At 40.4% G+C, this 487587-nt stretch overlaps 6 protein-coding genes and 1 pseudogene across 34 annotated transcripts; 4 read left to right on the forward strand and 3 right to left on the reverse strand.

Moving 5' to 3' along the window:
- Nucleotides 1-32207: 32207 nt before the first annotated feature.
- On the forward strand, nucleotides 32208-86218 carry DNAJC27 (DnaJ heat shock protein family (Hsp40) member C27). Of its 7 annotated transcripts, none has more exons than XR_014234948.1 (8): nucleotides 32208-35633; nucleotides 45301-45383; nucleotides 50484-50553; nucleotides 60090-60254; nucleotides 60888-61010; nucleotides 74942-75102; nucleotides 78641-78828; nucleotides 82799-86218. XR_014234948.1 is itself a non-coding variant. In XM_082357438.1 (7 exons), the coding sequence occupies exons 1-7, from the start codon at nucleotides 35547-35549 to the stop codon at nucleotides 78771-78773; spliced, it is 822 nt and encodes a 273-aa protein (XP_082213564.1). In that variant the 5' UTR covers nucleotides 32208-35546; the 3' UTR covers nucleotides 78774-82517. The 7 variants fall into 7 exon arrangements, 5 of the variants coding, with proteins under 5 accessions (XP_082213564.1, XP_082213567.1, XP_082213568.1 ...); XR_014234949.1 differs by lacking the exon at nucleotides 82799-86218 and adding an exon at nucleotides 79371-82517; XM_082357438.1 differs by lacking the exon at nucleotides 82799-86218 and having other exon boundaries at nucleotides 78641-82517.
- Nucleotides 66039-74932, reverse strand: LOC309612119 (exonuclease 1-like). The gene is given in 4 exon segments (XM_082357446.1): nucleotides 66039-69336; nucleotides 69339-69861; nucleotides 70204-70457; nucleotides 70460-74932. Coding segments are annotated over 4 exon segments (2400 nt in total). The 5' UTR covers nucleotides 70761-74932; the 3' UTR covers nucleotides 66039-68014.
- An 11631-nt stretch (nucleotides 86219-97849) lies between the features above and the next one.
- On the forward strand, nucleotides 97850-198828 carry ADCY3 (adenylate cyclase 3). 5 transcript variants are annotated; one of them, XM_082357426.1, is made up of 22 exons: nucleotides 106042-109828; nucleotides 110299-111149; nucleotides 149957-150106; nucleotides 176664-176794; nucleotides 177187-177298; nucleotides 177475-177602; nucleotides 178910-179068; nucleotides 179837-180014; nucleotides 183967-184095; nucleotides 185710-185852; nucleotides 186012-186173; nucleotides 187458-187545; nucleotides 188713-188829; nucleotides 190657-190916; nucleotides 191211-191276; nucleotides 192783-192864; nucleotides 193856-194014; nucleotides 194539-194685; nucleotides 195262-195381; nucleotides 197174-197291; nucleotides 197934-198058; nucleotides 198643-198828. In XM_082357426.1, the coding sequence occupies exons 2-22, from the start codon at nucleotides 110475-110477 to the stop codon at nucleotides 198823-198825; spliced, it is 3432 nt and encodes a 1143-aa protein (XP_082213552.1). In that variant the 5' UTR covers nucleotides 106042-109828; nucleotides 110299-110474; the 3' UTR covers nucleotides 198826-198828. The 5 variants fall into 5 exon arrangements, 4 of the variants coding, with proteins under 4 accessions (XP_082213552.1, XP_082213551.1, XP_082213549.1 ...); XM_082357425.1 differs by having other exon boundaries at nucleotides 106048-109828; nucleotides 110448-111149; nucleotides 197171-197291; XM_082357423.1 differs by having other exon boundaries at nucleotides 106049-109828; nucleotides 197171-197291.
- Nucleotides 198829-198843: 15 nt separating this feature from the next.
- CENPO (centromere protein O) lies at nucleotides 198844-212619 on the reverse strand. Of its 7 annotated transcripts, none has more exons than XM_082357433.1 (8): nucleotides 212262-212401; nucleotides 211831-211939; nucleotides 209791-209960; nucleotides 203836-203953; nucleotides 202876-203135; nucleotides 201728-201899; nucleotides 200807-200973; nucleotides 198844-199417 (listed from the first exon to the last, which is right to left on the reverse strand). In XM_082357433.1, exons 2-7 carry the CDS (start codon nucleotides 211874-211876, stop codon nucleotides 200837-200839), a joined length of 903 nt encoding a protein of 300 aa, XP_082213559.1. In that variant the 5' UTR covers nucleotides 211877-211939; nucleotides 212262-212401; the 3' UTR covers nucleotides 198844-199417; nucleotides 200807-200836. The 7 variants fall into 7 exon arrangements, with proteins under 7 accessions (XP_082213559.1, XP_082213561.1, XP_082213563.1 ...); XM_082357435.1 differs by having other exon boundaries at nucleotides 198844-199452; XM_082357432.1 differs by lacking the exon at nucleotides 198844-199417 and adding an exon at nucleotides 199593-200159.
- Nucleotides 212287-215751, forward strand: PTRHD1 (peptidyl-tRNA hydrolase domain containing 1). Its single transcript, XM_082357445.1, has 2 exons — nucleotides 212287-212651; nucleotides 215044-215751. Exons 1-2 carry the CDS (start codon nucleotides 212400-212402, stop codon nucleotides 215212-215214), a joined length of 423 nt encoding a protein of 140 aa, XP_082213571.1. The 5' UTR covers nucleotides 212287-212399; the 3' UTR covers nucleotides 215215-215751.
- Nucleotides 215752-227369: 11618 nt separating this feature from the next.
- On the reverse strand, nucleotides 227370-486679 carry NCOA1 (nuclear receptor coactivator 1). Of its 12 annotated transcripts, none has more exons than XR_014234946.1 (23): nucleotides 486302-486679; nucleotides 424314-424440; nucleotides 343950-344106; nucleotides 329976-330081; nucleotides 326941-327107; nucleotides 321252-321349; nucleotides 309523-309700; nucleotides 307379-307558; nucleotides 305991-306086; nucleotides 301030-301170; nucleotides 294069-294216; nucleotides 291441-292761; nucleotides 288417-288597; nucleotides 279700-279817; nucleotides 278265-278433; nucleotides 269579-269893; nucleotides 256944-257045; nucleotides 254614-255016; nucleotides 244422-244596; nucleotides 238894-239077; nucleotides 233540-233629; nucleotides 228842-229731; nucleotides 227370-228308 (listed from the first exon to the last, which is right to left on the reverse strand). XR_014234946.1 is itself a non-coding variant. In XM_082357416.1 (23 exons), exons 5-23 carry the CDS (start codon nucleotides 330062-330064, stop codon nucleotides 229561-229563), a joined length of 4326 nt encoding a protein of 1441 aa, XP_082213542.1. In that variant the 5' UTR covers nucleotides 330065-330081; nucleotides 343950-344106; nucleotides 395895-395979; nucleotides 424314-424440; nucleotides 486302-486679; the 3' UTR covers nucleotides 227370-229560. The 12 variants fall into 12 exon arrangements, 11 of the variants coding, with proteins under 11 accessions (XP_082213542.1, XP_082213546.1, XP_082213539.1 ...); XM_082357416.1 differs by adding an exon at nucleotides 395895-395979 and having other exon boundaries at nucleotides 227370-229731; XM_082357420.1 differs by adding an exon at nucleotides 395895-395979 and having other exon boundaries at nucleotides 227370-229731; nucleotides 424305-424440.
- Nucleotides 404441-424297, forward strand: LOC309612117 (thioredoxin pseudogene; annotated as a pseudogene). The gene has a single exon. The product of its transcript is annotated as a thioredoxin pseudogene (transcript).
- Nucleotides 486680-487587: the final 908 nt, after the last annotated feature.

Genomic DNA, 487587 nt, shown 5'->3' on the forward strand with positions numbered 1-487587 from the left:
ACTTTTTCTGGTCAACAATTTTATGGATGATTCAAATATAACATTAAGGGCTTCCCTGGTGCTGCAGTGGCTGAGAGTCCACCTGCCAACGCAGGGGACATGGGTTCGAGCCCTGGTCTGGGAAGATCCCGCATGCCGCGGAGCAACTGGGCCCGTGCACCACAGCTGCTGAGCCTGCGCTCTGAAGCCCAAGGGCCACGACTGCTGAGCCCGCGTGCCACAACTGCTGAAGCCCACGCACCTAGAGCCCCTGCTCTGCAACAAGAGAAGCCACCGCAATGAGAAGCTTGTGCACCGCAACGAAGGGTAGCCTCCGCTCTCCGCAACTGGAGAAAAGCCTGCGTGCAGCAACGAAGACCCAACGCAGCCAAAAATTACATAAATAAATAAATAAAAGACTTATTTAACAAACTTACAGATGACGTAGATCTAAGAATGATGACAAATATGATAATAGAATGTCATCAAACTTCAAAATGATCTGTATGAGCTAAAACACTGGGTCCAAACCAACAAAATTAAAACTAATAGGAACAATTTAAAAGTTCTGTATTTGTTTAAAAAAAAAAAAAAAATCAACTGCCTAGAGGCAGGAAGGTTAAATGCTATTTGGACAGAAATTCACACAAAAAGGTCTGAAGGTTTTATTAAATGCAAGGTCAATATAACTCAACAGTATGATATGGCTGCTAAAAAACAAAAACAGTATAGTCTTAGAATGTATTAAAATAAGTAAAATGTCTAGATCTTTGGTGGTGTTAGCCCCTTGCACCTTTTGCCTGGTCAGACTAAATAGAGTTTGGGGTTTAATTTTGACTAGTTACACTTTAGAAGAGATATTAACAAACTGGAGTGCATGTAGAGAAGGGCATCTGGAAGGTATAATGATAACTTACTGAGTGCTCACTATGTACCAGGCACCATACTGAAAACATTTAGAGAGCTATGAAGTAGGTATAACTTTATACCTATTTTACAGATGGGAAGATTGAGTCATGGGAAATAAAATAACTTGCTCAAGTTTACCCAGCTAGAAAGTGGGACTGAAACCCAGTAGTCCAAGCCCAGAGATAGCTGTCAACCACCCCACTCACTGCTTCTCTATTTTAAAGCAAAACATATGACCCCACCACATACGTGTGATTTGAGGAACTCTGAGCAGATCCTCTGCAGAGAAATATCTCACTGGTTAGCTGGACCGTACAAACAGACCAGCTATGCATTTGACTTTTATAGCTCTTTTATATCTAAATCTAAATATTTTACAAATTGAAAGTCAGCTGAGAAAAGATTTTGATAAAAGGGAGAATTGCCCATGGGTGCTAGACAATAGAATTAATTCATTCAACTATTTATTCAGTGTTAACAGTGTACTTGACAATGTGGTAGGCCCTGATAACAGAATGATGAAAAAGGCTATCATGGGAATTCCCTGGTGGTCCAGTGGTTAGGACTTGGTGTTTTCACTGCTGGGGCCTGGGTTCCATCCCTGGTCAGGGAACTAAGATCCTGCAAGCCATGGCGTGGCAAAGAAAAAAAAAAGAAAGAAAAATAAAAAGAAAGAAAGAAAAAGGCTATTGTTTCTTTGCCCTGGCAGAATTTACCTCCAATGAAGGGTTGAATAACAGAATAAGTGATAGTAGCAAGTATAGTTGCTGAATAAAAAAAGAGGGGGAACTATGGAATCATATGATAGGGAAATCTTCCCCAGTCTAGTGGGGTAGCAGTTGGGGGTGGGGGTGAATTTCCTCGGGAAGTGAAGGCCAAGTTGAAACTTGAAGAGTTGGTCAAGACTTTCCCCAGAGAAAGGGATGTAGAAAGAAAGAGTTTACCAGGAAAGGGGAGCTGTTCAAATAATCCCAGTAAGAGATGATGATGGTTAAGTCATGGGCTGTGGGGTGAAGAGAGAATGGATTTTCCAAAGAATGGTGTGCATACCATCAATCAATACTTATTACTTCAGGTGCTTCACAGATATATACATCTGTTTACTAATTGATTAGTGTTGATTTTAATATGTATTAGAAAAATATATAACTAGCATATCAAACCTGTGATTTCCCAGATAGGATTGTTTAAGATGAAACTAGATGCTTGAGTTTTAAAAAGAAAGTCAATTAAAAATATTAAACAAGTAATGATACTGGTGGCACTGTATTTAGAGAGCTCTTGGTGGGGAGCTAGGCTGCAGAATGGCTGGGTGCACCACTTTGTCTAGGGTCAGCCCCGCCAGTAACAGCCATGGCCTGCCCCCCCCTTTACCCACCCTCCTGAACTCTTTCTCTAGACAGTGTTTGACCCAAGTCTTGTCCTTCTGTGTCTTGTTCTTGAAATTTCTCGCTCTCCTTATGTGTGAACAGCTTTCTCTCACCATCTCCTCAATACTGGTTTTTGCAGCCCTCTAATTCAGACTGGTAATATGAGTTTCAGAACTCTTAGCATTTTCCATTTTAGTTTTTTAAAAAACACTTATTCTTTTATCTTAAAGCTTTAGAGTATGCCTTTTTTGAAACGCAGTAATTCCCACACTCTTCCTCCCTTCCCTCCCATTCTCGAGCCCACCTGTACCTCCCAGCCTTTTCAGCATCATAATGAGTTCTCATCCCAGGTCGTGTTATTGACACCTCAGCAGAATTAGAGCTCAGTTCCACTAGCGATAACCTACTTTGTTCAGACTGAGCAGAGCTGAGCAGGATGACTGAGTCTGTGAATGAGGTTCAGCGTTTGAACACCCTCCCTCCCCACTGCTGCTGGGACAAAGCATTTATCCAAACACCATTACTCCATATTCCAACAAGGACTGTGTACAAGGGGCTGCTACACAAGGCAAAACACACAACAGAGAATACAGAGAGACAGGCAACACACACACACACACTCAAATGACCAAATAACCTTCTCTTTGGAGCCAGGATCTGTCTCACACCTCTACGCTGAAGCCAGGGAAATGCGTGACGCCTGGTTCAGGCTCAGGATATGGGAAAGGAGACAAATGTGTCATCGCTGTGGCCAGGAGCAAGCACGCCTGAGTCACGGAAACACGTTGTCCTTGCCCCTTTCTCCATGTGACCCACCGGCAGCTCTGGGAATAACCAGTGCTGGTCCCTAACCACATGGTTTAAGGGACAGCCAGAGATTTCGTTCTGAGATATCACGATGACTATTTTGGAACAAAGAGGGAAGTGGGAAAGCAGAGTGCTAGTAGTAATAACACTGGAGACTGACAGTCCAGCTCTCAGCCACGTTCCCCATGGAGGAGGCCATGTTCCTGGGATGTCCCAGGCCCCACTTCAACCTTGACCCAATGCTTTCTTCCTGATATCAGAGGATTCAGTTGTTAGGACTTGCCAGGGTGATATGGAGGTTTCCAAGGGCAATAGAAATCATTGGGAAAGAGTCCGTGAGTAAATTCTTCTACAATCCCTTCTTAACATCTAAAAATACATCATATGAAATAATGTAACTGAACAAAGTTTAAAAAAGGAAGACCACGGAATGTGAAAATGATTCATGACAAATATAATTCGTAGGAGTTTACATTCCTAAAAAATCTAGATCTAATAAAAATTTATATGGCTAATCATTAGCTTCTACTTGGCAATTGATCATAGTAGAAAAGGATAAGAATAGACTTTTATACACAGGAAAGTAGATAGAAACCATTGATAGAAATTAAACTATCTAATTCTAAATTATTGATAGAAATTAGGTAAATATCAACCAAACAACTTAGAGATTCTATTATGTTTATAGTATAGCAAAAGTGAAATAATAAAAGCCAGCATCAGATTCAAGTAAAGAATCCCAAAGGAAAAAATATTTGCACAATGATGCATTCACAGTATTACTTATGATGCTTAAAATAATTTAGAAACAAATCCTAAAGCTCTCACAATAAAGATAACGGTTGAATAAACGATGGCATGTCAATAAGTGGAATATTATATAGTCATTAAAAATAGTGTGATGGTCATCAAAATGTGTATATTTGGAAAAAATGCAGGAAGACAAGGAGTATGTAGGCAACAATTTCAAGTGAATGTGCACATTCTAATGAGGGTTAAAAGTGATTTCAGAGAGATGTACTTGGTTTATGGGGTTTCCTTTTCTATAAAGATAAGTGCATAATAGAAAGTGTATATAGACATATATAAAAGAGGGGGTGGAGAGTAATTTCTTTTTTCTCCTTGCTTCCCAGGGGGACCATAAGGATGAATTAAGTGGTTTGAACTTCTTGGATGAAAATATTAGATGCTTGAATTGGTGAATGGTTCCGGTGCTTCCTTGGAGACATTAAAGAATATCCATCTGTCAACTGTTAGGATGTTTTAATTTAATTAACTTATGACATTAGGAAATGCTTGTGATTAATTCTGTCGGTTTTTTCTTTTTTAAGATTCTAGAATGCATCCCTCCTCACATGTCTCCCCCACCCCCGCTGTCATATACACACATACACACATGTACACAGTACATTAAAATTAGACCTTATTATTTGGCATTAGTAAGAAAGGAAGAGATGGAATCTCCATAGTTACTGTGTGTGCCTCCACACCTATCATATTTAATTCATTGCCTTACTCCTCCCACTTGGCTCTCTCCTGCTACCCACTCACCACACACACACACACCCTACAAATTCCACCAACACCACCCAGAACTGGTTCTATGGATCTGTTACTGACCAGGGTTCTTGGAGTCCTTAATCAATAGAAGTTGATAAGAGGCCAGATGAGAAATTCAGGCAAGACTTTACTGGGACTTGTGCTACAGCACAAGGGAATGAAAACAAGTAACAGGTGCCCTTGCTCGCTCTCTGGGCAGGGGGATGGGGGGTGAGCTGGCCCCTTAAATTGACTAAGGGTAGGGGCAGATCCATGGGTCGGGCCAGAGGGGTGACTTAGGTGGCCTGCCTACCCCCTTGGTAATTCTGTGTGCAGGGATCATGCAGGTTACCCTGCTTTTACTCCCGATACCTCAGAAGTGGCAGTTGGGTTTTTGGTCGTTTTGTATCTTGGTGTCCATAATTTGCCCCAACTGTGTATGTACACAGTTATTTTTAGCCCCTTATAGTTTCTTTGTATTCTGTTGCTTGAGGAGATGTTTGTCCAGGTGCAAGCACTGCAGCAAAGGGTCCCAGGTTCCAGGTCCCAGCCTGTCTCAGATCTGCCATTAATGATATGGTACCATAAACTGAGAAATTCTAAATCTATTTCTTTCTCTTGTCCTTTCCCTATCTTGGTGTTTCCCCAGTACCAGTGATGATGTAACAGGCCAGGCTTACATCAGAACCAGAAGAAATGGGCAGAGTTGCCAAATCATTTGGAAAACACTTTTTATGAAAACAGTGAATCTTTTAATTATATAAGGAGATAATTATATCATTATCATATAATGATAAAGAAATATATTTAAACATTGAATTTTAACATCACATTTCTCCAAACATAATGTTTCATTATACTGAGAGCTATGAAAAATGAGGTTCCTAAATGACATCTGACGCTTGTAAAACTGCAAAAAAATTACAGAATGGCGATCTGTTCCATTTCTCCATGAGAGTGCTCAAGATATGTTATTAAGAAATCAGAATACAAAATTATGTATATGATAAGAGATCAGCTATGCAACACACATACACACCCATATGCATTTGGAAAAAATTTTAATAGTGGCTATCTGGGAAATGGTGGAATTGTGAGTAATTTAAATTTTCTTCTATATAATTTCCCAAAGTTTCCACTTTTCTATCATAAGTGTGTGCTAGCTTTAGCACAGAGAGAAAATCAGAAGAGTTGTTAAAAGAAAGCAATATCCAAGAGTCTGGGAAGAAGTCCTGCCATGAGGTCAAGGGGCAGCCGGGTCAGGGGCCGGCAGCTATTAGAGCTCCACTTACCGAGCAGAGTTCAATGAGGACCGTGTCTGGTCAGGGACAGGCTGTCAAAAGAGGATGGCCAAAAAGGGCTGGAGAAATAAATCAGGACTGAATGACATGGCACATGTGACAAAACCTTTAATGCTTAGGTCAGATGGCTCCGAGGAGCGTCAGTAAGGAAGCGTAACTGTGACTATGCATTTGGAGAAGGTTAAACAGGACCTCGGAGGACATCTGCTCCAATCTCCTCGTTGTCAGGAAAGAGCCTCAGAAGAGCTAAACTCATTCCCTCAAAGCCACTCCCTGGCTCTCTGCTTCCCGGGGTGGTGAGTTTAAGTGCTGTTGTTGTGATTGTTGCCGCTGTTCGCATGATGATAGGACATCACATAATCTTTGACCAGGAGTGGAAATCCTGACGGGCCGGCTTCCCTAACGTCACTCCAGGTGACTGGGACAGATTCCCAATATTTCTGTAATTCTCATGGCTCCAACCTTCCTCCCCAAACCTACTGCTTGGGTCTTGGGTCAAGCTCTCATTAGTTTGTCTCCTTTTCCTGTTTCTCCTCCTTCTTTTCATTCTCATAGTGTTTAAGTCTACAAATAAATGTGAAAGAATAGTGCAAGAACTCTCATGTATCCTTCTCCTAAGCAGGAAATTGGTAACGTTTTGACACATCCCTCTCTTTCCTTTCTCTCTCTCTCTTTCTCTCTTACAACACACACACACACACACACACACACACACACACACACACACACACACACACACACTATACATAACAAATACCCTCAAAGGTCTTATTTTCTCCCTGAATCATCTCATTTACTTTCATTGGCTCAAAAACTATCAATAGGCATTCATGCCACCAGCTGATGTATATCTGATGCTGTCTATCTTAAGTATATCTCACTACTTGCTGGACAATTCTATCTGGATGTCCCACAGGTACTTTGTTGTCAAAACCAAACTCATCTTCTTCCCCCAACTCCGATTCTTTACTGTAGCTGGTGGCACCATGATTCTGCCCTGTCACCAAGATACAAACCTGGGAGTCAAACTGACCTTCCACCTGACCACGCATCCCATCAATCCCCAACTCCTGCCAAGGTTCCCTCAGAAACAAGTCTTAACTCAGTTTCATGACTTTTTCTCCACCTTGGCTTCATATCAGAATCACCTGAGGAGTTCTTAAAAATCCCCACGCCCAGGCCCCACCACAGGCCATTTAAATCGGGATGCAGGCATCAATAGCTTGTTAAAGGTCCCCAGGTGATTCCAATGAGCAGCCAAGCTAGGAATCTCTGGCTTAGCCCTTGGTCTGCTCTCATTCAGTGTTGCTGGCTTTCCACTTCCACTCCAGCAATAATGAACTTCTTATAAACGCACCTCTCCTCCTCCGCCTGGCTGCTCCTTGTCTCCATCACACTCTCCACCATCCCACCCTCCAATCTGGCTTACTCCTACTTATGACTCTGGCAGTTGCCTCCTCCAGGAAGTTCTCTCTAATTCACCAATCTATGGTTGAGTTAGGTATTCCTCCTCTGTACTCTCTTGGTGCCCAGTAAAATCTAATATCAGTGTGCTTAGCAGGCTGTTTTATACTTATCTGCCTACGTGCCTGATCCCCTCACAGAGTTAGGCACTACCTGAGGCCAGGACCACCTGGCACTCATTTTCATATTCTCAGCACCTAGTACTCTGCATTTGCTTATGCAAATACTCAACATATGTTAGTTGAATGACTTTCCAGAGATGAGGAAAGATTTTGGAAAGAGGTTGTTCATGCCAGACATGGATGGATGGGTTGGATTTTTTTTTTTTTAACATCTTTATTGGAGTATAATTGCTTTACAATGGTGTGTTAGTTTCTGCTTTATAACAAAGTGAATCAGTTATACATATACATATGTTCCCATATCTCTTCCCTCTTGCGTCTCCCTCCCTCCCACCCTCTCTGTCCCACACCTCTAGGTGGTCACAAAGCACCAAGCTGATCTCCCTGTGCTATGCGGCTGCTTCCCACTAGCTAGCTATTTTATGTTTGGTAGTGTATATATGTCCGTGCCACTCTCTCACTTTGTCACAGCTTACCCTTCCCCCTCCCCATATCCTCAAATGATGGGTTGGATTTTGATCAATATTTTTTCACTCCATACATGCCATATATGTATATCATATATATGTAAAAGCATCCATGTATATCATATATGTACACATATATATATTACATATTTTCTGGAACCATTTGAAAGTAGGTTGAAGACAGCAAAACACTTCACTCCTCAATTTTCCAGCATCACTTAAGAATAAGACATTCTCTGACATAGCTATGATATCATTATCACACCTAAAAAAACTAATATCTAATATTTAGTTCATACACAAATTTCCCCAGTTGTCCCCCAAATATCTTTTATAGCTGTTTCAAAATTTTGGTCAATGATCTCATCAAGTGTTACGTATACATGAGGCTGTTGAGTCTCCTTAATCTCTTTTGATTTAGACCAGTCCCCTCCCATTTTATTTTTATTTATGTTTTTCATGACACTGAATTTTTGAAGAGTTCCAGCCAGTTTTCTTAGCTAATTTCCCACATTCTGGATTTGCATGATTGTTTCCTTATGATTAGATTGAGATTAAACATTTTTTTTTTTGGCTGCACCACGCAGCTTGTGAAATCTTAGTTCCCTGACCAGGGATCAAACCTGGGCCCTCGGCAGTGAAAGTGCAGAGTCCGAACCACTGGACCACCAGGGAATTCCCTAAACATCTTTAAAAAGAATACTATATAGGAGATGTTACGTGTTTCTTACTGCATCACATCAGAAGGCACATAACATCGGATTGTCCCACTGTGTTAAATTTGACCTCTAGGTTAAGGCGACGGCCACCAGGTCTTTCTATTGCAATGGTACAGTTTCCTCTTTGCAATTAATAATCAGTGGAGAGATTCTCTGAGACCATATGAATATCTTAGCATCTGCTGATAATCATAATCCTTGCCTGAATTGGGGTTGCAAAATGGTGCTTTTGCTAATTGTCCTTTTTTATTAGCTGGCATTCTCTGTCAAGCAGAAGTCTTCACTGCGTCTCATGTGCTCTCCCACAGCCGTCTTCTGACTACTTTTCCTGCCTCCAGTCTGGCTCACAACACTCCGTCTGCTGCCAGAAGCAGCATACTTAATTGCAAATCTGGACACATCCATGCCCTGTTTAAAATCCTTCAGGACTAAGCTCAAATCTGTGATCCGGCTCCTGCCTACCTCTTTGGGTTCACCTGCCTCTGCACTCCCTCATGTACTCCACTCACTTCTCCAACCATAGCACCCTACTTCACACCCCTGGACCTCTGCATCCCCTAGTCCCTCAGCCTGCGAGACCCTTCCCCACCCTCCAACCTCACCGGACCCCCCCCCCCCCGCACTTGTTTTTCCGGCTCTGGCTCACGCCTCAGCCCCTCTGAGCCTAAAGTTGAACAGGTGCCCTTGGCGGGGGGGCTCTCGTGACACTTGTGCACACGTCTATCATCACACGTGTGGCCCCGCATTGAAAATATTTGCTTGTTTGCTTGTCTTTCCCACCTGATTGAAGCTCTTTGAGGGAAGAGGTTTGCCTTTCACCTCTGGATGACAAGAATCTATCATGATGTCTGGCATTAAGTAAGCACTCAGAAACTATTTTCCAATGAAGTAACTCATGTTGCCTCAGATTCTTAAAGAATGTGACCAGCTTCCAGAACAACTAGATTATATGCTCTTTTAAGGACAAAAAGCATGTCTTATAAATCTTTGTTTTGCTCACATCTTTCACCCTATTGCTTGTTAATCTGAATTAGCTTTCAAGCAAGCAGGTTGTTAATTTGAATTAGCTTTCCAGCAGGTATGGCTGTATTACTTTTTATCTGCCCATTTTATGTTTTCCTTTGGAGAATTCCTCCTTCTCTATGTAACAGGAGGGCCAATTCCTTGCCTGGTCTTCCCACACATAGTGGGCTCATAAGGTGAGCTAGACATTAGAGGACTTACTTCATCCTCCTGGCTGCAATGGTTGGTTCAAGTAAGGATGCTTGGCCCAAGACAGGCCTATTAGAGTCATCCTGGGACTTTTGAAGGAGCTAGTGGGAAAGACAAGCAAGGAAAACCATATGGTAGCCATTGCTGTCAAGGTCCACCTTTGTCACAAGGTGAAGAGGCTACATGAGAATGAAGCCGCCACAAGGGCAAACAAGCCAACAATAGGGAGTTAGAACTAGTGACATTATTTAAACTCCTAAACCCAGTCACATCTGAAGAGTCATGTTTTATGTATTTTTTAATCCATATTTTTGCACATAGTGATTTTTCATTTTCATTGCTGTATAGTATTCCATTGGACACTATTTCTATCGCTATTTTTTTTTTTCTATCGCTATTTTTACCCAACATACCTTTTTAAATTTATTTATTTTTGGCTGTGTTGGGTCTTCATTGCTGTGCACGGGCTTTCTCTAGTTGTGGCGAGCAGGGGCCACTCTTGGTTGCAGTGTGTGGGCTTCTCATTGTGGTGGCTTCTCTTGCTGCGGAGCATGGGCTCTAGGCACGTGGGCTTCGGTAGTTGTGGCTCGTGGGCTCCAGAGCACAGGCTCAGTAGTTGTGGTACACGGGCTTAGTTGCTCCGCAGCAGGTGGGATCTTCCCGGACCAGGGATCGAACCCGTGTCCCCTGCATTGGCAGGCGGGTTCTTAACCACCGTGCCACCAGGGAAGCCCCATACCTTTTTTAAAATTCAAATTCGGCAATTTTCAACTCTGCCCTAGCTGTTACTTTTTTAAAATTTATTTTTATTGAAGTATATTTGATTTACAATGTTGTGTTAGTTTCAGGTGTATAGCGAAGTGATTCAGTTATACATAGATATATATCTATTTTTTTTCAGATTCTTTTCCCCTATAGGTTATTACAAAATATTGAGTAAATAGTTCCTGTACTATACAGTAGGTCCTTGTTGGTTATCTATTTTATATATAGTAATGTGTATATGTTAATTCCAAACTCCTAATTTATCCCTTTCCCTCCCTTTCCCCTTTGGTAACCATAAGTTTGTTTTCTATGTTTGTGGGTCTGTTTCTGTTTTGTATATAAGTTCATTTGTATCATTTTTTTAGATGCCACATATAAGTGGTATCATATGGTATTTGTCTTTCTCTGTCTGGCTTACTTCACTTAGTATGCTAATCTCTAGGTCCATCCATGTTGCTGCAAATGGCATTATTTCATTCTTTTTTATGGCTGAGTAATATTCCATTGTATAAATATACCACATCTTCTTTATCCATTGATCTGTCAATGGACATATAAGTGGCTTCCATGTCTTGGCTATTGTAAATAGTGCTGCAATGAACATTGGGGTGCATGTATCTTTTCGAAGTATGGTTCTCTCCAGATAAATTACCAGGAGTGGGATTGCTGGATCATATGACAGTGAAGAGTCATGTTTTAGATTTCCTGGTACATGAGTAAACACTTCCCTTCCCTCTTGCCCTTTAGGTTGACAAAATTCTGACAAATATGCAAGATCTGATACCATGACATTCCATATTTGGTTAGCAGGTAAACTGAGATGGAGAATATGAATTTCACCTCCATTTAGTTCTTTTTTTTTTTCTTAATTAATTAATTAATTTGTTTGTTTATGGCTGTGTTGGGTCTTCGTTTCTGTGCGAGAGCTTTCTCCAGTTGCGGCGAACGGGGCCCACTCTTCATCGCGGTGCGCAGGCCTCTCACTGTCGCGGCCTCTCCCGTTGCGGAGCACAGGCTCCAGACACGCAGGCTCAGTAGTTGTGGCTCACGGGCCCAGCCGCTCCGCGGCATGTGGGATCTTCCTGGACCGGGGCATGAACCCGCGTCCCCTGCATTGGCAGGCAGACTCCCAACCACTGCGCCACCAAGGAAGCCCCCCATTTAGTTCTTTACTGATGTTTGAGAAATTATGTAGAGATGGAACCTTAAGTAGGTTGGAAACGTGGACTTGCATTTTTCTGACCCTTGCTACCAAATTCCCTCCCTAAGGAAGAGGCAGAAACCTGGCTCAGAACAATGAAGAGGTATGGGGAAGAGCAGAATTTCTCTCTTCCAACCTGTTTCTATAGTTCCCCCGGTGCCCCAGGAGGTACATCTCTGTCAGGCAGGAAGCCGCACCCCTCCAGGCATTCTCAGCGTTTGTGTCCCCCTTCATGCAACCAAAGCAGGGGTCCCAGTTCTGCCCTGAACTCTAAGTTGAAGAAGACACGCAAGGGTGCTAACCATAAGTTTCAAAAGAGCAGCTTGGTGAGCTTAGGGAAAGGAAGGAAAAAAGACTAAGCTTCCTTGTTGCCTACGGGACTGGATACTGAGAGCACGTTTACTTCCTCTGAGTCCCCTGATTTATGTAATTCAGGTACCTGGGGATTCCAGAGTGTTACCTCATAGCAACTATTAACAAGTACCAGGAGCACTGATCCCCAGAGGGCGTGGGAGGAGGGGTGAGAACTGAGGCATTGAGCGGAGAGAGGGAAGGTTAAAGGCCCAGGCACAGCTGGGGGTGGCCTTTCCCTCCTCCTGGCGCTCGGCGTGGGGCCTGGTGATATCACACGCTTAATAATTAGCTTAATATCTGGGCTGTGGGTCGCATTCAGAGGTTTCTCCGGGCTGGCAGGGTGGAGTCTCCAGGCAGCCCAGCCCCGCCTGCGTCCCCTGCACAGCCGCTGTCCGCTTCCGCCACCAGTTCTCCTGTTGCCACAACTCCCGGGAGGAACTGGGCTGTGCAGAGCCGGCCCTGCAGTCTCCCCAGATGCCCGCAGAGAGCCAGCGCTGCCTGCACACAGCTCTCCGCCGCCAGGGAAAACCAAGGAAGCCTGGGCCTGCATCCCTGACTAACGATCACGCCTTCAAGATGGGGTGCAGCCTGTGACTCAAACGGTGGAGGGACAGCGCATGGAAGAAAGAGTGGGAGGGAGGAGAGGGACACGGAGGAAAACACAGACGGGGGGCGGGGGGGAGGAGAAAAAAAGCAAAGGAACAAAGACCTCTGAACTTTGAAGCTATAAAGGTGCTCTCCCCCATGGCCTCTGCAGTTGTTGAAATACAACACGATGACATGAAATACCTTCACCCAACGGCCTAGTAGTCCAGTTTGATGTCACTTTGGAGGGAAGAGGAAAGTAAAGTTATTAAAGGATGTTACTGTATTTGCAAGGGCAAGAATCATGCTTCTTTTTAAGTTAGAAAAGTAATAATATATATCAAAACGGTTTTAGTTTGGTCCCATTCCAAGAATACAAGTCTGGCCAGGAAGGATATTTAGAGACAAGTTAGGTTCAGTTTTTCCACTAGAAGTTGTTATGTCCTGGGTTATATCATTTGACGTATATCTGATTGCTTATAACAACAAGCTATAAGAGGGGATTTTCTTTGTATGTGCAGTATATATGGACATATTGATGTCTGTGTGTGTGTGTGTAGACCATAGTTCTACAGCTATATTTAAAAGTTCATTTAATATTCTAAGACAGTTGTTTCAATCCTGTAAGACCTAACATTAGGTTTTTATTAAAAATATTTGAAACATACCGAAATGAAATTCATAAACAACATAACCTACATAATCACATAATTTCCTAAAATTGATGTATACCTGTGATTTTAAAAAGCAATAAAGAAAAGTAATGTATAATAAAACAGACTGTATTTTAATACATAAATACTCAGGCACAGCTAAACTAGAAGATATAGTAAACAGGGAGATGCTTGTGCCTACTTGTAATGAATAAGTTTGCATTTAAGAAAAGTAAGATGATAGTCATCTGAATACTGTTGACCTTTCATCTTTGTAGTTAATATTTAGAAAGAAAGATTAAACAAATATATTTCTACGTATCCATAAAATTACCACAAATCAGGCAGAGACAAACACAGGCTGATGCAGGTGTATTGACTCAAATACCACAAGCAATGTTGCCATCAATGATATGATTTTCTGAAACTCTGAGCAACTCTTGATAAAGTTCCCAACAAAACAAAATGCAATCTTCTCTCAATCTAACTAGCAATTGCATTTGTGGAAAATTTGGTATATGGTAAAACCACATAAATGTTTTGTGAGTGTTTATATGTAAAATGGAGTTCACAGCTGGGCTTAGATAAGTATAGAAGGGTTTTTTTCCTGTGTGAATTTCTGGCAGGCATTGGAGAATTGTGTGGGAGACGGGACAGCCCTCCATGCGCGGGCTGTCCACACACTGCGGGGCGTCCAGCATCTCTGGCCATCCAAGCCACTGGGGCTCCTCAATCATCGTGGCAACCAAAATGCACCCACAGGTTTCCAAACACCTCCCAGGGAGACTGTTCTTTTTCAAGGTTGTTTTGGCTGTTCAGGGTTCCTCATGAATTTTAGGATAGATTTTTCTACTCCTGTAAAAAATGTCATATGCATTGCATTGAATCTGTAGCTTGCTTTGGGTAGTATTGACATCTTAACAACATTAAGTCTTCCAATCCATGAGCACGGATGTCCTTCCACTTATTTTCCCTGAGCCCTTTTTGAATTTTTAACTATTGGATCAGATTTTCTTTTCTTTATATCTTTTCTTTGGATCTGGTTTTCTAAAATCTAGGATACTGGTCTATTCCCCAGACCCCCACCATTTCCCTCTATTTTCTCACCACTTCTATATTAGAAATCAGTTCTCTCTCAGTGTTTCCTGATAAACTGTTGGCAAGGCAAGTCAAGAGTCAATCCGATGTCCTTTCAGCTGACTAAAACTTCCAGCAGGGATGCTAATAAAGAGATTCCAGAATTAAATGAGATATTAACTTGCTGACATAAACTCCAACTCTAAGACTCTAAGATGTCTTTTATTTTTCCCTTAGACCATGAGTCACAAACTTTTTTGATAGTATTTAATAAACATTAGTAAATATTTTAGACCTTGCTGGCCATATAGACTCTGTTGCAACTATGTAACTCAGCCAATATAGCATAAAAGTTGCCGTAGAGCTATGTAAAGAAGTACAAATATACGCTAAGTGAAGAAAAAGCCAGGCACAAAAGCCTGTACAATGTATGATTTCATTTGAAATGTGCAGAATGGGCAAATCAAATAGAGGCAGAAAGTAGATTAGTGGTTTCTAGGCTCTGGGTGAGAGGGGAGAATGGGGAGTGATAATAAGTATGGGGTTTCTTTTGAGTGTAATGAAAATGTTTTAAAATTAGATAATGGTGCTGCTTGCACAACTCTGAATATAAACACCACTGAATTATAAACTTTAAAATGGTGAATCTTATATTATATGAATTATATCTCAATAAAACTATTTTTAAAAAAAAGCCATAGACAATATGTAGACAAATGGGTGTGGCTGTGTTCCAAGGAAACTTCGTTTACAAAAACAGGCCGGATTTGGCCCTTGGGCTATAGTTTGCTGAACCCTGCACTAGAATGTAAGATTCATAGAGTCAGGGCTCTGCCTTGTTTATAATTAATGTCCAGGACCTAGGACAATACCTGTCAAATAAGTATCTAATAAATGTTTGCTGACTGAACGAATTAAAGGCTCTGTTTGTCCAACGTGGAACTATGCCTTCAGCAAGAATCTTGGTAATATTCTCTCTGGCCTCTGAATAAAGCCATGTCCAGTTCCTTACTTCTGGACTTAGCTTTTCTAAGCCACACAACTGCTTCTATTTTCTATTTCAATCCTCTTCTAGTTTCTCATACTCCAAGAATAATGACCCCATTTGCCCATTTACTGCTCTACTGCCATGTAATAACCTCACCTCTCCTTCAGTTCACTGCCTGTTCCTCTTAGATTGCATCTCTCCTCTTTGCTATCTGCAATTTTTCATTAATTCATCTTTGCTATCTGCAATTTTTCATTAATTCATTCATTTATTCATTCCACAACAAATATTTGTAAAGTATAAAATACTGTCTGTTACCTATACTCCCCACTGCTTCTAAGAAGGGTGGAGCCTGGTGTCACCCAAAGGTAAGCCTGAGCTCATGCTCCTCCATCTCTGCAGGTGTCACAGTCAAATCAAGAGTCCAGCAACAAGAAGTATTTAAAAGAAATTGCAATCTCTTTTTGCGTCCTTCAAAGACTATTAATAAAGACCTATTCATAACTTATCATATGTCATATAAATCTCCTTCTCCTTCATTCCTCTTGATCTTCATGTCTCTCTCTCCCCACTCTCAACTCTTTTTCTCTCTCCCTAATTAAACATTTGTGACTCTCCAAAAAGAGTGATACATATCAACTTAGACCATCCTTCCTTCTTTTATATTTACACTCCTACCCGCTGTTGGGGGAGTGTAATTCTTAATGAAGGCCTCTAGAGCTGCTGCCAGATTCTTAATTATTCACACTTTCTGCTTGAAATCCTTAGGCTTGAGGAATGGGGAATTTCTCTAGGAGAGGTTGCACTGTAATATGCAAGAGGGTATATTCACTGGGTAAAAAATGCAAGACTGCAGGTTCCCACTAGCTGTTCCTCTTTGCCAAAACTCAAACAAATATGGGACCATCCTCCATCTGCCCAAGTCCCAAACATGGTCAATAAATTAGCGTCTAAAAATGCCAAGGGATGGGTGACCAAGTATTCACAGTGATACAGCTTGTGACACATTGTACCACACTGCAAGCAAATCAGGCTGTGAAGTCTTCAATCTGAGCCCAGACGGCTAGCAGAGCTCCTTGACTGGGGTTGGAGGACCACTGACCTCCATGCAGTGAGACTCACTGGCCAGAGATCTGGCTCAAGGGGCAGAGGCCCAGCTATCCCACTTCCTTTGCTGCTCCAGACCTTAATTCCTCCATCTGTTCTCATTTTCTAAGAGCCATCCTGGTTTCATTTTCTCTTCTCCAGCCCTGAATAATTCACCAATTATGAGAATTCAATAGGACCCTTGTGGTTGTGATGTGTTTTTACTACATATTTTTAGTTCACAATCATTCTTACATCATCTTGATTCAAGTGCCCCTGGTCCTCCAGAACTTGTTCAGTTGAGCCCTGTGAATAGCCCACTTTAGCATGAACACATCAGTAGATCTATTTCCTTCTCTTGCTGGTTATGAATTTGACATTTTTAAAAAACAGTTGTCTTCCATGCATTCTTCTTTTTTTTTGATTTATTTAATTTATTTATTTCCCTGCACCGTGCGGCATGTGGGATCTTAGTTCCCCAACAAGGGATCAAACCCACGCCCCCAGCTTGGAAGCAGGGAGTCTTAACCACGGGACCGCCAGGGAAGTCCCCATGCATTCTTTTATTTCATATTTCTCAGTTAAAGTTTGCAGATTTGGATTTTAAGTTTTTCCAACATTTTATAATAAAAAGTTTCAAGTATACAAAAAAAGTTGAAAGAACTTTATAATGAGCACTTGTATAGACTCTACCATTAACACTTTTCTTGCCTTATCACATACCTGTTCATCTACCCATCCATCAGTCCACCTAGATTGTCCTGATGCACTTCAAGTTAAATTGCCTACATCAGTACACATCCCCTTAAGTATTTCAGAATTCATATCATTAACTAAAGTTCAATATTTGTTCACAGGTTTTCTTTTCTTATGAGGTAAAATTTACATACAGTGAAAGGCACAGATCTTAACTGTACCTTTGCTCAGTTTTGACAAACACAGACATCTATGTACTAAAACTTCTTTCAAGGTATTAACATTACATCATCCCAGAAAATTCCCTCATGCCCCTTCCCTGTCAATGCCCATCCCCTCCCCACAGAGTCAATCACTATTCTAATTTTTTTCCACCATAAATTAGTTTTGTCCTTTTTAGTGTGACATACAAATGAAATCATACAGTATTTAGTCATGTGTATGGCTTCTTTCACAGGACAAAATATTTTGATTCATCCACACTGTTGCATGTATGAGTAATTTGTCCCTTTTTATTGTTGAGTAGTATTCAGTTAACTGAATGTATCATAATTTGTTCATCTATTCTCCTACTGATGGAAGCTGGGCTGTTTCCAATTTTTGACTATTTTTAATGATGTTGCTAGGGACGTTCTTGTACAAACTCTTTGTGGACACATAATCTCAGTTTCCTTGGACAATTTCCTGGGAGTAGAATTGCTGGGTCCCAGGGTATATATGTATTTAGATTTATGAAAAACTGTAAGATTTTCCCAAACTCCCACCAACAATGTATGAGAATTCCAGTTGCTCCACGGCGAATTTGACATTTTAATCCCCCGAATTATCCATCCCTTCTGCTGTACTTTCTTTAGAGAGTAAAGAAGCTTCACACCAAAGTAACTGTTTTTCTTTTTTATAAATTTATTTATTTATTTTTGGCTGCGTTGGGTCTTCGTTGCTGTGCGTGGGGCTTTCTCTAGTTGCGGTGAGCGGGGGCTACTCTTCCTTGTGGTGCGCGGGCTTCGCATTGCAGTGGCTTCTCTTGTTGTGGAGCACAGGCTCTAGGCGCGCGGGCTACAGTAGTTGTGGTGCACAGGCTTAGTTGCTCCGTGGCATGTGGGATCATCCCGGACCAGGGATCGAACCCGTGTCTCCTGCATTGGCAGGTGGATTCTTAACCACTGAGCCACCAGGGAAGTCCCCAACAGTGTTTCTTTTTTGATCTCATGAACACCTTCTCAGGAGGGGACTCTGGAAATTGTCACTTGGTTGGTGGCATTTCTCTGCCTCCAAGGCTTTTCACTCCTATACCAGTGAGTTGGCATGTGTTGACCATGACTCAAGTACTTTTCTCAGATCCTTGACCTTGCCCTTTCTATAAATTTCTTGGATTTCTGGCAGCCATTCGCCTGAAGCAGCATTTCCAAAGCCTGCTTGATAGCAAGTGCCACAGCAGGTGTGGATCCCAGGATCTGGTCTCCACATTGGAGCTGGGCAGAAGCTTTCAACTGTCACAGACCTCCTCTCCCCTTCCAGCAGAAAGCAGTTTAAAAATTAGTGCCTGGTTTGCAATTACACAGAGGGGGGAGGGGGTGTTTGGCTTCCTCAGTTTAGTGTGATTATTAATTTTGTTCTCTTTCTGGAACCAAATAGCCAGTGCTAAGCAATCCATTCTCTTCCTTTTGTAATTCTGATGCCAGTATTTTTTCAGAGGTATTTAATTTTGCAGCTGTATAGCTTGGCTCTGTGCTTCCTCTGCTTCACATTTAGCTGAGAATCTTTTTGGTTGGGTTAGAAGGTCTGCGGTGAAACACATTCATTTTCATCTTAATGAGAAGTGTGCTGTCCCTTGCTAGCATTCCTTTTGGCCTCATAAGATGCAGCCAAAAAAAAAAAAAATCCGAATTCTGCTCTTTGGCACTCTTTAATTTGCTGTTTGTTTCTAATATTGATGCTCCTTATTATTTTCTCTTAAACACTTACTTTTTGAATAGTTAATAGCTATGCATGGTACAAAATGTATTCAGTGAAAGGTATTCAGTGGAAAGTCCCCCACTCTTATCTCCCAGCCCTCATCCCTCTCCTCAGGGACCGACAATTACCAGTCTCTCTGCATGTTCAAAACCAGGAGAATGCACATTCTTTTTTTTTTGTTTGTTTAACATCTTTATTGGAGTATAATTGCTTTACAATGGTGTGTTAGTTTCTGCTTTATAACAAAGTGAATCAGCTATACATATACATATATCCCCATATCTCTTAAAGCAAACAAATAAGAAACCCACTCATTATGGGTGGTGACATTGGTCTGCACCTTGCTTTTTCCTTATCTATCTCTTTTCCTTATCTATCACTGATACAGAGCTGCCTCATTCTTTTCACTAGCTGCCTGTGGTTGTACCATAATAGAACCCAAACCCTTCGCGATGGACAAATAGCTTGTTACTGATCTTTTAGTCTTTGTTTTCATGATCAAACCTGTAACCAGATGAAGAGAGGTGAAAACAGCTCTGGTGTACCAGCAACAGTGTCAGGGTTGCCAGTTCATCCTGTAAGGTTTTATCAGGCTGTATGACATTTCCCACACAAATCAGCTGGTGAGAGTTTAATGACGCTTGGCAGGCTTTCTGTCAGATCTTGGATATGTGCTCAAGGAGACCGGCTACCTCCTGATGAGGTATTGCAGGCTGACATATGGCCAATTCTGAATACGCATTTCTAGCTTCCCTTCTCCCTTCTCTCCTCTCTTTTTCAATGCTATGTATGATAAAATAGAGAAGTAAATGACAGAAACAATAAGGACCACGAGCGTTTGGAAGAAAGAAATTTATATGAGCTGGATAAGAACAAAAAAGAAGATTTGGGAGGCACTATTTGAGGACGACTGGCCAGGGTTGGTAGAAAGGTGGAATTTGAGAATTAAAAGCAAGAAAAGCAGAAAGAGCAAAGAGAGGGGAGGCAATAGCCCAAATTTAGAAGATGAGGAGAAGATCAAACAGACTGGAACGAACATTTCATGCTGAGGAGCAGGGGCCAATGAAGTAGGACAGACAAGGTGGAGCATGATTACGGATGATCTGAATATGTAGATGATAAGTTCATATTTCATCTTTTTTTAAAATTTTTATTTATTTTTTTGGCTGCGTTTGGGTCTTCATTGCTTCATGCAGGCTTTCTCTAGTTGTGGCGAGCGGGGGCTACTCTTCATTGCGGTGCACGGGCTTCTCATTGTGTTGGTTTCTCTTGTTGCAGAGCATGGGCTCTAGATTCACGGGCTTCAGTAGTTGTGGTGCGTGGGCTCAGTAGTTGCGGTGCGTAGGTTCAGAAGTTGTGGCTCACGGGCTCTAGAGCTCAGTAGCTGTGGCGCACGGGCTTAGTTGCTCCACGGCATATGGGATCTTCCCGGACCAGGGATCGAACCTGTGTCCCCTACAGTGGCAGGCGGATTCTTAACCACTGTGCCAACAGGGAAGTCCCCCATATTTCATCTTGGAGGGTCTAATATAAGTCTTGCCATTTGATAGGGCAAGTTTCCCCAACTTATTCTTTTTTTTCAGGAATGTCTTAGCAATTATTGGTCCTTTGTTCAGCCACATAAAATTTAGAATCACCTTGTCAGGTTCCTTTTGGGATTGTATTTGTAATGGCATTGATTCTATAGATTAATCTAAGGAGAACTGACATCTTTAAACTTTAATTTTTAAAAAATACTCAGGAGATTTCATTTTAATGAAATCCTACAAATAATTTTTCAACCCAAAGTCAAAGATACCAAGCATGGGAGGAAATAAGACATGAGCAAGGTTCAGCAGAAACAACAGGCAGTAGAAACAGACCAGCAAAGGCTTCAGATATAGAACTCTTAGATACAGATTATAATTAAGCTTAGTATATTTAAATAAGTAAGAGAATAGCTTAAAATATCTGCAGGCAGAATTATCAAAGTTGGTAGAAACTTGGTTTTACTCACTGCTCTATGCCCAGCGCCTGGACCATTGACTGGCACATAGTAAGTACTGAGAGAATATTTGTTGAGGGACTGACTGAATAGCTACCCCCTGGGCCTCCTGCCTGGACTCTTGTCACATATTTAACTGCCTGTTGGTCTTTTCTAGGATGTTCTTTTGTCACCCTCAATTTATATCCAACAAATCCAAAATCTTCAGCATGTTCAAAACAGAGCTCACAAATGTTTACACTGTTTACCCTTAGGCGTCCTTATTTCTATCAGTGACTCAGGCTCTAAAACTTGAGGTCACCCATTCCTGCTCTTTCTCTGTTTCCCTGACACCTAGCAATAGCCAAGAGTCTTCTTCTGTACTTCTTTCATCTCTCCTTTACTATCCATTCCCATTGACACTATAGTTTAGGTTTTTTTTATTACTACATACCTGGGTAACTACTGGGCTTCTGATTGCTCACCCCAGCTACTTCTGTCTATTTTTTATACTATTCCTAAATTAATATTTCTAAAATGGTATTCTGTGCATGTTAATCCCTTCTCCAAAATGTCTCTCAGTTGCACAGAACAAAAGTTACATGTGCACAGCTTTGTCAGAGTATCTATCTTGCTTTTAGTCATCCAATTCTTCAACAAATACTAATTGAATTTCTATTCTGTACCAAGCTTTAGAGCTAGGAAATAAGTGAACTACAGAGGCGCAGTTCTTGCCTTCAGCAAACTTGCTGTCTAGTGGGGAAGATAGCCACTTAAAACAACAATTACAGTTCAGCCTGACAAACGTTATCATAGAGGAAGTCCACAAGTAGTGTAGAAACCTATGGCAGAGGAAAACTTGGGGTGGGTGGGTAAAAAACAGGTGGTGGAGGAGGCTTCCCAGAGTAAAGGACTTTGTCTCATTTCTCATTATTCCCCTATTGCAACTTTCTGTTGCGTTGGGCATCATTCCTTCTATATCTTATCTTTCCTTCAAGATCTGTGTTAAATTTCTTCCCATTTCTCACACCCATGATGTCATTTCCTTCTTGGCTCTGATAATAATACTAATGTGGTACAGAGGGTATGCTAGGTTGAATTTATGTATGTATACATACACATGTACATGCATACACACATTAGGTTCAATCATACAAAAATCACTGAATATTTAACAATTTTTAATCCACAAAAATGGCAATTCCATATGGTCCAACCATATGACTTGAAAACTTTGCCTGGGACTATCCCTGCATAAATCCATTATACAAATTTACAGTTTAGATCAAAGATAAAAACTTTTATGCAGCCCCACAAATGTTCTCTTATACAGATTCCCATAGGTGTAAATTCTCATTTACATATTTTACATCTGATCACATGTACGCATATAAACACACGAAATGACAAACTCATGCATGAATGTCCTCACATATCATACACCCGAAACACACACGCCAAACTGACAGATGCACAAGATGCAAATCTACATACACCCTCTCACGCACATTCACAGAACCAACACATTGGTATACACATAGATTTCCACACATGCACTTGCATGCACACATTTGTATCTAGATGGATACATAATTATGGATACATAATTAGTCTCAAACTTAGCAAAGCCAGACATATGTGCACCCTTAGGGGCAAATTTCACCCATCCACTTTTTCACCCATCCCGCAGCATGCAGGATCTTAGTTCCCTGACCAGGGATCTAACCTGTGCCCCCTGCGGTGGAAATGCAGAGTCTTGACCACTAGACCAACAGGGAAGACCCGCCCAACCACTTTTAATCTGTCTTTTTGTAGACCTAGAAAATCAGATAATAAGGTGATATGATGACGCTTAAAACAAGAATTAATAAGTTCTGAGCAAGAATCTGAAGAACTCTGCTCTAGGTAAAGTGCTTTTGCATTAATGCACAGACTCGGGAACATTCACTCTCACTACTCGAAGGCCTTTTTAGGCTGTGCCCTCAGTAAGGCTCCACTTTAGAGCTGAGGTTACCACATAAAGCTTAAAGCTAGTGAGGTGTTATGTGCCCATCCAGAGAAGGCCTTTTCTAATTCAAGTCCCTGCTAGCCCAACTTTCCTCCTGGGTTGAGTAAAACAGAAACTAGTCATGGGGAGGGTGAGCTGGACCTAGTTATGCGATGGATTCCCAGGAAGTTATGACAAGCAGTGGTCACAGTTGTCACAAGCGGACAGTGGCCTTAGCAGGGAACGGCTGTGGCTTGAGTGGGATCTGAAAATACAGGGGGGAGAAGACGTCTGCCGAGTGTCTGTTCCTTTGTCTCATGTGCTGTTTCCCCACCACACGGTCTCTGTCTGGTTTCCATAGACACCAAGATCCATCACAGGAACAGCACGAGAAACTCTGAGCAGAGAAAAACATCAGGCCATGTCTGCTTTTTTAGCTCTTAAGCCCTTGTGAAAATTAGGTAGGAATCGTTTTTGTAAACTTTTTGTACCGAAGTATAACATACTACAGAAAAGTGCACAAATCATTAGTGTGCTGCTCAGTGAATTTTCACAACATGAACACACTTTTGTAACCATACCCAGATCAAGATATAGAACGTGACCAGCACCCAGATACCCTCTTTACACCCCTTTTCATTCACTAAGCCCAAAGATAACCAGAATCCTGACTCTTAACACCACTGATTAATTTTATCTGTTTTTGAACTTTGTGTAATTGGAATCATCCAGTGCATACTCTTCTGCGTCTCACTTCTTTAATTCAACATTATATTTATGAAAGTCATGGCAGTTGTGTAGTATTGTATAGCAAAATATAGTATTCCATCGTAAGAATATACCACAACTTATTTATCCATTCTGCCACTGAGGGACAAAAGCGTTGTTTCCAGTTTTTGACTAACAGTACTGCTATATATTCCTATGCAAAGAATATATTCCTGATAAAAGATATATATCTAGAACACATAAAGAATTCTTACAAATCAATAAAAAAAATAAACAACTCAATAAAACATTGTATGAGATAACTGAACAAGTACTTCATGTAAGAGGAAATAAACATATGAACATATGAAACATATAAACATATGAAAAGGCACCGAATCTCATTAGTCATCAGGCATAGGCAAATTAAAACGACCATTAGATACTACGACAAGCCTATAAAGGCAGGCTAGAATGAAAAAGATCGACAAAGTTGAGGGCCAATGAGAATTTGGAACAACTGGAATGCTCATTCCCTGTTGATGGGAGTGTAAATTGATAAAGCCACTTTGGAAAACTGTTTGGTAGCACCTACCAAAGCTGAACACATACGTACCCTTTGACAAAGTGATTCAACCCCATAGAAATGTGAATATAAGTAATTTTGATAGACTTTAATTGCAAAATGTTAAAGTTGCATTAAGCTGCTAATAGGCATGACTAGTGAGTAGCAGACTGATCACTTCAAACCTTCTCTCTGTTGCCCATCTTAATCAGCATAGTTCCTACATTTTAACGGTTATCCACAACTTTTTTCAACATCCCTGGTATCTTTACCTGAACTGTTAAAGAGAGCTGGGTAAAAAGCAGAATCCTATGGCATAGCACTAGAGATTTCCTTCTTTCTTTCATTCTCTTTCTTGTCATTCCCTTCCTTTTTCCTTCTTCCCTTCCCTTTTTTCTTTCTTAAACTTGTTATCAGGCTATTGCATGCCATTCACTGCAACTGGCTATGCAAATGGAAACACTTGTTTGTGCCAAAATATCTACTCCCTGGTAACCAGACCAGTATGGCTGGAGCACCTGGAGATCTGGGGAAGAGCATGCTAGGCAGAGGGAAACTAAGTACAAAGTCCATGAGGTTCAGATGAACTTGGCATTCAAAGAATGGGAGGATGATGGCATTTGAGCTCTTTCACTCTAGTAATTCACCTGGTACCCCAGGATGTCTTCCAAGGAATCTGCACGTTGCTCTGAGTTCAAATTCCTTGGTAGGGTAAATGGCAGTTTTCTAGCTGTATCTATATCACTGATTATCACTTGCCACAAACTCCTTATTGCCACATTCCACTTCTTGTTGGCATCCCTGTTTCGTTGGTTTAGCACTTTCAGGATGGCTCAATCCCATGGCTGGCAAATTGGTGCCAGCTGTCATATGGGAGCTCAGCTGTGGCTGTAGATGGGGGTCGGGGGCCTCAGTTCCTCTCTGTGTGGGCCTCTCCACGAACTGCTGGGACTTCTGCATAGTTAGAATTTCAAAAGTGAGCATTCCAAGAGAACTAGAAGGAAATCACACTTTTTATTATCTAGTTTTGAAAGTGTCATAACATCACTTACACACAGTCATAAGGCCACCCAGATTCAAGTGAGAGAAGACATAGACCTCGCCCCAACAACACCCCTCAAGGGGAGGAATGGCGGTCCCATTATAAGAATATCGTATGGCAACCTTGAAGACACTATGCTAAGTGAAATAAGCCAGTCACAAAAGGACAAATACTGTGTGATTCCATTCATATTAGGTGCTGAGAGTAATCAAATTCATAGAGACAGAAGTAGAATAGTGGTTGCCAGGAGCTAGGGGGAGGGAAGAGGGGAAATCAATGTTTAATGGGTACAGAATTTCAGTTTGGGAAGATGAAAAGATCTGGAGATGGATGGCAGTAATGGCTGCACAACATTGTGAATGTACTGAATACTACACTTAGAAATGATTAAAATGGTAAATTTTATTAAAAAAAAACTCATATGAGATGGAAGATATTGTTTCAGCCACACAGTCCTCGGGATGATAGTAGGATGAGTGGGTAGATGGCTATATGGCAGCGTAATATTCACGTCCTTTGACAGGCTGCAGTGCTTGCTCAGAACTAAAATCCTGTACACTAATATGTAAGACAGAAAGGGCTAATCAGAGTCAATATCTTCCAAGGTCCTTGTATTGCTCAGGAGAAACTCATCCTATGCCAGTTGCTTCTCCAAGTTTTTTACTCCCCTCCATCATCTGCCTGATTATTATTACTCTTCAGAATCCCCAGGTAGTTGTTCTGCATTTTTTTTTCAGTTTATACTTAGCAGTGGAAGACTTCATCTGCAGGGACTTTCACTGCCAAACTGGAAAGAGAGCTTCTCAAGAAACTGAATCTGTAGATAAAAACTATTCAGTGTGTATATTAGTTTTCTGTTGCAGTATAACAACAGCTTCAAACAACAGACACTTAATATCTCACAGTTCTGTAGGTCAGAAGTCCCGGCACAGGGTAGCTGGTTCTCTGGATCAGAAATCTCACAAGGCTGAAATCAAGGTATCAGATAGCTGTGTTCTCATCTGCAGCTCAGGAATTCCTGCCAGTCTTACGCAGGCTTTTGGCAGAATTCATTTTCTTGAGGTTGTAGGATTGAGGTGCCCATTGTCTTGCTAGCTGTTGGCTGGGAGTTGCTCTCAGCTCTGAGAGCCCACCAAGGTCCTTGCTATGTGGCCCCTTCCATCTTCAAAGCCAGCAATAGAGAACCTCCCTCACGTTGAATCTCTCTCACACTCTGAATATCTCTTGCCAGAAAAAGTCCTGTCCCATTTAAGAACTTACCTTAGGAATCCTAGGTCTGGCCCAGGGAGGATAATCTTCCTATCTTAAAAACAACTGATTTGGGACCTTGATTATATCTGCAAAATCCCTTTATGGCAACACTCAGATTAGTGTTTAATTAATGAACTGGGAGAAGACGTATGGATACTAGTAGCCATGAATCTTGGAGGCCATCCTGGAATTCTGCTTTTCATGGTGTGCCCTGGTATTGTGGGCATGTTTGTAATTAAGAGCTTTGCTGTCTAAAGATACATACAAAGATAAGTATTGCTATACGTGTTTGCCTCAAAATACTCTGGGGAAGGAGGTGGGTATAGATGAAACAAGATTGGCCACATGTTGCTGTTGCTGAAGCTGGGAAATGAGTACAGAGCACTGATTGTATCATTCTCTCTACTATTGCAAAGGCATACATTTTGTCACAAATTATTCCAGAGAATAGAAAATGAAACAAAACTTCCAAATTTTTTTATGAAGAAAGTATAACATTAATATTTAAACCAGGTAAGTTCTCACAAAACTTCTTAATTTATTGTTGTATTAACAAATATTACTTAATTCCAATATTACTTAAGAACACTGATGCAAAAATTCTCAAAATTTTACCTTACAGAATTTGGCAATGTATAACAAAAGTAAACATGCATTTACCTTTGACCCAGTAATTCCACTTTTTAAGAAATTTACCCTGAAGACACACTGACAATATGAAAATACATAAATGCTCATAAATATATTTGATTGAAAAAACCATGGCATATCCACACAATGGAGTACTGTACTATGTAGCTGTAAAAAACAAATGAGTATGACTTTTGTGAGCTAATCTGGGGTGCTTTCCAGGATATACTGTTAAGTGAAAAAAGCAAAGTTCAAAAGAACACACACATACGCACACAGTTACCTTTTGTGCAATAAATAAGGAGAAATAAGAAAATATATATGTAACTGCTTATTTTTTACAAAAAGAAACATAAGAAGGAATAAACTAGAGTCTAATATGATTGGTTGCCCACAGGAGGTAGGTGAGAAGAGGTGAAGAGAATTGGGGTAAAGGGTGAAAGTGACACTTACCCAAGTATACCAATTTGTATCATTCTACTTTTGAAACTATGTTAATGTTTTACATATTCAAAAAACTTAATAAAGTCAAAAGTAATGAAGGGGAAACAACTAAAATAAAGTACAAACATTAACAAATGAACTTAATTGTATTTTTTTTTTGGCCATACTGCACAGCATGCGGGATCTTAGTTCCCCCACCAGGGATCAAAACTGTGCCCCCTGCGGTGGAAGCCGGGAGTCTTAACCACTGGACCACCAGGGAAGTCCCTTAATTGTATTTCAAATGAAAATCATAATGACACCAAAGAGGAGAAAAAAGGATTAACCCAATTATCTTTTGAACATAATACTTATACTATATGAAAGTATATGACAAACTATATTTGTCAGTTTAAGACAAAAGTAGCTATAAGCAAATATTGAACTGTTTCTCAAAGTGTTTATTTTATTTTATTTTATTTTATTTATTTATTTATTTATTTATGGCTGTGTTGGGTCTTCTTTTCTGTGCGAGGGCTTTCTCTAGTTGCGGCAAGCGGGGGCCACTCTTCATCGTGGCGAGCTGGCCTCTCACTATCAAAGCCTCTCTTGTTGCGGAGCACAGGCTCCAGACGCGCAGGCTCAGTAATTGTGGCTCACGGGCCTAGTTGCTCTGCAGCATGTGGGATCTTCCCAGATCAGGGCTCAGATCCCGTGTCCCCTGCATTGGCAGGCAGATTCTCAACCACTGCGCCACCAGGGAAGCCCCGGCAGGCAGATTCTCAACCACTGTGCCACCAGGGAAGCCCAGTGTTTGTTTTTTGACATGGTATGGGTTAGCAATTCTGAAACTACTTCCTCTGCATTGTAGGATTGAGTAAATGAGTAAATATATTGAAGATGAGAGCCAGGTTTCCTATTGTTGAAGAAGGGAGTAATAAATATTGAAAGGGGGAAGACTAGAACAAATCCTGCTGTGCTAAAATGGATTGGGGATATCAGTATGAACTATATTTTAGTATATGGATTTATTATCCACATATTATGCATAGATTCATGTATGTATGTATATGTTTTTTTTTTTTTTTTTGGTTCAGTCAACCGAAAGGGCCCAAAGCAAAGACACCCTAGTATCAATGAGCACCTGTAGCACCCAGGTCTTGGTTTCTAAATACCATTCTCCACTAAAAGGACCTAGGAAACCAGAGCTCATTATTGTGCCAGAAAGCAAGGAAGTGCTAAAAATATGGTGGAAACATATCAAAAAAATATGAGCCAACTTGAGCATTAAAATAAATAATAATAATAGCAGAATATTCATGGAGTAAAATAAGAATAAATGAGTCCATCCTGATATACATTAATAAATGAATGAATGAGAAAGGAAAGCTCTCGCTTATGGTAGACTACCAAGTAATAAATATAGGACAAAAGGTGGAGTTAGAAAATGATCATTTTGCACCCATCATAGTAATATCTCTTCAGCCATGAATCATCATAAAAATTTGTGGGTGAAAGTTCAATGAAGAAAGGATAGTTATATAATCTCAAAGTATCCCCTTACAAACTACTTACTGCAAAGGAAAAAAGTCACTTTACTGTGAATTACCTAGTGAACACTACCTTACACCTTAACCAACTAACTAAAGTTTACATCATTAATAAATGGAATATCTTGACATTACCGATCTTCTGATATGATGTCCTTAAAAGGACACAATGTCGTTCTTGTGGTATTTCCACTAAACATAACTGAATCTAATCAGTTATGTTAGATTACATACAAATTGAGGGGTATCCTAAAAATAACTTCAGATAAAAAAAGACAAAAGATGTTTATGACAACTAAATGATGCTGGACTAGGCTCCAGACCAGGGGTAAAGAACATAGCTATAGAGAATACTATTAGAATAAATGGTGAAATTTGAATAAGGATTGTGAGTTAGATCCAAGTTTCCCAAATGTTCTTGGTTCAAGGTGCCCTTAGTGTCTCAATAATTTTTTCATGGGGTTCCTCAGCCAAAAAAAAATCTAGTTCCAAACAACTTATTAAATATTTATGGCCTACCAATTTAGCTGCCATTTGCAAAACGAATACACATAAATTGAAAGAAAAATATTTTTATTTCATTCTTAAATAACCACAATTACTTACTAATGGGATTTATGCAGCTACTGTGCACTGCACAACTTCTCTAACCTTGGAATCAGATTGGACACGACCACACTTATTTCCTGCGCTACATTGATTTTTGCGCTGTACTTTTTATCACAAACACCGGAAAACCCAGCTTCCCAAATATATGACATATCCAAGGAATATGGCGCCATCTATTGTTAAAATTGTACATAACCTCGAGTGAGTAGTTTTGCATAGTTTTTCTTGCCTTGAGAATTTAGAATTAAAATATCGCAGATATCCCCTATGAATTCACTGTGGTGCTGTGGGGCACCCAGGGCACAGTTTGAAAACCACAGGATTAGATAATAGTGTTGTATCAATGTTACATTTCCTTACTTTAATAAATATACTGTTGTTACGTAAGAGAATGTCATTGTTCTTAGGAAATGAACATTGGAGTATTTATGAATAAAGAAAGATGTCTGCAAATTACTCTCAAATGACTTAGAAAAAAATGTGTGTATATTTGTGTATACACAGATAGTGAGCACAATTGATATAGTAAATGAGCAAAATATTAACAATGAATCTGGATAAGTGGTATACAAGGTTTTATTTCCCCCTGCTATTCTTGAAATTTTTGAAATTATTTCAAAATAAAGATTTCTAAAAGATGCAGTACAATACTATATTTCGAAGTGTATATACATATGTAGTAAAACAACTTTTAAATGGGTGGAAATTAAAAGCACCAACTCAAATAGTTGCAATGCTTTGTAGAGTGGGAAGAGGGATGTACATTTGGGGAAGAATACATACAATATTGCTGATGTTTTATTTGTTAAGGTTAAGTGTTGGATACACAGATATTCATCACATTATTCTTAATATCTTTAAGTATGTCCAACATATTTCATAATTTATTTTAAATAATAAATAGGTAGAATCTTTCTTAATACATAAAAATAAAAAAACATGAGTAAATGAAAGCACATGGCTGTTGTTTATTGGGGATTACCATGTATTTCATGTACATTATCTCCTGTAACCCTTTCCACCACTCCATGCCCATGTCATGCCAACTTAATGTATAATAGGGCTGACTCCAGAGCTCACATTCCTAACCCCCATACCATATCTTCCAGCTCCATACATAGCTAATTCATGCTTCTCTTTCTTCTTTTTATCTTAGACTGGGAGAGAAAGCTAACTAACTTTCTAGCTTTTTCAATTTCAAACTAATTTAACACACCTAGTAAACAATATGGCTGTACATTTTCAAACCTTGAAAACATCAGTATGAAAAAATGGTAATAAATTTTAATCTTCAGCACATTTTACTGCTCTTATGCTCAACAGTATTATACCTAACCGGTCTTTAATAGTTGAAGATTTGACATTTTGCAATTACTCTTCTACAATACCAGTTCTATTACAGGGTCAGAGGTGAACTATCAAAGAAACAGACGTTTATCGATTTATTAAATCATACTGAGAGATTAACGTCTGGAAAATCAGTATAAATCCAATTCTTTTAAGCTTTAAACTATCAAAATGCTAACCAGGACTTATATTTCATCTTCGTAAAGAATTTTAGAAGCTTCATTGAACTAAGTTATATTACTTGTTGATTATGAAAACAATCCAAAATAAGCTTTTTTCTTAAAAAGCATTTACTGTTTTAAAATTAAATTTTAAAATTAAAATGCTTGAAAATCTAATTTAAAATAACTGTTACAAAATTTTGAACCTCTAGTCACTATCTTCCTGCAATGTATCAATGATGTTTAAAGCTATGTGAGAACAGAAACAATGCTGCCTTTGCCCTCGTAATTTACTGGGAAATTGGCAGCCATTCTTTTTCAGGGTACTAAATAATCATTTGCCAAGTTCTATTTATCTTCTGTAACTACAGATATTGACTCAAAAAACTACAGTTCCTCTCAGACTGATTTCTATTCTAGAAAATGCTTTTCTTCTCATCGCTTGGAATCAGAATAGAAAAGTGGTTATCTTAGAATTCATTATTATTCTACTGTTATATTATCAACTAAAGGAAAGGTGAGAACAGAAGATGGGGTTAAATTTGCAAGAGTAGCAGGGAAAGGAGGTAAACGGAGCACACAGCTACAATCACACACACCTTGATAGAACTAAAAGAGTGTAAGAAACATCTAGTCTGAGCTTTCCGCCTGCAGGTGAGAACTACGTAATATAAAATCAAGAACTAAACTGAAACCTGTCCTGACTCCAAATGGACAACCATTTTTTTTTTTTCACACACACACAGTGTATTTTATTTTTACAAGAGATAAATAGACTGACACGAAGCATTGTACATGGATGACCACAACAAAAGCAACAATGATTGCAATTACCAAACCTGAAACACACTCATACTATGTCATAATATTGACACTCAGTCCAGTAATCCTCCACTGTAACAGCTCCTTTACTTTGCAGTGAAAATTGATTTGTATATTCTTTGCCTCTGAGTCCTTGTGGGATTTTTTTTTTTAATTCAGACAGAAAGTCACAAAAATTATACTCATCCTCATCAGTTCACTCAGTCCCATGTAATTAAATTTTTTTTTTCATCTTGATCTTTTGTTAGCACTTTTTTGAGTTCATCAGTTTTTCATTAGAGTTCTGAAAATGCTTATTCATTCAGTTCAGCAGTACAGTCAGTTACCAGAAACCTGTACTTGTCAGAGTCTTTTCCATGAATTTCTTGAAGATGAAACCCTTTAATAGGAACATATTTGCAAAAGCATCAGAGTACACCCAGAACTGTCTGTAAATGAGAAAAGACTTAAAAATGACCACAGTTAAAGATTTGATGAAAGTTCATAATAATGCAGTTGACAAGAAAATTAGTTATTTCTGAGATATACATTTTAAAGTAATAACTAGGATTATTACTTATAACATTATACCCGAACATATAAGATTTTTAGAAATTTCATGTAATGTCTGAAACATTTATATTAACATATTTCCATACATATTTCCATACAAATACAAATATAAGATTTTTAGAAATTTCATGTAATGTCTGAAACATTTATATTAACATATTTCCATACAAATAACCCAATGAAAGTTTAGTATTAGTTGTTTTGTTTGTTTGTTTTTTTATACTGCAGGTTCTTATTAGGCATCAATTTTATACACATCAGTGTATACATGTCAATCCCAATCGCCCAATTCAGCACACCACCATCCCCACCCCACCGCAGTTTTCCCCCCTTGGTGTCCATATGTCCATTCTCTACATCTGTGTCTCAACTTCTGCCCTGCAAACAGGCTCATCTGTACCATTTTTCTAGGTTCCACATACATGCATTAATATACGATATTTGTTTTTCTCTTTCTGACTTACTTCACTCTGTATGACAGTCTCTAGATCCATCCACTTCTCAACAAATGACTCAATTTCGTTCCTTTTTATGGCTGAGTAATATTCCATTGTATATATGTACCACATCTTCTTTAGCCATTCGTCTGTTGATGGGCATTTAGGTTGCTTCCATGACCTGGCTATTGTAAATAGTGCTGCAATGAACATTCGGGTGCATGTGTCTTTTTGAATTATGGTTTTCTCTGGGTATATGCTCAGTAGTGGGATTGCTGGGTCATATGGTAATTCTATTTTTAGTTTTTTAAGGAACCTCCATATTGTTCTCCATAGTGGCTGTATCAATTTACATTCCCACCAACAGTGCAAGAGGGTTCCCTTTTCTCCACACCCTCTCCAGCATTTGTTGTTTGTAGATTTTCTGATGATGCCCATTCTAACAGGAGTGAGGTGATACCTCACTGTAGTTTTGATTTGCATTTCTCTAATAATTAGCGATATTGAGCATCTTTTCATGTGCTTCGTGGCCGTCTGTATGTCTTCTTTGGAGAAATGTCTATTTAGGTCTTCTGCCCATTTTTGGATTGGGGTGTTTGTTTCTTTAATATTGAGCTGAATGAGCTGTTTATATATTTTGGAGATTAATCCTTTGTCCGTTGATTCGTTTGCAAATATTTTCTCCCATTCCGAGGGTTGTCTTTTTGTCTTGTTTATGGTTTCCTTTGCTGTGCAAAAGCTTTGAAGTTTCATTAGGTCCCATTTGTTTATTTTTGTTTTTATTTCCATTACTCTAGGAGGTGGATCACAAAAGATCTTGCTGTGATTTATGTCAAAGAGTGTTCTTCCTATGTTTTCCTCTAAGAGTTTTATAGTGTCCAGTCTTATATTTAGGTCTTTAATCCATTTTGAGTTTATTTTTGTGTATGGTGTTAGGGAGTATTCTAATTTCATTCTTTTACATGTAGCTGTCCAGTTTTCCCAGCACCACTTATTGAAGAGACTGTCTTTTCTCCATTGTATATCTTTGCCTCCTTTGTCATAGATTAGTTGACCATAGGTGCGTGGGTTAATCTCTGGGCTTTCTATCTTGTTCCATTGATCTATGTTTCTGTTTTTGTGCCAGTACCATATTGTCTTGATTACTGTAGCTTTGTAGTATAGTCTGAAGTCAGGGAGTCTGATTCCTCCAGCTCCATTTTTTTCCCCTCAAGACTGCTTTGGCTATTCGGGGTCTTTTGTGACTCCATACAAATTTTAAGATGATTTGTTCTAGCTCCGTAAAAAATGCCATTGGTAATTTGATAGGGATTGCATTGAATCTGTATATTGCTTTGGGTAGTATACTCATTTTCACAATGTTGATTCTTCCAATCCAAGAACATGGTATATCTCTCCATCTGTTGGTATCATCTTTAATTTCTTTCATCAGTGTCTTATAGTTTTCTGCATACAGGTCTTTTGTCTCCCTAGGTAGGTTTATTCCTAGGTATTTTATTCTTTTTGTTGCAATGGTAAATGGGAGTGGACAACCTTTTTTTTTAAATGATAGGTACAAGATTCAGATCTTGCCTAATGGCCCTCTTCCAGAACCAAAGCCCGACTTCCCCACTTCCCTGGTTCCAGATCTCAGGAGAAAGTCGTCTCAGGAAGCCCGAAGGGAAACATAATATTGGAAGAGGGGTCAGTGGATGGGCCCATGGGTACTGAAGCATACACAAAAAGTACCCCAAAACGGACCGTGGTCTACTTCGAATATTTAGCGCCACTGGCCCTTGAAGTAACCCATAATTCCAGCTACTTCCAGTCCGAGGATCTGCCCTGAATAGCCAATAAATTTCTACCACTCGGCCGCGAACCTAACAAATGTCTATGTCCTGTCGCCCCCTGAACACAGGGTAGTGCCCTCCCGGCAGAGTAAACTCAGCAACCTGCCGACGCCACCCTCCTGCCAAGGGACGCAGCCTGGACTAAATCCCGCGACCCCAGGGAACAGCCTAGTCTCCGGAGCCCGGCGATGACGTCACGCTGCCCCTTTCTAGCATCGCGAGACTCTCTCCTCCCTCACCCTGTTCCCTACGCTCCCAGTCGCCCGCGCCCGCTGCCAGACAGAGGCAGGGATGGCGAGCCGCGGAGCCGGGGTGGTGACGAGAGCAGCAGTTCCGCCATTGGACGAGGAAGCCTGAGGGACGGGCCAGCGTGGTGAACAAGGAGAGACCAAAGCGGGTGGCCCCGAGAGAGCCAGAGCAATGGAGGCCAACATACCGAAGCGGAAGGAGCCTGGCAGGTCCCTGCGTATCAAAGTCATCTCCATGGGCAACGCCGAAGTGGGAAAAGTGAGTGCCGCGCTGGGAGGGGCGGGACCACAGCGCGGCGGAGCGACGTGGCGATTGGCTGGGAAGGCGGCCACTCAACAGCTTGGGACCCAGCCTCCTCCCCGCCCCTGAGCGGGCCTGGGTCTCCTGGGGGATGCGGCTCCGCGGGGAAAACTCTCCTGACCTTTTTGACATTTGGGTTGCCCCCTTCCGACACCTAAGAAGGTGTCTCGAGTGGCCTCTAACCCTTGAATGTATCCCAAAGAGAGTAAGGAGGCCTGGGTCCTTATGTCAGATCGTTTGCCTGGATACCATACTTGCGTTGTAGGTGACCCGTCCAGGACTCAGAGGTGGAGAAAAAAGTTTAGTTACCCCCAGCAGAGCTGGGGAGCCGAAGGGAACTTACTGGGCCATGTGTGAGGATGGGGATTTGTAAAATTTACTCCGCAGACGCGGAGACCAGAATCTACATTTCATTTGTAAGAGAGCATAACTGATGCTGAAGGTGTTTCACAGGGTACGTGCAATGGATGTCAAGGAACCTGCATTATTTTGTTTTGTTCGTTTGTTTTGTTTTTACTTCTGGTAGTGTCACCACATCCATTATCTCAAAGAAGTCTTAGTTCCACTGCCTTTTTCTGTGCTGCTTCTACTGGCTGTCAGCTTTAAGCTCTCCCATAGTATGGGGGGAGGGAGGGCGAGAGGTGAATGGAGTTCTTTCCCCACATGAATTCTAAGACTGCCTCTTCTTCACCCAAATTGTCTCTCCTTCAGGGTAAGTGGAAGCTGTTGGTTAAGAACCTTCCAAGGTCATCAAATAAGTGACTGAGACAGGATTAGAACCTGGGTGTTCACATTCATTGCAGTGCTCTCTTTCCATCATTATTTGCTGTCAAAATCAACTCCCAGTAGGATCTACATGCCAAAAAAGCTGTTAATGGGAGTGTTTATGCCAGTGTCCTGCACATAGTTGATGCTCAGTAAATGTTTATTAGTGTCTTTTCTTTCCATTTAGTATTATCTTGTACTGTTTATGTATCTATGTGTATGTGGGTATTAACATAGCTGAAAGTCTACAATTATTGAATGTCAGTTATGTGCCAGGCATTGAAAAGAAAAGAATAAAACCTCTAGAAGGTTATGTACTAAACTGGCTAAGTGAGCATGCTCACTTTAAACATTTTACTATGCTTAATGGTGCAATGTTAGAAATAGCTTAAAATGCCCAGTGTGTCACCACATTTATGTAATATGGTTCTAGATTTATTAGCCCATGCAATTAGACAAGGGAAAGAAATAACATACAAAATGCTGGAAAGGAGAAAGCAAAATTATCATTATTTGTTAATGATATGATTGTTTATCTGGAAACCCAAAGAGAATTAACTGAAATGCTATTAGAAAAGACAAAATTAATATACAAAACTTTATCGCTTTACTATATCAAATTATAATTGTTTGGACTATATAATTGAAAAACTATTTTAATTTATAATAACAACCAAAATAAAGGGCCTAGGTTAAAACTTATGAAGAAATAGGTAGCACCTAGGACCTATATGAAAAACATTTCTACAAAGGGACACAAAATTACTTAGACAGATGGAAAGATATACTTTCTTCTTAATTAGAATCACTCAATATTTTAGAGATGTCAGTTCTTTAAAATAATCTACAAATGTGATTCAGTTCCAGTTAAAACAGCAATACTTTTTTTTTCTTCAGAACATAGTAAAAGGTACTAAAGTCCTTATGAAAAATTAAATGTGAGAATCAGCAAGAAAATTATGGAAAAGAAATGAGAGGAGACTAACGCTACCAGATATTAAAACATATTTTAAAGTTACAATCTTTTCCTATTGATACTGGAGAGGAAATATAGGGACATCAGTGGAACAGAATGGAGTCCAGAAATTAACCCAAACATATAAGGAAATTCAGTTTGCAACAAATATAGTTAAACTGGGAAAGTAGGGACCATTTAATAAGCACTTTTACAACAACTTTCTACTATTTGGGGGTGGAGTGGATTCCTATTGAATGCCTTTCTCAAAGATAAATTTTTCACAGATAAAAGATTTAAATGTAATTTAAAAATTTTGCCTTAGTTATAAAAGTAATACATACTCATTTTAAAGAATTTGGAAAATATAGGAAGATATACAGATAAATAATTTCAAGTTAAAAATTAAGGCATGCCCTAGTAAATAATCCTTGCATCAAAGGGCAAAGCAAAGCAAATGACAGAATAACTAGAAAGCCATGAAAGGAGAGAATGCATGCCAAAATCTTCAGGGCAAATTTAAAGCTGTAGTGAAAGGAAAATGCATTATCTTACTCATTTCTTAAAAAGAGAGATTAAAAACTAAAGGAACATAATAGTTGTACAACTTTGTGAATATGCCTAGAACAGCCGAATTGTACGCCTTAAAAGTATGAATATTATGGTATATTATGGTATGGAATTTTAAAAAGTAAAGGAACTTAATACTTAAGACAGAAGATAAATGACACAAAATTCACCAAGAGAAAGAGAGAACTCCCTGGAAAGATTAATGAAAAAGAAAAATGCCTAAAATTTTATTTAAGAAAAATAGAGAAAGCAAAAAATTACAAGATTAATACTGAAAAGGAGACATAATCACATACTGGAAGAAATTGAAAGAAAGAGTAGAGACTACTACATTCAGTTCTGTGGGAACACATTTCACAACGTAGAGGAAATGGAGGATTTCTTAGCTAAATATAAATTACCAAAATTGACTTAAAAAGTAGAAAACCCAAATGACCAGTCACTTAAGGAGAAGTTGGAAAAGCAATTAAAAGACTTACTATCCAAAAAGGTATCAGGATCAGATGGCTTCATGAACAAGCTTTATTTAAGCTTTAAATAACACATAATTTCAGTTAAGTTATTCCAAGGCAGAAAAAGATGAACAGCACTCCAATTTATTTATGTAAAGTCATGATAACTTAAATAGCAAAACTTGATATAGTATCAAAAAAGAAAAGTGTATACCGTTTTCACATATACATACAGATGCATAATTCCTAAATATCCACAAATAGAATTCAACAACATATCAAAACAATTTCACTATTAGCAAGTAGGGTTTATCCCACGGAGTGCAAACTTGGTTCAACATCAAGAAGTTAATCAACATAATTTGTTACATGAACTGATTACTAGAGAAAATATTTTCTGTACTGTAAAAAAAAAAAGATATAATCAACCTAATAAACACTTTAAGCAAAATCAGAATAAAATGAAACTACTTAAATATGAAAACCAATATTTTTTATTATTATTTTGAAAACAATAGTTATTATTAACCAACAGCAAACATACCAAATGGTAAAATGCTAAGGCCATTTCCTTTAAAATTAGATGCAGAAAAGGATACATACTATTTTCTTTTATTATTCAGCATTGTTTTAGAGGTTCTGGAGATGCAGTAAGAAAAAGGAGATTCCCAAGGGCTTAACTCCCTCTATGGGGGAATTTCTCTGTGGTCTTTGTTTATATCCAATTCAGCTTTCTGCATTGGCATCAATTTACCCCAGAATCCCAGCCCAGTTCTCAGTGTCCTCTAGGATCTGATCCTGATGTTCTTACCATTGACTCTTCATATCAACCAACTCTGAAGACTGCCCTAATTCTAGATTTCCAGTTATAATAAATATTTTCCTGTTAAGTCAGTTGAATTGGTTTCCCTTACTTGCAGTCAAAAGTACCCACATCGTACAGTATTGTATATACTTCTCTGGAGTTTGCTTTTTCTCTCTCTCTCTTTTTTTTTTTTTTTAATGACATCCAGGATTTATTTATTTATTTTATTTATTTATTTTTGGCTGTGTTGGGTCTTCATTGCTGCACACAGGCTTTCTCTAGTTGCGGCGAGCGGGGCTCGCACTGCACTTCGTTGCAGCGCACGGGTTTCTCATTGCAGTGGCTTCTCTTGTTGTGGAGCGCGGGCTCTAGGCACGCGGGCTTCAGTAGTTGCGGCACGTGGGCTCAGTAGTTGTGGCTCACGGGCTCTAGAGCACAGGCTCAGTAGTTGTGGTGCACAGTCTTAGTTGCTCCGCAGCATGTGGGATCTTCCCGGACCAGGGATCGAACCTGTGTCCCCTGCATTGGCAGGGGGATTCTCAACCACTGCACCACCAAGGAAGCCCTGCTTTTTCTCTCTTAACAGTAGATTGTGGTGATTCCTCCAATTATCTGACATAGCTCCCATCACTCTTTTTCATGGTTTCATGGTTGCATCACTCTTTTTCATGGTTGCATGTCCATGACATGCGAGTATCTCCTCTATTGATGAGAATTCACTTGTTTCCCTTTTTCCCTACTACAAACAATCTTGCTATAATACATTTCTATAGGTATATATATCCTTAAATACCTGGACTAGATTCCCAGGGGTAGAACTGCTGGGTTGAATAGCACATTTTAAAATTTTAGTAGCAATTGCCAATTGCTCTTCAAAAAGGTGTGTTCCAGTAATATGCTGGTACGTTTCCCCCTAACTCCCTGCCAACACAGTATTGTCATTCTTTTGATTGCTACTAATCTGGTTAGTGAGAAGTAATTTCATTGTTACTTTAATTTGCATTTCACTGACCACAGATGAAGCTGAACATCTTTTCAAATGCTTATTGAACATTTGGATTTGCTTTTCTGTGGATTGCTCAATTTATAGTCCCTGCCTATTTTTCTCTTGGATAATGTGTCTTTCTTACCAGTTTTTCTGGTTGGGGGACGTTAAAGTTATTAACTTTTTGCCAGTCATATAAGTTACAAATATTTGCCCCAGTATGTTGTCTTTTAATACTTTTATATTTTACCGTACAATTGCTTTTATTATTATTTGTATATACTCAATTATGCCTATCTTTTTAAAATTGAAATATAGTTGACGTATAATATTATGTTAGCTCCAGGTGTACTACATAGTGATTTGACATTTGCATACGTTATGAAATGATCACCACAAGTCTAGTAACCAGCTGTCCCCATACAAAGTTCTTACAATATTATTGACTATATTCCTTACGCTGTATAACACATCCTAGTAGCTTACGTTTTGTAAGTGGAGGTTTGTACCTCTTAATCCCATTCATCTATTTCACTTCCCCATCCCCCATACCCTCTGGCAACCACCCATTTGTTCTCTGTATCTATGAGTCTGTTTTTGTTTTGTTTGTTTGCTTTGTTTTTTAGATTCTACAAATAAGTGAGATCATATGCTAGTTGTCTTTCTTTGACTTATTTCACTTAGCATAATTCCCTCTAGAAATCATTCATGTTTTCACAAATGGTAAGATTTCATTTTTTTAAAATAGCTGAGTAATATTCCATTTTTATATGTCACATCTTCTTTATCCATTCATCTACAGATGGACACTTAGGTTGCTTCCATATCTTGGCTATTGTAAATAATGCTGCAGTGAACATTGGGGTACATACATTTTTTCAAATTGGTGTTTTTGTTTTCTTCAGGTATATACCCACAAGTGAAATTGCTGGATCATATGGTAGTTCTATTTTATTTTTTTTAGGAACCACCATACTGTTTTCCATGTGGCTGCACCAATTTACAATCCCACCAACATTGCACGAGGGTTCCTTTTTTTTCACATCCTTTCTAACACTTGTTATTTATTGTCTTTTTGATGATAGACATTCTGACAGGTGTAAAAGGTGATATCTCATTGTGGTTTTGATTTGCATTTCCCTAATGATTAGTGGTGTTGAGCATCTTTTTCACGTGCCTGTTGACCATCTGTATGTCTTCTTTGGAAAAATGTCTATTCAGATCCTCTGCCCATTTTTTAATTGGGCTATTTGTGTTTTTTGATGTTGAGTTGTCTGAGTTCTTTCTCTATTTTGAATATTAACCCCTTATCAGATATATCGTTTGCAAGTATATTCTCTCAGTCAGTAGGCTACCTTTTCATTTTGTTGATAGTTTCCTTTGCTGTGCAAAAGCTTTTTAGTTTGATGTAGTCCCATTTGTTTATTTTTACTTTTGTCTCTCTTGCCTGAGGAGACAGATCCAAAAAAATTTTGCTAAGACTGATGTCAAAGAGTGTACTGCCTATGTTTTCTTCTAGGAGTTTTATGGTTTCAGGACTTAGATTTAAGTCTTTATTCCATTTTGACTTTATTTTTGTATATGGTGTGAGAAAGTAGTCCAGTTGATTCTTTTACATATAGCTGTCCAGTTTTCCCAACACCATTTATTGAAGGGGGTGTCTTTTACCATTATATATTCTTCCCTCTTTGTCATTGATTAATTGACCATATAAGTGTGGGTTTGTTTCTGGGCTCTCTATTCTGTTCCATTGATCTATGTGTCTGTTTTTGTGTCAATATCCTACTGTTTTGATTACTGTCATTTTGTAGTATAGTTTGAAATCAGGGGGTATGATACCTCCAGCTTTGTTCTTTTTTCAAGATTGCTTTGGCTATGCCTGTCTTTTTTTTTTTTTTTTTCTTTATTGGAGTATGGTTGCTTTACAATGTTGTGTTAGCCTCCACTGCACAACAAAATGAATCAGCCATACACATACAGATTATGCCTGTCTTTTGTGGTTTCTGGGTTTTCTTTCTTGGTTGAAAAGGTTTCCCTAAGGTTGTACATATGTTGCACATTTTCTTCTGAAATTTTTATTGTTTTATTTTTAAATACTTAAATCATAAATTTATCTGTAATTTATTTTTGTATATAGGGAAGTTCAGGGCCCAACTTAATTTTTTTCCTGATGGATATGCAATTGTGCCAGTAATATTTTACTAAATAAATTAATTTTTTCCCATTGACTTTAAATATCACCTTTGTCACTTTTTAAATTTTTATATATAATGGGATCTATTTCGGAGCTCTCTGTTCTGTTCTACTGACCTACTTGTCTTTTCTTATGCCAGTATAATACTCTCTCAGTTTCAGACTATATTTTAGTATCTGTCAATACAAATTCCCACCTCTTTCTACTGCCCTGCCCCTTTCCTGTTTTTCATACTTGAATTAGTTCTTCTCAGATAACTGTTCTTTCATATGAATTTTAGGGTAATTCTATTAGGAAAAAAAAGATTCAAACCTTAAGAATTTTTTTTTCAAACCTTATGATTTTAATTGGAACTGCATTTAAAAAGTGCCTAAAAAAATCTATTTAAGAAAAATAGAGAAAGCAAAAGTCTCTCTATATTTATGTTATTTAACTTAGTTTATAGGATCCTAAGGCCCAGGAACCCTGTCTCTTTGGTTATAGGGAGTGGTTATTCACACCATTAATTAAATGTGTATCTCTTTAAATACTTAGGGCTAGTGTTTAAATAGTGTACTGGAGTTAAAGGACTTCCTGGTCCCTTAATCTCATGAATAATTTAGAAAAAGGCTATATTTATTTTTCTAGGATATTGTGAGAGAAAACATTTGAGAAGTGCTTTCAACCTGTAAAGTGTTTTTTAAAAGTATAGCCTCTTAGCAGTACTCACTCCAAAGAAGTTTTTCCTTCAGTTCACAATGAGCTTATTAAGTACTTTCTAAAGCAACTGTCCTATTTAATATAGATTGAGGTTCATCAGGGAAGTGTTTGAGCAGAATAAGCTTCATGACCAGCACTTCAAGTAAATTATGTTTCATGAGTGCTAAGGATTGCTATTAATGTACAAGTCATTTTAATTCAGTTTTTCATTGGCACTGAGCTAATTGCTCAGATATAAAGTTATAAGATATAAAGAAGTAAAATACCGGTGCTTGCCCTCAAGTAGTTTACTGTCTAGCTGAAGAAGTAAGATAAATATGCACATGTGAAAAGATAACAAGGCAGTGAATAACTGATAACAAATATATATGTATATATACATTTATATACATATATAGTATATGTACTATATACACATATAGTATATAAAAAGTGTTAGAGAAGTTCAGATGTAGGCAAGATCTCTTATAACCTGGAAGCTCAGAGTTTGCACTGGACCTTAAAGGATAAGTAAGATTTGGAAAGAAGGGAGAAAGCTCTTTCCAAGTAGAGAGAAAAGTAATGACAAAAGTCAGGCCTGGGAGTTTTGCAGAAATGGAGGGTTTATATTAGAAGGGTTTAGACAGAAAAGACAGATTAGGGCCAGATTATGGAGGATCTTGAATAACGGACAAAGGAATTTGGATGCTGAACTCTTGGCAGTGAGAAGCCACTGAAAATTTTTGAGTTAGGGAAGTGAAATAACGTTAGTGGTATGCAGTGTTGATTGAAGTTGGGAGGGGGAAAGGGGACATAAAGACCAATAAAGAATTTCCTGTAGTTGTAGTTGTACAGAAGTAGATGATGAAGACTTAAACCAAAATGGTATCAATGGGAATTGGAGTGAGGAGAAAGATGGAAGAAACATTCAAAAGAAGATTTAGACTCAGAATCAAACATGACTTTAGTAATATAATACCCTGTAATTGGGAAAATGGTGGCATTATTAACAGAACTAGGATGTGAGCAGGATTTGCTGTTTTTATGTATAAGATTAGTTCATTTTTGGGCATTTTGAGTTTGTGGAACAGTGGGACATCTAAGTAGAAATTAGTCTAGTAGATATTTGGAAATGTGGATCTGGTCTGGGGAGGGAGGTCAAGGTAGACAGATATTTTGGTGTTATTATTAAAAATATAAGAGTAGAAGAGGTCTTCAAAAGAAAAGAGAAGGACTTCCCTGGTGGCTCAGTGATTAAGAATCCGCCTGCCAATGCAGGGGACACGGATTCTATCCCTGGTCCGGGAAGATCCCACATGCTGTGGAGCAACTAAGCCCATGCGCCACAACTGCTGAGCCTGCGCTCTAGAGCCGGGGAGCCACAACTACTGAGCCCATGTGCCACAACTACTGAAGCCCACGTGCCTAGAGCCCGTGCTCCACAACAAGAGAAACCACCGCAAGGAGAAGCCCGCGCACCGCAACGAAGAGTAGCCCCCACTCGCTGCAACTAGAGAAAGCCCACGCACAGCAACAGAGACCCAACGCAGCCAAAAATAAGTAAATAAATAAATAATAATAATTTATAAAAAAAAAAGAAAAGAAAAGAGAACAAGGATTGAACGCTAAACTGAAAACATACCCATATTTGGTTTCTTTTTTTTTTTTTTTTTAAAGGTCCCAGCTGGAGGGTCAGTGGTCCTGCCCAGTATTTTTTTTTTTTTTAATTATTTATTTATTTATTTATGTTTGGCTGTGTTGGGTCTTCGTTTCTGTGCGAGGGCTTTCTCTAGTTGCAGCAAGCAGGGGTCACTCTTCATCGCGGTGCGCGGGCCTCTCACTGTCGCGGCCTCTCTTGTTGTGGAGCACAGGCTCCAGATGCGCAGGCTCAGTAATTGTGGCGCACGGGCTTAGTTGCTCTGCGGCATGTGGGATCTTCCCGGACCAGGGCCCGAACCCGTGTCCCCTGCATTGGCAGGCAGATTCTCAACCACTGCGCCACCAGGGAAGCCCCCCATATTTGGTATTAAGGGAAGAATTTTAAAATAATTTTTCTTTAAAATCTTCACCTTTAGTATTTGTTTCAGTTATTTTATAGTTTTGGCTTTTGAAAAAGCTTTGTGTCTCATGGTGAATGAAGAAACCATAATGAAGAAATGTACTTATTTTGTATACATTCCCAGAGTGTCTTTACTAAAAGCATGTATTTTTACCTTTTTAGAGCTGTATTATAAAGCGATACTGTGAGAAAAGATTTGTCTCTAAATACCTTGCAACAATTGGAATTGACTATGGAGTCACAAAGTGAGTACATAAATTCTTTCCTTGGGCTTGCAAATTACATAGAAATTCAGAACCCTTCTAAACTGATCTGTCTTGAAATGGAGAGTCTGAAGATAAACTGGGACACATAGGAATGAGACCTTTACAGATAGTAGTAATCACATCATTTGTTCATCATGGAGTACCTTCTGTTTGCCAGGCTTTGTGTGGGGTGTAGGGTCTGGTGATGAGCAAGTCAGCACAAAGCCTGCCTGGCAGATGTAGCTTTTCAGGAAGCATGTTTCTATATAAGCAGGTCTCATTAGCAGTTATGTTTTTAGAGAATTTTGAAATATTCTCTCCCAAAAGCCTAAATATTATGTGGAAAATTTTCTATCAGAGAACTTCCTTTTATGATCTTTACATCCTATTAGAATCCAGCAAAAATGATCTGGGAAGAGTAAAATTAGGTATAAATGGGGATTTATTTGGAGATGAATCAAGGGTGGGTTGAGCTTGGGGAGATAGGGTCACATTAACAGGAAATTACACTGGGGGAAAGTAGAATTGGGGTAGACAGCACATCCCCAAAGGTGGAATTTCAGGTGCTCACTATTCTGACCTCAACCTGCCCCTTCCCTTCTCTGTTATCTCATTCTTTTACACACTTTACTCTCCATCCATGCTGAATTTGTGCCATCATACTTTCCTATCTCAGTGCCATCATTCATTCTGTCCACCTGAAATGTCCTTTCCCCTCATCTCTCCGCCTGTCAATCTCCTCAAGGTATAAAGTGTAACTGTTCCCATATGGCCTTCTGAACAGCTCCTTTATCAGTCAGGACTCATTTTAGTTGAAAATGACAGAAATATTAAAATTCTCTGCTATTCATGGGTCTCAGCATAAATTGTCTTGTGTTATCATTTGTATATGTTTAATGTCTCCTGCTAGATTTAAAGCTCCATTAAGCAGGGGCTATCAGTATAAATTATCTCCAGGTGCCTGGTACAGTGCTTATACATAGTCGATACTCAATAAATAATTATTGTTAGGTAAGATAGATACATCTGAAGAGGAAGTTTGCAACATTAGAATATGAAGGCAACATTCAAGAAGGTAGACTAAAGTGGTAGGGTGTATCTATACTTCAGGGCACAGGATTTCATCAGTTATATGGTAGGATATCCTATTCAAGGCAGTTTTGTTTTGAATCCATGTTAAGTAGCTAATTTATTCATTTAAGAAATAAGAGTTACCATGTTATGCCCTAGAACTGTGGTTTATTCAACAGACTACAGTCATCTCTCAATATCCAAGGGATGTTGGTTCCAGGATCCCCTGTGGATACCAAAATCTGCAGATGTTCAAGTCCCTTATATAAAATAGTGTAGTATTTGCATGTAACCTGTGCATATCCTCTCAATACTTTAAATCATCTCCGTAATACCTAATACAATATATCAATAAATAGTTTTAAATACAATGTTAATGCTATGTAAATATATAGTTGCCACCTTACGGCAATTTCAAGTTTTGCTTTTTAGAACTTTCTGGAATTTTTTTTCTGAATATTTTTGATCCAAGTTTAGTTGAATCCATGGATACAGAGCCTTCCGTAAGGCTGACTGTATTGTTTCTGGTTGATTTTTTTTTTTTTTTTGTCTTATAGTGAGGAGGAGGATATGATTGACAGAAACCCAACTCAAGCCAAAAAAAATCAATTCACATAATCCAATTATAATGATGTAGCTGGGCCTCAGAGATCGCTGGAACCAGGGAGAGAATATAACCTGGTCCTTTCATGACGTGTCTCTCTCTTACCTTTTGGCTCCTTCTCCACAGCTGCTGGTAGCTCTCAAGTTTACCAAAACTAATCACAAATTTAAAAAATACCAGGGAAGGTTTTGATTGTCCAGGTGGAGATAGGTGCCTTTCCCCAGCTCAGTTAGCTGTGGCCAGCAGAGTGGCATCAAAAAAGAAGATGGAAGAACCCATTTAAATCACAGTTGGGAGAAGGAGGGTACTCTTTTGGGCAGTCAAAACAATAGATTTGTATATGTATAGCTGATTCACTTTGTTATAAAGCAGAAACTAACACACCATTGTAAAGCAATTATACTCCAATAAAGATGTTAAAAAACAAAACAAAACAAAAATAGATTCCCACTCCATCCTTCAGATTTCAGTATGCTTAAGAATTAGTTGTAGAGTTTGTGAAAATGAATATTCCTAAGACCCACCCACTAAGATTCGGATTCACTGGATCTGAGGTGGGGCACAGGACTACATTTTAAACACCCTCCCCATCTTTCCATATAATGATGCAGGTGGTCTTCAGGCCACAATTTAGGATAGCATTGGCTTGAGGTAATGAATTACCATTTTTCTTAAGGTAATTTCCTCTGTCAGACTTCTGAATTAAATTGACCTCTTTTGAGTTTCAATTTGTGAACACATTTGTGTTACTTCCTGATTTTATAAACTTCAGTTCCATCCCTTCTCAGCTACTATCTGGCAAAACTTTCTAATATAAATTGTTACACGAGATCTAATGCAGATGCTGTCAAACTCTGTTATTATTTTGTTTTGTTTTGCTGTTCTCACACTCTCTTTTGTAAGATGGATCCTGATTTCACAGATGTTAAAATGAAAACAAATGTGCATCTTAGAATTGATGAAATATGGCAGAGAATTCAGGAATGAAGAAATCATGATAAGATGATTAGTGGTTAGTTTGATTGAAATATACAAGTAATATAAAACAACTGTAGGAATTATGGACTCAGAAAAGAAAGTGGAAAAAAAGTGAAAAAAAGGTAATAGAGAGTGGATGTTATAAACTTGGACAGGGAACAATAATCATAAATAAACCAGGAGGTAGTATAGAAACAATGGGAGCAGGTGCTGCTGTCCTTGTGGTCCATGGGAGGGACTCTTATCAATGTTGTCTAAGCTGAAACATGTTACTTAAAAAAACATAACTTGAATCTGTTAATTTATTGCTAATAATCTCCATTTTTAACCTTACAGGAATCTTTTTTAGGAAATACTGTTTCTGTGGTAAAGAGCATTTATATTTAAAGCTCAATAATTCCTCCCAGTTTACATCAGTTTCTTTTTTTTTCTTTTGTTAATAAATTCAGTGAAATGTAAATTTGATGCTTTTAAATTAATATAATCCCAGTTTTATAAAAATATTTATGTCTATCAGTCTTATCTATGTACAGAAAGAAGTCTACAGTAATGTTCATCTGTATTAATGAAGGTTTTTCTTCTGGGTGGTAGGATTTGGGATAACTTTTAAACTTTCATCTTTCTACTTTTCTTTAGTGTTTGAATTATTTATGATGTTTCATTCATTCATTTTCCAATAGTGATTTTTCTTTTTTTTTTTTTTTGTATGTGAACATTCATAGAAGCTATATTTCTAGTAGCGCCAAATTAGAAACAACTCAAATGTCCATCAACAGATTAACATAAACAAACTGTGGCATATTCATATGATGGAATACTACTCAGCAACAAAAAGGAACAAACTATTCATATATGCAACAACATAGATAAACCCTAAAATAATAATGTTGAGTAAAAGAAGGTAGACAAAAAAGTGAACACATGGCATGATTCCACATATATCCAATTCTAGAAAAAGTAAAGTGATCTAATAGTGACTGATAGCAGATCAGTGGTTGGCTAAGTAGGGCAGGAAGGGCAGGAAGGAGGAGTTTCAAAGGGACCCAAGGAAATGAGTGATGAATATGTTCATTGTCTTGACTGTGGTGATGGCTTCACAGGCGTAGACATATGTCAAACTCATCAAATTGTATACTTTAAACATGTGCAGCTTACTGTACATCAATTATACTTCAGTAAAGCTGTTCAAAAGAAGGAGGAGGGAATGTGGCAGCCCTTGGCCCCACGGTGGAGACCAGTCTCTCCTCTGCTCTCCTGGTTGGATGCAGATGTGAGTGTGGGGTTTATCTACAGAACCATGTCTCCTCTGCCATCCAGGTATTCTTTACCTACACAGCTGCATCTCCCCCAGTTGTTCCAGGTTTTTCAAAGGCAGGGCAGTGCCTTCTCTGTCCAGCCTCTCCTGGGGTTGACCGTTCTAGTCTGGTCACATATTTGCAGAGATGGGCAGCCAAGATAGGGAGGTTCTGTAACATCTGGTGCGTGGGCCCTGCTGCTTCAGAGGGCAGAAATGGGACCACACAGGAGCCACAGGGACCGCATGCCAGGTCAACACCTTTGCCGGACACCTTGCCCTCGGTTTGCCCTAACACCACTGAGTGTGGGTGGGGAGACGACTCCACACCCTTCTTTCCAGATAAGAAAACAGAGGCCCAGAGTCCCGGGCTGGGGACCGAGGTGAAAAAAGAATGGAAACAGCCTCCCAAAGGAGGCTGCCTGCAGTCACGCACAGTCCTTCAAGGGTCCCGCGGCCTGCCGCATTACTCCGTCAGCCGTCCCCAGCCCGCCGCCTTTGCTATAGAAACAGTAATAGTGATTTTTCTTTAAAAAAATAAACGGACTGGAAGCAAGTATACTGTGATGTTAACAGTAGTTAATTCTAACATGAGTGGTTTTTCCCTTTAACATTTCCCTTTTTGTTCTCTTCTGTATTTCCAAATTTCTGAAAACAAATTGACTATTGTTCTTGCTCAAATGAAGGGCATAGGAAAATTAAACAATCGACATTAATAATATACATCTTTATACTATTTATTTTGTACTATTTATTGTACCGCATGGTAACCAAGCATAACCAATAGTAATTACAGTGTCTTACTAAGTGAAGTAAAACATTTTGTTTTCCTTCATCTTGCTCCTACTGTCCCAAATCCCCTTTTTTTTTTAGCACCACAGTAATAGCTACTATTTGTTTGTTACGGGGTGTGGACTGAAGTGTCGAGGTAAGGTGAGGCTAAATGAGTTCAGGGTTCTTAAAACAGGAGCCACCGTCAGGTTGCTGGCTCCTGTTGTAAAGATTATCTGGAATCAAGAAGAGGCACTAAGAAAGTACCTCTTTTAAATTTCATACACATAACCTTTTGAAATTCATAAGTGACATAAATGATACTAATATGAATACAGAAGCCATGACCTTCTTTGGGATTGTTTGCATTTGAACATTTCAGGGTACAAGTCAGAGACAGAGAAATCAAAGTTAACATCTTCGATATGGCTGGACATCCCTTCTTCTACGAGGTAAGAAAGACTTTTTGAGAAAACCTATATCCAGTATTGTCAGTGGGTTGAAGGAAAGATCCCGAATTACCGAACAACCAATATTCAAGTCATGTGTAAAAATAGGTAAATTTAGCTGGTGTTTGTGGCTTCCCTTCAGAGCTTTAACTTAATGGATATCTGTTGGTCTTTTGTGCTATCCCCTTAAATAGTGGTAGGAAATTTTATTGCTAATGTTTCAAACACTTAGATAAGACATTTTAACCTTCAAAGGACTGTTGCTTTTTACTTTGTGCCTTAGCCCAGAATGTCAAAAGATAATTACATACATACAGGGACTTAGGAATTCAGAAATGAACCCTTTGTAGCAGTGTTCTAGAGTGATTTTCCAGTGCACGCCTCAGTCATGTGTGCTCTCTCCCCAGAAGAAGCTAAAGCAGCCTCACTTGGTTTACTTTCATCTGCTTATCAGTCCTAAGTAGTCTCAAAATCAATCTCATGGCCTTTATCTTTTGTTTTTCCTTCCTTGGGTTTTTCATTTATTTCCTCCCTTCTGCTTGCTTTGGGTTTATTCTACTCTTCTTGTTCTAGGTTCTTGAGGTGGGAGCTTAGATTATTGATTTGAGACTTTCTTTTCTAATGTATGCATTTAGTATTATAAATTCCCCTCTCAGTACTGCGTAGCTGTATACCACAAATTTTGATATGTTGTATTTTCATTTTCATCTCATTCATTCAGCCTTTTTTAAAAATTTCCCTTGAGATTTTCTGTTTGACCTGTGGATTATTTAGAAGTGTGTTGTTTAGTTTCCAAGTGTTAGAAATTTTCCTGTTATCTTTCTGTTATTGATTTCTAGTTTGATTTCATTGTGATCAGAGAACACCCTATATGATTTCAATTTTTAAAAATTTGTTGAGGTTTCTTTTTCATGGCCCAGGACGTGGTCTATCTTGGTATATGTTACATGGGTGCTTGAAAAGAATGTATATTCTGCTACTGTTGGATAAAGTGTTCTATAAATATTTATTAGAGCCTGTTGGTCAGTGGTGTTGTTGAGTTCTTTTATATCCTTGCTGATTTTCTGTTTAGTTCTGTCAGTTGCTAAAAGAGGGGTTTTGAAGTTTCCAACATTAATTGTGGATTTGACTGTTTCTCCTTTCAGTTCTACTGATTTTTGCTTCACATATTTTGCAGCTCTCTTGTTTGGTGCATATACATTTAGGATTGCTATGCCTTCATTATATAATTTTATTATTATATCCTGTCCCCCCTGTGTCTCTGGTAATTTTCTTTCTAATGTCTATTTTATCTGATATTAATATAGACATTTCTGCTTTCCTTTGATTAATATTTGCATGATACATCTTTTTCTATCCTTGCACTTTCAGCCTGCTTATATCATTATATTTGAAGCGATAAGACAATACATAGTTCAGTCATGTTTTTTAATGTATTATGCCAATTTCTGTCCTTAGACCACCTATTCTTACGTAGTTATTGATGTGTTAGCGTTTAAGTTTATTATTTTTGTTTGTTTGTTTTCCTTTTTTTTTTTTAATTAATTTATTTATTTTTGGCTGCTTTGGGTTTTCGTTGCTGCCCGTGGGCTTTCTCTAGTTGTGGTGAGCGGGGGCTACTCTTCGTTGCGGTGCACGGGCTTCTCATTGTGGTGGCTTCTCTTGTTGTGGAGCATGGGCTCTAGACACGCGGGCTTCAGTTGTTGTGGCACGTGGGCTCAGTAGTTGTGGCTTGTGGGCTCTAGAGCGCAGGCTCAGTAGTTGTGGTGCACGGGCTTAGTTGCTCTGTGGCATGTGGGATCTTCCCGGACCAGGCCTCAAACCCGTCCCCTGCATTGGCAGGTGGATTCTTAACCACTGTGCCACCAGGGAAGCCCTTGTTTTCCATTTTTCACTTCTGTTTTCTTTTTCCTGCCTTCCTGTGGGTTACTTGAACACTTTTTGAATTCCATTTTGATTTGTCAATAGTATTTTTTTAATAAATTTATTTATTTTATTTTTGGCTGCGTTGGGTCTTCGTTGCTGTGCGCGGGCTTTCTCTAGTTGTGGTGAGTGGGGGCTACTCTTCATTGCGGTGTGTGGGCTTCTCATTGCGGTGGCTTCTCTTGTTGCAGAGCACGGGCTCTAGGCACACGGGCTTCAGTAGTTGCGGCTCGTGGGCTTAGTTGCTCCGCGGCATGTGGGACCTTCCTGGACGAGGGATTGAACCCGTGTCCCCTGCATTGGCAGGTGGATTCTTAACCACTGTGCTACCAGGGAAGCCCCTCTATAGTGTTTTTGAGTAAATTGTTCTGCATAGCTTTATTAGTGGATACTCTAGTTGTTATACTATATAAGTTATCACAGGCTACTGGTGTTGTTACTTTAACAATTTGAGTGGAGTGTAGAAACTTTTCCTTCTTTTACGCCCCTTTATCCTCTCCCATTTATAATATAATTGTCTTTAATATTTTCTCTAAGTATATTAGAAGCACAACAGTGTTTAATTTTTGCTTAACTGTCAAACATAATTTAGAAAACTTAAGAGAGAAGGAAAGCATATTGTATTCACCTGTATTTTTACTTATTCTGTTCTTTCATCCTTTTTTATATTCCAGGGTTCCTTCTTTTATCATTTCCTTTCTGTGTGGAGGACTCCTTTAGCCATTCTTTTAGTGTAGGTCTGCTGGCAACAGGTTCTCTTAGTTTTCCTTGATTAAGAATGTTCTGGTTTCTCCTTTGGTCCTGGAGAATTTTTTTTTTTGCAGGTTATGGGATTCTGGTTTGATATTGTTACCAAACCAAACTTGGGTCCACTCGCCTGTGCGCAGTAAATCCAATTCTACTGACAATAGGTTGTGGTGAAGGAAAGTGCAGCAGTTATTGCAGGGCGCCAAGCAAGTAGTCCCGGACAGCTAATGCTGGAAAAAAAAAACCCCGAACTCCCTGAAGGGTTTCAGCAAAGCATTTTTAAAAGCAAGGGCGCCCCCCTCCAACCCCCCCCACAGGGTATGTGATCAGCTTGTGCACAAATCTCTGATTGGTTGATGGTGGGATAACAGGGCAGAATAATAGGAATTAACATTATCAATCCTTAGGCGCCAGTAGGTCTGGGGGGCTTCGTGCTCATGATCACCAAGTAATTAATTTCTTCCATTGGTGGTTTTAGCATCTGTAAAACAACTCAGGAAGTGTGCATCAGATACTATTATCTAGGTACTTCAGAGAGGAGGTATAGCAGAGGATATGGGGGAGGGGTCTGTCCTGAAAAGTCCCCATAGGGTCCAGCTCGGTTACAATTTTTCTTTTTTTTCAACACTTGAAAAATAGTGTGCTTCTTTCCTCTGGCCTCATGGTTTCTGATGAAAAATCTGCTGTCATTTGAAATGTTTTTTTCCCCCATTTTTTTTTTTAACATTGTCAATAATTTTTTATATGAGATCAGGTCCATTTCATCTTAAACTTAGAAATTTCTGCCGTAAAATTGTTTCAACTCTGCATTTAAGAAAGAGCAGTTTTTTAAACATTGTATTTCATGGGAAAATAGTACATATCACAGAAAACTTCCTACTTTGCTGTTTTCTCTAATTTCTCTTGAGCACCGTGCAAAATTATTTCATGTTATATGAGAATCATTTCTCCTCTTATGATAATATTCCTCTTCTCTACTTAGATTTCCTTATCATTTGTGGTTTTGAGGCCAGCTCTTGTACTCACTGAGCCTCTTAATCCCCTATAATTTCACCGCTCTCAGGGAAGAAGTGGGGTTTCTGAGGAATGGGATATTTATTGGGAAGGTTAACTTATTTAGGTTCAGAGAGGCGTCATTTTTTCTCTGACTGCTTTCATGATATTTTCCCTTTGTCTTTAATTTTTACAGGTTTAATTATGATGTATTTTGGCATGGATTTCTTTGAGTTTTTCCTGTTTGGGGTTTTCTCAGCTTCTTGAATCTGTAGGTTTATGTCTCCTGCCAAATTTGGGAAGTTTTCCTACATTGTTTCTTTAAGTACTTTTTCAGCCCCACCATGTTTCTCCTCTCCTTCCAGGACTCTGATCTTATTATAGTCTCACAGGTCCCTGAGGCTCTCTTTTTTTTCTTTTTCTTTCTTTCTTTTTTTTCCTTTTCTTTTCTTTCCTTTTTTTAGTTTATTTTCTCTCTGTTGTTCAGATTAGGTCATTATTGTTTTGCCTTCCATTTCACTGTTTCTTTCCACTGTCTCATCCATTCTGCTCTTGAGCCCAACTATCATACTAGGCTTTTCATGTCATTCATTCTATTTTTCAGTAATTTATTTTTCTAAAATTTCCACTCAGCCTTTGCTTGAGTGGGTGGGAGTGGTGAGACAGAGTTTTTCTGAGGTGTCAGGCTGAAGTAGAGTGGCTATCATCTTTCCTGGTCCTTCACTAAAGAGAGCAGGCTTTTGTTAGGCTTTTATTGGTCTGGACCCATTGGCATTTCCAGGTTATACTTCTGCAGCTCTAAGTTTTAGATACATGAGGCAAAAGAAAACCCAGGGAACTCACTGCTGTGTCATTCCTCAGGTCCCGAGGTACCCAGCTTGTCTGCCTTCTTCTTCCCACCTTCCAGAATCTTCTTTTTGTTTGTTTTGTTTTTTGGTTTTTTTCTTTGGTTTCTTTTGGCCGTGCCATGTGGCATGTGGGATCTTAGTTCCCCGACCAGGGATTGAACCCGTGCCCCCTTCAGTGGAAGCGTGGAGTCTTAACCACTGGACTGCCAGGGAAGTCTCTGTATGTTTTATATATAGCGTCCAGGATTTTTACTTGTACTCAGCGGAAAGCGTAGGGAAAAGCACATGTACTCCATCTTCCCACAGGAAACGTAACTTTTAATGGCTATATAATCTTCCATCTTGTGAATATACCCAAATATTTAGGTTAAATGAATTCCTTTCAAACGTGAAGCCTTACAGTGGATTAAATCAATTTTACAAGTATAGAATATTGTCAGTGAAAAAGGAATGGAGGCTCTAGGTGACCAAAGTTTGACATAGATTCTAACTACCAGAAATGCTAACATAAATCTTAGATTACACCAAAGTCATGTAAGTGGAAAGTTAGAAGACGCCTGAGAATTATGTGGTCCAGACTTCTGTCATTGTAGGATTTCTTTCTGTAGCATTCCTGATTGATGGCCATCATTCATTCACCAGATAACAGTATGCCAGTTTCTATGCTGCACACTGAAAATAAACAGCCCCAGTTTTCATGACACATAATTATGTCAGAGAAGACACATGGTAAACAAAGGACAGAATGCTTGGGAGCATTTAATACCCACACCTAGCTTATCTGGAAGGTCAGGAAATCCTGTTGAAGGAAGCAACATTTAAACTGAGTCTTGATGGAGAAGTAAGAGTTATGTAGGTTGGTGGGAATCCAGGGACAATTTTATACACGGGACAGTTTTGAGTGGTGCAGACTGTTAAGAGTTTGGAATGAGTATCTCTAATGATAGGGTCTCACTACTTCATGAGTTAATCCTTTACAGAGTTAAAAACTCTACATTAACAACTCCTCTGTTATGAAGGCTGCCTTCCTTTGAATTTGCTACTGATTCTGGCCTTGTTTTTGAAGCAACATAGCCTGAGTCTGTGCTTCTACAAGAGAACCTTCCTAATATTTGTTAATCTGCACCTTTCCAAGTAAACATTTTTTATTCCTGCCACAGCTAGACCAATCAGCATCCTTTGTGGCTAACCTCTAGGTAGCTGATAGGGAGCTGAGAACTGAACACAACATTCCAGATATTGTCTAACTAGTGAAAAAGACTGAGTGTTCTGTTACTTCTATCATTAGAAGACTAGACTCTTATTAATGCAACCCAAAATTGCAATAGCTATTTTTTAGCAGCTCACAAAAACAGAAGTATAATTAATAGAAGCACCTTGAAATCACCACTTCTGAAGTACCTTTTCTCCAGAATAGCCTTGATCTCTCCTTTTTGGTCAAGTATTTGCTGTCTGTAGCTCAAACCCTCCTATTTGACGAGACCAAAGCCATCATCTTCTTTCTAAGCCCTAAACTGACCAAAGTACACCTTTGACCAGCACACACCTAGTGAAGCATCCACAGTCATTCTCAAGGTCCCTGGCTTCCTCAAATCCTTAGTGTCTGTCCTCCATTGAAGCTTCCATTGTCACCAGTCCATTTGACAGTTTTGCCCAAAGGATCTGCTGAGAAAAGACAGTCTGCTTAGTGTGTCAGATAGCAATCTCGGAGGAAAGTGTCAGAGAGGGGACTCCCAAGAGAATGGTGGCCTGTATTTTACCACGAGTCTTGCTTCCACTGGTGCACACAGCTGAATTCTGGGGTTTATTGGGATGAGTTAGTGGGTCTATTAAAACTTTCTGAGGCCTGAGGGATATTAAACTAACAGCTTTCTCTAACCTACAAGCTAGAAAGTTTGCCATCTCTGCTTTAAAATTAAATAATTCCAGTTCCCTTAGCATCCTATTTAATTAAACTTTGGATGCAGCAGGTCTGCCAGGACTACAGTAGAAAGCTGTTTGGGGAGGTAAGAATAATGGAACTCTAGGGACCACTGAGGCATCAACTTTGACCTTTCCATTTTACAGAAACTAAGGCTTGAGGTAATAAAGTCACTTACTCAAGATGACAGCTAGTTGCTGAACCCAGACTTGAACTTGAGTCCCTTGAAAGAGAAATCCATTGAGCTCATTTAATTCTCTTTTTACACACAAATCTCCCTCTGAACAGCATGATCTGATTTTGGAATTCTTTCTTTTCCCTTTTGGCCTCTACTTTTGTTCTCTACTATAGCACATTCAGCCATTTGATTATACAAATACTTATACCTGCTAGGCCCAGGGGGTGACACAAAGATGATATGTTCCTTCATGTCGCTTACAGTCTAGTGGGGAAGACAGCTGGATATGCTACTAACTATGAAACTAGACAGGAAGTGACATGAGTGCTATTAGAAGTACAGAATGCTGTGGTATTCCAGGGGACATAGAGATTGCATTCTGTTTTGCAGGTGGAGGGGATTAGGCGGTGAGAAAGGGAGAAGAAGAAGCTACATGAAAGATACAGCATTATAGCTAGATCTTAGAAAATGAAAGATGAAGAGGTATCCATTTCCAGGTGGAGTTAAGAAGGCATAGGACAGGTTTGGGGAATGAGAGATTATCCAGTTTGAAGTACAGGGAACAGGAGGGGGATAAAGCTGGGAAGTTGGTGGAGGACTGATCAGACACTGTTAATATCAGTTAAAAGAGTTTGAACTTTGGAGGGTGGGCAGTAGGGAAACACTAAAGAATTTTTGAGCCAGGGCTTTAAAAAGATACATATGCACAATATATAACGTTGCTAGGGAGATTGCTTAGAAGACTCTTGCAGTCATGCAGTCAAGAGATAATGTTGGCAATGAAAATGGAAAGGAAGTGACAGTGCAAGAAGTATGGCAGAGGTGGCTTCTACAGAACTGTTTGAATCTGCTGGGCAAAGGGACAGAAGAGCAGCAGAGGCTAACACCAGGCTTTCAACCTGAGTGGCTCAGCGAGGGCTGTGCTGCTTCATCACTAGAAGTTCAAGAGAAGGAAAAGTTTAGGAAGGAATGAATTGGAGGGTTTCCTGTTGTGCAGATTGAATCTGAGTTTCCAACAGGACATTCAGCTGGAAGTCTAGCACTCATTGGAAATGTGGATCTAGAAGCGCCGATGAAAGGACTCAGCTTGGAGGTTCTCACAGATGAAACCGCGCAAGTGGTTGATTTTGCTGAGTTGGGAGGAAGGATAACAGAGAAAGGACGAGGGCCCAGGACAGGGTTTGGAATTGTGGCGGCTGACTGGAGTGGGAGCAATGGAGAGAAGAGAGTCAGTGGAAGAGAGATCAGTTAAGAACCTGGAGAATGTGGTGTGTGGGAGCCCAGGCAGCAGGAGTTTCTAGACAGAAGGGAAAACTCTATTGTAACTCCTGCAGGAGGGCTAAGGGCCATGAGTACTGAGGGTAGAAGACACCTTCCTGGTCTTCATCACATTAAATTCGTTCCAATTTTGTTGGTTTTGATTTTAGGGGATAGCTTTCTATGTTCATATAAATTAAGAGGCACTTACATTCTTGGTCCGGTGCCTCTTTATGCTCAGAAACCTATAGACACTTCATGCCAGATGTGTGAGAGATGTCGTCATTCTTACTACATATCCAGCGTGAGTCTGAGTACTTACTGGAATTTTCTGAAAAGAACGTATAATACATGGCCTCTGTCAAGATTCTTACTGGAATTTTAGCCTGAAACCCCCAGTCTGTCAGTGTTGTTCCTTATCCGCCTAACCTGTCACGTTAGCGCCTCTACCACTTTATTGCGCCCTGTACTCCATGCTGCCTATTCCCAGAATTGAAGATATGCCCCAGAGGTCAGTTGCCATTTTTTTTTTAAAGGAACATTTATTTATTTGTTTGTTTATTTATTTATTTATTTTTGGCTGCGTTGGGTCTTTGTTGCTGCACGTGGGCTTTCTCTAGTTGCGGTGAGCGGGGACTACTCTTTGTTGCTGTGCGCGAGCTTCTCACTGCGGTGACTTCTCTTGTTGCGGAGTACAGGCTCTAGGCATGCGCACTTCAGTTGTGGCATGCGGGCTCTAGAAACACAGGCTCAGTAGTTGTGGCACACGGGCTTAGTTGCTCCGCGGCATGTGGGATCTTCCCGGACCAGGGCTCGAACCCATGTCCCCTGCATTGGCAGGCGGATTCTTAACCACTGCACCACCAGGGAAGTCCTCAGTTGCCCTTTTTAATAAGAACATCAAAGGAGGACAGTCAGAATGAAGGGAGAAGGTGCTGATACACATTGTTTTCCAGGCACTATTTAGGTGCTCTGCCTTCATTATCTCATTTAATCCTCATAATAACCCTGTGAAGTAAGTAGTGTTATCCCCATTTTACAGATGAGGAAACTGAGATGCAGAGAGGTTATGTGACTTGCCCAAGATCACACAACTAGTAAGTAAGTGTGAACTCAGATCTGACTCCAGAGCCCATGCTCTTTTCCACTGCATCACACAGACACTCAGAGTTTGGAGTTCTAGAGTTGGTATAGAGACCCAAGAGTCATAGGGAGGTTCTGCCTAGCATTCTGGGGGAAGCCGGCTTTGGGATGTGATATATAAATGGCTGTACCTACTGCTGATACTTGTGTCATTTTTTGCCTTAAGTTCTTTTTAATTATTCACTCACCTTCCTAGTTCTCCCGAAGAAGAATGCTATATAATTTGTGTTCTTTTAAAGACTTACTAACAACAATTAAAGATTGATCGCCTCTGGGGAGTGGAACTGGAGGTGAGGAGGGGTGGGGCAGGAGGCTATTAGTTCCATCACAAGTCCTTCTATACTAAGTGACTTTTTTTATTATTATTATGTTACTTTGACTTTATAAAAAGCCCTCCAAAGGCCAGTAGTATAATTAGAAAACACTATGAATACACAAAAGAACACACTTTGCTAAGTCAATGACCGCGAGATATACTTTTATAAAATCATAATACGTACGTTTTGTGCACCTGTTCTTTTATGTAAAGGTTCGTAATGAGTTTTACAAGGACACACAGGGTGTGATACTGGTCTATGATGTTGGGCAGAAAGATTCCTTTGATGCCCTTGATGCATGGCTGGCAGAAATGAAGCAAGATCTTGGACCTCACGGAAACATGGAAAATATTGTATTTGCAGTGTGTGCCAACAAGGTAACTGCTTTGGAAATGGTATGCTCAACTTTCTAGGTTCATTATGGGAAGAGTGTGGCTGAGTTTTGGGGAATAAATAAAAAGACAAAAATTCTGCAGTCTGAAATATGGGAATCAACAGCTTTTCAAAACAAAGGTCCCTAAAACAAAAACAATTAAAAAATAAAACCTGGCATATCAGGATTTTTATCCATTTTTTTTCACTGGTGCCATACTTGGGGAGGATATTGGTGACTGAGCAGGAGAGGTGGAGCCTAATAATAACACTCTGACCTGATTGGAGGAGGGGAAGCAACTAGGTGAAATGTGGACTGTGGAAAGGTGTGAAGGGCAGACCATGGCCCTCAGGTGTGGCAGGTGTGATGAAGCCAGCTTTCACAGAGGTGAGCAGCAGCAGTGTTCTCAAGGGAGAATGCTGGTATCAGGCACTTGTGGTTTTGCCACAGAAAATCAGTCCACATTCAGTGTAAGTAATTTTTTAATCTTTTTTGTTCCTGATAATTTTATATGCTAGTGCTGGGGTTCACTTAAGAGTTTTTGCCTCAGCAAAGGATTGACAGAGGCCTACTGGGCCTATTCTAGTGGGACATGGTTGGAATCTTCTCTCCCCCTGCCCCCAACTTTTAATTTCAGATCGACTGTGCTAAGCACCGCTGTGTTGATGAAAGTGAAGGACGTCTTTGGGCTGAAAGCAAAGGGTTCCTGTATTTCGAAACTTCAGCTCAAACTGGAGAAGGAATCAGTGAGATGTTCCAGGTAACCTAGCGTTTTATTGTTTTAGAGTTTGTGTCAAGGCTGACCATACCAAATTTTAGTGTAAATTATGAGAAGCAAAAGAGTAATAGGGATTTCTCATTAGAATAAGCTCTTTCTTTTCAGAAGCTAGTAAGAAAGGAAGAATGGGAGAGAGAGGGAGAGAATGAGTGTGTGTGTATGTGTGATATTTGTCTGCTGTCTGTTTTAGACCAGATCTGGCTGCTCATCAGAATTACCTGAGGAAATTCTTCAAAATACAAATTGCTGGGCTCCAGACCTACCGGAAGCTTAATGTTTTGATGGAGCTGAGGAATCTATATTTTGAAAAATCTCTCTAGGTGATCCTGATGATCATCAAGTTTAACAACACTTATTATATACTTACTTAAATGGGACAAAGTTTTTCTTTAAAACCACCTTTGGTTACATTTGTATGCATAATCAAATGAAGGCATTACTTTGGCAAAATTGCCTTGCCATAGCTAATATAATCCTATATCTTAGCCCATGGGGGTACAGTTAGAGACCAGGAGACTATCATTGCAGAATCCAGCCAATCATACGTAAAAGTTCAGTCTCACCGATCACGTAGGCAATAGAAGGATGGACTAACATGGCAACCTGAATAGATGGTCATTTTTTAGAATTTACTAATCTAGAATAATTTTAAGGGGGGGGAGACTACCTAAACAACAAATTATAGTCAACTCTTTTTTTTTTAATTTTTCTTTTTTTAAAAAAATTAATTAATTAATTTTTGGCTGCGTTGGGTCTTTGTTGCTACATGCAGGCTTTCTCTAGTTGTGGTGAGCAGGGACTACTCCTTTAGGTGCTTGTGCTTCTTATTGCGGTAGCTTCTCTTGTTGTGGAGCACGGGCTCTAGGCATGCGGGCTTCAGTAGTTGTGGCGCACGGGCTCTAGAGCGCAGGCTCAGTAGTGGCGCAGGGGCTTAGTTGCTCCATAGCATGTGGGATCTTCCCGGTCCAGGGCTTGAACCCATGTCCCCTACATTGGCAGGCAGATTCTTTTCTTTTTTAGGTAAGAAGTGGATTTAATTAATTAATTAATTTATTTACTTATTTATTTTTGGGCTGCGTTGGGTCTTCATTGCTGTGCGCAGGCTTTCTCTAGTTGTGGCAAGTGGGGGCTACTCTTCGTTGCGGTGCGCGGGCTTCTCATTGTGGTGGCTTCTCTTGTTGCAGAGCATGGGCTCTAGGTGTGCAGGCTTCAGTAGTTGCAGCACGCGGGTTCAGTAGTTGTGGCACGCGGGCACTAGAGCGCATGGGCTTCAGTAGTTGCTGCACGTGGGCTCAGTAGTTGCGGCTCGCGGGCTCTAGAGCGTGTGGGCTTCAGTAGTTGTGGCTCGCAGGCTCTAGAGTGCAGGCTCAGTAGTTGTGGCGCACAGGCTTAGTTGCTCCGCAACATGTGGAATATTCCCAGACCAGGGATCGAACCCATGTCCCCTGCATTGGCAGGCGTATTCTTAACCACTGCACCACCAGGGAAGTCCTAAAGTAGATTTATTTAGAGAGAAACACTCTCCACAGACAGAGCGTGGGCCATCTCAGAAGGTGAGAGCGGCCTTGGGAGAAACACTTCACAGACAGAGTGTGGGCCATCTCAGAAGGTGAGAAAGGCTGGCCGGCAGATTCTTAACCAGTACGCCACCAGGGAAGTCCAGTCAACTCTTAATTATAGATACATTTGAAAGTAAGTGGTGGCATGAATAATGCATTTTTTCTTATGAATATATCTGATATTTTGGGAATTTTTAGCATTTCAGATAATGTAGCTATACTATAACGAGTTGTTCTTAATTATCGAGTGGGATTTTATTTAATCTTTTGTACTGAATATCCTTCTAACAAGATGTCACCCCTCCTACTAGAAGACAGGTTTTATCCTTGGCTGACAGGCTGAATTGGGCATCAGTAACATCTATTTCAAGACCAAGTAAGGTTGATATTGGTTTGCCACTTTTCTATTCTTTTGAATACATAGACTATATAGGTACATAGTTTGTACCTATATGTATGCAATCATGATACTTAACCATTTAAATTAAATTAACCAGTTAAACTTCTGGAGAAGTTTACATCTCATATGAGACTCTTAACAACGTGTGGCAGGTATCGTTCTCATTTCAGATATGAGGACATCTAAGAGTAGTAGTGATTTGTCCAAGAGGTATAAATAACTGTTAGAGATTAAATTTCTTTCAGCACTTTGAAGATACTGGTTCATTCTCTTCTGGCCTCTACTGTATCCCATGAGATGTTAGCACCTGTTCTTACTCTTATTCCTTTATATATAACGTGTCCTTTTTTTCCTCCAGCTACTTTCAAGAGTTTATCTTTGATTTTCAGCAGTTGTGCTATGTGCCTAGGTGTGGTTCTCTTTATATTTATCTTACTTGGGGTTTGTTGATTTTCTTGGATTGGTAAGCAGGTGTTTTTCATCAAATTTGGGAATTTTTTTTTTTAAACCATTATTTCTTTCAATTTTTTTTTAAATGGCTTAATAAATTATAAGGCCAACATTTTACTTTATGATATGGATAGCCTAGTAAGTTACATTATAAGCAAACTCTGTCATAAAATATACCACCCAGGAAATAAAACTTTGCCAGCAATTCCCAGAATCTGTTCCATGTGCTTCGTTTTAATATCAATGTCCAACCACCCCACCCCCTGTAACCACCACCCTAAATTTTATAGTTATCACTTCTTTATATTTCTCTATTGTTTAATCACCAGAATGTGCATCCCTAAATAATCTAGTTTAGTTCTGTCCTTTTTTTAATATGGGATTTTCCTCTCCATCCCCTTCCTTACAATTTATCTGTTGAGAATCCAAGGGCATTTAACCTGCAGTTTCTTGCAGACTGGATTTTGCTAATTGCACACTCATGTTGCAGTCCCACATGTTCCTCTGTCCTCTGTATTTCCTGCAGTTCGGCAGCTGGATCCAGAGGAATGATCAGACTCATCTCCAATCCCTTGGCAAGACTACAGAGGATGCTGAGTTCTTTCGTTATGAGACACAAAGTGTCTGGTTATGATGTTAATAGCAGCTGATGCTCAAAGCCTAAATCCATTAATCCACTGGGGGTTGCAAAACGGTGATATTATCTCTTTTTCATTATTAGAACAGTAAAAAGAGATTTATCTTGTTTTATTACCCATTGGTACAGTACAGACAGGGAAAATGCCTGATATTTCTCCTTTTATTTTCCCATATTCAAGATAATGAATTGATATTCCATCATCCTCTGAAGGTGACCAATTTTTTAAAAATATGTTTATGATGGGTTCCAGTAAACAATTATTATCTTTTCAAGATCAAATTCTCCCATGTTTGGACAGGGGGGGCCTCTTCAGGTGTCTCCTTAATCATTTTGAAATTACATTAGTAGTCAGTAAAGGCTTCTGTTTCAACAAGATATCCCAGGCTTGTCTTTTACACTTCATTTCCAGACTATTTTTCCAAGAAGCTCTCATTTCTTTCGGTGAAAAATGGTACTTTAAGACTACAAGCTGAGTGATAGGGATGCTCATTGGTACTGGATTGGTTAATTTTTTTCTCTGGGTCTCTTCAGTGTGTATATACATGTTCTATACATGTATATATATAGTATGTGTGTATATACATTCATAAGTCTCTATCAGTACTCCCAACCCAAGTTTATAACTACATTTAAAAAAAATTAACCTGTTCTGTATTTTATCTGTATCTCCTTTCTCTAGACATTGAGAATCCTGGTTCTCAAGAAAATTGGGGATGAATTAAAATATCCCATAAATATTCATTTATTCTATCCCACATTATATACACAATGGTCCTAAAATAACAATATCAGACTACTGCTATGAGCTAAACCAAATGTTTTGCATATGGTCTCTCCTCTGTAGTTGTACTACCTGTGTCATCTGGGCATACAGCCATTGCATATCATACTCTCCCTTTTAGCTCTCAAATTTTTTTTTTTTTTTAAAGCAGAATCTGAATCAGTTGGTTTGGGACTGGGCCTAAGAGTCTGCATTTTTTTTTTTAACCTTTATTTATTTATTTATTTATGGCTGTGTTGGTTCTTCATTTCTGTGCGAGGGCTTTCTCTAGTTGTGGCAAGTGGGGGCCACTCTTCATTGCGGTGCGCGGGCCTCTCATTATCGCGGCCTCTCTTGTTGCGGAGCACAGGCTCCAGACGCGCAGGCTCAGTAGGTGTGGCTCACGGGCCTAGTTGCTCCGTGGCATGTGGGATCCTCCCAGACCAGGGCTCAAACCCGTGACCACTGCATTGACAGGCAGATTCTCAACCATTGCGCCACCAGGGAAGCCCTAGCTCTCAAATTTTTAACTGTACAAGTCACTATGTTTGATGGTCACCACAACCTTTATGGTGCTGTTTCTCTATTTCAGTTATTTTCTGATTTCTCAGGAAGAGCTTAGCGAGCAGTATTTTCCAAATTCTTGTTCGATGGATAAGTTTGTGCCCTTTATAATTGAAAGTCGATTTTGTTGAACATAAAAGCCTTTGCTTACATTTTCCCTTGAGTATCTTAACACGTTATTCCATTTTCTTCAGGTGTAAAGAATAATTGTGGAAAAGTCTGATGATCATCTTTTTTTTTTCTTTCATGTCACTTGCTGTTCTTGCCTACCCAGAGGATTTTTCCTTTCTTTAAAGTAACTTGTTGTCATTTATGACTTGATGTTGGCAGTTTTGGATCAATAATCTTGGGTATAATAGTGCATTTAAAAAATATTGTTTCAAATCTTTTAAAAATTAACAAAGTTTTCTGAAAATAGGAGTTTTTTTCTTCAGAGACTCCTATTATCTGTATATTGGACCTTCTGCCTCATCTTCAACATCTGTCACTTCCTAATCTTTTAAAGTGTTTTTTTCCATTTTTTTTTTTGATTTTTACCTATTTCTTTTAAGGCATCATCTATCTGTATGTTTATTTGCTTGTGTTCCTTCTAGTTTAGGCTTAATTTCCAAAATTTTTTTCTAATCTTTTCCTGAGCTTATCTTTTTTTTTTTTCTTCTGAGTTTTTCCAATTCTAAATTTCCTTCGTATCCTACACTATTTTCTTAATAACTTCTAGCACATTTTGAAATAGACTGGTTTTGATCTGCTCTGGGGACCTTTCTGGTAGATTTTCATTATTTGTAAAAAATGTTATTCTGCTCTTGACTCTTTTAAATCGATTTTGTAAGGGATTGATCTAAAAACTTTTCTGTGGTTTCTTCTTAAGTAAAAATAATTTTCTTTAACTTTGAGGAGGCATGGGTCATGGGAGCTTCTCAAACCTCAGCTGTTTTGTTGTTGTTGGTTTTTTTGTTTTTGTTTTCAGTGTTCAAAATCAAAAACAGTATTCTGCCGAGAGTTCTTGGTCAACCGTTCCTCCCTCCACTGTATCTAACCTTATCTTCCTTTGTGTCTGTTGTCACCCTCCTGCTCAGTTTTGGTTTTACAGCCAGCAGCGTCTCTTCTGTGGAGCCTTGACAGATACGGCAAATCATTTCAAGAGTTCATATGGACTACGTTGCTTCATTCCTTCAGACATTACTGCAGGTCTCCTGCACTCACTCACCACTGGAATGCTCAAAGCCTCTCCCAGTTTCAAATGGCTGTTTGCAACTTGGCCTGCTATGTGTTTCAATAATCATTCTATATTAAGTTCCGTTCTCAGGTCCATTAGATGCCCTATTGCCATCCTCTACTTGTCGCAAATAGATGCCAGTACCACTTTGTAGTCTTGTGGCTTTTGGTAGCTTGTCTTCACCCACTTATATGTCAGGATTTAAGTATATGATGCCACCTAAATTTGTTGTAATGTTGTTCATTAGTATTTTGACTTTGCTATCCAGTTGCTGCTATGCGGCGGTTCGGAGATTGACAAATTACAGCACTGCTGCCATCTTCCCTTTCTTAATTTGTTCTATAACAGGAAACATTCACAGAAAGTTCAAATTTGCTTTTGTTCTTTGTATTTGGTCTTTTCCAGATTTTTTTTTTAAATTTTTGTCTCCTTTTAACATTTTTACGCTGCTTCTTACCATGTTATGTTTTTTGTTCCACTCTGACCTCCTCAACTAAGTCTCATTTAAAAATTAAAATGCTCTGGATCCCTTTCCTTTATCCTCTATATCTCAGCCACTTTTACAATTCCTTTACTTCCTGTCAGATTGTCACTTACTTCACTTCCTTACTTCAGATCTTCACTTGCATGGCTGGTTTTCTTTCCAAGAATCTATTCCTTTGCAGAGTATGTACACATCATAGACCCTGCAGATTTAGTATTTTACATTGCACCTAGGACACTAGTTTTAAATATACGTTAAGGAATTTTTAGCCCACACTTCAAAAAAGACATATAGGAGAAACAGGCTATTTTGAAGTTTAAGAATATTAATGATATAAGAAGTAGTTCCTTTCATATGATGCTGAAACCAATTTTCTTTTACTGTCAATCTGTAACCCAGCCAAACTCTTCAGGGAAAACAGAGCACTGCCCCATTTATGCAATGATTTTTAACCCTTCCAACTACCCCTCCCATCCCAACAACTGTATTTCCAATTCAACCCCGAAAGACAGATAGGAAAGGCAGGTGAAAAAACCATAGCTCGACGAAACACAGTAATTTCCTCTAGTATAAAATGACCACAGAATTGTGGTTTTCCATTTACCATCCTTGTACTTGACAACATTACAGAAATCTTTATAGTAGATTTTTGTAAGTTCCAAGGGACTTGCTCAATTAACATTAAAACTTCGAAAACGTGTCAAAACCAAATTTCTCTAGTTAGCTTCTTATGAAAATATAAAAAGCTGAACAAAAACAGTTACATAGTTAATATACAAAATGTACTCTATTTAAAAATAAATAGCATAGATCTAAGAACAAATCTTTCATACTGATAACTGCTTCATTCTCAAACAGGACATGAAATTGATGGAGATTCTCTTGCAGGCAATAGCCTCCCAGCTGCCTGTGTTTATTGGAATATTGCTCTCTGAACACGCATACAGTCAGAATTGTTAAATATATCCTCTTCTTCTGGAGTTAGTTGGATGTTATCTTTGACTGGAGACAGGGGATCTGGCTTCTTACAAGAAGGAAGCTTCTCAGAATCTATTTTAAACACAAAATTTTTCCAGAGTTCATTGATTTTTATCTGCAATCCTGGCCTGTTCTCGGCATTATGATGATTTCTCTTATGGATACTTGATGGCTTCTTGCTCAGCCCACTGACTCTGGCAGGTACTGAAGGTTTGATCTTGGTTGTAGAAAGATTGTCCACAGAACTAGATTTATACAGCCCAGGAACCTCTGAATCTAAATCCTCACTAGAAGGCTGAGAAAGTTTTGATGCATTTAAATTGTGTGGTGATAAGTCCATGCTTTCCTGAGACTGTGAAGACCAATCCACTTCATGTAAGGGATGAGATTCATCACTTGACTCATCACTCTTTAACTGAGATGCATCAGATGGCTCATTATTCTCAGGCAGAGAGATGGGAGGATCACTCTTTCTAAGGAACTGCTGCAATGCTGCGCTTGGAGAGGGGCTTGGTGTTCTTGAAAAATCTCCAAGACTTCCAGACCAACTGAAACAACTTCTTAGTGTACCCAAGGTGGGTGGTGAGATGGTCCTCGTGAATCTGCTGGTCTTAAAAGACTGAGACTCTTCAGCAATCACAGTCACATCATCTGGAATATGCTCACTTGAATTATGTGCTACACTGATATCTAACAACTTCTTGCCATCTAGACAATCTGATTCATTTACATTGGTTTCTTTATCTGTGACAGCAGTTTCATCTAGAGACTGGCTGCTTGCTTTCTTTGATATACAGTCAGCAGAATCCAGAGAATTGGAAAAACACCTGCTTCTGGTTCCTGGAACCACAACTGCACCACTTTCTTCATTTTTTCTCTGTAAAAATGTTGCAAATTTGTTTATTGTCCTAAGTGGTGTGCTTAAGCTTTTTTTAATAGAAGTTCCATCTACCAGGTCAGGCATAAACCGTTCAGAAGAGTTCAATAATTTATTACCTTCACAACTATTTTTCTTGATCTTCTTTGTAAAGGAAGTAGAATACTGACCCAATAGATCATCTTCTGATAGCTCTTCACTTCTTGGTCTTTTTGCAATGGATGACTTCCTTGGAAGATTTAACCCTTTAGTACTAATCACTAGTTCAATGCCCACAGTACTTGGATTTTCCTTCACCTTTGTAGCATCTGAAACAATGTCCAGCTCAAGTCTAGGGCAATAGTTCTTATGCCAAATGCTATTAATATTAGATGATTTTGACATGTTTTGTCAGTCCAACTATGACTTCTTGATTGCGCAGGCACGGCAGTGTCTGGATTGTAGTCATCAGTCTGTTCGAAAGTATTTATATCTTTATTTCCAAGTGCTATTTGAAGAGCTATAGAATCATCAACATATCGCCCAGCATAGCTTAGTGTTTCAGGATCAGTGTCATCTTCATAGGCATTCAAGGGGATGAGTTTCCTTTTGATGGGATCAAAAACTAGCTGATAGAGGAAGGTATTATTGGCCCGAATAAATCCTTTGATGTAATCTTCTGGTACTGTTATATTCATCTTGAGATAATGTTCAATTTTCTTGATAACCTTTAAAATATCTGGATTGTTGGCTAGTCTCAGTACTTTGCAGGCTTTGGCTAATCCAATCCCACGCAGCGATGAGAGATAGTCACAGCCTGAAAGAATGCACATATAACGGAACTTCTCTTTTGTGAACACAACCCCAAGCTGTTTGCACATTCCTAGCCGAGCCTGATCAACTTCTAGTCCATTTCCAAAGTGATCCTTTTTTTTTTTTTTTTAAAGTTTTGTTTTGTTTTAATTTTATTTATTTATTCATTCATTTATTTATTCATTCATTTATGGCTGTGTTGGGTCCTCGTTTCTGTGCGAGGGCTCTCTCCAGTTGCAGCAAGTGGGGGCCACTCTTCATTGCGGTGCACGGGCCTCTCACTATCGTGGCCTCTCCTGTTGCGGAGCACAGGCTCCAGACGCGCAGGCTCAGTAATTGTGGCTCACGGGCCCAGTTGCTCCGCGGCACATGGGACCCTCCCAGACCAGGGCTCGAACCCGTGTCCCCTGCATCGGCAGGCAGACTCTCAACCACTGCGCCACCAGGGAAGCCCCCATTTTAAAAATAACCTTTTTACAGCCAAAAGCGAGGCGGTCAGAGTCTTCTGTAATTACAGTTTGTACAATACCAGCCTTGTTAAGATAGGCTAACTGTGCATCTGCTTCATATGGAGCCACAAGACAACCTACTCCCTGAGACCGAGCAGCCTTAATTACGTTGTGGGCCATAGCGTGTGTGATATTGATAGAACGGGTGAAACATTCTCTGACTTCTGAAACCTTCCCCTCACGAAGAAGCTGCTTTCCCTAAGAAGATTGACTTGTCTTCTTTCTCTTCTAGACTTCTCCACTTCCTTTTTAGAAGGTAAAGTACATCCATCAAATACCAGGATAGGCTTGATCCCATGAGATAGTAACATATTTACAAATTTCATACAAAATCCTACATACTTATCGGTAGGTTCACCTTTGGCTAGTTTTTCAGCACAAGCAACAGCTCCTTTGTGAAGCCAGCAGTATGTATCCACAGCTACTACCTGCCCTTTATACTTCCTCATGTGGACAGGTTCAGAAGCTTCTTTGATAAATTGCAGTAATCCTTGTATCCCCATAGTGCCAAGTTAAATTTTTTTCTAAGTTAGGTAAATATTCTCGAATAAATGTTTCCTCTTCAGCACAATGAGAACGATGGGGGGCCTTAGGCACAAAGCATCCTCAGGAGACTGCCCGCAGCACCAAGTAGTAGTGACAGCATAATGTCACCGCTCCATCCGTCTCACAGGGATTGGCAGGGCGGCCCACAAGCCCTTTCCAGGAGACACGTTCCTTTGGCCTCGTGCTCTGCACAGCCCGCTCCGCTCGCTTCCCGGGGAGGTCCCCCGCCGTCCCTCCGAGGGCAGCCCGGTGAGGGCTCAGAAGCCTATCCCCACGGCCCCCACTCGCCTGGGCCGGAGCACGCTAGGCGGCTGTGGGGAACTCAAGGGGCAGGGGTGCAGGGACGCAGCTGTGCACTGGCAGCCAGACCTTTCAATTTCTTCCAATTTTTTTTTGGCCCTATTCTCACTCTCTTTTCCTTCTGGGACTCCAATTATGTATATATTAGACCATTTTATTTTTTCCCATAATCCTTGAGACTGTTTATTTTTCTTCCATTTTCCTCTGTTTTTCAGATTACATAGTCTCTATTGATCTAATTTCAATCTGCTGTTAAATCTACCAAGTGAAGTTTTCAATTCACTACTTTTCAGTTGTAGAATTTGCATTTGGTTCTTTTGTGTAGTTCCAGTTCTTTGCTGAGATTCTCTGTTTACTCATTTTGAACATATTTTTCTTTATCTCTTTGAAATAGTTATAATAGCATCTTTACAGTCTTTGTCCAATATCTGAACCGTATTGGGTTCAGTTTCTATGGACTGCTTTTTTCTTGACTATGGATCACATTTTTGTTTCTTTGTATGAGTAGTGATTTTTGATTTAACACCAGACATTGTAGACAATACATTATAGAGACTCTAGATTTATTTTCCTCAGAAGAATGTTGGTTCTTGTTTCAGCAGGCAGTTCAGTTATTGGCAGATTACACTGAACTTGTGTAAGCTTGACTTTTTGCTTTAATAGCAAAGATCTGAAGGAAGCCCAAAGTGTTTCCCAAGCCCTTCTAATTTGGCAGGACTCAGCCTGCAAATTCTGTCCCCCTTGCAGATCTTGTCAGTTCTTGGTTTTAGGTTTTGTTAGGATGAATCTAACTCCTAAGACAAAGCCTTTCTGTGCTGTCTCAGCTAGATGCTAGGGGTATTAATGAGATGTTAAGGCAGTCTGTCTCCTCTGGCAAGGCCAAATTCTGGTGTCCCCAGGATGGCTCTTCCACTCGCACCACTAGTCAGTTCTGTTCTCAACCTCTTAGTAGCTATTATCTGATAAGCCTCAGGTGATCTCATCCTATGTATTTATAGCCTAGCCCTCAGCTACAAACTAGTACGGAACCTTCACATTGACTTCTGGGGCCCAACTCTGCACAACTCCCTCCTATCCAAGGCCGTACTCCACAGATTCTAGCCACTTCAGCATCCTCAAGCTCTCACCTCTGCCTCCTTGGCTCAGTGGGACTTTGTGTCTGCTCAGACTCTGGCTTTCTGTGACAGGGTCAGGAAATGGACTCCAGGTAGAGGACCAAGGAGCAGTCTTGCACTTGCTGTTGTCCACTACCTGAAAAGAGTTACCTCATATATTTGTTCACTTTTATAGTAGTTTATGGCAGGAGGTTCAGTCCAGTACCCATTACTCCAGCATGGCTGGCACTCAGACAAGGAATTTGAACAGACTTTTGACTTCAGTTCTAGCATTCTCTATATCACCACAGCTAGCCTTCTATAACATTATGTGTTATGGGTAAATGCTTGTGCCCTCAGAAATCTGTGAGTGTTTATATTTTAGGTTAACTTACAGACTAGAAGAAAATCTTATTGATACGTAGCACAAGCAAACATTTGGGAACTGTGATCCCTTTTAGGTTGCTTTTATTTTTTTAGATTAATCTTGGGTAGAACTAATGGATAGTCTTTAAAAAAAAAAAAGGGTAACAGAGTGTAATAAACTATTCTGTAAGTACTTAGAAGTAGTGCTTTCCTGCTGGTTCAATTTAATCAATACTTTCTTTGTTTCCTATATATTTAATAGACACTTTATGTCAGGAAGGAACTTGGTTTTATCTTACACTGTTAACACAGAGCAGTATTAAGATAGACTAAAACTAAGTTAACACTTCTCTTGTCTTGGTATCTAACGGCTTTTCCTTTGACACCCCTTTTCACATGTCAAGGCTTCTTGTTTAGGTTGCCAAATTGATTAGCTAATACTGGAGATAAAAAAGAGGAGTCAAAGAAAAGGATAAAATTTTTAGATGATAATAGGCACTATAGAAATATCTGGAAAAAAAAGAGGAAGAGATTAAAAAAGAAATGGAGGGATGAGGAGATAAGTCAATTTAAAAGCAGCCATAGTGTATTAAATTAGTCTTTTGAGTGAAGTTATTCAACAACAATAATAGTGCATAGAGCATGAAATATGAGCAGGATCAAAAAATAGTTTTCACTTTGAAAAACATTATAAAAATAGGAAAAGAATATCAACAGTTTACAGAACAAGAAAAGACCGATAAGCAGATGAAAAGATACTCAATTTCATTTATAATTAAAGAAATGAAATAAAAACTGTGAGATACACATCAGCTTGGCAAAAGTGAAGATGTATGATAATGCCCAATGTTGACAAGGGTGTGGGGAAATAAGCACTCCCATACACAGTGATGGGAGTATAAACTGGTATAGCCTTTTTGTATGAAAGTTGTCAAAATTGAAAAGTAAAATGCACGTACACTTTTATTCAGTAGTTATTCTTTTAGGAATTTATCCAAAAGCAGTATTCCCACAAGTGTGCAGAGATATATACACATAAAAAAATATTCACTAAAGCACTGTTTGTGAAAAAACCTAGAAACAATTGACCTTTCCAAGAATAGGGAGTTGGTTAAATAAATTATGGTATAGTCACACAGTAGAATACTGAACAGTCATTTAAAAGGAGGAATTGAGGAGGGGAGGGTAAGCTGGGACGAGGTGAGAGAGTGGCATTGACATAAATACACTACCAAATGTAAAATAGATAGCTAGTGGGAAGCAGCCGCAAAGCACAGGGAGATCAGCTCGGTGCTTTGTGACCACCTAGAGGGGTGGGACAGGGAGAGTGGGAAGGAGACGCAAGAGGGAGGGGATATGGGGATATATGTATACATAGAGCTGATTCACTTTGTTATACAGCAGAGACTAACACAACATTGTACAGCAATTATACTCCAATAAAGATGTAAAAAAAAAAACTAAGCAAAAGAAGGAAGGAAGTGTCTATATGCAGCTAGAGAAAGGTTCCAAGATTTATTATTATGTGAAAAAAAAATGCAAGGTGCTAAGCAGTGTGTTTAATCTGCTCTCTTTTATGTAAATGCATAGGGTTTGGATGTGTGTATGGACTGGGTACTGATAGAAAATTATTCTGGAAGGATACTGAAATAATATATTAACAATGGTTACCTCAAGGAGAGGAACTTGAGGGGTAGGGAGACAGTTTTCATTTTACACTTTTTCCTACTATTTGAATTTTTCTAACAATATTCACGTACTAGTTTTTTTTTTTTTTTTTTTAATAGTAATCTTTTATTTATTTATTTATTTATTTTTATATTTTATTTTTGGCTGTGTTGGGTCTTCGTTTCTGTGTGAGGGCTTCCTCTAGTTGTGACGAGGGTGGGCCACTCTTCATTGCGGTGCGCGGGCCTCTTCACTATCGCGGCCTCTCTTGTGGAGCACAGGCTCCAGACGCGCAGGCTCAGTAATTGTGGCTCACGGGCCCAGTTGCTCCGCGGCATGTGGGATCTTCCCAGACCAGGGCTCGAACCCGTGTTCCCTGCATTAGCAGGCAGATTCTCAACCACTGCGCCACCAGGGAAGCCCCCCATGTACTAGTTTTTAATTTCAAGTGTGGTTATCTGAGAGTAGGATTATAAGCCATTGAAATTTTATTCCTTATCCTTATTGTGTGCTTAAATATATATATATATACACACATATATGTATGTATAGTATGTATAGTATGAAAGAAAAAAATCTTCCAAAGTACATTTGCTTTATTGTGAATTTTAAGTTTTTGGAATACATTAAAATTCTTTAAGTTGATGGTTAGAAGGAATTCCTATTTTCTCAAAATCAGTTCTCCTCTGGGATGTGTTTTCTTTTTGCAGACCTTTTATGTATCCATAGTTGATTTATGTGAAAACGGCGGGAAACGTCCTATCACAAATAGCAGTGCTAGTTTCACCAAAGAACAAGCAGACACCATTCGCAGAATTCGAAATAGTAAAGATAGTTGGGACATGTTGGGAGTCAAACCTGGGGCCTCAAGGTAAGCAGTGCTCTCAGATATTAGTGCTGCCTTCTGTTATAGAAAAAGACTCAATCATCAGAATTATAGTGCGATATCTTCTTGTAATTGGCTAGAAATATGAAGATGTGTGGAAATATCTTGGATTACTTAATAATGCTCCTTCACTGAATTAAGTGAACACCAAAGGGAGAAAACAGAGGGCACAATTACCTAATGTGGGAACTATGTAGTTTGTGTATTATATAAGTACCTTCTGAAATTATATGCTCTGCTTTTGTTGACTAAGAGCCTTGAAGCTAATGTAACCTCAAAAAAAAAAAATTCTTAAATCATAGAATTTTAGAGAAGGAAAGAGTGTTAGCCATCAACCTGTCCAAACATTTCATTTCATAGGTGGGAAAACTGGGACTCAGTGAGACTAAAAACACAGTCAAGGACCCCAGGAGTTAGTGGTAGAATTGGTTCTTGACCCTGAGCACTGTGCGTCTGCCTGTCTCTGTCCCTTTCTATCTCTGTCAGAAATCCTGCTAGTTCCTCGTCTGTGTGTGTTTATATTAAATTATTTTATTTTATCCAAAATAATTATTTGGGAGAAAAGGAAATACAATCACTACTCTTTGTGAAAGAATAAATCATTATCCAGCATGATTATATAACTTTTCCCCCCAGTTTTATTGAAATATAATTGATATACAATACTGTATAAGTTTAAGGTGTACAGCATAATGATTTGACTTACATATATTGTGAAATGATGACCACAGTAAGTTTAATTAACATCTGCCATCTCATATAGATACCAAAAAAAATGTTTTTTCCTTGTGATTAGAACTCTTGGAATCTACTCTCTTAACAACTTTCAATTGTTATATAACTTGTAATGCTATAATAATACTGTTACTATACGTATTATTAGAGTTCTCAGACCTTTTTATTTTGCACCATAGCTTTCCTCCCCTTTCTACTTTTTCACCTTGATTCCCGCAAAAGAAAAAGTAGCTCTTGAAATCGCCTTGTCAGCGTCAACAGCATTAAGCATCTCCTCCATTTTGGTCTCATAGCATATCTTTGAGTCCAGAAAGAAAGAGGGGAGGGGAAAAGGGAGACAGTTATTGGTCTCCCTGGACTTGCCAGGCATTACTGAGGAGCTGTTAAACACCTGAAGGAATTCAGATGACCTCATGGCACAAAATTAATTGGTGGCTTTTAAATGTCCTTTTAGACTTCCATAGTCACATCCTAAATTCTTCCATTTCATCTCCAAGGGATATTGACTCTATAACTAAGAAACTATTACTTACTAATTAACTTAGAACAATAATCATTAGGGAAAAAGAAACTTTTGGTTTCTTACTTATTATTGTGGTTAACTGGAACCTCCCAAAATTTACAGGACCTCCATAATTTCCATATCCTTAACCAATATAACATGTTCTTATCTTACCTTTGTTCCTCTGGGTCTATCAAACTAATTTGTATGGCATGAGCACGTTTGGGCAAAACCTAAAAACATTTATTTTATTTTATCTTTTAAATACACCTTTATTTTATTTTTTGGCTGTGCCGTGCGGCATGCGGGATCTTAGTTCCCCGACCAGGGATCGAACCCGTGCCCCCTGCAATGGAAGCATGGAGTCTTAACCACTAGACCACCAGGGAATTCCCTAAAAACATTTTTTTTAAGTTATAGAGAGTTTTAATGTTTGTTCAGTGCTATGTTTACTATTCTTGAACTTTAAGAAAAATCTTCAGTAGAATTAATATATTTTTTACACACCTGACTCAGTCTTGTTTCTCTAAAATTTTCCTTGAAAGTTTCTCCTGCTATCCAGAATTCTTGAAAGGTACCAGGCCTAACCACTGACGCCATATGGACTTGTTTCCTCGGGAAGCAGAGTGGCTAGAGGGGCCCAACCCAAGACTCACTCATGGGAAAGAGAGAGGATGCTGTTTCTGCCTCAAGGACAGAGAGTCTTTTAGGGAGAATGTGATTCTTATTAGCTAATATCGAAATTATCTATGTAGAAAAGCTACATGCAAGGTAAAACAAGAAAATTCAGAAGGACTCCTCTAAGATCAGAAAGCAGAAAAAGCCTTAGAACGTATGCCTGCGACATGGACAGCTGTTAACATAGCCCTATGACCTCAGTCTCCCCAAGCTGACACGTAAGATATCACATATGCACAAATAATATGTAACATTCCAGTAGAAAAATATACACTGCAAAGTGAGTGTACAAACAAACATGATCAGATATCACATCCAAGATATCAAACACCATCTCCCAGATTTGGAGAGCCAGACTAGAAGTCCTTCTGATAAAGAATAAAGGAGATTTGGGGAAGCACCAAATCCAGGCTTATAAGTTAACAAGAACCTTGAATTACAAAAGGAATTCAAAAGGGGAGTGGGAAATAAAACCATCTGGTAGAGACAGAGCCGGACTCTGACCAGGGGAGCGGCTGGGTGCTTGAAAGCCTCTCAGAGGCCTGACACCTGAGGATGTGAAGAGCGGGGAGAATTGCAGGGCCAGGTGGTCTCCAGCCCCCACCCCAGCAGTCCCTGCTCCTTAGAGGTCTCTCCTGGGGCTCCCTGGTCTTTGGTGAAACACTCATCGTACTGCTCCTTTCCTCTCTAGATAATGTTAAATTCTCTCTTGTTTCTTCTTTGGTCTCAGGGAGCTCACTGTAACTCTCAGATACCCCTTTCCAGTGGCTCTTTCTTGGTCAGTGGTGCCACCATCTTCCCTGAGGCCTTAGATTCCCCATGACCCTGGAACTCATTTCAGCCCTTTTTCTCATGTCTTCTCCACCCCTATACCCAGCTCATCATCTGCTTCTGCCAGGGCTTTGTTTCTATTATCTCTTTTGCCTTCCCTTGTTGGCTTCCACAAACACCTTAATCTAAACCCTTGTATTCATGCTTGGGTTATTGTAACAACCTCCTGCTTGTCTCCTAACTTCCAAAAACAGCTTTCCCAGCACCATTTTGTCATGAAACACCTACTGTTAAAAATCCAACTTTTTTGTTGTTTTGCCTTCAAGGCCCTTCACTTACTGACCCGTGCTCCCTGGCCAACTTTGTTTCGTGTTACTTCCCAGTGCAGTTTCCTCCTGGAACTGCATGCGGGCTCCGGCTCCCTTCCTGGCCTCTGCCGGTTCTCTCCCTGCTGCTCTGTATTCCCCACCACTGTGTCAATCCCTGAACCCAACCTTCTTCCAGAACCCTCCTCCAGGGGGCCTGCCCTGATGGCCCCTGTCCTCATTGCTTCCGTCGGCAAATGCCCAGTGCCTATGAAGTGCCGAGTACTGTTTTCATCTGATCATGTTTGTTTGTATACTCACTTTGCATTGTATATTTTTCTACTCGAATGTTAGATATTATTTGTGCATTGTTTGTTTCCTAGTCCTTTAGTCCCATCTTTGAGAAAGGGTAACATTTATTTGGGATATGCTTACTGTAAGAGATATTATGATATCCAAACAGCTAAAATGCAGTCGGTGGAGGGTGGGGGCTGACCTCGATACTGACATAGAGCTTTGCTTTTTCTCGTAGAGATGAAGTCAATAAAGCATATCGGAAACTTGCTGTGCTGCTTCACCCTGACAAGTGTGTAGCACCTGGTAGTGAAGATGCCTTCAAAGCCGTTGTGAACGCCCGAACAGCCCTTCTGAAAAACATCAAATAGAAAGTAGAAAAAAAGACAAGTGTGGGCCTCAAGTCCAAACAGACTTTCCCTAGAGGTAAAATAGCCAACATGGGTTTTTCCTCCACAAAATCTTACAGCTCTTTTCACTCATGTGCTGTCATTTGTAAATCAGTAAGTCGGGTGCCTGTTACCATGCCATAGACATTTTGCAGAGAGATGAAGTGAAGAGAACCAAGCGCCACTTATACACGACCATTCATTTCCTACTTCTGAATGATGTAAGATTTTTTTCTCATGAGTTTGTTAGCTCTGTCAGTGTACCATCCCTTAGGCACTTTGCTCAGGAAAGTCCATGAGGTTTCTGGAAGGAGGATAGGAGGATCCTTTCACTTTTTCTTTTTAAAAAAATTCATCATCAGAGAAGAAAACACAGATGGAAGCAGACATAGCAGAATCCCTGAAAGTGTGATGACCTCACAAGCAAGTTGCCCCTTTTACAGTGAGTTTCTTAGGTAGTATTTTAAGCATCAATCTATAGTTAATGAACTCTTGGCAGCCCTTTGGAAGTGAAACGAGGTGATACAATTCTGAACTGAGCAGCCCTTTTGTGAGGTTCACTCTGTTCCCCGTCTCCAGCCACAGGGGGAGAGACCAGCCAGTCCTAAGAGAGCAAAGACAGTGATGGCGGCCGCAAGTTCTGGTACACCGGCTGCTGCTAGTCCTGCCCCTGAATCTGACGCCTCTCCCTGGCCGTGGAAGTGGGTGCTGGTAGCTGCAGGGAGCATCATCGCCTAGGAATCAGGAGTCAGACTCCAAGACAGTAGTGCCTGCAGGTCACACTAGATTGAGCACACGTGCCCAGAGGGCACGGCCGGCCTGGCTCGGGCATGTTTGATGCCCTAGGAGAGCCTCCATATGAGGCTTATGCCTTCTTTGTTTCTGCATCACTTTCTGCATCACAGCAGGTGGGAAAGGCCGGGGTGCCGGGCCTCCTCTTCACTTCCTCATCAGTGTTAGTTCCCTCTTTCTTCCCTCTTCTCTTCCTGTGCACATCTGCCACCATTTCTCTCTTCTTGAATCCCTGCCTTCCGGTTCTTGACTCCTCCATCCTCCTGTGCAGCCTTCACCTGGGCCTGGTTGACCAGAGACAAGTTATGGATCCTTTGGGTGGTGGACAGAGAGATCTTAGGGCCTGTGTGGGAAGAATCTCTGTTACTTTTGCTTGGGTTACAAATTTCTGATTAGTAATATTTTTAAGCTACAGATTATGAAAATCAATTTCACATAGAGAAATACATTCTCTTGCCGTAGTATCTTCCTCAGTATCCAAGGGATGGATGAAGATCAAGTGTGAGGACCAGCCTTTCTTCCAGAGCTTACAGAACCAGTGTCACTGTGTGGCTCGTTACACCATCACTCTCATGTTACTCAGATTTTTAGCTGTGACCAGGCTGCACTAATTGGGGCTTTAAAGTATGTAAAACATTACTGTCTGTGCATTTTAAATAGCTATCCCATATTGGTCGCCAAGGAGCATTCACCTTACCACCGGAGAAGAAAAACCACTTTCGTTTAATTCAAGCCCACTGCAGTCTTCTGGACTCTTCCCTTCTCCAGAGCAGCTTTGCTTTGTGCGGCTGCCCGTGAGCTGCATTGAGCTGGTTGTCAGGAAACCAGAGCATTGTTTTCTAGTATGAATTTTCATCTCGGTGATATTGAAAATGCTTTTTTTTTTTTTCCTATAAATTGAGATAGAGTATGATTTCTTGTGGGATTTTCCTCTGGCCTTTTAATTCTAACTAGCTCTGGGCCTGTAGAACTCTAGCCCAAAGTTCTTCGGGGCCTAAATTTTGCTTAAGGCCTTCATCATGCCTAAAGTAATTAAACATAGATCTGTTCTTACAGCAGGAATTAGGAGGGTCATATTTATGAGGGACTGTGCATGGTGGTATCAGCCCAAATTGACATGACAGGTCACTGAGTATGTGGCCCTGGGTAAAAACTGGTGCCAGTTTTCATTGTTGTTATTAAACACTAGATTGGTCACCTTATTCAACTACATGGTGCAGATGAGCAGTTATAGCAGAGAGAGATCTTTAGTGCTTCCATTCATATCCTTATATAATGAGTGACTTGTTGAAATTTAGCCTGATCTTGATTCGTAGGTCTTGAGGCTCAGTTCCCAGCACCTTGATTATTAATGTTAAGGATGGCCATGTACTACTTCATTTATGTAAAAGAAAGTTAAGCTTCAGGATCCTAGAATTTTTCTGATTTCCATAATCCTTGAGTAGAATATCAAGAAGTAATGAAGCCTGATCGGCAATGAAAAGTAACTTCATACAAAATTTTACAGACCTCTGTGCATTAATTTAAATTCTTGGTGCAAATATGTACTTTGTAGTTCAACCTTATTAAAATTCTTTAGTCAGTTAGGATTGCACAATACATCAGTGAGAGTAATAACTAGGAGAATAATTTCAATGGCTAAAAAAATTTTTATAGAAAGTCATGTTTTTCAAAAAAAGAATAAAAAGTTCGAACAGCTATTATTCAAGAAAAGCCATTTCTTCTGCATTTGAGTCACCAAGAATTAACACTTTTAAAACTTGTTAGAAATACCTGGAGGCTTTTGAAATTAATTGTCCAACCTACCTAAGAACTTTAAAATATACCCTCCTTTTGTTCCTCTGTTCCTCTTTCCTGCCTCCTTTTGAATTGATATTCTCAACTGTCAACATTTCTTTTACTTCAGCATTATCATTTTATTTCTTCACATAAATTTGTGCTCGGTAAAGTCCAGACTTGGGGGTATTGTGGTGCTACCCAAGATAAATTGCTGTAACTCTGTAGATTGCACTCTCTTCTTTAAGGCTCACATTTACCTCAGGAAACTCACTCTAGTATGTTTTTTTTTTCGCATTGAATTCTCAACTGGTAAATATTTCTTTATACTGATAAATTAGTACCTAATTCACTGTTCGCTAAATGAGCCATAGATAAGGCAGCTAAATTTCTGAAAGAAAGCCACAGTAAGTGGGCAGCCCTGTAAGCTCTGAATCAGTAATGAGGTAGCTGTTCCTCATAGAACAATGACAGAATCTCGAGGGGGAGGGAGGTATTTCGGTCTCAAGTTCGAAAGGGTAGGGCCGTGCGCACATTGCCTTTGACAGGAACAGTGCCTGTCCTATAAGCAATTTCAGTGGGCCCTGGGATGTCACTCTCTCTCCACCACACTCCATATAGCTCACTCTGAGTCTGCCAACGTTTTTGTAAAACTTTTGCAGAGGAATTTAGCCGCGAAATACAGCTAACCACCTTCCATTGCAAGTTTTGCAAAGTGAAGAGGGGTTCATATTTCTCATGATTGGTACTTAGCACAATTGTAAGAGACAGTTAATACTGTTTATACGTTGGTTTTTCCATTAAGCATTTCTAGAGAAGACGAAAGCTTAAACTTGTGGTGTGGGTAAGTTAGATTATGTCTGACAAGCAGTGCAATAGGAAGCCGTGCAATAAAGGCCATGTTGGTGAAATGACTCGCTGGAAAGTTGGACAGTTTGGGTGAGCTTCCTGCATCGATGGCCTGCGGGGTGGTCTGCCCTTGGGCTGGGAATGCACAGTCTCTAAAGAAACCCTTTGCTCTTACGAAGTAATTTACATACTTGCTTTCTGTTGAACTAACGGAAAATGTTAAATCTAACAGCTGTTTATGTCTTGTATAGAGAGTGTCATATGTATTTAAGTTGTGTATTTTTATAAAGTAAAGGCAAATGCCAAACACTGGTCTGTGGGCTGCACTTATTTGTTGAGATACTGGTCTTTAATGTAGAACATGCTAGTCTAGAAGCCAATCCAGTTCCTTACCAACTGAGATCGTAGATAAGACATCTTGCTTTAAGTTGCCAGTGCGTAAAGTGGAGGAAATTTTATTCACTGGTCCCTCAGGCTAACCTTAATTAAATTGTGATGAAAGTGTTTTGATCTCTTAAAGAAAGATACTAATATTATGTGTGCCTTTTTAATTCAAATGAAACTATTGTTATCTCATTTTAATAATGCAGATCTTGGCTGAATAACTTAATAATTCAGCTAACTAGTCCCTGGACAACAAGAAACCTTAAGTAACAGACTATTGTGAACCCAGATTTGAAAGTGAAAGCCTTGTAGGGCCAACGCGCAGAAGGCGGTCTGTCTCTGAAGACTTCAAACAAGAGCCTTAATTTTCATTATGAATGACATTCGTCATCACCTGAGAATGCCCACCACTCTTTTGGGGAACTGCTCTACCCTCTCCATACTGCTAATGTGTTCTAAAGGGGAGCTGCCAAATCCTCCTATGACCCACCCTTCCTCCCTGGTCACAGGGATTGGCCCAAGAGATGGGAATGTCACCCAAGCTGAACTAATTGGCATCCCTCCCTGGGATCTTTCTAATTGGATCTAGGAAAACAAACTTCTTCTCAGGAGAGGAAGATAGGAGGAGTCCTGCTGATGCTGGCAACCTTGATTCCAACCTCATAGAAAAAATTTGAGAGAATGAAACACATTCAGAAAGAGTCAGAGTCCTGATGGCTAAGACTTTCCTTCTAATCCCCTGAGATCCCCTGAACTGGTTGTTCTTCAAGCCCATCTGCCACCCCAGAATCCTTCTAATAAATCTCCACTCGTCTCTTTTCTGCTTAAGTTTCCTGGAGTTTGTTTTCTGTTACTTGCAACTAAAAGAACATTAGAAAATAATAGACATTAAGGATCATGAGCAGGGATGAGAAAGCTATGGTCTGTAGACTGGTACAGTACTTGATAAGTATATTATGACATTTTATATATTAAAATGTATCCAAATACTTGGTGTTTTCAACTAAAGTCTTGGACTATGTTTTTCCTTTTTTTAATTTATTTACTTTTGGCTGTGTTGGGTCTTCGTTGCTGCACGTGGGCTTTCTTTAGTTGCGGCGAGCGGGGGCTACTCTTCGTTGCGGTGCGCAGGCCTCTCATTGAGGTGGCTTCTCTCGTTGTGGAGCACGGGCTTCAGTAGTTGCGGCACATGGGCTCAGTAGTTGTGGCTCACGGGCTCTAGAGTACAGGCTCAGTAGTTGTGGTGCACAGGCTTAGTTGCTCCGCGGCATGTGGGATCTTGCTGGACCAGGGATTGAACCCATGTCCCCTGCGTTGGCAGGCGGATTCTCAACCACTGTGCCACCAGGGAAGCCCTTGGGCTATGTTTTAAACCAATAATAACCAATTGTAAACTGAGAAGAAAAATTAGGTTTATTCATTTTGTTTCAGGATCAATTTAAGATGCACAGTATTATCTAGCTTTTTTGTTTCCATTTGACCTATTGTCTATCAGGGGCACTTCTAATATCTTAAATTTCTTTTTTTAAAAAAATTAGTTAATTAATTAATTTATTTTTGACTGCATTGGGTCTTCATTGCTGCACGTGGGCTTTCTCTAGTTGCGGCGAGCGGGGGCTACTCTTCATTGCGGTGGCTTCTCTTGTTGCGGAGAACGTGCTCTAGGCGCGCGGGCTTCAGTAGTTGTGGCATGTGGGCTCGGTAATTGTGGCATGCGGGCTCAGTAGTTGTGGCTCGCGGGCTGTAGAGCGCAGGCTCAGTAGTTGTGGTGCACGGGCTTAGCTGCTCCGTGGCATGTGGGATCTTCCTGGACCAGGACTCGAACCCATGTCCCCTGCATTGGCAGGCGGATTCCTAACCCCTGCACCAGCAGGTAAGTCCCATAATATCTTAAATTTCTAATCAAACGTCATTGTTAAAATATTCTTTCACCATGCATTTATTGAGCACCTACTATGTGCCAGGCTCTGTTCTAGGCACGGGGAAGGTAACAGAGCACAGAACCAACAAAAATCCCTGCCCTGTGGAGCTTACATTCTTGTCATTGTTCTTTTTCATTTGTGAAGTTTTGAAGAAAGTTTATTTTTTCCTGTAGGTTTATTTCTGAAGAGGCAAATTTGCATTTTTTGACTGCTCTTCAAGATATGCAGTTTTGCAATTAATACTCTGATTGCTACTACATACTAAAGATCATATAGGTTGTTATAATGCTATATTAATTTTTTTCTTGAGAACTTAACCATTATCATTATACAAAGTTGTTTTTCCTGTTGACCTGGAGGAAATAGTACTAGATTTAAGGAGTTTCTTTTTATATGTTTTATATTAATAATTAAAATAGTAATATATCCTTCCACAGCAGTTGATAAGGTTCTGTTCATCTGGAGGGGAAAATATCTAGAATCTCAGTTGTTGTTTTAGTTAAGTAAATAGTGTATACCTCTGATATCACCCAGTTAAAATTATGATCAGTTGACTTTAGGAAAATTATTTCTCCATGCATCCAAAACAGTTAGTTGTTAGTGATAATTATAAAATCAGCAGATGCAGTCCATGAAAGCATTTGTTCTAGGGAAGAGAAATTAAGAGTCTGCTATGACTGAGAGAAACTGAGGTGCCACATGCCTCAGATATCAGGATGTGAACATTCTGCTGGTTTCAGGATATGAGAGAAAACAACAAGGTTAATAAAATAAATACTAAAGAGAGAGAAGACATCAAGTTGTTCAAAAGGAAAGTTAAAGAAAACAAAAGAAACTATCTCGGATCTGACTAGCAGGGAGAAAATAGAAAAGCCCCAAGTTAGTGGTTGTCAGTGCTTTTTATCGACAGAACCCTATATTTCTAGTGAACTCCGATATGAGACTTTTATATAAGAGCAACATTTTATTAGGATAAATTTATAAAAGTTCAAGCTTTTAACATCACTCCATATAAAAGCAACCTACCAGGCAGTTCTGTCTCCTAGGGGAGACGTCAGCATTTATATCAGAAGATGATAAATCCCCACACTATTCCCTCCTGCTCGCAGATGCTGGTGAGGAGAGCGCCTGCCCAAGAAAGTGATCAGGTTCAAGGAAAGTTAAGAGCTTCTGCCAGGCACTCTGTACTGCTGGCAGTGCTGGACAGGAACCCTGTTTAATGAAGCGTCCTAGTGAAATCTTAGGTATAAGGGAAAGTACTGTGGCTGTGTGGTGAGGCACGGAGCCGAGCTGCTCTTCATAAGAAATGAACAAGACTTACACGGGTTGGGGCTGCCTAAAAGAAAAGGAAGAAAGGGGCTTCCCTGGTGGCGCAGTGGTTGAGAATCTGCCTGCCAATGCAGGGGACACGGGTTCGAGCCCTGGTCTGGGAAGATCCCACATGCCGCGGAGCAACTGGGCCCGTGAGCCACAATTACTGAGCCTGCGCGTCTGGAGCCTGTGCTTCCCAGCAAGAGAGGCCGTGATAGTGAGAGGCCCGCGCACCGCGATGAAGAGTGGCCCTCCGCTTGCCACAACTAGAGAAAGCCCTCGCAGAGAAACGAAGACCCAGCACAACCATAAATAAATAAATAAATAAAAATAAAATGACTAATACTCTTTTAAAAAAAAAAAGTATATGATAAAAAAAGAAAAGAAAAGAAAGACTTGATGAGATGGGACAGGAGGCTGGGGTCCAAAAAAGGATTATTAGAAAGATATTAGATACTAAAAATTATTAGATAATTTTAGAAAGATAGCCAAAGAGAAGTTCCCAGTGACAGAAACAATCAAAGGACTTTTAAGAACATGAATGTCTTTAATAACGTCATCCCCATTTTACAGATGAGAAAACTGAGGCTCAGAGAGGTTAAGTGACCTGCTGAAGGCCAAATAGAAAGCTATTCAAACCCAAGCTTGCCCAACTTCAGAACCCAGGCTCTCAGTGTACACTATCAGCCTAAAGTTCCAAATTTTTAAATACTCTGCTTCACACTCATAAATAATATTGTTCCTGCTTGTACCATGTTACTTACATGGATATAAATAGGGCTGCTTTTTTTGGGGGGGTGGGGGTTGCCTTTTTTTTTTTTTTTGGCTTTACAAAAGTGAGATCATATTATGTACACTTTTCTGCATCTTTCTCTTCTCATTCAACAGTACCTCATAAAAATCTTAAGTCAATTGGTTTAGATTTAATTCAGTCTTTTTAGTGGCTGAATAATAATAATGGTGGTGTTATGCCATAAATTATTCAGCCACGGGCTTTGTTTCCAGCTTTTTGTCACTACAAAAAAATGCTACAATGTTATCCATGTATGTGTGTTTTTATGAACTAGCAGGGTTTTTTTATTAACCTTTTTTTTTAATATTGAAGTGTAGTTAATTTACAACGTGTTAGTTTCAGGTATACAGCAAAGTGATTCAGTTATATATGTGTGTATATATATATGTTCTTTTTCAGATTCTTTTCCATTATAGGTTATTACAAGATATTGAATATAGTTCCCTGTGAATAGTCCTGCATTTTTTTTTTGGTCGGGGGGGAGATTGCCTACATTCAAACAGTTAGTGAGCAGTGGAGCTTGGATTTCTTTTTCTTTTTTTCTTTAACATCTTTATTGGAGTATAATTGCTTTACAATGGTGTGTTAGTTTCTGCTTTATAACAAAGTGAATTAGTTATACATATACATATACATATGTCCCCATATCTCTTCCCTCTTGCGTCTCCCTCCCTCCCACCCTCCCTGTCCCACCCCTCTAGGTGGTCACAAAGCACCGAGCTGATCTCCCTGTGCTATGCGGCTGCTTCCCATTAGCTATCTATTTTACGTTTGGTAGTGTATATATGTCCATGCCACTCTCTCACTTTGTCCCAGCTTACCCTTCCCCCTCCCTGTATCCTCAAGTCCATCCTCTAGTAGGTCTGTGTCTTTATTCCTGTCCTGCCCCTAGGTTCTTCAGAACTTTTTTTTTTTTTTTAATTCCATATATGTGTGTTAGCATACAGTATTTGTTTTTCTCTTTCTGACTTACTTCACTCTGTATGACAGACTCTAGGTCCATCCACCTCACTACAAATAACTCAATTTCGTTTCTTTTTATGGCTGAGTATTATCCCATTGTAAATATGTGCCACATCTTCTTTATCCATTCATCTGTTGATGGACACTTAGGTTGTTTCCATGTCCTGGCTATTGTAAATAGAGCTGCAATGAACATTGTGGTACATGACTCTTTTTGAATTATGGTTTTCTCAGGGTATATGCCCAGTAGTGGGATTGCTGGGTCGTATGGTAGTTCTATTTTTAGTTTTTTAAGGAACCTCCATACTGTTCTCCATAGTGGCTGTATCAATTTACATTCCCACCAACAGTGCAAGAGGGTTCCCTTTTCTCCACACCCTCTCCAGCATTTATTGTTTGTAGATTTTTCTGATGATAGGCCTGCATTTTTAAAAAGACCACAAAGGTACAATTTTCCTCATTAATGGCCCAAGTTCAAATCCTATATATGTGCTTAGGAATGAAAGAAACTTCTTTCTGAGGTGTGCCCAAGCCAAGAGGGAGTTAACATGACAAGTTAACAGTGAATTAAAATATGGAATATAATACATCTGGATATTTTTATTAACAGGGTTTTTTTAGGTGAAATTTTGCACTAACTCTTGCAGAACCTGATGATGCCTCCAGAACCACTTGGAAATCGTGTCTTAAGGGACATCCACCCTGAGAGGCTAAGATATAACTGGTGGGCAGGGACGGAAGGATCCCTTTACAGCATATGTCAGCCTAAGGATTTTGTTTCTGGGTGATTTTCACATCCCTAACTTATTCTTTTGTCATAGTTAGAACTGAAGAAGCTATTAGAGGGCTGTCTCCCTCCCTCCCTCCACCCCAAAGCTTAGTGTGGCATTTTGTAATAGAATCGCTAGCACTGCAGGAAGAAAAGTTGCTTTATATTTACCAAACTGTAAAGAGTGATTGTCTGGGGAGTGGGTTTCAGGAGATGGGGTCAGGATGGTTTGACTTTCTGCCTTATGCTTGTCTGCATTATTTGAGTTTTCCCAGTGAATGTCAACTACTTTAATCATTTAAAATGTTATGTGAAACCAAAAACTAAATATAGCACCAGATTAAAAAAGAGAGGGAGACTCACTCTGAAGCTTGTGTGGGGACTCTATAGTAGGGGCGCTCTGGGCTATAATTAAATCTTACTTCTTTACATTAGTAGAAACTTCAGACTGAAATGGAAAAAAACTTTTAGTCACTCAAAAGTTTTTTGAAAAGCTCACATAGCAATCAGTGCTCTCTGGCTGGAATTTCAGATTCACTTAATGTAGGTACATATCCGCAAACACACTCTCTCAGATAACACAGAAGCAGTAGAATTGAAATGAGAAGTCCTGAGACAGAGGCTTATCTGTTAATTAATAGAGTAGCCTTGGGCCAGAGGCCCCTTCTGAGGTTTGGCTCCTCCATTATTAGATGAGGCTGTTGGTTAGATAACACCTATGGTCCTTTCTAAAGATCATTATTTTATGGAATTTTACAAAGAAGAGAAAGAAAAAAAAATTAATTTAGAAAAAAGTTAGTGAATTAAGTTTTTCCTAAAGTTAGCAATAATAGGCATTGTTGAACCCTCTCATTTCTTTTAATAAAGAAAACCTTAAATTCTTACTACTTGAAATTGTGATATGGCATCTCATTTTACAAAGGCAAATGATGTCACAGGTCTGAAATTTTTAGTAATAAGTCAACAAGACTCAGATGTTCAAAGATAATCTTTATTCTTGTAAAACGGAAGCTATCTTGGCTCCCAAGCTCACATTTTTCACCAAGGACAGGAAAACTTAAACTTTGCCTCTTAAGGTAGGTTAGTCACTTCTGGTTTTAAACATGATCAGTTCAAGATTAAAACGCAGTAAATGCAAGGTCCCCACCTCCCCCTCATACTTCCACTACCCTCCTTTTCCTAGGTGAGATCTAGAGTTGGGGCGAGGGTGCCTTACCTCTCATATTTTTGGTACTCTTGCCGTCTTTCACCCCAGTGGCCTCACTGGCTCCAGTTGGTCTGCCATCTGCTGCTGTTGTCATGGTCCCGCCATGGCTTCCAGACACAAGGTCCAAGCACTCATCCTCCTAGTTGTCCAGGCCCTCAGCCTTTTCTGCTCCCTGGTCCTCTTAGCACCTCTGCGCCCTGCCCACCTGGGCAGTCTGTAACACAGGCCACTTTCCCTCAGCCCAGCAGTGAGGCCCAAGGGCCCCTCTTTCAGCCATCGCCACTCTATGCCAAGCTTCCCTGGTAAATTGCAGCCTCCCAGACTACACCTTGGAAACCACCTTGAACTTCTTTATCAGGCCCTAGGAGTTCCTGGTGTGCTGGTAAACTGACCCTCCAGGAGGGGGGCGAGGAAGCCCTGATTTGTGGCTTTTGCCCAATTTTCATGGTATAAATACTCTTCATGGTTGATTCCAAGTTGGGAAGAGATGCACCAATAGCTTTCATGAGCCGTGATACAGCGAACTCCAGCTTGGCTCTGGGTTTACCCCAGGAAAGCATGGGAGTCAGCAGGGCTTTTATGCATCCTCCAATATATAAGCTCTCCTCACGCCCCTCAAGATCCTTTCCTTTTATCATCCCCTCAACCAGATGGTTAACCCTTTGGGGCAGGGCTTAGGTCTCAGCCTCATCTCTGACAGCACTTGTCACAGTGACTTGCAGGAGGCACTCATTAATTTTGTTGACTGATTACAATCTTTAACAATATCACCATTAAAGACTTTTTTATCCTGTTTCATTTTTATTTACTTTTTTTTTATACAGCAGGTTCTTATTAGTTATCTATTTTATCCATATTAGTGTCAATCCCAATTTCTCCATATTATGTCAATCCCAATTTCCCAATTCATCCCATCACCATCACCCCCACCCCCTGCTTTCCCCTCTTGGTGTCCATATATTTGTTCTGTACATCTGCGTCTCTATTTCTGCCTTGCAAACCAGTTCATCTGTACCATTTTTCTAGATTCCACATATATGCGTTAATATACAATATTTGTTTTTCTCTTTCTGACTTACTTCACTCTGTATGACAGTCTCTAGATCCATCCATGTCTCTACAAATGACCCAATTTCGTTCCTTTTTATGGCTGAGTAATATTCCGTTGTATATATGTACCACATCTTCTTTATCCATTCATCTGTTGATGGGCATTTAGGTTGCTTCCATGACCTGGCTATTGTAAATAGTGCTGCAATGAACATTGGGGTGCATGTGTCTTTTTTTTTTTTTTTTTTTCATCTTGATCTTTTGTTAACACTTTTAAGAGTTCATCAGTTTTTCATTAGAGTTCTGAAAATGCTTATTCATTCAGTTCAGCAGTACAGTCAGTTACCAGAAACCTGTACTTGTCAGAGTCTTTTCCATGAATTTCTTGAAGATGAAACCCTTTTATAGGAACATATTTGCAAAATCATCAGAGTACACCCAGAACTGTCTGTAAATGACAAAAGACTTAAAAATGACCACGGTTAAAGATTTGATGAAAGTTCATAATAATGCAGTTGACAAGAAAATTAGTTATTTCTGAGATATACATTTTAAAGTAATAACTAGGATTATTACTTATAACATTATACCAGAACATATAAGATTTTTAGAAATTTCATGCAATGTCTGAAACATTTATATTAACATATTTCCATACATATTTCCATACAAATACAAATATAAGATTTTTAGAAATTTCATGTAATGTCTGAAACATTTATATTAACATATTTCCATACATATTTCCATACAAATACAAATATAAGATTTTTAGAAATTTCATGTAATGTCTGAAATATTTATATTAACATATTTCCATACAAATAACCCAATGAAAGTTTAGTATTAGTTGTTTTGTTTGTTTTTTTATACTGCAGGTTCTTATTAGGCATCAATTTTATACACATCAGTGTATACATGTCAATCCCAATCGCCCAATTCAGCACACCACCATCCCCACCTCACCGCAGTTTTCCCCCCTTGGTGTCCATATGTCCATTCTCCACATCTGTGTCTCAACTTCTGCCCTGCAAACTGGCTCATCTGTACCATTTTTCTAGGTTCCACATACATGCATTAATATACGATATTTGTTTTTCTCTTTCTGACTTACTTCACTCTGTATGACAGTCTCTAGATCCATCCACGTCTCAACAAATGACTCAATTTCGTTCCTTTTTATGGCTGAGTAATATTCCATTGTATATATGTACCACATCTTCTTTAGCCATTCGTCTGTTGATGGGCATTTAGGTTGCTTCCATGACCTGGCTATTGTAAATAGTGCTGCAATGAACATTCGGGTGCATGTGTCTTTTTGAATTTCGGTTTTCTCTGGGTATATGCCCAGTAGTGGGATTGCTGGGTCATATGGTAATTCTATTTTTAGTTTTTTAAGGAACCTCCATATTGTTCTCCATAGTGGCTGTATCAATTTACATTCCCACCAACAGTGCAAGAGGGTTCCCTTTTCTCCACACCCTCCCCAGCATTTGTTGTTTGTAGATTTTCTGATGATGCCCATTCTAACAGGAGTGAGGTGATACCTCATTGTAGTTTTGATTTGCATTTCTCTAATAATTAGCGATGTTGAGCATCTTTTCATGTGCTTCGTGGCCGTCTGTATGTCTTCTTTGGAGAAATGTCTATTTAGGTCTTCTGCCCATTTTTGGATTGGGGTGTTTGTTTCTTTGATATTGAGCTTAATGAGCTGTTTATATATTTTGGAGATTAATCCTTTGTCCGTTGATTCATTTGCAAATATTTTCTCCCATTCTGAGGGTTGTCTTTTTGTCTTGTTTATGGTTTCCTTTGCTGTGCAAAAGCTTTGAAGTTTCATTAGGTCCCACTTGTTTATTTTTGTTTTTATTTCCATTACTCTAGGAGGTGGATCAAAAAAGATCTTGCTGTGATTTATGTCAAAGAGTGTTCTTCCTATGTTTTCCTCTAAGAGTTTTATAGTGTCCAGTCTTATATTTAGGTCTCTAATCCATTTTGAGTTTATTTTTGTGTATGGTGTTAGGGAGTATTCTAATTTCATTCTTTTACATGTAGCTGTCCAGTTTTCCCAGCACCACTTATTGAAGAGACTGTCTTTTCTCCATTGTATATCTTTGCCTCCTTTGTCATAGATTAGTTGACCATAGGTGCGTGGGTTAATCTCTGGGCTTTCTATCTTGTTCCATTGATCTATGTTTCTGTTTTTGTGCCAGTACCATATTGTCTTGATTACTGTAGCTTTGTAGTATAGTCTGAAGTCTGGGAGTCTGATTCCTCCAGCTCCATTTTTTTGCCTCAAGACTGCTTTGGCTATTCGGGGTCTTTTGTGTCTCCATACAAATTTTAAGATGATTTGTTCTAGCTCCGTAAAAAATGCCATTGGTAATTTAATAGGGATTGCATTGAATCTGTAGATTGCTTTGGGTAGTATACTCATTTTCACAATGTTGATTCTTCCAATCCAAGAACATGGTATATCTCTCCATCTGTTGGTATCATCTTTAATTTCTTTCATCAGTGTCTTATAGTTTTCTGCATACAGGTCTTTTGTCTCCCTAGGTAGGTTTATTCCTAGGTATTTTATTCTTTTTGTTGCAATGGTAAATGGGATTGTTTCCATAATTTCTCTTTCAGATTTTTCATCATTAGTGTATAGGAATGCAAGAGATTTCTGTGCATTAATTTTGTATCCTGCAACTTTACCATATTCATTAATTAGCTCTAGCAGTTTTCTGGTGGCAGTTTTAGGATTCTCTATGTATAGTATCATGTCATCCGCAAACAGTGACAGTTTTACTTCTTCCTTTCCAATTTGTATTCCTTTTATTTCTTTTTCTTCTCTGATTGCCGTGGCTAGGACTTCCAGAACTATGTTGAATAATAGTGGTGAGAGTGGACATCCTTGTCTCGTTCCTGATCTTAGAGGAAATGCTTTCAGTTTTTCACCATTGAGAATGATGTTTGCTGTGGATTTGTCATATATGGCCTTTATTATGTTGAGGTAGGTTCCCTCTATGCCCACTTTCTGGAGAGTTTTTATCAGAAATGGGTGTTGAATTTTGTCAAAAGCTTTTTCTGCATCTATTGAGATGATCATATGGTTTTTATTCTTCAATTTGTTAATATGGTGTATCACATTGATTGATTTGCGTATATTGAAGAATCCTTGCATCCCTGGGATAAATCCCACTTGATCGTGGTGTATGATCCTTTTAATGTGTTGTTGGATTCTGTTTGCTAGTATTTTGTTGAGGATTTTTGCATCTATATTCATCAGTGATATTGGTCTGTAATTTTCTTTTTTTGTAGTGTCTTTGTCTGGTTTTGGTATCAGGGTGATGGTGGCCTCATAGAATGAGTTTGGGAGTGTTCCTTCTTCTGCAATTTTTTGGAAGAGTTTGAGAAGGATGGGTGTTAGCTCTTCTCTAAATGTTTGATAGAATTCACCTGTGAAGCCATCTGGTCCTGGACTTTTGTTTGTTGAAAGATTTTTAATCACAGTTTCAATTTCATTACTTGTGATTGGTCTGTTCATATTTTCTGTTTCTTCCTGGTTCAGTCTTGGAAGGTTATACCTTTCTAAGAATTTGTCCATTTCTTCCAGGTTGTCCATTTTATTGGCATATAGTTGCTTGTAGTAGTCTCTTACGATCCTTTGTATTTCTGCGGTGTCTGTTGTAACTTCTCCTTTTTCATTTCTGATTTTATTGATTTGAGTCCTCTCCCTCTTTTTCTTGATGAGCCTGGCTAATGGCTTATCAATTTTGTTTATCTTCTCTAGGAACCAACTTTTAGTTTTATTGATCTTTGCTATTGTTTTCTTTGTTTCTATTTCATTTATTTCTGCTCTGATCTTTATGATTTCTTTCCTTCTGCTAACTTTGGGTTTTGTTTGTTCTTCTTTCTCTAGTTTCTTTAGGTGTAAGGTTAGATTGTTTACTTGAGATTTTTCTTGTTTCTTTAGGTAGGCTTGTATAGCTATAAACTTCCCTCTTAGAACCGCTTTTGCTGCATCCCATAGGTTTTGGGTCGTCGTGTTTTCATTGTCATTTGTCTCTAGGTATTTTTTTATTTCCTCTTTGATTTCTTCAGTGATCTCTTGGTTATTTAGTAACGTATTGTTTAGCCTCCATGTGTTTGTCTTTTTTACGTTTTTTTCCCTGTAATTCATTTCTAATCTCATAGCGTTGTGGTCAGAAAAGATGCTTGATATGATTTCGATTTTCTTAAATTTACTGAGGCTTGATTTGTGACCCAAGATGTGATCTATCCTGGAGAATGTTCCGTGCGCACTTGAGAAGAACGTGTAATCTGCTGTTTTTGGATGGAATGTCCTATATATATCAATTAAATCTATCTGGTCTATTGTGTCATTTAAAGCTTCTGTTTCCTTATTTATTTTCATTTTGGATGATCTGTCCATTGGTGTAAGTGAAGTGTTAAAGTCCCCCACTATTATTGTGTTACTGTCGATTTCCTCTTTTATAGCTGTTAGCAGTTGCCTTATGTACTGAGGTGCTCCTATGTTGGGTGCATATATATTTATAATTGTTATATCTTCTTCATGGATTGATCCCTGGATCATTATGTAGTGTCCTTCCTTGTCTCTTTTAGCATTCTTTATTTTAAAGTCTATTTTATCTGATATGAGTATAGCTACTCCAGCTTTCTTTTTATTTCCATTTGCATGGAATATCTTTTTCCATCCCCTCACTTTCAGTCTGTATGTGTCCCTAGGTCTAAAGTGGGTCTCTTGTAGACAGCTTATATATGGGTCTTGTTTTTGTATCCATTCAGCCAGTCTATGTCTTTTGGTTGGGGCATTTAATCCATTCACGTTTAAGGTAATTATCGATATGTATGTTCCTATGACCATTTTCTTAATTGTTTTGGGTTTGTTTTTGTAGGTCCTTTTCTTCTCTTGTGTTTCCCACTTAGAGAAGTTCCTTTAGCATTTGTTGTAGAGCTGGTTTGGTGGTGCTGAATTCTCTTAGCTTTTGCTTGTCTGTAAAGCTTTTGATTTCTCCATCAAATCTAAATGAGATCCTTGCCGGGTAGAGTAATCTTGGTTGTAGGTTCTTCCCTTTCATCACTTTAAGTATATCATGCCACTCCCTTCTGGCTTGTAGAGTTTCTGCTGAGAAACCAGCTGTTAACCTTATGGGAGTTCCCTTGTATGTTATTTGTCATTTTTCCCTTGCTGCTTTCAATAATTTTTCTTTGTCTTTAATTTTTGCCTCTTTGATTACTATGTGTCTCGGCGTGTTTCTCCTTGGGTTTATTCTGTATGGGACTCTCTGCGCTTCCTGGACTTGGGTGGCTATTTCCTTTCCCATGTTAGGGAAGTTTTCGACTATAATCTCTTCAAATATTTTCTCTGGTCCTTTCTCTCTCTCTTTTCCTTCTGGGACCCCTATAATGCGAATGTTGTTGCGTTTAATGTTGTCCCAGAGGTCTCTTAGGCTGTCTTCATTTCTTTTCATTCTTTTTTCTTTAGTCTGTTCCGCAGCAGTGAATTCCACCATTCTGTCTTCCAGGTCACTTATCCGTTCTTCTGCCTCAGTTATTCTGCTATTGATTCCTTCTAGTGTAGTTTTCATTTCAGTTATTGTATTGTTCATCTCTGTTTGTTTGTTCTTTAATTCTTCTAGGTCTTTGTTAATCATTTCTTGCATCTTCTCAATCTTTGCCTCCATTCTTATTCCGAGGTCCTGGATCATCTTCACTATCATTATTCTGAATTCTTTTTCTGGAAGGTTGCCTATCTCCACTTCATTTAGTTGTTTTTCTGGGGTTTTTTCTTGTTCCTTCATCTGGTACATAGCCCTCTGCCTTTTCATCTTCTCTATCTTTCTGTAACTGTGGTTTTTGGTCCACAGGCTGCAGGATTGTAGTTTTTCTTGCTTCTGTTGTCTGCCCTCTGGTGGTTGAGGCTATCTAAGAGGCTTGATGGGAGGCTCTGGTGGTGGGTAGAGCTGACTGTTGCTGTGGCGGTCAGAGCTCAGTAAAAACGCATGTGTCTTTTTGAATTATGGTTTTCTCTGGGTATATGCCCAGTAGTGGGATTGCTGAGTCATATGGTAATTCTATTTTTAGTTTTTTAAGGAACCTCCATACTGTTCTGCATAGTGGCTGTATCAATTTACATTCCCACCAACAGTGCAAGAGGGTTCTGTTTTCTCCACACCCTCTCCAGCATTTGTTGTTTGTAGATTTTCTGATGCTGCCCATTCTAACTGGTGTGAGGTGATACCTCATTGTAGTATTGATTTGCATTTCTCTAATAATTAGTGATGTTGAGCAGCTTTTCATGTGCCTCTTGGCCATCTGTATGTCTTCTTTGGAGAAATGTCTATTTAGGTCTTCTGCCCATTTTTTGATTGGGTTATATGTTTTTTCAATATTGAGCTGCATGAGCTGTTTATATGTTTTGGAGATTAATCCTTTGTCTGTTGATTCATTTGCAAATATTTTCTCTCATTCTGAGGGTTGTCTTTTCATCTTATTTATAGTTTCCTTTGCTGTGCAAAAGCTTTTAAGTTTCATTAAGTCGCATTTGTTTATTTTTTAAATTTCCATTACTCTAGGAGGTGGGTCAAAAAAGATCTTGCTGTGATTTATGTCAAAGAGTATTCTTCCTGTGTTTTCCTCTTAAGAGTTTTATAGTGTCTGGTCTTACATTTAGGTCTTTAATCCATTTTGATTTTATTTTTGTGTATGGTGTTAGGGAATGTTCTAATTTCATTCTTTTACATGTAGCTGTCCAGTTTTCCCAGCAGCACTTATTGAAGAGACTGTCTTTTCTCCATTGTATATCCTTGCCTCCTTTGTCATAGATTAGTTGACCATAGGTGTGTGGGTTTATCTCTGGGCTTTCTATCCTGTTCCATTGATCTATATTTCTGTTTTTTTGCCAGTACCATATTGTCCTGATTACTGTAGCTTTGTAGTATAGTCTGAAGTCAGGGAGTCTGATTCCTCCAGCTCCATTTTTTTCCCTCAAGATTGCTTTGGCTATTCGGAGTCTTTTTTGTCTTCATACAAATTTTAAGATTTTTTGTTCTAGTTCTGTAAAAAATGCCATTGGTAATTTGATAGGGATTGCATTGAATCTGTAGATTGCTTTGGGCAGTATAGTCATTTTCACAATATTGGTTCTTCCAATCCAAGAACATGGTATATCTCTCCATCTGTCTGTATTATCTAAAATTTCTTTCATCAATGTCTTTTAGTTTTCTGCATACAGGTCTTTTGTCTCCCTAGGTAGGTTTATTCCTAGGTATTTTATTCTTTTTGTTGCAATGGTGAATGGGATTGTTCCCTTAATTTCTCTTTCTGATCTTTCATTGTTAGTGTTTAGGAACGCAAGAGATTTCTGTGCATTAATTTTGTATCCTGCAACTTTACCAGATTCACTGATTAGCTCTAGTAGTTTTCTGATGGCATCTTTAGGATTATCTATGTATAGTATCATGTCATCTGCAAACAGTGACAGTTTTATTTCTTCTTTTCCAATTTGTATTCCTTTTATTTCTTTTTCTTCTCTGATCGCTGAATCACTGTTAAAGACTTTTAAAACCTCACTCCATTAGAGGCATAAAGGTGACTCACTTCCTGTGATTTTCCCTATAGACCAGATGAAATTAATCCAATGCCCCAAAGCTTTTTACTCCTGTCTTAGAGCGCATACCCACCATATTGCCAGGGAATTTTAATACAGCAGGGCTTGGGGTTCTGTAAAATGTATTCAGTGGGATGGGTTCGGTTGAAATCAAACTCACTTATATCATGATGTAAATTACTAGGTAGGAAGACCTGATGTAACTCACTAGCAGCTTCCAGTCAGCATCATCAGTGGGTATTAAGTCTTTGATAGTATTTTAAATCCAAAGCATGTGATTCATTGCAGCAAGGACGAATTGAGCACCTGATATTTGCAAAGCATAGTGGGTGCTTCAGGAACTGAGGAAATGTGTAGGACAGTGATTCTTAAAGTGGGATCTGGGACCAGCAGCGTGGGCATCACCTGGGATCTTGTTAGAAATGCCGATAATTCTTGAGCCCCATCCCAGACTTATGTACCAGATTCTTGGGGGCACAGAAGTCTGTATTGGGACAAGCCCACAAGAGGATTCTGATGCACTATAATGTTTGAGAACCACTCATATAGGACAGGCTGCTCTAAAAGAACATAGAGTTTATTGTCCCCTGACATCCTTCCACTAAATCTTTCCTGCTTAAGTTGACCAGAGTGGTAGGAAAGAACACGTCACGTAGTGAGAACATTGTGGGTTCAAAATCTGGGTCTGTCAGTCAAAGCTCAGTGACCCTGGGCAACCATCTGACTTCTCCAGGCTTCTGTTGCCTTATCAGTGAGTCTCTTAAAGGTCCCTCTGCTCCCATCTCTAGCATTTCTGCAAGTCTACAGGCTTCTCTCATTTCACTCATTTCCCTTACTTCTCCCAGCCCTCGGCTATGCCTCTACTGCTGGGGCAGCCTTAGTACCTCCAGGACGACAGAGAGGCACTCTGTTTAAGTAACTCTGGGTTTTCAGGTAGATGTACAGCTCACACAGGCTCAGCGGCACTGGGCAGCTTCCACCCCCCACCATCTTCATGTGTCCATTTCACCCTGAAACTCTCACTGTCTCCACCACTACCTTTCTGGGACAGCTGTAACTCTGCAGTGTTCTTGCCTTGGAAGCCTCTGACGGAGTCCAACATTACAGGGGGCCCAGCCCGGTTCCCCTGCGCCTTCGAAAAGAGGAAAAATTTGGGAAGTAACACCCTTTCCCCCACCCTGCTCAGACACTGACTTTTCAACCCTTCTTTTGCCTATAGGATAAAATCCAAGTTCCCGGAACTTCTTGAGCACTTAACTATAGACCAAGTACTTCCTCAGCAACTTAAAAGCATTTTATTTGACTCTAAAATGATCCCTCAGGATAAATATTCTATCCCCATAGTATGGATAAGGAAATGTGCTGAAAGAGGTTAAGTAAACTGTTTAATATTACAACACTGTAGTGTTGCCTTATGGTCCCCAAAAGATATGTCCACCCAGAACCTCAGAATGTGACCTTATTTGGAATAGAGTCTTTGCAGATATAATTAGGGTAAGGATCTTGAGTGAGCTCATCCTAGATAAGGGTGGACCCTAAACCCAATGACAAGCCCTTAGAAGAGAAGGGGGAAAAAAAGGAGACACCAGAGAAAAGGAGGCTATGTGAAGACAGAGGCAGATACTGGAGCTATAAAGACCCAAGCCAAGGAATGCCAATAATTGGTGGCAGCTACCAGAAGCTAGGAGAGGGGCAGAGAATGGATTCTCCCTCAGAGCCTCCAGCCTTGACAACACCTTCATTTGGACTTGTGGCCTTCAGAACTGTGAAAACATGTATTTCTGCTGTTTTAAACCACCCAGTTTGTAGAAATGTGTTATGGCAGCCCCAGGAAACCAAAACAAACATTGATCTATTGTAAGAGTGGAACCTGGGTTCAGACTGGGGCCTGACTTCAGCACCCCCGCTCTTTGCTGTAGCACACACTGCCTTGGCCTGGCATAACTCAGCCTCCTCCCGTCCTCTGTCTCCACGCTTCCATCTCCTTACCGCCCCTGCCCTCCCTGCTCTAGGCTCAATGAACTTCTTGGTGTTCTCTGAACACAGTCTGCTGTTCATAGCCTTGTGCTTTTGTACTTGCTGCCCCCCTCGACCAGACACGCTGTTATAGACTGAATGTTTGTGTCCCCTCCAAATGCATTAAAGCCTTAACCCCCAGTGTGATAGTATTTGGAGTTGGGGGTATTTGGAGGTAATTAGGTTTACATGAGGTCATGAGGGTGGAGGCCCCATGATGGGATTAGTGTCCTTATAAAGAGAGGAAGAGACACCAGAGCTTCCTCTCCACCATGTGAAGTCACAGCAAGAAGGTGGCTGTCTGCAAGCCAGGAAGAGAGCCTTCACCAAGAACTGGATCTGCCAGTACCTTGATCTTGGACGTCTAGCCTCCAGAACTGTGAGAAATAAATGTCTGTTGTTTAAGTCCGCCAGGCTGTGGTATTTTGTTATAGCAGTCTGAGCAGACTAAGGCACATGCCCTCGCTCCTCTCTCCTCTTTGCCTGGCAAACTCTTACTGAACTTTTATATCCAACTCAAATGCCTCTTCCTCTGAAATTTCTCTAGACTCACCTCTGCTGCCCAGGCACATTTCATAGATTTTCTCCTCAGCAGGACAGGGGGCTCTCCAATGTATTACTTCTTGGCAGACGAAGACCTTATCTTTTCTACCTTTGTGTCCTTGGTGCCTAATAAAAGCATAGTAGATGTTTGATAAATGAATGAATTGCTAAACTGAAACCACATGTTTCCCAACTGATTATGAAAAAAGTCACAGAACACAACTGAATGTTGATTAAAAGGGGCCTAGTGGAGAGTAAGAAAATAAGAAAAGTGTGGATGCCCTTCACACCCAAATATGTTGCTCATTAACCAAAAGCTTGGCATAATTTCTTCGGTGAAATTTAAGTATTTCCCAGGTTTATAGAAGTTCCTTGGAAAAATGATAAGAGAGTTGGCTTTGCTGGGAATCAGGTCTGGCCCTTGAGGCCCACCAGAGTCAGTACTGGCCATTCCCCCCTTCTTCCTTGTTGGCCGAGTCCTAATGTTGTCCAGGTGTCTCTCCCTCCGCTGTGTGGCTCAGGGTAAATCATGAGTGATTGAAGCCGTTTATGGTGGTACCAGTTCTATTGCTAGTGACTGGTTTGGAAGTGGGCACGTGACCCTGCTCTAGCCAAAAAGACATAATGGACATTCTTCTAGGGAGCTTCCAGGAAACAATTTCATACTCCCAAAAAGAGGGGCGTGGGAGGAAACTGTTTCTCTTCTTCTGTGGAATAATGTATCTGCATATGATGCTAGATTGTGGTGCCATCTTGCAAACATGGGGAGAGTTAGCCTGTGATGGCAAAACTGATACCCTAAGGATGGCAGGGCAGAAGATGGAAAGTGACATGCACCTTAAAGATGGTTTTGAGCCACCGAATAACTAACCTTAGACCTGTTCTATCCAAAGACTTGTTATAGAAGTGATACATTTTCTCTACTGTTAAGCCATTGTGAGTTAAATTTGGGGTTACTTAGGACAGAAATCATCCCAACAATTATAATACAACCCAACTGCCCAAAAACATCTCTGACCACACCCCAGGAGAGATGCCTGAGAACTCCACCATTTGCAATTTATTAAAGAAAAGTTCTGTGTGTTAAATTATAAGTTTTACCCTTGAGAGCGATTAAGCACCTTAGAATTTATCCATTTATTCCTAAGCATTCCTTCCTCCATCAAGCACTTATTAAGTGTCTTTTCAATGCCAGGCACTCTGCTAGACTCTGGGATTAAAAAAAAAAAAACAATGAACAATGAGTATCAATTTGTAGCTAACAGTTAAATCCTCCTTTATATTATTCTCTCTAAAGTTATTTAAATGTAAATTTTTTATTTTTGTTTAAAGGCATATTTGAACTTAGACTTGACTTAAAAAGAATTCCCACTTAGCTACAGTAATGCAAAATTGTGAACAAGATGGAAAGTCTCCAGCTCCATCCAGATTAATGTAAATGACGTGTGGGGCAGCTTTTATTAAGAGAAGCACAGAAATACAGACTCCTAAAAATCTGCCCTGCCCTAAGAAAGTGATAAAGAGAGGGGTGCGGGCAAGGGACATGGGAGCTCACTGCCCTGAGATGTGAGTAAGTCTCTGACAGCACGAGAAAGAGCAGAGGGCTCCAAGCCAGCAGAAAGACTGACTCAACGCTAGCAGCTGCTAAAAATAGCAGAGCAGAGTTATACGCTCTCCTGTCCAAACAGATCGCAAAGCTGGCAGGTAGTGCGGGGCTATTCATGAATGGAAGGGTTAGAGCCATCTCGACCAGAGAGCCTTACACTGGGGGTTCTGGGTCCTCGCTCAGCTATGAGCAGAGCCATCACTTGCTTCCCACTTGGCAGGGCTGGTTGCATGTAAAGCCAGAGGCATCAAGGAGGGGAGGAAGGGTGAGAGAATTGCTTAAACCCACCCTGAATTCATTTCACTGAAATGAGTTTTAATAGAGTGAAAAAAGAAAATTTTAAAATAAAAAGCTATAATTTTTTTTAAAAAAAGGACCAAGTTCTTGTCTGGTTTTGAAAAAGCTTAGCACCTATCCCACTGAATATAACACTTTCAGAAAGGTGCCGGCCTGTGCCTGGCATCCCCCATGTGGCACAGCAAGATTGGAAGAGGGATGGCAAAGTGAGTAGCTAATTTATTTCCGTCACCCCTTGAGCAGTAAACAGCATCTTTTTAAAGAATGCAAGAGGGAAAACAATGCCAGCATGAGTTATTTAATAGTTATAAAAATCACTATCTGCAGAAACACATGGATATGCTTAACCACAAACCTGCGCGTGTCTAATTTGAGCGTAAGTCAGCCCGACATCTTTTGCGTGGGGCCTGAGAACTTTGTGGAATGAATCCTAGAGAGTGTTACTTAAATCTGGACCACTGTCTTCTGGTAGTTATTTCGTGCCTTCTTGTCAGTTGTCCCTTAATGATCTCATCCTTTTCTGAACCACCTTTTATCCCACATCAGCCCTCTGAAAGAACATAGCTGGTTAGGACATGTCATTTGTTCCAATGAAATGCCACTTCCTGGCCTGTCTCGGAGTATCAGGGGGGCACGTGTCCCCTACTTGGAGAAGAGGGTCCAACTGACTTTTTAAAATTCAGCAAGGTTTATTGGGAGGCTGGCATTCCTGGTACGAAGGTGAATAAAGGCTTTGACCCTGGGTTCAAAGTCTAGTGATTGGGGTGACAGTCATGTAAAATTACAATAAATCGTAGCAAGTGTTAAGTATAGGTATGGAAATGTGGATCCTGTCTTAGTTTCCTATGGCTGTCAAAACAAACTACCACAGCCTGGATGGCATAAAACAACAGAAATTTATTCTCTCCCAGTTCTGGGGGCCAGAAGTCCAAAATCAAGGTGGTCAGCAGGGCCGCACTCCTTCTGGAGGCCGTAGGGGAGAATCCCTCCTCGCCTCCTCCAGCCTCTGGGGGCTCCAGGTGTTCCTGGGCTTGTGGCCACATCCCTCCAACCTCTGCCTGCATCTTCACAGCACCTCCTCCTCTGTGCCTGTCTTCTCCTCTGTGTTTCTCTCCTAAGGGCGCTTGTCATTAGATTTAGGGCCGCCTGGGTAATCCAGGGTGATCTCATCTCTTGATTACATTTGCAAAGACACTTTTTGCAAATAAGATCACATTCATAGGTTCCAGGGAATTGGATGTGTACATATCTTCTGGGGAGGGTGGAGGGTGGGGGGAACCATCCAACCCACTACAGATCTCCAGGCAAAAATGACCAATGTTCCTTGAGGACAACTTCAAAGGAAAGTGACATCTGAGCACTTTACTAGTATTATCATATTTGATACCCTAGCACGTGCAGAGGTGGGCAGTCTTCTTATCCTGGGGCAGGGACAGCTGGTGACCCGATTTTTAAAGAAGATGGCGACAAGATCAGATACGGATTTGGACCGATCGATTGCCCTGGTTGGGGTGTAGAGAATGGGTGGGGGGAGGGGAGAGGAAGAGCAGGGTCAAGGTTGCTTACCAAGTCCTGAGATGGGGCGCTGGGCGGGGAAACAGCTGCTGGGATGGTTTAGGTTTTAACATCTGCAACCAGGGCATTGAGCCAGCCCTTCTCTAAGCCTCCAGCCTGCTCACCACCCTCCCCCCCACACCCCCCCCAGGACTCAGTTTTTCTGGGTATTGGGACCAGAGGGAGGGAGAGGCACCGCGGAGGTGGAGGCCTCCATCTCCTGCCGGCTTGGGCCTTGTCTAGCCACCTCTTGTTCAAAATCTTTTTCTGCTCCTCCTAATCCCCAGCAGCTGGGAGAGGTTTGTTAGCACATATTTCTATGGTGCCTCTTCTCGGAGGAGCCCGGGCTTGAGTGCTTTTGGAAATGTGACATTTCCCTAGAGGCCTCGGGATTACTCAGCATTCACACGTTGCTTCGCACTCCATGGGCATGTGTCTTGCTCGCCCCAAATTTAACCTGTCTGGGCCTCAACTTGCCCATCCAGGCTGGAGCAGAACAATGTTTCGAGTCTCTTTCAGCTCCTGACATCCAGGGAGCCGCGATTCTGCAGGCTGCCCCTGGCCATATATTAGGCTCCGAGTCTGAGATCACAGTGTCCTGCCTGGCGCAAGCTTCCTGAGGATTCCTGCTGGAGCCGCACTCGTGCGCCGTCTAGAGCACCTGGATTCCAGCCCTCACTCGCCCCTTCCTAGCTGTGGGCTCAGGAGCAAGTCAACTCTTGTTCCTCACCTGTAGAATGGGGACGTTAGTAGTACCTCTGTCATAGAGCTAAAGGAGAGCACACAGCCCCCAGTGCCTGAAGGCAGGATCCCACAGGAGGCAAGATCACCGCTCTTTGGGAAGCACGGATCAGTGAGTGAAAGGGGATGAATGGGTAGTGTTAAACTGAAGTTATTTCAACCACAGGTTATGTAGTAGCTACTCTGTTTCAGATGCTGGGCTGGAGGGACCAGGAGAGCTGGTCTGGCTCCTGAGGAGATGCTCACACCCAGGATGGGACAGACCCAGAAACACCCCAGCCCAGGAAAGTGGATGTGGTCTTCACTGTCTCTCTGGGCTCCACTTCCCCCTGCCCGCCCACAAGCCAGAGGAGAGGCCCGAGGAAGGGAGCAGGGCACCGGGGTGTCAGATGGAGGAGGAGGGGGGGGAGGCCGGAGCCCACCTGCTAGGGCGGGGCAGTGCAGCTCTGCCGGGAGTGTGCACGTGTGCTCACGCTCACCCATCACACTCATCACTCATCACACATAACTCACGGTCATACACTAACACAAAACACGTATGCATACACTCACAAATACACACTCATACACTTGTACACATCCACAGTGGTCCAAGGAGTGACCCAGAGGCCGGGGCAGAGCCAGGGAGACCCTGACATGGAGGCAGAAGCACCAAGAGACACAGAGAAGGAAAGAGACAAAGAAGTGGCACTCAGGCCGATGCTGTCAGAGAGGAAAACTGCAGTGGAATCAAGAGAGGGACCCAGGTGTAACCACAGGGAGAGCCCAAGGGCGATGACAGCCCAGCCAGGCCTTGAGCGGGTCACGCTGGAACAGCAGTGCCAGAGCAGCTGGGCCATCTGGCCAGGAGATGGACAGTAACACCCGTCTGACTTGTTCTGCGGAGATTTGCCAACCATTCTGATGCCCATTAGCCCCTGTTCCTAGGGTCAGTCTGTGTCACCCCACCACAAGGACACTGAGAATTGGGAAGGTGGAATCGTTTGTCTGAGGTCCCCTGCAGCACCAAGGCCAGGGTCCGAGGCTGAGCTTGCTGACGACTGAGGGCTCCTGTCCCCCAGGTGAAGGCTCCAAACCTCTGAGCTGGCAGGAGTTGATGAAGGTCTGGACGCTGTACGGGTCATCCTCGTGGCCCCTCCATCTATTCCTCAACTGCTGCGGGTACACCCTGCAGGCACCTTGCCTCACTGCACGAGTGTCCTGTTTCTTGCCCAGGTGCCCACCGCTCAGCCTCCCTGAGGCTTGCATGCACCTGGAAGTACTCGAGGGGAAACCCACCGACCCGTGACCCTTAACCAATGCGGGAGGGAAGCAGCGGGATAAATACTCCCCACTTCCAGCCACCCAGCCAAACAGGCTGAGGTGTCTAATGCGAGGCTCCTCCGAGGGTCCCAGAGGGATCAAGCCCCACTGCCCACGGCAGTGACCGCTCTGGCACAGCCCCCTGTATTTACTGGCTTTTCTGACTTCTCTCCCCAGGAATCACTCTCCCAATTAAACCACCTGCATGCAGGCTTTGCTTGCAGGTAAGGCCCCAACCAGGGCTCTCCCAGGGCCCAGCACCAGGGGAGCTGATGACTGTCTCTCCTGCCGCTTCTCTTTCCCCAGGACACCAGGGTCCTGCTCTGATCTCTTGTTTGCTGGATTCAGGAGCCACCACATTTCCCCAGGGTGCCAAACCACTCTTGTTTATCCAATAACAATTAATTCTCAGCAATCATCTCTAGTCTCAAACTATACAAACAAAAGGTGCCTTCTGCAAAGAGGTATCCTGTCCGAGGGGATCCTGGGCTAGGGTTGGGGTGCCCTCCAAGCTTCTCCCCAAGCCCGTGATTCTGTCTTCACTTTAGGACACGTGCCATAGGCAAGTCGCTCACAGAGCCATTCATGGTCTTCAGTTGTGTGGGTGTGTGCATGTGTGTGTGGGTATGTGTTTTAAAGATAGATTTACTGTATCTTTTGATTACAAAAGCAATGCATGACAGCTCTCCAGATTACAATGCAAAATGTATAGCTTAGAAACTGAAGGCACCTCCCTCCGTTTTCACTTGAGTGTGGTTATTTTTAATTTCTCCTGGACCAGGACATGTTCAGCATCAATGAATAAGTCCTGTTGGTCTGCTCAGGGACACTTATAATAAAGTGCCACTTCTTCCTAAGGAAACCATCCATTCATTCAACGGCTGCTTTGAGTATCTACTAGGTGCCATGTACTGGAGAAGCAGCTGTGAGGGAGATGGATGAGACTTGTGGCCTCACTGCCTGTCTCTGACTAGTTGCGTTTTCCCCAATCACCTCTCTTGCTCTGGAATATTCACTCAGTTGCCTCTGGCTTCCAGGGAGGCCCAGAGAGGGGCTGCAGCTGCCCTGCTGGGCTTCCCACATCCATAGGGAAGGGCTGTGTGCATAACCCAGAATGCGGAGCAGGGACGGGAGTGTGCTGTGGGTACTGTCCTGCTGCTGAGCCTTTGCAGAGGCTCCAGCCAACCAGATGCTCCCCTCTGGTCCTGAAAGGCCCTGCTTCAGGTCACCTGTGCTCAGCTGAGGGTCTGTCTTTGTGGACGTGGTGCCCCGGCAGAGCTGGCAAGCATCTCGAGGGCAGGGGTGGGGTGTTTTCTCTGGTCTTTCCTGATGCCTGGCCCGGCTGGGCATCCTGTGTGCTCCCAGCACAGCTCTGCTGAACAGGGGCCCACGGCCAGGAGAGGAGGACCGTGGAAGGCAGGGAGTGGAGCAGTGAGTTCAGCAGTCAGGGCAGGAGGGGCAGGAGATCGGGGTTTTCACCAGGGGTATCTCTGTGTGGAACCCTCTTCCTTCACGGGATGCATCGTGGGGGAGAGGCTGGGGCATGGGTGGCGGCAGAAGGCCCAGCAGAAAACCCACAGGGCCCAGGAGCTGGGCGTGGCCTTGCCGAGTGGGGAGCCCCCCAGAACCCCAAGGGTTGGCATGTGTGCCAGGAAAAGGGGAGGGACTCACAGAAGACACAACGTGGGTGTCACTTGTGCCCAAGCAGGCCCAAACAGTATTCATCAGCTTTTTTTCCCCTTTATTAACACATGTCCCTTTGTTAAACATAAAAATCATGCCTCCTTTAACACTGTATAACAATTCAAAATAAATGTTTGGATTCCAAACAAACCGAAACAATGGGGAGAAATGCTGCTTTACTGAAATTCCCCTCCTCCTAAATCTGATGTTATATTCCTCACCTTTGGAAGCAAAGCCCGGACAAGTTTGGGCTCAGGCTGGAACTTTTCTGAATTAGTATGAGGGTCGGACAGAAACAGCTGTGATAGGATCAATTCACTGATGAATCTATTCCCTGAGGTCTGTGAGTTGACACCTGAGGTTCTGGAAAGGGCCCTCATGGATGATCTCAAGAGGTCCAGGAGGCATCTTCATCCAGGGCCCGGATGGCTGAGTTTCTCTCTTCTCTTCCCTACATCTTCTGCCCTCCCCAGGGAGCCCACCCTCTGACGCTGCTGGCTGTCCCTGAGCAACTCTTTCCCCCGCATTCTTACTTTTGCTCCAAAACAACCTATCTCCCTCCTCTCCCTTTATCTAAATTCCTAAAGCCCGTGGTTGATCTTGGCAAGATATTCTGTCAAATCCAAGGAAAGTACTTTATACTACGGTGTAAGAGACTGAAAGACTTATTAACCATTCAAAGGAGCATCTGAGTTTTTAACAGAGTTTGTAAACTCAAAAACGCCTCAAACAGGTGGAATGTGCACAAGAGATCTTTCTGAAGCAGGGTCCCTCCCAATTCCACGTGCCTCCTGGGCCACTCCTACCCCCTTCCTTCAAGAACCGGGCTCAGCTGCGGGCCCTTCTGCGGAAAGCTGCCAGGGTGGGCGGGGACACAGGCCCGGCGTACCCGCGGGGGGAGCCGTCCCCAAGCCTCAGCCCCCGCCTCTCCGAGCCCGGAAGGAAGCTGCGGCAGAGGAGGGGGCGCCCGGGATGCCCCTAGCGCGCCTCACCTGCGGGAGGGCACGTCCCGGGCTTTTATCTTCTGAGACGGGCCTGCGGGGGGAAGGCGCTGATTAGCCCATCCTTCCTGCCGCCGCCCACCCCGAGCTTCCACGCAGCCGTCGCCGCCAGCTCGCCGCCCGGTGTCGGAGCGTGGGGCCACCAGGGCCCCTGCAACTCGCCCCCGCGCTCCTCCTCACGCTTCTCCTCCTTCCCCCCGCCGGCCCGGGTCTGGAGCCGGGCGCCTTACCCCCGCACCCCACCCCCCCGTACTCCGGACGCGCTCGCCGAGAGGGCGGCGGCTGCGGGGAGGGAGGGGCGCCGCCCGCCTCCCGGGGCCTGGAGCGCGCGTGGCCCCGGAGCCGCCAGCGCCGCGCGGGGACTCACTGGGCAGCGCGCAGCGCCCCGACTCGGCTGGCTCCGCTCGGCGCGCGGGCGGGCCAGAGGATGCTGGCGGGCTTCCCCGGCTTCGGCCCTCGCTCCCGCCGCGGACGGCCCCGGGTGCGCCCCTAGCCGCGCCGTCGCGACCACTGCGGGGCCAGAGGGAGGGGGCCGGCCGCGCACGCCGGCCCCGCGAGCCGCAGCGCTAGGGGCGGGCGCCCCCGAATTTTCCAGCCTCCGTCGCCGCCGCCGCCTCCTCCTCCTTCCTCCTGCGGCCGGGCGCCTGTGGATGCTGAGGGGCAGCCCTGCGCCTCTCCCGGCCGGATTCCCGGCCTGACGGCGGGAGAGTCGCGCCCCGGCGAGGCGGCGCGGCTCCGCGGGGAGCAGCCCCCGGGCGCGCTGAGCCCTCCTGTCCCCTCCCGCTGCACGCGTGACTCGGCCTCGCAGCCCGCGAGGGGACCGGCCCGGACCACGCGGCTCCCGAGTTCCCGCACAGGTAAACGGAGGGGCAGGGCCAGCCTTCCGGAGGGCAAACAGTGCCCCGAGGTGGGGAGCCCGAGTGGCCAAGGGGCTGGGTGGGAAACGAAGTAAACAGAGGAAGATTCGGGAACCCCCAGGATGGCTCTGGTTCCTTTCTAGCATGTTTTATCTAGACCTTCTAAGGCTTGGGCCTGGAGGAGACTTACGTGAGGAAGTCGGGGACTGAGAGAGACGAGATGACCAAGGGTGCGACGGATGGAGAGGTGGCCAGGCCCGTCCATAGGCAGAAACAGGAGACGGAGTGTTTGGGCGGACAGGACTAAGTGTGTGTGGTCGGGTGGTGGCGTGAGCTTGGGGGTGGCGGGAGAACGGCCCTGGTTCTGGAGCCTCTTGGAGCAAGGATTCTTTGAGGACGGCTGGGGTGGGTCGTGGAGAAAGCACAGGTAGGAAGGAGGAGGGGCTTCTACTCAGCGATGTCCTTTTAAGTTCCAGATGGTCAGCGCTGCCTGTGCCGGGGAAGCCAGCTCTGTGTTCCTGCCTGAGGGGGCCGGCCATCAGCCTTTCCCAGGTCCCCGAGAGCCCTGGTAGGTGGCCCATTCCAGAGTCCTTCCTCTGTTCCCCGCCCGCTTCTCCAGAGCCAGTAGAAGCAGACACCAGCCAGGATGCCGAGGACCCAGGGCTTCTCCGATCCTGAGTACTCAGCCGAGTACTCCGCCGAGTACTCCGTCAGCCTGCCCTCTGACCCTGACCGCGGGGTGGGCCGGACCCATGAGATCTCTGTCCGGAACTCGGGATCCTGCCTGTGCCTGCCTCGCTTCATGCGGCTGACCTTCGTGCCGGAGTCCTTGGAGAACCTGTACCAGACCTACTTCAAGAGGCAGCGCCACGAGACGCTGCTGGTGCTGGTGGTCTTCGCGGCCCTCTTCGACTGCTACGTGGTGGTCATGTGCGCGGTGGTCTTCTCCAGTGACAAGCTGGCTCCCCTTGCCGTGGCCGGGGTCGGGCTGGTGTTGGACATCATCCTCTTTGTGCTCTGCAAAAAGGGGCTGCTCCCCAACCGGGTCACCCGGAAAGTGGTGCCCTACCTGCTGTGGCTACTGATAACAGCCCAGATCTTCTCCTACCTGGGCCTGAACTTCTCCCGCGCCCATGCAGCCAGCGACACGGTGGGCTGGCAGGCCTTCTTTGTCTTCTCCTTCTTCATCACGCTGCCCCTCAGCCTCAGCCCCATCGTCATCATCTCTGTGGTCTCCTGCGTCGTGCACACGCTCGTCTTGGGGGTCACCGTGGCCCAGCAGCAGCGGGACGGGCTGAAGGCGATGCAGTTGCTGAGGGAGGTGAGTCCAGCCTTTTGTCCCACCCAGCGGTTTCTCTTCCCAGCAGCTCTCAGCTGAGGTGGTGCCCGTTTTGGAGGTGGGGGTGGCATTGTTTTCTTTGCCCTTGAGTCAGAATGTCGGGGGGGAGAGGTCATGGTCTGGGGTTCTCATCTGCCTGTGCAGGAAGGACCAGCTCTCCCTCAACCCCTGGCTTTGCAATAGAGCTTGTCTGGGGTTGGCCTTAGGGGTTGGAGGATTTCCGGACATTGGCCACTCTGTCACCTGGGCGCAGCCCGCGTGGGTGGCAGGAAGGCCCGCTTGGGCCTGGTCTTGAGCGAGGCAGCCTTGTCTTTGTCATTGACCTCTGCCGGGAAGACCTCTTGTGGGGAGAGAGGGTGCCCTTGGCTTCTGGTCTCTAGCTTGTCATTGACTGGTTTCGGCAAGAGACTGTGTGTGTGGACTCAGTGCCCCTCTATCAAATGGAGACAGAGTTGGCCTGCCTAAAGTGGTTGTTATCAAGATCAAAGGTTGTGGGTAACCTCAAATAAGGAGATGTGAAGGACTGCGTGATTGTCGTAAATCCCACTTCTGCTGGGAGCTCAGGGTGCCCGAGCAGTTAGATGATGTAGGGAGTGGTGGTCTCCCCACAGAAGGCAAGTCATGGGGATGCAGTTGGGGGCAGGGTCGCCGGCCACAGTGAGGGGGTGTCTGCTGGTTCCGGAGGATGCCTTCCTGTGGAAGGGGCGAAATTTTGGCCTCAACTTAACTAATAGGTAGTCTTGTGCTCCCACTGGGTGCCAAGACCCTGAGTAGGTTCTGAGGGGCTACAGAGATCGGGAGATGTGATTCCTGGCCTTCTGCACTTATTATCTGGTAACCTATCTGGGGGCAGGGGGTCCACAGGGCTTAGAGTCAATGAATTCCACAGTTGTGCGTCCTACCTGCTACCTGCTTATTTTATATATGAGCCCAGAGATGGAGAGTGACCTCTCTAAGGCCACACAGCTAGTTATGGCAGTCAGCGGCTGGAATGTCCATTTCTAGATGCCCATTTCAGTGCTCTTGCTACTACATCACACTGCTACAGCCATCTTGGCCAAAGTCATTAGTCTCCTGGGATTGGGGGCTGAGTGTCCAGGGGCGCAGCAGTGCCATTGGTGGTTGATGCAAGAACCCTGTGGGGCCGTCCCATTGCCTCCCGCTTAGTTAGATTAAAACACAGGTTTTTCCTCTGTTTTAACTTTTTCCTAGTTCTTGGACCAATATTCTTCCTGTTTTCCCATTCTGGCTCACACAGTGTCCTCTCTCACAGAAGCTTTGTGTCTTGATGCTGCAGGGGCCCAGCCCTGGGCTGGTGCACACGGATTGGTGCAGGCACACCGAAAGGTCCCTTTTTCTCCCAATGCCCTATGCGTAAAGGGTGACAGCCTGCCATTCCCCTTCTGACTTCCTGGTTGTTGAACTTCAGGTTGTGCCGCTGCCAGCTGAGGGCCCTGGTGGAAGCTGTCTGGGCAAGAATGGTGAGAGGCATTCCAATCAGGAATTGGTGACAAGCACAGCTTGGGGGCAGATAGGTGGGCATGGCAGCCTCTGGGGCCTGGGATCAAACTCTGAACCCTTTCCTTTTACTGAACGGTCACTTCTAGCCCTTTCCTCTCTGCCAGGGTCCCTGGACCACATGAATTTCCCGTATGCTTTGCTGCCCATGAAGGGAGCAAATCAGAAATGCTCCCCACTGGAGCCTAAGAGGCTGAACCCTTGATTGCTGGTGTCCTTCGGGCGCTGCTAAGAAACAAAAACTCCAAAAGATTAGGAAACAGAAAAAAAAGATAGAAAAATAAGTAAATCAAGAATAGCAATATTAGCATCTCAGGAGAGCGTGACCTTGACATGGAGGCAGTGCCTTGGATGCAGCTTTGGGACTAGATGGGGAGGGAGAGGTGGCTCTCAAGGTCCATTTGGGAGCCCAAGATAGAATGCAGGAGGCCCCAGCTTTCAGTGGGCTGTGTTCCACAAGTTTCTGAGTCACTTGTTTGGGACTAATGTGACTTTTTATATATTTATTTATTTATTTATTTTTAATAATTTTTTGAAAATATTTATTTATTTAGGCTGCACCAGGTCTTAGTTGCAGCATGCAGGATCTTTAGTTGAGGCATGCGTGTGGGATCTAGTTCCCCCACCAGGGATCAAACTTGGGCCCCCTGCATTGGGAGCGTGGAGTCTTACCCACTGGATCACCAGGGACGTCCCATCATGTGACTTTTTAAAAGGTGCCTGGGTTCCCAGGCCCACCCACCGAAGTCTTAAGTCACAGTGTCCCTGCATTTGGTCTCTCAGAATACGGTGGAACTCTGAGCCCTCTGTGGCCCCGTGTTGCCATGGAGAGAGCACCTAGACACCTCCCCCCGGCCGTGGAATGAAGCTCGCTCACCTGCCTGCGGCTCCCCTGGTCCCCTGTTACCTCCCGGCATGGGGCACCATCAGGGATAGGAGGGGGCAGGGGCTGGAGGACAGGGACGTGAGAACCGGCAACCAGACCCCCTCTCCCCCCAACAGTCAGAGTAACACCAGCCCCCGGCACCTCCTTGCTTTGCTTTCTTCTGCCCAGAGACTCCCTTTTTCTTTCTCTTCTCCCGTCACCTGTTGGCTCCAGCCAGGGACCCCCTTCTGGGTCGGTGGGGGGATGAACCCAGTTGCACAGTTCGAAGCAGACACTGGGTTTCTGGGGGTTTGTGAGTGCTGCTGTCACCGGCAGCACCGAAGGAACCTTTCCAATGCCCAAGTCTTCTTCCTCTGCACACTTCATCCCCTCAAACCCATACTTGGCTCTGTGGGAGAAAGACAGAAGGACACAGGGGCCTCAGCGTAGCCTGAAGTGTCAGAGACAAGCCACACAGCCTGCCCTGCCTGGGTTCTTCTCTTGGGAGGCAGGCAGGTCCGGGTTCCCCCTGAAGAGCAGGTGGAGTCCGGGGCTGTGGGATGGGGCGATGCTGGGGCTTCGTTTATCAGTGAATGGGGGGCTCTAACTGAGCAACAGGTACGGGCCTTGCAGCCTGTGGGGTCTGGGACTGAAGGCCATCAGATAATGTCCTCGGAAGCTGCGGTGGAGGAGAGCGCGGCGTGGGGTTGGAGGGAGGGAGGAGCAAGCTGCAGCCGGCAGGCCTTTCCCACATCCCTCCCCTTGCCTGGCTCTTGGCCCAGCTTGCCTTTTACTCACCCCGAGCTGCCCAAGGGGTGAGCTGATGAAGCAGGAGGGGGTCGAGGGCAGGACCAGGCAGCTGCTGATGGGGGAGGATGAAGGGGGAGATGGGAGTGGGGAGAAAATGCAGCCGAGGTAGGGAACATTCCTGTGGCCCGTGGCTGCTCCCAAGACCCTCACATGTGCCCACAGACACCTGTTAGCTTCTGACAGGGTCCTTAAAGGAATGAGACTGTGGCAAGTTAGGGGCGAGGAACCCCTGAAAAATATTTTATAGCTTTATTTCACAGCAGAAAGGCTATTTAGGGGCAAAACTCTCTCATGGAGTTACTAGCCTGTTCAGACCTTTATTCACAAATTAGAACATGATAGAGCAGTGGATGAGTGATTCCTTTCACACCTACAAATCACAGAGCAAATCATTCGCCCAGTGAATGAACATTCGGCTCCGGGGGGCTTCAGCGGGGAGGGTGTGAGGAAGCTCATGCTTCAGATGCCCTGTCTGTAGACTGGAGCTAAAGTTCATACACATCATCTCAATTAATCCTGGGTGTTACTGGCTCCATTTTACAGATGAGGAAACTGAGACTCAGGAGGATGAGAGAAGACAGAGGGGCTGGGTAACTGGGGAGGGATCACTGGTGAGTGAGATGGTGGGATGGTGGGTGTGAGAGACGGGGGGCTTCCCTGAAAGCCTCTTTTTCTCTGGAAGCTGGCATCTGGGCCTCCTTCCTGCATCTCTGGCTGCCCCCAGATGCCTTTGCTATAAGCAGTGTTGAGGAACAGTGCCAAGAGGTGGGAGGACCTAAAATATCATAGGAAGCGCCCCTCTGTTTCCCCCTGGGAATTGGATGCAAGGGCAGGGAGAAGCCTGTGACAGAATGTTCTTGGTGGGAACGTGGCCAGGAGTGTATGAGAAGTGAGTGGGGGAAGCAGGAACAGGAGCTGGGCGGGGAGGCAGCAGCCTGGGGCTCTGAGCAGCTGAGGCGTGTGTGCAGGACACAGGCTGGGAGCGGGCAAAGCCAACCCAGTTCTTGGTCCTTTGGCCCTGGGCTCTGCCCCTGTCCCACAGATGGCTCATCCTCTACAAAAAGCGTGCAGACGGGTATCATGTAGGAACCGGAATAATAAGGAAATGCACAGAAGGGGACCAGGAGGCCATCGAATCCAGCTGCACGTGGGGGAAGAATAGTCAATTATTGAACATGTAAACAACTTTGCAGAAAGTTCCCCCCTCAGTGCTTCCCCTGGTCACATTTCTCTGGGGCCTTTTCTGATCCTTATCTGTGTGTAAACAGAGTGTTTCCAGTCTGGCATCCTCGTGCAAATGCATTTTAGGTCCCACCTTTCGCCCACATGATTTCACTGACATTTTGCCATGCACATCAGAGTCCTCATGTTTATTATTTTAAATCAACACTTCGTCATCAGCTGGGTTTTTCTGGAGAGGGCCGCGTCAGTGGGGCCAGGTCCAGGCACCAGTCTCCATGTCAAGGTCTGGTGAAATCTCCAAGAGGCAGAATTGCTAGGACTCCAGGTTATTCTGCAATTTCTTCATCAATGTGCAGTGAATCCCAGTAGGGTGCTCCAACGCCGAATAAACCTTCAGCCCACCCCCAGCTGTCCCCTCATGAACATACGCACTCGTGATGATCTACTTTACCGTGGGTACAGTCCTGACCGACACTCAGACGTGTGAGCTCAGAGATTACCCCTAGGTGGAAACCCAGCGAACATGGGGATGGACAAGGTACTCAGTTTACTGAACTCTTGCTGTATTTCAGTCAAGTATTTTCCAGCAAGAGGTAGAAAGTATTTTCTTTTTACAGATGAGGAAACTGAAATGTGTGATGAGTGAAATGGCTTGTCCGGAGCCACATAGCTAGAAGGTAGAGGAGCAGGGTTCGAATCTAGGTCAGTGGGATTCCAGAGTTCCTTCTCTTCTGCAGTCATAAAAGATCTTCCATAAGAGTCTGTTGAGATACAGTTCCGCCAGGATTGGGTCTTTAGTTTCTCCACCCACAACCATCAGAAGGAACAACATGGGGGTCGAGGAGGTGTTTCCTGGGGCAGGAGTATTGCCGCTGATCAAGGAGCAGAGAACTGTCTGGGGGTTCAGTGTTGCAGCCGACATTCCTTATACACCTTTAGGAGGCATTGTTACATTACAGGACATTGTAGTAACCAATATGTGTAATCATGATGCCCACTTCAAGAGAATATTAAATTACAGTTAGTATAAAGTGGGGTCTAATACTGCATTCTAAAAACATTTTTGTCAGAAATGGATAAGAACACGTTTGGACAAATAAGGATTACATTTCAGCTCTCTAGGAAGTTCACTAATGTGGGATGGCCCGTTTCTCAGTGGCATTACTGCACACGTATTCCTTCATTTACCCTGTTTCAGTTATCCATGGTTATATAACATATAACCTCAAAACTTAAAACAATAACAACTGTTATTGGCTTAAAACAATAACAGTTTTTTTTAAAAATAAATTTATTTATTTATTTATTTATTATTTTTAGTTGTGTTGGGTCTTCGTTTCTGCGCGAGGGCTTTCTCTAGTTGCGGCGAGCGGGGGCCACTCTTCATCGCGGTGCGCGGGCCTCTCGCTATCGCGGCCTCTCTTGTTGCGGAGCACAGGCTCCAGACGCGCAGGCTCAGTAGCTGTGGCTCACGGGCCGAGTTGCTCCGCGGCATGTGGGATCTTCCCAGACCAGGGCTCGAACCCGTGTCCCCTGCACCGGCAGGCAGACTCCCAACCACTGCGCCACCAGGGAAGCCCCAATAACAGTTTATGTCATGATTCTGTGGGTTGACTGGGCTCAGCTGGATGCTGCTCTGCCTCACTTGGCACTGGCCGAGGTCACTCTCTTGGATGCCTGGGCTATTTCATTCAGTGCCAGCATTCAGCTGACAGCTTTGTTGGCAAGCTCTAAGAAGGCCTTACTCACATGTCTAAAGCCGTGGAGCTTCTCCAGTGACCCCTCCAAGTAGTTAGCTTGGGCTTCCTCACAGCATGGTGGTGTCTGGGAGACAGTGGTAACTATCAGAGGTTTTAAAGGCTAGACCCATCACTATTGGTCAAAGCACATCACAAGGGTAACCCAGGTGCAAGATAAGGGGAAATTGATTCTACCCCTTGACATGAGGGTGATATGTACATACAGGGAAGGAAGGAATGGAGGGCAGCCGTCTTCTGAGGCTATTTACTAAACCAGGTGGCACATGGTGGATGTTGGGGAGAAGAGATGAAGGGAGCCATGAGCCTGGGTGGGGTACCATAGGATGCTTCAGAAGTGAGAAATGTGGTCCACTGTATAGTCGGCTGTATAGTCAGCCCTCTGTATCTGTGAATGTGAAACCTACAGATATGGAGGGCCGACTGTCTTCGTTGTACTATGCCATTTTATATATGCCATTGTTATCCATGGAGGCCCCTAGAACCAGTCTTCTGCAGATACTGAGAGATGACTGTATATAACTTTTTGAAGGTATTGGTTCTTTATGAGAGCCAATACATCATTTCTAAGATCTTTCAGAAAGTTAGAAACTGCATTGCACATGAAAAGATGATGGCTCGTGGTTCACCTGCATGGGCTTTGCCTTACCTTACCTTCAGAAGAAAAATTTTTCTCTTAACTTTTCCAACACGCATACCCTCTCTGTCCAGGGCACTGCACTAGGTTATGGGGAGGCACAGCTGCCTCTAGTCGTGACCCCAGCACCAGTGCCGGCCCTTTCTCTCCACACGTCAGCTAGATGGGCAGCCTGGCTTTGACGTTTGTATTCCTTTCCCAGGAGGTGGGAATTTGCTTGTGTGCATCCTTCAGAAACATGTCGAATTTGTCTTCCTAGCAGGTTGTTGTTTGCCTTAAGGAGAGTAAGACCAATAGTACAGGCCCTCTCAGCCCCTTGCAGTGCCTTGGTCCTGACTGTCACTCTATAAATGTTTGTTGAATAAATACATTCCTGCTTTGCTTTTATCTTTACTTCCTTCCTCATCAACTCTGGTTGACAGTTTGATAAATTTTTGGTTAGATCCAGGCTAGGGAAACGTTCTGGTGTTAACCTAAGTGATTTGAGAATGATGTTTTTAAAACAAGACTTATATAACTCTTCAAGAGTGCTAATCAGTACTCCTTTGCCACTTGTTAATAAAGGGAAAGAAGAGCACAGTTCTTAGGAGCCCAGAAAATGAGTCATTGATATCCTGTTGGCCTAGTTCTAATCTTGTCCTTCGGCAAAAATGATTTGCGTAAGAGCATGTAGAAGAATGGCTGAGCAGAGTTGGAGCTCTCACCATCCCACCTTCCTGCTAGTTCCTCCAGTCTAAAGAGAAACTTTATTCCCTGCATCACTTACCAAGCATTGTTCTAGGTAGAGTATACAAAGAATGAGTAAAACTCATCCTCTGCCATCAGGGAGCTCCCAGGTTGTGGTGTAAGTCCTATTAGTGAAAGAGAGCCTGCCTAAGTAAACAGGTTTCCTAAGAGCTCACTGTTGAGTTGGGTTTTGAAGGATGATTAGGAGTTTACCAGGTAGAGCAGTGGGAACAGGGCTTTCCGGTCAGAGTCATAGGAGATTCTAACTTGCTTTGGACTGGTGAGAATACTGTGTGTAACAGGAGCATGAGTGGGTGGCAGAAGCTAGTGAGACAAAGTATAGAGAAGCTAAGTAGCAGAAGGGCTAAGGAATTTGGGCTTTTTTCCTCTGTGATGGAGCTCCATTGAAGGAGTTTAAGCAGGGGACAGACAGGGTCTGATTTGCATTTAATAGAATCTTTCTGGTGAACTTGAGTAAGGCTGAGACTGTTTAGGAGGCTATTGAAGTAGTTCAGGCATGACACCATGAAGGCCACCCACCAAGATGGAAGCAGAGGATGGATGAGTTCAGGTTGAGGTGCCCGTGGGATATCCAAGTGGAACTATCAGATTATTCAGTGGATAATTATTGAACACCTTGTGTATACCAGGCCCTGTGCTCAAGATCTGGAGCTTAGAAGAGAGGTCTTGAGTTCTAGATTTGGGAATCATCATCATTTAAGTGGCACCCAAAACCATAGGGAGGATGAGGGGTTGCCCAAGGAGAGTGTGTAGAATCAAAAAGGAAGAAGGCTTAGGACCCAACACTAGGGAGCAGCCTGGTGGGGGGCAGTCCCCAGCATGGAAGATCCATGCTCCACCCAGCCTCTGCTTCCTGCCTGGGACGTGTGTGTCCCAGGTGGCCTGTGATGGGTGGGCGGTCCTTTCGGGAGCAGGAGGCAGCCCCTGTCTGACGGTGTTTACACCTTTGGTTCTTTTGCGTTGGGGAAGCTTAAGACAAGCCAAGGGGAGGTGGAGCCAGGGTGTCAGGTGGGGTGTCACTGTACCTGGTGAACAAGGGCATGGGAGTGTTCGTTTGTCACCTTGTGTGGGAAGGGTGGCTATGTATATAGAGGCACTTCATAAACTACAAAGCACCATGTGAACGCTAGTTAGTTATTTTTTTATTGCACTTAATCTTGGCAAACCATCTCTGATCTTTGATCTATGAATGAATCAGACCGAGTTTATTCATCGTCGTTTTTCTCATCTCTTTTCTGGCTCTTTTTCTCTCATTGTGAAAGGATTATTTTAAAGAATGTTTTTAATTATAAAATGCCATCAATGTTGCAGAAACTTTGGAAGCAAGAGAAATTTATTATAATCCTATAATAACCAATTTTTCTGTGTGTTCCTTTCTAGTCCTTCCTTTCTAGAAATTCTTACAAAGCTGTACATTACTCTTGCTTTTCTTAGTTAGCTTTATAGCACAGACTTTTTTCTATTTTAAATTAGTGTTCACAATCATCATTTTTAATGGCTGCATAATATGATGTTGGCTAAATGTACCATAATTAACTCAACTGTTCCTCTTCTGTAGGGCATTTGGTTACTCTTAATTTATTAATTTTACGTATTTATCATCTGTATTTCATTTACTTATTATTATTTGTATGTAATACTAGCAGGCCCATTGCCTCTCTCCTGTCCCCTCCTGGTGATTTTATATCTGATGCTCCTTCCTTCCTCTGATCACGTTTTCAGCTGTTTCTCCCAGCAAAATTCCTCTTTGTGGTTCCGAAGAAATTTGCTTTGATTAGTAGTGAAACCTTGTCTTCCCCTTTCCCGTTCCTCTCTTCAAGAGCACTTTCTTTGTTGTAAACAGAAAAGAAAATGACACGTTTCAGAAGAAATCCCACCCCATGCTTTACCCCCATTCAAAACCCCAGCGTAAGCAGACTGGATTTGAACCCTTGCGAGACTTCCGTGGTTGTGGGTTGTGTTCCGTGTCATTTTAGGACTGGTCCCCATGAAATGTAACTTGGGGCTGAGTCAGAGCTGGCAGCGTCAGGCTGGGCACCCACCTTTCCAGGCCAGAGTTGGCTGTAGGTAGGCTCCTCGGCTGCCCCTGGAAGGCTGAGTTTTTCACCTGAGGGGACCGGGCCCTGGGGAATTGATCCCCCTGGGCCTCATTCTTAAGAGACTGACCCATAAGCCCAAGGCTTAGTCACCGACCTGCTGGTGGTTGGTGGCCTTTCCCATCCTCCCAGGAAGGGGAATACTCTATCTGTTATTTGGCACAAATTTACTGCAAATTCCTAAGAAACCAAATCAGTAATTTCCTGGAGGGGAATCTGAGCAAAGAGCATTGCCTGGTGCTGGGGGGCGGTCATCCTCCCAGGCTGGGGCCCCCTGCCGCTGCCGGGCTCGTTTCCCAGCACCGGGAGACGCTGTCAGCTAGACACAGCTTCCCCCAGATTGCCAGAAAAGTGCCACAGTTTCTCACTCATCAGCACTCTGTTTTCTAAACTCCTACGCATGATTACAGTTTATCTTTCATTGTGCAGTATTAAGCACTCTGAAAAACACATTAATCCCCCCCTTCCCTAAATTGGGGTTGTAGTTGTTAATGTTATAGTGCCCATCTCTGGGGACAGATCCGGGACATTGCCTCCTTATTTCAGTAAAGGGCCCAATGTAGGTGGTTACTTTAGGGAGCATGTCCTGTCCCTTCAGTGTCCTGTCTCAGATCAACTGACCTCTACATTTTAAACTAATGAAGGGGCCTCGGAAGCCTGACCTGTGGGTGGGCTTTCTGCTTCGGGAATCTGAGAGCCCTGGCTTCATAGTCATTGACTTGGTTTACTTCCTGGCTCCCCCCACTTACCAGCTGGGGGATCCTGTGTACATTATTCAATCTAAGTCTAATTTCTGCTCTGTGAAGTGGCCTAATAACACCTCCTTCGCTGGGTTAGTGTAGGGATGAAACACACTAGTGATGAAAACATGTCCTTTTGGTTGGTGCAGGGCCGGGTACACAGCTGGCACTAGAAAAATGCTTGTTGCTCTGGCTGTTGCTGTCATTAGTATTACTGGCTCTGATGGAGAGGAATTTTTAAAAAGCTGGGGCCAACCCCAGGGGAGGGAAGAGCAGCTCCATGCTCTGGATGTCTGGAGGGCACCTGGATTGGGTCATCAGACACTCATCACCCCATTTGTTTTTTTGTTTTTTTTTTTGCTGGGCCACCATTTTTCTTGTTGTTGTCTTAGAAATGAGACACATACTTTTCAGATGAAGTTCCCTATGAGGACAAAGAATTCTGTACTTTTGATGCAGGGTTGTTGGTTTGCATCACAGCCGTGGCTTTTCACTTAATATCTTTTTTCTTTATTCCTTCTTTTTGGAGGAATCAGTTAAGGTTAGTAGCAGGAGATGTAGAGAATGGACTTGAGGACACGGGGAGGGGGAAGGGTAAGCTGGGACGAAGTGAGAGAGTAGCACTGACATATATACACTACCAAATGTAAAATAGATAGCTAGTGGGAAGCAGCCGCATAGCACAGGGAGATCAGCTCGGTGCTTTGTGACCACCTAGAGGGGTGGGAGGGAGACGCAAGAGGGAGGGGATATGGGGATATATGTATATGTATAGCTGATTCACTTTGCTATAAAGCAGAAACTAACACACCATTGCAAAGCAATTATACTCCAATAAAGATGTTTAAAAAAAAAATTAGTGGCAGGTGGAGACACAGTGAAGGAAGTCTCTGGAATGATTTGGACTGGAGGAGTGTCAAACCTGTTCTTCCATTAGGTTGAATGCTTGAGCTGTGTGGAGCTTGTTTCCTTTATTGTGAATAAAGGGGACACAGGGCTGTGGGGTGTCCCCATTACTCCTGGGTAGCCTCATTTTGTTCGTTTTCACGCACACCTCATGACACTTATCACTGGATTTAGCGGTAGAAAAGATCATGGAGCTCACAGTTCAATTTACAGGGGTAATAAAGTGCCCAGGATCAGAGAGTGAAGATGCAGTGTGGCTGGGGTCAAGTCTAAGCCTTCTAGGTCCAAATGCAGTGCAAGTCCTCTAATCTGATGAGATCGAGACAGGTGGTTGGTCAGTTAATGCAAGAAGTTAAATTACTGTGATAGTGGTCACACAGCTGTGTGTCAGAACACATAATTATACACCAAAGAGAGTGAATTTTACTGTATGTGAAAAAAAGGGAGTAAAAACAAAGCTAGATGGTGGTAAGCACCGGTGGTCATTGGATGATCTTGACACATTGTGTGTGTGAGAGCCAAGATGCCTTAGACACTGTGGGGTGAGGGGGGGTTTGGATGGGGCACAAAAGAATATTCTGAGGTGAAGGAAGCGTTCCCTATGGTGATTGTGGATGTAGTCACACAGCTGTGTGAATTTGTCAACACTTGTCAAAATATACGTTTTATTATTTACTATTTTTATTATTAGGCCGTGCCACGTGGCTTGGGGGATCTCAGTTCCCCAACCAGGGATTGAACCCCGGCCCCCTGCGGTGGAAGTGCAGAGTCCTAACCACTGGACCGCCAGGGAATTCCCAAAATACACATTTTACATGGGTACTTTTTATTGTATTTAAACTCAACAAAGTAGATTTTTAAAAGTCAGTAGAATCCAGCAATCACAAAAAATTGCACATAAATGTATACATTTATATGCATTTAAAATAGCTTATTTCAATTGAAAACATTTAGCTGCTCATCTTTTGTGGAAAGGAAAAATCTTTCCTTTGCATCTGGGTGCTCTTGTTGGTGTTCCTTGTGGCCTTTTGTAGCTAAGATGTGTCCTCTGTAATTTCTAGTTTCCTTAAAGTGGAGGGAGGATTAAAAGTCACTTGGAAATAATCTAGGTACAGAATCCTAGATTTTTATGACTTTTTTTCTTTTGGCTAAATTTTTAGTGTTGTCTTGCCCACATCTAATTCAGCAGCAGTTTCTATTAGCTACTTACATTTATTCAGAAATTTCCAAAATGTTCACTTTACTTTTCTTAGAAATAACAATTGTCTTTCATACTCATATTTTATCTGTTTAGGTTCTTCATTAAGTTATGTAAATATAATACCAAAAAACAACTGACATAAGCAGGTTTGGGACTAAACACAACTGACTTTTGGGAAACACTCCAGAAGCCGGAGCAGATGTGCAGGAAAGTTTTAGAGAGGATCCTGCCAGCTGTGCGTGTAAGGTCAGCAGGTTTTACAGGGGGTGGATAAGCTTCAGTGCGGTCCTTTGCTCCTGGCCCTCCTACTGGAGCCCCATCCTGCCCCCTCTTAGCATCTGGTCCTGGTTCTAGTTTATCCAGAGGAAGTAAACACGTCTGCCTCTTGTTCTCTACCCAGCAGCCCTCCTAGTATTTGAGTTCAGCAATCGTGCTCTCTCTCTGTCTCCCCTTCAGCCTAACCCACTGAACTTTTTCAAGAAGTCCTCAGGTGACATTTCCGGACCTTACATCATCCTAGCACTTCTCTTTGGCTGCGAACTGAAACGTGGTGCTCGGGGTGCCTTCTCCCGTTTTACACGCATTTCCCCCTGCCTGCTCTAAGAAGCCTGCCCATCCTGCCTTGCTGCAGGACACAAATGCTAGAGGTAAAATTCTACAGCTGTAATTTGAGGTTTGGTGGAGAGGGTGGTCTCCACTCCTGGAAAATTTAGGCCTCAGGTCTTAATAAAAGAATTATAGTCCACATGAAAGTTGAAGTTAATATAGAGAAGCCCACCGCTGCTTCGATGGCAGGACAGCTCTCCAGAGACTGACGGAACGTTCCCGGCCTGGCAGGATGTGCTGTGTAAGGGAGTGGGGGCGGCTGAGGAGCTGTTCCCAGGGACCGTTCCACTGGAACTGCTGCTCGGGGCTGGAGGTGTGTTTGCCTCCCTGGGCTGCCCTCTGCCCACGGCCGTGTCCCTCTGCGGCCTGCACGCCCCCTATACCTCTCCCTTTCCCACCGCTTCTCTGTTCCTGTCGTCCTGCCAGAGCAATAAAGATCAGCACGATTATCAGGTCACCCAGAGTCTGACCCATCCTCTTCTTTGTCTGCCCTCTTCTTTTCCTACAGGGGTACTGTGTTTGTTGTTGATTACTTAGGATGTATAATTGCATGTGTGTGCCTATTGATGGGCATCTATTGTCCTTCTGTCTACAAATTTATCTTTTCACTCAGCCAAACACGTATGGTCTGGACACATGTTTACACAAGTTCCTGGGGATATAGAGACAGTAACCTCGGGTCCTGCCTACAAGGGAGGCCCAGCTTGGTTTATTTACTTTTTTTTTTTTTTAATAAATTTATTTATTTATTTTTGGCTGCATTGGGTCTTCGCTGCTGCGCACAGACTTTCTCTAGGTGCGGTGAGCCAGGGCTACTCTTCGTTGCCGTGCACAGGCTTCTCATTGTGGTGGCTTCTCTTGTTGCAGAGCACGGGCTCTAGGCGTGTGGGCTTCTGTAGTTGTGGCACGCAGGCTCAGTAGTTGTGGCTCGCTGGCTCTAGAGCGCAGGCTCAGTAGTTGTGGTGCACAGGCTTAGTTGCTCTGCGGCATGTGGGATCTTCCTGGACCAGGGCTCGAACCCATGTCCCCTGCACTGGCAGGCTGCTTCTTTTTTTGTTTTTTTGGCAGGCGGATTCTTAATTACTGTGCCACCAGGGAAGTCCCGGTTTATTTACTTTCTTTAAAAAAAAATAAAAAATAAAAAAGAATCGTTTTCTGGATATGGGCCTGGCACAGAGCAGTCCCTCCATAAATAGTTGTTGAATGTTGATGCATGAATTATTAGTAAGCTGAATCACATGAAATGGCCAATATCCAACCACTTTCAACGTGCAAACAATGGCAATTTCATTTCATATGGTTCTATTTAATATAAAAGTAACAGATGTGCTCATTATGGAAATACTACTAAATAGTACAAGAAAATATTACCCATAATATTATCTTTCAAGGATACCTACTGTTAACATTGGGTCCCTTTTTACAGATAGATAGATGTGATGATTGATTTTTCTTCTATATCACGTGTTGTGCTTATTTTAAGAAATAATTCAACCGAGGCAGAAGTACGAAGCATAAAAGTGAAAGCCCCCCTTTCCTCTGCCGCCCCCCCCCCCCCCCGCCATAGGCAACCATTGCCAAGTGTGTGGTGGGTATACTTCCAGAGAGCATTCTATGAATTTGCATTTTTATGTGATATATGTACATTTAGGATTGAGAGGTTATGTATGTAAGTTTCGGCAAATCAGCGAAGCAAACCTGTCAGCGCTAACGTCCACACATTCCTCTCCGGTAGCTGGTGTCCCCCTCGAGGTGGTGACGTGTCCCCATGAACTGCAGCCCTTCCCTCCTTCATCCAGGGGCCCCCACATGGGGTCCACTCTGGTGGCCCCTCGCGTGCACCTGCAGCCGCTTCTCTAGCTGAGGAAGCGCCGTAGTATCCACGTACCCGCCGAGTGCTGACATCCTTTGTGTTTGTGACTTTGCCCGTTTTATCACCAACCTTTCAGTGAACAGGAGTTGAGTTCAAACTCTGCCCCTCTGTGGGCGCAGGTCTCAGGAAAACCATTTGATGTTGCTGAGCTTGGTTTCCTCCTCAGTAAGTGAGGGGAATAGAGGGTGGGAGCCCAGTGAGCATGAGCCAGCCGCCGGGCCGGATGCTGGGTTCCAGCGGCTGGATCTGCCTCTTCCAGCTCTGAGATCTTGGTCACCTTGCTGAGTCCTCTCTGGGCCTTCGTTACTAAATCTCTCCATGAGCTAATAAAGCTCTTAGAATGGTGATCACCTCATGATCTTGCCACGCTGGTGATGACGACGCGCCAGCTCCTCCAGGGTTGTGGCGGAGGTTGTAATGAGAGGATGAGTGGAAGCCCTTTGTAAACCACAAGGCTCCATTCAGATGCAGGTGTTACTATGATTATATGCTTATCTGTCACTATGTAAAACCCCAAACTGTATCCCTGTTGGGAGGTGCCAAACTGCATTGTGCTTGAGTGGTATCTACAGATCTGGAGGAGTTGGGGTCTGCACCTAAGAGGATCTTGTTCCTGCGGCTTGCTGCCCTTGCTGCCCACACTGCTTATGCCAGGAGGGGTGGCCTCGGAGATACTACTGAGCGTTTCCAGAGGGGATGCTGAGGCCCAGAGGGGAAGGGACTTGCCTGAGGCCCCATGGAGAGACAGTCTCAGGACCTCTGTCTGTAGCCTTGGTCTCCTGGCCCCTAGGCCAGTACTCTTCTGACCCCTCAAAGAGGGAACTCTGCTCCACTGTGGGACCTGTGACAGGAACAGCAAATAGGAAGGAGATGGAGAGTCTGTTCATGAGCAGCCAGTGTGGCTCTGCTTCGGGAACTTATGTGGAGATGGGAGCTTCAAAGGAGGGTGGCTGGGAGGGGTAGGTGGGCATTGCAGGCAGGTGACATTGGGGTAATGGAGTGAAAAGAGTAAGTGAGGGGCCATTGGGGTGGTAGGAGGAAGTTGTTCAGGTAGGAGGCTGTTGAGCATGTGGTTGTGTGGGGAGAATGAGGAGAATGAGAGGTAGAGATGGAAGGAGCGCAGGCCACCTGGTGTGCGCGTGTTTGAAGGGATGGTGTGGAGTTCTGGGCCATTGAAAGACTTTCCAGTGTAAAACTGGGATGGCCTCAGGCTTCATGTCTTCTGCTGGTGAGCTGCTCTTGGTTGCATGGTTCATTTTGCTTTTGTTCTAATTTTGGGAATTCTGTTTGCTTTCTTGGGGCCTCTCACACCTTTCCAGGCCAGGGTTCTCTCCCCGGAGACCTGGATCCCAGAGCTGAGTAGCTTCCTGGAACATGATTGCCTGCTCCTGCTCCCCTTGTTTTATAAGAAGGAAGTCGGAAGCTGGATGGTTTTTTTCCAACTCTTGAGAGGCTACATTGAGAGACTGGTCTGAGAGTGAAGATCCTTGGAGGATATTTCCTCTAGCTCAGTATAATTGACTTAATCTGCTGTGTGTCTCATTTTTTCCCTTTGGAAAAAGGAGAGATGCTGCCTGACTCACTCTTTCCTAAAATACTGTGTGCTCAACTTCTTCCTCAGGAAAGTCTCGCTTAGGCGCATTTTGACATAACGTAGCTCTTACTCCCATCACAGGGTCCAATAGCTTTCTTTCTTTTGGGTCTGAGCGTGGGACTCATCCCAAAATGACTTGACAGGGTGTCCGCAAGCTCTCAAGGAGCCACTATGACAGACAAGACCTGTGAGAGTACAGAGAAAAGGCATCATTCTGCCTTGGTTGGGAAAGTTCTCACGGAGGAGGCAGTACTGAGGTGTGCCATGAAGGGGAAATTAGATTTTGAGCCTTGGATTGGTAAGGGGCAGAGACAGTTGCTAGTGGGCAGTGGTGTGGGGATGCATACACACACACACACACACACACACACACATACACACACACACACAGAACTTTTGACTGCAGAATTGGGTGTATGAGATAGTAAAAGAGAAGGCTGGAAGGCAGTTTGGGATCTCAAATGGATGACCTAGAAAGCTATTTGAGATTGCTTTGACTACATTCTGTAGGCAGTGCGAGCAGCAGAGTCCCAGAAGAAGAACAGAGAGAAGACAGAAAAAGCATTTTTCTAATAGTGAAAAAATTTCCAAATTTGATGAAAACTATAAATCCACAGTTCAAGAACCTCAAAATAATTCAAATAAATATAAAGAGTAAAAATAAAGAGAATCATACCAAGGCACATCATAATCAAGTTGCTTAAAACTAGTAGTTAAGGAGAAACTCATAAAAACAGCCAGAAAGAAAGAAAAAAAAGACTCATTACGTAGAGGAACAGAGATAAGAATGATTGTAGATGTCTAGCCAGAAATTATTCAGGGCAGAAGACAATAGAACTGAAAAATAGGTCAATCTATAATTCTATACCCAATAAAATGTCCTTCAAAAAATGAAAGTGAAGTGAACCCTTTTTTGTAGACAAATTAAAGTTGAGAGAATTCACCACCAGCTGACCTGCACCACAAAAAGTATTAATGAAAGTTTTCCAAGCAGAAGAAAAATGATACTAAATAGAAATTTGGACTGCACAAAAGAATGAAGAGGCCTCTAAATAGTAAATCTGTGGAAAAATGAAAGTTATTTTTTCTCATTTTTAATCTCTTTTTAAAAGACTATCTAAAGCAAAAATATAAACAATGTACTGTGGAGTTTATAACATAGAAGAAAAATGTATGACAACAATAGAACAAAAGACAGGAGGCAAGAAATGAAAATATACTGTTATACTATATGTAAAGTAATAATATTTGCAGTAGACTGTATTAAGTTGAAGATGCATATAGGCATACCTCATTTTATTGTGCTTTGCTTTATTGCACTTCTCAGACATTGTGTTTTTTACAGATTGAAGGTTTGTGGCAACCCTACATTAAGCAAGTCTATTGGCACCATTTTCCTGACAGCACTTGCTCACTTTATGTCTCTGTGTCTTTGGTAACTTTTGCAATATATCAAAGCACCAGCAAAAAGATTATGATTTTCTGAAGGCTCAGATGATTGTTAGCATTTTTTAGCAATAAAGTCTTTTTAAATTAAGGTATGTATATTGTTTTTTTAGACATGCTATTGCACACTTAATAGACTACAGTATAGTGTAACCATAATTTTATGTGTGCTTGGAAACAAAAAAATTGTGTGACTTGCTTTATTTCAATATTCTCTTTTATTGTGGTGGTCTGGAACCAAACCTGTAACATCTCCGAGGTATGCCTGTATTGTAAATCTCAAAGCAACCATTCAAAAAGCATAACAAAGAAGCATGGCACATAGGCTATAATGGAGATAAAGTGGAATGATAAAATCAAAAGATGGCAGGAAAAGTAACAAAGAACAAATGAGACCAATAGAAGACAAAAATAGTTTTAGATTCAACCATATTGATAATAATATTGAATGTATGTGATATAATGACTCTATTTAATAGGCAGATATCAGATGGATAATAAAGCAAGAATCAACTATAAGCTATCATAAAGAAACCCATTTTTAACATAAAGACACAGATTAAAAGGATGGAAAAAGATATTCCATGTATACACTAATCAAAAGAAAGCTGGAGTGTCTGGCTATGTTAGTAACAGGCAATGTAGACTTTGGAATAAGGAATATTACCAGGGATAAAAAGGTATCCACTCCTTCATAATGATAAAGGAGTCAGTTCATCAAAAAGACATTATGATCCTAAATATGTATGCACCTAATAACAAAGCTTTAAAATACACGAAACAAAAAATGATAGAACTAAAAGGAGGAATAGGCAAATCCATATTTATATTTGAAGATTGCAACACACCTTTCTCAGTTATTGGTAAAGTAAGTAGACAAATTAGAAGTATATAGAATACTTGACAAATAAGAAGGATATAGATTGTAACAACGAGCTGGACCAAAGTGATATTTATAGAACCCTCTACTCAACAACTACAGAATACATATACTCTTCAAATGCACTGAAAAGTTCATGAAGACACCCAATCTGCTGGGCCGCAACACAAGATTCAATACATTAAAAAATGATTAAAATCATACAAAGTATAATGTTCTCTGACAAAAATGATGGATTAAAGTAGAAATAACAGAAATATATCTTAAAAATTCCAGAATATATTTGGAAAATTAAACAACACATGCATGAATAACCCATGGATAAAGACAGAAATCATTAGACATTAGAAAATGTGTTGAATTAATGTGAAAACACAACATACCAATTTTGTGGAATGCAGGCAAAGCAGTACCAAGAGGGAAATGTATAGCATTAAATGCTTGTGTTAATAAAGAAAGGTCTAAAATAAATGATCTATGCTTCCACCTCAAGTGAAGTAGAAAAATTAAATCCAGAGTAAGAGGTAGAAAGTAAAAAAAAAAGCACAGAAAATAGTGGGCAAACGATAAAGAAAAATCAGTGAATCCAAAGCTTGATTCTTTGAAAACGGCAATAAATTTGATAAACCTCTGGTTAGATGATCAGGGAAATAAGAGAGGATACAAATTACAAATACCAGGAAGGGAAATGGGAACATTATTACAGATCCTGTAAACATTAAGAGAACAATAAAGTAATGTTATAAACTACTATATGCCAACGAATTGGACAATTTAGATAAATTAGACAAATTACTTGAGAGACATAAACTACCAAAGTTGAATAGCCCTATCTCCATTAAAGAAACTGAGTTTGCAGTTAAAAACCTTCCCCAAAGAAACTCCAGCCCCTGATGGCTTCAGTGCTGAATTCCACCAAATATTTAAGAGTGAAAAGATACCAATTCTATACAAACTGCCAGAAAATAGAAGAGGAGGGAACATTTCCCAACTCATTTTATGAGGTCAGCATTGCCCTGATATCAAAAGCAGAAAAAGGCATTATAAGAAAAAAACCCAAACTACAGATGAGTAGCCCTGTTGTGTACACCAAAAAAATCTTTAATAGAATGTTAGCAAACAAACCCCAGCAATATATAAAAAATAATAACACATAATGACCAGGTGGGGATTTTCAAAGGAATGCCATGTTAAAATCAATCGGTATAATTCCACATATTAGCAGACTAAAAGGAAAACCCATATGATCATCTCAATAAATGTGGAAAAAAGCACTTGACAAAATTCAACACCTATTCATGATAAAAACTCTTAGCAAACTAGGAATAGAAGAAAATGTCTTCAACCTGAGAAAAGGCATCTGTGAAAAACCTACATTGTATTTAATAGTGAAAATATGAATGCTGTCCTCCTAAGCAGGGTTAGCTTTATAGGAATGTTACTTGTGCAGTTTTGAATTTTTTTTTTTAAATGTTAAGGCATGATTTTTTTAAAAAATTAATTAATTTTTGGCTGTGTTGGGTCTTCGTTTCTGTGCGAGGGCTTTCTCTAGTTGTGGCAAGCGGGGGCCACTCTTCATCGCGGTGCGTGGGGCTTTCACTGTCGCGGCCTCTCTTGTTGCGGGGCACAGGCTCCAGATGCGCAGGCTCAGTAATTGTGGCTTACGGGCCTAGTTGCTCTGCGGCATGTGGGATCTTCCCAGACCAGGGCTCAAACCCGTGTCCCCTGCATTGGCAGGCAGATTCTCAACCACTGTGCCACCAGGGAAGCCCTGAAATTCTTAATGTTATCTTTGACCTTGTGTTTTGTAATTAGAGTCTACTGGGATAATGGAACATGCAGGTGCACAGAGGAAATGTGCACAATGTGTGTGTCTTCCATTACTCCTTGCTGTCTCATTTTCATATAGAGTTTGCAGTGCCCTAACAGCTTGGAATTCTGGTGAACTCACAATGTCTGGGAGTTCAGCAAGATGCAAAGCAAATACAAAGTACCATATTGTATCTATGACTCAGTGGAGGTCCTGAAGGCTGTGAGAGGACATGCTTTTGTTCAAACTAGATCTTGCTTCTAATGAAGAAAGAAAGTAGTGGCATTTTAAGGAACGTGACTGTCCAAGGAACTCCATCACTGCTTTCTTACACGTGTTGCTTACCTGTATTAGCCACCCACTTAATGCAGAAAGAAAGGAAAATATAAGAGAAACCATAGTTCTTATTCTTTTTAGTCCTTCTTCATTAGTAAGCTGAATGTAGACAGTATCAGTAGAATGTGTGCATATCAAGAAGTGAATAAAAACAGTTGAGTTAGTTTTCTGCAGTTTCTACTGTACGTACACATATGTACATATAAGCCACAATATAGTAATTGTTTCATTGCAGTGATTCTTCATACGAGTTAAATGGGCTTACATTTGCATTTAAAACTGGCATTGTACAATATAGATTGATGGTAAAATTAATGCTAATAATTTTAAAATATAACTTTTCTTAGAACAACATCAAATAGCAGATAAAAATTACCATAAGTTGAAAGAAAGACCTCAAAGGAAAGGATGAAGCTTTATATTTTAGTATATTTTTTGGCTCTCTTTTTTTCTTTTTGAATAAGGGGACCTTCATTTTCACTTTGCAGTAGGCCTCTACATTATGTAGCTGTCCCTGTCCCTAAAATCAGGAACAAGGCAAGAAACAAATTTCATTCTTACTACTTCTTTCACCTTTTTTTTACTAGAGGTCCTAGCCAGTGCAATAAAGCAAGAAAAAAAGGGTCATACAAATAGGAAAGAAAGAAATGAAACCGTCTTTATTCTCAGATGATATGATCATCTATGTAAAAAAAATCCTGAAGAATCCACAAAAAGCTGCTAGAAGTGAGTTTAACAAGTTTGAAAGTTACATGATTAATGTTAAAAGACCTATTGTATTTTTATATGCTAGCGACAAACAATTGGAAATTGACAAAAAATCCCTTTTAACTACCATGCAAAACCATGAAATACTTAAAGCTAAATTTAATAAAATATATGCAAGATGTAAAAACTATAACACATTGCTGAAAGAAGTAAAAGAAGACCTAAATTAGTGGAGAGATCACAGATAACAATTAATATTGTTAAGATGTCAATCCTTCCTAAATTGTTATAGATTCAATTCAATCAAAGTAAAAACCCCTGGACTTACCTGGTGGTGCAGTGGTTAAGAATCCTCCTGCCAATGCAGGGGACACAGGTTCGATCCGTGGTCTGGGAAGATCCCACATGCCACGGAGAAACTAAGCCCATGTGCCACAACTACTGAAGCCCACGCGCCTAGAGCCCATGCTCCGCAACAAGAGAAGCTACCGCAATAAGAAGCCCACGCACCGCAATGAAGAGTAGCCCCTGCTCGCTGCAACTAGAGAGAAAAGCCTGCGTGCAGCAACGAAGACCCAATGCAGCCCCCCAAAATTAATTAATTAACTTAATTTAATTATTAAAAAAACCCAAAACCCCATCAGTCTTTTTTTAGAAATTGAAAATATGATTATAAAATTTATTAGGATATATAAACTGGAAAAACATTTTTTTAATTAGAGGATTTACACCACCTGATTATGAGATATAAATTTATAGTAATCAAGACAGTGTAGTATCAGTATAAGGGTAGACACTTAGATCAATTAATCTGAATAAAGTCCGGAAATTAACACAGACATCTGTGATCAAGTAATGTTCAACAAAAGTGTCAAGGTAATTCAGTGGAAAAAGGATAATTTTTCAACAAATGATACTGGAATAATCAGGTATCCATATGGGGGAAAAAACGTAATCCATACCTTGCCCCACATATAAAAATTAACTTGAAATAGATCATAGTAAGATTTAAACTATAAAACTTCTAGAATAAAGCATAGGAGAAAATCATTGTGATTTTCTTGGGATGGGCAAAGATTTCTTAAATGGAAGTAAGTTGAAGCTGTTGGCCTTATTTTCCATGTGTGGAGATAGAAGAGGGAAGTTTTAGAGGACTTGCTAAGGAATGATAAATTAGGAACTTGTCTGGCTCCAAAGCTGTTGTTCATCGCATGGTGTCACTCTGCCTCCCGGGTAGGGGCTGGAGGAGGACTTGTTGACGAATGGCTCGAGGTTTACTGGTGTCCCCAGACAGCAGGCAGCACTGTGGGCTAGGGAAGTACTTGATAAGTATGGTCTGGGCAGTTGGCTCTGGCAGCTGCTGGCATTGCCACAGAGGGCTTCCCAGTAGGGATTGGGCAGAGGGACAGGAGAGGGACTGAGCCCTTCAGCTGGGAGCAGGGTCCTGGGATGGAGCCGCATCACCAGCCTTGCAGCCCAGCCGGCACGCAGTAGACTCGGGGAGAGCTGACGGGTGATGGGGGAGGGCCATGGCAGCAGGAAAACTGTTGAGAGCCCTATGGGGGGACAACGTGAGTTCACATCAGGATGAACCTTATAGGACAACGCCAAGGGACACAGAATCGTATTTAAATAGTAAAATGCAGCAATCAGGTTACAGGACTGGTGGCATTGGAATCTCCTGGGTGGGGGAGGAGCGCTTTTCAGAATGCAGATTCCTGGCCCTCCTCCAAATATACTAAAGCAGAATGTCTGAGGGTAGAACCTTAGAACAGGTTTGGGAGCCATTGGTACTTACCGCCTTCCCAGGTGTTGACAAGACGTATTAAAGGAGATGAAGAAAGCTGGAGAATTGGGAACAAAGTTTTGCAGTGATACTGGGAATTTATAACACACCTAATCATAATAGCTAACACTTATTAAGACTTGCTGTGTGCCCAGCACAGTACCGTGCCAGGTGCGTTACATGCATCGTCTTCACAAATTCTCAAACCCACCCCGAGGTAGGAATCATGTTATTCTCATTTCATAGAGGAGGGAGCAAGCTTAGAGCAGTGGTTACACCTCCCAAGGCCACAGCCAGTGGTGGTGGAGTTGGAATTCAAGCCCAGTTTCTAACTGCTGTGTTTTACTGTCCCCGAGTGTTTACCTTACTGAGAGATGGCTGTGTGAGTGTGTGTGTGTGTGTGTGTGTGTGAATGTATTTGGGAGGGGTAGGGACAGATGGTCCTCGGGGGCCCATAGAGGAAGGATGCCACAGGAAGTGTGGTGCCGGCCGTGAGCTGGGAGAGACTCGGATGCCCTTGTGGACAGACCACTGGCGATGCTGATGATGGGCCTCAGTCCTCCGCTCAGGTGGGGAGAAGATCTGGTCTCTTGTGTGTCAAAAGTGTAAGGCCGATAAGTGGGAAAATTAGGCAAAAACCAAAGGGAAATATTTTTAAAGTCGGGAACTTCTCAGGAAGCCAGGGGATGGTTTTAGAGCTCCTTTGGAAACCTGGGTTATGTGTGTTCCCAGGGTGAGAAAGTCCCTGCCAGCTGGGTGGCCGGTCACTGAGGGAAAGGACGGGGGGTGGCACTCACGGATGGACAGAGCATTTGAGGGAAGAGGAAGAAAACCAGATCCAAAGGAGAACTTAGACCAAGTGAGCCGTGTGGCATTGTTTGTAAGCGACCTCGAGGTCGATGGCGAGAGGCCCTCTATGCCAGCAGCGATTACTCTGTGTGGAACCATCGCGACTGACTGCAGCCACCTTGCTGGCGGGGCTCGCCCCTGCCTTTCCCCAGGGAAGGCTCATTAGCGAGAGGAGATGGTGATTCTGTGGGGATAACCCGAACCAGCTCCAGTTGATGAGAGGGTGCCTCCTTTGCACGTGTTGGCACTGAACGATGAGTGACAGACGATTGGCTGGGCAGCGCGGGGCGGGGGCGTCTCCCTTCACTGCTGGTGGCTGTGAGGCTGTGGTTCCGAATTCCCGCCCTTCACCGAGCAGAGCGAGCAGAGCGGGCAGAGCGGGAGGGCAGAGGGCGAGGCCCTCGGGTGCTGCGCCCGCATCTTGTTTGAAGGCTGTCGGAAGGTTTATCTTCCCAGCTGGCCCTTTGAGAAGTCTGGCAAGAGGCGAGGTGTGTCCCATAGAAACAGGTGCCCAGGGGAGGTTCTCAGTGGCCCTGGGGTGGGGCTCCCCACCACGAGGTGTTTACTGAGGGCCTCTGAGTGCAAGGAGGGAGTTTCCGTGAAGAGGAGCCTCTGTTTCTAAGGGTTCCTGGGGGCTTCCCTGGTGGCGCAGTGGTTAAGAATCCGCCTGCCAACGCAGGGGACACGGGTTTGATCCCTGGTCTGGGAAGATCCCACATGCTGCGGAGCAACTAAGCCCGTGCACCACAACCACTGAGCCCGCGTGCCACAACTACTGAAGCCCACGTGCCACAGCTCCTGAAGCCCGCCCGCCTAGAGCCCATGCTCCGCAATAAGAGAGGCCACCGCAACGAGAAGCCGGTGCACCACAACGAAGAGTAGCCCCCACTCGCTGCAACTAGAGAAAGCCCGCACGCAGCAACGAAGACCCAACGCAGCCAAAATAAATTTAAAAAAAAGATGTTAAGGGTCCCCGGGTCTGCTGGTGGTCAGGGTGTTCCAAGCGAGTTGAAGGAACAATAGAAACTTCAGATGTGCCCCTTGTCTTTCTTTTCTCTGCAGAGAGATTAGCTGCAGAAAGATGATGAGGCAAAAAGAAGAAAACAGGAATCGTCCTAAATCTCCCTCCCTTACACGATAACCACTGTTGATGTTTTGGTGTTTCTGCTCCTGCCCTGTTTCATTTCTACTCTGAAAATGAGAGCAGAGTGTGGCTGTGTATTTAAACTTTTTTTTTTTTCTCTTAATGACTTATCTTGCACTTATTTCCTCGTTAAGAAACTAGAGGAGAAACACGAGGAGAGTGTGATAGCTCAGGGGCGGGGCCATCCGGGAAGGCTTTGCGGAGCAGGCAGGGTTTAGCTGGATCTTGAGGGAAGGGCTGAAGGTGATGGGGGATACAGTCGGGGGCCAGTTCAGGCGGGGTGCTTCTCACGTTGGAGGATGCAGGGGTGTGCTTGCCTACGGTGTACTTGAGGCCTCAGGATAACTATGGCATCAGTGTTAACATCTGCCCTCCCTCTGCCCTTCTCTCCTCACCTTTTTCCTTTTCTCCCTCTCTTCCTTCATTCTCTCCCTCCTTCCCCCACTATTCATTCCTTCGCTCAGTAGTCACTGGGCACTTCCTGTGTGCCAGGTGTTTGTCCAGTGCTGGCTACACAGTGGTGATTGGAACAGATCTTGTCCCCACCCTAGTGGAGCGTGTAATATAACAGACAGACACATGTGTTTTACTCAAAGGCAAACATTTTAAGACGTTTAAAAATAGTAATACAGGGACTTCCCTGGCAGTCCAGTGGTTAGGACTCCGAGCTTCCACTGCCAGGTGTGTGGGTTCGATCCCTGGTCGGGAAACTAAGATCCCACATGCCACACGGCGCGACCAAAAAAAAAAAAATAGTAATACAAACATGGATTTTTACGGAATAGAATGCAAAAGCCACATGCCCCAGCAAGGGAAGAGGTGAAGCTTCCTCTCCACTTCAGTGGAAAAATTTGAGGGCCCTCGGAGTGTGGGCTGCAACATGTGCCGAGATCAGGAGTGCCTGCCAGGTGACAACGTTGGGGACATCACCTTGGCTAAAGCAGATAGTTTACATCAGGGGACTGTGGGCGATATTTAGAAAAGGTCACAGGGGCCAGAGTATGTAGGACCTCGAGTGCCAGAATGAGGATTTTGAACTTTACCTTTTGGAAAATTGTCAGCTCTTGAGGTGTTTTGAGCAGGCGGTGGAACTTGCAAAAAGGTAAGTTTGGAAGATTAACCTGATACCAGGGGGTGGGTTATTAGCAGGACCAGAGAGGGGCCGGGAAATGAGTCTGTGCCCAGCCTTGTGGGAGGTGAGGGTTTGGGCCGGGTGATGGCAAGAGGAGGACGATGAGGAAGACCCAGAAAGACCAGATGGAATGAATGACCCACTGGAGGTGCAGAAAGGAGCACCAGTGACAGGGAGAACAGTCAGTCAACAAAGGGTTACTTCACACATACTCAAGGCTGGGTGCTAATTATCTGAGGTGCACAGCCAGGTGAGCTCTGGTCCCAACCCTTGGCTGGCAGAAATGGGACCTTCAGCTCGAGGATGGTTGGGGAGACTGTGACAGACTTGGGTGTTCCCACTGGCCATGGGCTACACATATATAGTCACCTGGGAGGTTTTTAACGGCGCCATGTCTGGGCCTCAGGTTTCACTGTTTTGGGACAATGCCCGGGCATGGCCCCCAGGTGATTCTCAGGTGCTGCAGGGTTGGGAGCCACTGAGGGAGGGGGAGGGGAGCGCACTCAGGTGGCGCTAATTCAAGAGGCTTGAGGCTGAAGAAATTTAGGAGTGGTGATAGTTTGCCAGGGCTTCAGGCTCAGATTGTGGAATTTGAAAGTTTTTGTTTGTTATGTGACCAAGACGGTGCATGGAGAGGACCGGGCTGTGGAGTCTCTGATGTGAGTGTGTACTAGCTCTACCAAGAGCAGGGAGATGGGGGGCAGGGGGAGACAGGGTTGGGATGGTCAGAAGGAAACTTGGAAAATGACTTAAGATCTGAATTGAAAACCAGGGAACTGAATGAAATGTAGGACACATGAAACAGGGTGAACAGATGGAAAATATCTCAGTGGATGTGGCTTTGAACGTATGGAAGAGATGCTGGTCGGACAGGGAAGGACGGTAAGGCAGTGCAGTAACTCTGGGTGAGGGTGCACCAAGGATCAGAAGATTGTTAGAAAAGGAAAGAGAAAAAACAAATGGAAGAAAAATAGGCAATAGGCATAGGGAGATAACGTAAAGTGATCGCATATGTTTATAGTTTGGTTTAAAGAACCAGGAAGGTTGGAGGATCTTGGCTTTGTTTTGCTATTTACTGCACCACCTAGAACAATGAATAAAAGAGAATCACCTGGGGGAGTGTGACATTTAGATTCCTGAGTCTTAATCATTTACCCTTTGGATGCCAACACACCTGGATCAGAAACTAGAGAAATAGCAAGTAAGGAATAAGCACTGAAGGGTCAAGTCAGAACCAGTGACTAAAAAACCACATCCCAGATGTCTCCAGGCAGGCTCTGAGAGGCTGCAGGGATGAGGGTTGCTGAGTAATCCCTCAGAAGCACTCAGGGAGACAAGAGAGGCAATTGAATCCCCAAGGAGAAAGCTGTGACGCTGGTTTCTGCAGCGGAGAGTCTGCAAAAAGTTTTACTCTCAAGATATGAGTCATCTTGAATTGAGAGGTACGAAGTCCTCGGAATCCCGAGTTTGCTCTGTTCCGCATATGCAGGGGCTTCAGTGTGCTTGTGAAATTGGGGATCCCTTTCTCATTTTGCTAAGTTTGTGTGATGATCATACTGCTGGGATTCTAGAACTCTTCTTCTGTCTCCAGATTATATGTTCCTCTGGGCTGGTATATTTGTTCTCAAGTTCACTCAAAGACAATTCCAGAAAGTCAGGATCTCTGCACTAAATGCAAGTAGGATAACTTAGAGGTGAGAAGACCAGAGCAGGCAGCGTGGAACCGTTTTGTTGTTCTGGTAACTCGCATAAGCGTATAGTTTATTACTTCTTGCCTTTCCTCTATTTAACAGTGGTCCTCAGTGAGAAATTGGTTTAAATTGCTTTCACCATCCAGCATCCATATATTAATATGTATGTGAAAGCTCCGTGTTGTCAATATTTGTGAAAACCCACAATTGAGTGTGTCCAGCCCGTTTTACTCCCTCGTGGGGCCTACTGTATAGCACAGGGAACTATATTCAATGTCCTATGATAAACTATAATGGAAAAGAATATAAAAAAGAGTATATATATATGTATAACTGAATAACTTTGCTGTACAGTAGAAAATAACACCTTTGTCGACCTGTCCTCCTCTACCTCGTAATCAATCTATGCTTCCTCCCTTTCCTGTAGCTTCTTTTTTTTATATTGGTTGATTGATTGATTATTTGGCTGGGCCGGGTCTTAGTTGCCTGCCGCACGTGGGATCTTCATTGCAGCATGCAGGATCTTTAGTTGCAGCATGCGAGTTCTTAGTTGCAGCATGCGGGATCTAATTCCCTGACCAGGGATCAAACCTGGGCCCCCTGCATTGGGAGCATGGAGGCCTAACCGCTGGACCACCAGGGAAGTCCCTCCTGTAGCTTCTTTACCCCTAGTAGATTTGAGCTCTTGAGGTTCTTTTTTACTTTCCAGGACCCAACATGAGGTCCACCACTCAGCGAGAACGCCGGAGTTAAAAAAAAAAATCTGAAGCCAAACGTGATTAAACATTTTAAAATAGATTCCTTTAAGTAGAAGGGGAGTTATTTGGCCTGCAGAAAAAGACCAAGGTGACTAATGGGGTCACATGTGTAAGAAAAGACGCAGAGGGCTGTGACCTGATGTTTTATGTTTCTGCCAAGAAGCCACAAGAGGAGATGGGGAGCTTTTGATTCGTTTTGTGGTTCTTAATCATCTGGGCTAACAGACCTTTTGGAGAATCTGGTGAAAGCAATGGACTTTGCTCCCCAGAAAAGGGTGAAACACTTTGCCCCTAATTTTAGGGGTTCACTGACTCCCCCTAACCTGGTCCACGGACTTCAAGCGAATAATTCCTTGGTATCGAATGCCAACTGTGAGATGTTCATTCCTGCAGCTGCCCCTCCAGGGAGACAGACCAGGTGCTCTTCTCCGGTCTTAATCGTCTCTACCCCTGTGATTTGGGCCTGCCTTCCATCGTGGGTGTGTTTATCGAGCTACTGTGTCCTTATGTTCAACAAGTATCAGTAGTGTTTTCCTCTTAGCCCACGAGGTCTATGATTGATATAAAAATAAATCTTCTTGTGCCGTCTTTGTCCTCAGCGTTCCTTGTTCTTCAATCCAAAAGCTTAAGAAAGTTTCAAGTGAAGACTCAGGAATCAAAAAGGAAGAAGGCATTGCCTGGGCCGGGGTTTCTCGACCTCAGATCTGTTGACATTTGGGGCCGGACAGCTCCTCATTGTGGGGGGCTGCCCTGTGCCCTGTTCAGCAGCATCCCTGGCCTCCGCCCAGTAGATGCCAGGAGAATCCTCCCCCTTAGTCGTGACAATCAAAAATGTCCCCAGACACACAATGTTCCTCAGGGGGCCCAGATCACCCCCCACCCCAGTTAAGAACTGCTGCTCAGCCTTTCTGTAGCTGGATTTTGGCTCTCTTATTAAAGGGGACACCTCAGTGGAGAATGGACTGTTCTTTCAGCTTCTTTCTACCATAGTCATTCGTGCAGCTAACTTTTGCTCTGTGCCAGTAGCTGTGCCAGGCCCTGCGGCTGCAAATGTAAAAGACACACCCTGACCTCAGGTGCTCCTTGTGTGCTTGTCGGGGCGATACATGCAGATGCATCAGGAGGTGGGTGAGTGTCTCATGGGAAAGAGGGCCTTTGCACCAGTATATTCTCCATCCAGAAGGCTTTCTCCTGATTTTTCCTGTGACTGGGACTTTTTTGTTATTCATATTCTAGTTTAAGTGACACTACTTCAGGGAGACCAGTCCTAACCACCTAACCAGAGTCAGCTGTTTTCACCTAATGCTCTGTAACAAACAGCTCAGAACTCAATGGCTCACAACCACGTATTTCTCACTCACACGTGTGTGGGTTGGCTGGGGTGTGGCTGATCTAGGCTGGGCTCTGCTGGGTTTGGCTACAAGCTGCAGCTTGAGTTTAGTTCTGCTCCATGAGCCTCTCATTCTGCTGGACCTTTGAACTTTTGGTGCATGTTGTTCTCATGGTGACAGCAAAAGCACAAAGGGGAAAGCCAGTGTATTTCAAAAATCTGCTCATGTCATATGCACTGACATCCATTTGGCCAAAGCAAATCACACAGTCCGAGTCAGCAGGAGGGAGGAACACATCACTCTCCCTGAGGCTATGGCAAAGCTGTAGCTGAACAGTACTTTACAGGGGAGTGAAGAAACGGGGCCAGCAGTCTCCCTCACTCAGTCTAAAGCAGCCACCCAGTCACTTTATCATTTTTATTGTCTGCTGAATTTTGGTACTCTTACTGTTGAATTACTTATTTCTTATTTGTCTCTTGTTACCAGATCATCAGCCCCATGATAGCAAGGACTTTTTCTGCCTCATTCACTGCTAAATACCAAGTGCCAACCTGGCACAGGGTGGGCATTCAGTAAATCTGTGAATGAATAGATGGATAGATGGATGGTTGGTTGGATGGTTCCGTTTGGGGAATCAGGGAGGGGTGTTGGAGATAATCTTGATATAGTAACAACAACTAACAGTTCCTGAGGGATGACTAAGGGCCAGGTGTGTGCTGTGTGCTTGTGCTTGACCTGGTTAAATCAAGGCATCATTACAATGTGTAGCCCTCCATTGGCCGGGGCGGGGGCGTGTGGGCAGCAGGGGCAGGATGTTCTGGTTAGAGCTGTAGAGCCCTGGAATAGCACATCTTGTTAGAGGATTGGAGAGGCGCCCAGTGTGGCTGGAGTGAGGGGAGCCTGGTGGGCAGCAGGCAGATACAAGACATACGAGTGACACTGGAGCCCAATGGTCAGGGCTTCCCTGTTCCACGTCTCTGGGGGAGCCATCGTGTCTGAGTCTGGAATGAGCAGGTCATGAGGGACCTTGTGTCACATGTCGAGATGGCTGGATGCCTATCTGGAAGTCATCTTTGTTTTGGAAGAGGGTGAACACTGCACATCTTTTAGCAGAGGCGTGTCCCAGCTATTAAACAAGTAGGAAGCTTCTGGAAGTCCTTTTGAGGCACGTGGTGGAAACTTGACAAATGTCTGGCTTGGAGGGGCATGTCACAGTACATGTCACAGTGCCCCAAGGCTTGAGCCTTGCATTGTGTCAAGCAGGGTTGTATTTACTGGAGACCCCAGTCACCTCGTGGCAGAGAGATGCTGGAGTTTGCTCCGGGGCAGTACGGGAGCATCACCCCACTGTCTACGGACCTCCCAACCCACAGAGATGCTCCAGGTCCTCACTGGGTTCTGTGCTCCCTGGGGACCTCCAGCACCTAGGACTTCGCCCAGCCTCTGCCGACCCTCATCACAACTCAGCTAAGGAGACAGTAACATAGGGAAAGGGGCCCTGGACTCATGTTTGGGTGGTGTGCTTGCTGGGCAAGAAAGCAGCGGTGGATCTGCCCCCAGGCCACATGTGCCAGTCAGGCTGGCTTCTGATATTCCGTCCTCTGGGCTGGGGCAGAGCTTTTTTAATGTCTTGAAATTTAAATTCTGTGTATGTAGGGGGAAAAAAAGAGGAAGGAGATCTGGGTTCCAGTTTCAGCATTGCTGGGAGACAGTGGGCTTCAAGTCTCTTCTACAAAATGAGAATAAGAAAACTTTGCTGTTGTGACAAACAAATAAGATAATGAATGTGAAGTCTCTTGTAAAACTTCATTACAGTGTTATTATTAGGTCCCAATTTTCTTTCTCCTCTCTGGAAGAAAAGGAAAAAAAAGTCATTTAGAACATATTTTACGCCAAGCCCTCTGTTAGGTGGTGTTGCCTAGAATCTCTCTTTTAATCTTAGTGGAACAGCCTTCAGGGTTACGGTGAGGATGAGGAAGCCAAGTCTCAGAGAGGTTAAGTGACTTGCTCCAGGTCACACAGCCTGCTGGTGGTATGGAAGGTCTCTGTGACGGCGTGGCCCAACCTCTTTGCCATGCGTTCACCCGCTAGTAGGCCCCTCCAAGTGTCTGCAGGGAGCATGGCTCCACAGGTGGGGACCCCACGGGCACTTTGGAGCTGCCACCGCAGCCTCCGGCCAGTCTTCCTTAGGTTGGGGAGGCTGGTTGCCTTCAGAGGTGCCTTCTCCCCGCTCCTTCCTGCCCTGCAGCTCCTTGGAGAGTTTTTTTCGAAAACATCTAAGTTAGCTGTAATGAACAGGGGCCTTCCCCCAGCAGCAGAGAATCACAAGGTCTCCGAGGGCAGCTGACATGGACACTGACACCCCAGAGCTGCTGTCTCTCCCTCGGTCTCTTCTCCCCTGTTCGGGAATGTTCTGGAATCTGCGGGCCGGAATGAGTTTATAGGGAGAGGTCAGCCTAGGCATTTGAGCCACCAGCCTGCCTCTGATGGGGTGACTTCCATTTTAAAGCCCCACTAAGAGCAGTCCCTGTCCCCGTGGGCTGTTAGAAAACGTGCGGGACATTGTGACTCATCAGATTCCAAGAGGAAGGATCTTGTAAAGGAATTTTCTCACGGTTGCATTTCTGAGCTGGGGGTGTATTATAAACACATTATCTAGCTGCCACGGGTTAGGCGAAGCTTTAGGCTGAATGTTTACCCACTTGGGAGATGCATTCATTTTATTCATTATTTTTAAAATCTTGTGTTTAAAAGAAAAAAAGAACAATTTGTTTGAAATAAGACTGCTGCCCAGTCTAAAGGAGGCCACTGGGACACGAAGAGGTAACCTCGATGGCACCCCAGAGCAGGGCTTCTCAGCCTTGGAGATGTGGGGGGCACCGCCCGCCTAGTGTGGACGGCCATGTCGAGGTGCTGCCTTCGCTGGCCCCGGACCACTCGGAAGAGCCAGGAGTGAGGGTCTGTGCATCGGGGCTCCTGCTGACTTTCAGAACTGGAAAGTGGAGCTGGAGCTGTCCAAATACGTCGTTTGGATGACTATAGAGGGCAGAAGCCTTCGGGCTATGCTTGTTCACTGGCCGTGGTATCAGAGCCCCGTCATCATGTTTCCAAGACCCCATCTCTCTCTGGCGCATGTGTGAAGCCATCTAACCTCTTCCTGAATGAATGAGACCCCGCCACCCATCCCCACCCTTCTCTCACTGCTTTGTATGCTCTGCCTTGTACTCTGGATATTTCCTGGAGTGTCCCCCACCTGCTGTCCTGGGGGATGACCGAGCCCCGTTCCTCTCTGCTCTTAGGGTGGGGTGCAGCAGATGGGGTATTAATTAGAAGGCTGGGTCCCAGGGAGATGGTGGGGGCCAGAGGTGGGCTTTATGCTGGCTTCTTGTCTGCTGGCCAGAGGCTGAAGGGGTCAGGTGAGGGGTGAGTCTGTGATGTGGTTCCATTACCTGGTCCGTCCAGCCCAATAGCTCTGGGTTCCTGAGCACCAGGTGCTGGATGAGGCCTGGTCTGGGCTCTGGGGACACAGGGGTGAGGAGGACAGCAGTGCCTGCCTTAGCAGGTGGCCCGTGTGTTAGAGAGGGGCAGACGTGTGTGAGGAGGATGGGGAAGGGATGGAGAGGGAGGGAGGAAGGGAGATGGGAGGCTGAGCAGGAAGAGGGGCTGCCAGGTGGGCCGGCTGTGGCTGGAGTGTTGAGGGTTGGTGGGTATTTGTGCAGCAGTGGGTGGAGGGAAGGCAGTCCTGGAGGGAGAAGAGATGAGTTCTGACAAGGAAGCCCTTCGCCCCTCACCAGGGTGGGAGCACCAGAAAATTCATCCCAGGCCTGCAGAGGTCAAGGCTCAGCTGGGAGGAGCCCATTTGTCATAGTCACGTGAGAGACACATTTCGGATTCTCTCTAGGGTTCAACCTTTCCTGGTGGCCAAAGATTTTCCTGGGTCTGCAGCTCTTAAACTGTAGCGAGAGGCCATACTAACGGATGTGTTAGATGACAGCCGCCCCACTTACCCATCATCGTGGCCTGACCTGGACCTTCTCCGGCAGCGCTGGGCTCCCGTGCTCCATGGGGGCGTCCTGGTCACCGTCGATTCCTCGGTGCTGGCGCTGTTCGGGGCCCACTGCCGAAGGAGCACAACTCATTTTTTCCAAGCGTGTTGGGAGGAGCACATCCTTTTTGCTAAGTGAGACACACAGGCATAATTTAGGGATTTCTGAGCCTAGAGCTAATGACCACCCATGTGTAGGGAAGCTGTGGAAATCTGTAGATGTACTATTTTGTTTCAGATTAAAAATGCAAGCAGCTCACAATAAGTGCTTTAAGGCTGGTATTTTGGTGGAAATTTTAATTTTAGTTTTAAAAAATATCTAACAGCCTTTCTGGGGAAAGGTGGGGTTATAAATATGTAAATTAGCTGAGGGGGACTTGTAGGGTGGGGTTTTGCATCAGAGAATAATAAGAGATGAGTGCAGGAAGAAACCTTATCCTCTAGTTTTGAGCCCTTGTTTAATCTCAATTCCTTCTCCTGTAAAATTGGAATAATATCACCTGCCTTGTGAAGATTAAACGAGATGAGGTGGGTGAGGTGTGTGACCGTGTCTAGAACGTAAGGTTGTGATGTGAGAGGATGTTACAGGCGAAGAAACAGGCCAGGATCAGGGGCTCCCGGCCCTGGCTGCACGTGGGGACTGCTGTCCACACCCTCATCCGCCCCGCCGGTCACCTGTGCACCTCTGGGCCCCCATCACCCCAGGGGACCATGTTGCAGTGCAGCTCTTGCTCCCTCCCCAACCCTCCTCCCCAGAGCGAACCCCTGCTTCCTCGGCTGGAGGTCTCCTTGGCTTAGTGGATTTGTGCCCTGGAGTTGGAGGCTGAGCCTCTCGCCCCCCCCTCTGCCTGGCACCGGGGGGTTGCCGCACTCCTTCTGGGCCTCGTAGCCCTGGAGAGAGAGGTTGGGTGGACCAGAGCAGCAGCGCCCTGAGGGCCCTTTCTTCAGCTGAGGCAAGTTTAGAGAATTGGGGGAGCTCCAGGAGACCCAAGGCCTGGGACTGTCAGGAGAATTGTCTGGAAACAGATGTGCTCACTGGAAGGCGGGAGGGAGTTCCCTGGCATGGATGGCACCTGCAGGACCCACCTGACTCTGCAGCGCATGGTCCAGATGTGGCCGTTTCCCTCCGCATCCCTGCAGCCGAGAGTGCAGGTCAGGAAGGGGATGAGACCTCTGGGTCCGGGGATGCCCAGGGCCCGGGAGGCAGCGTGGCTCTCTGGCCAACTTGGAACTGACCTGCTCTCCTTCCCCTGGCCTCTCGGGACCAGGTCATCGCCAATCCCAACCTTGGCCCTCAGAAGTGAGGTCTGATGAGGACCAGTGTCAGGACCGGGGGATCTTCCAGATGAGTCAGTCCCTCCCTCACTCATAGGTGACGAAGTGAGCTCAGGGAGGTTATTTGACCTGGCGGCCACCCGGCTAGTGAGGGGCAGTGCCGGAGTCCAGCGCGCCTCTTAAATTCACTTTCTAGATCATCTGTACCTACAAGTGAGTGCAAAAGTACATTTTATTTTAAAATGTGCACTTCAGTGAAAGGAATGCTGTCCTGCCTAGACATTCCCCAGGCATGAACCCAACCTGAATCCTCTTTTTTTAAAAAATTAATTAATTAATTATTTTTGGCCGCGTTGGGTCTTCATTGCTGTGCGCAGGCTTTCTCTAGTTGCAGCAGGCGGGGGCTACTCTTCGTTGCGGTGCGCGGGCTTCTCATTGCGGTGGCTTCTCTTGTGGAGCACGGGCTCTAGGTGCGCGGGCTTCAGTAGTTGTGGCACGGAGCTCAGTAGTTGTGGCTCATGGGCTCTAGAGTGCAGGCTCAGTAGTTGTGGCGCATGGGCTTAGTTGCTCCGTGGCATGAGGGATCTTCCCGGACCAGGGCTCAAACCCTTGTCACCCGCATTGGCAGGTGGATTCTTAACCACTGTGCCACCAGGGGAGTCCCTGAATCCTCTTATTTTTTGTATTATAATCTTTGGTTTGAAACTTTTCCACTAGAGTTGCTCTCTGACAGCCTGTCTGCAGGTTTGGTTTTCTTAGGTGGACGCCCTATGGGTAATGACAGTAGCTCAGCACCGTACAAGCTCAGCACTGTACATTTTACAGAGCCCGCCTCGTGCATCCTCGTGAGGTGGTCAGGAAGACCCCTGGGTGAGGAGCTCTGTCCCCAGCTGTGTGACAGCCCAGGCTGGTTGTGGCCAGGGCAGAGACAGGCCTGTGGCCCCAGGTCATCCTGACTTGTCTGGAGCCCCTGGTTCAGTTGCTGACACTGGCAGGTGTGGGGTGCAAACGTGTGGCTCCTCCCTCGCCCTCCAGGACCCCAAGCCCTGTCAGCCTGGAGACCCTCGGCCCGGTGGCTGCTGTGTCTGGACCCCGCATGGGCTTCGGTCGAGTGCCACTGCTTGGTGAGGATGCACGGGGTGCAGCCTGACCTTGACCAGCTTCCTGCGCCATGAACTTGGAGTTGGGCAGGTTTCTAAGGCCACACGGACCCCACAGGAGGGTGGCTTCTGGGCTGGTGGAGGTTCCTGGACCTCAGGCTAGACTGGCTTTGAGACCCAATGATCTGTGTGATTTGCTTTGACTCACTGAACATAAATTATAAATTGGCAGCTTTTCTGATCATCAGATGTTTAGTAAGTGGCCTGACCATACTAATGACCAGTGGGCATACTCATACTGACCACTCAGATGGGAATGGGTTGTCATGGTCCAGAAGAAGGTGCAGGAGACGTCCTACAGGACTTTGAAACCCCCTGCTTGCCCCGCAGACGGTGTAGGCGATCAGGCTGCCCAGGCCCAAGAACACAGCTGGTTGTCAGTTGCTAGAACCAGCCATCTAGGAAGCTCGTGAAATCTTCACCCAGTGATTTGATGACCAGCACCAAGACACACCTCACCTACTAATTAATTCATTGCTCAGCAGACCTTTGTTGAGTGCCCCCTGGGCTTAGACTGGTCCCCAAGTACAGACTCTTCAGGAAGCTTCTGCTGGGGGTGGTAGGTCCTCCTGGTTAGTTTCGACCGGCAGCCCTGAAGAAACATAAAAGCAGTCAGAGGGATACAGCATAACCGAGAGTACCCAGGAAATTAATGTTAGAATGAACTTGCCTTATTGTCTGTTAAACTATCTTGTCTCAACATCTAAAATTGACTTCCCTGCATTTTTCACCTACCCCAGAATTTATTATGTTCCGCTGGGCCAATCTTTTCTTCCTCTAGGGTCAGAAACTTAAGAACTTCTGTCTCCCTTCCTGCCTCTCAACTTCCAACTTCTGCTCCAGAAACCACACCCTTGGGAGGAGGGGTCTGTCCGCCTCTGGCAGGACCTCAGGGAATCAAGGCAGGGAGCGTGGGGCAGCCTCAGGGGAGTGGGAGGCACCAGACCTGGGAACAGACCTTGTTGGAGAAGCTTCATGGCCAGTGGTCTTGGAGAAGTGGGAGGAATTAGAACCTGGTCCAGCCCCACATGGGGCCCCGTCAGGTCAAGGATTGGAGCCGGCAGCAGACAGCGCCAGGAAATCAGGTGTGGTTTGAATGTCAGGTCCATAGCCAAGGTTACCTCTGGCGGCCTGTGGGAGTGGGCTGGGGACCGAGGACACCTAGCCAGCCTGCAGGGTGCCAGGGGTGGGGGAGCAGGTTCTCGATGCCCAAAGAAGCCCTTGGTGCCAATGCACCGAGCTTACCGGACAGACGTCAGATCCCACCTGCCTCTTCCCCTTCCTGTAGCTTCAGTTCTTCATGAGACCTGGATGTTGGTACTGGCCACCCTCTCATCTGCTGGCAGGTGGGGTTGGCTCAGAGGATGCATGTGAATCCCAGAAGCCTGTAGCCTGCGGCACATGTGTTAGGTGGCATCGTGACAACTAAATCAGCCCAGAACCTCTTCTGGTCTCCTGTGACATTGCATATGATCTGCAGCTATTAGGATTATACACCCCTGGCCAGTAGATCTGGGTTCACTTTCCTCCCCAGCTAATCAGCACAGTACCTAAATGCGCCTATGAAGTAAGGGTGCAGTAAGTGGTGGTTGAACAAGTGAGTGAGTGAATGGATGAGTAGCAGAAGGACTGCTCAGGCGTCACAGGTGGGCAGGATTGGCCAGCTTCCCCACCATGAAAAGGTGGAAGGGAGAACAGCAGTCCCCTCACCCATCCATGGCGGTGGGGCACGGTCTACTTCAGGGCTCTGAATACCCCCTCGAGGTCAGAAGCTTTGCTGGGGACCTCCCTGGACAGTGGGCAACTTGCAGTTGGATTTGGGTCACCACCTGCCCACCTCCTCCATCCTTCTCCTGAAGACATGCCTTGACCGTTGTCCTTTCCTCTCTTCCTCCTCTGGATACAGATTCTGGCCAATGTCTTCCTCTACCTGTGCGCCATCGTCGTGGGCATCATGTCCTACTACATGGCGGATCGCAAGCACCGCAAGGCCTTCCTGGAGGCCCGCCAGTCGCTGGAGGTGAAGATGAACCTGGAGGAGCAGAGCCAGCAGCAGGTGAGGCTCTCTGGGGGTGGCCTTGGGGCAGTGCCGGCCTGGAGCCTGGGTTTGGGGCCTGTCGGAAGGGCGTGAACCCAGTTGCTGTGGGTACCCCAGGGCTCCGTGTGAATTCTTTTTCTCTGGAGGCATCACTCTGTGTTATTCCTCTCCCCGCTCCCTCTGCCACACCCCCCTGGGCAGATCGCTCACCTGCTTTGTTCTCAGGGCTCCTCTCCCTGCGGTGGGGTGGGAGTGGGAGACCCATCCCCTGGCCTCGGGGGCCCTTGTGTGTGAAGTCTATCAGCCCCTCACCCCTCCTCCCACAGGCTCAGGGCAATCTCCCCACTGCCTTCTCCCACTAAGTCATTTGTGAAGACCTAAAACTGAGCCCAACCCCTGGGGAGCCCACTGTTTACATTTTTCCATCAAGAGAAGTGCCTGCCTGCTGTCCCCTCTCTTTGTTTACTGGCTTGACTCCAGCCTGATCCACTGCAGAAACTCCCCGCTCTCGTGTGACTCAGTCTTCTAAATAGTTTTTGGTCTGGATTCATCTCACATGCTTTTTGAAGGATTTCAGAAATGACATCCACCAGTTTCCTGTTATCCATAGGTTGACTTGCCCTGAACAAACAAACCCAATAGGTTGAAAACATATGATTTCTCTGCTCTGGGAACCATGTCATTTTGTGTTCAGGTGGTGCTGTTTGCTCTGGGTTCAGTGGGTTCACTGAAATTGCTGTTTTCATAGACCCTGCCACCCAGGTGGGTGGGGCCTTAGTTTCGGGGGGCCCCACTGGTGGGCCTCATGTTCTCTAGACAGTGCTATTTGAAGGCACACACTGAGTCATTTAGCTGATGTGTCCTAGCTTTGTCTGCCCTGGGAGGTTCTTTCTCTCTCTGTTTACCAATGAGATGTAGAAGCTTCTGAGCTGGGCCTCGGACTCATCTCTTTCAGAAGACAGGCTTTAGAAGGGGAACCTTCCTACCTCCGTTGTGACAAAGGGCCCGTCTTATTCGTCCCCTTCTTTACCGGGGAGCTGCTGCGGCTTGAACATATTTAAAGAATCGTCAGTAAAGCTTTACTGGCTATATTGAATTCCTTCAAAGGCATTCTTTAATTTCTGCTTTTTATGCTGTCTTGGTTCTTGTTTGCATTTGATCTCTCATAATGTGGAGGCAGCCCTCTGGGTTCTCTACATTTTAAAAAAATGCATGTGTCACCACTGAGCTAGACTGGGGAGTTCTTTTTTATATGGTCTGTGCAGTTTTCAGTATACCCATCTGTGTTCATCTTGTCTGTCTCATAATGTATAATCCAGGACATCTTCAATTACGTTCAGTAGTGCTTGGTGGGGGCCTCCTGGTGTGGTGAGGAAGGCCCTGAGTCTCACCCTGGATCTGTTAGTCTCTGGGTGGATGATTTAGACAAGTTATCCACCCCATAGAGCCTCACTTCCCTCATCTGCAAAGTGGGGGTATTGATACTCCAAAGTAGAGATGTTGATACTCATCTTGCTGAGGGTCAGATGGGAAACACAGAAGTGCTTTGTAACCAGTAAAGCTGGAAACAGTGATGGTCAGGCTGAGGTACATAGGCCACAAGGCCCACTTTCTAATGCCCCTTTGGGCAGGATCAGTGCGGGGAGCCTGGGGTCTGGCTGAGAGAACCACGCCTGTGTGCTCCAGGCCTCCTGGACACCGTGGAGCGGCCAGGGGGCACTGGCAGCCTGCCCAGGCCATGCTGCCGCTCCTGTGCGTTACCTGCTCAGGCACTAGCCCAGGAGTGAGGGGTCCAGGGAGGCAGAAGGGAGGTGCAGGGGGAGGAGGGCACAGACCTCATCCCCAGGCCTTGCTGGGCTACAGCAGGTGGCTGTAAATGGCCATCAAGTGGACTCTAGCCTGAATGTGACCTTGGGCTAGTTCCTTCCCCTCTTTGGGCCTCAGTTTCCCTATATGTAAATAGTAGATGATAATAAATTTGGCGGTAACATGGGAGAATCTGTGTCAGTTCCTTTGAGAGTGAGAAAAGCATTATCACCATCAGGAGGGCTGGAATTCTGCCACCTGTGAGTTTCAATTCGCTGTATTTTCCTTAGGACTTTTGTGGCTATGGACATGAGAGCTGCTTGCCATTTTAACTTTCTCTCTGTGTCCTTGACAGGTTTGGGTATCATGGTTATGCCAGACTTATTAATTGGAGAAATGTTCCCTCTTTCTAATCCCTGGAAAAGTTTAAGGAAGATTTGGGTTATTCCTTTAATGTTTAGAAGAATTCACTAGTGGAGCCCTATTGGGTCTGGAGGTTTCTTTATGAGAAGGTTGTTTCATCTAAAGATATAACGTTGTACATTTCTTTTTGCATGAGTTTTGGAAAGTTTTTGTTTTTTCAAGAACTTGTCCATTTCATCTAAGTTTTCAAATTTTTGACATTATATTTTCTTTTTATGTGTCATTGTGTATGGGATTTGTATTCCTTTTTTGATTACTGATATTGGTAATTTGTGCCTTCTGTTTTTAAATTTTTTCTTAATTTGTCTTACTAAGGTTTATTAATGTTTTAGCCTTTTCAGTGAAACACCTTTTTGGTTCTTTGTGCATTTCTGTAATTCATTAATTTATGCTTCTAACTTTGTATTTCCTTTCTTTGGGATTAATTTAGTGTTCTTTTTTACCTTCTTGAAATGGAACTGATATAGCTAATTTCCAACATTTCTTTTCTAAAACATGTACTTATGCTATAGATTTCCCTCATTACAGTGCTTTAGCTTTATCCCGCAAGTTTTTTTTTTTTTTAATTTAATTTATTTATTTATTTATTTATGGCTGTGTTGGGTCTTCGTTTCTGTGCGAGGGCTTTCTCTAGTTGTGGCAAGTGTGGGCCACTCTTCATCGCGGTGCGCGGGCCTCTCACTGTCGCGGCCTCTCTTGTTGCGGAGCACAGGCTCCAGACGCGCAGGCTCAACAATTGTGGCTCACGGGGCCAGTTGCTCCGCGGCATGTGGGATCTTCCCAGACCAGGGCTCGAATCCGTGTCCCCTGCGTTGGCAGGCAGATTCTCAACCACTGCGCCACCAGGGAAGCCCTATCCCGCAAGTTTTGATATGTCATATTCCTGTTGTCATTTTAGTTCCATTTTCTAAATTCTAAAATTTATATTTTCTAAATCCATTGAGATGCCTTTGATCCATGAGCTATGTAGGAGTAAGTTAATTTCCAAATATCTGGGGAATGTTTAAAAGTTATCTTTTTAGTACTGATTTTTAGCTTCGTTTGACTGCGGTCAAAGACTATGCTCTGTATGATTTTAGCCCTTTGAAATTTGTTGAAACTTGATTGTTGACCTAGCATGTGATTGGTTTTGATGCACTTAAGAATAATGTATATTCTACAAAATGTATCAAAATGTCTTTCAAAAATGAAGTAAGGTCAATAAGTGTCAATTATGATTCATTTGCATCTACCCCAAAGTATTTTTTGCCTCTTTGGTCACAATGCAAAGACCTCACAACACTTAATTCCCCCTCCCCAATACTTTCTGGCCACTGTAATATATTGTATTTTATTATTTATTTGTTTCAGGTTTTTAAAAAATTGGGGTATAGATGATTTACAATATTTTGTTAGTTTCACATGTACAACATTGTGATTCGATTGTAATGTATTTTAATTCAACATATGTTTTAAGCCCCACAAAACAGTCTCACATTATAGTCTTCTACAGTTAATATTCATTACCTACGTTTGCCCATATTTTACCCTCTCAGTTACACTCCATTTCTTCTTCATTGCTGTGCTTCCATCTTCTTGAGTAATTCCTTTTAATATTGCTTTTCTTTTTTTTTTTTTTTTCTTTATTTATTGGAGGCGTTGGGTTTTTTCGTTGAGGTGCATGGGCTTCTCATTGCAGTGGCTTCTCTTGTTGCGGAGCATGGGCTCTAGGTGCGCGGGCTTCAGTAGTTGTGGCACAAAGGCTCAGTAGTTGTGGCTCACGGGCTCTAGAGTGCAGGCTCAGTAGTTATGGCGCATGGGCTTAGTTGCTCTGCGGTATGTGGGATCTTCCCAGACCAGGGCTCGAACCCGAGTTCCCTGCATTGGCAGGCGAATTCTTAACCACTGCGCCACCAAGGAAGTCCCTAATATTGCTTTTCAAGTCGGTCTGTTGGCACTAAATGCTCTCCATTTCTAATTGCTAGAAGTGTGTTTATTTTGATTTCAATTTTGAAAGTCATTTTTTATCAGATATAGAATTTAAGGTTTCTGGATTTTTACTTTCTGCCCTTTGAAGGTGTCTTTCTATTATCCTCGGGCTTCCAACTGTAGGACATAGTGTTGCTCCTTTTGTTATTTAGTTTTTGAAGTATAGTTGCTGTATAATATTATATAAGTTACAGATGTACAATATAATGATTCACAATTTTTAAAGATTATACTCCATTTATAGCTATTATAAAATATTGGCTATATTCCCCGTGTTGTACAATAATACTGTTGCTCCTTTTAAACTAATGCATATTATCTTCCTCTGTTTGCTTTTACTGTTTTCTTTTTGTCTTCGGTTTTAGTTTTGCCTAGGGGTTTTCTTTTGAAGTTACCCTGTTTTGTACTCAAAGAGCTTCTTGCATTGATGGCTTGATGAAAATTTTTAGCCAGTATCTTTTTGTAGCTTCTCCCTCATTCTGTCCTTTTCTTCTATGACTCTAAATATCTTTATTAGACATTTCTACCAAGTTCCATAAATTTCTGGATCTTCCATTCTTTCTTTCTGTGCTTCAGACTGAATATTTTTACTGACCTAACTTTCAGTTTACTAATCCTCTCTTCTGCTTTGTCAACTCAATGGTTGAGCTCATCTCTGGAATCCTTAACTTCAGTATTGTACTTTTTTCAGTTCTAGAATTTCCATTTTATTTTATTTTATTTAAAAAAAATTTCCATTTGATTTTAAAAAATAGATTTGAGTTCTCTGGTTAAGTTCTCCGTTTTGTCATCTATTTTTAGAACCATATTAAACATTTATTTTAAAGCCTTTGACAACCATGGTATCAGAATACTGATGGGTCTGCTTTTCTCTCTTGATTTTTGGTCCTGTCTTATGGCATCCTGGACTTTTAATTAACACTGGATATTGTGTATGGAAAATAATAGCAGCTCTGAATGATGTTGTGTCTCTCCAGACGGGATTACTTTTCTTGCAGCAGATGGTTATGGTAGGGTTAGCTCAGATTGATCCCATGTGGGGGTGAGAAGATTTAAAGCTGGGTTTAGCTTGAGAGCTGGTCTGTTTCTGTTCTGTGCCTACTCTTAGGAAATATCCCTTCAGGGGTCTTAACTGAAAGGGTGTCCTCCTCTTGAGGGATCCTGAATTCCTCAGCATTAAGAGACTGCCAAAACTATCCTTTGATTTTTAGCCTCCTGTCTGTCACTTTCTGCTTGGATTTTCGGTCTCTTGCCCCATACAGCTTAGGGATTGGCAAATGCCTCAAGGGGAGTAGTTGTAGAGAAAGTCAGGCTTACTTTTCTATGGTTCTCTCTGTCCAGGATCTCACCCCTCTACTCTGTGTTGGAATCCTTGTTCACCAGTTCTTGTTTCTCCAGCCCCTCGGAAGCTCTAGCCATTGCTCTCTGTTCAGACTCTCAACCCTGGTCTCAAGGGAAAAAATGGCAGAGTGTGTTGGGCTCACTTAAACATGTCTCTCTTCCCTCAGAGAGCTTGTGCCCTGAAGTCCTAGCTGTCTTGGTTGTTTCCCATTGCCTTCAGATAGCTGTTCTTTTGTGTTTTATCCGGCTTTTATAGTTGTTCTTGGCTAAAGGGTTGGTCTGATATAAACTCCTCTACAAGAAGCAAGAGTTGGACGTTATTTAAAATATTTTAAAGTTTATTTCAGAGGAGCTCAAAGTGTACATGTTATAAAATTACAAAGGTATGAAAAAAATTGTACCGTGGAAAGTAAGTTTCCCTCTATATATCATCCACTTCCCCATCCCTCAGACAACCACTGTCGTCTCTGTCGTGTTTCAGAGGTATTCTATTTCCAAATCTTTGTATATAGGCACACCTTGCTTTATTGCATTTCACTTTATTGATTGTGCTGTGCAGATATTGAATTTTTTTTTAACAAGTTGAAAGTTTGTGGCAGAAATTCCCTGGCAGTCCAGTGGTTAGGACTCTGTGCTTTCACTGCCGAGGTCCCGGGTTCAACCGCTGGTTCGGGAACTAAGATCCCACAAGCCATGGCATGGCCAAAAAAAAAAGAAAAGGAAAAGAAAGTCTGTGGCAACCCTGAATCAAGCAAGTCTATCAGCACCATGTTTTTCCAACAGCATTTGCTCATTTCATGTGTCTGGGTCACATTTTGGTAATTTTCACAGTATTTCAAACTTTTTCTTTATTATTACATTTGTTGTGGTGATCTGTGATCAGTGATCTTTGATATTACTCTTGTAATTGTTTTGGGGGACCACGAACTGCGCCCATATGATACGGCAAACAATAAATATGTATGTTCTGACTGCTCCACTGACCGGCCATTCCCCCATCTCTCTCCCTCTCCTCGGGCGCCCTATTTTCTGAGATACAACAGTATTGAAATCAGGCCAATTAATAACCATACAGTGACCTCTAAGTGTTCAAGTGAAAGGAAGAGTCATGTATTTCTCACTTTAAATCAAAAGCTAAAAATGATTAGCTTTAGTGAGGAAGGCATGTCAAAAGCCAAGATAGGCCAGAAGCTAGGCCTTTTGCACCAGTTAGCCAAGTTGTAAAAGCAAAGGAAAAGTTCTTGAAGGAAATTAAAAGTGCTACTTCAGTAAACACAAGAATGATGAGAAAGCAAAAGAGTCTTATTGCTGATATGGAGAAAGTTTTTTAGTGGTCTGAATAGAAGAACAAACCAGCCACAACATTCCCTTAAGCCAAAGCCTAATCCAGAGCAAGGCCCTAACTCTCTTCAGTTCTGTGAAGGCTGAGAGAGGTGAGGAAGCTGCAGAAGAAAAGACTGAAGCCATCAGAGGTTGGTTCCTGAGGTCTCAGTTCTAAGGAAGAAGCCATCTCCATAACATGAAAATGCAAGATGAAGCAGCAAGTGCTGATGTAGAAGCTATAGCAAGTTATCTAGAAGATCTAGCTAAGATCATTAATGAAGGTGGCTACACTAAACAATGGTTTTTCAATGTAGTTGAAACAGCCTTCTATTGGAAGAAGATGTCATCTAGGACTTTCATAGCTAGAGAGGAAAAGTCAATGCCTGGCTCCAAAGCTTCAAAGAATGAGGTGACTTTCTTACTGGGGGCTGATGCAGCCGGTGACTTGAAGTTGAAACCAATGCTTGTTTACCATTCTGAAAATCCTAGGGCCCTTAAGAATTATGCGTTGAGACCTAATGCTCAGAAAAAATGATTCCTTTCAAAATATCACTGCTTAATGACAATGCACCTGGTCACCCAGGAACTCTGATGGAGATGGATAAGGAGATTACTGTTGTTTTCATGCCTGCCAACATAACATCCATTCTGCAGCCCACGGATCAAGGAGTAATTTCAACTTGCAGGTCTCATTATTTAAGAAATACATTTTGTAAGGCTATAGCTGCCATAGAGAGTGATTCCTCTGATAGATCTGGGCAAAGTAAATTGAGAACCTTCCGGAAAGGATTCTTTATTCTAGATGCCATTAAGAACATTCGTGATTCATGTGAAGAGGTCAAACTATCAACAGTAACAGGAGATTGGAGGAAGCTGATTTTAACCTTTGTGAATGACTGAGGGGTTCAAGACTTCAGTGGAGGAAGTAACTGCAGACGTGGTGGAAATAGCAAGAGAACTAGAATTAGAAATGGAGGCTGGGACTTCCCTGGTGGCGCAGTGGTTGAGAATCCACCTGCCAATGCAGGGGACACAGGTTCGAGCCCTGGTCTGGGAAGATCCACATGCCGCGGAGCAACTAAGCCCGTGCGCCACAACTACTGAGCCTGTGTTCTAGAGCCCGAGAGCTACAACTACTGAGCCCGTGTGCCACAACTACTGAAGCCCACACACCTAGAGCCCGTGCTCTGCAACAAGAGAAGCCACTGCAATGAGAAGACCGTGCACCGCAACAAAGAGCAGCCCCCGCTCGCTGCACTAGAGAAAGACCGCACGCAGCAATGAGGACCCAACGCAGCCAAAAATAAATAAATAAAGTAAATCAATTTATTTTAAAAAAAAAGAAGTGGAGGCCGAAGATGTGACTGAATTGCTGATGAAACTAATGGATGAAGTGTTGCTTCTTACAAATGAGCAAAGAAGATGGTTTCTTGAGGTAGATTCTACTCCTGATAAAGATGCTGTGAAGATTGTTGAAATGACATCAAAGAATTTAGACTATTACCTAAATTTAGTGATAAAACAGCGGCAGGGTTTAAGAGGATTGACTCCAGTTCTGAAAGAAGTTTTACTGTTGGTAAAATGCCATCAAACAGCATTACATGCTACAGAGAAACCATTCGTGAAAGGAAGCGTCAGACTTCGTTGCCGTCTAATTCTAAGACATCGCCACAGCTCCCGCCACCTTCAGCAGCTACCACTGATCAGTCAGCAGCATCAATATCAAGGCAAGACCCTCCACCAGCAAAAAGATCACGGCTCGCTGAAGGATTAGGTGATTGTTAACGACTTTCAGCAATGAAGTATTTTTTTTTTTTTGCAATGAAGTATTTTTTAAAATTAAGATACATACATTGTTTTTTTTTTGATATGCTATTGCATACTTAATAGACTACAGTATAGTGCGAACATTTATATGCACTGGGAAACCAAAAAAATTCACATATTCACTTTATTGCAGTATTCGCTTTATTTCGATGTTCAGTTTATTGCAGTATTCAGGAACTGAAACCGCAGTATCTCTGAGGTGTGCCTGTACAGACTTTTCACACACAAATGGTAGTATGTTCACTCTTCTGCACTCCATCTATTCACCTAATCCCTTAGAGAAGGTTCTAAGTCCATATTGCAATTGCCTCGTGCTTTTTGTGACGGTGCTGTATTCCATTGTATAGAGGTACCATCATTTATTTAAAAGGGCTCCTGTAGGTAGACATTTAGGTTATTTCCAATTTTTTGCTACTGCAAACATTGCTGTAATAGACATCTTTATAGGACACCATATTATACATGTACAAATGTATCTGAAAACTCAAAACCTAGAAGTGGAATTGCTGGATCAAAGGGCATGTGCATTTTAAAAAGTATACATATATATGTGTATATATATATGTATATATATATGTGTGTATATATGTGTGTGTATGTGTATATATATATATATATATATATATATGCATATTTACTGTGGTAAAGTATACAGAAGATAAAATTTACCATTTTAATCATTTTGAAGTGTATAAGTTCAGTGACATTAAGTACATTCACAACATTGTGCCGCCATCACCACTGTTCGTTTTCAGAGCCTTTTCATCATCCCAAACAGAAACCCTATACCCATTAAATATTAACTCCTCATCCTCCTCTCCACCAGCCCCTGACAACCACTATTCTACTTTGTCTTTATGAATTTGACTGTTCTAGGTACCTCATGTAAGTAGAATCCTACAATATTTGCCCTTTTGTGACGGGTTTATTTCACTTAGAATAATGTCTTCAAGGTTCATCCATGTTGTAGTGTGTATCAGAATTTCATTCCTTTTTAAGGTTGAATAATATGCCATTGTATGTATGTAACATGTTTTGTTTATCCATTCATTTGTTGATGGGCTCCACCTTTTAGCTCTTGTGAATGACACTGCCATGCACCGTTGGTGTACAAGTATCTGTTTGAGTCCCAGCTTTCCAAGTCTTTGGGGTATAAACCCAAGTGGAATTGCTGGGTCATACGGCGGTTCTGTATTTAACTTTTTGAGGAACCAGGCACATGCATTTTTAATGTTGATAAATATTACCAAATTGTCTCATAGAGGTTCAAACAATTTACACTCTTCCCAGGAATGAATGAGAGTGGACTTAGGCACTTAAGTTTTCCTTGTTTATCGAGAAAAGACTTCTTTGCTTTTGGAGCCCTGCAGCTCCCCCCAGGAATGCCTATTTGAAAACCCCAGCTGCAGGGAACAGGCCCCAAGGCAGTGGTAACATCCTGTGAGCTGTTGCCTGCTGTTTCCTTATTTGGCTCAAGTCACAGCGAGGTAAACACAGGTTTGGAAGAGTTTCTTTTCTTTTTCAGTATACGTTGTATGATATTTGATCAAAATAGACAAGTATAAAGAAAAAATACTGATAGAGGCATATTCCTTCAAGTCTTTTTTCCTTCTTCTATGTTTGAAAGAGTGTTAACCCTGATTATAAAAGTAACATCTTATTCTCAGATGTAGCAGTTCAGAACCAGATATTCAAGTCTTACGCCCGTCTCATATGGTTATTATGGAAGCTCAATGTAAAGGGTTTTTTAGCACAGTGCTGAAGAGTAGGCAGTGAACTGTCTACCAACATATTATTGTTGTTGGATACATTTTGAAGATACAGAGAAGTAGAATAAAACCTCCCATAGTCCAGGGGTTACATTTAAAAATAATTTTAAAAAAATAGTGTGTTAAATTGGGTTCTTGGCTAGAAAAGGCTTTCAGGTTTGCTGGATTTTTTTTTTTCCTTTTTGTTGAGGTAAACAACATCTAACATAAAATTAACCATATTGTACAATTTAGTACATGGCAATGGCCCCAGCCCAAGGGACGCTGGCTAAGGAGGAGCCAAGAGGCAGGATGGGAGCCGGCTGGGGCTGGTGCACCCTCGTCCATGGCTCCACTCGGGACAGAGCTTGCTCCCTCCCCAGGCGTCGGGGCTGACATGTCGAGTGGTGTGGGCTCTGGGCTGATTTTACATCCCAGGAATGTCAGCTGATGTGTCTTTGGAGCTGAGTGCAGGCCACTGGAGAGTTTGCACACTCCCATTTCACTTTCCTCCTGTGAAAGCCCCTCGTGAGAATAAAAATGAGATAATAGATGTGAAAACGCTTTGGAAAGGGCTGCAGAAAGTCCTAGTGGAAGAGGAAACAGAAGCTGGTTTGGCCACCTATGTACTCACATTTGTTTAAATGCCTTTTTTAAAAGTTCCCAATCTGCAGGGGAGACCTCCTTTCAGAATTTAGTTCTCAGGGTCTGTGTCTCACTTTTTCTTTTATCGGCGAGTGTTTATCTTGTCTTCCAAACTGCTTTGGGAGGAGGCACCGTGTGTGGCCTCCAGCCATCACTCTCCTCTCTGGCGTCAGGAGCCCACCCCGGATCCTCTAGTTCTGTCCTCTTTGCTGCTGTCACCTGGGAGGTTGGGCTCTCCTTTGCTAAGATGACCAGCCTCCTGCTGACGGCGGGTGACGCCCGGTGGGTGGGCTGCCGGCCTTGTCCCTGGCAGGTGCTCAGCTTGTCTCCCCTGCCGGGAGGGATGGGACCTCGTGGAGTTGAGGCTCCGTGAGTGTGGCCCTGGCAGGCGAGGGCTCTCGTTGCATTGCCGAGCACGTATCTGGAGCTTTAGGTCGTCCAGTGGCATTGACCACAGGGTGCTCTGGGTGGACTTCAGGCCTGTCTCCAGCTTCTCCTCAGATCCACGGGCCTGTTAGGGTCGAGCAGGAGACCCAGAGGAAGGAGCTGGAGTTGTTTTTCTTTATTCCCATGTGACCATAACTCGAGGGTTTAGTTGGGGACCTTGAGGGTTGCTAAGCACCCCGACTGCCACCTGACAACTGCACCCAGGAAATCCACCCAGTACACACCCGTCGCCAGGTACAAACTCTAGACTTCTGAGCCTTTCTGAAGCACATACTCGGAATTACTTCCCAGGGAGTGGGAGGTGGGTGGAGGAGGATGTGGGGGAGGATGGAGGGGTGGGGGAGGATGGAGGGGTGATGGGGACACCGCAGGCTTGCACTTCCTTTGGATCATGTTCAGTTAGGAAACCAACCTGGTCCTCACCTGGGGAGGAGAGCTGCCCTTGGTCCCCACCCGCCTGGGGTAGGAAGCTGCGGCCGTGCGTCTGGGGGAGAGCCCAAGGCTGCCTGTGCGGGGTTCTAGGCCAGAAAACCATCCACCGCCACCCGTACCCACCTAGGGCCAGGGGTCAGATCACCTTCTTGCGTGGTGCCCTGGGGAACTCGGTGTGGGTGAGTGCTGGGGGCCCTCACCTCTGGGGGGATGCAGACAGAGCAGTCGCTTCTGCCTCCCCTGCTACTCCAACCCAAAGCCCAGAGCACCTTTGACTAGGGGTGGTGTTTCTTCTTTGTGCAGGAGTGTTTCCCTGGGTGGGTGACCTTCTGCCCTTGAGCAGGTCACCCTTTATCACGAGACTCAGACTCCTCTGGTAAGAGAAGCTTGGGACTGGGACTGCTGCCATTTCAAAAGCTCAGTTTCTGGTCTTTCTGAAGGTCTCTGACCTCTGGCCAAGCCTGCCTCACTGTTCCCTTCAAGACCGTTAGCTGTGAGGATAAGGTGTAGAGTGACCTCAGCCTCAATTGGTGGGGAGAGGGAAGTCAGAGTGACAGAGAGAGAGGTGAGGAGGAGCCACTGCCACCTAGCCTGGGGGTGGGTTTCTAGTGTCAGCCCTCAAAGCGCCCGCTGTTGTCCTGGCAACAGTGGGGTTGGGGCTGGGGACCTGCCTCCTGTGTCACTGCATGAGGACGATGCAGCTGATGGAGGCGGGGCAAACCCATCGTTTACTTGATGGGAACCATGGAGGAAACCCCCTGACAGCAGCCTCCAAAGATGCTTGCTGTCTTAACTGCTTCACAGAACCACTCACGAGTATTTTTTAGTTTTTAGCTTAGCCTTGAAGGCCTCTTGGTTTGAGAAAAGCCAGAAGGTGAATTTCCCATGGTATGAAGTAGGCATTAGTGCTTCTGTCGGTTCCAGCTCTCACCTCTTGGATTTCACAGAATGTTCTTCATTCTGACATTCCAGGATTTAGCAGAACAAGGCCATGTTAGGTGATGCACATGATGAGCCCACAGAGGACAGGCTGTTCGAAGGCCGTGGAGGGCCGCTGCCGGTGGGGGGACATTTGCTGGGTCGGGGGGCCTGGGCGCTGGTGGTGGTAGTGCTTGGCCCCGTGTCTGGGCTGTGGCCTCCGCGCTGGGGCCCTGCCGGGCTCTGGAGGGTCCTGGGCCCAGAGACGTCCTCCAGCAGTGTTCTTCTCTCCACGCAGTCATAGAGTCTACGGTCGGGGTCCAGTCTGGTCCGGGTTGTGGTGCGTCCCCACCTTTATCTGGCTGTAAAGATGAAGTTTTGTTTAGTAATAGGAGTAGTTTTTGTTTGTTTTGTTTTGTTTTTTAAAGAAATATGTGCTGTGCTGTGTTTGTTTGTTTTTTTTTTTAACTTTTGGGTTTATTTATTTATTTATTTATGGCTGTGTTGGGTCTTCATTTCTGCGCGAAGGCTTTCTCTAGTTGCGGCAAGTGGGGGCCACTCTTCATTGCGGTGCGCGGGCCTCTCACTGTCGTGGTCTCTCTTGTTGCGGAGCACAGGCTCCAGATGCGCAGGCTCAGTAAATTGTGGCTCATGGGCCCAGCCGCTCCGCGGCATGTGGGATCTTCCCAGACCAGGGCTCGAACCCGTGTCCCCTGCATTGGCAGGCAGATTCTCAACCACTGCGCCATGTTTTTTTTTTTTAACAATTACTTCTGCCCAGTCTTGAGCTGAGTTTTTACTGAATTATCTCATTTAATCATCATGACAAAACCCAGAAGGGGAGTTGGCCCTCCCTCCCGGTGAGGGCCTCTATTTGGGAGATCTACTGATGAGGAGAATTAGGTGAGTAGTCCCCAGACTACATCTGGGCTATCAGTTTCTGTTTTGTTTGACCTGCCCAGAGCTTCAAAAATTTCAAATACTTAAAAATTTGGACATGCTATATAAAAACTTGTGTTTCTGACTGCCTTGAGAAATGGAAATGTCTGACAACACAGGGTGCAGAGTGAAGCTTGCATTCACATCCGAGCCAGGCCACTTACTTGCCCCATGACCTTGAGCCAGTTACTTATGCCCTTTGAGCCCCCATTTCTTTGTCTGTGAAATGGGAACAGAATAGGATTGTCAGACTGTCTAAAAGAGAGGATTCATCCCACAAATATTTGAGGCATGCTTCTAGACACTGGGGGTACAGTTGTGAACAGAACAGATTCTAGTGGGGGAGACAGTCATTAAACAAATGCTGTGTTAGGAAGTAGGACAGGCAGTGGAGAAAAACAAAGCAGGGGAAGGAGCATAGAGCCTGCCAGAAGTGAAGGGAGGTTGCTGTTTAATATCGTGTGGCCAGAGGAGGCTTTCCGATAAGATGAGATTGGAGCAGAGACCTGAAGGCACTGAGGGTGTGAGCCATGCAGTGATCAGAGAAATGAGCAGCAAGTGCAAAGGCCCTGTGGTATGTTCATAGGATGTCAAGGTGGTCAGTGCACATGGAGCAGAAGTGAGGGGATGAGAGGTAGGAGATGAGGCAGAGAGGTGATGGGGGCCAGATTCTACAGGGCCTCGTTAGGACCTTGGTTTTTCCCTTGAGGGAAATGGGAGACATTGGAGGGTTGTAGGTTTTAAATGGATCAATCGGGCTTATGGTGGAGAAGAGAGAGTGGTGGAAGCAGGGAGACCAGTTAGAAGCATTGCAGTAATTTTGGTGAGAGAGGATAATGGCGCAGACCAGGATGGAGGTGATGAGGAGGACAGAGGATTCTGGGTATGTTTTGAAGGCAGAGCCAACGGGACTTACTGCTGGGTAGAACGGGAGATGAGAGAGTGGGAAGTCAATGATGGCTCTAAGGGTTTTAGCCTGCAGGTGAGCTGCTGCTTTGGGTCCAGGATGGAAGCAGGTGGTGTGTGCTTCCATGGCAGACATTGTAGCAGTCTTTTCCACCGATCACAGACGTGACCTCGGCCTCCTTCTCAACACAGCGCTCCAGGCAGCTGCTCTCTGTCCCTCCGAGTTGGACTTAATTGCTGCGGTAGTGTTCTAGAGCTGCGTAGCCATTTGTGGCTATTTAAATTAAAATTAGTTAAAATTTTAAAATTAAAAGTCAGTTCCTCAGGACTTCCCTGGTGGTCCAGTGGTTAAGACTCTACGCTTCCAATGTAGGGGTCCCAGGTTTGATCCCTGGACAGGGAACTAGATCCTGCATGCCACAACTAAAGATCCTGCACGCCGCAACTAAAGATCCCACGTGCTGAAACAAAGACCTGGTGCAGCTAAGTAAATAAATACTAAAAAACAAAAAACAAAAAAAGTCAGTTCCTCCATTGCACTGGCCACATTTCATGTGCTCAGTAGCTCCACGTGGCTGGTTCGTGGCTACCGTATTGGAGAGCACAAATTACAGAGCATTTCCATGACTGCAGAAAGTGCTGTTCTAGAGGGTGATGGCTCGCCTCTTGGGCCACGTCTCCTAGTTGACAGCTCATTAACTCATCAGACCTCTAAGGAGCACCCTCTTTGTGCCAGGCTCTCTTGGTGAGGGCTCCAGATGCCACACGTGTGGGCTATCTTTGGGCCCAAAGGGCAGTCTCGTGAGATGGTGGTCACATGGGCCCACAGTGGCCCGTCTCTGGGCAGATGACCAGCAGCTGCACTTGCTCAGCCTCCCCTCTCCCACTCTAGCAGGGTAAGGGTTCTGGGCTGACCCTGGGTCTGTGTGGTTTCTGGGCTGTTCTCCCAACACTGAGATTGAATGTGGTCCTGCTTCCGTCTTGGAGCCCGTCTACCTGGGAGACTCTGGGCTGCTGGCTTGGAGCCTGTTTTGCAGTGGAAGGTCTTGTTGAAAGATATGCTGGTCTTTGAGTTACACAGCCTCTCCCTCCTCTGAACTCTCATGGCCTTTGGCTGAAGACAGCAAAGCACTCCTGTCCTGTGAGACCAGCCAGTCGGCAAGTGACTTGACTGCGCTGCCCATCCAAGCCCTTGGGGGCGCTGTTTACCTGTGAGCTCCACAGCATGTAGCTTGGGGACTTGCCTAGATGACCCGTGATTGTTCTTTGATGACTTTGAGTGACCGAGGTCATGACCGTGTCTTTTAGATGGGGCAGCACGTGTGGGCCCCTAGTCTACAGGGCGGCTGTCTGCTCACATAGAAGCGGCAGCACCGGGGCGTCCAGATTTCACATGATGCGGTCCTGTGTCCTCTCATCAGGGAGAGAGGAGTTGTTTGGGCCCTGACCTCCCTGGGCTAAAGGCCAGGTCCTACCCTGCATTTCCTTCCTCCTGCTGCCTCCTCTGCACAGGTGCTCAGGCCAGGATGGGCACCTGGGGGGGTCCAGTGACCTTTTGGCTTCTAAGTGGCCTGGAAACTCCAAGAATGTGGACAGATCAGGACCAGAACAGACAGGTTTGCAGACAGCTGTGGGTCTGCTCACAGCCTGTTGTAGTGACATGTATTTGTGTGTGTGTGTGTGTGTGTGTACCCAGTAGGACACACACATTCTTTAAATAGACAAGCAGACTTAACAGGCTTACTTTGTACAGACACTGTACACACACACTCACAGACGCACATGCACACATACCGGCCACCTGGGCACTGTAGGTCTCTCCACTTAAATCTGTCTTCCGACCTCTGCCCCTTTCACAAGGATGTTGTAGAAACTTAGCTTCTCATCAGCCAAGCTCGTTTATCCAAATCCCTGGCGGCCACCCTGCTGTAATTAACTCCTGAATATGCCTCATCAGAGTATCAGCCGTAACAACTCGGGGCCCCTGGGAGTGGTGCTGGCCTCCTCCTCTGTCTCAGTCCTGGGGTAGCAGGAAGGCGAGGCCTGGCGTGCTTGATCCGTCCCTGCCCGGAGCCTGGCCGAGACCATGCTGACAGTGCCTTGGCCGGGCTCACGGCTCACCTGAGCAGCTCGGCACGTAACCGTTTACAGATGAGGAGACCCCAGCCCAGGAGGCCGAGCGTCCTGCCCCGGGCCCCTGTGGTCTCTTCTCCCAGGGACCCCCTGCCCCACCCGGTCTGCTCACCTGCCTGGGGCGGGCCTGGGTCCTTCTCCCCAGGATCTGGGCAGTTTTCTGCTCTACCCATGAAGCCTACTAGAAACTTCCTGTCTCTTTCTGGATCACGTCTGATTCTTTTCCTAGAGGGCCAGGGCCTTGCCTTCCATTGCCGTGTGTTTTTAGGATGAGCCTTGAGGGCTGGGGAGAGGCTGCGTGAGGCCCTTCACCCTCCTTCTTTCTCCGTGTGGAGCCGGGTCTCAGCCCCCGAGCCCCTGAGTCCCTGTCCTCTGCTGGTGGTTCTATCCGCGGCTGCCCCCTCCTGCCGCCTTCTCACGCGGTATCTGGGGACGGGAGGTCGCCACCTCTGGGGCAGCACATTCTTTGTTTGCACTGTTTTGACTTTTAGAGAATTCTCCCTCCATGGGAAGCAGCAGTCTGTTCCCCGCAGTCTTCCCTCGTGGGGCCTTCAGAGCAAGCTCATTCCTTTTCCGCACAACAGCGTTCCTCAGACTTGAATTCTCCGTGGGGCCGCAGATCCCCATCTTCTCTGGGCTGATTCCCACCCACCCTCAGGTGACCGGACTCCGGCTCCCTCACCTCAGGGTCACTCGCTGACCAAGGCCCAGGAGATCTGTTTCTTTGTTGGGGGGAGGACCCAGAAGCACCACCACCTCCTCTTTCTGGACCTTAACTTCTGTTAAGGGCCAAGGGGCTTGTGTAGGCATCATTTTATGCTGTGAATTCATTTAAAATCTAATAGCATCTCAAATGGCCAGACTTTTCCCCCAGGGTTGATACACTGTGTCCCGCCCCCATTCTATTCTCTTGCAGTTGGTTTTGGGGACTCAGGTAGAGGTTATTACATTTACCCCTTCTGAAGTTGATCCTCTACATTTTACCAGATTGCTCTGGAGTAAAGTCCATAGTAACCAGTTGTCCTAGTGACAGGCTATCCACACATTTTATAGATACATGGTCTGTATCTTCTCAAGTGTTCCTTCTGGAAAAATTTCCACTTTGAACAAAGAAAGAGATACTTAAGAGAGAACCCATTTTACACATGAGCAACCAAGGCCGAAGGGGCAAAGTGTATGCCCCAGGTCACAGGGGCCTTAGCGGCCTGACCCCAGCTCAGTGATTTTTTGCTCTACCCCCCAAAGCTACTCCTCTTCCTTCTGACAAGATTTTTAAATCTTTAAAATGCTTTGTCTCTTCAGCAAAGTCTGCTTTGGAGTTAGTCATTATTATCTTCGCATCTGTCTCTTCAGCCTCCAACTTCCTTTCCTTCTTTCGGTCCAGACCATCAGATTTTAAAAGTAGCTTCAAGGTAAGGAAATGTCATTTTCCCACAGTCCAGTTTTCTGGCAAACTTCCACTGTGTCACTTAAAGTCATGGTCCAAGAGTGAAGCAAGCACATACCAGAACTTCAGGGCACCACAAGCCTGAAAAGGCGCAGTCCTGAAAACAGCGGCCTCTGTGCTCATGTCATTTTTATAAAGGAGAGATGATAGGAAGGGGCCTGGAGTTGATCACAAGAATTCACATGATAATGAATGCTGAGCATTAGAATTCAAAATACCAGGAGTTTTAAAGAGGTGGGAGGGTGACAGTTTCAATTCAGTTTTGAAAATATTACAAAACAACTAATTTAAAAAATAAAGGGTTATGGGAGAAGAAAAACTAAATGAAAAGATTATCCAAATTATTGAACATCCTCCCCCTGCCCACTCTACTAGTTCCTGATAAACTTTGATTACATCTTTCTCTTTACTCCCAGTTCTTTGGGACTGTGGTCATCAGTGGTTTTTGGCTTTCCTGGGGGAGCCTGGGTGAGTGTTGGAACTCTGCATCTTTGACCGTATGAGTCCAAGTTTCTGGAGGTGTGTTGCCATTTCCACCTTGACATGAATCACACTGCTGTCCTATCCTCTGGGTTTCAAGTGTTCTGCTTCTTTCTTTCCTTTTTTTTTTTAGTATCGTCCTTCTTTTTAATATTTATTTTATTTTATTTTATTTATTTTCTTTTTCTTTTTTCTTTGGCTGTGTCGGGTCTTCATTGAGGCATGTGGGATCTTTTGTGGTGCACGGGCTTCTCTCTAGTTGTGGTATGTGGGTTTTCTCTCTCTAGTTGTGGTGCATGGGGTCCAGAGCGCATGGGCTGTGTAGTTTGCGGCATGCAGGCTCTCTCATTGAGGTGCGTGAGCTCAGTAGTTGTGGCACGTGGGTTTAGTTCCCCCGCAGCAGCATGGGGGATCTTAGTTCCCTGACCAGGGATTGAACCCGCATCCCCTGCATTGGAAGGAGGATTCTTTACCACTGGACCACCAGGGAAGTCCCCGTTCTGCTTCTTTCTAATCCACAAGTCCTGGTTGAGGTTTTTGCCTGCTGCTCGGACATGGCCTTGGAGGCGGGGGTCTCCAGCAGTGACCTTGGCAGCAGGATCTTTCTCTGGGTGTACCGATCAGCTCCTCCCCACTACAGGACCATGACTGTGCCTTTCCCCTTGGTTTCCTTTCCTTCAGATCCTCAAATGCTCATAAAGTGGTGCTTGCAAACTTCAGTGTGGTCCCCAGTGACCTGAGGATCCTTGGGCCTTGCTGGGTGAGCCCCAGGTGATGCTGAGGCTTCCCCTCTGCAGGCCAGACTTGGGGTCATGAGGCCCTGGTCCCGTGGGATGGGCTCAGCTGTACCAGGGGACCTCCCAGCGCCTAGACGTCCAGGGACTCATCAGAAGTTTCTGCTCCTCCAGTAGCAGTGTCAAGTGATGCCAAGCTTCGCACAGGAACCACGCACCTCTGGGCCCTTTGCGGTCAGTCCAGTGGCAGCTCACTGGACCATAGGGGAGACCTGGTGGCACCCCCGTCTAGGTGAGCCCCTCTGGAGCTGCCGCAGTTGGCTTCTCTTGCAGCTTTGGGGTGACCCAGCATCTCAGGGCCCTCACCGTTGGTCACATCCAGAGCCCACTGTCAGTCACTGAGGCAGAGCTCTCAGCATCAGCCCCTTTCTCCTCCTCCCCTCGGCCCGTGGGGAAAGGTTTGGGGGTGGGGCTCAGGGCAGTCTCCTGGCCTGCCCAGCACTGAGCCCAGGCCTCCCCTGCTTCCGCCCCAGCAGTACCCTCCCCCTCCTTCTCTGCTGACCGTCAGGAAGAGTCCTAGCAGCTGCCCTGGCCCGGCCCGCTCTCCCCGGTGCCCCGATGTGGTCTGGTGAGCCTGGGCCAGAATGCTGAGGCACCCACAGAGGACCCCCCCTCCCGCACAACAGCACAGGGACCGGGGCCACAGAATGTTCTGGTGGGCGCATCCCCAGGGCAGCCGTGTTGTCAGGTCCTTACTAGATAAGATTTGGGCACTTCTTTTTCTTCACATTCATAGCAGAACAACGTCCGGTGCAGGTGAGAGAGTTAGAGTGTGAAAAGTACATCTTTTGGTGGAGAAAAAGCCACCAGTTCCATGGGTCAGGGAGCCCTGGGTCCACGTTCCGGGTCTGCCACTACGGCTGAGGAACCGGGACAATCCACCTAACCCCTCCACGCCTCGATTTGGGCACCTGCAAGATGGAGGCAATATGACGTGTTTGTGAAAATATTGGGTAGGTGAGAAAGTTTTAGGGAGGAAGAGGGACAATCTTGATACTGGTCATTAGTGTCCATTTGCCTGGCGACTTGCTGTGCTTCTAAGAACTGCAGAAAGAAGCCAGCCCAGGGCGCCGGTTCTGTCGCACGGCTCCCTAAGAGAGGGCCACTACCTCCTTCCTGTTTCACTGGGGGGCCGTGGTCTCCTGCTTGCTTCGCACCTGGCCGTCAGTCTCCTTTCTCAGGTTATAACCAAGCAGATGTGGGAGTCTGGAGGCAGCTCAGTGGCCTTGCAGGGACGGTCCATTTCTAAGAAAACTGGTAGTTACAGACAAGCTGGGGTCAGGGTCACAGCTGGAGGCAACAGGAAGTTTTGTGTTTATTTCCAGTTTAAAACATACTTTAAAAAAGAAGCAGCAGCAGTATAACAACCATACAGCAATTTTGAAAAACATGTAAAGTTTTCTCTTAATTCCATCTCTCACACTGTTACCCCTTTCTCTCTTGCATATATCCTTCTGCCATTATTTCGATGCATGTGCATCCCGCGTCACCGTCACAGAACACAATTTCATGTCTTGCTTTTCTCTCTCATCATTTTCTTCTAACAGTTTTCACCAGTATCATTTTTAAGGTTGCATAATCTTCCATCCAGAGGATGTGTCACAATCTAATTAGCCATTTTCTGGGCATTTGGGCTGCTTATAGTTTTTTTCCACAAGTGTAAGTGATGCTGCATTAAAGTTCTTACACATAAATCTTCTTACTTCTTTTGGATTATTTCTGTTGGATAAATTCCCAGAAGCACCATTAATGGGTCAGAGGCTTAGAACATTCTTATGACTCCCAAAACATATAGCAACTGCTATTTTAGGGAGAGCAGGCTCTGCCTCTCTGCTGGGGAGACCAAGACACATCCCCCAGCTCTGGGCCCCGAGGACGCCCTGGGTGGCTCCTGTCCTCTCCACCCCTGTGCCCTCTGTGGGACCCACCAGGCAAGTGCACTTGGATCCCAGCCTCCTTCCTTCTCCAAGGACACGGATGAGGGAGGTGTTGGGGTCTTCAGCCTGGATGCTGAGAATGGATGTCAAGGGTCCTCTATGTGTGTGTGAGGATTTTTCTAGAAGATCCATCATTAGCATCATACACTCTTAAAAGAGGCCAGGATCCAGGAATGGGTTTAGAATCTCTGAAATGTAAGGGCAAGCAAGGTCAGCATCAGTAGAGACACTGGTATAAAGTGGGTGTAGGTAAGGAAGGGGGTGAGCACACCTGGGCAGGGGCCGGGGGCTCTGGAGAGGTGGCAGGTGGGTGAGGAGGGGGCGTTCCAGAGAGAGTGATGCCAGAGCAGAGAAAAGCAAATAGTCCAGCTTGTCTACCCAGGAGGGGCCACCGAGGAGATCAGGGGGGAGCTGGGGCCAGGAAGGCAGGTGGGTGTCACAGGGAGGAGGCCTCGGTGCCGCGGAGAAGCACGCGGGTGGGGAGCCATCCACGGGTGTGAAGTTCAGACGTGGAAGGTGGCAGGGGGAGGGGAGCAGAGCCTGGCTGTCACAGAAGTCCTGGGGTTGCGACGTGGGCCCGGCCCCTCCTTCGCTGCCCACTCGGCCACTTTCTTACCCCTGCCCTCCACCTACTAGAATGTTCTTTCCTGTCCAGTCCCGTGGCAGCTGCCTGTTGCATTTTTTCTCATCTGACAAATTGTTTGTTCTTTTTTCTGTGTACACCTACTTCTTATTTAAGACTCGTCTTATCAGAGTGACTTAAGGTGGACTCTGCCTGCTAACCTTTTGAGGTTGACCATAGCGTTGCCGTACACCACACGGGTCAATTGGTAGCCTTCATTTACAACCACAGCTGCTTTCTTGATATTTGAAAATTTGACATTTAAGGGTTATCTGCTTTCAGAACTCGTCTATTCTCTTTTTTTTTAAAAAGCATTTATTTATTTATTTGGCTGCGCCAGGTCTTAGTTGCGGCACGCAGGCTTTTTAGTTGCAGCTCGCCAGCTCCTTAGTTGCGGCACCCGGGCTCCTTAGTTGTGGCATGCATGCGGGATCTAGTTCCCTGACCAGGGATCACTCGGGCCCCCTGCATTGGGAGTGCAGAGTCTTAACCACTGGACCACCAGGGAAGTCCCAGAACTCATCTCTTCTCTTGCAAAAAGTTACAGAATCACGTGATGCAAAAAGTGAAAATTCCCCACGTGGCACCCCCAGAGATAAGCTCACAGCCTCCTTGCTCTGTGGACCTCCAAGGCACCTGGGTTTTGGGCGTCAGGGCTGCCCTCCTTTGTGCCTCCGCTGCTGCCCTTATCCTGCCCTGGTTGACAGTACTGGAGCCCAGGTCGTGCTAGGATAGGGCAGTGCGTGTCGCCTCCGGGGAGGCCTGGCTTGTTTCCAGGGAAATTGGGCCACGGGCACTTCACAGGGTTGGATTGCATTCTGATGTCCCCAAGGTTCCCAGGGAGCCCAGAGTGGCTTTTCTGGGAGGACAGAGTTCTTTGGAAGAGCCTGACGGGGGCGTGGGAAAGGCCTGCCTGTGTCGGGGGTGGCTGCTGAGGCAGGCCGCACCGCGCTGTGACTTTCCTGATCCTCGGTGTCCCGTGGCCCCCCTCTGCTCTTCCCAGCCTGGCAGGCCCTGCCCACGCCCCTCACATGTCTGCCTCTTTCCTGCGTTGGCCTGTATCCCGCATGCACGTTGAGGGGAGAAAGGCTGAGATGCGCGTGGAAGGCAGGATCCTTCTTGGTGTCCCCTTATCATCCTGTCTGGATCAGACAGGCTCACAGGGCCTGGCCGAGGGACCAAAAGATTTCCTGCTGACCCTGACATCCCGCTGGAGCTCTTCATCGATAAATCTATGGCCAGCTTGGAAGCCCCAGGGGAAGTTTAGACCTTGTCTTTCTGAGACACCTTCTGTCTCAGTGCCTCAGTGACACTTCACACCAAGTGACACAAGAACAGCTAAAGTATATGGAGCACTTGCCACGTGCAGACATCGTTTTAAGTGCTTTATGGTAATGAGTCGCTCAGCCCTTCTGTTTTACAGGCGAGGACACCAGGGCACGGGGAAGTTTAATGGTGGCCTGGCATCGCGCAGCAAGTGGCAGGGCTCGGGTCTGAGCCAGGCGGTCGGACTCTGTCCCTGCCAGCCTGGCACGGGCAGGGCCACACGTGGGGCGGGCTGGGACCCCTGGGATTCCTGCCCCAGCCCTCACTGCTGCCCGCCAGCCCCGGCTCCTTCTCCCGCTCAGGACCCCAGCAGCTCTCTCCACAGGCCACCCTCGAGAGCAGGCAGGGCCTCGTGTCTCTGGCTTTTCTTGAAAATCCTCCTGGAGGCTCATCTTCTTCCCAAGCTGAGAGCTTTGCCATGGCAGCAGCTTTGCCACCTGCTCTGCTTGGGCTGCTGGGCCCCGGGAGGCTCGGGTGCTGCTTCCTGGGCTCAGGTGGAGCCAGGCAGGGCGCACTGGGGTTATTTCGGCTTCTCATTCCTGAGCTGTAATGGTGCCATTCGCGAGGTTCTTAACAGTGGAAGAGACATTGCTGTGGAAATGGGAGGGTAATAGGAATAACCACTGTCCGTGCTTCAGGCTAGAGCCAGTGCCAGGCGTGCTGACCAGAGCGGGCTCACCTTGTTACGGTGGTTTCACCGCAAGGAGGAGGATTGATTTTCCCTGTGAGAACAGAGATAGGGCACAGGGACCTGCCTCCCTGTGTGATGGCGAGCAGGTGGGGGGCTCCTGGCCTGCAGGCCTTCCTGGGAGGAGGAGGGAGGGGCCGCCTACAGCTGAGCCATCTTCTCCAGGGGAGCTGAGGCCCCAGCCCTCTGGCTCAGTGGGGACAGAGGCCCAGGTACGACACCAGACTCTTGGGGGCCTCTTGGCTGCGCCCACCGGAGGAGAGGAGTCGACCTCTACACCTCAGGCTCCTACCCCAGAGCAGGTGCGTCTGAAAGGCAGGTAGAGCGGGGTTTTCTGCCCTCAGGGCCCACTGAACACGGCACAGAGCAGGAGCGGGCAGGGCCCTCCCCCCGTCCAGGCCCGTGGCAGAGGTGTGTCCCCGCTCCTGTACCGCGGGGCTGGCATCGCTGCCGAGGCCTGGGACCTGCAGCCGGAGTTTCACTGTGGCCCCTGACCCCTGGTCAGACCCCAGGTGCTGAGGACGCGGGTCTTGGTTTTCTGGCCACCCCTCCTGCCCCAGGTAGCTCCTGGCCCCAGGTAACTGCACACAGCACTCCCAGATCCACACGCCCCGCCCGTCCCCTCCTCCCCTTTCAGCGGCTGACCCTGCAGCACTGGCCTGGTCCCCCGGAACTGCTCCACCCCGGGGTCAAAGGCTGCGCCCTCCAGCCACGTCTCTTGTTCCCCCAGCCCTCTCTGCCTCCTTCTGCACCCACACTTCTCCCAGGCTGACCTCACTTCCCGCTGCCTCATCCCGCGGGCCTCAGTTTAGTCGCCTCCTCGCCATTAGTGCAGTTCTCTTGCTCCCTTACCGTTTCCATCCTGCAGACCTGCACCTGAGGTTCTCCCTCCAGCCTCTCGCACCGTCCTCCAGCGGGCACCACCGTCACCTCCCTCCCCTCCCGGTGGCACGGGGCGGTTCCTTCCCGACCAGTTGCCGCTGCCTGCGTTTCCCCCTCCTCTGACCCAGCCTCCAGCACCCCCGCCGCCACGTGTCTCCTCTCTCCTGTTCCTGCGCTCGGTCTAACCCGCGGCTTCTGAGCTGCAGGCTCAGCCCGCTAGTCACCGAGCATCTGCCTGCAGGGCGTCCCTGCACGGGGAGCCTCCAAGGCACCTCCTAGACCAGACTCCCATCTTACCTCCCCACCTCTCCCTCCTCCTTTTGCCCGTATTTCAGAGACTGGCACCTCCTGCCCGGATGCCCAGGCCGTGGCCCATCACCCCAGGTGCAGGCGGCACCAAGTCGCGGATCCTGCTGGCCCGGGGTCTTAGGCCGCCCGTCCTGCCCAGCCGGCCGCCCTCATTCGGGCCCGGCTCTGCCTGGAGAACGGCGGGGGCTCCTAACTGGCCTCCCTGCTTCCGTCTCTGCCCCACGCCCTCTGCCTGGGCCCGTCGCTTCCCCAGCCCTCGGGAAGGACTTCTGATGCCCGGCCCGGCTCGAGAGGCCCTTCCGGCGTCCGAGCCAGAGGTCGGCAGGCGCTTTCTGAATAGGGCCAGGTAGTACGTTTTTTCGGCTTTGTGGGCCATACGGTCTCTGTCACAACCACCCAACTCTGCTGTTCCGCCGAGAGGACGGCCGCAGACAATGTGTAAATGGGCGAGCGGGGCTGGGGGCCAGCACGACTTGATTTGTGAACCGGGCAGCAGCCGGGTGAGGCCCCAGGTGGCGGCCTGCTGGCCCTGACCCAGCCGCGCTCTCCGGCCGCGCCGCGTGCTGTTTCCGCCTCCCCCCACACCTGCCGGCCCCGCGGCTGCTCTGACAGGGTGTTCTCAGTCCTCAAGCCTCGCTCCTAGGCAGGCCTCCTTGACGGCCCCCCACGTCCTTCCTTCCTTCCTTCTTTCTCAGTGCTCTGCCCTCCGTTGCTCGTCTTAGCGCAGATCTCACCGCCCTGTGATGGGTGCATTAGCGTGTCCCCCACGAGACCCGCAGCCCTCGGAGGGAGGGACTCACTCGTCTTCGTAGCCTGGCACCTAGCGTGGTACCTGGCACGTCACATTGAATCCGCATTCTTGAGTGATAGCCCTGTGCAAGGTGGGGTGGGTCACACAGAAGCCCTGCCCTCAAGGGCACACGTAGGCGCTGTCACCCTTCCTGTGGTACTGGGGATGCCTTGGAGGCACAGAGCCAAGCCTGGGGTTCTTCACGGGTGTCTGAGCTCTGTCCGTGCTCTGAAGGTGCTCAGGTCGCGATGCTGAGCCTGCTCAGGGCAGGAAGCGGCCGGTCCTGGGCCTCCGGCTGCTTCGCAGTGAGGGGCGTGCACTGCACCGTCTCTGCGGAGGGTCACCTGGCTCCTGGCTGACACCTGTCACCAGGATAAGGGCGTTTCTTCCCAGAGTGTCCGCGCCTGCCCCTGCCCTCCCCACTCACTCTCTCCTCCCCCACAGGAGAACCTTATGCTTTCCATCCTGCCCAAGCACGTGGCAGACGAGATGCTGAAGGACATGAAGAAGGACGAGAGCCAGAAGGACCAGCAGCAGTTCAACACCATGTACATGTACCGCCACGAGAACGTCAGGTGCGCCGGCTGCAGGCCTGGGCTCCGAGCGCAGGACGGAGGCTTTGGGGGGGTCGGCTGAGCACTGCGGGGTTCGAGAGTCTTCCTGGGCACCGGAAACACGGCCACCCCACAGTGTGAGCCTCAGCCCCCGCGGGGGCCGCCTTGCTGCCAGATGTTGGGGCCGAGATGGGTCCCGTGGTCCAGGCCTGTCATTGTACAGACGCCACCCACGAGATAAGCTAAACGCCGGAGCCCTGAGTGTGCCCTGGACGTGCCAGGGTCTCACCGCTTCGGGGCTCGAGCAGGGACCTGGCCGCCTGAGGGCTGGGGCGGGAGCTGGCGGTGGGCAGCGAGGAGCCCGGCGTGCCGTCCGGGTCCTCACCACCGGGGCCTGCCTCCCCCCTCCGCAGCATTCTCTTTGCCGACATCGTGGGCTTCACCCAGCTGTCTTCAGCCTGCAGCGCCCAAGAGCTCGTGAAGCTCCTCAACGAGCTCTTTGCCCGCTTCGACAAGCTGGCGGCCGTAAGTACCCTGACCCTCGCCCAGCTTTCCGGGGAGGGGTGGGGGGCGCCATCCTCATGACCTGGGCCTGCCCCTCCTCCTCCGGCTCCCAGGACTTCCGCCCACCCATCCGTCCTCTGCTTTCTTTGCCCCTCTCCCCTCCTTGCCGAGGAGGGACTCAGGACCTGCCCTTTCAGAAATACCACCAGCTGCGGATTAAGATTCTGGGCGACTGTTACTACTGCATCTGTGGGCTGCCTGACTACCGCGAGGACCACGCCGTCTGCTCCATCCTCATGGGGCTCGCCATGGTGGAGGCCATCTCGTAAGTGGGGGCAGCGTGGCTCCCGGCTCTGGCACCAGCACGCCTTCCGCGCTGCTCTGTCTTGGTGGGCCCTGTGCATCCCGAGGCCCCCGAGCCGGGCTCGTCAGGGGATAAGGTGGGTGCGGCATGGTCAGTCCCAGGCTCTGGGAAGTCGGGCTAGGCTTACCTTCCTCACAGCTGAGGGAAACTGCAGCCTCCAAGGGATGCTTTTCTAGCTTTAGTCCACACTAGTTTTTTCTGCTGGAAGGTGCAGTCATCATGAAATTCTGCCACCTTCCATTTGCTTTCTTTTCCTCCCAAGTGTCCCCCCCACCCCATCTCTTCTCTCCGTGTTTTCTCATCATGACCCCCCAGGACAGATAGGTTCAGAGATCTCCATGCCCATCTCTTGGATCAGGAAGCCCGAGTACAGCAGTGAAGGGACTGCTGAGGTCACGAGATGTTTGGGCAACAGAGATGGGACTGGAACCCTGGCTTCTGAGCTCCGGCCAAGGCTCCTGCCTGCACCACTGTGAGCCTCTAGGGTGGTGAACTCTGCCTCCCCGGCTCTTCCCCACTGCTGTCACTGCGCCTGTGGGCTTGGAGATCCCTGAGGGGGGGGGGCGGGGGGGTGCTCCCTGCCATCGACTCAAGGCCTCTGGTGGGCCCTGGGTGGTACCAGCTGCCCCAAGCCCCTTGCTGAGTCCAGGAATTGGGCGTGTGCTTCGCCACCATCTCCAAGGGGGTGGTTTTGCATTTTTACTGTCTTCCAGGTTAAAGCCCCCTCTAGGATTGGCTGGAAAGAAGCAGATGCTACCTTTCCCCAGGGGCCATAGTTCAGGATTTAGAGACTCTTACCTCTACTCCCATCACTGTTGGGCAAAGTGCTGAAATTCGTGTTTGTCTCTTCCTGGAGATCTCAAGCAAGGAGCTCTTCCCCTCTGCACACACAGCACGTAGTGCAGGGCCTGGCACATAGTAGGCGCTCAGTGAAGGTCAGCTGCACAAATGAGTAAACGGATGGTTGGAAGAGAACAGTTGGAGGTCCCTCAGGGGCAGAGGGTCTCTGCTGTTTCCTGTGCCTCCATCCGCACCCAGAATCACACTGGCCTCTGGTTGCTGAATCTCGCCTTGGCCACTGCCTGCTGTAGCCCCAGCTGTGGGTGACTCAGATGTGGGCAGAAAGCAATGGGGGCATTCTGTAGGCCCTGCAGCCTGGAGGGGAGGGAGGCTGTGCAGAATTCCTCCCGCTGGGGGGCTGGGGAGGGGGCTGGCCACCTGGCTGTGGGCAGGCCTGACCCCTCCTCCTTTCTGTGTGTACCTGGCAGGTATGTACGGGAGAAGACGAAGACTGGGGTGGACATGCGAGTCGGGGTGCACACGGGCACCGTGCTGGGGGGTGTCCTGGGCCAGAAGCGCTGGCAGTATGACGTGTGGTCCACCGATGTCACCGTGGCCAACAAGATGGAGGCCGGCGGCATCCCCGGGTGAGCGCGCGTTCCTTCCTGGGGCCAGGGGAGGGGACCGGCCCATCCATCCCTCAGGGCTGTGGCCCAAACGAGGGACAAGGGGCCTCGAAGAAGCAGCCCTTCCCACCCAGGAGCAGTGTTCTTCTTCCAGGGCCTGCCTCCTGGGCCTTTCCTGCCTGGGGCTCTGCAGGAGTCTGTCCTCCTGCCCCCTTTACCCACTGCGGGACCTCGGGGCTCTGAGGTCAGGGCTGGAGCTCCTTCAGTGCGCAGGTCACCCCGAAGGGCAGTGTTAGCAGTGAGAGTCTCCCAACAGGCTCTAAGGCACCTGCACGTCTTTCCTGAGTTCTCTACAGACTCGGCCAGCCAGGTGGGGCAGGCTCCACCCTCAGGGTGGACCAAGGATACGGTGAAACCTTCCCCGCCTGGGTCAGGGGGCTTCCCTCGGAGGCAGTGACAGTTCTCTCCCTAGTGGTGACTCCCCAGAAATGGGTTATTACCCCCTGACAGCAGGTGTTGCAGCGGAGAATCACACCAGGTGGATGACAACCAGGCCTTCTGACCTTAGTGTTCAGAGCAGACTTCAATTCCTTATCTCATTTGCTACCCTCAGCAGCCTGTGAGGACAAACTGTCTCATGGATTGAGGCTCAGAGAAGGGGAGGTGCCGGGCTGCCTACACTGCCACTTAGTGCCAGGACTTGCCCGTCACCGCTCCGCCTCTGTCCCCGGGGGTGGGGCGGGGGCTGCCTCGGGGCCTGTGCTCAGGGCCCCTCTCGCCGGAACGCAGGCGCGTGCACATCTCCCAGAGCACCATGGACTGCCTGAAAGGCGAGTTCGACGTGGAGCCAGGCGACGGGGGCAGCCGCTGTGATTACCTGGATGAGAAGGGCATCGAAACCTACCTCATCATTGCGTCCAAGCCAGAGGTGAAGAGGACAGCTGCCCAAAATGGCCTCAGTGGCTCGGTGAGTCCTCCACCCACCCCCTGGGCTGGGGGAGGGAAAGGAAGGGATTAGAGGCGAGATTGTAGAAGAGTTGGCAGGACTATGAGAGGTCCCGCTAGCTGCTGAGTGTTAGAGCAAAGGGTAGTACGAGGTAAATATTTCGTGCCCAGTGTGAAGGCTGAGCTACAGTAAATGCTCTAAAGAACTCAGAAAAGTAGGAAGCTGTCCTGCAGAAAATTAGGAAATGTCACGGTGGAAAGTGGAGCCCCATGAAATGAGACTTGACCTTGTCACAAAATTATTGAGTCTTCATATTTTAGGAGTGCTAGGGGACTTCCCTGGTGGCGCAGTGGTTAAGAATCCGCCCGCCAGTGCAGGGGACATGGGTTTGAGCCCTGGTCCGGGAAGATCCCACATGCCACGGAGCAACTAAGCCCGAGAGCCACAACTACTGAGCCCGCGGGCCACAACTACTGAAGTCTGTGCGCCTAGAGCCCGTGCTCTGCAACAAGAGAAGCCCATGCAGCACAGCGAGGAGTAGCCCCCGCTCACTGCAACTAGAGAAAGCCCATGCACAGCAATGAAGACCCAACGCAGCCAAAAATAAATAAATAAGTTTATTTTTTAAAAAAAGAGTGCTACATGCACAACTTCAATATATTCACTGGAACAAATGAACAATGCATCTTCTAAGCTATTCTGCAAGATGGTAATTGACAACAATTTGAGAAGTCAGCTGCCTTTGTGAAGTGACGGAACATTTACAATTTCTGGCAAAAAACGTTTTTAGTACATTTTAAAATGCTGTTCCTTTAAAAAATTACGCACAAATTTGGTTGTACTGGGGACCACCTTGAAGTCACAGGGCAGCAGTCAAATGTATCTTTGTGACAACCACACTCATTCCTGTTCGTTCTAATCTTGCATTTTCTCATTTAATCAACCCTTGCATGGTGCATCATTTGACTCAGGAGTTGTTCTTGGCACCTGACATCCCTGGGAGGGTTACGGACGGGACCCTGGCAGCAGTGTCTTTATGAAGCTGGTGTGCAGGAGTCATTATTCAGATTTCCAATTAGAGAAAAGTGAGTTCATGGACATGTAGCTTAAAACACTAGCACAGAGGCTCTGGGTGAGTAGCGGTGGGGTCCGGGCTGTGGGCCGTTGGGCCCCGTGGTCTGGGTGCTGCCACACAGGACAGGAGCCCAGGCGACAGCTTCCAGTGAACGGGAGATAGACTTCTTCGTAAATCCTCCATCAGACAAATGAGGCGGCCCATTTCTCATGGAAACATGGGCTCTGTTCCCTTCAAAACCAATTTTCCTGACGTTTTGGGGCAATCCAGGTTTTCAGTGTGTTGTAAAGTTGAGTTTTAACTGTTTCTTAGTGCCCCTACCTAAAAAACATAGATGTTGTGAAGTGGAAAAGCTGGATTAAAGGTTCTGTACATTGAAAGTTTAACCAATGTGCCTGCTACTCACCTCCTGCCGCCCTCCCCGTGCCTTTGCTGGCTCTTTCCTCACTTTTTTTCTTCGTTCATTTGGAAGATGAACCCAGGGTATCTTATTGTTTTAATCGCATTTCTTCAGTTATTAGTAAGACTGGACACTTTTTTTTTTTAATTTTATTATTTATTTATTATTTATTTTTGGCTGTGTTGGGTCTTCGTTTCTGTGCGAGGGCTTTCTCTAGTTGTGGCAAGCGGGGGCCACTCTTCATCGCGGTGCGCGGGCCTCTCATTATCGCGGCCTCTCTTGTTGCGGAGCACAGGCTCCAGACGCGCAGGCTCAGTAATTGTGGCTCTGCGGCATGTGGGATCTTCCCAGACCAGGGCTCGAACCCGTGTCCCCTGCATTGGCAGGCAGATTCTCAGCCACTGCGCCACCAGGGAAGCCCCTGTACACTTTTAACATGGTTGTCAGCCTGGTGATTTTCTTCTGTGAATTGCATATTCATATCTCACCTCTGAGGACTTTTTCCACCTCTGGTTTGTAGACGCTTCTTGTTTATTAGAGAGCTGAGCCTTCTGTCATACGTTGCTCATCAGCTACGTATCAAGCATCTGCTTCGTGCCCAGCACTGTGATACATCTGGCTCAGGGAACTTAGAAGTTGAGCTGCTGTAGATTATACCAGTTGTCTTCCCTACAAGGCGCTGCAGCAACTGTCAGCCCCCAGTGTGCGTTAAGTGAACAACTTAACACCATTATCATGAGCCCATGTGATTAGCTCAATAATTGTTTAAGATGTCTCCAACTCAAGATGTGTGCCGAGAAGGCCATGTCAGCAAATCACCAAACCTGCTCAGCAGTCAGTCAGAAGTAGTCAAGCACAGAGATAACGCGTGAATGATGTGTGAGTGATGATGGGAAGCAGTAGGGAAAGTGGTGACGGTGGCTTCTCTGGGCCTCATAGGAGCAAATACCATTCCATCTGCAGAAGCCTCTCCCCGTGGTTTAGTTGAACAAAGTGATAAGGAGGAGAGTGTGAGGAGAATTGTCACAGTGGACCCTTTCCAAAGTGTTAAAAAGACATCTCCCATCTACACTAACCTTGCTGTTAGTCTCATTCAGTTGTTTTAAATGCCATCTCCGACAGCTCCCAGATTGAGATCTCAGCCCCAGCCGGCATCGCTGCACTAAACTTACAGCCACGTGTGCATCTCCATCTGTGTATATGACAGGTCCAAAGCTGAGCTCCTGATCTTCTCTCCACCCTAAAGCCCGCTCTTCCTCAGTCTTCCCCGTCTCAATCAGTGGCAACTCCGTTCTTTTAACTGCTCAGCCCCAAACCTTTGGAGACATCCTGACCCCCCTCTACAATCCATGAGCCCCTTCCTGCAAGCTATAGCTCTAGCCCCGCTCTCCTCACACCCCGGCAGCCGCCGTCCTGTCCGAGCCACCTCATGCCTGGGTCAGCGCAGTGGTCTCCCAATCTGTCGCCCTGCTCCGCCCCCCTCTGTCTCCACACAGCAGCCGGAGTGATCCTGCTGGGATGTTAGGTGAAATCATGTCACACACACACACACACACACACACACACACACACACACACACCCCGCCCCACCCGCTCAACACCCTCCTTTGGTCCCCATCTCACTCAGAGGAAGAGCCAAAGTCCCCTGAGGTCAGGAACCCCATCCAGCAGGTCCTCACCGCCCCACCCCTTTCACTCGCTGGGCGCGGGCAGTGCCGCCCTCCTGGCTGCTGCTCAGATACCCCGGGCCTCCAGCCCGCCCCGGGCTTCCGCCTGCTGGAACCCGTGCCTGAGAGCCGCATGATGTGCTCCGGGTCTTCACGGAAATGCCATCTTCACGGTGACACCTCCCCCGCCCCCCTTACAGTCACACTCCCCAGCAATGCCTGTGTCCCTTGCCTACTCCACCCCTCCAGAGCGCTGCTCTCTGACCTCCTGTAATCATTTACTTCTTTACTTCGCTGATGTCCGCCCGTCCTCACTAGAAGGTGGGCTCTGAGGTTAGGACGTTCTGTGTCCCCAGGAGTTAAAACAGTTCCTGTCACACAGTAGGTACCCAGTAAATGCTTGGTAAATGAATGAATGAACTGTTTCCCTGTATAGAGTAGTATTTTTCCTTGACGGAGTAAATTAAATAATCATTGGGGAAATTGGTTTATGGAATTTATTCAGACTTTTGGAAGGCATTTGACAGGGCTCGACCCCAGAAAAGATCTCTGTGAATCACTGTGTCACTGAGTTACTGTTTTAAAAATAGGAGTTGGAACAATAGGGTCTTTCTCTGCTTAGAAAAGTTTTAATACTAGAAATGGATACTAGAAAATTACAGCGTTTTAAAATTGATGGTCTAGAGAAGAAACTGAATAGTGAGATGTCTAAGGTCACAAGGCCTCTGAACTCCTGTGGGAAGATTCCAGACTGAGAGTAGACCAACCCCACGCCGGGTGGGCATCTGGCAGTGCCTGGGGGCTCCTGATGGCCACTCCCTTCTGCTGCAGGCTCTGCCGAACGGAGCGCCACCTTCCTCGAAGCCCGGCACCCCTGCGCTCATTGAGACCAAGGAGCCCAACGGGAGCATCCACACCAGCGGCTCCACGTCCGAGGGGCCCGAGGAGCCCGATGCCCAGGTACGTGCGGGGCGAGGCCCGGGGTGGCCTGGCTCCTAGTCTGGCCTCTGTCTTTGGTGGCTGTAACTTGGGCTGGTCACCGCCCCGCCCCCTGGCCTCACTGTCTCCTCGTCAGTTACATGGGGTGGAGGTGGCTGAGGTCAGAAGAGGTGCTCACCTCCGAGGCCTTGTCTGGCTCCCATGTCCCAGAATCCTAGAGCTCTGAGGGCAGTGAGGACACCCACGGAAATTTCTCTAGGATCCAGGGCTGTTTCAGAAGTGACACTAAAGGGCTGGGCTCACCTCTCTGGCTAAGTCCAAACCCCACAAGTCCTGTGCACAGATGAGGGGTTTCCAGAGGAATGAACAGGCTGGCCCCCTGAGGATGGGGTGCACCTTGGGAGAGCGTCCAGGATCCGTCCATTACTAAAGAGCTTCCTGAGTATATCCACCGACAAGAGGCCAGTGCTGAGACGGGTCTCGGCCTCGCGGAGGCTGCCGCGAGCTGGTCGGCCACACCGCTAGTCTCGCTGCAGGGGAGACAGAAGCGCCCCGTGCCTGTAGATCAGGTGCTGGAAGACAAGAGGGGAGAGGGCTGAAGATAAACTGGGTTTTCCTTGAGCACCACAGCACTCAGTAACTTTTCCCTATTGTGAGTTTCTTGATCAAAAGTGTTAATACAGACTCAGTGTAACTCACTAACAAGAAGGACCAGAGGCTTAGCAGCCTGTGATTTCTTTCTGTCCTCACAATTAGCCAGTGTCGCACTGCTCCCGATATGCTTCAGGGATGGAGGTTCTGGTGCTGGAACAGAACATCCACATCATGCTACAGAGAAGAAAACTGGGGCTGGGGGGACATGGATTATACGGGGTCAGACTCAACCAGCAGCACGCCTGAGCTTAAGCCCGGGGTATCTTGATTCTGGCTTCCAGATACACTCTTAGACCCATTCAGACAGCTCTAATCAGCCCATCCCAATTGGGCTGATGGCTGTGTAATCATAGTCTGGATTCATGTGTTTGGAGCGGAGGCTTTTCCTTTGTGACCAGGAATAAAAATGGTAGGGGGTACCCCAGTCCTACCACCCCACTAGCAATAAGGATGTTATTTTCTCTCCATAGCTTTCCCCCTCAGGTCTTCCTCCCCCAAATGAGCCAGATCTGAGCTCCTTTAAGAGCGCCCTTAAGCGTAGGGTTGGGGGTCTTTTACATCCCCAAGGATGCCGAAGGGTATGGCTGTGTGACACCCCCATCCTTGTAGCAGGAGGTGCCAGGACCGCGCTGACCCAGCAGCAATCTCAAATTCCAGGTCTCCCTCTCGGGCCCCCGGTGGCTGCTCCCCACGCTGCCATTAGTGGGCGATCACTGCAGAGCTTCTGTTAGGGGCCACAGGGCCTGGGACCTGGAGTCCCGGGGCAGCCAGGAAGGACTGTGGCTTTGGGTCCACACCCAAGCGGGACGGAGCCACGCGAGAGCACCGGGAAGACTTTTCCCGAGAAATGATCTTGAGAGTCAAGGGGCTGGTGCTCGTGTGATCCCTTTAGTTCCCCTTCCCCCAACACCACCCTGTCTTTCCCCAACTTCTCCCCCCTCCATCCCACCTGCCCCCCAACTCTGCCACACTGCCTTGCAGGCTGACAAGCCCTCATTCCCCAACCCTCGCCGGAGGCTGCGGCTTCAGGACCTGGCCGATCGCGTGGTGGACGCCTCCGAGGACGAGCACGAGCTCAACCAGCTGCTCAACGAGGCCCTGCTGGAGCGGGAGTCCGCCCAGGTGTAAGTGGCCCCTCAGGCAGCTGGCCCCTTGCCCGTGGCACGTGCCTTGTCTGGCCCCAGCGGGGGGTCCAGGAAGTCAGTCATCTTGAATACGGCCCCTTCCTGGCAGGCAGAGACAGATGTGACGTTTGCGTCTCACAGGGCTTGTTTGCACTGCAGAGTGAAGAAGAGAAACACCTTCCTCCTGTCCATGCGGTTCATGGACCGCGAGATGGAAACCCGCTACTCGGTGGAGAAGGAGAAGCAGAGCGGGGCCGCCTTCAGCTGCTCCTGCGTCGTCCTGCTCTGTACGGCCCTGGTTGAGATTCTCATCGACCCCTGGTGAGCGAGGGGCAGGGCAGGCCCTGACAGCCATGGGAGGGCGGAAGGTGACGCGCTTCCGAGGCCAGAGGCCTGCGGGGTGTGGGCCTCAGCTGGAGCCTGACGCAGGGGCGCAGGCTCTGTTCATTGCCCCCCATCCCCCGGAGCAGCCCCCGGGAATGCTGGGACTGCGCCCTGGACCCCCTTCCTTCTCTCTGCTCCTGGGTCCTAGAATAGCACTAGCGTCAAAGTGGGGGTCACACCAGGGTTGAGAAAGCTGAGGGAGGAAGGGTCCGGGGGGATGGAGACCTTGGCTGGATGGGTCTGAGTGGCTCTGGGACAAGGGGACAGGATGGGGACGCTCCTCAATCTCGGTCACCACGGCCCGTCGGCTCCCTTTCTTGGCTCTTGTTATAAAAGACAGATTTCAGGCTCTGGGTGCAGACTGGTCTCTCTCGCAGCAGCAGGTCCTCTGGGGCAAGGCAGAGTGTTCTGGAATCCTTGCCCCATCTGCTGAAGCCCAGCTGAAGGACAGCTGCCCCCTCCCTCCCTCCCTCCGTTTCTCCCCGTGGCCGATCAGCCTCTCCCTCCAGCTCAGGGATTCCCCGCCAGAAAGGAGGGGGTGTGGAGCCCTCTTCTGATCACAGTTTAGGGAACTTAAAGAGCCTTGGACTTGTCACAAGGTCCTAGGTTCTGGACTCGGCTTGCTCGCTTATTTCTTCTATGACCTTGGGCACATCACTAAAGGTTCCTGGAGCATCAGTTTACTCATCTGTAAAGTGAAAGATGATGATGATGATGATCTGAAGATAATAAAACCTGCCCTCACTAACTCAGAATTGTTGTGAGGACCAAATTCATTCATTCACTTCACAAATAGTTGCTGCCTACTTTGTGCCTGGGGCTAAGGTCTAGGGATACAGCGGTGAACGCTGTAACCCTCAGCAGCCCTCGGCAATAAGCGGCTCTGTCCTGCGCTCTCCCCTTTCATCATTGTGACACGGCAGAATGCTTGTTCCTAGGAATCCCTTCCCAGGTTTTACTGGGCTCTGCCCAGGGCATCTGTGAGTCTGTCCTTCTTTAAGAAATGTCCCAAAGACCAGTTACAGCTGGGGAGGGTCCCACGTCCCCAGGCCCTGCACACAGCCGGCAGCACCTCCCTGGCATCACGTGGAGCTTTTCGGGTAGAGGCTTGTGCCTTGCTTCGGGGGCCTGCCCTCTGCCTCCCTTCCTTTCCTCTCCGGCCCCTGACCCAGCCCACTGCTCCCTCTGGTCCTCTCCCGAGTTGTTTCCTCTCTCTTACAGGCTGATGACAAACTACGTGACCTTTGTGGTTGGCGAGGTCCTGCTCCTGCTCCTGACCGTCTGCTCGCTGGCTGCCATCTTTCCTCGGGTAAGAAGCACTTTTCCTTTTGGCTCAGAGCCGTCTGGAAGTGAGCATCACTCCCTGTGAAAGTGGGTATTGATGGAGTTGTGTCCTGTCAGATCCTGACAAGTAGAGGACTTCCGCTGGGGTGGCTCAGGCACTTATCCATGCATTCATTACACACTTCTTCATCATCGGCCCTGCACCCACTTTGGGCCAGGCCGCGGGGCGCGCGTGGGTGAGCGAGCCAGAGTCTACGTAAATGGGAACCTGTGTAGAAAAGCAGTGGAGGCCCAGCTAGAAGGTGGAATAGCTCCAGTTGTGAAGGACCCTGAAAGGCACACACAGGGATCGAGACTTTCTCCTATAAGCACTGGGTGCCAGGCAGAGTTTTTTTTTTTTTTTTTTTTTTAGAAATTCACGTTCTTTTATTTATTTATTTATGACTGTGTTGAGTCTTCGTTTCTGTGCGAGGGCTTTCTCTAGTTGCGGCAAGCGGGGGCTACTCCTCATCGCGGTGCGCGGGCCTCTCACTGTCGCGGCCTCTCCCGTTGCGGAGCACAGGCTCCAGACGCGCAGGCTCAGTAGTTGTGGCTCACGGGCCTAGTTGCTCCGCGGCATGCGGGATCCTCCCAGACCAGGGCTCGAACCCGTGTCCCCTGCATTGGCAGGCGGATTCTCAACCACTGCGCCACCAGGGAAGCCCCAGGCAGAGTTTTTGATCAGAAAAAAAAAAAGGGAAAAGCAGCATTTTAGGAAAATTAATCTGGCAGGTGGCTTGTGAGTAACTTGGGGGATTTAGGTACACTGACCCAGGGAAAGCAGGAGTAGCCAGGCAAAGACGGCCGGCCCTGAAAATTCTCCCCTAACGTGGCTTTGCCGCCCAGAGACAGTGAGTGGACTGCTGCTGGTGGTGCTGCCCACAGGCTCAGGCCGGTCGCCGAGCAGCTCTGGGAAGGGCTCTGATATCCGGCAGCCATGGTGTGTCACCTGCACATCGAGCAGGACTGACAGACAGAGCCGGGATCCGCGCGCCTTCTCAGTTCTGCCGCAGCCAGGCTTTGGTTGACGCACACACGCGGCACTACCTTCCAGGTTCCTGGGAAGTATGGGGGCAAGCAGAGTGGTTAGCAGTCATGTTTACAGGGGGGAAGGCTGTCAAGACACGAGGCCCTGGGAATTCCATCCTTCTAGGCCTTTCCTAAGAAGATCGTGGCGTTCTCGACTTGGATCGACCGGACGCGCTGGGCCAGGAACACCTGGGCCATGCTGGCCATCTTCATTCTGGTCATGGCGAACGTCGTGGACATGGTGAGCCCCTGCTGTCCTGTTGAAGGGACGCCCACTCTCAGAGGAGGCTTCTGGATTAGCCTGCATGAGCAGTTGCCAGCCCATTTCCCCACCCCCAGTAGACACAGGTTTGGAGTGGCACTTAGGTTCCTAAACGATCATCCTGGCCAAACGGCGGGGTCTTCTCCCCAGGATGTCTCTGAAACTGCCTTGTCTTGCCCAGTTCCTCACTCTCCCCGGGTCCAGGAGCCCAGCGCCAGCCACCAGCTCCTTTCTGGGTGGTTTACATACGTTGTCTCATTTAATCTCTATACCAATCCCGAGAGGTTGGTATCATCTGTAGTTTCATGTGAAAGTATGATGCTCAGAGAGGTCAAATCCCTTGTTTTAGGTCACACAGCGCCAGTAAGTAACAGAGTGGAGAATTGAAGCAGTTCTAAATCCCCGTCCTGTGTTTTCTCTCTCCGTGTCTCACTGTTCAGGGGCCCCAGTGCTCCTAGGTTTTCTGTGTATCTTAAGTATTCCCTACAGTGGGGCTAGCATCAGGCGTCCATCAGGACGAGGGAGGTAAACCGGCTCCACCAGAGGAGCGCTCCTGTTTGGCCTTCATCCATTTGAACAAGGCCGCACCTTCCAGAGGTGGGTCACTGGGACAGCAGTTTCACTGCGCCCAGATGGCTAGCGGTAGACGAAATCCTCTGCTCTGCTGCCCTCAGTTCATGCGGGTCCCGTGAGGGGGCAGCAGAGGCTTTCTTGGAGAGGAGGGATGGCAGAGGGAAGCCACCAGCCAGTTCCTGAGCACTGGGCACTTGGAGCTGTCACCGGTGCTCTCTGGTCAGGCCTCCCAGCTCCCTCCAATGTTGGTAGCACTGTACTAGGTACACTCTCTTAGAGTCCTGCTTTTTGCAAATATAATGTTATATTATTTGCTTTATTATCTTTAACAATCGAAGCATGGGAGAAAAGTCAACATGGAGACTTATTCTGGTAGTAGTATACCTGAGAAGCCCTAGGGCCAATTGATCCAAAGTCCAACAGGAATGGAGTTAGGAGCTCCAGAACCTGACACGCCCAGGGGTTCCTGGTGGCCACAGGGCAGGGAAGAAAAGGCTTGGGCCCCTTGCGTGTCAGGACACCCCCCTGGAGCCTGGTGCCGAGGTCTGGGGGCCACTGTTTGACAGGGTCATGGACACTGGCAGGACATCTGGAAGTCCTGTGGAGGGGAGAAAAACTAGGGAGGTGTGAAACTTTCCACGTGCTAGACTCACATGCTGAGAGCCTCCCCAAAGCCAGACAAGCGCCAGTGGGTGAAAATGAAGAAAAGTAGGTTTGATTCGGTTTATGGATGCACTTTCCATTGACCACATCTGCCCAGTAGTGGGACCAGCGACCAGACTCCAGAAATGAAGGGTCTGAGTGGAGTCTGGCTGCCATTGCAGTGAAGCCATGTGGGGCCGCCTGGCTGGCTCACGGCCCCTCCGGAAGCAACAGAGTGCTGTGGGCAAGTGCACGTTGGGTTTGAAACCTAACGCGCGGGACTCCTGGTTCTGGCTTTGCTGCTTGCTAATTGCACCACTTTGGGCAAGGGCGGCCTCTCCGAATTTTCCCTATGATGGTGGCAGCACTAAAATACTCAGAGAATTTTCATGATCCTCAGAGGAGATGATGGTAAAGCTCTTAGCAGGAATTAACTGACTTCTGTATTACTGTCCCCTGGTAAATTTTTCTTCTTTCTCGGTGTTTCTGAGGGAGCCGTGGGAAGTGGCAGGTGCCACAGCCCCGCCTTCTCTGACCAGTGTCTGCTGTCCCCTTGCACCCCGCGCTTTCCCCTACGGTCCTGGCCTCCAGCTTAGCTGTCTCCAGTACTACATGGGACCTACCAACAGCACCTCAGGGGTGCAGATAGAGGACGGCTGCGTGGAGAACCCGAAGTATTACAACTATGTCGCTGTGCTGTCCCTCATCGCCACCATCATGCTGGTGCAGGTCAGCCACATGGTCAAGCTGACACTCATGCTGCTCATCGCAGGGGCTGTGGCCGTCATCAACATCTACGCCTGGCGCCCCATCTTTGATGAATACGACCGCAGACGCTTCCAGGAACACGAGTAAGATGAAGCCTGTTTGGGGATCTGCATAGTCTCCTTCCTCCCACCCCCCAGGCCCCGTTTCAAGGTCATGGGTCTGCACTGAGCTGGCCGTCTGTCTCTAGGGCTCATCCACGGCTTGTATGGGAATCAGGGTTTGTGGTTTCTCACAGACGGGCCACTGGTTGGCTGTGATCCCAGGACACATCCTTCCCCTTCTTGAGGAGTTGAAGACCTGGGTCGCCTCAGTGTCTGGCTGGGCACCAGTCTCTTGTACCCGATGGGGCCTGAGTGTGCTATTATCTGTCCCAACAGCTTTCCGATGGTGGCCTTAGAGAAGATGCAGGTACTTTCCAGCCCTGGGCTCAATGGCACTGACAGGTAAGGGTGACCACTTTCCCGTCCTGGTCTGTGTTTTCGGCCCCTTTCTTCTAGAGGCAGGGAATACAACAGGCCAAAGCCCCATGGTCTCATCCTTCCAGAGGCACGTGACGTGGGATATTCAAGCCGGAGAAGTGAGTGTGTGTTTCTGTAGGAGACTGCAGCAGATTTTAGTGCTAATCTGGCCACGCTGGCCTCTCCTGAGTCAAAGAGAGCGAGGCCTGGCGAGCAGCATGGTTTAGAGGATGGGATAAAGAGCCGGCTGGGCTGAGGTGAAAAGAGGAGCAGCCAGATGGAAGATAGCTGCACTTACCGGCTGGCAGAACAGACAGCAGAAACAGGAGGAGGAAGGAACGCTGTTGCATGCAAACTAGGAGACCTGGATTCCTAACCCTGCCGCAGTGCTTCTCTGTGGGGCCTCAGGCAGGCCACTTTTCCTGAGTCTCAGTTTTCATCTCTTGAAGAGGGTATCAGACTAAAAGTTCTTCAAGGTCCCTTCTAGCTCTAAAGTTTTAGAATTGTATGATTCAGTGACTTGACTAGACTTTTAAGTAAGTTTAAAAAAAAAAAAAAAGATTACCTAACAGAAGGTGGGTAGAAGACTTGAAGAGCGTTTCACAAAAGAAGAAATCTAAATGGGCACTAATAAATGAAAGGCATTCAGGTAACCGAGGTCATGCAAATTAAGACCACTGTGAAAGACCATCACATCCCTACCAGTTTGGCGAAAATTAAGAAGTCTGATCACATCATGTATAATAATGGTACTGCATACATTCCTGGTGGGAGTATAAACTGGTACAACCATTTTAGAAAACAATTTGGAGTTAATTAGTACAGTTGAAAATAGACCTATGACCCAGCAATTCCACAGCTATGTGTACACCTTAGAGAAACGAATGCACATATATATGTCCCAGGATACATGTACAAGAATGTCCACAGTTGCACTGTTTATAATAGCCACACACACCTACAAACATCCAAAACAAATGAGAATGACCCAAATGACATCCACAATGAACAGATATATAAATCGTGGTATATTCATATAATAGAATACTGTACAGTAATGGAAATGATGTACAGCTCCACACAAAAATATGGCTGACAGTTATACAAAAGCATGGTGGAACTGTGCCCTCATCCCATCACTGAGATGTTAGTCTCTCCCGTCTCCAGATTCCTAGATGGTTGCAGCTACCTCTGTGATCAGTCAGGTGATGCAGTGTTTATTCAACATCTGGGGAGCATCCCCGAAGGCCTGATGTGGATTCCAAGTGCAGCCAGGAGGAGCCAGGAGTTGGTTGGCTGTTAAGACAAAAACCCAATGATTTCAGAAAGCTTTACTGCCCAGTGGGCATCTGGACTTGATGCGAAGGCGATTAAGCTGCTGAGAAAAGTTTCTGGGTGACAGGAAACAGCACAGCCAGATTAGAGGGAATAAAACTCCCTTGTCAGAGGGCAGCACGGTGCCCTTCAGCTGAATTATTCTCGGCCCTACAGGCTGCCCCTGGTGCCTTCTAAATGCTCCATGACGGTGATGATCTTTGTCATGATGCTGAGCTTTTACTACTTCTCCCGCCACGTGAGTGCCTGCACACCCTTCTCTTCTGCGCGGACCTGTCGGGGCCTCTGGAGAAGCAGCCACAGGACCTAGGAACCCAAGCTCCTGGGGAATGCTGGTTCCCTTACCCCACATGGCATGTGACCCTGGTCAGGCCACCACCTCTGCCAGTTTCTGGTTTCTTCCTCAGTAGTACAGGAGCAACAGTTCTCACCTCTTCCTTCTGACCTCCTGCGGGAAACTGAAGGAAGCCTGGGGGAGGGGCACAAAAGCCTGGATAAAATCTCTATTCCCTAGGCCAGGGGCTCAGGGATCTCCACTCACGCTGGCTCTGGGGGTCACTAACTCGCTGACTACGGAGCCGGAAAATAAAGGGAAAGAAGCTGATGAAGTTTTTGTTTGGTTAAAAGGAAAAAGAGGAAGAGAGGGAACGAAGTACCCTCGTGAGGGACTTACTTCCCTGTTAGCTCAGGTGCCACCCAGTGGCTTGTCGGGGAACTACAGCCATCCCCATCCACTTCTTGACCAAATGGAGCCTGCTGGAAATGGGGACGACTCCTCCCTGGGCTAGGAGATCCCACTGCTGCCACCACCCACAGGGCAGACCTGTAGCTAAAATTAGGTCCCAGGACGCCCCACACATCCAGAATACCTCTCACATCCTCCTGTAACCACAGGGGCTGGGATCCTCACTGCACCTGTAGGGTGGCCTTTTTGATGAGGTGAATCTTTCTGGGTCTCGTTTCCCTTGCCATCTAGCCGTTTTCCTTTCAGTTTTTCCATGTTGGAACTTATCAAGTTCCCATTTTTCATCTTCCCATCAAATGGCCAGCTTTTTCTTTCTTTTTTTTTTTTGGCTGTGCTGAACAGCTTGTGGGATCTTAGTTCCCCAACCAGGAATTGAACCCGGGATACGGCAGTGAAAGCACCGAGACCTAACCACTGGGCCAGGAGGGAATTCCCTCAGATGGCCAGCTTAGAGCTCACACCTTACCTATGTCTGTGTCCGTAGGTGGAGAAGCTGGCACGGACACTGTTCTTATGGAAGATTGAGGTCCACGACCAGAAGGAACGTGTCTATGAAATGAGACGCTGGAACGAGGCCTTGGTCACTAACATGTTGCCTGAGCACGTGGCACGCCATTTTCTGGGGTCCAAGAAGAGAGACGAGGTGAGGGGTGGCCCTGTGCTGGAGCCACGAGCCTGTGTGTCATCTTCTGGCTTTCTGTCTTCTTATGACATGGCCTGGGGGCCCAGGTAGGGCTGGACCTACCCAGCACCACAATACTAGAAGCAAAAGAAGAATTTCACGGGCTTTTGGTAAAGGGCACTGCCATAGACATTGCTTCCATGGGCCACACACCTCTGGGAGGCCCATTTCAGAAGCCAAGGCCTTGGTGGAGCCCACCTTTCTGTCGACTGTGATCATCTCAGGCTGGTTCTCATGCCTCACTTCCCAGCTCCACCCCACCCTCTTCTCAAAGCTGGAGCTGTTGCAGGGACTAGTGAAGCTCTTTTTTAGTTATTAAATGTTGTGATGAGCTACCTTCTAATAATTCAAAGTTGGGATAGTCTGGGAGACGTGTGTGTCCAAAAAGCTGAGTGCACATGTCATGGGTATGGAAGACAGATTCATTGCTATAGCACATTATTCACTTAGACTTTTTTGAGCACTTTGGCCCCGCCTCTTTTTAGGAGCTCTACAGTCAGTCTTATGACGAGATTGGAGTCATGTTTGCCTCCCTGCCCAACTTTGCTGACTTCTACACAGAGGAGAGCATCAATAACGGTGGCATTGAGTGTCTGCGCTTCCTCAATGAGATCATCTCAGATTTTGACTCTGTGAGTGACCATCCTGCGCCCCCCTCCTCCTGCCACAGAGCCAGCTCTTCCAGATTGCAGCCCAGGAAAGACTGCAGAAGTCAGAGAGAAGTTAGAGAGTTACTCTGGCTGCTGTGTTTCCCCATAAAAGCCCCTCCGCATAACGGAGGGGCTTCTGCAGCCATCTGGAGATGTTGGGTCCCAGGTGAGAGCCTGGGAAATCACCTACAAGTTCACAGAAGGTCTGGCCAAAACAGGATCCTGAGGCCCCTCTGATTCCTCCTACCCTCAAATTCAGATTCAGTAGACATTTATCAGGTAACTTGTATACCAGGGGAAATGCTTTTATATAGATGCTCACCCACCCTAGGAGACTGGCACTTTAGTCCCAGTGTTAAGGTGGTAGAAACTGAGGCTCAGAATATCAGGACGTTGGCCCAGGATCATGTGGCAGATGTCGGCTGAATGACGCTGTTATAGGAAGACATCTTAGATGTCTCGTGGGCTTGTTGTAAACGGGCAAATCTGTCATTTAGTTGTGGCTCATTCATCTCCCTTGACTGCTGACAGTTCTCTCTTCCTTACTACTGGCCTCAGCTCCTGGACAATCCCAAGTTTCGGGTCATCACCAAGATCAAAACCATTGGCAGCACCTACATGGCAGCTTCAGGAGTCACCCCAGATGTCAACACCAACGGCTTTACCAGCTCCAACAAGGTAGCTAACCAGCTCAGTGTCTAGAAGAGATGGGGCAAGAGAGAGGCAGCCTACACGTAGCACGTGGGAAACCACGTCATAATAAAAGTAGCTGCCATTGAGTACTGTTGTGCAAAGGGGTCACAGACACACACCCACTAGCACCACGTGGTGCAAATATAAAACCAGGTTTATGAGTTTAATAAGCAGAGAGAGGGGAACACACATGGCCCCCCACTGTTCCACAGCTTAGGCCGGGCATGAGATGGTTTATGTAACTGTGGCCATACCCTCTTTTTTTTTTTTAATTTATTTTATTGAAGTATAGTTGATTTACAATGTTAATTTCTACCATACAGCAAAATGATTGTTACACACATATACATACATTCTTTTTCATATTCTTGTCCATTATGGTTTATTACAGGATATTGAATGTAGTTCTCTGTGCTCTACAGTAGGACCTTGTTTAACCATTCTCTATATAATCGTTGGTATCTGCTAATCCCAAACTCCCAGTCCTTCCCTCCCCCACCCCCACCCTCTTTGGCAACCACAAGTCTGCTCTCTACATCCATGAGTCTGTTTCTGTTTCATAGATAAGTTGATTTGTATCATATAGCTTCCACATATAAGTGATATCATATGGTATTTGTCTTCCTGACTTACTTCACTTAGCATGGTAATCTCTAGGTCCATTCATGTTGCTGCAAATGGCATTATTTCGCTCTTTTATGGCTAATATTCCATTGTATATATGTACCACATCTTTATCCATCTGTTGATGGACATTTAGATAGTTTCCATGTCTTGGCTATTGTGAATAGCGCTACAGTGAACATTGGGGTACGTGTATCTTTTCAAATTAAAGTTTTCTCCAGATATATGCCTAGGAATAGGACTGGAGGATCATATAGCAACTCTATTTTTAGTTTTTTTGAGGACCCTCCATAGTGGCTGCACCAATTTCCATTCCTACCAACAGTGTAGGAGGGTTCCCTTTTCTCCACACCCTCTCCAGCATGTTATTTGTAGACTTTTTAATGATGGCCATTCTGACTGGTGTGAGGTGATACCTCATTGTAGTTTTGATTTGCATTTCTCTAATAATTAGCAATGTTGAGCATCTTTTCATGTGCCTGTGGCCATGCCCTCTTAATGCTCTACACTCTCCTAAGAACCAGGGAGCAGAAACTATCTACACAGTTATGTAACAGTGAAGATGTCCGGGCTGGGGAAATGGTTTTGTTAGGAGAGGGAAGTCGTCAGCGCTCACTGGCTGACAGATTATTCTCCTGTTAGCTCAGCCCTGTGAGGCCAGCTGTGCTTAGCGCCAGAGGGAGAGGAAATGAACTGTGGGGACCCTGGTCCCAAGGGCTGTTCTTAAAACATTACCCTAGTTTATCTCACAACTGTGCTGTACAGTGTAAGTCCTACTGCCATCTCCACTTTATGGATGAGGTTAAAGAAACACATCTAGAATGGTCATCACCCTCAAGTGCTTACAGTCTACTTGAAGAAACAAAATAAGGACAATGATACAAAATTCAAAGGCCAGGTTCAGACAGGGTGGTGACACGACCCGGCAGACAGCAGCTGGGCTGGGGGGGATTTGCCTTCCCCACCACCTCTGCCCATCCTTGCGCTGGACCCAGAGGGACCCAAGTGAGCTGTCACAGTGACAGGTCAGAGCTAAAGAGGTCCCTGGCTCCCCTGTGGGAAGAAGTGCAGAACAAGGCCTGTCACTAGCAGGTGAAGGGAAGGCAGGCGCCCGGCTGGCCCTGGCGCTCACGGTTGCTTTCTCGTGCAGGAGAAGTCAGACAAGGAGCGCTGGCAGCACCTGGCGGATCTGGCCGACTTCGCGCTCGCCATGAAAGACACGCTCACCAATATCAACAACCAGTCCTTCAACAACTTCATGTTGCGCATTGGTAAGGCCTCTCGGCTCGCCCACTCCTGCCGTGCTCCCCCTGGCGCAGGGGGCTCGGCAAATCAGGGAGGACGGGGCTTAGAAAGACCCTAGGCGTTTTGGCTGGGGAGGGTCATACTCATTGAGCTGGAAGGGACCTTAAGGGTCTTTAGGTTGATGATCAAACCGAAAGTGTGATGAAATGGTCAGCCATCCCTGTCCCATGCTGTTTGCGATGAGGGCCTTCCTTCTGAATCCGCCTGGGACTTGAGTTTGTCTACCTTTCCAGGGACTCTTCTGTGCCTGAGGCGCTTGTTCACCTCAGTCCAGCCTGTTAGGATTCATGTCACCTGCCACCCACTACTGGGAAAGGGGTCTCGATCCTGGGCAGGGTCACAGGAGACTTGAAGTACCAGATGTGTCAAGAGAGAAACTGGCAACTTCTGTACTAAATGAGTTAGTATATTGGGGTGGCTGACATTTACCGAGCACAGAGTGAGGAGGGCGAGTAGGACACGTGGTTTCTGTCCTCTGGTAATAACTTAGGCTTGACGAGATGTTACATAACTAGGAGCTTTGTGGTTGGAGCCAGGTGGCAAATTCCGTGAGAAGAGTTGGTGGCTTCTGAGACGGGGCTGTGCTGAATTTTGTGCCTCTACCTCAGGCATGAACAAAGGAGGGGTACTGGCTGGCGTCATCGGAGCCCGGAAGCCACACTATGACATCTGGGGCAATACAGTCAACGTAGCCAGCAGGATGGAGTCCACAGGGGTCATGGGCAACATTCAGGTACGTCCAGCAAGAGCCGACCGTGTGCTCAGATCCAGGGAGTGGAATCGGAATAATGCATGTTTTGCAGGGCACTACTGCCTCCTTTCTGTTGGCCCAGAACATTAAAGTTGGCAATGCTGAGATCAAGGGCAAGGGTGGGAAGAGATGCCTCAGTAAAACGGAGAAAATACTTCAACCCCATTTGCAAAATGTAGGTTTAAGTTCTAGATAAGGATGTCCCGCCTCTTGGTGTGAACCAGTTGACACCCTGGGCCTCCAACAGCTCCCCCCAAAACCACCCTGACCTGTATCACTGGCTCTGGCAGGAAAGCTCCACAAGAAGGGCAAAGGGGACAGAAAAGCAGGCATACAAGTTGCCAAACAAGGTGACCTGTGGCTGACCTCCTAGGAGAGTGAGCACGAAGGTTACCTTTGGGAGAGGGGCGGGCCAGGCAAACCCCACCACCCCAACCGGTACCCAGGCTGGAAGGGGCAGGGGAAGAGCGCTGTAAGCCTGTGGACGGGGACCCTGCGTGGGTACCACCGGGCCCCTCAGCCCAGGTTCACTCTCTAAGCCCAAGCTCTCGGTTCTCCCTCTACAGGTGGTGGAAGAAACTCAAGTCATCCTTCGAGAGTACGGCTTCCGCTTTGTGAGGAGAGGGCCCATCTTTGTGAAAGGGAAGGGGGAGCTGCTAACCTTCTTCTTGAAGGGGCGAGAGAAGCCAGCCACGTTCCCTAATGGCTCCTCAGTTACACTGCCCCACCAGGTAGTAGACAACTCCTGAATGGCCTCGAGCCCCACGAGAGTCCACACGGGAGGGAGAGTTTATTTTTTGGAATCAAAGAAAGGCCTTGGGAAAGGACAAATGACCAAGTCCCAACATTCCCAAGCTGTTGAAGTGCACACTCACATAGACTTTAGGTTTAAAAAAAATCTCAAGCCTTCATTTGTTTATGGATGTGTGAGCTCTGAGGGTGGCCATACTCTTCCTTGGTGTGCCTGTAGCTTCCCCAGAGAGTAGGGCTCTTAGGCATAGTACTGGAATAATCCTTCCAGAGCCCTAGTTCCGACCAGCCCTCCTTCCCCCAGAGAGGCCATGGCCGCTGTGAGCAGGAATGTACCAGAGGAGGAACAAGGCTGCTGCCTTCGTGCCCGGCGGGGGGCACAGGTGGTGCAGCTCTGTTTACCATGAGGGCTGGCAGCTGCTCTGCTCCCCGGCTAGAACTTGGAAGCAGCGCTTTTCACTCTGAAGACCTGCTTGCCTCTGTGGTCCGAGTTACGTGAAAAATGGGCCTCGTCCTGATAATCTTGAAAGGTTCTTCTGGAACCCCAGTCACCTTAGTCATGAGAGCAGAAAGTGCAATATTTCCTTTTACCTGGTGGGAGGGAGGGAGGGAAAGGGACTTTATTTCTGAAAGAAAAATATATAAACAGATCTCCTACATTTATATTTTTAACTTTCTGTTAAAAAACACTTTCCGATATTGCCTTGCCTTTTGAGCTCTTGCTACAGTCGCGTTTGCTACTGCTTTAAAAGAGAATTTACAGGTATTGATAAAGAACAAGACTGTTTTATTAAAAGCTTTATTCAACTTGAATGTGATCACTGGGAAGATTCTGTTAACAGCCCTCATCTGAGAAGTGCTTTGCTCCTTCCCACACTGTCCTCACCATGTGCCTGGAAGGCAACAGCTTAAACTAGGACCTCGCTCTCGTCTTAAGCTGCTTCTTTCTAAATGGCGGTCCAAGCTGGCTTGACCATTCCCCTGTGCTCCTCCCAGAGTTAGCTGGGGCTGCCACACCTGCAGGTTGCTGCGTGGCCATCAGGTCTTGGCCTTGGGCAGTATGGGTGGTAATGACTCCTATTTGTGACTGGGGGGGTGGGGCGGGGCGGGAAACGGAACAGGAATTAAAACGGCACGATGACAGGTTTTTACATCCGAGCACTAGCCCTGCGTATACTCTCAAGACAAGGAACAAAAAGCACCAGCAGAGCAGAGGCCATGGTTACAAGAAGTGGTACCCTACCTGGACTAGGAGATGAGGAAGACACATGTGCAGCCAGGGCCTGGAGCTTGCAGGGGAGGGAAGAGACAAAGGAGGGGGGTCCGCTTCCCTCTGCAGTGATCAAGTTATGAGGAGACTTCTGATCATGCTTTTTTACCGCTGAGCTTAATACACTCTGTGCTCTACTAACATGTTCTAGGAAACGACATTAGATACATGGAACCCCGATTGTTTTATCCATAGTACCTTCTCATGCCATATTCTTTGTAAAGCAGTGACCTAGAATATTCCGTTCCAAACCAAAGATTAAACACACTTCCCTTAACTATATGATTCATGTCGTATCATGAACCTAGAGTGTTCTAAGAACTTTCTTTTCAAAAGTCGCAGATAAGGAAAGTAAGGCAAAATTACTTGAAGGTATCATAAAAGCTAGAAATACTCTTCAATTGAATGGTACATACTCCCTTTTTCACTCTCTATTACCCCACAGACCACTCTGATTTTCAGCTAAAATGTATGATCAAATCAATATCTCAAGAGATACTCTTGAGCACTGTAACAAATGACCAGGCAATCATGGAGAACTGTCCGAAAATGCCAGGGTCTACAGACTCAAACTTGTCCCTAACCATGCTGATGAGGTGGGTGTCTGTTCTCATTGCAAGGACAGTCCCCAGGCAAGGAGTCTGAGCCTTTCAACAGTTTTCAGTTCCCAGGACCTTGCTTGCAACTGTGGTCAGTACTAGTTTACTCACTTCTGATGTGTTCCCAATGAAAATAATATTCTAGGAGACCAGGCTCATATCCAACTTGTCTCCTTTGCTTGCAAATGAAGTAAACACTTGATGTAGGGGCTTTGTAAAAAACAGATTTTCATGGGCTGCTCGCTGTTCTTCCCGTGTGGTGGATAATGCATCCGTCCCTAAAAAAAGATAGAACCGATCAATCTCATTTAGTGCAACTGTAGGAATCAGAACTTGGATCACTAATATTCTGGACCCATGTAACTTTTTTTTAATTTGGTCTGGAGCTGAGAGAGGCTTGCCCCTTACTGGTCCAATGAAATTTTGAGACCAGAGACTCTGCCCAGAGAAATCTAAAGCCTATGATGTGAAACCTGTGGCAGCTTCAAAATCTCTGCCTCCTAAAAACATTTTATCCTTTTTCTCATTATCACCCATGTACTATGGTACATTTAACGAAAACAAAGTCACAGCAAATGTCTCAGCCATCCCTGAAAAATTTTCATTTAGAGAAGAGTCTCTGGAGAGCTAAGTATATGCTGACTTGTCACGTCTACTTGGTTTCACAGTGAAACGAGTCTTGGCTCTCTCCACCACAGTGACCCTATGACAGCCTCATTAGCTGTCTCTCTAAGAGGGGTCTCCAATGAAAACAAATCATAAGCTGAAAGAACTCTGGCGGAGTTGGATGGAGCAAAGGAGAAAGGAAAATTAGGATAATTATGTTTACTACTTACAAAGAGGAGAGGAAAATCTGGTAGAAACAAGGAAGATATTCTTGGTATCTGTCTTCATATTTTTCTGTTCATAGTACATAAACAGAAGAAAGTGTCTCAAGAGGCCCAACTGATGTAGGCTACTTCACCCTGTTTCAATCAACCTAAGTAACCCAGGCATATTATAATTTCTTCCTGGAGGTATCCTTCCTCTTACCTTGATAAGTAACAGTGACATCAGTTGGAAGAGTTGTCGTGAGGTCCTTATACAGCAGTCTAGCACAAAATGGGAAGGACTGGCCTTCCGGCTCTGCTTTGTAAGTAAATGACAGCAAGTTGCACAGTGAGTTTCTCTGCAAGGGCCCAGCCAGAAAGGCTGCAAAGTCACTCTAATGGGGGTGAGGATCAAAAGAGACACAAAGTATATGACAATTACAACTCCAAAGGCAGTGAGTGGTTATGACGCTTCAAACATGTCTACCAAAAACAGGGCCTATTAATTAAATCTCAGAGAAATAAATGAAGGACAGAGAAAGGCCTGAAAAAAGGACAAATGACAGAGATTTATAAGATAATTAAGAACTGGTAGCAGCCTAGAGTCTACGTAAATGGCCAGGGGCTGGGGATACAGAGGAGATACTATTTCTGCCAAGAACTGCATTGACAACCATATGGCTGAGGTGCTTCATGTCTACATTCACGTACCAATTTAAGTTTATCTGACAACCAGGCTACGTATCAATTTAAGTTTATCTGACAACCAGGAGCTTCAGCGTCATTCCAAATGCATAAAGAGGGAAATGCCTTTTAAGAGTCACTTATTTTAAGAGTCACTTATTCCCTTTTTGCATTCATTACCTGTCTACCTTTTTTTTCCTTTTTACCTCAAACCTAAGCTCAACTGCAACCCTAAATAGAAGGTAAGCCAGAGCTTAGGCAAAGATGGAGAGTATTCCTCTGTGGTATTTCAAGAAACCATTATTCTGCTTTGCACCTATACCCAAGGTTCAGCAAGACACCCGGCACATAGTAGGTACTCTATAAATTCCTGTTGAATTAAAAGTATAGCAACTGTACCCTACCACTTTGTGAGGCGAAGGAAGGGTCAGGTACAAAAGCTTGAGAATCACCATTCATGAGTGAATAATCCCTTAACTGGTATGCATGCTTCCACATCATCCAGAGTTTCAACAGAAGAGAAGGTGGAAAACAGCTTGTATATTGATAAGAAACAAGCATTAGAAGGACAGTGGTCAAACTTCCGGCTCAGAGTTATGAAACATTTGAAAGTACAAAAGAACATGTCCCTTTTTTTCCTTTTAAGCTTATCCGGGCTCACAAAATGCTTTGTAAGATCGCAGATACCTGAAGTCGATCTGCCTGGTACTTCCTCCCAGAGTAAGCATTCAGGTACTCGCAGAGAGTGAACAGGAAGTGCTGAATATTAGTCTGTAAGTATTTTGCAGATATCTCCTCTAGGGGAATGAAGACTGGAATCGAATGGTGATGTATCTGAGGTGGTTTCTGCATGACAAGGTCCACAAAATAGGAATCCAGCAGATTCCCCTCAAAAGCAGTGCCGATGCAGACACAGACTCCTCGGCTGGTCAGTTTCCCGCTGATCCCTGAGACAAGTAAGACGACACCTTAAGAGATGTCAGGCAAAGGCGGTATCCTATTCATCTGTGCATCCCGGTCCCCTCAGCACTGCCTAGTTACATACATCATGGGCTCAAATGCTCGTTGAATGAACGACAACAGACTCTTTCTTCTCACTGACTCTGGCTCACTTTGAGTTTGAGTTGATAAAACCACAGAAGAATGGTGGGAAAGAAAAAGCATCCTAAATATTAAATTACTGAGGAAGAGATTTTGAACTTTTCAATTTACCTATGCTCCTTTTTTCCTGAGTGTCAAATAATTTATGGTAGTCCCCACGTCTTCCCACAATCCTCTTATGATACAGATAATAGGTAAATAAATCCTCATTTTAATGGTGAAATAGAGACTTGAGGGGTTCAAACTATTTGACCAGTGGCAAAAAGCAAGCCAGCAGTAAAGGAAGTTCTAGCACACCGTCTAGCACATGTCAAACTGCTAAAAATGAACAGGCTAAGCCAGCCACCAATCAACCTTATGCTGCACAAAGAGGCCAATCTTGTAGGTAAAGTTGCCTATGAATAGCATGCCAGCTTTGTGTGTGTATATTGAAGGGCACAAAAGTCAATGTTCATGAAGTAAGTCCAGGACTTATAACACATCTTGCAAACTAACTCACTAGAGACAAGAGACCCAGACTGAAACAGGTCAGAAAAAAAACTATACCTGTAAAACGATATGCCTGCAGAATGGCTTTCACGTTTTCCCGTTTTCTCTTCAAAAATTCTTGCTCAGTAATCTCTAATGTTTGGTCCGGTTCTACATTGGTAGTAGATGCTTTAACCTGCGAGATATGTAGCAGATCAAACTGGGTACAAAGGGGCATAATAGAAAGCCCATGCCCTCACCTACCTGGAAAAAATTTAAATGCAGAATATTTTTTTATTATATAATCAATCAAGAAATGCTACAGTGGCCAGCCACCTGGTGCTATGAACTCATAGCAGAGGAAGAATCTTGTGGGTTACAGTGCTAGGAATCAGAAGTAGAAATTGTGCTGGTCTGGACAACAATGAATTTGGTTGGCATGGAGAGTACTGTGAGAGGAGAAAGAAAAGGATGAGGAAAGTCTAGGGTAAGCAAAAACAGCTGCGAAGAGGCAAGGCTGGGAAAGTTGGTTTGGGTCAGACTGTGCAGGTTTTCAAGTGCCAGGATGAGAAATACTGACCCTAAGCCACACGCTGTGAGCTACGGCCCAGTAGGAGGTATTGGACTAACTCTCCCTCTGAGACAACTACACAAGCTGGATCAAATACCAAAGAGGAATAAGCAATCATGCAAGTAAACAAACAGAAAATGGCCCGAAGGCACTGGAGAATCACCAAAATAGCCAGATTGAAGACTAAAGATAAATGCTCTGAAGTTAGCTGGGATTTCCTGAGGTTTTCCCCCTCAGAGCATTTACTGATTTTTATCACAAGGCATGCAGGCCAAATAGAAAGCTGCAGGCTAAATTCTGTAGCAGTCTCACCATGCCAGGGAAACAGAAACTGGAGATCAAGGTTACCAGAGCAGCCTTGCTGTGGGTCAAACTATAGAAAAGGGAACCCAACATTCTGCATACAACTTGCCCTCCAGGCATTTGCCAAATCCTAAACTGCCTATGTGTGACTGGGTACTTAGAAACCAAAACAGAAAGTAGCTCCTGAAAGTTAAAAAGCTAAGCAGAGATTTTGGAGATCAGGGCCTGCCAAAGAAGAGGGATCTTGACAGATCTGTTCCCAACACATCCAAGCTTTCAAGTGAGGTCCCCCTGCCCCCCACCAAAGGACTACACCCTAGGAGTAAGCGCAAACCAGAAACAGACTACCTCAACTGGATTAAGGTGATACGCCCATATGCTATCTGCCTGTCAGAAAAAAAATGAAATTCTTTCTGGAGGAAGAGAACATAGTTCAGAATCCCTATATTTTTTCATACAATACCCATCACTGAAAAAAAAAAATCATGAAGCGTATCAGGGAAGAGGAACAGATGGCTGAAAACCAGGAGGAAAAAGAAGACAACAGAAGCAGATCCAAAGGGATTCAGCTATTTGAGTTATCAGGCATAGTCATTAAAATAGATTAAAAGATGGAGAACTCACACCAAAGGGCTGGAATCTATTAAAAAGAGTCAGATGAAAATCCTAAATCCAAAAAATACAATAACCAAAATCAGGAATTCAACAGGTTTAAAAGCTGACTGGACACATAAAAAAAGTAGAAAATAGGTATATTTTCTTATCTAGATTAAAGATATAAGACATAGGTCACAGTAAAAACAAAACAAAAACTCCACACATGGGAGCCCCAGAAATAAAGGAAAGAATGAGGCAGATGCATTATTTGAAAGATACTGGCCAAATTTTCCAAATAAATGAAAAACAGCAAGTAATTAAGAAATGCTACAAACACCAAGCTGGATGAAGAAAGAAAACCAATCCTAGCCACATTATGACATAAAACTGCTAAAACCCAAAGACAGAACCATAAAGCAGCCAGAGGGAAAAAGACACACTACATGCAAACAAAAGACACACTACATGCAAATAATAAATAATAACATCTGACAGAAACTATGGAACTAGAAGACAATGGAAAAACGTATTTAAAGTATGAAAGAAAATAAATTTCAATCTATAATTCTATACCGAGCAAAAATACCCCTTTAAACATGAAAAATATAGTGAAATACGGTGTTTTCAGACAAACAAAAATAGAGAATTTATTTCCAGCAAATTTACACTGAAAGTAGTACCAAAAGGAACTACTTACACTGAAGGAAAATAATCCCAGATGAAAATTTGGAAATGCAGCAAGTAATAAAGAGCACTGAAAAAGGTAAATATATATATGTAACTCTAAAGGCATAGTGACTATACAAACAAAAGTGTTTCATACAGTTTTAAGTATATGTAGAATTAACATATGACAATAATAACATGAAAGGTTGCATGTGTGGGAGAGAAAAGATGTTAGAAGGTTCTGTAATTATCCAGAAAGTGGTATAAGTACTAATCTAAAGTAAGACAAAAGAGCATGTTTTCTGGAGGATAACCACTAAAAGAATGCTAAAAGTATGTATAATTAGAGAAGTGGAATAATAAAAAAAGATCAATCCAAAAGGTGGAAAGAAAGGACAAAAGAGAAACAAAGAGCAAATAAGATAATAAATAATAACATGGTAGACTGAGATCCAGATATGTTAGTAATCATATTAAAAGTTCATGGACTAAATACTTTAATTAAAAGACAAAGACTGCCAGGCTGGATTAAAAATGTCTAACTATATGCTATTGATACTTACAAGAACAAGAGCTGTTGTAGTGATACTAATATTTGACAAAGTTGACTTTAAGAAGTTTAACTAAAAGAAAAGGGAACATTTCATAATGATAAAAGTTAAGTCAACCAGGAAGATATAACAATCCTAAATTTGTTTGTACCTACTATACAGCAAAATGGAATGAAAGGGGAAAAAATGTACAAATCCACAATTACAGCAGGAGATTTCAACACATTTATCCCAGTAACTGATAAAACAAGTTGACAAGTAAATTAGTGAGGATATAAAATATCTGAACATCATGATAAACATATTTGGTCTATTTGATAGAGAGAATACAGTACCCAAAAATGCAAAACCCACATTTAATGCACATGGAACATTTATCAAAATTGACCACATGCTGGATCATGTTCTTTGATCACAATGGAATTAAGCTATAAATCAGTAACTAAAAAAATTACTAACAAATCCCCCAATTTTTGGAAATTAAGCAATATATTTCTAAAACAAACCTATGGGACAAAGAAGATATTACAATGGAAATCAAAAATATTTTGAATTGAAATGATAATGAAAACATGATATACCAAAACTTGTGGGATATAGCTAAAGCCATGTGCTATGAACTGAATGTTTGTGTCCCTCAAACTTCATGTTGAAACCTAACCTAAAGCCCAATGTGATGGTATTTGGAGGTGGGGCCTTTGGGAGGTGACTAGGTCATGATGGGGGAGCCCTCATGAATGGGATTAGTGCCCTTATAAAAGAGATGCCAAAGAGCTAGCATGCCTCTTCCGCCACATGAGGTTACAGTGAGACCACAATCAAAGAGGTAGTTAAGTCCTCAGACACTGAATTTGCTGGTGCCATGATCCTGGACTTCCCAGCATCTAAAACTGTAAAAAATAAATATTTGTTGCTTATAAGTCATCCAGTTTATGGTATTTTTGTTATTGTGGCCCATATGGACTAAGATTCTATGCTTAGAGGGAAATTTATAAACTTAAACACATACAGGAGAAAAAAAGACTTAAAAAACAATAAGTGTTCATCCCAAGAAGCTAGAAGATATGCCATGTACACTGACTGGAAGACGCAATACTATAAAGATTTCAATCCTCTCCAAATCAATATATAGATTCAGTGCAATTCCAATCAAAGCTACAGGAGGTTTCTTTTTGGAAATTGATAGCCGATTCCCAAATTTATGCGAAATTCGAGGGGCCAACAATAGCCAAGATAATTCTGAAGAAGACCTAAGCTATAGGTATCAAAACTTTCAGTAATAAACCTCTGGTACTAGCACAAAGACAAACAGACCAATGGCACAGAACAGAACCCAGAAACGGGCCCAGAGTGGACCCAAAGATCCACTGCAATACAATGGGAAAAGAGTGGTCTTCAAGAAGTAGTACTGGATGAACTGGATATCCATATGGAAAAAAACAAAAGAAGTATGACGTCTATTTCACACCATACACAAAAATCAATTTCAGAGGGACTGTAATTCTAAAAATAAAAAGTAAAATAAAGCTTTTAGAAAATAACACAGAATATCTTCATGTTCTCAAAGTTAGGCAAAGATTAAAAGGAAACAAGAACGGTAAGCATAAAGTTAGATTCCTAAATCAAACTTCATTAAAACGAAGACTTTCTTCTCACCACATCATTAGAGAGTGAAAAGGCAAGCCAGGTCTTTAAAAGAAGATCTGGAATACAGATACACAACAAAGAACTCATATCCAAAATGTGTAAAGAATTCTACAATAAAAGATATACAACCCAATAAAAATTCTGCAAAAATCTTAATAAGTTCACAAGAGAAGATTTTCAAGTGTCCAAACAGGTACTTAAAATCATCAGTCATTAGGTGAACGTGAATTAATCCACAATGATTTACTCTCACACTCTAGAATGACAAATTTCTAAAACTGACAACACCAAGTATCGGTAAAGACGCAGAACAATGGAAACCTTATACACTGTTGCTGGGAATGTAAAATTGGTACAATAACTTTCAAATACTGTTTGATAGTATTTACTAAAGATAATCTGCATACCCTGTGACCCAGCAATTCAATAGAAAAGTATATATTTTTACATCAAAAGACAGGAACAAGAATGTTCACAGCAGCATTATTCTTAATAGCCCCAAAGTGAAACAACCCAAATGTCACCAATAAGTACAATAAGTAAATAAATTGTGGGCTATTTCTTAAACGGAATAATTATATAGCAATATGAAAGAATGACCACAGCATGCACCAATATGGATGAACCTCACAGAGATAACATTCAGCAAAAGCAGCCCGACATAACAGAGTTTATACTTTTTAAACTTATATAAAGCTCAGTAACAAGTAAAACCAATGTATAGTAACAGAAACCAGAATAGCAGTTACCTTGAGGGAAATGACTAGGAGGATTTAAGGGAGACTTCTGGGGTACTGGTAGTGGTCTACACTTTGATCTGTGTGGTACTTACCAGGGTGTGTTCGTTCTGTAAAAGGATCTTCAGATTAGTGCACAACATATATACACATATATGGGTATGTGTATACATATATATATATATTTTTTTTTTCTTTAATAAAAAAGGAAGGGGGGAGGGAGGAAGAGAAGAAATGGAGGAAAGGGGGAAAAGGAAGAGAGGGAGGGAAGACAAGAAAAAGAAGGCTGACCTTAACCCAGGAGCAATGAATAATTACTGACACTTTGAGCAAGGAAACTTGTAATTTAATGAAAAATGTAGTGTTTTATGAAGATTTTCTTGGCTGTGCGGAATTTATCAGAGAAGTATAAATACCAGAAGAAAACAAACTAGCAGACTGCTGTAATAATCCCGCCATCTATATCACCTGGTAAATATTTAGGACCCATGTGGATAATACGTACTCTACAGCAGGGGGTGGGGGAGGGGCACAAAGACAATCTAAAGAAGAATTTGACAGGTTTTACTAACTGAACCTGGGCTAGAGAGAAAGCTGAAAAGAGGGAAAAGTCAAAGTTTACTGTGAGGTTTCAGGTTGGGTTATAGAAAGATGGTGCTAATGACAAAAGTACCAATGACTCAAGTCTGGCTGAGATTAAGGTAACAGGCTCATGTCTATGAGGGCAGGTTTAAGAGACTATTATGAAGAATTCGCCTGGCGCATCAGTAATGTCTGCCAACTGTTAGCTGGTATTGACATTAGCCGACTCTACAGGTTTGATCACTTGAGGGATCAAGGACTGAAATCCATCCAGTAAGACCACAGGTAAAACATATTACACAAATTTGCTAATTCCCAGATCATGTTTGTTTTTTACACTCTGGGAAAGCCTGCCAACGTCAATCACCCTTCTACTCACTCTAGCTTGATGTTGTTTCACTTCAGCCCTCAGCTTATCTCGCAGACGTCTCAATTCATGAATCCTGGTTCCAAGAGCACTTTCCACTGCCTGTGCGCTCTGTGGCTCTTCCAGTTTTTTACGGCATCTGCTCACTTGAGTCTCTAGTCTTTCCAAGTGAGCTAAAACACCTGAGGGAAGTAAAAAAGAAATTTCACAAGAAGCTAAGGATTTCTAACCCCAGGAACAGGAAGCACTTCAGGGAAAAACAAAGGGTGACCCTTTTTCCAGAACTCTGTGGTCAGCTAAACTGGAGACGCTGCCAACAATTTATAAAACAAGAGGAGCTGACAACAGAAGTCAATGATCAGCAACCTCTTAGGCCGAACACTGACCTACAAGCAGTCCCTGACCAAGACACTGTTCAAAAAGGGCATCATCTGAATATGGCTAATCTCAGTTATCTATGATAATAGTGACCCAGAGGAAAACAGGGTCACCAAATTCACTGACTCTCTCAGAAATTCTTTTTTTTAATGCAGAATTGTTTTTTGGGGTTTTACGCATGTTTTCCCAAAGTGCTAATGCATAACTGGATTTAGACACCCACAGAGGCTTGAATAAGTACTCTGAAGCTCTGAAAAGTATTAGGAGCATAGGACTATAAAGGCACACACTGAAAGGAACTGTCCACCAATATTACTGGGTATCAGACAGGAAAACAAGCTCACCAACAGATAGAAATTCAGAGGCAATCTCAGATCCTAAGAGACTGACTAAAGACCAATATAGTAAAGGTCATAGTTTCATAATGCTAATCAACTCTAGCAATGAAACATTTGTGCACATTTCCTACATATTAAGACACTTGTGGGGCTTCCTTGGTGGCACAGTGGTTAAGAACCCGCCTGCCAATGCAGGGGACACGGGTTCAAGCCCTGGTCCGGTAAGATCCCACATGCCACAGAGCAACTAAGCCCGTGCGCCACAACTACTGAGCCCGCACTCCACAACAAGAGAAGCCACCACATAAGAAGCCCGCGCACCGCAACTAGAGAAAGCCCACGTGCAGCAACGAAAACCCAACACAACCAAAACTAAATAAATAAAATAAATTTATTAAAAAAAGAGACACTTGTGCTAGATCCTTTACTTGCAAAGCATGCAAACAATTAAAGCATTTAATATTTCCTATGCATTAGGCATGTGCTCAATGCTTCACTTGAAAAGCATTAAAAGAATTACTTGGGCTTCCCTGGTAGCGCAGTGGTTGAGAATCTGCCTGCCAATGCAGGGGACACGGGTTTGAGCCCTGGTATGGGAAGATCCCACATGCCGCGGAGCAACTAAGCCCGTGAGCCACAACTACTGAGCCTGCGCGTCTGGAGCCTGTGCTCCGCAACGGGAGAGGCCGCGATAGTGAGAGGCCACGCATGGCGATGAAGAGTGGTCCCCGCTTGCCGCAACTAGCGAAAGCCCTCGCACAGAAACGAAGACCCAACACAGCCAAAAATAAATAAATAAATAAATTTATTAAAAAAAAAAAAAAAAAAAGAATTACTTATCTAATTTCCACAGCCACCACCACAATGCTATTATTCATCTCCATTTTCCACACGAAAAAACTGAGGCAGAGAAAAGTAAAATAACTTGCCCAAGGCCACAGTATTTATAATGGCAGAGCCAGTACTCCAACCCAGGTCTGACCAATACCAGTCACTGCCTCTTCCACGGGAGTAATGCATAAATGGCTCCCCCCAAATCCTGGGAAGAGTATAGAAAGCTCATTGGCTAGAACTGTAGCTCTGAATATGAACGCTTAGCATACTGGGAATGCAACCTATTGGTCTAAAAAGGGATAAGAGCCTAGAATATGTGAAGTAATTTTTCCTGCTCCAATGATCTTAGCTGCCTGTCCCTTTAAGTCTTCAATGTTAGTTCCTTTCACTATCCTGCTCCCAAACAGGACAGGTCACACATCGGTTAGAGGAGGAAAGGGCTTTCAACCTGCGCGTTGTTTGAGCAGCAGTAGTAAGGGGGGAAAGGCGACCCTTTGAATACCTCTTCTGGACTCGCCGTCTTGACTTAGAGTATTCGCCAGCTCCATCTCCTCCTCAGATTTCCAAGAGACTTGCTAGAAAGCTGTCCAAGCACCAGTAATAGGGCTGTCCTTGGGGACAAAATAAAATGGCAAGAATCGGTTCACATTCAGACAAACCTAGAGGGCAGGCACACGCAACGCAGGTACGCACCCGTGCGCCCCGGACACCCCAAGTGTCGTCGCTAGAACTCCCCTTCCCTGACCCGCCCGGTCCGCTGCCCGGGTCCGAGTCGGCGGTGTCCACGTCTACCTCCCCGCCCCTGCGCGCTCCCAAGGCGCGGCGCCTCTGGTTCCTCCGCGCTTCCTTGCACACGGAAGGAGTTGTAAAAATGCCGCTCAGCCTTCCACCCTGTCACGGTCCCTTCCGCCACTGGGTCTTACTTTCCCTTACCTCCTCTCCTCTGGCTCACTCAGGCCAGGGCCGACAGTTCCCGCTTGCCTTCAAATCCAAGCCAACCGGTCCCAGCGTGCTTTGCACTCCCACCGTATAAAAACATGGCAGCGCTCAGGGCCCCTCCCTGATCCCGGCATGCATCGGGGGATAGGCCTGGCCTTTCAGTTGTGCGGGAAGATGGCGGTCGCTGTCGCAGAGCCGCAGGTCCTGGTACAGTACCTGGTGTTACGAAAGGATCTATCACAGGCGCCGTTTTCCTGGCCAGCGGGCGCACTGGTAGCACAGGCTTGTCACGCAGCCACCGCGGCCTTGCACATTCACCAAGACCACCCGCACACGGCCGCTTACCTCCGGGAGCTGGGGCGCATGCGCAAGGTGGTCCTCGAGGTGAGGCCCGGGCGGAGGGGGAGGGGCCCTGAGGATATCGAGACCGGAAGAGGGTGTGGTCTTGAGTCGGAGGGCCTAACTTCATGGAGTGGGTGTGGCATTAGTGGTGAGGGGTGTTTGACTTCGAAGTTTTGGTAAGGGTTCTGGGGCTTGAGCTATTGCCCAGGGAGCCTTACCTTGACTGGGTGGGGCCTGACGGTGTGACAAGTGGACATCGGGCCCGTTATAAACGCTTCCCGCACCCCTTCGGTCTTACCTGCGTCCCTCTTAAACAGATGCCTGTGAGGGCGGAGGCTGGTGGAGCGACACCCGCCTTTCTACCTGTGCACTGCGCCGGCCTTTTAATGGCTGCGCAGAAAAGTACTGTCCTTAACCCTCTTCGCAAAACCGATACTGAAGGGTAAGGACGCGTGGTTCCTTATTGCAAGTGAAGTCAAACTGGAGCATTTACCTGGTTCTGACGCCAAATTATTTGAAAATAAATGTGAACCCTAGTATAATTTGAACCTAGCATCAGAGGTAAGGTTCTTTTTACAGATAGCCAAACAGATCTTACCCTTACCTTCTGTCAGTTCTGCCTCTAGAAATGTATCCTAAGAAAATAGCAAGATGCAGCCAAAGAGCGTTGTACAAGGATAGGAGCATTTTATAATAGTAAGAAAAGTGGAAATCACTAAATTTCCAGTACGATGAATTGTCTAAACTTATGCTCTTATAATGGATTATTACGAAACTAGCATAAATCATGTTTTTGGAGCATATTTACCTGACATGGAAGAGTGCTCATGATGCGATTCTAATTGAACTATATATTCTACATACAAAGTCATCCAGATTTTGAAAGTAAGAACTAAGAAAATATATCCAAATATTAAGTAGTGAGTGGGTAGTGGAATTTTGGTTATTTTGTAATGCTTCTCTATTTTTTTTTAGTTTCCTACATTAAGCACACATTTTATAATGAAAAAAATATTGCTTTCATTTTAAAGCAATTTTCTTCTCATTATAAAATTTATTTATTTTAATAAATAAACCTGAGGTGGAGGGGTTGGGTAATTCCTTCTTGGCCAGCTGGCAAAAGCAGATCATTTTTCAAGAGAAAAATTGCTGTTGGGTAATGAAACATTAAACTGTAACCTGTAGGAAAATGTCTTGAGAATCTATAAGTAGGCAGAAAAGAAACAGATAGCTTTTCCTTTAGATTCTTTTTATAGGATTTTATAGGAAGACTTCAAGAAATCATGTAGTTCAGACATCCCCCACTCCCTTGCTTTCAGGCAGATAAAATATTTACCCCTTTTCTCAGATGAGACATCTGAAGCCCACAGAGATTAAGTGACTCCTCTGAGTTTAAAAGACATCTCATGATTCTGTTGTTAGCTATGACTCAAGAAAGGGACGTAGGAGTCACCACTGATTAAATAAAGGTGGTGCTGTAGCCATAAAGACCAATAAAATATAAGACAGTGCCAAGATTAACTCCATTTACTGGATGCTGTGTGTCAGGCACAGATCTGAGCCTGATTTCACTGAATCTCACTACTACTAGGAAGCATTATCATCCCATTTTACAACGGGGACACAAAGGTTCAGCTAAGTCACATAACTTATCAAAGAGCACACAAATCAGTAAGTGGTAGAGCAAGGGTTTGGACTCACTCTGACTCGTACTGTGCTGCTCCTGGTGCTGAAGAAAGAGGGAGGGGAAGTCAATGCATTCTTCTTCAGCATGCCCAAAGGACTCAGTAGATTGAGTGGCAATCCCAGCATCCTCTAATTTGATAAGACAAACCTCTAGTTATCTTAGTGGCTTCTGCCTTCATAGGCAAAAAAATATACCTTATGCAACATAACACACTATCTTTATTTTCTGAGTGATAGCTATACTATTTCCTGTAATGGGATTCAGCACGGGTGATAAAGATGATGAGAAACAATTTCAGAAGGACACTAGAGAATAGTTTGCCCACCCTTGAGTTAAAAACTGGGAACTATCCTGGTGGAAAGAAAATCCTTCTAGGTTTGTGTGGACTAGGGTGGAAGTAGGAGGGAGGTGGAGGTGATGTGATTTTAGAAATCCTTCCAGTAGTCAGCTCTTAAAGTCAGAGCTGGCCGAGGGATTAGGGATGCTGTTTAGGCACCAGAACTAGAAAATGTGTAGAGCATAATTACTGACAATGCATTCCCACCCCCACTCCCACCCCTTCAGAGAGTGAATGGCAAATGGAGCAATGAAGCTGTTGTTTCTAGAGACTTGCTCTACAGTTCCTTCTTTGGTAGAGCTGTTCCTCCAGTTTCAGTTAAGAGGAGCCCCCCTCCATACTTTTTTTTTGTCCTTTGCCTTTTGTCACTTACTAAATGGGCTTTTCAGTCTGTGTTCTGCTCCTTGTAGGCTCCAGATGAGACCACCTTAAAGTTGCTGGCAGAGACGCTGCAACAGAAGAACATTGACCACAAGCTGTGGGTGGAGCAGCCAGAGAACATCCCCACTTGCATTGCACTCCGTCCCTACCCCAAGGAAGAAGTGAACCAGTATTTGAAGAAGTTCCGATTGTTCAAATGACTGAAGTTATCAATTGCTTTGATATGTTTGAATATCAGCTTGATCCAGAAACTGCACACCGTCCATCCCTAAGCACCGTGTACTCCTTTCAGTGGCAATTCCCTTCCCTTTAAATTATGACAGTTTCTTGAGGGTCAAAACATGTTCATATTAAAGTTGTCATTAATAAGTATTTTTAATTATTTATAAGTTCAGATGGGGAAAGTAGGAGAGTAGCATTATCATCATCTATGGGTCATTGCTCAAATAGAAGATTTGGTTAGACTCCTATATAGGGATCAAGGAAATACCCTTACTTTTTTGTTAGGAATAATAGAGTTCTTCCAATTACCCAGGTTTAAAACTTTTCCTTTGAATTCCCTATTTCTTACTCACATCCAGGTATTGTAATCATTGAATCTTGGACACCATCAACTTTAAGAAACACCATTATTTTACGTGTTATTAAGAAAGAAGAAACTCAATTAAGTTGAGACATGTAATTTCATTTCAAAGATGTTAAAATTTATTTGATTTAATAAAATATGTCAAGTACTACATCTATTTTCTTATAGTTTCCAGTGCCACCACCCTGAATCAGGCTCTCATTTTGCTCACGAGTGTCCCACTGGTCTGCTCACCTAGCGTATCCTGGTTACAAGGCAGCAAACGTTCTGCCACCAGCTTTGTATATTGATAGGATCACTGAGCACCCTTTTCAGTTTAGGCTCCAACTTGCCCAGGAATAAAGTCAAGATTCCTTAGCTTAGCCCTCAGGCCCTCCACGTTTATATTTCCTACCTACCTTTTTAGGTGAATCTTCTATTCCCTTATCCAAACTTGAGGTATAAATGAAGACTCCAGTCGCTGCCCTCCAGTCTCTGGCCTGGGAGTCGAATGTTAGTACTCTCCCCCTCCCTTTCCTGCCTCTGGACTGAAACTTTGTGGCTCAAGTGCTATCACTGTCACAAAGTCTTACGCAGCCAAAAATGATAGCTCCCTTCTCTGAACATGTATTATAACACTGTTGAGTGCTTAAAACATTTCTATAAACATTTGGAGACATCTACTGAAATTGTTTGGACATCTGTGAAGCAAAGTTTATAAAGGGTCATTTGTTCAACAGATATCTGTTGCATGTCTACTGTGGCAGGCTGTACTAAGAGCTGAGGATGCAAAGATGAATAGAAGTTTTTGCCCTCAGGTAGTTAAGAATCTAGTGAGAAGACAGATATATAGATATTAATACAGAGAGAAATGTACAAGGTAAAATGGGTACACTTCCCCCCACCCTCTAGATACCAAGACTGCCAAGCTACTAGATAGGAAGATTTTCCTTTATAAGAGATGGTCACTTGAAACTAGGAGAGTTGATAGGGTCTCCCAGGGAGAATTGGTAGAGTGCTGAGGGCAGAACCAACCCCAGGAACCCAAGTGAATAGAGTCTCAAGGGGTAGAGAGCAATCAAGGGCAGCACAGAATTTCACTAAATAAGAAATGAAAACATTTAGCAATTGGGAATATGTTGATTAACTTGGTGAAAGCAGTTTAAATAGTATATGAGGTGGGAATCAGATTGGAACCTATCGACAAGAATGGGAGGGGAGGTAAGAGGTGGGGACTATTTTAAGAAGCTTGAATGGGAGGAGAGAGGACAATGGGGGCTGGAAAGGTGAATGCTGGGTCCCAAAGGGGAATTTTCTTAGACGCTTGAGCAAGTTAATAGGTGAGAAGGAGGAGAAGGAGAAGAGAGATTGAAGTTACTAAATGGAATAACTGATAACAGAAGTTCAGGAAAAAATGAGAAGAGGTAGGGTCAAGGGCATAAGGAAGGACAGGCCTTGAACAGAGAGAGAAACCTTTTCTGAGACGAGAGGAAAGGAAGTGGGGAAAAGGTATGAATATACATAAGTTTGTAGTGGAAGAAATACCTGTTGACTTAATTTTCTTCTACGAAGCGGGAAGCACATAGCCTTTCATAACACTGAACAAACTTACTGAGCACTGTATTACATGGCATAACATAGTGGTTAAAGTTCAGACTCTGGTAGCAAACTGCTTGAGCCCAAATCCTGACTCTCGAATATTTCAGCTGTGTGAACTTGGGCAAGTCACTCAAGTTCCCTGAGCCCCAGGACCTTCATCTGTACAACAGGGATTTACAGGAGTGCTATGTGGATTAGATGTGTCAGTATGTACAAATCCCTTGGAACAATGCCGGGGCACTTGGTGCTGGAACCTGAGCATAAAAATATAAGACATGGCCCTTAAGGAGCTTTCCTTAAGGGAAAGCCATGAGTCACGTAAGCCAGTCTAATTCCTTTTGTGCTAGGAAGTGATGCGATCCACTCCCTGCTACTTCCATTCAAGACAATTAGGAAAACGTTTCCAAATGACACTATTTTTTTTTAAATGTATTTTTTAAAATTCAAATTCTGCAGTAAGACAGTGAGAAAGCCAGAGAGAGATGAGTGTCTACACAGCTGGGAAATAACAGCTCCGGTAAATCCCTAAAGCAGGGAGCACAAATAGCATAAATTTCTACCCAAGTGAGGAAAGGACAGGCACTCATGTGCTGACCCAAGTGAGAACAAGACAGTAGCAGGGAAGTGGCAGATTTTCTTATTAGAATCAGCTAAGCTCATCATCATCTGAACTAGATCAGCTGTTCTCAAAGCATAGTTCCCTAGATCAGCATCACTTGCGTACTTGTTAGAAATATAAATTCTCAGGCCCTACCCCAGACCTACTGAATCGGAAACTCTGGTGTTATCTAGAAGCAGCCTGGTCCCAGGAGGCAGGCAACCTAAAAAGTGTACCATAAATGTGTGTGATTTAGAATCAACACATTAGGATAGCGTATGATGTGCTTACAGGAAGGAGTCAAGATGGAGAGTAAGAATCTGGCACTAAGTACACTATATCTGGCCTTGTATACCAAATTTACAAAAAAACGGATCCTCCAATGGAGCAAAGTCTGTGCTGCAAGACCTAGAATAGGTGACAAATCCTTGAAAAGGAGTCTCCTATGCTTTGGTAAGTTTCTTACATGTGAAAAAATATTTTATTATGAACAAAGTGCTTCCATATGTGTTAATCAATCCTGACAGTTTTGTGATGCAGGCAGACTTGTCTCAAGGTTACTGATTCAGAAAGGCTTTGACTTGCCCAAGATCAAAGTCAGTGGCAGGACTGGGATTGAAAGTCAGGCCTTTTGTCAGTCCAATTTTCTCTTAACCTCTCATAGCTGGTTACTCATCTGATTTTCAGCCATCTAGATACTAGTTAGAGAGTGGTTTGAAAAGGGGTCACGAGTAGTTCAAACGCTGGGAAGCTGTATCTTCCATTTTAAATTGGTTAATTGACATTCTGGATTATAAATCAGTCTCCTGTGACTATGAGCTGTGTGACTCAATACCGTAGGGACCAATTATAAGTGGATGAGCTGACAAAATTGAGCTTTTGAACTTGTAAAGCTGAGGATCAACACCTAGGTCATTGCTTCTCATGGGGCTGGCAGAATGCAGAGGGCTCCCCTAGAGGGGCATGTTAAAGTTTCATTGTATTGTTGTTTCATCAACATATCTTCCCCACAGGTTCTGAGATGCCATCCTACGGGTGTGCACTGCTTCCTGGTTGAGAATAACGGCAGTGGTGAACCACTGTTACTGACGAGAAGGTGTTAGTGTGGAAAAATGGCTGAGAACCACGAATCACTGCCCTCGGCTACCATGACCTCACAAGTTTTAGCTGTCCTCTGAGGTCAAGTTAGCACAGCCCCAGCTTCTCCTCTACTTTGAGATCTAGATATGGTAGGACTTAAAAGCTGGCCTAAGTTTTAGCTTTGGGGGCTTTGCAAGGGCCAAAAAAGTGGCACCCAAGTTCTGAACCTAGGTTTTTGAGAAATAAGATAAAAAGCAGGTGATGAAACAAAATATCACTTTTATTATCAATAGGTTAGATGATAGAACTTTATGTGATAGCCTGAATGGGCTTGCTAATTTCCTGTCCTGATACTCACGAAAGTTGCTCCTTCCTACTGGTCACATGGAGAAGAGAGAGAGAGAGAATAAATCCCCCACATTCAATCTATCAAACTTTGATTAGCTCCACCCAAATGAGAAACATGGACCAAAAGCAATCAGCCACCAACTAGGCTATTCATTCAAACTGCATGAAGAAGAACAAGGGGTGGAACAATAGACTCCATAGGAGCATTGTGTTTATTAAACTCACTCTGTAAAGGAAGAAGTGGGGCTAAGGCATTCCACCTCCTCCCCAGCATTGGATGTAAGGAATTCTGAAGAAGTACTAATGATCCAAGAGGAAGACTGTTCCGGCAACAGGTACAAGATGTATTTGCTGGGAATGGGGAGGAAAGTTGGGACATCAGTAAGGAAGCTGTGTGAAATAATCAAGGCACAAGATTGATGATGTGGTTACAAAATGAAAATTGAGCCGTAAGAAATATGGTGTTACTTCCTTGTGGTATAAACAGAAAGAGCAAGGCAGGTGACAGTCCCAGAAGACTTGAGATTAAGGCTGAACTCTGCTACTTAATGGCTAAGCAATTTTGTTTCAGTTTCCTTATCTGTGAATAATTCCTAACAGGAATTAATCAATTCAAATTTAAGGATCAATTTAAACAGTACCCTACAAAAGCACTATATACCTATCAATCACCACCACAGACAATTTAGTCTCTTTCAATGCAATCATTATACTCAATGTTTTTTCTCATTTTATTGCATTATGGAGATGTCAATTCAGGTCCTTGCACTGGCTAGGACCTGTAGTACAATACTAGCAGTGTTTATAGGTATCCCTGACTTGCTATTATTGACTGCAATGGGAATGCTTTTAAATATTCACTGTTAGGTATGTTAATTTGTTGAAAGTTTCAGCAAATTCTTTGTATCAGATTAAGGAAGCTCCCTTCTGCCACTGGTTTGCTAAATCTAAAAAATTAATATGTTTTTTTTTGCATTTACTGAGATGATCATATGGGTTTTCTCCATTGTTACTGTGGTGAATTGCAGTGTAAGACTTCAAATACTGAACCATCTTTGTTCCTGGAATAAACCCTACTTTGGCATGATTATTTAATGTGAGGGAGATGGCCTAGTTAAGAGACCTGGGTTCCAGTTACCTTTCAGTCTCATAGCTTTAAAAGCCAATTTATATACTGATGACTTCCAAATTTGTATCTTTAGCCCCAAATTTCAGCCACCTCTGTATCCAATAGATTTGACATCTCCTCCTCTTGGATGTCTAATAGGAATCTCAAACTTATCATGACAGAAAATAAATTAAACCTGCCTCTTTTCCCCATCTCTGTTAATGGAAATTCCATCCTTCCAGTTGCTAAGGCCAAAAACCTTGGAGTTGTTTTTGATTCTTCTCTCACTCCACATCTGATATGTCGGCAAATACTGTTGTATCTACTTTCAAAATACATCCAGAACCTCACCACTTCTCACAATTTCCACTGCTACAATTCTGGTCCAACTCATCTTCTCTCGGCTGTACTATTACAATAGGCTCCTACAGGTCTACCTGCTTCTGCATTTGCCTTCTCCACAACTATTTTCAACAAAAAAATCCCGAGTGATCCTTCCAAAACCCAAGTAAGATCAGGTCACTCCCCTGCTTAAAATCCTCCAATCGCTCGCCATCTCAGAGTAAAAGCCAAAGCTCTTACATTGGTCTACAGGGCCCTACACCATCCTGGCCCTCATTACCTCTTTGACTTCATCTCCTACAATTCTCTGCATTCACTCTGCTCCAGCCTCAAGACTTTTGCACCTCCACCTAGAAAGCTCTTTCTCCATATTTTCACTCAAATGTCCCCTTCTCTGAAGACCTGACTTTCCTGTTTTAAACTGCAACCACTCTCCTCCAGTAGTGTTCTCTATCCCTCCTTCCCTACTTAATTCTTCTTCATAGCACTAATCTTCTGGCACACCACATATTTTGTTCATTTGTCAGTCAACCTTCATTAGAATGCAAGCTCCATGAGGGCAAGGATTTTCATTTTCTTCATGGATGTAGCCCCAGTGACTGGAATAGTGCCTGGGAAATAGTAGGTATTAAATGAATACCTGTTGACTGAAAATATATATGTTGTTATTACTATTACATTAAAAACATTCATTCTTTAAAGTAGCTATTGTGCAATGTTTTAAAAGACAAACCCTTAAGTCTAAAGATTCCCAAGACTAACTACAACTTACTTTTTGATGTGGAAAGAGTGACTGAAGTCACCTTTTTATCTGGGGTTAGAAAAATTACATATCAAAGGCTGATTTAAAAACCTAGAACTAGTCCATTATACTAATCTTTCTACTTTCACATACACGTGAAAATGTTCTTAAAAAGCTTTAAAAAAGTTTTCAAGAGAAGGTAGGATGAAATTTTAAAGCCGAGGCTTAGACGTGCATGAGTCTTTAAACAGAGCATTTTCTATGTAGAGCCTTTTTCCCAGCTGGTTTTGATTGAACTTTAAAAGTCTAGCTTACTAAGTAATTATCATTTAAAACACAATTGCTAACATCAGAAGAATGTTAAAAAGAAAAGCTAATTTTAAAAAATTAATACGTATTTTATAAAAGTTTGCAAGTTAAAAAGGACAATGAATAGGAAATATGCAGCCTAAAATTTAGTACAGGCAGGTGTATGCTAAATTACTTTAGATTTGAAAACAAACAAAGCAGAACTGAGCAGGGCTGGCTCTTCAGGTATGAGGAAAATTCCTGGTAGGACATTTGTTCTGTTAGAGGAAGGTCTTCCTGCTCATTGACCTTTCCCATCTGTCTACTTTCCAAGTTAAGTCACTCAGTTTCCAGAGGCACTGGTTTTTTGGTTTTTGTTTTTTTTAAATTTTTATTTATTTATTTTTGGCTGTGTTGGGTCTTCGTTTCTGTGCGAGGGCTTTCTCTAGTTGTGGCAAGCGGGGGCCACTCTTCATCGCGGTGTGCGGGCCTCTCACTATCGCGGCCTCTCTTATTGCGGAGCACAGGCTCCAGTCGCGCAGGCTCAGTAGTTGTGGCTCACGGGCCTAGTTGCTCCGCGGCATGTGGGATCTTCCCAGACCAGGGCTCGAACCCGTGTCCCCTGCATTGGCAGGCAGACTCTCAACCACTGCGCCACCGGGGAAGCCCCGGGAGGCACTGGTTTTAAAGGCCAATTAGAAATTTCACAAAAAGCCATCTTATTCTTGTTCAATTTCATCATGAATCACTTCTCAGTGGCATTATATTGTAGGTGAAAGATTAGTAGGACATTCTATATACTCACTTTGGGAAGGAAAACCAGAAGGGACTGTCTCTCCTGATCTGCCTTTTTCTATTTTCTCATTAAGTGTAGTCAATCCAATCAGCTGATCTTCAGTGGGGAAGTAATTTCTGAGGAAAGTAAAGGGTTTAACAGCAGCATGTATCATCGATAAATATAAAGCTTGAGCATGTAAGTAATGAAGTACTACTTTTGAGTAACTTATATGTGCATTAATTTTCTTAGACATGGTCCTTAACAAAAATGGAAGTAATAAAGATAACTGCTAATGTTCTGTAAATTCTCCAAATATGTAGAGGCTCACATTTCATGAAAAAAAGAAACAATCATCATGATAGAATCATGATCTTGTCTTGAACTCTTGGATACTTTGCAACCTTCCATTAGCTTAACAATCCAGACTCTAGGAAGACAACTCAGCACCTGGTCTATCAGCTAGTTTCCCTTATTTAAAATACTGCTTCTGCATCTATTTCTTCAATCAGCAGTTGAGAGCCTACTATGTGGAAGGCACTGAGGGGGGAAAAAAGAGAGATGTGAACCTCTTCTTTAAGAAGCTTACAATTTGGTGGAGAGAAACATGTACATATAGCCAAGTGCCAAATGGAGGCCCCAACACTGCACAAGGCAGTACAGAAGAGGGGACTAATCTAAGCGTGGGGTCCAGGGAGGGCTTCTTGGAAAGGGCATCTAAACTGAAGCCATGAGAAGAAATAGAGACACAGATGTAGAGAACAAACGTATAGACACCAAAGCGGGAAAGTGGCGGTGGGGGGGTGGTGATGGGATGAATTTGGGAGACTGGGATTGACATGTAGACACTAACATGTATAAAATGGATAACTAATAAGAACCTGCTGTATAAAAAAATAAAATTCAAAAATTCAAAAAAATAAAAATAAATTGAAGCCATGAAGGATGAGTAGTGAGGAGAAACGAGGAACATTACGGGCTGGGGGGAAGAGAATGAATGTGGCAATGGAAGTGGGAACACAGATAGTAAATCCAAGAATAAAGACCAGATCAATGTGGCAGGATCATTTGTTTAGAGAGGGTGTAGAGGGTCATGAAGCTTAAAAGGCAGGTAGATTTCAGATCAACTATAGGCAAGAATTAGTCACCAACAGATTTTGAAGGTTGTGTTTAGAGAGACTTCTCTGATGACCATGTGATGGATGAATGTAAAAGGCATGAAGGTAGTTACTATAATCACCCCCACCATAAAAAGTCTGAAATTCGATCTCTGATCAATAGGCTTAGAAAAGAGAAGACAGCTATGAGGCATTACAAAAGACAACTTTTTGCAATTCGGTAATATGAGTAGGAGGCAGTTGTTGAAAAGGATCACTAACAGAATGATGATACAATTAATTCAGGTAAGGGACAAAGAAGCTGTCTGTGGGGAGATAAGTTGTTTGGTTTGGGGCTTAAGTTTGAGGTGCTGAGTGTGGGGTGGGAGCCATCCACATGGTAATGTTCACCAGTTGGAAATTAGAGACTGGATCTTGAAGAGAGATCTTGGCTAGAAGAGTGGACTTTAGATGCATATAAATGTAAGCAGTACTGGGTTCAAGGGAAAAGATGAAATTGTTCAGGGAGAGTACAGGGACTTGCTTGAGAACTATTACCCTCACACAAATTTAAAATACAAAACAAAAAAATCAGTACTTGAACACATTCAAAATTAGTGCCCAGGTTTTATTTTCAAAATGGAAACCCCTATAAGCTTTTAAGGAACTTGAATTCTAGAGAAAAACTTTTAACTCATCAGGATTCCCAGTCTTTATGTGTCATTGTCTAAGGGTGCTTTTATCTTTAATAGTTGAACTGGGCAGTGGAAACAATGGCAGGTTTCATCACAAAGCCCAAGGATAGACTCTTGGGTCTGGCACTTACCAGCCACCTGACCATTCATCTGAGCTTCAGTTTCAGCATCTGTAAGATGGCACTATTCTAATTGCTTCGTAGGATTCTGAAGATCAAATGACATACTGTACGTGAATGTGCTGTACAAACTAAGAAATTATTAGCACAAGAGTATTAGCCTAGCATATTGCCTGGCAGGGTAGAAATGGAAAGTATTTAACTGATTATAAGAATCTCCATTATTAGGAAGGAGGCAGCTCAGGCAAGTGTCTCTGTACTTCCCACACTTCCTATCACAGCGTCTGTTCTGCAACAGCTCATCAAAAATGGCCTAAGTACTGAAAACTTGGTCTAAGGTTTTTTGTTTTATTCTGTACCTTAGGACCTCTGGGCATTGGAGTGGGAGGAAAACCTGATGAAATAGAGATTATTCCTTTTAACATTTTAATTCTTCTTTTCTCAAGCCAATGTCTCGGGTTTGCTACAAATACCTCTAGACACTGCTTAGTTCTGCTGGTTGCACAAACTACCAAAGTTCTGAGATAAGCACACATGATTAGACCAGAGCTAAACTCCAGCATAAAAGAAAGATTCGTTGTCTGCAAAAGGATCAAGAGTTAGGGAAAAGTGAATGCTTCCGTGATCTGCTCCAAGAAACCAAATTTTTCACCTCACAAAAGGGGTCCTCTGCCAGTCATTTTATACCTGCCCCACAAGGAACCCACATTTTCCAAAGTTCTTTTAAGCTAAGGGGATGACACTGCAGTTTCATGGAGCCCCTCCTTCATTTCCTGTTAAAATGTGCAGGGACAGAATGCCTCTCCCAAAACTGTATCGGGACACCTGCTGACTTCATGCCAAAGCTCACCCTCTTTTAGGCTTCCAAAGGTCAGGCTCTCTGACTGCCTCCAGAGAAGGGGCCAGGTGCTCTCTTCTCAGCCCTTGAGTTCTCAGCCCTCTGTTCAAAGCCTGCTTTTAAAAGTTATTTCACGTAAAAAAGCATTGCCTAAGGTCACACAATGAGATTAAAGTCTGCAGACTCCAAATGAATCCTAAATCCTATAGTCCAGGATAGTCAATCCAGAATTTGGAATTAGAAGAGTTGGTTCCAGTCCCAATTCTACTGAAAGACAGTGCTTGTGTCCTGACCTTTCTCTTTACAACTCTCTCGAAGGACTGCAGAGGATTAAATGAGATAATTGTACCTAAAAGCACCTTAGAAATGTTACAGTGCAAATTTATTTTCCCTGAATTCTAAAAATTATTCTCATCAGCTCCAACAGATTGTGTAAAAGATATAAAAGCCTGCACTTGTGGCTGGTTAGGGCTAGTTATGGAAGAGACCTTAGCTACTGGCTGGCACAATTTCCAAGTGAGGATCCCAACGCCCGTTCATGTCCCTCCTGGAGCCAAAGGCTGATTTAAATTACTTTGCAGCCCACCAGGTAACATAATTCTAATAACATGTTTGAGAACTCAGAACACTGGTTAACAAGTTTAAAAGAGCAGCTCTCTGGGGCTCCTTCTTGCCTCCGGGCCCTCCTTCACACGTGCTAGTCCTCAGAATTCTCAGCCTGCTCTTCTCTGACCTACTTCCTCCCCATCCTGCAAACCTCACTTCAAATGCCATTTCTTCCTCAAGGAAACCTTCTTTCACTCTCCAGACAAGGTCTCACTCACAAAGCAACTTCTAATTCTCCTTTGTATCATTTAATCCAATTGTGATTATAACTATGTAAGTCCCCCCACGTAAATATAAGCCCTGGGAGGGCAGGGTTCACATCTGTCTGGATCCTTCCACATCCTTAGTGCCTTGGATAAAGACAATAAAATGTGTTGAGTGAGGCCAGAGCTTTGCGTTTCTTCAATCTTGTTAAGAGCTCTTGTGGCAATGAATATAAAGTATAAAAAGAAAACTAATTTAGTGCTGGCAGAAAAGGTTCTGGATGGAGGGATGCTTCCTTTGGCAGTTTTCTCCAATAAAAAAAATTTATGGGCCTAATTAAATCATCAAGATCTTTTGCAGAGGTACAGGAAGGGTCAAGGATGGAGCTTGCTCTGAATTATTCACTTTATTCAAGTGGAGCAGCTCTTCTGGGAAGAGCAGTTAATGTCAACAAGGAAATAAGCACAACTTCCTTTGTAAACAGACAACTGTCCTTTCTTTTTCTTTGATTCTTAGGGCCCAGGAGACAGTTTCTATGTATGGAAGCTACCCTAGGCAAAACCATAAAGAAGATGAAGTTCTACATCAACCTCACTTTTTCCTCACTTGTTACTATTTGTTTTTCTAATGGCCTTCACACCCCTACCTTAGGATACATTTAAATCAATGTTCAGCCTCACCTAAGAGAAGTATCTTTTTTATCTTATCCTGACTTTTGGAAAAAAGGTTCTGTTCCCCCAAAGTGTAATTTCAGACAACAGCTACTAAATCTGTGTGTAGTTATGTGTAGGAATGTGTGTGTGATAAACTCCCTCCTTACCCTGGCCGGCCCTACTTGGCCAAGTGTTGGTGGACCTAGTTGCCTTAAAAACACACAAACAAGAAACAGGGCCTAATTTTCATAAAATGCATTGTCAAGAAGGAGCCTCCTCAAGTAAGATTCAACATCTGCATAATAATAATAAATGTTAGTACAAAAACCAATAATTGTGGGAGAGATGTTATCCTGTGGCTAAAAAGTGCTGCCTGGACCAGATCTCCTAGGTCAAGAAACAGTAGGACCAGAGTGTTTAATCATCAGACAAGTGGCCAAGAGTTAGAATTTCCTCACAGCCTACTATCACAACTTCACTGGGACCTTCTCAAATTTCACTGGGCTGGTTCTTATTAGGGTGACTTCGAGGAGCTTTGGCTTCAGGGATCCTTTCTTTTATTATCCTTTAATTATAGTTAGTCATTTTGGGTTTTGACAATTCCTGCAGGATGTAGGTTTCATTTCTTCCCTGTAAAAGAAGAGGCAACCCATCTATTCAATAGCTGGAAAAGTGAATTTCCTGTGGAATGACAGGAATTACATAGAAGCAAGCAATTTTATTTTCCTCAAATGTAGCAATAATTTTAATCTGTACATACATAAAACAAACAGTGCAATTATAAAACCTTGAAGGTGACATGCATACTTTAAGGTGCAGTTGGGATGGGGGAGGATGTTAGCATCTCCAATTTTCCTTACCACTTTTTTTTTTTTTTTTTTTTAAGTTCCTTATGCAAAAGTACTGAGTCAGGAAACTTCATCTGGAATGCTGAAGTTAAAGGTGAACTTCCTGAAGTCTGCACGTCTAAATATCACAAACAAAACAGAAATGACCTCCTAGAACAGTTTGGGAGGGACTAGCATAATATGGCTGGGCTTTCAAGCTGGGAATGAATTAAATCAGGGATGCATTTTTCTGAAAAACTAAAAGAGAGAATGTTTGTAACTGAGTGTCCTGTTTCTGTTTCATAGTTGCTACCCACTTGAGCCCTTCCATCAATCTTTTTATTCGGTACAGGTTCTGAATAGATGCTGTTCAATGGAGTTACTTGTAACTAGGGGTGGTGAGATGCAGAAAGGAGGACCTGGGAAAATGGCTTCTTCCTTGATGTCTGAGTCCATGCTCCTCTTCCATTGTTAGTTCTTATGGCCTTTTCTCTGCCATGGAAGCAGAGGTAGCTGGTGCACAATGTCAGATGTTGTCATCGTTCACAGGCCCAGGGGTGCAGTAAAGGCGAGTGATGGGGGTCTACCTTTGCTTCTTCCACAATACCTTTCTCAAGCTTTCCTGGCCTTTCAGTGGAACTTCTAGAACTAGGAAGTCAGTTCACTGGGTCCTTGACTCACAGGCCAGGATGAGACAAGATGTGGCAGAGTGACAAGACACAAAGGGAAAATATGGTGTCAATTAGCCTCAGAGCAGGAATAGAGAGATTTATATTTGCACTGATGAAAATTCAAATTCCCAAAGTCAATCTAAAAAAAAAAAAAAAGATTTTCTTTGAGTATTAATTTTTCTCTGTACAAGTAGCCTGTGCACTTCTGGTGATAATTCCTTGCACTGCTCTCAAGTTAGATGATCCCAGGGACACTCTAGGGCAGTACGCTCTAGCTCATCTGGAACAGCTCTTTCTGGCAGTGGCATTTTGATGTGAAACCCAAAGTAAATCCATACATGGCGTCACAGTTATTAAAATAATGAAATATTACTAGCCAAATGTAACTGCAATTCAATCAATGTTATATTTCACACACAGAAATTTAGAAAAATCAAGAGTATGATAATAAAACCATAAAATTAAACAGAAGGAAATCAATTTCTACAAGAAATCAAATATATTTACAGTGAGATTTAAAGGGAAAAATAAGCTACTTGAATCATAAATTTAATTTTATTTTAAATAACTTTAGCTACCTCAGCTGTTAATACAATAAAAGCAGAAAGAACAGGCTGCCTTTTGTCCAGATTTAATCAGAAAATTGTATCTACAGTAATCGACAAAACTCGCTTCTTGTCCTTCACCCATCTCATCAAAAATTATTGCATTTTCCCCCAAACTGTACTTTTTGGATTCCTCTGTGAATATACTCATTTCGTCCTCTTTCCTGGAGGCATCTTGGTTTAAATCCATCTTTAAAAAAAGGAGAAGGGGTACATATGTGGAGGCAAAATATTCTCTCGAAGCCAACAGATATAGAGTTGCTAGAAGAAGCTGATTGTACACACAAGCTGCCTGGTTGGGAAGGGGAGGGCTGCTGATTTAGAGACACTGTGACAGCCTTTGGTGGATGGGCACAGGCAAAGCCCCACTGGGCCCTTCTTCCTTGGCAGGGTCGGGACTGAGCCAGCGGAGGCGGAGCTTCATCTTCCCCTTGGAACTTGTCATTTTGCTTCTCCTCCAAAAGCCTTCATCCAGATAAGAAGCCAATGACTGATTACAAAAATAAGAATAATTAAATTTGGCTCAAGAGAGAGATTGTCCAACTGTTCTGCCTTGTTATTTTTTCAATATCCAAGGCCTTTACAAAGAAAGAAACAAAAACATCTCTCAATCTCCCAACGAAAGTGAACTTTTTTTTTCTTTTTTTTCTTTTTTTTTTTTGCTCCAAATGCTACGACCTGAAGAATGGCTGCAGATTGAGATATCAAAAATCTCAGAAAAATATATAATATATTTGTATATCTCTGTATGTCTATTATTTAAATTTCACATTCCTTTAAAAGTGGTTATTCAGTCAGTAGCTGCTGAAGGAGGCTCTTCTGCTGGGCCTGGGGGGTCTGTGGTCCTGCCGTGGGTTTTTGAGTTCCCAGTGGACCAGGCTGGTTCAGGTAAGGGTCCCCGCCTACCAGATTCACTGTACACTGGACGTCAGCAAACACCTGAACCTGTTGCACCTGCTGGAACACAAATAAAAGATGTGTTTAGACAGAAGGGTCTGCCCCCCCGGCTTATGAGTGGGTACTACTTGAAGTGGAAACTCACTAGAGCATTCCTCTAGTCTGTAGTCACCACAGAGAAGAACTCTTCTGTCTTCTTGTCCTACAAAAAGAAAATCGCTGCACTCATTTTGCTCAGGGTTCTGGAAAGTTCACACTTTAAAAATAAAATCAAAGTTGGAATGGTCAAGCCTCCTACAGGGTTGCCATCAATACTGAAAATGAGCATCATTGCTAATATTGCCAAGATTGGGAAAAGCCCAGTTTCAGTCTGGGTATCCAGTGGTGGGTTTAAAAAATAGGTATATTATTTGGAAAACTGGTTATAAAAGCATTCTATGGATGACTTTAATAGGATAAAAAAATCTTTATGATGTTAGAAAATTAAGGGCTTTAACCCAGTATTAGCAAAATAAAAACCACCACAGCTCAGTAAATAGGACATCAGTATTACTAAAATTAATGTCCAGAAGATTTGTGTAGTATCTAAATATACTATTACATAGCTCCTTTACATATTGCCTTTAGAATTACAGCAAAATATTAGAACAAATAAAAATTTTATATTTAACTTATTTTTCCTGATAGACAATCCATTTAAACACATGAGCTAAAAATAACTGTAAACTACTAGCTGAGAACAGTGTGAATTTTCCCTTTAACTACTTTCAGTAATAATACATGTATTCCTTTAAAAAGTCTAAGGTTACACAGTTTTAACATTTTCTATCAGGAAAACAAAGCCAGAAGTTAGTCTTCAACAATCAGCCTTATTAAAAAGTCATCTGTAGAACTGATTAGGCCAATATCACACTTGTGAATGTTCCAGACCAAGAATGGAGATGCTTTCTAAGGTATCCAAGTGCATCTATCTAACTGTCTCAGCGTTTGGCAAACTTGTGCCTCATGTTTAATAGATTCATGAAGTATTTAGATTAGTGATAGATTTTTTTGTTCATCCCTAAATTCATGCCAATTACACTCAGTGTTTCTGAAAACTTTTCTATCCTAATTGAATAAAAGTTGTTTTCCATCAACCTTAATTGGCCAATTGTCAAATGTCCCGACCATCCAATTTCTCCATCAGTCTAACCCCTGATGTTTTCTCCTCACGATGCACCTACACCTCCACTCTACTCTGTCGGATAAGGCAGATAGTTCTTGAGCTGAGCTTTTTTAGTGTCTGATGAATTAAACCTTTATTTAGATTAGTATCGTTTCTTTCCTCACTCTCTCTCTCATCCTCCTCTTTCCCCCAGTTTCCCAAATTTTGCTTCTTGTCCCCATAGGCTCCCATTTGTTTTCTTCTTCTTTTGGGCTCTTCCTTATGTACATAACATACACCAGCTCTCTCTCTGAGTCTATTCTCCAGCTGCCTCTGTGCCCTCCACCCACCTTTGTTCTCTATAGCTTCTCATTCCTACTCTTTTCCTTCTAGAGCTCCAACCCTGGCCTTCTCTCTCTCTACGTCAACAATCCCCCTACCAGCCTTCTTCCGCCTTCTCTATTCTCTGTGTTCTTTTCCTGTTCTCTCCTCTTCCCCATCCCAGCTCTCCAAATGCAGCTAGCCCTCTATCCTCCCCTACTCCTTCTCTCCTTGTTCTTTTCCGTCTCCTTTTCTGTACATCTGTTTCTATATTTCTATCTAACTCACTCCCCAGCTTCTGTCTGGCAAATACAAAAACATTAGAGCAAATAGAGATTTCATGATGGGCTACCACAGAAAGAAGATTCTGCCACTGAAACTTAACGTGAGCACAAACTATATAGTGCATTTAGGCAATGACTGATTTTTTAAAAAATTAACATAAAATTTCATGTTTATATGTTTCAACATATGAAATACTGGGGCAGAGCATAAGGTGTTTGTGCCCCCAAACACTTAAAAATTTTTTGATAAACGCATGATAAAACAAACTGTAGAGAAAATTCTGCTGCTTTAAAAAGAATGCTTTATTAAAAAAGATACCAAACTCCAAAAATTACACATTTCAGCCTTTTTGAATTATTACTTAAAAACATGGTGACTTAGACCAGACCTCAAAGGACTTCTGATATTGCTATACCTTCACAGACAGGCAAAGCAACACAAAAACAAAATTTATGATTTGCCCAATGAGAAGAGTGATGTGAGAGTTGAGTCCCAACCTCTTAAGATTTTCCAGCATAGTTTTTACTTCAATTCACGTACTATCCCAGGACTCAGGAACTTTAAAACTTAGTTGTTTTGTCTTAAGTATATGTCTCTGTAAGTATGAGACTTTTAAAAACTTCTAGTGAATAAAGACTTCATTTCCCCCAGCACAAAAGCCTCTCTTCACCCTCACAGGACTCAGATCCTATTTCCTGATGCTCCAACTATGCACATAGTTTCCTAACTGGCTTTCCTCTTTCTGAGCTGGCTGTCCAGTGCTCTTCCTTTTCCCTCTTCCCCCCTCAAGATGAAGCTTAAACTAGCACTTTTCTCACTGTTCCCCTTCAGGGATGATGCTTCATTTGTAGGACTGAATCCAAATTCATTAGAGTTTAATATTCAAGGCCCCTGGAAATTTGACCCAATCTACTTTACTAATTTTAATTCTTGTGAATTCTTATAACAAACCCTTTATGCTCAGTGGATTTGGCTTCCCAGGACTATGCTGATATTACTGTTACCCTGCCTCTGTGCCCTCTAACTTCCAATCCCCTGGACTTCCAAGCTCACCCCCTTCCTCAGCCTCCAAAAACCACAGTACCTTTCTCCTTCACTTGCCTCCTTCAAGGCCCAGTTCAGTCCTATCTCCTACATAAATGCTCTCTGACAACCTCAGGAACTTCTTCTTTCTTTTAGTGCTTATGGCTCTTGTTACTTGTAATAAATTTGAGTTTGCCTTCTTTGGTTATGTAATAATTTATGTGCATTTGTCCGTATGTTTTATCTTTCGACAGGCCCTAAGTGGTATGGCAGAAAAAGCATAAACTTTGGTGTTAGAAAGACCTGGGTTTGAACCTCAGCTCTGCCACTTTCTAGTTTGTGAATTGTATATGTAGTTAAATCGCCTCAGGTTCTGTTTCTTCATCTGTGAAAAAAGAGGAAAACTAACTCCTTCATAGGGTTACAGTGATGTTTACATGAGATAAAGCAGACAGTGCCTAACACAGTGCCTGGCAAATCATAAGCATTCCACAAATGAAGCTTCCTTTCCTCACTTCTCCCCCTAAGGTGCTCTTTGTTCACCTAAAGAGCAAACATGTCTCATGTTTCTTTGTATCTCCACCTTTGCATAAGGCCTGTGTTTTTAAAAAATATCTTAATTTATGCTAATATAGGAAAGTGGCCACCCTTGTTATTTGTATTGTTTTGAAACAAACTTCTAAAAGGAGGCAGAGTACACAGTAGGCATTCTGTTTTGTCTGAATTTATTGAACTCTTTTGAGGTATTCTGATTACACATTAGTCTTAGCACTGTGTTTATTTACAAATAGCAATTAGTGGTCAACATTTGTGATCCCTTATCCTGTCTAAACATTGGATTAACCTTTCTGAAAGCTTATCTCATTTAACCCTCTCATAATCCTCTAAGCAGGTATCTCGTTAGTTCTGTTGGTTATACAGCGGCTCAGGGAAGTTCCCTAACATGCCCAGGATGACACAGCTAAGAAGAGCAGAGCCAGGACTCACAACCAGGTCTGACTCTCAAGGTCAGGCTCTTAACCGCGATGCTACACAGAGTTTCCTGTGTATCTAGAGAAAACTTGACAGCTCTGGGCTTAGAGTTTTCTTACTGACCTGGGTTCCATCTGCTTCTGTTTTGAGAAGGTCCGTGGATGAGAGCTGGTTGCAGTAGAGGCCTGTGTGTCTCAGTGCTGGATCATTTATCTGTTAAAGATATAAGTACAAGACCAAATTACAAGCTAGTTGTTTACGTTGAAGACCAAATTCCTCAATGAAAAACAATCTCACTGACAGAAAAGTAATAGGAGGGGAGCAGAAATAACAAGCTTAGAAATTTACTGTGCTGTTAGAAGTCAGGACAGTGGTTCCCTTTGTAGAAGTAGACAGACATGCAAGGGAGTGTGGGGAGAACCTTTGGGGTCTGGCTGGTAATGTTCTGTTTCTCGATCTAGGTGATAGTTAAAAAGATGTGTTCAGTTTGCGAAAATTCACCTAGTTGTATACTTTTCTGTATATCCTTATAGATGATACTTCAATAAAAAGTTAATTCAACACTCGTGAAAGTTAATTAGCAAAAGACTTCCACTTCCAGTCAAGATTCAGTAACAGGGATCAGATTTATCCTCTGCCTGAATCAACTAAAAATTTGGACAAAATATATGAAATGAACACACTCAAGACCTTGGACAAAGGCAATGAAGGGGAAAGTTGCCCCTAAGGGTTGGGAAACAATTGAGGTGAGTCCTACCACTACCCCAGTCTACTGCCTAGAGAGAATTTCCAGGCTGCAGCGTGAGGACAGGGGACCAGACAGCGCCTAGAAGTCTCCCTGAATTGAGAGTATAGAGCTAGAATTCACAGGGCAGAATATCAGGAGAGAACAACACAGAGAGTAGCAGCTTAGTATTGATCAGCTAGCTAATGGATGTTACGGAACTACCCAAAGCAAAGATTCACCTGAAAAGATTTACATGGAATAATTCCCAAAGGTCACACAGAGCTGGGAACAGGTCCTGATCCCACCAGCCAGAGTGGAAAACATCATAATTCAGGTAGTGTACTAGAATGGTTTTGCTTTAGTAGTAGGGTAAAATTAGCCCTATACTAAATACTGCTCTGGTCCCACTAAACAAAAAAGCAAGACCTGAAAAAAATCAAACTGTTTATTTCCAAGTAATTTAAGCATTTCCCAAAACAAATCTCAATATTTATAGGAACATAAACAAGGTAAAATTCACATGTCTGGGATCCAATAAAAAATTACCAGGTATGCAAAGTAGCAGACTCTGACATAAATTGTACCAATGTTTTCTTAGGTCAGTCTCCCAAGGCAATAGAAATAAAAGCAAAAATAAACCAATGGGAACTAGTCAAACTTATAAGCTTTTGCACAGCAAAGGAAACCAAAAACAAAACGAAAAGACAACCTACAGACTGGGAGAAAATATTTGCAAAAGATGTGACTGACAAGGGATTAATTTCCAAAATATACAAATAGCTCATACAATTCAACAACAAAGAAACAAACAACCCAATCGAAAAATGGGCAGAAGACCTAAATAGACATTTCTCCAAAGAAGACACACAGATGGCCAACAGGCACATGAAAAGATGCTCATCATCGCTAATTATAAGAAAAATGCAAACCCAAACTATGACTTACAATGAGGTACCACTTCACACCGGTCAGAATGGCCATCATGAAAAAGTCTACAAACAATAAATGCTGGAGAAGGTGTGGAGAAAAGGGAACCCTCTTACACTGCTGGTGGGAATGTAAATTGGTGCAGCCACTATGGAGATAGTATGGAGGTTCCTCAAAAAACTAAAACTAGCGTTGCCATATCCAGCAATCCCACTCCTGGGCATATACCCCGACAAAACTATAATTTGTAAAGATACATGCAGCCCTATGTTCACAGCACCACTATTTACAATAGCCAAGACATGGAAACAACCTAAATGTCCATCAACAGATAAATGGATAAAGAAGATGTGGTATATATATACAATGGAATATTACTCAGCCATTAAAAAGAATGAAATAATGCCATTTGCAACAACATGGATGGACTTAGAGATTATCATACTAAGCGAAGTCAGTCAGAAAGAGAAAGACAAATACCATATGATATCACTTATATGTGGAATCTAAAATACGACACAAATGAACATATCTGCGAAACAAAAACAGACTCACAGACATAGACAACAGACTTGTGGTTGCCATGGGGGCGAGGGGGTAGGGTAAGGAAGGACTGGGAGTTTGGGATTAGCAGATGCAAACTATTATACATAGGATGGATAAACAATAAGGTCCTACTGTACAGCACAGGGAACTATATTAAACATCCTGTGATAAACCATAATGGAAAAGAATATTAAAAAAGAATGTATATATAAGTATAACTGAATCACTTTGCTGTAAAGCAGAAATTAACACAACATTGGAATCAATGCTGCTTCAATAAAATTTTTTTAAAATAAAATAAAAGAACAAAGTAGCAGAAAAATATGATCCATAATTAAGTGAAAAATCAATTAATTGAAGCCAATCCTAAAATGATGCAGATGCTAGAAGTGACAAGCAAGAATATTAAGACAGTTATTATAATAACCATATTCCACATATTCAAGAAGACAGAGGAAAGACTGAACATGTTAGAGATATGGAAGATATAAAAAGGGTCCAAAGTGAATTTCTAGAGATGAAAATAGCAATGTCTGAGATAAAAAATACACTAGATAAAACATTCAGATATTGCAAAAGAAAAGAACTGTGAATCTGAAGCTATAGCAATAAAAACTATCCAAAATGAAACACACAGAGAAAAAAATGACTGATCTCATACCCCCTTAAAAAACTCCAAACCCAGAAAATCAGTGAACTGTAGGATAACTCAAATGGCCTATGATATGTGTAATTAGAGTCTCTGAAGGAAGGAGGGGGTTGGTGACAGAAAAAATATCTGAAGAAATAATGGCCAATACTTTTCCAAATTTGATGCAAATTATACACCTGTGAATCAAGAGGCTTACTGAACCCCAAGCACAAGAACCATGAAGAAAATCACACTAAGGCATATCATAATCAAACTGCCTAAAACCAGTGATAAAGAGAGTAATCTTAGAAGCAGCCAGAGGAACAAAGATAAAATGACAGCAGATATCTCATCAGAAATACAGTGGAGCAATGTCTTTAAAGTACTGAAAGCTAAAACTACCAACCTAGAATTCAGAGAAAAGACCTTTCAAAGATGATGGTGAAACAAAAACTTTTTCAGACATACAAAAGCTGAAAGAATTCATCACTAGCAGACGTGCACTATAAAAAATGAAGACCTTCAGGAAGAAGGAGAATGATACTAGATGGAAATTTGGATCTACACCAAGGAATGAAGAACACTGGAAATAACTATGTGTGAAATATAAAAACTACTTATTTAAACTTTAAAAAATATTATTGACTGTTTAAAGTAAAAAAAGTAAAGTAAAAAAGTACTAACAACATATTGTGGGGTATATAACATATGTAGATATGATATGTATGTACAACAATAGCACAGGAGGGGAGAAATAGAAATAAACCATTGTGAGATTTTTATATTTATATGAGGTGATATAATAGCATCTGAAGGTAGATGGCAACAAAGATGTATACTATAAACTCTAAAGCACCAGTAAAACAGCAAGAGTTATTTATAGCTAATAAACCAACAAAGGAGATAAAATGAATTAAAATATTCAATTAAACCAAAAAAGGCAAGATGGGACAAAGAGAAAATAAATAAGATGAGAGATTTAAATCTTCAATAGCAATATCAATAATCACATTAAATGTAAATGGGCTAGCCACTCCAATTGAAAGGCAGAGATTGTCAAACTGAATAAAAAAGCAAGACCCAACTATATAAGAAATACATTTTAAATGTAATATTCTTTTTACCTAATTCATTTTATTTTTTATTATTCTGTCTTAATATACTGGAGATAGTGAATAATTCTAATAACTGAAATACGACAAGATAACAACAAGGACAAGAAACAATCCTATTTAGTTCTTTTATTTTGCTATAAGATATCACTAAGTTGTTGGGGTTTTTTTTTTAATAAAGTTCTATTTTTTAAAAAAAATTAATTAAGTAATTTTATTTTTGGCTGCATTGGGTTTTCGTTGCTGCGCGTGGGCTTTCCCTAGTTGCTGCGAGTGGGGGCTACTCTTTGTTGCAGTGCGCAGACTTCTCATTGCAGTGGCTTCTCTTGTTGTGGAGCACAGGCTCTAGGCACACGGGCTTCAGTAGTTGTGGCACACAGGCTCTAGAACACAGGCTCAGTAGTTGTGGTGCATGGGCTTAGTTGCTCCGCGATATGTGGGATCTTCCCAGAGTAGGGCTCGAACCCGTGTCCCCTGCGTTGGCAGGCAGATTCTTAACCACTGCGCCACCAGGGAAGTTCCTAAGTTGTTGTTTTTTTCCCTGCTAACTTCGTTAGGCTAATACCTGGTGAATGGGGACTTTTCTTTTTTTTTAATTCATATCAAAAAGGAATTCTATAGAAAAGGTAATCAGTGTTTACATGTTTTTTAAGACTTGCTATACATTATGGCTATATGGTCATAGCTGAGTCACCATAGTCTACTTTGTGGTTGATGATAGAATAGTTACCCAAAGATTTTTTTAAATATCACTTCGAATTTAGTCATTCTTTCCTTAAAAATCTTTAGGAGGCTCCAAGATAAACTAAACATTTAGGTGGCCTGCAACACCCCCTAAAAAGCTTACCACATAAATTCTGCTCTAAATATAATATAAACATCCCCTTAACATTCATTAGGCTTTTCAACATCTATTCCTGTCCAGGTCATGCTGTGCTAACCAGTCTTGAATATTCTTTTCTATCTCTTTCTTCAGGCAAATTTCCCATGAAGACTTTCCTAATCAGACCCTTTTTCTTTTAAACCCTCCGTAGTTAACTGTATATACCCCTAATCTGACAGAAATATATGTACAGTCCTATAGGGTCCATCTCTTACACAGCTGTTCTGTCCTATTATTCAACTAATCCTTTGTTCATGTTGTGTCTCCCCAACTTGTTAATATTATTGCCCACAGAGCTACCTTTGTATATAGTAAGTACTGAGTTTGTTGAACTGAAAGGGAGAAATGAAGAAAATGTGTTCAAAATATAAAGGGGTAAGTTCCAAGTCAATGTATTATATGTATCATTTTTATAATAAATCTAAAACACTAAAATCTCATGAGACTACAATCTTACAAGGTCTGTCAAAATTTCCATTGTATATCTTAATAAATAGTAATTATCAAAAGATAGTGGGAAAGAAAAAGAAGTGTGGTTATTTTTGACAGGTAACTGAACATTCCTGATTTCCTTGGAATAATGAATTGCAGTGTGGTGTGATGTAGAGCACTATGTGTGTGTGTAGCAAGTGTGCCAGTTGTGCCACTTACCTGCTCAGGGCACACAGTATTCATGCCTGGCATCTGCAAAGAGCTCATCTGCATCTGGCCCATCATTGGGTTCATGTTCTGAACATTTGTGTTTCCACCTGCCATGGACACGGTGATGCTCATATTGTTGTACACTCCTGGCTGTGCAGGCGTGGGCTGGTTCTGGACAGCTTGACTGAACACACTGTTAACTCAAAAACAATCTCAATTACATCCACTGATCGTGAACATGGGGATAACGTGACTGGACTCTTTTTCTAAATTATTAGATGGAATTCCAAAGAAAATATTTTATATTCCTAAGTTATGTGTAAGATTTTATCTTATTATAATATATAAGAACTAAGTATCATTCAGATGCACTTTGAACTCTGCCCAAGGGGTTTAATAACTAAAAAGACCTCATTTTAAGTCATAATTATCTGGCTTAGTATCAGAGTTGTTAAACTTCAATTATTCAAATAACTAAGAAAGGAAGTTTTCCACATAAGTAAATCTTCCAGATAACTGAAGTTTACCCATTTAAACAACAAAATCATTCTAAAATTTATTACACTATTTTATCTTCTTAAACAGAGAATATCCTATTTAAGCAAAGTACCTGGCATATATATCAATCTTCAATAAATGTTCATTGAATAAATTAACAAAGGAATGAATGATTCAAAGGTAGCACTCTTATATTGTGATTGCTTGTATATCCTCTTAGACTTAACACCTGGGGGGAGTGATGATATTCTGTTCCATTTATTCCTTGTCTCTACTAATAAATGACATACAACAGCAGGCACTCAGTAAATATCTGATGAATGAATGAATTGTGGACATGGATTATTACTCAGTGCTGTCAACTGATGAGGTTCAGTTGCTTTTGTTGATAGATTTTACTGTATGTATACCCATGTTTTTTGAAGTGTAGTCCAGAGACCATCTGCAAGAGAATTCCCTGGTATTCATTGAAAATTGAGACTCTCAGGCCTTACCCCAGCCCTAGTGAATCATATTTTCTGGGCGTGGGTATGGAAAGCTGCATTTCTAACTACTTATGCACATTAAAATTCGAGAGCCTTTATTCAGTGTCCTACCGCTTGCTGTCACTTCTCAAGGATTCAGCTTCTGGCCGCTTTCAATATGCTATAAACTAAGAGGAAACCAAGAAGTATATACCAGATATTTTTATTTGGAAAATGTAATATTTTTGAAGACTTCAAAGGTTTTCTCAGGCCTGAAGATAGCTTCATGTCTTTTCTAGGAAGCAAAATGCAATGCCAATTATGGTTTTCAGAGGACTTGTTTTAGACTTCCTTCTTCACCACCAAGGTCTGGACTGTGGTTACCCCAAGGACCTCAAATGTTAAACCAGTTTCTATTAGTAGATAGAATAGTATGGAATAAACTCCAAGTAAATACAATTTGAAACTTTATATCTGAACCCCCCAGATTCTAAGTGATACAGATATACACATCTAAAGGAAAATAATATGAACTATGTCTTTGGTAAGTTCCAAAAAAAACACCAAATGTTTTGTGATTATCAATTTTTAAACAATAAGCTGCTGGTAAAATTCCACCTATTTTAATGTTTATTCTGAAGAATTTGATTTCAAAAATTATTTATCCCATCAATGGCTTATCTATTCCTTGCTTGCTCTTGGGAGGTAAGCAGGATGTACTAACATTTACAGCTTCTGGTAAGTTAAGGTAATCATACTGAAATTAACAGGCTGAGAAACAGCCTATTCATCATGTCTGAAGAAAAGTAGCAAATTTTCCCCAAGTAATTATAAAACACAAATGCTCAAAGAAAATTATATGCCTAGGAAATGGTCAATAATGCATCTGTGGACCATTAATGTCTGTACAGTGTGTATGCTTGTCAGACAGTGTCCCCACAGCTAAAGATGAGGAAAAAAACCATTAGTCTACTGCCCAGTTTCTAATGAGAACATTTCTGCCTTAGACAGTGCTCATTTGTCAACTGATACATAAATCACCACTGTGGAGGCGCAGGGCTATGTAAGTTAATGCATGCAGCAGCTTCAAGGACTGCAATGATGTCATACTTAGTGAAAAAAGTTTAGGATTTAATTTCTTTTCAAATTATATTTGGGACTGTATATTAGCCTAAGTTCTTTCAAACTACTCCTGCCAATAGTTCCATTTTAGTTTCTTCCCTCATGGGAAGAAGATCAAGCCCTTCTGCAGCATCAATCACTGTTCCAGGTCCTGGAATAGACTGTGGGGTTCACTGGCACCTTAGGCCCAATGCATGAAGGACCCCTTCCTCACACTTTCCTGGACCCCTCCCTCACCTGCTTTCCTGATTGGCCTCATGGCAGTTATCACAGTTTCCTTACACTAGCACCAGGTATTTGGTAGCCCTTAAATCATGGGGGGAAAAGGGAAAGATGACAACTTTGGCCTAAAGTAGGTTCCATAGATATTACAGGTATTAACAAGCAAGGAGGAGTCCCTGGTCAAATAAGTCTCAGAAACAAAGGGTTAAACCACAGACCTCTGCCTTTAAAATGCTAATAAGCCCTGGGATTCTCCTTTGTGACTAGAGTTACACAGAAACACTGTCCAGTTCCTGGACAAATAAGTTTGTTTAACCCTTTATTTCTCTTGCTACCAAAGAGATAATGAAAAAGAATCACATTACACTGTCTCTGAGCTCTATTACATCATTCTGCTTAATGAGTCTTTGTTTCATGTTTTACTTCTCTCCGATCTACTCCTGTCACTAACTACACTCTAGGTAAGTTGACAACAGGGGCTGTTTTCCCCAGTTCCTTGTGGTATCTCGCACTGTGCAAAAGAGACAGTGAGTGATCACAAACTATATGCTGCCTGTGTTGACTAATAAACTTTTATACATGAACCAAATAAGCAAGTGTAAATGTTTGAAGAGTTGGTGATAACTATTTTCTTTCTCAAATGATTTGGGAAAGTCAAAAGTTCATAGAAACTGCTAAAGTACAACAAAAACTCAAGTCCATATTTGAATCTGCATCCAAAAAACGACTTAGGTAGGAATAGGGAATCTCTACACTCATTTGTTCAACAGACGTATATTAAGTGCTTACTTGTTCTAAAGGATGGACATATACAAGTAAACAAAAAGTCCTTGCTCTTCTGAGGCTTATATTCTAGTTGGAGGAGACAGACCATAAATAGACTAACACACACTATGTCAGATGTTAAGCATGATAAAGAGAAATAAAGAAGGGAAAGGAGGGACCAAGAGGCGGGAAATGCTGTTTAGAAATGATGGTCAGGGAAGTTTAATATGGTGACATTCAATATCTATGTCTAATAAAGTGACATTTTTTAAGAAGAGACTTAAGTATGAGAGAGAAATCCATGTGGCTACTGAGAGAAGAACGTTCCAGCAGAGGGATTTAAAAATGCAAAGGCCCTGAGTTTGCAATGTACTTGGCACATCTGAGGAACAGAGGAATAAACAGAAGCCAGTACGGCAGAATGAGTGATGAGAATAGCAGATGAGGTCAGAGAGGTATCCTGGAGCAAGATTATGTAGGGCATCAGAGGCCCTATATGGTATTTTGAATAAGTTGGAGTGTTGTGAGTAAAGGGCTGATATCTTGCCTCATGTTTTAAAAGCATCACTCTGGCTACCATGTGGAGACTAAACTGTAGTGGAGCAAGGGTGGAAGCAGGAAGACAGGAGGCCACTGCAGTGGTCTAGGAAAAGGATGATGCTGGCTTGCACTAAAGTGTACAAGTGGGACAGTAAGGAGTGAGAGCTGCTAAGAAGCTGATGTGATTTGCTGATGGATGTTTGATGTGGGATGTGAGAGAAAGAGAAAAGATTTTCTTCTGAATAACTGGAAGAATAGAGTTGTTTATTGAGATGTGAAAAAAGTATGAGACGAGCAGGTTTGGGGAAGAATATCACTTTAGTTTTTGTCATGTTAAGTTTGAGATGCCTATTAGACTTCTAAGTAGAGATGTCCATTAGGCTGTGGTATATACAGTATGGTGTTCAGGGGAGAAGTCTGGGCTAGAGACTTAAATTTAGGAGTCATAAGCATAGGGATAGGCATTTATATCAGTAAGACTGAATGATGTAACTAAGGGAGCAAGCAGATATGGGGAAGAGGTCCTAGAATGAGCTCTGAGGCCCTAAAATGGAGGTCAGTGAGATGAGGAAGATCCAGCAGAGGAGACTGAGGGTTAGGAAGAGAGTCACCTTTCTCAGGAGAGAAAGTTGTTCCAGAAACCAAACGAAGACAGAGCTCCAAGAAAGAGTACATGCTCAAATATGTCAAGTGCTATCAATGCTCATTGCATTTGGCACTGTAAAGGACATTAAGGACCTTGATAAGAATACTTTTGGTGGAATGGTAGGGATGAAAGCCTGACAGATTCAATAAGAAATGGAAGGAGAGGAAGGGATTTAACTGTGAAGGGGAGCAGATCTGTCAGCATGACTGTTTTTTTTTCTCAAGGTACATTCAGATGCTTAGGTGTAGGTATGGAGCAAGAGTTTAGTTGGATTTCATTAGGGAGCATTTTGCTAGGCATAAGTGCAACAGAGGGAGAGGTGGGCAAGGGAGCTGAGAGTGCCTGTAAGGGAGTAATTATAAGGATGGACCATGGAATCTAAAGTGAGTTTAGGAAGCTGGGATTAGAACACAGTAGAAGACTAAGTTCTTGCACATCACATAGACTGTTCCATTTCTACCTAGTTTACATCAGTCCTCACTGAGAGCTGCACAGTTCTCTAACAGGAAGATTTCCTCTCTTACCTTTCAATGAACTTTAAGAGAATATGGTCTTAAGTTTTCAACTTTAACTACCTTACTTATTATGTTGTCAGATCAAACTGCTTCCCTGTCATTAGAACCAAGACACAACCAAATTAAAACCTTCATAAAGCTCAAGTGATGTGTGAAAAGTTCAGCAGCCACGATTTGGGGGGAAAAATGACTTTAGTAAGATAATTCTCAGTAAAATGGGTAAAATAAGGCCACTGAAAATCTAGAGATTCAAAAAGCTAGGTAGGGTAGAATAACCTTAGAAGACTTAAAAACCTTTGCTGTTGCTATGAAATCCTTCAAACATACTGAGAAGAGTGAAACCGTGTGCCCACTATTCAGCTCTATTGAATTCTAACATTTTGCCATTCTTGCTTTAGATTTTTAAGATTTTTAAGTGTTTTTATAAAGAATGATTTTTTAAAAAGTACTCATTCCTATATCTGTCCCAGCGAAGCTCTGTTACTCATAGGAGTCGATCATATTCTTCAGGTGCGCTGGGAGTGGGATGAAAAGGTTGGGGGCCACTATACTACTTTTCTGTACTGTAAACACACAAATTTGCCTTAAAATTGACTTGAAACTTAAAGGACTTAAAAATCGCTATTTGCTGGTAACATAAAATTCAGTTCCTTGAATTTGCGAATGGATAGTAGCTAATAATCTTCTATTTGGATGGTGAAGCCGTATTTGTTCTTATGTGCTGCACAGTATCAGGGATGCTCATATATAAAAATGCCCCCTTACTTGTTGTTTCCCATTGCTCCTTGCTGCCAGGCCTTCATGTCTGGTGACTGGTAGCCAGAAGTGGGCGGAGTCTGCTGGAGCAGAGAGCTCTGAGGAGGAGGGATTGGCATCGGCACCATGGAGCTCCCAGGGCTTAGAGATGGAGAAAAGTTGGCCTCACCTTGGGGAACCATTCCTACAAATCGACACAAATTAATTTATGTGAATACACTATACATTTATTAACCCCATAAAAGAAAAAAAAAAACCCCAGAAGGATCTGTCATAATATAGTTAGAAACAGCCTATTCAACAGAGTAGGAAAAATTTCAGTTCCTTAAAAACAAAACAGGAAATTTCAGTATAAACAGATAGATAAATAAACATATAAAAGAGATTTGGAAGAACGTTTCCATTCACTAAGATATTGATTTGGGTACCATGATTATGTATGATTTTCTTTTCTGTTCTTTTCTGACTACATGAATTTTTAAGTGTAAAAAACAAATATGAGCACACATGACAGATTACTTGTGTAACAAAAGTAAGTTGAGAAGGATACACGATGACAGATATTCACTATGTAAAAAACAAATATGAGCACACATGACAGATTACTTGTGTAATAAAAATAAGTTGAAAAGGATACACGACGACAGATGTTCACTAAACTTGTGATAAACATTTCATGATGTATGAAGTAAGTCAAATCATTATGCTGTATACCTTAAACTCATACAGTGCTGTATGTCATTTATATCTCAGTAGAACGAGAAGAAAAAAATAAGTCACGGGGATGTAATGTATAGCACAGTGACTATAGTTAATAATATCATACTGCATATTTGAAAGTAGCTAGGAGAGTGGATCTTGAAAGTTCTCATCATGAGAAAAAAAAATTGTAACTATGTACAGTAGTAGATGGTAATTGGACTTACTGTGGTGATCATTTTATAATATATACAAATATCAAATCATCATGTTATACACCTGAAACTAATATAATATTATGTCAAGTATGCATTAATAAAAATAATTTTAAAAAAATAAGTTGAAGAGGAAAAAGGTAAGAAAAACCCATGCATGAAATGAAAAGTGAGAAAGTATTGTCAGCCGCTCCTCCTCAGTTGTCTTTATGGGCCCTGCTTCCCTTCCCTGCCTTTTTTTTAAGCTTTACTGATATGTAATCTATATAGCATCAAATTCACCCACTGAACTGCGCAAGTCAATGATTTTTAGTAAATTTATAGAGTTGTGCAACCAGTACCACAATCCAGTTTAGACATTTTCATCGTATCTCAAATTCCCTTGTGTTTGCAGTCAATTCCCACTCCCACCTCTAGCTTCAGGCAACCATTGATCTGCTTTCTGTCCCTACAGATTTGCCTTCTATTGGAAACTTCATATAAATGTAATCATGTGAGGTCTTTTGTATCTGGTGTCTTTTTCTCAGCATAATGTTGAGTGAAACATTACGCTGAGGTAGCATTTATCAGTAGTTTGTTCCTTTTTATTCAGGATAGTGCTTATTAGTAACCATTGATATAACTGTGTTGAAAATCAACTGACCATAAAAGTAAGGGTTTATATCTGGACTTTTTATTCTGTTGCAGTGATCTGTATGTCTATACTTGTACTAATACTATACTGTCTTGATTGCTGTACCTTTATGATAATTTTTGAAACTGGTAGTCAACCAACTTTATTCTTTTTTTTTAATAAATTTATTTATTTATTTATTTTTATTTTTAGCTGTGTTGGGTCTTCGTAGTTGTGCTCAGGCTTTCTCTAGTTGTGGCGAGTGGGGACTACTCTTTGTTGCGGTGCGTGGGCTTCTCATTGTGGTCGCTTCTCTTATTGCGGAGCACGGGCTCTAAGTGCACGGGCTTCAGTAGTTGTGGCTCGCGGGCTCTAGAGTGCAGGCTCAGTAGTTGTGGTGCACAGGCTTAGCTGCTCCGCGGCATGTGGGATCTTCCCAGACCAGGGATCGAACCAGTGTCCCCTGCATTGGCAGGCGGATTCTTAACCACTGCGCCACCAGGGAAGTCCCCCAACTTTATTCTTAATTTGCAAAACTGTCTTGGCTACTCTAGGTCCTTTGCATTTCCATATAAATTGTAGGAGAAGCTTGTCAATTTCTCCCAAAAGCATGGTGATATTTAGATATGGATTGTGTAATTATAAGATCAATTTGGAGTAAATTACTACCTTTTCAGTCTTTTTCTCTCTGATTTCATTTTGTATAGTTTCCATTGTTGTATCTTCAAGTTCACTAACTTTTCTTTTATAATGTCTAATCTGCTGCTTATCCCATCCAGTATATTTTTCATCTTAGACACTGTAGTTTTTATCTCCAGAAGTTTCATTTTGGGGCTTCCCTGGTGGTGCAGTGGTTGAGAATCTGCCTGCCAACGCAGGGGACACGGGTTCGAGCCCTGGTCTGGGAAGATCCCACATGCCACGGAGCAACTGGGCCCGTGAGCCACAACTACTGAGCCTGCGCGTCTGGAGCTTGTGCTCCGCAACAAGAGAGGCCGCGATAGTGAGAGGCCCGCGCACCGCGATGAAGAGTGGCCCCTGCTCGCCGCAACTAGAGAAAGCCCTCGCATAGAAACGAAGACCCAACACAGCCAAAAAAAAATTTTTTTTTAATAAATTAATTAATTAACTAAAAAAAAAAAAGAAAAAAAGAATGAGGTTCTCATTTAAAAAAAAATAAAATAATAACACACTTATTTAAAAAAAAAAAAAAGAAGTTTCATTTTGGTTTTATTTATGTTTTTCATACTTTTAGTTAACACGTTCAAGCTTTCCTCTAGCTTCTTGAACATACAGAATAAATGTATAATTTATAACTGTTTTAATTCTAACACCTGTGAAATTTCTGGGTTGATTTTGATGACTGATTTTTCTTCTTGTTATTGGCTTTATTTTCCTTTATCTTTGCATGTCTGGTAATTAGGAAAAAATTCAGATTCCAGGGCTTGTGAATTTTACCTTGTTAGGTGCTAGATTTTAAAAATTCCTTTAAATTTAAATTTTCAACTTTTGTCTGGGTCATGGATAGGTTACACAGTAACAGTTTTAATTCTTTTGGGTGTTGTGCCTAAAGAGACAAGAGCAGGGTTTAGCCTGGTGCTTATTTTGCCCTGCTACTTAGGCACAAACATTTCTGAGTATTCTACTTGACACCGTGAATTCTGAGGTTTTCTATTCTGGCTGGTGGGAAGAGGAACTGGCCCTGTGTAAACTCTGAAGATGTTCCCTCCGTTCTTTTCAGGTGGTTTTCCCTGGCCTCGGTTTGTGTATACACACACACTTATCGGTTCTCAACTGAAGACCTGAGCAGGACCCTCTATATATCCCCATGCTTCTCTCTCTGTGTGGCTCTCTTCTCTCTGGTTCTGTGCCCTAAAACCTCTACCTGCCTTGGCTTTCCCAGACTCTAAGTGCCATTGCCTCAACTATAGGAAATCACACGCTCCTGTTGGATTCCCCCTTCCCGCATCACAGTCTGGACAATTTCTACAACTATTGCTCAATTTTTTGTTTGCTTCAGATGGAAGAATAAATCTTGTCCCTGTTATTCCATCTTGACCCAAAGTGGAAGTCCATAAAAATTTAAAAGGTAAAAATAGGCTTCTTTTTATGTTTTCTGTTATGCTAGCACTTTGTATTTTTTATTTTTTTCCTGACAAAATACATTTCACAGTTAAATACTGTTGAGGTAAAGAAAGTTATAAAGGTGCAGAAAAAAGAATATCATAATGTGATTACCCATAATTTAGTATAATTCCTTCAAATCTTCCTCTATGAAATATTGCATTAACTTTGTGGCTTGCTTCTTTCCCTTATCATTATATCGTAAGTATGTCTCTATGCCCTTAATGTCTCCTTGTAAACATAATTGTAGATTCCGGTATATTTTGTGTTCTGTTATTATTAATACAATGACTTTTCTCTTTTTTCTGTTTGGTTAAACTAGCCAGATATGTAGTTAAAGTATTCACTTTTGTTTTTTATAGGCTACAGTTTTTAAAATATTTTAAATTTTCTGTGAAAGTTGAGCCAACTGTAGACTTTCTATATTTTTTTCTTTCACTAAATGTTTAGCTACTTGTTTTCTTAGTAAAATTTATATAAATAAAGCTACAGGGACTTCCCTGGTGGCGCAGTGGTTAAGAATCCGCCTGCCAATGCAGGGGACACAGGTTCGAGCCCTGGTCTGGGAAGATCCCACATGCCGCGGAGCAACTAAGCCCGTGCACCACAACTACTGAGCCTGTGCTCTAGGGCCCACAAGCCACAACTACTGAGCCTACTGAGCCTGGGTGCTGCAACTACTGAAGTCCACGTGCTTAGAGCCTGTGCTCCACAACAAGAGAAGCCACCACAACGAGAAGCCTGTGCACCACAACGAAGAGTAGCCCCCGCTTGCCGCAACTAGAGAAAGCTGGCGTGCAGCAACTGAAGACCCAGCACAGCCAAAAATAAAATAAATAAATTTATTAAAAAAAAAAAAGCTACATATTGTTCTCCTTGCTGCTTCCTCCATATGTAATTTAATCTCTGGTAAATAATTTTGACTTAGAATATATGGAGAAATTATTTTTTTCATTTATGACTCTGGAGGGTGGGTTCCCCCCCATCATCTTCATTTTTGTATTGCCTGTCTTTGCATTAATTCTACATTTTAACTTTTAACTATTTTGGTTATGATCTTTAAAAAAATACTTATCTGTTCCTAATGCATTTTTAATCTTATTTATGATAAAATAATTTCAGGAAAAATATATATGTGAGAGGGGAAGATACTTATCACATTCTGGCTATTATTCTATGGGATCAAAGTTAATAAATAAGACTTCAAGTACATCAGCATGCTTTTTTTTTTTTTAAATAAATTTATTTATTTATTTTTGGCTGCATTGGGTCTTCATTGCTGCACGCAGGCTTTCTCTAGTTGCGGCGAGCGGGGGCTACTCTTCGTTGTGGTGCACAGCCTTCTCATTGCGGTGGCTTTTCCTGTTGTGGAGTACAGGCTCTAGGTGCATGGGCTTCAGTAGTTGTAGCACGCAGGCTCAGCAGTTGTGGCTCGTGGGCTCAGCAGTTGTGGCTCCTGGGATCTAGAGCGCAGGCTCAGTAGTTGTGGCGCACAGGTTTAGTTGCTCCGCAGCATGTGGGATCTTCCCAGACCAGGGATTGAACCCGTGTCCCCTGCATTGACAGGCGGACTCCTATCCACTGTGCCACCAGGGAAGTCCCAGCATGCTTTTTGACATTTTTTTCTGGCCTCATTTCACATTCTAACTGCCCATGTTTTCCTTATCAGATGACCTAGTTTTAGTATAAAGAACCAGTCTGTGAATAATGAATTTGGAGGAGTAGAGCTCTGGCCCCAGTTCTGCCACTGCACTGGACCTTGGATTCCTTGGACCAGACAATTTTCTTTCTTCTAGTTTAAAAATTCTACAGTTCTATCTTTGATTATGTTAAGTCTCCCTGCTGGACCATAAATTTCACCACAGCCACCTGGCAGCAGCAACTAGAATTAGGATTCATTTTTCCATTAAAAGATTCATTGAGCATCTACTCTTCCCACCAGACCACTGTGCTAAGCACTTGAGAAACAAAGATTTAAAAGGTCACACTTAGCTCTCTCAAGGAACTTGCTGTTTAAAAAGAAAGGCAGCTGATGAACAAGTGGCTCTAAGAGAGGGTGGGGCTTCCCTGGTGGCGCAGTGGTTAAGAATCCGCCTGCCAATGCAGGGGACATGGGTGCGATCCTTGGTCTGGGAAGATCCCACATACTGCGGAGCAACTAAGCCATGGGCCACAACTACTGAGCCTGCGCTCTAGAGCCCGCGAGCCACAACTACTGAAGCCTGCGTGCCTAGAGCCCATGCTCTGCAACAAGAGAAGCCACCACAATGAGAAGCCCGCGCACCTCAGCGAAGAGTAGCCCCTGCTTGCTACAACTAGAGAAAGCCCACGTGCAGCAACAAAGACCCAACGTAGCCAGTAAGTAAATAAAAATTTAAAAAAACCCCAGCATACTTTAAGAAAAAAAAAAAGACAGAGTGGTGAGTACTTATGATTGGGAGTGTCAGGGAGGGCTTCCCAGAGGAGATATCTTTGGGGGGAGGGAGGAACAGGAATGAGACAGGTGAGGGAAGGACATTTTAGACAAAGGATACAGAAAACACAAAAGCCTAGAAGTAGAAGAGAGCAAGGTATGTATTCTTTCTTGGAACTTGAGAGGTTTGTTAAACTGGAACATTGAGGCATGGAGGGAAGGGGAAATGGAGTTGATGAGCCTAGCTCTGGACAAGTTTGGGTGCTGGTAGAAAATTCAGGTATGTCTCTCACATGAGCTGAGAGATCTGGTTTAGATATAGAGAAGAAAGTCATCAGCATGTAGAAGTCACTGAAGCCACAGGAGTAGATGACATCACTCAGGAGGAGTGAGCGGAGTAGCATGTTTACTGTAGTTCACAGAAGAGGGAGCTCTGGATTGGCTCCAAGGAATTCATGAAATAGGTACAAAAAATTTCTTTTTAAATTTCCCTCATATTTTATTTGAATATTACCATAGTATAAAATAAATTTTAAATGTCTAATTCTGTTCTTGTGCACTCATCATCATGGCATGATAGTCTACAATAACTTTCTGTTTTCAGAAATAAAAGAAAGCATACGCTGTCATTATTATGACCTACATGTTCCTTCGTTTACTCTGGGTCTATATTAAGTTGAAAGATGCCAAAGCAAAGGACTAAAGCAAAGCTACTTTATTCATCCTTTGGTTTTACTATCATTAATTAACACAGGGATTAGCCAACTTTTTCTGCAAAGGGCCAGATAGTAAATATTTTCAGTTTTGCAGGCCATAACATTTCTGTAAGAACTACTTAACTCTACTGTGTGAAGCCAGCTGTAGACTGTATGTAAACTAATGAGCATGGATGTGTTCCAATAAAACTTTATTTATAAAAACATGTGGTGGTTTTTGTTTTTTTGTTTCTTGGAGAAGGCTTGATTTGAAAAGGTTGGAATTTCTCCAGAACTTGAACTTGTACCAACACAAAACCTGGTCTTGCAGCTTTCTACCAGGTTGCTGATCATGATAGTGCAAGTTTATAACTTAGAGCAACGGAAGAAATTTAAACTACTGAACCTTTAAATGTTCTTATACTCTCCAGAAAAACAATTTTCCCCCTGTGCTTTTGTTTTTTCATGGAAGACCTGAAAGCTCTGCCATTTCATTTCAAACTGCAACTGGATAAAACTACTACTCTCTCCACTGTACCTAGCTTCTGGGGTTTGTTTGTAGTACAGATACTTTATAAAAAAAAATCTTATTTTGTGAAAAGCACTTTTTGTCAATCAAAAGTTGGACTGGAAGAAAAATCCGGGTACCAGATAGAGCACTTACAATGGGTAGTAACACATCTGGTTGTACTGTCTGGAGAAGAAGGAAGCTCTACCCATTCATTATCTCGATCACTGTGTTCTATATGACTTGCAAGAGATTAAAGACTAGACCCAAAACGCTGAAGGAAATCTTGTCAACTTCATAGGAAATGGGGTTTTGGAGTACTGCCTCTCTAGGAGGCTTAGTCAAGAAACAGGAGTGGATAGAAGTCATCCTTTCTTGGCTTTCCAGAGATGAAGCGTTAAAGAGCATGACTGAAAACTGACAGAAGTACTGTTTTGTATTTTTTTAAATTAGTTAAATAATTTTTAATTGAAGTATAGTTGATGTACAATACTATATAAGTTTCAGGTGTACGACACAGGATTCACAATTTTTAAAGGTTGTATTCCATTTATAATCATTATAAAATATTGGCTAAATTCCCTGTGTTGCACAAGATATCCTTGTAGCTTATTTATTTTATACATAGTAGTTTGTGCCTCTTAATCCCTTACCCCTAACTTGCCCCTCCTCACTTCCCTCTCCCCACTGGTAACCATCAGTTTGTTCCCTCTTAGCAAAATATCTTCCAAGTCCATCCATGTTGTTACAAATGGCAAAATATCATCATTTATTTTATGGCTGAGTAGTATTCCATTGTATATATATACCACAGCTTCTTTACTCATTCATCTGTTAATGGACACTTTGGTTGCTTCCATATCTTGGCTATTGTAAATAATGCTGCTGTGAACACTGGGGTGCATGTATCTTTTCAAATTAGTGTTTTCGTTTTTTTCAGATATATACCCAGTAGTAGAACTGCTGGGTCACATGGTAGTTGTATTTTTAGTTTTTTGAGATGTACCGTTTTTATCTTATTTTATCTTATTTTTTATCTTATTTTTATCTTATTTTTTTAATAAGAGAATTTATTAATGTTTGGCTTATTTGTGGTTATTTTTTTCCCCAATGAATGACATAAATCTTTTGATTTAAGGCTCTGCAATCAGTATCATAAATGCTACTAAGAATCTATTTGCTGTTCTGGCTAAGTTGCCATTTTGAAAGAGCAATGGGGAAACAACTATATAAGTCTTCTAATGTTGGAGGAAGTACTTCTGTAGGCTGGAATACACTGAAGGAACCTCGTCAAATTCTTTGCATACACAAATCACAAGGCACATGAAAATACAACTCTTTTGAAGGCCACTCCTGTTCAGACAATCTTATAATTAAAATATGGATTTATAATACTTTTCTTGCCCACACATACAGTGTGATATAAACCAGCCAAAGATGACTTCATTGTCTTGAGGACAAAGAAACTGATGTGGTATAATTTTGATTAAAACGTCTTAGAGAATTCTGGTACTCTCTGACACATGTCTCCCTAGATACTTAATTTAATAGTCAAAGGATTTCAGCACTTGTTGCCACCAGAATGAAAAGTCTAAATTGATTTGGCTGTCAAAGTTGATAAGCATACTGCCATGTAAAAAAATCTCTATATAACTTCAACATTTTATTCAGGTCAAACAGCAGCTTTCTCATTGAAATTCATTTTTAAGCAGGCTTAAAATTTACTTTTTCTTTCATTTATAAAATGAAGGGATTTATTTCAATTTTTTTCCTAGGAATGTGCCATTAATTTTTGCATCAAAGTTAATTGAACCTGGTGGATTAATCAAATGTGTTTAATTGCCACTACCTATTAGAATCTCCAAGTGATAGAAGAAAAATTTAAAAAAGATATCATTACCCAGGACAAAGGGAATAGGATAGAGACACTGCAAATGAAAGATTAAAAAAAGAACAAAGCTTTTGAAAGCCAGAAAGCTGCCTGATATTTCAGAGGAATAGCTTACAACCTAAGCAGCTAAGGGTGGTGACACCAATGAGAAGTCTGAGATAATTTGTGAAGACTGATTATCCTTATGTAATCTATCAAAAAAATTTTCCAAGATAATTTAAAACATCTGTATGCAAATTTTGAGTTAATGTACTTGCACCCATTGTCTGACATGGACTCTCATAAGATTCTTATAGGGATCCATGAGAGAAAGTAAGAAAGTAAGAATATGCTTTGCACACAAAATGTTAAAAATTTTCGTGTCAGGTCCTTATGGATCCTCTAATTTAATCATCTTAGCTTTATGTAAGAGAGAAGCCTCAAACCACTCAACCATTTAGTGGCAAGAGCTGAGCCTAGAGCCTGGATCTCCTGACTCCAACGCCAGCGTCTTTTCTTTTTTTGGCTGCGCCCTGCGGCTTGCATGATCTCAGTTTCGCCCAGGCCACGGCAGTGAAAGCCTGGAATCCTAACCACTAGGCCACCAGGGAACTCCCTCAGCATCTTTCTTCTTCAGCAAATTGCCTCAATGTCAGTGAACTGAAACACATATGAAAAGAGAGACCTGAGCCTGTATGTGGTATAGTCGTCCCTTGGTATCCATGGGGGATTGGTTCCAGGACCCTCATGGATACCAAAATCCATGGATGCTCAAGTCCCTTATATAAAATGGAGAAACAGAACCTATGCACATCCTCCCATATACTAAATCATCTCTAGATTACTTGTAAAACCTAATACAATGTAAATGCTATGTAAATACAATGTAAATAGTTCCCAGAGTGCAGCCAATTAAAGTTTTGCTTTTAGGAACTTTCTGGAATTTTTTTTTTGGGGGGGTGCATATTTTCGATTTGGGGTTGTTAAATCCACAGGTACGGAACCCGTGGATGCTGAGGGCCGACTGTACTTATAAAAGCAACATAAAGGTGTAATCCTCATACCTGATCCTGGGTACTGGAAGACATTCTGCTGCATCTGAGGACTGATTCCAGTGCCAAACTGGCCTCCCATGTTTCCTGTCATGCCTCTGTTCACCATGCTGTTGCGGTTGGCCAAGGTTGCCTCAGGATTTGCTGCCAGTTGTGAAAACGGGCTGGTAGAAGCAGGTGGGGTTCCTGGATTTGTACCATAGTTTGGTGGGTAGGGGAATTGCTGCGGAGCACCCTGAGGAAGACGGGGGTTCCCCATTTGAACTGGCAGTCCAGATGAGGGAGGGAGGTTGTTCCCAAAGCTTTGTTGCCTCATAAGCATGGCTCTTTGCTGCTGTATTAGCTGCCTCTGTCGGTGCTGTTGACTATACAGCTCCCGCTGGCGCTGTGCCAACATTTGGGCATTCAGGGGTGGCTAAAAAAGAGAGAAAAAATCCTCACTTACTAATATTATTTTGATTACCACCTAACTTGGAAAGCTTACAGGATTAAGCCTAGTAGCTTGGAGCAACAGAATATGTAGCAATTATCAGTGTACAAGGGAAACTAAAACAGAAAAGGAAGAAAACCTCTTAAGTAATAGCTACAGGAGAGAAAATAAGTACATTTTACAGATTAAAGTCACACAGGACTGATAAAAGTCTAAGAAAGCATATATTGATTAGTATTATAATATAGGCCATGAAAACTATTAAGAGAAACATTAAAACCATAAAGAAGAGAAATAAAATGTGCTTGATGACTTCTATCTTATCTGGCATTAGGTTGTTAGGGGACTTTTTTCTTTTTCATTTCCAAAAAATTCACTGTGTTTCTAGTATGGTGAAACTTATTTTTCCCTTTTCTCTTGGAGATCATTTATTCCACTTTACTTAAATGAAATGTGATAACAGGTGATTTTAATTTTCTGTATTTTCCAAATTATCTATAATGAATGTGCATTATCTTCACAATTAGAAAAACCTACAAATACCATTAAAAAAGGAAGAATCAGAAATCCGGGATCCAACGCCAAATGGTCACTTAAAAAGCAAATAATTAATTAGAAACAAAATAATAAGCAGAAATAAATGAACCCAGGTATCTTATATTATTGTTGCAGTATAAGACTGCTCCAGGCATTAGAGTAAGTGTTTTAATAGCCATAATATTATGAATGATGAAAGAAGTGGTAAAATTAGGTTGAAGTCACTTTCTAGTCTAACTTGCAAAGCAACATGGCATGTCAATAAAGCCTTCATCAGAAAATGTCCATTCAGGTTGAGGAACTGATTAGAGCATACAGCTCCATAAAAATGAAAATTGCCAACGAGATGAAGTCTCATCTGGAAGAAACTGTGACATAATGACTTCCTGATAGAATTCGTCTTTATGTGAATTCCAACAGTGGGGTCTTGTTTCCTTAAAACCTAATTACCCTTGCATGAGCTAACCACTGAGATTTTTAAGACAGAGAAACCCAAGTCTGGATCCATGAAGATGTCAACATCTGCTGCTAAACAGCAGTTTCTATCAATATTTATCCTTTTGGTTAGTATTTGCTCCCAATCCTTCTAGGTCCATTTTATGGAGAAGTGTTTTGTTCAAATCCTCTCTAAAATACCTCATCTCCCAAATTTTTGTGTAATTTGTTGGGAAACCATAAAAAAAGGGGTTGAGGGAATTCCCTGGTGGTCCAATGGTTAGGACTCGGCGCTTTCACTGCCGTGGGCCTGGGTTCAATCCCTGGTCAGGGAACTAAGATCCCACAAGCTGCGTGGTGCAGCCAAAAACAAAAAAGTGGTTGAAGCAAAAATATTAAAGTACGTGCAGAAGTTAAATAGGGAGGAAGCACTAGATAACACTTAGAAGCCTACACCGTTCTTTTTATGTTTAGTTCCAATGGCTCTGGGTTCATACACAAGGATCGTTAAAACAAATAAAAAACAAAATGCTGATGCTCAGACTGAGTGGAGAACACAAGGTAGTTAAGATAACTAAACAATGTGACTGGGTTTTGATCAGGTTTCAGGTACCATACACACAGTTTCATATCCGAGGCTTCTTATTACTGGTACTAATCAGGACAGCAATAAGAGTTTTCTACTTAGTCACCTGATACCTAATAGCAATGACAATAATAACAACAAAATGAAACAAAGAACCCTCAGCTTTACATCAAATATCAGTAAGGGGTATCACAAGTTGATTATAAATTCATTCTAGAAGAAAGCTACAGTACAAACATCATTAAAAGATCAGTTCACAGACCATTTCAAAGACACTCAAGTCAACACTTTAAGAAATACAGTTTGGGTTATGGGTTAGAGAAGTACTAACAATGCCTGGTTTTCTCACGTTACCTGAGGTGTAATTTGCTGCTGCATGCCTGATCTCATATTGATGCCAACAGGAGCATTTGCTGCAAACTGGTTCAAGATAGCTTGCCGATTTTGGTGGATCAACTAGAGAAAAATGGAAACAATGAGATATATTTCTACATAAAAACATACAGCATGGCCCTTTTAAAGTAACACAAACTTTTTATTGATTATTAACAGGTTCTAGTATTGCAGGTTTAGTAAGATTACTTCCCATGTTTATTTGCCAAAAGGTTGGCAATTCCTAACGTTTATCAAATATTTTCTGCCTACTGAACTCTAAATATGGCAGAGCATTTAAAAGTAGAATACAGGACTTCTCTGGTGGCGCAGTGGTTAAGAATCTGCCTGCCAATGCAGAGGACACGGGTTCGAGCCCTGGACCGGGACGATCCCATATGCCGTGGAGCAACTAAACCCGGGCACCACAACTACTGAGGCTGCGCTCTAGAGCCTGCGAGCCACAACTACTGAGCCCGCGTGCCACAACTACTGAAGCCTGTGCACCTAGAGCCCATGCTCCACAACAAGAGAAGCCACTGCAATGAGAAGCCCATGCACTGCAACGAAGAGTAGCCCCCGTTCGCCGTAACTAGAGAAAGCCCGCACACAGCAGCGAAGACCCAACGCAGCCAAAAATAAAAAGATTAATTTTAAAAAGTAGAATACATACACACAACATACATGTATATATATATACATACATATGTATAAATGCATATATACCTATATGCATAAATATATTATATGTGTATGTATTCTACTTTTAAATGCTCTGCCATATTGTGTTCTGCAGTGTTTATACATATATATACACACACAAACATGTTTATCATGCTTTTTAAAACATGTTAATACTTAGTTATTTCAGATTCACCAAGATGGTGGAGGAGTAGGAGGACATGGAGTTCATCTCTCTCCACAAATGCATCAAGAATACATGGAACAATTCTTACAGAACAGCAGATGAACACTAGTAGAAGACCTTGGACACCGGAAAGAACAAGAAAGATCCCTGCATAACTGGGCAGGGTGAAAGAAACACGGGAAAAAGAAGAGGAGAGGAAGTGGGACGGGATCTGTGCCCCTGGAGGGGAGCTGAAGCAGAAGAGAGGTTCCCGCATCCAGGGAAGCCCCCTCACCAATGGGGAAATCAGTTGGGACAGAAGGGGAGCATCTGAGGCTGTCGGAGGAGGGTGAAATGGCCGGTCTGTGGCAGACAGGACAGACCTATACAGATGGTCTGCGCCACAGCACTCCACGTCCCAGACTGGGACGTGTGTCCGTCGGTGCACATGGGGGCTGAGAGCTGGAATGTGGGGACTGGAGAGCAAACCTGCAGGGAGGACTGCTGTTGGCTGCGAGGAGATAGCCTAAGGGGACAGGTGGGAGGAAATCCACAACCAGGAATGCTTGTGGAGGAGACCCAGACTGCCATAGAAGCAAGGTGTCTCTGCTGAGTGATGCACAGGGGGTGGAGCTGCCATTGCAGCCTCTCTCTCCCCACGTGCTGGGCCCCTGCCCTTCCAGGTGCTAGAAAAAGCCCCACCAGGGCTGACCTTCTTGCACCAGCCACCAGGTGCTAGGAAAGCCTCCCACTGGGGCCAGATCTCTCGTGCCTGTAGCCACTGGCTTTCCCACACACCTGTCACTGCCAGGGTCCCCGTGACCCAGGCAGTCGTGACACCTCCACGCCCTGTCCTAACCATGGCAGACCCGAGTCCTCCATGGCAGCCTCGGGGGCAGACTCCTGTGGGTGGCCCACATGCAGAGGTGAGGCTAAAACCACAGCTAAGCCCCAGGGGTGGATCGACTAAGGAAGAGGAACAAAAATCTTTCTGTGCAGCTGCACAAAAAGATTTTTTTTAAAAAAATCTTTTTAAAATCATTTTTTAAAAAAATCTTTTTTAAAAAAAATCTTTTTTAAATCATTTTTTAAAAAAATCTTTTTTAAAAAAAATCTTTTTTAAATCATTTTTTAAAAATCATTTTTGTGTGTTTGTTTTGTTTTCTTTGCTTTTTCCTTCAGTTTGCATTCTGCTTTTCTTTTGTTTTCTATTTTTTGTTTTTGTTGATTTTGTTTTTAATTGTTTGATTTCATTTTGAGGCTCTTTGGTTGTTCTCGTTTTTTTTTCTGTTTTTGTTTCTTATTTTGTATGTGTGTGTGTTTTTATTGTTTTTGTTTGGTTTTGCTTTTACCATTTGTTTGGGGTTTTGTTTGTTTGTTTTTAATTGTGTTTGTTGCTGTTTGCTTGCCCAGGAAATATTACTTGGCAAGAGCTCTCCTGGAGGTCTCCATCTCAACTCCAAGACCCAGCTCCACCAACTGATTGCAGGCTTCAGTGCTGAACACCCCAAGCCAAACAGGAACAAAATCCCACCCATCAGCAGACGGGCTGCCTCAAGTTGTACTAAGCCCACAGACACCCCAAAACACACCACCTGACGTTGCCCTGCCCATCAGAGGGACAAGATCCAGCTTCACCCACCAGAACACAGGCATGAGTCCCTCCCACCAGGAAGCCTACACAAGCCACTGGACCAACCTCACTCACTGGGGGCAGACACCAGAAGCAAGAGGAACTACAACCCTGCAGCCTGCGGAAAGGAGACCTCAAACAGAGTAAGTCAGACAAAATGAGAAGACAGAGAAATATGTTGCAGACAAAGGAGCAAGGTAAAAACCCACAAGAGCAAATAAATGAAGAGGAAATAGGCAATCTACCTGAAAAAGAATCCAGAGTAATGACAGTAAAGATGATCCAAAATCTCAGAAACAGAATGGAGGAAATACGAGAAATGTTTAACAAGGACCTAGAAGAACTAAAGAACAAACAAACAGTGATGAACAACACAATAACTGAAGTTAAAAATATGCTACAAGGAATCAACAGCAGAATAACTGATGAAGAAGAACAGATAAGTGAGCTGGAAGACAGAATGGTGGAAATAACTGCTGAGGGACAGAATAAAGAAAAAAGAATGAAAAGAATTGAGGACAGTCTCAGAGACCTCTGGCACAACATTAAATGCACCAATATTCAAATTATAGGGGTCCCAGAAGAAGAAGAAAAAGAGAAAGGGTGTGAAAAAATATTTGAAGAGATTATAGTCGAAAACTTCCCTAACATGGGAAAGGAAATAGTTAAGTCCAGGAAGCACAGAGCATCCTATACAGGATAAACCCAAGGAGAAACAAGCTGAGACACATATGAACCAAATTAACAAAAAATTAGATACAAAGAAAAAATATTAAAAGCAGCAGGGAAAAGCAATAAATAACATACAAGGGAATCCCCATAAGGTTATCAGCTGATCTTTCAGCAGAAACTCTGCAGGCCAGAAGGGAGTGGCAGGATATATTTAAAGTGATGAAAGGGAGAAACCTACAACCAAAATTACTCTACCCATTAAGGCTCTCATTCAGATTTGATGGAGAAATCAAAAGCTCTAGAGACAAGCAAAAACTAACAAAATTCAGCACCACCAGACCAGCTTTGCAACAAATGCTAAAGAAACTTCTCTAGGCAGGAAACACAAGAGAAGAAAAAGACCTACAAAAACAAACCCAAAACAATTAAGAAAATGGTAACAGGAACACACATATCGATAATTATCTTAAATGTAAATGGATTAAATGCTCCAACCAAAAGACACAGACTGGCTGAATGGATACAAAAACAGGACCTGTATATACATTGTCTACAAGAGACCTACTTCAGACCTAGGGACACATACAGACTGAAAGTGAGGGGATGGAAAAATATTCCATGCAAATGGAAATCAAAAGAAAGCTAGAGTAGCAATACTCGTATCAGAAAAAATAGACTTTCAAATAAAGACTGTCACAAGAGAGAAGGAAGGACACCACATGATGATCAAGGGATCAATCCAAGAAGAAGATGTAATAATTGTAAATATTTATGCACTCAAAACACAGGAGCACCTCAATACATAAGGCAAATGCTAACAGCCAAAAAAGGGGAATTCAGCAGTAACACAATAATAGTGGGGGACTTTAGCACTCCACTAACTCCAATGGATAGATCATCCAGACAGAAAATTAATAAGGAAACACAAGTCTTAAATAACACATGAGACCAGATAGACTTAATTGATATTTATAGGACATTACATCTGAAAGCAGCAGAATACACTTTCTCCTCAAGTGCACACAGGACATTCTCCAGGATAGATCACATCTTGGGTCACAAATCAAGCCTTGGTAAATTTAAGAAAACTGAAATCGTATCAACCATCGTTTCTGACCACAATGCTATGAGATTAGAAATCAATTACAGGAAAAAGAACTGTGAAAAACACAAACACAGGGAGGCTAAACAATGTGCTACTATGTAACCAAGAGATCACTGAAGAAATCAAAAAGAAAATCAAAAAATACCTAGAAACAAATGACAATGAAAACACGATGACCCAAAACCTATGGGTGGCAGCCAGAGCAGTTCTAAGAGGGCAGTTTATAGCAATACAATCCTACCTCAAGAAACAGGAAAAATCTCAAATAAACAACCTAACCTTACACCTAAAGCAACTAGAGAAAGAAGGACAAACAAAACCCAAAGTTACTAGAAGGAAAGAAATCATAAAGATCAGAGCAGAAATAAATGAAAGAGAAACAAAGAAAACAATAGCAAAAATCAATAAAACTAAAAGTCGGTTCTTTGAGAAGATAAACAAAATTGATAAACCTTTAGTCAGACCCATCAAGAAAAAAAGGGAGAGGACTCAAATCAATAAAATTAGAAATGAAAAAGGAGAAGTTTCAACTGACACCGCAGAAATACAAAGGATCGTAAGAGACTACTACAAGCAACTATATGCCAATAAAATGGACAACCTGGAAGAAATGGACAAATTCTTAGAAAGGTACAACCTTCCAAGACTGAACCAGGAAGAAACAGAAAATAGGAACAGACCAATCACAAGCACTGAAATTGAAACTGTGAAAATCTTCAAACAAACAGAAGTCCAGGACCAGATGGCTTCACAGGCGAATTCTATCAAACATTTAGAGAAGAGCTAACATCTATCCTTCTCAAACTCTTCCAAAATACAGCAGAGGGAGGAACACTCCCAAATTCATTCTACAAGGCCACCATCACCCTGATACAAAAACCAGACAACGATCTCACAAAAAAATGAAAATTACAGGCCAATATCACTGATGAATATAGATGCAAAAATCCTTAACAAAATACTAGCAAACTGAGCCCAGCAACACATTGAATGGATCATATACCATAATCAAGTGGGATTTATATCAGGGATGCAAAGACTCTTCAATATATGCAAATCAATAAATGTGATACACCGTATTAACAAATTGAAGAACAAAAACCATATGATCATCTCAATAGATGCAGAAAAAGCTTTCGACAAAATTCAACACCCATTTATGATAAAAAAACTCTCCAGAAAGTGAGCATAGAGGGAAACTACCTCAACATAATAAAGGCCATATATGACAAATCCACAGCAAACATTATTCTCAATGGTGAAAAACTGAAAGCATTTCCTCTAAAATCAGGAACAAGACAAGGGTGCCCACTCTCACCACTATTATTCAACATAGTTTTGGAAGTCCTAGCCACAGCAATCAGAGAAGAAAAAGAAATAAAAGGAATACAAATTCACCAAGAAGAGGTAAAACTGTCATTGTTTGCAGATGACATGATACTATATAAAGAAAATCCTAAAGATGCCACCAGAAAACTATTAGAGCTCATCAAGGAATTTAGTAAAGTCACAGGATACAAAATTAATACACAGAAATATCTTGCATTCCTATACACTAACAATGAAAGATCAGAAAGAGAAATTAAGGAAACAATCCCATTCACCACTGCAACAAAAAGAATAAAATACCTAGGAATAAACCTACCTAAGGAGGCAAAAGACCTGTACGCAGAAAACTATAAGATACTGATGAAAGAAATCAAAGACAACACAAACAGATGGAGAGACACACCATGTTCTTGGATTGGAAGAATCAATATTGTGAAAATGACTGTACTACCCAAAACAATCTACAGATTCAATGCAATCCTTTTCAAATTATCAGTGGCATTTTTCACAGAACTAGAACAAAAAAATGTTACAATTTGTACGGAAACACAAAAGACCTCGAACAGCAAAAGCAATGTTGAGGGAAAAAAAAAAAAAAAAACGAAGCTGGAGGAATCATGCTCCCTGACTTCAGACTATACTACAGGGCTACAGTAATCAAGACAGTATGGTACTGGCACAAAAACAGAAATATAGATCAATGGAACAGGATAGAAAGCCCAGAGATAAACCCACGCACCTGTGGTCACCTAATCTATAAGAAAGGAGGCCAGAATATACAATGGAGAAAAGATAGCCTCTTCAATAAGTGGTGCTGGGAGGGCTTCCCTGGTGGCGCAGTGGTTAAGAATCTGCCTGCCAATGCAGGGGACACGGGTTCGAGCCCTGGTCCAGGAAGATGCCACATGCTGTGGAGCAACTAAGCCCGTGTGCCAGAACTACTGAGCCTGCACTCTAGAGCCCGCGAGCCACAACTACTGAAGCCCACGTGCCTAAAGCCTGTGCTCCGCAACAAGAGAAGCCACCACAGCGAGAAGCCCGCGCACCACAACGAAGAGTAGCCCCCGCTTGCCGCAACTAGAGAAGGTCCGCACAGCAACGAAGACCCAATGCAGCCAAAAATAATAAATAAATAAAATAAATACATTTATTAAAAAAAAAAATAAGTGGTGCTGGGAGAACTGGACAGCTACATATAAAAGAATGAAATTACAACACTCCCTAACACCATACACAAAAATAAACTCAAAATTGATTACAGACTTAAATGTAAGGCCAGACACTATAAGACTCTTAGAGGAAAACATAGGCAGAACACTCTTTGACATAAATTGCAGCAAGATCTTTTTTGACCCACCTCCTAGAGTAATGGAAATAAAAAGAAAAATAAACAAATAGGACTTAATTAAACTTAAAAGCTTTTGCAAAGCAAAGGAAACCATAAACAATATGAAAAAACAACCCTCAGAATGGGAGAAAATATTTGCAAACAAAGCAACTGACAAAGGATTAATCTCCAGAATATATAAACAGCTCATTCAGCTCAATATCAGAAAAACAAACAACCCAATCAAAAAATGGGCAGAAGACCTAAATAGACATTTCTCCAAAGAAGGCATACAGATGGCCAACAAACACATGAAAGAATGCTCAACATCACTAATTATTAGAGAAATGCAAATCAAAACTACAATGAGATATCACCTCACACTGGTCAGAATGGCCATCATCTCAAAATCTACAAACAACAAATGCTGGAGAGGGTGTGGAGAAAAGGGAACCCCCTTGTGCTGTTGGTGGGAATGTAAACTGATACAGCCACTATGGAGAACAGTATGGAAGGTCCTTAAAAAACTAAAAATAGAACTACCACGTGACCCAGCAATCCCACTACTGGGCATATACCTAGAGAAAACCATAATTCAAAAAGACACATGCACCCCAATGTTCACTGCAGCACTATTTACAACAGCCAGGACATGAAAGCAATCTAAATGTCCATTGACAGATGAATGGATAAAGAAGATGTGGTACATATATACAATGGAATATTACTCAGCCATAAAATGGAATGAAACTGGGTAATTTGTAGAGACGTGGATGGACCTAGAGACTGTCAGACAGAGTGAAGTAAGTCAGAAAGAGATAAACAAATATCGTATATTAATGCATATATGTGGAATCTGAAAAAACTGGTATAGATGATCTTATTTACAAAGCAGAAATAGAGACACAGACTAGAGAACACACATATGGATACCAAGGGGGATGTGGGGGTGGGGGTGGGAGGAATTGGGAGACTGGGATTGACATATATACACTATTGATACTATGTATAAAATAAATAACTGATGAGAACCTACTGTATAGTATAGGGAACTCTACTCAATGCTCTGTGGTGACCTAAATGGCAAGGAAATCCAGAAAAGAGGAGATATATGTATACGTATAACTGATTGACTTTGCTGTACGGTAGAAACTAACACAACATTGTAAAGCAACTACACTCCAATAAAAATTTTTTAAAAAAACTTAGTTATTTCAGACACATGCAATAATGGAGAGAAAAGAAACATCAGCCTTAGGTCTTAAACTGTCGTGAGTAAAAAAGTAAATATACAATAGGGAACATTCTATAAAGGTCTGGAAGATGAATGGAAAAGTTGAGGTACTTCTGACTTGGAGGGTACCTGTCTGATGGGTACATATTCGGGGAAAATCCAACGTAATTTCATTAGCTGGAGAGAATTATATAAGAAACAAATGGTCTGAGAAAATGGATTATTTATTTAACTAGAAGAAGTAATTACTTTCGACCAGCATTTCCTAAATTGGTGTTCTAAAGAACATTGTTCTGCAGGATATTAATAGATGTGCCAGGAAAATAGCATGCTGTGCTGTATTAAGCATTGGAAATAATGGGTTACACAAAGTGAAACAGATTTCTTTACTGTATTAATTCTATGAGCCTTTAATTGGCCAAAGCACAGTGCAGAACTCCAAGAAGGGGATAAACTATGCAATTTATTTATCATGAACCTTTTTTTCTGACATATAGTCATTAACATTTATTATTATCTCCTAGAACAATCTTCTACGGAACATTAGTTTGAAAGATAATATCTATATCAGGCTTAGGATTCCAGGTCATAGGCATGCCTTAACTTTATCAAATAACAAAACAAGCATCCTTAGAAGTGATATCTCCTGATAAACAATCTATTGCTTAAAGGATTTCTTACTCAACAATTTGATATGAATAAACTTTTCAGAGAGATAACAGTAATAATATCAATACTGTTTTGTGTTTATACGGTACTTAATAATATATAAATTATTTATAAAATACATTGACATATCAATGTATTTTATTATATTCATATTTAATACATTTAATATATTTTAATATACTATTTGCAAGCTAGAAAGCCTATGAAAATTTTATAAGAGAATCCAAAGAGCTGCAAACAGCTATCTCCAAAAAGCTCAATTCTTAACTGTAGTTTCATTCATTTTTTGACTCCCATTAGATTAGAAAACAAATTGATTTGGAGGGAAAAGCCCAATATAATATAAATATTAAAATTACAACTTTCAGGCACGGCACTGTGGAATAGGATAAAACATTCAGAATCACGTCAAAAATAAAGATAACCAATATTATGGTTCTAAAATACTTAAGTATGAAAATCTACATACTTCTTAAACTCAACAGACCTTGCACATAAGTTTAAATGAACCATAAGTTTTACAAAGATTTATCAAAAAACTCAGTATATGCAAGATAGTATATAAAGTTTTCAGGCTACAAAAGTGAGCAAATTTCTATTTTCTGGGAACTCTCTGTTGAGTGGCAGAGGCCAACACAGAAGTGCAACGCACAAGTGCTATACTGCATATATAGAGATATGTAGAGCAGCACTGGGGGAGCAACTAACTTAGCCTAGGACCTGAAGGCAGGGACCAAGAGCATGAGTGAGCTCAACGGGACCTTGAAAGATGAGAATGCCAGGTGGCAAAGAGGATGGTAGAGTTAACTCAAGGCAGAAAGAACAGCAAGTCTAAAAACAGAAGAGAAGGCAATGAGGATAGGTGAAAATACATTAATACTTAGCGATGAAGAGAAGTAAAATTGCCAGAAGTGTGGGAGTTGGGATTCCAAGCTTACAGCTTTATATATTCTTTGAATTGTGAGATAACATGAAAATGAAATGGGTGGGGACAGAGGAAAAATGCTTGAGAACTAGTAAAAGTGAGAAAAGAACCTTAGAAAATAAATCAAAACCTTAGAAAATAAATAGGTTACTTTTAGAAGTAGAAGGAATTATTCTAAAAGCAGCAATCTACAAGGACTTTCTGTTAAAGAAAAATTATTCCTGCCCTTGGAAAAACTCAGTTTGTCTTCCCCTCCCCTTGACTATCTGTGTGTACAACCTAACTAATGCTGTGTACAACAGTCTCACTCTAAACTGCTCCTTCTTTCTGATTACTAAAATGCTACCCATTTTCCAGTAAGCAGGTCAAATTCTACTTCTTCCAAGGAAGTCTTCCTAAAAGGATCACCATATCCTTTATCTCCTCCAAAACCTTAACCTTTGGGGGGTTAGGGAGTGGGAAGAGAGAAACTGGTAATCCTTAGAGCTGGTTACACAAATTCAAAAGCCTTTAAAGGTCACACCGCCAGGCTTGTGTTACTAAAGGAGATGTGGTGCTTGAGGCCAGTGGAAGAGCACAAACCCAGCCTATGTGTATAAAATGCACACATGTGCACACACACACAATTCAGGTTTGCTGTCACTTTACCTGCCTGAATGGATTTTTTTCCAGTGCCTTAGCAAGAAGTCCTTCTACAGTAAACCTGAAAGATGATTATCTGGCCAAGAGGTTCTCAACCAGGGGTGACTTCTGCCCCATAAGGAAGAGTTGGCAATATATGACGACATTCTTGGTTACCACAGCTTGGGGAGGGGTTGCTACTAGTATCTGGTGGGTAGAGGCCAGGGATGTTGCTAAACATCCTTCAATGTACCAGTCCCCAAATGCTCATAGTGATGAGGCTGAGAACCCTGATTCAGCCACCACATAAATTCTTGCCAAAACAAAGAGTTCTTTCAGGAAGCTTATTCTTTTATCAGGCAGTTTTCATTGCCAGAAAATTTTGCTTTTTGGGACTTTCTGGAATTTTTAAAAAATACTTGTCCTGATCCACAGTTGGTTTAATCTGCAGATGCGGAACCTGCAGATACAGAGGGCTGACTGTACACTATGTTTTGAATACCCCAAGCTGATTGTAAGTTCTGAAAATTGCCTATATCTTTTATTCTTTGTATTCATCTCAGTAACTAGTACAGTTCCCCTAAATATATTTTGTGAAAAATTCAACACAGGGGAACTATTAAGTATTTCTTATTGTGCTATCTAATAATGAATGACAAGTTATAACAAGAAGTAGTTTATCTTAAACAATACTCAGAACGTATTATTGTTTCCTTTGTTTCTGTTTTCTTCTTTCTCTTCCCTTAATTCCTCTTTGTGTCCTTTATTCCACTCCAGCATTTAAAAATTATTCCTTAGTCTACCATTAAAAATATTTTTCATCCTATGTCATCTGTCTCTTTCTCCCTTTCATCATCTTCCTCCTTTTAAGTGGAATGGAAGCACATTTTATATTATTTGTTATATTTACTGAATACAACTTTATAATAATAGCTAGTATTTACTAAGTGGGACTACATGCCAGGCACTGTGCTAAGAGCTTTACATCTGTGCTCTACATCTATTATCTCATTTAATCCACACAACAGCTATGAGGTAAAGGAATTATTTATTAGATTCTTTTTACAGATGAGGAATCAGAGGCTTTAAAAGGCTAAATAATTTGACTATCAACCCACCTCAGAAAAGGTTAAAACTAGGACTTGAAACTAGAGCTAACTCTTACAGTCATCTTATCATGCTGCCTGTCTAATATAATTTAGCTCCTTCTTCCTCTTCCTTTCTCTATTAGTAAGGTTCCAGGGAATTTCTTTAAATGCTTTTTTAAAACTTCAAAGCAATATAGACATATGGTTAAAAAAATACAAAAGATTAATAACAAGAAGCAACAATCTACAGTCCCGGTCCTACTTCCCAGAAACGATACTTTTAACAGTTTGGGTTTTTGGTTCTTGATGATTATCTCTATAACTGCTGCTTATACAATCTTAAATATTTACGTCATTATACCTACTCATTATTTGTCATGAGAGAAAATACTTAACTCACCCAGGACCCCCAAACTATCCCTCCCTCTGTCCTCTTAGTATTATGACATCATTAGGCTTTAATCACTCTAACTACAAACAACATAAACTTCATTTTGTGTTCAATTATAAACAATCTCTCTCTCTTTTTTTTAAACTTTTTATTTTATATTGGAGTATAGCTGATTAACAATGTTGTGATAGTTTCAGGTGCACAGCAAAGCGACTCAGCCATACATATACATGTATCCATTCTGCCCCAAACTCCCCTCCCCTCCAGGCTGCCACATAACATTGAGCAGAGTTGCTGTGCTATACAGTAGGTCCTTTTTGGTTATCCATTTTAAATATAGCAGTGTGTACATGTCAATCCCAAACTCCCTAACTATCCTTTCCCGCCACCCTTCCCCCTGGTAACCGTTAAGTTCATTCTCTAAGTCTGTGAGTCTGATAAACAGTATCTCTTGATGCTCTACTTTAGAAATTAATCAATGTTTCAATTTTATTAATTTAATAATTATATGATGTCCATCCTAAATATTTCTTATCTCAAAAAAAAAAAGTAAATTCCTTTTAAACTGTTGGTGTCAAAGTACTTTGTTATGAGCTAGAAGTCTTTAATTGAATGAATGTCCCTTATTCTTATCCTAAGACCAAGGATGACTTTTTGAGTCATAAAGATTCTGGGAGTGGACTTGATACCTTTATTGTAGCAATTGGGCTGTCTTATTACAGAGAGAGTTAGCACATACCTTTAAAAAGGATCACCAGCTGAACAAGAGTACTCACCTGCTGTTGTCCTTGTAATCGCTGTTGAAGTTGAAGTCTAAGTTGGTTGGGTGCAGCTGGAGGTCTGTTTAGAGTCTGCCTGGTCTGCATGCCCATGCCAGGTGAAAAAGCACCTCGAGGAGGTGTTACTTGAACAGGCATAGTCCCCAGTGAAGGTTTTTGCCTGACCATGCCTTGGAAAGGGCTAGAGAGATTGGCAGTAGGCGAAGGAGAAGAATAAGGCTGGGAATAAAGATTGGGTCTTTCTTCCATCATCAATGGTGGTGTTGCTTGTTGTGGTGGAAATCTCTCTGATAATACATCTAATCCACCTCCCTGTTGGAAAATAAGCCAGAACATTTTACAAATAAATTTCTGGCAATAAATGACATGCTTCTCTATATGATTTTGGATCTGAGAGCATGTTATCTCTAGAAAGTTTCATAATAATATAGTCATGCTGAATTCATGAAGCTCTCCAGAAGTTTGCTACTTAAAGGAATCACTTATAAAAGTTACTTCTGAAATGGAGTAATAGATTAACTGAAATGTTTAATATCTCAGTAAAGAGATGAAAATATGGTTAAAATAAGGGCTTTACATCAATAAAATAAAGCTAAACGGTTTGAAAAGAACCTCACTGCAAAGTCTAAGAATCAACAAATGTTACATTTAATGGGTTACCATGAGAAGTAGATTCCTAAAGGAGGGATTAATTTTTCTATCTCAAATACAGAAATCATGCTTTTATCTCATTTGAAAAAAAATTCATAGCTGACCTAACAGAATGCAATAGTCAAACTTTTTGACTATTACTCATTGTAAGAAATGTAATTTAAATTGTGACCTATTGTGTGTGTCTGTGTGTGTGTGTGTGTGTGTGTGTAACTGAAAACAGAGTTTCATGAAACATAACTTCCCCTTTTTCTGCATTCTGATACTCTGTATTCTACATTGTTCTACTCCATTAAAAAAATACTGATGGCGGCCTCTAGAGTGAATCATAGGAACCCTGAGGATGAACTGACCCTTTTATTCACTATTCCACATCGAGTTGCAGACCCATCAGAGGGAGCCATGTGATAATTGTGCCCACCAGCTGACCCCACAGCCACCTTCTGCCCCCCTTGGACCCACCCAAGAATTTCTAAGCATTCTTTATGAGAGAAGGAGGAGCTTCAAGATGGCGGAAGGGTAAGACGCAGAGATCACCTTCCTCCCCACAAATACATCAGAAATACATCTACATGTGGAACAACTCCTACAGAACACCCACGGAACGCAGAAGACCTCAGACCTCCCAAAAGGCAAGAAACTCCCCACGTACCTGGGTAGGGCAAAAGAAAAAAGAAAAAACAGAGACAAAAGAATAGGGATGGGACCTGCACCACTGGGAGGGAGCTGTGAAGGAGGAAAGGTCTCCACACACTAGGAAACCCCTTCGCGGCGGAGACTGCGAGTGGCAGAGGGGGCAAGCTTCGGAGCTGCAGAGGAGAGCGCAGCCACAGGGGTGCAGAGGGCAAAGCCGAGAGATTCCTGCACAGAGGAGCGGTGCCGACCAGCACTCACCAGCCCGAGAGGCTTGTCTGCTCACCCGCCGGGGCGAGTGGGGGCTGGGAGCTGAGGCTTGGGCTTCGGTCGGATCCCAGGGAGAGGACTGGGGTTGGCTGCGTGAACACAGCCTGAAGGGGGCTAGTGCGCCACGGCTAGCCGGGAGGGAGTCCGGGGGAAAAAGTCTGCAGCTGCCGAAGAGACAAGAGACTTTTTCTTGCCTCTTTGTTTCCTGGTGCATGAGGAGAGGGGATTAAGAGCACCGCTTAAACGAGCTCCAGAGACGGGTGCGAGCCGTGGCTATCAGCGCAGACCCCAGAGACGGGCATGGGACGATAAGGCCGCTGCTGCCGCCACCAAGAAGCCTGTGTGCGAGCACAGGTCACTATCCACACCGCCCCTCCCGGGAACCTGTGCAGCCCGCCACTGCCAGGGTCCCGTGATCCAGGGACAACTTCCCCGGGAGAACAGACGGCACGCCTCAGGCTGGTGCAATGTCATGTCGGCCTCTGCCGCCGAAGGCTCGCCCCACATCCGTACCCCTCCCTCCCCGCGGCCTGAGTGAGCCAGAGCCCCCTAATCAGCTGCTCCTCTAACACCGTCCTGTGTGAGCGAAGAACAGACGCCCTCAGGCGACCTACACGCAGAGGCGGGACCAAATCCAAAGCTGAACTCCGGGAGCTGTGCGAACAAAGAAGAGAAAGGGAAATCTCTCCCAGCAGCCTCAGGAGCAGCGGATTAAATCTCCACAATCAACTTGATTTACCCTGCATCTGTGGACTACCTGAATAGACAACGAATCATCCCAAATTGAGGAGGTGGACTTTGGGAGCAACAATATATATATTTTTCCCCCTTTTTCTCTTTTTGTGAGTGTGTATGTGTATGCTTCTGTGTGTGATTTTGTCTGTACAGCTTTGCTTTTACCATTTGTCCTAGGGTTCTGTCTGTCCGTTTTTTTTTCTTAATTACTTAAAAAATTTTTTTCTTAATTATTATTTTTTATTTTAATAACTTTATTTTATTTTATTTTACTTTATTTTATTTTATTTTATCTTCTTCTTTCTTTCTTTCTTTTTTTTCTCCCTTTTATTCTGAGTCGTGTGGAGGACAGGCTCTTGGTGCTCCAGCCAGGCGTAAGGGCTGTGCCACTGAGGTGGGAGAGCCAAGTTCAGGATACTGGTCCACAAGAGACCTCCCAGTTCCACGTAATATCAAACAGCGAAAATCTCCCAGAGATCTCCATCTCAATGCCAAGACCCAGCTCTACTCAACGACCAGCAAGCTACAGTGCAGGACACCCTATGCCAAACAACTAGCAGGACAGGAACACAACCCCATCCATTAGCATAGAGGCTGCCTAAAATCATAATAAGGCCACAGACACCCCAAAACACACCACCAGACGTGGACCTGCCCACCAGAAAGACAAGATCCAGCCTCATCCACCAGAACACAGGCACTAGTCCCCTCTACCAGGAAGCCTACACAACCCACTGAACCAACCTAGCCACTGGGGACAGACACCAAAAACGACGGAAACTACGAACCTGCAGCCTGTGAAAAGGAGACCCCCAAACACAGTAAGTTAAGCAAAACGAGAAGACAGAGAAACACACAGCAGATGAAGGAGCAAGGCAAAAACCCACCAGACCTAACAAATGAAGAGGAAATAGGCAGTCTACCTGAAAAAGAATTCAGAATAATGATAGTAAAGATGATCCAAAATCTTGGAAATAGAAAGGAGAAAATACAAGAAACGTTTAACAAGGACCTAGAGGAACTAAAGAGCAAACAAACAGAGATGAACAACACAATAAATGAAATTAAAAACTCTCTAGAAGGGATCAATAGCAGAATAACTGAGGCAGAAGAACGGATAAGTGACCTGGAAGATAAAATAGTGGAAATAACTACTGCAGAGCAGGATAAAGAAAAAAGAATGAAAAGAATTGAGTACAGTCTCAGAGACCTCTGGGACAACATTAAACGCACCAACATTCGAATTATAGGGGTCCCAGAAGAAGAAGAGAAAAAGAAAGGGACTGAGAAAATATTTGAAGAGATTATAGTTGAAAACTTCCCTAATATGGGAAAGGAAATAGTTAATCAAGTCCAGGAAGAACAGAGAGTCCCATACAGGATAAATCCAAGGAGAAAGACGCCAAGACACATATTAATCAAACTATCAAAAATTAAATACAAAGAACAAATATTAAAAGCAGCAATGGAAAAACAACAAGTAACACATAAGGGAATCCCCAAAAGGTTAACAGCTGATCTTTCAGCAGAAACTCTGCAAGCCAGAAGGGAGTGGCAGGACATATTTAAAGTGATGAAAGAGAAAAACCTACAACCAAGATTACTCTACCCAGCAAGGATCTCATTCAGATTTGACGGAGAAATTAAAAGCTTTACAGACAAGCAAAAGCTAACAGAATTCAGCACCACCAAACCAGCTTTACAACAAATGCTAAAGGAACTTCTCTAGGCAGGAAACACAAGAGAAGGAAAAGACCTACAATAATAAACCCAAAACAATTAAGAAAATGGTAATAGGAACATACATATCGATAATTACCTTAAATGTAAATGGATTAAATGCTCCAACCAAAAGACATAGACTGGCTGAATGGATACAAAAACAAGACCCGCATATATGCTGTCTACAAGAGACCCACTTCAGACCTAGGGACACATACAGACTAAAAGTGAGGGGATGGAAAAAGATATTCCATGCAAATGGAAATCAAAAGAAAGATGGAGTAGCAATTCTCATATCAGACAAAATAGACTTTAAAACAAAGACTATTACAAGAGACAAAGAAGGACACTACATAATGATCAAGGGATCAATCCAAGAAGAAGATATAACAATTATAAACATTTATGCACCCAACATAGGAGTACCTCAATACATAAGGCAAATACTAACAGCCATAAAAGGGGAAATCGACAGTAACGCAATCATAGTAGGGGACTTTAACACCCCACTTTCACCAATGGACAGATCATCCAAAATGAAAATAAATAAGGAAACACAAGCTTTAAATGATACATTAAACAAGACGGACTTAATTAATATTTATAGGACATTCCATCCAAAAACAACAGAATACACATTCTTCTCAAGTGCTCATGGAACATTCTCCAGGATAGATCATATCTTGGGTCACAAATCAAGCCTTGGTAAATTTAAGAAAATTGAAATCGTATCAAGTATCTTTTCTGACCACAACGCTATGAGACTAGATATCAATTACAGGAAAAAATCTGTAAGAAATACAAACACATGGAGGCTAAACAACACACTACGTAATAACCAAGAGATCACTGAAGAAATCAAAGAGGAAATCAAAAAATACCTAGAAACAAATGACAATGAAAACACAACGACCCAAAACCTATGGGATGCAGCAAAAGCAGTTCTAAGAGGGAAGTTTATAGCTATATAAGCCTACCTTAAGAAACAAGAAACATCTCAAATAAACAACCTAACCTTACACCTCAAGCAATTAGAGAAAGAAGAACAAAAAAACCCCAAAGTTAGCAGAAGGAAAGAAATCATAGAGATCAGATCAGAGATAAATGAAAAAGAAATGAAGGAAACAATAGCAAAGATCAATAAAACTAAAAGCTGGTTCTTTGAGAAGATAAACAAAATTGATAAACCATTAGTCAGACTTATCAAGAAAAAAAGGGAGAAGGCTCAAATCAATAGAATTAGAAATGAAAAAGGAGAAGTAACAACTGGCACTGCAGAAATACAAAGGATCATGAGAGATTACTACAAGCAGCTATATGCCAATAAAATGCACAACCTGGAAGAAATGGACAAATTCTTAGAAATGCACAACCTTCCAAGACTGAACCAGGAAGAAACAGAAAATATGAACAGACAATCACAAGCACTGAAAATGAAACTGTGATTAAAAACCTTCCAACAAACAAAAGTCCAGGACCAGATGGCTTCACAGGCGAATTCTATCAAACATTTAGAGAAGAGCTAACACCTATCCTTCTCAAACTCTTCCAAAATACAGCAGAGGGAGGAACACTCCCAAATTCATTCTACAAGGCCATCATCACCCTGATACAAAAACCAGACAAAGATGTCACAAAGAAAGAAAACTACAGGCCAATATCACTGATGAACATAGATGCAAAAATCCTCAACAAAATACTAGCAAACAGAATCCAACAGCACATTAAAAGGATCATACACTATGATCAAATGGGGTTTATCCCAGGAATGCAAGGATTCTTCAATATACGCAAATCAATCAACATGATACACCATATTAACAAATTGAAGGAGAAAAACCATATGATCATCTCAATAGATGCAGAGAAAGCTTTTGACAAAATTCAACACCCATTTATGATAAAAGCCCTGCAGAAAGTAGGCATAGAGGGAACTTTCCTCAACATAATAAAGGCCATATATGACAAACCCACATTGTCCTCAATGGTGAAAAACTGAAACCATTTCCACAAAGATCAGGAACAAGACAAGGTTGCCCACTCTCACCACTATTATTCAACATAGTTGTGGAAGTTTTAGCCACAGCAATCAGAGAAGAAAAAGAAATAAAAGGAATCCAAATTGGAAAAGAAGAAGTAAAGCTGTCACTGTTGGCAGATGACATGATACTATACATAGAGAATCCTAAAGATGCTACCAGAAAACTACTAGAGTTAGTCAATGAATTTGGTAAAGTAGCTGGATACAAAATTAATGCACAGAAATCTCTTGCATTCCTATACACTAATGATGAAAAATCTGAAAGTGAAATTAAGAAAACACTCCCATTTACCATTGCAACAAAAAGAATAAAATATCTAGGAATAAACCTACCTAAGGAGACAAAAGACCTGTATGCAGAAAATTATAAGACACTGATGAAAGAAATTAAAGATGATACAAATAGATGGAGAGAAATACCATGTTCTTGGATTGGAAGAATCAACATTGTGAAAATGATTATACTACCCAAAGCAATCTACAGATTCAATGCAATCCCTATCAAACTACCACAGGCATTTTTCACAGAACTAGAGCAAAAAATTTCACAATTTGTATGGAAACACAAAAGACCATGAACAGCCAAAGCAATCTTGAGAAAGAAAAATGGAGCTGGAGGAATTAGGCTCCCTGACTTCAGACTATACTACAAAGCTACAGTAATCAAGACAGGATGGTACAGGCACAAAAACAGAAATATAGATCAATGGAACAGGATAGAAAGCCCAGAGATAAACCCATGCACATATGGTCACCTTATCTTTGATAAAGGAGGCAAGAATATACAGTGGAGAAAAGACAGCCTCTTCAATAAGTGGTGCTGGGAAAACTGGACAGCTACATGTAAAAGAATGAAATTAGAACATTCCCTAACACCATACACAAAAATAAACTCAAAATGGATTAAAGACCTAAATGTAAGGCCAGACACTATCAAACTCTTAGAGGAAAACACAGGCAGAACACTCTTTGACATAAATCACAGCAAGATCCTTTTGACCCACCTCCTAGAGAAATGGAAATAAAAACAAAAATAAACAAATGGGACCTAATGAAACTTAAAAGCTCTTGCACAGCAAAGGAAACCATAAACAAGACGAAAAGACAACCCTCAGAATGGGAGAAAATATTTGCAAATGAAGCAACTGACAAAGGATTAATCTCCAAAACATACAAGCAACTCATGAGCTCAATATCAAAAAAACAAACAACCCAATCCAAAAATGGGCAGAAGACCTAAATAGACATTTCTTCAAAGAAGATATACAGATTGCCAACAAACACATGAAAGAATGCTCAACATCATTAATCATTAGAGAAATGCAAATCAAAACTACAATGAGATCATCTCACACCGGTCAGAATGGCCATCATCAAAAAATCTACAAACAATAAATGCTGGAGAGGGTGTGGAGAAAAGGGAACCCTCTTGCACTGTTGGTGGGAATGTAAATTGATACAGCCACTATGGAGAACAGTATGGAGGTTCCTTAAAAAACTAAAAATAGAACTACCATACGACCCAGGAATCCCACTACTGGGCATATACCCTGAGAAAACCATAATTCCAAAAGAGTCATGTACCAAAATGTTCATTGCAGCTCTATTTACAATAGCCAGAACATGGAAGCAACCTAATGTCCATCAACAGATGAATGGATAAAGAAGATGTGGCACATATATACAATGGAATATTACTCAGCCATAAAAAGGAACGAAACTGAGTTATTTGTAGTGAGGTGGATGGACCTAGAGACTGTCATACAGAGTGAAGTAAGTCAGAAAGAGAAAAACAAATACCGTATGCTAACACATACATATGGAATCTAAAAAAAAAAAAGAAAATGGTCAGAAGAACCTAGGGGCAAGACGGGAATAAAGATGCAGACCTACTAGAGAATGGACTTGAAGATACGGGGAGGGGGAAGGGTAACCTGGGACAAAGTGAGAGAGTGGCATGGACATATATACACTACCAAACATAAAACAGATAGCTAGTGGGAAGCAGCCGCATAGCACAGGGAGATCAGCTTGGTGCTTTGTGACCACCTAGAGGGGTGGGATAGGGAGGGTGGGAGGGAGGGAGATGCAAGAGGGAAGAAATATGGGGACATTTGTATATGTATAACTGATTCACTTTGTTATAAAGCAGAAACTGACACACCACTGTAAAGCAATTATACTCTAATAAAGATGTTAAAAAAAAAAAAATACTGGTCATGATACACTAAAGTGATCGTTTAACTACAAAGTCTGAAAAACGCTAACCCGGAAGTTGGAATGTCATGGAACATATAGGTTGAAGTCTAGCATGAATGAAGGACAAATTAAGTCCTAAAATAAGAAGTGATGATATAAAATATGGATTCTATTCTAGGGGGAGCTTCTAAGATTATGTTCCATAGTAAAAGCCTAAAACTCTCTAATTCTAATTATTTCTAATTCTAATTATTACGATATTTTTGTTTAAAAAGCCCATTATTTAACTATTATATATTTTGATAACTTTCACAAGGGTAAATTATAAAACAGCTAAAACACAGTGAGAGTAATATGGAAAAGTCTCGCTTAAAAATAATTTTCTAGCTTTCAGGGCTCCATCATTTAAATAATGCCAACTTTAGTAAATACCTGAACAAGTTTGTCAATTCCCAGAGCTCTGTCTAGTTCAGCTAGCTCAGTTTCATCTTTGCCACTGAGGAAGGATACCAGCTGTTCAAGAAGAGCCTTCTCATCATTTCTTCCTTCGACTGTTGTTGGTGGACAGAGAAGCTCATCTAACTGTGAACTAATGCACTGGCTGCAGAATCAAAAGATAAGAAAGTTTAAGACTGATATAGCAAATAAGTACTCAACCTTAAGAATGCAAATACACACACACAAACACATATATATGCAAATATAGTTCTAGGAAATTCTCTGTTGAGATGCTTTTTTAACCAATTCTTATGCAATGAAATTTTCTATACTTAATGGGCAGAAATTTATGAATGTTTGGTATGTAGCTTGAATATATTTTTCATTATTTTGTCAATCACTGAATTTTGTTTCCATATTCTTCATGTTAGCTTACAGAAATAGCCTGAAAAATTAACCATAGTTAAGAGAAAATAATTCTTAACAGAAGTAAAAAATAAAAATCAACCAAAAACTCAGAAAAAAATCATTTAGTCTATATCAAGATTTACACTATTTATTCTATGGGTGCCATTAATTATTGATAATTGAACCATAATCAAAACAGTACACATTATATTACTTAATTTTCAAAGATGATCAAATTATATTGATAACATGACATGATTACCACTTACAAAAGAAATCAAACTAGAAAAATGAAACATGCTCAGTGTTAAGCAATAAATTGTTGATTACATGTAGGAAATACGTAGTCTAATCCAAACTGATACCAACTGATGCATAAAACTTGGAAATACATAGAAGATAATACTAGTACTAATACTACTTGTATAATAATGTAATTATAAGGATTCTTCTTTCGGGAAGGTGAATGGGACTACAGTTCACAGTTAAGGCTCCACACTCAATATTACCTACTCATCCTTTGGTTGCTATATATGAGATATAGTCTATGTGTTGGAATGGAGCTACCCGTGTGGATTAAGAAATTAAATTCTAATTAAGATGGGACACTGAGTAGATGTGGAAAGTACCTTCCCTTCTTATCCACTCTTGCTCCAAACAAAGAGAAAAGCTGGACAAAATAAAGAGCAACACAGTTGTTGTGCTGAGGCCAATTCATCCACAGGTCCCAGGAATTTTATGGTAATCAATCAAAGAAAAGTAAGAGATGAAAAATAAAACAACAGCTGCATACTATTATCAGCCTCCTGATAATTACAATGTACACTAGCCTTGCAGTCATGCAGTAAATAAATCTGTTTGATTCGGTGTCCTCCTCCATCCTTTTCTTTTCATTAAACTTTCACTTCTATTAATATTTAACAAAATACCAATACAGGCTGGAATCTAGTTTGGGAAAAGTAGTTCTTTGCTGTAGAAGTTGGTATCTGATACTTCTTAATATACAAAATGTATTACTCACTCCTCTGGCTTATTCTGATTTACAGCTGTCACTGTATTATTTGTCCATGAAACCTGATCACCACTTCCTGGTTGTCCAAACTGGTTATCAATTGCTTCCAATTCCAGCTCAGGTAATCCTGGTTAAAGAAGAAAAGGTAAGAAGTCAGGACATATTACAATGGAAGATAAGATGATAATACTTTTAAGAAGTAATATATTGTACAGTAGAGTGAGATTTCCCCTATAAAATACTACCTCAGTGATACAAAAGTCACCTATTCAGAAACTTAAATTATCTAGAATGTGACCACATAATAAGTAAATGAGAAAGTGAGAAAAGGTCTCTGAATCAAAGGCAGTCCGATGTTAAAAGTTTTTATATATTACCGTAAGAGAATCACTTAGGACTTTGTCTGAAATTATTTATTTTAAAGACAATCATAACAATTTGGTTAACTGCTTATTCAGTCTACATCATATTAGAATATGCTATAAGTAGGGACAGTGTTACTGTCATAAAATGAGAGCTGCAAGTAAAAGATAAAATATGTTCTATAAAAGGCAGGAACAGAAACTAAAGGGCACTGCAGTCTGGGGACAAAACTCTACAGTTGTTAACTGAGAATATAGCTGTACAATAACAGTATAATTAATTGATGTCTATAGTGATGAATGAAAAAAGGGGTTGAATTATGTCTTGTAATAGAAGAAAATAGTTTGTGCACTTTAGAATATTTTTGTGTGGGCAATTTTTTTGAAAGGTTTATTTCTGTACTATTTACAGTAGGAAAGAACTGTAAATAACCTAAATACCAGAAACTTGCTGATTGATTAATGAATTATGGTATAGATATTTACAACATGCTGATAAATGAAAAAGAAAAAAAGTATAATCCAAGACATTATGTTCAGGATGATTCTGTTTTTATAAGCTATTTCATATATATTAATAGAAAAAATGCTGGTAGGCTATATATCCTTGGTAGATTTTAGGTTGTGAGATTAAGGATTACTTTATTTTCTTTTAGTATTTCTCATGGTTATTTGTAATCTCTAAAGAGAACAAAATTCATAGGTTGAAGCCTTAACCTCTAGTACTTCAGAATATGACTGTATTTGGGGACAGGGCTTTGCGTGAAGTGACTAAGTTAAAATAGAGTCGTTAGGGTGGGCTCTAATTTAATATGACTGGTGTTCTTAAAAGAAGAGGTGATTAGGACACAGACAACACAGACAGAGGGACGGCCATGAGGACATAGTAAGAAGGAAGCCATCCGCAAGCTAGTGAGAGAGGCCTCAGAAGACACCAAACCTGCTAACCCCCTAACCTTGGACTTCGAGCCTTCAGATTGTGAGAAAATAAATTTCTGGCAATAAAATACCACTGGTCTGTGGTATTTTATTATTATGGCAGCCCTAGCAAACTAAAAACAAAAACAAAAACTAAGAAAGCATTGGTGGCTTAAGAAAAAACATAATTAGGTAGAATTCCTCATTCTAATGAATGGAGAATAAGTAGATTTAAGGATGCTCCCCAAATTTATTTAATGCTGGATACTGATCATTATTAACTACACAAAACATGTTAGGCTCACTTTTATGTGAAATATACTCAATATTTAGTATGAATGAAATATAGGAGTCCATATAAAAGCACATTCACTTCTACATGCAAAGAATTATAGCCTGCAATTAAACTTGTCTTCTTTATCATGACAAATGATAGAGAAATCAAATTCTAAAGGATTCTGGAAAAAAAAAAAAAGCAAAAAACAAAGCAAACAAAAAACACCAAACAACAACAATAAATGGTGATAGGAAAGTAATCACTTAATTCCTCTCATTACTTCAATCAGGAAGTTGGTCAAAGATTATCTAAAGCTGTCTCATTGCTCTGTTCCACACATTAATTTTTCAATCTTATTCCATTTTAGAAATCTAACCTAAACAAAATAATTATATTTAAGAGTCAAAGAAAATTTATATGGCTGTCTACCATCAATACTTAGTATTACAGGATAGTTTATTTGACTCAGTAATAGGACACAGTATCTCATTTTAGTAGTCTTGATGGGAAAAAAGGTTAAGAAAACAAGTTGGATAAAATATTTTCAAAATAAAGTAAGATTCACATGCTAAATCTGGTGAAAAGGGGAGGAAAATCCAAAGAAATCAATCACTGATTCAATTAAAAGCTTTGTTTGCATAGGCTGTATGCTTAAAAGAAGTTGGTTTTTATTCTAAAAGTCACTTCAACCTTTAGGACTTCCTTTAGAAACGCACTTACATAAAAAAATTCGAGGATTTGCTGGAATGTTTTACGAAATACACACTTTATCTCTCTTTGTCCAGGGAATAAACCTACTATTTTTGGTCATGTTTGTGTCTCTATTGCAAACATGAGTAAGTATGTATATATGTTACACAAGACAGGCATAGTAATTTTTAAAGGGACGCATTACTGCATTTACTAGTCTCTGTTGGAGAGACGCAGCTGAAGCGGGGGTAGAAAACAAGCTCTTAGCGATTCTTGATCAAGCTATTAATGGTTTTGTTTTTTTTTTTAATCATCTGAGCAAAGGGCTCAACATCATATTTTCTCCATTTTAAACATGGTTAAAAGAAAACTTTATATCCCCATGAGCCACAGTGATTCCAGCTTAAAAAACTTATATTATTAAAAAATTTAAAAACTTCTGCAAAGTAGAAAGCATTGTCTAATCAAGAGAGTGGCTTTTGCACACTTTACTCCACTAAGAGTTGATTCAGCATTTAGTGATTGTGATGTTCACAGTTAATTTTCTTCAGCTGTTGGTAAAGAGACTTCTGGTTCAGTTTTGTGTTACATTTGGCTGTTAACTATGCACAGCAGTTACAATGTTTTATTTGACTAATTTCTCTACTATACAAAAAGAACTATAAATCAATAAGATAAAAACTGAATAACCCAATAGATATATGGTCAGAGAATATAAACAGGTCACATGAAATCATTGAAAAATGATCAACCTAATTCACAATAAAAGAAATACAGATTAAAACTACATTGAGATACTTAAAAAAAAAACACATCAAATTGGCAAAGATGAGAAAGTGCATAATTCAACTTATTAGAAAGGATGTGTAGAAAGAGGAACATTATCAGTTAGAGTGTAAACTGGCATAAGAAAGGCCATTTGGCAAAATCTGTCTACCCTTTGACCCAGCAATTCTGTTCAGAATTTATATTTCAGATATACTCTCAAATGTGGTCAACTATCTCTACATAAGATTATTCATTATAGTTTTATACTAGCAAAATGCCTACCGATAGCCACAACACACTAAACACAACCTCAGAAACAGGGAACTAAAAATGGAGTTTTTAAGTACTGAAAATATTTTATGTGAAACATTTATTTTTAGAGTTATGAACACTATTAATGTACTACAGATTAATAATATTTTAAAAATAATCATCTCAGAATCTGTATGTTCATAGAACATAAAAACAAGCACCTCAGTAGGTCATTCCTTACTTTAGTGATGTTGCCAATGTTCAAATATTTTTGGAATTCTTCTAGAACTGTCTTAACCAGTATACAAGTCCTTCAAGAAAATACGACTCCTTATAACTACATCTAATTTTGGTTCTGATGTTTTAAAAAGTATTATTCTTTTCAGATCAACAAATTTGGCTCCAAATAACTTCACAAAACTTCAAAAGTCAAATCCACCCTCAAGGGATAGAAATTTAAAGATGGTCAAAAGGACATAGTAGAGGTTCTGAAGGTACTGCCAAGAAAGCACATTATGTATATTTTGATCAACATCCTCCTAAGTTGTCTCTTGATGTGCTCTTGTAGTACATGTCTAACAAAATTATTTAAATCACTTGGTCACACTGCATGGGTGTGTGTGTGCATATAAACAATGTGTTTTGAAACCAGGCAGACTGAAATTTAAATCCTGGTTCTGCATATACTAACTGGATAACTTTGGGCAAGTTTTTGTTTGTGTGTGTTTTCTTTTCTTTCTCTGGAACTTATGACCTTAGTTTCCTCATATGTAAATAGACCTAAGGAAAATTTCTGGTTCAATGTAAAATATATCATCTATATTTTATTTGATGTATAAAATTATCACTGAAACAAAAGAAATTAAAAGGGGAAAACAAATCTACAGCTGAAGGAGAGGCAAAAGAAGCAGCATGGCAGCTGACTAGAACAATGAAGAATTTCTGAAAGATAAAACAGATGGAAAGATAAAACTGATGGTGAAATTGACCTAAACTAAAAACCTTACATCAGGACAAAGAGGAGATTTTCCAAAAAGGGGGTTTTTCTCAGAAGAACACTAGAACAACTCCAGGTTCAGTGGTCATTCGAGCGGGTAAAGGAACAGGCCATGGGTGATTGCTGGGATAATTAAAGGACAACTGAACAGCTGTCACCAGGCCCTGCTCTGAGTGCAGCTGACTCTGGCGTCTGCCCATGGGATTAAAGTGGTGAGTACATGACTCAGTGTGGGAGTTCTGCCCAGGGAATCTCCCAAAGTGGGTGTGAGGGCTGCCACAAGGGATTTCCCCATCACCAACCCCCACTCCTTCACAACGACAACTAAGAATCAGGGCCTCTATAATCAGAACCTACATTCACTGCCAGAGCAAAAGGCCTCTCACTTTAGCTAAAGAAACACTCTAGCTACCAAGATGTTTCATTCTAGGTCTTTTTCAGTATATATGGACAGACAGCCCTGATTTACCAAACATTCAAGAAAAGTCAACAGCAGAAAAGAAAGATAGCAAATTTGACAAAGAAAGAAAGAAACTTTGAAGGAAAAAGGGTTGTTACAGAAAATAGATGAGCCCTAAAGTAATATGCTAAATTTATCATCACACAGATTTAAAAGTCTATCATATACATAAATGGTAATAGACTTCTATGAAAAAAAATTTCTAAAAACGTGATCGCCACAAATAAAAGAACTCAATAGATTGACTGAAGAGCAGAATGGATATGGTTGAAGATTCAGCTTTGATCCAGAAAATCTGGCCCAGAGACTCTCTCAGAATACAGTGCAAAGTATGACAGAAAAGATAAGTGACATGGCAGATAGATCCAGAAGTTCTAATAGGTATATCTCAGGTGGTGAAATACTATGATAATTAAACTGTCCTATGTGAGACCTTTGGACACAAGGTTAAGACATGGAATCAGCTACTGGATAATGGACTCTGGCTCTAGTGAAAGGTAGTGGTGGGCAGCGTAGAGGCTAGAGGGGGCAGAGAATCAGAGGCTGTTCTCTTCCCTTTATAAGCTATCGTATTTTTGTCCTCATCTTTTTTTCTTTCTTTTTCCTTCTCCAGTCTTTTGTTATCTTTTCCTTTCTCCTGTCCAACTTGTCTCCTTAGCCTTATGCCTCTTGAAACCTTTTTTCTTGTCGGTATGGAAACTTTGTAAACACTGTCTGCAGCTATCACCCTCCCCTCATTTACCTCAATTTCTTCCCCTCTATGCTTCTGGCCTTCAGCAATACTACAGCACAGGGTTTAACAAATTCTGGCCTATTTACAAACTCTTATACATGGAGCTGTATTCAGGGAAGGAAATCTCAAGAAAGAAAAAAGAGCTATTTGCCTCAAGACAGATTATGAATGAAAAACACTCTACTTTCACAGACTTGTAGAGCTAGAAGACACCTTCTATTTTTTTAAAATTAATTAATTAATTTATTTATTTTTGGCTGCGTTGGGTCTTGCTGCACGCGGCCTTCTCTAGTTGCAGTGAGCAGGGGCTACTCTTCTTAGAGGTGCGTGGGCTTCTCACTGTGGTGGCTTCTCGTGTTGCGGAGCATAGGTTCTAGGTGCACAGGCTTCAGTAGTTGTGGCACACAGGCTCAGTAGTTGTGGCTCGCGGGCTCTAGAGTGCAGGCTCAGTAGTTGTGGCGCACGGGCTTAGTAGCTCCGCGGCATGTGGGATCTTCCCAGACCAGGGCTTGAACCCATGTGCCCTGCATTGGCAGGCAGATTCTTAACCACTGCACCACCAGGGAAGTCCCCCTTCTATTTTTATTAACTTTAATTTTCATCAAATTAACACATATACATAAATTTAAAAATCAGGACCAAAAGGCCTATTATGAATAAAAGCAGTTTCCTGTCTTGCCCCTTCCGATCCTTTAATTATTTCCCTTTCAACAGAGGCAACCATTCACAACTTGTGTAGCTGTTTTCTTTAGCATTTGCCTAATTATTTCTAAAATATCTCCATTTTAGATTTCTGACTCCCCATCATGATAGATGGGGTTTTAGTTCTCTCACATCACCTCTCTTATTACCTCCTGTGCCCTCAATTCCCTAACAGAGATCACAGTTCTTTATAAAATAAAAAGTTAATATTTAGATTCTTACGACTACACAAATATTACTCACTGCTAAGGCATGTCGTGTACTATGTTCAAACATCCTTTCTTATATCATGATTTCTTTTTTCTGGAGTTAACAATTATCTTATTTTTTTTCATTTTCCTGCTTTTCTAGGAGAAATTTTTGGATGCTTCAACATTATTGACATAAATCTATCATTAATATTTCCTATAAACTCAAAGAGATAAATGTAATTTCTCCCTTGGAGGCTGCCTTTCCAGAGGACTCAGGCCCCCTGCTCCAATCAACACTGGTTGTTCTCTAATCTTGCTCATCATTCCTGGACTTCCCTTCAGATCCTGTTTCCCCTGGACCCTGTAAGTTTTTCTTTTTTGGTTTTCTCCCTGTTCGCTGAAGTATATCTTCTAGGACCTGTCAAACAAACAAAAAAAGAGTATGCAAAGGAAGTATACAATGAGAGTATGGACTAAAAAATTTTTGAAAAGATATTTCATCCATGAATAACATGGGAAGAAAAAAAGGGACAAAAAGCAAGAAAGAATTTTTGGAAATTAGATATCCAAAATTTTTTAAGTGCAAGAGAAATATTAGAAAATAAAGCTGAGAAAAGCTGTCAGAAAGAACAAAAAGACCAAAAGACATATAGAAAGCAGGGAAGAAAAAGTTAAGCTCGACCTTGTTTTGTTTGCTCTCTTTCAAGTTACAGACTTCCCTCAACGTCCTGATTATCTTTGGCTGTGTCTATTCTAAACAGATACAGTGTTCTAAAACACTGAATGGTTGGGCTCAGTGTGAGGCTTGTGTCTGCTGGTAGCCTTCACTGTTGGATGCTTAGATGGTAGCATGACCTTTGCACTTTAGGGATTTCCCCATACATACCAATATCCGGACATCTTCTTTCTGGCCATTTGGTATCTCCTGAGATAACCCCTCCAGTCTCCCACATTGGAAGGGGAAGGACGAGGATGAAACCAATCAACATGCAGACTTTCATTTTATCTCCTCTTAGACTTACACCTCATTGTTTCCCCAACTGTGCCGGATATCCCAGAGTCTGGAATCTCTATTTCAATTAGAAGACTTCTGAAGTTGTTTCATCTAATTCTTATTTTGCAGATAAAGAGAATGAGACTCAGAAAATTCATGTGCTTAAGGTATTACCGTTAATAAACGGGAAATATGAGACTTGAACCTAGGCTCCTGCTCTCATCTAGTGTTCTGGTCAGCTGAAAAACTGCTTCCAAAAATGTCAGAGATGACTTGAGATTTTTCTTTCCAGATGTCTGGAAATCTTGGTAAGCTTTTGGGAATTGTGTCATGCCAGCTAAAAGCTGTAGTCAGACTGAAATAAACAAGGCCCACATCTGGTCCCATTAGAAGAGGGACAGGCAAATTTTGAAAGTGAGCTGGTTAGTTTCCTTTACTTTCAAGGTCACACAATGGAATTATCACCACTATTTTTTTCAACTTCAAAATTTGATGGGTGAAAACTATCTTCATGAATTGTAAGTATACTATTCAAAGTGTCTCTTAAGTAGGAGAATGCTAACATGCGCTAGAGGAGTCATGACCTATTTCAACATAGATGTCTCCTAAACAGTGCCCCATGAAAAACTCATTCTGTGGGGTAATATGTATTACTTGAGAAAAGGAATTCCATAATCAAGAAAAGTTTGGCAAATGCTGGGTTAAAGAAATCTTTAAATTAAATTTAAATTTAACTTGTAAGACAGGCTACAAGGATGTATTGTACAACATGGGGAATATAGTCAATATTCTGTAATAATTGTAAATGGAGTGTAAACTTTAAAAATTGTATAAAATTTTGTTTTAAATTAAAAAACAATAAACTGGCACAAAGATAAAGCAAAACAATTTTTAAAATATATAAACTAGTTCATCTAACACAGGACTTCCTAAAACCTTTAATATGCACTGTGGAATTTTAACAGAGGAATGGTGTATATGTCACGTAGCATTTGCCCAGTGTATGTTAGCACAAAATCCTTTTTTTCATAGGACTAGTGTTCAAGGAAGACCCTTTGGGAAACATAATCTGATCCAATATTATATTTCTGAAAGTCCTACTATGGAATGTTTTGGGTAAGAACACAAAATTGCTCTCCTTAACATCAACTACTCACCTTAACATCAATTACAAAAAAGTAGAGGTTATACTATAACTTAAAATAGACAGGATGAGTGAAGTTCATATGTCTGAAAGTAACTGTGTATTACTAAGAGTGGCATTAATGAAAAGATATTTCACTCTCAACAAACAAAAGGTCTGTGCAATAATGATGAGAGACAAAGCACTAATCCATATTATCATTAAACATTTAAAATGAAGTTCTGTCCCCAACACATACTATTCAGCCTGGAAGTGGGTCTGGCAGTGGTGGTCTGAAGTGCAGCTGGCAGGATCTCCGATTTGATGGCTACACTGGTGACCGCACCATCCATCCTCTCTGTCTCACATAAGCCTGGCAACTGTGCTGCCTTCTCCAGCGTAGGTAGTAACTGATCAAACTGGTCAAGGTCAGCTGTAAACTAAGAACGGAAACCAAAGTTAGAGGAAATATATTCTACACTCTCACCTGAAACAATGTAGAAAACAAGTTGTTCTTTTAAACTATATGAATTGAGTGTGACTATGAGAGAATGAAGAAAGAAGAAAGAAAGATTGGGGTCTCAATGAAATAACAGGACCTAACACTGGAACAAAATGTGGACGCTTATGATATTAATATACTACAGGATATAAGATAACATACACATAGTGTTTATCTACTATATCTCGGTATAAAATGTATGCACTGGAAAAAGACTGAACTGGAAAGAAATATCAAGAGTACTGTGTTACAACGATAGCATCATGGGTGATTATCTTCTGTCATATTTTTCAAAATTTTATAAAATGGCTTACTTTATGATGGTGCAAAACATACACTGTTTTTAAAAATAATTTTTAAAAGTTTGGGAAAGTTTTTAATAAATATTAGCTTGAAAGATCCCAGAAAGGTCACTTACCACTTAAGGACTTACTAGAATAAGAAACATATCTTCTAGCATAGGTAGGGAATTCCTACATCTGTCTGTGGCTATGCACAGGAGAAAACTGACCTTTATTTCACAGTATTATTCCACTATGGTTACCTTAAGATAATTCATCAACATAAAATGTCTACCTGTTTGGGTTTCATTATTTACTTCAACAAAAATTTCCTTCTAGATTGTGTAACAGAATTACATGTATGTATTTTTTAGAAGTCTGGCTTCTTTCACTTAACATTACATTTCTGAAGTTTAGACACCTTGTCGCAAGTAGCAGTAGATCACTTTGTTTTTGTTGCTGAATAGTATCTCACTGTATGAATATGCTACAATATATTTATAAATTCTACTGTAATGGATTTGGGAGTTTTTCTGGGTTTTGGCTAATACAAGTTAAACTACTATGACTATTTTTGAACATGTCTTTTGTGGCATGTGCAAAAAGTACTAACAATAAAGGAAAAACCTGACAAATTGGACTACGTTAAAATGAAGAACTTCACTCCAACAAAAAGCACCATTAAGAGAAAGAAAAGGCAAGGCACAGCATAGAGAAGATATCTGCAAATATATAAACAATAAAGGACTCACTCAAAATGCATAAAGAACTCTTACAGGTCAATAGGAAAAATATAACATTGGGAAAATGGGCAAAACACTTGAACAGGCTATTTACAAAAGAAGATATCCAAATGACCAATAAATGTTTACCAGGGAAAGGCAAATTAAAACTACGAAATATCACTACACAGACCCCAGAACAGCTAAAATTTAAAAGATTGACAACAGCAAGTATTAACAAGGACATGGAACAACTAGAAGGAATTCTCACACACTAGGAAAACTGGCATTATCTACTAAAGATGAACACATACATATTTTACGATCTTGCAATTCCACTCCCAGGTATAAACTCAGCAGAAATGCATGTACATGTGCACTAAAACAGATGTGCCAAGATTGTACACAATGGTATTTTCTTATAAAGCTGTTACTTTTAAAGTTAATTTTAAAGCATGAGAGTTTTAACATAGTTATTATTTAAAGCTGTTTTTCAGCTTAGAAACACAGCACTAGTTTAGTTGTACCAAGAGACAGCCTTCTCAAAGACCACACAGGTAAAGAAATAACCCAAATAGTGTTATAGTCAATAGAGACAATACAGAGAACTATGAGAGTGGAGAGGAAGGGAATGTTTAACTAAGGCTACTGGGGAAGGCTTTACAGAAATGATGTCTGAATTGTTTGTGAAGGATGAGTAGAAGTTCAGCAGACATAGAAAGGAGAGCAAGGCAGAAGATGCTTAGAAGAGACATGGCTTATCCCAGGAGTGGCAAGGGCTTCCATGTGCCTAGAATGCAGTATGCCTGAGGGAAGAGAGAGACTTCTGTGAGATGAGGGCAGAAAATAAAGCTGACTCAAGAAACTGTAGGACCTATACGTACTAAGTGTGAATCTTGTTTCACAATGAAGAGTCTTATTAATAAACTGTTATGTGAATACATTTTCAGCTATTTCACGTATGTCTATATTCTATCTAAATAATGTGTAAGCTCCTAGCAGGGAGGAATCACATTTTCTTTTTTTCTTAAATTCCTTCAGAGTCCACAGCAATTATTCAATAAATGAAGCTGCCTATTACTTTTCACTCCACCCCTACCCCAGCCTCAACACAGAGGTTCCTGATCCATAACAATTTATGCAAAGGTTTATTTTTATTTACTTCTGTTTCAGGGCATGTCATATACCCTGCTATCCGGAATACTCAAAGTCCCTATTCTGATGGGGGTTGTGGATTGAGGGCAGTTAGAATCAGATGAGAAGGAAAAAGACTTTTAAAAATGCTTCAAAGGAAATTAAATAGCAAAGCAAGCCAGACTAGGCAGCTTTGTTCACCTCCTCACATTTCTCTCTCATTTCATTTACATCAGAGGTTCCCAAACGTAGTTACATATCAGAGTTCTCTGGGGAGTGTCTTTAAAATACCGGTTTCTAGGTTCTATTCTGAAAGAGTTGGATTTAATAGGTGGGAAGATGGGAGGAGGGGGCAAGTAAGGTATTTTTTTAAACCTCCAAAGATGTGAACTCTGATTTTATAGGAAGAAAGAAACAACTACTTTCTTAGAATGCCACATTAATATTGTTGCCCTCCAAGGTTCCAAAGAGAACTTTTCAGGGCCCTGTAATTTTTCAACCATCGAAACTAACCTTTTAATATATGCCCAAGGGATAGGGCAAAACATAGCCTGAATCCAAATACGGTCTATGGATGGAATAAAATAAATGAAAATAAAAAAATAACTAGGAATGTTCATTCTGTGAAGCAAGGAATTACCTACCTGGCTCTGTGACTCCAGTTTAATTTCCTCAGGAGCAGGTTTGGTCATTGGGGCTGGATTTGTGTTACAAGGATCCATCTGTTCTTTCTTTTCCACCTTCACCTTTACATCATCCAGGCTCAGGTTTGGAGTGGATCTTAAATCTTTCTCATCTTTATCTAAAAGGTAGCGTAGGAGCTGATGGTCTTTTGATTCTTTTTTCTTTGAAGCATCCAGTTCCAGCTTTATACTGGAGTTCCCTTGTACCTGTCCAGTCACTGCCACAGAAGTAGATGCACTGTCCTTTTTATCAGGCTCCACAGACAAAGTTGTGATATCCGAGGGGCTACCCTCCTGTAAGAGCCGGTGTAGGATTTTGTGCCGCTCTGTCAGTGAGCTATGAGAGGAAGGGCAAGAACCACTTGAAGAGCTAGCAGAGGCAGAGCTGGGAGTGCCTGTGCAAGACAGTACCTCTTTGCAACTTGTGTCTATATCAGCATGCCGTAACTGCTGCTCTGCAGTTGTTGTCAAAAGCTGCACTAGTTTGTGACTGGTTTGAGAGTATTTATTGTCTCCATCTGAGAGTCTGTCACTGTTATGCAGAAGTCCAGAATCCAGAGGTTTGCCATCATTAGAGCTGTTGTCAGACTGAATCATTTCATTTAAAATGGTCGCGATCTCTTTATTATCTTTGGATTCAGCTTTTGCTGGCTGTATATTTAATCTGTTAGGTGAATTCTGTGAGCTCATCTGCCTGAGGACTGGAGAACTGGCAGAGAAGCCAACAGAGTTATTGGGTCCTTCATTCATACTCTGTAAAGGTGTTACTGGGATGTTTGAATAAGATCGGTTACTATTATTACAGGCAGTACTTGTCATGCTAACAGGGGAGCTTAATGTCGGAATATTAGGAGGAAATGAATTGTTTGGCATCCTGGGCCTTGTTGCCAATCCAGAACTAACTTGTCTCCTTGGAGACATGAACTGTGCAAGGGATATTCCTGTACCTTCCATAGGAGAATTATTGAGGTTTAAAGAGGGATTAGTGCTCTGGGAACTGGCCTGTCCCTGGTTTAAGGCAACACTGGCTACAATCTGATTTCCAGGTGAGCATCCAAAACTCCCTTGGCTGTTGCTTGAATTACTGTGACTGCTGCTATGAAGGTCTGAGCTCTGTTGGCGGTTTACTCTGGTGGATACCACGTTGTTGTTGGATGGTGGCAATGTAGCTGAACGGGCCGCGCCGTGAGCTGGAGAGATACTAGGATTGACGGAAGGGTTTACCCGGGGAATTGACATTCCAGGATTAGTGTCATCTTGAGGAGAAAGACCACTGTGTTCCCTAGAGGAGGAAAAGACATTCAAAGATCTTCACTGTTTTCCATTATAATATTTTTATGATGAATATTATAAAACAAGACCATTAATCTCACTAATATAGCAAACTATCAAGTAAAAAGCTTCTGTATCACTTTAAGAAAAGCAGTGGACTGTTAGTACTACTGTGAAATATTAGCATCACTTAATAGGCAATAGTGCTTAAGACCCTGTAAATATGATAATGGTTTCAGTTAAATGGGAGAGAAACCTTTCTTGGCCTTGGAAAAAAATCCAATATATGTACTTCTAAACTTTTCAAAATTTCATATAAATAATTAACACTACATAAGACTTTTAGTTAAAAGAGAAACTTTCCACACCTCTCTGGTTACAAAGTATTTATTTATGACTCCCTTGTTACAGCTTTTAAGTATTTCAACTCCAAAGAGGAAGACTGGGTAAGGAAAATACTGTGTCACTGATGTAAAAATTAAAAAGGGTGACATGCAGACATAGCAGATGTTCTGAAAGAGAAATCACAATATGAAAAAAAGAACTGTGCTAATTCCACTCACAAGCATAAATTAAACTAAAATTAGAAAATGCAGAATACTGAATTCAGATTTTCATCAAGTTCTTTACTCAAATCCATAATTACGACAACAGATTTGTGACTGGTATTACCATGTTCCCATAAGCAAATATATCAGATGAGAGAAAGATGAAGTGAGGGAAAATGTCTTTGCTTTTGTTTAATGCTAAATTTTAAATAGTTGTAAATGTAGGATTTTGAATAATTCATAGGATAAAAGAATGGTTTCATGAATTTACCATATATAATAGTGCAAAACATATTTTGAGAGGAGAACAAATTAGAGGCAATGACATTCAAAAAATCTCAAGTGGATAGTTTAATAATTTGTAGTTTGATAAACTGTCAACTTGAACTCAGGAGCCACTGAGTTTTGCCCTAATGAAAATAAAGCACTTTTAAAATTAAAAAATAACAGTACTAATAAACTCAAATCTTTTATAAGACCATAAGTTCACATACGGAAAGTTGGAAATTCTTAGCCACGTTTTTGGTTTTTATTCCTTAAGCATATATTCAGCCACACCTTTCCTGTCTCCCTTTTTAAACAACAAAGCTATTGTTAGGCGACAGAACTATAAAACTCAGTATGGATATATTAACTATATACTCATCATGTTAGTTTAATGCCTAATTTAAAATTTGTTTTCTCGCCATCAAGAATATAAAACATTTTTCTCTAAGAAGAGATATGTGAACTGACTTATTTCATATGAAGCTCTCCAAATAAGTAGTACCTGTCGATGATATGAATTCCCATGATGAAAGGTTGCATGTCTGGACTTTGAGGGTAGCAAAGTTTACACTTGGTGTGGGCGCTAAGCATTGTCCCATCATTCAATATGAATCTATAGGATGGGCTGGAGGCAGTGCCACGAGTCATCACTGTTTCAAACAAAAGAGAAACCTAGTTAAAATTCTGACACTTATACTTTGGGCAAAGGAGAGTTACCAAGCCTTATTTCTACCTAGAACTTCATTTAAATGCCCTTCCAACTGCTGTCTGCTCAGACTCAAAATACAGTCAGATAAAGCAGATATCTGAGGGGGGAAAATGATTCTGGGTGAAATATACAATCTGATGACAAGTTTTAATTTAGTCCTACTTGAATGGGTGCCTCCTCACAGAAGTTATGATTATGAAGAAACCACAAACCACAAAAAAATCAACCTTAATCTTTCCCTATAATGGGGCAGCTCCTTAAATTTATTAAGGGTTCATTAAAAATACCAAGAAGTAATTTTCTCCCCTCTCATTCTCAGTATTATCTCTAACAAGCTCTCCCCCCACCTTTGGCTGGCTGATTTTTAAAAACAGCTTTATTGAGATGTCATTAATATACTATAAAATTCATCCTCTAAGTTTTGATTAGTTTGCAGAGCTCTTTAACTGAAATTCAAATTTAATTTTTCACTCAGGAATGTGAATCGATAAGGTCCCCACTTGTCAAATTATTATAGTCATATATATTATTTTTGATGTTTGAATTAATTTAGTAAGCAAATTAAGATAAAGCCACTGATTACTAATATAAAATAAAAACTAGGTTAAGGCAGTCAAATCACTGTATAAACAACACGATTTACTTTTGTCTTAAAGTTTTATTAACAACAGATAAAATTCTAACTCTACTGGTAAATATTTATGAAATATGTAAAGGCTATACCAGACTACTAAGTAAGAAAATGTCATTGATGTTTCAGTAATACAATAGAATTCTTTTTTAAGAAAGATTTAATAGGTAGACTCAGCTATACCAAGGTTAAAAATCATATCCACTGAAATACAAGGGTTACTACCACAAATGACTATTATAATTTAGCCTGTAATAAACGTTAGTCCTATTTTTCAAAGACATTTCAGAAAGGGCTTCAGTCACACTTTAAAGACATATGAGAAAGACAAAATGACCAACTGATAAATAATTTTTGAAGCTACATATTACTTTAAGTAAAGAGAAGGCAGGCTCTACTTTATTGCCATGGGTATACCATATAAACTGAAGAGGGCATAATCTGCTGTAAATCTATGCCATACATAAATCTCCCAAAGTACCAAAACCAGGATATAAAGTTAATTTCAAGGATTCCTTACCCATCTGGCAATTTCAGCCAAATCACTGGCACATTTACCAAATATATAACACATGGAGAAATTTAGTATCTAGTGAAATAATAAATGATGAAAACGTCTTTAATGAAAACCGATAATTTCTGTGTAAGGATATAAGTTAAATGTTTGCTCTGACAAAACCTTAAAAAAATATTAACAATTCCCAACTGTTAATATCTTCTGATAATATATTTTAGAAAACACAACTACAACAAAAAAGTGGCACTTTAAGATAATTATTAACCTGGGATAATGAGAAAGCTACAGATACATAAATGGCCAGATAAGACACAGAATATATTTCATGTTATTTTGCTTATGCCATTTTGTCTATTTTTTCATCACACTTTATTGCACTTTAGGATCATTCTGCTGGAAAACATTCTCTGGCTCTTCACCACTGAGCTGACTGTCCAATATGGTAGTCATCAGCCACTTTCATAATGTGGCAAATTAATGTGACAAATGCAATTTAAAATTAAAAGAAATTTAAAATTCAGTGCCTTAGTCTCACTAGCCACATTTCAAGTACTCAATAGCTGCATGTGGCTAGTGGCTACCATATTGGACAGTACAGCTCCATATAATCTGATTTCATTTTGCATTTCCAATCTTATTTTTCATTGTTTCATAAACATTTCTTCTATATCTCTTTGAATAGGAGGTAGAAAACCTTTTATACACTTATTTTTCTTCTTCAGGTAGAATAAACGTAAGGGCTAGTACTGTGTCCCATTCTTATTTTCCACTCTCCATTGAAATTGTACGATGCTTTTAAAGTGAGAAAGAACTAGAAACTCAGGCTAACATGGGAATATTAAGATACTGCGGATTACAGAACCATCAATAGTCCTGTGGTAATTATGCTGCCTTAACTTGGAGGACTACATCTAAACTAGTGAAAATTCCAAAATTGGGGAATCTCTTCTAACTTAATACAGGAAATTATTAACTTTAAGTTTTGAAGTTAGATTATTTATTTTGGATAATAAGGTGTGGAATAAGACTCAGCACAAGGAAGGCAGCACAGGTCAATGAAAAGAATAAAAGCCTAGGAATCAGATTTAGGTTTGAACTCTGACTTCGTCATTTACAAGTTTAGGACTTAATAATGCAAATTAACCTTTGCCCATTGTCACTAAAATGGAGCCAGTTTATTGTGAGATAATATCTAGCATGGAACCTGGTACATAGCAGGTACTGAATGAATATTTCCTGAATAAATACCAAAGAAAAAACAAACTACAAATAAGCAGCTTCCAAAGTACCTATGTCCTGAGTCATACTCACTCACATTCAGCCAATTCCAAGATACCATTTATACTAATAGCTTCAACCCTATATAACAATCTAATATTCTGAATTAAGACATGAGTATGGGAGCCATAATTCTTTACAGAACTGGTTGGTTAAACGTCTGTTCTACACACCAAATTTTCCCCATAAGAAAGATCTGTGCCTGAACAAAACTATTTGGAATTTCATTTGATCACAGGTCCTGACCTTGTTTTTTGATTTAGTTTTACCAGGTTTTGTTTCCTGATTTAGTTTTGCCAGGTTTTGATCTCTGACTCCTGTGTACATTTCTAAAATTTTTAGAACACTTAGTGAGGAGGGATGTTATTGATGTGGTATTATTGCCACCCAGAAACTCTTCAAAGAACCTTTAAAATGGCAATCGTTTTTGCTTTTGTCCCCCCAGAGTAGGCCTCAACAGAGCCAGGAAACAGAGCAAAGGAAACCGTTTTCTCTGGTCATAGCAGCTATAGAAGTAGAGCTATTTGGGTTTTTGACTCCACCTAATTTGGTGCTGAGATAACCTCAACAAGCATGCCTTACTGATGTTAACCAACTGGGCAGGTTTAAAACGTATGGCAGGGTACTACAGATCAATGCTGGCAGAGATTTCTCTTTCTTTTTGATATTTCCCTAGATATATGCAGAAAAAATGCAATTTAAAAATAGTTACTAAGATAAAGAAAAAAAATTACCCCTAGATGCTCTAAGATTTTCAGTCACCAATGTGTAAACTCTATTCAGTATACCGAAATTTCTAAAAAAGGAAAATAAACTCATATTTTAAATATTTTTAATAAAGTTAGACAAAAAAAAAGATTTTCAGTTAACTCTGTTATACAGAACATGGACATTCTGGTTAATCATTCATATGGGAACTTACGTTTTATAGCAACATTTCCAAACTTATTGATACTACAAACTCCTTCCAACTGTCTCATGATTTTTTTAATGAAAATAACTTTATTTTGTGATTATAAAGTTACTAGAGAAATGAACGAAGAGTAAGTAAAGATAAACTTGTATAATCCCATCACTCAGAGATAACCACTGTTAACATTTTGTTAGCCTTCTATTATTGGATAAATAGATATACAAGAATGAGATCTTGCTATATATGCCATGCTTTCTTAGCCTACTTTTTAATGTAACAATGTATCATGGATATCTTTCAAAGAGAAGAAACGATCCATTACATTACATTACTGTTAATAGGTAAATAGAACTTTCATAAAACTTTTCTAGGCTATCTAGCCCAACATTTCCCATGACTACTACTCTCCTTAAGTGCTAATAGATGTGCTACAGGAAGAAGTATTCTGAGGAAAAATAAGTCTGGGTAACAAAGTCAAACATGAACCTTTATTGTAGAACTTCCCAGAAACTTAAATACCTTAAATATGTCTTATGAATCCCCAAAAGTCGGAGACTGAAGTATTTCCCATATTTAATTCAGCATGAAACATCATTTCCTAGTTATAGCTATTAATATCTTGTGGAACCTATGTTTATGTTTTCCAAACTTTTCTGTAATAAAACATCTTAGACTATAGACTCTGGTTCAGTAGTGTGGGTGGAGTCCAGAAATCTGGTTTAACAGCTGCCCCAAATGAATCTTATCAGGGACCTTAGGGAAGTATTTAACCTAGACTTTTCTCTAAAAGAATGATTCTGAAGTGAACAGAACTGAGGAAGCTTTTCTAAACTATGTACCTTCATGAACTTCCTCCCAGTTTAAAAAGTTCCTCAGGTGGTCCTGATACCCAATTCCCCCCCAAGTCTCAATGGAGAACAACTGCTTTAATCTAGTTCATCCTGAATGCTCCCACAATATTCTTTGGCTGAAATGTGTTTTCAAATTTGATTCTGGAAAATAAAATGGTCAACACCCTTTAAAAGCAGGCCGTGAGCTGTCTGTCAAAAGCAGCTGAAAAACTAAGCTAAGAACTTAAATCTTTTTTTTTTCACACAAATACTAACGTTTAATCTCGTTTTCAAAGTCCAAGAATGAAAACTTGCAATTAAACACTGAGCAAGCCACATATTTAGGTAATATTTCTTAAAAAGTAAGAACTTAAATTTTTAATGCCTATGAGGATTTTATACCAGCTGCTGCCTTCAAAAGGTAAGTTAAAGGCAGGAAAAAAGACAGATGGAGGACACATTTTCTTGCCTAAATATCAATTACTGTAGAGGTTTTACTTTTTAAAAGTTTTACACAAAATCAAGGATATAGTGGCATAATTTGTTTCATTCTTTCACACTGTCCCTAAGTGCAGAGGCAGCAAGGAAACTGCAAATGCTATTTACATCTCTCTCCATTCTTGATAGACCAGTGGTTCTCAAACTTGATGTTGAATATAACTTGACTGCTGAATATAACATATAAGAAAAAGATGTGCTCAATTCATGAACGCTGTTTGCCAAGTTGTCCAGAATCTCCAAAACACTAGAATCAGTCATGTGAATTCTGGGCAATTTAATTCTGAGAAAAAAGTTATTTCTATTGAGGAATTTTTTTTTTTTCTAAAAAAAAGTACAAGAAAAGGACATTAAGACATGAGTAATGGAGAAGAGGTGTTGAATTATATTTCTTTACATTTCTCTCTAAATTGTTTCACTTCATATGTTAATGATAGGTTAGTTACTCATTACACTTTAATCAATCTATTTTATAGAGAATTCCAATGGTTTAGAAACACATACTTTAAACCACGGCTCAATCACATCTATGGGCAGCCTAGGCATTTGGACAATGAGACAATAATCTAGACCTGCTTTGCCTTGGCCAAAATGTATATAAATTATAGGCAAATAAAATTGAAAGTCTTTTAAGGAAAGCCTTGGAAGGTTCAACTTATAAAGTTAAGGCAAAAATCAAAGAGAAGAGTATCATATACTGCAGCATTTTAGGCAATGAGTGAAGACAGTGCTCTGAGTCTCCCACTTACGCAAAAGTCAAGTGCTATTGCTGGTAGAGGGAGTCACAAAGTTTGCAACCAGCGGATGGCATTAACTGCTTTCTGTAATGGTTTCCAAACCTGACTGCACTTCAGGATTGCCTGGGGAACTTCTCGGTCATATCCACTGACATACCACCTTTGGGGATGGTAACAGTCTAGTAAGAGGCCAACTGAAGAACCATTAGTCTTTCGGAAGCTGTCCCAGAAGTAAACAGACTAGTGAGATTCATACAGATGGCTTCCTGAAAAAAAAAAAAATCAAGCTGCTTCCTTCACATACCATTAGGAAGCAGCTGACCTAAAATGGAATGCATGGAAAATCATCTGTAAACTTAAGAAACCTAACGGGAAAATGTTAAAATTAAGAAAGGTGATGGAATAATGAAAAATATTTAAAAAATTGTTTTTCAGGAACAGCCATACAAAGAGTCTCTTTCCAGACAAACTATTTACTTAGAGATTACAGAATAAATTACACTGGGAAAGGTGTATTAGGCTACCATAATTACAGGACAATATTTTAAAATATATCAGAACCCCTTATCTCTGAATCTTTACAAACTTTCTGGCCTTCACTCTCAGTTAATTTTCCCTATCTTTCCTATAATACTGTTAAGTTCCTTAAGGGCAGGGAATATACTTGTTTCATATTCCCATAGTACTTACTATGACACAGCAGTTGTTCAATTATTAATTAATAATTTCATATGACATATTTTTAACTTGAAACTTCAACCTGAGTCAGGTACTGTAACAGTCATGAAGTAAACATGCATGATATAGATCTGTATTATCTAGAAGCCCTCTGACATGCCTGTTCTGCTGGGAGTGATCGTCAAAAGCCAGACAAAAATATCACTTCCTCTCTAAAGCCATCCCTGATTCTCCAAGTCAGAATTAATTTTTTTCTTCTTTGGTTATACCTCTTTTATAGCCCAGGCCACACTGATCTTTAAAACTGTCATATATCCTCCTAACAGATTTTGAGCTCCTGGAGGGCAAAACCCTGCCTTGTCATCACTGTATCCCTGGCACCTTACATAGTGTTCTATGTATGTGAGGAACTTGATACGTGTCTGCTGAATGAATGAATGAATGAATGAGTGAGTGACCACCACATGATATCCTGTTCTTTAAAATGTGCATCCCAAAATTCAGGATCGACTCATGAATTACTTTGCTTACCCACTTCTTCCTTCCTAAAACTGATTATTGCAAAAACTGTAATTTGGAGAAAATACTTATCAAGCCATAAATTCTATATAAATTATTCAATATTAATAAAGAGCAAGGTTAATGAAAATAGCTGAGAGAGAAAAACCTTACCTTCTTGAAATAGTTGTCTGGCATAAGATGGCTCTCTGCCTTGAGGTTGGAAAAAAGCATAAATGCACTTCCTCACTAAATCCTCCCAGCCAGTTCTGCCAGCAGCTCTCAGGGAACTAGTATCAATAGAGATGATTTTACCTATACAAAGAATGAAAGTTTACATTTATGATAGCCTCCTGATACAAGTCATTCATGTTTCAAAACTAACAACTGCATCTAAAAAATATTCTGCCACCTCTCAAATGTTTAATGGACAAAAGCACTATTAATTTTTATTACATATGGTAACGGAATATATCAGTGACATGATAATACAAAATTGTTTTTGCCTTGGAGTGTGTTATATTATATCCTAAAATTCAATACCAATCAAGTAGTAAAGTCATATCGTAAAGACCTGAAGCTGCAGAGACTAATGTAGGTCAAACTCCTCTGGCTTGCTCTTTGGATCCTGCTCTCTACATATACTAATGATTGGATCACCTATTGGGGATGGGAGGCAGAGATGAAATATATTATTTTGGTTTAAATTAATTTCCAATAATTAAGTGAAGAGAGTATGAGAAAGTAAGGAAGCCTTTCCTTTCCTACCTCCTCTTGGGCTATAGACAATATTGCATTTAAGAATAAAGATTGAAGGCAAAAAAAGGACAATCAGAAAAAGATAAGTGAGAACATTAAGATCTGCTAGGCATTCTGCAAACAGAACATAATGCTTTATAAAATTTAGTGGTGATTTGACATTGTTATCACATTTGAACAAGTCTCCTAAATGACTATGGAAGAATTCAGGCAAATTATTTCTTAATCAGGAGCCAATTAATCCAGTTTGTGATTATTCAGATCTGTTTTATTTTATTTTTTATGCAATCTTATATTCACACAAAGTAATATAGGTAACATATATATATATATGTATGTGTGTGTGTGTGTATATATATATATATATATATATATAAATTAAGAATTAGATTAATAAGATGAAAACTTACAAAGCCCCATCCAACTTCAAAACTTGAACATTACCAATATCATCAATATTATTTAATTATGTGTGTACTCCTCACTTGTCACATCCCTCTGTCTTTACATTCTCCTGTCTATCTAGATTGTTCCCAGTTTTTTGTCATTACAATCAATACTGCTATGAATATCTTTCACATTTTCCATATTGCATGTGTGTAAGAGTTTCTCTAGAGTACATATGTAGGAATAGAACTGTTGAGTCACAGGTTATGTGAATGTTCAACTTTATAATATTGAACTGTTTTCCAGAAACTTATATAAGAGTTACTGTTAATCCAACATCCATTCCATCACTTGGTACTGTTGGGCTTCTTTATTTTTTACAATTAGTAGTTGAAAAATGGTTATGGTCTAACTTTGTATTTCCCTGATTAATGAGGTTGAATATTTTTCATGTTTATTCACCACTCAAGTTTCCTCTTCTGTGAATGCCTGGTTGTCTTTTCCTCATCTTCCCTTTTTTCACATAATCAACTCAAATCTATTGTACTGTTTGTGCCTCTTCATTTTAACTAATCCTTTCTTTATATATTTCTCTTGGTTTGTTTAGAAATAAAGTATTTATTAGACCTCTTTAACGTAGGGTCTTGAATCTAATATAACCAAGTATGTCTGATCAGGTTGTCACCCAAGTCTTGGCATAAATGTAGAAAGAAAATAAATTAAAACTTAAATGAGGGAATTTTTGTTATTTTAGAACAGTTTGGGGAAAGTCTGATGAACACTGTGATTGAAACTATAGATAATTTCAGATTTTCTAAGAGTTTTAACCATTCAATCTTTGTCTCATCACATAAGAGACTAAGAGTTCATTATAGCAGAGAATCCACTGTTATATAATCTTCAAATGCAATAATACTCCTCATATGCAGTGACTAAGCGAGGCATGTGTGTTTGTGTTTATGTGTTCAAGGTCAGTATTAACCCACATGAGAGCAAGGACGTCTGTAATTGTGGGACTGGAGGGGAGAAAAGTGATTAAATTATCAGTAATGGTAACAAATGATCAGTAATGCAATGAGTATCTTAGGAGAGAATCATAAATAGGTTGATTTAGAACACTTCTCCTTGCTAGAGGAAAGTTTAACCAACCAACCAAACAAATAAACCACTGTTCAACATTTCCTGGTAGAAAACTTCTTCTTTTTTTTAAGGGACATGAACCACTCCATGTAGAGTTGAAAGCACTACTAAAACTTAAGGAATTAAATATCTAATACTTATTATATAGCTAGTTTATTATTTTTTATCTAAATCAACTCTATGGTATGATGCTAATTTTACATTTTAAGAATACTTCAGGGAAGCAGCCGCATAGCAGCGGGCGGGAGATCAGCTCGGTGCTTTGTGACCACCTAGACGGGTGGGGTAGGGAGGGTGGGAGGGAGGGAGATGCAAGAGGGAAGAGATATGGGGACATATGTATATGTATAACTGATTCACTTTGTTATAAAGCAGAAACTAACACACCATTGTAAAGCAATTATACTCTAATAAAGATGTTAAAAAAAAAAGAATACTTCATATTTTTCTGGCATCTTTCTATTTTCTTTATATTTTCTCTGGTATCTTTTGTGTAAGAAGTGTGTGCAGTACAGTGATGCCCTTTAAATAGTGCGTCAGTGGAAGGCAATGCAATATAAAGAAAGAGTTCTATATTAGGGCCTAAAGATGTCTGCCCTCAGCAATTAGCTGCCTGGTTTTAGACAAGTCACCATTCCCTCATTTGTAAAATGGACAGGCTAAATTCTGTAATCTCTGAGGTTCCCTCTAGATTTATAATTACTTTATGAGCCAGAGCTTAATTTTTTAATTTTTATAAGTTTATTCTAAAATCAAGTGTATCTAAGATTTTAATGCTGGGTCCTTGGTCAGAAACAAAACTACCAGTTATAACACTGTTCCTATGGAAAAATACAGTCTTCTTTAAAACAATCTAATTTAGGATTCAATTTATAGAAATGCAATATGAGGAAAAGCTGAAATATACTGTTCCTAAATTATCCTCATAATTTTTAGGCCTCCCTTGTCTCCCACATTTATTCTGTGGCCTAACCATCACCCCTTTCCAACAGGCTTTTATTCTGCTATCTCTCAAACCCTTGTTTGGTTTTACTGACACAAAAGACCAGCTATATTTTTTAATAGACCCTATCTTTCCTTCATGCAATAATATTTTGGATTTTCAATAAGGGTTTATTAAATTTTTCCAGTGTTGTTCATTGGTGGAAAGTGGAAAGGAACGTGTACATGGTAGACTCAAAAAGTGAATGAATAAAGGTATTGGAATTGATCATTACTACCCTTAGATGCTGTAATTGTTGCTGTAAGGGTAGTAATTGATCATTACTGTAATAGATGCTGTAAGGGTAGTAATTGATCATTACCACCCTTAGATATCAAGCTCCTAGACATTCTCTTTGTTGTGTTCTATTGGGTTGGCCAAAAAGCGCGTTCGGGTTTTTCTGTAAGATGTAACGGAAAACCTGAACAAACTTTTTGGCCAAACCAATATTTTCTGCCCTAATTTATCCCCACCTACTCTTTAGTAAGAGCAGTTGGGAGTTTATCTTTAAGAACACAAGAATAAAGCACACAGTACAGGAATATTAGATTTCTGGGACTAAAAAATTAATAAATATTGTAACAGGATCTTGTAAACAATGGTAAAGTGAAAAAGTACGTTAAAACTAAACTTTCACAAAGAATAAAGTTAAAAAAATAAAATAAAATAAAATTTAGTCGAAATGATTTTTTAAATCTTGGTCTGCTAAAAAATCTGTCTGTAGTATCTAACTCTATTTTAAGACTAGAGTGGTAAGTAACACATATACAATTCTGATTGATGTAAAAGTATGAAAACCTAACATGACAAAGTGAAGATAAGATTAAACAATATAGGGGAATTCCCTGGTGGTCCAGTGGTTAAGGCTCTGCACTTCCACTGCAGGGGGCACGGGTTTGATCCCTGGTCGGGGAACTGAGATCCTGTATGCCGCGTGGTGCAGCCAAAAAATTTTAAAAATTAACAAAAAAGATTAAACAGTATATGAGAAATACTTTATAAATTATAAAGAACAGTAACAATTTGTTTTTGCTGAAAATCAAATCTGAAGTAGGCCTTTAAAAAGAAGGGCTTATTTTCAGGTACACTCACTATTACTCCCTTTGTGGCTCTACTGCCCTTCTTCCAGTTCTAACATACTCCTCTGTCTCAGGGCTTTTTGCAGCTCTGCCTCCTCAGTCAGGAGCACCCATTCTGCACCATGCCCCATGCCCAACGCGCCCTTCCAACACCCACACTTTGCACAGCTGGCACAGCCTCATCCTTTGGGGCCTAGGGGCGCGATATCAGCTTGACAGGCCTTCTGTTAACCAGCTAATTTTAAAATAGGACCTCCCTATTAGCTTCCCTTATACCATTTCACACCTTTTCCATCAAAAAAGTACAAATCTGTAATTACATCATTGCTTTTTGCTCAATCAGGTACACCCTGAGCAATCACACATAGTGACAGGCACTTCTAGGAATTCAATCAGTATGTGCTGAATAAATTTAAAGACAAAGAATAAAGGAAAAAGGAAATAGCCAGATACATTTATGCACAATATTAAAACCACTTCTTTGTATCTGTTTATAAATAAATACATTAATATCTACATTGCCAAATTTCTTTCCATAGATTATGAAAAATAATTTATAATCAGAATATAGATGTGCATAATTACAAAATAATGTTCTCCCCAGCACCCTGCCATAACAATGATGACAGTATCTAAAATGCACAGTATCAAGACCACATTGGAAATGTTTTCTGTACAGGACTAGTGAACAGAAGCTGAACAGCAGAGAACAGAGGGACACAATTAGTTTTAAGGGCATAGTCACATCATGAATACTGATAGAACATTCTGAACTTTGCAGCTAGTACCTGTAGTATCTTGCTTGGTCATAAAGGATTCTACACCCGTAATAGTTGGAGGCCGAGGTAATCTCCGTGCAATACAAATCAAACATGACTGGAAATCTGCCCAAAACAAGAAGGGGAAATTGAAGGAAAGAGGGTAGAAAGTGGTTCACATCTACCACCTGCCATTAATGGTTTTTATAAAAACAGTACATGTTATATGATCTGACACAATATTGGAGTCACTCTGATCTAATAGTACAATATTAGAAATAAAATTGCTCGCAACTAAAAACTGGCAGCTCCAGATAGAGATCTAGTTAGAATAAATTATCCCTTCCCACTGAATGTTCTTACATAAACTAGAGGAGACTGATGCATCTCAAGTACTTGGATGATAACAACTTGAAGAAGTAGTTTTGGCTACATTTAAGCAACATAGTGGTTTATAAAATACAGTTTTTTAGTCCGTTTCCTATATTCATTAATGGCTACAAAGATTATTCCTATAACCACTGTGCAGATAATAATTTATCATATGAAAAAAACATTTAACTGTTTCTGAAGAAGCATTATTTTGCCCTTGACAGAGGACTTCTATGTTTTTAGGATCTGTAATTTTTTTTGCAAGTCCCATTTCCAAATTTTTTTAAGAGGTTACACGCAATATCACACAACTAAATAAGAATTTCAGTCATATAAGACAGGCTTGCATGTGTATTTTGTAAAAAGTCCCCAGTTGATTGTGTCACCCATGCCCTGGTGAGACTCACTACATACACGGCCTTTTTTGCATCTGACTGACTTCTCGGCTGCTACCTATCCTAGTCCTTACTCCAATTTCCAATTTGTGGTGTTCTTAACTTAGCTCAGTTTAAGCTTGCATGGAAAACTCATCCACTGTAACAAATTTAACTAATACCATGTTCATACCCTGTTCATATTAGAGCTTCAGCTGTGTTTTCATCTGTTCATAAGCTTTCTCCTTATAAATTACCTTGTATGGCCTCAAAAATGCTAACTCTATTCTCCAGTGTTCCGTACACTCTAAGCTTGAAACTTTCTAAAAATCAGAGCTGTTCAACAGCCTGCTGCATCTGGTACATTTCCAACTGGCAGCAGTTAGTTACAGCTCTTATTTCTAGGCAGCAAGTTGGTTTGAATTTGACATTTTAGTGGGAATGTCAGCTTAAAACTGAGGATTTGGGGGCATTTTAAATGGGTAATTCTAGATGCTAGCAATTTTTTTCTTAAGTATTAAGAAATACAGAGCAAATTGAATTGCCACTATGATATATAATATAATAACCAAAAATACTATCTGAAGAAGGCAGTTTATAATCAACTTCCTCTCTGTTCCTAAAACCTTGGAAAAAGCAGTCAAACACCTTAAAATCACCCTTTGTCTTTACCTTCTCCATCCTCTTGAATTGATTTTGGCTGTGACACAGTGAAACACTGCATTACTTCATACCGCTGGCAAGCTTCCTGGTTCTCGGTGCCTGGCTCATCTGGAGGGTGAATTAGCATCCTGCAGTTAAAGGTATGGCTATTTCGTCGTGTTGCCTCTTGAGGCCAAGGAACTCCATTTACTGTGAAAGAAAAATTGATTATATACCTGTGAAAAAGGTGAAAAAGTACAAACTGTGAAGATACAAAAGACATACCTTTACTCATCTGCTTAATTAGCTACTCAGATTAAAAGACAGACTTCCTCAGATCCAACATTATCCTGAGGGAATAGGATACTTATCTTCCTTAGCAAAGCTAAATGTTTACCAATTAGAAAAATGTAAAATTTTCAAGAAATTGTATAGGATTTCCTCCCTCAAAGATAAGGTCTTACAAATACCTTAATTCATTAACAGCTTTTATAAACAGATAAAAACAAAATTAAAAATTAATAGCTTTAAAAAGTTAATAGCTTATTGCTCTTTTGCTCAGAATTTTACAGCAGTTAATTAATGAGCTTTTCCACTTGTTTCCTGTTATACCCTGGCAATGAAAAAAATGACTGAAAATCACAGGTCTGTTGTTAGGCAAGGGTTTTAACCTGGTAGGCATGGATGCTTAAGGATGCCTTGTGTTGGTGTGCACATTTTTGGTTGGAGGAGTCAAAGTTTTTCAAATGAGCCTGTGACTCAAAAAAAATATTTAGAATAGACAGAGACCAATCTTGGTTTCTTAAATCATTTTTTCTTGCTCTTTATTTTATTTACACAGTCTGCATGCTACAATGCCTTGAATATAGTGGGTAATCATTACATAAAAATGACTGTTAAAACAGAAATGTTACCTGATTCAGTATAAGAAAAGTGAATTCAGTTATAGAGAAGATAACTGTACATTTCAAGTGAGAATCACTGTGTGGCGGGTCACCATTTCCCAGTTACAATGTTATATTCAAACCATGGTGGCAGTCAGAGGGGTTTTTCAGCTATTCAGCTCCCCATTCCCAACAGTTTTCTTACTGTAGACTCGCCGGTGAACCTCCTTCCTTTTTACTATCTCATCACTCTATAACTGTTAGAGGAAATCATGGAAACAAACCTATACTGGAGTAAGGAGTCTTGGTTCGTCTTTGAACTAGCTGTGAGTTTTGGGTTAATGACTTAATCTTTGCCTTGTCTTTAAAATAAAGCAATCCACTGTATTATCTCTAAAGTCACTTACACTCTAGAATTCTGTAACACATTAAGACCCTTTGGTAACTCAAGTATCAAACTAGCGATTTTAAGAGGAACAATTGTTTCAGGCTTCCAGTTACTATAAACACATACTACTCTTTTCCAAGAAGAAATAGGCTTCCACTTCATTGAGTGAACAACATAGAAAATTAAGAGCTATGGATAACATTTTATTTGCATGTTTCGTTTAGTTACATAGGATTTCTAGCCAAGACTCTCCCCCAACTTTTGGAGCACATACAGGCTAAAGACTAGGCACATGGTTTAGTGAACAGAACACAAGCTGGAAATCAGGCCCCATCCATACTCTCAGCTAGGCTCCTTTAGCAGTGAACAACCCATCCAACCATACTTAGAACTACTGAGTTGAAACCACTCACATCCAAAAATGTTAATTTTAATAAGTATGTAATATGAAGGGTATTCCTTCCTCCCTCCTTACCCTCTTTCCTCTCTCCCTCCCTTCCTCCCTCCTTCCTTCCCTTTTTTCTTTTCTTTGAGCAAGGTGGTAGGATACATTATATACATTTGTCTCTTCCTTGTACATAATTAAAATTGAAAACAAAGGGAATTCCAAGCAGAAGCTTCTTGTGGCAAGGCAACTAACTGCTCTGCCTCCTAACACTGTCACATAATTGTGGCATAATCTAGAGGAAGAGGATAAAAGGAATGCTCTCTATCAGCTATTTGATGACACTCCTCCTCCATATTTAATCTCAGGCTGAAATTAAATTTTAAAATATTTTTAGTATGTTATTATATATATTAGGATAATACTATATATTATAAATATAATAATATATTATATATATTATGTGAAGGGAAGCTATAGAGAGTTCATATTCTTTTAAAAAACACATTCCTTTTACCTAGCGATTTTGGTAGCAGATTCTTCACAAATTCCGCATGATCACCCACATGCAGTATGCTGTAGACACTGGTATTCATTAATTCCTCCTGATTGTAACCCAAGTAGCTGGTCACATTTTCTGACACAAATACAATTCTCCCTTCACAGTTCACAACAAAGAAAAATCCATCCAAAGCCTGCAAAGCCAAAAAAACGATTAAGAGGTTATGGTTAAAAGAGAGAAGAAAAATACACGTATACATTTCTCTACTGAAAAAGAGATTGGAAATATATGCCAACTTAAAAAAAGGGGCACTGAATAGAAGATTTAACATTGCATGTTCTCTGTGGAGGGAACAGGATTTTTAAACAGACTGTACACTCATGTTTCAAGTAGGCATCAATGAATATGTCAAACGTCTTCCTTGGAAAGAAATTTTATGGCAGCAAATGTGAAGTAAATGACTGACCCATTCAGTCAGTCATAAACATCTGTAAACTGTAGGTTAAGACCTGGTGTCTACCCTCAAGGAACTTGCAGTGGGGAGAGAGACATAAGCATAATAAAATACCAGTGAGAAATGCAGTATGAAAGCCATACACAGACTACTCTGTGAGCACAAAGAAGGATACTCATTTGGGGTCGAGGTGGGGGGCAAAGAAAGGCTCCTTACAGACCCTGATCTGAGTTATAAAAGGCATAGTGGAAGAGGGGAGGAGGAATGAGGCAAGAACATTCTAGGCAGAGGAGAGAACATGGCACATAATGGAACAAAAAAGCCATTTGGAGCTGCAGGAGCACAAGGCACAGGCAGGCAGTGAGTCTGGAGAGGTGGACAGGAGCCAAATCACCGAGGGCCTTCTATGCACTGTGATGGAGCCACAGACCTCCAAAAGAAGATGTACATGCCCCAAGGGGACATAATATCCACAGGGGTGCAGGGAAAAGAAGCCGCAATCTCTATTTATAGCATAATCTAAAACATAAGGAAGAAATTAAGCTTAATTAACATATTGACACCCTGGTGCCTCACTCAGTCTAGTCACATATCACAAACCACGGAATCTGAGAGAAGATCCAGAATGCAGAGGTTGACAGCGGTACCTTATTTATTATCTTTCTGTTTATCGCAACATATTACAGTTTACTTGCTATAGAATGTATACAAGCAATAAAAACAAGACCTTTAAAAAGTAGAACATTTATAGAATTTTGTAACAAGACGTAACCACCCTTTGTATCATACAGGGGTTTGCTGGTTACTGGTGGCAAAAGACTTAAGCCATCCAGCAATGTTGATGGGCTACTCATTTTTGTTTTTGCAAAAGGTTAAGTGTCCCAAGTTTGCTGACCTTTTCTATGATGCTGGGTGCTAATGATAATATCCTACTAAGCAGGTATTTTCCAAATAATAAACACACCTAATTTTGTTCCTTCAGGGTAAAGATGAAATTTTAACAATGAATAAAAAATAAACTGCTTTCAAAAAGACACTTATGCTATAGAGACAGCACATGAAAATGGATGTTTTGAAATGTTACCACAGTCATAATTTTGTTGCTGAAAATGATGTACACCACTTATAAAAATTATCTTCTCAGTGTAAAACATTTAGAAACAAAACCTTTTCCCTGTGCAAAATTCTTCCAATAAGAGTTTCAATGGGCTTTAAAAACCTGTGTTTTAAAAAAGGAAAATCCAACTCCTTTTGATTAATTTGGAGAATCACTATTTGAGATCAAAAAAGATGGAATTCAGGGAATTCCCTGGAGGTCCAGTGGTTAGGACTCGGTGCTTTCATTGCCGGGGCAGGGGTTCAATCCCTGGTCAGGGAACTAAGATCCTGCAAGCTGCACAGCGTGGCCAAAAAAAAAAAAAAAATGTTGAAATTTGAAGAAAAACCTTTGCATAATTGGTAGATAGGATTTCAAAATGAGTATCATGACTTAGTAAACTCATCCAATGATATATTTTTCCATTTGTATCTACCTCATTTTTGTGAGGTGTTTTTTACAGCTGATAATTTAAGCCAAATATTAAAATAAACTGAACTTGAAACTACATCTTCAAATCACTGCATCCCAAAGCATTCAACCAAGATTTTAAAAAATAATGAAGTACAGCATTGTTCTCATTAAAAATACTGCTAATATTTTCTTTAACAAGAACAAAAAGAAATAAAACTATTTTTATTCCACCTGACTGTTGTGACTATTTTTCATTTAGTTCATAATGCAAAGAGGAGAGGGATGTGATTAATAATCTAAAAACCTCAACACTAGATAAACCCTTTGGTAAACTATTTTGGATTTAGATGAGCACAGGAAAGCACCCTCATATCTAATTGTTTTCTTAAAGTCAGATTAGCTATAAATTTCATAACAGGTGATCTATATATATATATGTATATATATATTTGTCTGGCAGTTTATATTAAAATAGGGATAACTGAAATACAGACATATTTTTTTAAAAGAAGATCTAAAAATTCTTTAAAATGTTCTTAGCTATTAATTGAATCAGTGTAAATACAATTTAACTTTCTTTTTTCTTTTTGGTCTCTTAAAAGAGTTTAATAAAGAACAGTTTGGGTATAACAAAGTATCATAGTTCAGAGCAAGAAACAGGATTGATATCAAAACACAGGCAAGTAAAAAAACTTGGCCATTTCATGGTGAACCACTTCCAAGGGCCACACCATCCAGCTTCTAAAGCACTACCTTCTTCTATTTTCCATCTAGTTTTCAGGGTGTCCTTTTTAGCTCCTTGCTCTCTGCCTCCCTAGTGACACTGTCTATCTTCAAAGCCACAGTTTCCCTTGCTTTTTTTTTAAAATAAATTTATTGATATTATTTTATTTATTTTTGGCTGCCTTGGGTCTTCATTGCTGTGCACGGGCTTTCTCTAGTTGCAGCGAGTGGGGGCTGCTCTTCGTTGTAGTGCGCGTACGTCTCATTGCGGTGGCTTCTCTTGTTGCGGAACACGGGCTCTAGGCATGTGGGCTTCAGTAGTTGTGGCTCGCGGGCTCTAGAGCGCAGGCTCAGTAGTTGTGGTGCACAGGCTTAGTTGCTCCACGGCATGTGGGATCTTTCCGGACCAGGGCTCGAACCCGTGTCCCCTGCATTGGCAGGTGGATTCTTAACCACTGTGCCACCAGGGAAGCCCTCCCTTGCTTTTTTCACTCTCCATGTCTGTCTCTATGTCTGGAAGTTATCCACTGTCTGCCGAGGGGCTGGGAGAGATTGAGACCCACTCCTGGGATCATCTCTACCCAATCTGAAGACTGTCCAGCAGTGGGCACAGGGCTGGTGGTGCAGACCTCGAGCACCAGCAAGGCCCAGGGATTCACCTGGACTACTCGGTGCAATTATTTTTAAGGCATTTGTGAAATCCAAAGGATTTAAACTTCCTTTGCAGTAGGCCTGGAGTCGCTGCAGTCTCCTGTTTCCACAGACTTTCTGGGACTTCTCCAAGTTCTCCCATTGACTGCACCTGACCTCACTGCCAAGCTGGGAAGTTATTCTAGTAGCTGGCTTCTGGAATATGCAGCTGGTCAGCCTTACAGGGAGTACAGAACTTTCACCAGGTCTCTGTTTGGCCTTGGTTACATGGACTCATCGTTTCCTCTGAGAAGTCTGGGCATCATATTTCTTTTGAGCTTCTCCAGAAAAGGTTGGCTTGGAAAGCAGGATAACAGAGGCTGCCCCACAGTTGCAGAGAGGTCCTGCTGAACTTCTCCTGAGATACAGACAGCCTGTCCTGTGCTAGAAAGGCGTATGTTTTGTTTTTTTTAATTATAAATGAAATATAACTTAAAACTTTTTTTATGTATGAAAATTAAGTAGATAGTCTAAGATCTGCCAAAATCCCACCCCCAAGAGATGGGTAACATTTCAAGGAATCCTTTGAGACTATTCCTATGAATATACAAACATCTTTAATTTCTAAAAGTGTGTCTGATTAATATAACCTGCTAATACTTGTTCTTATCCTACAAGTTTCCCTCATATGTTGTGCATATAATTAACTTCCGAGTGTGCTCCTAGGAAGGAATCTTCCTGTTTCTCCAAGTCCTGACAGCTGGGCTGACACTGAGCTACACACAGGAGATGATAACAAATGCCACTCCATTCTGTACAGCATCATCAGTTAGAGGGGTTTTTCTCTCTACCCAGGATATCAGTCTTTGAAGAGGACCACGTTGGGTGTCAATGCAGGGTTCACACTGGCCAGGGCTTCTCACAGGGCCCTCGCTGTAAATGACTACACAAGCTTCACTAAGTAACACCTAAGTGTCAGTCACTGGACAAAGTTCTGGGAATAAAACACATATTCTCAACAATTTTATAGTCTCTGAAGGGAAAAAAACAAGTACGTGTAGTCACATTGTAGTACAATGGAGGAATTCATAAAGGTTAGGCACAGAGTGAAGCACCCAAATGGGCAAAGGGATGACTGTTGTGGGTAAGGTTTCCTCGGAGGAGGCCACATGACACCTGAGCTGAGGCTTGAAGGACACAGCAGTAACTCGGGTGGGCGAGGGGTGGAAAGAACATTCAAAACAGAGGAAACAGCTCAGAGGTTTAAAAAAAGAAAGAAGAAATCACCTTGTACGTACTTGTCATATTTGTGTTATATTTAACAATAAAAAGTTTTTTTGAAAAAGCTTCAAGGAAAAGCCAAAAAAAAAGAAAGAAAAAAAGGCCACGGGGATCATCTCGAAGGCAATGTTTTTAAGCAGGAGACTGACACGATCTGCTTTAACAAAGATCCTTCTGGCAGGGGGTGTGGCATGTGCACTGGAAGCAAGCAGACAAACTGCAATGCTATTGTGATACTCCAGTTCAAATGCGAGCCCAAATCAAGGCAACGGCAGTGGAAGTGATGGAAGAGAACTCTACAGAGGCAGAACAAACAGCATTTGGTGATCTCTAGCAGCTGTGGGAACAAGCACTTGGGGTGATCCTTCATTAATGACTTTAGGGTTCTGGTAGATAAGTGCCTTTCCCTAACAAAGGGGATTCAAGCGGGAAAAAAAATCTAGTTTTTAACTTTATGACGTTCCTTCTTTTTTCAAACAGGAGATAAAGGGATCAATTATAAACTTAGTTTTAGAAATGTTATATTTGAAATGACTGAGGAACTTTCTGGTAGAGATGTTCAAAAGGCAACAGGATATGATGAAAGGGAAGCTGTGAAAAGAGATATGGGCTAAAGACAGACATTTTTGACTTACAGGTACATACAGTATCATTTACTTTTTGTTTAACTACAATCATCTTTTCCCCTTCCACAGAATATCCGATTTCCTTTGAGGAGTTACTTCTTCCCCATTTAATAAAGTCTCGTGGGATTCTTTTTTTTTTTTTTTTATACTTATACTTTTTTTTTTAAGTTTATTTATTATTTATGGCTGTGTTGGGTCTTCGTTTCTGTGCGAGGGCTTTCTGTAGTTGCGGCAAGTGGGGGCCACTCTTCATCGCGGTGCGCGGGCCTCTCATTATCGCGGCCTCTCTTGTTGCGGAGCACAGGCTCCAGATGCGCAGGCTCAGTAATTGTGGCTCACGGGCTTAGTTGCTCCGCGGCATATGGGATCTTCCCGGACCAGGGCTCGAACCCGTGTCCCCTGCATTGGCAGGCAGACTCCCAACCACTGCGCCACCAGGGAAGCCCCCGTGGGATTCTTAATCAGGCCACTGGGAAACTTCCTCCCTAAATGTGAGCCTTGAGAATTACAAAAAGAACGAACATGGCTGGAACACATTCATTCTGGCAGCCGGGCACTGTCCAGATGGGTCTTTTGAAGAGACCATTCATACAGTTTCTGCTTTCTAGCCTCCATAAGATGCCTTGGTTTCACCTTATTTCTAAGCACAGTTCTGTGGTATCCAAATAGCATCCCAATAAATTCACATTTGCTTAACTTAGTCAGAATTGGTGTCTGTTGCTTCAAATCAGAAAACCCTAATTGGTATTTTACACACACACACACACACACACACACACACACACACACACACACACACACATGAACACATCATATAGACAGAGACATAGATGTTGATAAAACTGTCCAGGAAATGTGCACAGAATAAAAAACAAAAGGAAAAGAGCCAAGGCCAGAACCTTGGGGGATGCTAACATTTAAGAGGCAGGTAAAGAAAGAGAAATCTGAGGAAAAGGCTAAGGAGCAGCCAGAGAGGCAAAGAGATAGTTTTATAAAAGAGGCTCATGAGGAGTTTTAAGGAAGAGGGAAGTGGGTGGTCAACAGTGTCAAGAGCCACAAAGCAATGTAAGGAATGGTATAACATGAGGTAAGGAGGCCTGAACGCACATGCAAGGTATAGGGAGACTTCTGTGACTAAAGCAGAATTTTCTTGTGGAGCAATAGGAAATAAGCAGTGTTAGAGTCAGATAATGCAGAGCTCTGAATAGGAGGTAGAGAAACTTAGACAGCAAAGAACACTGGAGAATGAGGAGCTTTAAAAAAAAAAAAAAGTATAAATTCTAATACCACTCTCTTTTGTTTTTGTTTTGGCCACACCGCACGGCATGTGGGATTCTTAGTTCCCTGACCAGGGATCGAACCTGCGCCCCATGCACTGGAAGCGCAGCATCTCAACCACTGGACCGCCAAGGAAGTCCCACCACTCTCTCTTTAAGTGTGAGGAAATTACCTCCAATACCTTTATTCTTAACTCGTGCTACCTTTTTATGTTTAAGAAAAAGGAGGGGGAAATATATTGAAAATTGTATGGTGAGAATTTCTCACAATATGGTGGATATTTGGTCACCTTCTAGATGTGCAGATCTTCCACCTGAGCAGGCCCCTCTAGACTGATGTCAAATAGAACTTTCTGCAATGATGGAAATGTTCTCTTTCTGTGTTGTCCGATACAGTAGCTACTAACCACATGTGGGTATGGAGCATTTTAAATGTGGCTGGTGAGAATTTTTCTCACCAGACATTCAGCAAAAATGTCTGAATTTTTCATTGTATTTAACTTTGAATAGCCATGTGTAACTATCTTACTGAACAGTGCAGCTCTAGACTGCAGCCTGGATAAGTCAATAAACAATCTCGTGGTGGCTTTTCTACCACTTCTTCTCTTAGCTGCCCTGGATTAGATTTCATAAAGTTTAAGGCAATGAGGCAGGATTGGGAGATACAGAAGAAGGGTTAGAAAAGGTTGTCAATGAAGGCAACTTTGAAGTCTATAAAAGAATTGTATTTTATAGTCTCAGTTTCACATCTGTATAGCTCATAAATAAAAATATTATTAGCTCCTTGAAGTCAAGAACGTAAATACATTTCTATTCTTAGTTTTTGGAACTTCTAATTTGATGTGTGTTTTCATATATGAAAATGCCTAATGACATGTAATTCATGTGTAATGTTGTGTTACAGTTTTCCTTTGATTCATAGTGGTTTTCAGGGTAATAATTTCATCATCTAAAAAAAATGCTTTCTTCTTATAGCAGTTTTGAATGGATGTTTTCCTGTCGTTTTCTGTTCATTTTAAAGTGTTATAGATTTTTCTTACACAGAAATAACAAATGTCTATGTAAATTAAAGCAGTAGTAGTATTCTCTGGCTCCAGTTGTGCTGTTTTCAGTTTGTGGATCATCTATTTGCTCTCCTTATTGATCTCTGTGGTTTCTGAAGAACCTGTGGTAAAACTGGGATTTAAATGACTACCACTTCTCTACAGGAACTCCACAAATCTCAAGGACCTCTATATCTTATACTTTTTCAGTATCTCAAATGGCATTATATGCAGAAAATACATTTCATAAATATTTAATGAATTGAAAGGAGATATAAAGTTCTTAGGCCAGTTTTACACTTAGGGACACTGAGAAGGCAGACAGAACCGCCACAGAAAAACTAGAAGATATGAAGATACTAGTCTACTGATATCCTGCAGAGTAGAGGAGATAAGCAATAAGTGCTAGGATGGGTCAGGTCTCATCCTAGGATGGGAAGGGCCCAAGTGTAACCAAGTAGCAGGATGGGGACAGGAACCAAGGCCGGGGAAGAGATGGGATAGCGGGAAATGAGCCTAAAGTACTTTTCTTTCTTTAACTTATTTTCCTCTAATGGCTTATATTAAAAAATTTAAAATATAGCAAAGTTGAAATAATTTTGTAGTGAACATCTGTATATCCACCACACAGATTCTACCATTAACATTTTTACTATACTTATTTTAACACTATTTCCAAAAGGCAGTCATGTGTCATGCAATCAATTTAAGGGGTTGTGAAAAGAATAAAAACATCAGAGTCCATCACATGTGGTGGCTTTCCCCTCTCCCAGTTATATGTTATACACTCACCCAGAGAGTAGTTTCTATCCAGCTTCAATGGCCAATGTTTTTTATATTTTACAACACTATAAAATATGTGCTCATTCCCCTAATAAAAATCATTAAAACCAACAGCCTAAAGTAACAAAGCGCTTGTATAACTTGGAGGGGAACAAGGAATTTAGGTTTTGAGGGGGAACTTGCTAACAGGAGAGTCAAAAATATTTAGCAGCCTGTTAAAAGTACAGGAATAGAGTTCGGAAAGAGGTTAAAGCAAGAAGTACATATTTGAGAGTCATCTCTAAAGAGATAAAAGATGAAGCAAATGATATTACTTGGGCTAAAAAACCAAGCACTAAATTTTGAGAATGTTCTCACGTTAGCGGTGTTGGTAGAGGGAATTATGGTTCATACAAAAACAGAAGAATAGTTAGGGTAGTAGGAAAAAAATGTATAAAGGAGTTAGAAAATCAAGAGACCTATACAAGTTTGAGTGTTAGGAAGACTTCACCAGAAAGAAGGGCCTTGAGGTAGGACAGGAAAGGAGAATTTATTTTATTTATATAGATATTTATTTTTAAATACATGTATGATTTAAATACACATATTTATATTTAAGTATATGCATGTATATAATAAACATACATATAAAAAAAATAAAATTAGGCCTAGAGATGGAAAAGCCTAATTTGTGGGGAATGAGTGTGTATATATACACACATGTATGTGTTTTTAAACATTCATGTATGAAGAAGGAGTACTTAAGGTGATGAGCCTGCTTGGAAACAAAACATCTGTTTCGAGAACAGAGGGAGGAAAGATTAGATAGGAAAAAAACGGGTGAAAATTACACAGTAATTACAAAGTAATTCAAGATTAAAAGTTCTTCATTTTAAAAAATTTGACAGAGTTGTTAAAATAGTAAGTTCTCTTACAATGTCTACATAAATAGTTAAAAAATTTTGGTCAGGAAAACACCTACTGTAATAAACTGAGGCATCCCTTACTCAAAAGTGAAATTCTACAGTAGAAATTAGCACTAGCTAAATAATTCTAAAAGTTTTATTTTCCCAACTAGTCCTAACTATAATAAAGAAGTAGCAAAGCCAGACAGTTGTCTTCAGTTTTCCATCTGACCATTAGAATGCCTTTATCAAAATTTCTTTTTTTTAACATCTTTATTAGAGTATAATTGCTTTACAACGGTGTGCTAGTTTCTGCTTTATAACAAAGTGAATCAGCTATACATATACATATATCCCCGTATCTCCTCCCTCTTGCGTCTCCCTCCCATCCTCCCTATCCCACCCCTCTAGGTGGTCACAAAGCACCAAGCTGATCTCTCTGTGCTATGCGGCTGCTTCCCACTAGCTATCTATTTTACATTTGGTACTGTACATATGTCCATGCCACTCTCACTTCATCCCAGCTTATCCTTCCCCCTCCCCATTTCCTCAAGTCCATTCTCCATGTCTGAGTCTTTATTCCTGTCCTCTGCCCCTAGGTTCTTCAGAACCATTTTTTTTTTTTTTTAGATTCCATATATATGTGTTAGGATACGGTATTTGTTTTTCTCTTTCTGACTTACTTCACTCTGTATGACAGACTCTAGGTCCATCCACCTCACTACAAATAACTCAATTTCATTCCTTTTTATGGCTGAGTAATATTGCATTGTATATATGTACCACATCTTCTTTATCCATTTGTCTGTCTCTGGGCATTTAGGTTGCTTCCATGTCCTGCCTATTGTAAATAGTGCTGCAGTGAACATTGGGGTGCATGTGTCTTTATGAATTATGGTTTTCTTTGGGTATATACCCAGTAGTGGGATTGGTGGGTCATGTGGTAATTCTATTTTTAGTTTTTTAAGGAACCTCCATACTGTTCTCCATAGTGGCTGTATCAATTTACATTCCCATCAACAGTGCAAGAAGGTTCCCTTTTCTCCACACCCTCCCCAGCATTTGTTGTTTGTAGATTTTCTGATGATGCCCATTCTAACTGGTGTGAGGTGATACCTCATTGTAGTTTTGATTTGCATTTCTCTAATATTAGTGATGTTGAGCATCCCTTCGTGTGTTTGTTGGCAATCTGTATATCTTCTTTGGAGAAATGTCTATTTAGGTCTTCTGCCCATTTTTGGATGGGGTTGTTTGTTTTCTTGATACTGAACTGCATGAGCTGCTTGTAAATTTTGGAAATTAATCCTTTGTCAGTTGCTTCATTTGCAAATATTTTCTCCCATTCTGAGGGCTGTCTTTTCATCTTGTTTATGTTTTCCTTAGCTGTGCAAAAGCTTTTAAGTTTCATTAGGTCCCATTTGTTTATTTTTGTTTTTATTTCCCTTTCTCTAGGAGGTGGGTCAAAAAAGATCTTGCTGCAATTTATGTCAAAGAGTGTTCTGCCTATGTTTTCCTCTAAGAGTTTGATGGTGTCTGGCCTTACATTTAGGTCTTTAATCCATTTTGAGTTTATTTTTGTGTATGGTATTAGGGAGTGTTCTAATTTCAGTCTTTTACATGGAGCTGTCCAGTTTTCCCAGCACCACTTACTGAAGAGGCTGTCTTTTCTCCATTGTATATTCTTGCTTCCTTTATCAAAGATAAGGTGACCATATGTGCATGGGTTTACCTCTGGGCTTTCTATACTGTTCCATTGATCTATATTTCTGTTTTTGTGCCAGTACCATACTGTCTTGATTACTGTAGCTTTGTAGTACAGTCTGAAGTCCAGGAGCCTGATGCCTCCAGCTCCGTTTTTCTTTCTCAAGATGGCTTTGGCTATTCGGGGTCTTTTGTATTTCCATACAAATTGTGAAATTTTTTGTTCTAGTTCTGTGAAAAATGCCATTGGTAGTTTGATAGGGATTGCATTGAATCTGTAGATTGCTTTGGGTAGTAGAGTCATTTTCACAATGTTGATTCTTCCAATCCAAGAACATGGTATATCTCTCCACCTGTTTGTATCATCTAAAATTTCTTTCATCAGTGTCTTATAGTTTTCTGCATACAGGTCTTTTGTCTCCTTAGGTAGGTTTATTCCTAGGTATTTTATTCTTTTTGTTGCAATGGTAAATGGGAGTGTTTCCTTAATTTCTCTTTCAGATTTTTCATCATTAGTGTATAGGAATGCAAGAGAATTCTTTGCATTAATTTTGTATCCTGCTACTTTACCAAATTTATCGATTAGCTCTAGTAGTTTTCTGGTAGCATCTTTATGAAAATTTCTCATGTTCATTATTCACATTTAATTTTGAAATAGTAACAACGGTCAAAATAGTTTCTAAAATAAAATAATTATTAAAAGTTCCTTAAAACTTTACTCTGTTTTACAATTTATTAATTGGATGTTAAAACATAAAAGAAGATAAAGAAAAAAACCAAATTGGGTAGAAAAAAGATTCTGATCACTTTCTGAGTCAATGAGAACAGCTACCTCCAAAAGAAGAGGTCCCAAGGATTCCTTTTCTATCACTCCTTGACTACTCGACGAGATGTCTGACTTCTGTACTTCATCATCAGTTGTTGATTTCTCTGTAACAAAGCAGCAAACAAGTCACATCCAAAAAGAGCTCATTTCCATAATGGCAAGTTTATTAAGACATGAATTCACCTAATTTCAGATTCAAATAATATTTATTCATTATCTAGGCACTTTCACATTAAATCTTAATTATACTCATTTTATGGATAATGAAATTGAGGTTCACAAAGGTTAAATAATGTGTCTCAAATCATATAACTAATAAATGGCAGCAGGAGGATTTGAATTCTGACCAAGTCCAGTGTTCCAACAAATGGAAAAAATGGTGTAAAAATATACAGCTTTTAAAAAAAAGTCTACATCAAAAATTTTTAAGAAATAAGTAAATTGTAAAAGAATAATTATTTCCTCCATCTTTCTCCTTCTCTGATTTGATCAACTGCCATTGAAGAGAGAATGAAGGTATGATTCTGTGAGTCTGCGTGAAATAGCTAACTTTTCACCTTCATGTCATGATGATCTGATTGATAAAACTGCAACTGCTAAATGATTTAGAATTCTTTTGTGTGGTGATGTTGAAAAATCCATCCATCATCTTAAAGCAGCAGCATACTTATATAAAAGTTTCCAATCTGTCAGACTAATTAGCTCACCAAAAAGCAAATACAGTATTATTGAATATAGAGATTTATTTTTTTCACTTTAAAATATGAAATATTTCAAATATTACAAAAAACACAGAAAGTGGCATAGCATACAGTCACACAGCCACCATTCATTTTTCACAGATGTTAACATTATTTGCTTCCAGTCTTTCCTTTTTAAATAAATAAAATGCTACAAATAGAGCTACAGCTCTACCACTATTCCTCCTCTGTCCGTTTTCAGAAGTAACCAGTGTTCTGAGGTCAGCATAAATATTTCTAAGAATGTTTTTATACTTCAACTACATATGCATGATTTTTACAAATATATTATTGTTTTGTGTTTTAATGTTTACATAAAAATATGTAGACTTTTTCAACTTTTTCCACTCAATATTATGTTCGAGATTTAACTATACTGATACATATAAATTTCATACACTCATTTGAACTGCTATATAGTATATGAATAACCCACAGTTGATTTCCTAGTCCCCTACTGTTAGACCTTTTGACTTCTTACAATGCTGTAATAAACTATTTTCAGTATTTCCTCTTTTGCACATTTGTGACAGTTTCTTAGGGTAAATATTAGAAGTGAAATTGCTGGATCACAGGGTCTGTGTATTTTCAACATTACTAAGTTTGACAAATTACTCTCCAAAGAGGTTGTACCACCAGTAACATACAAGGGTTATTGTTTTTCTGTATGCTGACACTTGATATCAGCACAGCTTTTAATTTTTGCGAACCTAATGGGTGTAAAATGTTATCTCATATAGTATTTATAATAACAGCTTTACTGAGCTACAATTCACACAGCATACCATTCATGGATTTAAAACATACAATTCAGTGGTTTTTAGTGTATTCACAGAGTTGTGCAGCCACCATCACAATAAATTTTAGAACACTTTCATCAACCCAAAAAGAAACCCCATACCCTTTAGCAGTCATTCCTCATTTTCTCAACACTCCCAAGCCCAAGGCAACCACCAATCTACTTTCTGTCTCTATAGATTTGCCTATTTTTGACATTTTATATAAATGGAATCATATAATACGTGGTCCTCTGTGACTGGCTTCTTTTGCTTAGTGTAATGTTTTCAAGATTCATCTATGTTGAAGCATTTATCAGTACTTCACTCTTTTTTATTGCTAAATAATATTCCAGTGTATAGGTATACCTCATTTTATTTACCCATTGATCAGTTGATATACTGTTTGCTTCCACTTATTGGCTATTTATGAATAATGCTGTTATGAACATTTGTGTACAACTTTTCATTTCTCTTGGGTATATGCCTGCAAGTGGACTTGCTGGGCCACATGATAACTTTATCTTTAATATTTTGAGAAGCTACTGGGCTGTTTTCCAAAGTGGATGCACAATTTTACACTCTCACCAGCACTGTATGAGGGTTACAATTTCTCCCATCCTTACCAACACTTGTTACTATCTGTCTTTTTGATTGTAGCCACCCTAGCAAGTGTAAAGTGGTCTCTCATTGTGGTTTTGATTTGTATTTTTCTGATGGTTAATAATATTGAGTATGTTTTTCATGTGCTTATTGGTCATTTGTGTATTTTCTTTAGAGAAATGTCTATCCAGAGCCTTTGCCCATTAATTAATTGGGTTATTTATTTTTAAATTATTATGGTATAGGAGTTTCTCATTTAGTTCTAAGATGTACTTCCTTCATCATTTCATGTGTTTCTAACATTAAGACAGGTTTTGTTTCTTAAACAGTTCCAAAAAAACATAAACCATCAAGTCCAAGTACATTAAGTAACTATTCATGAAAAGCACAGCAAACAAAATTTTAGGCAAAACCCAAGGCAGGAGTGGCTATATGACTGGCCTAAGGCATGTGAACAGATGAGACACGCAAGGACAGAGTCTTGTCCTTAAAGGGACAGAAGCATGCCTTCCTGTTTTCTTCTTTCCCTTTCCTGTCATCAGGAACACGTACAGGTGAGCCATGTTTGACCACATGGGTAAGGGCAATACCCTAGGAATGGCACAGCAAAACAGATGGAAGGAATCTGAACCTCTGACACACACCTAGACTACCTTGTTAAAGCCACTGTACTTTGGGTCTCTTGCTACAGTAGCCTTGCCTGTATCCTAACTAATACATTTCATATTTCTCAATAACATGCTTATTTGCTATATCCTGACTGTGCCCATGTTAGACATAATCTATTAACGTGCCATCATAAAAGGTAAGAATTTAACTTACTTACATCAACCATCTAGACACACATACATATCCCCTCTTCCCATCCTCCCAGTATAGTTACAATAATTTTTAGAGCAGTCAGTATTTAGTATATATGTTACTATGGCCATATAAATATAGTTCACAAATGAGTCAAGGTATGTGCTATAATTTACAATTCTGATATTTCATGTTTTAGTTTTTCTGTGAAGTTTGATTCATCTCTAAACTCTCCTCCAGACTAAAAAATTCCTTTCAATTTGGTCAGTCATCATATACTCTATGTGTTCCATTTTTTTCCCCATGGAAATATTCCTCCTAGAGTCCTCTATCCACCTGCTCCCATTGGGACTGGCTACTTCTTTAGTCTGCTGCTTAACTGTAACCCTGGGTCTCCTTCTACCTTTCTTTTGTTAAGATTTCATGGTTTCCCTGGGCTAAGATCCTATGCTTTTCTTTCTTGGTTTACTACCTTGGTCTTGATAGATATTTCTGAAAAAATGTACACAGGAGATAACATTCTTGAGGCTTCAGGTATCTGAAAATGTCTTTATTTTGCACTCATACTTCATTTGGATGAACACAGAATTCTAGGTCCAGGATACTCATTTTCAGTGTTCCTATTTAGAAATCTGGACCCTCCTGAAAGTAATCTAGTATGTGTTTGTTTTTTCCTCTCTCTTGTTTTTTCTTTCTGGTGCCTAGAAATTGTGCATTGGTGTGAGGTTTTTTTCTTTCTTTTTTATTCATTGTGCTGTGCACTACATGGGTGCTTTCCATCTGGAAACCCATATCTCCTAATTCTGAGAATTTTTTGGTTTTTGTTTCTCTGCATTATTTCTTATAATTTCTTCCCTTCTATTTGGTCTGGTTTTTTTTTTTTTTTTTTCTGGGACTAATGATGTGTTATACCTCCTGAACTAATCCTATACATTTCTATCTTTCTCTTGTTTTCCTTTGCTTGTCTTTTTATTTTACTTTCTATGGGATTTCTTCAAATTATCTTTCAACGCTTTATCTTTTTATTCAACAAATATTCATTGAAAGTCTACTATGTACCCAGGAACTGCTACAGGTATTAAGGATACAATGGTGAACAAACAAAAATCCTTGCCCTCATGAAGCTCTAGTGGGGGTAGGCAGGCAATAAACAAATAAAATGTGTAATATGTTAGATGTAAAAAATACTGTGGGGAAAATAAATCAAGGAAGATGTAGAGAGGTGTGTGTGTGTGTGTGTGTGTGTGTGTGTGTGTGCGTGTGTGTGTGTATGTATGTGTGTCTTAGATAGGTTAGTGAGGGACAAGTTCATTGAGAGAAAATATTTGAACCAACACATAAAAGGGATGCAGGAGTGAGCCTTGTGTATATCCAGGGAAGAGAATTCCAGACAGAGAGAACAGCAAGTGCAAATACCTGAGGCAGAGTGTTCCTGGAATGCTTGGGGCAGAGAGTATGAGAAAATAAGGTAATGAGGTAAAGTTTTTTTCAGCTATCCTGATTTTAAGTTCCAATGTTTCATTTTATAGCATCTTATTCTTGTTTCATAGATGAAATATCCTCCTTTTTGTCTCTGAGGGACTGTTTGATGGCTTTACATTTTCTTTTGCTCCCTGCATTGTCTCTGCTTCCTCTGAGTTCCCTTTATTCTGTTCGTTTGCTTGATTTATTCTCTTTTATAAAAAGACTTTCTTCAAATATCTGGATTTTTATTCATATTAAAGAGTGAGGTACTAAAATCCTGACTGGCAGTTGTGTGAAGTGTGGGGACAGAGCAAGGAGCAGATTTTTTCACTTGGGGGATCAATTCCAACTGTCAGTGTCTGTGTATCTTTCCCTTTGGACTGCTCAATTGCCCCAGAGGAATCCTCCCATTTTCAGCTGAGGGAGTATGAGCCAGGCTGTCAGAGTTTCCAGATTGAGCAGGGAAGGTGCCATACAGCCTCTTGTTGGCTATCCCCTCTGCAGACCTACAATACCCATTTTTCCTGTCTGCTAAATCAGTTGTCACTAGACTATCCAGCTCCTAAAATCTTAAAAGCCTATCATCTCAACCATTTAAAACATACTATTTGTTCATAGTCTTTTTAACATTGCTGCTATTAATCTGAAGTTCTTTGGGGTCTATTCCTTCTGTTTGTTATTTGTGTTCTTACTCACTGTAGATTATTTCCTCCTATGTTATATAAGTTTATAGCATAAAATCTCCCTCAGAAGCACTTTTTCTTTGGGAATCTGACAGGGCGAGGTGTGGTTATGTTCCTTCAAAGTGCTTTGCCTTTGTTTCTGGTAGGCAACCCAGGAGTTGTGTGGTGTTGGGTCCCCAGTAAATATGAATAGTATAAATATGAACCATAAAAATAAATCAGGGTTTTCTCAGAGAAGGCTGTTTCCCCCACCCAGAGCCCAGGCAGAGATAAACTTATAACTCAGATGGAGGGACTGTCCTACCTCTGAGTTGCTGTCTTTCAACCCTATGCCAGAGCCTCAGGTCTGATACCACAACTTGTATCTCCTGACTTAATCTGCTATGATACTGGGTCTCATAAACTTTCAAGGCAACCAGTTCTCAAGATAACTTAATAAGCCACTTTGTTGTAAAAGAAGGGTCTCAGATTCATATTCTAAAATAAATAGCATCTAAACAAAAATGTTCCTTTAATAAAATTAAAAAATTGAATGCAATTTCTTAATGATAAAAAATAAAATCACATATTGTAAATGTCTTAATAACAAAGCACACAGTCACAGGGGTTTTTTTGTTCATTTTTTTACCTTGTTCCATTCTCTTCATTAGCTGTATCTGATCGACTGTCTTCTTCAATATCTTGCATTTGTCTGGTTTTACACTCAAGCTGTCAATGTCACTGATGTTGGCAGACAATAACTCGGCTAGCTCTTCTAAATATTTATTTTCTTGCTCCCTGCGCCTCTTTTCAGTGCTGTTACACAAAGGAAATCCAGTTACTGTACTTTCTACCACCATATTTCCTTCTCTGATAAAGTATTTAATATTTACATATTGGCAGAGATTCCTGTTTTTATCCAGAATATAAAACCAGATTTAGAAAACAATTTAAAATTGTATCTAAAAAACAAATATTACAAAATACCAAGGTACAGAAAACAATTCTGGCTAAAAAACATAAAGAGAATGACTGCTATCACAGATGTATTCCCTCAATGATGTATATACATTGAATATTTCAAATAAATACTAGATATCAAAAAGCAGACAGTACATATACTAGCTGCATTTGAAATTATTAGATGTTCGAAATAATAATTCCTTAAAATAGAAAATCTGAATTTTCAAATAAGTTTGTTGTAAATTAAGCAGGCATACTACACCAGAGTTCAAATAAATTATAATTAGAAATCTGATAAAGTCTTGATTCTTATAATGTACTTAAAATTATAACCCCACACCCATCAGGTGGGCAAAAAGTTAAAGTGCGGAGAATGCAAGAAAAAGGGAACTCTCAATGCTTATCATTTAAAGAACAATGTGATAATTACCCCGTTAACATAAAAATGTACACAGATCCTAAAGAAACTCTTCCTAAAACAGGAGGTGTGTACGAGGATGTTCATGTTCACTGTAGTACTACTGGCTGTAAGAATGAAAATTTGTAACAAAATGGTTGTTTACCCATAGGAAATGTCTATCTGTAGGGAAACAGATTTCTCAAATACGGTATATTCGTGTAATACAATACTTATCAAAAGTTAACAGAACTGAATAAATCTATTTATCTTTATGTCTAAAGATCCATGCTGAAAAGTATACTGTAGAAAAATACACATAGTATTATATAATATATAAATTTAATAAACATTCTATATTGTTCACAGATACTTATATATGCATAATCATTAAAAACAGATTGAAAAAAAAACATTAGAGACAAATCAATTTTATCATTAATCATCTTACTACTTTTATTTGAACAAAACTGCAAATACGTGGTTTATATGTGGTGGGTATACATCGTTTCCTAGTCTCTATTCTTTTATAGGTTAAAAAATTTTCCCCAAATAAAAATTTAAAGTAAAATACAATAGTTTTATCTATTTATTCTTAAATTAAGAAGGACTGACATATATAGAAATAGACAAGAACATTAACTCTGACAACACAAACTGAATTGCATCTTGATATCAGCATTCCTCCTAGCTTCTGGACACTTACCTATGATTATGAGTACTTAGGTTATCATCGCTCAGTAACAGTTCTCTGAACTGATTAAGAGAAGTAGTCACTTTTCTTTCCCCAACCTGAAGCCCTGGCACTCTCCTGTAAAAATTCTTTCTTTGTCCCCCCATGAGAAAAAGCATGTAATCCAATGACAGAAGAGACTTTTGCCATTTGACGCTCTACATCAATGATTATCAACTGGGGGCCATATTGCTTTCCCTGTCCCCAGGGATATTTAACAATGTTTGGAGACTTTTTTGGTTATCACAACTGGTAGGACATTTTGGTTATCATAACTGATATAAAGATGTTATTTGGCATCTAGTGTGTAGAAGCCAGGGACCCTGCCAAACATCCTACAATATGCAGGATAGCTTCTTGCCCACAATGTCAACAGTGTGGAGGTTGAGAAACCTTGCTCCAGATCCTTGAAGGTGAATGGAATAAAATCCCCACTCTTCTCTCAGGTAGGAAAGCTGCTGTTTTGATCTGATTGAGGTTCCTTCTCTATCTGGCATTTATTACAGTCTCCTTAGCAATAATTCTCTTTTGCCTATTTGATGACCACATTCCTTATTAACAACAAATATTTAATTCCACAGATATTCATTCTTTAAAATCCTGATATTAACAATTTTTTTCTTTGTTCCACTAATACCATAATATACTGAAATAGCAGTTAAAGATGTACAATGGATTCATTTATTCATTTGAATATTAAATATTTTCTGTGTCCTTACTATATATGTTAAACATTGTGCTAGGAACTAGGGATAAAATGGTGAGTAAGGACAAAGTTCTTACCAAATGGTAGCTTAGCCTGTAGTAGAGAACTCATGAAATAAGCACACAAACTAATATAAACCTGAAATTACGGATTATAGCTATAAAAATACATGTGAAATAGATACAAATGGGGGAGATTTGACCTAATAGTTAATGGAAGGAAGAGAAGGCTCCCTTTAAGAAAGTAATGACTAGGGCTTCCCTGGTAGCACAGTGGTTAAGAATCCCCTGCCAATGCAGGGGACAGGGTCTCGAGCCCTGGTCCGGGAAGATCCCACATGTCACGGAGCAACTAAGCCCGTGAGCCACAACTACTGAGCCTGCGCTCTAGAGCCCGCGCGCCACAACTACTGAGCCTGCGTGCTACAACTACTGAAGCCTGCGCGCCTAGAGCCCACGCTCCGCAACAAGGGACACCACCACAATGAGAAGCCTGTGCACCACAACAAAGAGTAGCCCCCGCTCACTGCAACTAGAGAGAGCCTGCATGCAGCAATAAAGGCCCAATGCAGCCAAAAATAAATAAATTAAATAAATAAATTAAAAAAAAAAAGAAAGTAATGACTAAACTGGTATTTGGAGAATGCATAGGTGTTGACTACAGGAAATCTAGAGGGAGCAAGCTGGTTGAGGGAGCAGCATGTGTAAAGGCCCTGGGGAAGGAAGAGAACATGGTAAGTATGAGGGACTCAGAGAAGGCTGGTAAACTTGGAGTAGATGAAGCAAAAGCTCTAAAGTGAAATGAAAATGACAATGACAATAAAGTGACAATGAAAATGATAAAGCAGCTCTGCCAGAAACAGACTAAGAAAAAGAGTGTTCCTACCTTGATGCCAGTGTGTCACATGGCGATCCTTTTCTCTTATGTGAGTCTGGGTTAGCAGGGTCAGATGAACTGTCCCCAAGGCCACTCATGTTGAAAAACTTCACACCTAAAAAGGAAGGAAAACAATAAGAAATCTACCCTAATGAACTATCCAACTCTATGGGAATAGGAAGCTCCCTTGTGTTAGAATATATCTAAACACTGTGGTTTCTCAATGAATAATTACAGCCATCATAAAAGCATCCACATTTATATAAAAGCACAGGAGTCATCAGCTATTTAGTGTTTCTACACTTTCTTTTCTATACCTGTAAAATAAAATTAGTCATCCTTTATAAAATCATAGAGATGAATTAGGATGAAAATATTGTTAGAATAATTAAATAGACAATGAGATTTTTTTAAAGAGAAAAAACCACTTCATATGTAAATGTAAAAACTGTGTAAGTGAGAGTCAGAGAGATTCTTTTTTATATTTATTTATTTTAGATTATTTTGAAAAGGACTTAAAACAACTTTTACTCATAAGGTTTGGGATTTTATATTGATAGGAAAAGAAATAATACATATATGATTAAAATTAAAGTGATGAACTAGATTTGGATTTTGAATTGTACTTACCAACTTTGAATTCCATACTCCTAACCTTTTGCTTATGCAGTCAGGCGACAAAGATCAAATGTTTAGTCTACGTTAGGATCTTGTTATAGATGCCAGAGAACACAAAGTCATTTCCCCTAGCATGTCAGCCAGGTCTCTCTCTTACATGTTGTGCCAGTCAGTGACTGCACTTAAAGATCCCTTCTGATCTGTCCCTATCAACCACTATTCTCTACAGAATCTCTAACGAAACTCGGAATCTTATCTCTGGCCTTATACTCATCACTACCACTTAGATTTTACTAATGCCAAACAACACACCTCTTATTCTCTTCCATTCCATCTACCCTTGTCAAAGGAGAGGAAATTCTTGTTAAACGGGAAAAACCTTTAACTTTTCATTAAATTCTAAAATTATTAAATAAATACAGTGCTGCATGTTAGCAGCCATGCTTGTAAAGTTGAGATCCATAAGAATTTCCCACATGACTTTAATTAATACGTCAGAATAAATCCTTTTTCTCTAGTCCTAAAACTTCCTCTGTCTCCAGCTCTTTCTCAGTACCAAAGATTGCCATACCCCCTTTTCAATATAAAAATAACACCTAGAACTCTAATCATGACTTTATTATTCCATGTAACCAAAAAGGCACATTTCTAATTTCTCCATATTAGACGTGCAGGTCATGAAATTTTCCAGCTCCTAGGATCGCAATCTTGTAATTATTTTTTACTCTTCTCTTTCACTCCTCATTTTGTATCGGTATCCACGTCCTGTCAATTCTTCATTAACAGGAGATCTTACAGTGTCCCCTCCTTCTTCATTCTCAGATACAGTTATGATCCTTACTTGGAAGCAAATACCTCATTCTAGATTCCTGCAAGATCCTTCTATCTTGTTTCTCAATTCCAGTCACTCTCACTTCTAATGTGTCCTATAAACAGCAGCAAAACCATTCCTGCTCAAATGGCATTTTCAAGATATCACTTCCCTGATAAGGAATCAGCTTAATTCCCCTACTGCAGCGTGGTGGTTAAAAGCATGGGCGTTAGGGTCAGAAAGGCCCTGCTTAATCATTACCTGCCTGTTCCTGGGCAAAGTGCTTAATCTCCTTAAATCTCCTATTTCTTCATCTGTAACATAAGGATAATAACTATACTTACCTACCTTTAGATTTGTTGGGAGGACTGAATGAACAGTGCATGTAAAGAGTGCACTGTAGGTTCCTAGAGAATGTTGGTTATTGTTATTATCTCCCCTTTAGACTAAGAGCTCCATGAGGGGGGTAGTGTTCACTCAGTGGATAACTCATCCCATACTTCCTCATCGATAAATACAATGGACACTTTTCATTCCTCCACTCATTAATGCTCAATAAATGCTAACTTATTACTATTATTTTATTGGACTGTTTGGAGCAGCATCTGAAACTGTTTCCTTCTGGAAATATTGTCATCCATTGACTTCTGTGATCCTATGCTTCCTTCATTTACTTAACAAATAAATCAAGCATCTATCATGTCTCAGGCACTGTGCTAGGAGCTGAGCAAATCGCGGACAGCAAAATAGAGGTTCCTGCCCTCGCAGAGTGGGAGACATAAACAAATAAAACACAAAATTAATATGTAATTTTCTTATAGTGATACAATTGTAAAGGAAAAGAATACGGTTCATAGAGAAAAACAATAGAGGAGACCTAATTTTAACTGGGCGATCAACTGAGGCTTCTCTGAAGAAGTGATGTTTAAGCCACAGACTGAGAGATTAGTAGAATTAGTGTGGTTTTCTACTTTCCTTATTCTCAGTACTTTTGCCCAATTCTTTGGGGTTAGATTTCCTCATGGTTCTAATGTCCTACGCCTCCTTTCTCCTCATACTATACATTATTCTGGGGTGGTATCACTCACTCAACATGGTTTCAAAAAAAAAAAATCTCTAAACCAATTACTCCTGAATCTCCATCTCTAGCCCAGATCTCCTAGGTCTCAGACCCATAACACCACTCCTTGCCAGATAACTCTACGCAGAGGTCACAGAGGCACTTCAAATTCAACTTTCCAAATGAACTTAACATCTCCTCCTTACGCAATTTTTTTCTCTCAGTTCGTACACTGGAGTCATTCTAGCCTCTTCTCTCATACCCCACATGCAAGCAAACAGTAAGATGTGTCCATTTTTATTTCCTAAATATTTCCAAAATCCACCCCTTTCTTATAGTCTCCTCTCACCTGTTGCTGAACTATTAAAAACATCATAGTTTTTATGGTGGTCTCCCTGAGCCACCAAAGTAGGCTATCAAAAACATAAGTTTGATCATGTCAATCTCTTGCTTTAAACCCTTCCCTAAATCCTCACTGCCCACAGGATAACATTCAACATAATATACAAAGTTTGCATCAGTTCCCATCTATTGTGTGTCCATTATAGAATTTGGTGAATGAGTGATTAAATGTTTGTCTAATCAAGTTTAGCCCAACCTATATAAACAATATATAAACAGACTATATATATTATATACTACATATAGTCCCTATATACACATATAGATTATATATGTTAATTTTAGTTTCAACACTAAGGAAAGACTTTAAAAATAAAATCCTTGATACTATCCCATCTTCCCAGCAAAGGTAAACATTAGTCAGGAACTTTAAATTGATCTCAATGTGGGTAGCCCAAGTTAACTCAGCAAAAAGTATTTATTGAGCTCCTACTATATGCCAGCTTCTGTTCTAGGTAGTGGGAGTACAACTGTGCATGAAACTTATAAAAAAATCACTGTCCTCATAAAGTTTCATTCTATTGTGAGGGAGAGAGAAGCAAAATTAAAAAGTAAATTATAGAGTATATTAGAAGGTGATAAGTATTATGGAGGAAAACAAGGCAAAAACAGAGGCTTAGTTTTGTGGAAGGAGAGGGGCAGCAATTTTAAGTAAAGTAGTTAGGAAGGGCCTCACTGAGAAGGTGAGACATGAGCAAAGACTTGAAGGAGGTGAGGGAGAGAGAATGACATCTGGAAGAAGAGTACTCCTGGCAGAGGAAGGGCCATACAGCCTGAAGGGCGGAGCATAACTACGCTTTTTGAGAAACATGAACGAGATCAGTGTGGGTAAAACTGGGGAGTGAGGAGCAGGCGATAAGGCTGCATCATGTAAGGTCTTGGCTGAAACCATTTTAAAGACTTTAGCTTTACTCTGAGTGAATTAGCCAGTCACTGGAGGATTAAGAACAGAGGAATGACAAGGTCTGATTTTCATTCTAAGACTTCCTCCATGAACAATAAGCACATCTTTCTGATCTCAGTAATTTGGTATCTAAATAAGTTTCCAGCTGCCAAATGGAGATTTCCATTTGGATATCCCACGTCACCTCAAATTCAACATGTATAAAACATGATGGGCTTTTAAGTTCCATATTTCTATTAGTGATACATAAATGAGATGAACTGCATTATGGATTAATGTCATCATAGAAAAACATTTATTAAACCTCTTGTCGGGGGGAGAGGAAGGCTCTATATGACAAGGAAAATAATTACAATTTAAGGTGGACAGCCTCAATGCAAAGGTCAATATGCCAGACTTGTCACCACAACCAAAAAGATGTTGAAAGACCCGACAATGGCTTTGTTAGCATCCATTCTCAAATACAAAACTAGAAAAATCAGCTAAGTGATATATTACTATAATGAGTAAGACTGCTACCTTCTTCTCCTATGGAGAGTCACAGAAACATAAATGAGATTAACCAGATACCACAGAAGTAAAGAAGCCACTTAATTTTATTTTTACTTAGAAATAAGATATAAATATATTTCAAAGTTTATTAAAACAAAAAATGAAATTATGTGATAAATTCATAATAATAAAGAAGCATCAATGCTTAATTTTTCAACAAAAGTAGAAATAAAAGAGAGAAGAAAATGATGAACAGGAAAGAAAATGAAAGATAAGACTTTAGAGTTCGCTAAAATCCAAAAGAAAAGTTAACCAACTCCTACTTAATGCTCAGCTTTACTTAGCTGCCAGTCTTCCCTGCCTCCTAAGACATTAGGTTATACCTATCTAAGAATTTACCCATCTGAATTCTATTGGCTCTCAAAATACTGCTGAGCATATATTTCTTATGATAATATGCTATAAAATTATAATTCTGTTTGTCTCCTCTTCTAGATTGTGAACTCAAAAACAGTTACTAGATCTTTTTATTGTATATCCAATATGTAACATAATGTCTAAAAGATATAAAAGCTGAAGTAGGTGATAAATTAAGTGATTAAGTTATTTTACTAATATGACATTTAAATTTTTTAAAGAATATTTTAGATTTTTTATAATTAAATATTTTCTGGAATCTTTCATAATGTTTTGGAATTCTTTTCTATAATTGAGAAATTGAGCTTTCTTGAAATCCTGTTCCCCTGTTTTCAATGGAAAAAAACAAACAAACAACTACCTTCTTGGTCTAGAAATTTGAGAACATCTCTTCTAATTCTGAAAAGGTTAAGATCTATTTTGGAGAAACATCCTACTATATTTCACAGTACGATAGAGACACAAAAATATGTTGCATTTATACAACTGTAAACATAAGCAATACAATCTCACAGTTCGGATAATTTTGAGCAACAAATAAATCTGGATTTCAAATGAGATTCCCCAGACTATGCTAAGTCAGACTACTGGCTGGAGACTGACATCTGCTAAATTTATCTGAAATTCTGGGGTTGAGGAGACATCAGACAACAATTCAACAGCAATTCAATATCTGGCTTACCAAAATAAGAGCCAATAGTAAGAAGCTATGAGAAAGTCACCAACAATTTGCTGATGATATGATTCTGGTATTACCTGCTTTCTATTTACAAAACACAATAAAGAAATAGTGGAATGCAAAACCTCTGATGAGTGAAAACTTTTACAGCTGTTCTATTTGTGGAACGGCTTTATATTTGGCAGTAAGGGAACTTAAACAAGGTTCATTAAGAAAAGAAATGTTGGTTTCAGGAAGCCAATTTACATATCACCTTTTAAAAAAAGAGGTTAGGTTTCTAAGTAGAAGTATGCTGTTGATTTAAAAAGAGTTGCTAAGTTATACACAATCTCATGCACTCTCTAGAGAGCAGTTTTTGGAACTAGAAACCACACCTACCTCTGTTCAAATGGACCAGACTAAACCAAACAGGTTGGGCTGAAGAAATAGGTCAGTGCTTTATATTTCAGTTGAATTATAGATTTCTACATAAGAGATTTGTCACTCACCTCCCAGATTTAGCTGAGGACTGCATCATTTGAAAAATAAGTAACAATTAGTTAATAAACAACTCTAATAATATACTTGAAAATGCTAGCAAGCAATTAGCACAGAGAAGCACAGACATGAGAGGGACACTCTGAGAGTTAAATCTCCCCAAGTTGATAATATCACACAGGAAAAATCGTGACAAATAAAGAGCTCCTGCACTGGGTAACTGCCATAAAGAATGTTTCCCAAACTGGAGTCCTCAGACACCTAGGGTTCTCTAAAAAAAGTTTTCAACTTTGTCTTTTCACTTCAGTGACAATTGAATTCTTTCTCATGTGATAAGAAAGGATGGGGACTTCAGGATTTCTATTGCCCTTTTTATGGTTAAATAATTTCCCATTGTTTGGATATACCACATTTTGCTTATGTATTCATCAAATGATGGCCACTTAGGTTTTCCATTACTGGGGCTATTTAACAACAATGCTGCTATGAACATTTATGTGCACATTTTTGTGTGAACTTGTTTTCAATTCTCTTGGGTACGAAGCTACTAGGTCATATTGTAACTCTAAATTTTTGAGGAACTGCCAAACTGTCTTCCACAGTGGCTGTACCATCTTAAATTCTCACCATCAAATGTACAAGTGTTCCAATTTTTCCACATCCTCACCCAAAATTGGTATTTTCTGGTTTTTTAACTTTACTTTGATTATAGCCACCCTAGTGGGTGTGAAATGGTATCTCATTGTGGTTTTGATTTACATTTCCCTAATTACTAATGACTTTGAGCATCTTTTCATGTCCTTTTTGGCCATTCGTATATCTCTGGAGAAATGCCTATTCAGGTCCTTTGCCCATTTTTAAACTGGGTTGTCTTTTTATTGGTAAGTCATAAAGAGTTCTTTATATTTAGGTCTAGATCCTTATCAGATATATGACTTGCAAATATTTTCTCCCATTCTGTGGATTATCTTTTCACTTTCTTTATAGTAACTTCTGATGAACAAGAGTTTTTAATTTTGATGAAATCCAACTTATCTACTATTTCTTCTTTGTTTAGTTAAGTACAACATCTGGGCTTCCTAAGACAGTTTCTACTGACTGCTATTTTTCCTGTGTATGGGCCATACTTTTTTTGTTTCTTTGTATGCCTCCAATTTTTTTGTTGAAAAACAGATATTTTAAAGCTAATGACTGAACAAGGATTTCCTTAAACATCTGGAAACAAAAATTCTCTCTGAACCCACAAAGCAGGAACCAAAACTCAGATCGTGGTTATCCCTGGCCCAGAGAAGAGTCCCTGCCACATAAGCCTCTGCCATAAACATGCCCATATCTTAACTGCTATGGCCAGGAATAAAAAGCAAAGGCAAAGAAACAGATTCAAAACAATAAGTTCTTAAAAACAGACGTCATTTTATCTATTTCATTGATTCTATAAAATGAGATTTTTTAAAGTGCTTTTTGTAAAAGAAAATCCTGTGCAAACTCTTTTAAATTTATTACACTAATAATAAAGACATTATCAAGGACTTGGCAACTTAACTTCTAAAAGTATATAATATTTGAAACAATGTATTTAATAAATTTATGTTTACTACTAAAAGTTTATTCTACAGATCAAGAGACAATGCTTCTTTTTTCTGCATTATTTTTTTCTAAATGGAAAGAATAATTTGGAAAAAGGGTTAAAAAGTATTCTATGTTTTTTATTAGCAAATATATAGGAAGAAGAAAACCAAATAAGTTTTAAACCCCAAAGTTTAAATTCCTCATATTGACTTTATTTAAAATTTAATTTTTTAAGATAAGAAATACACATATATGCATTTGCCTTGTTAAAATACTCCTATTTAGGAAAAACAGTCAGCATATGAAACATGTTTATGGCAGCTATTGTATTAAAACAGTTTGGCAAAAATATCCTTAACATTTCCTTGTAAATCTACAAAGCTAGTTGATTCCAGTTATTTTAAAATGACATTGGGTAATTGTAGATATACTGTACATGTCTTCCAAAAATCAGTTCTACATTGTTCTAACGTGAAAAATATGTTGGTATTAAAAAAAAGATTAAAATCAGTCTTCCTGACTATAGCTCTCTTTAACTATAAACAACAAAATAAGTATTTGATATTTACTTGCATGTGCACAGGAGAACAGTTTATAGTAATCTAGTAAAGAGGTAACAGCCTTAAAAAAGAAAATGAGGGCTTCCCTGGTGGCGCAGTGGTTAGGAATCCGCCTGCCAATGCAGGGCACACGGGTTCGTGCCCCGGTCCGGGAAGATCCCACATGCCACGGAGTGGCTATGCCCGTGGGCCACAACTACTGAGCCTGAGCATCTGGAGCCTGTGCTCCGCAACGAGAGAGGCCGCGACAGTGCGAGGCCCGCGCACCGCGATGAAGAGTGGCCCCCGCTCGCCGCAACTGGAGAAAGCCCTTGCACAGAAACGAAGACCCAACACAGCCAAAAATAAATAAATAAATAAATAAATAAATAAATAAAAAGAGTCAGAATCTATCACACTTATTTAAAAAAAAAAAGAAAGAAAATGATGGTCATAGAGACAAAAATTAAGTGACAAAGATGTCAATCTCTGTCTTTTTCCACGAACTTCACCCTCTTTCACAGATTCAGATACTAATGAGCAGAAAAACAGCTAAAGCGGGGGCCAGACGAGACTGAAGATCAACATTAGACATAGATAATCCACAGATGATTATCTAAAACCAAATAACCACATTTACTATATAAATAGTAAATTTATATTATTTTATTACTCCAATATCTAAAATAAAGAATTAAGCCCCTGATCAGAAGTGGTTCAATTTCTAAATCCAATATCTAAAATACTCCAATATCTAAAATAAAGAATTAAGCCCCTGATCAGAAGTGGTTCAATTTCTCTCGAACATTTCAGAAGCTCACTCTAAAAAAGTTAAATGTACATATATAAACCAACAAAAGAAAAAAAAATCATATTGAAATTTGATCTCTAAAGTTATAAGGTGGCAGTAATACCAAAATAATAGAGCTGCATGGGTCAAAATCATCTGCCAAAATAACGGAGTTGTATTTTGAGGGCATTAGAAAATGATCGAGTCAAGTTAAACCTTCAGTTAATTTCAGGATCATCTCCCCAGCAGGAGGGGAAGGCGCAGAAATTAAATCACAATACAACTCTAGCTACAATCTTCATTGCCCACATTTATAGAAAGGAGATGCATTTTTAAAAGCCCAGCTTTAAACCTAAGTCATCTTAGTTGATTCATTTATATTTGGTAAAAACTTTATTGATATCCATTGAAAAAATGAAAAAAAAAAATCCCCAAGCATCTCAGGTGAATAGCTGGTTAAACAACATCAGTATCTCCTCAATAAAACACTAACTTATCTAGCTATATCCCTTCCAGTGTAGTACCCAACTAAAGACTAACTCTAAACAAGTGAAACTTAAATTTCACTTTCCAGTGTTCTCAATAAAATAATAACTATGAAAATCATGCTTATAAATTTTAAACTGGAGACTCAGACTTATAAAATTTCAGAAGAGGGATCCTAACAATTGTCATCTCATACAGTGCTTCTCAACTTTTTGACTATAGACTACTTAGCACATACAAAATGCCTATCCTGGCTATTTCCACTTTTACAGTATAAAGTTAGTAGTAAAAAAGAATTTGAGAGGAACAAAATAATAAAAAGGTTCACAGAAAAACGTAGGCCCATTAATATGTATTCAATTAAAGGATATGACAAAGTAATAATATATATTGAGTGTTTATGTATCTCACATATATGAACTCATTGATTCCTCACAACTGCCCTATGAAGTGTGTATTATTATTATCTCCACTTTACAGAATCACTGACTGAGTTCAATGGTTTTATCTTACTAATAGAGAACCTATGGGCTGATGATGACAACAATGATGATGACTAACACCTTTATAGGATTTACTATGTGCCATTCTAAGCATTTAACATAGTATTTCCTTATAAACCTTACTAATGCATTTACTCATAAGATATGAGGTATGTAGTATTATAATCCATTTTAGAGATGAGGAAACCAAGGCACAGAGAGGTTACTTAATCTGCCCAACATCATAAGTAGCAGAGGTAGAAATCAAATGACCAATTCTTAGGTAATTTGGTTCCAGAATCTGGCTATGTTTTAACTTATATAACTAACCTATATAACCTAACCTTACATACTGATAAGTAGGACAGTCAACAATAGATTCTAAATTTTGCTTTTACCTCTACACTAAAATGCTTCTTCATTAGGAAAGTCTTCAGAAAAGCTGACATTAAGTTATACCACATCTAAAAATCCTGGGTGGTTATTTACAAAGTTCTCAAACACACGAAAAGAGAATCTTTCTAATTCTTCACCCAAACATCACATAGAAAAAAATAAAATTAATCATATACCTAATCCTGACTTATCTTCTATGGTCATTACAAATAAAACCAATTATTTCTTATAAGATATGATTCACCTTAAAACGTAAATGTACTATTCCTTCAAAATCTAAAGTTCTGCCTTTAATTTGTCCAAAAGTTTATAAATCTTGGATTCTAAGATTATATGTATATATATGCACACATACATAAAATTCCTTTCAATAACATCTAAATCATCTTTAGGAATCTACCTTCTGGAATTTGGGGATCCTACCATGTTTTAACAGACTTTCTCCTGAAAAAAATCTTCATGGGCTTCGTTCTACCGGGTAAGATTCTCAGTAACAAAACCATGAATCTCCAAAGTCCCATATCATAGTCTCTTTAGAAAGGAACATAGACGGAGACAGACAAGCTCAAAATGAGTGCCACTGTACAAAACAGCTGGCCTATACTTTTTCAAAATGTCAATATCGGGGCTTCCCTGGTGGCGCAGTGGTTGAGAGTCTGCCTGCTAATGCAGGGGACACGGGTTCGCGCCCTGGTCTGGGAAGATCTCACATGCTGCGGACCAGCTAGGCCCGTGAGCCACAACTGCTGAGCCTGCGCGTCTGGAGCCTGTGCTCTGCAACAAGAGAGGCCGCGATCGTGAGAGGCCCGCGCACCGCGATGAAGAGTGGCCCCCGCTTGCCGCAACTACAGAAAGCCCTAGCGCAGAAACGAAGACCCAACATAGCAATCAATCAATCATCAATAAATAAATCTTTAAAAAAAAAAAAAATGTCAATATCATGGAAGACAAAGAAAAGCTGTAAACTATTCCAGGTTAAAGGAACCAAAGACATGTGACAATTATGCAATGTATGATTCTGGATTAGACAACTGATTAAATTGTAATATAGACCATATATTAGATAATAATAATGAAAATATTAAGTTTCCTGAATTTGATTATTATATTGTGGTTAAGTAGGAGATATTAGGAGTAAAAGATCATAAATGTCTACGACTTACTCTCAACTGTGATTCATCATCATCATGATGGTGATGGAGGAGGAGGGGCAAGAGAAGTAGCAGTAAATACATACAGAGAGAGAAAGCAAATGTAACAAAATGTTTACAACTGGTGAAACTGGGCAATGGGAACACAGGTGTGCAATCTACAAATCTTGCAGCTATTTGGTATGTTTAAAGTTGGTTTGAATAAATGTTAAGGAGAAACATAAAAGGTAAAAACTTTCATTGTGACATGAAGAAAACATGACTTTCTCAGAGTCACTCACTGAACAATGAGTTAAAGAAAAAGACACCCAGCCCAGAGTTCAATCACTAGATAATAATCTATTTTCTCTCCCTTTCTCTTTCATAAAGTCCAGGTATGAACATTTCTGTCTAAAAACTCTTAAAGAGAGGACTCTCCTACATGACTAAAGTTTCTCGTAATTATAATACATCCTACTCTGCAAAACTTTTTTCTTAATAATCAGAATGCTTATTAACTTATTTCTCTCTCCTTATTGAGAATCAACAGTCTGATTTCAAACAACAGAAACCTTAAGTTAATAAATACAATGTATCACCAGTTAATAAAAGCCATAAATCTGGAGCGTGTTCGTTCCGGAAACCAATGAGATTTTAAAGAGAGAGGTAGTAGGATCAAATGAGTATCTTCTCAAATCATGCTGCACCACCAGTCCTTGCTTTAAAGTTCTCTGCCAATTCAGTCTTGCCTCCGTCTCCCAAATTCATTATTTATTCCAAACATAGGCATTGGTTGTCAGCCAATCAAATTTAATTGCCTTTAACTTCTATGATTGCTAAACCCCACCCTCCAAATTGACAGCAATCACCCTCCAGGGTGACAACTGTCTCCTCCTTTAAAAGTGGGTGGGTGGGCTTCCCCGGTTACGCAGTGGTTAAGAACCCACCTGCCAATGCAGGGGACATGGGTTCGAGCCCTGGTCCGGGAAGATCCCACATGCCACGGAGCAACTAAGTCCGTGTGCCACAACTACTAAGCCTGCGCTCTAGAGCCTGCAAGCCACAGCTACTGAGCCCACGTGCCACAGCTACTGAAGCCTGCGCATCTAGAGCCCATGCTCCGCAACAGAGAAGCCACCGCAATGAGAAGCCCACACACCGCAATGAAGAGTAGCCCCCGCTCGCCGCAACTAGAGAAAGCCCGCACACAGCAATGAAGACCCAACACAGCCATAAATAAATAAACAAATAAACAAACAAATTAATAAATTTATTTTTTTAAAAAAGTGGGTAGGTGTGCAATGAGTCAGAGATGGGGGTGGTTTACTGGGATACTAATATTGTTCTACTTCTTAACCTGGATGGCATTTACACAAATACATTCAGTACATGATAACTCAAGAGTTATACCCTTAGGGCTTCCCTGGTGGCACAGTGGTTAAGAATCTGCTTTCCAATGCAGCAGACACAGGTTCGAGCCCTGGTCCGGGAAGATCCCACATGCCGCGGAGCAACTAAGCCCGTGTGCCACAACTACTGAGCCTGTACTCTAGAGCCTGCGAGCCACAGCTACTGAGCCCTTGTGCCACAACTACTGAAGCCCACATACCTAGAGCCGGCGCTCCACAACAAGAGAAGCCACTGCGATGAGAAACACGCGCACCACAACAAAGAGTAGTCCCCGCTCCCCGCAACTAGAGAAAGCCCGCACGCAGCAACGAAGACCCAATGCAGCCAAAAATAAAATTAATTAATTAAAAGAGTTATACCCTTAAAATTTATGATTTTTATTTATATATGTTATAATTCAATTAAAACTACCTGCTGGAAGTCTTCCCCTTACTTGGTTCACCAGTTTCTGATTACTCTTCAACTTTCTAGTCTCGGCTTGGTGCATGTTTATTTTTCTCACTATAGGCTGCTATGACCATTGTCATGTTCATGGATACACTAGTTCTATTCCTTCAGTTAGCTCACAAACTCTTAGAAAATAACAATGTAAAACTGCTCAAATGTACACAATGGACGCTAGATGTAAATAGATTTAATGACTGGATTATAATAGAAATGGAGATATGGGGATATATGTATATGTATAGCTGCATCACTTTGTTATAAAGCAGAAACTAACACACCATTGTAAAGCAATTATACTCCAACAAAGATGTTAAAAAAAAAAAAAGAAATGTATAGACCAAATCTGGGGATGGTTCAGTATAGTTTTTCCCCTGCCATTTAAAAAAAATTTTTTATTGGAGTATAGTTGATTTACAATGTTGTGTTAGTTTTAGGTGTACAGCAAAGTGAATCAGTTATACATATACATATATCCATTCTTTTTTTTTTTTTTTTTTAGATTCTTTTCCCATATAGGCCATTACAGAGTATCGAGTAGAGTTCCCTGTGCAATACAGCAGGTTCTTATTAGTTATCTATTTTATATATAGTAGTGTGTGCTGCCACTTTTAATTCAGTAAGGACTTGAGCATTTCAGTTAGATACTGATCTGAACCAGTATTAATTTCAATGTGCATTACAGTGGTTTACAAAGTATAATCTATAACTTTTCTAACATTTTAATTTAGGAATGCCAGCACATATTTTAGAATAACCTTGAAGCTTCCCAGATCAAAGACATATTTCCATAAAAAATAAGAGTCAACAAGTAATCATTCTCACACCATACTTTTGCAGAAACAAAGCTCTTTAAAAACAGAGCTACACTTCCTACCTGGGAGACTTCTTTGTTCATAGTGAGTCCTCAGAACATATATGGTCAAATCTGGTGCTCCAGAGGGTAGCTTCCAATGGAATGGGGGAAAGGTATTTTCCAGAGATGGCTCGAGTCTCTTCACTCTTACCTCTTTTAAGGTCAATTATGCAAACAACTAAAACAAAGGAGAAGAAAAAAATAAAAGCAGAAGGGAGGTTAGATTGTCATTTTATTCTCTAAGAAATAATAAAGGTCAGAAATGCTCGGTTAAAAAAAAGAAAATACAACTTTTCAGGCCAAATGGAAAAACACTTCCAAAAGACGATGGATGAAGATCTGATTTTACAACTGAAGTCCTTCTGGTACCTGGATATATATTCTTATCTTAAGACTGCTGCTTGAGTAATACATAATTGCATTCTGCCCTTAATCTCCTGATTTTTCCTGGCTGCAATTGTATGTTTACCTTTCTTTTTACCTATAAATTCTGATTTTTAATGTTTTCAGTTTGCATTTAATTCCTTCTTTCATTTCTGTAATACTTCTGTGTATTAAAGTTACTATGATACTTAACTTTCAGATTTTTTATTGAAAAAGTTTACAAAAGTTTTATATTCCTGATACCTAAAAATAAAATTCATTGAGCTCTGGTTCCAGTAAAGATGAACTATCTTGTATTGGACTAACTTGCCCACAGATAAAGATGATTAACTCTGGACAAAATAAAAATTACTCAAAGACACTGAAAAGTGACTAAAAGCAGGCAGAAACATAGGGAATTTGATCACTGAAAGAAAGGAATCATACTGAATAAGATCTATACTTATAAGACTTTCCCTTAAGAGAACTCTTCCCAGTATACCCCTTAAGTACTACTGGGAGGCTAGACCTAAGGGAGAAAACCACTGTCTCACTGGCTTTAGGCATTAGAGAATGTAGTTCAGAGCTGACAGAATGCTAGATAATAGGAGGAGAAAATCATGGTAGGAAGGGCAGTACAGTAAGGGGGCGGGGGACCTTAACTCTGTATGCAAATTTTCCTCAAATCCTTGGTTGATCCAAGTACCCCTATATAACCATACCACAGATGAGACTCCCTTTTGCTGTTTATAATCATACACTCCTCACTCCCTTTTTCTTAACTCCTAGCAACTACTTATCTGCCCTCTATTTTTATAATTTTGTCACTTTGAGAATATTATAAAGATTGAATCAAATAGTATGGAAACATTTTGTATTGGCTTTTTTCACTCAGTATAATGCCCTTGAGATCCATCCAACATGTTGCATATACAAATAGTTTGTTGCTTTTTATTGCTCCATGGTTTGAAGGTACCACAGTTTCTTTTTCCCCATTCCCTGTTGAAGTACATTTGGGTTGTTTTCAATTTGGGGCTATTATGAATAAAGCTGCTATAAATATTTGTGTACAGGTTTCTGTGTGAATATAAGTTTCATTTCTCTAGGATATACACCCAGAAATGGGGACTTCCCTGGTGGTCCAGTGGTAAAGAACCTGCCTTCCTATTCAGGGGACACGGATTTGATCCCTGGTCAGGGAACTAAGATCCCACATGCTGCGGGGCAACTAAGCCCGTACACTGCAACTACTGAGCCTGCGCACTCTGGAGCCCGAGTGCCACAACTAGAAAGCCTGCGTGCCACAACTAAGACCCAATGCAACCAAATAAATAAGTAAATAAACAAACAGACACCCATAAATGCAACTGGGTTGTATAGTAAGTGTATATTTACCAGCCAGTAATTTAGTTGTCTACTAGAACAAAAATCAATACTCTTCAGAAAAAGATAATCCACAATATTATCTACAATACCCAGTATACAATAAAAAATTACTAAACATGCAAAGAAGCTAGAAACTGTAACTCAAGATCAGGAAAAAAAAGGGGGGTCAATAGAAACCATAAGATGATTAGTGGAAATTAACTGATAATGATGTTAAAGCAGCTATTATGAGCATGTTCAGGATGTTACAATAAGTGAACAGATGAGAAATACTTGTAGCAAATGGAAACTATAAAATAGAAGTAAATGAAAATTCAAGAACTACTTCAACATGGAAATTTTAAAATTCACTGGACAAGCTTAATAGAAGATTTGAGATGGCACAAAAACAAGTTGGTGAACTTGAAGTCAAAACAATACCCAATATGAAGACTGGACAACTGAAAAAAATTAAAATCAAAAGTTGACTTTTTGAAAAGATAAAAAAATTATTAATACTTGAGCAAGAATGATCAAGAAAAATGAAAGACAACACAAATTACCAATGTCAGAAATGGACAGCTATCACTTCATGTCCTACAAATATAATGTTCTAAACCACATAATGCAAATCAATTCAGTAACTGCAATGAAGTGAAAAATTCCTTGAAAAATACAAATTATTAAAACCACAAAAACGAACAGAACGTTATCTACTAAAGAAATTAATTTGTAATTAAAACAAAACAATACTCCAGGCCTAGATGGCTTCACTGGTGGGTTCTATGAAACATTTAAAGAAGTAATAATAACAATTGTGCACACTTCCCAGAAAATAAAAGGCAGATACACCCCAATTGTTTTACTAGGCCAATTGTTTTACTAGGCCAGCAAAACCCTAATACCAAACTTGCCAAAGATATTACTAGAAAAGAAAATCAGTCTCATGAATATAGACACAAAATTGCAAATCAAATCCAGCAATATATAAGGATGATATGCCATTAACAGAATAAAAAGCATATAAATATCTCAATAGGTACAGAAAAACATCTGACAAAATTCAGCACCCATTCATGATAAAATTCTCAGCAAGCTAAAAATTAAAGGTAACTCCTTCAATCTGATAAAGAGGATCAATGAAAAACCTACAGCTAGTATTCTGTACAATGGTGAAATATTGGGAGTTCTCCTCATATTGGGAACAAGGCAAGAATGTTCACTCTAACCACTTCTCTTCATTATTGTAATAGATGTACTGGAGGTCCTAATCAGTGCAATAAGTCAAGAAAAACAAATAGAAGGAAGCTTAGAAAGGAAGAACTAAAATTGTCTTTATTCAATTAAAATATTTTGGTACATAATTCTAAGGAATCTGAAAAATGATTACTAGAATCAATAAGTGATTTGACAAAGCTGTAAGACACAAGGTGAGTATACAAAAATCAATTGTGTTTCTATATAACCACAGTAAACAATTGGAAGTGCAAAACAATTTATAATAGCATCAAAAAACATAAAATACTTAGGAATTAATTTAACAAAATATAGGTAAGACCTATACACTTAAAATTATAAAACATTTCTGAAATTAAAAAAGACTAAAAAAAAAGAGTGACTGAATATTTTCGTGGGTTCACTGAGACTCAGTAGCATTAAGATGTAAATTCTCCCCCAAATTAATTCATATACTCAAAAATAAAATTAGTGGTTTACTTTTTACATATCTAGTGCATTTTACAATCAATGAATACAAATCTATTTTTATTTTATTTTATAATATATTTATAATGTGGGTTTTCTGATGCTTGTTTTAGGCTTTTGCTTTTTAAATAAAGACTATGTTTTCTCTACATCATGATTCCCCCCAGTGCTGAATTCCGCATTAAAGTGGCATGTCTATCTAATGTTAGAAAATTGGATGATCCTATGACCTGGATCCAAAAGTGCTTACCTATTACAGTCCCTCTAAATTAAACAGAGTGCTTTTTGTATTTTCAAGATTTTCTTTCCCTTTTTCCTTGATTTAAACCCACAATTCAAAAACTCAAAAAAACTTGGACTAGCTCTTCATAATGACATACTTTAAACTATTAAAGAAAGGAATTTATAGTTAGGTTAGCCCAACTTACATTATATTTAGTTGGGTTGTTCTCACTGTATATATCTAGTTTATTTGCATTTGTAATCAACTTAAGTCCCTAAAACATTTCTTGGGTGATAAGATTCCTCCTAATTACTCCTTTGTGTTCTTTCATCTGTGAAGCACTGTATCTTTGAATTTTTTCCTAGGTAAATCTGCTTAAGAATTGGTAAGTAGTAACTGACTATGGCAAAGATGGCATTGTTCATTTAGTCAACCACAAACCCAGGTTCTGTCATTTTCTGACTTTCAAGGAAGAGCACTCCTCAAAAATCATTTGTGTAGTTAAGGCTACAGGTATAATCTTTGTGAAATAATGCCACTCTCTTCTATAAAACCTAAGAGTTTTTACAGGTACTTTTTCAAAGTCAGGCAGTAACTGAAGCCAGATGGATCCTGCTAATGATTTAGGGTCCTGATGATTCAAGGCCGAACGGGAATACAGGAATGATGCCGAGGGGGAGGCTGAGCACAGTCACTCAGGGACTGCATGAAGACAGAAAAGCACAAGATACATCCATACTCCAAAAAGATATGTAGACAATGAGAAGTGAAAAATATGGAAATCAAGAGACAGGTGATACACAGAGAACCAAAGAAGACAGGAGGAATATGAAGAAATAGGGAGAAAAAGAGCAGTGCTGATGATCTGATGTTTGGCATTATGAGATCAGTAAGCTCACTATTCTTAAAATATATCTCCTAGTATTTATTATGTATTATCTGTGCTATCCAGAGCTCAGTATTTTAAGTCTTTTCTCACACCCCCTCACCTCCAGGAACCCAAAGCAGGAGACCTGATATGGATGGTATAAACTCCTAAGAGACCCGCATGCCTGGAGGTTTCCCATTACTCATTCCAATTCTCTCCTCATGGGTAAGGCCTTTCTGTCTTCATTTTCTGCTTCCAGTTCTGGCACAAATGCTGGCTAATGCAGCACCTCAATTCCTTTAATTTAATTTATTAAATTATTCAGTTTATTAACCTCTTATATTCAATCTGATTTAAGAATCAGACGAGGAAGCAAGGTGAAAGAAGAGTACCTACAGCACTTAACACATAGAAAGAGTAAAAAAAGGAAATCTATAAAACATTCCTCCTTTGTTATTTTGGAGTTTGGCAGAGGTACAGGGCCAGAATTTTTAAATATATAGAGAAACAGAACAAAGGAGTATCTAGGGATCTGCTACCCAATAAGTAACAACAGTAAACATTTTTGATATATTTATTTTCTTTTTAAAGAAATGAAGTATTACCAATAAATCAAAAGGCCCGACACTCACACAAAGCCCACTCTTTTCACTCCCCCGCCTTTTGATAGAGATAACCATCATCATGAATTTAGTATATATCCTCTGGTCAATTTTTTTATATCCATCCATAAACAATGTACACTGATGTTTTATGCTTTAAAATATACATGTTTAAACTGTACATATTCTGCATTTTGCTGATTTCATGCATTATATTGTTTTGGAGCTCTATCCCTGCTGACGTGTGTGTGTGTTTCATTCATATGTACATGTGAATATACCACATCTCAGCCCAGTCATTCATGTATTTAAGTTGTCTAAATTTTCATTATTACAAATAATGCCTCAATGAGTGTTCTTGTACATGGCTTCTCTTTCATATTTTCATATGCACATGTACAAGAATTTCTAATGGTAATATCCAGAAGTGGAATTTCTGAGTTGTAGTATTTGCATACCTTCTGCTCTACTCACCATCTGTCAAATTGCCCAAATGATTGTTTCACATTCCCACTAGCAGTGTGTAAGAGAACAATTTTCACCCATATTCTTTCCAACACTTGATATTGTCAGACTTTATTTTTTAACCAGTCTAACAGATGAAAATGGGATCTCGTTTCAATTTGCATTTCCCTGAATATTATAGAGACTGAGCATCACAGCTGGCTATTTGGATATCCTATTATTTCAACTGGTGTTAGTCTCTTTTCATCCATTATACTGGGTACTCAACAGGTACTCTGTCTCAGTTCTGGGAAATTTTCTTGGATTATACTATTTATTCTTTTCTTTCCCTTCATTTATTCTGTTCTCTCTTTGGAACTCCTAATAATAGGAAGTTGACCCTCCTGGACCCTTCTTTTTATTTTCTTTTATAATCTGTTTATCATTTCTTTGCCTCTTTGCTTTACTTTGTAAAAAATTTTCCTCAACTCATTACCCAAACCTCTATTGAGTTTTTTTTCCTGCTATATATTCTTAATTTATAAGAATTCTTCATTCCTTGAATGTTCTTTCTAAAATACCCTATTTCTGCTTTACAGATGTAGCATCCCAACTTTCTGCAGCTGTTTTATACACACACACATATGATATGTATGTATGTGTATATATGGTATATGCATATATGTATATCTATATACAGCTGGATGTGTACATATATGTATGTGTGCATATACATGAAATTTTCTCGGCTGCATAGTCTATTTTCTCCAAGTTGTTTGTATTTTCTATTTGTTTATTTTCATTCCTGCTAGTCATAGTAGATGCTTTCCTTAGATGCCTGATGGTATTTAGTTGTTTGGATATAAAAAGTTTACTGAAAGCTCTAGTCATGTACCTGGGGCTACTGACTGTGACATTCACTATAGGGCAATCTGGCCAGGCCCTCTGTTAGGGCACAAATACTGATATGAGAAACCTGGTTGCCATTATCTACCACTTATTTACTTATTTGTTCAATACTTGTATACATATAAAGTAGTTTCAGAATTGTTAACCTGTACCCCTGTAAGAAACAATTTTACCAACTAGAGTACAGTTCCTTTGTGCCTTTAGGTTTTTCTTCTTGGGATGGTCAGATTCTTCACAGAAGATTCTTCCTGTTTCCTGCCTGGAGAATAAAGGACTCAGTTTGGGAAGCCAGTAATGGAGATGAGAGCAAGGGTTCTCAGCATTCAAAATGCCAATGCTCATCTAATCCCCCTCCCCCTTCAGTGTGCCTGGTGTACACTAGTCCTCTGTTTTAAGCTAGAGAATAAACTTCAAGTCTCCCATCTGTCAAGATGGGAGCAGGGCAGTAGTACAGTGGCAAAGAATAGATGAGACCCAGGCATCTGTTTCTTAGCTTTTAAATAATCCTCCTTATTTTAATCCCCTTCCCTTCTTCGCCTCCTCTTCCATAAGTACACAATACTACCACTGCCTGGGCCCTTTGAAGAGTCACCAGTACAAATTCAATTGGTCCTTAGCTTTCTCCACTTAAAACATAGTTTTCTTAGGTTTAATAAGATTGTTACCACTATTCTAGCTGTTTTCCAGCCTCGAAAATTTTGCTGTATTTTCTCCCATTTCCCTACATCTCTTGATTTATGACTAAAAACAACAACAACAACCCTTGTTGACTTTATTTTGGTTGTTGTTTAACTAAACTATGGTTTGGGGTGGGAACAGTATTAAATGTGTGCTCAACCTATTAATTTCTTTGGAATCAAATACTATGATACTATTTTTAACATTTTATTTGTTTGTTTTTAATCTTCCTGTTATTTTGTAATCTTTTTAAGGTTTTGTTTCAAGTATGTTATTAACGCCTTAATCTTTTTGAGAATTTTAAAATCCACCATCCTGACATCCTCAAGAACCAATTAGCAATTGAAATTACTCAATAATATCAAGAATTATCTGCCAGAAACAGAATTAACAATAGGCAGCAAGTCCTATGCAACAGTTAATCAGGAAAGTTCGGGAAAGGAGTCAGCTTTAGACCAATGGAACACTTCTCCATACACCTATTGGCAGCTGATATCATGGACTGTGACTTTGGGAAAGCAGGAAAAAACAATCCATCTTCCATTATCTCATAAGGTAACAGTTGCTGAGTGTCAAAAGAAACTGTGGTCTAATGTTCTCTTTTCTGTAAGGAAATAAAAGAAACTCTCAAACCTCTAAGGGCAGTACATTTTCTCTCCCACATACATTAACTGTAAAGTGTGATGAAAGGAACTTGTTACTAATAACAGTTAAAATTACAACATTTATAAATTACTTTAATAAAATTAGTGCAGATTGAAGGTTATCGTTATTATAAAGTTACTTTAACTTTTCTTCTTTATGATATACTTTTTGATGAGGAGAGAAAGGGATAATATGTTAGCCAAAACTCCCAGTGTGCTGGGATTAATAGCTTAGTTTAGCTCTGCTGTCATCCAATAGTAGGTTGTCATAAATAAACCATTAACATTAGTGGCAATTATAAATTATTTTGGTTAAATGGACTTAAGATTCTATAGTAACATCTGTTTTCTTATTAATTCTACCCCAAATAAACTTTAAGAAAGAAAAAGGCACCTAAAAAATTGTATGAAGAAATAAGTCTTTTTTCCTTGGGAGACTGAAAGATTTTTGAAAGAATGAAGAAAGAAATGATGCTACCTACTTTCCTATTAGTGATGACACAGGAGTCAGACTCTCCAAATCAAAGACAAAAATGATCTAAATAAAATTTGAAATCAAGCCATCCCTACTAGTGTTAAAAAAAAATTTAAAAATATGTATATAGTTTAATTTGACTTCTCTATAGTATGTAGTTGCTTTTTCTTATTAACACTATCTATGAAGAGGAGGCCTAGAAGATAATGAAGACTTTAAAGACAGAATTTTTTTTTAATAGAATGACAATATTTACTTAATTTTCCTTGTTAATCTTTAATTTTTAGAAGGCTGACTTCATTGTTCTTATGATTACAAAATGCTTTTATGAAAACCTTGCAATCTCTCTCCAGAAAAATACTTATTTCTTCACACAATTTTTGGAGTGTCTTAAAAATCTGGGTGAATTCATGGGTGTTGTTAGAAGATCAAATTGTATTATGTTGGAAAGATATGAAAAATGTTGCTCTATGGTAAGAGCAAGAGTTCCAAAGGGACACTAGCTGGGAAACAGATCTTGGTAAGTGGCAAGAATTCTACTGTGAAGCAGCACTAAAGAGAACCATGACCCCAAGGAAATTCTTCATGCACATGTGCAACAAGAGATATGAAGAAAACTGTTCATGTTAGCAATGTGTCTAAGAGCAAAAAATAGGAACAACCTAGATGCCCATCAATAATAGCATGGATTAGTAAACTCTAGTATATTGATACAGTAAAACCTCACACTAGTGAAATAAATTAACTGAGCTTTAGCTATCCTCATTTGCCTAAAGCCAACCACATTCCCTTCTTACAACCCAGGTAGTAATGCATTATAGTTTAAAGTATGGACTGCGGAGCCCAACTCCATTACCAACTTTCTGACTTTAACCTCTCCATGCATCAGTTTCCTCAACTACAAAAAGCAGGATAATACTTGTACCTACTCAAGAGTTGTTAGGAGACTAAACATTTAACATATTTAAGCTATTTAGGACAGTGTGGCACATGGTAAACACTGTGAAGTGTTTGATTAATAAATAGACCATAGCCAACCAAGTTTAATATCTGTTCGACTCAGCAGCCCCCTTTCTAATAAATGACGGCAGCCATCATATTTTCCCTTAGTTTCTGCCAGACTAAGGTATCATGCATTTCTTTAATTATTCGTTTCAGTAATACATATTCAGGAAATAGTACGTATCTTCATATGGTTTTTGTTTTTAACTCTCATTCTGCTTCTACGGAGATATTAATACTTACATTCTAAGTTTTAAAGATTAAAAAAAATTTTTTTAAGTACAGTGAGAAGCCAGTCCTGAATACTTTGTTGTATCTTAATTTCTATTTCTTGCTCCCCTTTAAAAAAAAAAAGGCAGATTATAACCTTAAAACCAAAACTGTGTGTTTAACTGCCTGCATATCAACTACTGAATCTAAAATATTAATGACTCGTACGTCTACTTTTACATTTCCATTAAAGAGATAAACACTGAAAAGCCTAAACTAGTGGATTTTAATACTAATAATTCTGGATATAGTATAAACACATCTCTTTTGGAGACAAGCTATTCTCAAAAGAATGCTCCTATTATTTTTAATGCTCTATTCTAAGCTCCATTCCTGCAAGCATCTGCCTATTTATTAAGGAGTTCCAAACTAAACTCCATTTTCCTTTTCCTTGACTCTTCCCTATCCCACACACCAAAAAAAAAAAAAAAAAAAGGCACCTCACACCCACCCAACTGCTGCTACCAGAAACTCAGATGTCACCCTTGAAATCTTTTCCACTCTCACAACCTATAATATGTTAATCACCAAGCCCCATCTAGCCTATTTCAAAAATAAATCATCAATCCACAGACATACAAATCCGATACCCTATTCCTGCTTACATTCCTTCCATGTAGTTTTATCTCACATATAACAAAATCCAAAACTCAGGACATAGCCACTTCTCCTCTAGCACGCTGCACTTCAGCCACACTGATCCATCCTCGGTTCCTCTCTATTCCCCAATCTTTTTTCCCCACTCCAAGGCCTTCACTACAGTATATGCTCTGCTGTGAATAATCCCTCCTACCTTCTTCACCTGCTCAGTTCCTATTCATTGTTCAAGCTTTAACTACAATTCTACTTCTCTTACCCCATAATCAAAATCAGCCCTCCATGACACTTTCATAGCACTTCCTACTTTTTCTTCTTAGCATTTTTCACTGTTTTTACTTACATATTTGTTTGTGTGACTGTGTTTACCACCTGTCTCCCTCACTATACTGTAAGATCCCAGGTGTATATTTTTTAACTGGCACACAGTAGGTATACACAGTAGGTATACAAATATTAACCTTTTAAAAGGTTAATTTGTGGAATTAATGAACCTGTTCTAATTCAAGAATGGTAGTGCAGTTAAAAACTTAAAGAGAATGAGGATCATTAAACTGGTCAAAGGACATTACAAGTCTTTCTAAACAAATCCAAGAGGAGTATCAGAGGCATGGGGAGAGGTATACTAGATTATTAACATAAGGGATTAGGCAAAGGTTTGGAGGTGAGAACACAGGGAGGAAAGAACGCTGAAAGTAGTAAAACTGCTAGATTAGTCTCTACTAAGCGGGGAACGCCTATTTCTGTGGCTTCATTCTGCAATATAATTTACCTCTCTGTTTTTGCCACAAGGCAAGAGAAAACACCAGGGTGTTGGAGAGAGTCCACACTCAAAGAGCTAAAAATGAAATGTAACACCTTAACTACAAGAGTTTAGTTCTTTCCTAAAGAGCACCTCTACTAAATTGGAAGGCAATTGTCGAGGACTATCAAAACTAAGCTACTGTAGTTTTTTTTTTTTTTGGTGCACCGTGCGGCTTGCAGGATCTTAGTTCCCCGTTCAGGGATCAAACCCAGCCCCTGGCAGTGAAAGCCCAGAATCCTAACCACTGGACCGCCAGGGAATTTCCAAAACTAAGCTATTTTAAATGTCTAAAACATTATAGCAAGGTGCTCAGATCGGATTTTAATTCCCAATACATGATTTATATGTGTTAGAAAATAGCATTTTACTAAGGCCTAAAACAAAGCAAAGGTTAGATCATTTTTAGTTACAGTTAAAATTGGTACATATGTTACCAGATGAATGTTTGCATTATACATTTTTCTATGTGCACTATCTACCCCTCTACACTGTCAACTGACAATGATGGTTTTACTACCTCTTCGTACCTCTCAATGGTAGCCAAGGATAGATACTCACTAAAGTTAATTGATAAAACTATTTCTATCTAGATTATTTCTCTTTCTTTTTTATGATCTTTCTAAATTACATATTATCTTTTAAAATAGAGACGTGACCAGGATATGTGCTTAGAGGTTTTAATAAATTCCATTTTTTGGAATACAAAGTTATAATCATGTAATGAGGTATGCAAATCTATGGTTACATTTAACTAGAACTTTCCATATAGTAACAGGACATATCTTGGGGTGGGGGAGTGGACAGTAACCAAAGGCCTAGCCTTATGACTTAAAAAAAACTGGTAATAAACATTCGTAAGGTATTTTTAAAACCAAATAGTAAAACATTTCTTTTTATTTCTTTTACTCAGTACACATCATTTCTTTTGTAACAGACAGAGTCATTCCATCCTCAAATATTTAAGAGCCCAATACGTGGTAAGCACTGTACCAGCTGCTGGGGTACAGCACTGAACAAGAGAGATGAAGTTCCTACTCTTAGAAGCTCACATTCAAATGGGAGGAAAAGATCAGTAAATAAAACTGGATAACTTGAGGGAGAGAGTTACTAGGGGAGCTACTTTAGATCGAGTAAGGAGAGTTTATATGTGAGGGTAACATCCGAGCTGAGGCCACAAATAAGAAAAACTTAATCCCAAAATTATTTCAGAAATGAATGATTTCGTAGTATGTGTATAATAAAAACCTCTTATCCTCTTTCACTAATCTTGAACTTCTCATTATTACCTATATGATGTCTGTATTTGTATATCCAGGCAACACCCCAAATTAATGGGCCAAAAAGAAATTACTCATCACTATCCCTCAAAGTCACTACTAAGTACACTGCTATCATTAGCAACCATACTAGTATTTTGCCAGTTACTTAGTTTCTTAGAACTGTTTAACTCAGCTCTCCTTCTTGCATTTCCTATATTCAATCCATTAATAACATCATTATACTCCATCCTGTTAGCAATCCAAGTCTGAGGCAATTTAGCAGCATATCTAACCTCTACTCCTGGTCTGCCTACACAGCACATCCTGCTAAACAATTCCCCACAGCTCCATGTTCACAATGTCACACCCCTAGTCACCACTCAACAGGGCTTTTCCACAGTTTCCACAAAGAATTTGCACTCTTGTTACCTAGCATTCAAGGTCTCCTATTATCTATCATAGCCTCTAATGACAGAGCTTGAAGATAAAAGAGGCAAAAAATGACTGAATTAAATGGAGAAAAACAAACACATATTATCGTTGGAGAGTTTAACACCCCCCTCTCATCAACTGATAGAAGCAGACCCCTCTGGAAAAAAAAAATCAATAAAGACAGAAAATTTGAACAGTACTATCAACCACCTGGACCTAATTGACATTTTTAGAACACTATGCCCCAAAACTGCAGAATACATATTCTTTTCAAGGGCATGTTTAAGCCACGAAGTCTATGGTATTCTGTTATGGCAGCCCAAGCAGAACCCCAAGAGTCCACAGACCATATTTTGTGAATTTCTGCTCTGGACGTATACTTCTTATCTCCTTCTTTGCTCTTAAGGAAGACGGCAAAGATCCTTTCAAAGAAAAAGATCCAGAGCCTAGAAAAGGAAAATAAGATGGTATCTAGGAACACTGAAGAACAGAAATTCCCCGATAAAAATGGAAAAAGTATGAAAGTTTAATTGATAATCCATATAAGCTGGGCTCTCCCACCAACCTACACCTACATCTCCCAAACTCTATGTTACTTAGACTCCACTATGAAGTTTAAGCTACACCCTTACTATATCACTGTTCTGAATTGTCATCTCTAACTCCTTTTAACCCTCTGAACCCTTATCTCTTGTCTGACCTTCTAGAATTTGGCTAGGGATATTTACAGTGAACCTTCTGCCAGTTCTAAGAACAATATTCTCTTTGAGCTTTCAGGTGCATTCCAAGAAAACTATACTCTATTGCCTGCCATCAACTTCTTCTCAATATCCTTCCAATGTCTGGCAAATGCAGACATACCTACAGCTCAGTTTTTTTAGCCTTCTTTTCTTCAGTGCCCATGTGAACATGCACAAACATATATACACACGTTCATGCACACACTAACACTCGCATGCACATACACATTTCACTCTTTCCTTGGAGAAGTACCAATGCTCCTTCAATTAAATTTAGTCTAAAAATATATTGAGTATCTTATATATGACATCGCAATAAATTCAATCTACTAGGAAAGACATGGACAGAAAGCTAGTTATAAATTTAAGGTGGAAACTATAAAGAAAAAGTGATAATTTTTAACCATGAAACAGTGAAAAATTCCTAACAGTGAAAACAATCTCATAATCCCACAAATGACCAAGTTAACATCCCCCCAAAAAAGGGCAAAGAACAAAAATAAACAATGCATATAAGATGATCTTAACTGGACAATAAAAATGAAAAGAACACCCAACCTAATTAATTGTTTGAATTAAATTAAAATTAAGGCAAAGTAATTTCTCATCTATCAGACAGGTAAAAGATTAAAAAGACTGACAAAATACAGCACTGCTGAGGGTCTAAGGAAATATGCAATATCCCACACCACTGTCAGGAATGTAAATTGGCACCAGCTTTCTAGAGCTGCCAAAATAATCAAATTGCACATAGAAAGCAATCAATCTTTTAAGAACTTGTCTTCATCATATAATCAAAAGTGCATTAAGTGCAGGACAACAGTTCTCAGCTGGGACCTACAGTATCTTCCAGGGAACATTTAGCAATGTTTGGAGATATTTTTGGTTGTCACAATTTGGGGTGGGAAGTGCTACTAGAATCTAGTGGGTAGAGGCCAGAGAGGCTGCTGAACCTTCTAAAATGCACAGGACAGCACCTACAACAAAAATTATCTGACCCAAAATGACAACAGTGCTAAGACTGAAAAACCCTGGCACAGAAGAATCAGGAACTTTAACATTGCATTTACCTTTGCTCCTTCCTCCCCAGAAGAGAAGAAAATTAATTGTTATTTACGTCAAATTCTAGTATAATGACTGTCTATGTAACTGGCAGGTGGGGGACAATGTGCACTAAAAGGTCAAACTGCTCTATGGTTCTCCCTCTTCTACATTCGACATCCATTTTGCCAGACTGATTCAGCCTGACTTCCTTGGAGTGGCTGAGCATTTTCCTCTCACACAGTTAATGAGTCAGAACACATGGGGAATAGAGTTGTCACTAGTACTACCATGCACCTATCATGCCGTGAACAGAACGTGAGTCAGCTAACAGAGTAAGGTCATACATTAGGTTTGGGGAAATGAGATAAACATATGTACTAATTCCTAACACAGCCTCCTAGGACACAGGAATATAGAAACCAGTAACAAATTGGACCTATGGAGAATGCAAATTCATGAGCTCTGCTTAGAAAGCTGCCGGAACACACACACATACACACACATACACACATAAAATGAAATTTGAATCTATAGACAGTACCTATGTTCAGTTAAACACTGAGGTGCTGTGGTTAAAGTGTTCAAAGGGAAAAGAAAAAAACAGAGATCTTTTTTTTCTTTTTTCTTAAATTTAATTTATTTTTTGGCTGCGTTGGGTCTTCATTGCTGCACGCGGGCTTTCTCTAGTTGTGGTGAGTGGGAGCTGCTCTTCGTGGCGGTGTGCGGGCTACTCATTGCGGTGGCTTCTCTTGTTGCGGAGCATGGGCCCTAGAGTGTGCAGGCTTCAGAAGTTGCGGCACGTGGGCTCAGTAGTTGCGACGCACGGGCTCTAGGGCGCGTGGGCTTCAGTAGTTGTGGCTCGCGGCTCTAGAGCCCAGGCTCAGTAGTTGTGGCGCACGGGCTTAGTTGCTCCGTGGCATGTGGGATCTTCCTGGACCAGGGCTCGAACCCATGTCCCCTGCATTGGCAGGCGGATTCTTAACCACTGCACCAGCAGGAAGTCCCCAAAGAGATCTTAAATACACCAGATGTATATTAAGGGGACAAAGGAAACCTTAGGGAAGATGAGGATTTAAGTACCACTACCACAATTTTCTAAATATTTCAAGAGGACAGGAGTGTTTCAAGCATCAAAGTCCAGGAAAGCGGTCAGGTGGATAAGTAAATTCTCCCTGCCTCCAAGATTATGGGAATCACAGTAACAACTCTTTCCACATCATGATAAAAGTGGAGTGGGTAAAAGAGATAGAGGCTGCGATACTGCAAAGAAAGGGTAAGAAAAAATTCTAGTTTCGTTATTAACTAGATCAAAGATAGTATCATGTACTATCATAGACTCCATAGTAGTACTGCTTTTCAAATATCTTATCATCTCTTACCATTAACCCAGAGAGGTATTTTCCCTAATTAGCCTGAATTTCATCACATACATGTAACTCATATTGATATGCCTGGAAAGGTCTTGCATACACTAAATTTTATAAATCAAACTTTATTCTTTATATGTAAAACTGAAATATTTCATTCAATGGAATCCTAGTGTGAATCATTCTTTTAAAAATTAATCCCATCTTAACATATTTTTGTATAAAATCAAATTTTTATGCATGAGAAAAGTGAATATATATAACACTTTAAAACACACAAAAATATGAATTAAATTTGTCCATATTATTTTTCTTATTCCCAGATAGACTCACAATATTGAATAGTTAATAATAACTTGATCACAACATTTGCTGCACATGCTAAACAAACCAAATAACATAAAGTTTGGCAACAGTCATGAAAATGGAAATCCCAATTTAATGCCAGTTTATTATTGCAAGATGAACTGCATCTCCTCAAAGATATGCTTTTCTTAGTCTTGGTTTAGGCTAACTTTGATCTTGCTGGGAAGGAATTTAAAGAATTTTATAGAAGGATAAGAATTTTACCTGGAAAAACTATAAAGAATTTGTAGAGCAGGCATGAAGGAAAAGCACTGAGGAGTCTGACGAGGCTGAGACGGCAAGCTGTTTGGGGGAAAGAAGATTAAGAAGAGGTAGAGGGGCTTCCCTGGTGGCGCAGCGGTTGAGAATCTGCCTGCCAGTGCAGGGGACGCGGGTTCGAGCCCTGGTCCGGGAAGATCCCACATGCCGCGGAGCAACTAGGACCGTGAGCCACAATTGCTGAGCCTGCGCGTCTGGAGCCTGTGCTCCGCAACAGGAGAGGCCGCAATAGTGAGAGGCCCGCGCACCGCGATGAAGAGTGGCCCCCGCTTGCCGCAACTGGAGAAAGCCCTCGCACAGAAACGAAGACCCAACACAGCCATAAGTAAATAAATAAATAAATAAAATAAAATAAGATAAAATAAAATAAAAAATAGGAATCTACCTTTAAAAAAAAAAAAAAAAAAGAAGAGGTAGAGATGTAGTAGCTTAATGAGAAGCAGGAAAGTCTGAGAATGAACAAAGATATTTAAAGGCAATTGACAGGAAGTAAGTCTTCCTGGATGATATAGAATGTAAGCTACTCCCTTCATCCCAACAAAATCTTTAGGAATAGTTTGCTTTCATTCATCAACAAAAAAATAATGTTGGTATTCTATTTTTATGTTTTTTACATGTTTTCTAGTTTGCAAGAACTCTTGAAGTACACTCCAAGGACAGAGAATGGCAGTCTACGGAAGAACCATTTGTCTGCCCTCAACAATTACATTATGAAAATATACAGGCTGTTAAAGTGAATGACAGAGTATCCTATCTCTTATTGAAAAACAACATATTTCTTCACGTCAAATAACCAGTTAGCAAATTGGTTAACATAAGGTCATAATGAAGCCAAGGATTATGGATCTGGATCCCTATGCTCTATTAACTTTCCTATTCTGAATTCAAAGGCTATATGCCTATCTTTGGTAAACTGCCTTGCAAATTAGAGAAGCAGAATGGTCCGTTAATGGCAGACAAGAGAATACGAATACATGAAGGAAAGTCATCACTACTACTACTGGCAAAATTTAAAGTATATATCCCACTGATTTTGAATCTAGGGTCATATTAGTTTGTGGAAAAGGTTAAAGAACCTTCAACAGTTTGGAAAATTATTCTATTTCAGTCTCATGTAAATTTTCAAGAAAGTTCACCATGTAATTTTAAGTCTGCAACAAACCCAAGTGAATACTTTCCAGGTATAAATTAAGGACTATATTCATAAATGAATTACTACTTATGATGCAATTATCTCATTTTAATGATGCTTAAATTAATTAAACAATTTAACAGAGGAAAAGAATCTATGAAAAGTCCTGTTAAGTGTTGACCATAGTAGAAGAGTTAAAAAAAAATTTTTTTGGTTTAAATTCCTCTCATGTTTGGATCTAACAAAAGCAATAACGTTAACATAAGTAGTAAGTAACATCAAATTCCTAATCATAATTGAAAAGACAGTACAAAATGTCTACTCTTTCCTATTTAACCATCTGGAACATGTTACAGACTCCCTGAAAGCAAGAAAAATCTGCAAGTATAATTAAATTCAGGGACTATTAGCATGACATGCTTCAATAAATACTCCTAATAGGATCTGCTAATATAATAATCGGCACTAAAACTGGTGGATTTTCATTATTTGGCTATTTGTTCTTACTGACTAAATACTCAAGAAAACCAATAAATTGTCCTTTGAATAGAAAACAAACAAACAAAAACCCCACCCAGCAAGGGCAAAATATGACAGGTTGCAGAGGCAGAACAGAAGGCACAAGCAAAGAGCAAAGATTTGCGAACACCTGAGTTCAATTCATATTTTCCCTCCCACTTTCTCCTTTTCTTCCTCCCTTCCTCCAACCCCAATCTGGCATGACTATCTGCTCTCTGGCCAAAGGTGACTTGGTTAGGGTTAAGAGAAAACGTTATATTACATCTTGAGTTGGCTAAATACAGAGTCAACTGTAACAAGGGAAAACATTCAAAATTTACTCTACTCCTGATGGTTTTGGAGATTTAACATTTAGCTACCTAAACTGGAAAGGTTAAGCAAGGGAAGAACCCGACCAGTTAAGATTTTTAGGAAGATAGCTCTGGCAGCTGAGCAATGGAATCAAGGGGGTTGCTATGACAGTCTAATTCTGATATAATGAGCAGTTGAACTAATGCAGCAACAGCTGGGTTGAATGAGACACTGGACTAAATCAACAAGAGTTGGAGGTGAAAAAGAGAGTCCAAATTGTCTGCATGTATGAATTATGAAAGTAATTCATGTTTACTGTACAAGTCTAGAAAATACAAGTAGATGAAAAGAATAAAATAAAAATCACCCAAAACTGTTCCATCTAGAATTAATGCAAACCTTTGTATACATATTCTTCTACAAATATAGATACACAGTTCTTTTTATAGTTTTAATGATTATGGTATCAGTGTACATATTAAGAGCATCTTTTTTCACTAAATTTATATATATAACTTCTCATGCTATTAAATATTCTTCTACATTGCCTGTAAAATATTCCTCTGTGTGTATGTGTGTGTGTGTGTCAGTTTTTAAGCAGGGCAGTGGTGCAGGACTTTAGATTAGTGCCAATTTTTTTGCTGTTAAAAACAATGCTATGATGAGGCATCTTTCTGGCTAAAACTTTATTTACATTCAGGATTACATTCTCTAAAGAAGTTCTACAAACACCAAGTGACCTATCATGGGAGTTTGGATGTATATTAAAGCCATTTAGCCAAAACTGAGTTTACAGGAGATGCGATGTCTGAGGGAGAAGCTAATGAATTCAGTTATTCAGTTAATGTACACATTAATTATGAATATGACATCCAAGTAGATCTTATCCAGCTGACCTCCAAAGTAGTGGGATATAAAGGTTTTTGGAATCATGGACATGTTGATGATAATGGAATAGATGATATGACCAAGGAAAAGTGTGAAGAGAGGAGAACGGATTACTATGGAAACACTCCCATATTTAAGGACGGAGGCAGTTAAAGCTGGAAGATCAAGTAACAACAACAACAAAAAAAGAGAGACAGAGAGAGAAAAAAATGAATAAAGGTAAGAGGAAAACCAGAAGTTGAGAGTAGAGAGACCATAATGTCCAGTTTCGAGAATTATTTTGAACCTGACAAAACAATCACAATCCCTTTAAAACACAACCAACTCTTAGAAAAGTACCCAAAGGTAGTCAAGAGTCCTTGCTAAAATAAACCCAGTGAGGCACAAATACTTCCCCACAAAGACACCAAGAATTCAAGATATCCCAACACCACCACAATCACTGAACCTACATGATTTTTATGCTCAAGGTATCTACCACCCTCCCCCAACTTCATGCCATAAAGGTCCAAACAGTGAAGATTTCTACATAGGTTTGTGGGGTAGAATTATAAAGGATTTTTGTTTGTATTTTTTTTTTTGGTAGGGTTTTTTTTGGGGGGTGGTGGTAGCAGGGAGGGATGGGCCTAAAACTGTTTTTCTCTCTTCAAGTTTTTGGCCAGTCCTAGTATCTAAGATTTATTATCACAGCAAACATGTTCATAGTCTCAACCTCATTTTATAAACTTTCCTAAGTATCTTTTTCAGAATTCACTTTCACAAACATGATTTCATTTTTTACCTTTTTCTTTCTACCCTCTGCTTACCCCTCAGGGACTAAGAGCTTTAACCCCAACAACTGGTTTCCAATGTTTCCAAATACCCACATTAATTGCTCCACTTGACCCAGCTCTAGTCAGGGACGGCTCTTGCAAAAACTATAGTCCTCATATGGATGTACAAGATGAGCTGCAGGAGATCAAAGTCTATTCTTACATCAAGTCACATTCTTCAGGCTGCCAGAATGTGCTTGCCTTGGAGGTGTTTTTAAAGACGAAGCTCATTCATTATTCCTTTAATTTTTGATATCATTTTATCCATTACAATAGCCTATTTCAACACCCTCTTCTTTCTTCTAGACCCATATTCTTTCCCTTCCAAGGAATTCTTTATTCATTCTCATTTTCTTATCCCAGTTTTGCCATAGGAGTGATCTTTCCCTTCCATATTTTTAGTATGTTGTTTTATTGGGAAGGGGCACTAGAAAAAGATGGAAAGAAATCTTATCTCCTATATATACAATTTTGTTGATCAGTATCAAATCACCAGAGCAGTGTACTACACCAAACTAAAACTGAACTGTCAATGAGCCACTCAAACAATTTTTCATCACATGTGAGTAAGGATGATGAGAGAAAGGGAAATGTATAAACAGCACGTAGTGGTAGCGGTATTCACCCCAACTTACAAATCATCATTTCCATCCTCTGAAGTTCATTGTTTCTTTGTGCCTTTCCCTCTCTCTTCCCCGTAAGTATAACCTAATGTGACAATAATGTTGAATAACAAGTATGTAGGCCATGTGAATACAAGACCTCAGAAAGTGCTATTTGATAGAAATTTCAATATTATATATAAAAAGAGCCCTTCTTATTTTACTTTTTAAAAACTGTCTGTTTTAGTAACACCTAAACCTAAAAGTAGGCTCTTAATATTTCAACATTGACCTGACAAAAGCATACTTTCCTAGTATCCCTGAAATCTTCACTAATGTTGAGGACACCTATTTCATTAATGAATGGGACACCTTTGTAGCAATGACAAATTTCTACCAGCCATCTCTTTGCCCTCTATCTAGACTTACTAGTCTAATCCTTCACATCATCATCCGCCTCCCTTTGGGAAGCCATTCCTCATCCGCTATGGTTTGACTGAGTAACCCTCCTATATGCTCCCACAGAACCCTATGCTTCCCCCATAACAGCATCTAGCAAAGTATTTGTCTATGTATCTGTCTGGATCCGCCCCCACCCCAAGTGGACTATAAGCTCCTTGAGAGCAGGAAGGCTATGTCTTACTCACGGCTATATTTCCAGAGCCTAGGGCAGTGCTTGGCATCAAGTTTACTCTCAATACAGACAGTCAGCATTGCCCTCACCAGCACCATCAACTGCTCCTAGACTAAAGCTTACTACAGTCTTCTATATGGGAGTCAACATAATTTTCTTAGGGGATACCTTGAATCCGATACTGACCATACACTGTATGTCAAGCAATATGTTACTTAATTTTATTTCTTCAAAATCTCTATGAAGTAAAAATAATTATTCTCCTTTACCAATGAGAAAATAAGAGCTCAGAAAAGATAAATTACTTTCTTATAGCTACACAGCAAGCAGCTGAGGAAAGACCCATGCCTGTCTATCTCACTACAAGTCGAAGCTATTTCTACTATACTATCCTCCTTCCCCAGTACCTATGCTGAATCAACATGAATATGTAATGATTCAAATATATTTTTTTCTGCTGTATTCTGTAATGTTAGATCCCCTCTGGGAATCAATAAAATGTTTGTGAAGTAGCTGGAAGACTATAAAGATGATGGGTTAAGCTTACATGCTCTGGAATTTGACTATCTGAATTCAAATATCAATTGTGCTACATTCTCTGTGCTTCAGTTTACTCATTTATAATATGAGGATAATAGTAGTAGCTATAGTGTTGCTGTGAGGAATAAATGACAACATATGTGAAAGATTTAGAATAGAGCCTAGCACATAATAATAATACTTATAGCTAGGATTATTGCATTCTACTATGCATGTTACCTTATCTTCAATAAACATTAGCTATTAATACTTAATTATCTAAGTTTATACAATGAAATTGTCAACTTTTTCTATGTCAGTGATTCTCAAACCTTGCAGTGCATCAGAATCATCTAAGAAGCTTTTAAAAATGCCCACAGGCCCTGTATCCTGGAGCTTCTGGTCTGTGGGTCTGGGCTGGGCTCTAGAAACTATTCTTTTGAAAATTCTCTAAGAGGATTTCCCCTCCCTGAAATAAACTAAACTATAGATCTTAAAACATTTCTGGTACACAGCATTTAAAACTGCTCAGTAAAATATAAAAATTATCCTTTTCAATGTTGGATATACCATAAAGAATGCAATAGGAAATCACTAATGTCGAGAATAAAAACAAATCAAGAGAACAAACAGAAAAGCAAGCAGTGAAGCTGCCAGATACTCCAGGGGGCATACGTGGATCTTGGTAACCTAGGAATGCGTGGAACCAAGGAAAAAGGCTCAGGCCTCCTAAAGTTAGACTAGAGACCAACAGACAAAGTCAAGGCCCAAGATAAATAATAACCCAGGAAAAGAATGAATTCAAACACCTTAAAAACACCTTAAAGGCAAACATCAAGGAAAATTTACCTCAACTTTAGCAAATACATCAGAATTTGATGCCTGAATTCATCTATACTATGTGGATATTCTTTAAAACCAAGAGTGAGAATTTTAAGTTAAAATCCAGGTTCACAGACGCCCATCTCCAAGCACATAGTAGAAGGAAATAAAAATCCTCTCTAGAGGAATGTACCCTGAACTCAACCTGAAAAGAATTTCCATAATTACACAGGGTTCCAATACAAAATGAGTTCATAATTCAGAAAGAAAATCACAAAACACACAAGTAAACAAGGCACTATAAAAAAAGTCAGCAAAAATAAACAACAAAATTTGTCGCAAAAATATCCTGCAAAATTTCAGGTATTAGAAATATCAAATATAGAACATTAAATATGCTTAATACATAAGTGAAAGAAAACAGTGAATTGTAAACATCAGTAAGATTCAAGAGAATATAAAAAATGAACAGGTAAACCTGAAAGAGAGCCAAATAGAACTGCTAGAACTGAAAAACATTATAAGTAAAATCACAATGTTAAATAACAACTAAAACATACTGAATGGAGTCAGTAAACTGTAAAACAGAAATGACAAAATTATCGACAAAGTCACGGAGAAATGAAAAATACGAAAGAGAGGTTAAGAGACATGGAAGAAAGAATGGAACGATCACTATCAGAAAGACTACATTCTCTGATCACAATGCAAAGAAATAAAAGTCAAAAAGAAACATAAAATTGCCATACACTTGAAAATTTAAAATTATATCTCTAAATAACTCACAACTCAAGAAATAACAAAAAATTTTAAACTAAGAATGAAACAATAAAGAAATACTACATTTCAAAACTATAAAATGTTGTGAAAGCTATACTCAAGAGAATGTATTCTCATAAATGCTTTTATTAGGAAAGAAGAATGACTGAGAATTAATGAGCTAAATGTCTAACTAAAAAAATAACCACCCCATCTAAAGAAAAAAGGTGAAAAGGAAGAAATATTAAAGCATAAATTAACGAAATGGAAAAAAACACAATAAAGAGAATGATAAAACCATAAGTTAGTTCTTTAAAATGAGTAATAAAATTCTCCTGATGAGGTCAAGAAAGAAAAAGATACATGTTAATTATTAAAAATGAAAAGGAAAGTGTAACTATAGATAAAGCAAACATTAAATAGGAGGATATTATGGAAAACCTTTTACTAATAGATTCAAAAAGTTAAATGAAATAGGTAAATTCTTAAAAGCTATAACGCATTAAAACTAACCTAGGACATATTGATGTAAATAAATAAATAAATAAATAAATAAATAAATAAATAAATAAATAAATAAATAAATGGGAGAAGAATTCTTCTTACAGAAGAATTCCAAAAAATATATGAAACTCCTCCTCCTTCTATGAGGTGAAGCTTAATTTACAGACTTGTGACTTAGGAACTCTTTTCCAAAGAATTAAGTAGGGAAAAAAGAATAAGGACTTCATAGTGGAGAAACCTGGCAATACTACTTAATCACATGATGAAGGTTAATTTAACATCATCAGTGATGTGGTGGACATCATGTACCCCCTGAAATGGTGTGACAAGAAGGGCACTTCTCCTCTACGGTATTCTTCTCATAATCCCAGTCTGATCATGAGAAAAACATGAGACAAACCCAGATAGAGAGATATTCTATAGCATACCTGGTCAGTACTCCGCAAGACTGTCAAGGTCATAAAAACAAGGAAAAACTAAGGACTTCCCTGGTGGCGCAGTGGTTAAGAATCCTCCTGCCAATGCAGGGGACACGGGTTCGAGCCCTGGTCCGGGAAGATCCCATATGCCGCGGAGGAACTAAGTCCATGCACCACAACTACTGAGCCAGCGCTCTAGAGCCCGCGAGCCACAACTACTGAGCCCACGTGCCACAACTACTGAAGCCCGCATGCCTAGAGCCCATGCTCCACAACGAGAAGCCACCGCAATAAGAAGCCTGCACACCGCAAGGAAGAGCAGCCCCCACTCACCGGAACTAGAGAAAGCCCACACGCTGCAACGAAGACCCAATGCAGCCAAAAATAAATAAATACATGTATTAAAAAAAAAATAGTCGTTATATCCTTACTAGACAGTTATATCCATCATACCCTTATTATATCCAAACTAAGAATCCCAAAAAAATGTAGCTAGTGAAAGATACTGTTATTAACAAATGAATGGAAAAGTTATCTACCTGAGTTTATGCTAGGAATACAAGTGTGATTTAACATTACAAAGATATAAATATTATTCACAAAATTAACAGATGAAAGGAGAAAACCCGAATGATCATTTCAATAGTTACTGGTAAAACATCTGATTAAATTCAACATTCCTGATAAAAGTTTTAGAAAAATCTTTAAGATTTTTAAGAACCACCTTACTTTATAAAGGGTATCTAGAGAACCCAGAAAATATTTAGATATTTTCTAGATAATTGTGAAATATCTGAAGCATACACTTTAAAATTAGAAACAAGACAAGGACACTCATCAATCACCACCTCTATTCCACTTGTACAGGTCTTTCTAGCACAATATATATAACAGGAGGTGAAAGAATTGGTATGGAAGAAACAAAACTTGGCCAGAAGATGGGAAAAGAGAAACACAGATGATCATACGTAGCAGGGTTTTGTGGGCCAAGCCTGAAAGTGGCATATATTACTTCTACTCACATTCTACAGACTGGAAATCATTTAAGTGTACATTCCTAATGCAGGGGAGGTGGAAAATACAACCTAACTCTGTGCCCAGGAAGAAGAGGAAATTTTTAGTGTACATCTAGCCACCGTGTGTCACAAACCAAACTGAAAAATAATTTAGCATTAAAACTGAATGTGCATATACTCTATGACCCAGCAATTCTACTCCAAGGTAGAGAGGCTTCTGTGCATGTATACCACAAGACATCTGTAAGAATACTCATTGAAGTATTGTTCATAATAGCAAAAACAAAAACAAACGTGTCAATTAATGATAAAATAATTCATCACATATTCATATCTAGCCATGAAAATAAATGCCCTACAGAGCAATGTAAATGAATCTTAACTTAAAAGTAGATCTTAAGAAGAATACATACAATATATCATTTTTTATAAAGTTCAAAAATAAATAAATCAATAGGCTATATTACTTAGGCATAGATATATATGTAAAACTTATATTTTTAAATTAAAAAAATAACACTCACAAAATTCAGTATAGTGTTTACATTTAGAAGGAGACAGAAAGAGGGATGTGTTGAGATAGGTTTACGCTGGGAGTTTCCACTGTATTGGTAAAATTCCATTTCTTAGGCTGGTAATACATACTACTGCTTGGTTCATATTAACATACTAAACAATATTTTTATATCTACTTTCTAATGGAGGGCAATAAATTTTTATTAAATGGCCTAAGGAGATTACAGAACAGTATTTTATGGAGAATAACCTAAATATTTTCAAATATTCAAATAACCCTTCTTATTTCCTTATTAACCGAAATACATTGTCTTGCTTACCTAGAGAACTACTATTCAAGAAACTACTAGTTATCACATAAATGTAGTAAAGAATTTAGAGTTTATTTAAAAATTGTAAAAAAAAAAAAAAAATTGTACCAGTTAACCATCAAATTACTTGTTCCTATTCTTCCCCAAACATATGGCCATTCAGTAAATTGTAACTAACATAACAACTGACAGCTCCATTGAAGTCTCAATGCTCCTCCTGAATTTTAATTATAGTGGGTATTTTTTGAAACTACAGAAGTAGTAACAATGAACAATTAAGGGGGGAAGACATAATAACTCTAAGCCAGATTAAAGTACATGCAAAGGAAGGAATACTTGTATTCTGACCTCTTGGGTAAAGGTGGGAGGAGGGAGGAGTTGTTTTCCACAGAATGATCTCCAGAGGAATTCCAATTAATAAAACTGTCAGGGAAAGAAGTGGTATTAGGATGTTCAGGAGCTATTAAATCCTTTTCTCCCAGCATTGTTTAAAGTGCACCTCATTGACTGATTATAAATAAACAGTATTATTTTTTTAAATATTGAAGCTATAGAATTATGGAAAGTTTTCCATGTATATTGCATGATATTTTAAATATTCCATCTCCAGTAACTTTGTGACAAACCTTAACAATACCAGATATCATTTCTGTATTGCAAGATGATAACTTGTACTGAAACCCAGAAAACATTGACGACTTGTTAAGAAAATTATCTGACTTGATGAAAACTGAGGTACCCAATATTAACTGAGGTACAGAAAATACAGTTTTATTTCAGTAATTCAAATTCTATGCATATCATAAAAACTGCTATAAATGCAATCCAAAGAAGAGATTTACCATGGCAGTGATAATAGTAAGAGGCAATAAGGTCTGGAGAAGAGAAATTAGAATGGGGCTTGAGAAGCAGGCACAGGAAGAAATACCACCATTCAAAGAAGCTCCTATCTGGAAAGAAAGCAAGAGAAGGTACGCTCAAGCGCAATGACAACAGTAGGAATACTTGGCTCTGGACCAAGAAACACCCCAATTAATGCCACTCTTAGGACTATGGACAAAGCAAAGTAATGAAAACAAAGGCACACATCACACATCATCACACATCACAGTGTGATGACAAAATAAAGAATGACCAAAGGGAAATAACAGATAATCTCAATGCTACCCTCAAGAAGTGACCAACATTTTCATGGATTTTTGAGACTGATAAACTAAAGAGAATGGCGAGTGAAAGAAAAAAAAGTAAATTATACAACTGACTGATGTTACAGTTGCAGGTCATATAAAAATGATTATATATAATAAGCAGATTAAATGGTTGTGTATAAGTTATAAGATATCCAAATTAACAAAGTTTTATTTTAAAACATATAGTACATTTTAGCCATAGCTAAGCATCCAACATGTGGGGCTTTCTGCTTGCCCCCATTAGCCCCATTATGTAAAACATTTCAAATCCTATCTATAGGAGCTTAAATCTGATATCTGCCATAAACCCTTCCCAGAAAATAGGAATACCCTTAAATACCCTCTCACTTTGAACTTCTACAGTTTTCATTGTCTTTGTCACAGTAGATACTAAGAGATGATTTACCAGTAATTTCATGTCTGATATCTTCAAATATTAAATTTCACACTATAAAGTTTATAATAAAAGTATGCTGGTTTCACCAAGTAGAATAAAATTCCTTAATAAGAAGGTACTATATTTTATGCCTCAGAGTAGAATATTAGAATATTATAGTACAATGATATAGTAACTTTTACCGTATTGAACATCCCTTGAGTCATATGTGTGTAACATTCATCATATTCTACCTGCCCATTTTCTATATTTCCACATCACTGCCAAAATTAACAACATCATTCTTATTGCACCAGACTGCCAATTTAGACAAAATTAGTATATCTCTCTCATATTTGTCTCCAACATTAAATCACAAAGTTCTGTCAATTCCTTCATCAATCTCTAAGAGATCTGGATTCTCTTTCTATTTATAAATCTTTGTCCAGGTTCTCACATCCCGTGCTTAGGCTTAAGAAACCACTGTAGTCCATTATACATGCAGAACAGTATCTTTAAGAAATGTTTTATTTAATTACTTCCCTCCTAATTAACTCTCAGAAGTTTTTTTTTTAATTGCCTAGCTAAACAAATATAAAATGTATATTCAAGGCCCCCCTTCAGTTTTTCCTTGTCTTTCCTTCTCCAAGCCTCTCATAAGGTTTTGGTATTCTACTAATTGGGATTATGCCCCAACTCCATAGATATGCATAGCTGTACACTTTCTTCAAAATTTGATCGAAATTCATATCCTTTAAGAATACTTGCCTTTAATCCCATTCTGATCACTGTTTCCTGAAAATTTTCTATTATATATTATGTAATACTTGTTCATATGCTTTGTTTTCCTATGCTGCACTTAAATATAAAAATTATATTATACAAATATATTCCTGGCCATAGCCATGCATGTTTCTTTTAAATTTTAACTTGTTAATATTTCTTATACTAATTTCAATTTTTTTCATAGCTAATTTCATTTATGAAAATACTACGGAATCTTTTTTCCCCCACTGAAATTAATTACTTACTTGGTACCTATGATGGTTCATTTTACATGTCAACTTGGCTAAGCCACAGTGCCCAGATATATGGTCAAATACCAGTCTGGATGTTGCTGTAAAGGGTTTGTTTGTTTGGGGTTTTTTTGATGATATTAACATTTAAATCAGTAGACTTTGAATAAAGCGAATTATCCTCCATAATGTGGTAGGCCTCATCCAATCAGTTGAAGGCCTTGAGAGAAAAATAACTGAAGTCCCCCAAGGAAGAGGTAATTCTCCCTGGAAACTGCCTTTAGACTTGAGCTACAACATCAACTCTTCTCCAGGTCTCCACCCTGCCAGCCTGCTCTGCAAATTTCAGACCTGCCAGCCCCCATAATTGCATGAGCCAACTCCTTAAAATCAATTAATCAATCAATCTCTCTCTTCTCTCTAATACACACACACACAGAGACACACACACACACACACACATCCTATGGATTCTGTTTCTTTGGAGAACCCTGACTAATACAGTGTCCCAGAGTTTAAAGTCTTGTTTGGTGACTATAGGGGACACAAAGCCAGGTCCCTCATGTCCCTCAAACAATTTACTCATTTAAAAATATATAGTGTCTGCTGTGTGCTACATTCTGAAGATTCAAAGTTGATCTAGATCCCTATCCTCAAGGACTTGGGGGTGGAGGAAGTTTAGCTGAAGAAACAAACAAAATAATGCAATAAATATCATGAGGTTTTGAGCTCAGGATACACTATTCATGGGAGCACAGGGAAGGGACACATACATAACTAAAGCTTCTGCATCAATTGAATCTTAACTGCCTATTAACTAAAATATTGTTCATCATATAATCACTCTTGGAAATCAATTATATACTGTAAACATATAGAAATAGAGTAAAAACATTTAAAAAGAACAGAATGTGAAAACAAACACAATACAAATACTACATTAATATTCCTTTGAAGTGATTACTTTGTAAGAACTGAGGGGCTTCCCTGGTGGCACAGTGGTTGAGAATCTGCCTGCCAACGCAGGGGACACGGGCTGGAGCCCTGGTCTGGGAAGATCCCACATGCCGCGGAGCAACTGGGCCCGTGAGCCACAACTACTGAGCCTGCGCGTCTGGAGCCTGTGCTCCGCAACAAGAGAGGCCGCGATAGTAAGAGGCCCACGCACCGCGATGAAGAGTGGCCCCAGCTCACCGCAACCAGAGAAAGCCCTCGCACAGAAACGAAGACCCAACACAGCCAAAAATAAATAAATTTATGAAAAAAAAAAAAAAAGAACTGAACTGGCTAAGGAATCTTAAAAGAGTAAGATTTAGAATGTTGAAGAATCCTGTTCCAGTTTGAACAGCCAATCTGATTAACTGGAATTGGAAAGACACACACAGAATCTCACAGTTCATAAATCTCAAGCATACTATGTAAAATGAATATTGTAAAATGGGATTAATCTTTAGTTCTTTGAAATGTATATTAAATCATAAAATCCTTATTTTGAAAGCATCTTAAGTATATATGAAAAGCGATTGAAATTTAAGTTCATTTAAGGATACTTCCAATGAATTTGCTGTACCTTTTACACTTGCAACTATGCTACCTTACATTACCAAGTAATATAAAAATTCAGGAACTATGTTCACAATGTAAAATATGACCACTGAAATTAAACATTAAAAAAAAAACATTACCTTAAGAATAATAGGCTCCTCCTCATTAGGGAGGATGCCCACACCCTTCCTCTCCCGGTGTGCATCTCTGCCTTGCTTCTATCTTCACTAAACAAACTGTTTCTCTGTGTGCTCTCCCACTTGTTGTCATGCTATGTCTCTAATAATAAACTTTGTACCTGTTTTTACAGTTTTGCCCCCGTGAGAAATGCATTTTTCACTGGGGGGCAAGAGCCAGGGGGTGTGATGGCTAGGATTCCTAGTTTTCATCCAGGCTACCCAGGTTCAATTCCTCGGCAGGGAATTAAGATCTCGCTTCACGCCACCACTCATTGCTGCCTCTCCGAGATCAGATGGTGCCGAAACCCGGGAGTTCAAGATATAAAGAAGCTCTTCTCCTCAAGCTACTTATGGTTTACAACAGTTTGGTAATTTACACCTGTGGGTAAAATTAAAACATTCATCTTTCTATCTGCTCCCTCCTGAGATTGGAAACTCTTAGGTTCCCAGCAGCTTTATCAGCTCCTCTATGCTGGGAACAATTAAATCATACTAAGGATAATCAGTCTAGTTACACTAGAAAATTGGGCTAAATGCCTTATGAACAATGCCAATATACAATTTCCCTGAAAGACAAGGGCTGGAACAGAACAGACTAAGTTAGATAACCTGGGTATATACTGGGCTACACCTAATGGAAGTTCTTGACTTAAATTCGTACTTATGACCTTACTAATACTGCTGGCTATATTGTTTTCTATATTGCCTGTTTTACAAAATCGTTGTTTATTACATTACCAAATGTGTGACTGAGCCTCTGATCAAATAATGATATATAGTTCCATATGAGATCAATGACTGTAATAGTGTAACTCTAAATATGGGAAGAAGCAACAAGAGGGAATATTTACCTGGACCATAAGGAATTAGTAAGACAGGTGGTCCAGAGGTTTTTGGCTACTGTTAACAGAGCTAGTCCAGTAACAGCACATTGAGTGGCCTGTCAACGAAATCTTCACCAGACCTGGGAATGAGCATTCCTTGCACCATGGGATAAAATGGCCATGAAATGCCCCCCAAACCATGGTTCAACTTATGACCATGAAGGGGTCCTGCCGACTGGAAACTGACACTTACCATCTACCTCTACAAGGACTAAATCATGGCCACTGCAGCTGCTGACCTTCAACACCCCCTGAAAGGAGCTCAGGGTGGAGATCAGAAATCAGGCACTCTGTGCTCTGGGAAAAACCGGCAGGACAGGCCTTCAGATAGTTAGATATTTTCAGAAGAAGATTTTATGAGCCCAAATTCTTACAGCTTCTCATACCTAGAAAAACACTAACATCATTAATGGTAACGTCTGCTTTGGCTATTAAGGAGAAAAATTTCAGACCAATAGCACCTCTTATCTATGTGTTAATACCACATTAAAAGTTAAAACCTACTTAGATGAAACTAGACAACTGGCTACCTGGCTACAAGTCACCCCAAAGTGCCAGGTACAGACTGGGTTTCAGGCTTTATCTCCTGAAAAGAAATGAGATCTATTTTCTCTATTAACATTCAGGTTGTCACTCCTCCAACTACTTCTAACTAGGTCTGTTACACCTACATCAATAACACTGGGTTAGTAGAAAAAGACGTCAAAAAGTTATATGACCATGCTCAATGGCTTCATTCCTTTGGACAGGGTAACCCAAGTGCTAACACTACCTGGACTACAGTTAAAGTAACGCTATCAATGTAACCTGGTTCTTACTCCTGCTTGGGCCCCTGGTTTCAATATTTCTTTTACTGATCTTTGGCCCTTGCCTTTTTAATCTACTTGTTAAGTTTGTCTCTTCCAGATTACAATAGTTGCACTTCAAGATGACGGTGATGCAGAGACTCCAGCTACTACTCGGAATAACAAGAGAAGTCACCATGGGCCCCTTAATGAGACAAGACGAGAGCTCTCTGACCCTAACTAGGTAGGGCCTACGAGCCCCATGCCAACATGAGGAAGCTGGAGGAGACAGACCTTCGCCCTTCATCCTCCCAATAAAGATTTATTGGGGTTCACATCTCTCAGGGGGGATTTGAGAAAGGAGATAGATGGGCTCCAGGCTAGACATTTACAACTGGCCTCCTGTTCACACTTCCTGGGGTGAGAAGAAGATGGGCTCCAGGCCGGACATTCATTACCAGCCCCCTGTTTACACTTCCTGAAGCAAGAGACAAACAGGCTCCAGGACTACATATTTATGACCGGACTCCTGTCTGTATTTCGAGATCTGCACATCGATATAAAAACCAGCAACAGAAATAGGGTAAAAAACCAGACATTGGTCATTTTTATGGCAGGGACAGAGTGGGACTAAACCCTGTTAAAAGATCAAGAGGTCATACATTTCCTATCCTTGGGGCAAGGGAAACATTGCACCTTAGGGGTCAAAAAGGAGGGGGCACCACCCCATAATATGTGATGCTAAAGCCATGTGAGGCTAAGGCCTCTGGGCTGTAATCCATCTTGGAAAAAAGTTGCTCACATGCGTTGGGGACGGTCCTAGGGCATGTCAGGTGCGGAAAAGGAAACCAGATAATTGGCCAAAGGTAAACAAAGACCCGGAAGAACTGCCCTGCATAGATGACTTAACCGCCTCTTTACTGTGCTCCTCCTCTTTAGGGAGGACGCCCACACCCTTCCTCTCCAGGTGTGCATCTCTGCCTTCCTTCTATCCTCACTAAACAAACTGTTTCTCTGCGTGTTCTCCCACTTGTAACTGTGCTATGTGTCTAATAATAAACTTTGTACCTGTTTTTACAAAAAAAAAAAAAAAAGAAGAATAGTTAAATCTTAGTCAGATAGTGAAAAATGGTAAATGAAACAAAATCTTTTTTTTTTTTTTTTTGCTTTGCTCTTGTATTTAAATAAGGCGATCTCCTTAATTCCCAGTAGTCTGAGAATTTATAATGTTTCATAACTCTATCAGATTAGCATACTAATGACTATTATATAAAAGTTGCTGTCTATATTATTGTATGATTTTTTTTCCTTTGGGTTAGTAATTAGAAAAACATCTTCCAACATTAATTAAACTGGTGATATTATTAAATGAATACAATCTCATATTTTACCACAAGTATTCTTTATCAATTAGTAAAACCTATATCCCTATAGTAGGCACACAATAAACATCTGTTAAATGAATTAACGAAATGTTCACAGGCCTGAAATTTCTGTAGTCTGAAGTCTCATGACCTTGCTCCTAAATTCTACTTCAATATGGACATTGCCAAAGGTATAGTTCTTTTATGAAGACTTAGAGATTTTCCTTTGGTGCTTTAGGGGCCCTCCATATAGATTCCCTCTAAGTAACTATATAACTAGTATCACACTAATATTTCATGAAATAATTGGAGCAAATTATGAGAGATCTCTATCACACCCATACAACCTTTGTATTCAAATACCTTGCTGCCCAGCTGAAAGCTCAACAATCTCTGCAGAGGCAGTAAGGCTAAAAAGGCCCTAAGTAATCAAGATGCCACAAGAGCCCCAGAGGGACCCCTGTTAATTTAACAAGGATTAAACTATTGATACAATATTCTTGTATAAGTCACTTAACTTCTAGGAGCTTCAGTTTCCTCACCTGTGAAAAATGGAGGTTGGTCACTCAAGATTCTATAGAAAGCAAAGCAGATTTACCTTCATTATACCTTCAGAAGGCAAGAAGCTTCAGAAGCCTTATAAAAATGGTTTTGAACCTTGTTTGGGTGATGGACAGCTTTGAGACTTCAATAAAAGCTAGACACTTCACCTCAAAAGAATTTTCACATGTACAAAACTTTATATATAGTGTCAGGAAAGTTTAATGACCCTCTGAGGTGGTCCATGGAACTCACAAACTTCTGTAAGTTTAAACAGAATTCAATAAATTGGGGACATGTTAATAAGTTTGAAAACAAAGCAGTACTTTGTACCTAAATCTTTTGTTTTTTTTAAAACAAATTAAATTTATTTTAAATTTCAAATAATAGTAAAGAGGAATTGATTACTTTTATGACTATCAAAGAGAAACATGGTTTTGAAGAACTGAAAACTACTGGCTTAGATAATTAAACTATGCTGGTAAATCAGAGTTCCAGATAAGTGATACGCGAAACCATTATGATTGTATGTCAATCTCAATTCTAATGAACCAACTGTAATAAAAATATTTACTTAGAATTCCAAATTTAAACAAACGTGTTCCTTTTGATTTTCTTTATTTGGACAATCCACTTGGAGATAGGCCTTCAATAAAAATATAAACTAAATACCAAATATTTACTTGCTAAAATGGCTTAAATTTCTGAAAGATTAAATAGCAATCATGTATTTTAAGAGTTGAACACAGTCTCATTGCATCTTAATTTATAATTAAGATGAGTTAAGTCTATTAAGCTACAACATAAATTTGCTCATTATTTTATATTGCTAAGAAAAAAAATGTTAAGTTTTCCAATGTAAAAGGAAAGAAAGTAGAGGGGCCTGACTTATCACAGAGGGAAAGAAGAAACAATTCTACAATTCTGTAGAGATTAATTAAATACATGCAACTAATACTGGTGTTAAGGTTTTACAAATCATCTACAGAATAAGCCAAACGGATACGAATATCTGCTCTCACAATAGAGGTTCCAATGTGTAGTTTTGTGCAGGCTGCCCTTAGGATTCCTCTTGTCTAAAATGGGTCCCTGGGGAACTAGCAAGAAGAAATTCTATGATTATTTCCTGATGCAATAAAGGGAGAGGCCTTTGCAGTACTGAATTTAAGGAAAATAATGACTCTGCTCCAATTGTGATGGCAATATCCCTAATCAGGAATATAAAAGTAAAATGGCCACAATTTCTGGTGTATTCCTTTTTTGTATTTTTAGTTAAACAATATTTAATTTTAATTTAATTTTCTTAAGGAAGTCTTTCTCATTAGCTCATGAAGTCATAAATTGCATCTTTTTATTATAAATTACAGTTTGTACAATTCACAAAAGAAAAATATTTACACACATTTATATACCCCACTTACAGCAACATGGATTCTGGATTCTCCAATGTTTCACTTACAGATTACTCGGGGATTGTGAATATACCACTGTGTTTACTTGAATAACTGCACATTTACCAGGAAATGAAGCAAATATCTGGAACTTAGTCTACAGTCATCCTTACGAGCTTAATTTATCTTCTAGATTCTCACTTCTGTTTATCAAAGAATGGTACACTTACTAAAAATCACAAAGATAGTCAGTAGCAGAGTTAAATTAGAATCTAGATTTAATGCTTCTCTCCTCTTCAGTTGTTTCTTTAGATTTCTAAGAAGCCCTACTTAGAGCTGCAGGTATATTGGGCGAGATCTTACAGGGTAGACTTCATAAGTAAATGCCTCTATACCTGACAGCAGGATTCGCCACTAACCTGCTTTTGTGACATGAGGTATAGGACAACTTCTTAGGATCTCAGTTTTTGCTATCTGTAAAATAAGGTATTGGAGCAGATGATTTCCAAGGTCATTTCCAATTAAAATACATAAGTCTACATTTATGGAAGTCTATGAATAAGTAACAGAATTAGAGTTAAGTCCATTTGAGACTACAGTCACAGTTATGTATGTAGGATTAGAAAATGGCAAAGAAATGTGGAAAAAATACAAAGTTTACATTTAAAGTTTCCTTTCACAATTTAGGTTTGGACTTATGATTGAAAAAGGCCCAGAAAGCCTACCACTTTTATCCAAATCCCCAGCACCCTCCTTTCATGATGCCACTATTCTAATATCCACAAGGAGTACAACCTAAGAGTATGCTTTACTCCAAATATAACCATTCCCATACCTGGTCCAAGATGAACTGATCCAGTCCATCTATATCAGGGGTTGGCAAACTTTTCTGTAAAGAGCCAGATAGTAAATATTTCAGGTTTTACAGGCTATCCAGTCTCTGTAGCAACTACTCAATTCTGCCTTCGAAGTGCAAAAGCAGTCACAGACTATACATAAGTGAATGAGCATGGTGGCTATGGTCTAATAAAAGTTTATTTACAAAAAAACCAGACTGTGGGGGCTTCCCTGGTGGCGCAGTGGTTAAGAATCCGCCTGCCAATGCAGGGGATACAGGTTCAATCACTGGTCCGGGAAGATCCCACATGCCGCGGAGCAACTAAGCCCAGGTGTCACAACTACTGACCCTGCGCTCTAGAGCCCACAAGCCACAACTTCTGAAGCCCGCGTGCCTAGAGCCCAAGCTCTGCAACAAGAGAAGCCACGGCAATGAGAAGCCCGTGCACCGCAACGAAGAGCAGCCCCCGCTCGTGGCAACTAGAGAAAGCCTGCGCGCAGCAACGAAGACCCAATGCAGCCAAAAATAAATAAATAAAATAAATAAATTTACAAAAAAAAAAAAAAAAACCAGACTGTGGGCAGGATTTGGCCCATAGGCTGTAGTTTGCCAACCCCGGTATAGATCACACCAAGAAACAAGATGGTATAAACCAGGTATTTTAAAATTTTCAGTCCTTTCACAGCCTAGAATAAGAGAGAGCGTGATACAGTAGAAAGTACCAATGCAGGTATTCAATACATACTAGATGTTTAATAAATATACTTTTCCTTTCTCTTCTCAACAGTGCCATCGCAAACTTACTTCTAGAAATCACTCATTCTGGCCCTCTGACAAGAGATGGCCCTTGATTCTTCTTGGTCCTGGCAAATATGCTCCTGGTACACTGTACCAAGATTTTAGTGCTCCTTCATTCCTCCCTGCCTCCCCCCTCCAAGCCACATTAATCCAAAGGTGCAACTTCCAACCTTATCCATCTGGGACTCAAATGTCAGTATTACTCGCTGTTGGCCCCGGGAAGGTGTAAAGAAATAGAGAAGAGAAAGAAGAGGATAGAGAGAGGGTAGATTCAGGTGGAGGACAGGTGAGCAGTAGCATTACCTCCCTTTCCTGACTCTAAAAAGGAGCCAGGTGCTAACCTACTATTAATTTAAATGAAAATATAGTCTATTCTAGTGGGAATAAAGAACATTCCACTTTATGCTAAGTGCTTCCTAATGAAAGAACTCAGTTCCAACAGGAGGAAAAAAAAACGACAGTAAGCTTTTTTTCTTATGCTTTTATCTAGATCACTCTACCTCCAGCTGCGATGTTTTTAAAGCTCCAAGGAGCTTCTACTAGTAACCATGGTTACTGCTTCAAAACAGTACAGAAAAAGTAGGAGGGAATAGCAATTTGAGGAGAAAAACAATTTTTTTGATTTTCATCAAGTGAAACTAGGTAAAGTAACAAGAGATAGATAGGCTGATGGCTGGGCAAGGGCCTCAAGACTGTTATTGAGGTGCTTGATCTCTCAGCCCCACAGGTCTAGTACCTCAATGGATCATTTTATCTTATCCAAGAGTGGTCACTAAAAGCTAATTTAGTCATTTACAATGAACAGTATCTTATAAACTTAACGAATATTCTTGCCAGGAAGTCTGTCAATTTGCTTTCCAGCAGAGCAGTTTACTTGGGAAAAACAAATTAAAAGCACAAGGTTCCTTAGAAGTATATGATTCTGATCCTAAGAAGGTACCTATGGTTTTAACATAAAGCTGCCCACCTAATTCTTCTCAACCTTTGTTAGTCATAAAGGTTTTCATCAAATGTTCCTCGTTTCAAACTCCTTAGCAACCTTCTCAAGTTAATTAAATAATTCATACATACACAGGGCCTATCATGTTTCCGGCACTGTATAAGACATTGGATACAGCACAATAAAGAAAAGAGACACAACTCATGCCTGTATGGAGCTTACAATCTAATGGAGAACAGACATTAAATACACAATTGCAAATTGTGTTAACATGCTATGAGGGAAAAAAACCTAAATGGTATTTACTGGGATATCTAGAAAAGTATTCCAAATAGTAATAATGGGAGCCACCTTTACTGAGCCTTCACTAAGTGCCATGCAGGGTACATTCTTAAGTTAATATGCTTTGTCTCATACATGTCTCAGAACAATGTATAAAAAGGTAGAATTATTCCTGATTTGTAGAGGAGGAAACTGATGCATGGGAGTCTGGTCACTTGCCTATACCTACCTGATTCCAGAACCTCTTCTTTTTCTTACCCATAGTCACACATCTTGCCTCCCACATATCCTAACACCACTATTAATTATTAAATTTTACTTGAGTTCTAAATTCTTATTCTATCTCTACAATTAACTGACTCCGTGCTTAAATCATGTCATTTCACCTCTTGGTCATTTCCCAAAATGGAACAGAATTACATGTTACTAAGGTCTTCCTGGCTTTTAAACTCTACAGTTTTATTATTTTTTAATATAAATTTATTTATCTATCTATCTATCTATTTATTTATTTATGGCTGCATTGGGTCTTCGTTGCTGCGCGCCAGCTTTCTTTAGTTGCGGCGAGCAGGGGCTGCTCGTCATTGCTGTGCGTGGACTTCTCATAGCAGTGGCTTCTGTTGTTGCAGAGCACGGGCCCCAGGTGTGTGGGCTTCAGTAGTTGTGGCACACGGGCTCTAGAGCGCAGGCTCAGTAGTTGTGGTGCAGGGGCTTAGTTGCTCCACGGCATGTGGGCTCTTCCCAGACCAGGGCTCAAACCCGTGTCTCCTGCATTGGCAGGTGGATTCTTAACCACTGCATCACCAGGGAAGTCCCTAAACTCTACGGTTTTATGATTACATTACTTAAAATTTTTTCCATGCCAGCATTTATACCTATCATATTTTACAGACCGTATGGTATAATTTAGGCAATTATCTAAATTTGAACAATTCATCAATTAATCATTCCACAAATAATCACTGGTCACCTTTGTGCCAGGTATTCTTCTAGGTGTTAAAATATAGTACTAAGCAAAACAGTTAAAAATCCCTGCCATGGTGGCACTTATAATTTAGTGGGAGGACACACATGATAAATAAAACAAATAAGTTAATAATATAGTATGTTAGAATATGGTAAGTACTATGGAGAAAAATAAATCAGGGAAGAAGTATAGGAATTGCTTATTCCCCCAAGCCTATTATGAGCAGGAATTTGTTAGGAACTAAGGCAAAAAAGATAAGCAATACCTGAGCACCTGGCCTTGACCTGATCCACCTGTGTAAACACAAATATGAGAAATTCTAGAAAAGACAAAGTACAATGGGAACACACAGGAAAAAGCCACAAAGGAGAAGGAACTGAGCTGCAAACTGGATCTTGCTCTCTTACACACACACACAGTCAAAACGGGAAAAAATCATGTAAAAAAGAATAGGGGCCCTATATTTTAAAGGCATGTTTCGAAATTTTACAAAACCTTATTGATAACTGTTTTTTTCCCCCAACATCTTTATTGGAGTATAATTGCTCTACAATGGTGCATTAGTTTCTGCTGTATAACAAAGTGAATCGGCCATACGTATACACATATCCCCATATCCCCTCTCTCTTGCGTCTCCCTCCCACCATCCCTATCCCACCTCTCTAGGAGGTCTCAAAGTACCAAGCTGATCTCCCTGTGCTATGCGGCTGCTTCCCACTAGCTATCTATTTTACGTTTGGTAGTGTATATGTGTCCACGCTACTCTCTCACCTCGTCCCAGCCCACCCCTCCCCCTACACGTGTCCTCAAGTCCACTCTCCACGTCTGCATCTTTATTCCTGTCCTGCCCCAAGGTTCTTCAGAACAATTTTTTTTTTAAGATTCCGTATATATGTGATAGCATATGGTATTTGTTTTTCTCTTTCTGACTTACTTCACTCTGTATGACAAACTCTAGGTCCATCCACCTCACTACAAATAACTCAATTTCATTTCTTTTATGGCTGAGTAATATTCCATTGTATATATGTGCCACATCTTTTTTATCCATTCATCTGTCAATGGACACTTAGATTGCTTCATGTCCTGGCTATTGTAAATAGTGCTGCAATGAACATTGTGGTACCTGACTCATTTGGAATTATGGTTTTCTCAGGGTATATGCCCAGCACTAGGATTGCTGGGTCGTACGGTAGTTCTATTTTTAGTTTTTTAAGGAACCTTCATACTGTTCTCCATAGTGGCTGTATCAAGTTATGATAAATGTTTTTTAAAGATATGGAAAATAGAGACACAGACTATTTTCCTGCTTGGGAAATTATTAAGATACAAAGTGTACAACAAATGCTAAAGGAACTTCTCTAGGCAGGAAACATAAGAGAAGGAAAAGACCTACAAAAACAAACACAAAACAATTAAGAAAATGGTAATAGGAACATACATATTGATAATTACCTTAAATGTAAATGGATTAAATGCTCCAACCAAAAGACATCGACTGGCTGAATGGATACAATAACAAGAACTATTATATATGCTGTCAACAACAGACCCACTTCAGACCTAGTGACACATACTGACTGAAAGTGAGGGGATGGAAAAAGATATTCCATGCAAATGGAAATCAAAAGAAAGCGGGAGTAGCAATTCTCATATGAGACAAAATAGACTTTAAAATAAAGACTATTACAAGAGACAAAGAAGGACACTACATAAAGATCAAGGGATCAATCCAAGAAGATATAAAAATTGTAAATATATATGCACCCAACACTGGAGCACCTCAATACATAAGGCAAATGCTAACAGCCATAAAAGGGGAAATCGACAGTAACACAATCATAGTAGGGGACTTTAACACCCCACTTTCACCAATGGACGGATCATCCAAAATGAAAATAAATGAGGAAACACAAGCTTTAAATGATACATTAAACAAGATGGACTTAACTGATATTTACAGGACATTCCATCCAAAAACAACAGAATACACTTTCTTCTCAAGTGCTCATGGAACATTCTCAAGGATAGATCATATCTTGGGTCACAAATCAAGCCTTGGTAAATTTAAGAAAACTGAAATCATATCAAGTATCTTTTCCAACCACAATGCTATGAGACTAGATATCAATTACAGGAAAAAATCTGTAAAAAATGCAAACACATGGAGGCTAAACAATACGTTACTAAACAACCAAGAGATCACTGAAAAAATCAAAGAGGAAATCAAAAAATACCTAGAAACAAATGACAATGAAAACACGACAACCCAAAACCTATGGGATGCAGCAAAAGCAGTTCTAAGAGGGAAGTTTATAGCAATACAATCCTAGCTCAAGAAACAAGAAACATCTCAAATAAACAACCTAACCTTACACCTAAAACAATTAGAGAAAGAAGAACAAAAAAACCCCAAAGTTAGTGGAAGGAAAGAAATCATAAAGATCAGAGCAGAAATAAATGAAAAAGAAATGAGGGAAACGATAACAAAGGTCAATAAAACTAAAAGCTGGTTCTTTGAGAAGATAAACAAAATTAATAAACCATTAGCCAGGCTCATCAAGTAAAACAGGGAGAAGACTCAAATCAATAGAATTAGAAATGAAAAAGGAGAAGTAACAACTGACACTGCAGAAATACAAAGGATCATGAGAGATTACTACAAGCAACTATATGCCAATAAAATGAACAACGTGGAAGAAATGGACAAATTCTTAGAAAAGCACAACCTTCCGAGACTGAACCAGGAAGAAACAGAAGATATAAACAGACCAGTCACAAGCACTGAAATTGAAACTGTGATTAAAAATCTTCCAACAAACAAAAGCCCAGGATCAGATGGCTTCACAGGTGAAATCTATCAAACATTTAGAGACGAGCTAACACCTATCCTTCTCAAACTCTTCCAAAATATAGCAGAGGGAGGAACACTCCCAAACTCATTCTATGAGGCCACCATCACCCTGATACCAAAACCGGACAAAGATGTCACAAAAAAAAAAAAGAAAACTACAGTCCAATATCACTGATGAACATAGATGCAAAACTCCTCAACAAAATACTAGCAAACAGAATCCAACAGCACATTAAAAGGATCATACACCATGATCAAGTGGGGTTTATCCCAGGAATGCAAGGATTCTTCAGTACATGCAAATCAATCAATGTGATAAACCATATTAACAAATTGAAGGAGAAAAACCATATGATCATCTCAATAGATGCAGAAAAAGCTTTTGACAAAATTCAACACCCATTTATGATAAAAACCCTTCAGAAACTAGGCACGGAGGGAACTTACCTCAACATAATAAAGGCCATATATGACAAACCCACAGCCAACATCATTCTCAATGGTGAAAAACTGAAAGCATTTCCTCTAAGATCAGGAACATGACAATGTTGCCCACTATTATTCAACATAGTTTTGGAAGTTTTAGCCACAGCAATCAAAGATAAAAAAGAAATAAAAGGAATCCAAATCAGAAAAGAAGAAATAAAACTGTCACTGTTTGCAGATGACATGATACTATACACAGAGAATCCTAAAGATGCTACCAGAAAACTACTAGAGCTAATCAATGAATTTGGTAAAGTAGCAGGATACAAAATTAATGCACAGAAATCTCTTCATTCCTATACACTAACAACGAAAGGTCAGAAAGAGAAATTAAGGAAACACTCCCATTTACCACTGCAACAAAAAGAATAAAATACCTAGGAATAAACCTACCTAAGGAGACAAAAGACCTGTATGTAGAAAACTGTAAGATACTGATGAAAGAAATTTTAGATGATACAAACAGATGCAGAGATATACCATGTTCTTGGATTGGAAGAATCAATATTGTGAAAATGACTATACTACCCAAAGCAATCAACAGATTCAATGCAATCTCTATCAAATTTCCAATGGCATTTTTCACAGAACTAGAACAAAAAATTTCACAATTTGTACTGAAACACAAAAGACCCCGAATAGCCAAAGCCATCTTGAAAAAGAAAAACTATACTACAAAGCTACAGTAATCAAGACAGTATGGTACTGGCACAAAAACAGAAATATAGATCAAAGGAACAGGATAGAAAGCCCAGAGGTAAACCCATGCACATATGGTCACCTTATCTTTGATAAAGGAGGCAAGAACATACAATGGAGAAAAGACGGCCTCTTCAGTAAGTGGTGCTGGGAAAACTGGACAGCTACATCTAAAAGAATGAAATTAGAACACTCCCTAACACCACACACAAAAATAAACTCAAAATGGATTAAAGACCTAAATGTAAGGCCAGACACTATAAAACTCTTAGAGGAAAACATAGGCAGAACACTCTATGACATAAATCACAGCAAGGTCCTTTTTGGCCCACCTCCTAGAGAAAGGGAAATAAAAACAAAAATACACAAATGGGACCTAATGAAACTTAAAAGCTTTTGCACAGCAAAGGAAAACATAAACAAGATGAAAAGACAACCCTCAGAATGGGAGAAAATATTTGCAAATGAAGCAACTGACAAAGGATTAATCTCCAAAATATACAAGCAGCTCATGCAGCTCAATATCAAAAAAAACCCAACCCAATCCAAAAATGGGCAGAAGACCTAAACAGACATTTCTCCAAAGAAGATATACAGATTGCCAACAAACACATGAAAGGATGTTCAACATCACTAATCATTAGAGAAATGCAAATCAAAACCACAATGAGGTTATCACCTCACACCAGTCAGAACCAAAAGTCCATCATCAAAAAGTCATCTGTATTTGATAATTTCTTTTGGTTCATCAGAACCAAAAGGCCATCATCAAAAAGTCTACAAACAATAAATGCTGGAGAGGGCATGGAGAAAAGGGAACCATCTTGCACTGTTGGTGGCAATGTAAATTGATACAGCCACTAGGGAGAACAGTATGGAGGTTCCTTAAAAAACTAAAAATAGAACTACCATACAACCCAGCAATCCCACTACTGGGCATATACCCTGAGAAAACCATAATTCAAAGAGTCATGTACCACAGTGTTCACTGCTGCTCTATTTACAACAGCCAGGACATGGAAGCAACCTAAGTGTCCATTGACAGATGAATGGATAAAGAAGATGTGGCACATATATACAATGGAATATTACTCAGCCATAACAAGAAACAAAATTGAGTTATTTGTAGTGAGGTGGATGCACCTAGCGTCTGTTATACAGAGTGAAGTAAGTCAGAAAGAGAAAAACAAATACCATATGCTAACACATATACATGGAATCTAAAAACAAAAAACAAAAAAACAAAAATGGTTATGAAGAACCTAGGGGCAGGACCGGAATAAAGATGCAGATGTAGAGAATGGACTTGAGGACACGGGGAGGGGGAAGGGTAAGCTGGGACGAAGTGAGAGAGTGGCATGGACTAAGATATACTACCAAATGTAAAACAGATAGCTAGTGGGAAGCAGCCGCATAGCACAGGAAGATCAGCTTGGTGCTTTGTGACCACCTAGAGGGGTGGGATAGGGAGGGTGGCAGGGAGACGCAAGAGGGAGGCGATATGGGGATATATGTATATGTATAGCTGATTCACTTTGTTATAAAGCAGAAACTAACACACTATTGTAAAGCAATTATACTCCAATAAAGATGTTTAAACAAAAAAAAATACTGTATGCTAACACATATATATGGAATCTTAAAAAAAAAAAAAAATGGTTCTGAAGAACCTAGGGGCAGGACAGGAATAAAGACGCAAACACGGAGAGTGGACTTGAGGACACGGGGAGGGGAAGGTGTAGGCTGGGACGAGGTGAGAAAGTGGCATGGACATATATACACTACCAAATGTAGAATGGATGGCTGGTGGGAAGCAGCCACATAGCACAGGGTGATCAGCTTGGTGCTTTGTGTCCCCCTAGATGGGTGGGATTGGGAGGGTGGGAGGGAGACACAAGAGGGAGGGAATATGGGGATATGTGTATACGTATGGCCGATTCACTTTGTTATACAGCAGAAGCTAACGTACCATTGTAGAGAAATTATACTCCAATAAAGATGTTGGAAAAAAAAAGATAAAAAGTGATCTGAAAGTTATAGGCTTAATACAAATCAAATAAAAACCAAAGTGTGTTTTAGAAATATAATCATATAAGAAAAGAGTAAAAGAGTAAAAAAATAAGAGTAAATCTGTAAGATAAAACAAGGAAATTTTGAAAAAGAAGAGTAATGAGGGTAGATATATCCTAATGATTATGAAAGCAGTTGTTGATATGCTTTTCCCATTTGCATTTCCTTCTACTTACTTCCCTACTATTCTATGAGTAGCATCCATTTCCTTGGAGAAGTTTAGATATAAAAGAGAAATATTTAATGCTCACCTTCTGAATTAAAGAAAGGATTTTGCAGCAAGATTAAGTCTTAAAAGTCTGGTTTTCCCAAAGAAGGAAATTTTTTTAACACTAATATTTTCTGACCAAGCCTGAAAGACTCAGAGTACAGTTTCTTCCACTTTGTAGAGCAGATATCCCTTCTGCTCATGACAGCTAGAACATAATGCCTACTACCTAGGGTAGAAGGGGGATAAAACCTAGAGACTATAAATTAAAGCCTCAAATTCCTGATTCTGGCCAAAGGGCTGTGGGATAAAGAAGTAGAACAGAGACAGGAGAAGCAAGCGATCAGCCCAGTACTCCCATTACCCTCTCCAGCTGGAGGCTGCAAAAGGAAAGGAATGTTTGAAGGAGTGGGGAAATCTGGGAGTTAGAATGGATTTTGCTCTGCTTCCTGTTGAGAAAGTGCCAAGTCACTGCCTTCCAGTAACATGCACGCCCCCAACTGCCCTCCCCCGCAACCAAACTTTTACCTCCCCTCATGCACATCTAGCACAAGCTGGAGAGAGCCACATCAAAGCATATGCACCGAAGCACAATCAGATTGAGGGAGGGTGTGAGATCGGCTCTGGGGTCTCCCTTTTCTCCCCTGTGCCATGGAAGACTCTGGGAAATTCCTGGGTGCTGTAAAGTAGTTCAGGAAAGGTAACTTAAGATGCTGGATGTTGAGTCTGCCAGAAGAGGTCACTGTCATAGGGGCAAAGTAGCTCCATAGCAGAGGCCTGGAAAAGAGACCACCTGGCTAGCGAGTCAATGGGAATCCCTAGCCAGACATCAGGTTACCTGTGACACCTGGGAAGATGGCAATACATCCTGGGAACCAAGAAAACAGATCTCAAGTAACATCAGTTGTAAACTTCAGCTTCAGATATCTGAAGAATATCCAAGGACAAAAGCACCACAGTAGTCACAATTCCAGGGAATAGCCTGACCAGTTACTTTAAAGGAGAGACCAGTGAGAAGCAGAGAAGATAGCACATGGATTGAGGGTTCTGGTATCCTTCCATGACTACAAGGTCACACAAGCACCCATAAGTCTGGATTCCATTGTGGGAAGGCATGAGAGAAGAGATGATACTTGAATGACTAGTATCCAAACAGAGACTGAAATATCCAAAGAGATCAATTTAAATTACTACGTAAGACTTAGTTTACCAGCTTGGAGTAAGACTGGTACTCTTCCTCCAGTTACCCAGTGCCCAGAGTTCATCAAAAGGAAGAGATGACTTATAGAAAAATAAAGAAGCTATATTTTCTTTGCACACCTAAGTGAGTATGAGTAAGCTGTGATCCTGCTACAGATTTTATGATGTTTATTTTATGTGAGAATTCAAAAGAAATACTTCTTGACATAATAGAAATCAACATAGCTTTAAAAGTAACAATGGACTTCCAGTTCAAGATGGCAGACTGAGCATCTATCTCTTCTCCTTCTTAAACACCTCATGTCAGGCCACAGAACAAATGAGTGAACAATCACCGAAGATGACCAGTACAACTCTGATGATAAATAGTAAACGCTGGCCACAGCACTTACTGTGGGTCTAAAGTCTCTGTCAGAGGGCTTATAGTGTGAACTTTGAGTTGACGATAATAGCAGGTTAAGGACAATCTCAATAGACTGTGATCGAGGGAAGATAACTCAGAACTAATCAGAACTCTCCCTGCCCGTAAATTCCTTCCCTATAGCAGAAGTTGAGGGAGGGACAGGTACAAGCTTGTTAGCCTTGTCTTTGCAAATGCAAAGAAAAGGGGTGGGGTGGAGAGGAATCCACATCCCATTTACCACAGCAAGTGGGAAACTAACTTGCAGAGTCCTGTGGTCAGCAATGATAGTCAGTGGAGAAGACAATGCTTTGTAAAGGAGTACACTGACCTGTACCAAATTACACCAGTTACCAAGATGTTACCAGCATCAGAATCATCTAAACTGTTTAAGTGCATACTGAATCATACTGGTGCACCCCAGACATACTGAATCAGGTTTTTTTGTGAGTGAAGCTAGGAATCTGCATTTAAACTGGGTCCCCAAGGGATTGTTACATGTATTCAAGTTGGACAACCACTGATTTAGACCTTCATTTAAAAATTCTATAAAGAAGAACAGCCAAGAATCACCAGCTACTTAATAAAAACTAAGAGAGGCACTAAGGTGAAAAATCACGGGCACCATGATCCACAGAAGAGAGAGTAAAGCAAAAAAAAAGAAATAAGATGTTTAACTTATATTGGTATCTTCAGAGTGATTCAAGAGGCCAATACAGGGGTTTCCCTGGTGGCGCAGTGGTTAAGAATCCACCTGCCAACACAGGGGACATGGGTTCGAGCCCTGGTCCGGGAAGATCCCACATGCCGCAGAGCAACTATGCCCATGCGCCACAACTACCAAGCCTGTGCTCTAGAGCCTGCGAGCCAGAACTACTGAGCCCGCGTGCCACAACTACTGAAGTCTGCGTGCCTAGAGCCCATACTCCGCAACGAGAAGCCACCGCAATGAAAAGCCGCGTACCGCAATGAAGAGTAGCCCCCAATCACTGCAACTAGAGAAAGCCCACATGCAGCAATGAAGACCCAATGCAGCCAAAAATAAATAAATAAATTTATTTTTTAAAAAAAGAGGCCAATATATCCATAAAATAAGAAAACTTTGTTCATAAAATATAGTAACCAATAAAAAAGAATTTTTAGAAAATAAAAACAAAAATTATTTTCAAAATGAAATAACTTTACTTTCAGTGACAGCCAAGATGGTAAGCCCATTACATCTCTTCCACTCATTACAACTAGTAAAAACTCTGGAGAGAATCCTAAAAGCAACTACCTGAGAACTCTGAAAAATAAACAGTGGCAGGTGCACTGGGGAGGGAAGTCAAAACTTGAAGAATAATCAATAGGGCAGTGAGTTTACTCTATTTTAAAAACTCTTTCTTTGTTTACCACTTTAACATGAGGGTGGGTAGAGTCCCAGAAGTACACAGCAGGGGCACATAGCAAAAACTCCAAGAGAAACCCCCTCTTTCTCACTGGAGTAAAAGGGACATCTGCAAGCTGGAAAGTGTATACGTTTGGTGGTGAGGTTTCCAGTTCCTTTTCTTTTCTTTCTCTTCTGGCCCGCTCTGAAGACAGTCCAAGTTATAAAGCTATACTACTGAGGCAGGAAACCTAAAAGCCTAAGAAAAAACTGGCCCCAACCTCCTAAGGAACTAGAAAAAGGAGCCAGCGTTGTATGAAGAGTATTGGAGCGGGGGAGCTCCTCACTTCTCCTTTTTTTCCCCTTACCCTTTCAACCCAGGAGGGCCTCAATGGGGTATAACTGTGCAACAGTGAGGTGGTGGGGGAGGGGGGAACACCAAGACTCTGAGAGAAAGAAACTTCAGCTTTCTAATGAGAAGGCCAGGAAAAGACCCCTGGGAGCCAGAGAACATAAGCAAAGTCCCCAAGAGTACAGAGACAGAGAAGATTCCACAAGGTGCATAAGTATAGATAATAAAGAGGTATCAATTTTTTCCCCCAAATGAATCTTTAACCCAATGCAATTCTAATCAAAATCCTTCATATCCTTATTTTTTTAACTTGATGAATATATTCTAAAGTAAGTCTGTAAGAATTACTACCAAAAAAAAAAGTAAGACAAACATTTTTGAAAGTCTAGTGAGAGAAAAAAGTTACATTAAATAATATAACATTAAAAGAGTATGATAGGGCTTCCCTGGTGGCACAGTGGTTAAGAATCCGCCTGCCAATGCAGGGGACACGGGTCTGAGCCCTCGTCCGGGAAGATCCCACATGCCGCGGAGCAACTAAGCCCATGCGCCACAACTACTGAGGCTGCGCTCTAGAGCCCGCGTGCCACAACTACTGAAGACCGTGTGCCTAGAGCCCGTGCTTGGCAACAAGAGAAGCCACTGCAATGAGAAGCCCGTGCACCGCAACAAAGAGTAGCCCCCGCTCGCCGCAACTAGAGAAAGCCCGCACACAGCAACGAAGACCCAACGCAGCCAAAAATAAATAAATAAAATAAATAAATTTATTAAAAAAAAAAAAGAGTATGATAAATACATAGCAATATAAAAGGAGATCAAAAGAACATTATACAGACAGACAAATATAAGTATATATGGGAATCTTATATATGATAAAGGTAGACTTCAGTGGGCAAGAAAAGAAACATTCAATAAATGCTATCAGAAAGAATTAACTAATTTAAGAGAAAAAAGTTAGATTTCTACATAGCGTAATTATAAAAATTCTGAAAGATTAAACAAAAAATATTTATGCAGATGGCCAACAGGTATATGAAAAGAAGCTCGATATTGCTAATTATTATAGAACTGCAAATTAAAACTACAATGAGGTATCACCTCACACTAGTCAGAATGGCCACCATTAAACATTAAAAAGTCTACAAATAACAAATGTTGGAGAGGGTGTGGAGAAAAGGGAACCCTCCTACAATGTTGGTGGGAATGTAAACTGGTGCAGCAACTATAGAGAACAGTATGGGGGTTCCTTAAAAAACTAAAAATAGAGTTACCATATGATCCTGCAATCCCACTCTTGGACAAAACTCTAATTCAAAAAAATACATGCACCCCAATGTTCACTGCAGCACTGTTTACAATAGCCAAGACCTGGAAGCAACCTAAATGCCCATCAATGGAGGAATGGATAAAGAAGATGTGGTACATATATACAGTGGAATACTAAAAGAAGATGTGGTACATATACACAATGGAATACTACTCAGCCATAAAAAAGAACAAAATAATGCCATTTGCAGCAACATGGATGAACCTAGAGATAATACTAAGTGAAGTAAGTCAGACAGAGAAAGACAAATACCATATGATATCACTTATATGTGGAATCTAAAAAAATGATATAAATGAACTTATTTACAAAACAGAAACAGACTCAGACATAGAAAACAAACTTATGGTTACTAGAGGGTATATAGCAGGTTGGGGGGGTAAATTAGAAGTTTGGAATTAACAGATATATACTACTATATAGAAAATAGATAAACACCAAGGACATACTGTATAGCACAGGGAACTATACTCAATGTCTTGTAATAACTTATAGTGGAATAGAATCTGAAAAAGTGTATATGTGTGTGTATACATATATATATATCTATATATATCTATATATATCTGAATATAACTGAATATATATATAACTGAATCACTTTGCTGTACACCTGAAGCTAACACAACACTGTAAATTAACTATACTTCAATTAAAAAATGGTTAAAAAAATTTTTAAATGATAGACCAACAGCCAATAAACATACGACAAAAAGAAGTCAAATAATTGCAACTTAAATGACATTCCTTTTCTTTTCTTTTAGATTCCCATTATGTTTTTAAAATTTTAAAAAAGTCTAAGTATATGTGTGTGTCTGCATTCACTTAAGTGTGTCAAATCTTTGGATATTTCTACACTAAAAAAAGAAGAGAGAAAAAATTAGAAGAAATCTGAATACATACTTACTTTCTAAACTTCTATACATAAAAAAGAAACCATATAAAATTAAAAGGCAAATAAAAAGGGTAAAAGTATTTGTAAAAAAATGACAAAATTAGTATTCTTGATACATTAAGTTTTATACATAATGATATAAAAACTGGTCAGACTGATGGATAAATGGATAGAGGACCCTAATACAAACAAAGAAATTAAATATCATTGTATATATATCAGTTTAGCAAACACTGGGGTGGGGAAAAACTCAATGTGATAATGTGGTGAAAAAGGCATGCTCATTTGCTGAGAGTAAGGAAAAGGTGACAGTACCTTATGAGGAAGCACTTTGACATTAAGTATCAAGAACCTTAGAAAATGTTGCTGCCCCCCTGAGAAACTGTCACAGTTTAGGAAAGTCTTCAATTCTAGACTCATGTTTGACAGCTACGTAACCAGATAAATCACACACCACTTTGAGCAGCAGTTTCTTCATTGTTAAATATGAATACAAGCCACTAACTCTCAGGGTCGTTGTGATATTTAAAAGAGCAACAAAGCACGTAAAAAAGTCTCAAAAACTATAGAGGAGATGGTTGACCCAAGGCCTATGAACTCTGGGGGACTTAAGAAGGTCCTCGAACTCTCTGAACATCTGTGAATGTTTGTGAAAAGTGACTACAGCTTTAAGTAAACCCTCCAAGGGGCTCCTGATCCAAAAGAAAACTGAAAAGCACTACAAGCAAAGAGCAAAATCAAAGTGAAGATATTCTTCCCACTTGATGCGTCCAGCTTCATGTCTGGCACATATGGGCCGAAATCAGGAACTCACTATAAAAATCCAAGTAGTATTTAAGAGGATATTAAACTTACCCCATTTATTTCAAAACCCCTCAGAACAGTACTTAGTGATTTCTTAGCATATTAATTCAACCTCTGACGTAGTTGTAAAGAGAACCTGAAATCAGGAAAACAGTATTACAGTCAGTCACAGCTACTTGGATCAATCACATGAAATTAATACAATCTACTCTAGAAAATGAGAGTAGGGGTGGGGGTGAGGGTGGTGGCAGTAAATAAATTTAATATATTTAAAGCAGTATTCTTAATTCATTAAGATATTCATAATTAATACATAAGCTACCCTGGGACATTCTCTTGAAGCAAACAAAAACTAGAGGTTTTATGTATATATTTTTAATAAAATGGGATATAGAAAATTATTGCTCTTTCTCCAAAATAATTAACACTAAAAGATTAATTCTAAAACTTCTACTTCTAGATGGTGAGCCATACTTTCATTTAAAAAAAAATTTTAAGCCCTATAAGTGAGGCACACTGATAAAATTCTACCCAGTCAAGCATATGGCAAGCAGACTAAAAGGTAATATTAATTATAATGAAAACTAAATAATTAAGAATTTAAAGTACTTGAGGACTTCCACTTCTGGGAAGGTGGAATAGATATATTTTTCCCTATTCTTCTCACTAAGTAAAACTAAAAGACCTGGACAACATATATAACAAACATAAGACGACTCTAAAGGTGGAGAGAAGAAAGCAGATCAGACAGAAATCACCAGATCTAAGGAAAACAACATGGTGGTGAGTTCTATGGGTTTTCTTCTGTGCCCTATATATTCTAGACTTGGAGTTGAAGAAGCTGGCAACCTAGAAATACCAATAGGCCCAGACCCTCCAAAAAATGAAACAAACAAAACAAAATCCTGTTCTCCCAGCCAAAAGATCAGGAAAGAAACAATCTAGACAAAAAGCTGTTATACCCAGACAAACACCATAAAACAAAACAAAACAAAACTGTGGCGCCAGCGCCACCAGCAAAGGTCAAGTGTAGAGCCTAGACTTCCACCTCTGCCAAACTGTAACACGGCACCCCATACTCCCCACCACAGTGCTGTCAGAGAAGGCCATTTGGGAGTTGGTCCCTACCAGGTGATAATGAGACCTCCTTCCCCTTGGTGTCAGTGAAGGCCACATGGAGAGCTTAGATGTCCACCTGGCAGTAAGAAGGTGTACTTCCCCCTTCCTGGTGTAGGCTGGTGTCAGAAGAGGCCTAGTGGAGTCGGGCCTTTCACCACTGCCCAACAGTAAGAAGGCCCTCCCTTCTCCCTCAGTACAGGTGTGTACTGAGGCACACCTGCCTCCCCAGCCAAGGAAAAGTCAGTGGAGGCCAGAACTCCCATCCCTGACAAGCAGTAATGAGGAATCTCCCACCAACTTGAGAGTCAACAGAGGCGGAGTGAGAAACTTGGACTTCTATCCCCTCTGGGCAGTAATGTGACAGAGCACTCCCCTCTTTCCCATGCTGGAGCAGTGCCAAAAGAAGCCAGCTACATCAGAATGTTTAAATAAGATCCTGAGTCTCAGAACATAATACCCAAAATGTCCAGGTATCAAATAAAAATCACTCATCATAACAAGAACTCTCATAACACTCATCATAACAAGAAATATGTCAAACTGAATGAAAAAAGACAATCCACAGAAGCCAATACCAAGATGAGGGAGATGGTAAGATTATCTGATGAGGATTTTTTTTTTTACTATTAAGTAATATTTACTGAACATATATTATGTGCTTAGCTAATGCTATAAACATATTATACATATTAACTCTACCCTTACCATAATTCTGTGAAGCAGTTACTGTCACTAATTACCGTTATTAATCCCATTTTACACATGTGAAAAGTGAGGTACATAGAGATTAAATTACAGATAAAAACCCCAGAGGTTGCCCAGATTCATAAAGTTACTAAGAGGTAGATCCTGGATTAAAACCCTGATGGCACCCCTCCTGACATAATGTTTGAAGTGGCCATTATAAAAATGTCTCAAAGAGCAGTTATGCACATTCTTGAAACAAATAAACAAAAAAATAGGGAGCCTCAACAAAGAAAAAATACACCAAAAAAAAAAGATTTCAGAACTGAAAAAATATAAAAACTGAAACAAAAGCTCAACAGATGAGAACTACAGTAGAATGGAGAGGACAGAGGGAAGAATCACTGAACTGGAAGAGAGAACAATAGAAACTACCCAATCTGAACAACAGAGAGAAAAAACTGAAAACAAATAAACAGAGCCTTGGGGTCCTGTGGGACTACAACAGGACTTATCTTCTGGGACTTCCCTGGTGCAGTGGTTAAGAATCCGCCTCCCAAGGCAGGGGACGCAGGTTCAAGTCCTGGTCTGGGAAGATCCCACATGCTGTGGAGCAACTAAGCCCGTGCACCACAACTACTGAGCCTGTGCTCTAGAGCCCGCGAGCCACAACTACTGAAGCCCACACACCTAAAGCCTGTGCTCCGCAACAAGAGAAGCCACCGCAATGAGAAGCCTGTGCACCGCAACAAAGAATAGCCCTTGCTCACCACAACTAGAGAAAAGCCCGCATGCAGCAATGAAGACCCAATGCAGCCAAAAATTAATTAATTAATTATTTTTAAATAATAATTTTTAAAAAACCTTTAAAAAAAAACTATTTATCTTCCATGTCATCTGAGTCCCAAAAAGAGAGAAGAAAGAGGGTAAGACTCAAAAAGTCCTCTAAGAAACAAAAACTTGTAACTCCTCGAGCTTGGCAAAACACACAAACTTACAGATTCCAGAAGCTAAGTGAATCCTCAACAGCATAAAGCCCAAAGCAATCCATACCAGGACAGTTCACAGTTAAACTTCTGAAAACTGAAGACAAAGAAAATGTAATGAAAATGGCGAGAGAGAAATGATGCTTTACCTATAGGGGAAACACAATTCAAATGATAGATTTCTTGTCTGAAACAAAAGAGGGGTGAAGGAAGTGGCACTGAAGTCCACATTTGATCATGTGTTTCTATATCTGTTTTTCTCTTGTTCATGACTCTTGGCATGCCTGGAATCTGGAGATTGAATGTCAGATATTGCATAACAAAAACAGTAGAGGCTGTGACTGATATTATCTTTTTCAATAGAAGATTTTCTTTAGTTTCTGGTAGGCAACAGGAGCTAATCCAATCAGAGATTAAGCTAATTTGAAGACAATTTTCAATCATATTAAGACTTATGAACACGCACCCCAATGTTCATAGCAGCATTATTTACAATAGCCAAGATATGGAAGCAACCTCGGTGTCTATCAAGAGATAAATGAATAAAGAAGATGTGGTATATGTGTATACACACACACACACACACACACACACACACACACACACACACACAATGGAATACTACTCCGCCATAAAAAAGAATGAAATTTTGCCATTTGCAGCAACATGGATGAACTTAGAGGGTATTATGCTAAGTGAAATGAGTCAGACACAGGAAGACAAATACTGTATGATAACACTTATATGTGGAATCTAAAAAGTACAACAAACTAGTGAATATAACAAAAAAGCAGCAGACTCACAGATACAGAGAACAAATTAGTGGTTACCAGTGGGGAGAGGGAAAGGGGAGGGGCAACACAGGGGTATGGAATTAAGAGGCACAACTATTATGTATAAAATAAGCTACAACGATATATTGTACAACACAGGGAATATAGCCAATATTTTATAATAACTATAAATGGAGTATAACCTTTAAAAATTATGAATCACTATATTGTACACCTGTGACGTAACATTATACATCAACTATACTTCAATTTAAAAAAAAAAAAAAGACCTGGTCTCCTTCTCTGGTTCACCCTTACTGTTAGGATATAGTTATTTAGAGATCTCAACTGAAAGCCTCAGATATGTACCAGAACTCCTCTCTTTAGTACCATGAGACTGCTGAAAATTCTGCTTAGCTTCTCAACCTCTTAGTAGCCACCTTCAGCTCAACTTTTCTGCCTATTGGCTTGTGCAGTTTACTAATCTTCAACAAATTCTGGTGGAAACATGGTTCAGACTTTTGGCTCACTTCTCTATGCTTATATTCTCTTCACCATCTTGGTCATTCAAGCTCTAGATGCCTTGGTAACCCTGAACTCCAACAGTCTCTCCACCCCTGTAAGACGGCCAAAAGGTCTCCTCAGTTTCTGTTTCTTAGCAACCACTATATGTTCAACTCTCCTGCCTCTTGGTGGTATCATCTACAAATGATGAAAACTCCCCGAGAGATTATTTATGTGCCTTTTCCCATTGATAAAATTCAAAATCCAAAAATAAAAACTCTTGGCAAGGTAAGAACAAAAAATGAACTTCCCTACTTTGTTAAAACCTATCAGAAACCAATGGTAATCATTATACCTATGAATAAAGTAACAGATGCATTCTCATGTATGTTAAGAACAAGTTAATAATGTGCGAAATCACATGTACTATTCAACGTAGTACTGGAAGGCTTACCCAATGCAATAAATTAAGGAAAAAAATATATTAATGCTAGAAAGGAAAAGACTCCCCAAAAGTCATTATTTACATATAACGTGAATACCTATCCTTATAAAATTCAAAGGGAATATAAAACTCAAAGACAGATCCCTGTCCTTGTAGAAATTACATTCTAGATTTGGGGAGAGGGTAAGGAAGATAGGTAATAACAACACACATAATAAATAGGTAAATTATCAAATCTGCTACAAGGTGACAAATGCTGTGAAAATGTAAAATAAAATAAAGGAGAGAAAGGGGAAATCAGAACTGGGAACAGACAGACTACAATTTTTAAGAAAAAAATCAGAATCACTCCATCCCAGAAGAAACAAAAATAAAAATTACCTAGGAATAAAGAATTCTGTGGAATATGAGTAAGGTCTTCTAGTAGAAAACTAAGTTTCCAAAAGAATAAAACTTTTGAGTTTGAATGGAGAAACAGTCAATATACCTAATAAAAATATTAATTTTCCTCAAATTAATATATAAATCCAGATAATATCCTAGCAGAATTTTTCATGCCTCTTACGAAGTATATTAAAAACATAGAGAAAAGACATGTATATGCATATACATATATATTTAAATAACAAAGAGAATTATGAAAAACAACAAACCAGTTTTATTTATCCTACCAGATATCAAAAGTAAAAAAAAAGAAAGAAAAAGGAAAAAAAAGTCAGAGGATAAAATACCTAAACATGAAAACTTAATCTCAAGTTATTGTTGTTTAATGGGTATAAAGTTGCAGTTTTGCAATATGAAAAAGTTCTGGAGATCAGTTGCACAAGGTGAATGTACTTAATACTACTCAATTGTACACTTAAAAATGGTTAAGATGGCAATTTTTATGTTATGTGTTCTTTATAATTAAAAAAATGTAAGTGAATATTTTTATGCCTCTATGCAAAGAATCCTTTTTCACACAAACTAAAAAGTACACATAAGTCATAAAGGAAAAGACTGACTGATCTGATTGGTATAATTTCTGTATACCAAAGGACAATATAATCAAAATGAAAGACTAGTAAAAACCTAAGAGAAAATATTTGGCATCATAAAAACAGGAAAAAAAAAAAAAGGATGAGTAATCAAAAGACCTAAAGAAATTCTACAAATCAATAAGAAAAATGTTCAACAACCAACAGGAAAAGAAACAAAGCATACTGTGAATAGGCAATTCCCATTAGAAAAAATACAAATAACCCTAAAAAATAAAAAATACGAAAAAAAACAACCTTACTAGTAATCAGTGAATTAAATACTAAAGACTAAGAAGACATTTTCCAAAAAATTTGAAAGCTAGATGGTAACAGTTCACAAGTGTATGAAATGATACTCTCAAAAACTTAATGATAAAGGTATAGACTGAAACAACAGTTCTGGAAGACAATCTGGCAATATCTTCCAAATCAAAACTGCGTGTATCGGGACTTCCCTGGCTGTGCAGTGGTTGGGACCTCGCCTTCCAGTGTAGGGGGTGCAGGTTTGATCCCTGGTCTGGGGGGCTAAGATCCTACATGCCTCGTGGCCAAAAAACCAAAACATAAAACAGAAGCAATATTTTAACAAATTCAATGAAGACTTTAAAAATGGTCCACATCAAAAAAAATCTTTAAAAAAAATTGCATGTATCATCACTATATATATGTGCCTCCTTATAGAAAATGACACTTTCTATAAAACAGTCTTAACAAAAAGAAATTAAACCTGAATCACATCAAGCCTCCATACCTAACTAAAAATTTACAGAAAATGAAGAGAACAAAAAACAAGTTAAACAATGCCATGGGATGCAATAAACAAGAGCTAGAGTATGGAAAAAATCTGCAGGGCAAACCACCCAGTCTCTTCAATCAATATACTGCAAAATTTAAAAAAGAAAGACAGGGAGGTTGGGAGGGGAGGAAGGAGGGAGGGAGGGGAGGAAGGAGGGAGGGAGGAAGAAAGGAAGCTGGAGACAAGAGAAAGAAAGGGGAATCAGGGAGATGGAGTGAAAGAAAGAGAGAAGGGATGGGAGAAAGAGAGGGAGGGAGAAAAAGAGGAAAAATAGTTTGAAAGACTTTTTTTTTAAAGGTATATCAACCAATCAAACTGTAAACCTCATCTGGATTCTAATTCAAACAAGCAAAAAAATATGGAAGAAAATGTTTCTGACATTAAAACAGTTTAAAATTTGAACACTGACTGAATATTTAATGATACTAAAGAATTATTGTTAATTTTCAAGTGTGATAATAGTACCACGATTGTGTTTTTCTCTAAAAAAAAAAAGACCTTATATTTTCCAGAAACACATGAAATATCTGCAGATCAAATGACATATCTCGATTTGTTTCAAAAATGTGAGAAGGGATAAAGTAAGTGAGAGTACAGATAAAACAAGATTGATCACGGGATGATAACTGTTGAAGGCGAGTAGAAGTTCACTCCTCTATTTTGTCTACTTGAAAATTTCCCTATAAAACATTTAAAGTGCATATACCATATGGTTCAGCAATTCCATTTCTTTTTATCTTAAAGGAACTATCATGCAGGTGCATGAGAAAGTACATACAGGACACTCCTGACTCCACTGTTTGTAGTTTTAAAAAATTATAAGCAATCTGCAGTAAAAACCCCGAGGGCCCAAATAAAACTGGTACAGCCATCGTACAAAACACAATGCAGAAACTGAAAATAACAACAACAAAATACAGATCTAAACATGCTGGAGAGTGAAAAACTCATACTGCCAAAATATATAAATATACCACTTACAAAAAATAATCCATACAATACTATATATTTCCTACAAATATGTGTGTATACATGTATACTTACGTATATAAATCAGTGGATATGTGTGGATATATGTATGTAAGTATATAAATATAAATGGACTGAAAATATCTGAAAAGATAGACACCAAATATTAACCACGGAGAGAACAGGAAAGAACCAGGACTGTAGAAATGCTCAAGATGGACTTTAGTTTCACCAATCTTGTTAGCATTTCAAAAAGGAGAATTACTTCTGTGGGTAAAACTTATGTTTAAAAAAAGAACATTAATTCACATTTTTGCTGTCTCTTTGCGAATCAATGAATCTTTTTTGACTTTTGTACAAAACCAGAACCAAGATATATCTCCTAGAAAATTAACTATAAAACATACCCTTCTCTAAATCAAGAACTTACAGACAAGAATGTAATCAATCTGGGAAAAAAATATTAGGTTCCACCACACGAAACTGCCAACATTCTAACATTTTTGCCTTCAAAAAATGGCAATTTCATGAGTTTGACATAATAGATTTTCTTATAGCAACACTAGCATTGCAGGAAATGCATTATATTTATATATACTCTACTCCCAAAAATTTATATGAAAACTAAAATGTGTGAAAAGATAAAAGGGGGATACTATTAAGTTTTTCAAAAACATGTATGTCTCTAATTTCACCTGACCAGTTGTCAACAATATAATTATGTTTCCACATTTTCTTAAAAATCTGTTCTCTTACTTCACACACAATATTGGATTAATATTCTTTAATCCAAAAAGCACTGACTGAAGCCAAAGATTTGTAATTTTCATCTTGGTCTTAACTAATATTCAATTTATAAGCATACTTATAATTATCATTCTCAGCTGAATTTCTTTAATCTTCTACTCATTTTTATAAAATAAGAACAAGTATAATAATATACCAAGGACTGCATAAGTAATTTTTTTTTAAGATGGTAACACTTTTTTTTTTTTTTTTTTTTTTTTTTAAATTTTATTTATTTATTTATTTATGGCTGTGTTTGGTCTTCGTTTCTGTGCGAGGGCTTTCTCTAGTTGTGGCAAGCGGGGGCCACTCTTCATCGCGGTGCGCGGGCCTCTCACTATCGCGGCCTCTCTTGCTGCGGGGCACAGGCTCCAGACGCGCAGGCTCAGTAGCTGTGGCTCACGGGCTTAGTTGCTCCGCGGCATGTGGGATCTTCCCAGACCAGGGCTCGAACCCGTGTCCCCTGCATTAGCAGGCAGATTCTCAACCCCTGCGCCACCAGGGAAGCCCCAAGATGGTAACACTTTTGAAACCAAAATGTTGGATAGACACAACTAGGCAAAATCATGTTAGTTGGTAACTGAGTCTCATTTATTCATATGAAAAGCAGAGTATAATGTACAAAAATATATGTTGTATTACACAAGTCAAAAGGAGTGCTTGTAATTATAATTATTCTTATCATCACAAGATCCTAATACCAAAAATAGACTTCAGGAATTGGGTTTTACCAAAATTTGTGGCAAAGATGCAAGAAATGTCTTATTTTCTATTCTTCCTCTTAGATCTTCAATCTATCTCTCATCAATGCATTCTCCACACTGAAGATCAAAGAGGTTTCATAAACCTCTCTTTTAAAATGTCTTGATCACGTCATTCCCCTGCTTAAAATCCATTAAGTTGTACAAGGACTAAATGATGTGGTTACTCTCCATTCTTCAGTCGTACCATTTTTGCTATTTTTGCTATTGTTCTCTGTGTTCCAGGTATGCACTCTTTCTTCTTTTTACTTTAGCTTCCTTTTTTAAAAATTACATTTTGTAAACTATCATACAATAAAAGAAACTTTTTTGCATGTACAGTTCTATGAGTTTTAGCAATACATATAGAGTCATGTAACCACCACCACAACCACAATACAGAAGTTCCATTACCCCAACAGAAACTTCATCCAGTTATCACATGAATCAATAATTTATTCCTGGGCTTCCCTGGTGGCGCAGTGGTTAAGAACCCGCCTGCCAATGCAGGGGACATGGGTTCGAGCCCTGGTCCAGAATATCCCACATGCCGCGGAGCAACTAAGCCCGTGCGCCACAACTACTGAGCCTGCGCTCTAGAGCCCGTGAGCCACAACTACTGAGCCTGCATGCTACAACTACTGAAGCCCGCACGCCTAGAGCCCGTACTCCGCAACAAGAGAAGCCACCACAGTGAGAAACCCGCGCACTGCAACGAAGAGGAGCCCCCCTCACCGCAACTAGAGAAAACCTGCGCGCAGCAACTAAGACCCAATGCAGCCAAAAATAAATTAAACAAATAAATTTATTTAAAAAATAATAATAATAATTTATTCCTTTTTGTTGCTGAATAGTAATCCACTGTATGGATGTACCATCATTTATTTACCCATCAGAAAAACATCAGGTTGTTTCTAGTTCGGGGTGATTATGAATAGAACTGCTATGAACATTTGTGTAGAGATTTTTATGTGAAATTAAGCTTTTGTCCTCTAGAGTAAGTACTCAGAGGATGGTTGTTGGGTTATATGGTACTGTATGTTTAACTCCATAAAAAAGTACCAAACTGTTTTCCAAAGTGTAAAAAAAAAATCATTAAGGTTAACACCACCACGCCACCAGTGATAATAATGTTGATACTGTACTCCGCGATATAATGTAAAGACAGGGGTCCTTCACCTCTTGTAGTATTCTTCCCAAAACACTATAGTCTAAGTGTAATCATCAGAAAAACATCAGACAAACCCAACTGAGGGACATTCTACAAAATACCAGACCAGTACTATTCAAAAGTGTCAGAGCTATCAAAAAGAAGGAAAGACTAACAAATTTCACCCTGTACTACCTTTGCAACTTTTCTGCAAATTCCAAATTTTTTTTTAAAAGAAATGATTTTGATTTTAAAAGAAAATGATTTTTAAAAGAAATGATGATTTTGAACATCTTTTCATGTATTTATTTATCAACCTTATATCCTCTTTGATGGAATGTCTATGTCTTTTGCCCATTTTTAAACTTAGTTGTTTGTTTCTTTACTCTTGAGTTTTGAGAGTTCTTTATATATTCTTGACATAAGTCCTTTATTGGATATGTGATAGTCAAATATTTACTCCCACTTTGTAGCTTGTATTTTTATTCTCTTAACAGTGTCTTTCACAGAGCAAAAAGCTTTTAATTTCTATGAAGTCCAATTTATCAATTTTTTTTCTTTAATGGATCATGCTTTTGGTGTCATATCTAAGTATTCTTTGCCTAACCTCAAGTCACAAATATTCTCCCTTACGCCTTCTTCCAAGAACTTTACAGTTTCACAGTTTACATTTAGATCTATGATGCATTTTGAATTAATTGTTATATAAAGGTGTGAAGTATAAATCAAGATTCTTTTTTTGCATATGAATGCAAAGCCAACACCACTTACTAAAAAGGTCACTGTTTCTCTCCTGAATTGCTTTTGCAACGTTGTCAAATATCAACTGGCCAAAGCTCTGTCCAGCCCCTTGGATCCGTTTTCATTGCTTCCACTGTGAGGTCGTTCATCAGACCCCAGGACCCAAAATGGTGAAGCAGACTGAGAGAAAGTATGCTTTTCAGGAGGCCTTGAACCATGCAGGAGAGAAACTCCTAGTAGTCAACTTCTCAGCCACATGGTGTGGGACTTGCGAAATGATCAAGCCTTTCTTTCATTCTCTCTCTGAAAAGTATTCCAACGTGGTGTTCCTCAAAGTAGATGTGGATGGCTGTCAGGATGTTGCTTCAGAGTGTGAAGTCAAATGCATGGCAACCTTCCAGTTTTTTAAAAAGGAACAGAAAGTGGGTGAATTTTCTGGCGCCAATAAGGAAAACCTTGAAGCCACCATTAATGAATTAATCTCATCATGTTTTCTGAAGACATGACCAGTAAACATCCACTGGCTGTTTAAAACTTGTAATTTTTTTATTTACAGAAAGGAAAGGTCAAGTATAAACACTATATACCTAACTGCCATCTGATAAGTGACAATAAAATATTAACTCTACCCTTTTAAAAAAGAAAATCAACTGACCATATTTCTGTGGATCCTATTTCTGGACTATCTACTCTGTTCCAATGATCTGTGCATCTATCCCTTTGCCGATACCACACCATTTTTATTTCTGTACTGACATTCTTCTAGTACCTCCAATATGCTCCTGCATTACTTCAAGAACTTCAGATATGCTGGTTCTGTCTCCCTGCACATTCTTCCGCTCTCACCTAGTAACTCCTAACTCATCTTTCAGAATTTTAGCTTAAATGTCACTTTCTCAGGAAAAACTCTGCATCATGAAAGTCAAAGAGGTTTCAGGAGAAAGCAGAAAAAAATCAAGATGCATCGGTCCAATAGGGCAGCAGTCCCCAACCTTTTTGGCACCAGGGACTGGTTTTGTGGAAGACAATTTTTCCACGGATGGTGGGGGGGATGGTTCAGGCGGTAATGCGAGTGATGGGGAGCGGCAGATGAAGTTTCCCTCGCTCACCCGCTCCGCCGCTCACCTCCTGCTGTGTGGCCTCGTTTCTAACAGGCTGTGGACTGGTACCGGTCCACAGCCCGGAGGTTGGGGACCCCTGAAATAGGGCATCCAGTTACCAACTCAGCAAGAGTCAGAGACTACCAATGACTCTAAGAAGTTATTAGGATTTCCTAAGCTTTGTCACACCTCTGTGTTTATTTCTGTCATGACCAGCACCCCTTCTCTACCTCTTACTCCTCCTACCTTTCCCGTAAAGCGTAGCTGTAAAATCCTAAAAGCAAAAAAGGGAAAGTGTACTTATCATGCTGGCAAGTAAGGGGGAGCTGCCAATACATCACTCCACTCCTGCCCTGGATAAGTGTTGGAGATAGAAAAGATTCTCTAAGGAACAGAAGAAAGTGGATGAATTACCTAGGACTTAGGACAAGGAGAAAACTAATCTAGGTTTAACAACAAAAAGGTCCATCCCCCAACAAAAAAGCTAAGACAGTAATGAGGAAGACGCTGATCTTTGTATTAAGTAATTACAATTTAGAGAACTAGTTAGGAAAGGAAGGTTAAGACTTCTTTTAAAGAACCTCTTCCCTTAAAATGCCAAGTAGTTGACAGTAATGATTTCAAAATACTACAATCAGAAAAAAGAAAAGCAAAGTTAACTAATATTTTCTGAGCATTGTTATATGCCAGGGACTGAGATGGATATTTTATGTATGTGTTCTCATGTAGTCTTTATTAAAAAATCTGTGAAGTAGATATTATTTCTACTTTATAGAGAAAGAAATTGAGTTTATACAGCTAGATTGGTTCTATTTCCTCTTTGTTCTTATTCTCGTAATTTGTTTTTATAACTATATTCATGAAAAAATAAAGCAATGTACAAAAAAAATCTCAACTTAAATGAGAAAAGACAATTAACAGACACCAGTACTGAGATGACAAACATGTCTGAATTATCTAACGAGGATTTTAAAGCAGCTATCAGTAAAACGAACCAAAATGCAATTATAAACACTGCTGAAACAAATGGGAAAACAGAAAGTCACAGCAAAGAAACAGAAGACATAGAGAAGAATCAATGGAAATTTTAGAACTGAAAAATACAATAGCCAAAATTAAATTCAACGGATGGTCTGAATAGCAGAATGTCGATAACAGAAGAAAGAACTGATCTTAAAGAAAGTGAACTTAAACTTAAAGATCAATCAATAGAAATCATCCAGTACGAAAAAGAGAAAAAGAATAGATTGAAAAAAATAATGGAGCCTCAGGGACCTGTGGAACAATTACATAAGATCTAACATTCACATCATCAAAATCCCAGAGAAGATGAGAAAAAATGCGGGCTGAAAAATCATTTGAAGAAATAACAGATGACAGTTTTTCAAATTTGGTGAAAATCATAAACTAACAAATTCAAGAAGCTGAGCAAACTGCAAACAGGTTAAAACCCAAAGAAATCCAAACATACACACATTATAATAAAGTTTCTCAAACTAAACACAAAGAAAAAAATCCTGTAAGCAGCCAGAGAAAAACAATGCATTACCTACAGGGGAATTTCTCATCAGAAAACCATGAAGGCCAGCTGTACCAATACCAAAACAATGCATGAGTACTTCATTCCCTACTTTATTACAGTTATTCAATAAGTACAAAAAGGTACTTATGGAGGCCAGCTGTACCAATTCCAAAACAATGCATGAGTACTTCATTCCCTAATTTATTACAGTTATTCAATAAGTACAAAAAGGTTATTCACTATTGTTTCAGTTAATTACCCAGGAGGTTGAACTCTTTTCCTTACATTTGTTTACTCTATGTAAACTCTATTTTGACCTAATGGACACGACTTTATCAATGTACTTACTGGAATCTTAGTGTTGTAAATATTTTAAAAATATTCAGAGTTATTTTAGATAGGATTTAAGGTCAAATATGTAAATATTTTCCATTTTGTTATTTTTCTTTTTAATTTTGTGCTGTTTTTTTCATATAGATGTACTTACTTTTTTAGTCAATTTTTGAGTCTTCTTACTTTGGGTTACTATTTGCATAGTTTCACTAGTTTTCCAGTTTTTAAAAAGTTAACCATACATTTGCATACAGACAGGTTCAACACTAATTTTTCTAACTGCTACCTGATCACCGCAAAATTAATGAAATAATTCTACTACTTGATATGACTTTATGCTTGCTATTGTATACTAAATTCCTAAATCATATTTTCTCAATTCTAAAAATGATTTTCTTAAAATAATATTTTTAGGTTTCTGAAACTAGGAGAAGTATCAGAATTATTGTCCAAAAAATGTACCAGTAGTTAAGCAAAAGAGTAAGTTGTGATGTATGTAACTGCTTGCCCATGTGTAAACCTATGGGAAACACCTTCCCATAGAAGGTATCTGATTATCCAAATATCACCACAGCTGAATTTACTGCACAGATAAACTCACAAGCCTTTGAATTTTAAGTTAAATCTGAAAGCCTAACTGTTGCTTGAAAATGTTTTCAGAAAGCACTGAAATAAAAAGCTATTGTGATGCAAAAATTGTCTGTTGTGAGACAAGCAAGAGCAATTAAAGGCAGTAGAAATTACCCAGTCCCTCAAAATAGATCACAGAATTAGCAGAGCTGGGAGACACTGGTGTGACCAATTTACATTTTACAAAGTACTATTACCCAAGGGCTGGATATCTGTCAAAAGTTTCCAGCTGACTCAAAAAAGAAGTTATTTAATTCACAGTTTATAGAAAAACTGAAACCATGAATTTAGCCAACAAAGAAAAGCAGTTAAATTCCAAACATTTCCCATATGACTCAAAACTACACTGACAATCATAATGTATAGAAAGCAGCAACAGGTGAGGAAAATCAGCATGTCAGTATGAAAAAGGATTAGACTCACTCTTGTATTACGATTCCAAAGAAGATGGTATAGAAACTGTATGGATAAATGCATGCTTCTGTCAGTTAATTTCTAAGGATTTTAAAAATAAATTTAATGTTTCTTCTTTCTTTAAAGGATATTCAATCAATAGTATATATCACAATTAATAGTCTTAGAATTGAGAAAATGCACGTGTGTATATATGTGTGAATATATTTGTCTATGTCTATTCAGTTACTTATTTGCTCATTCATTTCTGGGTAAAGGAAAGCAAGAACAGAGAAGCAGGAACAAAACTAAAGATAATAATGAATAAAGATCAAACCCTTCCAAGATCCTAAAGGTTACTGTGATGCAGAAAAACACATGATGAAATAAATACAACCCAGTGAAAAATGACAACCAGATAGATAACTAACTAGCAAATAACATAGCCAAAAAAAAAAACTGATAAAATTAAAGGTAATAGCAAATTGAAACAGCTAAGAAAAAGTAAGTAAAAATAGCTCTTAATTCAGTTGAAAATAAGAGTATTAAGAACTTTTTAAAACTATGTAGTACCTAACCAAGATTCAGAATACCATAATTCTTGATCAACCACCCTACCACTGCAAAAGGTTCCAGAGAATGAAAGTGAGAAGGGATGTACCAGGCAAAATTGTCTGTTTATTATTATCAAAGGGTTTGGACCATAGGCAACTAGGGACTCCTCTGCCTCAGTTACAGTTAAGCCTAACACCTGAAACACTGAGAACAAGCCAAATGATTTCTTGGCTTCTTTTATTTACGTCCACATCTTAACCCACAGAAAAGAAGGAAAAGATAATCGAGTACTTCTACAAACAGCCATGATGGAGTAACAGGGATCTGATTAATCCTTCTGGTTATACAATCAAAACTGGATAAAATAAACAACAGCTTTCAGATATTGGACAACAGTCAAAGCAGGAGTGGGATCCCTGAGAAAAGGGGGAAAAAATTAGGTGAGACCTACAACTGCCTCACTTTACACCCTTGAAGCAGTTTCCAGGATGCAGGGTAGAGAGGGAGGACTTCAACAGAGCCTGGCAGTCTCAGAGAGTTGAGGAGACAGACTGACAATGTTCAGGGAAGCCAAAGCAGCCAGAATCTGGTTAAAGCGTACCAGAGAGAAGGGACCTGCAGACACAGAGCTCTGGAACTCTGTAGAGGCCTCCCCTCAAGTCTTTGACAGGTCATCTGCGAGAGGAAACTACCTAACACTGGGGAAAGGACCAATGAAAAACAAATAGGTCAAAGAAGTCCCAAAACTCATACAAGGGTAGAGATAATTTGTATTCCCACCAAGTAGAGTGAAAAGACCTCATAACGATAGGAATAGAATAGGATAGTTATACAGGTAGTTGTAGAAGTCCCAGTAAGGGACTACAGATAGAGAGGGAAACCTAGGAAACTTTGGGAGACCACTGTTAAGTTAATGATCGCTCAAGAAAGCTACTGGAACGTCGTGGAATGAAGCAGGCTTGCTTAACTATAAAGCCATAAATAAAAGCACAAGATATGCCCCAGGCCATTAGGTGGAAGAAAAATGTCACCACGCTTCTACTGACTTGAATAACTGCTATGATAATCCTAGTTTGACCTCATAAGGTCAGACACTCTCCTGACTGACACGAAGGAGGAACTAGTGATGTAAGCCCCACGTCTACTCGAAGAAGGCAGTCTTTTCCCCTCCCCCTTTCCTTTGACTATAAAATTGTAGCCCACTTAATCCTCAGGGCAGAGCTCCCTTGCCTGCCCGCTTGCATCTCTTACAAGCGTCCTATATTAATAAATCTACTTCTTGCCTATCACTTTGCCTCTCGCTGAATTCCTTCAGTGCTGAGATATAAAGAACCTGAGCCTCAGTAAGTCCAGACACCAGATGAGTGACTCTAATTAAAAGACCGTGGGTTGGAGTCCCAAACAGAGTTTTGGCCAGATTCAAGTCCCGGCCGCATGCATTCAAGTCCCAGTCTGAGTTACACGGTTTTAGTAATACATGAAACATTAAGTAAAGTCCTCAAAAAGTAGCAACTCTAAATTAGCTCAAGGAAATAAGGCTGCCTGGGACCCACCCTACCAAAGCTTCCTCAAAACAAAGTGAATCTCAAAAAAACATCAAAGTGATTTCAAAAAATTTAACTGCATGCCAAACTTAGACCAACATTATTTAAAGGAATACAACAAAATCCAACACCCAGCAACATAAAATTCACAATGACATCCAATGAAAACTTACAAGGCATATAAACTAGACGGAAAATATGACCTACAACCAAGAAACTAACAGATCAATAAAAACAGACACAGAACTACCAGATAGATGGAACTTAGCGGACAAAGATATTAAAAGAGCTACTATAAATATGCTCAACATGCTCAAGAAGGCAGAGAAAGACATGGCGATGTTAACGTGAGAAGGGTAAGATTTTTTTTAAGCCCAAATGAAACTTCCAGAAATAAAAAACACAAGATCTGAAATGAAAAATACACTGGATGGAATTAATAGCAGATTGGACAATTAATTTGAAAACACAACAATAGAAAATATCCAAAATGAAGCACAAAAAGAAAAAACAGAAAGGGAGAAAGGGAGGAAGGAAGGAAGGAAGGAAGGAAGGAAGGAAGGAAGGAAGGAAGGAGGGAGGGAGGGAGAAAGGAAAAGAAGGGGAATACCAATAATTTGTAGCAATATATCAAACAATCTAATATACATGTAACTGGGGTCTAAAAGCTAGAGGGAAGAAGGTGATAGAAAAAAATATGTAGAGAAATAATAGGCAAACATTTTTCAAGCCATAAACCCACAGAACAAAGAGGCTCAACAGAATACAGGAAAGATAAACAAAGAAAACCACACTTAGAAATATCATCATAATCAAACTGTTGAAAACCACTGATTAAGAAAAAATGTTAAAAGTTGACAGAGGTAAGGAAAAAGACTCATTATGTACAGAAAAACAAAGACTTCTCATTGGAAACTATGCAAATGAGAAGTCAGTGTAGTGACACTGCTAAGTACTGGAAGAAAAAAGTCAACTTAAAATTCTATATCCAGGGCTTCCCTGGTGGCGTGGTGGATAGGAATCCACCTGCCAATGCAGGGGACACGGGTTCAAGCCCTGGTCCAGGAAGATCCCACATGCCACGGAGCAACTAAGCCCGTGCTCCACAACTGCTGAGCCTGCGCTCTAGAGCCCGAGGGCCACAACTACTGCAGCCCGCACCGCTGGAGCCCCTGCTTCGCAACAAGAGAAGCCACCACAATGAGAAGCCCACGAACCGCAAGGAAGAGTGGCCCCCACTCACTGCAACTAGAGAAAGCCCATGTGTGGCAACAAAGACCCAACTCAGCATAAATAAATAAATAAATAAATAAATAATTCTATATCCAGTTAAAATATATTTCCAAATGACTATGGAAATGTTTTTAGACAAAGGCTGAGAAAAATCCATTATAAGGCATGCACCTTTTTAAAGAAATGTGCTTTAGGCAGAAGGAAAAGAATATCAGATCAAAATTTGGATCTACATGAATATCAGATCAAAATGTGGATCTATACAAAGGAATGAAGAGTACTAGTAACACTAGTAAATATATTAATAGATATAAAAGACATCTTTGTCTAAGGTTTTAATTTCTGGGTTTGCTTTTTTTTTTCCTCAATTGTCTTAATTTCAAGAAAAATCTGTGCTTACAGTGGAAACTAAAAAACTAATCCCCTGAAAGAATCTCACTCCCATGAAGTAACCACTGTGAAGATATTCATAACATTAATTGGGCATATTTCCATCTTTTATAAACTATTTCTCACCATAGGAATTATATGTTCCTTGAAAGCTAGAAAAGACTCACTGGCAAAATAATTTGGCCCCAGAACCAATTTTTTGAGAAAATTCCTCGAACTTTTCTTCCATGGTTTTCTGGGTTACCCAGATTTTCTTCTTCTTAAAGTAGTTTGGGCATTTAATTCATTTCAGAGAGATTTCAAATAAATTGGCTTATGGTTACTAAATAGAACTCTCTTATAATTCTAAAAATCTCTTTTCTGCTTTTATGTCCTGTTTATTCTTTCTTACTTTGGTTTTCTATCTTTTCCTTGATAAAATCAGTCAGATATTTACTTTGTTTTTTAACCTTAAGAAGTAGCTCTTAGATTTTTTTAATTCTACAGTTTGTTTTTCAGTTCATCTGTTTCTGCTTTTATCTTATTTATATCCTCCCTTTCTCCCAGGCACTAATTTTGTTGGTTTTATTTGTTGTTTTACTAAAATCTGAGGTTGAGTACATTTCTTTTTCAAAAATCAATTTTCTAAGGTCAATATCAGTCTTTGCCTGAGTCTGTATTTAGTTTGCTATATAATCAGTTATTGTATACTTGATCCCCTGGTTGATTCAACATGATTTAAGAACATTTTCTGTTTGATTTTTCCAAGTGGTTGGAGTAGCGCATTTTAAACTTCTGTTATGGTGAGAGATTGGACATGTCTAGTTTTAGCTTTTCTGGAGTTTACTGAGGTTTTCCTTCGTGGCTTAACCTAAATTTTTTTTTTTTTTTAATGTTGCACAGTCAACTGGAAAAGTATACTTAATCCGAAATTTAAATGAAAGCTTTATAAGTAACTAAATAAACCACGTTACAAGCAATACAGGTCTTACACTATACTTAAGGCTTTCAATTTTTACTAGCATGAAATGCATCCATATATGAAGAGTAAGGACAGAAATTCTCAATCTTGCACCTAACCTAATTTTAGTTTACACTGCTAGACCTGTAATAGGCAGAGTGTTTCTTAATAATGTAAGGAATTTCTAATTCTAAGGAATTAGAAAAAATTCTCGAAAATATTCTCGAAAATTCTCGAAAATATTAATAGCTATTTAAATTCATTTCCATGTTCATTTTTAATTGAAGAAGGAAGTTAAAGTGATAAAAATACTTGAAAGTCACTCCATATCAAACGCCATTTCAAAACCAATAAGGCATCCCTCCTTCTGTAAAACAGTAAAATGTGATTTGACTAGCATGTTAGAGCTATGACTTTTCTTGTATGAGACACTATACTCCAACTAATAATTAGTGACTACAATAACTTTTCAGGAGCCCTAGCATATCATAAAATTATACTGAACTAGCAAAATCCCTAAATCCCTGGTTTTCCCAAATCTACGCTTTTGCAGCTTGTTTAAACTAGAATTCGCTTTCCTTTTCAATTCTGATTAAAAATCAGTTTCTGAACTCAAGCTTTTGGTTTCACTCCAAGATGAAGAGATGGAGGAATCCTGGCTCTCCTGTGAGTTAATTTCAAAGTACACCTTATTAAGATTCATTTTCCTCCTACAAAAAAATTTTTTTTGGTGTTTTATTTTGCTATGCAGAGTTTTTTATTTGCATACGTATATGTGTAATAACAGTTTACACTTCACAGGGTTACTAGGATAGTATCTGAAAATATATATTTAAGTGTCTATCACATTGCCTGCTGCACAGTAAACACTAAATATTAGCTATTATTATTATTATTATTATTACATTTTTGTTTTCTCCTATCAGCTTTCTTTTCTCTTAAATTCACTGATCCCATACTCTGTAACTGACCACTTTAGCTATGCCTCCTAAGATCATCTTCAGAACAATAAATGGCTCAATGCCTTTACCAACTAACTGATGACAGATGTTAAACTGAGCACCTCTCAACTGTGCTTAATCTTGCATATCACCTTTTGGTTTCCATAGCATCCAGGTGTAGTTTGGAGAGTATTTCATCTTTCCACATCTCTCCACTCAAAGCTTTCATGATCAGATAGAAGAGTGAGTTTCCACCACACACATTTATTTTATTCTTCAAAAAATATGTTTTATTTCTTACCAATAAACTACAGCCCATAAAAGCAAAACAGTCAAGTAATTGGTTATTCAATTTCAATAGCTGTGCCATTCAATAATTATATTGAATAATTATATTCTGTTATTTGGAAAATGAAAGAAATTCTTGTGCCTCTACAACCTTCAGTTTCCAAATAGTTTAATATAATTTTCAAAAATACCATTAAAGATATGTTAAAAGGTTGTTTCAGTTTATTGCTATACAAAATAACAAGCACTTGGGATGGAGGGAGGAAGGCAGCGAAGGACAGAAAAACAGCACAACTTTCAACTAGCTACACCGAGTTTTCAGATGGTCACCTTCCACAAACTTCAGGAAAAGGTTATCTGTAATTATGACCCATCTCTTTCTCTTGAGGGTGAAACCAAAAATTGTCCTCCTTATTGAAGCCTATATGCCTCCTTTCATGAAGCTTAGCTATCTTACTACATCATAATGTATTTTGCTGCTGGCCAAAGAGAAATGTAAAAATCCCATGGAGTTGGGACAAGTTACATTTTCCCCTAAATTGTTCCTACCTCACTCCCTAGTAGAGAAGTATTATTTTGGCATCCAACTCTCTCGGTAATCTTTCTCAAACTGAGAGACTAGTATAAGCAAGTGCCTTACAGAGAACACAGAGATACTCATTAAATGACCACAGCACATTATCATCAGTTTTTCCCCCATGTCCCAGGCCTCGGGCTTCTTAAAGTAACTAAGCCATATTTGCCTCTCCCCATTTAAAAAATTAATTAAAGAAATAAGAACAATTTTTAAACAAAACTGTGAAGTAGCTTTCTCTTAAACCAAAAGGCATATTTACTAGATATATGTTATGTGCTAGACAGTGTGCTAAGTGCTTCCCCTGATTTTATCTCATGGAAACCATGTAAAGTCAAATGAGAAGTAATTGTATGACAGGTGTGGGGGTCGGGGGAAGAAGATCAAAGAGTCACAGAGAAATTCAGCAAATAGGACCAATGGAATCAACAAGTAACTCAAAGTCAAACGGACCAGGAATAGGCTGCTTGCAGATCGGGAGATAAATCTAATTTTGAAAAAAAAACTAGAAGCTGTTACTATACATTTTATTCTTTCTTTTTTTAATTGAAGTATAATTGATTTACAATGTTGTGTCAGTTTCAGGGTACAGCAAAGTGATTCAGATATATATATATATATATATATATATATATATATATATATAAAATATGTATTCTGAATATAAAATACATATATTTTATATACAATAGTGTGTATCTGTTAATCCCAAACTCCTAATTTATCCCCCACCCCACCTTTCCCCTTTGGTAACCATAAGATTGTTGCCTATTTCTGTTTTGTAAATAAGTTCATTTGTATCGTTTTTTTTTTTTAGATTCCACATATAAGTGATATCATATTTGTCTTTGTCTGACTTACTTCACTTAGTGTGATAATCTCTAGATGCATCCCTGTTGCTGCAAATGGCATTATTTCATTCTGTTTTAAGGCTGAGTGGTAGTCCAATGTATATACATACCACACCTTCTTTATCCATTCCTCTCTAGATAGACATGTAGGTTGCTTCCATGTCTTGGCAACTTTAAATAGCGATACACTTTATTCTTTGGCTTCTAGCTTCATACTAAGTCAATTCTTAGTTTCTTGGTGAGTATCTTGTATTTATAAAGGAGTAAATTTGACTGGACTCTGGATTCACTAAATATTAAGACAACTTCCAAAATCAAAATTACAAATGAAAACTGGTATTTAAAAGTTTAAATTCTAGCCAGTACACTAAAACGAACAAAAGAAATAAAAGGTACAAGGATTAGAGTGGAGGGGTTAAATAAAAAACTTATAAGGAGATATAAAAATCAGAGAAGCACAGACTCTAGGGCTAGAATGCCTGGATTCAAATCCCAGCTCTGCCACATACCAGCTACGCAACGTTGGGCAAGTTAATGTCTATTTCACTGGAGCTCTTCCAAGGACCTAATGGGTTAATACGCATAGGTGCTTAAAATAGAACCTGGTAAACAGTAAGCACTATATAGTAAAACTGTCATTTGTGGACAATATGATTTTGTATATATAAATCCCAAAAGACTCAAGAAATTATTAGAAATAAAAATTCGGCAGGTTGCTAAATACACATAGTTCAATTGTATTCTTATAAGCCAACAAAGAGAAAATGTAAATTTCTGGACCTTTTTCTTATGGAAATTTTCAAAAAAGCTTAGAGAATAATATCAAGAATTACACCACCACCACCCCACCCTCCAACACCACAAGTGCCTAGCTTAAACAATGATCAACTCATGGCCAATCTTGATTCATCCCCAGCCACAGTCTTCCCTCTATTTCAGATAATAAAGCAGATCCCAGACAAATCCTTGCATCCATCAACACTTCAATATGTATCTCTAAAAGATAATGACTCTTTTTCAATATAACTACATGCTGTTATCTATCACACCTCAAAATTAACAATAATTTCTTAATATAAAATATCCAGTGTTCAAATTTCCCTGATTATTTTATAAATATTTATTTATTAAAATCTGGACCCAAATAAAGTCCAAACATTGCTATTAATTTCAGTTTTCTTCCTTCTTTTCTCTTTTTTTGTTCCTCACAATTTATTTGTTAAAAAAAACCAAGTTGTGTGCCCCAAAGACTTCCCCATAGTCTAGATTCTGCTGACTGCATCTCTATGGTATCATTTCACTTGTTTCCCTGTCTTCTATGTTTTCTGTAAATTGGTAGTTGGAGCCACAGGCTTGATCAGATTTAGTTTCAAATTCAATTTTTTTGGCAACGATACTTCACAGAAAGGATTGTGAACTTTCATTAAGAGAAACCTAATGTCCGACTGTCTCTCTTCCTGTGATGTTAGCAGCCACTGATGATCTTTGCTTACGTCCTGGAATTCATTATGAAATGGTAATGTTCTATTTATCACCCCTTAACTGTAAATAGAATACTAGTAACTAGAATACACCTGAGAAAAGACACTTCTTTTCCTCAACTACTGGTCACATTCAGGTATAGCTGGTTTCTTAGCATACTCCAAAGAAAATGAATGAGTTCTTTAAAGTATCATCATGAACTCATCAGTTTAAACATATCGGATGTGATTGATTATATATTGCAGTTATACTTACTAATGCTCAAATTGTCTCATCTTTGGCCAGACAGAGCCCATTCAATTAAGCACCTTCGTTGTTTTGCCACTCCCTATGATCACTTCCTTGCAAGATGTTCAAGGCCCCAGCTCTGGAACCAGCTTTAGCCATAAGCTGCTTTCCATTTCAACTAGCTCCTTTCTTATTCTTTATTTCTACTAAACTAAAAATGCCTAATTCTTAATTATAAATCAGCTGTGTTATATTGAATACGTTCTGGATATTATGATTGAACATGGACCCAGAAATTACAGAAATATTTCCTTCTCAAGTCTACTTTCAGCATTCCATTCAATGTCCAAAAAAGAGCATATCCCACTCAAAACTGGATGTTAAATGCTTCAGTTTGAGAGACTGGAGCAACAAGATTCCTAATATATTCTCTGCCGGCATTTTGGCTCTGGAAAGTATTTCTTCATGTTCTATTTCAAAATTTAGATGTGGTTTTTAAACATGTACGATAAAAATTCACTGGTTTTTTTTTCTTTGATAACCCAATAAAATCATCAAGTGTGGGGAAATGGTCAAACTCTTAGATATGAATTATTTTGTATCATAATTCAGACTTTTATAAAATTCTTATACCTCATCCTTAACATTGAAACTCATGATACTGTGAATATGAAGTTATAAGTTCTGACTATTTGAAAAAGTAAATGTAAGTTTATGCCTCCTTGAAATCATAGAAATGGCATTATCAGTGGTAAAGAAACATTCTTCTTATTTTACTAAAAAACAAATTAACAAACATGTAAAGCCCTGTCACCCTACACAGCTAGCATACATCGCTGTGGAAAAGCAGGATCCTATATTTGCTAACCATTTCTTCCCAAAATCCTAAAAAGACACGGTGTTAGTGGCCAAAAACTGCTTACATCCACAATTTTTACTGTTTTTTTTCAACATTAAATCACAACCAGAAATCACATTATTAAATGCCAATTTTTCTCTCTGGAAAAAAGCAGGATATAAATTTATATCTTGGTGCAATTCCTTTTATTCACAGACCAAGTGCACCCTCTCCTACAGCTAAAGTTGTTGGGCTTTGATCAGAGGAACCAATGCAACTTTTCCAGACAACAATGGCTTAAAAAAACCAACCAATCACCACCACCAACAGCAACAATAAAACAAAATATCAACAAAAAACTCTTCTGTTAGTGTGGATTTCTCAGTGATTAAACAGTAACACATCTCTATGAAGTGCTGGTATGTCCTCAGCACATCAGTGCTTTCATCCAACTGAAAAACAAAAAATTCTGCTAGCATGCACATGACAGTAACTGCTTTTCCAGATGGTATGCTTTTGATAAGGGATTTTTGCCAAAAGCTCATTTTACTTTCTCTCCAAGCATAATATTTGTCGTTAAGTTTGAAACTGGTTTGACAAGCTTCTCAGTAGTAGTGTGAGTTGACCTGTTTTTTGCTAGGAGAAGGATAACTGTGAATGATACTTCAGTAGTGTGGTCTTCTCTATCTTTAGCAACAATGTGCATTAATCTAACACTGAAAAGCATCATTTTATATAATTTTATACACTTTTTTCATTTTTCATCAAAAGTCTAAAAAGTAACTATTAAAGAAAAGGAAACTAAGACAAATATTAATTCAATTCCTCAGGGTAGCATGAAAGTAGAAGAGCCAAAGCTTGTGCTCTTTCCATCACACTACAGAGAAAATCATGGTGGCAAGGGAATACCTACCTATTCCCTCAATATACCTTGTTGAAATGTTTTCAAATGTTTTTGTGAGTCCAAACAAAATATATTTTAAAGGTACTATTTTAATTTAATGTAAACTATAATCCAAGACATCACCTTACAAATGTTCTAGGGCCTTAACTCAGGTACTGATTTTGTTTTGTTTTAATCCCCCTTCCCAAAAAAACAAAATCCCACTATCTCAAAATCTTAAAATCCTCTCAAAAAGTTTTTAAGAAAATATTGTCAAAATGTATTATATAAAACTTCTGAGCACAAGGTTGTGAAATTTTGACTTCATTTTTGAAAGGGAAAATGACAAATATTAGTTTGCAAATGCGCGGGGCAATATAAGAAATTGATGAATTAGAAATCCCTAATTTAAGGATTTAAGAAACCTAATTTGGTTATATGGCACTTTCACAAGCAGAACCATAAATGGGTAACAACCACAACCAATCAGTCACCAAATTCAATTGATCAGAATTTCCTACTCTCTTTTTGTTGACATCTGAATATAGAACTTAACTATATTACTTAGAAAGGAATACTAAACTATGATTTTATGTGCTCATTTCACAATTGTTTTTTTTTCTTTTTAATTAATTTATTTATTTCTATTTTATTTTTGGCTGCATTGGGTCTTCGTTGCTGCGCACGGGCTTTCTCTAGTTGCGGCGAGCGGGGGCTACTCTTTGTTGTGGTGCGTGGGCTTCTCATTGAGGTGGCTCCTCTTGTTGCGGAGCACGGGTTCTAGGCGCGCGGACTTCAGTAGTTGTGGCGCAAGGGCTTAGTTGCTCTGCGCCATGTGGGATCTTCCTGGACCAGGGCTCAAACCCATGTCCCCTGCATTGGCAGGCAGATTCTTAACCACTGCGCTACCAGGGAAGCCCTCATAATTGCTTTTAAATGGTTTTCAGATGAGAGTATTTAGCCTCCCTAGCCCCAGAGTAAACATTCTGAGTGAAAGATGTCTTCAACTTCATTCATAATGAAGTTATAGAATAATTTATATCCTTCCACATATTTAGACTTATTCTTTGCAAAGCCTGAACATTCAACTAATGTTGTTAAATGAAAGTAAGAAGCAAAGATATCTTTAAAAAATAAGGGAGGGACTTCCCTAGTGGTCTAGTGGTTTAGAATCCGTCTTGCACTGCAGGGGATGCCAGGGAACTAAGATCCCACATGCCACGGGGCAACTAAGCCCGTGTGCCACAACTAGAGAGCCCGTGTGCCGCAACTACAGAGCCCACGAGCTCTGGAGCCCGCACACCACAACTAAGAGCCTGCACGCTGCAACAAAAGATCCCATGTGCCGCAACTAAGACCCGACACAGCCAAAAAATAAAGTACATCCAAATTTTTTAAAAAGGGAAATGATTCTGGTAATAAGTCAAATTATATATTTAATCATCATTACCATTTGATTCAAAATGACACCAAAAAATTTTTGAAAAGCACAATATACCTGCTAGCTGCCAGAGAAGTTTTAAAACTTCTCATCAAAACAGCCTCTTTTTCATCTGCTATTTGATTTGAGGTAACTTTTCTTTGGCAAAAACTGCTCAATTATACCACGACCTTCTAGAAAATAATCCATTTATTTTAACTGAAGCAGTCTTAGGTTTTCCAATATGGATTCTTATATTTTAGAATTTACTGTTTTAGGTTTTCTTCTTCCAAAACAGAATAAAATGAAATTTAAAATCCAAGTAATAAGTGATACATTTTTCTCAGATTTTCATCTTCTCTATAATCTAGCAAAATTAATTTACAAACCTCTATAATGTATACAGAGAACCAACCAACTCTGACTGTCCCTAAAAATAATTATCTTTCCATACTTTCTGCCTATTTGGAAAAATACAATTAACACGAAATTATTTTGTTTTTAAATAAACACCAAACTAACTGTACCCTCTTTGAAATTTATATGTGTTTTAGAAAAATAGAGACCACTATGTTTTCTGTTGATACTATGTTTCCTTTGATTGTTTTCAATTGTCTTATGTAGTCTTTAAAGTGGACAGCTACCCAATGATTTGGAAGTATCATTTGACTCTTTAATTACATGCCTGGTTTTTCTGATCTAAGTGAAACTAACCCGTCAGATCGCCGAGGTCCTTTAGAAACAGTCTACCGGGAGTATAAGTGACATTTCTTGGTGAATAGAAAACTCTTAACAGTAAGTTTAGGAAAACAGGAAAGAGAGGTTTCCAAACTAAAGGACAATCACTAAGATCTCTTGTATCCTGTAAGCACACTTGGTTAGAGTGCTGAATTCAACTGCTCATCTCAGAGGGTCATGACATAAATAAAATAATTATTAAATTGACATTTATTTATTCCAGTTCTTCTATACTGAGTGTTAATCTGCACTCAGTGTTACTTCTTTTTTTAATGAACATTTTGATATATTTTCTTACATTTGTGTTTCTTCTTTTTTTTTAAATAAATTTATTTACTTTATTTAGTTTTGGCTGCTTTGGTTCTTCCTTGCTGTGCGCAGCTTTCTCTAGTTGCGGTGCGCAGGCTTCTCATTGCAGTGGCTTCTCTTGTTGCGGAGCATGGGCTCTAGGCGCGTGGGCTTCAGTAGTTGTGGCACGCGGGCTCATAGCCGTGGCTGGTGGGCTCTAAAGTGTAGGCTCAGTAGTTGTGGTGCACGGGCTTAGTTGCCCTGCGGCATGGGGGATCTTCCCGGACCAGGGCTCGAACCCATGTCCCCTGCACTGGCAGGCGGATTCTTAACCACTGCGCCACCAGGGAAGTCCGTTATATTTCTTATAATTGAAATATTTTCCTAATTATAAGGATGACTTCCCTTTAAAATCTGAATCTCTTCTCTGATTTGGGGGAACGTGTGTGTGGGGGGTGGACTCTTCCCTAAAAGCTAACCATTCTAACATAAAAACTTTTAAACTTATGAAATCTATATAGATAGAAATCAGCATTATAAAATGACTGCCAAGGAGTCAAATTAAAGTAAAACTGTACCTCGAATACCTTAGAATAAGTAGAAGTTCTAAATGTCGGTGTCTTCATTTGGAAGCAAAAATTCTTACTGCCTGATCTTGCCTGATGGTCCTTGATTTTTATCATGAGAGTCGGTTCCAGTTACATTCCATTAGATCTAAAGTAGGAGAAAAGAGACATTTGTTCTACTGAAAACATTAGATTTTAGATACTGTGACACATCATTGTTTCCCTGTAAGCATACAAAGATTCTTATACAGATGCTTTCGTTGTTCAAGAAATTCTAATTCCCATTCTTGTCCCTACCACAGATTTTAAAAACTGAAATTAAAGAATAAAGGTTAAATAAATAAACAAATATAAAGTTGATAAGTGGTAATTAGTTACTAGCTTTAAAAAGGTTCAGATCCCCAAAGGAGGTATGCAGCAAATTGGGCTTTGCATTGGTAATTCAAGGAGGCAAGAGACCTAAGCTACTGACTCACTCATCAGAGTTGCTGAAGTCACCCCAGCAACAGTGGCCTCAGTACCCAGTTTCAGGTAAAATGGAACAGTAGGAGGAAACAGGATTTCCAGCAGAAGACACCTCTATGATAAAGAAGCACCCAATATGATGGCTATCATTCATTCCTGGGTCCTTGGCAATAGGACATGACAAATTGGACTTTCCTAAATTAAAGGTAGTGCTGTATCTTTCCATTCTACCTCAAAGCTAACTCCAAACAGTGGGACTGTGCAGACATTAGAGAATGCTTAAGAAATGTGAGTCCTACTGGCTTTAGTTATTTAAAGCCTAACTGCTTTAGGTTTTACCACCCAGGGTTAAGCTTGCCACTAATATTCCCTTTAGATTACAATGACACAGTGGATCAGGCTCCAGAGACAATCATTACACCACAGGTCAATTCAGGAATCTTGCTAGTTACTTCTACCTGTGGCTCCCACCCCTGTCACCCTTGGGCTTTATTCAAACATAAACCATTGTGACTACCTTTTCTCCTGTTTTCATGCCCACAGTGTTCTCTTTGCTGTCTCAGTCACCGCATGCGTTTCCCAACTGCCGCCCTTCCTTCCAACCTTTTCCACAGGGACCTCTGGAAACCCTTTTTACATAGTAAAACAAAAGACCTCTACATCTTCAACCTTATCACTGAACACTACTTTCAACCACTGGGCTAAATCTGGCTCTTGAAAAGAACCCTCTAGAGTGAAGACTAAGGCCATAGGAATCAACCTTGTCCACAGTAACATTTCCAGATCCTAACTCACAAGCAGTCCCATTCCTTCCCTCAGGGTCATGCCATCTGGCTGTCCTACCCTCTTCTTGACTTTGTCATTCAATATTCCACTCAATCTTTTCTAACCGGGGTCCAGACTCAATCCCTTAGATGCACTCTACCTACATTCATCTTTCCAGCCCTGTGTTATCACCAGTCTCAAAATCTTGGTTGTCACCCAAGCTATCAGTCCAAGTACGTTACTTTCTCTCTTCCACTTCACCACTCTCAAATTCCTAATCCTGGGTCAATTCAATCACCTGCTAGAGAAAAAACACACAACCACGTGGACTGATCCTGCTATAATATTAAGGTCTTCAAATTTAGTTAGACACTGAATGCTATCTATGTCATTAATCAGATCCTTCTCCCATAATGCACACTGCCTTTGTTCCCAAATGTGCAACTCTCCCTCTTCCAGCCCCACCTGGGGTAGAATGGGAAAGGAGTTTTATGTTTTCCTTAACCACTTGTATTGTGAAAATACTATTTCTTTCATCTACTTCTAACATTTTTTCAGTCTATCGCTGGCTTTCAATACAAAAGTTTTTCTTTTCACATGGCCAGATTTATCCATCAGTGCATTTTTCACTTTTTATTATTTCTTTGCTTAGAAATTTCTTCCCCTTCAATGATAACGGATAAATACTCTGATTTTCACTTTTCTGTGGGCTAAATTATTTGAATACTTCATTCCAAATGATGTATGGAAAGAGATTTAACTCTGAACTGACCTGTATTCCAAATTGCCAGCTTTCCTAACAACATTAAGTAATTAAGTAAACCACCCCTTGATTTATAAATTTCTTCTTATACATTTCATTTGTCTACAACAAGGTTGATTTCTGGGCTATAATCTATTTACATAATGTAATTATTGTTTCTTTATATGTTTTAATTTGTAATAAGAATATTCTTTGGTATTCTCATCTCCTGTTCTTCCTGCCAATAGTTAGATACATTTTATCAGTTTCCAAGGGTATGCCCAGTAGTTTCATGAGTAAGAAGTGGTTCCCCAGTCCACTCTCAGCGCTCTGTGTTTCTGTTATAGTTGCTGCCTACACACAATGCTCCTTTCTGCTTTGAGGGATCATCCACATTGGGTCTAGACCCAAAACCTTTCTAATCATGCTAGAAAACCAGCTTTTCTATATATTTATTCATCTAGAGCCAGATTCATAAAACCTTGATCTTTGCAATTCTCCATGCTTTGTATTTACCTTTTCATTTGTAAAATCTGATTTATGTAAAATAAAGGTATCTCACACACGATTTTTATTTCATAGGCCAACATATTTTATCAGCTCTAAAGTATTTTTCAAATCTTCCTGTTATCTTTTAAGATTCACATGTTTATTAACTTTAACTTTTCTTAATATATACTACATTCACATGAATCAAAAAAAATCAAAATGATGTAAAAAGGAACATAACATATTTGAGAAGTCTCATTTGTATATCACACATGCAGCTCCCGTTGTCCTTGCTTACTATAGGTTACCACTTTTATTAGTTTCTTGTATGTATATCCTTCTAGTGATTCTTTATGCAAATACACTTAACTGCAAATATAATCTTATATTCTTCCTGTCTTCTTACACAAAATATTCAGTTTTGCACCTTATTTTTTTCACTCATTATATCCTCCAGATTTTCCATGTTAGGATATGTTTTATCACTGTTTTCTAAAACTCCATGATATTTCATTGTGTGAATATATACTAGCTTATGTAACCAAGCCCATAGTTCTAAGAAATTAGATTCTACAAATTTAAGTCTTATTTCTGAAAATAATTTAGTTCAAGAGCAATAACTGTACACAGGAAACTATGTGGTATGACTTCACAAATTTTTATTATATTAATAAATGTAAGTTCTCTTGTATATTTCTTTATCTTTTATCTCAAGTTTACTTTATGATCCTACCTAAAATCTATCAACCATAATAGTCATAAACTTTGAAAGTAGAAGGACAGTTCTCAGGTTGAGAGGTCTCGAATTCTGAAAGCTGCTCAACCTCAATGAAGGTTTCAATGGGTCTGCAAAAATGAAATACAGCTGTACAAGAAGCAAAGCAGTTGTACAATTCAAGAAATGTTCTATGCTACTTAGTGGGATCAGGAAAAGCTTCATGGAGGAAGTAGTCCCTTGGGTTCAATCCTAAATGACAAAGTGCTCAAGAGGCAAATGAAGGCAAGAGAAAACATTCAAGAGGGATCCGAATAAGCAGCAGTTTGAAATAGCAAACCCTGTCAAGAACTCTAAGTAGTTCCACTTTCAACTAGAATGCAGAAAGCCACAAAAGAATGTTTTCCCACCCTAGTGAGAAAAAGCCAGATCTATAAAATCAAAACTTCTCTTGAATCTAATAAAGAATTGAAGTCAGAAGGCAACCAAGTAATTTAATACCAAAGAGGGACAAACTCCTCCAGGGAGAAGCTGTACACACAAACTGTTTTACCTTTGGCAGGTCATCAGAAGAAGTGGCCTCCATACACGTATGTAAGAAAAAAAATCAGTTAAGATTTTAACAAATTCTTAAAGACCAAGTATGAACTATTATGTCAGTTAGGAGTGGTTGAGAACCCCAGACACAAGGAGAGTTTACACTCAATTGCAAGTTCTTCTACATGCCTCAACCAGATTCTCGCAAGAAAGATTAGAGGAAGGATAGGAAACCAGAGAAAGCCCTTCATCGCTGAAGCAAGTGTGTACAAGGTGATGAGTACAGGCCTGAAGCTCTGTCTGCTTCCCCAACCTGTCCCCAACACAGAGCAAAAGCCTAGAGCCACTGGGGGAAGGACAGAAAACCCTCTCACCCCAGGGTCCAGGCAAAAGTCCACTGCTTCAGAGGAGAACAGAAGCAAAATGCCTCTCCCAGACGGGGAGAAAACACTCTTAAGCTCCCAGACACAGGCAAAGACACATTGATGCTATGAGAAAGTAGAGGCAAAAAAAACCTCTGCCACTGTGGGGGAGGGGGAGAGGAAAAAGTCTTGGGCAAAGGATCCTGCACCAATACCAACAGAGATGTACTACTACAAGGGAGGGAAAGGATATTCCTGCCCAAGACCAACCACAAATGTATGACAGTGTTTGACCACCACAGGGAAGAGAAAGCAGGAAAGCTAAGAAAGTCCTACCACTGATACCCAGGAATGTAGGGCCTGACCAGGATTGAGTCTGGACCAGAACAAAACAGAACTCTGCCCTGTCCCACAAGCATAGCACTGGGTAACAAGCAACAATAATCTATCACTGGGAGAAAAACAATAACATGAAATCCCTCTGCAAACATATGTGCAAAGACTGTTGAAAGATGAGGGTGATACAGGATCACAGAAAAATCCTGTAGTACCACATGCCACACTCTAAACACAAGGCAACAGCAGCCAAATGGAGAAATGTGAAGCCTGTGGTACACTGAAGGTAATAATGGCCACAAAATCCAAACCCACCTCATTTCAAGATTAGATTGACTCAACCTCTGACAAAAACAGCCTGAGAGAAGAGGATCACTTCAGTCTCTCCTATTCTTCTGTACATGATGATGAGCATTAAATCACAAATTATGAAGCATCCACAAAAGCAAGAAGAAATAACCCTTTGTCAAGAGATAAAGTAATCAACAGAATCAGGACTGATTCATTAATTGAAATTATCAAACATTCTAAAATAACTATGTTAAATGATCTAGTAGAAAAGATGGATAACATGCATAAAAAGATGGAAATTTTCAGCAGTGACATGGAAACTTTAAAAAAGTAAAATAGAAAAGCTAGAAACAACAAAAGAAATTTTGTTTACATTAGAGAAGAAAAATTTCTTTGGCAGCCTCAACAGCAGCCTGGACACAGATTAGGAAAGAATCGGTGGACTTAAAGACAGGACAATAGAAATAATACAAAATGAAACCACAGTTTTAAAACACTGAAGGAAAAATACAGTTCAGGGCATCCAAGAGCTGTGGAACTATATCAAAATGTATCACATCCATTTAATTGGAGCCCCAGGAGAAGAAAACAAAAATAATAAGATACAAGAAATACATGAAAAGATAATGGCCAAGAATTTTCCCAAATGAATCTAAGACAACAAACTAGAGAGCAAAAAATCCCAGAGAACTCCAATCATGATAAACACCAAAACACACACACACAAACAAACATACATGGGTATATCATAGTCAAACTGTAGAAAAACAAAGATAAAAATCTCTAAGACAGAGAAAAAAGAAAGACTACATACAAACAACAAAGATTAAAATTTTCCTTATCTTCAGAAAATTATACAAGCCAAAGACAATACTGAATATAATACCTTTCAGGTACTGAAAGAAAAAAGAGCTGAACATAGAATTCTATAACCAGCAAAAATATTTTTGAAAACTGAAGGAAGAAAGAAGGAATTTTTTGACAAATAAAATGAGAGAATTCACTGCCTGCAGACACCAGATATGTTAAAAGAAGTTCTTTAGGTAGCAGTGAAAATTCCTAGGTGAAAATTTGGATCTACAAAAAAGAAATGAAGAGCATTAGAAAGAGAAGGTAAAAATAAAAGACTATTTTTTTCATATTTTATTGATTTTAGACGGTTACACACGAACTAAAGCAAAAAATGATAATGTAGGGTTAATTACGTAGAAATAAAATTTATGACAACATAGTATAAAGATGGAAGGTAGACAGTTGAAGTATGCTGTATATAAGGTATTACATGACACATGAAGTAGTATAATATTATTTAAAGAAAAAATGTGATTTTAAAAAATGTGAAAAAAATATTATAAGTTAAAGATATATCTTTTAAACCGTAGAGTAGGGGTTCTCAACCAGGAGCAATCTTGCCCCCTCAGGGACACGTAGCAAAGTGTAGAAACTTTTTTGGTTGTCACAACTAGGGGTGGGGAATGGGTGCTACTGGCATCTGGTAGATAGAGACCAGGGATGCTAAAAATCCTGCAGTGCACACAGGTATCCCCTCCATGACCCAACAACAAAGAATTATCCAACCAAAAATACCAACGGTGCCAAGGTTAAGAAACCATGACCTAGAGCAACCACAAAAATATGTGTGTGTGTATAAATATACAGAATAAGCCAAGAGTTGGATAAAATGAAATTATGAAAAATGATTAATTCAATAGAAGGCAGAAAAAATAAACAAAAAAGATTCAAAAATAGAAAGCAACTAGCAAGATGGTAGGTTTAAATCCAAACTTTCAATGATTATATTAAATAGAAATTATCTAAACACCCAATTAAAAGATAGAGATTATCAGATCAAATTTTACAAACAAAATCCAATCGCATGCTATCCACGAGACACTTTATATACAAAGACATAGGTTAAAAGTAAAAGGAGGGAAAGGAAAGACAGCATGGCTATATTAATATCTGAAAAAGCAGACCTCAGAATAAGGAATATCACCAGTGATAAAGAGGGACACTACTTAACGATAAAGGATCAATTCATGACAAAACTGTAAGGAGATTAGATAAATCCACAATTACAGTTGTAGACATTAATACTCCTCTGTTATTAATCAACAGAACAAGAAAACAGAAAATCACTAAGCTATAGAAAACCTGAAAATACTATCAACTGACTTGACCTAATTGGATATTTATAGAACAGTTTACACAACAAGAACAGAAAATGCATTATTTTCAAGGGTACATGGAACATTCACCAAGAAAGACCATATTCTGGGCCATAAAACAAAGCTCAAAATATTTAAAAGAATTTAAATTAAATAATGCATTTTCTCTGACCAAAACAGAATTAAGTTAGAGTCAATAACTGAAAGATAGATTAAGAATTATCAAAGGTTGGAAATTAAACAACACAATTCTAAATAACCCAAAGATTAAAAAGAGAAATTAAAAAACACTTTTAATTGAATTAAAAGTAAAGTAGAACATATCAAAATTTGTGGGATACCACTAAAGCAGTTCTTAGAGAAAAACTTACAGCATAAAACATAAACTGCTTATATTAGAAAACAAAAGTCTTGCATCAATAATCTAAGCCTCCACCTTAAGTAGAAAAAGAAGAGCAAATTAAACACAAAGGAATTAGAAGAAATGAAACTAAAAACAAAAAGCAAGAGAGAAAATTTATGAAACTGAAATGTAGTTCTTTGAGAATTTCAATAGCACTGAATAAACTTCTGGCCAGAGAGAGAGAGAGAGAGAAGTCACAAATTAACTATACCAAGAATGAAAAGAGGACGGCACTAGAAATTGTACAGATATTAAAAGGATAATAAGAGAATATTATGAGCTACTTTATGGCAATAAATTCTACAACTTTGATAAAATGTACCAAGTCCTTGGAAGTTTGAATACAAACTACCAAGTTCACTCAAGAAATTAAGTAACAATAGCTCTCAATATATTAAGAAAATTTAATTCATAATTTAAAATCTTCCCACGAAGAAAGTTCCATGACAAATGGCTTCCTTGGTAAATTCTACCAACATCTAAGGAAGAAATCATAACAATAATACATAAATTTTCCAGAAATAAATGAAGCGAAAACACTTCCCAATTCATCTTATGAGGACAGCATAACTCTGATATCAAAGTCAGACAAAAAAAAACAGTAAGAAAAATAAATTACAGACCAATATCCTTTCATGAACATAGACACAAAATATCTTAACCAAATATTAGAAAAATGAATCTAGCAATATACAAAAAGGAATATATATCATGACCAAATAGCATTTATCCCAGGAATGCAATATTAGTTCAATATGAAAAAAAAAATCCATCAATGTAATTCAGCATATCAATAGACTAAAATATAAGCCATCACCTTCACAGATGCAAAAAAAATTTAGGAAAAACCCACAATCATTCATGATTCAAAACTCAGAAAACTAGGAACAGAAGGGAACGTCCTCAGCCTAAGACATGAATTTACAACAAATCTAAAGCTAATAATATCATACATAATCATGAAAGACTAAATGCTTTCCCTCTAAGACCAGGAACAAGGCAAGAACATCTGCTCTCACCGCTCCTATTCAACAATGCACTGTACTGTCAGTACAATAATGCAAGAAAATGAAATAAAAGCCTAGAGATGAAAAAAAAAAACAAAAAGAAACAAACAAAACTGTCTTTTTTCCACAAGTGACAGGACTGTCTATATAGAAAATCCCAAAGAATCTACTACTGAAACTAAATTTGCTTAGAATTTGGCAAAATTGCAGGATACAAAGTCAACATATGAAATTCAATTGTATTTCTATATGGCAGCAATTAATAATTAGAAATAAATTAACAAAACAGTAGCAATTACATTAGCCTCAAAAAAGAAAGATATAGGATAAATATAACAAAATAAATGGAAAATTCCTGTGCTCAAAACTACAAAACACCAAGTGAGAAATCAAAGACCTCAATAAATGGAAGTATACTGTTTTCAAAGATCAGATTAATCAATGTTAATATATCAATTCTCCTCAAATTAGTGTATAGATTTAACATAAATCACAATTGAAATCCCACCAGGCGGGACTTCCCTGGTGGCCCAGTGGATGAGAATCCGCCTGCCAATGCAGGGGACACGGGTTCGAGCCCTGGTCTGGGAAGATCCCACATGCCGCAGAACAACTAAGCCCGTGCACCACAACTACTGAGCCTGCGCTCTAGAGCCTGCGAGCCACAACTACTGAAGCCCCTGCGTCTAGAGCCCGTGCTCCGTAACAAGAGAAACCACCGCAGTGAGAAGGCCGTGCACCACAAAGAAGCCACAACTAGAGAAAGCCCACGCAGCAACAAAGACACAACGCAGCCAAAAATAAATAAATAAAAAGAAAAAAAATCCTATGAGGATTTTTAAAATAAAAACTGGTTAGCTGACTCTAAAATTTATATGGAAATGCACAGAACCTATAATGCTAAAAATAATTTTAAAAAAAAGAACTACGCTGGAAATTTTATACTACCTGATTTCAATACTTTCCTTTTTTTTTTTTTTAAATGAAGATCTTTTTATTCTTGACCTGCAATTTTTTTGTTGTTTTTGGCCACGCCATACATTATGAGGGATCTTAGTTCCCCAACCAGGCATTGAACCCATGCCCCATGCAGTGGGAGCAGAGTCTTAACCACTGGACTGCCACGGAAGTCCCTCAATACTTTCTATAGAGCTATAGTCATCAAGACATTATAATTCTGGTATAAGGATAAACATACAGATCAATGGAACAGAAGAGACAGTCCAGAAATAGATCTGTTATGGTCAATTGATTTGATTTTCAACAAAAGTACCACGGTAATTCAATGGAAAAAGAACTGTCTTTATAACAACTAGTGCTAGAACAAATGACAATCCATACGGGGGAAAAAAAAAAAAGAACCTCAACCCACATCTCACATCTTATATAAAAATTAATAGACCTAGAGATTTCCTTGGTGGGCCAGCGGGTAAGACTTCGAGCTCCCTGTGCAGTGGGCCCAGTTCGATCCCTGGTCGGGAAACTAGATCCCACATGCATGCCGCAACTAAGAGTCCGCATGCCACAACTAAAGATCCTGCATGCTGCAACTAAAAGATCCCACATGCCACAACTAAGACCTGGCGCAGCCAAGATAAACAAATAAATAAATATTTTTTAAAAAATTAATAGACAAATATTTTAAAATACAAAACTATAAAATTTCTAAAGGAAAACATAGGAGAAAATTTGGGGGATGCTAGGTTAGCCCAGAGGTTGACAAACTTTTTCTGTAAACGGTCAGACAGTAAATATTTTAGGCTTTATGGGCTATATCATCTCGTTGCAAAGACTAAACTCTGTCCTGTAGCATGAAAGCAGCTATAGAGAACATGGAAACAAACAGGCATAGCCATGTTCCAATAAAACTTTATTTGCAAAAACAAGCAGTGGGCTGAATCAGCTGTAGTTTGCCAACACCTGAGTTAGGCAGTTTTTAGATATGACACAAAAAGCATGGACCATAAAAGAAAAAATTGAGATATTGCACTTCTGTTGAGAACAGAACTTAACAGTTCTGATAAGAACTTCTGTTCTTCCGTAGACAGTGTTATGAAAATGTAAAGACAAGCCACAAACTTGGAGAAAATATCTGCAAGACAAATATCTGATAACTTGTTTCCAGAATATAAAAGAAATCTTCAGTACAATAATAAGAAAATAAACAGTCCAGTAAAAACAATGGGCAAGGTATTTGGACAATGCAAAAATGACAACTCTAACAAGCAGCCTGCTGATATGGTACATGTGTTTAATCTTTCCTACTGGCCTTTAGGCTCCTGTCTGAATGGAACACCCAACATTCTGCCTTACACAAGAAGATAACCAACAAATAAAATAAAACTGTCAGAGCATTTTTTAAGCTAAGTTTTAGAGTAGTTAATACATGTACCCGGTATAAAAAGTAAATTGTACTAACAGGCTATGGTGAATAGAAAGTCCCCCCTAGTCATCCAGCTCCCTTCCCTTGCTTACTGTGTACTCATTCGTATTCTATACATTAAAAAGCATTTATATGTATTTTTAATGAAAGTGATGGCATACTATACAGCTTCTCATCATGATTTTTTTAACTTAATGTGTTTTAGAACTTACTTCATATCATTCCTTATAGAATTCCCTCCTGCTCTTTTAACAATTTCAATGATATTCTATCATATGAATACATCATGATTTGTTAAACCAGTTTCTCATTGACAGACTCATATGGTGTTTCCAGTATTTTTCCATTACTGACAATGCTCTAAAGAATATCTGTGTACTCATGAAGTAGAATTACTTTCTGAGTCAAAGAGTATCTGAATTTTAAATTATGGTACCCTTTGCTAGAACTGTGCTCCACACAGTTTGTCAGGGCTTAAAAAATATACATGGACATGTGTCAGTAAACCTTCCAGATCAGAGAAACTAAGATTTTCAGCTTTAAATAATCCAAGATACTTGTTAAGCCCAGATAAATTTAGAGTGAGTGACAATGACAAGAGTGAGACTTAGCATGGCCCCTCATTACCCCAATTTTTTCTACTAAATTAAGGTAATAATTTTTATTTAATATGTATAATCTAATTTCTAAGAGGACTTGAATTGGTTACAAGTTAAGACACAAGGTAAAGAGGATTAATCACAATAAAACTTTGTAAATAAAATTAAAAATTAAGATACTGTGGTAGTTAGTTGGTATGGCCACATAATAGCCTCCAAAGATGGCTGCCATCAAGTCCTTCCCTCTCTCTGTACGTGTCACTCCACCCATGAGGATATGATGCTTATACCCCAGTTCCTTGAATCTTGGCTGGCCTTGTGACTTGCTTTGACCAACAGTGACCAAAAGTGACATTCTGAAACTCCACAGACCAGAAGGACTGACAGTTTCCCCTTTCTCCCTCTTGGAAGCAAGAGGCCATGTAAGAAATCTGAATACCCTGAAATTATCACGCTGGTGAGAGGCCACGTGGAGGCACGCCAAAGTGCCAGACGTGAGTGAAGCCTCCTTCCAGCCCAGCTAGCAGCTGAGTGAATGCACCCAGCTGATGCCACACAGAGCAGAAGAATCCCCTAGCCAAGCCCTGACCAAATTCCTGACCCACAGAACTGTAAAAATAATAAATCAATGCCGTTTTAAGCCACTAAGTTTGGGAGTGATTTGTTAAATGACAATAGGCAACTGAAACAGACACTATCAAATTCATAATATCAGCACATTATAAACAATGAGTGTCAAATTTGGGTCCATGTTTCCAGGGTTGTAAGTTTTCATCTCTGATAAGAAGAAAACATGTAAATTTTGTATCTGAACTGTATGTACTTGAAAAAGAACAATGAACCTAGTGGACTATAGTTTCAAACATAATTTTAGAAAATGCACATCATTCAAATGATGTTGCTTATAGATATATTTATAGACAGACAGCATATCATTAAATCAGAATCAGTACAGGCATTTTCATGTTGGGGGAGACTGAGGTGACATGATCTTGATACTTTTGTTCTCTGAAGACCTAATACAAGAAATTAGATGAATACATAATTAAAATATTCATTAAACTATCTTCTCATATCTGATACTTTAAGTGAGCTTTTGATAGACACTAAATAGCTGTCAGTTTGTAATTAAATCTTCTAATAAGAACATACAGAATACTCTATAAGATTGGTTAAGGTTAGAGTCATACACATTAATAGCCCAAAAATCTACCTTTCCCCTAGAACAGCTCCCACTGAGATCACAAATATTCTTTAATGTTATATCCCATGAAAATGCCTTAGTCCATAACTTATTTAACCTTAAACAGCATCTGCATAAATAACCATTCCCTTTCAGTCACTAAGTACAGCACACACTCAAAGCCTAGGGAGTTAAGTTCCACCTCCTTGAGGGAGGGAAGTGTCTGCATAAATTACCTGGAGCTCTTCTGTATGGGATAAATAAGTGGGGGACACTTACTTATTCAATCATTTAGGGTTATAATCCAATACTGTGTTATTTATTTTGTTATTCAAATTGATCCAGCTTTGGTCATCTGATGCTCTTTCAGGTTGCCTCCTGTATCCTTTTGCCAAGCCCCATCCTTTTGGCTTTTGAGTATTTTCTTACCTTCTAGCTCTACAAAATGTTCCAGGTTCATCTTGCATATTCCCTGCGCCAGTCCTAGAATCAACTATTTTCCAAGAAGTTTAGTTTTTTTAATTGGAAAAATGGTATCAGAAATCAAGATCTTGGTGCTAGGTGTGCATAATGCTACTGCGGTGTCATTGCTTCTAGGCCCTTTTAGTAGACAGAGTTAGGAAATATATGTCTGTATACTTGGCCATATATACATACATATCTATAATTGTTTCTATATCCATATCTATATTAACCTAAACGTGAGTTCATCCTGATTTCTCTAACTCTAATCTAGTACCATGTGATTTGTTCTAGTCTTCCCCTTGCCATGGTTGTCTGTAACCTCACTCACCAAAAGTGAGAAACCTGGCTCCCACAATTCACCATCCATTTACTTATTTAATACCAGTATACATGTACAGTGGTTTCAGATTTGTTAGCCCACACTCTCCTGAATTTTTTTAATCATTATGTAAGTTTTAGGTATATCTCCTGAATTTTTGTCCTACTTTTTTAGCCATTCCTTCTAAAAGTCTTATTAGAAGAATCCTGGGCTTCCTTGGTGGCGCAGTGGTTGAGAATCTGCCTGCCAACGCAGGGGACACGGGCTCGAGCCCTGGTCTGGGAAGATCCCACATACCGCAGAGCAACTGGGCCCGTGAGCCACAACTACTGAGCCTGCGCGTCTGGAGCCTGTGCTCCGCAACAGGAGAGGCCGCGACAGTGAGGGGCCCGCGCACCGCGATGAAGAGTGGCCCCCACTTGCCGCGACTAGAGAAAGCCCTCGCACAGAAACGAGGACCCAACACAGCCAAAAATAAATAAATAAATAAATAAAAATTAAAAAAAAAAAAAAAAAAGGAATCCTCATTTTAGATGTATGTATTCTAAGATCTTTCACCTAAATCTCTTCTCTCTCTGTACCTTCTATCAGGGTGATCTTTCATATCCATGATTTTAGTTACCTTCCAAATGCTGATATTTTCCAAATCAGTATCTCCAGCCCAGATCTCTCTCCTAAACTTCAAACCCATTTATCTAACTATCTACCGGATCTCAACTTAGGTGTCCCATAGGCACCTCAAACTTCCTTAGTCTTCTCCTCCACGGTTTCTCTAATAAATGGCACCATCATCAACTACCTATTGCACAAGCCAGAGATTTAGGGATCATGTCTGTCTTCTTCCCTCTACATTTTCCTAATATCCAACCACCAAAGCCTACCGCGAAAGACTAAATCTTCCTCAAGTCCTTCTACTTCTCTCCATCCCATGACCCTACCATAGCCAGCCCAACATCACCTCTAACCTAGAAATATTTATTGTTAGAACAAATGAATAAATAAGACAACTCTCTAACTGATCTTACTACCTTCAATTTTACTGGCTCTAATTCGATATTTTCCACACCATAACCTGAGTGATCTATATAAAAAACAAACCAGATCATATCACTTTTTCATGATTAAAATCTTTTAATAGTTCCCCACTTCTCTCAAAATAAAGCCCAACTGCTTCGATATTATTTTCAAGATTTTGTGTGATACTGTCCCTAGTTACCTCTCTGGTGTCATCTGTTCCTTTCTCTCACTTTGTATTCTCTGCAATCAACTAATCTGAAATCTGCTCAATTTCTTTCTCCTGTGTTATCTCAGATGTTCCTTCTTCAGAAAGCCATCTCTGCCTCTCCCCCAAATCTGGGTTAAGTGCTCCTGCTCTATTCTGACATTCTATCATGTAGGCTATCCACTGGAGCGTCCACTGCACTGCATTGTAATGACCCGGTTATTTCTTGTATTGGTTGCCAGGCTGTAGGCTCCATCAGGGCAAAAAAATCACATTACCTTGTTTTTCATTGTACCCTCAAGTCTAGCTCTCTGCCTAATACATAGTAGGAACACAGTAAATGCTTAAAATAAATACTTTTGAGTTTCTATTTTTGTTATTTCTGTACCTTAGATGTAATGACTATATTACAGGTAATCAAAATGAAGTATCTTCTGTATGTACAAAGTTTAATATCAATCTGTTAAATCAAGTTTACTAACTATATTATTCTACAGAGTATTTCCTTGGACTTTTTTTTTTTTCAGAAAAAGTACAAAGCTAGTATAATTTCTGAAACCATGTCTATCTTGAAATCTCTCTTTTGCCTTTTTATGTAAATGACAGTGTGGTAAGGTATAAAACTCTGAGGATAAATCCTTTTCCCTCACAACACTGTAGATACTGTAGTAGTTACCAAACTCTAAAACAGGAATCAATACTATTTGGTGATTAAATTTTCACTAGTCCTCAGTACAATCAAAAAAGATGACAGTGTTGTTGGTGGGAATGTAAAGTGGTGCAGCCACTAGGGAAAACAGTACGGAGGTTCCTCAAAACACTAAAAATAGAGTTGCCATATGATCCAACAATCCCACTCCTGGGCATATATCCGAACAACACTATAATTAGAAAAGATAGATGCACCCCTATGTTCATAGAAGCACTATTTACAAGCCAAGACATGGAAACAACCTAAATGTCCATCGACAGATGAATGGATAAGTAAGATGTGGTATATACATACAATGGATACTACTCAGCCACAAAAAACAATGAAATAATGCCATTTGCAGCAATATGGATGGACCTAGAGATTATCATACTAAGTGAAGTAAGTCAGACAAATACCATATGATATCACTTATATGTGGAATCTAAAATATGACACAAATGAACTTATATATGAAACAGAACAGACTCAGATATAGAGAACAAACTTGTGGTTGCCAAGAGGGAGGGGTTTTGGGGAGAAAATAACTGGGAGTTTGAGATTAGCAGATGCAAACTATTATATATAGAATGGATAAACAACAAGGCCCTACTGTATAGTACAGGGAACTATATTCAATATCCTATAATAAACCATAATGGAAAAGAAAAAAAAAAGATGACAGTGTTGTTCAACTCAAAACAAAAATTACTCAATTGTTTATTTTATATTTTATACCCTTGTTTAGCTAAAAAAAAAAGTTTGATAATCTGTTAATCACTCAGATTTTCTATTAGCATTTTATTAGTCCATAAATTCCATAAAAGGTCTAGAATCCTCTCATCTAGTATTTTTCATGAAATAGAAGACTAGATTCCAACCTGATTATCTTCCCTTTGAAAATCATTTGATTTTCCTCCCCAAAAGCTTGGAGAATTTTCTCTTATTCTTGAACATCAGAAATGTGACTAGTATAATCACTCATCTTGTTTGCTATTTGGTGAGTTCTATAAAAAGTACAAGTCTTCAGTTTAGCAACATTTTCAATACTTTCTTTGAGAATTTCTTGATCACGTATACATCATCTCTGTTCTTTCCTACTAGAACACCCAATTTATGTATACCAGATCTCCTGGATCGGTCTACTGTGCCTATTATCTTCAGCTCTATCTTTCCGTAATTCTGGTACATTGTTTGAACTAGTCTTCTAATTCACTAATGTGATTTTCTGGAGTATTCAATCTACTTTTTACTATTATGAATTATTTTAGTTCAATATTAATGATTTTGTTTTCCATAAACTTTTTCCTGTTCTCAGAATTCCCTTTGTTCACAACAATCAAATTTCAGTCTAAGAATTTGAATTTTTTACATCTCATGCAGTGCCATAACTATTTCTCAGAGAGCCATCTGCTATGAAAATTCAAATTATGTCCAGAATCAGAAACTGAGAAAGGCTCTCTCAAGAATTCTTTAGATCAGTGTTAAAACCTTTTTCCAAAAATGTCCCCCTATGTCAACCCTGGAAACCCAAAAGCAGCTGAGTCCATAACCTCTTCTCTGCCTGCTAAGACTAGCCTCAGTAATAGCTTTAATCTAGTCAGTGGACTGGCCCTCTGTGTCAGCTGAGATAAGGTTCAGTTGCACATGAACAAATACATGTGGTTTATAGAAAAGAGAGGTTTATTTTTCTCTCACATAAGAGATCTGGAGGTAGGTAGGTCAGGATAGATTGGCAGCTGTATCGTCACCAAGGACCCCCACTCATTCTATCTTTTCACTCTGCCGGCCTTACCCCATGGCATCTATGCTCAAAGTCATCTCATGGTCAAAAGATGATCGCTGCAACTCCAGAAATTTCATCTCTGTCCTAGGCAGAAGAAAGGAGGAAGGGACAAGAGCTCCTTCTGAGGCTTCCCAGATGAGTCCATCTCCTTTAAAGAGCTTTCCTAGAAGTGCTACCCAAGTTTTCTGTTTACAGCTACTGAGAAATAATGTTTTATAGTTGGGACTTAGTGATCTTCCCACAATATTGTAGATATGTTACTAAGAATGAAAGGGAGAATAGATCCTGGTTTGACAACCAGCACTCTGGACTCCACCATTTTCCTCCCTCTCCTGAACAAGTTCTTGGATTGCCAATTGTCCCTCTTAATCATGACATTCAGAATTAAAGTCAAACAACAGTTGTTACATGTATTTTCACTAGGGTAGAATAATTAATTCTTGCTGTAGTCAGAATATAATGCTTCAATTAATGCATTTGAAGGCTTCCCAAATTTTCCCAGAAGTCATGTCAAACTTCTGTCTAAAATGCACACTTTTTTGCTAAAACTACACCAAAATGGGATGTCTCCATCTGGTATTTGTGCAACTGACTTTCAAAGAATTCTTAACTGAGCATCTTCAGTGTGACACTGTGGTCAACCTAAAGACACAAAAAGACACTGAAAGACTTTTTGTATCAAGTAGCTAAGGAGACAGAGCATATAAATAGATGAACAAGGATGTAAAACATCATAAGAATCCTTCCAGACAAAGAAAAGAGAAAAGAGTTGGGAGAAAAGTTTAAGAGTGAAATGGAATGAGGTAAAAGGTTAGAAGAGAATGAAAGAAAACACCTGACAATGTTTGTAAGAAAGGGGTAAGAAACTAGTAGAGAAGAAGAGAGGCTAGAGAAGAAAACAGGACTCTCCATTAAAACAGAGCAACCTCCTCTCCAATCCTGCATCCCACCTCCATATTCCAGTTCTCACAGATCTCACTCCTCTACAAACCTATGTCTGCAAAATCTATGTTCATGGCCTCTTCCACCTTACCTTCCATTTATTCCTTAACCCACTACGGTCTGGTTTTAGACCCACCACTCCACTGAAGCTCCTCCTGTTTTGGTCAAATCTCAATTGCCAAATCACTACTTAGCCCTTATTAACCCTTTGGTAGTCTGTCATTGTTGACCACTCCCTTAATTCTCTGGTTTCCGTGACATTACTTTTGGTGCACCTCTTACTCTTCCAGCCAGTCTTCCCTCCCTTCCTGTGCTGTCGCTACTTCTACATACCTCTTAAATGGCAGTGGTCATTGTGTCTCAAAATCTATGTATTCTTCCTGAGCAATCTTACCCAGGAGCATGAGATCTACTACCATTATCACCTATACATGACTTCCAAATCGTGCTCAAGCCCAAAACATTTAAGTTCCAAATCCATATATCCATTAGTCTAACAGACAACACTTCTCCACCTGATTGTCTTACAAGCACCTCAATTTCAACAGGTCCAAGGGAGAGAGTAGAATCCTCCATCACCAACCCCCAAAACTGCTTTTACTCTTGAATTTGCTACCACAGTTTCCGGCAATATTACCTCTTCACTCAACCAAACAAGAAACCTAGAAATATTCTAGATTACTGCTTCTCTTTCATTCCCACACCCAGTTCGCCTTATTAATTCTATATATTAAACATCTCGTTATTTGTTTCCTCAGCTCTATCCTTACTGCTACTATCTTAGTTCAAGATCTCATTATATCACTGGATCACCAGGAAGAGCCAGTTCTCTCCGCTACCAATCATGCACTGTTCTTTTTTTTTTTTTTTTTTACTTCTTTATTTATTTATTTTTGGCTGTGTTGGGTCTTCGCTGCTGCATGCAGGCTTTCTCTAGTTACTCTTTGTTGTGGTCCCGGGCTTCTCACTGCGGTGGCTTCTCTTGTTGTGGAGTACAGGCTCTGGGTGCACAGGTTTCAGCAGTTGGCGCTTGCGGGCTCTAGAGCGCAGGCTCAGTAGTTGTGGCGCATGGGCTTAGTTGTTCCGCGGCATGTGGGATCTTCTTCCCCGACCAGGGCTCGAATCCATGTCCCCTGCCTTGGCAGGCAGATTCTTAACCACTGCGCCACCAGGGAAGCCCCATGCACTGTTCTAATCCATCCTCCACTGGCACCAAAAAGATTATTACATTTCAACAACCATATTTTTCATTCCCCAGATCTCTAATTGACTCTTCCTAATAAATGCCTACCCTTGTTTTATAACCACTTGTTAAGAATATAATAAATTCCCTATGTCTCTAAAATTATTGGTTACACTAATTTTATAACTCTGTTCTAGTCACTTTTTACTTGACATTAAGCTCTTCTGTTTGTTGATTCTGTATCATGGTGTCAACTTTCCTGAAACATTTGGAGATTCTTTTTATTTGGGATTCTCTTACATTCTCCTGGCTTCTTTTGGTACACCTCATTCAGAGAGCAATACTCTTTTCATACTGCTTTCAACAGGAGTGGAGGAGGAGCAGAACATGCCACCAGGTGTGGGGCCTCAGTGCCTGGTCTTCTAAGTGTGAGTATAACCAACTACCCTGGGTGCTTCCCCATCTCACAGACCCAGGCTGCTACATGCAGTTCTCATATGGAAACAGACCTTTCGCTTGGTCCAAATTGGTGTTAGAATGTACAGAGGTTGGAGCTGCTTGACTGCTCATGCACAGTAATGCTAGCGAATCACCCTATTGATTATTCTGGGACCCGTTCTGCTTCCAGTTTCCCCTATCTCTGGATATGAGCATTACCCATAGGACCTCCTATCTATTTTCAAAAATTCTTCACACTTTCTGATTTACAGAGAATTCTCTTTCTTATTTCTATAGATGGCTACATATATATCTTTCTATTATTTCTATTGATTTGGTGAAAGAAAGCAGAAAGGTAGTCAGTATTCAGTCTGACTTCTTGAAATGGGCCAGAATAAGTTTTGTTTTGTTTTTAATGCAAATCACATCATGAATCTGTCCCTTTCCCAGCTTAAAATGCTTTGTTGGCTCCAGACTTCCTACAGATAGACTCTAAATGCCTTAGTATCACATTCAAAGTCCTCCATGAAATGACTGATGACTCCCTATATCTCCCCATTTCCCCATGCAATACCCCTTGTGGTCCAGCTATACCTAACTATTTATGATTGGTCATACAAAACACGCTTTTACAGAACTTCATACCTTTGCATTCATCATTCCTTTCGTCTCTAATGTTCCCTCCCCCAGCTTCTTTTTAGTCTTCTAGGCATCCTTTAAAACCCATTTTCAAAAGAGATGCACATCAAGGTGTTAATAGTGATTGTTTTCCTGATTTTTGCTTATCTATATTCCTAATACTTTTACATTAAGAATCTACTACTTTTACAATGACACAAATAAATGGAAAGATATCCTGTTAATGTACTAGAAGAATTAATATTGTTAAAATGTCCATACTACCCAATGCAATCTACAGATTCAGTTCAATCCCTACTAAGACACCCAGGGTATTTTTCATAGACACAGAACAGATAATTCTATAATTTGTATGGAGCCACAAAAGACCACTAATAGCCAATAAAATCTTGAGAAAGAAAAACAAATCTGGAAGTATCATGCTTCCTGATTTCAATCTACACTACAAAGCGAGAGTAATCAGAACAGTATGGTAGTGACACAAAAACAGACAAATAGATCAATGGAACACAATAGAGAACACAGAAATAGACCCATGCTATACAGTCAATTAATCTACAACAAAGGAGAAAAGAATATACAATGGAGAAAAGACAGTCTCTTCAATAAATGGTGTTAGGAAAACTTGAAGTAATGATACAAAATGAAACTTATTTACAAAATAGAAACAGACTTACAGACACAGAAAACAAACTTATGGTTACCAAAGGGGAAATGTGGAGGGAGGGATAAATCAGGAACTTGGGATTAACATATACACACTACTGTACATAAGACAGATAACCAACAAGGACCTACTGCATAGCACAGGGAACTCTACTCAGCATTATGTAATAACCTAGATGAGAAAAGAATCTGAAGAAGAATGAATATGTGTATATGTATAACTGAATTACTTTGCTGTACACTTGAAACTAATACAACATTGTAAATCAACTATACTCCAATAAAACTTTAAAAGAAAGAATAAATACTTTACTGAGAAGAAAAAAGTGTTTTTTTCTTTTTATAATTCTAAAACTCTGGCCAGGGGTCCCCTTCTCTGTAAACCCTTATTTGACTAGCCAAAAAAAGATTCCCTTCCTCTTTGTGCCATCACCCTGCCATATTACATCCCTTTTTTATTATACTGTATTGAACGTTTTTCTTCCCCTACTAAATTGTAACCTTCTTCAGGACAGCATCTATGTCTTCTAGATCTTTCTCTTGCCAGAATCTAAAAGAACCTGAAACCTTGAACATGCCTAATAAATGTTTGATGGATAAATGAATGAACAACAACAAAACTGGAGGAATTAGGAAAGGGCAGTTTCACGATCAAATGAATAGGTCTTGGAAAGTCATTTAACTTTTCCTCCAAGAAAAAGAAAGGAGAAAAGTGTACAAAGACATTTAGAGGTAGTGAGGAAGGTATAATAATTATGCAATCATTTTCAATCAGAAAAGGTTTTAAGAAAGCATCACATCCAAGCCCTCAAGTTACAGATTAAAGAATTGCTTCTGAGAGAGGTAAAGTGATCTGCTCAAGCTCATAACTTCTAACAGAACATGGATTAGAACCCAAGTTTTCTAATTCCCATTACAGGGACTTTCCTGGTGGCGCAGTGGTTAAGAATCCGCCTTCCCATTCTGGGGACACGGGATCAATCCCTGGTCTGGGAAGATCCCACATGCCACGGAGCAACTAAGCCTGTGCACCACAACTACTGAGCCTGCGCTGTAGAGCCCGCGAGCCACAACTACTGAGCCCACGTGCCACAACTACTGAAGCCCGTGCACCTAGAGTCCGTGCTCCACAACAAGAGAAGCCACTGCAATGAGAAGTCTACGCACCACAATGAAGAGTAGCCCCCGCTCGCCGCAACTAGAGAAAGCCCGCGCGCAGCAACGAAGACCCAACGCAGCCAAAAATAAATAAATAAATAAATAAATTTATAATTCCCATTACAAAGCTCATTCAATTTTACTGGCTTATCCTATTACTGTTCACATCATGTAAGGCTCTGCTTAGGGTAACACCATCTTAACAGGTCAATACTGCTTGGAAATGAAAGTTCTCCCAACATGCACTATCACGTAAATTTTAGTCTATTAACATTCGGCTAGGGTTTGCCTTTGAATAAGACTTCTCTTACAGGCAGCTACTAGTGCTCAAGCTAGGGAAGGAAAGGTAGAAAGAATTCATTCAGGCCGTAGATTTTCTTTTTTAATTGAAGTATAGCTGATTTACAGTGTTGTGTTAGTTTCTGGTGTGCAGCAAAATGATTCAGATATATTGATTTCATTAGGTGACCAAGTAACAAACACAGATATAAGACTTGCTCTTTTTGTGGATACATTCTATAATTTCATTAGACACCATAACAAACAACAAACAAAAAACATAAAAAGTCATCTCAACATTGAAAACAAGGTAAATTTCCCAAACCTGCATATTTCTGGGCTTACAAGGAAGGAAAGGGGATTTTTGTCAGTAGTTTGTTTTGTTTTGTTTTGTTTTGATAATGGGTTGCTCCTTCACCCCTATTTTAGAAACAAAAAGTTACCAAAGATAGTTTTCAACTGAGCAGTCCATCACAGCCACTCTCAGTAGTCTTGCACTATAACACTCAGGAAGCTGTAAGATCATTTTTTATTATGAGGCTTTAACACTGCTGAGGTGAGGCTATAAAGAAATTTGATATATAAGAAATGCCTAAAGGACTCTGGCTGCATAGCAATCAACCCCTTTTAAAAGATATCCTCTATTTAAAATATTCATAAATATATTTTCTTTTCCTTACTTTTCTACCTCAAGACATTTCTCAGTCCCTCCTTTCCTTACCAGCGCTGAAGAGATTTGCAAAGGTCCTATATATCCAAGTCTAAACACATGTGGACTCTGGACTTTGTTATTTTAAAGGAAGTACTGAACAAAGTAAAAGCAAAGTACAAAGTAACTTATCTTGAGACAGAGTGACTGGAATGCCACTGCATGTTGCTATGTTTAATCTGCATATAGATGATAAACTAGTGGGAAGTAGCTATGTGAAAACAAAAGTTAGATTAAGAATAATGGGCCTCAGGGCTTCCCTGGTGGCACAGTGGTTAAGAATCCTCCTGCCAGTGCCGGGGACACGGGTTCGAGCCCTGGTCCAGGAAGATCCCACATGCCACAGAGCAACTAAGCCCGTGAGCCACAACTACTGAGCCTGCGCTCTAGACCCCGCAAGCCACAACTACTGAGCCCACGTGCCTACAGCCCGTGCTCCACAATAAGAGAAGCCAACACAATGAGAAGCCTGCGTACCGCAACAAAGAGTAGCCTCTGCTCGCCACAACTAAAAGAAAGCCCGCGAGCAGCAACGAACACCCAATGCAGCCAAAAATAAATAAATTAATTAATTAAAACAAATAAATAATGGGCCTCAGTAGGAAAAAAGAATCAATAAGCCATCAGAGAGACAAAATGGACAAAAGCCAAAAATCTGAAACAGAGACCAAAGGCCATATTATTGCAAAAGTAAAGTATAAGAAACAGGTTTTTCTGCTCATCAGATGAGTCTTTATTTCCCAAAATAAATACCCCTGATCAGGGCTTCCCTGGTGGCGCAGTGGTTGAGAATCTGCCTGCCAACGCAGGGGGCATGGGTTCGAGCCCTGGTCTGGGAAGATCCCACATGCCGCGGAGCAACTAGGCCCGTGAGCCACAATTACTGAGCCTGCGCGTCTGGAGCCAGTGCTCCGCAACGAGAGGCTGCGATAGTGAGAGGCCCACGCACCGCGATGAAGAGCAGCCCCCGCTTGCCGCAACTAGAGAAAGACCTCACACAGAAACGAAGACGCAACACAGCCAAAAATAAATTAAAAAAAAAACAAAAAAAAAAATACCCCTGATCAGCTAGAAATTCCACTGTGTTAGTCACAATAAAGATTCTCACTACAATTTCATAACATAAATAAATGGCAAGGTGAATGTAATTATTAAAACAATGATCCTTCTCTAGCTCTTAATGGTAAGCACATTGATTTTTTGTATAAATCAAAACCATATTAAATATCTTTTGTCCAAAACTTCTTCAGATAATTCTGCTGACCACTAGAAGACTTAGAAATGTGGCACCAAAAAAATAAGCTATTGTTAATTCTAAAACTGGAAATCTTTGGTTGCAACTCTAATGAACTTTGCAATCTTTAGTGAGAACTATTAAATAAAATTCTATTTCTGAGAAGTACTAGAGAATTTCTTAGTTCATGTTAAATTACACTGAGAACTAAAAAAATTAAAATGATAAACTTAAAACCAATTTTTAAAAATCTGCAATATGCTAAAACAAAGGATGTGTATATTTTACCACTAGCTAAAATATCTAAGAGTTTGTTATATCATTATGCTAAATATGGCTGGTATTTTTTCAAAAAAATAGCACAGTTTTCACAGCATAACCATCAAAAAAATTAGGTGGGTAAATTAGGAAATCAGTACTAAAGAGAATATATATCTGACATTGACCTCTCAAATATCTTTGTAGAGAAAAAAATCATAGAAAGTAAGTGGTTAAATGTACTTCCAGGCAGAAAAGAAGCTGACTATAAAACCTCCGCCCCAGAAAGTGCTGATTAAGCACTCAGTATCCACCAATGAACAGGGTTGTGGTGGCCTGCCTCAGTGCTCAGCCTCCAGCTGCCCTGTTAACTTTTTTTTTCAATGACTTGTTCCAATAATTCAAAAACTTGTTCATCATATCTGTTGATAACACAAATCTGAATAGGCTATGGAATGCAATAAATGAAGATTAAAAGTGGTAAATGATCTAAAGGGTATAGAACACTAGGTTGAAAACAAACTAGATAAATTTTAGACTGATAAGCACATGAGTGCTTGGTGCACAGTATTCTTTACCAGTTACATATCTTTTAATATATTCTTTTGCATCTATTAAATGTTCATTTAAAACATTTTTTAAAATTAAGAGTAAGGAAAGCACTAGAATGAAGCATATTAAAGTCCTTTCCCTAGATTATTTCATGTAATCCTCATAACAATCCTACTAATGAGGTATTAATATTGTCACTATATATTTTTCTTGAATTAATTTTTTTAATACAGCAGGTTCTTATAAGTTATCTATTTTATACATATTAGTGCATATATGTAAATCCCAATGTCCCAATTCATCCCACCACCCGGCCCCTGCTTCCCCCCTTGGTGTCCATATGTTTGTTCTCTACATCTGTGTCTTTATTTCTGCCTTGCAAATTGGTTGATCTGTACCATTTTTCTAGATTCCACATATATGCATTAATATACAATATTTGTTTTTCTATTTCTGACTTACTTCACTCTGTATGACAGTCTCTGATCCATCCACGTCTCTACAAAGGATCAAATTTCGTTCCTTTTTATGGCTGACTAATACTTCATTGTATATATGTACCACATCTTCTGTACCCATTCGTCTGTTGATGGGCATTTAGGTTGCTTCCATGACCTGGCTATTGTAAATAGTGTTGCAATGAACATTGTTGTCATGACTCTTTTTGAATTATGGTTTTCTCTGAGTATATGTCCAGTAGTGGGATTGCTGAGTCATATGGTAATTCTATTTTTAGTTTTTTAAGGAACCTCCATACTGTTCTCCATAGTGGCTGTATCAATTTACATTCCCACCAACAGTGCAAGAGGGTTCCCTTTTCTCCACACCCTCTCCAGCATTTGTTGTTTGTAGATTTTCTGATGCTGCCCATTCTAACTGGTGTGAGGTGATACCTCATTGTAGTTTTGATTTGCATTTCTCTAATAATTAGTGATGTTGAGCAGCTTTTCATGTGCCTCTTGGCCATCTGTATGTTTTCTGTGGAGAAATGTCTATTTAGGTCTTCTGCCCATTTTTGGATTGGGTTGTTTGTTTTTTTAATATTGAGCTGCATGAGCTGTTTATATATTTTGGAGATTAATCCTTTGTCCGTTGATTCGTTTGCAAATATCTTCTCCCATTCTGAGGGTTGTCTTTTCGTCTTGCTTATAGTTTCCTTTGCTGTGCAAACGCTTTTAAGCTTCATTAGGTCCCATTTGTTTATTTTTGTTTTTATTTCCCTTTCTCTAGGAGGTGGTTCAAAAAAGATCTTGCTGCGATTCATGTCAAAGAGTGTTCTTCCTATGTTTTTCTCTAAGAGCTATTTAGTGTTCAGTTTTACATTTGGGTCTTTAATTCATTTTGAGTTTATTTTTGTGTATGGTGTTAGAGAGTTTTCTAATTTCATTCTTTTACACGTAGCTGTCCAGTTTTCCCAGCACCACTTATTAAAAAGACTGTCTTTTCTCCATTCTATGTCCTTGCCTCCTTTGTCATAGATTAGTTGACCATAGGTGTGTGGGTTTATCTCTGGGCTTTCTATCCTCTTCCATTGATCTATATTTCTGTTTTCGTGCCAGTTCCATATTGTCTTGATGACTGTAGCTTTGTAGTATAGTCTGAAGTCAGGGAGTCTGATTCCTCCAGCTCCGTTATTTTTCCCCTCAAGATTGCTTTGGCTACTGGGGTCTTTTGGGTCTCCATACAAATTTTAACATTTTTTGTTCTAGTTCTGTAAAAAAATGCCATTGGTAAATTGATAGGGATTACATTGAATCTGTAGATTGCTTTGGGTAGTATAGTCATTGTCACAATACTGAGTCTACCAATCCAAGAACATGGTATATCTCTCCATCTCTTCGTGTCATCTTTGATTTCTTTCATCAGTGTCTTATAGTTTTCTGAGTACAGGTCTTTTACCTCCTTAGGTAGGTTTATTCCTAGGTATTTTATTCTTTTTGTTGCAATGGTGAATGCGATTATTTCCTTAATTTCTCTTTCTGATCTTTTGTTGTTAGTGTATAGGACTGCGAGAGATTCCTGTGCATTAATTTTGTATCCTGCAACTTTACCAAATTTATTGATTAGCTCTAGTAGTTTTCTGGTGGCATCTTTAGGATTCTCTATGTATACTATCATGTCATCTGCAAATAGTGACAGTTTTACTTCTTCTTTTCCAATTTGGATTCCTTTCACCTCTTTTTCTTCTCTAATTGCCGTGGCTAGTACTTCCAAAACTATGTTGAATAACAGTGGTGAGAGTGGACATCCTTGTCTTGTTCCTGATCTTAGAGGAAATGCTTTCAGTTTTTCACCATTGAGAATGATGTTTGCTGTGGGTTTGTCATATATGGCCTTTATTATGTTGAGGTAGGTTCCCTCTATGCCCACTTTCTGGAGAGTTTTTATCATAAATGGGTGTTGACTTTTGTCAAAAGCTTTTCCCACATCTATTGAGATGATCATATGGTTTTTATTCTTCAACTTGTTAATATGGTTCATAACATTGATTGATTTGCATACACTGAAAAATCCTTGCATCCCTGGGATAAATCTCAATTGATCATGGTATATGATCCTTTTAATGTGTTGTGGGATTCTGTCTGCTCATATTTTGTTGAGAATTTTTGCATCTATATTCATCAGAGATATTGGTCTGTAATTTTCTTTTTTGTAGTATCTTTGTCTGGTTTTGGTATCAGGGTGATGGTGGCCTCGTGGAATGAGTTTGGGAGTGTTCCTTCCTCTGCAATTTTTGGGAAGAGTTTGAGAAGGATGGGTGTTAGCTCTTCTCTAAATGTTTGATAGAATTCACCTGCAAAGCCATCTGGTCCTGGACTTTCGTTTCTTGGAAGATTTTTCATCACAGTTTCAACTTCATTACTTGTGATTGGTCTGTTCATATTTTCCATTTCTTCCTGGTTCAGTCTTGGAAGGTTATACCTTTCTAAGAATTTGCCCATTTCTTCCAGGTTGTCCATTTTATTGACATAGAGTTGCCTGTAGTGGTCTCTTATGGTGCTTTGTATTTCTGCAGTGTCTGTTGTAACTTCTCTTTTTCATTTCTAATTTTATTGATTTGAGTCCTCTCCCTCTTTTTCTTGATGAGTCTGGCTAAAGGTTTATCAATTTTGTTTATCTTCTCAAAGAACCAGCTTTTTAGTTTTATTGATCTTTGCTATTGTTTTCTTTGTTTCTATTTCATTTATTCTGTTCTGATATTTATGATTTCTTTCCTTCTACTAACTTTGGGTTTTGTTTGTTCTTCTTTCTCTAGTTCCTTTAGGTGTAGGGTTAGATTGTTTGAGATTTTTCTTGTTTCTTGAGGTAGGATTGTATTGCTATAACCTTCCCTCTTAGAACTGCTTTTGCTGCATCCCATAGGTTTTGGATCGTCGTGTTTTCATTGTCATTTGTCTCTAGGCATTTTTTGATATCTTCTTTGATTTCTTCAGTGATCTCTTGGTTATCTAGTAACGTATTGTTCAGCCTCCATGTGTCTGTATTTTTTACGGGTTTTTCCCTGTAATTTATTTCTAATCTCATAGCATTATGGTTAGAAGAGATGCTTGATATAATTTCAATTTTCTTAAATTTACTGAGGCTTGATTTGTGACCCAAGATGTGATCTATCCTGGAGAATGTTCCACGTGCACTTGAGAAGAAAGTGTCATCTGCTGTTTTTGGATGGAATGTCCTATAAATATCAATTAAGTCTATCTGGTCTATTGTGTCATTTAAAGCTTGTGTTTCCTTATTAATTTCCTGTCTGGATGATCTGTCCATTGGTGTAAGTGAGGTATTAAAGTCCCCCACTATTATTGTGTTACTGTCAATTTCCTCTTTTATAGCTGTTAGCAGTTGCCTTATGTATTGAGGTGCTCCTATGTTGGGTGCATATATAATTGTTGTATCTTCTTCTTGGATTGATCCCTTGATCATTATGTAGTGTCCTTCCTTGTCTCTTGTAACATTCTTTATTTCAAAGTCTATTTTATCTGATATGAGTATTGCTACTCCCGCTTTCTTTTGATTTCCATTTGCATGGAATATCTTCTTCCATCCCCTCACTTTCAGTCTGTATGTGTCCCTAGGTCTGAAGTGGGTCTCTTGTAGACAGCATGTATATGGGTCTTGTTTTTGTATCCATTCAGCAAGCCTGTGTCTTTTGGTTGGAGCATTTAATCCATTTAATCCATTCACGTTTAAGGTAATTATCGATATGTATGTTCCTATGACCATTTTCTTAATTGTTTTGGGTTTGTTTTCATAGGTCCTTTTCTTCTCTTGTGTTTCCCACTTAGAGAAGTGCCTTTAGCATTTGTTGTAGAGCTGGTTTGGTGGTGCTGAATTCTCTTAGCTTTTGCTTGTCTGTAAAGCTTTTGATTTCTCCATCGAATCTGAATGAGATCCTTGCTGGGTAGAGTAATCTTGGTTGTAGGTTCTTCCCTTTCATCACTTTAACTATATCATGCCACTCCCTTCTGGCTTGTAGAGTTTCTGCTGAGAAATCAGCTGTTAACCTTATGGGAGTTCCCTTGTATGTTCTTTGTCGTTTTTCCCTTGCTGCTCACAATAATTTTTCTTGCCTTTAATTTTTGCCAATTTGATTACTATGTGTCTCGGCGTGTTTCTCCTTGGGTTTATCCTGTATGGAACTCTCTGCGCTTCCTGGACTCGGGTGGCTATTTCCTTCACCATGTTTGGGAAGTTTTAGACTATAATCTCTTCAAATATTTTCTCGGGTCCTTTCTCTCTCTCTTCTCCTTCTGGGACCCCTATAATGTGAATGTTGTTACATTTAATGTTGTCCAAGAGGTCTCTTAGGCTGTCTTCATTTCTTTTCATTCTTTTTTCTTTATTCTGTTCCACAGCAGTGAATTCCACTATTCTGTCTTCCAGGTCACTTATCCATTCTTCTGCCTCAGTTATGCTGCTATTGATTCCTTCTAATGTATTTTTCATTTCAGTTATTGTATGTTCATCTCTGTTTGTTTGTTCTTTAATTCTTCTAGGTCATTGTTAAACATTTCTTGCATCTTCTCGATCTTTGCCTCCATTCTTCTTCTGAGGTCCTGGATCATCTTCACTATCATCATTCTGAATTCTTTTTCTAGAAGGTTGCCTATCTCCACTTCATTTAATTGTTTTTCTGGAGTTTTATCTTGTTCCTTCATCTGGTACAAAGTCCTCTGCCTTTTCATTTTGTCTATATTTCTGTGAATGTGGTTTTCCTTCCACAGGCTACAGAACTGTAGTTCTTCTTGCTTCTGCTGTCTGCCCTCTGGTGGGTTAGGCTATCTAAGAGGCTTCTGCAAGCTTCCTGATGGGAGGGACTGGTGGTGGGTAGAGCTGGGTGTTGCCCTGGTGGGCAGAAGTCAGTAAAACTTTAATCCACTTGTCTGCTGATGGGTGGGGCTGAGTTCCCTCCTTGTTGGTTATTTGGCCTGAGGCAACCCAGCACTGGAGCCTGCAGGCTCTTTGGTGGGGCTAATGGCGGACTCCAGGAGGGCTCATGCCAAGGAGTACTTCCCAGAACTTCTGCTGCCAGTGTCCTTGTCCTCGTGGTGAGACACAGCCGGCCCCCGCCTCTGCAGGAGACCCTCCACTAACAGGTAGGTCTGGTTCAGTCTCCTGTGGGGTCACTGCTCCATCCCCCTGGGTCCTGATGCGCACACTCCTTTGTGTGTGCCCTCCAAGAGTGGAGTCTCTGTTTCCCCCAGTCCTGTCGAAGTCCTGCAATCAAATCCCGCTAGCCTTCAGAAATCTGCTTCTCTGGGAATTCCTCCTCCCGTTGCCAGACCCCCAGGTTGGGAAGCCTGACGTGGGGCTCAGAACCTTCACTCCAGTGGGTGAACTTTTGTGGTATAATTGTTCTCCAGTTTGTGAGTCACCCACCCAGTGGTTATGGGATATGGTTTTATTGTGATTGCGCCCCTACTACCGTCTCACTGCGGCTTCTCCTTTGCTTTGGATGTGGGGTATCTTTTTTGGTGAGTTCCAGTGCCTTCCTGTCAATGACTGTTCAGCAGTTAGTTGTGATCTTACTGTGTTTTTTTTAAAAAAGTCAAATTAATCCAGGGACACTTTACTAATAAATGGCAAAACCCAAATCTTTTTGCCCCTAGAGTTCATGGTTTGATTTGCTATACCAATCTCTCCTCTATTTCTCAGTTAAAATGAAGACAGGAAGGCCTGGCATAGTAACCAATTATAAACATAAATAGATAAATAAATAAATAAACAAACAAATCTACAGGCTTACATACCAAAATAGTTAATGGGAACAAAAAGTGGGATATACAGTCATTTAAAAGAAAACCTAATTAAAAACTTGAACTATCTTAATCACACCGATAAAATAGACCCATTCTAATCTGAGCTGATCAGAATCACACTTAAACCATTGTATGAGGTTTTAAATACTACGATTTAAAGGATTTTACTTTAGAGAACACCTAGGATTTCCAAGAGTCTGAAAATAATGGTATACAAGAAACAATTAGGCTGTCAAAACTATTCTGGAAAAGAGAAGCATCTGGGAAGGCAGAGAGCTATCATCAAATAGAGACATCAAAGTAGTCATCAAATATCTGAACGGTTGATGTACCAAAATGGACAGCAATTTGCTGTATCCAGCTTCAAAGAGTAGAGCTGTGACCAATAAGTAGATGTTATATAGAAGTAAACCTCAGAAACATTTTTACTATAGATAATCAAGCAGAAGAGAGATAGACTTAAAAAGCCAAAGATCCCTTACAAACCTCAGATTCTGTTTCCCTAATCTTTATCCGGCATATGAGGTCTTTGTTCTCTACAACAAATTTTAGCCTTGATTTTAACTGCATGTTAGTCATTTAACATTTTATATGCATATTCCCATAAAATAAATGTCACGAATTATGGTCCAACTGACAGGCTTGTCCCCAAAAGCTTATTTTACAAAGCTGTACTACAAAGTTAATTAGAGTCCCATTTTGTTTGCTTTCATTTTTCTCATACTAGTCTCCCAAATGTGGAAAATGAGACTACACTGAAGAATCAACCTGAGTTCTGAGTAGGTGAGCAGATCATCAGATAAGATAAGACTTAAAGAAAAAAAGTCCTTTTTCCCCTAAAAGGGTCACTCCCCAAACTGCCAACCTTAGTAATTTTTTAATGAAACAATTTGTCTTCTGTAAATTCCACCTTTCTGCACAGCATTCTCCACACTCCTCATTCCTAATTCCAGTATGCGCAAATCCCCCCGTACCATAGTATCCTACTATAGCCCTACTCTGGCTGCTCCAATTTACCATAGCGCTCTAATGTACAAAATTACATTTCTCCCTTCTAATCACAACTAGGGGTGGAGAGGTAATCTGACTAGAACAATTTATAAAAATCATTATAAACTCTTAACCTAACCAAAAGTATCTAAAAAGCAGGTATTTGTCTATCCAAATTAATGCTTAATAGAATTTCAGGCAAAATAATAGTGAAATTAAAAAATCATCAGACAATATGGGTTAAGATATTTTCCATCATTAGCCTTGTCTGAAATCAATTCCCATAAGTGGATTCTGTTTCATAACTTTTCTCCTTCCTCTAGTTCTGAGCCTTCAAATTCTTTAAAAGCCTATGGTTTCTAAGAATTATAGCCCTGGTTTACGGGGAGAAGGGAGGCTATGTGATAATAAGTAGGACTGAGGAAAATAGTGTCCACTGGTACTTGTATAGACGATCAAATGGTAATTGGAGAAAAACCTTAAACAAATAAATGAACTATTAAGAAACAGGAAGTGAGGAAAATTCTAAGACAGGAAAATGAGTCTATATACTTTTCTCAGGCTTACATGACATCTGCTCTCTCATTATGACCCATCAAATATCAACAAATATGGTAGAAAGACAAAAACAATCTATTTAATAGATTTTTAAAAAATAGGTATAAATGATGATTCAGAAAAAAAACAAAGCTAGTCAGATGCAGTAAAAACAATTGGGAGAAGGATATTGAGGGGAAGACAGAGGACACAGTCAATGAAGATATATTTTGGAACAGATGAATAATCCAAACGCAGATAATATACCTACAGATACTCATGTCTTGACCATACATATAACTGAAAGTAAAATATATTATTCTGAATTAACATATGTAAAATGTTTACATCAGTACCTAGTATATGATAAGCTCTCAAAAAGTGTTCACTTCTACAACTATTAGTTTATAACACCCACTGTTTGTAGTTTAAAGGAATTCTAAATACTCAATCCTACCCTCTCCTAAGAGTATGAGTACTACATATTTTAAGATAAACACAAGGTAAATGTATTACCCCTTTCAAACCTTTAAAAGCAAGAATCTTACTCCAATGATGTGTTAGATTATAAATTACTAGAGAATATTATTATACTCCTAATGATTAAGGTTTTACTTCACCCTTTTCATCCTTGACAATATTTAGCCCTTTTCCAATCTATTTTAATATCTGGCCAAAACCATACCTCCATGTACATTTTGATTACTGCGTCTTATTCAGGTGTCCTTCCTCCTCCCATTTCTGCACCATCCCCAAATCAGAACCCAACTTCTAGCTCCCACAGAGTTGTGTACTACATCTGGTATACTCTTTTGGTACCTTCAAAATGCCTCTAATGTGTGCCCTTATCAGGTACCATTATAATAATTGTTGATATACGTACTGCCACTATAGTCTAAGAATTCCCTGAGGACAAGGTCCATATTTTCTTCATCTTTATGAGGCTGGCACACAAAGCCTAACACTAAAGGCTGCTAAATGTTTGCTGAATGAATGATTCCATCCTTCAGAAATAAACTAAATGACAATAAATAGTTTAATAAATTATAGCACAACTAGATGAAGTATCAAATTATATAGTTACTGAGTCGTAATTTAAAAATGAAGTCATTACTAAAACTCAATAATAAATGTTAGAGAGACTGTATATCACAGTGAGTAGGAACATGAGATTTGAAGTCAGTCCCAGCTTTTGTTCATTCATTCAACAAATATTTAATGAGAGGCTACTTTAAGCCAGGCACCATTCTATCCTGCCCTCATAGAATTTACATTCCAGTGGGGAGAGGCAAACAATAATCACAATGAAATAAGTAAATGATATAGTATGTTAGGTGATACATACTGGGGGGAGAGCAGAGAAGGGGACTGTGAGTGAAGAGGAGGGGAAGGGGAAAATTGTGATACTAAATAGGATGATACAGGTAGACCCCCCTTTATTGGGGACAAGATTTGAGCAAGACTTGAAGGAGTTGAGAGGGATATCCAAGAAACTGCCAGAGTGTTTTCCGAAGTAGCTGCACCATTCTACATTCTCACCAGTAGTGTGTGAAAGTTCTGATTTCTTCCACATTCTCATCAACACTTGTTATTATCTTTTTAATTCTAACCACCACAGTGGGTGTGAAGTGGTATCTCATTGTGGTTTGGATTTACGTTTCTCTGATGACTGTTTTTTCATGCTCTTAATAGTTCTTAATTTTGATGAAGTCCAATTTCTCAATTTTTTCTTTTATAAGATCATGCCTTTTGAATGTGTTGAATCTAAGAAATTTTCACCTAACCTACAGTCACAAAGGTTTTATACTATGCTTTTTCTAGAGGTGTTAAAGCTTTAGGTTTTACATTTAGTTCTATGATCCATTGGGAGTTAATTTTTTTTAATGTGATACAAAGTATGGATCAAAGTCCAATTTTTTGCATGTGGATATCCAATTGTGCCAGCACCATTGGTTTAAAAGACTGTCCTTTTGCCACTGAATTGCTTTGGTACTTTTAAAAATCAACTTAACACATATGTATGGATCTATTCCTGGACTGTCACAGAGAGTATGGCAAAAAAAGTACAAATTCAAATCCCTACAAGAGCCAAAGTAACAAAAGCGTGTAAATGGGGCAAGTTTAAGCCAATAGGAAGAAGTGTGGTCTATATTTTACTGAACAGAATACATGCTACCCTTAAACATTCAAATTCAAAAGATATTAAAACACTGTGTAGTCCCAACAAAATGGTGTGAATATGTAGTTGGGGGGGGGTGGTGCATACAGAAAAACACTGGTATATAAAGATATATTTTAAAATGAAAAAAGCTGGACAGAAAGAGGAGAGTATATTGGGAAAAAAGGTTAGAGAGACAGTTTTATAGCAATAGGTAAAACAAAGAGAGCAACAGAGAAAAGGAGAAAGATGACACTAACAGGTGGGAGAAGAGAGTTTTAAAAAGGTCAGACACCAGACTGAGAATTAGAGGGAGTTAGGCCAAGTTTTTTTTTTTTACGTCTATCTCTACTATTATAATTATTACTATCATTTCACAAGGGTAGCCATTAGTTTGGCTCAGTTAACAACAGTGACATATAATTATTTGCATTCACAGCTTAATGAACTTTTGTCTTTCCTCCCCTTCAATTAAAAAAAAAAGGCAAAATCTATTCATAATCATAAAGAGTAAAAAATATATTTCATAGGTCAGGATCCATGTCACTTGTGCCTTTATAACATGCAGAGCAAACCTCAGCCTATTCACCACCAAGCAGCTGGCACACAGGAGGTCACACTCAAACAGCTCAGAGAGTGACTGATTACCTGTTGGCTGAGCTGCTATGGCTATTCCTCAATGACAGAATAATTTCTTTCTAGAAGGAGATTCACTGAAGGTTTCTGAGTGCTATTTGTTTTTGTGTGTTTTTTTGTTTTTAACTCCTGATCCAATGACTTAAAGAATAGTTATTAGCTTTGGAAAAAACACTCCAAAATTCTGAATAAAATTATAAATCCAGACCATAACTTTCAAAATTTCACCAAAATATTAATAGCTTTTGTCTAGGGACAGGACTATATATGGTTAGTTACTTGCTTATTTTACTTGCTCTGCGCTTTTTTTCCTCCCTTCTGCTTTTTAATACTTCCCCTATTTTCCATAATAATCCATTTTCCTTTCATAACATAAGAGGACAAAAACAAGCAATCAAGGAACCAACACAGCCTTCCTCCAAGTAATATAACATGAATCACCTCTAATCGCTCAAAATACCAAAGGAGTAATAAATTTTAAAAAGGGTGCCAATATAAATGTCCCCCAAATAAATTATTCCTAAATGCACCTACAATAATTTAGAAACTTCACAGGAAACATGTTTTTAATACTAAATTTTACAAAATAAAAGATAAGCTCTTTCTCAATGCTAAATTAGATTTGACAGCTATAACTTATTCTGATCCCCAGAGTTCAAGCAAGGGTCAACATGTGATAAGCACTCTTACTTCTGGCTTGCACACTTGACTCAATTCAGTGAACTTGTACCATCTCTGTCTTTAAACTGTGGATTGTTAATATAACTACTCTGAAGATTCGTATGAGACTCATTATACTATACTTAATCATAGTTACTTTGTATTAAATGATTATAGATGTCTTTCAATGACAAAATCTTAAGCCATTAAAATTTAAATATTTACATCTACATTTTATTATCTAGTATCCTATACTAATTTTATTAATCTGTTAATATTATTCATTTTAAGTCACAATTGCCAGAGATTAGAATCTTGCTTACCTTACTTGCTCCCACATGCAGATTAATCAAATAAAATACAGGTAAATGAAGACTATTACCAATGCTTATGTGACTGTTATTGCTAAAAAATTTAAATCTGCTATTTTTTTTTTTAAGACTTTCTTTTTCTCTTTTTCTTTTTTATATTTATTTATTTATTTATGGCTGCGTCGGGTCTTAGTGGTCGTGCACGGGCTTCCTGGTTGTGGCATGCGGGCTCCAGAGCACACGGGATCAGTAGTTGGCATCACCCAGGCTTAGCTTCCCCTTGGCATGGCATGTGGGATCTTAGTCCCCTGACCAGGGATCCGAACCCGCGTCCCCTGCATTGGAAGGCAGATTTTTAACCACTGGACCACCAGGGAACTGGTCAAATTACGGGTGGCCTTATAAGAATAAGTTAGTCACAGATTCTGAGCCACACAATTCCAGGAGCCTGTTCATTTGACAGTATGTATAAATGTTTCCTTGCACATACCAAGTGTTTCTAGAGTTGGCCAGAGAAATTGCTGAACCCAATAACTGCTCACCATCTAGAACCTGATGAATTCTATTTTAGATAATGCTAAAACCTGGTGGAGGAAATGTGGGGAAAGTAAAATTCTCACACTCTTAACAGTAATGTCTAAATTGGTATTCTTTATTTAGTAATGTCTAATTACTCTTCAAAGTTGAAGAGCCATATACTATTCAACCAGTGATTCCAATCCTATACAAGCACGCACGCGCGCACGCACACACACACACACACACACACACACCCCTACATGCTGTCTGTAGAAATTCACACACGTTCACAAGAAGCATGTTCAGGAAAGTTCACTGTTGCATTGTCTAATGATAAAAAAAAAAATTGAAAACTACTTAATAATCAACCAAAGGAGAAAGGGTAAATAAGCTATGGTGTAGCATGCAACAGAAAAATGTTGAGGGAAAAGACATACTGAAAGAGTGTTTAGCAGTACAGTGTGTATCAAAAGTTTAAAAACATGCAAAACGATTACATTATTTATGGAAACAAGTATATTCAAGATAGTGTTTACCTCTGGGGAACGAAGGGGGGTAGGGAAAGAAAAGGGTACATAGAGGGTTCAACTCCACAGTGTTTTACTTCTATAAAAAAAAAAATCTGAAGCAAATGCAGGAAAATGTTAAGATCCAATTAAGTTATAAGCTGGATGGATAGTACACGGAAGGATTTTTCTACTCTTCTTTATATTTGAAATATTTCTTATCAATTCAGGATATAAAGAGATCTGAACCGGCTGGACTCTATTGAACAAACAGTTAATACCAGACCAAGAGTAAGTAAAGCCAGCAAAGAGGCACCCGTAACAGAAGACTGTTTTCACGAGACCTATTTCCATCTGGGAGTGTGAGAGCCTTATGCACAAATCATCTAATTATATCCCCAATAACACTACAAAATGGAGGCATTATTCCCATTTGGCAGATTTTAAAAATTAAGGTCAAAGAAATTGGGTGACTTGGCTAAGGTCACAGAGCCAATAAGTCACAGAGAAAAGCCCACATAATCTGTACCTGCAAAGCAACTTTTATAACAACGCTGGTGTTTCAAAGGAATGGAACATGCAGTTTAGTAACTCTTGTTAAAAGGGGGTTTTACTTGATCACAAGCTCAAAAGGAGCTCCAAAGAGGATATGGCTACCAAAAACATCTTAATTCTGGGTTATATTAAAAGGGAAAACAAAAATTATCAGCCTACCATACTTTGTACTACTATGCACGCAAGTGAAGTACCAAGTTTAATTTTAGACTCCAGGTTTTTAAGAGGACATTGATAAAATGGGGACTTGTTACCAAGGGCAACAGTCCAGATGAATAAAAGAATAAATGTTCTAACCATTAGAGCTTTTTAAAACTGAACTGAATGGCTTTAGGTATATAAACATTTCTTCTACTGTGCTGGTGGATATAACACTCTCATTTAATTATAAAACACTGTGGGTTATGATGCACCTTAGTTAACTCAGGCTGCTGTAACAAAATACCATGCTCTGGGTGGCTTAAACAACAAACATTTATTTCCCACAGTTCTGAAGGCTGGGAAGTCCAAGATCAAGGTTCCAGCAGATGTGTCTCATGAGGGGCCTTCTTTCTGGTTCACAGACATCTGCCTTCTTGCTGTATCCCCACATGCTAGGGGCACGGAGGCAAGCTTTCAGGTCTCTTCTTATAAGGACATTAATCCCACTGTGAGGACTCCACCCTCATGGCCCCACCTTCTCATACCAAAAGGTCCCACCTTCTAATACCATCACACTGGGGGTTAGGGCTTTAACATAATAATTTTGAGGAGACAAACTTTCAGTCCATAACAAGATGTAATCACCAACTCCTTTTAACTTAAACTGCTATAGGAAAAAATAGCTCTTTAAAATGGTGAAAAACTCAAGCCCCTAACCACCTTTTCCCTCTGGAACACTTTTTATTTATAAAATTATTTTTGATTAAGTAAGATTTCTTAATGTAACTACTGCACTATAGTACAACACACTTGTGAACTAACCAACTCTGAAAGTGTCCAAAAGGAAACTGAAAGCCCTTCTGTCACAGACATTGAGGGTTCTGCTCTGATAAGAGGTTGGACTATATGATCAATAAACTTCTTCCTAATTCTCACATTCTATGATAAGTGCAAAGGATAATATGGCTTTGGTTTAAAAAAAAACAAAAACCTCCATTTAAGGCCAACAAAATGATAGCACAGGGAACTCTACCTAATACACTGTGGTAACCTAAATGGGAGGGAAGTCCAAAAGGGAGGGGATATCTGTATGTATATGGCTGATTTCATTCTGTTGTGCAGTGGAGACAAACACAAAATTGTAAAGCAACCATACTCCAATGAAAATTAATAATAAAAAAAAAAAGACCAACAAAATACTCATTAGCAGGGAGTCAAAGGTGAAACTAATGAACTGGCAGAAAATCATATACTAATTAAAACATTACCAAAGTGAGGTGAACCAGAAGGTCTTGCTGATGTGTATATATAGAAGATAATGAGCTTTATCTCTACTGCAAAAAAAAAGTGGGACCTACATTATACCATATAGAAAAATTAACTCAAAATGGATCAAAGACCTAAATGTAAGTGCTAAAACTATAAAACTCTTAGGGGAAAAGAGGCATAAATTTTCATGACCTTGGATTAGGCAAGGATTTCTTAGCTATGACACGGAAGCACAAAAAAGAAAAACAAGATAAACTGGAGTTCATCAATATTAAAAACTTTTGTGTCTCAAAGGACACCATCAAGAAAGTGAAACTACAATCCACATGATGGGAGAATATATTTGCAAATCATTTATCTGATATGGGACTTGTATCCAGAAAATATAGTAGTTCCCTTTATCTGAAGGAGATATGTTCCAAGACCCCAGTGATGCCTGAAACCGCAGACAGTACCAAACCCTATATATACTATGTTTTTTCCTATACATACATTCCTATGATAGAGTTTAATTTATAAATTAGGCACAGTAAGAGATTAATAATAATAACTAATAATAAAATACAACAATTTTAACAACATACTAGAATAAAAGTTATGTGAATGTGGTCTCTCTCAAAATATCTTATTGTACAAATGTAATGCCTTTTCTACCTTAACTAAGCTCTTATCATGTACTGTGGCTGTAACTTTTGCAGTTTGAGGTGTGACCTCAAAACTAGCAAGAATTTCTTTTGCCTTCTTCACAATTTCACAGATAGAAGATTTGTTCTTACTGTAGATCTTCACAACCTCGGCATAAGATTTTTTTTCTTTCCTTATTAGGTGAAGAACTTTCAGGTTTTTGCTTAAAGGAAGCACTCTACAGCTTTTCTTTTGCATGTCCAAATTGCCAACATCACTACTCTTGCACTTTGGGGCCATTATTAAGTAAAATAAGGGTTAAACACAGGGACTACGATACCAGTCAATCTGATAACCGAGATGGCTACTAAGTGACTAACGGGCAGGATATTCTGGACAAAGGGATGATTCACGTCCTGGACAGAGTGGGACAGCACGAGATTTCATCACACTACTCTGAACAGTGTGCAATTTAAAACTTATAAGTTGTTTATTTCTGGAATTTTCCATTTAATATTTTCAGACCACAGTTAACCAAAGGTAAATGAAACCACTGAAAGCAAAACCATGATAAAGGGGACTAATATGTGAAGAAATCTTAAAATTCAATAATAAAAATACAAATAACCAAATTTTAAAGTGGGCAAAAGATGTGAGTAGACATTTCTCTAAGAAAGATGTACAAATGGCCAATAAGCATACAAAAAGATGCTCAACATCTTAGTCTTTAGGGAGACGCAAATCAAAATTACAAGATGTCACTTCACACTTTCTAGGATGTAAGTGTGAATCAAAAAGCCATATAATAACAAGTATTTGCAAGGATGTGGAGAAATAAGAACCCTCATACACTGCTGATAGGAATGTAAATGATGCAGCCACTTTGGAAACCAGTTTTGTAGTTCCTAAAGGTTGAACATAGAGTTACTATATGACCCAGCAATTCCATTCCTTGGTATATAACCAAAAGAAAGGAAAACATATGTCCATTCAAAAATCTGTACATAAAAGTTAATAAAAGCATTATTCATATTAGTCAAAAAATGGAAATAACTCAAATATTCATCAACATCTGAATAGATAAACAAAATGTGGTACATCCACAGAACAGAACATTTGGCCATAAAAAAGAACAAAGTACTAAGGGACTTCCCTGGTGGCACAGTGGTTAAGAATCCGCCTGCCAATGCAGGGGACACAGGCTCTATGCCTGGTCCGGGAAGATCCCACATGCCGCGGAGCAACTAAGCCCGTGTGCCACAACTACAGAGCCTGCACTCTAGAGCCCGCGAGCCACAACTACTGAGCCCGCATGCCACAACTACTGAAGCCTGTGCATCTAGAGCCCGTGCTCCGCAACATGAGAAGCCACCACGATGAGAAGCCCACGCACTGCATCAAAGAGTAGCCCCCGCTTGCCGCAACTAGAGAAAGCCCACCCACAGCAACGAAGACCCAACACAGCCAAAAATAAATAAATTAAATAAATTTATAACAAATAATAATAATAAAGAAAAGATAAACAAGTTTAAAAAAAAAGAATGAAGTATTGATACATGCTACAGTATGAATGAACCTTAAAAACATTATGCAAAGTGAAGGAAGCCATACACCAAAGGTCACATAGTATATGATTCCATGGTATTTTTTGGGGGGTGGTGGGGAGTGAAATAGTCTGGTACTAGCGATGACAGTTACATAACTTTGCAAATATACAAGCCACTGAATTGTATACTTTAAACGGGTGACTTTATGGTATGTGATTTACATGTCAAAAACAATAATAAATGGGAAATCTTTATTGGGAATATCACAATGAAATCCTAGATATTTCGCCATTATAAATATAGTATGGCAACATGATTTCCAAAGTAACAGAAGAAATGGAAGAAGCACAGAACCACGAAAATGAGTCCAGGTCAAGGCCTGGGGATTTCTGATAAACACATTACCAACATTTAGCAAAAACAAAGCATCTATGCTTACACTCTGCATGCCTGGTCCAGGCAGACGTCAGTCATCAATCACAGCACCCTCTGCCACGGAACTGGGCATGGCCATAGATCTCTTCTCAACACAGTTCTCCATGTACTCATTACCAATATCATAATTGATAACAAATTACTGAAGGTTAGATCTAAAGGTACTAACTTCACACCTATTTCTTTCTTAGTCTATTACACATGGGATTATTACTGTTCAGCACTTCAATGGTTTTATTAATTATAAAATACTTTAGACATACAAAAAAGGTATTTTGGGGGAAATAATTTTAACATACATAACATACCCACTAACCAGCGAAAGAAATATGACATCACAAATTCAGTTAACGCTCCTCCCACTTTCAATAAATATATTATCCTTTTAGAAAAAGAACTGTGACTATACTCTTGTTCTCTCAGTTAAAAATATCTGTACAAAGCCTATATACATGTCCCTTGGAGTAAAACCAAGACATCACTATTCACCCAGAGACTCTTAAGTGATCTCTGACATGTGACATTTACCACATATAAAACCTCTATCACTGTCAATTTTAACAAGAGAAGGAAACTCTCCCACATGTCAACAGCCATAGTAATGGAAACAGAAGTTAGAAAATGACCAGAGGGTTCTTTCCGTCCAAACTTCTCACTGTCACTTAGCCAAAGGCAAAGACCTCCATTATCCCCCTTTCCTTGTGTACTGTCTGTCCAGCACACTTCTCATTTTAACATCTATAATATTTTTCAAAACACTTTCACACGCAATATCTCATTAACCCTACAAGATAGATAAGGCAGCTATATTTATACCCCAATTTACAGATATGGAAGAACAAAGCAATTAAGAGCACAAGCTTGGAGTCACTCAGGGCTTGAATCCCCGCTTCATTACTTCTCAGCAAAGTGAACTGCAAAATAAGATACCTGGCTTACAGGGTAGTTATGAGGATCAGATTACACAACATATATAAAGCACTTAGCACAGAACCTGGTGTAAAATAAGCAATAAATGAATGGTAGCTGCTGCTACTGTTATTGTTGTTGTTAATTATGCAAGATCAAACAGCTCCTAAACAAGGAAGCCAAGACTGGTCTTCGAGTCTACACAACACTGCATCATTCTCAAATGATCACCAGGAGTCCTATCTGTACAGAGTAGATGCCAGCATTTCCAGGCAATGCTTCCCCTTTCTCATCTAGACACCATGGTGATCACTTTAGGATTTTAAGAATAGAAAGCTAATAGCAATACTCACAGCTGATAACATCACAAAAAGACAACTAGACATTATGTGTGTCTCATAACACCATCTATAAAGTCATCTTTCCCCCTCCCCAAATTAAACCTTAATCAAGCTTCTATATCAAATTACCAATTTATAGGATATACAAGAGGGTAGAGAAACATGTTAAACTAAACAGAAATCCAGACTATAAGAAATTCTATAGGACAAGCTGAAACCGTGCACCTTAGATTGGGACTTGAACCCACGTGCCAGGACTCGAAGCCAGCTTAAACGCAGATTGGGACTTGAACCCACGCGGCCAGGACTTGAACCCGGCCAAAACCCACAGTCTTCCAACTGAGGTCACACACCTGGTTTCAGGACTTAATGAAGCTCAGGTTCTTGATGTCTCATCGCAGAAAGAATTCAGTGAGAGACAAAGTGATGGGTACGAAGTGGACTTATTTAGAGAGAAACACACTCCACAGACAGACTGTGGGCCATCTCAGAAGCTCAGAAGTCGAGAAAGGCACCAGGGTATGAGATTGTCAGTTTTTATAGGCATGGGTAATTTCATAGGCTAACAAGTGGGAGGAGAATTCCAGCTATTTTAGGAAGGGGCGGGATTTCCAGGAATTGGGCCACTGCCCACTTTTTGATCCTTATGGTCAGTTCTTCAACAGACAAATTAAAAAAAAAAGCAGGGTGGGGGGGGCGGGGGAGGGGAGAAGAAACCTACAAGTTAAAAAAAATACTTAAAAGACTTTTCAATCAATCCTGATGTAAAAACGACTTCTTTTTAATTCTCTCCCTAACAAAGCAATAGCATCAGCCCCATTACACATCTCTGTTTGAGGGAGAGAATATGCTAGTGACATAACCAGAATATATGGGAATATTTTAGGCTTTGGAGCATTTCCTTTTTTCCCTTGTACATCAATAAACTGGCATTCTGGTTTTTAAAAGAAAGACAGTAACACATATAGCCTTTACTCTTCCTATGCTACACCTATGACAAAAGTCTTATTCTGAAGCGTACTTTTAAAGACTACAGGTTTACAAGTTCTTAACGTGATCCTCCCCCCTCAATCCCACCCCCCAAATCGACAAGAGAGGGCTGAAGCAAAGGTCAAGGGAAAAGACAAACAAGAAAAGTCAGGAGGAACACTTTTGTAATTGAAGCTTAAAAGAAAACCCACACCATCAACAGGATTAGCTGTCAACAGGAACGTTCCCAGAAGTAACCCATCCTATGATGCGATTTGAGATATCTTAATGAAAATTATAGCACCTCCCTGTCATCAAGAAGCAGCCAGCTTAAGGTAAATTAAATGAAAATTCATCTGACGTTTCAACATGGGCACATGCTATAATGAAGATTACTTGTTTATTTCCATATTATTCTAAAAAAGATTTGAGACAGCTCACAGAATGCATTAGAATTAAAAAGAAAGAAGTCGGTGCTCTGTGATGACCTAGATGGGTAGGACGGAGAGGGGGTGGGAGGGAGGTCCAAGAGGGAGGAGATATATGTATACATATAGCTGATTCACTTCCTTGTACAGCAGAAACTAACGCAACATTGTAAAGCAATTATAATCCAATTAAAAAAAACTGTTAAAAAATAATAATACATCAAAAAAAAATAAATTTTAAAAATCTACTTAGTTTTATTTAAAACAAACAAAAAAAAGAAATGACGAGAATGAGGCAAAGAGAAAACGAGGGAGGAAAATAAAGTCAGAGGTAAATTTACCACACAAACTATGTGCCACAAGGTCCTATACAGTTGCAAGGGAAGGGCTGCACACCTGACTGAGCTACCTTGCAAAGAGAGAAATACCATAGGTTATAAGAGTCACGATGACTATGTAATACAAGCAAACCAATTGGTCAAAGGAAATGCAGCTTTTCCTGGTACCCAGACTTGGGAAAAAAAAATTACTACACATTTTTACATAGGTTCTAATAATGATAATAATGATTTAAAATGATGATTTTTTTTAAGATTCTTTTTACATTTTTTTACATGGGTTCCAATACTGATGATGATGATGATGATGATAAAAATGATAGCAGCTTGAACTATACATTTAAAAATGGTTCAGATGGTAAATTTTATGTTATGTGCATCTTACCACAAAAAAAAAGGGGGGGGAGGGGAACAACAGCTGCTCATTTTCACTGCATGTGTCCTGGGCCAGGCATGTTCTAAGCATTTTATATGTTTAAAGTCACAAAATTCTCATAACAACCTTGTGGAGGTAGGTACAATTATTATCCCCATTTTATAGATGAGAAAACTGAAGCACCAAGAGGTTAAATAACACATAACTAGGAAGTAGCAGAGCCAGGATTCAAGCCCAGGAAATCTAACTACAGAGCCCTAACCATTATATCACCCCTCTTCCATAAAGTTGTCTCCCTTTTGGGCAAAAGCATTTGCCATCAGCTAAGAGCAGTATTTGTCCATCAACTCTTAGCTCATTTTGTGTTGTCTTAGTACTCCAGATCACCAGCTAATAGTCATAGTAGTAGCAGTAGTTACAACATCAACAAGAGCACTGAGATAAAGGAGATAATATCCTCACAAGAATTCTACAATAAGAGGCGTACTAAATTTTATAAAACTGTTTGTTTTAATGGCCCTCAATAAAGGTTTATTGCATTACACCAAATAACAATTCTGTAAAAGTAATTCTACCCCAGTCTAAAACAATGCAATCAATATATGTAGCTCTCTGGTATTCTGGCTTGATTCAATCAAAAACTGATTGTTTCTAAAGCAATGGATTAACTGTGTATTATTTAACCAATTCTCAGAGTCCTGTTTCTGACTACGAGGTTTCTGATAAGAATTGGGCTGCAAAGTAAGTGAATACATACTTGCTGGAGTAAAGCTGTTCTGTACTGCCAATTACAGGTAAACTATACACTTTCATAGTCAATCAAGTACAGAGTTAGGTTAATATGCTCTTAGGAAAATTAAGGAACCTAACCACGAAAGATATATAAGTATGCAGCCAACCCACCTCTCCACAGGGGTGAGCCAAGAAAATAGTTTCTTATAGGGCCAAAATTTTCCTCTCAAAGTGGTTCTGATTCAGCACCAATGGACAAACGGTTAATTGAGTCCCAAAATTCTATGTAATCACAATGATTTGGACCTGGAAAATTCTCCAAACAAGAGTTTCTCAACTTTTAGCTCAGCCATAAAATTACCTCAATTAAGTACGCATAGACTATCCAATTGAGACATGTACCCCTTAGCTAAACAAAGTTATATAGGCAGCTATACAAAATTATCAGGTATAAATCAATTAAATATTCAGGGATATCTGTAAATAAATAAATAAGATGTGGGTTTTGGATTAGATATCTCACATCTTTCTTTTTGAAATAACTAGGTAACAGGGTCAGCCGTTTACCAAGGACATCCCTAATTAGTATAAAAACAACTACATCATGAGTATATTACTGCTAGGAAGCAATTAAAAGAGGCCCAAAAGGAAAATGAAAACAATATGAACAAGAGAGCCTTAGGGGAAAAAATCCAATATACAATAAATATCTGATAAGATGATCAACTTTATCAATAGTCAGAGAACTTCAAATTACAGCAAGGCTTTATACCAGTCTCACCCATCAGATAGACCCAAAATAGAAATGACTGATAATATCCAAAGTTGATAAAGTTAGGGGAAAGCAGCAACTATCATACACTCTTGGTGAAAGCATAAAGTGATATAGCCTTTGTAATAACATTTTGAAAGGACATCAATTTTTTAAATATGCATAACCATTAATTCCATAGGTGCGTTCTCAGACACCTGCAAAAACAAGTGCAAACTGGGATGTTTACCAAAACATAGATTGCAACAGCAAAAAACTAGTTTTTAAATGTCTATCAAAAGAGAGATGGTTAAATAAACTATAGAATATACATCTAATGTAATGCTATGCAGCATTTTATGCAAAGATAAAACAGCTCCTTCATGTTCTGACATAGAAAGATTCCCATGATATTAAGTTTTTTAAAGCCTATAACAATTCAAAAAGTATGATCCCGTGGGTAGTGGGGAGGGAAGGAGAGGGATAGCTGCCAACAGGGGTCTGAAATGGTCAGGACTCTTTCAGTTCTGAGAGAGAAACCCAATTCAAACTCACACAAGCAAGTCAGGCAACTGAGTAACTCATTTAACTGGGAAATATAAAGTGGATCTACTTTAAGGTTCAAGTGGATCCAGAGGCTCCAATGACTCCCCATGTGCACACATGCGAGCATGTGAGAATGTGTATGACTGTGCATTTTTAAGTGTGCCTGTGTGTAAGAGAGAGTTGGTCAGCTCTTCTTCAGTCTGTATGTTGGCCTCATTCTTTCCCATGGCACATAGGCTTCCTTCATTTGGCCAGGCACACTCTATGTCAGCTTAGCAACTCCAAAGGAATAAGCCTGTCCCTCATCCAATATCTGTTTTTCAATCTCAAGGAAGGGGTCTGAACCTGCTTTAGTCATATGGCCATCCTGCAGCAGTCACTGTGTCCAGAGGAATGGAGCATTACGACAGACCAAGCCTAGGTCACATGCTCACCCCCTGGCCAAGGGGTAGGATACTGCAACCTGAAAAGGAGGTAAAGGGAATACTAGACAGCCTAAATCTATACAGCCTAAATTACCAGCTATCATATAATTCACTACAGAGACTTTCACCTTTTAACTCCACGTACTCCCATTTCTTGGAATTTATTATTTGAATATAGTCATGTATTATATATGATTTATTTTTTAATTTAAAAAGGAAATAATTAGAATGCAGTCAGAAAGAAAGCCTAAGGTCTAAAAAGTTCAGGGTTGATGACTTTAGAGTTAAATTGAGGGGAAAATAAGCCTCATGTATAAATAACGATTGGGGCTTCCTAGCCCTGCACACTTGGCCAACATTTTAACCACCACCCAAAGGTCCTTATCAAACCAAGCATTAAAAGACAAACAAAAATATGGAGGAAACAGATTTTAATTAATTAGCAATATGTTGATAAGAGGGAGGGAAAAGAGGTCTAGGGACTATAAAGAGAAATTTTATGAAATCCTCAGAGAGCAAATGGCCTTCAATAGTATCTGAAAGCCCTTTATGCCCCCTCTCACTTTTCTCACCTTATAATCTTAAGAGTATATGTAGAAATATTCTGGATCAGTTTTACTGAAGCCAAAGAATCACTTTCTACCTGTTTCAAATACCTACTCTGAAGATGGTCGCAAACCATCTAAACTAAAACAATTTATAATACCTACCCCTGAAGTAGAGACATCAGTAAAAATGTCTCCTTTAATTATCCCAAGAGCTACCATTCAACACTACAAGTTCTTCTCACAAATAAATTTAATAATAAAATCCTTATTTATACTGACACACAGAAACAATTCTTCTTTACTTCAATGACTCCAAGTAGGGCCTACCAATTCTAGTATTCATCTCTCTGAATAAAGCCGATTCTGCTACAGTGAGGCAAAGACATTTACTGCTCACTGAATATTCATTTCTTGCCCACATGCCTGGCTCCGTAAGTAGTGCCCTGTGACTTCTTTTGGCCAACGGGCTATAAGAGGAAGTGACATGGGTCACTTCAGGGCCAAAGGCCTAGTAACCAAGGAGGCTCCATGTTCAGATAATGCACCAAACATATGTACTTTATTATTCAACTACAGAACGCTTTTTTTCATATTCCATGGGATGATGCTATAAGCATCATTTCAAATCCTAGAAATTTAACTGAAATTCCATTTCCTCCAGGAAGCCTACCCAGAGCATGCTCCTGGCATCATCAGTAACACACTTACATGTACACTGCAGGTAAAGAACTATGAAAAGCACTGTGGTACTGGCACATAACTAGTACAATAAATGGCCTCTACTTTCTATAATGTACAATGTGGTTGCTGAGAAAGGACATATGTCAAAACAGAAACAAATATAAATGATAATAAATAAATTTCAAGTGAGTGCTAAAAATTGTTAAGTGCTAGAGGAGTTTCCACATATCTCAGTTAGCAACTAAGTAAACTAGTTAGTTATATACTCCCTTATGACATCTTTTATATTATTTTTTAATTCATGTATGATTGAAAGCAAATGAGACTCCCTATAAGGATCATTATCTCCCTGAAGGGCAGAAACCCTAAGGTATAACTACATCATGGTGTCCCATACTAACCATTCAAACAACAATTATCCAATAAAACTTCATCTTTTATTGAGAAGAATGTGTTGAAAAATTAAACAGAAATGTAGTATTCCTCAAGACATAAGGAATTTGTGTCTCCAGCATGGCTAAGGAGAGAGTCGAACGAACACAGGCTTTTCTGTTATCCATGGCAAGTGGAGTGCTACATTGGAAAACAAAGAGTCACCAGGTTACCCCAGACTTTTGAACATAGCCCTTAACAGCCAACTTCTTATGCTGTAGGACTACATGCTCTCCAAGCAATATCTGATTTCCAATTCAATTTCCCAAATACCCTGAAGCCAGTAAAGAGGATCCCTAGATATTATGTATGAGTATTCCAGGCACACATACAAAAAAGGCCTATTTCTCTAAGTACATTAATAAGTAGTATCATGATTTAATCAATATGACTTGCCAAACATTTTAATATCTACATGCATAAGACATTGCAGAGGACAGAATATAAACATGATCCCCTTTGCCATTCTCATACCCTAATTTGGGAGATAGGACACATGAAAACAAAAAAATTCCACAGAGTATAAAGGCAGTAAAAAGTGTCAAATTAATAATAAGGAAAATAAATATTAAAAGAGTTCAAAGAAGGAAGGGATTATTTTCTAATTTTATAATCTGAACACTTAACAAGCAAGGTGGAATCTGAGCTGAGCTTTAAAGGATAAATAGAATTTCAAGAGGTATAGACTAGGATAAGGGAGAACATTCCAAGGAAAGGAATTATAAAGGAGTGCAAACAGACAAGCCCAAGGGATGTGTTAGGGACAGTAACTGACAATTTTACTTCAAACAGTTTATTGGGGGAGACTAGTGGGAAATGAGACCAGAAAAGCAAGTTGGTACCAGACACTGGAAAGCTTTAAATGCCAGGCTAAGGAACTTTATCTTGACAATGATGAGGAGCCATTGAAGGGTTTAAACAAAGTAACACAATGAAAATCAAAATTAGGATGATCATTCCAAAACAAAATTTAGGACAGACTGAAGAAGGAACTCACTGGGGACAGTGAGACCTCCCTGGGATACTATGGCAAATATCAGGCCTAAATTAGCAATAGAATGATGACAGTGAGGAGAAAAGGAATAGATCTAAAGAGCTGATAGAACTTGGAAAGTGTTTTCAGCATATGTCAAATCAGACCTTAAGGACTCTAAAAAGCTGAGATTCAGATGCTACAAAGAGGTTAAAGCCACAGGAACTGTGAATTCCAGCCTACCCAGCAGGGTCTCCCAATACTTGAATCGATGCTGGGCTCTTCTATACATATATTCATTTCCATCTCCACACTCATACAAAAGATCCACTCTTTTTCACTGGGATTTGGGGGAACAGAGGTGGGAAATGATATAGAAAAGCAGCCAAGTGACGAAGGCCAGGTAATTGTGCAACAAACAGATAGGAGCTCAAACATCTATAAAGGCCAAAGGCATTGCGATCACATCTATTGCAAAATGGAAAAACAGACTGCAAATCCAGTCATACTGCGGGTCTGAGTAATGACATCAGATATATCCATTAAACTTGGCAAGAGACTAAGACTGGATGAATGGAGTTATTGAGGTCCCAGTCCTTAACAAAAGAGATTCTTAACCTCTGGGGAGGTCATGGACCCTTTTGGGACCCTATGAATTTCTCTCCAGAGAAATGCACAGACTCATAGAATTTTGCATATACATAACTTCAGAATGTTCACAGACACGCCCCGCAGAGCCTATCTAGAGACTCTCAGTCCATGAACTCCAAGGGTTCTTACTTAAAAACCCGTCCTAAGCTTGGTGATTAAGAACTGATTATCTGTTGTAACAAGCATGTTGACTGGAAATGATGTGACTTAATAGGGCACGTACAATTATTAGTGTGTTCTATGTAATATTAATTGTATATGTTACACAATGGGTATCTATGTGGTAAAGAATGGTATGTATGGTGAACTAATTATCTATTATGCAACATTAATAGTTTAATGGACATGCTTATGTGCATGGGGTAAATAATGTATGATTATACACAGTATGTATTATGTACGATAAAGCACGTATGTGTGAGTACATTATGACTGGGTAGATCACCGAATGCACAAAATACATAGCAATGGGATAATTTAGAATATATTCTTAATACTAGCATAGCACATGATAATGTTTCACTGTTCGTGTGTAATTTTTCAAGGAGTAGTTTAAGTAGAATTTCAGCTTTGGGTGCTGGTGCTGGAGCTTCTTTTGAGTCTTAGGGAGAAGTGTTATCCTCCTTTCCTGATTTATAAGACCGGAGTAATAAATATATTACAGAGAAAAAAAAAAATCCTTCCTACAAAACAGTGGTAACTATTCTTATCATATACCCCACGGCTAAAAAGGTTTTGAATAAGAAGCCATATATGTACATTTATTTATAATTTATATACATTGCCCACTAGACCAATAAATTATGTGCCTTATAAAGCATACACAAAAATGGATATGTAAAAGAATGACATTTATTATAATAAAATAAACAGTTTTTAAACATTTAATATACCTATTGATGACACGGCTTTATGCTCTCCCTAATAAATATTGTTTTTAATACTACCACCATTTTTGGTGACAGTAATGTGATGAACACTATTATTTTTAAATTTTGCTTTCATATTTTGTAATATAGCAACTTAAAAGTCTGGTTCTAAATTCAGTTCATTTTTATAATAAGTAACTCTTTTATTTGGTTTTAATGGTTATCATAGCCAAAAAACATACTTCACAAAGATGAGTATAACCAAAGGGAAGAACTGCATCACTTGCTGCACTGAATAAAACATGAATTTCAATTTTCAATCCTCTTCACCATTTATGCAAAAGTTTTTGCTAAAATTCAGACAGTGCATTTCCATATTTCCTGATGACAATCAGTTGTTCTTACTAACTCATCAGATAGTATTGCCTTTTTTATATTTTCAGTAGATGGGCCCAAAACCACTAAAACGCCTCTCTTACAAGGTCTTTATACAGGTTAGAAAATTTGGTTTTCAAGTTCAAGTGTACATATACAAACATTCTTAAAGTTTTAACATCATTTTCAGCAATTAAATCCAATAATGATGGAAATAGTCCCAAATATACATTTTCAATAACCTCTCTCCGAAACATTGAATTTTATTTTGTTTTGAAAGGTAGTTACTTTTTGAGTCACTGTTAAGAATTTACCATCATCCCAAAGGGACAGATTTAGTGGGTTTATTTTCATAAATATCTGCTAGGTAGTATACTACTCACAGACACTTGTCAGAGGAAAATGTCAGCAAATTTTGGACATTTGTATTTTTGTGAAAGAAAAATTAATAAGTCATCTTTAAATTAGACAATTCTTAAGTCCTTTACCTCAAGATGACCAGTTAACCTGTATGAAATATTTTATAAAAAATCTGCTTGGTGACTCCTTATTGCAATACAATATATGTTTAGTCTACTATTTAAAATAATAAATCTAAAAAAGCAATTACCCAGGCTCCTATAAACTGTAAAACATCACAGCAGACTGAAAGTAAGAAACTTTCTAACACACCTCTAATATTTCTCTGATAATTTTATGTAAACCCTACTGTAGAGACCACTGTTCTAAATGTGCCTGGGCTCCCAAGGGTCAAAGCTCTCCATGAGTCCCTTCCAACCAATTTCCCTGGCATGCTATGGACGTTCAAAGGAGTTATCTTTAAAGGTACTCTAATTATATTGTATCCATCTCTGAATTACTACCAGTTGGCAAAAGACACAACTGCAGTACATTCTATGACATCAGCTGTCTTCAACACTGTTCCCTCAGTGTAATGTTGGTTAGCAATTCAGTCAAATAATAGACAGGGCTGGAACAAGGTCCAAGACTCTTCATGACATATCCTGCCTTAAATCCTTTTTGGAACATGGCAGGGCATAAATAAATCAGTAAAATAAATCATGAAATATATTGAGAGCCAGGGGCTTTCAACTTGTATGACCAATCTAACTTATAGAGTGACACATATTTACATAAGGATGACATTTTTACACTTGAAAAACAAGTCCACTGCATCATCTTAAGAATTCCAAATGATAACATACTGCTTAAAGAAATAGCTACTGCTTTAAAAAAATTTTTTTTTAATTTTTAAAAGCATAAGACAGTGAAAAAGATTTTGTACTAACTTCCATCAAGAAAAAAAAAGTATGTTCTCAAATATACATAAAAATGCGTAAGTTCCCAGTGTGGTAAGCCTTACATATGGAATCATTTCAAAAACTATGAAAATATAAGATTTGGGGTGTAAAACCCGCCAAAAAAAGATCCACATAGATTTGGAAAACTGGCACTTCTCATTTTCATCCAGATCTACAAACTTCACCGTTCCTCACCACCTCCCTCCATTAAAATCATTCAATGTCTTACAACTGCACCTAGAACATCTGGTTCCCTCTCCCACTTCAGCTGGTGCCACCCTCCCGCTTGCACTTTCCCCCTTTATGATTCCCAAAATAACCCCAAGCATCTCTGTCCTTTCATCTTTGCTATTTAATCTTCCTGAATATACTGCTCTCCTCCCCCTCACTCACACAGAAATCATCCTCTGCCTTCAATGTTCCTGTCCACCACGAAGTCCACCACGAAACTTGCCCCTATCCCTTTCAAATGAAAATAATTGCTCACTCTCCTGATTCCTCAAAGTACTATTTCAGTACCTCTCTCATAGCACTCATCACATTTAATTAGTAATATAGGTATCTGTGTGTAGTTTTATCACCTCTCTTAGGTCATAATCTCCTTACGGACAGGATCTATATCTTATCATTTAACTTCCCTATCTTTTAACAACACAGCACCTTGAACAAAGTAGGTACTCATATAACTATGTCTTGAATGAATGATGAGTGGCTACTTAGAAATTCAATTACAGACTTCCTGTACCACCTGGAATGAAGAGGGAGGTAGGAATTAGACTTTGTAGAACAAATATCTTTTCCCTGGTTTCCTCCAAACAAACTCGGCAAAGTAAAGCCAGTATTACACATACAGGTACTTTCAAAAGGCAAGGACATTTCATCCTTCAACTATCTGGTCCAATATGGCATGATATCTGTATATATACAAACATACACTCACAATAGAATATCCTCTACTGTTAAACAACCGAATCTATGCTTGATAATAAAAGCATGTAAATGTTTTAACCATATAAGCAAACTAAAAATGCAAGATGTAATATATTAAAGCTATAAGAATAACACCTGGGCTTCCCTGGTGGCGCAGTGGTTGAGAATCTGCCTGCCAATGCAGGGGACACGGGTTCGAGCCCTGGTCTGGGAAGATCCCACATGCCGCAGAGCAGCTAGGCCCGTGAGCCACAATTACTGAGCCTGCATGTCTGGAGCCTGTGCTCCGCAACAAGAGAGGCCGCGACAGAGAGAGGCCCGTGCACCGCGATGAAGAGTGGCCCCCACTTGCCACAACTAGAGAAAGCCCTCGCACAGAAACGAAGACCCAACACAGCCATAAATAAATAAATAAATAAATAAAAATTAAAAAAAAAAAAAAAAAAAAGAATAACACCAACCATTCAAAATACAAGTGGAAACACAGAGAATGACCAAGCAATTTATTCCAAATGAAAAAAATACCCTAAGCTTTAGCTATTTAAATACTAACAAAACATGAGAGGCAGAATTTTATTGCTAAGAATCCAAACCAACCATTCAAAGATAAGCTTACCTAGACAGAAGCACCAAAGAATCAACATTACTAAAGTACAAAGGTGAGATCAGAAACAGCACAAAAATCTTAAAGTGATACTTTCATTAAGTAACTGGTACACTGGCTCCTGGATCATCAGAAAGCAATGGAGATGGCAGCAGTCTCTACTGCACATGTAGACAACAGAACGGAGTCCAGAAAGTAACAGAGGGCTACAGTGTGGCCAAGTGTGGGGAGCACCTTGGAGAGAAGCCAATTTAGAGGTATGCTCGTGATTTCAGGTCAGAAGACCTGGACTCAAATGTCATCCCTAATACCTACAAGCTGTGCAATCTTATACCAGCCACTTAACTTCCCTGAGCTGCCTTTCCTTGTTTATAAAATGTAACATATAGAGCAAGCACAGTACCTGAGTACACTGTGTCTCGGAGACAGTCCTCAATAAATATTTGCTGACTCCGAATGAGGGCCATACAAGAAAAGCAAACATTTCTCTCCAGGCACTTTTGTACTTTTTGAGACAGCAGCCTTAATTAATTCCTGATTAATACCTTATTACAATATTTGACAATTTTTGGCCAAAAGCCAAAAATATGCCTTTCCCACTAGCTTACACGTTACTCAAAATCTTACTAAAATTCTTAAAATTTTAAATCTCTTTGTAATAACTTTCAAATACAATAAGTAACTATCATAAAGAAGACTGGGAGCCAAATACCTGGGTTCTTGCCCAAGTAAAGACACTAACTATGTGGCCCATGAAAATTACTATATTTGTCTGGCCTTAGTCTTCTCATCTATAATATTAACAAGGTTGTTCCAAATTACCATTAAGGGCCCTTTGCTCTAAACGTTGTGGTTCATGCCATCTCGAGGATTTTCTAATCTAATTAGGAAAGCCAATTCAACATACACTAAAAAGAGAAACTCTTTCAAAAAAAAAAAAAAAAAGAAGAAGAAGGAAAGGAAGAAATTTATTATACAGAACAAACTGATCCTTAAAAAGCTAAAAATAGAACTACCATATGACCCAGCAATCCCACTCCTGGGCATATACCCAGAGAAAACCATAATTCAAAAAGATACATGCACCCCAATGTTCACTGCAGCACTATATACATTAGCCAGGACATGGAGGCAACCTAAATGTCCATCAACAGAGGAATGAATAAAGAAGATGTGGTACATATATACAATGGAATATTACTCAGCCATAAAAAGGAACGAAATTGTGTCATTTGCAGAGACGTGCATGGACCTAGAAGACTGTCATAAGAGTGCAGTAAGTCAGAAAGAGAAAAACAAATATCATATATTAATGCATATATGTGGAATCTAGAAAAATGGTATAGATGACCTTATTTGCAAAGCAGAAATAGAGACACAGATGTAAAGAATAAATGTATGGATACCAAGGAGGAAGGGGTGGGGTGGTGAACTGGGAGACTGGGATTGACATATATATACTACTATGTATAAAACAGACAAGTAATGAGAACCTACTGTATAGCACATGGAACTCTACTCAGTGTTCTGTGGTGACCTAACTGGGAAGGAAATACAAAAAAGAGGGGATATATGTATACGTATGGCTGATTCACTTTGTTGTACAGCAGAAACTGACACAGCAGTGTAAAGCAACTATACTCCAATACAAAAAATTTTTTTAATTTAAATGAAAAAAAAAAGAACAAACTGGGTAATCGATGCTAAAGGAGTGTGATAAAAATCAAGCTTTCTAGAGAACATACCAGCTCTGACTGTTTTTGAAGGTTAAGTGATAAAGGAAAAAGGAATACAATTTAAATAAAGAAACGAAACATGTAAAATCAAAGAAGCAAGATATCTACAAGTGATTATAATACTTTCTTCACTTGTGTAGCACTTTACAGTTTACAAAGCATTTCTGCACATGCCATCTGCAGCAAATTTTCTGGAATGAGAAATACAAGAACAGTTTAAATGATTTACATTTGATAAATTTTTCCACAGAGAGTCTCCACTAAAAACAATAACATCAAAAAATATTTCAGCAAAGAATTTTTTCAACATTTATATGTAGGATGAATTAGAGAGGCAAATGCATGCAGGCAAACAGCTATAAACCTACAAATCATAGAATTTCAGCACAAGAAGAAATGTGAATTCAGACCAATATGCTCATCTGATGATAAAGAAACTCAGGCCCACAGAGTTCATGTGATGCTAGTTACTCCATGTGCAAAATGACAGGGGGACCAGACTGTAGAGGCAGAAATAAAGGGGGAAATCCAAGAAATTGCAAAGAAAAGAATCAGATAATCTGATGATGGATTAGGCAGTGATGTGTTTAGGTTATGGAAATGTAGAAAACATTATTAAAGTCTTAACTACCTGCCCATCATTATGCTAGACATATCTTGTTATTTAATATAATAAGTTAATTTAAAGGTCACAACAATATGAGTTTAAGTACATTATTCCAATTTTAAGCACGAAAACCTGAGGTTTACTGTGGTTAAATAACTAGCCCAAGGTTACATCTACTAAGTAAAAGAGCCAGGGCACCATTCCTGTGTCTGAAGTCAAACATCCATTCTCAAAAGAAGCTTAAAAACTGCCTCAAAATTACAGGCAAAAATGAAGTATCACTCTGGAAGCATTGGATAAACCAGTGTTATTAGACTTCTGGCCCTGTTAATAGGTGTATTTCACTTCTGTGCTTGCACCTATTGTTATGGATCTCATCTGTCTGTTCCCAGTGGTCAGGTCCAGGACTTCTCAGTAAAGCCCAACTTCCCACCGTCCACATTGAAACATACCCATGGGGAGAGATTAGATCAAAATATATCTAAGATGAGGGTGACTAGACTGATTAATGTGAAGTCTTCTACAACTCCTCCAGTGACTATAGCTTCTGTTTTGGCATAAGCTATTTATCTTCAAAATATGATAACTATACTAAGCTTTTCTAAAAGCCTGTCATTTCAAGAAGCCTCAAAAATACTGTGTTGCAGATGGGGGAATGGGGGAGGAAGCATGGATTCAACAACCAACTCTACTTGCATTTCTAGAACTGGACTTAAATGTTGGTGTCAGTGTTTTGTAATAATTCTTCTTATTCAACCATGTATCTTGCAGAAATATAAAACAATAATTTATGTTAATCCAAATACTGTGCACCCACAAAACATCATCTGGAATTCAACTAAAGGAAAAAACCTGCACCTCCTCCTTAAACTAAGCAACCAAGAATGGTACACAGTTGCCACTAGGCCATTTTATGACCTCTGACCCCGTATGTTGAGAGAGAGGCACAAAGTCTAAGTAAAACACAAAGAAGAGAGAAAGAAAGGCTTGAAATGACTAGACCTCACCTCCAATGGTAAGAAAAAAGGTTAGAGACCATAAGGTCCATCCTTAGTGACCAATAACCAAGAGCTAAGCTACTGGTTAACCTGGGAGAGAAGCAATGAAGAAGTCCTTTTCTACAGTCTAGTCTGTCCAACTCATAGGAAAGTCGTACAAGGTGGGGAGAAATTTGTATGGTTCTGCAGCCCAAGACTGGATATAGCGCTCTGTCATTCAACTCCTGAAACACATGCACTTCATCCAATCCCACACTCTTCTGCACCCGATATTTGGAAGTAATGTAAAAAGGAGCCCACCACATGTTTTTGGACCTATGCTAGGAAAGCAGCTGATGGCCCTCTGAGAATTCCTGTGATTATCATAGGCAGAAAGTAAAAATCACTGCCAAGACAATAATGAGAATCCTGGGGATCTCCTCGCCCCATGACTTAAGAAGATTCTACTCGGTGGTGTGTGCTGTGTTTACCTCCCATACTTGCCCGAAAATGAAAGCTATTTTAGGCCATATGGTTTAAGACCAACCAATCCCAAAAGATATGCAACATATTCAAGCAATGTGGAGCCCTTGGGGGATAGGGCAATAAAGACAAACTTAAGTAAGGAACAAAGGTAGTATGTAAGAGAAGTTATGGTGAAATCGATGAGGACAGAGAAGAGATGTCCTTTAAAAAGAATTATAAACCATACTCTGATATACAGTCCAATAGAGAAAAGATTTTCAAAGAATGTCCAATATCCTTTCTTCCCCGCTCCACCTTTCAGCACCTCTATACCACCCTCATCATTTACTCAACATTTAGTCCTGGTGAAGACCGATCACTGGATTAGCAGGATCAACAGTACATGCAGAGAACATTCCATCCTGGGAGCAACATCTTTAAATTATTTAGGCTTGTTTAGCACCCTTCCGTATAGAGTAAAAGCATGAAATTTTGCCAGTGCTTTCACAATATACACCAGTCAGCACCATAGCAACCCAATCCTCTGCCCACCAAAAGATTAACACATACAAAGAAAACAGGAAATTCAACAAAAATTAAAGTTTGACCCTGGACTCCCTCAACAGTTAAATTGTCTTAAATAGTGGCAGTATCTTTATACCACACCCACTTCATGCTACCCTTACAGCTTCCTGGCATAAGCAAGTTCTTGGTATTATACAAACTGCTGCTTCTGTTTCCAGCCCAGATTTCTAGAAATGAAACCCTGGAATTGAAGGAGAAAGAAAAACAAATGTTGGCAGAAAGAGGGAGGAAAATGCATTGTCTATATAATCCCAGTTTAAGTGGAACAATCACCATTAGTTCCATCAAGCACTTTTTTTTCAATAAAACCACTTACCAAAAATGCAGATCTAAAATACTCCCTTGGCTTAAACCACACAAAAAGTAATTTAAAAGACACAATCCTACAGATTTTCTCAGAAGGAAATGAGAAAAAGATCAACTATAAACTATGTAAAATTCAAATTCTGCACCTTAAAAATCAAACTTCATTGTGAGTTAAATAAATGAAATAAATAATCAGTGCAAAATGTTTACAAAAATCAAACCAAATGCCTGTTCTTATAAGCAGCATCCCTGCATTTTCTCTCCAAACCATATATTCCCTATTCAGGCCCCCTTTTTGATCCATTGTTCCCAAAGGATAAAACCTGAATAAGAAATAGGGGGAAACCATTTCCAACGCTAGTTCACAAAACCAAATTAGACCCTTCCACAGAGTACAGGAGATAAAAAAGAAACACTTGCAGTTGCATCTGTTTATGACATAGTTCAAGGAATGCCCATTTATTAAGCTGAATCAAACCTCACTGCTACTTTTAACCCAAAACTATTTCTAGTTCAAGAGCCAAAAGACCCAAGCAAACACTTTCTTTTTATATTATTCTCAACATGAAATCTGACCCCCTTCCTACTACATCACAGCTTCTGTGAAACAAGCTGAGAGGCCCCTTTGGCCAACTTTTTTTTTTTTTTTTTTGAGACTAACCTTCAACCAATTCCAAAATTGAAGACAAACCTCAAACAAATTTAACCCCTGAACTCCATCCCTTCAGCTGTACAGTATAATCTAAGCTTCACCGCAGCAATGTTTTACACAGACACTTGAAGATTTCTTAATCACTGAAGTGAAAGCCTCAGCCCTCACAAATCATCGCCACAGAGATTACTCTTGGCATCAACAGAGGGTGCTGGGACTGCAATTCACTCCAGAACCCTTCATTCACCACCATCATGCTCAGCATTAAAAATTCACCGTCTCAAAAGGAAAAAAATGTCACCTTCTCCACAAGGACACCTGCCTCTTCAACACCTACAGTGAATGAAGAGAGCCCAGCCTGAAAGGCTAAAAGATCCTCCAGCTTCAAGTTTTCCTCCCCACCAAACTGCAGCCACAGCAGCACGGACTCTCCTTGTCACACATACAGGCTTTATTGTCAAACCCTCCGTCTCCCTCTAACATCGTCAACCGAGGCAGTGTCTAGTCTATGGGAGTGACTACTTTAAAAACAGAAAACAAAAAACAACACAGCTGGGTAGTAAGAGCAGGGACCCTGGTGTCCGGTTTCTCCATTTCTCTTCCAAGCGACTAGGGAATGGCTCGACTTCTGTCGCTGACCATTAACCCATCCCACCTCTCAGTCTTCCAGCCAACATGTTTGCTCCCCTTCCTAAATCCTTTCAGCAGAATCCGACGAAGGGGACCAAACCCTAAACATAACAAGAAAATCTCACTTATCCATCCCGTTTCTGCCTCCGAAATCCCTCGTCTGGAGAAGGGTAAAGCAAGTGCGCGGGGGTAAACAGAAGCGCCGTCGGAGGCTGCGCTTACAAGAAGGCTCGCCACGGTCATCCCCATTTCGCAGTCCCGGCAAGCGAGACTCTGAGAGGTTACCGGGCTTGCCAAGGTCACCGCGCTCGCCGGGGCCGAGGGGCGCCCGCGCCGACTTCCGGCTCCCCCTCTCGGCGGCGGGGAGCGCCCGCGGGCTCGGGGCGCCTCTCCCCACGCCGGGCCGGCGGCCGCGAGCCTCGCGCACCCTCCGCGGATGCTCGCCCCGTCCGCTCTAACTAGGGCAACTGGGAAACGGGGCAGGGAAGTCGCTGCTGCAGCAGTTTCCATCCGCGGCACAGCCCCCAGCTGGTGCCCGTGACAGCTGCGACCTCCGCCCCCTCCAGCCGCGCGAGGCCGAGGGAGAAGTCGGGGAAAGTGGGAGGGGGAACGGAGCGGAGAGAAAGGAGAACGGCGGGCGGAGGGGCACCAGCTGCTCCCGCCCCCTAGGGCCTCCGCGGCCGCGCGGCTCGTGACAGCTGCACCCACCGGGAGGCTCGGCGCCCGCCGCCTGCCACTCACCTGCCGCCGCCGCCTCTGGGCCGCGCTGACGGGCGCCGCGCTCGCCCGCGACCGTGGCGGCGCCGCCGCGGCCTCCGCCGCTGCTCGGGCCGGGAGCCCGCCGCCGCCGCCGCGGCTCTCCGGCCCCCTCCTCCGGAGCAGGAGTCCCCCCGCAGGGGGATGCAGAACGGACCGGGCGCAGGCTGCACTCGAGGGAGCAGCAGGGAACAGGGCAGTCGAGGCGCTCGAGGCCGCGGTCCAGCCGTCTGAGGGGAAGGCTCAGAGAATCGCTTCAGATTCCCGCTCGCCTGGCCTGAAAAACAGGCATTTCAGGCGCTCTCCGCGGCCGCCATGTTCTCCTCCTCCTCCTCAGCTACCGCCGCCGCCGCCGCCGCCACCGCCCCCCGCTCGCGGCCCCGCCCCCTCCGCGCCCCGCCCCGCCCCGCCCCGCCCAGCCCCGCCGGCTCCCGGCCGCCCCGCCCACTTCCCGCCGTCCTGCCCTCTGCGCTGCCCCTGCGCCCTCCGGCCGGCCGGGCTACCGCGATCCGGTGCCCGGGAGCTCCGACGGCGCTCCGGGGGCAGCCAGTTCCCCGCCCGCCGGGCAGCGAAACGAGGAGCTGCCCCGCGCCCTCTGCCGGCCGCAGGCCCGAGGGAGGGCTGCCGCGGTCCCGCCCCGGCCCGCGTCCTAACGAAGTGTGGGAAAGGAGGCCCTAACTCTTCCCCTCCCCTCGGGGCGTTCCTATGACTGCTGCCGGGAAGCCGCCTCGAACCCCAGGGTGCTTTCAGCTAGGCCGCCCGGCCTGCAGCCTCCCGCTGGCCTGATCTGTCCGGGAAGGTGTGGAGCGGCGAGGGACGCAGTAGACCCGGGTGGAGTGGGTTCTGGCCTGTCCCTCCGCTAATTTCTTGTATTACTTTGAGCGAGACACATCCGCAGCCCTTTATTCTGTAAAACTGGGAGTTGGTTGCCTAGATGATTTCACAGGCTATTAGATAAGGGAAAAGAAAGATCATCTGCCCCCTTCGTTTTACAGATGAAAAGATCTGACTGACGCGTCTGGCTCTGCAGTTCCATGAATTACCCAAAATGTTTGTCATTGACAGAGCTTTCCCCTCAAGGGGCCCACACCTTTCTTCTTTTCTACTCGCTTTTTAAATTTTATAATGGAAGTGCTACTTCCAAAAGTAGAGTGTTCCTTGTCACTAGAGGAATCAAACAGCGGCTGAACAGGCTTTCCGAGCCTTATCTGGAAAGCATCCCTCATTCCAAAGGCTGGCAATATAATACCTCTCTCTCTCCCCGGGTTGTC

The sequence above is a fragment of the Balaenoptera borealis genome (assembly GCF_965194805.1).
Source record: "Balaenoptera borealis genome assembly, chromosome: 15".
In the NCBI taxonomy this organism is placed as follows: domain Eukaryota; kingdom Metazoa; phylum Chordata; class Mammalia; order Artiodactyla; family Balaenopteridae; genus Balaenoptera; species Balaenoptera borealis.

Excerpts from the sequence above, each read along its gene's own strand:
- DNAJC27 (XM_082357438.1), top strand. The coding sequence starts at position 35,547 with ATGGAGGCCAACATACCGAAGCGGAAGGAGCCTGGCAGGTCCCTGCGT. Across the intron at positions 60,255-60,887 it reads TTGCAGTGTGTGCCAACAAG|ATCGACTGTGCTAAGCACCG; the intron begins GTAACTGCTTTG and ends TTTTAATTTCAG. Across the intron at positions 75,103-78,640 it reads GTCAAACCTGGGGCCTCAAG|AGATGAAGTCAATAAAGCAT; the intron begins GTAAGCAGTGCT and ends TTTTTCTCGTAG.
- ADCY3 (XM_082357425.1), top strand. The coding sequence starts at position 110,475 with ATGCCGAGGACCCAGGGCTTCTCCGATCCTGAGTACTCAGCCGAGTAC. Across the intron at positions 186,174-187,457 it reads GAGATTCTCATCGACCCCTG|GCTGATGACAAACTACGTGA; the intron begins GTGAGCGAGGGG and ends TCTCTCTTACAG. Across the intron at positions 192,865-193,855 it reads TTTACTACTTCTCCCGCCAC|GTGGAGAAGCTGGCACGGAC; the intron begins GTGAGTGCCTGC and ends CTGTGTCCGTAG.
- CENPO (XM_082357433.1), bottom strand. The coding sequence starts at position 211,876 with ATGGAGCTGGCGAATACTCTAAGTCAAGACGGCGAGTCCAGAAGAG. Across the intron at positions 203,954-209,790 it reads TGAAACAACATCAAGCTAGA|GTTAAAGCATCTACTACCAA; the intron begins GTGAGTAGAAGG and ends CATATCTCGCAG. Across the intron at positions 203,136-203,835 it reads GCAGGCATATCGTTTTACAG|GGATCAGCGGGAAACTGACC; the intron begins GTATAGTTTTTT and ends TACTTGTCTCAG.
- PTRHD1 (XM_082357445.1), top strand. The coding sequence starts at position 212,400 with ATGCATCGGGGGATAGGCCTGGCCTTTCAGTTGTGCGGGAAGATGGCG. Across the intron at positions 212,652-215,043 it reads TGCGCAAGGTGGTCCTCGAG|GCTCCAGATGAGACCACCTT; the intron begins GTGAGGCCCGGG and ends TGCTCCTTGTAG.
- NCOA1 (XM_082357422.1), bottom strand. The coding sequence starts at position 330,064 with ATGAGTGGCCTTGGGGACAGTTCATCTGACCCTGCTAACCCAGACTCA. Across the intron at positions 301,171-305,990 it reads GACCAAGCAAGATACTACAG|GTAAAATCATCTCTATTGAT; the intron begins GTACTAGCTGCA and ends TTCTTTGTATAG. Across the intron at positions 229,732-233,539 it reads CAGAAGCAGATGGAACCCAG|CAGGTGCAACAGGTTCAGGT; the intron begins GTCAGTAAGAAA and ends TTTGTGTTCCAG.